General features: G+C 39.3%; 1 protein-coding gene and 2 non-coding genes across 5 annotated transcripts; 1 reads left to right on the top strand and 2 right to left on the bottom strand.

Annotated features, from left to right (window-relative positions):
- Positions 1–166,011: 166,011 nt before the first annotated feature.
- Positions 166,012–520,676, bottom strand: GRM7 (glutamate metabotropic receptor 7). Of its 3 annotated transcripts, XM_063291614.1 has the most exons (11): positions 520,591–520,676; positions 502,103–502,319; positions 402,788–402,929; positions 392,256–392,410; positions 326,490–326,630; positions 306,070–306,270; positions 300,396–300,535; positions 264,984–265,919; positions 195,478–195,724; positions 187,636–187,728; positions 166,012–166,669 (listed from the first exon to the last, which is right to left on the bottom strand). In XM_063291614.1, exons 1-10 carry the CDS (start codon positions 520,591–520,593, stop codon positions 187,658–187,660), a joined length of 2,253 nt encoding a protein of 750 aa, XP_063147684.1. In that variant the 5' UTR covers positions 520,594–520,676; the 3' UTR covers positions 166,012–166,669; positions 187,636–187,657. The 3 variants fall into 3 exon arrangements, with proteins under 3 accessions (XP_063147684.1, XP_063147685.1, XP_063147686.1); XM_063291615.1 differs by lacking the exon at positions 187,636–187,728; XM_063291616.1 differs by lacking the exons at positions 166,012–166,669; positions 187,636–187,728 and adding an exon at positions 175,380–175,435.
- LOC134492599 (5S ribosomal RNA) lies at positions 415,160–415,278 on the top strand. Its single transcript, XR_010067475.1, has one exon. It is a non-coding gene; the product is annotated as a 5S ribosomal RNA (ribosomal RNA).
- LOC134492632 (U2 spliceosomal RNA) lies at positions 461,939–462,123 on the bottom strand. Its single transcript, XR_010067500.1, has one exon. It is a non-coding gene; the product is annotated as a U2 spliceosomal RNA (small nuclear RNA).
- Positions 520,677–576,716: the final 56,040 nt, after the last annotated feature.

Genomic DNA, 576,716 nt, shown 5'->3' with positions numbered 1-576,716 from the left:
AAACCAGCGCAAAACTCCAATACACTTACTGTATGTCCATATGGTGATGGCTCAATAGACACTCTAAGCCATATGCTACTATGCTGCTCCCTAGATAAGGACTCTAGACAGACCTTCATTTATCCAATCTTGAAGAATTTCCAGGCAGAGAGTATGATTTCAACTTACTGTTACTTCTTTTGGACAAGGGCTCAAAAATATCCTCTCAAGCCACCCAGTTTTGTGCTATCATCTGTACAATACGTCACACCATTAAATAAGTTTGTATATTCCACACACCTTAAAGTTGCCAAGTTTGAAAAACACCGTTTAACTGAATGCTGCCTTAATGCGCTAAGCTTTGGGTTATTTTACTGTTGCTTTCTCTTATTTATATCTTCTCTTAACTCATTTCTGGGCTTTGTTGTACCCTGCTCAGAGTTTGTTAGGTCTGGGGTATACTATAAATACTGTAAAATAAACAAATTTGGAGCTCCTCAGTGCATGCTGTAGGAATAATTAGAAGTCATTAGTATTAATACTTCTGATGATGCTCTCACAAGTATGGGCTGGGTAGTAAGATTCAACTACACAAATCATATCCTTTGTAATTCCATTAATATTTTATAGTGTAGATATAAAACCTTCCCTCTTTGTAAAGTGTGTGTGTGTGTGTGTTTCCTTTCAATTATCATTGGCTGAGACATATAGTATACTAAAAGATTATGTCATTAACATATGAGCTATGAATGCCTTAGTTTGGCATAGCCTGTTTCTCCAAGGTCTTCTGTTCCTTCTCCCGATGCATACTCTTGTATTTTATCTAAATGGATAGTAAGGATAAAGAGAGTTATAACAGCCAAAATTGTGGCCATTTACCACATGTCATAGTTTTACAAGCACAGCAGCAAAAGTGTCTTAATCGTGTAAGAGATTGGCATGTACAATATAGTCTACATTGCCAAAAAATGTAAAGAAAAAAGGAGATGAAATATGAGTCAATATTTTGAGTCCTGAACTCTTTTTCAAAAATGTTAGCAGCCCTATTAAAATTGTTCTGATTTTAGTGTCACTGGCATGAATAAGCTTTGTTCATGTTCAGAATGTGGGCATAGTTATATATTATTTAACATCTTTTAAAATCAAGGTATTACCTATAATTTTAAAATACTTTTATTTATATTATTTATGATTGTATAGTTTATGATTGTTGTTTTAATTGATTATTGTAAACTGCCCAGAGTCCCCCGATGGGAGGAGATGGGCAGGGACAAATTGGATAAATAAATAAATAAATAAATAATTTTGTAATAAACAGTAGAATATTTCCTATACAAAATGTACATAAAATATTCCATAGCTTCAGGATTTTATTATCCTGGATGCAATGTAATTTAGAGTTTGTTCTAGTAAATTCAACTGAATAATGAATTATTAAAGGCATAACCATTCAGGAAGTATTTTCTTTCTGCATTAGACAACTATCAAAAGTTAGTACTGAAATTCTGTCTAAGGCCTAGGCTGCATCTGGGGAAAAAAAATCCATATACCAACTCAAAAGGCAATTATTTTTCTTGAAGTACGAAGGGTTATAAGAACATGTGAAAAACAAATCTTGACATGTGCAAGAAATCAATACAGCTGTGGTTAAAAGAACCACTTTGATTCTGAAATCTCTCTTCATTCTTGCCCTGTTATCTAATCAAAATTTGTAACAAAATACTTGTGTGCATTTCTAAGTGTGCTTTATGAAAATAGAAGTTCTATTAATCAAATTTTAACTTAATAAGTATGTTTAGAACTGAAGACTAGAAATGTTCAACACAAATTATACTGGAATACTTTGCCTTAGTGCTTACTTGTTGACATGAAGCTACACAAGAATTTGGAAACCAAGACATTTTGGAAGGGAATATGGAACCAGTTATATAAAGGGGCTGTTCTTCTTTGTCATTCATGCCACCTCAAAAAAGTTACAAGCACATGAAATGATTCTTGTTCAAAGTTAGAAGTGTCCAAAGTTATTCGGAACCAAGGGAAGCGGGAAAAAATTAAGAGATAAATTGTTATTGGGTGAGGAGAGGAGACCTGCTGATCATCAGAAGGGCTGGGCAGAATGCAGGAAAAAGTAAATGGTTCAGAAAGCAGTGCCTTTAGATTATTTCCATTCATCCTTTTTTCCTGTTTTCTTGCTTGGACCAATACCGATAACCAAGATCCTGAGCCTTGGCTAGGTATGCAGGCATAAATCAGTTCCATCTTGAATCTTTGGCCTGACTGGTCAAGACAGGTCTATGGCTTCCCTTACAATTTCTTACCCCTGTAAGTATATCTGTTGTAGTTTTCTGTGAATGAGCAGCTACTTTTAGAAGATTTGGTCCGTGTCCCTAGGAAACTTTGTACTAATAAAGCCTCAAGAATAAGAAATACCCCTTACTGAAATATTTTCTTTTCTGTTTCGTAACCTATCTAGACCTATTTTATTCAAGACCAATGTAATATTTCTTTTTTATTCTTTCCAACCCGGAAGAAGACCCTATGGGAGGCGCAGTTGGGCAGTGACTCTGCATGTTGCTGATTGTTCCATTCTAAGTCCCTTTCGGTCTCCATCTAGTTCATGAGACCAGAGAGAAGCATAAGTAAGCAGCCTGTGACTCTCCATGCACAAATACACATAAACACACCCAGAGGCAACTTGAGGGGAAACAGAAACAGACACACATACACACCAAGCTACTTTGTTACACAGAGGAAATTACAGATGCCTCATTGTGCCGGTCATAGTAAAGACTTCCAGAACCCATGCCTTGCATGCTTTCCCAACTTGTTTCAATCATCATTATAAAGGCTGGGCCGAAGGCGAGGGGCATTTTGGAATAGTTTTTTTGCATTTTGATACATCCTGATTTTAGATTCACATCTAATTTTAAAAGACTGGAATCTCTAATTAATTTATATTGAATGTCTTTGAAATTTTTCATTAGGATTTGTTTTCTTTTTAAAGAAGTGTATATTTTCATATTTATTCACACAAACATATATTTCCTGCTGAGAACAATGCTACACCTAATTTGCTCTAGTAAATTAGCCCAATTAAAAATAACTCAACAAAATTGATACTGAATCTTCAATTACATCTACAGTGAGAAGACAAAGCACCACATGCAGCATCGACTTGTTCATTGTTTGCCCTCTGAAGCTCTTTTTAAGAACAACTTTTAGCTGTAGGGTTTTTTTCCATAAACTGTTTATAACCTGATTGATCTCCTGAACCACATATTACTCATCTTGTGTCCTCCTGTTCAGTGACTTATACTTTATATTCAGGTACCATCTGTTATTCTTGTCTTGTAATACTCCACAAATATTGTGTAAATGCTAAAGAAAATTCATAGGTGATTGTAAAGAAGAAGAAGAAGATTCCTTCCTGGATGTGGTGGGCTTGACTACTGAAAGTTGGGGTGGAACTTATTAAAATCTACAGTACATACATTTGATAGTTCTTTTACAATTGTACCCAGCAGTGCTATATACAATAATTTTAGATTTTTACTTTTAGTATTAATTTTAATGAGAATTAAACTGGATATATCGTTTTAATTAATTATTACTCTGATTTTGTGTTGGCCTAGTGGTTAAGGCCAGGCGAGAAACCGGGAGGCTGAGAGTTCTAGTCCCGCCTCAGGCATGAAGGCCGGCTGGGTGACCTTGGGCCAGTCCCTCTCTCTCAGCCCAACTCACCTCACAGGGTGGTTGTTGTTGTGGGGGAAAGAGGAGGAGGAAGGAGTATTAGGTATGTTCCCCACCTTGAGTTATTTGTAAAAATAAAAAAAGCGGGATTAAAAAAAATCTTCTAAAACGTTGCCTAAAGTCTGGTTGGTTTCAGGCCATGGAGAAATTTCATAAATAGATAAATAAAATAGAGACCATTTGAAATGTGGTGGTAAAATGTACCCCCCATATACATGTAAAATCGTGCAGAGAGGGCATGCTGCGGACCCCGTCTGTAAGATAATTTCATCTGGCGGGGTCCAGGAAGCAGGCCTTCTCTGCAGTGGCACCCGCCTGTGGAACATGCTCCCCTCAGAGGTGAGATTGGCCCCATCGCTCCTGGCCTTTCGGAGGAGTCTGAAGACCTGGTTCTGCCGACTCGCTTGGGGTGGAGAGGGGAATAGAGTTACATGGGGATGGTTGCTATAGACCACTCCTCCCACACTTGGACTGTTTTAGATTCTTTTGCGACTTGGACTTTTTATTTTTTACTCTTATTTATATTATTTATTGCTGTAATTTTATATTGTATATTTTATTCATTGTATTATTGTTGTTTTAACTGATTACTGTAAACCGCCCAGAGTCCCCCGATGGGAGGAGATGGGTGGGACAAATTGGATGGAAAAACAAACAAACAAACAAATAAATAAATAAATAACTGCATTCACTGTCAAACCTATGGGATGCCCCCTCCCAATACTTATGAACTACTTAAAGCACCCTTGTAAGAAAACATTCACAGCAAGCTGAAGTGACCCTGAGCGGTGACAGGGAGACGACTCAGTCAGGAACCACTGGCCAAACTGTTTCTATTCACTGACCGTATCTCAAAGATAGTATGGCTAGCATACTGAGGTAGTAGGAAGGGATAAATAATATTAAGGTCACATGGGTTTATCTAAATATATTCCAATGTCATACTGTAATTTCCACCTTGTCTACCTTTTGTTTGCTTGTTTGTTTGTTTTGCCTTTGTCTTTCTTTGCCTTGCCATGTAGTGGGCCAAAGGTATATAGGTATATACTATAATCTCTGGTTCTGCTTTTGCTCATGGCATCTCACGTCCTTATACGGTGTCCTTTTATGATGCCCCAAGATGTGCTTTGCTCTCACCAATCATCTCTAAATTTGAGGGACATACTGAGAGATTTTATGTTTATTCCTTTTTGAGGGATGCTGACTTTATACTCACACACCAGGTGGCCAAATATTTTTATCAAATTATACAATTGTGCAAAACTTTTAATTAGATACAGTATATTGTTTCACTGTTTTATTGTTGTCTTCTTTCCTGATAATGAAATGTTGGATTAAACTATTTTTCTTCTATTGTAAAGGCTGGTTGCCTTATTCTGACATACTCAGCCTCACAAGCGGGTTCTTAATGAAAACTGATTTATTGAAAGAATAGTGTGCAAATACAAAGAAAGCTGAGAATGAGCAAAAGCGCGCCAAATACAAACTAAAAACCCTCGCTTCAAACCCGGTTCTGCCCTCGCTCCCGCTTAGCAACCACCCCCTCCCAGGTGTTAGCAACCGTTGACCACATCGGCCCGAGAAAGTAACCTTGAACACATTCCATAACCCAAACATACATTCCACAATTACAGCAAGGAGATTACAGCCTGGCACGGCTGGAAATCTCCACTCAGCAAACATGGATCAGGAAAGTGACATGCGAAACGTTACGATGTATTCAGAACATTGGAACGATGAACATGACAATAATAAAGATATTCTGATTCTCATGGCATCTCAGCAAAGTATCAAAGCTTTGCTGGGGGACCATTATATACTGTATTATTTATTTATTTATTCAATTTCTATAGCTGCCCATCTCAACAAGTTACTCTAGGCAGCGTTTGTTGTTTATTCGTTTAGTCGCTTCCGACTCTTCGTGACTTCATGGACCAGCCCACACCAGAGCTTCCTGTCGGTCGTCAACACCCCCAGCTCCCCCAGGGACGAGTCCGTCACCTCTAGAATATCATCCATCCATCTTGCCCTTGGTCGGCCCCTCTTCCTTTTGCCTTCCACTCTCCCTAGCATCAGCATCTTCTCCAGGCTGTCCTGTCTTCTCATTATGTGGCCAAAGTATTTCAGTTTTGCCTTTAATATCATTCCCTCAAGTGAGCAGTCAGGCTTTATTTCCTGGAGGATGGACTGGTTGGATCTTCTTGCAGTCCAAGGCACTCTCAGAATTTTCCTCCAACACCACAGTTCAAAAGCATCGATCTTCCTTCGCTCAGCCTTCCTTATGGTCCAGCTCTCGCAGCCATATAACTCCCTGGCTTTTTCCATTATCCAGTGGATATTGGCAATTTGGTCTCTAGTTCCTTTGCCTTTTCTAAACCCAGCTTGTACATCTGGCAATTCTCGCTCCATGAACTGCTGAAGTCTACCTTGCAGGATCTTGAGCATTACCTTACTGGCATGTGAAATGAGTGCCACTGTTCGATAGTTTGAACATTCTTTAGTGTTTCCCTTTTTTGGTATGGGGATATAAGTTGATTTTTTCCAATCTGATGGCCATTCTTGTGTTTTCCAAATTTGCTGGCATATAGCATGCATTACCTTGACAGCATCATCTTGGAAGATTTTGAACAGTTCAGCTAGGATGCCGTCGTCTCCTGCTGCCTTGTTATTAGCAATGCTTCTTAAGGCCCACTCAACCTCACTCTTCAGGATGTCTGGTTCTAGCTCACTGACCACACCGTCAAAGCTATCCCCGATATTGTTATCCTTCCTATACAGGTCTTCTGTATATTCTTGCCACCTTTTCTTGATCTCTTCTGCTTCTGTTAGGTCCTTGCCAGCTTTGTTTTTGATCATACCCATTTTTGCCTGGAATTTACCTCCAATGTTTCTAATTTTCTGGAAGAGGTCTCTTGTCCTTCCTATTCTATTGTCTTCTTCCACTTCCACTTCCGCGCATTGCTTGTTTAAAAATAATTCCTTATCTCTTCTGGCTAACCTCTGGAATTTTGCATTTAATTGGGCATATCTCCCCCTATCACTGTTGCCTTTTGCTTTCCTTCTTTCTTGGGCTACTTCTAGGGTCTCAGCAGACAGCCATTTTGCCTTCTTGGTTTTCTCTTTCTTTGAGATGTATTTTGTTGCCGCCTCCTGAACAATGCTGCCAACTTCTGTCCAGAGTTCTTCCGAGACCCTATCTACTAAGTCCAGTCCCTTAAATCGATTCTTCACCTCCACTGCATATTCCTTAGGAATATTAGTGAGCTCATATCTAGCTGATCTGTGGGTCTTCCCTAATCTCTTTAGTCTGATCCTAAATTGTGCAAGAAGAAGTTCGTGATCTGAACTACAGTCAGCTCCAGGCCTTGTTTTTACTGACTGTACAGATGTCCGCCACCTTTGGCTGCAAAGGATGTAATCAATCTGATTTCGGTGTTGTCCATCTGGTGAAGTCCATGTATAAAGCCGTCTCTGAGGTTGTTGGAAGAGAGTGTTTGTTATGCAGAGTGAATTGTCTTGGCAAAATTCTATCAGCCTATGTCCTGCTTCATTTTGTTCTCCCAGGCCATGCTTACCTGTAATTCCAGGTGTCATTTGACTGCCCACCTTAGCATTCCAGTCTCCTGTGATGAAAATAACATCTCTTTTAGGCGTGTTGTCCAGTAGGTGCTGCAGATCCTCATAGAACTGCTCTACTTCAGCTTCTTCAGCATTTGTGGTTGGGGCATATATTTGGATCACTGTGATGTTAGATGGCTTGCCCTGAATTTGAATTGAGATCATTCTATCATTTTTGGATTGTATCCAAGCACTGCTTTAGCCACTTTACTATTAATTATGAAGGCTACTCCATTTCTTCTGTGGTCCTCTTGTCCACAGTAGTAGATCTGGGGGTCATTTGATGTGAAGTGGCCCGTTCCAGTCCATTTCAGTTCACTGACGCCCAAAATGTCTATCTTTAATCTTGACATCTCACCAATAACCACATCCAATTTGCCCTGGCTCATAGATCTTACATTCCAGGTTCCAATGGTGTGTTGATCCTTAGAACATCGGACTCGCCGTTCACCACCAGCACCGTCGGCCGCTAGCCGTCCTTTCGGCTTTGAGCTAGCTGCGTCATCACGTCTGGGGCTAGTTGAGCTCATCCTCTGTTCCTCCCCTGTAGCACTTTGACCATCTTCCGACCTGGGGGTCTCATCTTCCGATGGTATACCGACATATCTCTGGTTGTACTGATCCATTTAGTTTTCACGGCAAGAATACTGGGGTGGGTTGCCATTACCTTCCCCAGGGATCGCATTTAGTCTGACCTCTCTGTCATGACCTTCCCATCTTGGGTGGCCCTTCACAGTTTAGCTCATGGCATCATTGAGGTGCTCAAGCTCCAGCACCACAACAAGGTAACGATCCTTTGCTGAAGCTAGGCAGCGTACAATCATAAAAAAAAACATACAATTAAAACAATACAAAATGAATATATATGGTCGCCAAGTAAACAATTGCCATAGATGTTAATATAGCCAAGAAATGGGGCCCTTAACACACAAGTATTATTACTTGTATACATGCAAATAAAATTATATTGTATCTTCACAGTGATTTGGTTGCTTTAGTAAGCTAGGTTTTGGCCATAACACAGAGAATACAGAAATAGGCAAATAAGCATATCTTTTATTTTATTTTATTATTTAACAGATTTATAAGGCTGCCCAACTCACACATGGTGACTCCAAGCGGCTTACAGAATTAAATATTTAATATTTATTTAAATATTAATTTAATTTAATTTGTTAAATGTTTATCATATTTATATAGCTGCCCTTCTCACATAAAAGTGACTCTGGGCAGCGTACAACACTTAAATGTATTGGAAGAGCATGTGGTATTTGAAACATAAATTATAAATTCTTTTAAAATATATAATTAGTTCTTTTTGCATTCAAATTCCAGAAAAGTGCATCATTCTTAGGCAAACCTCACACGTGCGTGCGTGTGTGTGTGTGCGCGCACACATTCACATTATTAACAAGAAAAAGATAAACAGTACTAGAACTGTGAATTGAGTCTTGCAATGGATCTTATTTATTTATTTATTTATCCATCTGTTTATTTTATTTAGAAGTACTTTTTGACCTCCTGGCTCAGTAAGACTCTTTACTGAAAATCCTCTTCCCAATAAAAGCCTGGCAAATTTCAGTCACATCTCTGCTAGTGAGAAGGTCTAAGCTAGCTTTTGGTCATTAAAAATAATAGCCACTGTGGATACCAGCAGATGTCTTGGAGCCTTGAGACAATCAATTAGAACAACTATTTGTGGGGGTGGACGTGTTGATTCAGCTGAGAAGAAGCTGTGGTTCTGAAATACCCAGCAGTGATCTCTTATTGCCTGCCCTATCTCAGAGCATCTGAGATGCCAATATCTGTTTGTCACATCACCCTAAATTTGTGCAAATCTCACTGCGGTGATGAATAGGTTGCAAAAACCTAGCTGACCCCTAGATAATAGCACAGAATTAATTTGTTCTATATTTCTTTTCTGCCGTCTAATACTTAGCCCTGTTCTTGAAGTCCAGTTTTGATAACTCCAGTGGTGAATGACTTTAAGGACCCACTTGTCTTCTAATTAATCACTGCACAACTCCAAAATCACTACAGATGATAGAGAATAGGTTGTTCAGATGTATAACACATTACTTGTAACTAATACTGCCCTGGAATCTGAATGCTCTTGGGTTTATGCTCCTTTGGAGGAGGCTAGCTCCCTTGCAGGAACTTCTGTCATTCTCCTCAACACCAGGTAAAGGACTATGCCTAACAGGCTACCATGTGATAAGACTGGCTTTGGGTAGGCAAAAGAACATTAGAGGTGTTAAGTGTTTGGGTCCAAAGTGGGCAAAGGTATTTTGGAACCACTGGAGGCAACCTCAAGATATCCAAGCCAAATTGGAAATATGTTTTGCCTACTTTGATTCATACATTGCACAACTCTCTATATAATCAACATCAATTCTGAGCTGAGTTTATTTTCTCTCTTTTTTTAAAAAAGGATAGAAAATATCAGAAATGGGCACTTCTTTAAAAGAAAGGTGTTGGCCATCTTGCTGCCAACAATAGAAAATCATGAAGAGGCATGGTAAATGTGGCAGGGTTGTCTATTCCAAGAGCCTATGAAAGGATAATTGTAAAAAATAGGGCTCTGCAAGGACTGGCAGTCAGATTTTCAGCTCTAAAAGATGATCAAGCCACTTTTTGACAATTTAAGGGATACACCAGCCCAATTTGTCTGAATTTGGATTTTAATTAGACCGGGGGGGGGGGGAGAGATTCTCCCATTATTTTGAATGTGCAAAACAAATGAATAAACAGCTAAAACATTTGATTTAAAATTAAAATGGAATGAAATTTTCAGAAAAATGAGCACATTCTAGGAAAGGAACTCTAGTGGTTAAGGCTCCAGGCTAGAAACCAGGAGACTGTGAGTTCTAGTCCCATGTTAGGCATGAAAGCCAGCTAGGTGACTTTGGGTCAGTCACTGTCTTTCAGCCCATCTCACCTCACAGGGTTGCTGTTGTGGGGAAAACAGGAGGAGGAAGGAGTATTAGGTATGGCCCCACCTTGAGTTATTTATAGAAATAATAAAGTGGGGATAAAAAATAAAATATTTTTTTTAAAAATGATCACTTATAATATCTGCATGCCTATCACACTTTTACTTGTTCAGCTAAGCAATGTTACATAGAGTGCCAAAAAGGAGTAAGAAATAGTAAGAGAAATGAATTAAAGCATGAGGTAAAAAAAGAAAAGGAACCACAGCTAAAGATAGCTCATAACAATGCCATTTACTATATTTCTTCATAACTTTCTATCACTGCAAACCAGCTTGCTTTCACAACATCCATAAACCATTTTGTACATTGCCTTTTTTTCCCCTTTAGATGTCACATCTTTCTTTCTGAGGATCTCAACAGTTCCTTTCAACCATTGTTTTCCTTCTCTTTCTCATTTTCTTGATCTGTTCACTCTTCAATATACAAGTGAAACCTCATTTTTCAGGATAATTGTGGGAAAGGGATGTCTGATACTTGTTAATGACCATTAAATTTGAAACTATTCATCACAGCAATTGATGTCATTTGCATGGAATTCTGCATATGAAGTCCACAGTACCATGATCTGGTACATCAAGGTTTCACTGTATTTATTCTACAATTTGATCCTCATTCAATATCCATGTGAGAACCCAGCCAGGCTCTGACTCAGAAAATGAAACTCTTTCTGAGTCAGAGGAAGAAGTAGAAACTTACCGGACTAAAACCGGGAAAGCGAAACCCAGAGATGAGTCAGCAGCATGGGAAGAGTCACAGGCGCTGACTGACCAATCTTTGGAGGAGGATTTGAATCCTCCAATCAGTGCATGCCAACGACGGGCAGAAAAGCACATGAAGGAGAAGGCAGCCCAATTGGCCGCAGAAAGGAATTGGCGCATGAAGGATCGGCATAAAAGGCAGGCATGCGAGGAGCAAGCTGCCAGAGACAACTGATCCTACAAGCTTGCAGCTTCCGCAGAAGAGTCCTTACCAGCATCGGAGACAGTGTCTTATTATTATATTATAACACAGGGATCAGTGCCAGTGTTCTCCACCGAAGAGGACTTGAATCCTGCTTCTGCTGCTGCCAAGGATCTTCTGAGCAATCTCAGTCTTGTGTCCAGACTTGGACCTCCGTGGTCTCCTTGTGCACATTCCAGGTGCGCTTCCTGTCCCGTTTTGAGGTTCCAGTCATGTCCAGAGTCTCAAGTCCAGCCTTGTCATGCTTCAAGTCTGCAGTCTTTCCCTGAGTCTTCCATGCAGCCTTGCAAAGTTTCTAGCTCACAGCTTAGTTCCAGGTCTTCAGTACAGATTCAGGGTGCCTCTGACCTCCAGTCCCACCAGGGATCTCCAGTCCAGTTTAACCTCACTTTGGGTGCTCGACCTTGTTCAGGAGTTTCACACCTATCTTGTTGTGAACCAGATTTGCAACCTTGTCCTGGATCTGTGGTTCAGTGCCATGCCCTGAGTTTCTTGCCTAGTCCAGAACTTCCAGTCCAGTCCAGTCCTGTCTTGTACTGAGCCTTCAGCCTAGCCTAGCACCTCCAGCCAAGTCCAGCCTTGCTCTGAGTTCTCAGCCTTGCTCCAAGCTCCTAGTCCAGAGTATTCAGCCTAGTCTAGGGCTTCCAGCCAAGTCCAGCCTTGCTCCAAGTTCTCAGCCTTGCTTCAAGTCTCCAGTTCCAAGTATCCAGTCTAGCCTGAGTCATTGAATTCAGTCCAGTCTGGTCCCTAGAACCCCGAAGTGTCCAGGGGCCTTCGCCCAGCCTTGCCAGCATTCTGGTGCCAGCCTAGTTTGAGTGGTGTTCCAGTTTGATGTCATTTGACTTCAGCTCCAGTAGCATCTTGCGCTCCAGCTTCTTCCAGACTTCCAGCCTCCATTAGAGAATCCTGCTTCGCCACCTTGCTGCTGTCTCCTCCTGCAGTCTTGCCAGTTACCTTGTTGCTGCCCACTTGGTCTTGACTGAACCCAGTTCTTTCTTGATTCTAAGGACTTATTTATTGTAAATAATTATTTAATAAAAAGTATTTTTGATATTTAATCTGCCTGGCTGCCTCTAAGTCTGATAAGGCGATTGTCATGAGTAAGGATGGCGAGCAGGGGGCTCCCATCCAGGCTGTAAAGCGCATGCGTAGTACTGAGGAATTAGGTAGCCATTCAAAGAGACACAGATCGGGCCCACCTTAGCCTTTGGGGTTTATATGTCTGGGTTTTTCCCACGCTTCTTCAGTTTGTTAGGATTTTCTGTTTATGTAGTAGTAATAAAACACTAGAGACCTATTCCTTGTCTCAGCATGGTTCCTGGCTGTTAGGAGAACGATCCAATCCAGCTCAACATATTTAATTCATCATAGTCATTTCCTATGGCATTCAATTCACTTTTGTTCAACATCCATTCATACTTGACCCTATTTATAACTTGGTTGGGAATTTACCTGAAAATTCCAGAGTTGTAGCTTGATTGTCAAAAAAAAATCGAAAAAGCAATGGCAAACCACTTCTGTATAGTTTCCAAGGAAACTATACAGACACGTAGCCATCTAAAGTCAACCTTGATGCAAGGGGAACATTGAACCTCAGAGTACCTGAACTAGATATCGGAGACAGAGCCTTATGGAAAATGTTGAATTAGGGCAAGACAAATTAATGTAACTGTTTCCACCTCAACTAAATTAATACTATCCAATCCACTCTGGGGGCAAGTTTGTTATCAAGTCAGAGTGCAGTCCTAGTAAACATATAATACAAAGTATCAATGTCAATAAATGATATAAAGGTAAAGGTAAAATAATATTACTCACTCATCAAAATACCAGCTTTTTCCATTTAATTAAACTTCTGAAATCTGATTTGTCCAATCTCTCTGTTGAATTCAGTCCTGCCAATTAAATTAGTAACCCTCGTGTCACTAATTACCAGAATTTTACAGAGGATGAATATTTCCAATTAGTTCTGTATTGCACATGCTTCCAATTCACAGACTCCTTCTGATGAATAGTGAACAGCTGTTACTGATAACCCCAATGTGTTGCTCTTCTTTTTAATTTCTGGTTGGATCCTTATGAAGTTCTGCATTTGGGTGAGATGAGAAGAAAGGTATCAAGAATTATTTGGGCATATTATTCTGAATCCAGAAAAAATGCAAGAAAATTAAAATATTGGTAGAGAAAAATTGGTTGTTCTAATCTACTGCATTTCTAACTGTACAATGTTATATACTGCAATAGAAAAAAAAACAAATATATCACTATTACTAATAACTATATTTATGGATTTTACAACTGATTATGGAATCCAAAGTGATGGTGGAAACAGTATTTATCAGCTGGTTATGTTGCCCAGAATTTTAAAGCTAAAAAATGGTAGCTATTCTGTGTTTTGATTTCTAAGAGGGGAAAAAAAAAAGATGAATCTACTTGTAAACACTGTTCCTACAGCACAAATGTTATCTCTTGAGTAGATTTCTCCTCCTCTGCTGGTTAACTAATGAACTGAATCAGTTTCATCCTGCTTGCATTAACATCAGCAACATATATATAAGAAATCTCTAAATCACAGCTTACAATTTTCACCATGCTGGTTTAGCACATTTCCATTTCTCTTCTTAAACAATGGGGTTTGGGTAGAAACAAAGATAGTAAAGTGATGTTTTATTTATGTGGTGTATAAAACACTGATACATGGAAGTCTGATTCTGCATATGGCAAGTATATTCATGGTATAATTGGATGGCATGCAAAAATGTCAGGTGATCAGTACATTATGTACTATATTAACTGGACTGCTGATAACATTTCTTAGACATATACTCTAAATCCAAATGCAGTATGGAGTAATATAAAAATATTTTGGCATCAGATTTAAAGGTTAGAGTTCATCTGAAGAATGATTAAAATCAAAATATCCAAAATACTGGGAGGGGCTTTGGCAGAAGCAATGTCAGTTCAGGTACAATGAGTTAAAGTACCAAGAGGTAAACATCTTAGATACTTTGGGACATCTACCAAATTTGGATAGGCATTGGGTATAACTTTATTTGTGCCACATAATCCAACAGATCATTCAAGAGTCCTGACAGATCCATGTTTAAATAATGCTGAAATATATTTTCAATAGTCAGTAGGGATACCTCTTATTGTTAGTCAGAGAACAAAATGTTGAGCAAGAATGTTATTTCTTCTGATGAACAACTCAGCTTGTTGACTTGCTTTGGTTCTCTCAGCTGCAGTTATGACAAATCAAACAAGACTTCTGATGGTGATTTTGTATTATTTGTTGATGTAGTTATTGTAGTTTAATAAAAAAATTGACAACATGCTTCATGTATGCTGCCCTTACTGTAAACCTTTCCCCAAATGCAAAACAGCCACAGGGAAGTACTTGACATTGTGTATATTCAAATCTCAGAGCTCTCTTTTTCATGGTGTATCAAACAATCCTATAATAATTGGTTTGTGTAAAGCCTTGTGTAAGTAAGCTAGCCAATAAAGCTACCGCTAGCTGTACTTCCATCCTCACTTCTCCTTGTTTAAAGGCATATATACAGTATACAATAGAAATACATGTGAACCGCAGAGCAGTCAAACTTTTGATGGGAAGGAACCTCAGATGGATTGAAAGATGGAATTTCTATGGCTGCCCAACTTGAACATACAACTCTGGTCAGCATACAATACACCAGTGAACAAAGATGTCAAAAACACTATCAACTACAGTAGATATAAACAATTAATCAGCCATTGGATACTCAGATTTATTGCACATTTCCAGACTGGAGCTTTAATCATCCTGACCCAAACATCTGAGGAACAGGTCAGATTTTCACTGCCTTTTTAAAGGCCAGTAGGGTTGGGTCTAACTGTAGGTCAGGATATGGTGGGAAGATCATTCCTGATTGCTACAGAAAAGGCACACCTCCCAAGTCCCATAAATTCCAGTGTTTTACTACCCTCCCCCCTTTGAACTAGTTTAAAGCTCTCTTGATGAGCATGGCAAGGCACCTACTGAACATGTTTTTCCTTGTTCTTGTAAGATGCAATCCATTTCCTGCTCGTAGTCCTTCTTGTAGGTAAATCAATCCTTGGTTCAGAAAGCCAAATCCTTCTCAATGACACCATCTAAATAGCCAGCTGTTTGCCTCTAGGATCTTATTTTCTCTTCTTGAACATCCATTCACTGGAATAGGCTTTGCTCTCAGATTCTTCACCTTCTTGCCCAGGTGTTCATAGTTTTTGCAGATTGCTTCAAGGACTCTTCTTGCTGTGTCATTAGTCCCCATGTGTATAATCAGGAATGGGTAATAATCTGTAAGACTGAAGAAACTTGGTAGCCTGTCATTACATCTTTAGTTTCTGAGATTACTTTAAACCAGATATAACATCAAAAAAATGATCCAAATCTATAAGAAAAGATCTAAATACTGATGAAGAATTCTTCATGTCATCAAGTCTGTTTGCACACAAGCACAATTCAAGAATGAATGTTACAGTGAAAAAATAATATTGACACAGTCTTTTGAGATTTTACATTTTTACTTTTGAAAAAAAAAGTATTAAGCAAAAGGATATTGTAATGAAAATCATTTATCAGAAATGTACAAAGGGAATTCATGGCTATGTTTCAAATGCCCAGAACTATACCTACAGACAGTTCTTATGTGGTTTGTGTAGTTGATTTGTTATTTGCTAGCTGATTATATCCATTTCCTGTATATGTGAGCTCAGTGGACCATTGTTACACTTTATGAGTCATAAACATCAAGTTTAAAATATGAACATACTGCATGCATTGCCAGAATACATTATGGAGATATTATATTTGAATTGTTCATTTTGTACATCTATGTTTTATTTGGCCACGTAAATTCCCCCACATGAAAAAGGAAAAAAAAATGCTTAAGGTGCTATTATTTTAAGATGTTTTTTTTTCTATAAATGTAGTCATAAAATAAACTCATTTGAAAAATTGACCTAACATTGCAGCAGAGAATTAACACTCAAATGCTGCAAGTATAAAATCCATATTGGAGCATCAAGTGACAGTAGGGTTCCCAGTGGTACTCACAGTTCTATAAAGAATTGAGGATTGCTGTACAGAGAATATGGTGTGTTGCTGTAATATTTGCATTAGTGGCAATATGTGTGGAGTAATTCACAAACTCAATGAGCAGGCATTATGCGTATTCATTAGACCTCATGCTGAATGTGCTCAGAATCTACCTGTGCCATTGTTCCAGTCTGTGTTCATACTGTCCAACAGACCTAGAAGAAGATGCATATCTCAAGAGGATTTTGTACACTCTCTCGACATTCATTGTAATCTCCATTGTGCTTGGGGGAAAGAAACATGGCCATGTTTAATACATTCTCTAGCATATTTTATGGTCAAAATGCATTTTGTTTTCTTTCTAATTCACTAACCACATGCTATCTGTTAAGTTTAGGTCACCATTGGCACCACCTTCTGCCAATCAGTTGACAGATGGTGGCTTAGGGATGTATCAATTGCAATTACCTGCAGCATCCCAATGAACTATAAAACTGTGGTGATCTGTCTGCTTTAACTCTAGTAACAATCACATTACCATAGATGATGGATTCTAATATAATTCCTTCCCCTTGCCGAGAGAGAGAAAGAGAGAACAGAAAATTGGATCAATCCTTGGGCTTCTACTCTGTCTTCCCTTCCTGCTACCCATTAAAAATTCTTCTGTAAAAGAAGCAAGGATTTGTGAACTGTTCATTCCCTTCCTTCCTTCCCACACACCCTTGTTTACTATGTCATTTGGAAAATTAGTTCTTAATGCACAGAGAATCATCCCTCCATACTCATAAATGCAATTGCTTCCGCATTTTCTATTCAGCCCAGTAGCTCAGACCTTCAGTAGTGCTGACCAGCAACTGTCAATGAGGGTGACAGATGTCCTATTGATTAGCAAACTTAATTTGACTGATCTGGCTGGCTAGATTAGTATCCCTTTCATCCTATCTACCAAAGTGCTTAGTGGAAGAGGACAACCATTCCAGATAGGAGTATACCATTCTTCAGTCAAGGGTCGATGATAGATGTGCTCACCTATTAGAACCTCCAATGCAACTGTGTCCATTTGTATGACTGACAATTGCTATTCATTCTCTTTTTATCTCTCCTCAGCACATCAGTTGAACAGTTCAACTAGAGCTTAAAGGAGTTCAAGGAGATAATGTTGTGAGAATCCCCCTGGCCCTGCTATCAACAGTTTTGTCTATTTATCTGGTTTGCCTGTATTTGATTGCATACTTGGACAGAATAGAAAGGCAAAGTATGTAAAGTAGCTAACATTTTTTTAAAAAGAAACTCAAAATATTAACATATTTAGGCTTCCAGGGGAGATATGGCAAACTGAAGATGGCTCTGTGAAAGTAGAGCCAATGACTGCAGTAAAGACCAAGGAAACAGCGAGTAGAACAGTTCCTTGGAACCTCTCCAAATATAGAGAGGATGGAAGATCACTCATGTGTGTTCTGGATGTATGTTCCTGATGAGGAGACCACAGGACAGCAGTTTTCCATGGGTTTGAGCACCAGGAGATGATGGGATTAGCCATCTTGCTCACAACCACCTCAGAGACTTTTAAAGGATACTAAGTTCGGAAACCTCACTTTCTAATCACTTTTGGAAATTGCTCATTAACTACTTCTAAGCTATTTGAGACCTTTGGAATGACAAGTCTGAAAACACTGGATGAATCTGCCTTTAATCCTGAACAAAATAAAACTTTATACGCTTAAGAATTTAAAGAATCTGAAATAAAAAGCTAAATAAAATTTTGATCTTAGAAAGTTGTAAATGGACTAAAGGTCCAGATAAACTTGGAATATTGAAACTTTTTCAATAAGATTTTGGAATTAATTATAAAGTACAAACAGCTTCTTATGGGAAATAGATCCTGTTTTGGTTTTACAAGACATAACATAAATAATTTCATGATTTCAAAAACTGGAGACTAGAGGGGACTACAGATTTTAGGTATAGGAAAGATATACAGGCTCGCAACATGGTTATGACAATAAAAATACTGAAGGAGACTTTTGAAGAATGGAATCAGAAAATAGTAGCCACGATATCAACATCAGTAATGATGTCTGCTTCTATACATAGACTATGTCCAAAAGATGTTATTGAAGAAATTTCAGATGTAGAACAAATTTTATCTGACAAGTTAAAGATGGTATCAAAAGTGGATTTACAACTGACAGGCCAAGAGAATGATTTAGAAACAGATGTTTTACTGGGTCAAAAAATGAAATTGGCTGAGGTTTTAAAATTTAAAATACAAATGACAGACCAAGAGACCTGGATAATTTTTTTCCTACTGGATTTACAAAAGAGGCTTGTTAAAGCAGCCTTGAAGAACTCTGTGCGATGGGACAAAGAATGAAATCAAATCCTATGACAATATTTTAATGATATAAAGCTTAAGACTGTTAGAAGTAAAAGGAAGGAATATAATGTTGGTTTATTTGATCAAGGTTAAAATAGATATGTTTTTATGTCTGGTAACCCTTAATGGACTTTTGCTAACATCAGGACTGAAATGACAAGGGATTATGGATTTGTTTATAGATAAGATATAGGATATGGGATGAAGAAATAAAAGTTTGTAACTTTAGAAAGAGTGAAGAGTTACTAAATTTGTTTATACCTGTTGTGGTGAAGGTTGGAAGTCACTTCTTTATATATTTCTTTTCTTTTTCTTTATTATATTCTTACTTTTCCCTTTTTCTTTCTTTTTCCTTGGACTTTTTACTCCTCTCTATTTTCTTTTCTTAAGTTTAGTTTGTATTAGATTTTTCTATTATAATAAAAAATTTGTAATAAAAATTATGTACAAATATATAAAATAATATTAACATTTAAAACATACACAAAAAGTATGCAAAACTTACAGGAAAATCTCTCTGGTGAAACAGGGTTGGCTTTGCAGATTTTCTAAATGCCAAGTAAGTGGGGACTATATGCAACTGTTCTATAACTTGGGAGCAAAATAGGAGATCTTAACAGCTCGACAAATTTCTAATGGGGGAAGTGGCCTCTTAGAGAGACAGGCTATAAGTATCTAACAGCCCAAAGGTTAGTGCCAACATATTAAAAGGTATCTACTAAGCAACTAGTAACCAATGTAGTTCTTCAGTTCAGGCATTATATGATCCCTGTGCCCTACAACAATTAGCTGTTGCCTAACAGTCAAAAGTAAAGTATGTTGAAGTCTGAACATAATCAAGGGATGGATGATCATCACCAAATACAACTGGCTCAAGAAAGGTTGTAGTTCACACACTAGGCATAATTGTGCAGATGTGCTCCTTGTCACAGCTGTTACCTGCAAATCCATTGACAATTGATATTAAGAAGCATTCTTAGACTGCAGGGATCTTTTAGGAGGAGTGCAGTTCTGTCCAAAGTAGGCTGAAAAATCAGTGTAGGAATCCACTTTCCTGTTTACCAACAGACCTCTCTTTACTATCCAGATCTCTGCCTGATCTGGATTTAAGATTTGCATGCATTCCACCCTGCTGAAGTAGCCTGCTCACTTATAGCTAAACTGCAAAGGAGACAAAAATCAGCTTAGTTTATTCAATAAGAAAATCATGACTTGCTCAAACAACTATGGTTTCCTTCCTTCCTTCCTTCCTTCCTTCCTTCCTTCCTTCCTTCCATCCATCCATCCATCCATCCATGGCTTCAAAGCCCTCTGAGAAATAACAGACTAATGCAACCTAAACAATGAACCACCATCTTTCTGATGGCATTTCTCCCTGTCACCCTGCTCCTCCTACCATTATCACTTAGGGCTGTCTGCAGGGTATGATCAAAAAAGTCAAGATGGTGTCTGTGACAGTGAAATCAAAGCTCTGCTTGTGGCTACCATCTTTACTTATTTAACCACACTCTGCAGACACCCTTGCTGTCCTGTTTTAGGTTTCAAACACATACATCGTTGCTAGGAAACTATAAACAATTTGCCCAAAGCTAAGTAGACAAATGGCAGACAAGCAATGGAGCATAAATCAGAGACTCTGGAGGTAAGGCTTGCCTGAGTAGATTTCACTTTCCAAAGAAGCACACGGAAGAATAGTCGAAGACCAGTCTGGTATTTGTCAAGATTCATTAGCCAGTCCAAGGTCAGAGTTCAGGTTTTTTACACAAATGGGAAGCAACAAGACACAATAGGTCAGGTGGTTGTTTCCAACAAGGAAATGTGGATCAGAGCTGCCTTTTAAATAAGGCTATAGCCAGCTGTTTTCAGTTAAGGCAAGTACACCCTTGCTTGGTAAAGAACTGCATGGAGTGTCTTTTCTCTGCTCTACTTGCTGAGTCCAGGGACTTAGAGGCCACACTTTGTCATTTGACTGCTCCAGATGTTCTGATGCTGTCTATTTTTGTGTAGAAGATGGTGGGAATGGCCTTGAGGGACAGGAGGAAGAGCTGCTGCCAAGGCAACAGTCAGATACAAGAAACCTGTTTCCTGGGTAGAACTGTAAAGTATGTAAATGTCTCAGACAGGCCCCTCCCTGGTTCACATGAAGATAAAGGGAGAGAGGGATGGGGGAGCCACATTCAGACTTGCAAGATTCTGTTACTATAACTTTACAGTAAAAGTTGTATTGGGTTACATGATTTGGTTACCTAGTCTGGTCTGCCTTGGATGGTTGACTGTTCCATCAGCCTCAGGGGATTACTTGCTTGGTATCTCTTGAGGCTGTCAAGCCACAGCAGCTTCTTCCGACTCAGAGTCATCTGAGTCCAGGGCCACTGACACCTGCTCAGCGTCCTAGAAAAAAACTGCAAATAGTTGCCTCTGTCAAGTTCGATGGCCGTATATTGCATGCTATATATTGTTTTGTTTTTTGCAATATCCGAAAATACTAGGCATTTCAGGGAAAGCATTTTATCAGGCTCCATTTCTCTATCTTTTTCATGTATCAGGTCCCAAAGGTATTCAGATTCCTTGGGGGCCCTGATAAAACATGCTTCACTATTTCAGCAGAGTAGGCAGCAGGCCCGGGCAAAGTGGCTTTGATTTGCTTCAGCAAGGCACTTCACTCTGCAAAGGCAACTAATGTTTGCCTTGAAAGATGTTTCATGTTGTCTTGCACCCTCTGTTTAGTTTGCTCCTCCAGTTCAAGAAACCAGAAGTAGCTTCTGTGCAGGCACTGCACATGTACAGAAGCCTCTCTCGGCTATTGCAAGTGTTGTAGGAGGTTATAGAGGAGAGCAAAGTGAAGAGTGAAGTGAAATGAAGCTTTTCTCTTGGAAGTTTTGTCCCAGGAAATCTGGGTTCCTTAAAACCTGGCATGCTTTGCCAGTTAAAACACAAGGCAGAAATCTCTTTTATAGCTTTATTCTGCAGAAGAAAGGGCACCCACAACTTTAGTTCCATAGGTGCACCAAGCTTGCAAATCAACACAACTTTTATACATGTTTAGAACAAAGAGGTAGATGATTATTGGCAAACAATAGTTATTCACACCCTTTGGTGGGCAAAGCACTCCCCAAAGGTGGGCACTTTCACTGTAGTTGGGGAGAAATATGAGCTAGCTGTTAACATAAATCTATTCCCATTGCGGGCACAACTGACCACTTCTTCCTCATTCCTTGTCCAGTTTGGAGAAGACTTACTGCCTTTCTCTGCTTGCACCTGGCTGATAAAAGATCCACCCGGGAAGAGCTCCAGTCTTATCTATTCGTCTCTGAAATGTTCAAAGCAAATGGGTTCTTCAAATTAACCCTAAAATTACCATTCCATCAGAAGCAATGGGGACGCTTGTGTCACTCAAACCTTGGTCCAAGCAAAGTTGCTCCTGGAAAGCTAATACCCCATGAACAATGTTGTTCTTAAAGATCATGAGGCAAACAGTAAATTGCAAGGTAATATTCCTGCTATAGAAATAATATTTCCTTATTTCCATTCTGTTCCATTTTCCCATTCAGCCCATAATTAGTAGAGAACAATAAATATTTTGTTACAGTGTAGAATATAAATTGAAAAGCTTGAAGAAGCCTCCTTGATTCCTCCTGTGATCTATTCCTCAAACAATTGTTCTAAATATAGATAAAGCTTGTCTCCATGTTTCTAATTCACTGAAATAGAAGAGATAATTTTATTTAACAGGTAATTTTTTGGCATTGCTTTTGTAGCATGTGCAGGTCTAATGTTCTACTTCAACAAATTATTAATGTAAAAATAGATTTTCATTATATAGTACAGATCTGTCCCTTATCATTAGTCACACTGTAGAAAGAAAGGATTTTCCTGGTAAAGCAGAAATCTGAACAAGGTCTTCTCATGCCACCTGTGCAACACAGTGAAGGGAGCCAGATTCCTACAGCAGAGTATGGAGTTAACAGTAAAACTTATGATGTTCAGAACAGGCAAGATAATTTTGGGAGCCAGATCTCATTCAGTGGGGTCCCTGGAGCATGCTGTTGATTTTCAGGGATGATGTGGAAGGAGGGTTGTTCTGAGAGTAACTGTATCATGGATTTGTCCCCCCTCCTCCTCCCCACAGTTTTGGGAATTCTCTGTCTAGTTATGAGATCACAGGAAGGCACTTAATTGACTCCCTTACATTGAATTCCACAAGATAAAGAGACAAAGGACTTTGGGAAAGATAGACAAGGAATATTTTTGTAGACTGGTAATTTTGTAGGTTTATTTGTACAATGTCTGTTCAGATGATAAAAGCAGCATAACATCATGAGTTGTGTCTGCAGTCTTTTTTGTCTGGAGGCAAGCCAAGAGTAGCCATTTTAGCTCCCTAGAATACTCCCAGCTAGTTCCATTTTGGGGTTATTGTGGACAATTAAAGTGACCATGCTGTGGAATCAGTTGATGAAGCATCATCACAGCTATGTCCAAGAATTTTCATAGTTGGCCATTGATTTCATCACTGGTTATGCATTCTGCCCACTACCTCTTGCAAAATTAGGCATTTTGCACATACAGTACTTCCTTTTCCTTGTATTTACTCCTTTGGGGAAATCATGTTGTAGATAGATATGCATGATGACTTAAAACAAAAGACATCACCTTTTGTGTAAGATATGGATATTAGAATCTCTAAACATTGAAGATTCATTGAACAATATAGTATTAATGTTTGACTGTACTCCCCTTAGTCTACTTTCCTTTATTTTTATTTTCAAAGTTATTCAAATATGTTCAGATTTCTATTTGGAAATGGTTTGTGCTTTATATATTGAGACTCTGTTTTGTTCAGGCATTTAACCTGCTGTCATTATTGCCAGTTGTTTTTTTTTCCTCTTTTTACTGTGTTATTATAAATCTTGATACATTGTATTATTTCAATACAGAGATGTTTATATAATATAATTAAAAAAATATTGACATTCTATTATTTAGATAACGCAGAGTATTGAAAATAGAGAACAGAAAAAATATGTTCTATCAATATTAATTGCAATTTAGGGTATCAATATTACAAGCAATAAAATTATTTGGCTTTTTCATTCAAAGTTGAGTATATTAAAAAAAACACTGCAACTCTCATCAAAGTTGTATTTGTTATATAATAAAGGTTTCAGTCTTAAGCTAATCACTTAATATTAAAATCTCTACTGTATTGTTACTTGATATGTATGTGTATACTGTATGTGTAAACGCTGTATGTGTTTGTGTGTGTCTTTTGAGGTGTGTGTATCTGTATATGTGTATATATATGTATATATAAAATACATGTTAACGAAAGGAAAAAAATAGATGGAGGAAATTTAACAAGAATTAAAATACAAAAATCTAGAAAAAGGGGTGGAAATCCTATTAGATTTTTGACTTCCCCCTTTTTATCCATCTGTTAATTTGCAATATTTGTAGGCATTTAGGCCCCATTAGAAGCCAGACTGTGATTATTTTATTTATTTATTCATTTTATTTTCTATCTCGCCTTTATTATTTTTATAAATACCTCAAAGCGGTGAACATACCTAATACTCCTTCCTCCTCCTATTTACCCCACAACAACAACCCTGTGAGGTGGGTTGGGCTGAGAGAGAGAGACTGGCCCAAGGTCACCCAGCTGGCTTTCAGGCCTAACGTGGGACTGGAACTCACAGACTCCTGGTTTCTAGCCCACCACTAGACCAAACTCCCATGCTGAGTGATGTGTGGTACATATGGGACCCATTGTTGCTTAAATTTAGTTAAACTTCTCCTGTGTATATATACTGTTACTTCTGCCCAGATATTGTCAGAATTATGTCTTTCTTCCAGTGTTAAGCAAAATTTATTCTCACTGCTGTAAGCATACAGTGTATCTCATTAAATTATGATGTTTCTTGTTGATTTTTTTCTGAGATTATACCTAGTAAGAAAAGTTGAGGTTTCATTTCAAATTTAAATTCCAATTTTTTCTGCATTATACTATATATGTATTTCCAGTACTTTGGGGTTTTTTTGACATGTCCCCCACATGTAATAAAATGTTCCTTTTGTTTCATGACATTTCCAACATTTATTACTTTACTATTTGCCTATCTTAGATATTGATGAAGTTGTATACCATCTGTAAAACATTTTGTACCAATTTTCCTTTAGGTTATAACTTGTATATTTTATAGATTTAGTCCATAATTCTTCCCATTGTTGTGTTATAACTGTCCCTTTAAAGTTTTGCATCCATTTTATCAGGCAGTTTTTTTGTTTGTTCTGTCTCTATCCCATATATAAGTAAAAGTTTATATATGGGCCCTAATAGGGGTGTTATTGCCAGTTATTCAGAGGCTGTGAGTAAGCACTTATTTGGCCAAGAATGCAAGTTTTTTTTTTTTTTAAAGTGTACTTCTTTTCTTCTGAAGTGCCTTTGGTTTCAAAACTAGAAAGAAATCCAAGGTGGTGGCAGTGTGTTCAAAAGTATGTCCACTATTTCTAAGCCTACTCTTCCCTGAGGGAATAAAAATATGAGCCTAGGTCATATTGTTTTAGCATTATATTATCTATCTCTATCTCTATCTCTATCTCTATCCATCCATCCATCCATCTATAATTAATTAATTCCTGGGATTCAGTTAATTCAGATTTTCTATTAAAGATGGAATCAAATTACCGAGAACAATGAGAGATTCTGAAACATTTTATTGCCTAGGAAAACCTTTTTTCAACTGTGGACCATGTTGAATTAATACATTATTACCAGTAGTTCATTTCCAGTCTTTCCAGCAGATTAGCTGCTTGTCTGAGCTCTTGAAATGGGAATGATGAGGTACTGAAGAGATTAAGGTACTTCTTGATTAGCTCATTTGTTCTAGTCTACTACAGCTTAATGAGAACTTACTACTTGAATTCGAGATGCATTTTTTTTTAATTGGTAACATTTCTACGCAGCTTCATACCAGATGCCTGGTGAGATTTAAGAAACCTGCGTCCCCTGATTGTGAGTGAAATATAACTAAAATATGTTATTTCAGTAACTTGCCGACTCTTTCCAAGCTTAGAATCTAAGCAGGGTCAGGTCAGAAGCAAAACTCTTCCATATTATTGCCAAGAATGTGATATTAAGTCACTAGGAGTTAAGAAGACTTTATCTTTACCTTTTTGATACCTTCATCCAAGTTGAAATAATAGAAACGTATTTTATGAGAAAGCCCAAAATATTGAACATTATAATAGCACTGGACATTTGGAAGGGAAGATTTAAAAGCAAATAGGGTTGTTGTTTTTTTGTATTAACTGAAAGTGGAAGTGTCATAATTTTTCAACACAGTAACAGCCTTTATAGTCAGAATAACTGCATTCTAGTGGTAGAGGGGTGTGTGTGCGTGCATGCGTCTGTCTTTAATGTCCTCCTCTCTAAATTTTTATATTTGTATGTATTTTGGTGGACAGTTTTCCAGTCAAATGCATTTTCATCTGGAATTTTGCCAAGCAGACACAGCTTTTTTAAAAGAATTTTCCCCGATTTAATGAATTTTTCACTACTTCATTAAAATATGGATGTTAGTACAGATGCTTCTATTAGTATTAGTATTAGTATTAAACTTGCATTGTAAATTGAGAGTAGGGAATGTTTTGAATGATAATTAAGTTTCATATTATATACTGGTTCAAAAATGTGAAATCAGGTAAACTTCCATTCTGTTGGGAACAAAACAACTTTCTTTCTCATTGTCAAGTAAAACAGAGTGGAGGTGAAACTATCATTGGCAGTAGTACATTAATATACTGGATATCCAAAGCAATCATTCAATACTATATTTCACTGAGTGCAGAAAAGTCCCACACAAATTATGTTCTCCTTCCTACCTTAGGCCAAGAAAAGTAGCAAAAAGTATTGAAAACTGGAATATACTGTATTTCAGCTCTTAATATTTCTGCATGATGTTTGGATAGCCTTGTTAAACCACTTGAAAAAGTGAAACCACTTGAAAAACTTGGCATTAGAAAGCCAAGTTAACAGTTATACAAAACCCTGCTCCCTTCTTTCTTCCTGCCCTCTCCTTTAACTACTCTGAAACACTCTTTGTTCAGAGAGCTATTTCAGAAGAGTCTATCTTAATTCAGTATCACCGTTTCTGTCCAAATCAGAATTGGGAAAACCCCCATTTTGACATCCCAATTTAAATGGACAAAAATTATCTTTCTTTTTAAAATCAGCCTTAATCAACATTAATCCTGCTTCTTGGCTGGATCTTGCCCCATACATTCACTAATTAGGAAACTGCCATTCTCTACTTTGCACATGATTCTCAACAAGACATTTTTCAGCCTATATGCTATGGTATGCCTCTAAGTATAGACGTCTTTCTATGACGTTACATGCAAATAAATCCCCCAGAAGTCAAGTATACTGTCAGCTTTGAAAATCTGGATCTTCTGGATCCAGTGTCAGAGTAATTCCTGATTGATAAATACTAGCTGATAAACCCACAGGATTTCTGTCCATAAAAGTCTGATATGCAAAATGACACGGAGAATGTGTACCACCAATATGAAGCTATAATCAAGGAAATAACTATCACCAGCTCTTGTACTTTCTTTCCTTGCATTATTTTTATCTCTTTTTCCTCCTCTACTTTACATTTTCAGACTGTTTTATATGAGTCCCTTCTGCTGCAGTTCTAAGATTTGTCAACTGCATCTGGATTAAAACAATATCACATCAAAAACTTAGCAATTTTCATAAACCATTTTACATTTGCTATGTGAATTACATTCCCCCACCCTGAGATCATTAATGAGGTAAACTCACCCTATGTGCCTCAGGCAGAAATAGCTTAAGTCTCATGTGCTGACAGTAGTTAATTTATGGCAAAACTGTAGCTAGGTGCACAAAATGTGTGAGCTTCTTTGCCTGACAAGTAGCAATTTCGCTCAGAAGTAGAAAAATGGGCCTGCTGGGGTGTGAATAATGCTAAAGGCAGCATTTTCTATAATCTCATCTGGGAGCTGTGGCTTTTGCTCAACCTTTAGTACCTCAAGTATGGTATATTGGATCCCTTTCGTTTCCTCCTTATAGGGAGTAACTTAGGCTATATTTTTCTATTCCACAGCCTAATAATTTAGAGAATATTAGGGTCAGAAAGATTCTGCTTGCAGAGTCCATCTTAAGATATCTTACAGCTCTTAAATTCTACAATGTTATTTTGTCATTGAAATAAGTAGGTGCAATTTCATGCATAAAATTTATGCTCAATTCTATGCATTTCCTAAGTGCTGAAAAGCAAACCGTTACAAGATTGATTATTCAGTGTTCAACTTCAAAGATAAGGTAGAGGGCTAGGAAGCTTGGTTTGAAAAAGAAACTAACTTCAGCCCATGACTACTGCTAATCATCCAACCAAGGAGATCATTCTCCTGAAAAACAGATTCCAGACCATTAAAGGAGGACGGAGTACTGATGGTGGAACCCTTAAATTATCCTGATTTCTCTTGGGAGACCAACTCTGATAAGTTGTCTGGCTGAAAACATTTTGCTTTGGAAGATGGAGAAAGATACAACCAAACTAACTGCCCTTGACTAGATTCTGATAAATAGAGAAGATTTAATAGACAAAGTGAGAATAGTGGAAACTTTTGAACACAAGTGAACAAGCAAATTCTGACCAATAATGAGGAGGATTCCATGACAGGAGGAGATTATTGGGAAAAAAAGCCAAAGATGGAAGTTCCTAAAAATGAATAAAGTATAATCAGGGAAAAAAAAATTCAAAGGAAGAAAAAAAGTAGAAGACATATTGAAAACAATGCAATTATGACTAGTAATCAGTGTTGAGGTTTCAGGAACAAGCATTACAACACTATACTTGTTTCATTTTTTAATTGGATAGCTTCTTAGTATATTGTGAGAATGCTATGGACAGAAAATACTTCAGGGAAAAACCAAAACCAAAACACCTTTAACAAAATACCTCATAGTATTATGCTTAGTGAGCTAGTTAAATATGGGTTGGAGTGAAATTTAATAAACACAGTAATAGCATATCTGAAAAATAATAATACAATAATAATACATCTGATAAACCTTGGAATTTCAGTTTATCACATATTGAATGTGGCTACACAATGTAACATGGCTGCTAAAAGGCAAATAAAATTTAGGCAGCATCAATAGTAATATATAATTACCAAAAAACAGGAATACTTCTATTATATTCTACTTTCATCACACCCTACCTCAAGTGCTGTATTTACACTTGAAAAAGTATTTACACAAACTGGAACAGATTCAAAGAAGGGCAAGAAGGATGATCAGTGGATTATTTAAAAAAATGTATGAACAAAGATGAAGAAATTGGGAATTGAGCAGAGAAGTGTAAGATGGGATATGATAGCATTACCTCAAAGAATGTTATATAAAATGAGATCAAGACCTGATCCCCATCATTCCAGAGTGCAAGATATAGTATTAAAATTTAATTAGCGTGAATATTGGGGAAAACTTCCCAAGAGGAAGAGAAGTGTAACCATAGAACAAGCTACCAGAAATATGGTGGCTCTTCTTCACTGGATGTGTATAGCCTAGAGCAGTGTTTCTCAACCTTGGCAACTTTAAGTTGTGTGGACTTCAACTCCCAGAATTCCCCAGCCCATCCACACATCTTAATGTTGCCAAAGTTAGAAACACTGGCCTAGATACTTTCTGTCAGGGATGCTTTAATATGGGTACCTCCCCTGACCAGGACAGCATGACTGTATGGATTTGGGGTAATTTGGGGTACAATAAACAAAGTAAACACGAGTAGCAAATTCAAAAACCATCTACAGTAATTTCCAAATTAATTTTCAAAATATGTCTTCTTGTTCAGGAAAAAAATGGGGGAGGAGTTACATTTTTGAGGCCATTGTCATTCTCTTTCAACTGTATCACTCTTGCTGAGATGACCATTGAGGATTCAGAAGTTTTCTTTCTTTTCTATAACATTTTTGGAAAATATTGATTTAGAAAAAGAGGCATGCACTTACAACATTATTTTTTAATGAAACAATATAAAATACTGTATTTAATTACCCATTAGCCGGCAGTCCCCTCCCACTGCAATTCTCTCTAATCACTGAAAAATAAAGCAAGATTCTGAAACATCTAAAGATATTAATAGGTAGTGCTTAGGTTCTTATAGCTTTTTTATTTTTCAGAGGATCTCAACATAAAAGTCATTCTGTCATATTTTGCTGGTCAACAGAATCTACAATATTGGGAATGTCATGTTTTCATTATTTGCATTTTACTAAAATTTTAGGTTCACCTTTCTTGCAGATTGAAGAGTGAAGCGAGGACCTCATGTGATCGCAACTTCCAACTTCCTGCCGGCTTCCTCACTGAGTTTGCTTGTGGGAAGCCAGCAGTAAAGGTCACAAATCACAATCACATGACTGCAGGGATGCTGCGATGGGTGGAACTTCAAAGACTGGTTGTAAGTACCACTCGTTCAGCACCGCTGCAAGTTTGAATAGTCACTGAATGGGTGGTCGTTAAATGAGGACCACCTGTATAATTAAACTGTATTTATGGAGAAGTATCTAAATCATCAATTCTATCAATGGTTGGTTTGAGGTTGCAGATTGTCTGAACTCAGACTAATGGCGAGCTTAGCTATTAGTCATCAAACAAATGAGGTGGGGTGAAAGAGCAATGGCAAACTGGGGTTCCTCCTGCAGCAGTGTTTTTGCTGTTCTCACAACAGACTACCTTATAAGAGTTTGTGCTAAACTTTTCTACTTGTTAGCCTGCAGGATGTAGACTAATGCAGGAAGCTAGATCCAGAAACCTGAGATAGTTTTCTGCTGAAGGCTACCTCATATGACACAGTAAAAAAAGGGCCAAAATAAACAGGTCATCTTGAAATTAAGTATTGCCGAAAGGGTAGTACTGTATTTTGAGCACGTCATAAAGCCCATAAGGCAAGGTATGCTAAAGGTGGTTATAACTGCTGTAACCAGTGATTCTCAGCAAAGCAGAAAGGCATTAATCAGCCCCTACAAAGACACATATCTTACAGAGGATAATGCATTATTCATACTATTTAATACAATACATTGTTTTAATGTATTGATTCAAACGGTCTTTTATTTCCATGCATATCATCTTCAGCTAAATTAGCCTATTGCAGCAAATCCAAAAGTATTTGGAGCAGTTTAACAGCAACCAAAACATATTACAGACTTGTGTGGACTGTGGCTTGCTTCATTAGATGTGCAGAATATCATTCTGAGTTAGGAGTACCAAATCAACTGTTGTCGGGTAGCAGGGGGAAATGAGGATGCAGAAATGTCCAAGCAAAATTAAATATAGGAAGTGCAACAGTATAAATTATCTATTGATAATGGACGTACATAATTTGTTAGTGCCTGGATCTACAGACAGCTAATACTCACAAATTGGAAAGCCAAAATCAAAATATCTGGCAAGTGGATTTGTGATTTTGCTTTTTATCCTGCCTACTTCGCTGTACTAAAAAAAAAAAAAGGAGAGGGGATACAAATGGGGTTCCAAGCCAAATGTTAGGCATGGAGATAACCAAAAGCAGCACTGACTAGAAACTATCCTGGACTAGATTTCAGGAATGCACATTATCTCCATCTATTTCCATACAGCAACTAGTTCTGAGTGTTATTAGGTTGCTAAGAGATAGAAGGATAAGGGAACACTGAGGTTCTTTCGGATACGTATAGATGTCCAATTATTTAATCATTTCCTCCCAAGAGCTGTTCTTATGAAGCATAAATTTAAATAGGAACAAACACCACAGAAAGAAATAAAAGGATAGCTGGTGAGAATGAATGACTGCCCTTTATCTGCCTGCTTGAAGAGCTAGATTAAAGAGCTGACTGTTTTAAAATTCCTATCAGTTACATTGAATTCTGTCCAGATTTTTCAAAGATGGATTGTTGCATACTAATATATGGAGATTGGGGCTAGAGAATGGAATATAATAATAGCCATTTTATGATTTTGTAAGAGGCTTAAGAGCTCTTGGGAACAGCCAGCAGAGGCCCATACAACTACATAAACTATATAATTATATATAATCTGGGAAAGTTAACAGGAGTTTGGCCATGGAGTTTAACAGGCTGGTCCTAACATCTGAAACTCTGAGAACAAAAGAAAAAATGTATGAAACTTTTTTTACTAGTGACGCCTTATAAACAAAAATAAAAATGAATGGACATAACTCTGAAGTCAAGACCTACAGTGCTTATAGCATGTTATGCTCCAGCCTGAAACAAAATGGCCTATATTTACTGTATATTAAGTGCTATCTGTAGTAGGGCTTGGAGAAAAAAACATACAAGGTGGATCAAACAGTGGCCATTCTTTAGCTCATAAGAAAAAGATTTATCAGCTCAAAGGATGCAATATAAGACCTCCCAGCCAGCTCCTAAGTAGCCCATAGAATCATAAAATGTGGTGAAATGTAAAAACCTCAAAAGTCCTGGAAAGAAATACACAGGACTATTCAGAGAATTTTAGAAATCAAATTTGAAATGATACCACACTTTTTTTTATGAGGCATTATTCCAAGACATATCAACAAAAAATATCACAATTTACTAAATTGTGGCTATGAAGATAAACTTAGCACAATATTGGAAAACAGATATATTACCAATGATATCAGACTGGGAACTTTAACCTGGAGAATATGCAGCAATGGCAAAATTAAGGGCATATATACATAACAGAAGTTTTACTAAATTTAAAGAAGAATGGTTTCCATAGATATTACATATTATACACCATGGCAAATTGAAGCATTTAGAGTATGGTTTATAAGGGAAAAATAACTGACCAAAGAACTGAAATCAGAAATACATGAACATTGTAAATGTTTATTAATATTGTATATCAGTTGAAGTACAAGGAAAGGGAAGTTAGAAACTTAATATTTACCTATAATGTTTTTAGTAGTTCTTCTTTCTCCTTTTTTTAAAGTGGTTCTTTAAAATAACAAAACAATGGAGATTTTGGTACTCAGCTTCAGCATTCAAAAAGATCTCCAAAATCTTTTTCCTTAAACAACTTAATGTATTCTGTTTTTTTATGGTTAATTCTTCATCGGCAATATATTGAGCTTAACTATACAAGTTGCATGACTTCTTTGTCCACTTACTGATTTTCTTTGCATCATTTTTTTCCTTTCCTGATTTTCATTTTTTGCTTGTTTCTCTTTAAAAAAATATTTTTTAAAAAATATTTAAAGAATTGAAAGTGACCACAAAAGTCATCTAGTCTTAGCCTCTGCTTAGAGCAGGATCCACTAGATTCATCTGATCTCTCTTTGAAGATCTCTAGAAATGAGGGAACTCATCACATCATGTAAGTTCTCCACTGGCTGACAGGTCATAAGGTCAGGAAGTTCCTCCTGATGTCTAGCCTGAATGCCCTTCCTGTAATCCAGTGGTTCTGGTCTTGCCTTCTAAACTGTAATCCAGTGGTTCTGGTCTTGCCTTCTAAGACCATAGAAAATAAGTCTACTCCCTCTTCTGTGTGACAACCTTTCAGATATATGGAGTCTGTTTCTGTATCTCCCATGTAGCCTAACTGTTCCTCATAAAGGACTTGGGTAGCCTTCCTCTGAAATTGCTCCGATTTGTTGCTGCCCTTTTTGAACTGTGATACTCCATATGGGGTCTGACCAGAGCAGAGTAAAGTGGAAAAGTTACTTTCCATAATCTGGATGGTATGCTCCTGTTAATGCAACCCAAGATAGCATTTGCCTTTTTAGCAGCTGAATCACACTATTGACTCATGTTTAATTTATGGTCAACCAAGATACCCAGATCCCTTTCACGCTGTCATGTTCTGTCATGTACAGTCATGTTCACTCTCCTCAAACTCACTGGTTCTCCATGAGTTCTCAAAGATTACTAAGAGTGATTCTATAATAATCTCTGTTAGTTCTTTCAGCATTCTGGGTTCTAATCTATCTGGCCACAGAGACCTGAATTCATTTAAATTAGATAAGTTCTCTCTTACCCTTCTTATGTATCCTAAACTGCAGTTCCCTCATTCTCTCACTGGAATAATCATGATCCCTTCTGAAATAAGATAGAACTAAAATAGGATCTAAGGAGTTCTGCCCTCTTAATACCAGCCATTGGCAATTTGCTACTTTCTTCTCACAAAGGACCTATGTTCTCTTTGGCTTCCCTTTTCTTTCTGATACTCAAATAATTCTATAATTTCTAGAGACTACCCTGTGTTCTTTGGTTATGTTCCCCTTCTTCCATTTCCTCTTTATGACCCCTTTTTCCTTCATCATTTTAAGGGCATTTAAGGTAGGCCTCTTTCTAGATTTAGATTAGATTTCTCCCAATTCTCTCTTTCTTTACCCTTCTGACAAATGAAGGAGACGACAACAGAGGACAAGAATCTGTTGAATCTAAGCTTGGCAGATTTAGATTCCCAGCAGATATCAGGATAATTGACATCCTCCATTATCATTTTGGTTCATTTGGGATATTTGGGAGTTGTGGCTGAAAACCTTTTACCTCAAGTGACTGGCAAAATGATGAAACAGTGCACTGTGAACTTCATTAACAACAACAAAAAAAAAACAAGTAGAAGAGTAGGTAGCTCAGGGAAGTAAAAATAGTTTTTTCTTTAAAGAAAATATTCTGCTGGATTTTCAACAGGGAACATTCTGCATAATGTTATAACAATTATGCCACTTTTAATGCTGGCTGTTGTACCTGCCTATATATGCATTTTTTATGCTTTCATTTTGCATGTCTAAATATAACCCAACTTTGTATGTGTGCATTTTTATATGTCTATATGTCCAGGAAAACCTACTTTCAGAAAGAAAAGTGATTGGCAGTTGCTTTCCTGGAATGGAAAATTGGGAGTTAGCATAGCCATCAATCCAAACTGAATCCTTTGAAAGCCATTCCAAAAGCATCTCAATGCAGTCAGGTTTTTCTTAAACCAGTTTAGAGTTAAGCCAGCATAAGCACAGAGGAGTAGCTTAAAGGAACAGTGTTGATATGGTCAACATTTGAAGGCTTTCTGGCATTGCCAGGTTACCCTATCATCAGTATGGGCCAACAGCCTTTTATGGTGGGCAAGAACAGATAGTGTTATCACATACTCACTCTTTACATGCTGCGAACAGCCACCAATGTTTCCTCCCATTTTCCTGTTCTACCTTCAAAGCACTGTTTTCCTGTTTTCTATTGGCTCAAGTGTTGCTGTACGATTTGCCTTGCCACTTTTGGGTGATCTCAAGTTCTCTTCTTATCTGGAGACAAATTATCAAAGAGCCAGTCTACTTGCTGGCTATTCATTCTGCAACAGTTGTCAGCTCCACTTTCCGTGGAGCCATCTTCAGTCTGCCATTTCTTTCCCGGACACAGCCAAGCTTTGAAAGGTTTCTGGAAGGATGGGAGGGAAGGGGCCAATCTCACCTTGGGAGGGATGATGTTCCACAGAGTGGGTGCCATGGCAGTTGTAACTCCTTCATAGACAGGACCTGCAGCATACCTCTTCTGCTGGATGGGCAGATGTAAGCACGAAGAGGTGGTCCTTCAAATAACCTGGCCCCATGCCATGAAGGGCTTTAAAGGTCAAAACCTTTACTTGTGCTTTACTTTCCTCTAGGCCAATATTTCTCAACCTTAACAACTTTAAGCTGCTAGCTTAAACCTTAGCACTTTAACTTTAGCATGCAGGCTGGGGAATTCTGGGAGTTGAAGTCCACACATCTTAAAGTTGCCAAGCTTAAGAAACACGGTTCTATGCCAACCCTGCATTTTGATTGGCTACTGCGAGAGGCAGGGACTCTTCCTCCTGTTCCTTGCTTTTCCTGAATAGCATCTGTTGCAGGTTTGATTACAACAGGTCTTCCTTGTTAGCACTGTGGTTATAACACTTGTCGTACATGCAGAAGGTCCCTTGTTTGAAACCCAACAGGAGAGTTTGGGTTTTGAATGCCAGCCTGATTGGTCTTTAATTCACTGGAACCTTACTCTTCTGTTTTGTAAAGATAAAGGCAACATTTTTACCCCTCCACCAGGTCCTTAGGGTTTCTGGATGCTAATACATAAAATTTCAGCCAACCATCCACAGGCTCCTTTAGTACAGTATGCTAAGATAGAATTCATTTGGTCCTGAAGATTTAAACTCATTCAAAATAGATTTATATTCCATGTCAAGCTTCAGTCCTGCGTTTCACAATTGCCTGGGGAACACATGCCCTCTTACTGGGGAAGATGAAAACAAAATAGAAGGGAAGTAGCTTTGCCTTTTGTTATCTCTTTTCTGCCTTTTTAGCCATTTTTATTTAATGAAGGAGCCCTCAGCATCTTTCACTTTTCTCAGTCCGTTGTGACTATTAGCTTATTCTACACTTATGGGCTCCCTGTTTACACTTTTCCTTGATGATCTGTTTGTTTTGCTTTCAAATCTTCACTAAGCTTAATGTTAGCCACATTGACTTTTGCTGTACTTCATTTTTTTCCTCGCTGGATTTTTTTTTTTTTTTTGCAATTGTTCTTTTAATATCTCCCTTTTTAGACATTCCCACTCCTCTTGGACTCCTTTTTCCATTAGTTTCCCCTACTTACCTTTATTCTGAATTTATTAAAATCTGTTCTTTTTTTATGTCCAAAATATGTATTTGACTGCATTCAGCTTAAGTTATTCAGTAATTAAGCTGTTACATAATTCAACTTTTAAAATCAAAAGCTTCAGCAATGTTCTTAGTATTTCCATTTCTATCACTGCCCTTTGTGTTAGAAACTGTCAGGTCAAGGAAAGTTACTGTCTTCTTCCACCCGCTGGAGGAGAATGTTGTCAGTAAAACAGGTCAAAAATGTCTATACTTGTTTGTTTGCCTCTCAAAGTATTTCAGAATAGTTAAAATCCCTCCTTTCATGCCTCTTTGAAAGACAGGCAATTTGCTTTGGGGTGGCATTATGCAATCTTGTTCTTAATTTAAAGTGTGTTAGTAGATACCAACAAATATGTGGCTTTGATTCATTCTTTTAGTTCTTACAATTCAGAAGCTCTCTACAGTACTGCCAAGTTCATCCCCTTTGGATTTTTGAGTGTAGGCTATGGGTATTTTTAATATACAGGGAACGTTCTCTCTTGCTCTTATTGTAAGATTTCCTGATATCTTACAATATCTGCAAGCCTTCTTTTCTTTAGTTTGAATCTACAGCTTCTTGGCCTTCCTTCCCATGATATTGGAACTAGGTATTGTTATAATTGTTTAGGTAAACCTATTAACTGTTTGAATAATATTGTCCCATCTGTAGAGAACCACATACAGGACCTTGAGGAAGGAATGCGGCAGTTAGCAAAAAATGAATTAAGCCTGGGAAAATACTGTAAGAAGGCATTAGAAAAAAAAAACTTAGTGACTCTGCTTTAACTGTCTTTGGTACAAGGGGGAAGAAGGGAAAAATGGTACCAGGCTTTCAGGATTCTATTACTATAGCCTATGTCAATAAAGTACAGTTCCATTATTTCTTGTAGAGTCTGCTTTCTCACCCGGCCTGCCTCAAAGGGCTGACATCATCTCATTTTATTATTTTGTTCATATTTTCCCAAGTTTGGGAAACTTCCCCAAATTTGGAGTATTTCTACAGATGGTCTATTGTAAAAGGGTGTATTAAAAACTTGCAGAAGAGCAACTTTTCTGAAGATGAGACAGAAATTACCTTAGGGGATAATCTTTGGAAAGCAGCAAAATGCAAAAGACATTTAGAATATTTGAACTGGAAGACCTTCATATTTAAACTTGGAAGCTGAACAATTGTCACATTTTACAGGGTAGAAAGATACATTTTAATAAACCAGTACTTCAGATAACAGATATGGCATCTTGCCAGAACTTGTCTAGGGACAAATAAAAAATTGCAGATGGGTTGACATTTGGCATGATGGATAGTATAAATACTTTTTTTTTTTTTTTGCAAAGAGTAAGTGTCAATCTGTCCTTACAGAGTATTAAATCCCAACTGTCAAGAAGGATGTTTCTTTCTTTCTTTCCCCCTAGATTTAGGAAGTCTAGAGTGATGGGAGTAAAAAAAAAAGTTTATATCTGGTTCATTGGGAGCATAAAATTAACTACATCATAAAGCAAGTGCCATTTGAATACATTGGTGTAATTTTGTAGAACAAATGTAACTGCCATGACTGAAGAAAATACCCTCATTTGTTTTTCTACAAGGAAGTACATGCTCAATTGGTAGCATAAAATCTTTTATACTAAAAGGAATTACATCTCCCCCCCTCCAAAAAAAAAAGCAAAAATATAGAGTATGATCACAAATCTGGGTGAACAGTCACAATGCAAACTTCTGCATGTTAACTCATAAGTAAATCCAGTTGAGTGTGCCAGTCAAAAATTTTATTCAACCACCTACACAGTCTCTCAGAAAGGAAAATAAAAGACAAAGCAGAGGCAGGTATCATTTAATTCAATGACTGAGTATGGAAATAATTTTCTAAAATTTATGAAACTTTAAAATGAATTGTTTCTGAAGTCCTTCTATCACTAATCTGGAGATGCGGTGGGGGGGGGGGATCTGAAATAGCCTCAGACCTATGACTGGGAGGAATAAGATACTGTAACTGCATCAACCCAAATAAGTAAATAAATCCATCCATCCATCCATTCTGAAAGTCAGCATAGATACAAAGATACACACTCATCATACTATTTCTTTTGGGGGTAAGTAACATTATGTAAAGCATAGCAAAGTACTAAGAAATAGTAAGCCAAAAAATTAAAGGTATGAGATAAGAAAAAGGAAAGGAAGTGTCCTAACAGTCAGGAACCACACTGAGATGAGGAATAGGTCTCTAATGTTTTATTACTGCTACATTAGACAGAAAATCCTACCAAACTGAAGAAGCGTGAGAAAACCCATACAGATAAACCCCAAAAGTCAAGGTGGGTCTGTTCTGTGTCTCTTTGAATGGCTGCTCAACTCCTCACTACTATGCATGTGTTTTCCCCCCTGGATAGGGGCCCCCTCCTGCTCACCATCAGTGCTCATGACATCACCCTCCCCTCCAGATTCACATTCCATTTCAGCTCCCTCCTCTCTAGAGTTCCTTCCTCCCTCCAAAGTCTCATGAGAGTCCATCTCCCCCTCCAAGCTCCAATGGGAACTGGGCAACGATGGAAATTCTTCAAAGGAAAACTCCTCCAAGGACGAATCAGTGCTGCTCTCCAGGTCTGATAATTCTTCTGGCCCAGGTGGCTGCTTCTGGAAAATAGCTAGATAATTAGAAGATTCTTCCCCCCTCCCCCTTGGGAAATGCAAGCTGGAGGTGGAGGGCTGTGGCTCCCCATCCTCCTCTCGCTCTGGCCTCAGAGTCTTTGGCAGGGGTGGAAGTTGCCAACTTATGAACTCCCCTGCTGGGGATTCCTCTGCTTGCTCAGTCAAGTGAGGAATCTCTGGTAGAGTGTGAGGCTTGGGTTTGTGAGGGAAAAGCTGATGGAATTGATGAACCAGTGCTGGTGCATGCACATCTCTGGCATTTTCCCACTTGCGCTCTTCCTCAGGGTACCCTTTCCAGTGTATTAAATATTGGATGCCCCTTCCCCTCCTCCTAGAGTCCAGAATTTCCTCAACTTCATATTCCTCCTCCCCATCCACAATTACTGGAGGTTGGGGGGGGGCATTTGTGATCATAAGGCACTTGGGGGAGGGTCTTTGGCTAGCAAGGCTCTGTGAAACACTGGATGGACTTTCATGGATGCTGGTAGCTTTAAACGATAAGCCACTGGATTTATCTGCTTTACCACAGTGAAAGGGCCCACAAACTTAAAGTCCAACTTCTTGGAAGGCCTGGTGGAGGTCAAAAACTTGGTAGAGAGCCCTACTCTGTCTCCTACTGCAATCACTGGCCCCTCTTGTCTGTGAGCATCTGCAGCTCTCTTGTAAGCACTCTTTGCCCTGTTCAGCTGCTCCTTTAACAACTCCTGTGCAGCTTGTTGCTCTTTAAGAAAATCAGCCGCAGCTGGAACAGTTGCCTGCTGGGAGGAGGTGGGCAACACCCGAGGGTTACCCACGTAGAGTGCTTGGAAAGAAGACATCTTGGTAGAGGATTGCACAGAGTTGTTATAAGTAAATTCTGCCATGGGGAGCAGGGCTGGCCAATTGTCTTGCCGATAAGTGGTGTAACACCTGAGATACTGCTGTAACCATTGGTTAATTTTCTGATCTTGCCCATTACTAGCAGGATGATGTGATGATGATAGGTGGATCTGGACCCCTAATGACTGGAAAAGGGCCCTCCAGAACCTGGAAGTGAACTGAGGGCCTCTGTCACTCACCAAGTGATTTATCATGCCTCTATACCTAAAAACATGGTCCATAAACAACTGCGCTGTGGCTTGCGCAGATGGGAGGCCCTCGCAAGGAATAAAATGTGCCATGTTTGTGAAAAGGTCCACCACCACTAGTATGGAAGTCAGCCCCTGGACCAGGGGTAAATCAGTGATGAAATCCATGGAGATTGTATCCCAAGGCCTACTGGGGGTCGGTAGGGGTTGCAAGAGTCCTGTGGGCTTCCCTGGGAGAGTCTTGGCTCGTCTAGAGGTATGACAAGAAGCAACGTAACCCTTTATGTCTGCAACCATCTTAGGCCACCAGTAGTCTCTCAGAGCTCTATGGAGAATTTTGAAAACACCTCCATGGCCTGCCATTTGATGGTCATGGCAAGGTCTCAGTACTTCTTCCCTCAATGAGGGGGGAATGTATAATCACCCACTATGCCAGAAGATTCCTGCTTCCACATTAAATGGGGAGGCAGTGTCTTGCGGACCTCTGGAGGTCATCCATCCTGGCCCTGGCATATGGGTCCTGTTGTTGCTGAGCTCTGACTTTTGTAAATAGGTCTTGTCTGCCTGCTGCTAAAATCTGTCTGGTTCCCCCTCATAGACTGATCAAAGTTGTGAGGTTGTAATATAGTAGCCTGGACCTCCTGATGAGTAGCGGGGGTTGCCTGAATGGATCGAGACAAGGCATCTGCCAAACGGTTCTGCACCCCAGGAACATAAGAAATAACAAAATTGAAATGGGAGAAAAACTGGCTCCATCTGATTTGGCGTGGGGTGAGGGATCTGGTGTTTTGTAGAAGCTGTAAATTCTTGTGATCAGTGCAAACTTTCACAGGAAAGGTTGCACCTTCTAGCCAGTGCCTCCACTCTTGAAATGCTGCTTTATTTGCCAGCAACTCCTTGTTAAAAACATCATAGCTTCTCTCTGCCAGCGAGAGCGTGCAAGAGAAAAAGGCACAAGAAAGCAATGTCTTCCCTGCTTTGTCAGTATATTGCAATACTGACAGCAGCGATAGCAAAATCTGAAATATCTGAATGCATTATGAATTGCTTCGTGGTATCAGGATGCTTTAAAAGTGGCTGGGATGCAAAGAGTTGCTTAAATTCTTGGAAGGCTGCTTGCTCCCTCTCCCCCCAAAGGAATCTGGATCCTTTCTTCAAAAGCTGTGTGAGGGGCTTGGCCCTGTCACTAAATTTATGTATAAATCTTCTATAGAAATTGGCGAATCCTAGGGATTTTTGTACATCTTTCACATTGTGGGGGGGGTTGCCAAGAGAGAATTGCCTGGACCTTTGAAGGATCCATGGATATGCCTTCTGTTGATATTCTATAGCCCAGGAAATGTAATTCAGTTAAATCAAAGGCACACTTCTCTAGCTTGGCGAACAGCTTGTTCTCTCTGAGTCTTTGTAAGACATTACGTACATGGGTTACATGAGTTGTAGCATCCTCAGAGAATATTAATATGTCATCTAGATAAATGACCAGATACTTATCTAGTAAATCTGAGAAAAAAAATATTTATAAATCAGGAAAATATGGCTCCTGCATTTGTCAAGCCAAATGGCAAAACAAGGTACTCAAATTTAACAAACCTGGTATCGAAGGCAGTCAGATATTCATGCCCCTGTTTCATCCGGATCAGATTGTACACATTCCTGAGGTCCAACCTAGTAAAAATGCATGCTTTCTTTAAGCGATCCAGCAGATCAGCTATTAAGGGGAGTAGGTGATTTTCTTTGACCGTGACCTTATTGAGGGAGCTGAAATCATGAACCACTCTTATGGGTGCCTCCTGAGCTGCCGGTGCCAACAGGTCAGGCTTCTTTGGTACGAAGAATGTAGGAGCAGATGCTGGGGAAGTAGATGGTCAGATGAAACCCTTTTGGAGATTAGTATCTAAGTAATCTTTTAAGGTGGCTAGTTCCTTGGGGGACATGGGATATTGTTTCCTTGCTGGAATCTTGGCTCCTGGTATCAACTCAATAGTGCAATCACAGTCCCTATTGGGGGGGGGGGTAGTGCTGTGGCCTCTTGTTCACTGAAAACATCTGCAAAATCTGCATACTTGGCTGGCAACTGGACCCCCCCTGCTTTGGTTACTGCATTGGTTGCTGGAGAGAGAAGAGCGGCTTGAATCTTGTGGTGCTGGCATTCCTTAGCTGGGAAGGAGACTACTCCCGTAGTCCAGTCCAACAATTGGTTGTGGATCTTCAGCCAAGGTGTGCCCAGGACTATAGGCACATTAAGTGATGCAGTAACGTAAAGTTGGATCCACTCAGTGTGGTCTCCCATTGTTAGTTGCAAAGGTTCTGTGAACCTTCTAATCGGCCCTCCCTTGAGGGTCTGGCCATCAATGGTCTCAACTTCTATGGGACGTGGCAATTCCATGGTCGGGATGTTCAGGTCTTGTACAGTCTGTACATCAATAAAATTGGTGGAAGCTCCGGAATCCACGAGAGCCTCTAGCTTGACCTGGTGCTCTGGGTTTATGTGCATTATGACTGGTAAGTAGTAAAAGGATTGCCTGGAATCCTCGGAATGATCCCTTCTTAATTGATTGATGGTCTCCCTGCTGAGCTCTGTGGAGGGAGACCGATGGAGTTTCCCTGGTTGGAAGTCGAGGTGGAGGTGGCTCTTGGTTCTGCTGCTTGCCCTGGGGCTCTTACAGAATTTGCTTGGCTTCTTGCTGGGCAAGCTCTCACCATATGCCCCAGGACTCCGCAGTAGAAACAGAGGGCTCTCTCTCTCCTTCTCTGTCTCTCAGCTTCGGAAGTAAGCCTCCTGCTCTCCCCGATCTGCATCGGCTCCTCTGGTCCTGAGTAGAGACATGTTGCCGAGAGAGCTGAAAATCCTGGAAGTGCTCTGAAGCCCCTGCCTCTCCCCAGCTGCATCTGTCTGAGCTCTTCTAGCCTGGCGTCTATGACCACAGACAGCTTCTAGGGTAGCTGGTGTTCCCTGGCGCACTAATTCATTTTTAATTTCCTCATCCAGCCCCTGTTTGAATTGGTCTTTCAAAGCACTTTCATTCCAGTCCAGATCTCCTACTAACAGCTTGAAATCAGCAATGTAAATTCCCACCCTCTTGTTGCCTTGCTTCAGCTTCCAAATTTCCCAGCTGGCAGTGACCTCTCTGATCGGGTCATCAAAGTGTGCTCGGAACCCTGCCAGAAAATTCTGGTAGTCATTGAGAATTGGGTCATTGTTCTCCACCATGGGAATAGCCCATTTGGCTGCTGGGCCCTTTAGCAGACTTAAAATAAAGGTGAGTCTGGTTCGGTCTGTTGGGAACTCTGCTGGTCTGCTGTCGAAAAACATTGTGCACTATGTGAAAAAGGTTCTCAACTGTCCTGCTTCTCCTCCAAACTTCTCTGGTAAACTGCCCTGGGATCTCAAGACTACTGGCAGAGCTGCTGCTGCTGCTGCTGGCACCGGTTATGGGTTAATCGGAACTGGTTGTTGTAACTGCTGTAGCATGGCTGCTTGTAATGTGTTGATCTGGAGATCTACTTGTTGCTGGTGTTGTTGCAAGGCTGCTGCCAGTTGTTGGATGGCTTGCTGAATTTCCTGGTTTTCCGAAGACATTTTCCCAAATGTCTTTTTTTTCTCCTTTCCTCCCTCTTTCAATGGGAGTAAGAGTTTGTTAGGATGTCCTAATAGCCAGGAACCACGCTGAGATGAGGAATAGGTCTCTAGTTTTTTATTACTGCTACATTAGACAGAAAATCCTAACAAACTGAAGAAGCGTGGGAAAAACCCAGACAGATAAACCCCAAAAGTCAAAGCAGGTCTGTTCTGTGTCTCTTTGAATGGCTGCTCAACTCCTCACTACTACACATGTATTTTCCCCCCTGGATAGGGCCCCCCTCCTGCTCACCATCGGTGCTCATGACAGGAAGTATAGCTAAACCTATTTTATACCAAACCATTTCCTCCCATACCTTTTCATGCCTTTCTATTCTTCCAACCCATTGCACCCATATACCACTTCAAACAATGCCTGTTGTTCTTCAAATTTCTTACCCCTCTCTTTTTCAGGTTCTCATCAACTTCATCCATCTATGACTTTTTTGAATTTTCTCTTCCTCTTGACTCAGCCCCTCTCCCTTCATATATTTGCTTTCCAATTGAATACTCATTTGTTTTCTGTTAATGATCAAATTACTAGTCACTGGGAGTCAGGTGGCATGTAAATGTAATGTATTATTATTATTATTATTATTATTATTATTATTATTATTATTATTATTATTATTTCCATATACCTGTTTTGCAATGTTCATTCACTTTGTATTCAATATACATTCATTCAGCACTCAATTATTCTTTTACTTTCTTCTTGTTTTGCTACACACACATCATCTCAACCCCCATTCTCACTGCATTCAACTTACTTTTATGTTTCTGCTGACAAATCCAACTCCTATATCATGAAGTGGAAACTTCCCATCAATTTTGCAAGCAGAATTGCAGAACCTTTTTTCCTCATGAAAATAAACAATTGAGTTGTGTTCTACGCTTCTCCTCTAATTCAAAATTCTTTCATTTCATTTTGGTCCTTACATTTAAATCCAAATTAATTGAAATGATGATTATAAATATTAAGTATAAAGTAGGTCTTTTCCCTAAGGGACGCGGTGGCGCTGCGGGTTAAACCGCTGAGCTGTCGATCGGAAGGTCGGCGGTTCGAAACCGCGTGGCGGGGTGAGCTCCCGTTGCTCGTCCCAGCTTCTGCACACCAAGCAGTTCGAAAACATGCAAATGTGAGTAGATTAATTGGTACCGCTTCGGCGGGAAGGTAACGGCGTTCCGTGAGTCATACTGGCCACATGACCCGGAAGTGTCTATGACAACGCCGGCTCCAAGGCTTTGAAACGGAGATGAGCACCGCCCCCTAGAGTCGGACACGACTGGACTTTACGTCAAGGGAAACCTTTACCTTTACCTTTAGGTCTTTTCCCTAAGATTATTGTATGAAAACAAGTAAACATAATTTTCCTAAATATACTTGACAAATCCTTGGACTTCATCTGTCACATGACTGATATGTGAATAAAAGAAGTACAATTAACATTTGCCTAAATCCCAATTTTGATGGCCCTTCAAAATTTTCAATAGAATGAAATGTCCACATAAAATACATACTTGGTTCCAAAACAATATGCGTCTTGATTAGGGTTGAGTATTTCTAAGCACAAAACCCACATAAATATGAATGGTCATATATTTGCAAATAGTTGATATGTCAGCATATTTTAAAATAAATCTAATTAAAAAGAAAAGAAAAAAATAGATTTTCAGTCTACAGTTCATCACATTTTACAGTTAGACTGTCCTCATTTGGATCAGCATTTGGATGTAAGGATTTCAGGCAATATAATTTCTGGAATGGTTTGCCTCAAGACTGAAAATCATGATCAGACAAGAAATAGTTTCTTAACCTCTCTCCATTTCCTTCCATTTATGTCATGAGTACTGATGGTGAGCAGGAGGGGGCCTCTATCCAGGGGGGAAAACACATGCATAGTACTGAGGAGTTAAGCAGCCATTCAAAGAGACACAGATCAGACCCACCTTAACTTTTGGGGTTTATCTGTCTGGGTTTTCTCATGCTTCTTCAGTTTGTTAGGATTTTCTGTCTAATGTAGCAGTAATAAAACACTAGAGTCCTATCCGTTGTCTCAGCGTGGTTCCTGACTGTTAGGACAATTTATCTCTTTAAAAGAATCAGATTATAGGGCATGGTATCTCTTTAGCATCTTGCAAGCAAGCAAGCAAGCAAGCAAGCAAATAGTTTATTGAATAAGTCTCCAGACCATTTTAAATAATCTTACTAGCAAAGAACAAGTTTTATACAATTTTGTATTCAACTTTTTCTGACTCTGAGCTTTTGCACTAGCTGAAAAATAAGACTTTTCCGAGTCCATCCTCACCACTGATTCACTTTATTAATTGGAACTCTTCTCAAGATAGATTTGTAAAGATGGTCTTAAATGACTGCTCTGTTTTGATAGCAAACCAGCATTTCATTTTTTCCCTTTCTTTTACACTGTGTCTTCTAACTTGGTTTTGAATATAAGTATTTACAAATGAACAATTCCATACTTTAAGTGATTATACTATAACCTTTTGAGAGTTTAACAAAATTGTCTATTACAGAGACATGTAAAACTTTTTTGGGGCACAAACTGTTACTACCTGTAATAGCTAGTTTGGCATTGTCCTTGCCTAAACTGATGCATCTATTTTGGGGTCCTTTAGTCCATGTATGGTCCAAAATGGAATTATTTTCTTCTGTCAATAGACCAGCCTTTCTCAACTTTTTGGCCCTGGATCAAATATTTTTCAGGCCTCGGGGAACCCCTGTATATTCAGGCTCAAATGTAGGCCAGAAGTCACAAATTATTATATTTGTTTGCACTAACAGTCTTCTTAAACTAAAGAATGAAACTTACCTCTTTAATGTGAATTTGCCTGAATTTGAAATAATTATTTTTAGAAAACTTTATTAAAGCATTTTCAAAATATACATAAAAACTAAAAAGATTGAAACAAAGAAGCCTACAAAGAAAAAGAAACAGAACTAAAAAGGTGTGAAAAAACACAAAACAAACTACTGCAAAGTGACTTTTGACTTTCTATAACAAAGATATACATAAATCAATACCAATCTCTTACCCCAATTCATATGATAGTAAACATTATTTCTATAAAGCATTTAAATTCTCATTATTACATTCCCTTCTAAAACAAAATTACTGTCCCAATTAAAGAAAACACATATAAAACCCTTCAAACATAATTTGGAACCTAATATAGTAACAAACACGACCCTTCTTCACTATAATTTGCTCCTTTCTGCCAACTAAACTAACATTAACCAAAAATATAAGAATTATCCAAACAGCATAAACATTTATCTAAACCCTTAAAAAACCATCCTGATAACCACATCTAAACAATAACCTAAGCATTTACCAAAAATGTAGGAATTTTCAAAACAGCATAACCATTTATTCAAACCTTTAAGAAACCATCCTGATAAACACATTGAGACAATTATCCCACTTCAAAATAAACCAAGGCATTTGCATATCTCATATTATGTACAGAGCTGTCTTCCTGTCAATTTCAAATTCTACAACCTGCTTTAAAAAGCCCAAATAGTCATCCAAAATCTTCCAGCCTCTAGAATTTAATTCTCTTCCTTGATCATGGTGTGGTGGCAACACAGTCTTCCTATCTTCAACCTTCGACAACTAAATTTTCCTTTGACTATTTAAACGTAAGTCACCAATTCTCATCTTTTTTTTGCGGGGGGAGAAAACACTTTACTCTTAAGGTAGATTTCAGCCTTATCAGTTTCTTTCGATTCTTGTGACAATTTGGACTCCGCAAATTCTGAGAAATGCTCCAGGACTTGAATAAGAGCATTTTAGAGATCTTTAAATATCAAATTAATTTCCTCCATATTTCTTAACAGTAAGATAGATTATAGCACCCTCTAGTGCCTCAGGAAGGTAAAGTCAGTAACGTTGTAACTGAATGTTCTCTCCACCCTTTTTATCTATCAGGAAAATTAAAAGTAATAACAAACAGCATTCCCACAGGAAAGTGAAAGCAAATAGATGAAAACTCCAATCCGCAGATTCAACAAAGAAAAGGAAGTTTTATATTCCTCAAAAATCATTTTAATAAAAAAAAAAACAAAATTCTTTAAATCTCAATTTAACAAATTATATATAAAAAGCCAAATTACCAAGTTAATAATTTTCAAAAATAATAAGAGTCACCCAGAGATTCCACATTTCTTTGTTGTTGAAAGCCTCTCTTTGGTAAAATTCAAACAAAAAAACCTCAGTGGTTTAGAAATGGGATGGGCAGCTTTAAGGTCTGTTTCAGCTTTAGAGTGGCTTGGGAAGAAGATGGCGGCCCAGCCTCTTAGCTGATTGCTTACCAGTCAATCATGAAACATCATTTTGCAGTCTTCTGGCTGTGACCAGCCATCTGGAGAACACATGGGGTGATTCCTGGGGTTCTCCTTAATCCGGAGAATACTTTTGGGCTCTAAGGAAGGCTGCCTGAGCCCAAGAAAAAAAGCTGCTCTGACAGGTCAGTCCGCAGACAGTGGAAGAAAACAGCTCAAGCCACCATTGTCCCCACCAGAAGTCCAATTTGAAATAATTTTTTAAATGAGTCATGATCCCCCAGGGAACCCCAAGTGACCTCGCAGAACCCTAGGGTGCCATGGAACCCCGGTTGAGAAACCCTTCAATAGACCAACATGTAGTTTCTTCTAGGCAAAAGTAGTTCAGGGATGAACAGAATGGACATCTGGGATGGAAGCTGAGAAGAAATAGGGAGGAAGAGAAGTTCTGGGAAGATCAGAAATTGGTGGGCTTATGGAATATGCTATGCTGGGACCACAGATGTGATGGCTGAGGGAAGGGAGAGACCAAAGACACTGGAAAGATGGAGAATGATAAGGTCACTGGGCTATGCCATACTTGGACTTGCTATGGGGAAGGGGGGGGGGCAACACATTTATTTATTTACTTATTTGTCAAATCTGTATAGCCACCCATCTCACAGGAAGTGACTCTGAAGAGCATACAATAATCAGATAAAAACAGTGCATATCTAAAAACAAGAATTAAAAATATAAAAATCAACATTAAATAAGTAAAACGAAAATACATACACATCCCAGGCAGAGAGAGAATGAGTACATCCACCTCAATAGTGGAGCCATCTCAATAGTTCTCTGGTTACCTGGAAACCCCAGGCCTGGTGCCATAATCAGGTCTTGAGGGACTTCCGAAACATCAAAAAGGATGGAGCTAAGTGAACATCAGGGGAGAGAATGTTTCATAAGGCAGGTGCCACGGCAGAGAAGGCCCGCCTCCTGGAACCCATCAAAGCTTTGTTCTACTTGCCTATCCAGATTTTGTTTTGTCCAAAACCAGGAACAACCAAAGCTGCCAACCAGGTGTGCAGAATTGTGGCTTGCCTGAAATAGTTTGGCAGAAAGTAACCTTTTTCCTATATAAAGGGTCCAGATATGCCATACAAACAGCATTAGAACAGAAAAAACAACACTCTGAATAATGAGCTGCAAGCTTCAAAAGATTCATTTTGACATTGGCGGAGGTAGCCTTTATTGTCAGCAGGGCCGCAACTAGGGTCTGTGTCACCCAGGGCAAACCTGGATTCCGCACCCATTTTGGCACTCCTCCAGCACTTATTTTGGTGCCCCACCCGGGGCACATGCCCCAGTTGCCCCCCCCCCAGTTGCGGCCCTGATTGTTAGCAGTATTTCTCAGCCCCTTAGGAGAGGGCAGATGGTTTGGAAAAAGGACCAACTTCTTATAGGCTGGATCTAGAAACTCCACAGGCCATATTAGGTATTGAAGCCTAACATTCTGCATTCCTGCTTTAAGTAAGAAGTAGGGAAAGTCATTGAAATGGTTGAACTTATGCTTTCACACACCTCTATAGCCCCTTACTGCCTTCATAAGCGTCCATGAAGGTTGGGAAGCTAAGTACTGATGATCTCAAACATCGGAACTGTGCCTATGCAATAGGGACTGGGTCATGCTTAATAGGCCATTGGATGCCTATCAGCAGACGCAGCAAGGAGAGAGAAATATTGGTGTTTCACTGCCCTTATTGCCACAAGGTAATCCCTAATATGACAGCCAGTTTGGTGTAGTGGTTTAGAAACCAGGAGACCATGAGTTCTAGTCCTGCCTTAGGCACAAAGCCAAGGTAGCCTTGGGCCAGCCACTCTCTCTCAACCCTGGGATGCTGGCAATGGCAAACCATTTCTGAAATCTTACCAAGAAAGCTGCAGGGACTAGTCTAGGCAGTCGTCAGGAGTCAACACTGACTTGAAGGCACCCCCTTCCAAAAAACAAACAAACAAACCCTAATATGGGCTCTTACCCATGTTCAGTCAGACTTGCTTCAAGTATTCCTTCAAAATTCCTTCAAGTATTCTTTCTCCCTGCAGGAAGAGGTGACACCAGTGAGCCTAAAGGCAACCAGAGAGTGATCAATCCATGGCAATGGGCTGATGTTAATGTCTTCCACTGCCAGATCACATCTCAACCACCCCAAGACAAAAACCAGATCTAGCATGCAGCCTCCAGTATTTGTCAGTCTGTTGATGACTTGGGACAGGTCCACAGTTGTCATGAAGGCCATGACTCAACATCACTGGGTGGCAAATTGAAATCCCCAAGCACCAACAGCCCTAGGGACTCTATTGCCAAACCAGCAACCAACATTTGCAAATGTTCAGCAGTTGAATGAGCACATTAAGGGAGAATCAGCTTGTCCCAGTTGAATAAAGCAGCTGAATGATTCTATTTTATTTGTCAATTGTCTGGTTATCACTGCAGCTCCAGACTGCCATCTAGATAGGTCCTAGTAAGAAAAAAGTATTAAACATAGCTTAGATATTTAACTAGATTACTTGGTTTATAGATCTTCCATTTGATAGAGGGGACCATGAGCCATAAAAGTTTATATAATAAGCTATTTATTAGTCTTTAAGATGGCACCAAACTCTCTGTTGCTTGTTTTTGTGGCTTTTACTTTAGTAAAGGTATTATTGTGAGTGACGTATTCTCTTTTCTTGATCTTGTTGCTCTAGATGTCTGAAGGCAGGGCCATACATCTCTGGCTGGCCATATGCATTGTCTGCAAAAGGCCTACAGTTATATCCCTGGCATCTTCAGTTAAAGCTAGGAAGTATTATTGTCTGAAAAGAAGCCAGAATGATGTTGCCACTCATTGCAGCTTTTTAGTCTTAACTTGTGTATTCTGGCACCCTATTGGGTTAGTCCTTCTCTCAAGTAACTGGCAACAGTACTGCTTCCATTGTACAAGCATATTAAGGAATGGGCCCTTAATCCATATTGAATAGAGGTGGGCCTCCAGCGTGGTCAAGATGAGTTGCTCTCATATTCCTATTCTTCTCAGTTACTTCAACTGAAGGGGCCAGATGAAATATCTTTATGCATCCCCAAATTCCTCTTCATCAGAAAAGCCCATGTATAGGGGAGAGTTATTTGTGGAAAATAAAACAATATCAAAATGCTTTTATGCAAATTTGTGAGTTGCATGATCCATTAATAACACATATATTATTAACACACATGTTAATAATATACACACACAACACCTTAGAAGGATCTGTAGAATTTGACATGTTGAAGAAAATGGCAGATATGATCAAAAGAACAGAACAATTTCCCTTTGAGAGAATTGGGAGCGATTTTGGCTTAGGAAAAGGGGTAAGAGTAATTCATAGAGGATAAGGCCATAGGCATTTGGTAGAAGCCATGATGATACACACATCATAGCCAAACTACTTGAATTATTTAGTTTATTTAATTGCATCATTTGTGTAATTGCTTCATGACATGGGTGATGTCACTCATCTCTCTTGCCTGTCCCTCTGGACATTCAAGGAAATGCTATCAATAGTCTCCAGTCAGGATTGCTTCTCCATACTAGTTGGTGAGAAACTGGAGTGGGGGAGAACCATTGCCCACATAGCCTGCTTGTCGGCTTCCCATAAGCAACTGACCAGTCTGGAAACAGAATGCTTAACTAAAGAAGCCTTAGAATCTTATTCGACAAGGCGTTCCTTTCATTTTAATATAGTGGTTCACAACTTGTGGCTCAGGGCTACCTGCAGATCCCAGAGCTACTATAAATGCTGCTGCTGAACTGCAAAGTTTAATGTGACAAAAAGGAAAAAAAAATGTTACCTACACTTGGAGTAATCATTGTGGTTGTATTTAATCAATTAACTGCACAAAATAAGTCTTTGCTTTGGCCCACCCACTTTTCTGGTGTGTGTACCTTTTGTGGGGAGGGCAGCACACATCTAAAAACCAGGTGTGACTGTCAGCCAGGCCTGGATTAACCATTCAGCAAAATAAGCATGTGCTTAGGGAACCAAGGGAAGTGGGGGAGGCACCACAGAGCTTTTTCCCCTAGCGCTCATGCCCTTAACTCATTCACTGCCACATTTGACTTTAGCTTTTGGCTCTTATTGAATCTTAATGTTTTGTCAGTTAAGCAATGGAAGGGCCAATGGGCACCATTGTTGGGTTGTGCTTAGGGCATCAGTTGGCCTTAATCCAGCTCTGCCCTCCAGCCACCCAAAAGTTGCATGATCCTGTTTTAACTCATGAAGTGCTCTCTATTTCTTGAGGACTCTGGACAGTGTTTGAGTCTCTTAGAAATTCAGGAGCACATTTGGAGGTTACAGATCTAGTTTCAGTCCTGTTCAATACAAACGTATATTCTCATATGGAATGAGAAAAAATGCTCCTGTCATGCCTCATGGAGAGTACAGCAAATTCTTTTTTGCCACACTGTCTGCACTTGATGCATTTTTAAAACTGAAAATGGATTTTACACATGCATTCTGATCGTTATGGCACCATTGAATTCTGCTTCGCAAAACTGGAATGATGTATTTTGTGGATGATGCACATGAGAATGTACAGCGCCAACCAGTGCATCACTTGAGTACCATTAGATACCCATGGGTGAAGTCGGGTCAAGGCCATTATCTACAGATGAAAGAACAACAACACGCAAATGAAAAAAAAAATATTGGGAAACTAGAGTGATACCCAAATTTTGGGGGAAATAATATGCAACCTTTTTAAACCCTTAGCCTATTTGTTATTTTGCTGTGCTATCTGGGGGAAGAAAACTGTGGTCTCTTGGTGGTTCGTTGATGCTTTTTTTTTGGCCACTTAAAAGTCATTTGTTTCAGCCCAACTATCTCCCCTTCCCCCCCGCCCCTAAACAGCAGCCCGTGAATATAACCATTATTGTACTTTTATGAATGAGAAAAATTTCCTGCAAAGAATAAGTACTTTCCCCATCAGTCATCCTTGCTGTTTATTGTACCCAGAACCAGTATATAGAGTTCCAGATGGCAGATATATACCTTTCTTAAGTTAGGTCTTACACAGGCCATCCCTCTTCATTACTGAAGGGGATAATAAAGCCTTCCTTCCTTTTCTGGCAGCTGTGTTTCAGTGCAAGCCATTCTGCTTATTATACTAAGGCCTAGGAAAGATTCAGCATGCATGTTGCCTGGTCTGTTTCATAGTAATAATGCTGACATGATGGAAAGATGACTTCTGTCAAAATAATTTAGCTTCAGCAGGCAAATCCACTGGTGATCCCAGTGTTGTGACTTATTTATCCAGATTGGGCATGTTTGGTAGGCAGCTCTCAGGCAAGCCATAAAACAAGGTTCCCCGACCTAGACAATACAGGAAATAAATCAAATCTTTTCCTAGTTCCTTATTGCCTCCATTGTATTGCCAATTGTTTCAAATAAATATGATAACACTGAGAAGTGTGCTGATGGTTTAGGTAATAAAAGCATCTATGCAAGCATTCTAACCTCTACCTGAGAGAGGAATGCTACCTGATGCTGCAGCAGGAAAGAAATTTTTTGCTGCCAATAGTCAAAGGACATGGATGATGTTGTTGGAAGACTGCCATGTAGGGACCCACCATTTCTACCCACTAAAACACTAGGGAGGGTACTGTTCACAGCTGCTGATTTCCACAACATGTGTTAAGAAATCTTGTTGTTCTCATTTTATATCTCACTGACCTTCCAATCTGTTTTAGGTCTTGTCCATGAAATGGAGTTATTTCTCCATTCTCTACCTCAGGAAGTAGAATCTCCTGAGCATGCACAGCTTCTTTATACCTTCTTGCTCTCTATTTCTTGGAGGCTTAAGACATGTTTTGCTTCTGTTTGTGTGGTAATACAGGGTATGTGTTTACATCAGTGTTTTTCAAACTTGGTAACTCTGAGATGGGTGGACTTCAACTCCCAGAATTCTGTGAGTTGAAGTCCACATATCATAAAGTTGCCAAGGTGGAAAAACACTGGTTTACATCATTGATAGTTGAGAAGAAAATTCTTAATGCAGCGAAGACTACAGTTGAGAGTCCCCTTCCCTTATTTGAAAGGTCTTTATCGTACAATGTTTAAATTAAATTTAAATTTATTTTTCGAGTCTGGCATCAGCCGCGACCTCAGGGCAGGGGAGGTAATTATGCCTGGGGCGGGAGAGAGTAGCCATTCCTGGGGATGGCTAGTTTCTTAGAAGGACCCTGCTCTGCCTGCAAATCATAAAGAACTTCCAGCCATCAAGGTTTTTATTATATTTATTTTATTATGTATTATAGTGTTTTATAGATTTATATTTTTATTTATGTTTTATTGTAAACCGCCCAGAGTCCCTTTTGGGAGATGGGCGGTGATAAATTTGATTAATACATAAATAAATAAATTAGCTGACCAGTCTCAAGACAAAATAAACAGGAGTGATGATTGAACATGTTTACAGATGTTTTGTTTTCTCTAAGATTAGTATACTTCATCAGAAAATAGGTCTCTCACAGCAGTAACCAAATGGATAATTAACATATTCAGAAAGGATAAAGATTTTAACAAATGAGTGACTATGCAGCTAGCTAACCATTGCTTGTAACAATATTAACACATCACTTATTATATACGTCCTAATTATTTTAATATTTTATATAAACATTCCTAGCAGATTTTTCATTTTAAAATGTTTGAAATAATAAACAAGTCATATATAATGTCAAATGATGAGATTCAAGTATCATGTATCATGACAACCAAAATAACTATGTCTTTGTTTATAATAAGACTTACTTTTCTTGATGCTTCATACAAGGTTGTGATATATCTCTAATATTATCTGTTTTGAAAAGTTATGCTGAAATTTTAATATACATATCTAAAATTATAAAATTGATCAACCTTCTATACTTCAAAGTAGAATTGAAGAATTGTTTGTTTTAGTAATATTAGGCTCCCAATGAAGTGTATATAACGTAATGGTATACAAAATTCTTCCTTAGAAATGAACGTAGTCTGTATTCTTAGAGATATTTCACTCTTGTTGTTGATCTTTTAGTATAAATTTATAAGGCATTTGGCTGCAGTTATACATAAAACATATTAACCTTCTAAGACATTTCTTCTCAATTTAGTGGCAGAAACTGATATTACAATTAATTTGGAGGGCATCACATTGGGAAGGGGATTCCAAAATTATCTCATCTATATATCTATTTCTAATATATAGAATGAATCTTTGAATGAAGGGCTTCTTAATATTCGATCTATTACTTTTAGAGAAAAGCCATGGAGTTCCCTTCCAGAAAAGCAGATAAAATAAATTCCAAATACAGGTAGTCCTCGTTTAGCAACTGCCTGATTCAATGACTGTTCAAAATTATGATGCTGATGAAAAAAATGACTTTACAGTCAATGCGCACATTTATGATCTTTGCAATTCTCTCAATCACATGATAGCCATTATAGTCAGTACTTGTCCTGTGCCTGACTACTTGTTTTCTTTTTTTTCCCCTCTTGCAGAGCAGAGACACTGGAGAAGGGATTACAAGAGAGTAAGCAGGCACACAATATGGAATATACATAGAAAGGAATGCAGTGGTGCCAGCAGTCCTGAGTGCCCTGGGTGCTGGGAGCCACGAGCACACTACACAAACAGCCTAGTATATTCTTCATTGTGTGCCTGCTTACTCTCTTGTAATCCCTTTCTCTCCAATGAATGTAAATACAAACATTCATTCCATTCTTGTTAATTATCCCAGTGCCAGGGTGAGCATTCCAAAGGGCAGGGGAGTGGCTAGGAGGCAAACAAAAGCAAAGGTGTGAAGCTGATTAGTCTTGTCAGTTTCAAGCTGGCTATCCCAGCACTGAGGTAAGTATTTCAAAGGGCAGGAGAGTGGGGAAAAGGAAAGCACTGTTGGGGTCATGTGATTTCCCACTTAACAACAACTTCTGTTAATGACAGAGCTGCCAGTCCCAACTGTGGTTGCTAAGTGAGGACTATCTGTAAGTGTAAAGAGTCTGGAAAGAATGAAGATTCCAAAAGGAAGATCCATTGATCAGCAGGATTAGCAGTCAATAATATTGAAATTACACAAGAGAAAGGAGGCATGAACTTCTATTACAGAATCCCAAATTTTGCAAGATAAGGCCCAACAAAGTTTTAGCCATGGAATTCCATATTTGATGTTACATTATTATTGTGCCTGTAATTTGTAAGTGGTCCCCTCACTGGTCCATCCATTACCACTTCCATTTTCCCTACCTCTGCATACTAATGTCCCTATATTTCTTCAACTTGTTAAAACACTCATTTGTTCTAATTCTTTCCCATCTTTTTTTTCTTTTTTTTTGGTGCCTTCAAGTCAGCATTGACTCCTGGCAACTGCCCAGACAAGTCCCTGCAGTTTTCTTGGCCAGGTTTTGGAAGTGGTGTGCCCTTGCCTCCTTCCTAAACCTGAGAGAGAGTGACTGGCCCAAGGTCACCCAGCTGCTTCATGCCTAAAGCGGGATTAGAACTCATAGTCTCCCAGTTTCTAGCCTGGTGCCTTAAGCACTACACCATACTGGTTCTCTTTGCCATCTAGATACTTTGAAAAAAGGTGCTTTTGAGTCAAGCTCAGCTCCTGATGACAGAATCCAGGTGTTTTCTAAATTTCTTAATCTAGCCAACAGCTCTGTATTCCTTGGAGTTTTCTCACTAAGAATAAGTGTATGGTCCTTCTTAGTTAATGAGAAGAGCCAAAATCAGCTAGATGCTGCCTGTACTGTTTCTGTTATCTTCAGACAATTCTAGTCACCACAAAAGAGTTTAAGCAGCTAGTGCATACTAATAGTAAATTGGTGATATCACTCAGTAAAATCACATACAGAGGCAGTTTTTTGTCCACCATCATCACCTCTTTGATTAGGAACTTAAAGAAGAGTCAAGAAGATCTCTATTTAATGCCAAATTTAGTGTGAGACAGTTTAGACTGATCTGGCCCTCTGCATGAAATCTGTATGCCTTTCCCAGCTCTTATACAAATGGGTCAGTCCATTTGAATGCAGCTTACTATGTCAGATCTTATGTCTATGCATCCTAAAGGGCTGAACATGATCTGAAACACTAGAATCATATCTGCAGAGATCTTTGGCTAGACCAACTTATTCTCGCATAAAAAATCAGAACTGGTACAGTGGCTAAATGGGATGGTTAGATCAGTGTTTCCAGTGGTTATATGTTGCCTTTTTCTCTGTCCATTACTTTTATGAAAGCCAGTTCCAAACATTGATAGCTGCTAGCTAGATTGCTGTAAAGGAGGGTTATTTAGTGGCAGATAAAGCTGTCACTGGCAGTTGATAATGATAGCTAGCTGGAAGCTATAGGTTCAGGGACAAGATTAGAGATAGTGTTCAAGTTAGAGATGTTTGCTTCATTTTTGCTTGGAGGTGTCTTAGAAGTTTATAAGTAACTACTGGTGGAAACATGGTGCTTGACTGGATAGGCAATTCTCTTCTAATATTATTCTAACCATTCCATTTTATTATTTTATGAGGAAGAAATAAGTGCCAGGCTAGTATAGAAAAAAAACAGCCTATCACAGTTAGAATGGTCAAGGCACCTGAAACTGGGAAACTCTGAGTTCTAATCCCACTTTAGGTATAAAACCAGCTGGGCAACTTTGGGCCAGTCACTCTTTCTCAGCCCTAGGAAGAAGGCAATGGCAAACCACTTCTGAAAATTTTGCCAAGAAAACTGCAGGGACTAGTCCAGGCAGCTGCCAAGAGTCAACAGTGACTTGATGGCGCTAAATAAATCACAGCTACAACTCTAGAAAATGTACTGTCTGGAGAACAATAGAGCCTTCACTTCAAGTTTATAGTCCTTCTTTGTGGGATGTTAGGTTCATACATCTCTGGGTTTCAGGTGCAAAGAGTTGTACTGGACCCTGTCCCCACTACCAGGTTCTGGTAATGTAGACCAGAATACAAGACACTGTGGAAAAACCTTTGCTGGTTCACATTTGAGATCTAACTAGAAAATCTCTGGGAAAATGGTTAAGGAGCTGGCTTGGAGTGCTGCAATTTTATTTTCACAAGTTGGTGGAAGGAAGCAGCTTTCCCATGCAGTGCATAATATCACAGAAGACAGGGCATTGGTAGGACAATTCCATAAATAACCCATGTGGCAGTGAAATTATTAATGTCATTTTCAATGCAAACATGCATTTTCCCCTTGCCAAAATGTAAGTTTGTGCCTGTAATTTCAGAACATTTCTCTTGCACTTGTATTTCTGGATCTTCGAGTGCAACATTCTTTTTGGAGAAGTGCCCGAAGCATGAGGGAGGGAGAAAAGGCAGTTTTTTTTATCAGGCACTTATTTATGAGGATATCTCTTTTATCTCATAAAAGAAATTCTGAAAAGCTCACAGTGAAGTATTTCATATTAGAAGAGGCTTCTCTGCCCCCTCCTCCCTTCATGCTTCAACACCTCCCACGGGAAGTTAAAAATGGAAGAACCTCTTGAACAGAAAATACACATTTCCACCCTCCTGCAATGTGCTGGCTTCTTTGTTTCCTGGCCTATTCTACAAATGCTAACATAAACAGTTTTTAACAAAGCAGCTGAGAATCAGCCATAATTGCAGTCATTTCAATTCCATCAAAGGAATGCATCTTTATTATTTTATAGGTAGGTGATGAATCAGTGACAAAGATTAAACCGTGCATCTCAGCAGGTAGGCTTATTATAGGTTCTGTCATTTGCCTGATTGCAAATGCATACAAATGACATAAACAGAAGGGATGAGTTTCTTTTATGCTTGTGTCTGCCTGGCCACCTGCACATTTACTAATGTTGGATTAATTGCTCAAAGATGGATCCTGACAAGCTAAAGACAGCAAATGCTTGTTAGGATTTTAATCCGGTCTTCTTGATCTAGCCATTTCTTGCAATATGAACCTCCTCACTTATTAGATATGTTTGGTTCCTTCCCATCAGGGACTGATATTAAATCACTTCTTAATATATATTCCTAGATCAATCCAGTTGAGATCTCTTTTGAGCTTCTGCTACCTAGCATCTTTTAAGAGGCCTTTGGCCCTCTAACTTCAAGAGTTTATTTATTCCTCCATGTATTTATTCCATGCTTTTTGCAACCCACCTACATTTATGGTCTCTGGGTAACATGCAACAAAGTAAAAGTAGAGAATATAAGCAAAGAGAAAGACATACAATTAATGGAAATCTGCATGATGGCCACCAGAAAGATGCCATCCTGGTTACAATCACAGTGGGATTGTGTTGCTTGATCAGCTTCATGAAATGGAAGTAAGGTACTGCTCAAAGCTCCAGAGACAAGATGTTCCAAAATGCAAAGCCGTCAGAGGGAAGACCTACCACCCAGTACACATCTCCCTGACTTGTAGAGTTTCAGTGACCTATGAACTTGTTCAAAACTTAGCTATCTCTTCTAATGTTTCTGATATGTTTCAAGCTTTCTGTTCTATTCCACTATGGAAGAGAAAATAAAAATATAGGATGATGGCTTAAGTTTATTCAGTCTAAAGAGAATCCAGCTGTTGCACCTGTGCCCCTCTGCAGGTTCTTCTAAGTTTTCTCATAAAATTAAGCTCATTAGGCTCATGTGAAGCTCTTCATTTCTCAGAGGAGATTTAATTGAATCATACCTTTAAACTGGATATTTTAAATATATTTGAGGCATCAGATCCAATCAGGTGACTTTGAATGCCTTGGAGAGATTCAAAGGCGGAGATTCAACAGACTTTTTAATGCTTTCTGGCTTTGCAGAGTCTCAAAGGTTGTAGTACAATCTCTCTCTTTCTCTCTCTCTCTCTCTCTCTCTCTCTCTCTCTCTCTATATATATATATATATACACACACACACACGCACACACAAACCTCTAGGGCAGGTGGTGTTGAACAGTGTGATGGGGTCTCTGATATTAACACAAGAAGCCACCCATTTGAGTTTTATAACCCGTGAAAGCCCTGCCTATCATGATTCTTGGAGGAATACCTGCCCAGCTATTGGTCTCAATGTTCTATTCAAATTTGTTTAGGCATGATTGCTTGAAGGAAAAAGAGAGAGAGAGAGAGAGAGAGAGAGAGAGAGAGAGAGAAAGACTCGGATTTGTTTTGCCTTTTAAAAACATGGTGGATCTCCTATGATTGTCAACCTTTCCTCAAATTCACTCTTTTCTATCCTTGTATTTATTCCTAACTCTTCACTGATTTGTCTAACCCTGTTCATCTCAAAATTCAGCCTGCCTGAAATTCTTCAGCTCTTTTGTTCCCCAGTTCATTCATTTTCCCCACTCTCCCACACCACCACCTGACAACAACAAGTATTGGGTAGCACTGGGCTTCAGGGTTTCTGATGTTTTGCTGGAAACTGAGGCTGGCATCTTCAGAGGCAAGGTGATCTGCAATGCAGACCACAGGAACTGACTAGGCTCCTCTTGCAGAATAGGCAGGGAAACAAAGACTGATTGGTCTTTAGCCAAGCTGGTTTCCTACTGGTGCATATTGGTGAGAGCTAGTCTCTGATTGGTTCTGTGTTTGTGCTGGATCCTCATTGGTCATTTTGGTTGTGTTGGTTCCTGATTAGTCCTTTGTTAATGCCGGCTTCTGATTGATTGTTTTTGGAGTGCACCATCAAAACAACCAATCAGGATCAGGCACAAACAAAGAACCAATCAGAGACCAGCTCTCACCAGAGTCATGTCCTTATCATTCAAGCAGTTCACAAGCAACTGTTTTGGGTACACATTGTTCGCTATAAGCAATAGTTTAAAATGGCAAAAGGATATCAAGTAGATTGCATTTTCATCTTTTGTGAAAGTTGCTGTTATAAATGCCTGTAAAAATATTTTTTTACCTTCCTTTGTAGAAGCAAAGGGACATTTAATTTCTTTGTGCTACATGTTGTGTATTTTATGTACCTTTTATGTTTGAAATGAAAAAAAAATGTTTGAAATTCAACAATATTTTAAAAGCTATATTCATTTTTTCCCCTGTTTTCAGTATAATATTTTGTTCTGAAAGTTGATGTAAAATATATAACAATAAATTACTAATAAAACATTAATGGGTATATAGGAAAACAGAATTGGATTCAAAATAAAACCTAGGTTCAGAACGGGGTGAGGAGGAAGTGAACCCTACTAATAAAACTTAATTTCTGTATAAAAAAGTGGGGAATGTAGGATTTCTATCATTTCCTAAATTATACCTTCTGGCAGCTCCACTTTGCAGTGTTAATGATTAGGGAAACTGAAGATGGAGTCTGGCAATAACTGATCAGCCTGCTTTTCTACACTTCTGCATATAAATGAAGGATCAAGATGGAAGTGAATTATAGGTATTCCTCAACTTACAACCACAACTGGGACTGGAATTTCCATCACAAGTTGTTGCAGTTGTAAGTCGAGTCACCACGTGACTTGATCCAATTTTATGCCCATTTTTATGGCAGTTGTTAAGCAAGTCACAGGTCATTAAGCAAATCCAGCCTCCCCAATGGGCATTTTTTGCTGGAAAATGGCAAAAAAGTAAAAAAACATGATTGCATGACTGTGGGACACTGCAACCAGTTGTAAATGTAAGCCGGTTGCCAAGTGCCTGAAATGTGATCATGTGACCACAAGGGGTACAATGTTTTACAGGTCGTAAACCACCCATTCCAAGGCTGTTGTAACTTTGGACCATTGTTAAACCAACGGTCGTAAGTCGAGGGCTACCTGTAATTGGAAGGAAAAGGATTAGAGAAAGACTAAGGAAAAAGAATGGAAAGTCTTGTTGCTTCATTCCATTTGTGTTATCTATCTATCCATCTATCTATCTTAGGGAAGATAACAACATATCTAAAATGTTATAATATGGCATACATATATCAATAAAACACAAAGAAAATAAATACAAACAATAAGGCAGAGAAAACAAAAAACAGGCAAACACATTGGGAAAAGGTCAGAGATATATGAATCTGTTGATTGTAGTTTAGAAGTTTATTTTTTTTCAATCTTAAATTTTATTCTCCTTATTCTGCACAGATTTTTTAAAAAAAGGTTTTCAAAAAACTATGTTTTTATGCTTTCTCTACACATTGGCCCCCATCCTGCTGGTGTTTTGAAGGGCCTTGAAAACCAGGCATTGGTAAGGATGACTGAAGGCCCTTTTGAATTGTGCGAGTCTGTTCTTTTTCATTCCTGTCCAGTTTTGTCATCATTTGCCATATTTTACATTTATTATTGTATGTATGTGTGTATGTATGTATGTATGTATGTGTATGTGTGTGTGTGTGTATGTATGTGTGTATGTGTGTGTGTGTGTGTGTGTGTGTATTTATTTATGTATGTATGTATGTATTTATTTATTTTAAATGCTTTTTACTTCTGAACCACCCAGAATTGTTTGATCTGGGTGATATATAAATTTTAAGAGTTAAATAAAAAATAAAATAAAATTTATGATGGCAATTTTCTTCAACATTCTATGGAATCAGAAACTTACTCAACAATCTGGATATAACACAGAAGAAACCTCTGAGCTCCCTAAACTGAAAACCATTCTTTTGAATTCAGTGTTTATTCCAATGGAATATATAATTCCCAGGACATCAAACATCCATTTTGCTGAAGTATGTTCATAAGCATATAGCTACAACACCAACTCATTTCCCAAAACAATCCTGCCAGATTTCCCCAATTCCCTGGGAAGCTCAGTGGAAGTCAAGCCACTATTCAGTTTCTCTGCACCAGCCAATTCATACTTGAAGCTCTCTCTTGTCCTGCCAGCCACCATAATGCAAATCTTTCATCCTATATCTTCTCCAATGTTTTCACTTCCCTATTTTCCATAATCATTCTCTTAAACTTGGTTTATTTTGCTTCCCCCATGACTCATGTACTCTGCTTCTAGTCTCTTCCCATGGCTTGACCACTGCCTTTATTCCTATAGTAAATAGGAATTAAATAATATAATCTTTCCATGATTCCTGTTGCTGTTACTTTACTCCCCACCCATGCCTTCAATTCATTCCAATTTTCACCTTTCTTCTATAGATCTTTCTGGTCATTGCTTCCAAATGCAATTTTCTCAGTTTCTCTCTTCTTCCTTTTATCTGACACAAAGGCAAAGGCCAACTATTCCTGACCTTCCTATCTCTCTTTCTTTTACAATCATATCAAAAATCTGTTGTCTAATCATCTTGGAAGATGAATGTTTTGCATGCAGAAAACATGAATAAGGAGAAAAGAGAGGAATATCCCAACTGCATAAAACTACATTGTCAGACTTTAGATTAGGCATGTGGAATTGATAGTTCTCTTATTGCTTTGGATTTCAAATCCCAGCAGTCTGAATTGGCATGGCTGATGGTTAAAACCAGAAGAATTATAGCTTAGTAACAACTGGAGGGTCTCAAGTTTCAAATTAATGATCTACAATCTTCTGTAACAGAGTTGGAAAGAGAAGATTCAACATAAATGTCAACAATAATGTCTCTGAAAAAGGAACTTTATTTGAAAAATGTTGGGCCCCAAATTTGCATACTTTAGTGCAATCTTGCCTCCCTCTTTTTTAAATAATAATTTTATTAAAAATTACAATTACAATAATAAAAACTAAGAAAAACTAAGAAAAGAAAAAAATAGGTGCAGAAAAGAAAAATAGAAAAATAGAAAAGAATATAGTAAAGAAAAAGAAATGACTTCCCCCTTCATCACAAGTCTAAACAATTTTAGTAACTTATCACATTCTCTTAAAATACAACAAATGATCTCTTCTTCCCAACTTTATATTCCTTCTTTTTACTTCTAACAAACTTGAACCTTAGTCTCTTCAACTAATGTCCTATAGCTTAATTGATTTTCATTTTTCTTTGTCTCTGGTCACAATATTCTTCAAAGCTTTATTTAACAAGCCTCTTTTGGAAATCCAATATAGGAAGATTACCCAGGTCACTCTTTTGGTTTGTTATTTGTATACCCTTTTTGATTATTAAGACATCAGACAGTTTCTTTTCCATGCCCGGTGTAACATATTTTTCCATGTCATTCTTGTAGCCTGTCATTCTTAAATCCATGCTCAAATCAGTCTCAGTTTTGTCAGGTAAAATGTGTTCCTTTTCCATTCCTCTTCCATAACATCTTTTAAACACAATCTATCTATAGTGCCAGGCATTCCTAAAATTAAGTTCTGGGTCTTTGTTCAAAAATATCCTTCAATATGCCCAATATTAAAATACTTTGCTTCATTCTGTATTTGTAAATCAAGTTTGAGTGTTCTCCTTTAATTGTAATCTTCAGTTCCTTCTAGTTCCCTTTATTGTCTAATTTTTTAAGTCTTATCTGATCATGCTTTTTTAAAACAAAGAATTCAAAACAAAAGCATTTTCCCATGGGAAGGATTCTTATAATTAATTCAAAATCTTATTTCAAATGCATCGTGACCCTTAGTCCATTTGTAACTTTCCAAAATCGAAGTTCTAATCACCCTTTTGCTGCTTATTCCCCCCCTTTTTAAAAAAAAAAAAGTTCTTAAACTTGTTTTTAAAGTCTCTTTCACTAAGGATTGAAGTTCCTCCTTGGGGGGAGATGGGTGGTAGTACAAATTCGAGAAATAAATAAATAAATAAATTGAAAGGGACTCACCAGGTGCTGTAAAACTTGTCAATCCAAAGTTTCCTAATAGCTGAAAAGCAGTTAACAAGCAATTTCTGAAATTGATTAGAAAAGGAAGTATGTGAACCCAGTGTCCTTTCAAAGGTGGCAACCCCGGTTTGAGCAAGATGGTTACTCCCCCATTTCCCAGAGCATTAAACTTGCCAGAGACTGCAGCCTTGAGGTCTTCTCGCGAGCAGCAGCTGTCTGGAGCACTTGTAGGTGATCTAAAGTCCTCTCCTTGTCCAGAGAGGAACTATCAATGAGCTGGTCTACTCACTGGCTCCGCAAAAACTTTAGTCCACCATTTCTTCCCTGGAAGCCCGCAATCTTGCTTTTCTCTGATTGGCTTCCTCCTACAACTGTTGGGCATTTATTTTAGGAGAGCAATATGTCAGCAGTGAAAGGTGTAGCCAAAACATGAAAATCCACACTGAGGCCAATTTGAATAGATTGGGGTGGGAGTGGGGTCAAAATACAAATACTTCAAAAATTTGTCATAGAAATCTCTAAACACTTATGGAGAATAATGATTCCTCATCTCATCCAAAAGAACTGAACTGCTGTGATTTGTCTGCCTTTGTGCACTTTATGAGAGTAAAGTGAAAAACTATTACAATGCATAACACTGGTCTGTATCTTAAAATTAATTACTGAGCAGTTACCAACAGTATACCATTATATCTGAGTCCTTTGACAAGCTAGCTTTAACCTTTGCAGGGATATTACTAAAGAAAATAGCTTCCTATGGCAGTTGCGACTTACAATTTGGCGACAGCATTCTTTTCTTAATCAATAGAAAAAAACAGAAAAATAAAATATTAATGGATGATGGCTTTGCCAGGATTGGCTGGATGTCTGGTAAATGATTCTTTTTCCCACTAGAAGTTATATGGCATACTGACATAACAGAAGCGGTATTTTTTGTTTTGGTTGTGTCCTGAACTGTTGACCTTCTCACTTCTCTTGCACCTTGTCATTCCCTACAAGCACCATACAGGGATGCTCTGAGTATGCAGTAGGATAAACATAATGTCGCTGAAACAAAAATAATGACTTACAGATCTGTCCTAGTATATCAAGGTTCCATGGATCATTACAAACTGTCCTGGAACAGGGATTTTCAAACTTTTTCCAGACTATGAAACCGGTTAATTAAAAAACAAACAAACTCTGAAACCTTGATCAAGAGGCAACACTGCAATAAAACAAAACTCATTATTATTCTTTATTTTTAGATTCCCCCCCCCACTTTTATTAGTTTTATAAATAACTCAAGGCAGTGAACATACCAAATACTCCTCCCTCCTCCTGTTTTCCCAACAACAACAACCCTGTGAGGTGGGTTGGGCTGAGAGAGAGAGAGTGACTGGCCCAAGGTCACCCAGCCGGCTTTCATGCCTAAGATGGGACTAGAACTCTCAGTCGCCTGGTTTTATAGCCCAGCACCTTAACCACTACACCAAACTCTCTATTTTTTATCTCTTTTTGTCTCTTTATTTATGCAAATGTGTATTGAAGCCCCCTTCTGAGTAATGTAGGTTTGCTTTGGTTGTTGTCCAGTTTGTGCCATCTTTTCTCTTTGCTTTTACCGTGGTATTATGTTCTGTGTGTTTTTAATGTGTGAACCACCCAGAGTCACTGGGAGTCAGGCGATATAAAAAAGTAATACATAAAAATAAAATACACAAAATAAATATTGCGCTGTCTATATTTAGATCCAAGCACGTTGCCTCTGCTGCCTTTTCCAGGACAAGATCATGTCTGCAGTCCCAAATAAGAAACACCTTCCAGGATCCGGAGTGAACACCTTTATGGAATAAGCAGCATGTGAGAAAGAGAGCAGCTGGAAGCATCAGCAGACTCCTCCAAGGGCAGTAAGGAGCGGGAAAGGAAGCCAGAAAGGACCTGTGTAAGGAACAAAGCAATGATGATAGAGCATGCTCAGTGGTCACAGAATGCTGATTGGTGCAAAAGGAGGAGACCAAGGTAGAGGTGAATAGAACATAGTGGAGCAGGTGGGTAGCCAGAACCTCCACTTCTTCAGAGGTTATTTTCAGCATCTAGTGCTTCAAGAACCACAGGGCTGAGTGTGGTGTTGTGATGTCATGTAGGTAAGGCAGGACAATGTTGTTCGTTTGTTTGATCTGATTGTATTTATTCTCTTTTCTCGTTGCTTTGGCTGATCTGGAGGCTTAGGGCACTTTCTTTCCTTAGTTTTCCACTAGAAAACAGGTGGACATTCTCCATTGCTTGTTGATTTGTTGCTGAATTCAAGCAGGGCAATTTGAGAGAACTCTGGGCAGGGGGGTTCATAGGGTAGGGAGGGGTGGGGAATCCAAAAGCCAAGAAGGCAGCCATGCCCACATACATGACATACCCTAAAAGGGGCAGGGTTTTGTGTAGGATGGCCACCACCTTGACTTTTTTGACCCTCCCTGCAGACACCACTGCCTCTGGAGTAATAAAAAAGGGAGTCAAGAGTTGCATGCAAACAATGGGCCTCAGGCTGCCTGTCCCCAGATAGAGTATTCTGAAAGAGGTTGGCAGATTGCATGAAACTCTCAACAGCAGGTGCCCCCCTTTTGCTTCCAATTACATATGCCGTGCATTTAATTCAAATCTACTTAGGATATGTATTTAAAGTAACTAGACTATATTTCTGCCCCTTGCAATGTTTTGAACTCTATATTATATAGCCAATCGATCCAGTGCTTGAGAAATAAATCTGACAATCAATACAGTCCCTCAGATGCAATAAGGAGGCAGGTGATTTTTTTGCAATGCTTTCTCTGATTCTTCCTACTCTTGGCTGTTGCACTGCGTCCTTTTTTCTAAAAACAGTTGGCATTACAATAGTGAAACCTTGAGGGGAAAGACCTAGTTTCGATGTTAAATCTGTTGCGATCGATGAAAATCCAAGGGCCTCCAGAAAAAGGAACTTACACAAAACATGTAGGTAATTAGAGCATTCTCCAGAGATTTAGATTAGTGAGGAGAAAAAGCCAAGTGAAGCAGGCTTTCTGAAAACATTGTACTAGTGATTCAAACATCCATTTGTGAGTTCAGTTTTATCATTTGCAGGGACCTTGTAAGGAGGAGGAAATGCAAATACTTTCCAGATGCACCACTTTTCTAGAAAGCCTCCTGGCAATAGAAAGAACATTGCATAGATTGGTACAGAAGCCTTGGGAGGATGTAGTTATTGGTGACAGAAAATGAGAAATCTTCCCAGGACTCTGTACTTATTGCAAGCTCATCTCTTGGGTGAAGAAAGAATGTGAAGCTGTCTTGTTGAATCAATTTGTTCAGCCTCCAGGGGTGTTTTCTTTATGAGTGCTTTCCCTACAGCAAGTTCAGGCAAGACAGCATAAGACCCATTTCTGTTCTTTCTTACACTTTGCTCTCCCTGCTGCAGCGTCCCTCTCAGCCACTGAACAGCACAAATCCAATTGCTTCTCTTCTGCCCGGGCATGCAGAGGAGCGGCCATTTTCATGACTGGCATCGGAGTCATTTTCGCTTTCCTTCAGGAGCCAAAGATGGCAAGGCCTGTTCTCGGGAGTTACTTCTGGCAAAGAGTAATCCACTCCCGTCTTGATCAGAATGCAAATATTTATTAGAAACATCACAATCAGAGGCCAGCTGAAATGGCTCTGGGCAGAGATGGCTGCAGCCTGCATGCTGTATAATCGATCTCATCTCATGGGAAAAAAAAAATCAGTTTTTCCTCTTAGTTCTCTTTCAATGTGATAAAAAAGAATTTTTAAGTTTTTCTGTTTTAAGCAGAAGGCAATTTCTGTGACATTGTACTGGGGGCCATGTGGTAAACAAGGCATGTGTGAATGCCCTCCTTTTCATGGCAGAGTTATCTTTTCCTCCCTTGCTTTCCGTAATTCCATGAAATCTCGAGGGAAGGCATCAGAGGGAACTTTTCCCATGGGGCTTCTTTCGGCTGGGAAGTGTGACAGCCAGGAGGCTTCAAAACAAAAGGGAGATGTGTAAGAGAAAGTGATCCTGGTACTAGCATTTTCTGCTGTTACCAACAATAAAAGCTCAAAAACATCACCCACACAAATTATAAAGAGGTTCTGAGGCCCCCTGAGAAAAAGGTATAAAAATATAGGTCTCTTTTGTAGGAAAGAAAACTTAAATTGTGAGGCAGATTTTGTTACAGCAACATACAGAATTTTCTCCTTCCCACCATGACACCCACCAGAGAGTTGGACATTTTTACGGCTCCTTCCCCACCAGGGACATCTGCAGGGAAAGGTGTCAAAAAAGTCAATATGGCAGCCACCATCTGCAGCCACCCTGATTTTTTACATGTGTCATACATGTGATGCACATAAAAAAGGGGAGGGGTTTTGTTCACACAGTTGTGGCTACAATCTTGGATAACACACCCCCATGGATGGCCTCTTCCACACATTTTAAGCTCCACTTCCCTCTCCTGCTATTTCACATTGACCAACTGTTCCTGACTATAATATCAGCTTCTATCTACATGTAGCCCTAGTAAACTTTTCATAAAGTTACATATTTTCCTTTGTAACCCCTACACTTAAGCTTCAGTTGTCAATTCTCTCCTTTCCAGGAAGAAAAGAGTCAGCCAAAAGAAAAGAGACAGCCAAAATGATCAAGGGCCTGATGCACCTGACCTATTAGGAAAGCTTACAGGGCTTGTAATTTTTTATTTTAAGGTAGAAAAGTCAGTTGTAGTAGGACAGATCGTAAAATTATGCACAAGTTGCACGGAACAGATTTTTTTCCCACTAGTTTGTACAATACTAAAGGGATAATCAGCTTCTTTCCTTACCTATTACATTTATCCCCTAACATTTTACTGAAAAGATATTCAAGGTGGCTGAGATTGATTGCCAGATCTGTTTAGGACAGGCAAAAGAATGCAAATTTCAGTTACTGCAGGCAGATAAGTCAACAGTTCAGAAGATTGTAAAAGTGGTTTAGATGAGGATAAGGCTATCACTGCTATCATATGTGGCTATAAAGAGGTCCAGTATCAGAAATATTTGACTATCAGTTATGAGCAGAAATAATAGTAAGAGTGATCACTTTCATATTCTATCACATTGCAGAAACAGCTGGTTAGACAGTGGGAGAAGCTAGACTCTTGACTATACCGATTCTCAGTCCCATCTTTAAGAAGGCTCTAGAAATTTTCAGAGGAAAGCAAGAAGGCTGACCAGCAAGAAGGCAGAGTGTTGGAAAATTACTCTAGGTAACTTCCTGTTTAGTTTGCATCCAGGACATGCTTGGTCCCTATATCTAGATTAGAGCAAGCACAAATATTACTCAGTACAGTTAGCAAAAATGTAGCTTGATGTTTCTTTATTAACATTAGCAAACTTAAAAACAGTTAACTTACATAAATGGATAACAGGCAGGGAAAAGCAGAGGGAGACAGACATGAACATCAGGCAAGAATTTAAAAGGGAAGAGGACTTAGTGTCAACAGTCTACATTATATATTTGTGTGTACATTATATATCTGGCACAGAGTGGTAGGCGGCAGTACTGCAACCAAAACTCCCCACGACCCGAGTTCGATCCCAGTGGAAGCTGGATTCTCGGGTAGCCGGCTCAGGTTGACTCAGCCTTCCATCCTTCCGAGGTCGGTCAAATGAGTGCCCAGCTTGCTGGGGAAGGTGACAACTGTGGAGGGTAATGGCAAACCACCCCACTACAGTCTGCTAAGAAAATGTCGCAAAAGCGGTGTCCCCCCAAAGGGTCCGACATGACTTGGTGCTTGCACAGGGGACCTTTCACTGTGCGTGTGTGTGTGTGTGTATGAAAATAGGACACTAGGTGATTTCTCCTCTGTTCTGCATCATGAAGAAACAGTATGATAGATGGGGATGAGGTATCAAACAGTGAGAAACTACAGCTTATTAAGAAAGATTCAAGGATTTGGGCATGTCTGGCCTTGAGAAAAGAAGTTGGTTGGTGGGTGAGGTATGGTAACTCTTATCAGAATACCTGGAAGAATGACAGACTGAGGCTCAAGTGCCATTTTCCGTCATTCCAGAATGGATGACACAGAAAAATGGCTTTAATTGAAAGTTAGGAGAGGAAAAAAAAAAACCAGACCAAGAACATTTTGACCATGCAAAGCATTACCCAGGGAAATTGTGAGGTTCTCTTTTCTGGATTTGTTCAAGTGGAAATTCAATTTTTTAACATGTACTTTAATTTGGATTCCTACGCTGAGCAGGGGTTGGATGTGATGCCTAAACGGTTCCTCCTAGCTCTGAGATTCCATTATCCTTCAGTAGATATACCATTGATCTGATCAAGCAAGGCTCTTACATTCTTACCAAGCACAGGTTCCTCTGTTCTTAGGTCTCACATCCAGTTCTATCTGGTACCTTGTTGAGCGATTTCATGTTTTCACCAACAACCGTTTACTTGGAGTCAGATTTTTGGGGCCCGCTGCCTATTATTTTCTACATCTTCTAGCCTTCATGAGGTTTGTCCAGTCTTTTTCATGCTTCATATCAGCAAACAGCTCTTCTTAAGTGAAGTCTATTCACAACTGTTTATACTGGTAGATTTCTTTTGCCTCAGTTTCCTCAAGTCTCTTTCTCCTTCCCCCTTTCCTTCAGATTTCTTTTCCTTAATCTGTAGCCTACTTTGCATTATTTTTTGAACATTTCTGACCTTGAAAAAAGCTGTACTCCAAGGCTTGCAGGAAGGGGAGGGTTCCCTTTTTCAAGATTGGCAGTTTTCCTCCATCTTTAGAGAAAATTGTGATTCTGAAATATTATCTGACCTTGCCATTAAACTTTATTGTGTCCCAGGATCTCCTTCCAATCTTCATCAAACTATACAAGTTTGAATCCTAGCCAAATGGGCAAGTTTCTGATTCCCCCACCCAAAGAAGTAGACTGCAAGCTATCATTAATTAACAAAATTGTTCTGAGTCACACTGAGAATATGAAAATCCAAATAAAATCCTAATTAAAACAGTATGATCTAGCTGATGCCCAGCCAGAATAGAACATGCTAACCTATTCACATCCATTAAAATTGAAGTTATGAAAAAGAATGACTACTAGACATAATGCTCTATATTACCTCCAGTAACAGAGACAGTAGGAGTGCTATTACAAGATGTGGGCTTCCCAGAGGCCTTTGCTTGGCCACGGTGAGAAGAAAAATCTGAACTAGACAGACTAATAGCCTTTCCAGTTGGGTATTATGTCCATATACAAGTCTGAATCTTCTAGGGAAACTAATCAGTCCTATTTGTTTATTTTTTTTCTTTTTCGCTGCCTTTAGATTGATCCATGCATTTTGTTAATTATTTCTCCTTTTTTAAAAACAGAAATATTTTCTTTCAGCCCCCAAAGGGCCTCCTAGCTACAAGCGTGTTTAAAATTCAATGTGGTATAGGATAAATAAATTGAAATATATATATATCACAGTTTCCAAGGGGTGCTTTGATTCAACTGAGCTTTGCTCAAATCACCCCATTAAAGCAGATTTGGAACTAAAAGGTGGCGGGGGGAGGTCTTCTTCAAAGCAGTGAATCAGCTCAGGTCACTTTTGAAGGGGTTGAGGAAATGGTGCAGACCATCAGCAAGGAGACTGTTGTTACCTTCCCTATGGTTCCAGGAAGGCTTTTAGTATAGAAAAAAATTCCTAAAAATTTCCTTAACACTTATCACTAAACCTATCCTGTACTAAACTATTCTCATACTAGTGCCTATGCATTTAATTCCTAAACAATCCTATGAACATTTCTGTTCTCCTTTGTTGCCTGAGCTTTTAACAATATCTTTAGCCACCATTTAACCCCCCTTCAAGTCTGTTGGCTTCTGTTGCTGTTGGCTCTGCAGTTTGTCAGTCTGTGCTGAGGTGAGAAAGGAAGGGGCTTGACCAGCTGTTGGCTATTTGTAGGCTCCTCATGTCTCTGCTGAGCAATGCTTGCCCTTTCAGTTTGTCTGGTGTTGGTTTGTTGAAGTCCAAATCTGCTCCTGCTTCACCAGCAGTCACCTGCTAAGTTGATAGCTCCTCTGCTCCCAGGGCTCCTCTCTGCTCTCGCTCTCTCTCACTCACACTCACACACTTATCAGTGTTTTCCTTTTATAATTGGAAACCAGATGTGGTCCAGCACTCTTCAGGCTGCTTTAAAGAGCCAGGGGAGAAAACAAAGGGGAGGAAGAACTGATGCTGGCCTCTGCAAGGGTTTCCTTCCACACATTGCAAAGCTCTGATAGAGTCTTTTGAAACTGCAGATTTGATCACTCTGTGCCTGCTATTTATTTGCAGTATTTGTGGACCACTTCAACTGTGCTTCTTCCACTAATACTTGCAGTAGCAAGCTGTCACTCAGTCTGGTCAAGACTCAGACTGATTCCCAACAGAAGGCTTTGGGAGGAGGCACACTACCACCTACTTCAAGGCAGGCAACATTGCTCCCTCCAGCAAAGAAGCAGTGATCTTCTTCTAGATCCAGCTGTGGAACCCTCTCTGGCTGTCCAAAGGAACAGGGAGGAAAATGGATCTAGCCCACAGGTAACAGGACTTGTACCACAGCAAACCCAATCTACTTCCTTAAACTGTAGAAGCTCAAAAATAATCCCAGATCATACCATAAGACCTCACTTTGCTCATCAAGGTGGACTTTGCCCAACTGGCATGCAACACAGAGTGGATATGGCTGACTTTATCAACCGAGCAATCTACAAATTTATCCAGTGTGCCTGCAGGTGCCCCCAGTCTTACCAGAAGGGTCCATGAACTCTGAACAGGGCTGCTAGGCAGGAATCTGTGGATGCAATGGGTGGAAAAAAATTGAAGCTTTGCCACTCTTATGGCTGCTGCATAGGTTCTTACCAAAAGTAGAGGTAGCCACTTCCCATTTTCTGCAATTTCTTCTGTCTTGTCAATTACTTCCTTTCCCCCATCTACCTCTTCTCCTTAACTAACATAGAATGCCAGGAAACCATCATCCTAACACAACTGAATTCTGACAGAGATAAGGGGATACTTCCCAGAAGGGGGCACGTTTACCAACAGTCAGCAGTAGCAACCCACCCCACCCCACCCCACCCCACCCCACCCCATCCATGCAATAGACATTTGAAGCCTGGTATTCCAGAAAAGCAAATGGAACAGTTTTTAAACCTTTAAGTTAGAATAGGGTACTTTCACCACTGGTTTAAACATAACTTGGGCTGTTTGATGGACAAACTAAAGGCTGGTATGCTATCTTTCCCTCATCCCTGCTATCTTTGCTTTGACAGAAATAAAGGGAAAATATTTCAGAAATTTATTGAGGTGCAGGTTTGCAACTGAACGGTACCTGGCATCCTCTAAACCAGTGTTCTCAATCCTGGCAACTTTAAGACATGTAGACTTCAACTCCCAAAATTCCCCAGCCAGCATGGGGAACACATGGCTGGCTGGGGAATTCTGGGAGTTGAAATCCACATGTCTTAAAGTTCCTGAGATTGAGAAACACTGCTCTAAATGGTCCACCACCCCTGCTTGTTTTCATCCCATTCTGCCCCAAAATGAAGCAGCTGCAGGCGTTTTGATGCTTCCCTATTATAGCTCATGCACAAATCCTCCTTTGAATCAAATCTCAAGACAACTTTCATCACATCAGTTGGCCCTCAAATCTCAAACACCATCTTGATTCAAACCATGCCTTCCTAGAATATCAAATCTCCAAATCTAATCAAGGCTGATGCTTCCTGGCCTAAAATTTAAAAATGACCTGTCAGAATTCTTGGATAGATGCTAGTTTTTAGGGGTGCACTTCACTTCTTGGATGTTATTTTATGTTTAAAAGATGTTGATACAGACATTCATAAAAAATATTCCATTCAAATTTATAGCTAAAATATGTATATGAAATATAACATCTATGAACCAAATAGCTCTAAGAACCAGATGCCATTTCATATTTCTCCTGATCCCAAACTAGAAATGATACAAGTTATAGTACAAGTAAATCAAATTAGTCTATTATTAGGTGTGTGCAAAGTAAGCATCCTTTGCCTCAGGCTGTACTTGTTCTTACCAGCTTTGCTTCAAAGAGAAGACTTCTGTGCATGTGCAAAAAGCACTTTCTGCAAATGAAATGAAATGATACAGCTATTCTGATACTTTCAATCATTTCTATTCTCTCTTCTAATATCTTTAAACTATTATTTCTTGATATACAGTGTAATATATGGAATAAGATACATTTCAAGGAACAAACTGCTAGGTTTCTGCACAGCTATATGCATATATCTTAGATCTCTGATATATGAAAATATTAATGTACATTGAAATATTGGCAGTGCAATAGATTTAAAGGCAGGGAGTTTGAGAGCCAGTCCACTCATGGCTTAACAACAAGCTTTTTGTTTTTGCTTTATCAGCTCTTACATTAAGGTGCATCGTTTATATGGCAATTTTTTTTTTGCATGCAGGTTCACATTTATAAACCAGTTATATCTTCTGGATTGTGTAATGCATTGGTCTGTGAAAGATACAGGTATTCCTTGCTTAACAACCACAATTGGGATCAGCATTTCAGTTGCTAAGCAAAGCAGTCATTAAGTGAATTTGACCCAATTTTATTACCTTTTTTGCAGCTATCATTAAGCAAATCACTGCAGGTGGTAAGTGAACCATGTGGCAGTTAAGCAAATCATGCCATTCCCATTGATTTTGCTAGCCAGAAGCCGGGCAGGAAGGTCAAAAATGGTGATCACGTGACCAAGGGATGCTGCGAGAGTCATAAATGCAAATTGTTTGCCAAGTAACCAAATCGTGATCACATGACTACGGGGATACTGTGACGGTTGTGTGAAGACCAGTCATAAGTTGGTTTTTTCAGCACTATCCTAAGTCCAAGCCATCACTAAACAAATGGTTGTTAAGCGAGGACTACCTGTACAGCCTAAGTGTTACATACAGTAGATGCTAGTGATCTAGAGAGATACAAGCACCCTGTCAGGAAGAGAGTAAAACAGTGAATGGAACACACAAGAAGAGATCTCTCTCTCTCCTACTGTGTGTGATATAATCCATGTGTGCTTTCCTGAATCCTGCAGTCAAAGAATATTTGTAGAAAAAAATAGATTGTGATCTTGCAGTAGTCTGCAATATATAGGCAGCCTGGAAAAGTACTGACTCTTGCATGTCACTCATCACTGTAACTGATCCAAAATATTTAGGATTTCAGGGGAAGATGGAAAATATACTTATAAATTTAGAATCATACTGTTTGCCTCATACATCACTGGTTCAGTGATGTATGCCTCCTGTTACATCCCATAGACTACAAAGATGAGATAGAGGATTATGAACGATTATGTTTTGCATTAGCAAGATTAATTAGAAATCTCTGTATGGCCTGTTATGAATTTGTTCAGAGGAGCTTGACATTCTGAGCTGGCTGACTTTAAAGTGGGGAGGGAGGCCAACTTTTTGGGAGAGGTTACATATGGGTGGGGTTGTGATTTAGTCCTTGATAACTGAAGTGGGGGTAAACTATTCTGCCAGCAGAGATGAGTTGAGGCATGAAATTTATGCTTTTCCCACTTCCATGATTTTGATGTGGTCAAACCAAAGGCTTGGATCAGTATCATTAGCTATAACTTCACCCTTTCCTAACAATCTGATTGCAGACCAGATCACCAGGAGAAAAAACAGTCTTGATTAGCACCTCAGATGATGAGGCTTAACCAGGCCCACCTGCTCCGAGTAATTCCGATCAAGATTCTGGTGGTCTTCTGCATAATTTCCTGGCCCTGGGGAAAACTGGCTATTGTTTTCTGAAGGCTTCTGTGGGATGCCTAGAAGGTGGCTGAGGGTTTAATATCCTGCAGATTGGACAAACATTCCTCATTTGATCCGTTAATGGCCAACTTATCTAGCATGGCTGAAGATACATTTAATGCCTTGCTATATGGAATTAAAAAAAAAAAAAAGATTCTTTCCTTTCTACTCTTCCTGTATTTCTCAGGCCACTTGCCAACTCAAACAGAACTTGCAATTGATTACATGCCATGTGGGATATGGTCACATTACATGTAAAGGATTTGTAGCTATGAATAAGGACTGCATGTAATGGAGACACTAAAAGGAGTACTTGCTCCTTCACCAAATTAATTTACTATACATTGAATGAGTCTTCTGTGCATAAGTTATTAGTAACTGAAATAGATTCAGTGAGTAAGTTTTCTTTTTGTCATTTTATTTTCATGACAGAACTTGACAATTAAATTATTGGTATTAAATATTTTGTGATGGCTGATAGGTTAAGAATGGAACAACCCCCCCCCCCCCAAAAAAAATCACATTGGGTTAGAAATTGCAAGTTTGAAGCTTGGCACTCAGACCAGTCTTCTTGGTTCTGTTATACATAGAGTCCACAGAATGGTCCCTAACCTGCCATCCTCCTAATTTATTGGATTACAGTGCCCAGAATTCCCAGCTAGTATGAATGAAGATGCAAGTCACAGCAGTCTGATGTCTAAACAAATCTCCCTTAGAAAGTAGATGATGAGATAGCCATAGTGAAGCCCAAGAGTGCAGAATGTGTAAGAGTGTTCTAGTCATTCATCTGGCTATTTGGCATTTCTCAGACCTTGTCCTCCTCCCAACTTTCTAATAATGTGCAAAAAGGTCTGAGCTGCTTTGTTAACAAGATAATTTTTTTTCCATTTTTAACTTTATGAGGTGTAGTAAGGTGATATTTAATAAAAAACCACCATAAAAAGATTAACATAAAAAGCAGTGCAAACATCTGAAGCCTCTTCAGTAACCAGCAGCCAAACTATGCATCATATAAATATGTGACTTACAGCTGATACTCATTTTATCTTTCACTCTAAAGCAAGTGTATGAGGCCCATATGGAGTTCAGCTCTTCTTCTCCAATCCCTTGCTTTCTGAAATCTGCCACCTCCTCTGAAAATGGCTTTATCTGCCAGAATGAGTGTGTGTGTGAGAGAGAGAGAGTTAGCATTAAAAATCTACATGAGAATAGATGAGCATGATATATACAGTATCTCTGTGTGAATTCCTACATGTGTTGCTATGGCTAAACATAGATGGCTGGCTGTGCCTTGAGATAAAACTAATTTATTTGCAATAGAATACAGATGATGGTTTGGGGAAATAGGCACTCACTCTATACTTTGTTTAATTTCTTTAACAGAAGAGTAAGGATATTTTTGAATCAGGCTCAAAGCATTAGGAGTGTTGTAGGACACTTAACTATTTTAATTTTAGCCTAATGGATTTTTCTACTGTTAACAGTGAGGCCTAAAAAAAACATTTCTGCAAATCCTCTTAATATGGTTGACATTCATTTAGGGCCCCTTTTCTAAGGCAACCTAGAAGGAGCCTTCAGGGCTTTCTAAGTCAAAATGACTGTTTTGTACTTAGCCGATATAGTATCCATGAGTTCAATTTGTCCAAAAGAAATATGTGTATACTAAGACTGCTGTCTTTTAAGATTTGGGCTTCCTTAATTAGGACCATTTGCAGTATAGCAGTACTCTATGTCTGGTTTATAGCAATTCTAGATGCACAGTTTTCTGTAGAAAACAATCTGCTCTGTTAAGCTGTACTGAACATATAGAGAACATAGAAACTTAAAAGAAGCATAGAATCTCACTGAATTCATCATTCCCCACTAGGATTATTTTTGCTCAGATAGGAGCAATATGAATAAGATGGGGTAAATAAAAAAGTAACAGGATGAAGATGCATTAAACAAGGAAAAGACGGAGGAGAAAGAGAGAAACTGCCCTTTTATGCTGGTTATTTTTTGCTCAAAATAAATGAGAGCATCCATTGGTAATATCTCAGTATATTAAAAGAAAGGATGATATCAGCCTCTGTCATTTAGGAAGCCCATCCAAAGCAATCATGCAATAGGATGATGTGACTAAAAGAGCTCCCTAATACGTTCTTAATGCAATTTTCTCCTCTTTATGTCTTGGAAGAGGTACAGTAATAGCTGCCTCCATAGTTTGAAAGCAAATTATTTTACTTAGTATTTCCTGTAACCTCTTACATGGAAACAAGGTGGGCCTTGGAAAGATGGCTGAGCATTGATCTTTGATTCTTAAGATGTCCTCAGATGGACCCCCTTTGGAGCTGAAATCCTATGAAACATCAAGCTTTTCTTCTCCAGCAGCAACTGATTCTTACAGGATTACATAACCCAGAAATTTTGGTTATCTAGTAGCATTCTATTAAGAGTTATAAGAGAAGAGGCATCAAATATCATTAAAAAGGCCTGAAATGTCACCTTTTGGGTATGTTTTTTTAAAATAGTGTACATCCCTTCGACTGCATCACAAGAAGGAGTCCTTAACATGGTTGTTGTTGTTTATTCGTTTAGTCGCTTCCGACTCTTCGTGACTTCATGGACCAGCCCACGCCAGAGCTTCCTGTCAGTCGTCAACACCCCCAGCTCCCCCAGGGACGAGTCCGTCACCTCTAGAATATCATCCATCCATCTTGCCCTTGGTCGGCCCCTCTTCCTTTTGCCTTCCACTCTCCCTACCATCAGCATCTTCTCCAGGGTGTCCTGTCTTCTCATTATGTGGCCAAAGTATTTCAGTTTGGCCTTTAATATCATTCCCTCAAGTGAGCAGTCTGGCTTTATTTCCTGGAAGATGGACTGGTTGGATCTTCTTGCAGTCCAAGGCACTCTCAGAATTTTCCTCCAACACCACAGTTCCAAAGCATCTATCTTCCTTCCCTCAGCCTTCCTTATGGTCCAGCTCTCGCAGCCATATGTTACTACGGGGAACACCATTGCTTTAACTATGTGGACCTTTGTTGTCAGTGTGATGTCTCTGCTCTTAACTATTTTATCAAGATTTGTCATTACTCTTCTCCCAAGGATTAAGCGTCTTCTGATTTCCTGACTGCAGTCAGCATCTGCAGTAATCTCCGCACCTAGAAATACAAAGTCTTTCACTGCTTCTACATTTTCTCCCTCTATTTGCCAGTTATCAATCAAGCTGGTTGCCATAATCTTGGTTTTCTTGAGGTTTAGCTGCCAGCCAGCTTTTGCACTTTCTTCTTTCACCTTCATCATAAGGCTCCTCAGTTCCTCTTCACTTTCAGCCATCAGAGTGGTATCATCTGCATATCTGAGATTGTTAATGTTTCTTCCAGCAATTTTAACTCCAGCCTTGGATTCCTCAAGCCCAGCATGTTGCATGATGTGTTCTGCGTACAAGTTGAATAGGTAGGGTGAGAGTATACAGCCCTGCCGTACTCCTTTCCCAATCTTAAACCAGTCCGTTGTTCCGTGGTCTGTTCTTACTGTTGCTACTTGGTCGTTATACAGATTCTTCAGGAAGCAGACAAGATGACTTGGTATCCCCATACCACTAAGAACTTCCACAATTTGTTATGGTCCACACAGTCAAAGGCTTTAGAATAGTCAATAAAACAGAAATAGATGTTTTTCTGAAACTCCCTGGCTTTTTCCATTGTCCATCGGATATTGGCAATTTGGTCCCTAGTTCCTCTGCCTTTTCTAAACCCAGCTTGTACGTCTGGCAATTCTCGCTCCATGAACTGCTGAAGTCTACCTTGCAGGATCTTGAGCATTACCTTACTGGCATGTGAAATGAGTGCCACTGTTCGATAGTTTGAACATTCTTTAGTGTTTCCCTTTTTTGGTATGGGGATATAAGTTGATTTTTTCCAATCGGATGGCCATTCTTGTGTTTTCCAAATTTGCTGGCATATAGCATGCATTACCTTGACAGCATCATCTCGCAAGATTTTGAACAGTTCAGCTGGGATGCCGTCATCTCCTGCTGCCTTGTTATTAGCAATGCTTCTTAAGGCCCATTCAACCTCACTCTTTAGGATGTCTGGCTCTAGCTCACTGACCACACCATCAAAGCTATCCCCGATATTGTTATCCTTCCTATACAGGTCTTCTGTATATTCTTGCCACCTTTTCTTGATCTCTTCTTCTTCTGTTAGGTCCTTGCCAGCTTTGTTTTTGATCATACCCTTTTTGGTCTGGAATTTACCTCCGATGTTTCTAATTTTCTGGAAGAGATCTCTTGTCCTTCCTATTCTATTGTGTTCTTCCACTTCCGCGCATTGCTTGTTTAAAAATAATTCCTTCTCTCTTCTGGCTAACCTCTGGAATTTTGCATTTAATTGGGCATATCTCCCCCTATCACTGTTGCCTTTTGCTTTCCTTCTTTCTTGGGCTACTTCTAGTGTCTCAGTAGACAGCCATTTTGCCTTCTTGGTTTTCTCTTCCTTTGGGATGTATTTTGTTGCTGCCTCCTGAACAATGTTGCGAACTTCTGTCCATAGTTCTTCCGGGACCCTATCTACTAAGTCCAGTCCCTTAAATCTATTCTTCACCTCCACTGCATATTCCTTAGGAATATTAGTGAGCTCATATCTAGCTGATCTGTGGGTCTTCCCTAATCTCTTTAGTCTGATCCTAAATTGTGCAATAAGAAGTTCGTGATCTGAACTACAGTCAGCTCCAGGTCTTGTTTTTACCGACTGTATAGATGTCCACCACCTTTGGCTGCAAAGGATGTAGTCAATCTGATTTCGGTGTTGTCCATCTGGGGAAGTCCATGTATAAAGCCGTCTCTTAGGTTGTTGCAAGAGAGTGTTTGTTATGCAGAGTGAGTTGACTTAGCAAAATTCTATCAGCCTATGTCCTGCTTCGTTTTGTTCTCCCAGGCCATGCTTACCTGTAATTCCAGGTGTCGTTTGACTGCCCACCTTAGCATTCCAGTCTCCCGTGATGAAAATAACATCTCTTTTAGGCGTGTTGTCCAATATGTGCTGCAGATCCTCATAGAACTGCTCTACTTCAGCTTCTTCAGCATCTGTGGTTGGTGCGTATATTTGGATCACTGTGATGTTAGATGGCTTGCCCTGAATTCGAATTGAGATCATTCTATCTTTTTTTGGATTGTATCCAAGCACTGCTTTAGCCACTTTACGATTAATTCTGAAGGCTACTCCATTTCTTCTGTGGTCCTCTTGTCCACAGTAGTAGATCTGGTGGTCATTTGATGTGAAGTGGCCCATTCTAGTCCATTTCAGTTCACTGATGGCCAAAATGTCTATCTTTAATCTTGACATCTCATCAATAACCACATCCAATTTGCTCTGGCACATAGATCTTACATTCCAGGTTCCAATGGTGTGTTGATCCTTAGATCATTGGATTCGCCATTCACCACCAGCACCCTCGGCCGCTAGCCGTCCTTTCAGCTTTGAGCTAGCTGCGTCATCATGTCTGGGGCTAGTTGAACTCATCCTCTGTTCCTCCCCAGTAGCATTTTGACCATCTTCCGACCTGGGGGTCTCATCTTCCGATGGTATACCGATATATTTCTGGTTGTACTGATCCATTTAGTTTTCACGGCAAGAATACTGGGGTGGGTTGCCATTACCTTCCCCAGGGATCGCATTTAGTCTGACCTCTCTGTCATGACCTTCCCGTCTTGGGTGGCCCTTCACGGTTTAGCTCAATGCATCATTGAGGTGCTCAAGCTCCAGCACCATGACAAGGTAACAATCCTTTGCTGAAGACTTAACATGGTACAGCCAGCAAAAATATGTTAATATTAGATCAGTTGCACAGGGCCCCTATTTGCTTCTAAGCCACATTCAAAGAGCTGTTTTCAAGCTTTCAGATAAATCAGGTTCCCTGCCCCCAGTCTCACTTTAGGTATCATTAAACTGACAACAACACAACACAGTGTATTTTCAGAGCTGGCTGCTCATTTAGGGAATTCTCTCTGAAGAGCTTTTCCTCTGGGCAGCTCTGAAGAGATAGGGCTCTGAGGTAGGGCTCATTTAACTGTTGCTTTTGATTAGGAGTAATTCAAATCAATGATTAGCTTGATGCTTGAAAGTTTGATGTCTTATATGCAGTTAGGTGATTGAGGGTATTTTATTAATTGGATCTCATCTTACATTATAAGTTTTTGCTTATGACTTTTTTAACCGTTGCAAAAGGAAGAAAAGAAAACTCCATGATTTTTTCTAAAAGGTATTTCTGCACAACTTGCATTTCTAGAATTGTACCTGTGTAGGAAAGTTGGGCTAAGGAAAGGAACAGTCCAATTTACAATCTAAGAATATGTAAGGCATATACGTATCCAAATAAATGAAATCAATTAGGAAAAGGGAAGTTTGTACGTGCTAGAAATATTTACATGATGCCCTTCAGATATGTTGAGATGGCAAATACCAGAATTCTTAGCCAGTATGAAATCTGAAAATTATCACCCCAAATTTCTAAGGGTGCTGGGTTAGGGATGCCTTATCTCAAGTTATTGTCTTCCTGTTTTAAACATGTGTTTAACAAGTTGCATCCTCTCTTGCACATATTTTATATTTCCCTTCTTTTCATTCCAACAGTGTATCATTAACCTTGGAATAAATGATGTCATAGAGTCATGCTCTCCATGTTCAGGACTTGTTTCTTTAGACAAATGCTACTGGATTAGTTAGGAGAGAAGATATTTACAGGGTATATATGCCAAAACTGAATATTACTTGGCCATGATAAATAATGCATCTAATATTTGCAGAGATTTTGCCAAGCTTGATGACTGGATATGTAATTTTTTTTAATAGCATGACTAAAGACTAAGCCTCAAGAATTAGTCTATTTTTTATTGATACATTTCTATCCACATTCTAGATAGAATGAGATATTTGTGAAAGAACAGCATTATATAAGTATTAATCAGAGTACACATGTTGAACTTGATGGATGTAACAGAGATGTGGTCCATAGGCAACATGGTTTGACATGACCTAGAGAATAAACTTATCATGATAAAGTTAACATTAATAAACATGTTAAAAATCGTTTTGTTAGTACCATATGGAGGGTTTGGAATAAATATAAAACAAGATTGTCTCCTGACGCACCATTGTGGTTGTCACCTCAAGAAACATTTGTTAGGCGAGAAAATGTTGGGAAGAAGATCTGTTAAACTTTGAAGAGGATGAACCTAAACTTAAAACAAGGAAACAGAGTTGGAAGGTTTCACATGTCATTGGTTTACATATGTGCAATTGTCAGAATGCTTTAAAGTGGATAAAAAGAATTTTAAATTTGTTAATGAAACAACTCAATGTGAAATGGACCTTTGTATAAATGATGAACATGTTATTAAAAAGATGTATAAGATGTTGTTACAAATGAATTTAGAAGATGAACAAGTTAAAGAATATATTATTAAATGGGCCAAGAATTTTGGATATAATATTATGCTGGAGCAATGGGAGAACATGTGGAACAAAGGTCTGAAACTTACTTTGAATTATAGTTTAAAAAACTTTTATAAAATGATGTATTGTTGGTATTTAACTCCCAATAAGTTGTCAAAAATGTATAATGGAGTAACAAATGTTTGTTGGAAATGTTCTCTTGGTGAAGGAACTTTTTATCATCCTTGGTGGGCTTGTGAGAAGGCTAAAAAGTTCTGGGGTCAAGTATGTGTTAGTATTCAGAAGATTCTTAAAGTGGACTTATAAAACAAACCTGAAAGGTTTCTCATTGGACTGATGGAGAACAGCTTGAGAAACAACATGGGACTTTCTGTTTATATATGATTACAGGAGCAAGTTTTTTCTATGCACAAAGATGGAAAGATCCACAAATTCCTACAGTGGATTGGTTTATTAAACTGATGGTACTGGCCCAAATGGCCAACTTAACAGTGTTGATAAGAGAAAATACTGTGTCTGGATTTGTCTCTACTTGGCAGCCACTTTTAGACTATTTGCTTGTGTCAGAAAAAAAATGAAGTTTTGATTTTGGGTTTTAACGATTAAATGGTCTGATTTGATAGAAATAATGTTACTAAGGTTTAACTAATGATAAGGGATTATATTTGTAAATGCATTTATATCTGTACTGGAGAAGGTTGGAAGTCACTTTCTTTTTCTGTCTCCTTTCTAACTCTGCACTTTTTTTGGTTTCCTTTTTTTATTAATTCTGTACTCTATCTTTTCTATATTCTGCATTTTGTATTTTAACTATACTTTGAAAATTAATAAAGTTCTTAAAAAAGAGAATAAACTTACCAAAGGTTCTATTCAATTGTACCCACCTGCCTGTGGAATTATCTCTTGAATATATATTCCAAAGGCTTGAGAAACAAGCTGGAGCAGGTATGGAGGTCATGGAAAAGTGACCTTGTGGTGGGGAGGGAAAGGAAGGGGAAGTCCTATATAGCAAAAGCAGAAACCCATTCATGTACTGTGGGTGCTGCCCATTGGCTGCCTTACAGAGCTATTCTGTCTAGGAGGATTTTATGGTACAGAAGCAACTGCTGCCTAAGCTCTGCTGGCTTGCTAAAGCTGTGTAGGGTTCCTCTTTCTTTTCTTCCAGCAGGGTGAATTCCCTCTGTTGATTGCGGTGAATGGAAATGAGGAACATCAGCATAGTTCTGGCTGGCAATCCAGTGGCATGTTGGGAAAATATTAGAGCAATCAATCGTGTAGATGCTGCAAGTTTCTGAACCTACCATCACTGGGTATCATTCTGTGATTTTTAAAAAAGAAAACAGTATCCAAAATCATATTGATTTTAAGAGATTTTCATACACAATTTTCTCTAATGTGTTCATTTTATAACAAATTTTCTATATTTCAGTTTTGCATGTAGATGATCTAAGCTGGCCACATCAAATTTCTGCATCATTATGAATTCAAATTAGGCATAATTATTTATTACTGACAGATCCTGCCTCTCTTTTGGGACTGCGTGGGCGGTCTCCCTTCATGTTATCTTCCTAACGAAAATATTGGCCTGAAAAAGAATGACTGAGTGACCTTTCCCAGTGACCTCCCCAGTTGACTGAAGACCTGAACCAAGGTCAGTCTGACTCTAGTTCAACATCTTAACCATTACACTGAAACACTATACTGCAACTGAACTTGTACATGTTATGAATATCTTAATGTATAAGTATGCATATTAGCATTTTGGGCAGCCTTTTTCAACCTTTTGACCCTGGAGGAACCCTTGAAATAGTTTTCAGGCCTTGGGGAACCCTGCACATTCAGGCTCAAATATAGGCCAGAAGTTACAAAATAATTATATTTGTTTCATGCGTACGCCTGTATATATGCATTAACAGTGTTCTTAAACTAAAAATAAAGAACTTTAATGTGAAGTTGCCTGAATTTGAAATAACATTTTAAATAAATCATGATCTCCCAGGGAACCCCTAATGACCTCTCATGGAACCCTGGTTGAGAAACCCTGGTCTAGGCGATAATTGAGTTCCAACATAGTTCAGGAATTGTGAAGTCGGTCACAGTCAGCCCAACAAAATCCCTGAACATTTACCAACTATGGAGCTTTCTTTCAATGTACCAAAAATTCTGTCCTGCCAGAGGGCCTACTGTCTACCAGCATAGAGGCTTTCTGCTGGATCAAATGACCTTTAGGAAGGGTAAGAATTGCTCTGCTATTTGATATGAAAATGTTTATACCTACAGGCATGCCAATTACTAATAAATTAATACTAATTAATACCAATGAGTTCAGTGGACTTCCTTCCTGAATACCAACAACTGGAAGAACAACTCCCAGTCAGATAACCAAGAGATTCAGGCCCACTGGGGAAAGTGGATAAAAGGAGTATACACACAAAATGCACCCAGGTTTTAGCTGTGTTTTCCAAAAATTAAAAGCAATGCTAGATAATGGTACCAAATACATCACTGAATTACTGCAGTTCTCTGCTAAAGTTGTTACTGTGGACAGGACAATTTTCATCAGCAACATGCTGCAAGGTGAGAGGGTCTCTCCCCCTGCTATCAGCCTGACAAACTCACCCACAATGGTAGCTATTATCCCCTGACAGCTAGCACTTCAAATGACACATTTCACAGCAGGTCCAACTGAGCCCTAAATCTACAATTGTTATCTGTTGTTTTCCATTACCTTCATGGATGGCATTTGTAAAAATGAAAATTGAGATCTTCAGCATTCTTCACAAGTGGTATTCCATAAGTCACATTTTACACCTAAGATCAAACACTTTGATTTTTGCTCTTTAATTTTAATCCCTTAATGCTGAACCTGCCAGAAAAGTGGAAAATATAGTAAGTATTTAAAACTCTAAGGAAGAAATTGCAATGGAATAGGTGTTCATTACCAGTGTTATGGGGCATTTTGTTTTTAACCTCCCTGCATAGAAAATAATTGTTGGTTGTGAATTTTTCCATAATGCAATAGTTCTACATTCAAGCAACTGCCATGAGTATCACAAATACTAGTCAATGAGAATTCCATTCAGGAGAAAGACAAGATCTAATTCTCTTTAACAGCAATTGCTTAATTTGCTGTAATGAAGGCACTATATCCTTTAGCAACCTTTGATTACAGCCTTTTTGGATTTATTCCAGTCCATTGTTATTACTGATAAGCTAAATTATAGGACAGGGATTTTTCTTTCTTTCTTTCAAGTTTTTCTAGTTTAATGCATTTTTAAATGTCCAGGCATCTGCAGTTTGTTGTACTGTGATTGAATGGATCTGAGACTCTCACTATGTAACACTTTGACAGAAATTGTACATTTTGATACCAGTTTCCTAAGTAAATTACTGTTTTAAGGGTTCCTCTAAAATGTGGATAGGTACTGTAATGTGTTCTAGTTCTCCAGGTTTCAGTCTAATCTTCACAAATCTTCAAATACATATACAGCTCAATCACAGATATTAAAATAAGGTTCATTCTATGTGAAGAGCAGCTGTATCATATAACAATGTTCCAGTAAGGTGAATAGAGAATTGTTAGGCATCACTATCTCTATAGTCAGACTATAATTGCTAATCACTGAGAATATGTGAAAAGCATATTCTTTCTGAGCCTTTACAGATGAAATTGGAGGGAGGGAAAGAAAGACATTCACTAATCATTCTCGGTCCCTTTTTCTCACCTAACATCCTTGGAAGGACAGATAGCCAGAAGGACTCAATGCATCTGCTTTAGTTAAGACTTTGGACCTAAGCAATATTTTTTTTAAATAGGAAAATGTCTTTCCATGCTAAACTTCATTAGATGCTTCCCAATTCAATTCTTGTGAATTTAATTCACAATGTATCACAAGCATTGTTTCCTGGTCAAACCTTCTGCTTTTGAGTCTTGCAGATTATTGTCTGCAATATCCATATCATTGTCAGTTTTCCATTCAAGAGCACAAGTCTGGAAAGCAATGGGGTTCACTGGCTGCTAAGAAGGATGAAACCCCATTACTAGCTGGGCCAAAATGTGAGTCTTTGGTCCAGATTGTATTAAAGTATACATATTTAAACTCTTCCAGTGCCATCTTTGTCTTATTAATCCACTATATGTATTCAAATGTGTTATACTTTCTTATGTTCCTTTCTTGGAACTATAATTAAATAAAATATGGTGTGTTTAAATTAATTGCAACAAGAACAATACATTTTAAGTGCTTTATTTTTGTAGTAGTACAATCCAGTGATGATTATGTAGAGTCTTTTTAATGTGTGTATTAAACCTGATTGGGTTAATTTAAGATATTATGAAACCTTTCTGAAACATATTCTGTAATATGTTAAACTGAGAGTTGGTTTTGGTTTTTTCTATAAATCTAGAATGAAAATATAAGGTGTCTCTGAACACACAAGGAGCTTTTCAATTCATGATCAGTATCATACCCAAACTCATATGACTTTCACATTAAGATCAATTTCTGTCTCATGTCACCAGATCCTACACCCCACTCCCCACCTGAAACCTAATATAAGTCTTTAAACTACTGCTATTTTTGTACAATGGGCTGACAGAAATTCAAGCTGATCTACTGCAAACCAATGAGGGGACCTACCACTATATTCCAACAGGCCTTCTTTCATCCTGTATTAGATAAGTGACCAATATCCCATTGCATCTGAATGAGCTTGAAGCTCAAGCACTGTTGGTTTCTACCTATGCACTTCCTGAATTGCATTTTTCTTCTATACAGCTCTCTTTCTCCAGAGTGAGATTACCCTTACCAAAGTTCCCATGAAGAATGCTGACCCTAAAAGTAAATGCATCCATTAGTAATGGATTGTCTGCTTTAGTAAATATTGCCTTCTCTATGATGACAGCAATAAGAAAATGAAACTTACTGTTGAAAACCTTTATGCCATTCCCCTCCCCTGCTCATTGTGCAAGATATTTATTAGCTGTAATTTAATTGGTTTTTAGCTTTCCTAGATATTTGTTGCAATACAGGGCAAAAGTCTTCACTAACTTCTGGTTGTTACTATAGCAACAATGAAGTCTGAACTCATTAGAATTTTTCTCATGAGGTTCAGCAAGGCTTGTAAAACCTCAACTGTTATGTTAGGGAGAAATACTAAAGAAATTGAAAGGACGTCTCTGTGTTGTGAAAGAGCAGCATGCCTATTGAAAGAAAACATGGGATTGTTTGGACATTAAAGAGGATGGGTGTGGCTTCAGCTCAGATTAGGTGGAGATGTTTGATTACTGACATATCACCACAATTGCATATTTATTCCCTTTCTCTCACACACACATTCCATTTACTTTTAGACCTGAACTGACCTGAACTTAATTTATTTTCTTTCATATATGCCTCATTAACTCACTTTCATCAATACTGCAGTTTGGCCCTAAAATGATCCTTTTTTTTTTCCCCATCAGGGTTGGCAATGTTGAGGGAGCCCTTCCCTCCCTTCCCAGCAGGAACCCTCTGGAAAATGTCCCCAAGCACAGCAGTGAAGCTTTAAAAGAAATTCCATTGATAATAAGGGAGGCTACTTGAAAATCTGGGAGGGTGGAAGGAGGTGTTTGATTGAAGATGAGAGCTTTCCCCTAGAGCAGTGTTTCTCAACCTTGTCGACTTTAAGATGTGTGGACTTCAACTCCCAGAATTCCCCAGCCAGACTGCCCTAGAGAATGAAGGGTAAGGCTCTAAAGGGCATAGAATCGGAGCCTCGAAAAAGTAAGGGGGGTTCTCAGCAATGGGAGATTGTAAGTCCCTCTAGGAAGTTTGCAAATGAATGAGGAAGCACTGCAGATAGACTAGGAGTTGATGTCTAAGATAAAACAATTGCACCGAATCTCATATCTTGGGAATAACACATTGCAGAGGTTGCAGATTTGATAAATGGCTATTTAACTGAGTATATGTTTTTACAATGAATTATTTCATATGCTTAAAAAACCCAGGTTACTTTAGTAGCTTTGATTGTTGTAAAATAAAACCAAAACCAATGAAGTACCATCTGTATTAGCTGTTTGATATATGACATTATTTTCATCAGTTCCAGATAATCATTCTAAACCATATGGGTAAAAACTGGCATAACCATTATAAAGCCACAGTTCCCTCCCAACACACACACACACACACAAACATGTAAAAAGTCATTTTATGTTTGGCCTCTTGGGTCCCGCATCCATCAGCATGGCTTTTGAAACTGAAGAAGCTGCTTTTCGCATGTCAGCATTATCCATAACTACACTAGAGAACACCTCTCCAGGGTTTCAGATCACAGTTTTTGGAACAACATCTGGAGATGCCAGAGGACATATCTGAGATTTTCTACATGCAGAATATGCTTTCAATTGCTGAGCTTCAATAGTACAATTTCAATAGTTGTGCTCTAAGATGGGTGGCCATACAAATCTAAAATAAAGTAAAATAAAATGCATCCATCCATTATTATGGGTTTTTGTGGATGTGGTTTGGATGGTCCCAGGACTATCATTATACAAAATATGGAACGACACACTGATCTTGACCAAGCCTGAGAAAGCACCCATATCTGAACAAAAAGTAACTTCGTTAACATAATCAGTTACTGTTAGACCATGACTAATAATCAGTTTAATGAAAAAAATAATGCCAGAATTATCCATTCATTTGCAGACATGACTAATGAAAGGAGTCATGCCAGAATAAAAAAGACAATAGTCCAGGGCCAGTTTTAGGCTAAGGCTGAGTAGACGCTGGTTCTGCTGAGTTCGGTATACAAGAAGAGTGGGGGCAGGGGGAAGAGGGCTAATTAGTTCAGTTCTTCATTCAGTTCCACATTCTTCCCAATGATATACCCTAGTTCCATCTTCCCACTGGCCTTCAACTCTTGTTCTAGGGAGGCTGCATGCTAAGGTTAGTCTAAGGTTAGTGTTAGTACAGAGGAGGGTGAGCACAGAAAGGGAGTTTCACGGTTATCAGTTCTTATTATACCTGAACTTTTGGATGAATTACTGTATAGATACTGGTATTTTAATCATTCTGGAGTCCAAACATGCAGAAAATTCATGATCATCAATCTGATGACTTGCAATTAAAAACTGTTAAGCAAAAATATTACAGATTGTGTACTGTAGGTATGAGTGAAGGTTGTGAAGCATGAGTGTAAGCTGGAGAAGTGGGAATGAAGGGAACCAGAGTCCCTATAATGGTCAATGAGACTGAGGTATTGATAAGTTCTGGATGTTAGAATTTCAACACAGAACATAGATAGCTTGTTGTGTTAGGGCAGAGGAACAAAGAAACGACGCCAGACTATCTACTGCAGGGGCAGGACTGGTCTTGTGGCTGCTCCCTCCAATGACAAATTATTATGTGGAGGGAGAGTGTGAATGGATGAAGATTGGTGAGATCAGTAATTGTCTTTCTGAATTGTTTTTCTGTGGTCACCCTCCTCTGTACTAACACTAACCTTAGACTAACCTTAGCATGCAGCCTCCCTAGAACAAGAACACAATAGGAAACTTCCATGTACTGTAGTCCCAGTTAGGACACAGATGCCTTACTATCTACCCCACTGAGAAAGCCGTGTGTTTAACTGTGATTACCTCCAAGCAATTTGAGGAAAAATTGAAAAGTGTATTAAAGGGGCAATTGTACTGGAACTTTGAATCGATAAATCAGTGCAACTATTGAAACCTATCCTGTTGCTTTCTGTCACCACTGGGGTCAGAGCCCTAAACTGGCTTAAGTGTAGCTGGTCCAATCATCATGATATCATTCACTGAGAAACAACCATAATTAGAAGCAGAGTCTATTCTCTTTGATGTTTAGAGTCTTCTGTTCAACAACAAGATCCAAGTAAGAGGCTCTTGCTGAGTGTTTAGGTGGCTGAACCAAAGATTAAGGCTATGGCTTTTGATACTTTTGTAGTGCATGGCAATTTGATGTTCTTTGATGCACATCCCTAGTTCCCCTTATTCAATCTGCCAATGAAGTTGAAAGAACTCCCCTGGTACCCCATTCTCATTTGCCACAACTAGGACATGATCTCTAGTTATCTGAAAAAAAAATGAGATCAGAGATAAGTAAAATAAGTTGATTATTAAAAAACAAAACAATACCCAGAATGGAATAGATTTAACATAGCTTTAAAACTTCTCCCCCTGCCTTCTTTCAGGTGCCTTACTTAAAGAGAAAATAAACACAGAGTATTTGGTGTTTTTTTTTAATGGATAATTTAAAAGAATTCTGTTTTAAAGGGAAAGATGGGGCAATTATAGGAAGAATATAGCACCTAACCAAACATGGTCAATCTCAGTAAGCTAAGCAGGACTAACCATCAGGAAAGTCCATGTTTATTAACTGGAGTGGCATTTAAAAAAAAAAAAAAAACATCCTGGATGGAGGAAGGCAATGGGATATTAGTTCCGTTTTGTTTGTTTGTTTAAATTTATTGGCCACCCAACTCCAGTGGACTTTGGGTGATACAAAAATGGTGGGAGATTTGTACTTGCAGACTCGCAAGATTGATGTCAGCCTTCCCAGGTATACCAGACAAGAAACACAATCAGATGAGCTAATTCTACATTATTGTAAGGCTACATTAACTGAATCTTGCAAGTCTGAAAGTACAGATCTCCCATGTCTCCTTTACAGTCCAAGAAGTTAGGGAGGGTCCCTTCTGATCCTCTTTCTCCACCCATTATGCAGCTGCAGGCTATGCCCTCCTCCAACTGTTCCATAGGCATCATCTCTTTACCCCATTTCTCAAGGTCTTTTTCATATACCATTATGCTAGTAGATGAGCTTGACCCAGAGATGTTATGTATGAGGCTAGGCTCCCTTGCCTTTATATATTAAAGAAAGCTAACCTGCCTTAAATGTTTTTCATGCTCTGCTTGCAAACCCCATCTAGCTGTACCCTGCTGGGACAGAATATTTATTTTATTTACTCATACATTTAATTTATTCTTCTTCCTGGCATTATTCCTGCGCTATGGCAGGGTCCGCTTGTCGGCATATCCGTCTCCATTTGACTTGATCCAAGGCATCTTCAGGGGTGACGTTCATGCATTCCACGTCCTCCTTAATGCGGTCCATCCACTGTTTCTTGGGTCTACCATGGGGTCGTCGGCCACCAGGGTCCAGACGCATGGGTATTCTCGACACTGAGAAGTTAATAATCTGCCTTTTTTTCCTCTACAGATTTTTCCATTTTGGCTCTGTCTACTTTTTTGAGTATAGCCATTGGTACACAGACTGAATGCAGTTCTTAATCCCCCAAATGGTACTTCCTTGTGTCTTACAGGAAACACTTTTGTAAGCTGTTAAACTGCTTCCCTGGGTAGTGATCACTATTTTCTGCCCACAAGGGAGAGTTTTGCAGGGCTCAAGACAGCCCTATTTCTTCTGTGCTCCTCTCTACCTGCATGGACCACTGAGATGACCTGATATGAGGAAGAAAATGTTTACAAGTGTCTCAGTGACTTTTTCTTTCTCATATCAGATCTTCTTAGAGAAGGGAGAAACAGGGCCACTGGGCGTTTAAAAATCTTCTGGCACATATGAGGGGAACAGATGATGCTCTTTAAGCTTTATCAATACCTCTGCTTAAAAAAAAGAGAGAGAGACAGAGACAGAGAGACATGATTTGCCCTGGAAGGAACCACCTGCTTTTATTGGTAAAATAAAAAAGCAGTTATAATAACTTTTCTCTTTATCACAAGAAACATACGAGAATCATAAATTGTATCCAAGGCTATAGTTTTCCTTTCTTTGTTTTTGTTTTTTTGTTTTTACTGCATTTTTCTGTTGTGATGCACTGGTTCTGCTTCAGTGTTTTTTCAACAAGATATCTTTTTGACAGTAAATTGTATTGTTTTAGAAGTTAAACTATATTTTCACTGCCACATATTCTTTAAACTTATAATATGTCCAGCATGCATGTACAGCATTGTCAAATAATGATTCCATTAAACATTTAACACCAAATCAGCATCTTTTTTTTTCCTACTCTAACTTGTTCTAAACTTGGTTTTGTCATTCAGAAATCAAGTAACATTGTTTAAAATTATTACTATGATTCTTGATTTGTTTACTGCCCGATGGGGTGAATATTAATTTAATTATATTTGGATGCCTTTTAAATTCACCAAAGCAGTTATTGTTTTATCTGTGTGCATTTTCAGATGAGTGAATGCTGAATATTTTGGCTGGCTGGCTCAGCCTCAGAAAAACCTCCGGCCATTCAAGGATTCTATGTAAGGACAATATCAATGCTAAAAAAGTTGTAAGAGAATATGAAGTTTCACAAAGCATGCTAAGCAATGCTTTGGGAAATTAAAAATACATACATACATTACAAAAATGCTAAAGGGACTATAAGGGGGTCTGTAATGGTCTGAACTCAGTTGGTTTTAGTGGTTGGTTTCATCAATAGCAGCTGCCCTTGTACTTACCTTTCCTTTAATTCTGAGTGAGATTGAACTCAATGTGTCACCCAAAAGGAAGGATCCAGTGAGCATGCAAAAGCAGCTGCATTGGCTGTTTGCTATTCTTCTTCTTATCTTGTTCCCCTGCATCCTTGGGAGTCGAGGGATAGTGGGAAAGTAGCAGTGGGGGAGAAAAGGAGCAACTCCTTCACTTGTTGCCACTTTTTTGGGTTGGGTGTGCAATGGAGTCCATTTTTGGCCAAGAAGATAGTCAGACAAGCCGACAGTTTTGACAGGTGTAAGAAAGAGATAACAGTACTCAAGGGAGAGCAAATCCTGCCCAGAGGAGGTATACATATATACTGTGTGTATTTTCAACAATATAAAAGAGAAGGGCAAGTACTCTTCTGATCAAGAGTATGCTAACAATTATTGCCTTTCAGAAATTCATGATTAGCAGTTGTAACTAATCACCTGCATCCAGATGGTAGTGACCCATGGGTCCTTAAGGAACGCAGTTGTGAAACTGCAAAAATATGTCACAATTAGCACCTGTGCTTGAGGACTAAAAAGCAGTCATTTTTAAAAACTTCCATTTTTAAAAAGGGACTAAGGAGGAATACAAAAAACTCCAGTTGGCTTAATGTCCATCCCAGACAAAATGGCAGAAAACAAGAGTTTGAAAAGGTGCTTTGATTCAACCAAGCTTTGGCTAACACACCACCTTGAGGTAAAGCACTAAATTGAAGTAGTGGCCCTGATAAAAGCATCGAATTAGAGGGCTATCCTATTTTGCTACAGATAGTAACAGATATTTTGGTGCATGCAGCTCCCATTTCTCTGGAACAAAGTGGTTGGCTAAATGGAATCAGCCTGTTTCAGTTCTCCACATCAAAGAACCACTTTGATTCAGATTGCCCTGACAACCTGAATCAAAGTGATACTTTGAACTGGATCACAGACAACCTACATTACCATATGAAGGAGAAAATAATCCAACCTATAGAACATTGGCCTTGCTGAAAAGGAACCAGTTAGGCTTCCGTTGAATTAAGCTTGGTATCTTTCAGGGGTTTCTTGTGGATGACTAGAAGTATATAGATAGGGACGCATAGACATTTATATGTTCGGAGTTTTGAAAAGCCTGTGACAAAATCCCCTGCTAAGGAATCCTGGGCAAACCTAGCAGCCACTGGATGAGACAAGGGTGGGCACCCTAAGCCCCAGGGCCACATGCACCCCCCAAAAACTTTCTCGTGGCCACCAAGGCCACCACCACTATAATTGCCAGAAATTGGTGCCCTTGTTTCCCAACATTTTAAGGTAGGAAACATACACACAATTGTTTGATTCCTTCCTAGTGTGATTCCTTATTATAATTTATAAAACAGACATTGATTGAACTAGCCAAAGATGAGCAAACAGAAAGAAGGAATACTTGGGCAATTTTCACGTTGAAGAAATGTGTGAAGTGGGTTCTTCATAGGAAATGGTGTCTGCTTAACATTTTTTTTAAAATTCATGATCACTGAAATATAATCTCCAGATACAAGCATAGCTGGATTCCACATACCACAGAATAATAGATCAGAGGTTCACTAGCAAGGTTTAATAATGATAAGCCTCTTTTCATGTGCCTGTGGTGAACTATGGCACCCATTTCAACTTCCCCATTTCTGTTCTGAGGTTTGGCAGAACAGAATGATTCTGTGTTGTAAAAATATGATAAGCTGAGATTGCACAATGTCACTCATGTTTTTAAACCTTTTAAATTTTTTTATCCTTGTATATTGAATATGCATCAACTGTTCCGCTCTTCCCCCCTCCCCATTCCATTAGCAATATTTCTCAAAAATAGTCTCTAGGATTTTAATGTTTTAAACTATACTTCTTACTGATTACATGTCACTTAAAGATCTTACTGTCTACATTTATTAGATCTCTTTCTTGTGTTCTCAAAAGGAGGGGAAAAATGGAATTCCTTTGGGCAAGTCGCTTGTAATGGTCTGACTAGTAGAGCATTACTCTGGGCACAACTGTCTACAGCCCAGAACTTCAATTTCCAGTCAAGTAATGGATATAATTTGCTGGTTAAAGAAATGCTCATTCAAAATATGCAGTTGCACTATCCGTGTTGTAAATAGGTCATTTGGCTTATCAGAATAAGGAGGCAATCTAGGATCAACCAATACTCTGCTGTATTTTTCCCCCAACAACAGCCTGTCTCTTCCAACCATTCTTTGTCCTCTATTGCAGGCAAGATTTCTAGATATTTTTGGCATTCAGTATTGTCAATAACAGTACACAATATACAAAAAAGTGCCAGAAATTACTTCTGTTCTTGCCCTTCCTGAGCTGATGCTTGCTTGTACCACAGCTTGGAACTTCTGTTAGAACTAGAATTTGATCTGGAAGAGAGCTGGCAGCAGTCAAAAACAGGAAGTTCTTTTTTTCTTTCTTTCTGATGTCTGTGCATGATCCTACAAAGAAGGTTGGATGCAAGTAGGTCTGCTCTCTTTTCATTCTTGCTCAAATAGATTGGTGGGCATTAGTTCCTAAAAATACCTGTTTTATTATTTTTGCTTCGTTTGTGTTGGTCTCTTACTATATCTTTGTAGTTTCAACCCTAGCCCTTTTGTCCACTGTAGTACTTTTTCCATTTCTCATTTGAAAAAGTTACCTCTCATTCCATTGGCCTTCTTAAGTTCTTTTGGAGGCATTTTCTGTTGTAGCTGCACATTGGACAAGTGATGTTACTGCTTTGTTACAGAACCCTCACTTTGGCTTGCAATCTCTCTCATTCAGCTTGCTCCTTTGTTCCCTTTTCTTTGACAGGAGAATTCCATCTAAATGCTATTACAGAAACCTTGTCAAGGTTGTCTCTGAGTTCTTCTTTCTTAGTAATGAAGTTGGTTGTAATTCAGGAGTAACAATGGAGAACATTGAGCTTCCCTTGAGATCATTTGCACATTGTGTATATGAGTATTTTCTCCCAAGTGCTTTGAACCCCTGGCCAAAACTTCCAGGGGTTGTTCAACATTTGTTCAGTTTTTTTTTCTTCTGTGGAAATTGGGAAATACATAGCCAGCTTTACATAATCAAGGACTAGCAAACTCAACCATTAAATCAGTGTTATCTGTTTTTTTCCTCTTTTGAATTAAAGTATTTATTTATTAGGCTGGTAGGAAAAAAAACAAACATGTAAATCAAAGCTGTGCTGGATCTTTCATTCCCTTTGTTCCAGCCATTTGTACAGAACAGGTTAACATAAAAATGGAAGTAAAAAAAGATGAATGAGGAGAAATGCCTGCATTATTTTATTCAATATATGTGTAGCCATGAGTATCTTTTAAATGCTACTTGCATGCTCATCATGGCACAGGGCTCTCTTCCTACAAGCTACCAGTTTATAGGACTTCCTGGAATATCTATATGACCACATGATATGGATTGATGCTTCTAGCCAAAGCTTCTGCACTTACAACATTTCTTGAAATGTTTCTGTGATCACACCACATTATGCAGTCAAAGGCTATGAATTGCTGCAGTGAATCCTTATTTTATTAGGTAAGCACCAAGTTTCCCTCTCCTCGCCAGCAAAATTCTAAAGCAAATAATTAATTATTTCCTAAATAAGTAAAGGTAAAGGTTTCCCTTGATGTAAAGTCCAGTCGAGTCCAACTCTAGGGGGCGGTGCTCATCTCCGTTTCTAAGCCTTGGAGCCGGCGTTGTCATAGACACTTCCGGGTCATGTGGCCAGCATGACGACACGGAACGCCGTTACCTTCAGACCAAGAAATAATGATGCTTTAATAAATAATATAAGGTTCAGAATTTGGCACCACATTTAGCATTGCCCATGCTAACATAAAATTAAAATTCCTAACTCAGGATAGACCACCCTGGATATATGGACCACATTCAGCCTCTGAAGTCCACTAAAATCATGCCCCTGATTTTCTGTTTCTGAAGGAAAATAATATAAAATAGGTATATAAAAATAGATATAACAATATTACTTTTACTTACAACCAAAACAAAACCATCAGTGATGTTTAGAAATGCCTATCAATACTAAATTCTCATAGGATGAATGAATTATGTAGGTAAAAAGAGACGTTTTTAACTTTCTAGTGCATTAATCACTGAAGTATCTGCAATGGAAATCTTGTTGAACAAAGACAGAAGCACAAAATGCTGACAGTTTCAGCAGATTACTATATAGCAGCATTTAACATCAGGAAATTTTGAAGGTTGATCGAGATTCATTGTATCTTTGGTTTGCAGCCAAATACTTTCCCTTAATTTACAGAACCATGATTTCTTAAATTTATTTTTAAAAGTCATGATATGGTTCCTTCAGTAAGACTATTGGAAATTTTAGCATTGGAATGAAAAGCTTTTTATTTATTCACCTGCTGCTTCTTTGGTTGCTATGACCTGAAATCTAAAAATGCCACTGGACTTTAACAGGACTATACTATTGCTTGACATATTTCAGGAGTGTTTGGTGGTGGTGGTCAGTTTAACTGGATTACTTTCAAAATAATGTATGGATCTTAAAGGCAGTTCAATTTTGTGGTTTAAGAACTCCACTCTCAACCATGTAAATCCACTGAGTGATTTTTCAGTCTAATGTACCTCTCTGGGATGTTGTTCTGGAGTTAAACTGAAGGGAGATCCCTGTGGAAGCTGTGCCTTTTTTTCCTAGAGAAAAGTGGAATGCAAAGCAAGTAAGTAAACACAAACAATAAATACAATTAAAAGCAAGAAAGGGAATCTTTGACTTGATGATAGCCTCTAGACTCTGCATTCCAACAAGAGTACATGAAAAATGAGAACTTTTGTAAATTCTGATATGAAATTACCTGATCCACAATTCTCAAACTATGAGCTATGTGACTCATAAGTAGGTAAACTTTGTCAAAGATCTCCAGGGAGGGAGACTTATGCGTGCATTTTTATGTATGGATTTATATACTTGCATGGAAGCCATTGCACTTGCAATGGATATACAGGAAGAAGGATCAGAATATTCCAAGGAAACAATACTGAATGGGATCTACTCTCTCTTGTTTGTTGAAATCAACACTTTCCAAAATGCATGAATATGGCTGGATTTATTCAATGAGGTATGGCAGCTAATCTTATTTCCTTGTTTGTTAATTTTATATTCTTTCAAGAGCTCAGGATGGTTGCATAGCACCTGCTCCTCCAGCTTTTCCCTCAGAGGATCCCTACAGAGAAATTTGGGCAGAGAGAGAGAAATGACAAAGATTGACAGGCCCAAGTTGCCCAACCAGCTCCATGGCTGAGTGTGGATTTGGTCTCCCTGGTCATGATTATGAACTGTATTCAAGTCTCTGATGGAACTCACTGGTTTTATTGTTTATTTATTCATTTATTTTATGAAATGTACATTTCACCTTTCTGCTTCTATAAGCTGTCAAGGAGGCAATCAATAATTAAAACAAAATTCAAAATGTAGAATGCAAAGAAAAACAGTCCCATATAAAATTAAAACCAGTGTCATTCAAATCAATGAAAAATTAAAGCTCTTTCTTAGTGGTTTTGCTAGTTTCTTAAATTCTGGGAGAGTAGGTCCAAATGAACCTATGCATTCCATTGTCCAGGAACTCTCAAGACAAGGACCTCTTCTATTTACTAGATAGTCAAGCTTCTGGCAGTAAGAACCTCTTCAGATAAGCCTCTTTTGCTGATCAGGGATAGGCAACAGTCTTAGGCCATAAGCTGTTTAGGGATTTAGATATCAGTACCTTCAATAATGCCTGGAAGACTATTGGCTGTCAGTACAGCTCTTCCAATATAGGGATCATATGATCCCTGTAGCCTACACTGCTTAGCAGCCTGCTTTCACATTTTGCACCAAATGCAATTTCTGGTCACTTTTCAAGAATGGCCCTTGTGTGTACCTTTGGATGGCTTTGAGCCAGTCAATCACTCTTTACATATTCTACCACGTATTGTTGTTTTAAGGATAAAATGAGTGGACATAACCGTTGAGCTTTTAGAGGAACAGTGATATATATGTACAATTAATTAATTATGGGATCTAAAGTATGTATAATTCTGTGAGGTCTAGCATGAGATGCATGCTACTATTAGGAATATTATACTCATTCAAGAATGCTCTTCACGTTTCATGAAACTTTCTTTGGAAGTCTTTGTACAGTGGAAAGAACAATCTTGTATGTACATTTTCTGCTGTTTGCTATTCATTTCTGGATATGTAGCAAAGCTTTAATTAATATCACTGGTGTCTTCTCATCAGTATGTACATCTCTAGCCCACCATACTTAGATTCATCCCTTATATACCCAAAATGAAAGTGGTGTAAAAAATAGGAAAATAAACAAGTACAGTAAACTTTTCACACTTCATTCAACTATAATTCTAACTAATAATATTTAGTTTTACTTCTAACAAGGATCCTTGGCTTCACTTGCCTTTTTACATCTACAGGCAAAGTCAATTAGTTGCCATCAATCTATGACTGCAAATGTACAAAAAGAGAGGTGCCAGGAGGGCTCATCTAACCCAAACAGCTGAACCAAACTCTACATGTCAAACACTCTCCTTAGTGATGTTGAAACAAATTGCTGGCAAAAGGCAATTTGCATGGTGTGCAAAGATAAAATACAGCTTAGCAGATTAACTAAGGTGAATTTATTGAACAAATTGTGTCCTTTAACTTGAAACTGCTTTGTTTAAGTGTATCATAATTGGAAACGGTAAAGCAGAACAAATGCCAGAATACTTCTCATATATATTATGGGTGAGGTAGGCAATAAGCATCCTGTCAACCCTTTTAGGTAGGCAAGGTCAAGAAACAGGCATGGCTGGGATTCAGGAATGTTCTTTATTGTTGTAAGGTGGAATAACAGAATTTTAATGTCAGAGTTTGTCTCTACCACATCTTATACCAATAAAATCAAGGAAAGACCTAGCTTTCTGGAGAAGGCTCTAATGCTGGAAAAGCTGGAAGCAAAGAGAAAAATGGACGGCCGGCAGCAAGATGGATGGACTCAGCTACAGTGGTGGTTAGTACAGTTGGAAGACTTGAAGGACCTGGTTAGGGACATATCATCATGGAGAAAATTAATCTATGTGTTTGCTAAAAGTTGACATGATGAGACATAATCATATGCATCCTAAAGTGCACTACTAACCTATATGTTTAAGGGCTAGAAAAATCAAGGTCCCTCTAGAGCAGTTCTTTAAGGGTATAATAAATAGATTTGTTGGACATTTTCACGTAGAGCAATTTTGAGATATAGAGGCTGGAAGATTTCTCAAACTGCTTTTGAACATCTCTCATTGAGAACTATTCAGTACAATGCTTAAACATTTACTGTAACATATCTGACCCCACCAGTTGGACATGGAACCAGTCACGATATTCATAAAGTAAATGTAACATTGTTTATATAATAATAATCAGTATAAATTTACCAATGAAATCAATACTTTACAGCAGACCAATAAATCTTATAGGAATCAATAAAACTCAGGCATCTGAAAAATAAACTATAGTTTTACAACCTTTCTTGCAATATCTCCACCAGCTAGTAAAATATATATATACTGTATATAAATGTTTATCCAATTCATGATAGAATCATGTACACTTGATTATTATATTACATTCAATCCAATTTTTGCATAATTTGGCAAACTAAAAATCCAAATTTCTTACTGAATTTTTCTTAACATATGCATTTTGTGTGCTTCTTATATGTGATTTTGTTAATACCTGTATGCCATACAGTTTCTCCACCTGTACACATTTTATAGGCAATTTTTCCTAATATATTCATTATACACAATTCATTCATGAGCTGCATTCATATGCAATTCTTGAGCCAAGAAGTATTTTTGGCAAATGCTTCAGTTTGCTTGAAAAAGATTTCACCAATTTCTCTAGCATGACTACAGTCTTAGATGCTTCCTTGTTGACAGGAGCCTGCACACATTGACTAGATGTGTGGACAGCTGTTGTAATGGTTGATTTCCAGATTAATAAAGATTCAGGAGACCATTGTGTAAACAACCATCTGCAAGCACCTCATTTATCAGTGAAGAGACCTGCCAGTTTGTTAGGCAGTTAGAAAGAAAATAAATGAGCCTTCATCCTCAGGTACTTTGGGGGTTATATTGGCTTTAAAAGGGAAATAGTTCAATTGCCAGAATTCTTGTAACCCCATTCCTTTCTTCTGAATAAATCTTGCTAAAGGAACTCGGTGAGAATCATGCTCGGAAAATAACAATTTTTGGTTTTAGGTGTACGCCAGAGAGCCTGTCAGTTGTGTACACGGGTGCTCCTATGTACGTATGGATATAACGCAAGGGACTTAAGCATTTCAGTACAGAACCTCTGTGCACACCTCTTAGAGGAAACTTTCTGAAACAGGTTTAAGTCTAAAGCACCACTTCAGAATCCTAAAGATCACAGAGTACAATACAAAGAGGACCCTCTTTTGAAACTGAAACACTGTTCTGTAGCTCAAGAAAATGCCTCTATATATCAGTTCCATTCTGCTGTTGGTGTCTGGGCTTAAGAATGGCTTAAGAAGAAATAATTGAGCTGATTTAGAGATTGTGACTCCTTGTCCTGTGCCCTTTTGCTTACCCTGATAATAAAAGTAATGGTGGTGATTAGTGCATAAACCCTCGCCAAAAACACTGTTGTTAACTGTCATTAAGAAGGAGAATAAATTGATAATGGTCCTCCTTTGGAGGCAATAAAATGAGATGATTAACATTATTGATTTTTAATTTGGGTCCCTATTTTCATATTCTAAGCTGTTTCTAATAATATGTAGCTGAAGAAGAAACTACAAGCAACATTTTGTTTCCATGCTTGGAATTCTGAGAGAAAGTAATCCAATTACATTGTTTAAATACTGAGTTTTGTTTAATTTTGTGCAGACCGCACTAGCCAATATAATTGCCTCAAATTTTCAATCAAGGGTTAGAAATACTAAAGCAATCAATGAATAAAATTTAAAAAAGCATACATGAATATGAAAAGCCTAGACTGATTACTAGTATTAGCAGCGGCAGCAATAGTAGCTGTACTAATAGTAACATTATTATTACATTTTTGAAACTTGTGATTTTTTTTTCAATTGTTTTGGAAGTCTGGCTAATAATTTTTGACACTTTCAGACTGAGTGCTGTGCTACTGACAACGAACCAATGAAGTCATTATTTCCAAAGATGTTAATTTTTTCCATAGGAATTCAACTTCATGTGATGATTAAGAGACAAAAATACATAATGGGGTATGTTATGAGTGGCCTGAGAAAATGCAATGAATCTTTCCCTAATGCATTTAGAAAGTATTTAACATGCCTTCAGATTGAAAACAAAATATTATAATTCAAAATAATGGCAACTTCCCATCAGTGTTCAGAATGGCCAGAAAGAGATAATTACCAAAAAAAGTAGTTTTATTATTGTTGTTGTTATTATTATGATGATTTAGATGCTGCCCAATTCCAATTGACTTTGGGCAGCTCACAGAATAAAAACAATAAGATACCAAAGAAAAAAAACAATGAACAAGATGGTGAGCCCAATCAACCGCAATATATGTTCATTTTACAAGGAGCTCTAACTACCTCAGCCTAAAGCCTGGGAGAAGAGCCAGGTCTTTAAGGCCCTCTGGGATGTCATTAGAGCAGTGTTTCTCAACCTTGGGACTTTAAGTTATGTGGACTTCAACTGCCAGAATTCCCTAGCCAGCATTGCTGGCTGGGGAATTCTGGCAGTTGAAGTCCACACATCTTAATGGCGTCAAAGTTGAGAAACACTGCATTAGGGTGAGAGCCACAGGGGAAACCCCATTCCAGTCCACTCCCTTCCTCCTTTCTTCTTTCTCTGTTATATGCCACTCCATTTCTGAAGACTCTGAGTAGCTCACAATTAAAAACTTTCAGTTATAATGTAGAAAATCAACAACATAACTCTGTCAAGATGAAGGCCTTGATGCATCCCCATTTGGTGCAAATCTTCAGGCATCCTCAAATGCTGCTTCTGCTTCTATTTCTTTGAAAATATAATAAACTAGAAAAGTTGTCACACTTTTTTACTTTGATTTTTTTTTACATTCTTAGACTCGTCAAGCAGAGCCCACCAGACAATAGTTACGTTCAGTGCCTACTATTATTCTACATTACAGTAGTATCTACAGTAGGCATGACTTTGTTTATTGTCATTCAGCTAGAAAAAGTTCACAAAAATCAATATGCCTTCGTGAAAGTTTTCTTTAAAGAAGTGAAGGTGCATCGAAAAAGGATGTCTTAAGGAAAATTGGTAGAATATATTTGTAAGAATTTTTTGGAAAAAAGTGTCAATGAGGTACATCCAAAAATACACTGCAAAATAAATATACAGATTTGAACAACAGCAACTGATGATTTAGTGGACTTTTTTTTAAAGAGACTTTTTAAAAAAGAAATGTGTAAACGTATGTGGCATAGACCAAGCCAATTTCCTGATGATCAGCACATTTTTCATGTTCAACTCTTATGCAGCCATCCACCTATGTAATTAAAAGCACTGCTCTGATGTGGCAGAACTAACTGTGTTTAGGAGTGAAAGCTATGATTCTGTAAGTCTCTCCCTGATAGCCCTACAGCAAGTGAAGGGCAGTCAAAATTTCTGTATCTATATTTTACTATTTTCCCATAAGTCATTGGTATGATTTTAAGGTACCTGTCATGAGTAAGGATGGTGAGCAGGGGGCTCCCATCCAGACTGTCAAGCGCATGCGTAGCACTGAGGAATTGGGCAGCCATTCAAAGAGACACAGATCGGGACTGCCTTAACCTTTGGGGTTTATATGTCTGGGTTTTTCCCACGCTTCTTCAGTTTGTTAGGATTCCTGTTATGTACAAGCAATAAAACATTAGAGACCAGTTCCTTGTCTCAGCGTGGTTCTGGGCTGTTAGGACAGTACCACTCTTAGCATATCTAATTTATTTGGCTTCATTTCACAATTTGCTGCCAAATTTCAGAACTATCATTCTAGGACAGTCTGAGGGCTAAAAACTAATATGGAGGGGGAGGAGGTTAAGTTCAGATGCAGCATGTAGCCAACTATCCACAGACTGCTTCCCTCTACCTGGAGACTGAGTAAACCTTCAGAAATTACGACCTGTGCAGTAGCTGAAAAGAAGAGTAGAATTTAATTAAGCCTTTTAGTTGTCAGAAACAGTTTTCCTTGTGGCACTTCTACTGCAAAATTGCTTCCCCAGGAGGGGTACAGACAGGAAAATAAAGTCTTCCACTCACAAAGTTGGATTTTGCTCCAAACTAGCTATCAGGTTGCCCAATGAAGGCAGTAATCATGGGCTCCATACTGGACAACTGAACTAATTTTTACTTTTGACTTTAGATGGGAAAATATGTGTCCTTGTCTTAAGTAACACTATTTACAAATCTGTCTGTCTCTCTACCTATCTTAATGTATCCTGTTTACAACTGCTATTCTGTTTTTATTGTTTTTATCTCTTTTAATAGTTTTTTAATCCATCCTGGGGGTTCTCATTATGAGCAGACTAAAAAAACACACACACAAAATAAATATTGATTATTTTCTAAATCATAAGAAATGACATCTGAGAAAGACAGCAATTTTTGAAGCAGTTTGTCTTCACATATTCTCTCCCCTAATAAGCATGTAAAAAGCTATGTGAAAATGAAAGGAAATCATCATCTGAGCATAATCCAGTGATAAGGATGCACTTCAGGTACCAGAAATGTTTGTAAAGGAAACTAGCTTTAATTCAAAGGGATGAATTGTGCCCTTCTAAGATGTTTTGGTTTACATATTCTAAAAAATTGACAAGATTTCTGCCACATGGCATGAAAAAAAGCACAACTGCCATCTGTTTCCTATTCTTCAGAGACATCAAGTTGTGTTTTGTTTTTTAAAGAGAACATGTTTCTAGGCTGTTGTTGTTTTTTTGCCAATTAATTGATTTTTTTATATTGGTTTGTCTAATGTAGCTATGATAATCAGGTTCCTTTTTCTGTTCCGAATAAAAGTCAAGATAACCTGGTTGCTTACAGGAGAGTTGAAAAGTAAATGGTTTGTAATCTAGTGCAAAGTGGCAGAAGGTTGCCAGGAGAAGTAAGCAAGTTAACTTGGGTACTAAAGATCTGGCTCCAGAGGTCTGAACCTGGAAGAAGTCAAGAATAGAAGAATTGGTTCCTTGGAGATGCTTAGATAAATACAGGTGGAGATTAAGGGAAAAGGTGATAACTTCCAGTAGACAGCTTGGAAATAGTGAAGGAAATCAGAATCATGGATTTTTGGGGTGGGAAGGAGTTTGTCCAAAAGACTAGAGGAACAGGAGGAAATATTCAGAAGAGTCAGGACATATGTAAAGAACTATGGGTAGGAGACAGAGACAGAGACACACATGGGTGGAAGAGAAAGGAGAGCAACAACAAAAGTTTAGCTGAGCTTGGAAGAAGAAGGAGAAGAAAAGAACTTAATCTAGAAAGGGGCAACATAAGGAGATTAAAAGAATACAAGACAAAGCTTCAAAGCAAGATAGAATGAAAGCTTATTGTGAATAATCAAGAGGCTAGGGGGGAAAGGACAAGTGTTTTCTCCTTGCAACACTTTGCCAAGTTGGGATGCTGCCCTCTATGGCGAACAGGGAGAGAAGGGCAGCTTGGAGGGCACAAAGGAATCAGAGTATAAGCTGGAAGATTGCCCAACATGGAGAGAGTGGCTGTCAGTTTCACCCGCAAGGCAGTCACTCAGTGGAGGAGTGGGGAGTTGGGAGGCTTGAAGGATCTAGAGGAGCAGCAGACCGGATTCAGACAGGCCGGATAGGAGGAAATCCCACTCAGACGGAGGGACTGGGAAGCAAGGATGAGACTGAGACAAACTGATATAGGAGACTTTTGTAGAGTCAGCTGTTACTGCAGACATTTTTCTAAGGGAGAAGGGATCGCTGCTTTGTCTGAATATATATTCTGCCTTTGAAATGTACTGTATCTTTATGGAGACTGCTCAGTCTGTTGGGTTGGGATTGCTAGCCCTAAGCAAGCTTCTCTGCAGGACACAAGGAGGTCCACCCCATCAACACCTTCATCTTTAAAGTTATTTGCATAACTGTGCAATACTCTTATACTGTATGCGTAACCATGAGGCGGTTGTTTTTCTACTACAAGTAGGAAAAATCATAAGGTGGTTGTTTTTAAACTCAAGTAGAAAAATGAAGTTCTTCTCTGTTCAGAAGTAGAAGTTGAATGTTTTCCTTGTTAGGGGTCAGAACCAGGCCAAGAACCATGCTGAGTCAGTGTCTTCCAACTAGTTCTTTATTGTTCTCACCATACAGACCAGGGTTCCTCAACCTTGGCAACTCTAAGCTGTGCGGACTTCAACTCCTAGAATTCCCCAGCCAGCAAAGCTGGCTGGGGAATTCTGGGAGTTGAAGTCCGCACAGCTTAGAGTTGCCAAGGTTGAGGAACCCTAATATAGACAGAATCTTGCCAGACTAAAGCTACTCAACTAACCCAAGCAGAAATAACCTGAGAGACTCTAGGGTGGGGCCACCTTGAGTCTCTTTGCTTTCCCATCAACAGCCCCCGGACTACTGAGAGTTCTCTTACCTCCCTGGAATGCACCCCCTCCTTCCTGAGAACTAGCAGGAATGCTGAAATCCACCTCATTAAGTATCCCAAGAGACAGAGAGAGGGGGAAATATCCCCATTAAAGGCCCTCCCCATTGGAGACTTGGCAGCAGTCTTGTTTGAAGTTTGTTTTTGTATCGCTGTTTTTATTGGTTGTTGTGAGCCACCTAAGATCACTGTGTGAGATAGGTGGCCAAATAAGTTATATGCATCAATAAATCTGATCTTACTTGGGGAAACTTTGATAGAGCTACCTGCTCAAATACAGAACAAATAAAGCTACCTGCTCAAATACCAGAGTCCCTCTTTTGGGGGAGGTGGGTGGTAATTAAATTTGAATAATAATAATAATAATAATAATAATAATAATAATAATAATAATACAGAACAGTGCAAAGAGGAGCCATCCAAACTAAAGTAAGTCAAGCAAACTGCACAATATCACTGGCAGGAGACTTTGGAAACAGAAGCCTAGGCTTTCACCAGAGTTGCTATGCATGGGTTTTTCATATATCTGGAAATGGGTTGAACTGAAAGAAAATGAAAAACAAACAAACAAACAAAAAAACCAGTTGTCAGTAGGTACTGCCAAAGTGGGAGATTGATATTTATCATTGTTGGTTTGATTGAGACATTGCTATTAGCTTTCTGAAATGCAATGCAATGTCAGGCTTAGAACAGGGCAAGCAATCCAGTGTCCTCCTTATGGTTTGCTCTAAATTTCCCTCAAGACAGGCAGCCTTGCTAACATCAGCAATGTTCCTAAATTTGGGAGATCATAGAGAGGCAAAGATATTGGGGGAGAAGTCACCATATCCACCAACACCAACAGCAGTGGAATAGAGAAGATGGTATAGCATTCAGCAAATTGCCAGTGTTGAGGCCATTGTTAATTGCTGTGGCTGTTTAAATACTATCCAAAACATTTAGATAACACCAGATAGTCTACTCATTGCTTAATAGTTCAAACTAGGATGGTGGAAACCTTAGCTGAGATATTTCCTTAGCCATAAATTTCATTCAGTAACTTCGGCCAATCTCTTAGCCTATTTCACGGGGTGGCTGTTAAAATAAAATGGGAGAGAAACACAGATGAATTATATCAATCTGAACTTCTAGGAGGAAGAACAGATATACATAAAAATATTGTTTTTTTTTAAAAGGCTTATGAAACCAGGAAGGATTATCTAAACCAGACCATCATTTTACACATACCTGTACTTCAGATAATCTGTAATAATCCCCTCTAGATCACAGCCTGATCCAGGATGCAAATCTAATAAATAAATAGGGTTTTTTCATGGTCACATCCATTTAGTGTAAGAACACTGCTAGATGGAAATGTGTTAAAGTACTGCATATGACCACTTGGAAAAAAATGTGCCTGGCCCTCTGAAGAGATATGATCTTCAGAAATAGACCTTCTCCTTTAACAAGGAAAAGAGATTTAAGAAAATGTTCATCAAACAACAACAAAAAAAGTTCTAAAATAATTTAAAGGAAGTTAATTCTTTCAAATACCGATAAACTTACTTTTTGAAATGCTCTACCATCAATTAAGTACTCAAACCTTTTCAGGATTATAATTCAAACTGCATCTCAGTATCACGCTTTTAATGTCATCAACCACTGCCTATTCTCATTGAAAAAAATCAAGCCAGGCCCTGATCTAGAAAGAAATAGTCCACTGGTAGTATTTATAGTGTGCATCTATCACTTATCATATAGACACTTATCATATAGACAGCAGGAAGTGTAGATATTCGTTTATGTGTCAGCACTTAGAAATTGTGGGGTGGTGTTATTGTTCTTTAAAATAATAGTGATTATATCATCATCTACTATTGTATTATATAATGAGAAACCCTTGCACATTAGCTGCCAGCAAAGAAAAAGCTTTCGCAATCAATATTATTGATGGATAGCGGAAAGTAAAACCCACATTACAAAATCTATTCCTTCATTTATTACCACACTGAATACAACCAGAAATTAGGTGGAAGTGAAAGGTCTGGACTGTGTATATTTCTGCATGGTAGTATGCATTTATTGTTTGCTCTCTCTATTACACAAAAAGAAAAGAAAAGAAAAAAGAAAAGAAAAGAAAAGAAAATATTTCACAGTTATTTGTGTTTAAACTATATACTAGGGGGCATAATTTCATTTTTTCTTTCTTTATGGGGAACAAGCCAATTAATACAAAAATAAAACACCAGGTAAAATGCCCATACCTGTAGTTGTGACAGGAGGTAAAACACTTGCTGAAACACACAGGAAACAGAAGTTCCTCCAAGAGCCATTTTACATCTCAAAAGTATAATATGTATAGAATACAGCCTGGTGTAACACTTTGCCTGTATCAAGTACAGTGCATTCATTTGAATGGTGTTGAACATTCAACACCATTCAAAACGGTGTTGAATAGTCTCCTCGTTATATTTTTATCAGCAAATTTGCTTTGATGACACATTGTGCAACCTGCAGGTGCCTTTTGTGCAGCACAACTAGTGACAGTGATCTTGATAATAATAATCAATCCCACAACACTGTATTTACAAAGCAGCACAAGTGTTGCTGATGGACTTACTCTGATGTAGGCTACTGAACAGGTTATGCTTTGCAAAATTTCATGCCATGTTTAAATTGCTGATGTGATCTTTCCTTTTTCTAGAAGAGTGGGATAACATGTGCCTATCTCTACTCTTTTGCAACTCACTGATTCCCAAGGATTGCTAAAAGGTGTTAGACCAAGGTCTGGAGAATTTTCATAGATCTGGATGCAATTAATGCAGTTCTGAAGGCAGCTATTTATTCCAAATCTCTTCTTCCTGTTTCTGGGATGGCAAACTTTATACTCAATTCTCTATAACCTTAAAAAGAGAAAGCAGAAACCCATTGGCTCCCTTCAAATCTTTGCATTAACAGATGAACAGATATATTGTGTACAAGGAAAAACATTGGGAAAGAAGCATGAAATTAGAAATGGTAAACCTGAAAATTAATTCCCAGAAACAAGACAGATGAAGCAGACCTAAAAGTTAAGGTCATGCTCTGTTTTCTGCTTATGGTGTTCTTAAATAATTTCCAGATTATTATAATGATGCCATTCCTACCTGAAGCTCTTGCCTTCAGGACCAAATCCTGAAAATGCTTTTCCCCCACTCTCTTATCATTTTGTTCCATATCCATTTCTGATATAGGCAAAAGTAAAAAGAAAAAAATATTGTACTGATTCTGAATGTTATAATGAAAAAGATAAATATGATTAATGGTTACATTTAATGAAAGCATTATCCTACCCTACTTTATAGAAAGGACTGTACTTTAGCTACTGAGCACCAATTCTGCATGCCAAAGACTCTGAAGCTATTGCAGCAGGGAAAATCCCAGGACTAATCCAGAGATATCTGGATTATGATAGATATCTCATGATATCAATAGCTATCAGGCAGCATCCAGATCATACCAATTCCAAATAAGTAGGTCAGCTTCCAGATAAAAAGAATATTTCTTATTTTGTGACTCTTGTCCTAAGAAGAAACGTTTCTTGTTCCTCCAAGATACGCAGGTAAAGAATTCCCAAAGTAATTCCAGCAGAAATTGCAAGCCGAATAAAGAGAAAATGGGAAAGAGATGCCTCATCTCAGACTGCATCTCAGGCTAGTTGCTGATCAAGATACATGCTACTGTGGGCTCTAAATTCTGTGGACATGGCCAAGGAGAGATTGTAGCATTGCATAACAAAGCTATATCAATACCTGCCTCTGCATTTCATTTTGTGCAAAGCTAGGTTGTGCAGGGCTAGTTTGAATGGACTAACATTGCTTGGGTTGATGGCCAGTGATTTTGATAATGTAGGCAAAGGCTATTTCAGTGACAGCAGAGATCAGAGCATTGGACTTTCCAGTGGGACCACCTAGTATGTGAAAGCTGGGCACTGGAAAAGACTGAAAGAAAAAAAAAATGGATTTGGACAGTTACTAAAAGTACCGTATATTGCAAGAAGAACCAACCAATCAGTCCTGAACCATATAAAGACAGATGGATCCCTTGAGGGCAATTATTAGCCAGTAGAAACCCAAAGACTCTGGACATGAAATGCGAACAGATGATGGGCTCAGGAAAATTTATTGTGCTTGGCCAAGTTGAAGGAAGTAGAAGAAAGGGTGGCCAGTTTGATGGAAATAGAAGACAATATACAAGGTGAATTAAATTATTTAGAGTTCCTCAAACTATTACAAATAACAGGTCAAAACTGTGAGAGTGTGTCAAGGCAGTCATCAGTAATCAAACCGAGTGTGATGGCACCTAACTCACAATTATGTCACAAGGAACAGAAAAAAAAGGAGAGAAGCATATGCTTTTATTTGTGGAACAGCAACAATAAAGAGAGATCCACCAACGCAATATTTTTAAGTATAGTGTGAAAAGTTTAAAAACCGGGTGATATAATGAATTATTATTATTATGCATATCCTTTGTGTTATTTCCTAATGTGAATTATGTTCAAGGAAATAGCTGATTGGGACATATTCAAAAGAGAAAATAACATTTAAGAACTTCTGTTCAGGTAACTGGACTGTAGAACAAATACATAAATACTCTGATACAAATACTGTATATTCAAAAAGCTGTTGAGAATGGAGTTGGAAACTGATCATGTTTCAGGATCAGATAAGGATGTAGGTTAAGATATTAATGATTTTTCAAAACAAGTGATGGGATAATGTCAAGACTAGCTGAAGAAACTACCAAACCTGAAGTGTTTTTCAAAGCAGCTTAACAATTGGTAGTTGACGCTTGTCACTAGAAGTGAGTCCAGCAGTCCAGGAGGGGCAGGCTGAGGGTCCCATCTGTTAAGGAATTCCATCTGGCGGGACCAGGAGACCTGCCTTTTCTGCTGTGGCTTCCACTTTCTGGAACATCATGCCCCCTGAGGTGAGGTTGGCCCCATCCCGGTTAGCCTTCTGGGAAGCCCTTAAAACAAGTTTTTTCCAGCAGCCTTGGGGATCCTATGGGGAGCCTGTGAGGTAGTTGTATGACATTAGGTGACTGTTACTCTCCTGCGATCTTTTTTATTATTTATTTATTTTATTGCTTTTTAAAATAATGACAGAAAAGGGGAAAAAAAACGACACCAAAAAAGATACAGTACTGATATTATAAAAAATACGTAACAGGTGCTTAAAAAATAAGAAATATAACAGAAAGAAATAAAAATATAAAATATAATACGTCATTACAACAATAAACAATTACAATTCCATATATATATATATATATATATATAGTGCAGATATGATGCAGATATATATAACAATTATATAACCAACATGCTTTTCCATAGATTACTATAATTTGTAAAAATGAGTCCCATATTTCATTGCGCTTATTCATACAAAGTCTATGTCTATAGGCAATCCTCATAGACTTTTTATGGATAAGTGCAATGAAATATGAGACTCATTTTTACAAATTATAGTAATCTATGGAAAAGCATGTTGGTTATAGGGGGCAAGTATAATCAAATCTTCAATCCATTGAGTAAATGGGCCATACATTTATATTGCCAATATTGCAATATCAGTCTTTTGGCCATGGTAAGGGCATGAAGAATCCCTTTATGTTGTCCTGGTGTCGAATAGGTATATATTAGGTATGTAATTCAAAAGAATATTGTCCTCTGAAAATTTTAGCTTTTGTTGCACAGTCACATTTATATGAGCTACTACTTTCTCCCAAAACTTAGTAAGCATAGCACATAGTAAGAATATATCTTTTAAAGATTATTCTCCTGCAATCTTGGCTTTTTCATGTTTTTATTTTGATTTATGTTCAATGTTTTAAGATTGGCTGTATTGATTTAATTGTTGCTGTTTTTGTACGCTGCCCAGAGTCATTTTATGTGAGATGGGCAGGCATATAAATTTGCTATAGATAAATAAATAATTAAATAGATTTCCATGATAATATTTACCATTTTTTTTAAATCTCTTATCTCATTATGCACCTTGCTTGATCACTCTATCTGTACATTGACTATGTTCTCATATTTAATTTCAAGCTGATTTTAAAAATCTATTCTTTGGGACAAGTGTATCAACTAAACAAAATAATAGTTTGCACATTTTATTTTTCAGAAAGGCATTTACATTTCAGTTGCAGTGCAACTAATAATTCATGAATATCATCATGTAAGAAATGATTTCTTAAGGCCAAATGCTGAGTTCCAGATATTCAAATATGGCAAAATCCATTTTAAGGAAGTAAGTCATAGCTACATAAGAAATCATTATGCTCTTACCATAGATATATGTAAATCTGTGAATAACTACATTTACTCTGCCAATTGTCATACAACGAAGTCTTCCAGATAAAGATAGCATTTTAAAATGCTGCTGAAATTATGTATTGTATATATTGATTCATTCTTTCTTTTATTTTTCTAATCTAGCTATGATGTATCTGCTTATAAAGTCTTATCAAAGCTGTGCATGGTTGAATTATTTTGGGACTTAATTACTCACTGGAAAAAATGGCATTATTATTTATAAAATCAATTTGTGAACTTTTTTAAAGGAATCTCATTATCATTCTTTAGTAAAAATTTAATGAAGAGTTTGTGTTAAAAGCATATAGTATGTAAAAATAAGCTAGCAGGGGAAATCTGGACCATCAGAAAAGATTATTATTAATGCCAAAATGTATACTGTAAATGGAGATTTCAGAGTTGGACATGCCCCCCTACCCCTACCAGTCCTGGATGTGATTCACAAAAACCCTGCAAAAACTATTACCTATCTGTAATCTTAATATACCAGAAGTGTTGGCAGAGTGCTAGAAAGCATTTGGCCCAGGAAAGATCAGAAAAGTCACATACCAGGCATTTCTATAAAAATAATTTTATTTACAGAAAACAAACATATTTAAAGGCTGTTTGCTGAGAGGAGAGATTTCTCTCAGCTGCATATTCTCTGCAAGCCTACACAGAAAGGAAACTGAAACTAAAAATAAGTTCAGGCAAGTTCCTCCCTTAGGCAATGCAACCATTAACATGTGAAAAGGGGACAATTAAATTCAACCTCTTCACCTGGCCAAAATGATTAGTTACCATAGTAACCTTAATCTGTAGTAGAAAACATATCAACACTCCCCTTTTTATACTACAGAATGAGATGCAAACCAATTTTCTTTGACAACTCTGTATGTCTTTCCATTCACATTATTTTAACTTTATCTCCCCTTTGGTTTAACAGAAAGCTACCATCCTTCTTCCTGTGTATTTCCAAACCTAGGTAATTTGTTACAGTTCCAAGGCCTTTTAATGTGAAATGGCTTTTCATGCAGGCTTCAAAATCAAGCCTTTGTTTTTCTGTTGGTGTGAACAACAGCAAATCATCCACATAAATGCACAGATACATACAGCCTTGTTTGTCTTCCTTCATATATACACATGGATCTGCTTTTCCTTCTTCAAAACCAAAATTCTGCAGTTTTTCATCTAATTTTTGGTTCCAGGATCTAGCAGCTTGTTTTAATCCATAGATTGACTTCTGCAGTTCACAGACTAAATTCTCCGCTTTTTCATAGCCAAGGGGTTGCTGCATGTATAATTTGTGGTCTAAATCACAATAGAGAAATGCAGTTTGAATGTCATAGTGATGAACTGACATTCCTTTGAGTGCAGCAATTTTGAACAGTAATCTAATTGATTCACCTTTAGTAACTGGTGCAAAAGTCTTGTCAAAGTCTAAATCTTTCCTTTGAGTGAACCCTTTTGCAACCAACCTTGCTTTATATTTTTGGATTTTGCCATCAGCATCACTTTTCAGTTTGAAAACCCACCTGCAACCTAGACAGTGTTCATTGGGAGGTAGATTTACCAGTTTCCATGTTTTATTTTCTTTCAAGGATGCTAACTCCTGTTGCATGGCAGAATGCCAATTTTGTGCAATCTCAGGTGGTAAAGCATTCACTTGTTCTAAAGACTCAGGTTCTGTGAATATGTGAAAAGCCTTTACTGTTTCAGCCTGAAAACATGATGGAGGAACGCCTTTATTACTCCTCTGAGATCTGCGAGGTAATACAGGGCTTAAATTCTGACTCCTATCACTGTCCTGAGAAGCATCTGTCTCATCAGACAGATCTTCAGTTTGCTTTTCTGGTTTAATGCCCTCATCAGGCAAAAGATCACCATCAGAAAGTCCTTGCTGTTCTCTTGTGGTGGTCAGATCAACTGGAGAGCTGGAGTTTAATCTCCCCCAGTTTTGTTCAGCAAAAGAAGCACTTTTGCTAATTATCAATTTCTCTCACTTTATGAACCTGTAGCTCCTTTGGCTTTGTTCATAGCCAACAAAGATGGGTTTCTTTGTTGTGGGGCCTCCTTTCCTTCTCTGTTGTTTTGGAATATGAACCCAAGCAGTGCTGCCAAACACTCTAAGATGGTTTACCTTTGGTTTCACACCATAAAACAAATGGAAGGAGTGTCCTGAATCACAGAGTTATACAATCTGATTTGTACGTAACAGGCAGCAGATATCACCTCTCCCCAATACTTAAATGATAAATGTGAATCTTTCAGCATGCATAACATTCCATTTTGCAAGGTTCTGCCCTTTCTTTCAGCAACACCATTTTGCTGAGGGGTGTAAGGGTTAGAAAGAATTTGTTATATCCCCTTTTCCGCTAGGAACCCTTTGAATTTGTGAGAAAGGTACTGTCCTCCTCTATCACATTGGAGTGCAGATATAGGCCTAGGGAATTTTCTATTTGCCCTTCTCACAAAACCTTTAAATTTCTCAAATGCCTCATCTTTATGTTTTAAGATGTAGATAAATGTGTATCTTGAGAAATCATCAATGATGGTCATTGCATACCTTGCTTGTCCAAGACTTGGAGCAGAAGGACCAATAATGTCAGAGTGTACAATTTCCAAAGGTCTAGTTGTAACTCTGTCACTGTGCTTACTCACAGGAGCTTTTAGTGTTTTGCATTCTTTGCAAACTACACAATCTAAGTATTTGTCACAGGGTTTTATCTTTAGGTCAGCACACAGCTGTGGCATTTGTGCTATATACTTGAAATTAGCATGACCAAATCTCCTGTGCATCAGGTGTACACGTTGGTCATGATATGGTGTGTTGCCAACTGCAGCCTTGCAGCTTGGCTTCCTTGCATTTTGCACAATGTACAAGGAGTCTTTTAAAATACCAGTAGCACATAATTTCCCATTTTTACGTATCTCACAACCATTTTTCTTAAATGTTATGACATACCCTGTTGCAGCTAATTGTGCCACAGATAAAAGGTTTGACTGTAAATTTGGCACATAGAACACACCCTTTACAGTTTCTCCCAAGCAGGATAAATACAAGTCACCTTGTGCCATAATTTTGGTCACAGACCCATCAGCCAAAGATACACTTTGTCTTTCGGTTTTAGACAGTGACAGAAAAGAGCTTTTACAATTACATAAATGACAATTGGCCCCAGAATCTAACACCCATACATCAGAATTACCCTTCTCAGCAACCTGTGCAATTTGGGTTGTCTGAAGAGCCTTCTTCTGTGTTGCCCTTGTGTTCTTCTTCTCTGTCTTTCTACTCTTGGGTCTCAAGGCACAGTCTTTCTGCAAATGTCCAGCTGAACCACAAGTGAAGCATCGCTGGCTGGCTAGTGCTGTGGCCTCAGCTTCCTTTCCCTTCTTTTCCCTTGTTTTCTGGTACTGCAGCTTTCCAGAAGAGATGGGGGGGGTATCTTTCCTCTCTCTTCTCCCATTCAGCGAGTAAGCGCTGTGTAACATATGATGGGGTGAGGTCTGCTTCAGGCATAACCCCCAGGGTACAAATCAGCATGTCTCACGTTTCATTCAGTGAGGACAGGAGGATATAGGATTTTGTGAGAGGTGTAAATTCCATTCCTCTCTCCTGCAACTCAACAAACAGCTGCTGAATATAATGCAGGTGCTCAGGAAGGCTATCTCCTTCTGCAAGGTAGGCTTTGTACAGCGTTTTTGTCAGGGTAACTTTACTCCCTGCTGTTGCCTTTATTTACAAGTCCCTTAAAGTGTCCCAAAGTTGCTTTTCAGACTGCATACCTCACACGTGGACTAGCTGATTGTCCTCAACTCCCAGGATAATGGTAGCTCTAGCCCGCTCATCCTGTCTCAGCCATTCAGCACTGGGAATTTGGGGGGTTTGCTCACCAATTGGCAGCCAAAGATTCTCTTTGCAAAGATACATCTCCATCTTCAGGGCCCAATTCAAATAGTTGGTCTCTGATAGGCACTCCAGAGGCATCGCTGAGGGCTGGGAGGTAGCCATGGCTTCTTCCTTCTTTTGCAAGTCACCTCAGCTGGCTTCTTTGTCCTGTAGACCAGCAGTTGCTGGAAAATCTCCAAGTGGCTCCAAAGAAAATCTTCACAGGTCTTTGCTACCTGCCTTAAATTGTGCATGAGGTGTGGAGCTGAACTCTCTATTCTCTCTGGGTTTTACTGGGCTTACTGGGGTTAGTGGGCTGTTTACTGGGCCCATAACCTGTTGGCAGATTGCTGGAAAAGCCTTTGGCCCAGGAGATCAGAAAAGTCATACACCAGGCATTTCTATAAAAATGATGTTATTTACAGAAAGCAAAGCATATTTAAAAGGTTCTGCATTCTTGCAGGCTCTCAATGAGAGCTGCTGACTCTCATGCCTACACAGAAGGGAAACAGAAACTAAAACAAGTCCAGGCAAGTTGTTCCCCCCAGGTGCAAAAATTAACATTCAAAAAGGGGACAGTTGAATTCAACCTCTTCACCCGGCCAAAATGATTCGTTACCATAGTAACCTTAATCTGTAGTAGAAAACATTAACAAGAAGGAGGGAAATAATTAATCATGTAAACAGTAGTGTTATGATTTTAATTAATTTGAAATTAATTCAAATGTAAGGTTTTTGTTGTTTTTCATGGCTTCCACTACCACCCTTAGGGCCTGGATATTAGTGGAGCCACATATGTCTGTTGGTGTTCTGAGTTGTTCTGAGTCACATTGTTATAGTATGATGATTATTCTAATTGTATTTGGTATTATTTTATATGGTTGGTTTTATTAATATGGTTTTTGATGTATTCGTTGTTAATGCAGAGTTATTTGTTTAAACTGGGTGATCTTATAAACTTTCCAAATAAATAAATAAAGGTTTGTTCTACCTTCTCCTAGTTTAGGGAAGGCTACATGACAGGCCCCTCAAAAGCAAAATGTGGCCTCTAGTCTGAAAAAATGTTATGTGGCTAAAGAACTGTATCTCCAAATCTAAAAACCTAGGAAAAATCATTTGCTTGATATTGGAATAATAAGATGGACTTTTCTAAGAAAACCATTGCATAACACACTTACTGAGAAGCCACCATTTTACTGATGTGTTCAAAGAACGTTTTTCTCCTAAACAAGAAACAAAGAATGATGTTTAATATCTTGTATCATGATATAGACTGCATTACAGACCTAAAGAACATTTTAAATTCAACCTGGAAGTGGCCAGTGTAATTTGCATTGTTTTGGCTTAATATTTTTGGAATGTCCAGTATGACATAATAGGGATGTGCAAATTAGCCAAGAATAAATCAGATTAGAGATTTAGGAATACCTGTAGCATTAATTGATTTGGTAGCATGCTGGCTGGGAAATTGAGTTGAAGTCAACACATTTTAACATTGCCAAGGTTGAGAAATATTGATCGAAATGACAGCATTTAGAAGGGTTTTCCCACTGAGAGAGTTTCACTTCCTCTCCCCAGTAACCATATTGGGCCTAGGTGCCAAAGATACTGGTAGGCTGTTTGACAGCTCTGCAGCACCTTTCAAAAGCTGATGAAGTCACTGAAGAAGATAAGTATAGGCAGGCTGTGGTAGCGGACTTTGGCGAAGGAGCTGGTAGCAGTAAGCTGACAGAGGCAGTTTGACACACAGAGGAAGTACTATTCAGAGTTGAGTAATTCCACCAAGTATTCAGGGAGACAGGCATTCACTGGCAAAGGCAGGCAGGTGGTAGAACTGGCTGACTTTGGCTGAAGTTCTCAAATGGCCAGAGAAAAAACAAGGGCTACATGCATCCATTCATTAGAACTGTTGCAGACTCCAGCTTTGTCAGGCTCAGCTGGATTGTCATGGAATGGGGTGAAGAGATTGAGGCACGCTGACAGATGTAGGCTTTGGGGATTGAGCTAATTGATAAGGCAGGCCATAGAGAAAGTGAATGGCACATAAAAAGTGGCATTTGTAGCTTTAGTCCATATTCTTAAAAGTAGTAAATATTTATTGTGACAATTCACTCAGTGCTAACAAATGGAAATCTGTGCAGATGGAATAAAAAGAAAGGTTTGACCCAAGACTGCATACTGATCAGCCTTAAGCCTATATTCAGAATATAGGAGGCTGAAACTGAGCTGCCATTTATATTAGAGTGACCAACACAAAAACTGAAGCTAAGCCTAGTGCCAAAATAAACAAGTAGAGAGTTGTGAGACTATTTGAAGCCTTCTCAAACCAATGTTAGCTTTACTCTACCCACAGCTATAGCCTTGCTTCTTAAATATTTATATGGAAGCAAGGCCAGTTCACAAGTTTTATTTATTTATTTATTTATTTATTTATATTTCAAATTTCCATCACTGCCCATCTCCCCCAAAAAGGAGTTTCCTTCCTATTGTCATAGTGAGTACATTTTGGAGGAAAGGCCTATTAACCCCTCACTCAGTGATGAGATTGGAACCTGACCCAAGCAAACAGAATAAAAATTTAACCCAAGACGGTGTACTGATCAACACCTGGTTGTCCATACTGACATTATTGTTGGTCACCATGAAACTTCAGGTGCTGCCCTGCAAGCCACCGCTTCACCAAGACAGAACTCTGGGTGGATAACGGCAGTAATAAAAACATGACAATAAGTACAATACAACAGAAAGAAGAAAAAGTCAGGTGCTCAATCCAACAACTACATCCATGCAGTTAGACAGTCCCCCAGGGTCGAACCTTGCTATCACAGGGCCTGGGGGAAAAGGTAGCTCTTAATTGCTTTCCAGAACGTTAAGAGGGTGGGGAAGGGTGTTCCAGAGGGCATGGGCTGCTACAGAGAAGGCATGCTTCTTAGGTCCCACTAGATGGCAATATTTGAGAGAAGGGACCTGGAATGTACCCACTCTATCCAATCTAGTGGGATGGGCAGATACCCTCAAGAAGAGGTGGTCCCTCAAATAACCTGACCCTGTGCCATGCATGTCTTTAAAGGTGATAACCAGCACTCTGAACTGCACCTGGAAAGAAACTGGAAGCCAGTTTACAAACCAAGAGGTGCCCATTACTGTGGCATTAGATAACATGGGCAAACCAAGAGGTGCCCATTACTGTGTGAGCTGCTATATTCTGGACTGGTTGTAATTTCCAGGTGGTCTGTAGCCCCATGTAGAGTCCATTGCAATAGTCCAACTGGGAAATGACCAAGGCATAAGTGACCATGAGCAGTGACCTCGTCCAGGAATTGGGTGTAATTGGTACACAACACAGATGTGTGCAAAGGGCCCCTAATCATGGTTTCCACCTGCTTCTTGAGCAGGAGCTGCAAGACCAAGAGGACTCCCAAATTGTGCACCAGCTCTATCTGGGAAAGTGCTACTCCACTGAGAGTCAAAGATAACATATCACTAGACCTGGGGCAGTGGGTGGGCAAAAACCCAAAGCCACTCCATCTTGCCAAGGTTGAGCTGATGCTGGTTCCTCCCCATTCAGGCCCACACAGCCTCCAGGCACTGGATCAGCACAGTGATGGCATTACCTGCCTAGCCAGGGGGTGGAGATGTACAACTGGGTCATCAACATACTGATGATACGGAACCCATTCTGTCAGATGACCTCGCCCACCAGTTTCATGGTAGATATTAAAAAGGTGTGGTGAAAAACCTGAACCCTGAGGCACCCCACATTGTAGGAACCTAGAGCTGGACCTCTCTCTTCCCACCAGCACTGACTGGAACCAGCCACAGAGGAAGAAGGAGAACCACTGAGAAACAGTGCCTCCCACTCCCAATTCCCACAGCTGGTCCAGAAGGATACCATGGTCAATGCTATTGAAAGCTGCTGAGATCCAGGAGGGCTAGGATGCACCAACTCCATCCCAAGCTTTCCAAAGGTCATCCACAAATACAATAAACCATAATTTCTGTACTATACCCCAGTCTGAAACCATCCTGAAACGGGTCCAGATAATCCACTTCATCCAGCACCCTCTGTATGTGAGGGCTTGGGGATCTTCTGCCTTTGGCCTGTCAGAAATCCCCAGTTCTGCAACAAGCTCTGTCTCATCTGCCCAGGAACAAGAGATTTGTAGTTGCACTGGGGTGGTGGTGGTAACTTTGCATTGCTGCTGCCCACCAGAAAAATGCCACCGTAGGAAGTGCTGCATCATTACATGCCCAGGTGCTTTGCATCATAGCCCTGGTTGACCTTATTTATTTATTTTTCAAATTTCTATCACCACCCATCTCTCCCCAAAAGGGCACCTGTAGTGGATAAAGACTGCAAAGCAGGGATCATCTTTGCCTGTTTGAACTGATCCTATGCAATGCTACTTGCATGCTTCTTGGATGAGGGAAAACACAACATGGCTGCTGCTATTTCTGAGGTGGGAGGTAAGCTCAGGGAGTGCAGAATGATGAGATTCCCCTCTTCTGCAAAAACCTCTTCTGTACAAAAGCAGAAACACATTGCTCCCCCAAGCATTTGGATAAGCCAGGTTTGGGGAGACTCATTAAACAGATAGTGCTATCAGAATTCAAAAGAAGAAAACTCCATCAGACTACTCAATCCTTCCCTCAACTTGGCCCATATATGGACGCAGAGGTGCAAATTTGCTTACAAGTCTGACCAAGCCAGATATATCAAAAATGTCCAATGAATCTTTGAAGGGCTTCAAGAGTACCCCTGTGAATTGATTTTATGATTTCATTTTGTGGAGTGTTTTGAAGTAACTGAAGTTTTTGAATCATCCCCAAAGATAGCCTCAAGTAGAGTGTATTAGCCTGTAGATTACCTATAGATTAACCTATAGATTCATTGATCACTAAAACTGGGATATCTCTGTCCACATAAAATTGTAGCTGATACAATTTTAAGCTTAAGCTCATAAAAACACACTGTGCTATGGAAATAATCTGTTTATCCAATAACAAACATGAATATAATGAACACAGACAAGAAATGAATATATTAATTTAGGAGGAATGCAAAACCACTTTTTCCTGTTCTTCAGGACAACAAAGCATTCGTATACAGTATCTTATGAATTGAACATTAGTTTACTGACCTTTGTTCAGTCCATTTCCACTGGCAGGCAATAATTTAGTACTCCCGTGCACTCAACTCAATTTGCTAAATAAGAGAAGTAGAAATAGATGTCATTCATAAATTGATAACATTTCACTCCAAGACTCTGAATTACTTTAATCAACACTTGTGGTGGTTGTTGAAAAACATTAGAGATACAACTGAACTCTGAAATTGCACAATATATGCATCATTAACAGTACTCACCAAATACCACCTTCTGGAATAAACTGTCCACATAGGTATGGAGCAGGTGCCTCCACTTTCCAATCTTAGATAGCATATCCAGAAGAAAACTGGCCACCAGAGTGATCAGTGCAATCTCAATGACAAAACCAAATTTGAATCCCAATTGAAATTAATCTAGAAACTCATGTCAAGAGTGTCTTTACTAGTATAGCATACCTCTGTTCAAGAAAGATGCAAGAAGTCAATAATCAAGGTGTCTGGATCCAAGATAGGTTTCTTTAGGAGCTGCCACCCAAATACTTCTTCCAAGGCAGTTGGATTCATTATTTCTCTTACGTTTGCATTTACAGCTTGGGGCCATGATGCCTCAGTGGATAAGATGCTGAGTCAGAGGACCATTAAGGTCAGCAGCCTGGGAGTTCGAAACCTGAGAGCACAAGCCATGTGATGGAGTGAACTCCGTCAACTTCTCCCAGCTCCTGCTAACCTAGCAGTTCGAAAGCATGCAGATGCAAGTAGATGAATAGGTACCACTTTGGTGGGAAAATAACAGGGACATGAAAGGAGCCCCCTTGGGCATCCCCCGGGCAACAGTGATGTCACTCAGCAACCACCCAGAGTCCCTCTTGGAAACCACCCAGAGTCCCTCTTGGGGCAGATGGGCAGTAACAAAATTTGAATAATAAATAAAATTTGAATAATAATAAATCCTTTCAATACAGAAGTACCTTGTAGCTGCTTCTGACATGAAAAAAAAAATACAACTTCCTGAATCCATTGGGTTAATCCCATCCTGCTTAATATAATGAGCCATGAAGATTCATAAAGACTAAATCCACCAACCCAAACTGAAACAACCTTGTCAGCTCAGACAGGAGGAGTTCTGGCCCAGGGGTGGGCTGAATGAGTATTCCGATAGGCAGTGCAATCCCTATATATCTAGAGGGCACCAGACTCCCGAAATCTGTTGTTCTGCATCATTTGTTTTCCTTTCAGTTAAAAGTCCTGAGACATGACCAGTGGGGAGAGGTTACATATGTCACCCTAAGCAAAGGAAGATTCACTTTAGATGCCACTCTGTTCTTTCCTATTATACTCTCAGTGACATGAACTCCTTGATGGCTATGATACTTAGGCTGAGTGATCACATTTCTGGCCAAGGTAGTGATAAAATAAAACATATCAGTGCATAAGATTACAGCCATAATTACCCCAGTGGAACAATCACATCCAGAACCATCATGCTGTGATTATTTTCTGTTTTCTCTTTCTTGTAAGATTGCTTTTACTAATGGCAACTATTTCCTAGAGCCAGCACCAAAAAGGAGGAAAAAGAAAATGCACTACCCATGCCTCATTTCCACAATGTGTTACATGTCAGCTCATGAGTGGCAAAAATTGAGGCAGTGTCTGTCTCATAGGGCTACAGAAGAGGATATTAGACAGAGGTTCAGCAAAGTAATTGCAGGAAAACATATCTCAAGCCATTGAAAAGGAAACACAGCAAAATAAGATTTGCTTGAAGAAAACTACCCAAGAAAATGATATGTTATCAATCCAATATTGAACCAGGAAACAGAATGGTGTGGTGGTGGGAATGGAGGAATGGGACAAAAAGTATACATTTTTGTTATCATGATCTTTTTCATTCCTAAGTCCATTCTGTGCTTTTTTCTCTTTAATGTAGGCATTTTAAAAAGCAGGTAAAGGTGTATATATAGTCATGAATTTTTAAATATCTTGTCTGAAGAAGGCCATTTTAAAACCTATTTTTCTCCCCAAAAAGTTTTTTTTCCCTACTCCTATAAAAGAGTTAGGACTTTTGTGGGAATCATGCAAAGGTTATAAAAGTTTCCATTTATTTTACCTGGAGGATGAAGGTCAAGAAAGATGGGAAGATATCATTTAAAAAGTATTGGGTCTGGAATGGCATTCTGTAGGCAACTAATTAAGGTGGTTAGAATTTGAATTAATTTATCACTGAATTATTGAGCTGAATGCTTCTCAGAGAAGTAACAGAGTTCATGGATAAAGAGAAATGATGATCTGTTCACCTATATCACAGAAAAATGGGGTTCATAGTCTCCTTAAGAACAGATGCTCTTTGTTGTTTTAAACATTTTTTTCAGTGATGGGCCAACCATCTGGAATGATCCCCTGTTGGAGATCCAACTGTCCCCAACATTATCTGTCTTCTGGAAAAAGCTGAAGACTGAGCTTTTTCAGAGGACTTTTAGGGCCTAACTCTATAAACTGTATTATGTTTGGATTTTATCTGACTTATTTTTGTGCTGTGCTATTTTATTGTATTCTTTGGCTTGGGAGTTTCTGAGAGTCTTGTGAATGCAGCAGCATACAAATTCCATCAATCAGTCAATAAATGTAATCCTGTTCAAGAAAATGGTCTCTTCTCTGTCATGGTGCTCAAGGAAAGTAAAGATACAACTTTGGAAAGGCCTGAGGATTAGCCTTGGCATTCAAATGGTGTCCCAGGGCTTGCAGAATGGGACACTATTTGAATGAGTGGCTCTTGGATAAAAACTAATATAATATTTATTAAAATAATATGAGGTTCTGAAGGGTTGAGGAGGTCATCTGAGGCCCTGAAGCATATATGTCTGGGCTCCCACTCTGAGTTTCTAATCTCAGAGTGCTAAATGGGGGAGTTTGCAATGAGATCCTACATACATACATACATACCCTTTCTGCAACTGCAGATAAAGCATAATCTTTAATCATATCGAAGTTTCTATTTCTGTTCAGGTGAGCACAATTTGAAATCCTCTTCGGATCATCGTCTTCTCCAGACACATCCTTGGAGAAAGTAAGCAAACACACAAAGAAAACATTATTTCCTTATCCATTTCTATACCAGTTTGTCAGGTATTCACATTATTTAGCATGATCAGCAAAGAATATTCATGATGCAGTTAATGCAGTTATGATCACATTTAACTATTGATGGTTTAGGGAAGGTATATTCACCTGTCACTACAGAAGTGCTTGTGACTCCCCTGTCGCACCCCCACCCTGAGCTCCTTCCAAAGCTGGTCCTATATTGTCACTTTAATATAGTGACAATAATAATATATTAATATAACTAGTCATATTAATAGTATTTAATAAGAATGTCCTATGGACAGAAAGTTGGAGTATACACTGAAAGAATAAAAACAGATAAAATAAGGGAAAGACTAGTTTTTATTTTGATTACACCCAATTTTTGGAAAAGCAGTATCTTCTCTGCCCAGCATACTTCTTAAAGCTGAATTGCTATCCTTAGCATTTAAAAGGTTGTTTAGAATGATACATTTTCCCATTATTCAATATCATCAGTAGGTTTCTTTTGCTTTCTTCCGTAAACATGAAATTTTGTTTATTATTGTGGGGTGAGTTAAAAAGTTCAAATTGGGGACTGTGATCAAAGATACCATTTTGAGTTTTTTGACCCTACTTTTTAGCCTTACCAGATAGACTAGACAGGAAACATGACCAGATAACTTTACTGTGAAGCTACATTAACAGAATCTTGCAAGTCTGCAACTACAATTCTCCTGCCATCTTCTTTACCAGCAGAAAAACTAGAGAAAGTCCCTTCTGAGCCTCTTGCCCTTCCCACTATCCAGCTGGAGGCTATACTGTCTCTTATCTGACTGTTCCCTAGGCAGCATCTCTTCACCCCATCTCCCAAGGTCTTTCCCACATACCATTATCTCCAGATGCCTCTAAGTGAGGGTAGACATGTTGGACTTGGGTTCTATCTGAATGCTAATAAGACCTTGTTAAGCAAGTCCCCCTCTTTGGGGGGAGATGGGTGGTAATAGAACTTTGACTAATAAATAAATAAACAAACAAACAAGTCTTCTCCTTACATTAAATATCCTGAAAAGACAGGTAGCACATATCTGTGTCCTTGCAAGTAAATATAGATATGCACTAATGTTATAATGGCACATTAGACAAATCTTTGTTTGTCTGTTTAATAAGAGAAAAGGAAGAAAAACACAACTAGTATCTTGATCTAGGCAGTTAAGGCTATAGCCTGGGTCAACACTTTATTAAGAGTTGAAGACTGTAGCTGACAAACTAAAGTAAACTTAAGTAGCTGCCAAACAGTTAACCTGATTTCTGAATCTGGCTTTGTGGCACTCAACAGGTGAATACAAAATGTACATATATTATGTGTGATTTGTTAATGTTTTCTACTACAGATTAAGGTTACTATGGTAACTAATCATTTTGGCCGGGTGAAGAGGTTGAATTTAATTGTCCCCTTTTCAGTTGTTAATTTTTGCACGGGGGAAGAACTTGCCTGGACTTGTTTTAGTTTCAGTTTCCCTTCTGTGTAGGCATGTAGAGAGTTAAGCAGCTCTCACTGAGAGCCTGTAAATATGTTTGCTTTCTGTAAATAAAATTATTTTTATAGAAATGCCCGGTGTGTGACTTTTCTGATCTCTCCTGGGCCAAAGGCTTTCCTAGCAATCTGCTAACATGATTCACAACTTTTGAAACAAACTTTTATGAACTTCTGTAAAGGTAGTAATTACTAACTCGTCATGAATAATGTTCAGCAAAACAAATCAAAACTTTAAGAGTCATTAGCCTGTTCTAGAGGATTTTAATTATTTAAATTTCAGCAGTGAATACAGAGAATTCCTGAAGCAGAAGGGGAGTAATTTTATTTCTCCCAAAGGCTCAACATTTCCCATCAGCAAAATGCCTCCATTTTGATTGTTGCTTTTAAAAATGGCATTCAATTACTTTTCATTATTACAAATGTTTTATCTTCTTTTGTCAATATTTGTTTCCATCTTGCTATGGCTGCTTATCTCCAGGGTACAGAGATAAGCCTATGGATTCTAATCATAAGCAAACTTATGAATTTATCACAAAGTCACAAATGTCTTACAACTGGGACATCATGTGCCTTAATAAGATTTCAGATCTAAAATACAGGGAATCAGTGGGAGCTTCCTAGTTCAAGTATTTTATTAGCATTTGATTCCTTAGGGGCTAAAAATATGTAGCTGTTGATGTAAACATGGAATATCACTACCTTTCATTGTACCAGGTCCCTTATTATCATATGTATCATTTTTTAAAAAAATAATGACTGCCAGCTATACCATTCTTATGCTGCATTGCAGTATCTCTTTACCCAGGAGAAACATGCATGAAATTTATGGATTTTCTTCTAAGTATTAATGCTGCACGAAGTGTCAAAGGGGTGCTTAGTTTCAATAATGCTTCAGATGAAACACAACTTTGAAAATGCTTTGAGAAGCAATGCAGTCCAGCTTCTATAGAACAAGGTGTGGCCTATGCCACCTCCAGCATGGCCACTAGGTAGAAGGGGTTTCTGGGCAGGACAGAAGACTTTATCATTACTTCCAAGAGCTATTGCATGTGCCAGAAGAGATACGGAATGCAACGAAAATTTCTCAATCAAAGCAAATAGCAAAAAAAAAAAAAATCTTATCAAAGTGGGAGAGAAAGGGAAGGCTATATTTCTGTCATTAGGACATAAGGCTACTTCTTGTAGGCTCTGGAAAACAGGGCAGCAGACTCCAGATTCCCATCTAAGCTATCCACACATGCAGTGTTTGTTTACCCCTCCCCACCCACCCCCACCCGCCCTAGTTTAGGCTTAGAGTATCTGCTGAGCGTTTTTTTTTCCTCATTTAGGAATTGCTGCTGGTTGTAAGGAGAAGAGTCTGTAGCCAGGGAAGCTGGCTTAGTTGACACATGTAGCCAATCTATATTATGAAGACTTATTCAGTCATTCAGGGTTCTAGCTGAATGTGGGAACTTTTGAATAATTGTCTCTAAGTATGCAGAGTTTTGTCCTCAGATAAGAACAACATTTTCTAGTTTTGTCAAGAACTTGGACAAACAATTGGTTGTATCAATCCATGCTGCTTCAAATGTATTGACATCTCAATTAATTCTGTAGTCCCCTAATCTATGGACTCTTGGACTGCTCTTGGTGACACGAGGTGTTGAGGGAAATGTTTACACTGCATCAATCCACTGGACTCTAGGCAGTTGACAGCACATAGAGTAAATGGTTTTAAAAATGATGATGTGCCAACAAGTCAGTGGCAACTCTTAGAGACCACATAAACGTTTTTACAGGACGATCTGTCCCCAACCCAGTCCTTTAGATCTTCTGATGGTGCTCCCATCACCACCTGAGTCCCTCTACCTTGCTGTTGGCTGTCCTTTTTCTCTTTTCTTCCAAAGAGGAAAAAACGAAGAAAAAAATATCATCATGAGAAAAGGAAACAAAAATTAAAATGATTTAAATAGACATTCAGAGAGAAACTTTTTGGACTGATTCAGGTGTTACCAAAAGGGTTCAAATCCACTATATGAATAGTGGGAATGAGCCCTGCTCCTCCTATATTGTACTGACAGGATCACTGCTTTCAGTGACAATGTCTGTGGTACAGGGTTCAGCTCCATATGAAAGCATTCTCATCTCCAGTGTCACATGAAGTCTGCCTCATTGTAAATGTTATTGGTGAAAGTGTAGATGCCTTTAAAAATCTGATCTCAGCCACATAAGTTAGGAGGAACACTTTGCTGTGGAATTTTAACCCTTTCTGTAGATCTGAACAAGGGCCCTGCACACATCCGACAGGATTTCTATCCTGGTTGCTAGGAAACGCTTTGCACTTAATAATTTAAACTTCACTTGCGGACCAGGTGCTATCCTCTCATTGCTCTTTCAAAACATTGTAGGAATAGGCAACTTGTTAACCAGTGTATTGGGGGATTTTAAGAGGATGGAAGAATCTAAGCTATGAAAAATACAGGTGCATTTATGTGAACAAATTATCCATTTACACAAAGCCAAACTAGTAATGTAATCCCTTACCACCTCCTGTTTCTTTTAAAAAATGGAATACTGTATTAAACAAACAAACAAACAAACAAACAAACAGTGGGGTAAGTTTCATAGAAGATGAAACTTCTAAGAGATATATATGTTCACATTAGTGACTATAAATATCATATTTGAGTTTTCCCATTAGGTCTGACCCCTTTGACAGTTTTTCTAGCTGTCTGAATCCCTTTTAAGCCTTGGAAGGAAATTATTTTTGTTCACTGGGCACCCATTTCAGGCATCTTGATGGAAGGTTGATTTAGCATATTTCACTGATTTCACTAAATGTAGCAACTGCTAGACTGACTTGGCTGTGTTGCAAGCTTGGGCAAGTTCATTGTGGCTTCTCCATATCACTGTTCCATTAAAGGTGGGGAGGGAATGGGAAAGACGATAGAGAAATCTGAAAAGTGTATGACTCTCATGGATATTGCACAGATCCAGAAGGCAGTTAATAAAAAGATGGTCAAGTTACTCTACCATCTATTGTGCCAGGTAGAATGTTTTTTACCATTTCAATTTTTTCCACTCAATCTTTTTCTTTTTTTAACATTGAATAGAATTTAACTTGACAAATATGCAATCATGGATAGATATGTTGCTGTAGGCGGAATATCAGCAGATTGAGGCAGGATAATTTTACGCATGGAAAGAATTACTCCCACTTTAAAGGTGGAAATGAAGGGTCGTATCAGAGAATGTTATTATTGTACAAGTAAAGAAAATGGGACGCGGTGGTGCTGCGGGTTAAACTGCTGAGCTGCTGAGCTTGCCGATCGGAAGGTCATCAGTTCGAATCCGCGTGATGGGGTGAGCTCCCGTTGCTAGTCCCAGCTCCTGCCAACCTAGCAGTTCGAAAACATGCAAATGTGAGTAGATTAATAGGTACTGCTTCAGCGGGCAGGTCACGGCGTTCCGTTCAGTCATGCTGGCCACATGACCACGGAAGTGTCTATGGACAAACGCCGGCTCTTCGGCTTTGAAACGGAGATGAGCACCGCCCCCTAGAGTCAGACACGACTGGACTTAATGTCAAGGGAAACCTTTACCTTTACTTAAAGAAAATGGTTTTATTAGCCACAGATGCACCAGTTACTTTAAATATTATATATACAGTATTTACACACACACAGACACACACACACACACACACTTAAAAGTACTTGTAATATTTCAGGTGTATATAATTTCCATATGGGGAAATGGAGGGGGGATGTATTGTTAATAATGTTAATAAGCATTTGACAGTGCAAATGTACTTATAAGGCCTAGACTGCAACACAAACTATGCTCACAAAATTGTGTTAACAGTTTGCAAGGACTGATGCATCAGGGAGATAATTACCAGAATGTGACAGGTGACCTAGAATGAAAATGTTATTTGTCATATAAACACACACACATATACAAACATATAAAAATGTATCAGAAATAACATATGTGCCAAAATGTAAGAACATTCACCAGAACTAGAATTTTTTCAATTAGTTTAAAATTAGTTTCCAATATATTTCTCTATTTCACCAAGCAATTGATTAGTCTCTATAATCTTAGGACATATCGGTTTATGTGTATTAGATTTATAGCCAGAACACTGAGAAAGTCTCCTACCAAAGACATTTATCTCCCTGTTTAGAGCCATAAATCCAGGATACTGTTTTCAGCAGCTGATTATATGCCACATCTTGAAAAAAAAATTAATTGAATGAGAGGAGTACCTTAACAAGGAACACTTTATGGATCTGCTCCCCACTATGCATCCTTCCATCCCACCCCACAGTTCTCTCCCCACCACCACCAATATCTCACAACTTGGCAATTGGAAATTGAACTGTCTTTGATTCCTAGACAGATTTGCTGGGTGTTTCAGGTCTACCAGGGCCTATAGTAGCCATGGAAGACATTGCAATTCTGTGTTTCAGTGTAAGACCTCTGCTTTTCCATGAACCCTTAGACCCACTTTCCCTCCACTATGATCTATTCTTGTTTCTTCAGTCTTTTCTTAGAAAGAGGAGATTTTGCTGAGCAAGAGCTCTACTCAAGGCATTGGTTCAGTTTTGATCAATAGTTTCTGAGGTGGGAAGATTTTCCAAAGGTAGGTATTTCATTGTTCAACTATGACAGAAGTCATAAAGCAAATGCACCTGTTGGCTGTTGTCATCTTTGCCATCATTCACATGACTATGTAGCAGTATTGCAACAGAGACTAAGAGTCAAATCAATATTTTCTATAAATTCAGGAAAGTAGTATAGACTATAAGCGCTATTCATCTCAAACCTCCTTTATAATGCTGCTCCCCTGATATTGAATAAGCAGTATTTGTTTTCAATGATGCCTTGGGAAAATATCTTGGGAAATAATAAAAATAACCACTCCTTTACTTTTGTTCTTTTTAAGACAGCCAAGAAACAGCCGAAACAATATTAAATATAATTAAATGAACATATTATTATTCTGTATATTTTCTAGGAGAGGCAGTTTGGTGTAGAGGTTGAGGCACCAGGCTAGAAACCTGGAGACAGTGAGTTCTAGTCCTGCCTTAGGTACAAAGCCAGCTGGGTGATCTTGGGCCAGTCGCTCTCTCTCTCTCAGCCCTAGGAAGAAGGCAATGGCAAACTATTTCCAAAATCTTGCCAAGAAAACTGCATGGATGTTGCCAGGAGTCAACACTGACTTGAATAAGTAAGTAAGGAAGTACATAAATAAATAAATATTAATCCATTCAATCATGTCTGAATCATGGAGACTGCCTGGACAAGTCCCTGCAGTTTTCTTGTCAAGGTTTTTCAGATGTGGTTTGCCATTGCCTCCTTCCTAGGGCTGAGAGAAAGTGACTGGCCCAAGGTCACCCAGCTGGCTTCGTGCCTAAGGTGGGACTAGAACTCTTAGTTTCCTAGTTTCTAGCCTGATGCCTTGACCCCTACACCAAACTGGCACATTCTCTCCCTCTCCCTCTCCCTCTCTCCACACACACACACACACACACACACACACCTTTCAGTATTCTATTTTAGCAGAAGTACTAGCATAATGATTTTCCCTTTGAAGCTTGCATTACTAGTGATTGTTTAACCTTCTGATTTCTGCAACCAGATGCAACATAATGGCAATGGCCCTTTTCAGTGGTGGCAGCAACCTTCTAGAATCTCCTCTCATGTGCAATGCAGTAAGCTGAATGTGTATATTAAAAATTGTTTTAAGTTCATGTTGAAATACAATTTAGCGGACTGTAGGCATAAAGGGAGCATCCAAATATCTGCAACTGCTTTATTTTTTGACAGAAGTGGATGAGACTATCAGGAAAGGTAGGTTTTTTAGAGGCTATGAACCTGGCCGAATTTCAGCCAAGTAGTTTCAAGGGTGTTCTACTTCAATAAAGGGTGTTCTGTAATACATTTTTCTAACATAATTACTTTGGAGGGTAGGGGGGGTGCCTTCAAGTCAGTTTTTAACTTCTGGTGACTGCCTGGACAAGTCCCTGAAGTTTTCTTGGCAAGGTTTTCTTGAAATAGGAGATTGAAAGAACTAAAGAATTATAGATAGAATGGACATAGAAATTAACAGGAATTATACTATCAGTTAGATAAACAGACTGAGAATTTTAAAAAGGATAAGAATAAAAGAATACAGTTTGGAGAAGGGCATGTCAAACAAAAAAACAACAACAGCAAAATAAATCCAAGCCTCTCCCTTTCCCCCTCTCCCTCCAAAGAAACTTCCCTAAACTAATTCTAGCAGAAGAATGAGATGGGAACAGCAGGAAAATCATAAAACTCATATCCAACTACTTGTGTCAATCTCAGATAGCCCATCACTTCAGCACTCTCAGTTTTGTAGATATGTGGAAGGAAAGATTCAACAATGTTTGAGACTCTGGATAGCAAAAATAGTATATTTCATTTTGGAATCATCTCTGAATCTTTGCAAAGCAGTTCAGATCAAAGCCTGATTTGATTTGACACCTCAAATCAATCTGAAGATTCAAAGATTTGATTAAAAGTGGTGATTCACTTTAATCTCCTTTGAATCAAATGACTGCTTTGAAGGTTCATATCATCCTAATGTGTTTGTATCTTTTATCTCTATCTACAGTTCTATGAAAAAATATCCTCCCCCTTTAGATTTTCTGAATTTTCCTATATCTGTCCCACTGAATGATATCAGAACTCCATGTTGAACCTAATGATACAGTATATAAGGGGAGTCTGAGATTTGTGTGTGCTTCATTTATATCACAAACAAATCATCCAATTTGTGATGTGCCCATGTGAAAAAGTAAACAGCCCCCTAAATTCAAAATCAATTCAATGAAAGTGGTAACTAGGGCCAGTTGTGTGAGTACTTCCTTAAAAAACTGGTCTTCCCTTCCCTTCCCACACACACATACACAAAGTATATGTGACTTTAAAGTTCCAACATGGCATTTTCCCCAAAACTCAGAAATTCAGATATCCATTCCTCTCTCCTCTGTGCTATTATTATCAGCACTTGCCAGATAGCATTCATTCATCAGTTCATGTATCTCATCCTTCTGTAGTGAGAGCTCTTTTATTGGTCCATTCATTTTTTAATCTCTCTTCAGTCCATTCTGTATACACAGCAGCCTTTGATTCCACAAATTTTCTTTTCTGATGCAGGTGGGTGGAAATGCAACCTGTGAAAATGTGTCACCTTCAGATCTGCTGCCTAGAATGTGGTGTATGTCTTGATGTCTGTAATTTATAGGGCCTTAACATTTGCCAGGATCTCTGCTGTTAGCTTTGGTTCGTGACAAAGCAGCAGCACAGATGCCATTTTCCTGCTTTTAATTAATGGGATCTCAAAATATTGTTTATTTATAGTGACTAATTTAAAAATTAACAAAGAAACTATGAAAAGGGGATGCTTTCCATTATCTGTATTGTTTGCATTCTGGATATCTGCAGTTTGCCAAAGGATTTAACAACCAAATCTTCATATAATGAAGAACCACATAGGGAAAAAAAGCCACATTGACTAGCCACAGCCTACACCCATGTGCTTTGCCACCAATTAGGTAATTTTACATGACAGATGTTGAAAGCATTGGCAACAGCATACACCGAAATCGCCTCTCTGGGTTGCATGGTGGTTCCTTCCAGTTAGGGTTACAAGATAAGCAAAGGATGATATGGAAAGGAGGAAAGGAGGCCAAATGGGGGGAAAGGAAGACCCATTACTTTACTTTTTCCAGCATCAGAAAGACTGGTTTTTCAATTGCAGGAATGTGCTAGAGCAAGTTAGGAGGCAAAAGCCTTCAGTGTGTAACTGATTAAAGTCTTGTCAATTTCAGGCAGCAGCTGGAGGGTACTAATCAAGAACTAATGAAGGTCACAGAGCTGAGATTATTAACTTGTGCTTAGCACTTATTAGGGTAGCACTGCACTGTGGAGAAAAGCTGCTCAGGAAGAGATAGCTTGAGATACTCAAAAACCTGGACAATGTTTGATTTTAAGGCTATGCCTGCCAGACAGAGGAAATATCCTCCTTTTGCTGGACAACTGGTAACCCTACTTCCATATCAATCTGTTGTCTTCCCCATACTTATCAAGGGGATCTATTTGACAACTTTACTTTTCATATGAGAGATCCCTGAATATTTTCTTCATCTTAAATCAACATTGATTTCCCATCTTTGTATTGTTTGTTTATTTATTTATTTGTCATATTTTTATCACTGCCCATCTCCCTCATATGGGGGACTCTGGGCGGTTCACAATAAAACAGTATAAAATTCAATAAAGTCATAAATAATATCATTAATCCATAAATATCAATATCAATAAATAAATATAAAATGTAATGAGATCCAAGTAATGGCAGATTTAATACCACCCAAAGGGGAACAAGACCAGCCTCGGCAGGACTAGGGAGCCAACCAACCCCAAGAGTGGCTCTTCCTCTCCCCACTCCAGGCATGGTGACAAAGCTAGGTCTTCAATCGTTTCCTGAAGTCCAAAAGAGAGGAGGCTAGCCTCACTTCTGGGGCAAGGGTGTTCCAAAGGGTGGGAGCTGCTGCAGAGAAGGCCTGCCTCCTGGACCCCATCAGATGGAGTTCTCTTGCAGATGGGGTCCACAGCATGCCTCCTCTGCATGAGTGGGTGGGAGGGGTGGATGTAACAGGGATGAGACGGTTCCTTAGGTAACCTAGACCCATGCCATGTAGGGCTTTAAAGGTGATAACCAACACCTTGAATTGGACCTGGAAGCAAACTGGAACCCAGTGCAGCTCGTGCAGCAATGGGGTAATATGTGCTGATCTTGAAGCACCCAAAATCACCTGCACAGCTGCATTTTGGACCAGCTGTAGGTTCTGGATACTCTTCAAGGGTAGCCCCATGTAGAGTGCATTTGTTGTTTATTCATTTAGTTGCTTCCAACTCTTCGTGACTTCAAGGACTAGCCCAAACCAGAGCTTCCTGTCGGTCGTCAACACCCCCAGCTCCCCCAGGGATGAGTCCGTCACCTCTAGAATATCATCCATCCACCTTGCCCTTGGTTGGCCCCTCTTCCTTTTGCCCTCCACTCTCCCTAGCATCAGCATCTTCTCCAGGGTGTCCTGTCTTCTCATTATGTGGCCAAAGTATTTCAGTTTTGCCATTAATATCATTCCCTCAAGTGAGCAGTCTGGCTTGATTTCCTGGAGGATGGACTGGTTGGATCTTCTTGCAGTCCAAGGCACTCTCAGAATTTTCCTCCAATACCACAGTACAAAAGCACCTATCTTCCTTCTCTCAGCCTTCCTTATGGTCCAGCTCTCGCAGCCATATGTTACTACGGGGAACACCATTGCTTTAACTATGTGGACCTTTGTTGTCAGTGTGATGTCTCTGCTCTTAACTATTTTATTGAGATTTGTCATTGCTCTTCTCCCAAGGATTAAGCGTCTTCTGATTTCCTGACTGCAGTCAGCATCTGCAGTAATCTTCACAGAGTGCATTACAGTAGTCTATATGAGAGATGACCAGGGCATGAGTGACTGTTCAAAGGGCCTCTTGCTCTAGGAAGGGGTGTAACTGGCACACAACATGAAGTTGCTCAAAGGCCCTCCTGGCCACAACTGCCACCTGCTCTTTGAGCAGGAGTCATGAGTCCAAGAGGACCCCCAAGTTATGCACCAGGTCTTTCTGGGGCAGTGCAACCCCATCCAAGACTAAAGATGGCAAATTCCTAGGAGCAGAGGGTCTGTTAACCCACAGCCACTCCATCTTACCAGGGTTCAGCTGAAGCCTGTTGTTCCCCATCCAGGCCCCAAAAGCCCCCAGGCACCAGGAGAGGGAGGTCACAGCATCACTTACTTCCCCCGGGATGGAGATGTATAACTGAGTATCATCAGCATATTGATGATACCTCATCCCATGGAGACGGATGATCTCACCCAGTGGTTTCATGTAGATATTAAAAAGGAGAGGAGAGAGTACCAACTCCTGCACCACCCCACAAAGAGGGGCCGCAAGCCCGATCTCTCCTCCCTTATGAACACCGACTGGGACCAGCCCTGGAGGAAGGAGGTGAACCAGCGTAAGACTACGCCACCCGCCCCCAACTCCCTGAGCTGACCCAATGGTCGATGGTATTGAAAGCCGCTGAGAGGTTGAGGAGAGCAAGGATGGATGCACTGCCTCCATCCTGCTCCTGCCAGAGATCATCCTTAAGTGCGACCAATGCTGTTTCTGTCCCATATCCAGGCCTGAAACCTGACTGAAAGGGGTCTAGATAATCTGCTTCCTCCAGGATCCTCTGAAGCTGCAGTGCCACCACCTTCAAAACCACCTTCCCCATAAAAGGGAGGTGGGAGACTGGATGAAAATTATCCAGCACAGTAGGGTCCAGTGTTGGTTTCTTGAGGAGGAGGCATACCAACGCCTCCTTAAAGGCTGCCGGAAACACCCCCTCCCTTAAGGATGTTTTTACCATAGACTGGGCCCAACCACATGTCACCTCCTGAGCTGCCTTCACCAGCCAGGAGGGACACGGGTCTAATTGACAGGTAGTGGCATTTACAATCCAGAAGATCTTGTCCACTTCCTCAGGTCCAACAGGATCAAACTGTTTCCAGATAACTGGGTAAGTATGCTCCCCAGGCATCTCCCCAGACTCCGTCCCATGCTTGGAGTCCAACTTGGAGCGATCTGAGCGATTTTATCCTGCAGATGCTCCAAAAACTCCTCAGCACGGCTCTGTAGATGATTTTCTGGGTCACCTTTCTCCAACAGGGATCGGGTGAACCTAAACAGGGCCACTGGGTGGCATTCTGCGGATGCAATAAGAGTGGAGAAATACTGATATTTCGCTGCTCTTGCCACCACAAGGTAGGCCTTAATTGCAGCTCTAGCTTGTGTCCGGTCAGGTTCGGTCTTTGTCTTTCTCCACTCTACGCATCTCTTAATCCTCTTCAGAACCCTCAGCTCCTCTGTGAACCACGGGGAGTGTCGGGTTTGATAGGATAAGAAAATAGGATCTCCGCACAGGCGCGATCCTATTCAAGGCCCCGGCCATCTCCCTATTCCAGGCAGCAGCCAGGGCCTCCTCTGGACCATGCAGCAGATCCTTGGGTATAACCCCCAGCAACCTCTGAAACCGCATTGGGTCCATCAGTCACTGGGGGCGGACCAATTGAATAGGTCCTGCCTCCCTGTGGAGGGGGGCGGCATATGAGAATCCCAAGGTCACCAGGGCGTGATCTGACCATGACAACATAGAAAGATGTAACTCTCCCCTCAGATCAGATTGCCACTGCTCTGACAAGAAAACTAAGTCTGGTGTGAGGCCACTGTCTCGGGTTGGGTCCTGAATAATCTGAGTCAGGCCCATGGCTGGCCATGAACTCCCAAGCTGCCTCCGAGGTCTTCCCCAGGGATGGCAAATTGAAGTCCCCCAGAACCATAAGCCTGGGGAACTCCACCACCAACCCTGAGAACACGTCCAGCAGCTTAGGCAGAGAGGTTGCTATGCATCAGGGAGGCTGGTACCGCAGCAACACTCCGAACTGCTGTCCGGCACCCAACTTGAAAAACAGGGTCTCACAACCAGCTACTTGTGCAGCAGTGCCCCTGAAGGCCACTAGAGACTCTCTGTTGACAACTGCCACCCTCCTCTATTGGTATATTGTTTTCTGCTACAGAAATTAATGTCACCATGGTAATTGAGTACTTCCTTAAGTATCGGCAGGTCAAACTTAATTGTCCTCAATTTGGGTGTTAAAAGCCGCATTGCCTGGGGGAGGAACCTTGCCTGGACTTGTTTTAGTTTCAGTTTCCTTCTTTCTACACAGCCTCTCTTCTCCATCCTCTCTGAGCGTGTGTGAATGCACAGCTTGTAAAATATGTTTTTGTGCTTTCTGTAAATACATTTATTTTTTATAGAAATGCCTGGTGTGTGATTTTTCTGATCACTCAGGCCAAACGCTTTCCAGCATTCTGCCACATCCTGCCCTGCCCCGGCATCTTGGCTTGTGCCACACCGAAACCTGACTGGGCACATCTCCAACAAAGCCACTCCCCCTTCTGGGCCCAGCCAGGTTTCAGTAATACACGCCAGGTATGCCCCCTCCTCTGTGATCAAGTCACATATGAGGGGGCCCTTGTGGTTCACCGACCTGGTGTTGAGAAGCAGCAGCCAGAGGCCAGGGCCCCTATGAGTCTGCTGTCCAGGGCCTAGGTTTAAGCCCAGAGGGTTGGAACACCCCACAGGTAATAAACACCTGGGGCATCTTCCTCTATGATGACTCACCCTCCGGCTTCCATCATAACATCCCCTGCCCGTCGCCACCTCGATGAAATGTCCTGCCCTATATCCCCGAGGCTCCACCAGTCCAGCTGTCTCCAGTTCTGGACCTCTAGAATTCCTGGCTTGAGGTAAGGATCCCTCCATCCTCTCATACAATCATACAACCATACATACTTCCCACAACCACAAGGGATGGTGGGCCTCCCAGCACATCAGCTCTCACTCTTGGTGCTGATAGGCACAACCATCACCCAGATACTCACTATGCCCCCCAAGCCTCTCTCACTAGGCAACAGGGGGCATCACATCCACTACCCCTCCCCCCTGTCTCTCACTCACTTTTTTGTATTGTGGGGACCAGAACTGGACACGTTATTCCAATTGTGGCCTCACCAGTGCAGTATAGAGAGGTACTATCACTTCCCGTGATCTCTATACTACCCCAACTAATGAGACCAATTTGTCTTGATTGCTTCCTTTTTTCTGGATATTCACACTAGAACTAGAATCATAGAATCGTAGGGTTGGAAGGGACCTTGGAGGTCTTCTAGTCGAATCCCCTGACCAAGGCATGAATCCTCATGCCGTCTCAGACAAATGGTTGTCCAATCTTTTCTTGAAAACGCCCAGTGATAGAGCACCCACAACATAGGGAGGCAAGCTGTTCCACTGCTTAATAGTTGTCGCTGTCAAGAAATTCCTCCTTATTTCCAGGTTAGATCTCCCTGTGACCAGCTTCCATCCATTGCTTCTTGCCCTACCCTCAGGTGCTATGGAGAATAAATCGATGCCCTCTTCCCTATGGCAGCTCTTCAAGTATTGGAAAACTGCTATCATGTCTCCCCTAAGTCTTCTCTTCATTAAAATAAATATACCTAGTTCCTTTAGCCATTTTTCATAGAATTTAGCCTCCTGTCCCCTAATCTTTTTTGTTGCTCTTCTCTGCAGTCTTTCTAGGGCCTCAGCATCCTTTTTGTATTGTGGTTGTAATGATTGCCCTAGCCCCAAATACTCAGACTCACAAGAGGATGCTAAATGAAATCTGATTTATTAGAGTACTAAAGACAAGTACAGAGAAAGCTGAGAATGAGCAAAAGCGCGCCAAATACAAACTTAAACCCTTGCTTCAAAACGTATCCCGCCTCCCTCGTAACAGCCCCGCCCGGCACAGGTGCCAGCAATCGTCAGAGTTGCTAGCCTGGGAAAGTAACCTTGAGCGCAGTAGATAACACAAATACATTCCAAAGCAAAGCCAAAATATAATCGTTCCCATCCTCCCTAGACAAATGAAACACGCATCCAATTAATGACATGCGAAACGTTACGATGCATCAAATACATTGAAACGGCGCACATGACATACCGCCCTCCTAAAATACCCCTAGGGACCTGGTTTCGAGGGATAAGCGGAGTGGAAACGGGCCACCAGAACCGGGGAAGCCACATCTGGTGCAGCGACCCACTCAGGATGAGGGAAATGCTTCCAACGAACTAAATATTGCAAAGTATTGCGAAGGCGTCTAGAGTCCAAAATTTCCTTAACTTCAAAGTGTTGCTGACCATCAATCATGATGGGGGTGGGAGGTGGAGGTTGCCGATGCCAGCGATCAGAAGGAATAGTCGGTTTGAGTAAGCTGCAATGAAAAACAGGGTGTAAGCGTTTAAGGTTATGAGGCAAGTCAAGTTTAAAAGTCACAGGGTTAATTTGAGCGACAATTGCGAAAGGACCCACAAATTTAGGCGCCAGTTTCTTTGAAGGTTGTGCAGACTTGATAAACTTGGTAGAAAGGTATACCGAGTCCCCAACTTGGAACGCAGGTTGTGGGGCTCGCTTCCGATCAGCATACAGCTTATAATCTGCCTGTGCATCAGCTAATGCCTTTTGAATCATTGGCCAAGAGTCAGCCAGTTGTGTTGACCAATCATCTGTAGTGACTGCACCTGCAGGAGGTTGTGGGAGATCAGTGATAGGTACAAAGTCTTTACCCAGAGCCACCCGAAACGGGGTTTGCCCAGTGCTTTGATGCACTGCATTGTTGTAAGCCACTTCAGCAAATGGTAGGAGGTCTACCCAATTGTCCTGCTGATAATTCACAAAAGCGCGAAGGTACTGCTCTAGAGTAGAGTTAACCGCCTCAGTGGCCCCGTCCGTCTGAGGATGCCAAGCCGTGGACAGGGCTTGCTTCGTGCCTAACAGCTTGAGAAACGCCCGCCAAAACTGCGAGGTAAATTGTGTACCTCTGTCCGAAATCAAGCGGGAGGGACATCCGTGTAGCCTGTACACGTGTACAAGGAATAGGCGGGCCAATTGACGCGCTGACGGAATGGACACGCAAGGGATAAAGTGAGCTTGTTTGGAGAAATAATCCTTGACCACCCAAATGACCGTTTTGCGTTGGCTGGGTGGTAGCTCTACAATAAAATCCATGGAGATTTCTTCCCAAGGGGAAGAGGGGGCTGCTACCGGCTGCAGCAGCCCTTGGGGCTTGCCCACCTTGCGCTTGGACATTGCACAGACAGTGCATGAAGCAATGTAGTCTTTGACATCTTTACGTAATGTGGGCCACCAGAATTGCCTCCGAACGAGGTGCAAGGTTTTTACAAACCCGAAGTGACCTGCGAGTTTGTCATCGTGTGAACGTGTTAACACATCTTTTCGGAGGTTTTCAGGAACGTAGAGGCGGTCGGATTTCCAAGCGAAGCCTCTGTCAAAAGTAACATTGTCTTTATTCGCAAGCAACCAAGTATCCGTTTTTAGTTCTTTTAAAAACTTTTGTTGCAACTGGGAGGGAATTGACAAAGTGCTTGGCTGAGCAGCGCTTGTGGTGGGCGGTTGCTGCGCGCGCGTTTGGCTTCGCGTCACAGCCTGCATGCCCAATTGGGGCGCCGACCATAGGGTGCTTACCACATCTGGCGCCGCCCCAGAGTCTTGAGGTTGCCTTGACAAGGCATCAGCCAAGAAGTTCTTTTTCCCTGGAATAAATTTGAACTGAAAATTGAATCGATTGAAAAATTGAGCCCAACGAACCTGTTTAGGGCTCAGTTTTCGAGGGGTACTAAGTGCCTCCAAGTTTTTATGATCAGTCCATACCTCAAAGGGATGATTTGCCCCTTCCAACAAATGCCGCCAAGCTTCTAATGCAGCTTTTACTGCAAATGCCTCCTTTTCCCAAACATGCCAACGCCTCTCAGTCTCAGAGAACTTGCGGGATAGATAGGCACAGGGCTTGAGGCATCCTGCCTCGTCTTTTTGCATCAACAATGCGCCAATAGAATAATCGGAGGCATCTGCCTGTACAACAAAAGGCTTTGAGGGATCAGGGTGTTGTAAAATGGGCTCTTTGACGAAAGCTGCTTTCAGCCGCTCAAACGCCGTTTGACAAGCAGGCGTCCACCTCAACAGCGCTCCGGGATTCTTGACTCTCCTAGTATCTCCCACCCCTTTTGTTCGAAGCAGGTCCGTTAGGGGCAAGGCAATCTCAGCGAACCCCCTTATGAATAATCTGTAGTAGTTGCTGAACCCCAGGAAACTTTGAAGTTGCCTGCGGGTGCGGGGACTCTCCCAGTCCATGATAGCCTGCACCTTGGCAGGGTCCATTTCTATACCTTTATCAGAAATCCTATACCCCAAGTAGTCAATTTGGGTCTGATGAAAGGCACATTTCGATAGCTTTGCATACAATTCAGCAGATCTGAGTTTACACAAGACTTTCTTTACCAGAGCTACATGCTCTTTCATGGTTTCCGTATAAATCAACACATCATCCAAATACACCAGTACACCTTTAAACAGATGTTCATGCAGAACTTCATTGATTAATTGCATAAATACCCCAGGGGCCCCAGCCAACCCAAACGGCAACACCTTATACTGGAAGGCTCCCAACGGGCAATTGAATGCAGTTTTCCACTCATCACCCTCCTTGATTCGTACACGATAGTAGGCTTCTCTTAAATCCAGTTTAGAGAAGATCTTGCCTTTGGCCAGATGTGACAACATGTCCTTTATCAATGGCAAGGGATATTTGTTGGAAATTGAGACGGCATTTAATCCGCGGAAATCCGTACAAAGTCTCAATGTCCCATCCTTTTTTGGGCGAAAAAGAACCGGCGCCCCCACGGGTGAATTCGCCGGCTCAATGAATCCGCGCGCCAAATTTTTGTCCACAAATTCCCTCAACAGAGTCAGTTCCTTTTGCGTCATGGAATAAATTTTTGGTTTAGGCAATTGAGTGTTGGGCAGCAGTTCTATGGCACAGTCCGTCTTTCGATGGGGGGGCAACTGGTCAGCTTCCTTTTCACCGAATACATCAGCAAACATCCTGTACTCGGCCGGCAAGCCTTCCAGAGGAGAGGCCGGGTAAGGCGGAGTCGCAGCTGCCGCAACCCCCACCATCTCCTCTGGGGCACCCTTCCCCTCTGCCGCTTGATAAAACCCATCCCTAAATGTGATGGTCCGGTAAACCCAGTTTATTTGGGGGTTTTGCTGCACCAACCATGGTACCCCCAACACCACCAATGGCCCCCCTACGGGAGCCACGACAAAAGACAACCCTTCCTGGTGACTGCCCAGTTGCAAGGCTACCCGCCCTGTAAAATGGGTGACCGGTTTGCCCCCTGCCATGGACCCATCCAATTGAGTAAATGCGATGGGTCTTTGTAGAGGGAAAGTGGGGAGCTCCAAAGCTGCCACCACGTCGGGGTGCATCAGACACCGGGAACACCCCGAATCAATCATGGCCCATACTTCCACCGTCTTGACTTGGGAACCCAATTTCAATTTCACCATGAGTATGCGGTAAGTGCCACTCACCGATGGAGGCTCGCGCCCATCCTCTACCACCTGCCCAGCGGCGCCCTTTAGAGCAGGTGGCTGGCGTTTCCCGCCGGCTGCGGGATTTCGGTCTCCCCTTCAATTTCGTAGAACATCACATCGTCTCCCTCGGTCTCAGCCACCACAGCTTTCTGTTTCCTCGGCAACGCAGGGGACTTCGCTGGCGGTTTTCCGGGCCGTTCCTCTACCTTTGCCTTCGGGCATGCTGCCACTCGATGCCCCTCCTTACCACATCTCAGACACAAGCCTTTTGCGTACCGCTTCTCCCGCTCCTCGTCCCAGGGTCGTTGTCCCGGTTTCCCCCCGGTGGTCGATGGGCGGCTGGGCTTCACCTCCCGCCCCGACTTGGCGGTCTTCCGCTGGGCAAAGATCTCTTGGGCATGTTCAGCCCTTCCTGCCAGCAGGATCCACTCATACAGAGTGTATGGGTCGTCCCTCCCCAGGGACCAGCGCAGCACCTCTGTATTCAAGCCATCTTTGAAGAGCTCGATAATGGTTGCTTGGGACCAGTCATCCACCTTCCCAGCTAGCGCTTTAAACTCCAAAGCATAATCGGCCACTGATCGGGACCCCTGCTTGAGTTCCTTCAGGGCTCGCTTTGCTCTCTCCTTTGCTAAGGGGTCCTCGAAGTGTTGCTTCAACGCCCAGAGGAACTCCTCGAGATTTTCCAGTTCAGGCGCTTCCAACTGGCACATCTGGACATACCAATCTGCCGCCCTCCCCTTCAGTTTGGTGGCAATGGTGATGATTCTTGCCTTCTCCGATTGGAAAACCGCCCCCCATTCCTCCATATAGGCTTTCGCATTCGTCAGGAAGAACGAGAGTTTGGTCGGGTCCCCATCAAACTTGACAGGGAAGTCTCGCATGCCGCCTCCCGCCGGGCTGCGCCCCACCACCGGGGCTGCTGCGGCGGGTGCTTCCCTGACTCGGGGCGGCACGGGGCCCCGGGGCGATCGCCCGGGCGATGCTGCGATTTCCATCTGGACCGACTGGTCCCCTTCGCGCCTCCGCACCACCCGTCGCCGTTCCGGGGTCAGCCCCTGGGAAGAAGGGGTTGAATGCCTCTGGCTTGATTCTTCCCGGACCTCTCGCATCGAGGTTACATCCAAGCTCAGCTGTTTCAGGATAGCCTCCAACGAATCCATTTTCGACTCCAGCACTCGGATCCGATCCGGAGTGGGTGAGCCCTCCGTTGGCTGCACCTGCACCACGTTGGGGGATAAGGGGTATCTCTGCCTCCAGGATGGGCCCCCCGCTGCTGTGGCATCTCCTCGGGTCTCATCCCAGGTGAGCAGCTCGCCCGGAGAATTCACGGTGGTCTCCGGGGCCGTTTTCAGCCCCCCGGCTTCGCTCTCCGACCCGGAGCTCGCCTCCTCTCTGATGGCGGACAGCTCCCCACCTTGGGACGGTCGGCCGGACGGCCTCACGGTCGAGTCCGGTTCCCCTTCCTCCATCATCACGATGTCGGGTTCGGTCATCGCGGGCTCTCTCCCTCACAGGTTAGACGCTTGTCTTTCCTGGACAGGGGCCAGCGGAGTTAGGAACTGAGATTCTCAGCTTTATGTAATGATTGCCCTAGCCCCAAATACTCAGACTCACAAGAGGATGCTAAATGAAATCTGATTTATTAGAGTACTAAAGACAAGTACAGAGAAAGCTGAGAATGAGCAAAAGCGCGCCAAATACAAACTTAAACCCTTGCTTCAAAACGTATCCCGCCTCCCTCGTAACAGCCCCGCCCGGCACAGGTGCCAGCAATCGTCAGAGTTGCTAGCCTGGGAAAGTAACCTTGAGCGCAGTAGATAACACAAATACATTCCAAAGCAAAGCCAAAATATAATCGTTCCCATCCTCCCTAGACAAATGAAACACGCATCCAATTAATGACATGCGAAACGTTACGATGCATCAAATACATTGAAACGGCGCACATGACAGTGGTGACCAGAAGTGGACACAGTATTCTAGTTGTGGCCTCACCAGTGCAGTGTAGAGAAGTACTATCACTTCCCGTGATTTTTATACTACCCCAGCTAACGAGACCAATTTGGCTTGATTTACACATGTCGAAGTCGAACTGAGTATACCATTTCAGACTGCAGGTGAAAGGGACAGTAACATCCATAGAGGGGATCAAAACAGGCAAGATGGCAGTCACGGCATCACAACTGAAGCTTTGTTCCTTTTGTGTCCATGGTGTATAAATGGAAAGCAGTTTTACTGTGATGTTGTGACTGCCTGTTTTGATCATTCCCACACCCCCATGGACACTGCTGGAAGAAGGCTTCTGTGTCAGCCCCATTTTCTTTTCCTTTACTTGTAAGCGACCCAGAATTGCTCAGAAAATTGGAATAATAATAATAATAATAATAATAATAATAATAATAATAATAATATAACAATTCTCTGTAGTCTGGCAACTGCTAGTTCCTATCTTGCCAGCTTCATTCTTTACAGCACCTGAGAGTTCTTTCTGATGATTGTGCCTGCTGCAGGAGCATCAACAGAGAGCAGAAGATATTTGTAATCAACTGAAAATATGATCAAGGAATGAGCCACAGTTTTTGTTCATCTACCAAAAACATTTACCAAATAATGAAACAAATAGTTCTATCAATTCCCAAGCAGAGTTTAAGATCCAACCTGGGATTAAAAATCCAGGATAGTAGCTAGGCTTGCTACCAGGAAAATGAGGACCTAATTCAAATTTTGTTTCAGTTTTAAATGCTGCTAACAGAGTTATTAAGGCAGACCCTTTATGACTATATTGGGGCTTCAGCTATGTGCAACCCAAGCCATCTACAGAGAAATCTTCCTTAGAAGTAACTTTCCTCCCCTCTTTCCTCCCCAGTCCTTTTATGAGGAGGCTTGTTTCTTCTAGCAAATTCTAGAGGTGCCATCCTCTGGAACTGAGAAGAGTTTTCATCTTTTTCTCCAAATCAGGTGTGGAAAACTCAGCCCTGAACCCTCTGCCTCCTGCCTGAGGCTTCTTTTGGAATATTCCAAGTCAGTGTTTCTCAACCTCAGCAGCTTTAGGATGAGTGGACTTCAGCTCCCAGAATTCCCCAGCCAGCATGCAGTGGCTGGAGAATTCTGGGAGCTGAAGTCCACATATCTTAAAGTTGCTGAGGTTGAGAAACACTGTTCAAAGTAGAGGGGTCTGATGAATTTTCCGACAGCTTTTCTGCATTAAAGCATGTCAGATTGGTGCTTCCAGAGGCTTGCTGCTTGAGAGAGGTCAGACCCATCAGTGTGAAATGAATAGTTTAGGAAGAAGGCTCATCTGCTTGGATTTACGGGGCTGTGGATAGAGTTGATATGGGGAGGCCATTCTGCCAGCATAAAAAGCTGTAGAGCTACCCAAGCTACTTCATCTAAGCAGGTCTGGGAGCCTGATTCTTTAGAGGCAGTGTTGCTATGGAGCTCTCACAAACCCAATCTTACTTCCACCTTTTTTAAAAAAAGCTCTGAAAGCCAATGTTTCAATAAAATAATTAATGACACCAAGAGTCATCATTCCCATAACAAAAAACATTGTAGCGTGTATGGTGACTTTATTCTGCAGTGTCTAGGGTTTCTTTCTCCTTTACCTATAGGTTGAAGCAGCATAAGCTTTTATTAAAAGGAAAGACAGATCGTCCAAGTGCCTTTTAGATGCTTATAAAAAGCTATCTCTGCCTTACATCTCTAACTGTATTTTTCCTGCTATAGAAAGACAGCCTGACACATATAAATTTGTTGGCAACCTTGTCTGACATGCTTTTCTAAGAGCCAAACATTTGCTTTCAAGCTTCCTGAGCAATCTGCTGCTTTCAGATCCAAACTGAGCAAAATGACTCCATGTCTTTGTTGCTCCCTGGAGACCTGCCTTACTTTAAAGGCAAGCAATATGGCAGGGAATGAGAGAAGGGGAAAAAAGGAGAGACTCCTGCTCTTCTATCTATATTGCATTCATTCCAAAAGATCATTAGCTTCATATCTGTAGCAGAATCATTATTCTTCCATAGGATTTACATCATTATCCTCTTGTGATGCTTCCGGTCTAGGCCCCCAGTAGTCTTCCTTCTTTGTTATACCCATCCATTCCAGACCTCCCTAGGCTTTATGTTTTCTCCCACTGCTACCTGTGGTTCCACTTTCTTCCTTGGATGCTCTGTTACATCGATATTGTAACTATGGAATGAGTTTTGAATTGGCACAGCATTCCTGATCTTGGCTTTCTATTCTCCAGAGCTCTTTGGTTAACTCTTCAACAGGCCATGGAATGAAGAAATGTCTCCCTTGACCCTTTGCAGAGGGAATTAATAACCAAAGAAGCAGGAGTGTTGGCTGAAGCTGTATCTAGACATAACAGAAGGGCACCTACAACTGTTTCCTTTCTCTCTAGTGGCCTCTCTTTAGAGTTCTGCTGAATTCATAACTGCAGAATCATTTCTGATGGAGAACCACAAATTCCTCCAAACTGCCCAGAGTCCCCTTTTCAGGAGAGATGGGCGATGATAGAAATTTGAAAAATAAAATTAATTAAATAAATAAATAAATATATCAGGGACACATATAAGGGAGAAGTTGCATGTGATCAAGCAGAAGAAGAATCTAAATTCTTAAGAAAATGTTTTTCTTAAATCCACCTATTTTTTTCAGAAGTTTATTTCACCCAACTAACCTTTCTAAATTTATCAGATCTTAACAGCCCTATTTTTAGTATTACCTTGCTTACTGAAAACAGGCATCTGAGGAATGCATTGTGAGGGTCAAAAAACATGGGTCAATGAATCTGTGATTTATATCAGCATGGTGCTACTGATATAATCAACAAATGGGCACAAGCAAACTCATAAATGTCCATTAGCAGTACAATGATTTCAGATACTTTCCAAGGCACAGGACCAGGTAATATAGAACAGTTTTACAGCTACCCTTAGGTTTGGGACGTGTAAAGGAAGTCTCTGGGAATCAGGTGGCCCCATCATCATCATCATCATCATCATCATCATCATCATCTGACCTTGGGAGTAAGGAAGGAATGAACAAGCCATTAAGGGGGACTTTCAGAGAAGATTACACAGTCCTGAGAAAGAGGAAAGCATAAGAACGGAACTCAAAATAAACCTGCCTTGATTTTGTTTAATATAAAATGGGACAGAGAAAACCTCGGCAGGTTTTCAAGGTTCTGTTGTTTTACCCTACAAAAATAAAGAACATTCCTGGAATCCCTGCCATGCCTCTTGCTTGATCTGGCCTACCTTGAAGGGCTGCTGGGCCTGACAGACCAAGGAAGTTGTAATCACATATCATTATACTATAGTGTTACCTATTATGAGGCATGTCCACTAAGGTATCACCTTTAGCTTTTACTTTCCTACTTTGTGGAACTTGGTCTGATACTCAGCAGATCTTCTGATAGTTCAATATTCCTAGTTCCTGAGAAAACAAATTCATCGTTAAAAGTGCAGAATATCTATAGATCAGAGCATAAAGTTCAGCCATGGCTTCAATCAACATTTAAAAGAAATATATTTCTTTTGAAAAAAAAAATGAAGTGGTCAATACGTTAATGTTCCACCAGGCATTGTGTGCTGGATCTATGGCAATTTTTACTATCTTGGTCTGAAATCTGGTACATTAGTAAAATTAAAGGACCTGAGAGATCATTTAGTCTAAGCCTTTCTTCAGTGCAGGATCTTCTAAAACATCTCTGACAGATGGTTTGGAAACCTCCAATAAAACAGAACTCACCACTTCATGTATTCAGCAAGTGTTGCCTTGATAAGCAAAAGAATTTGAGGTTTATAATGGTGCACCCTTTTGGCTTGGGTTAAGTAAAGTGGCTATCCTGTGCCTCTATTGTAACTGCAGAGTTTCTTCTCAAATTTCTGTTCTTAATTTGTATTTATTTTGCTGCTATGTAACTTTTTATTTTTTTTTACCGTCACTACCTGAATCAATTTTAATATAGATGCTCAGACAGAAACTTTAATGCTAGGCTATAAAATAAGATATTTCCCACTAACAGCACCATCTGTCTTCTTACCAGCACAGGTAGGATGTCAGCCTGCTCTGCCTGCTTGATTAAGCTGGCAGACTCAGCCCTCCTGTCCTTTCTCCTCCTGCTTCTGTAAGGATTGACCATGTTAATAAAATGGGGAAATGCACTTTAGTGCAAACTCTCCATTGTCTGCATTTTACTGCGGATCTCTCACAAGTTCTTATAAGTTTTCATAAATATGCCACCAGCTTATCTGAAAGGATTTCATGAATTATTGATTAGAAAGAGGACACATTCTCTTTGCTTGTACAGGTAGTCCTCACTTAATAGCCATTCATTTAGTGATTGTTCAGACTTACGACGGTACTGGAAAAAATGACTTGCAACCTGTCCTCACACTTACAACCATCACAGCATCCCTGCAGTCATGTAATCACTATTGATCATGTGTGCTTGGCAACTGGTTGGCATTTACGATCATCACAGCATCCTGTCACAGCATCCTGAGGTCATGTGTTGCCATTTTTTACCTTCCCAGCTGGCGTCTGGCAAGCAAAATCAGTGGGGAACTGCATGATTTGCCTAACAAGCACATGGTTCACTTAATGACCACAGTGATTCATTTAACAGCCACGACAGAAAAGGTTGTGAAATCAGGTTGGATTTGTTTAATGATTGCTTCACTCAACTGAAATTCCAATCCCAATTGTGGTTGTTAAGTGAGAACTACTTGTATGATTGACTCACAAGGCCTTTACCTACATCCCACCATCCCTCCACTCAATGAGCTCTTAGGATACCTGTTGGATAGGTAATCAAAGTGAAAAAGGCACATTACAAAATGAACACAAATGCTGTAAAGCAATAAAATCTGACTTGGGAAAAGTGTTCATTCTTCTTCTGTCTTTTCATATACTTTTGTAGAATGAAGGGTTTCAAGAGCAATTGATCACATACGTAAGGGGTAGAGAATCTGCCACACGTCTTTTCCTTAATTGCAATGTTCAGCATCCCTCGCTGTGAGGGCAAGGGTGCAAGGAGTTGTAGCTTAGCAACATTTGGGAGACCTCAGAGAATATGCTGTATTTAAGAGTCTCTCTGAAGATGGTTAGTAGCTCTTAAAATCACTGGAAGTTCCACTTGTTTTCATTTTGTTTCATTACAGAAATGGTCTGTCACACATTATACTGAGCAATAATTTGCTTAACAGTTGTTTCTTGTTTAAACCATAACTAACTGGGTTCATATAACAAGCTAAGTCATAACCACAGTAAGGTTTAGTGTATTGTATGAATCCAGGCATAGCCTTCACATCATCTGCAGTGTTAGTTGTTGTTGTTGTTGTTATTATTATTATTATTAAAATTTATACACCGCCCATCTCACTATAAAAGTGACTCTGGGCAGCTTACAAATAGAAAATCATAAAAACTATTATAAAAATACAATAAATACAGGAAGGTACAGGAGAAAAACTAAAAGGTGGAAAGAGCATCTTCAAACCACCAACCACACTCAGGGCTGCCTATCACTCTTGGATCCACAAGCTAGTTGGCAGAGCCAGATCTTAAAACTCTTCTGGAAGGCCAGAAGAGTGGGGGCCAACCTCACCTCAGGGGGCAAGAGGTTCCACAAGGTGGGGGCAATGGCAGAAAAGGCTTTCCTCCTCAACACCACCAGCTGAAGTTCTTTAGCCAACAGGGTCTGTAAAATGCCCTTTCTCCTGGATCAGGTGGGACTTAAATTTGCTATAGCCTCTCATGAAAAGGGTAAACTGTAAGTGTTTGCATGTACCCCTACAAGTCTGGACAAAGAGATGCATCATTACAGATTTCTGTTTGTTAGCAAGCTTTTAGGCTGAGTCAGAATTGCTTTAGAAAAAAATAAATGTACATTCCTTGTTCACAATGAAGTGCTATTTGGGACCTCTGTCTACAGTATTTGGGGTGTCATGCTTGGACTTAGAAACTTTATGTCTTAGTTTCAGTTTTAATTCCTTTTCTTTAATCCTTCCATATTATAATGTGTGCATTTTTTATTATAGCGTTATGTAGGAATTATTTGGTTAATTACTAGCTGGGTTATTCATGAAATAATAATGGTCCTTAGCGAAAAACAATTTGGGGGGGGGGGAGATTGGAAAAGGGATTATAAGGGATGCTGTAAATTGTGGTTAAACAACATTTGAAGTCAGTCTCCAGCTATAGTCATAGTCAGTCGCCAAATTATCCCAGTTATGCCAGTGAAAGCTTCAAGAAATCCAAATGCCTTCTCTCCCCCATTCTGATTATCCTACCTCATATTTCCAGATTCTGTACCCTGCATAATTATCCTTTCTCTTCCATTAACTTTTCCAAGGAATGTCAACTACTGAGTCATGAAAAGTCATTCTGTAAATTTTATGTACACACTGTGTCTCACACATTCCAGATTAATATAAAACAGCATATTTCAGACATAATTCTGAAATGGTGCTTCAGAGCACAAATGTAGCATCTGTCTGCAACTCTTTAAAACAGCTATGTCTTTTCCTGGGATTGCACAGGAAGCTGCCACACAAAGACCTGGCTATTTTAAAGCATTGCAGAGAGTGGCTAGGTGCCCTGTCGTATGTCCTGAAGAACCTTTTCTGAAATATTTTCCAGATACTGCACAGTCCATATAAATGTAAAGGTGAAAAAATTAAGAAATTGAGTTAAATGAAACTTAATAGATTCCCCCATCTCTGGAAGGGAAATATGTTTATTGTTCCTATAAAGAGCAGAAGTTATAGACTAATCTGTATTTAGGAGAAGGAATTTGGTGCAGTGGAAAAGCATATACTCAACAGGCTAAAGTTCTCAGCTTGGATGAAAACTCTTTTTTTAGGACATGGAGAAGTACGGCCACTCAGAATAGGGATAAATTGACAAAATTGTCTCAATTAGTGTAAGGCAGCTTCTTCCATTCTATTGTATACATTGGAGTAATAGAATCAAAGACTGCTGCTCAGCAACGTTTGTCTTGCAAGCAGTTGGACCTAATTTTTAACAACCCTTGTAGAAGCTTTGCTTTATTGCACAATGCTGAGATGTCACACCAATGTTGTGGGTCGAATAAATTCTCTCAATTTTTTTTTCAAAAGAGAGTGAGCAGGCCGTTCAGGAAGGGTAGTGCTTCTGCCATTCTCACCTCTCAGCTCTCTTCGAAAAGTGCTGCAAGGTTATCGTCTCCCCTCCCTTCTACAGATTAAGCGTAGGCTTTTTTCCCCCCTTTTTAAAAAACATCTATATCCAGTTAAAAGTATATTTGAAGAATGATCCTTGAAAATGTACATCTTTTATTGGATTAAATATAATTGCTGAGATTGAATGAAACATTCAAAGTTTAGATGCCATTCTGAAACAAAATAAAGTGGAATCTTTGGTTTCCTAATCCACTACATCATTCTTTCCCAACTTGGTGCCCTCCATATATGTTAGATCTACAAACTCCCTAATTCCTAAACTGGCTGTCTTACAAATCCACGTCTCAAGAGCACTAGATCAGGGAAGGCTGTACTGTATATGTGTGCAAGACAATAGACCAATATTTAGTGAAACCTAGATGGTTTGCTATTATTTTGAAATGTTTACTGTTGCTAAAATTTCTCTCACCCCCTGCCAATTATATGCTGTGTTTTCTTTATATTGTAGTTTTAATTTTAAATTCTGTTTGCTGACCAGAGTTGCCTTGGAGTGAGGGGAGGCTATATAAATTGAAACAAACAAGTGGCCAGACATATTGGATGGCCTTTAATAGATATACAGACTAGTATGGCTTGCTGCATACAATTATTAAAGATATAATTTGGCAATTCAAAGTGCTGGTTTTGACCTTTAAAGCCCTCCATGCCATGGGACTGGGTTATTTGAGGGACTGCCTCCACCCAATTACAATATGCTGGGGGTCCTGTCTGCTAAGGAGTTACATCAGGTAGGACCTTGGAGATGGGTATTTTCTGCCATGGCACCCACCCTGTGGAACATCATCCGCCACCAAGGTGAGACTGGTCTCATCTCTGATATCCTTCAGGAAGTCCCTTAAAACATGATTCTGCCAACAGGTTTGCGCATCTCAAGGTGGTGGTGAACTGGTGAGATGGATTTATTGCCCATAACAATAACTCTCTCTGCTCCTCCATTCTTGGTAACTTTGATTGTGTTTTAATTGCTGTTTTTTTTTAATTGTTACTTTTTAACGATTGCTTTATATTGTATACCACCCAGAGTCACAAATCCAAGAGATGGGCAGCTATATAAATCTGCCAAATAAATAAATAAATAAATAAATAAACCTGTAGGTTATCTGTGGAAAAACAGTGCTGCTTGGAAAATCAGTGTTTCCAGTGAAGTTATTTGGAGACCAGTTACTTGTGCAAGTCTTATTAATATATCACAGTCTAAGGATTAGATTACCGTTCAGTGATCCTGATCTAGAAAACTCCAAGCTCACCTGAAGCCTGCTGCAAAAGACCTCTTTATATTCTTCTTGAACTACGTTCAGCTGTATCAAACCTAACCTCACCTTTTATGGACAAATTCATTTTATGTAAATGGACTTGTCTCCGTTCCACTAATCTGAGGATGGAGGAGCAGCTACAGAACTCATGAAATAATGTTAAAGAGATCTTCTTGTCTCTTCTACCCACCATCTCAAGACAAATATTTCACATGTCAGTCCCAAGTTAATTGATTTATACAGACCAGAAAACCTCACGTTGATTAAACCTGCTCAAATGAGTATTGTCCCATATTATTTTCAGAAAGAAGGGAATGTCATGGTCAAGATGGGGATCAATGAACCTTTAGCAGTATCACTTCCTTTTCCTTCTCTTTCTTCAGTAGATATGACTTCATTCATGCTTAACATTTAATTTGCAGTAATGAACAGTATTTGGCATATTCATATAGCTTAGTTTTTACAAGCATGTAGCAGATTTGCTGGTTCTGAAAATCTTGATATTCCCCAGTTTATATAAAAATATATACTGTAGCATTTCTGGGTTGTTCACTTTGTTTAGAGTGAAATCCTTTCTAAATGCAAATGATCATTTGCTTTTGCACTGCGCATACTGATAACATATCAGCTGAGGGTCAGGCAGTCTCTCTGTCCTCTGTGTTTGAATGGAAGTGCACAAATAAGGAAAGGTTTTGCTTCCTTGCAATCATGCAGGGCTTCAGTTGTCTAGGTCACCTCTGTGACAGACAGGGGCAAGCCAAAACCTACCTTTTCCATACAGGTTGGAAAGGGAGAGGTCCTAAAATAACTATAAGGATTTTAGCAAATTTCTGGTTCTGGAATGAATAGGCTGTGTAGCGGGGCATAACATATATATCCAATCATCTCATAAGGAAACCCACTTTCCTTACTGTGAAATACTTTGCATATTGACTTAGGTATACCATGTGTTTTCTGCAATGATTGGAATATATTCAAAAATAAATAACTGCTTGAGAAAGTTGTGTTTTCTTCTCATCCATACTCTATAAATAAAAATAAATGTCTAGTTTTAGGTTACCTTCAAGAAGCATGTTATTTCCAGGGCTGTTAAAACCTAAGTATTGATTGATTTGCTACTAAATCTCATTGCAAGGTCTAGAAAAGGTAAAATGATTCTCATATTGAATGTTCCACACAGAAGTTTGCCAGGTCTTTGCATAGTGATCTAATGCTTTAATTTCTATTGGCTAAAATCATACACACATACACAAACATGCTGCATCTCTTTGCAGGCTGAAATCACTACTGAATTATTGGTTAATGTATAAGAAAGGGATGGGCATTCCTGGGCATTAGAAATATGGATCCAGGGATAGTTTTATAGTTTTGTCCACACTGCAGATCATTTGTTGATGAAATGATCTTGATTGATCCAAATGACAACTGTAGTTTTTCTGTTGCTTCGGTAGTTGTCTATGTGAAAGAGATGGTGTGGGGTACTGCATACAATTCAAGAAGAAAATAATACTCCTTTGGGGAATTACCTAGGCATTGAAAAGTGAGGCATACTGACTTTTGTGATCCCAAGAAAACATACTGACTAATATTTAATAATAGATGCTAGAGAGGAGAATATAGGACATTTTAAAATCCAGAGAAACAAAACAATGTAGATATAATCATCCTACTCACTTAAGCTTTCTTCCCTACCTGTATTTTTTAATTTTTCAATTATTTTTATTACTATAATCTAAAGAAAAAAAAAAGCAGAAAAAAGACAATAAAATAAACAAAGATAAAACAATAAACAAATAAGAAAAAAAGGCAAAGTTCACATGTAAAAGAATATCTCAGCTTTTAAACACATCAGTAAACTCTGACCAGTAGAATAACATTGCCTAGTCTTTCCATTACCTCAACAGCCAGCCAGTTCATATGCGGAGAATGAGCATGTCATTACTTCAGGAATGTAAATCCCAGATATCACTGTTTTTCCACTGCAAAAAAATAGTATTTTTTTCCTAGAGCCCATACTCTTTTTTAAAAAAAGTAATATTTCTACTACACACAAAAAGTAGAAAAGTAAAATATTTCAAAAAATAAAAAAAAAAATAAAAAAAGGAGAAGGAGGAGGGGAAGAAGAACAAGAAGAGGAAGAGGAGGAGGAGGAGGATGACACCCAGTAGTGGAGTAATAGTTTGTATTGTCCTCTTTCCTGTAAAGCACTGGTAATCACAGCTGGTGCAGTTCATATGAGCAGAAGGTGGCTGTGGAGAACGATTGCTTCTCTGAAACTAATTTATTTATTTATCTTTATTTATATTTCAAATTTTGTCACCGCCCATCTCACTTAAAGAGCGACTCTGGGCCGTCTCTGAGTGAGCCACAAGTAGTCTGGGACAGCACAAGTGTCCAGCGGCACAATCCAGAAATCCCCTCCACCAAGTTCACAAAAGAGCTCAGTGGAGAAGCCAGGATGAGCCACATGGCACATGTGGGGCAATTTGCTCCATTACCATCAGACACAGGAAAGACACATGGAGCTTCACAACCCAGTTGACCTAGCAAGCTCTGCTGCAAGCAAGTAAGAAGGAAGCACAGGTAGAGGTAGATCATGCAGATAGCCTTTATGGAAATAAGAAGGAAGTGCTCATGGGAGTAAAAGGATGCCCAAAGGCACTAGAACCTAACTTCCTTTTCCCATAGATGCAAGATCTTGCTATTTGTGTTTTCATAATCCATGGTTTTATGCTGGAAAGAAACCCCCATCAATAATAGGGGTACAACTCATACATAAGAAAGTGGTTCAAACAACAAATTAAACCCTGATATACAGAAAGCTACTTTTCCTTTAGGTTGATGTGAAACAAGCCACGTGAAAAACTGGCTTTTCTGGGGACCAATAGGTGCTTGGGTGTTGGTTGTTGCACAAGGCCATTTCTAACTATGTTTTGCATCAAGCTTAATCAAGGGAGGATAATGTTAACCACCTAAAGTTTGTGGAAGTGCACAAGATACAAAGGTTGTAAATAAATAGATAAATAAGTGTAGAGTGAACACATACCATTAATCCAAGATTTTTAAATCAGGAATGGCAGAGTATTCCCATCAAGGGAGAACAATCTGAGCCTATAGTTCATGCACATTAAGCCTGGTGCTCTTCATACACTGGTAAGTTCCAAATGTTTAATATATAATTTAATATCACATTAGCATCTTTAAACCTTTTTCTTCGAGGCACCATATTAATCAACCCCTTAAGCGTTGAACCAAATTGGGACGATGATGAGGCAAGCTGAAAATATAGGTGTCCTTTCCACCATCTTATAACTCTAACAAATCAAAGTAGTCATCCAACTTCTAAACATCTTCTGTGATGTTGAAAAATAATTGGTTGAATTAAATGTGTCTTAAAGTCAAAGAATATATATTTAACCTATGCCTCATACTCAATAAATCCATAGCTTTTCATATGGTAATCAGTTTTAAATTTTTGATATATAATTCAAAATGGCATTCATGTATTTAAAGCAGAAAACTCATTATAAAACAATATTTACAAACCTATGGATATTACATTGAATCAGAGATAGTGGGAGAAGGTATATAGGTGTTTCCTCCATCACTGTACAATTCACATTGTGAAGCTGATTGCTAAACCTTTTCTACAATATCTGAGGTATCCAATAAACATGGAAAAAAATATTTTCTTCACTTTCTCATCTTAGGATCATAAAAAACAACATAACATCCTTTAAAACCGTTAATTATTGTTTATTGTTGTTTATTCGTTTAGTCACTTCTGACTCTTTGTGACTTCATGGACCAGCCCACGCCAGAGCTTCCTGTCGGTCGTCAACACCCCCAGCTCCCCCAGGGATGAGTCCGTCACCTCTAGAATATCATCCATCCATCTTGCCCTTGGTCGGTCCCTCTTCCTTTTGCCTTCCACTCTCCCTACCATCAGCATCTCCTCCAGGGTGTCCTGTCTTCTCATTATGTGGCCAAAGTATTTCAGTTTTGCCTTTAATATCATTCCCTCAAGTGAGCAGTCTGGCTTGATTTCCTGGAGTATGGACTGGTTTGATCTTCTTGCAGTCCAAGGCACTCTCAGAATTTTCCTCCAACACTACAGTACAAAAGCATCTATCTTCCTTCTCTCAGCCTTCCTTATGGTCCAGCTCTCGCAGCCATATGTTACTACGGGGAACACCATTGCTTTAACTACGCGGACCTTTGTTGTCAGTGTGATGTCTCTGCTCTTAACTATTTCATCGAGATTTGTCATTGCTCTTCTCCCAAGGATTAAGTGTCTTCTGATTTCCTGACTGCAGTCAGCATCTGCAGTAATCTTCGCACCTAGAAATACGAAGTCCTTCACTGCTTCTACATTTTCTCCCTCTATTTGCCAGTTATCAATCAAGCTGGTTGCCATAATCTTGGTTTTTTTGAGGTTTAGCTGCAAGCCAGCTTTTGCACTTTCTTCTTTCACCTTCATCATAAGGCTTCTCAGTTCCTCTTCTCTTTCAGCCATCAAAGTGGTATCATCTGCATATCTGAGATTGTTAATGTTTCTTCCAGTGATTTTAACTCCAGCCTTGGATTCCTCAAGCCCAGCATGTCGCATGATGTGTTCTGCGTACAAGTTGAATAGGTAGGGTGAGAGTATACAGCCCTGCCGTACTCCTTTCCCAATCTTCAACCAGTCCGTTGTTCCGTGGTCTATTCTTACTGTTGCTACTTGGTCGTTACACAGATTCTTCAGGAGACAGACAAGATGACTTGGTATCCCCATACCACTAAGAACTTGCCACAATTTGTGATGGTCCACACAGTCAAAGGCTTTAGAATAGTCAATAAAACAGAAATAGATGTTTTTCTGAAGCTCCCTGGCTTTTTCCATTATCCAGCAGATATTGGCAATTTGGTCTCTAGTTCCTCTGCCTTTTCTAAACCCAGCTTGTACATCTGGCAATTCTCGCTCCATGAATTGCTGAAGTCTACCTTGCAGGATCTTGAGCATTACCTTATTGGCATGTGAAATGAGTGCCACTGTTCGATAGTTTGAACATTCTTTAGTGTTTCCCTTTTTTTGGTATGGGGATATAAGTTGATTTTTTCCTATCTGATGGCCATTCTTGTGTTTTCCAAATTTGCTGGCATATAGCATGCATTACCTTGACAGCATCATCTTGCAAGATTTTGAACAGTTCAGCTGGGATGCTGTCGTCTCCTGCTGCCTTGTTATTAGCAATGCTTCTCAAGGCCCACTCAACCTCACTCTTCAGGATGTCTGGCTCTAGCTCACTGACCACACCATCAAAGCCTCCCCGATATTGTTATCCTTCCTATACAGGTCTTCTGTATATTCTTGCCACCTTTTCTTGATCTCTTCTTCTTCTGTTAGGTCCTTGCCATCTTTGTTTTTGATCATACCCATTTTGCCCTGAAATTTACCTCCGATGTTTCTAATTTTCTGGAAGAGGTCTCTTGTCCTTCCTATTCTATTGTCTTCTTCCACTTCCGCGCATTGCTTGTTTAAAAATAATTCCTTATCTCTTCTGGCTAACCTCTGGAATTTTGCATTTAATTGGGCATATCTCCCCCTATCACTGTTGCCTTGTGCTTTCCTTCTTTCTTGGGCTACTTCTAGTGTCCCAGCAGACAGCCATTTTGCCTTCTTGGTTTTCTCTTTCTTTGGGATGTATTTTGTTGCCGCCTCCTGAACAATGTTGTGAACTTCTGTCCATAGTTCTTCCAGGACCCGATCTACTAAGTCCAGTCCCTTAAATCTATTCTTCACCTCCACTGCATATTATTGTTTAGTTAAAATTATTGTTTAGTTAAAATGAAATATTCCAGCTCTTTATTTCAAACTATCCTCTCCCCACCTCTAACATTTTCATACACATTATTCAACATTTGACAATAGTCTTAGTTAATAGAAAAAACATTACCACTGACATTGGAAGTCAGCATAGATGGAAACATTAACTATATACCACACAGGAGTGTTCTCATTTTTGTAAATATTGAAAGAAAAATGTATATAACACTGAAGAGATTTTTTTTTTCCTCCAGTTTGTTCTTCAGCTTTTTTATGGGGGTGGAGGGGAGGGGAGAATCAAACAAATGCACTAGATGTGGACAGATTGTAGATTTGCTGTAACCTGTGTACTATTTTTCAAAATTGGGGAGTTTGTTACCAGTTTTAAGATAACTGTGGGTCAGAACTCCCAGCTGTTCAAATGTAAAAGTATCTGGCAGTCCCCTATAGATGTGGATCCATATGTGTTTCGGATATCGTTTGGCTTCATTGATCAGCTCTGTTCAGGGAATGCATTCATGTGTAGTTCTCACAGCAAACAGTGAACAAGCCCTTCCCTTTCTAAGTTGCAATGCAACATCAGTGAGTCCAAAGTTCCAAGATGATAGCAGAGGGGAGCCTTTGGGTGCATTCAGACATTTCCAAGTGTGCCAGAACTCTAGGACTGCACCAAGGTTCCTTGCTACAGACACTTGCACTACAGGTAGCCCTCACTTACCTACCACAATTGGGACCAGAATTTTGGTTGCTAAGCACCCAAATCGTGACCACGTGACTGTGGGGATGCTGCAACAGTCAAGTGAAGACCAGTCGTAACTCAGGTTTTTCAGTACTGTTGTAAGTCCAAACTGTCACTAAACAAATGGTTGTTAAGTGAGGACTAGTTGTATTTTTTTGGACTTCTGTAATGTCTCCTGTGCAAATTGGAACAGGGAGAGACTGCTGATCATTACTTAGACACTGAATTCTACACAGGAATGTATCACCTGAATAAGGAAAGTGGTTGATTACTGTGTCCATGGTCTACTGTTTAAAATATTATCTCCTTGCAATAGAATATATTTTCTTTTAAAATATGGGAGAAAGATAATTTGTTTTCTTTAAATGTCACTCCAATTACAGGGATCAAGTCAACTAAATTACCTCTGGAATGACTATTCTAGAGTTTCAGAATGGGTTCACCCAATCAATTCAGGTGTTTAATTTTATAGGGTTTATATTTCTTGTGCTGTAAAATACAGTCCAAACCCTTGATCTATATCTTTATAAATAAGATTATCTACTGCAGCTTTGTGAATTATATCCAATCACCACCTTTGTTGCTAATAATACTATGGAGAAAGCACAGGGGGAACCCATTTCTCCTGGATAAAATAGGTTTAGGGAAATCAAAACAGCCTGTACAAAAGAATCAATTGATTTTGTCATTCACTTCTTTCCTGAAATGACATTTGCAAGCTACTGGGGATTTTCAGGACTTATACGTACCTCCCCTGTGCTTTTAAAGTACTCACAATTCTTGTCTGTGTACTATGCAATGCTGAATAAAACATATTTACCTGGAGTGTTGCTTTTTAAGATTTTTCATTATTTACCTTAACTACCCTTGCAAATGTGGTAGCTTCTGTAAAATTACTAGCTGATCAAAGACACATTCATTCGTTTTGATGAGGGTGGAGCTGTTATTATGAATTCAGATATTGCTAAATGATTGAAGCTCTTGGAGCTGTAACTCTCTTCCCAAATTCTGCAAGGGCATGGTAGCATGATCACTGCTATTTTCCATACAATATTTTCTTTTAATATATGGGCCTTTCCCCATTGCTGAGTGTTTTTTTTTTTATTTGCTTTATATGGGTGCTCATCTCATTGTGTTGATTCTGGATGGCTAACAACATTTAAAGTCATAATACAAATAACATAAACCCACAGTATAATTACAGTGTGTGTGTCTGTGAGAGAGAGAGAGAGAGAGAGAGAAACCAATCTTCCACAAATCAAGCAACAACTCAGGGAACCAGGCTTAACTGATTTTATACACTTTGAGGCTGCCCGTGGACAGCATCGGCTTATGGAGGAAACATGCAGTCCAATTTTTGTGCTGGTCACAACTTTGTGAGATCACAACACAGAGAAAATATAGTACAGGTAGTCCTCGCTTAAAACCATTCGTTGAGTAATGGTCCAGACTTATGACAGTGCTGGAAGCAATGACTTACAACTGGTCCTCACGCTTATGACCATTGCAGCATCCCCATGGTCATGTGATCACAATTTGTGTGCTTGGCAACCAGTTTGCATTTATGACTGTCACAGCATCCCATGGTCATGTGATTACCATTTTTGACCTTCTTAGCCAGCTTCTGGCAAGCAAAATCAATGGGGAACAGCATGATTTGCTTAAGGACCACATGGTTTGGTTAACAACCACAATTATTTGCTTAATGACCGCCACAAAAAAGGTCATAAAATTGGGTCAGATTCTCTTAATGACCACTTTGCTTAGCAACCAAAATTCCAATCACAATTGTGGTTGTTAAATGAGGCCTACCTGTATGTTTCTTCTATAGGTTTTTGCCATTGTTAGGTGCAAGCAAGGAAAAGCGTGCAGAGAGCCATTCCATAGAAACCTGTTCCCAATGAGGACTGACTTCTTGAAAAGTTCTACAGCGACCTATTTTTCCCCTCAGCCTCTTAAAATAGTGTCGCAAAATTCAGTCAAACTTGGTACAGTACACAGAAGCATTAATCTATAGACTTTTTCTAAGCTGTCACACATTGTTTTGATGCTGATTACCATTCATCAGTGTAATTTATCATGTTGTCTAGATAAAATGGGATGATAAATATTTTAGAATATCATCTTCAAATTAGAAACCAAATATTGCTGCATCGCCTGAAGGTAGCATGCAAGTTCATTTTCTCATCTGGTAGTAGAATAAATTACATTGGTTTGTCCTATAGTGGTTGCCCCATTCTTTTCCTTTCATCATATATGTGACATATTTAGATTTCTAACATCTTTTTGCCTCATGCTGCACTGAATTATAATTTGCTAATCTCTCTCTCTCTCTCATTCTCTCTCTCTCATACACACACACACACTGACACACAGACACACAATTTCCAGAAATCCCCCAAAATAAAGGGACAATTTCTTCATATTATGATTATGAATAGGCTATAATGTCTATTACAAGGCATTCTATAACATTTGCTGTCTAGAAAATACATATGGCATTAGTAAAATTCACAAAAAAGAGAATACTTAGCTGTTGACTGAATCATTTCTTCATTTTTCTAGTTATTAAACACTTATTACTACTATTTGATAGCCAGTTTGGTGTAGTGGTTATGGCATCAGGGTAGAAACCAGACGACTGAGTTCTGGCCCCACCTTGGGCCCAAAGCCAGCTGGGTGACCTTGGGCCAGTCACTTCCTCTCAGCTCTAGGAAGGAGGCAATGGCAAACCACTTCTGAAAAACCTTGCCAAGAAAACTGCATAATCCAGGCAGTCTCCAAGAATCGCCCACAATTGAAATGATTTTTTTTTAAAAAAAAACTACTATTTAAGCCGAATTCCTATGGATTCTGAGTTTTTTTTAACCCATTCAATCATGTCTGGTTCTTGGAGACTGATTAGGACTCATCTGAAGACTTATCTGAAGACTAATTCATACATCTATTGTGCTTTGAAGTTACTGTGTAGTCTTGAGAATATTATAAATCTTGATTTGCTACATGGTTGGGATCTATAGTCAAGTAGTTCTATGCAATTATTACTGACATTTATCACTGCGTGTATAGTATTTTGAAAGTTTTCCAGACACCAGAATAACATATCTGTGGGATTTCCTTTGGCTAATGATAACTTCCTGTTTTAGGATCCATTCTTCCTTTGTACAGAAAGCAGACTTGCTAGAAAAGCTCATGTTCATGCATCCTCTTGTCTGTCTTTTCTTGACAAATCATGAAATACAGATGTGATGCCAATAAAATAGGCATTGTTAACAATACATAAAGAAAATTTAACCAAAATGTTTTATTGATACATTCTTGGACAATATCACAGGATTGAGAATATGGAAAGGGGGGAGTTTTGCAGCAAAGATTTGTTCTCACTAAATTGGCACATAAGCAGCAAGATCAACGAAATTACTTATTACAAACAGTATAAAACATACATGCTTTTTTCCTTAAAATTCTTTTTTTTTTAATCACACCAGTCAGTCAATAGGGCATCAACAAAGGAAAAAAAAAATTCAAGACATGTAAAAGCCATTTTCTTCCTCCCAAACAGCATAAGAATTATTGAAATTATTGCAAAGTTATATACTTAATGAAAACAAAAACAAAAACAAAAAAATAGAAACACAAATACAAATACTTAACATAAAATATGAACAAATTACACTACTGGCATGCATTCCAAATACTGAGAGGACCTCTATCAAAGCTCAGCAAACCTTTCTGCTTTTTCTGTTGCCATTAGAATTGTGAAAGGCAGAGGGTGGAGGTGGAGGTGGAGGTGGAGGTGAGAAGCAGGGGAGGGGGGCTGGCTTAATCAGCACAGTTTTTGGTCTTAAGACTTTTTTCTCCCTTTTTAAATTTAAAAAAAAAAACTTATATGAATTGTAGGTATACCATAATGAGCATACATGTTACAAACATAAATGCTTCCCAATCTTGGGGTCTTTTTTTCTTTCCTACTTAATGTGCTGTGAAGCGAACAGGTCTTGCATGAGGCTGTGCATTCAAAACCACTGTTAATCCTCTGAAACAACATAAATGGCAATATGTGAAAAGAACAAAGAAAGAAATAATATCATCACAAACTCTTACAGAAAGTTGAAAAACTTGCAGTTTGGAAGTACATATAAAGACAAAAATAGCCCCTTGAAAGTCACCTTTGCCAATTGCAATCCACCCAGGAGATGCTGGGCCAATGTTGCAGGTTGGAGCTCAGAGATAATGTCTCCCAAACAAAGAAAAAGGTCCAACATCACAGCCTAATGGCAGTGCCAGTGACTTATTAAGCCAAGAATATTGTAAGAATATTTTCACTGAGCAGCTGTTCAGAATACTTGGATCCTCCATAATAAGTGCCTGGCCTTTCAACACTTCCAGCAGTGCATATGCAGCAGCTTCAGGAACAGGCCTACATAAGGTTTGGTGACTGAATGGATGAAAATTTCCATCCTCCCATGATTCCGTCTGATGCAGCGGATTAGATTACCAGGTTGTTATAACTGACATACTTCTTTTTTGCAGCAGGGCCTAAGAAAAAAGAACAGAAGAAAAACAGTCACCAGTAAAAGAAACTGAGGAAAATTCTGCTATGGTATATACATATTGCCATTTGGAAAGTTTTGTTGCATCGCAACAGACAAGGGTAATTTTTTCAGGGTGGTATCTAGAAAGGCAATGGATGTAACTTCATAAGAAATGAGCCACTTTAAAAAAGAAAATGCTAGATTTTTCTATAGCCTCCCAAAAGAAAATTACTTCATGTACTGTATGTCAGAAGCTTGCAAGACATGTTTTAACAAGATTGTTACCCTTATTTATTTTATAATTCATCAAATCAATTTATATGGCTGCCCCTCTTGCAAATGTGACTCTGGGTGGCTAACAGATTAAGACCATTTAAAAAAAAATTAGCAAAGAAGATAAAACAAAAACAAAAACAAATGGTTACCATGGATAAACCCAACAAAACAATTGATAGAGACCTATCAACAGGCTATCTCACCTCCCAACCCACAGGCCCTGGAGGTACATTATCATATTTATTTTGTTTTTCTTTGAAAGTAAATAAAAAAAGGTCTTATTTCAGTGACTAATCAGTCTTGTATAGGCCCTGATACAACACGAAGACCTTCACATGAATTGAGGGTATTCTTCAAAAGTGACCCTTTTCCACTGAAAACTCATATTTCAGTTATGGAACTGCTTTGTTTATTCATGATTAATGTTATAGTATCAATATATGTAGCAATAAGAGAAACAAAGGAAATGTAAAAAAAAAATTTTTTTTTTTGCCCTTCCTACCCAGAAAGATATCTGCAGAGCAAAGGTCTCATTTCCAGACAGGCCTCAGGATTGGACATGGGACAGAAACTATATTGGTCACTCTCATCAATGACCTATTAGACCTTGAGTGGCCTATCTGTCCTGTTGGATCTCTTGGTGACTTTTGATACCATCAGCTGTGGTACCCTTCTGGACTGACTGTGAGAATTGGGGGTGGGGGAGAAGGGTAGAGGGACCATTCTGTGGTGATTCCATTCCTTTTTGATTAGGTGTTCCGGTCTATGTGTGATAGGGATGAGAGGATAAAATTTTAGGCCAGCGACTGATGGACCATGGGCTGGATGTGGCCACCATCCAAAATCATCCATGGGCCCAAAAACAAATATATTCACCCAACCCACAAGAGTGAGGAAGAGAGTGCTAACATCACCCTAGGCTGCCATTTTGGTGATGTCATGGTTTGTAAAGGAGGGAGGGGGAGGATTGATTGCTATGTGAGAAACGGAGACATCACGAACTGACCCAGCAAGCTGACGCCAGTGTTGTGGCTAACATTTTATCAGCAAACAGACAGTGAAGTATGTTGCTGGGAATCATGTAAAACCAATAGCAGTTGTAAATATTCAATTTCAAAAGAAGGCGGGAAACTGGGGCAAGTAAAAGGAGGGAACTGGGAAACCTTATTCACTTGAGTCTTTAGATGGAGATGAAACTGTAACTTACAATAAAGAAATACTTTACTGAGACCTGACTGGTTCCAGACAGATTTCTTACTATTGGGATATCTGAACCCACGATCCTCATAGGTGATGGCTTCACCAGCTGCCTCACCTCAGGCAGAGAAACAAGTCCCCCACCTGTTGCTGGTGAGAGTGGGCTGTGGGGTGAAGGAGGAGGAGGAAGAGAAAGTGGCAGTGGCCTCTGGCCCCTAGCCAAAGAAGCTTTAGGTATTTCAATATGGGATACTTCAAGGGTCAACCCTTTCCACCATTTTATTTACATGAAGCTGCTTGGAGAGCTATTCAATGGTTTGGGGTAAAATATCATCAATATGCCAATGATACCCAGTTGTACAGTACATCTCTACCCCAGAATGAATAGGAGGTATGGAAGAAATCTGGGTCCAGTGTCTAGAAGCTAAAGGGATCCGGATCAGGAAGAATAGCTGGAGATGAGATAGAGAAGCTCAGAAGGGAACCTACTGAACAACACAAGCAACTGAACTTCAGGTTGTCCCTACAATCCAACTTCAGACACTGCTACTCACATTCTATTGGATGTAGCACAGGACCTCAGGTCACCCCTAAAGTGTCTTGGAGGATCACCACAATCTCCCATCCCCAGACTTTGCACCTGTGCTGCTGAAGATCCAAAGCTTGGAAGGGAAAATCTTGGTCTTCCATTCTAATATATGTCCGTAAAGACAGAAGCATCCATTCATTTCTCCCTATCGCAGTTATCTTTTCCCACCTCTTCCTTTCTAGCATATTTAATTACCACTGTGTGCCTTCCCTCCCTGTATTTTCCAGATGAAAATTGTTCAAGGCATCTGAACTAATGCAGTCTCACTGTTGTCCACCTCCAATAATTGCAGAGATGCATGCCAGTAGATAAGCTGTGCAGCTTTCTCCATTGTCAATCAACTATATGGCAGAGAAGAAAGAGTCAAATCCACTGAGATGTAGTAAAGGGTTCACTGGTTACAGGGAAGTCAGCCAAAGACCATTTGTGGCCTGTGACCAAAGGTTTGCAGTTATATGCCCACATGCCTGGAAATGAAGCAACTGAACTCAATAGAATTTACTTCTGACTATGTTGGATAGTGCTGCTAGTAACTAAGCAGCATGACAAATTCAAGCAAGGTTCATCCAGTGTACAAAACCAAGAATAACGAATCCCTAATTGCCAGTTTGGAGAACAGACTTTCTTGCCATTGATGAAGGACTATTTTCTATTCCGTTTAAGGAAAAAAAAAAGCTCCCGTTGAAATAATTTATGGAGGTTTCACATTTTGAAGATATTTAATATACTGGCTACATTCACTTCTTTTTATGACTATATCTCTGTTTCTATCTCCATCCCCCCATCCAAAATAAATTGCATTTAAACTGTCAATATTCACTATCTAGCAAGCAATAACATGAAACTCAGAGACAAAATTATCTTATATTCATGCTTTAGAAAATTTTACCCCGTTGTGCTATATGCACATATAAATATTCTACCATCTAGAAGTACTCAAGATAGGCTTGAATTCCATCATTCACACAGAAAAAGGAATTATATGATCCACTTGGGGGCTTCATTTAGGAGTTCCACTGAAATGAATGCTTGTTATATTAAAGGAAAGCTGCCTGGCTAGGCACCAGTTTAATTCCTTCTCTGAATCTGTATTGGAGCAGCTGCAGGTTGATTATGCCTGTGGTTGGGGTGGGGGGAATGAAATCAGCTGTAACATTGTGGGCATCTGTCACTGCAAAATGCCATAAATCTAATCTGATATGAACACCTGGTAAACAAGATCCTGAAAGTAATAATAGCAATTGCATTAGATGTCATAAAATGTATATACAAGATAGTCAGAATGGATTACACATCGAGTTCAGGTTTTAGAGCTTTGCAATGGGTGATATGAACTCAAAGGTGCAGAATCACAGTTGAAGCTCTGCAGCACGTATGTTCTGTTGTGACGGTGTCAGATCACAACAGACTTATGGTAAATGTCTCTGAAATTGAGTGAAAGTTATTGAGGTAAAAATAAGAGTGGGTGTCCAGTATTCCATGATATGGTAAAGCAAAAACAAAAACCTAGGTAGTAAACAGGAAGAGATAGCACTTTACAGAGTTATACATATGTATGATATCATCAGTATTTTAAATATAATGAGCTTATCATAACAATAGAGTAAGTAACCTCTGGTTTTAGAGTATAATAAGTCTTCAGAATTTGCATTCTATAAGAACTATTCTTCCAGTGATATTTTATTGGCCAGTAATGCTTTACAGGCTTTTTTTTTTTTTGCTGCCTCACGTAAATGGCAGGGAAAAAAATAGTAATTTCATAAATATGGCTCAGTGCAGTACTGGTGTTCTGCTGTGTTGTGAATCACAAAAATTGGGGGCTCATTTCACCTTATATAGACAATCTTATTAAGTAGATTAGATATCCCCTGTTATGAATCATAACACTAAATGCCACACTGCAATAATCCAGAATCTACAAGTTGTTCCTGAATTTAGATCAGATTAGAAAAAAGAATTCTGCAGGTCTTCTGGAGAATAGCTTGATGTACAGTTACCCAATGAGAAAAGTGTTTTTTCAACCGAATGTAATTCCCTGTTCAGTTAAAAGCTCACTTCAGTCCACCGGCAAGCATAAAAAAAGCCTGCTTCCTTTGAAATGCAATTAAATAACTAACATTATAAACTTGATAATTTCCAGACTTCTGGTGGCTTGGTCTCTTGACTTCAAACTAATTTTATGCTTCCCATCAACTCTGTTTGCTGTGCTTTGAAAAGCACCTCTCTCTGTCTCTCTGTGCATATTGGATTGTGCTTAGGTTGCTTCCTTTTTATGTGCAGCAAATTGCAATGTTTGGTAAGGAGGTGTTAGATGATAATTTTCTTATTTTTATCTCATTCATCCATGTGAAGAACCTTCTGAGCTGCAAGAACATAGACCCACTGCTGACCTATACCACAGCTGACTAGCATGTACTCATGGCGGACAACCTCCCTCTCCTACCATGTTTAGCAGGTAGATTTTTTGGAATGGAGCAAGGATGGCACTTAGACCTCCATTCTTATCAACACCTGCAGCAGGAATAGCAGGTCGTCATCAGTTGAATCTTGTTCATTCACATGAAGATAATATTGTTTAATAATAGATAAAGAACCCTGCGACGTGACCAATTCATCTTCAGAAAGAACATCAATGTTAGATTTTCTCTTTAACCTTTTTCCATTTCGTGGTAACTGTAAAGTGTATGTTTAATACTATTTCCTCATGATAACACAGCGCAGTATGTTCTGTTTTAATGCAATCCAGTTGCAGCATTTAATAGTTCTCTATTTCTCACCCAAAGACAAGAGTGTGAACCAAAACAGGACCAATACTGGGAGAGAAATATTTGCTTTTGTTTCTACACACTGAGCACTGCCCCTTCTTCAAAGAAAACCTAATTTCTACTGCGAGATGTAATACTTCACACATATAGTTTTGAAAAGATTCATTTGTAGCTGGTATTGAATTGAAGTAAATAGAGAAACAAGAGGTCCCGTTAGGGAACAAGAAGAAAATGGTCTGTGAGTTTGTAGTTAAAGTAATTTGATTTCTGCCAGATTTGTTTCTTTGCCTGTTCTACTGTTTCTATCCAAGGAAAGTTAGATAATTTATAACACCAAGACTGCCTAATATAGTATTTCTATATTTTGCTGACATGACTGTAGGACTTCTCTTATCAGATTGCTTTAAAGTATATATTAAATTCTGTATTTTCAAGTACATCTAAGGAAGTGCAGGCCAAATATTCATGGAAGCAAGATGATAAATGTTTTGTTTTCTGGTTAAATGACCACCAAAACAGAATCATGTTTAATAATGTTATATAAAGGACAGATATGAGGCACTGAAGATTAAGTGAATGCAAGCTGCAGCACAAATAAGTACCCGTGAGGATACTGCTTTGAAGAATGCAAATGCAAACAGAGTGATTAATAGTTCTAACAGAGAAAGTGCTGTACTATCACTGGAATAAACTAAGGCCAGCAGTAGAAGCCACTGAAAGTTAATATTTCCCACACATGGCTACAATTTGTATGACACTGAACTTTGTTATACATTTGTTGATTTAGAGAAAGGATATGATGAAGTGAATTATGAAATCTTTAGCATGGTTATGGAGTAATTTCCTGATTGCAGTAAGATTATGGGTGGAGTAATTCTTGGAATATTGGAAGAAAAGCAGGCAGGAAAATAAATGGAACGCTCAACACTGAGCAGAAAGAAGACAAGGATGTGTGATGCCACCTTGGTACAGGGGCAAAGGTATAAGGAATGCTTCTGGTGAAAATAGAGGTGTTTTGTATGTAGATGATGCGTGTTGCTGATTGAGAAAACAATGATTCACACATAAGGTAGATAGATTGTATGAAGCAATGAGGAGTATGGGTCTGAACACAGAAGTATCAAAGAGCAAGTTGTTTTATTTCACAAGGAAAATGGAGTGCATGATTGCAAGTTATACATAAATGGCAAAAAGAAAGAAAGTGGATGATTTGTGTACTTTAATAGAATGGTGATTGAAGACAGGGGAACAAGAATAGGGCCAGGAGTGAACGAATGTGGATTGTATAAAACTGGAAATGGTTGAGTGGGGAGCATACAGTATACAAGTAGCATGCTCTGTTAAGAAGCACCCAAGTTATTCAAATATGCACTTGTCTTAAATGTAAACTGCTAAATCATGCATGTTAAGCTATATGTTAACCAGCTGATGAATGTTCATAAATAAATCACATACAGTATAAACTTATCTTGATGAGTGAGGAACTATAAACATAAGCAAATGCATATCTGGACTGTACAAGACTGTGTGTTCTATTTATCCACACAGTATTGCTTTCTGTAGGACCAAAAACAACAACCACAATGTTATTATGAAAATAACTTCCTGACCAATTGATCTAGATCAAGCTGAAAGGAAAAGAGGGAAGTTAACATTGAGAGCTAATACTAGGAGAATAGTTTTTGAACCATCATGGCTTCTTTTGGAGAAACAAGTCTCCATATCTTTCTCAGATGTATTTGTGGCAAGTTCTTCCTACTACAGTTGTCCACATCAATGTTGCTGATCATTTTGCACCCTCTCTCTTGGCTTGGGACCCTTAACTTCTGCCTTGAGGTCTCTTTCAATTAGCAATAATGACACCTCAGGTAAATCTTATTGACTACCATGCTAAAGTGGAGGGTGCTTCTCTTCTCATCCCTATTAATATTTATCAATTAAACTGGTAACATTCCAAAAGACTTGGGGCTCACAATAGTCATACCAATTTATAAAAAAGGCCACAAAACAACCCAGTTAATTATAGACCCATTAGTCTTCTGAGTGTGGTTAGGAAATAATATACTAAACACATCACAAACTACAAGATTGGGATAGAAACAGAAGGTATAATGAAGAAGGAGCAGGCAGGTTTTATAGAAGGGAGCTCAACAATAGGCCATATTTTCATTCTTCGTCATCTTAATAAAAGTATACTCAGAAAATGAAAACCTCCCTATATGTGGCCTTTTATATTTTAAAGCTATCTTGATTCAATATCTAGAACAGCCTTTTGGAAAATGTAAAGACATATCTATTGATAGGCACCTCCTTTTTCTGCTCCAGAATTTATATTCAAATGCTTTTCTAAGAGTTGTTGTAACTCATTTGGGCCCCTCTCTGGCACCATATGTGTGCAAAGAGGAGTTTGTCAGAGATGTATACTACCTCCATCTTCATTTAATATATACTGTATGGAGGTGGGAATTTATGCCAAAAAAGATGAACTGGAGCTGGTGCAAATGAAGTTCCTGACAGCCATCCCTGTTGCCCCAATGGGACAGCCAATGACCATGTTACACTGGAGATACAAATGCCTAAAATTCAGGTATGAACTTGGAGATTGATGGTTAATTATTGGCTAAAAATACAGTTTCTCCCACAAGACTTGCCATATTCAGTTGTTGCTGACAACTTTCCCTCAAACTGAAATTGGTGAGAGTGCAGAAGCTTGCAAAGTACATGTTTTGGACACCATTTTTAATGCCATTAGGATATGATCAAGCTAAGAAAATGCTCATCCAAAGAATAAATGATATGAAGCATCAGGTTGAAGTAAATAGGTTGTCCCAGAACAACAAAATTTGGGTTGTTAAGGATATATGGGAACCAGCAAATTATTTACATACTATCACTTTTCCCAAGCTAAGAAAAGCATTCTTTAAAGCTTTAAACATCCTTATTTCTGCATTGCTGCAACACAGGGACACTAATATTCCATTAACTGAACATACTTGCCCATGTGTGGCTAATGAAAAATTATTATTTTTATTTTTAATCCATTCAAGCGTGTCCGATTCTTGGAGACTGCCCGGACAAGTCCCTGAAGTTTTCTTGGCAAGATTTTCCAGAAGCATTTTGCCTTTGCTTCCTTCCCAGGGCTGAGACAGAGAAAATGACTGGCCCAAGGTCACCCAGCCGGCTTTGGGCCTAAGGCAGGACTAGAACTCACGGTCGCCTGGTTTCTAGCCTGGTGCCTTCACCACTACACCAAACTGGCTCTCTAGAAATTATTACTACACTGTAAATTTTACAGGGCCATTTGGACCAATCTCATTGTTGCCCCTATTGCACAAACATGCTGAAAGATTGGACAAGCATGTCAGAAGAAACCTTTGAAGTTTCTTTTAGAAGATTTGAAACCTTCTATCACTTGCTCAGTAACTGGTTTTTGTGTTGCTGCAATGGAAATAAGGAAAAAGCTGGTACAGGGATGATGTTATTGCCTTTTTTCAGTTCCATAACGGCGTAGTTTCATAGATTACAGTTAAACTATTAAAATACGATCTTTCTGGTTTTAGGAATGATCTTGAAATGGCTTTTGTTTCATTATGCTATTCTAGTTATAGATTATAGTTTCAGTATTAAAAATATTAAGGTCTCAGTAATTACTCTAGTCTGTGCTATAATGCTATTTCTCTCTCCTGCTTGAACTAGGTTGTTGCTTTGTATTTTCTATTTGTCTGTCTCTCTGTTCATTTTGTTCTGGTCCTTGACCAAATAAAGATTACCTGAAGCCTTGAGGTCCCATCCTGCTCAATGTAGTGCTTAGAAAGTGTGGCAGCTGCCACATGTATTACAACTGGCCCATGAAAATAATGGCAGAATATGAGATGAGATGAAATGAGATGAGATGAGATGAGATAAATTGAGATAAGGAAGAAATATGGCTGCCCTCACAGACCTGTTTAGAAAGTAAATACAATGCAGCAGTGGACCATCTTGGAGATGTACGTATTCATTAAAGAAAGCTTTAGGCAGATGTTTAATAATGTGAAAATAGGATTTTATTTTAATAGATTTTAAAATAAAAAGAAGCAAGATTAGCATAGCTACACTGAGCTTGATCCACTCTCTAATGAGAATAAGAACTCAGCCTATCAGCAAGCAATTTGTTGAAGTTGAATTATTCTTGCAGGAGCAACACCTTAATATTATTTTGCTGTATCACCAAGTATCATATAACTCTTACTATCATAAATTGGGAAAATTGGGAGAAAAACATGGATATACAAAAGCATTTTTGTAACCATCTCTTGCCTGCTGATGCTCTTTCATGTTCTCAACAGACTGCATATAATCTGCAGAAAATTTTACATTATGCCATCTGAACTATGGCAATATCTACTGACTGTATAGATACTCAATCAATGCAAAATAGGAAAATAAATAGAAAATCACTATCTAAAATCATTTACAATTGACTTAGCATGAAAAGCCACTAATTTGCAGAAGAAATTAATTTGCTTCAAACTGAGAACACATCAGTACATTACTGTTGACCTATATATGTTCACAGTCATGTAATAAAAGGGATGGCCGTTAAAATAAAGCAAATGCATCTGTAGGCACATCACATGCTTTAATAAATCTTTTTTTAGCAAACCAAATGCAGGTATAAGCCTCATTAATGGACAAAGACATTAAACTTTTCTGAGGAAATGCAACTCAGGAGCATAAGCTCTCCCTGGGCAATGACCAGAAAAATAAAGCCAACATCATTTTACTGAAAAGGATGCTAAAAATAAATTGCAGATAAACTCGAGACTGAAGACCAAATGAGATAGGAAAGTAATTGCATCAGTGCATTTAATCCTCTGTTTTGATCATCAAAGCAAAAGCCAAGAAATGCCTGTGTAATCTAAAGATTATGGGTATCTGGAATGGGTATTTTCCTCTCTCCCCGCTCAGTCTCATCAAAAATTCCTTTTCCAAATTTGTTATTTAAGTTTCAAGAGAAGATCCTATTGGTGCCAAGGGATTGGAAGCCTTTTTTCAAAAAGAAAAAAGAAAAGAAAAAAAGAAAAAAGAAAATCTGACTTTAACTGAATAATGTTGCCACTTTTGAGGAGAAGCAAACATCTCAGAACTTCAACTAGTTACTATTGGGGATGATTCCAAATGGTTGATTAGGGGAAAAAAAAGTGGGGGGTAAATTTAATTAAGTCAAGTTTTACTTATTCTTTATTTTTAAGCAAGGACGTAATGGGATATTTCATTGAAAGAAAACCAAATATTCTCATACTTAGAGGTAGGAAAGATTAGATTAGATTAGATTAGATTAGATTATTTTGTTATTTATGTGGATTGTCTGCTTGTCTCCATCTTGCACCACCACCCAAAAGCAGTTCTATGGCAGGACATATTAAGCTACAGACTCTGGGCAGCTGTAAAATGCAGTATTCTGCAACAAAGCCAGGTCTTACCATTTATACTGAATTTTAAGGACCTCTAATTTAAAAAAGCAGAAATCTCAAGCCTATTTCAGTGTCATCTGTCTTGAAATTCCTGAATATGACTAAACTCATTCAATACATACATTAGGAATTTTGAGATGGTGTTGTGGGTGCTGTCACAAATGGGCAAGTAGGGCAGCTATGAGGTTTCCTATTGCAAGGACACCAAGGCAGTCACAGAAGATCAATCGACCAGGAGGCAAACTGATGGGAATGTTCCCCACCACTCCCTAACCCTGTACCATTCCTTAGCTCACCTTTGTCTTTTTTTGTGGCTTAGGTGGATCTAGTTTCAATCAGAGTATGTAGCTACAGTGTCAGCCCCACTAGGTAGACCACATCAAGAAATCAATTCCACAGAAAGGCTAAAACTTTTATTAAGATTGACTGAAGTCACAGAACCTTGCCAGTCTTCCCCACCTCCCACCAACTGCTTTGCTAACAGTTCTGGTCCATTGCCCTCAAGGTCATCTTCCTTTCTCTCTACAACAGCTACCCACAGCTTTTATTTTCCGATAATGCCTATGAGCCCCAAGGCTTGCCCAATTTTGTTTGAAACAGGTCACCTTTCTATTCCCCCCCACCCCCCAGTAAAGGAACACTTTAAAAATTAAAAGAACCAGGTTGGAAAAGAACTATGGAAGGATGCCAAAGAAGGTGTCTTTAAGCACATTCATGCCCACCGGCAGTAAGATGAGCATCAACATTATGCAGAACTGATCTCAAATTCAGATTCCTGATTAGCCACAGTCTGTTAGGTAAACTTATTTCCAAAGCTAACTCACTCAAGATTCATATGAGGAGAAAATGGGATAATCCACAACAATATCTGAGCAACTTGGCTATGGAACTACACTATGTAAAGAAAATTTATAATTTCATCCTTGGTCCATCCTTAAATATGCAGCCTTTCAGTTTCTATATATGATTCAGAAGATCCCAGCTTGTTTTTTTCTGCAGACCATAATCTTATCAAAAGCTTAGGGGAGCAGCATGTAAACCTGGCTTGAGTTCCATTCCATCAGTGGGCAACATGGTACAGATGGTGCCCACACAAAACTCAACATTAAAATAAAATCTAATTAAAAAAAAAATAAAAATGGCCAAAATCTTACAAGAAGATTGTGAAATCTTGCTCTGGGTCCTGTCCACTAGAGAGTTTCATCTGGTGGGACTCAGGAAGAGAGACTTTTCAGCCTTGGCAACCATCCTCTGGAATATCATCCCCCCTGAGACTGGACTTCCCCCAACTCTTCTGGCCTTTCACAAGGCATTAAAAACTTGGCTTTTTCATCAAGCCTGGGGCCCTGGCAGTATGGATGAGCCCGTTTCGTGGTTAATTTAAATGTGGCACATTACAAATGCTCTCAGCAGCTATTTTATGCTACTGATGGTTCTTTTTTTTTTTTTAATTTTGGTGGTTTTCTATTTTCTTTTTAATTGTTAGCCACCCAGAGTTATGTATATGAGATGATAGATAGACAGACAGACAGATAAATCCTGTGAGACTTGGTGATCACTACATTCAATAAACCCAAATCAGGAACTACCTGCAATATTTTTTCAGGCCACCAGCGGTTGTGGGACTCCAGGTTGGGAACCACTACTCTACAGTATTGTCATGCTACTTATTTTTATGGAATAGATGTGCATGAATGGTGCCTCCTTCTGCCATTACTGCTATTTCCTTCCAATGTATTCTAATATCTTTCTGCATGATTTTCTCCCTCCTGCGAATACAGATGCTCTTCTACCACATCCTTCCCATTCATTTCAGTAAAGCTTTTTAAAGGAGTTTCTTTTGGGCAGTGCCATTATGTTAAGGAGTCTTGTCTAACTGTGATATTATTTCTGGGTTCCAAATTCAGTAAATATAGTTATTGCAACCCTATCTCATTTTCTCTCTCTAGCTCATTTATCTTTTTAATGCATTTCAGTTGCTTAAAAATAAGATGATGTGGAAATTGACAGATGTTTTTATTTAAAATCTTAACTTCTAATACTTAGTTCATGAAATACTGGATCCCATAGTGGTAGGCCCACTGCTGACTTGCAGTGGTGAGTGATCTGTATTGTCATATATCTAGCTCAGACTATGCAAATATCTCTATGTTTGTATGTAGTTGTAGAAGGTTGGTTCTGAGCTGTTTTTTAAAAACTGTCATTTTGGATGATCTTGTGAAGGACATCCTTAAACTATCACAAGACTACAATTCTGCTTACTTTATACTTCTAAACAGTGTCAAAGACCAACTTATTAAGTGCAGTACAGAGTTGTTACTACCTTTTATATTTTGTAAGAGTCTTTGCATGGTTACAAATAGCATTCAGTGCAGAAAGGTTGTCTCCTCATTGCACTACATCTCTGTGATGAAAGCACATGTCTCTATCTCCACAGCCCTACACGGCATAGGGTCTGATCACTTAAGGGACTGCCTGTCTCCCATAACATCTGCCTGGCCAATTCAGTCCTGCAGGGTAGGTGCACTCTGGGTTCCTTCGATTAAACAATGCTGCCTATTGGGACCCCAAAAGCGCACTTTCTCTGTAGCACGGCCTGCCCTCTGGAATGAGGTTCCCCCTGATATCCAGATGCCCCCCACTCGGCTGTTGTTGAGAAGAGCCATGAAGACCTGGCTGTTCACCCAGGCCTCTGGTGAGGGAGAGGGAGACCCCTTGCTTCATGCCATCTGGTCTGTCACACTTGCCCTCTTTTATCTTTTATTGGTTTTATTGTAATTTCTTTGTCTGATTGTTGTGAGCTACCCAGAGTCATTGAGAGTTGAGTGCCATACAAGTTTAATAAATTGTTGTTGTTTGCTGCTGTTGTTATCTCTCTGCCTTTCAAGCCCAGAGCACTGATCCCGATAACAACAAAGACTGGAATGTCGTAGTTGTTACAGAGTGTCCCTATATAAGAGGTTTTGTTCTTTGTCTCAACTGTCAACAACACTACAGCACAGGTTTTAAATTTCCAAGCTATCTTCAAAGGTTCGTGGTTATTTTAACTTTCTTATTTATATTTCCATTTCCTATGGGGCACTCATGTGTTTAAGACAAACTGGATTCAAAGTATTATTTATCTTTCCCTTGAGCTCATTGACTGTTTTCATTAAATCAAAAGTAGAATGGACTCAATTACAAATGGCTGCAAAAACCATTTGCACCAATCTAGCTACTTAGCACAGAAAAATCAGTAGTTTTAAGAGCAGGGTCTGTCCACTTTCTTAAATTGAAAAACTTAGACTAAAGCGATGTTGGAACAGTCCTACTGAAGGCTGTGTTTCCAGCTTTTGCTTAAAGGCCTGCAAATGATCTTCATAGCATAACAGAACAGGCAGTGCTTTAGGCCCAAAATATGATAGGTATAATATCAACCAGCAGTAACTATGGCGACAATTCATCTATGTCCTTATTCAAAAGCAAGTGAAAATAGTACATGAACTACTTTCATGTATGATTACACTATGTGCTGAATTTTAATGAGTTTTCGGGGATAATCAAAAGCAAATCTGATCCTTATAACTACCTTGTATTCCTATGGCAATTATTTCCATACAAGCAGCATTTACTAATATGTGGGTTGAACAAAATTCAGTCACATATCTCACCCTCCTACATTTTATTATATTTTCAGACATACTCTTCCTATCACAGCTATAGCTCAACTCAATCTGCTGTGCTTTATCAATCCAACAGACCTGTGTTATATGCATGTGGTTCTGTTTCTGTGTGTGAATGTAGGTGCATATAAATGTCCTTAAAGAATCTTAAATATACAGGGTATTGCATTCCTTTTAGTAGCTGATTGTGTTGAACACACTATTCTGTTGGGTCTATTGTTCAGCTAACACAATTATAGTTAATTTGTGTTAGCAGTGTATAACAGAACTGATTTATTATTTATTTATTTACTCATTTAACAAGTTATTTGAGTAGTTTTCAGCCTTTCACAACAATATCACTTCCCCCCCCCCCCCTTATAAGCACCTTATAAATGTGCTTGATTTGTAGAGTAAGGTAGCAATTCTTTTAGAAATTGGAACATATAGTATTGTGCATGTGTGAACATACAGTGCACAGCCAATTCATGTAACAGTTTGGAGGATAACATCATACGCAATGACTCATACATGACACAAATGGTATGAACATATCTGGTGCCACTAAAACCCTGGAGAGGGTTGAACTAAACATGCAGTTTTATTATCTTTGTGCACCCGTATTAAAATTCAATATAATGCATCCACTACACAGTTCAAAGAAATCAAGTAAAAATTTAGAAATCATGATTAAGAACTATTTTAAATTTAACAGGGATTCATGGCAAGATGGTCTCTTTCAGGTTATACAATTTAATTGCTGACATGTTCCTCTCACTAGAATGCAAACCTTGTTTGAAAGGTTATGTTTACAGTTGTCACTTGAATGACTTCTTATTGCTTACCTTCTCAGACTATAGCTCAGGGGAATAAAACGAGAACTGCAGCCATGAAAGGAAATACATGTACTGTATGAAGTTATTCTGGGTAAATTAAGTACTACTTCTGAGCACTTAGATAATGTCCCTACAGGTCACTACTATCCACTATAACTAGAATGTATCATAAAAAAATGCTTATTAACATACTCTCTCCAGAAGTAGAAAATAAAATTCCTATTCAGAAGCAAAGAATATTTATAGCAGGAATAAGAAACCAGATCCTCTTCATGGGTATTGGTCTACAGCTCTCAAATCCCTTGCTGTTGGATCTGAGTCTGCAAGTATCTGAAGTCCCCGAATGCTCTCCCTGAAAAGCATCAGGTTGTCTACACTTGATGTATGGAATACATTATATAATATATAGTGTAGTAAACAAAGAAGATGGTAATTGGATTCTTCAATACAAGTCCCAGCCTTGGTTTGAAGAGAGGAGCAACTGCTTTCACCAATGCAGAGAGAGGAAATCATCAATTCTCCTCCTAGATCCATATGACAGACTCTCAAGTAATCATCTGAAGATGACTACCTTTGTTATATCTTCTCCAGGCTCATGGGCTTAATGTGATGCCTTGAACTGTCACAATTCTGATTTAAGCCCAAGACCATTTCTAAGTGGCTACAAAAATCCAGCTCAAGAAACTTTCAAAGCCTACCAGGATTGCCATCACCCTTTTTGGTATAAATACTTACTTTGGCTTTCAGAAGGTAAAGCAAATAGTCTAATGAATGGTAATAAAGATTTGACATCCAGGAGGTTGAAATGTTAATTGACAACTAATTTAATATACTCTCTAATGTGAACTTGATAACAAAGCTTGGCCTTTAGGAAACACTTTACAGATGGCAAAGGCTGATGTTGTAATCAATAATTATGTGAATTACTAATGCAGGCAATGTACAGTTTCCTAGCTGTCCAGATGGAGAAGCATTTTGCAGCAATGTATCAGGAAATGAAGCAGTTGATCCTGAAAATTCCAGCTGGAACAAAGCTCTAGTCACTCTGATGCATCCAAATAGTTGGAGGGTCATGCTACTCACTTCCATTTCTACAAAGGCATATGTACCAGTTTAACTTTCTGCAGTGTTGTCAGTCTCATTTAAACACAATGACTCCTCTAATGTACCCAAAAGTCAAAATTTCATGTAAGACTTGCATCTTAGCTGCATTCAGAGATCTGGACTTCCTCAAATGAATGAGTTATATGGGAAGCAACAATACAGTATTAGGGCAACTGGCCAGAAATAGCCAAAATCGGATAATATGCAATTTGACACCTCAATTACAAGGAAATATGTATTTTTATTTCTCTATGTAACATTTTCTGTGTAACATGGCAGCTTGTATCTGTATCTGGCAGAAATGAATGCATGTGAATGCATGTAGCACACTTCATCTAAGAGATTTTGGATCAAGAGAGGATGATTGGCAGTGATAACCAGAAATGTGCAGGGCCTCACGAAGGGAGAGTTTCACCTCCATGTAGTGTTAACAGCCCTTAGAAAAAGGGTGATGTACAGTGATGGAAAATAAGCTGCACGGCTGTCCCACATAGCTGAACTGAGGTGTGGTTATCCAGTGCAGGAGCACAAAGGTATGTTGGCTCCAATTGCTGAGGACTGCATTTAAATCCATTTTCTGTCTCAGCAACAAAGCCGAAAGGACAGGGGTTTGGTCTGCAGTGAGAATCTAGGAGAGGTAGGAGGCCAGGTGAGGAATGCCTCCTTTGGTGCCAGTTGGGATGTCCAACAATCTTTTGTAGTCCCACTCAGAGCCATGGGAGAGAAGAGGAGATGTGGGTTCTTTCCCTATAGGAGTGCAGCCTGCAAAGCCATGACAGCTAGGAACAGTGGCTTGATGGGCTGCATCTTCACCAGCTCTGCACTGCAAGTCACAATTAAGGAAGGAAGAATGACAAAATAAGGAGCTTTCATGCAAGAATTAGGATAAAAGTATTGTATTTTGGAAACTGTGATAAGGAACCTCCAGCCTTCATTGAAGTGGCGTCTCTTGGACATGTCGAATCTCTTCTTCCCAGGCCTTTGGCAGCCTAGACTGAGCTGCCATTTATGAGATAAGCTATTAGCAAACACCTCACCCTTCTGTTGGTAGTTTAGGTCTAATGTTCCTCCTGTTACTTCCCCAGTCTCTCCTCCCAATCTCTCTCACATGCCTACAGGACTGCAAGCTACAGAGCCAATTCTCCTCATTTAAAAAGCCTTCCACAACTTCTACTCTGCAGCACCAAAGCTGGGGGGAAGAGCAGCCACTCCCTGTGGGGTGGCTTCACAGTGTTGGGGGGGTGTCATTCAAAATATATGCCCAGCATTCTACAGAAGACTCCTAGGACATCAAAACCACACATGGATAGAGGTGAAAGTCCACTGGCTACATATTTAAAATGCAATCTCCCCTCCCCATCACTAAGCAATGCAGTACCTAAGTTAAGGGGCAGCTATGCTGGGGGAGCGGGGAGGAACTGCCTCTCCAGGTGGCAAGAGAGCAGAACTTCTATGGGGACCAGATCTTTTTGGGTGCCAGAAGAACATGCAACCAAAATACCTGCTTCTCCATTGTGCCTGCCACTTATGGGTGGCAGGACAAGATGGGAGGAGAAAAGCATGAGAGAATAGCATCTCATGGAGATAAACAAGCTGATAGCACAAAATTTCTTCTCTCCCCTTCTCCTTTCCCTGAGGGAAAATGGGTCTGTTTGGTGCCAATATTCTTGGCAAGAGAAATGGAAGAGACGACTTTTTGGCACAGAGGGAGAGCCCTGCTTTTTCTGCTGCCAAAAGGCAAATTGCCCTGGAAATCAGTGATCAGGGGTCAGGTGCATAATAGACTCAGGGCCAATAGCACTGGGACAGGCCCCACTCCTAAATGTACTATGGAGCAATTCACCGCAAAATAACTGCTCGGCTTATGCTGGCTGAAGTGGAAAGATACTGCTTCTGCAACTGAGCTAGGAAAGAGAGGTAGAGGCCAACTTCATGGTCAGAGGATGGGTTGAGGATGACATCAAACATTCATGTACATAGCAAATGGTTAGTGAGGTGTCTTCATGCTGGGGAAACAGGATATGTGAATGAATCTGGACAGAGATGGATGTAATGGTGAGTGGAACAGGCAAAGGAGGATGGATTCCCTCTACTGTAGATGGAAGGCCAACCTTTTAGGGTTCCCTAGCCTGATAATGAAAAGTCTGCAGGAAGAGAAACTAGGTCACAGAACACCAAGAACCCAACTTTTAAGGGTATTCCCACAATACTTTTACAGTTTTTAGTCAAGATGTGAAATATATGAAATAGATGTAGTCAGATATTCATGATTAGAAAGAAGAAGAGTCATTATCACAATGTTTGGACAGCATGAGGTGACTATTTCCTCAGGTAGCATTTTGACAGATTGTAAGCTAAATCACACAACTGAGGGAATGAGAAATGGGAAGAATTTTCAAATTGGAGAGACAGATTTTGTTGTGGATGATTTAAACTGTGAGCTTTACAATTGGACAGGTGCACATGCAACAAGATTGGTAAGAGTTTTCAAAATTGGTGAACTGGAGTGACTTTTCAGAAACATACAACAACATATCTGTGTTTGCAAAATATTAAGCACTGCCTCTCTAGCTATACACACACACACACACACACACATGTAGCCTGAAAGTGGTATTTCTTGTAGATCATGTGAGTAAAACATGTGAAGAGGATTTTTCTCTGCCCTGCTACTGACTACATTAGTCAGCTTAAGCTGTTGCTTGCTAATAAATAATATATTGATATGCTGGTGTGACTTGTATTTTTATTTATCCTCCTCCTCCTCCCCCCATGTATTTCTTAAATATATAAAACATAAGAATGAACGCTATAGTGATATAAATGTGTTTTATATTTATAACAATATAAAGCCCATGAAAACATTGGTGGGGGGCAAATTATGGAAAAGTCAATTAAATGCACAATGTATATAGAAGGATTATATAATGGTATATATGGCAATGAATATGGAAAACACACATTATGCTAGGAGAAAGCTGCTTGGAAACTGCATGCTGTTAGAAAAGTACGTTCAGAAATGTAGACAATAGCAAAATGTGGAAGCAAACAAAACTTGCAGTTGGAGAAAAAAAATGAAAATCTGAACAAAATCAAACAGGGAGTTTAATATATTCTGGCTTGCATACCAATTGAGGAATTGGCACATTTATTGTTCTCAGTAGTATGAGCAAATTCAGTTAACTGTGGACAGTTAAAGAACTACAACTTGGTGTGTGTGGGGTGGGGGGGGTGGGATATTAGCAAAGATTTCTGCTGAAGGACCACTGTGCCAAAAGACCATAATAAAGCTGTGTTCTGAATATCTGCTATATTATTAAAATAGAGCAAATTGCATATGCAGAGAATGAAACGTTGCTAGGTTGAAACTTGTGAAGCTGACATCTTTGTGGTGCAATGCTTCAGAGAGAGCAGAAGACATTTTCTTTCCTATTTGTCTTCTGACAGCGAGAATACATTCAACAGACTGAGGTATTCTCCTGGCTTTGCTTTTGTTCAAGCCATTTACTGTATATTTGGCATTTGGAAATCTCTCATCAAGTGAATTTCTTGCATAAAGATACTGATGTACATCCTGTGGCAGCAGTTATTGCTAACAGAAAACTTTATTTAAAGATCTGATTTTGTACACCTCTTTTGTCTTCTTTGGAAATAAAAGCTATGGAAATGCATTCTTTGGGTGCTTCTACACAAGGCTTTTATAGGGCTATTACCCTGCCATGTTCACAGATTTATAAGTGAGATCAGGGTCCACATAGCATTGAGTTCCTTTCCTAATCCTACTGTGTCTTTCCTACTGTTTCTTCTGCTTGTTTTTCTCATCACAAAAGATCCAATAAGGAAGCATCAATTTGATTCTAAGTGCCAGTAGCTGTCTCCATCTGGGAGCACCCTCTGAGGCTTCAGAGAAAAGTTAAAAACTGAAATGAAGATTTATTAGATTAGATTACTTAGACCCTTATGGGGAAAAAAATCACACATTCCAAACAACGATGAGAACAAATTTCTTTTAGTTCAGTTGAAGCAGATCCTTGCAAGAATCTTTCTAAAGATAACAATGGCTATTATATTAATAACTAATCAAAGTCTTTAATTAATATTTACTGTAAATAAACAAGGACATAAATGTTGAAATGTTAACCAATAGTCACATGATATTACTAATACATCAGTTTACTAGAAAAATAATCCTCTCACCCATCCACAAAATAGGAAGTAAGACACAACAGAAAATCTCAGAACTATGGGAATATGAGCAGCACCTTAATCCCACCTCAGATAAGAGGTCTTCACACAACCCCTTTTTTCTTGTGTTCAATGAAAGAATGAGAGAAGTAGGATGATTTATGGCAATCCCGAGTAGCTAGAAGATCAGCATTTTGGCCTAATGTTCACAACCTAGAAGACTGACTGATCCACTATCTCAAGGAAGAGTTGTATGTATCTAGGACCCTGAACAGTGAATTGTAGCTATTGGGTACAGTGATTAATAGTTGCCTCCTAGGATATGACCAGAGGATGTGATCTTGGATTATCATCATTGAATACCAAGAACAGGAGTGCGAAGACCCCATAACTTCTGATCATTCCTAATTCTCTCTGACATACCTGCTTTGAGTGCCCAAAGTCTGTCTCTTTTGGTCACATGTAGTATGAACTGGAGGTTGCAGTTGACTTCTGCACTGAAAAGCTTCCTTTCCTCCCCCTACACCCAGTCATAAAGTTAACTTCTATTTCTTTTAAGGGAGGGGAAAAAAAGATTATTGGGGGATCAGTCACCATACATTCCTCTGAAACCATGCTGTCAAACCATTCCATATCCAGACCTCCATAGGGAGTCAAACTGAGATTAGAAATGAAATATCAGCAATTCACGTACCTCTGTGGGGGGACAAAAAAGACAGATCATGGACTGTGGCTTTTCATTAGCTAAGCAACATTCCCATGAACTTTGTATTGACTTGATAATTCATTATTTCAATTAATACAGTGCAAACAACTTTTGTTTTCATTAGCATTTTACTTCAGTAAAGTCAATGCATTTTTAACATTTAACTTGATACAGTTTTCTTTAATGAATCAGTAAAAGTTAGATCTTTGTCTTACCTTCTAAGAAAGCAGGCAAGAGCTATACTGTAGGTGGAATAGTGTACCAAGTAACAGATTTTTGTACACTTTTTCTTACAGGTGGTATGCAGTCTATAGGAAAAGTAAATATATTTGTATATATAATCCATGGGTTTAAATATATCATATTATTTATTTTTATGAGCTAGTGTTAGTCATCATATAAAGCTTGTAGCCTCTCAATGTACAGTTTATCCTTTACACTGTCAAGAAACAATGCAGTTCACAAAAAGGTTCGGGCATTTCCAAACACAGAAGAAAGTGTCCTTATATCAGAAGAAGCATGACTTGGAACAGTTTATATTAATTAATGATTATGTCCAGAATCCAGTCCCTTTCCCCATGCTATCAATCTTCATTGTTCTCCAAACTTTGAGGTGTGGGCTTATTTTCTTATCTCTCCTACCCCTCAAAAGATGAAGTAGGCAACCACATGCCAAAGATGTCAGAAACTAATACAGATGAACAAGCAAAAGAGATAGCCCAGCATAGCAGCATTTGTACAGCAGGCTCTTTGATGCTTTCATGACACACATACATCATTCACACCTCCCTAAACTGGTGTCCCCAGCCAATGGATACTCTTAAGCCTCTACCTTCCATTACTTGATTGTGTTCCTAGACCCTTCTATTCTGAAAGAGATAGAGAACCACAGAGGATCTCAACTTTATATAGGTATGCTACACTACCCTAGTTGAATCACGTTTTGGCAACTCACTGTAGAGTAGCCTGGAGAGGAGGGAGGAGACCTCCTAGTTGAATCACAGTGAGTCTCTTTCAATGCACATTAGATAGACATCTGTTTCATTTTATTACTGAAATATAACCTGTGGTGATCAAGAAGGTGACCCCTCCAGCTGACAATAAGAGCCAAGCAAGTGCTATATTTCACACTGCATTTTCTCCCAAATATTATTTGCTAACAGCATCAGTCATACATCACACTGCATAGGTATGTGTGAAAGAAAGAGAGAAAGGAGCAAGTGAAAGAGCTTTAGAAAAATATTAATAGCCCATGAACCTTAGTTGATGAGCAGGTATAAAAAGAGAGCCAGTTTGGTCTAGTGGTTAAGTCAAGGGGCTAGAAACCAGGAGACTGAGAGTTCTAGTCCCACCTTAGGCATGACCTTGGGCCAGTTGCTCTCTCTCAGCCCAACTCACCTCACAGTGTTGTTGTGGGGAAAATAGGAGGAGGGAAAATAGGAGTATTTGGTATTTTTGCTGCCTTGAGTTATTTATAAAAATAATAAAGGAGGGAAAGAAAATAAATAAATAAATAAATAAATAAAATCATGTGTCAACAAGGAAACTCATATACTTCAAATACTCTACAGCCCACCTATGTTTAAACCAGTACTGGCTGCTTTTATTATTGGCACACTTCATCTGACTGTAACCTCAACAGCTAATGAAGCTATACTTGGCAGAAGACAATAGACTGAGCCCTAAATTTATTCTTTTTTCTCACAGTGGGAGACAGAGAAGGAAACAACAAAGGGAAGCCAGGCTGCCTGTCTTTCTCTCTTCCCCAAGTCACTATGCCTCCTTCAGGCACATCTCCACTCCATGTATTCAACTGAGGTCAATGAGCTCTTGGAAGCTGCCTGCATTTCTGAATTTCTGCCCCTTCCTCAATTCCAATCTCTGACATCAGCAACATGCCAGATATTCCCTGATCAACACTTCACTTTGTTTCATTCAAACTGTGTTGACTAGCATGAATAGCTTTTCAAAAGGGTTAGCTGAGTACATCTGGGGTATGACTAGCAGTAAGTTCATATCTTCCACTTCATTTTCCATTGTTGGAAAATGTTGTTACCAATACGAGGTAGATAATGGCATGTCTGGTTCACTGCATGAATTCACTGCATGAATACAGAAGGTTGAGATATTTATTTACTTGTGACAGCATTACAATGCATCTGTCTGTCTGTTTAGATACTTTACCTTCTAAATAGGGTTCTTATCAGCATGATCTCTAACATCTGTAAACTGGATCAATTTCCCAACCTGTTTCCAGGTAGGATACATATGGCTGGATACAGGAAATGATTAATGCCTCCTTGAGAGAGAGGGAATGAAGTGCCTTCTCTTGAAGAGGCCATTTTCAGCTATCTTGCACAACAGTCTCCAATGTCCCTTTTTTGGAGGAAGATATTGGAGAAGGTGGTGGGACTTCAGCTACACCAGATCCTGGAGGAATCCTGGATCCCTTTAAGTCAGGATTCAGGTATAGGCATGGGGCAAAACAGTACTGGTCACTCTGGTGGATATTTTATGTGAAGACCTGGTTATGGAGTGTGCTCTCCTGATTACACTGGAAGTCTTTGTGGCATTCAATATTATCGATCATGGTATTCTGAATTGCCTCTGAGGGTTGGAGGCACCATATTACAGTTGGAGGCACACACTGAGTAGGCAGTGTGTGGAGAGGAAGAACAGTTGAGTTTGTAGTATATCATATACTATAAGATTCGGTATCATCTACGTAAAACCCCTGAGAGAAGTCATCCTTCAATTTGAATAAGCTGATGATACTCAGTTGTACATCCCCAATCCAGGCTGGACCAGAAATGTTGTGGAGATCCTTAACCAGTGCCTCAAAGGTGTGACGAACTTGATGGGACCAAAGAAGCTCAAATTAAACCCCAGGTTTGAAGCTGAGTAAGAGCTTGGCTTCAAAATAGTATTGGGTGTAGATGTGAAGGTGGGGAATAAGTGGCAGATTATTCCACCACTCATCTAAATCTAATGCTTGAAACAAAAGATCATTGTGCCTCATGGCATAACTCAGGCTTGACAAGGATGTATTAATATTGTCAAACTTAGTTGGTTACTTAAATATTATAAAAGAAACTTCTTGATAGGGAAGATGTTGTTGATATCCTATGGCCTAGAGGCCACAAATAACCCCAAAGCTTTTTTTTTTGGTAGATTCTGGGAGCCCCAAATACCTCAAACAACAAATATGTGGTTTTCTGCAGATTTGATCAGGAAATGAAAAGGGGGCGGTGGGGGGGAAATGTAATGGGTTTACATATCCATTAAAGTACAGTAAATCCATTAAGTAAACTGGTGGAAAAGGACAGTCTCAATCTCTCTGCATCCAATGATGTCATCAGACTATCCATTCAGCCCACAGCTGTCTAAAAATGAATTTTTAAAAACAGTGACCCCTGACAACTAGAAATCTTCCACCTGTTATGGCATCAGATTAAGCATAACAAGCACAGATCACTAAATGAAACAAAATAATTTAGCTAACATGCTTCTACTGGCCCCAGTATTGCCACGACTAGGAGAACAAGCATTCCACTTATTCAGATAAAAGCACAATCAGAGATTTTGTTAAATGCTGTGAAATTCAGCCTGTGAAACGATGAGAAGAATAAATTATTTCAGGGGGGGAAGGAACTATATGTTCAAGATTTGCCTTCATTATAAGATGCTGAAAATACTGAAAAGGGAAGTAATTAAAAATACAACAAAAGCAGACAGACTTACAGTCAAACATATAATAGCAAAGCAAAGCTTTTCAATGAAGAAAGCATGCATATATCTGATGCGAATTGTGATTATGATTAGTGGGTTGATAGGCATGGGACAGCTGTGTTTTAATGCTTTCCAGAGATTCTGCCTTGAGACCTTATAGCAGGGATCCCCATTTTTGTGGGGAGGAGGAGAGAAGGCCCGTTTGGAAGTTGGAGAGCATTTAACGGGTGCTCTCACACATTGGCTGCTATGGGTGGAAGGCTTACCTACTCACAAAACATCCTCAGCAGCACCCAGCTTACCTTCTTTTTTCCAGTCTGGCAGGCAGAAGAGTAGACTGCAGACCCATTTTATTTTGCAAGATCACTTATGCCTTATTTGTGGAATGTTAGGACCCTCCTGGAAATAAAGATGATTCTGCAGTCTAGTGTTTTGCTTTGTAGCATGTCAGCTTCCTGTTTAATTTTTTTAAAAATACATATATTTTCAATTTAAAAAGTCAGGCAAGCATTTGTCTGATGGGCACAAAGGTGGGTGTCCACAGGAAAATCAGTGCTTGTGAGTGCCACTCTAGGAACAACAGCCTTATATATTTTTGTGTAGAAAAAATGTTCAATTCATGCCTGATATCAATATAGGGAAACTTGTACTCCATGAAATAATGTTGGAATGTAAGTCCCACCATCCTTGACCACTGGTCATGGTTAGATAAGATGGGTGTGGATGTCCAGCAACAACTGGAGGGCTGCAAGTACCCCACTTCTGCCACATACAAAAACTCTCATCATATAGGGTGAAGATGATAATCCTGCTCCATTGTAATTCATTCTCCATTGTAAAGCTTTCAGCATAATGGTTTAGCTTACTTTGCCACTGTTGCTAGTTTTTAGCAGAGTGGCTAATCCTCGCCTGTACCACCAAAAGCATCAACCTGGATGGGTCACAGGGAACAAACTTACCCAAAGTTCAGAAGAGATAGTTTAAGGACTGGAGCACTTACAAAACACCTTACAAGGTGGATTGAAGTCTTAGGTCTTTTCCCTGCTACCGACCAATTTAAAAGTGAAGCCACAGCACTTTACTAGCAATACCAAGGCTGTACATTTCAGAAAATGGAACCAATAATGCCCTGGGGAATGGACTCCATGATGACTTGCCATCATTATCAGGATATTGTGTGAAGGAGAAAAAGATGGTTGGCTCTATACCATTTTCGTAGGATCATTCATTTTCAAAGTACAGAATAAATGATCTGTAAGCACTCAGCTGAGCCCCAGTCTCACTTTTAAATTGAACAAAGGAAAGAGGAGAAGGCCCTTTGATGACTTGATAATCCAATTTGTAACTACTACTATGATACCACCAGAAAATAATTTCCCTCTCCCCACTCAACAAATGTTCTTGAATTTGTCTCTCTCCTCCCACTGCATCCCACATATATTTATCTTCTCCTTCTGTTTATTGCCAGTTTAATGGAGAATAACTGAGATAACAATACTGTAGTTTAGAGAACAGTGACTGCTGGAATAAACACATCTCTCTGAGACCATGAACAGGAAAAATGACTGAAGACTGAGTAATAAAAAACTGGTGATCTTGCGTATATTTGATTGAAATGTCAGATGCCCTATTAATGATGCTTCATCTGCAGCCTATGATTCATTAAGGCATGCTGTGATTGCCTTTTTTCTGAATGCAATGGGCCAATAATCTGCATACAATAGCAATGACTCTTTATGAAAAAAAGCCTTTCATTAAGGAAAGAGGAGAGAAAGTCAATAGGTAACTTTCTTACTGTTGGAACAAGAAATATCTTGGTGTTTGGAGGTACACAAATCTCCTGTAGCATTCATTTAGGGAAAATGACATGATTCTATAATTTAAAGAAAGAGGAACACATTGTTAAGCACTATCATCCCACAAAACATCTGAGAGCAAATCCTATACACCAAACATGGCTCTCACAGAATAGCTAGCATCTAAATTAAGGATAAGAGTACTCAGTCTCTGCTTAGAAGGTGTTGAAATGACTTGGGGTTATGCCAGAACTGTCCCTGGTACTCTTCCTCTCAGGACATTTTCACACATTTTCACAGGCTGCAACAAGCTGATGTTGTTGACTCAAGTTTCTCAACACGCATCCTGTTTTCTGATTTAACCATTAGATCAGGATATCTGCCCGACACTCTTCAGCAACTTCCAGCATTCACAGCCTGTATGGCTGATGACTGGCAATTCTGGAAATGGCAAACCCAATTCATACGGAATGTCACAGGTTGGAATAGTCTGGATTAGCTCTTCCTTCACAAAGAATCTGTACACGCCCAAAGAAGAAGAGACCACACATGTGATATGACAAGTCTGCTGGCCCCACTCCACTCTAATCTAATTGGCCTGAATGGCCTGATAATCTGTTTAATTATACTTTCCCCCCCACTAAATGTCAATTTCACAGTCCCATGGTTGCAGACATGTTTTGACCCAGTAGCAATGTTTAGAAAGTCAAGAATTAAAAGAACTTCAAGAAACTGTTGCCAATTATATCTAAGTCAAAGTTATATGGCTGTCCTGCTTGATAATTTCTTTTAAAATCATCATTACAATGGCTTTTGATCTCCTTAGGTTGGGAAGGCAGCTGGGGGGAGGCTCAACTAACCACAAATCAAAGGTGTTCCTAGAAATGGAGGCTACTTGTTCATGGCATTTTGCCAATTGTTGACAAACATGATGAAGCTGTTCATAGAATTTCTCTGATGAGGACCATCATGTATTAAAATTCCTTTTCTCCTCACATAATTTGCATCTAATTTCCCTTTGTGTATTATGTTCAAGTTAACCAGAAGCCTCTGCCTATGATTAGGGCTGTCAGTTCAAACTGTTAGTCTATCACCTGTCTTTTAACTGAACTATTTCAGCAAATATTCATATTACCAAATAGTCTCTGTACATATAATAGTCCTTTAATGTTATGGAAATGAATTGACAAACAATATTTTGATGGTATTAAAAGAACAGTACTGTGGTTTTTTGTTGGAAAAACGAGACACTGTTACTCATTATTTGAGCAAAATGTCTTTTTTGGGGGGTGGGGATCGAAAATAAATTGCAACCATAAACTTGGGCACTATTCAGGAATCAGCATCCTGAAGCTCTGCTTCCTGTGGATATTACTCAAATAACAATGCACACAAAAGAGTTGTGGAGCTTAACAGGGATATTTGCATGGCAAATGCTTCAAATTCCTAAACACCTGAACAGTGCTCACACTGAATCAAAATAGGTTTTAAGTAAACACAACTAACCCACCTGATTTTAACTAGGCCTGGTTGGTTTGTATTCACTGTGCTTGAAGGAAATCTACCATGGTTTCACACTGGATTATGAAATAGGAACTGATTTAGGATATACATTAATACAAGACTTTTTTAAAGTTTAATTTTTTCCCTTGCATTTAATGCAGATAGCTCCAAGGTTGCTTGTTACTGTTGTTATTATTGTTGTTAGTAGTAGTAGTAGTATTTTAAGATGTTCCCCTTAAATCTGTAATGAAAACCTCAGACCAAAATGCATACTCTGTATTGCTGGACTTCAGCTCCTCTCAACCCCTATGAATATGGCCAGTGGTCAAGAATGATGCCATCAGGAGTAGGTGCCTATATTTGCATGTTCCTACTTTTTGGTATGAGTAAGCTATGTAAAATAGAGAAGAAGAAGAAGAAGAAGAAGAAGAAGAAGAAGAAGAAGAAGAAGAAGAAGAAGAAGAAGAAGAAGAAGAAGAAGAAGAAGAAGAAGAAGAAGAAGAAGAAGAAGAAGAAGAAGAAGAAGAAGAAGAAGAAGAAGAAGAAGAAGAAGAAGAAGAAGAAGAAGAAGAAGAAGAAGAAGAAGAAGAAGAAGAAGAAGAAGAAGAAGAAGAAGAAGACTCCCCCACCCCCAACCCAGCTATTGTCTTGCCTCTCTATTAAAGACCATCAGATGCAGTTCTCTATATAGGGGACATGTATGAGTATTCAGTCCTGAGATCAATTATCAAAGAATGTTGCCATGCTCAAAACTCTATCCCTAAAAAGGAAGGGGAGATATCAGGAAGAATTGCCTGTGGTGTTCAAAAGCATCCCAGAGAGTTATTCCCAGCAGGGAGAACCAAAAAGCACTGGACAAAAAAATATCATAAAATGAGCATCTCATGGGAATAAAACAACTTCAGATAGACTTGTGTATAATCTTCAAGATAAGAACAAAGTAATGATGGGGTCTCAGAGATAAGGTTCTTCTCAGCACAGTCTCTGCAAAGCTCTGGCAAAAAAAGCAACAAGTTCCAGTCTACTTACTGTTTGGATCTACATTTTCACAAAGTTCTGTTTTTGCTTCCCCATTGGGCCTGTCGCTAGTTTTGTGTGATAGTCGTGACGACATGGTGGCTGCTGTCACTACTGCTTTGAAGCTACGTTTCCGCTTCTGGACATTTAGTTCAGGATGGAAGATGATGATGTAAACTTTCGGCATGTAAAGCATCCCCAGGGCCACTGAAGCACTTAAGTTCATAGATATTGTAAGGGTGGTGGTTTGTACATAGACCTAGGAGACAGAATAGAAAGAGACACCATTGAAAGACAGGGAGAAGGTGAGTGCAATAGCTTCAGCAGTGGAGGTGCCTCTTATGTTACTCCAAACAGATCTTCTGTATTCTGAATTTCTCATCAACACTTCAACAGTTTGTTAGATAGTCAAGTTATTTAGGTTATGTGTGGGCTTGTGGTCCAAGAAAGCTGTCTACACAATCAATCTCAGGCCATACTGAAAGAGAGAGAGAGAGAAAAACAACAACAACAGGGAAATCTTCTCAAGCATGGTTCAAAGTTGACTTGGTATTATTAGTGAATTTACTCAGTAAGTTTTCATGGAACGTGTTTGGTTTTGGAGGTTTTGGTCTCAATTAAAACATCAGCACAATTGTTTCAGTTTTGCTTTCATCACTGTCCAAATACATCTGTATTTTTCCAGTGAGTAAGTTTTCAACTGACATTAAACAGCATCCAGCAATGAATTTTAAGTTAACAGAACTATAAAAAAATTAACAAACCCACACAATTTGGTCAAAGTGACTGACAAAGCTCTAATGGACTAAAATGGAGAGTTCCTTTCTTCCCTAAAAGCTTTTCCCCAGCCAATGTCAGTTGTTAAATCCAGCCCTTGTTCTAAAATAGTATGGATTCTGTGAATGATTTTTTGAGCAATATTTCCCATCTTTCCTTTTTCTCTGAGGAGGCATTGGCTAATTCCAGGAACTTTGGTGGCTATTGTGCAAGTCTGAATTCTGAATTCTGAATACAAAATCTAATGGACATTCTCACAAAATGGCTGCTGTAATATGTATGGCTGGTCAAAACCCACCAGTTTCTAAGATACTGAAGAAAATGGGCCCTTTCAAGAATTGAAAGGGCCCATTTAAGTCACTGAGTTCAATCCCCTTCTCCACAAAGATATATAAATAAATGCATTTCTGACATAGTTGCCCAGCCTAGCAATTGGTTCCACTCTAGAACTGAGGCTTTCCCTAACATTTAATTAAATTTGTTTTCCTGTAATTTAAGAATACTATTCTGTTTCCTATATTCTGAGACAAAAGAGAACAATCTTGTTGTATATAACATCCCATGACATTTGAAAAATGCTAACATATCCCTTTCAATGATCTATTCCCAAGGTTAAATTTACCCAACGTTCTATCTCTCACTGTAAGATTTAGTTTCTTGTCCTCTGGTCATCCTCATTGCCCTTCTCTGAACCTATTCTAGTCTCTCTGAATTTTTCTTAAAAGGTAGTGCCCCAAATGAACACCGTTCTTGCAGTGTGTGCTGCAGAATTTAGCACATCTGTTACTTAACATAATTTGGAAATTAAGCTTTGATTGATGCAATCTAAAATTGCTTTTCCATTTTTAGCAGCTATGATACACTACTGACTCACAGCTTCCAAGAGAATTTTTACATCCCCTGTTATTAAACCAGGTAAAAGCATCCTATACATATGTATCTGATTTGTTTTTCTTAAATGAAGAATTTTATGTTTGTTTAATTCTGTTATTTTCAGTCCATTTTGCCAAATCAATTTTTAGTTTTGTTTTTCCCTTCCGCTATCCCATTCAGTTTTGTGCCATCTACAATCTCATAGGATTGAATTTGCATAGAATCTGCCTTTTTACAGCAGCTGCACTCTGGTTTGACATTTATTTGTTTGTTTGTCTATTTTTAATTTAATTTATAGGCTACCCGGCTCCATTGTGACTGGGCAGTATACCATTTTAAGCAATTCAAACAATTTGAGAGAAATCAATATAAAACAAAGTGAAATCAAATGTCCACAGAAAAAATAACAGTCTCTAATCAACAGTCTCTAGTCATCATACAAAGGGTCCACCACCTACTGCAGTACAGGCCTGGTGGAAGAGCCAGGTTTTAAGGGCTCATTTAAATAAGGCTACAGGGGGAGCCATACAAATCTCTGGGTGGATGGAGCCCAGAGCATGCCAAATCTGCCTAATCATATGAAATGGGTAGAAATTATGGGACACAGATGGCCCCTCAGATAATTGTGCCTTTATCATGTAGGGCTTTGTAATAACCAGCACCTTGAATTGCACCTGGAAGCCTCTTAGTAAGTAATGCACTCAAAAAGGAGTATTGTTGTATCATGTGCTATGACATGCCATAGGTGCCTGTTATAGCTGCTTTCTGGAACAGCTGCAGCTTCTAAGTAGTCTTCAAGGCCAGCACCATGTACAGCATATTGCAGTAGTTTGCATTGGGCCTACCTGCTCCTTGAGCAAGAGCTACAATCCAAGGAGACCCCCAAGTTGTGCACCAGTCCCAAAGAGGGAAGTACAACCCATTCAGGATTGAAGTTGAAACATCTCCACACTCATGTGGTCCACATACCCACAGCCACTCCATTTTGGGGTTCAGCTTGAAACTGTTCCTCCTCCATCCAGCTTTCTGGTACCTTCATAGTTCAAACTCACAAACTCACAGGCTGCACTTTTTGTCCAGATCTGGCTTATCCAAAAGAAAGTTCCAGGGTTTCTCCTTCCAACAACATTGTCTCTTCTGCACATTGAGTCTATCCAGTTCTGCTCGTCTCATTGTGCAAGCATACTTTTGAGAAAGACACCTTGGCAATCCTAGATTTCAACTTACCCAAGAAGCTAAATTTGGCTTCCAAGACTACCCAACTACTTTTCTACACATCATCAATGCCAACATGCACCATGAACTCCTTTCAGCAATATCTCTTGGGCTATCTAGACAGCACTTGTCACCAGAGAAGCAAGCTACCATACACTCATCACATCTCTCATTGAATCCCTCACCACTAGAAGCTGTGCACTGGTCAGAGGCATAGTCTCAATGTATCTGCTTACCCAGCTAGAACTGGGTCCCTTATAACAGACCCCTGAAGTAACATCCACTTATCCTGTTGAGGGTGGGATGCTCCTTTCCTTCAAGGAGGTGGGAATTCTTGATGTGACCCATCTAGTGTTAAAGTGCTATACCAGTACCTAAATGAATTAACTTTGTACACTGGCTAAATGCATAACTGAGAATATTGTAGAAACTTACACAGATAGTACGTCAAAGCAAATGTTTACACTTGGGTAGTTAATAACCATGACAAAAGAACATAAGAAACTGTTTTATAATGCAGACAGACATTTGATCAATGAAATTAGAATATGATGTTCTGTTTTCTTGACCTTCTCTGAGGTGTCCATGGATCATTCAGGAAAGCTCAAAAGCAGTTCTTAATGGACATAGCCAATCTCTGCCCTATTCATCAAGGACTGAATAGCAATGACATGTATGCTACCTCTCTGAGTAGAGATTCCACCTTCTTTAAAATCATGACTAATTGAGGGTGATTTATTTGATGAACTGATCTGTACTTTTCCAATCCATGCCTGTACTGGACAGGAAATTCCTGCCCTGTCGATGTATATACTGTATGTAAAAGAGATTATTGTTCAGCTGTATTTTTGGCTGTTAGGCAAGCAACTGTGCAACTTGTCTTCAAGCCTTTCATATCTATATATGCCCCCCTTAAACTATGTAGCTTTATTTGAAATAAACCATTTCCATTTTGCTATACTGGGGGCTGGGTAAGGACTGTAGCCAAAACAATGGGTTTCCTTAGTTTTTGAGAAAGAAAGGAAAACAAGTCAGACAACTTACAATTCCAGGCCAGAAGTGACTCCCCCAAAGCCCCCTTTTTGTGTCCCCAAAGCTTCTAAATTTTTTGCCCTTCCAACCAAACTTCCAAATTTCAGTGTTATAAGTGATGAAAATTGGAGGCCTGAGTCACCCTATTTATCGGTGATCTTATTCTTCCTAGAATTTTCCCGCTATTGTGGGGTCTGCTTTTCAGATCCTGAAATGCCACTTTGCCCATACACATATACATACATACACACACACACGCATACCCTATTTATAGGTGATAAACATACAAAAATATTAGAATAAGCCCTAAAATAAGTTACCCCAGTTAATATTTTTAAAAATTAATTTTCCAGTGTCCTTTACCACCCAAAACCAAATAACCAAGAGCATCCTGGCCCTATCTATGGGCGTGAAGAATTGTATACATTTCTTACCACCACATCTTAAAAAGGAATTATTGAGTTGGAAAAGGTGCAAACAAGGGTAACCAGTAACAATTGGGGGGTAGGGGGTAAAAAGTCAAGATGGTGGCCAGAACCACAGAATTTAAGCTGCCTTTTTTCCATGATTAGAGTGCTGGAGCAGCTGTCCTAAAGGAAAGATTACAGCAATTAGGGCTCCTTAGCTTAGAATGAAGAAGGCATGACAGGGGTATATAAAATCATTAATGGCACAAATAATATGGACAAAAAGAGAAGATTTTCACCCTTTTTCATGATGTTAGAACTCATCCACTGAATTATTTACAGGAAGAAATACTTTTTTATACAACACATAGTTAAACTGTGAACTTGGCCACCTGCCATTGTGGCAATGGGAACCCAACTGGATGATTGGGGTGAAGGGACTGAGCTGCTTCATGGAGGATGAAACTATCAGTAGCTACTACAGATGGCTATTGACCACTCCCTAAATGATAGGTGGCATGTTTTAAAGTGGAAGGGAGCTATCATTTTCCAGTCCAGGCTAGTGAACTTCTCAAATGCATTTAGTTGGCCATTACATAACAGATGTTGGACTAGATGGGGCTATGGCCAGATCCATTACAGCTATTTTTATTCTTATTTTATGCATAGCTGAAGGACAGTAGGAACTCTTTCTACAAGAGTGACAATGGTCACAGTGCATGTCAATAGCTGGAACTAGATGGCTCCAAAATTTTCTTCCCACAGTGTTCTGCATTTGGAGAGCTTGTGATAGAATAGTGCTTTATAAAATGACTATGGGAAGATTTAAGCACCATATGGAAAAACAGTATTTTTAAAAAATGCCAAAAGCACATACATTATAATTCTTCCCAGGTACTGAGGTGAGAGTCAAAAATAAATTCCACCTATTTTCATGCCATTCATTCTTTTCATTTCATTTCTAAAAGAGAATGAACATTCTAGGGAACCAAACCAGTCAAGCTCTAAAGCATGATTTTAGCTTCCTGCACAATTGCTTCCATCAAATAGAATAAATCCTATTCTAAATCTTCTTATATGCTAAGAATTAAGTGCCTGAATGGGTCACCTACCTGTACAAGTGCATAGAACTAAGGATGAAGAATTAGTAAATCATGTTACAGATCAAGGGGCTTTAAGATGTTTTGCAAGCTTCATCAAATTATTTAGTAGTTTAATCAGCTAATGCTTTAATTGCAGATGAATTTTTCCCCTCATTTATTATTTCACTTAGCTTATAGAAGTATGTTGATTCATTCTTGCATGTTCCCAATATAAATGGACATGAAACAAGGACATAATTGTCCTTGAAATATGAAGAGAAGGCTAGCAAGTATTTTTCATTTCAGGATGGCTTTGTTCAAATATTACCTGAAATTATACACTCTTATACACATAAGAGTAAATTCCCATGAGCTGCAGGTTTGCAATTTTACTTTTTTCTCTGGAATGGCTATGATGAGTTGAAAATAGCCTCCCATACACATTTTAAGATGATTTCAATGCCTGAAATGGAAATTAATGTTAGAGAAGAGTCAATAGCCAAAGTCCTATATGCCAAGAAAATTATATGGATATGGCTGTAATTTTTAGACTTTGGGATGCCAGATGATGAGACCCTGCAAGCCAGAAAGTATGACTGTAGTTAGTAGAGAAGAACATTGAAATTCATGAGTAGATCTGGAAGTGATGGCATGGCTAGACCAAACCCTCAAGGAAATCTGGTTACTAACAGTACCAATTTTGAAAAAGGGTCCTTCGTTTGACCAAGACACACAGAGTTGAAACAGGTACTAAGAGAAGTATGAACCAAGAAAAACTTGAAATTGTCAACCCACAAATGAAGTGCACTAAATTCTTCAGGATGCTTCAGAAATAAGTGAATTTAGGTGGATTGGAATGGGCTACCTTATATCAGATAATTATATGATATTCAGGGTATGAGATCATAGGAAGGAATGGAGTGGCAATAATACTCAAAAAGACATTGCTATAAATGTGCTGATTTGTAACTAAATAAATGACAGGATCAAATCATAATTAATTGCTGTCCAGTGAATATCAAGTGTTACACAAGGGTATGCTTCTATAACAGGCATAATGCTGGAAGACAATAAGGAATTCAATGGCTAATTGCAAATGCTGGAAAATGAAATGGCTAGAAGGGACATAATATTTCTAGATTGGGGAAGGCAATGGCAAACCACCCCGCTATAGTCTGCCAAGAAAACGTTGTGAACGCAGTGTCCCCCTAAAGGGTCAGACATGACTCAGTGCTTGCACAGGGGACCTTTCATCTTTCACCTTTCAATTGGAGTTGAAAAGTTGGAGAAATGGAGGAACCTGAAATTAAAGGAAGATTTGGATTAGGTAAAAACAATAATGCCAAGGACATGTTGATAGAGTTTTAAGAAAACTCTTTGTTCATTGCCAGCACCTCCTTTAAGTAACAAAACACCTACTCGGCACCTGAGCATCATTAGTCACTCTTTGAGTGAGATGGGTGGTGATGAAATTTGAAATATAAATAAATAAATATTTTGAATTTTGTCACAACAAAATTAGAAGTACAACATTGTAATCAAATCAGGTATATCATAGAGAAAAGAAAATGAAAATGTTCAATCCAGTCAGCTAGGGCACTTCCAGATGCAGATCGTCATCAAATGTACACAATAGGTGTGCCAGCAAGATTTGGTCTGGGACACAATTTGGCCTGGTGGGAAGGGTAGTTTTGTTTTTACCTTTGCTTTTATTGATTGTTCTGAGCTGGCTAGGATCATTATATGAGATAGGTGGCCATATAGCTTCTATAAATAAATCAAGAAATAAATCCCATGCAGTCAGAGTATAACATTCATATAAGAAATGGATCTGGTGTGCTTACCTTAGGCAATAGAATACCTGAGGATTTATGGGAAGAGATAAGGGACTCTCTGAAAGCTGAAGTGGAGAGCAATCCAAGTAGGTTTCAAACTCAAGGAAAAATGGAGAATGAAAGCTGGGGGGTACAAGGAACTATATTATAAGTATGACAGGACTGGAAGGGAAGACAGATGGAATCAAAAGAGGATGCCAAAAGTTTGAGATGTGTGGATGGCACCCCTTTGTTAACCAAAAGAAAAGACGTAGCAAACCTCATTGTAAAAATAAAACAGAAAAACTTATCTGTCTACCTACATACCAAACACACTTTTCCTTTTCAGGGTAAGCAACATTACACAAAGTGCAGAAAGGGCAAAAAATGCCTATGTTTGGCAAGATTGAGGTGCATAGAAGATGGGAAAGATAATGGATAGGTTGGATGCCTGAGAAGGACATCTTCAGAATGTTATAGGAACAGCTATAGATTAATCACTGAGGGTAGGTCAAGATTGTAGGCATTTTTTCCATGCCAACACCAATGAAGTACATAAGAAATAACTGGCTGAAGATCATCCAGTGAGCTTAGAGGTAGAATAGCTATTTAAACCAGGTCTCCTGGTTCCTGACTCAGCATTCTTCCCTACCACACAATGCCTCAGAATCAGGAAGTTTTGCCTTCACATACCCAGGGCTCAAGCCATTCAGGACAAAATGAGAGAAAGCCCAGAACTTTAAACTGTGCTGAGAAAAGCACCAGGAGGAGGCCAAGAAGAGCCACTGCCTATGGTAAGAGGGCTGCTGCTGCTACTGCTTTGCTCTACCTCTTCGGAGTGGATGGATTTTTCTGATACGGTAGCTGCTCCCTGCAGGCTTCTCATGGAGAGTCCTCTGAACAAGGCATTGGAGAGGGACAATTGTTCACCTTCCCAGTGACTCATGCTGGGCATTTCCTAAAGCAGGGCTTCCCAAACCTAGGTAAATTAAAAGTGGTTTTTCTTTGGGTAACTACACACGGACCCATTAAATTGACTAAAGTGTTTTACCTACATTGGATAAAAAGGACTTTCTGATAAGAGGGTTTGGGTAATGAAGGAAAAGTTTGGGAAGCGCTGTCCTAAAGTGATATATGGAAGCAGCTGATCTCTCTCTTCCCAATCTACCACCTGAAACTGAAGAATCACTCTGACTCATAAAGTGAACCAATCCTGCAGCGCCCAATAAAAATGTTTAATTATACATTTTCCAACTGCTTTCTCTTTCTCTAATTTTAGTCTGATCCTCTAATCACACTCGGCATTTATCAAAGACCTCCTTATTTGCTATAACATATTTGCAATTAAAATTGTGACTTGTGCCCTCTCCCCCACTAAATTTAGAGAACCGGTTTGGTGTCGTGGTTAAGGCAGCAGGCTAGAAGCCAGGACACTGTGAGTTCTACACCTCCCTTTGGTATGAAAGACAGCTGGACGACTTTGGGCCAGTCCCTCTCTCTCAGACCAATCCACCTCACAGGGTTGTTCTTGTGAGGAAAATAGGAGGAGGAAGGAGTATTAGGTATGTTCGCCACCTTGAGATAGATAGATAGACAGACAGACAGACAGACACACATATATATAGAGAGAGGCAGGATAAAATATTATTATCAATAATAATAATAATAATAATAATAATAATAACAACAACAACAACAACAACAACAACAATGCAGCAAATGCTGCCTCTGCAAAGAAACTGAAGAAACAATGGACTGCCTAGTTAGCTGCTGCAAGAAGATTGCACAGACTGATTACAAACAACAGCATGACAAAGTAGTAACAACGGTGCATATATGCAAGAAATATCACCTGCCAGCAAGCAAGAACTGGTGGGACCACAAAACAAAGTAATAGAACATGAAGAAACTAAAGTGCTCTGGGACTTTAGAATTCAGACAGATAAGCAACGGCCACACAACACCCCAGACTTAAGAACTGTTGATAAGAAAGACAAAAAAGTCTGAATAGTGGACATTGCAATACCTGGAGATAGCAGAACAGAAGAGAAAGTATTGGAGAAAATCACAAAATATGAAGATCTGCAAATAGAACAACTGGGGCAAAAGAAAACAAAGATAGTCCCAATAGTAACAGATACCTTGGGTGCAATCCCAAAACCACTTGAACACCATCGGCATTGACAAAATCACCATCAGTCAATCGCAAAAGGCAGCTTTACTTGGAATGGCTTATATCCTGCAGCGATACCTTTAACACCATCAAACAACAACATCTGCCTATTCCAGGTCCTTGGGAAGGACTTGATAGGTAGATAAAAATACCAAATCCAATCTAAAAAACATCTGGCTGACTGTGCAACCAACATTAATAATATATAAAAAAAATTATTCAAGAACTGCCATGTACCTCATAGGGCTGTTGTGGCTGGAAACAGCCAGCCTGGGGCAGAAACTGGAACCGGCCCCTTTGGGATGCCAGGAAGGGATAAGACAATGTTATTCCAGGGCCCTAAAATCAGGTGCAGCTTCTGAACAACAGGCAATTAATTGCTGTAGGGGAGAGCTTTGTGGGGAATGTGGCAGCTATGAAGAAACCCCCAGAATCAGAGGGAGGCTAGCAGAATCTGCCCCAGGAGCATATCCTCATTCCTGCCGCTTCTATCTGACTGAACACTGGGAGGGGTTTATTGACATTTTTCACACAAACACACACCCCACAGATGTACATGGTATATCATATCCTATTCAGACACTGGCACTATTTCAACATAAATGTTTCTATACAGAAGAGATTTTACAGCTGTAAATACTTAACTCCAAGGTCACATTTAACAACTGTCTCCATAAAAGAACAACTGCCTTTATGTGCTAACACCCTGAAAAGAAGTATCAAGGAATGTGTACTTTTTGTGCCTAATGATTTCCATCACTGAAGGTCTTTTGATAGAAATTAATAGCAAAAACAGCTGCCTATTTATGGGCTCTGCTAATACATTGGATCTTTTTCATTTATTTGTTTATTATTTAAAGCCTCCATTATTCTGCTTTTAAGAACACAAATTCTTACAACATGTGCTGACAATCTTGCAAACTTGATACAGCAGTACCAAAATATAATTCATTAGGATACATCCCCTGGTTGGGGAAGACTGGCCTAATGACTGAACAAGCAAATGCAATGATGTCTGAAATCACTGCCATAATGTGTCTTCATATTTGCATTATTTTCATATTTCTAGTTTCTGGTTTGTTTTGTTCTTAACCCTTAGACTGGATAGTTCTTTAAATATAGGACTGCCTCTGAATAAGAGGCACATAGACCACTCTATATTCAATAGAGGGATTTCAGAATTAATGAAAATATTTCCATTTTCCAGGCTCCATTTTTCATCTATACTGTCATAGTTCTTATTATCTTCAGTAAGTAGGCACAATATTTCATCGATGCTTCTATGTTTATAAATTAGTTTTGGAAAGATATATTAAATACAGATGAAACAAACTCTGTAAGAATATATAAATAATCTCTTTCTTTCTCTCTCTCTCCTCCCTCCCTCCCTCTTTCTTTCTTTTTCTTTGTGGATGTTTTAATTGTTTCTCTTAATAACAATTATTTTTAATTGCTTTTTTTCCCCCTGGAACTCCCTGGCCTATACACTCAAACTTTTCTTGAATATTTCAAGTGCTTTACTCTCCATTCACACAGTTTTGTACTGATGTGCACCCTTAGCTATAGGACTGTAACTTTTTCTCCAGAGAAACATTCATAGATGTATTTGGAATAGAATAATCTGAGAATACAGCTCCAGTTTGGAAGAACACAAGTTCACCATATTGTGTTCAATGGCTCCTGAATCATAACTTCACGGTATCCGTATGAGCGCTCACAAATATTCAAAGCACTTCAGATATTCTATCTAGCTGAAATGCTTAAGGGAACACTCTTGACCATTATTATTGCCCTATAAAAAGAATAGGAGCCATTTATTTGTAGAGAACAATAAGCAACAGAAAATATGATATGGAGATTTAACAAACAATACATGGCACTGATTTAAACAATGCCCTCCTGCTTCCAGTGTTCCTCTTTGTATATCCAGTACATGCAAGGCAAATCCTAAAGGAAAACTTTGTGTCTGTGTGTGTGTGTGTGTGCACATGCACATGCATTTGGATCAGTCTTGACTCCTGGTGACTACCTGGACTAGTCCCTATAGATTTCTTGGCAAGGTTTTTTGGAAGTGGTTTGCCCTTTGCTCCTTCCTAGGGCTGAGAGAAAGTGACTGGCCCAAAGTCACCCAGCTGGCTTTGTGCCTAAGGTGGGACTAGAACCCACAGTCTCTGGTTTCTAGCCTGATGCCTTCACCACTACACCAAACTAGTTCTTAATGGATAAGTTAGACATAGCTTTAAGAAAACCTACATTTAGTTTTATACATACGGTTATGTGTGAACCAGATGGAGACTTCAATCTAACCTCTAAATCTAGACACTCCATGTGTAGACAACCATTTTTTAAACTTTGTTTTCCATTCTGCTATTGAGGCAGTGGGGAAGGGGAATTAAAATGAGGACTGAGAGATACACGTACAATAATTTCATTTTATATGAACGTTCCTAACATCCACTCCTCATTATTCTGAACTTGCAGGATGTCTTACAGCTACCAAGTTAATAGAATTATGTCTTTTATTTTCTCATGCAACATTATTGAGGCATGGAATCATCTGAAGAGTTAGAGTTAGTAATACTAGAATGCTATATTCCTACACCAGGCAACCCAGTACCAAAGGATAAATCAAATTTCCCCTTTGGGGGAGAAGATAAAACCTCACTTCCATAACATATCCAGCTTTGGAAGCTATCTATCAACTCTGTGAAAATTCCCACAGAACCTTGCTTCTTTTACACAGAGTTGCAATATTAATAAGAGAAGATCTGAAACTCAGAGGTGTAACCAATTCAGAGAGCTTTTAATGTGTAGGATCTCAGTTTATATAGTCCCTGGACATACTCCAATACCAAGGGAGGTGGCCAGAAATGTAAGTTAGTCTTGTTGCTAGTGACCAGGTGTGTCCACAGAGTATGGCCAAAAAAGTGAAGACGGTGTCCATGATAGTGTGATTGAAGAGCTGCCCATTTCTTATGTGTGATACACATAAAAAACAGGCAGAACTTCAATTGCACCATCATGGTTGCCATCTTAGCTTTTTCTGACCACACCCTGCTAATGACTATAACTTTTTTTTAATCAACATTTTGAAAAACAAAACACAATGGGACAAAATGAGGGAAACCCATTATTTCAGTCCCGCTAGTGTGAACACAGCAGTTTTGGATGAATCAGATAATATGGCAGAATTGTTTTTTCAGTTTACCTAGTATTTATTTGGGACTTTAAGACTAAGGTAATTAACATACCATTATACTTTTTTCTTTTGCAATTTTTAACATATCACATTACAATAAATTTAAAAACTATGTTTCTATAGGGTGAAACTATATCATGAATCATATAACCCAAGGTCTTCTAAGTTTAGTAGTTGTATTCCTATATAAATTTTGCTGGGGATTAGTCTAATTGAATTCATGGAGACTGATTTCTTTATAAACATGAAATAAATGTGCATAGAATTTTTCACAATTCTAGCTTTTACAGAGAAGGTACTTTCTTGGGTCCCCTCAGTTGACATTGTTTAATTGTGTGCCAATTGCACCCATTCGGGTTGGAACAAGTCAAATTGGTATAAATAATTGGTAAATAACTTGGCCCTGTGCCATACAAGGCATTGTAGCACCTTGAATTGCACCTAGAAGTCGGTGCAGCTTTCAAAATACAGGTGGTAAATAGGCAATCGTAGCTACCTGCACTGCTGCTTTCTGGACCAGTTGCAGCTTCAGAGTGGCCTTCAAGGGCAGCCCCATGTAAGACACTTTGCAGTAATCCAAATGGAAGATGTCCAGGGCATAGGTAACTGAGCAGGGCCTCATGATCCAGCAATGGATTTGATTTATAGGCTTTAAGAAATTGTCTTTCATTTGCAAGTCTTCTATGGTTTTCAACTACTTTTCTTACCATACTGGGAGGGAGGGAAAAACAAACAAACAAAAAATGACCTATTCACAAAAAAATTAGAATACCTTCTTGTGCTGTCTGGGCTGCAGATATTTTTGATTCAGAGGCAATAAGCACTCCAGTGTGGGTAATCAAGACTTACTCCCAAGACAGCATGAATAACAAGGAAGAAACAATAGAATACAGCTTACAGAAATACAGTTGTTGTTTATTCGTTCAGTCGCTTCCGACTCTATGTGACTTCATGGACCAGCCCACGCCAGAGCTTCCTGTAGGTCGTCAACACCCCCAGCTCCCCCAGGGATAAATCCATAACCTCTAGAATATCATCCATCCACCTTGCTCCTGGTCGGCCCCTCTTCCTTTTGCCCTCCACTCTCCCTAGCATCAGCATCTTCTCCAGGGTGTCCTGTCTTCTCATTATGTGGCCAAAGTACTTCAGTTTTGCCTTTAATATCATTCCCTCAAGGGAGCAGTCTGGCTTTATTTCCTGGAGCACGGACTGGTTTGATCTTCTTGCAGTCCAAGGCACTCTCAGAATTTTCCTCCAACACCACAGTTCAAAAGCATCAATCTTCCTTCTCTCAGCCTTCCTTATGGTCCAGCTCTCGCAGCCATATGTTACTACGGGGAACACCATTGCTTTAACTATGTGGACCTTTGTTGTCAGTGTGATGTCTCTGCTCTTAACTATTTTATCAAGATTTATCATTGATCTTCTCCCAAGGATTAAGCGCCTTCTGATTTCCTGACTGCAGTCAGCATCTGCAGTAATCTTCGCACCTAGATATACAAAGTCCTTCACTGCTTCTACATTTTCTCCCTCTATTTGCCAGTTATCAATCAAGCTGGTTGCCATAATCTTGGTTTTTTTGAGGTTTAGCTGCAAGCCAGCTTTTGCACTTTCTTCTTTCACCTTCATCATAAGGCTCCTCAGTTCCTCTTTGCTTTCAGCCATCAAAGTGGTACCATCTGCATATCTGAGATTGTTAATGTTTCTTCCAGTGATTTTAACTCCAGCGTTGGATTCCTCAAGCCCAGCATGTCACATGATGTGTTCTGCATACAAGTTGAATAGGTTGGGTGAGAGTATACAGCCCTACCGTACTCCTTTCCCAATCTTAAACCAGTCCATTGTTCCGTGGTCTGTTCTTACTGTTGCTACTTGGTCGTTATACAGATTCTTCAGGAGGCAGACAAGATGACTTGGTATCCCCATACCGCTAAGAACTTGCCACAATTTGTTATGGTCCACACAGTCAAAGGCTTTAGAATAGTCAATAAAACAGAAATAGATGTTTTTCTGAAACTCCCTGGCTTTTTCCATTATCCAGCGGATATTGGCAATTTGGTCCCTAGGTCCTCTGCCTTTTCTAAACCCATCTTGTACGTCTGGCAATTCTCGCTCCATGAATTGCTGAAGTCTCCCTTGCAGGATCTTGAGCATCACCTTACTGCCATGTGAAATGAGTGCCACTGTTTGATAGTTTGAACATTCTTTAGTGTTTCCCTTTTTTGGTATGGGGATATAAGCTGATTTTTTCCAATCGGATGGCCATTCTTGTGTTTTCCAAATTTGCTGGCATATAGCATGCATTACCTTGACAGCATCATCTTGCAAGATTTTGAACAGTTCAGCTGGGATGCCGTCGTCTCCTGCTGCCTTGTTATTAGCAATGCTTCTTAAGGCCCATTCAACCTCACTCTTCAGGATGTCTGGCTCTAGCTCACTGACCACACCGTCAAAGCTATCCCCCATATTGTTATCCTTCCTATACAGGTCTTCTGAATATTCTTGCCACCTTTTCTTGATCTCTTCTTCTTCTGTTAGGTCCTTGCCAGCTTTGTTTTTGATCATACCCATTTTTGACTGGAATTTACCTCCAATGTTTCTAATTTTCTGGAAGAGGTCTCTTGTCCTTCCTATTCTATTGTCTTCTTCCAATTCCGCGTATTGCTTATTTAAAAATAATTCCTTCTCTCTTCTGGCTAACCTCTGGAATTTTGCATTTAATTGGGCATATCTCCCCCTATCACTGTTGCCTTTTGCTTTCCTTCTTTCTTGGGCTACTTCTAGTGTCTCAGCAGACAGCCATTTTGCCTTCTTGGTTTTCTCTTCCTTTGGGATGTATTTTGTTGCTGCCTCCTGAACAATGTTGTGAGCTTCTGTCCATAGTTCTTCCAGGACCCTATCTACTAAGTCCAGTCCCTTAAATCGATTCTTCACCTCCACTGCATATTCCTTAGGAATATTAGTGAGCTCATATCTAGCTGATCTGTGGGTCTTCCCTAATCTCTTTAGTCTGATCCTAAATTGTGCAAGAAGAAGTTCATGATCTGAACTACAGTCAGCTCCAGGTCTTGTTTTTACCGACGGTATAGATGTCCGCCACCTTTGGCTGCAAAGGATGTAGTCAATATGATTTCGGTGTTGTCCATCTGATGAAGTCCATGTGTAAAGCTGTCTCTTGCTAACATCTAAGAGAGTCCCCCCTCCAAAAAATATACACCCAAAGATGGACCCTTTTTCCAAGCCAGCATGTGTACAGCACCTCCAGGTTAGTTCTGCTCTGAGACTTACTCTATAGGGGTTTCTGACTGGTTTTTATAGATCATAGTCAATAATGAATAACACCTGTACACGACTGCTTGTTTCTGCCAAGGACAAGGGAGACAGGTATATCCTATAAACATGTCCATCTACTCATCTCATAATCTCATCTCATCTCATCTCATCATTTCATTCTTGACAGGGTTCATCTACCTATGCCATGGACAGGGCTATGCCAAGAACAAGGAGTGTCTTGTTTATAGGTAGTTCTAGCCAAGGATGGAGAAGATCATACCATCCTACTGAGGTGTTTCATGCCAAGGATAAGACAAGATAAACAGAGCAGTTGTTTGAGGTTCACTGATCTAGTGTGCTAAATATTCAAATACATATCACTGTGCAGTTATTAGATGGAAGCATAGAATTTTATTTACATAAGGGAAATAGGTGCACACCACTGTTCATTTCCTCCTCACCAAGTTTCCAGTTGTACACCATCACTGCACTTCCCAATATATTTTGCTTGAGTACCACTAGGTGCCCTACACAATGCTCTCTTGCATTAAAAGTACTGAACCACTGAAAAAAATGATATTTTGTTTCTATAGGATATTTTTTTTAAAAAATTCCTAGGACTAACTAGATAATAAGAACATTTTTGTGCATAGTTCTATGTTGTTGTTTTTAATTTTAAAAGTGAAACTTCTGAAGGTAGAAGAGGTAGAATTTAAGGGAAATAAATCTCTGCTTAAATATAAACTAATAGAAAGTGTCACAACACTATTTTATGTAGAGTTATCATTTTTCTCTTTTTAAATGCACATCTAAAATCTTTTCATAATTCTGAAAAGTTAAGAAACCTTTTGCCATGTCTAACTCTATTAGGTAAAGGTAAAGGTTTCCCTTGACATTAAGTCCAGTCGTGTCCGACTCTAGGGGGTGGTGCTCATCTCCGTTTCAAGCCAAAGAGCCGGCATTTGTCCGTAGACCCCTCCGTGGTCATGTGGCCGGCATGACTACATGGAACACTGTTACCTGCCCGCCGAAGCGGTACCTATTAATCTACTCAGATTTGCATGTTTTCGAACTGCTAGGTTGACAGGAGCTGGGACTAGCAACGGGAGCTCACCCCATCACATGGACTTGAACCGCCGACCTTCCAATCAGCAAGCTCAGCAGCTCAGCGGTTTAACCCGCAGCTACCCACAACTATTAGTATGCCATTTTATTTATGTATTTATTTCTACATTTCTCTCTCTCTCTCAGAAATAACTGTTCTTTCGACAGTCAAGAACAGAAGAAAAACAGTCACAGTAGAAAGGTAGAACTATGCAATCTAAAGACAGTACAGACCAGTAAGTAGGCCAAAATGTAGATTTAAAAAGAGCCTCTTCTGGATAGTATTCCCAAACTGAGATGGCCAACTGAGAGATCTTACTCTAGCCCCCCACATATGATGAGGACAAGCAGAAAGCGCCTTCCTAAAAAATTCTGAAGGTCCAAGCAGGTCAGAGAAAACACCATATTTTAGATAACCAATGTCCAAGCTTTGTAATAATCAAAAATAATATTCTTGCATTCCAAACTTCAATATATTCACACCTATGTGCAAAGAAGACAGTGATGAATAAACCTGATATTTGTAAAATATATTTCAAACACATTACTTGTCATTTCCATTTACGAACTTTTTTATTTTACAGTCAGGTGACATCAATACTGGCCTACTGAGGATTTGTAGTTGTTCTTTAAAGTGGCAGTTGAGCTACAAAGTTATGCTAAGCTGATTGCTAGTCTGCAGTGAGTTTTACCAATGACTAATGATGGCTCCCCAGGGGACATTTGATAAACAAATGACAGTAGTTATGATGATTGAAGCTATTACTATACGGAACAACAAGGCATGCAAATAGCCTCTCTATGTTTCCATGGGAATGTCAAGGAAGCATGTTGCACCACCTGATTTTCAATTCAATACTTTGTAATTAAAGAAAAAAGCAATCTTCTCTTTTAGGGAGAAGAAAATGACAGCAAGCTATTTTCACCACATTTACTGTTTAATACTTGGTAAGGCTGTGCTGTGTGTCCACTGCCAAGTATACTAGTTTGCTATTAAGCTAAAGAAGCCTCGCACTGAGACTGTATTAGCAAGATGTTTCATGATGAAGAAAATGTAAGAGTGGCCAAACACAGACTAAAGAGATGTAGGCCAAAAAACTACTTTTTAAATTTCAAAGTCTGATCGTCTTTATGAAGCTACATTGACAATGGCACTTGTAACAGCTGGTAGCACCTCTCAAATCCACTGATGTCAACTTTATCTGTCTTGCCTTCTCACTCTTGAAAGAATGACTTGAAAGCTTTATATTACAGTAGCCAAAAGAAGGGATTAGATTTCCCACTGATTTTTTAGTTAAAATAGATGGAGTCTGCAGCCCTGAGAGGTTAGTGGTTCTGACAAAAAAACTTGCCACTGGTCTCATGATTATCCTCATCTTCAGCTTTTTTTTTCCTTTTCAGAAACTACTGCCACTGTTTCAAGAGCAGGTATATTACACTGTAGATGTCATATAGACATCAGTTTTCTCATATGGCCAAGCTAATACATTTTGAAGCAGAAATAGAGCAGAAGTAAATTGTAAAAACAGGAGGATGGAAGGATCTAGTTGGAGAAATTCTGTTGAGCTAAGCTGCATAATGGTAACTCAAAGATGAAATGAATATCAGCTCTGACTACATAGAACTAGAGCGTAATTTGATGCAAAATAAGCAAATAGTTTCAGACATCTCTGAAATTTACTACCTTTTTATAGCTCAATACAAGTTACCTGACAGATCGAAGGGAAAATTAATCAACCTAGAAAGTTACCGGCTTCTTGGAAACAGTAGCAATGACCTGTTCTGCCCTACAGAAGAGTGAAGAATGGGGATAGCTTAATACATAATTAGTACATGATGCTCAGATGCATTTGGTGAATTGAATTAAGACAGGAAAGGCAGGGAACTAAGAAGGCAATATGGATAATTATCATCTCAAGGACTTATCTGAAGACTATAGATAATTATTCTATAGAAATCTGCATAGTGATTTCCTCATTCAAATCTGTGCTTTTCTCTTTCACACATGACATATACACCACCATCACCACATCTCAAAAAGTGTTATTTTTAATAGTGTAAGTCGTTATTACTCTTGATTTAATTTCTTTATCCTTTTCTGGAATAAGGGAAAGAAGATCTGATCTTTTTCTGAAAAGAAAATCAACCCATATGGAAGATTCCTTTGTGGTTATATGAAAGCTGCCTGAAGTAATAATTCATAAGATCAGATGATGTCCTGCTCTTCCAGGACTAGTCCTACCAAGAAGACAGCTTGTAGTCTGTAAACTCTTGTGATATGGAATTTACTTTTATCAATTACAGACTTCAACTTGCAATGTATTAATTGTCATGTTGAATAAATTTCATTGAGCAATGCTGAAATCTTAGATACATTTATGGCTGAGGAAATTAATTAGCTGTCAAATAGACCTAAGCAAGTGATGAATGCAGGCAACATTAAAAAACAAAACACTAAAATTGAAAACCCTTTTTTCATGAATAGGTGTAATTTCTCATTCTGGCAAAATATCTCATAAGACGCTTCATGAAGGATTTTAACAAGGAGTCATTTGCCTTGGGGAAACGTGGAAAACACCCGATTGTCTACTTCTGACTGTCTGAAAAGGGACTGATGATCTTTATAAATGAATTAGTATTTTATTAGTTTCATTAATTGATCATTCTGAATTATATTGTTGCCTGTGATGGGAAATCTTTGCTGTGCCAGGCTGAAATCCAACAGAAACTTGCATATAATTCAGAGATGCTCAAATTCCATCAATCTAGGCCATGTTTGATAGAACTTGTAGAATACTTACAACATGTGAAAACTGATGTTGGCCTGTATAGGTTTTCTGTCCAACACTTTTTTTTAAGAGCAGGACTTAAGAACTGTCAATTTACCTCAGGAACTTTCCATACCACAGAATGGAACCAAGGCACATGGGAATCTACAAATTGCTCCAGTCTTGTGAGGGTTGAGTGGCCAGAGATGGCCAAAATGTAAGCATACAACAATCACTTAACTTCAAATCCATCAATTGCTATGCCAAGTATCCACTAATTTGGAAGGCTGAAAGAAGATGCCATGAATTTAAACCTCTGAGAATATAAAAGTCTTTTATATCTTCTCATTCACAATTGTCAGTCAACTGTTGTTTATACTGTAGCTTCATTCATGCCTGCAGTAAAGATGCCAAGTCCAGCTGAGAAATCAAACCAAGACATGTCAGGAGATCTGTGATCTACTATCAAGTTGTGGTCAAAAGGCTTGTTGGCCTTCCTTTTTTTCCACTGCGTTTTAATATTTTTGCAAGAAGTATAAAATCTCAAAGAATGTTTGTCTATTCATTCACCCATTCCTCAGTTCCTGCAGCCAGTGATCCATCTCTTCCTGTTCAGACTATGCTTGCTGGTTCCCTCCCCTACATCCTTGGGTCTTATCTGCCTCATCTCTTCCTGACTCTGATGTTCATGCAGTCATGAAACCTGAGGGCAAGCTAAGCTCAAATTGGTTTGAGACAAATATAGCTCCTTTCCAGATCTCCTTGTTGAGCACAAAGAAACTAGGGAGAGGAAGGGGTAGACGGGCCAGTATCTGTAGCTTCAGCCTCTACTCAGTGTCTAGCCTTCATATGTTCAGATAGAAGTCTGATTTACATTATTAATGAAACAGTGTCATGTAGTTAAAAGAAAAATGCCTTCTGTTTTTCTTAAAACAACAACATCCCTCCATGCAGGAATGTAGGTGTTTTTCACAAGACATTGGGTATTAATACTTTTTAAAACTATGTGAAGATAACTGCCTCACTGCTCTTTCAGAGAAATATAACAATATCAAAATCAACACCAATATTTGCTTTTAAAACCATATGGTTTTTCTCTCCTATAAGAAATGTCATGATCTCTATCAAATACTGGAGCTATTAAAGTCTGGCTTGATCTAGTTTGTGGTGGAATTTTCAACAGGTACATGAAGGCAGCAAAGATTTTTTCCTCCTTTTTCTGTGTAAGAGAACATAGCTAATATGACTTTACAGCTGTGAGATGCCATTTGGTGCAAATATAGCTCTTTGTTTCAGCAGAGAGCTTACTCTAGCCTTAGTATATAATAAAGCCTGGCAGGCAACAGTAATAAACTGAGGAAGCAAAGAAGAACAAGAAGTACAATAACACTGATCAATGCCTAAAGCTGCTTGGCAGAAATGTTTCCTAGTTTAAATCTCTTGCTTGTAAGTGTTCAGCAATGGCAAACTTACATGCTATAGTTATGCAGTTATGTTCAGAGCAGTTGCAGCAGGAAATATTGGGTACCACAGAAAACATTGGGGACACAATGGGGAAGATTACTACCTGCAGAGGACAAATTCAAAGGGAGAAAGTACCACTGTAAACAGGTTCTCTAGGACTAATTTTCAATATCCCCTTCCCTCAGTATAAGAACTATTTATCCAGGTGTTACCATCCTAAGCTCCTTGCTTTAAAGCATAATACAAGCACATGACCTTGACAGAGAAGCTTTCATGTCAAAACTCTAAAAAACCTGAAGAGGGGAAAAAACGATTGCAAGCCTGTGGAGGATTTTGCAAAAACTGTCTGAAATTAAATATTTATAGCAGCTGGTTTTACAATAATCAGTGAAGTCTTTTTGTTCCTCCAGACTGTTTTCCTCAACATTGGTCAAAGAAACCCCCACACACACAACCACACATACAGACATTCTTTCCTTTATGCTACACAATGACACTTGGTTCTCTGAAGCCCAGGGTCAAGCAGTGCTCTCTCTTTCTAACCAATATTGCAACAAGAGCCCCTAGTTCCATCCAAATGATATCACAATATGTGATATCATTTGGATAGAACTAGAGACTCTCATGCAGTAATGTAATATATTGCATTAATATGTTAATATAATAATAAATATTACTTATTACTAAAATAACAGATAGAAAGTTAATGGAACAGTTAAAAATAATATGGTATTTTCAGGGACTGAGGCTTTGAGAGTGGCTATTGTTATTTGTTAATTATATAGTAGGAGTGTACAACATCTAACTGACCTGAGATAGGCAGAGCAACAGACAGAGAGACTGCTTGCTTCCCAGAAGAAGCAACAACTCCCATATTGTTGACTTGAAAACTGCATGGACCTGTCTGTGAAGTCACGAGAATTAGACTTGACTTGAGGGAGAATCTATCTTTAAAGGAGAGGTGCACAGATTGGTCTGCTTTAAAAATGTCATCTTGATTCAATGTTGTCAAAGAGTCCAATACAGTACAAGGTAATGCTTCAGTTCAATAAAGGGAGTAGCTTTGGTTCAGTGTTCCACATTGAAGTAGGTTAATTTGCTTCTCCTTGCCAGTTCAGTGCAGAGAAAAGGATTTTTTATGGGAAAAAAAAAATCAGAATCAAAGTGGTATTGCTGCTCTGATGTCTCCCATTAATTCTGGGGATGTTTCAACTCAGCACATTTAGATGGAACATGGAAAAACAGAGAAGCATGTGAAGTTTCATGAACCCTAGTAATCTACCTAGTAATCTACCCCTGTCCTACTGTCCTATTTGAAGTAATAGACTTCAAGCTCTACTCACATAAGTTATAATAAATTGGTTTGTCTTTCAGTTCCCACAAGACTCTGGGTACTCATTATTGCAAAATACACTTATAGGTTCCCCTAAGAACAGCTAATAACTGATTAAGTTACACATGTACAGTAGATTTAACACCAGTCTCATATTAAGACAGAAGTGAACAATCTAGGGTTCCAGGAAAACAGGCAGTTTTCCAAGTCTGTGGTGCTTTGGTGCAGATACATCCAAAAGTTCTCACTTAACTGTAGTACTTAACTGTAGTACTTATAATAAGAAATAAGAAAATGCAGGGGGAGTCATCAAAGAAATGATGACTCTAATTAATTAATGGGATAATTTTAATAGAATTAATCTTAAGTTAAATCTAAGCACCCAAAGGTCTCTTGGTGTCACCCACATTTTAGAAGTGCAGCTCCCAACATGCCATTCAAAAGCCAAGTGCAGCTCAGAGAAAAAAAAATGTGCAGCCCTGCAGGAAGACTGGGTGAGTCAAACTTCATTATGAGGTTTAATTGGAGGAGTGGTCCTGATGGGCATATGAGAAATATCACTGCAGAAGACATTCTAAGGTCAGTTCCACACAGGAGGCAGCAAGGGAAAAATATTAATTAGTTGAACAAACAGGAGGCCAGTGGAGTCTGTGGGGAGGGGATCAGAATCAACAAGATATGGCAGATAGTGTTGCAGTGCAAGCCTTGCTTCCTTTACGGTGTGTTCAGCGCTGGATTGGATTGTGATGTGCCATTTGCCCTGTCTTTGGAGAGGGGGATTGAACAATCTATGAACTTCAGGACTGCTGCTTAAGTTCCAGCAGATAATTGAAGGATGTATGAGTGTGAATACCAGACTATATATTTTGGGGTCTGTGAATGTTAAGCCTGCTATGTTTTGGTGTGCTTATTCTGTTTCTTCAAGCAAATTAATATGGAGCACTTAGTTTCATTTTTCATGTCTGCAAATATGCCATTACAGTGACTGACAGATAATCTTGGCATTTTATGGTATTCAATATCAGAATTGAGCTACTGCTATAAATCATATTTCTTCACTACTTGCATTCATTCATGCTACCCATGGTGAGAGAGCAGAGTTCAGATGAAAGAGATTTTTCTTTTTCAAGTGCATAGTACATACACACATGCACACAAACTCATGCACACACACAAACTCCTAGGCACAGCAGTCTTTAGACTTGGTGACTTGGAATCCTGAAGACTTAGAGAAGATTTACATAAAGTAAATGTATATACGACTAAAACATGTTTAATTCTGGCTTGACTAAACCCCGTATGAAATTCTAGATAAATCCTTGAATAACTAAAAATGAAGCTATGGCCATGCTACCCTGAACATGCCCAATCTCATCTGATCTAAGAGACTAGGCCAGATCAGATCTGGTTAGTACTTAGTGCTTGGTTCAATATATCTGGCACAAAAACAATAAAGAAAAAAATGGAGCTTCAGTCTCTTGATCAACTATCGATTCCATTCCCTAGCAATACCACGGTAAGGTAAGGTCATTCTGACTGTGCAGTTAGAAGTGAACATCTGCTTGAATTATGGGGTTGTTCCTGCTTCTGTTTAGCTCTTATACTGTCCGTATCTGCTCTGTATCATTGGAACCCCTCCCTCCAAAGAAGATTTGGGAGGGGGGGCTCATTCCAAACTGAAAGGCAAATGTTATTCACAGAAACCATACAAAGTATCTACTCTTTCATAAAATCTTCTTCATGCCATACGAAGGTACCGTATTTCGAATGCAGCATCTGCTAGGCATCAGCTGGACACTAACTATCCCAGTATAAACAACCTTGAGATATCACCTTGCCATGTTGGGCTAACAATTGTCAGATGCACATAAATTACTTCAGTGTGAGGCAAGCAAATGTGTCTCAGTTGATAGTTGCATTAAAAAAGTAGTATCTCCTCAGTTATCATCAATCTCCATCAACCTTCAACTGAACCTGGAAGAAACATAATTGTGCTCTCTGGAAACCTTGGTCTATGCTTGCTATTGGGGCTACGTGTTCATTTGGAGGTGCAGCTCTGACTTCCAGGCTCCCTCAGTGTGTAAGAAGGGTACAATGGCTGTGTGAAAACACTGGAAATAGACCAGTATAAGGGGCTTAGAAATGTAAACCAAACCCACTACAGATATCGAGAGGAGTTCCCTGCTGGGATACCTTGTCTCGCTTGCTCCTTCTTTCCCTCATTACATTTCATCAGTATAGACAAATAAGATAACAGCTCACAACAGGCCACGTGTAGTGCAGGTGCTTTTTGTCAGAAGGCAGGTCACAACTGACAGCTTAGCTTGACAATTGACAGCAACTCAGAAATTCACACCCACTGTTGGCATGGCAATGAAAAGTCTGGGAATAAAGCAGATATTTGCAGCTACTTCAAACTGTCAGAAATGAGCAATATTGCCAACAATGTTTCATACCCTGGGAAAATACAGAGAGTCGACGGAATCTTGTGTGTGTGTGTGTGTGCGTGTGTGTGTTTATCAATTTTGGCAGCATTGCATTGTATGAATTAAGTTTGGCACATAGCAGGCAAGAATATCACTGTGTAGATATCATTTTATAATGTCAATAGGAGGAAGAAGGAGTATTTGGTATGTTGGCCACCTTGAGTTATTTATAAAAATAATAAAGATAGAAAATAAATAAATTAAATGATAAATAAATAAATAAATGCATTTATTGGCACAATGAGTGAAAACAGCTTGTGTCTTAGACCTGTAGTAGTCAGGAGCATAGGAAAGCTTCCATAGGCAAGAGAACAAGGGTCATCTGTGGCAAAGAATACTGGTTAGCTCTTCCCAAGTCTTTTTATGATTTCAGTAAGAATGGGAGTATATTTTCATGTGATGAATAATGTGTTGAAAGAATTACACAGTGTTGTAGTGAAGCACAGAATATACAACCATGAGTAAGACACTGAATTATGGAGAGGTAGAGTAAAATTAAATAATCTGAGTGGAAGTTTCACTCACACCATTGGTCTTTGTCCTTCTTTCTCTCCTGTCCTCTCCTTGCAATGTTGCTCCTTCTCCAAAATCTGGAGCACAACTTAAGGTGATTTGGAGGGCTATGGGAGAAAGTAGAATAAGCCTTATCCTTAACATTGGCTCCTGCTGGTCTGCTGCACAGTCCGTCTGAAGCCTTGGTTGCCACTCGGAATAAGGGGGAGGCTGAGGCATTGGATCAGATTGCATGTATGTGACCTCTCTCCTCTCAGGGACTCTGTCACTTCCTGTGGTTTATGGATGAGTTGAGGTGGATGAAACGAAAGGAGAGAGATCTAGAGTGTTGTTAGCACTCAACAAAGGACAAACTTGAGCGAACACGGGTTAGAGCTGCTATTAAGGTCTACCTTATGGTAGTAAGGCTGGAAAAGCATCTGTACTTTTCTGCCCTTATTGTCTCTGCAGATAGCCACCATATGGCCCTGTTTCAGGTGATATTTCTTTATTTCTTTGTTTATTAAATTTCTCTGCCGCCCATCTCATGTACAATGATATGAGCCCTCTCAGGTAGAGGGGGCTCTGAGAACCCCTTGAAGGGGCATGCAGAGGAAGTTGTTCAGCATCTGTTGGGAAAGGTCACTTGGGTTCATCCATAGTTGGATGCTGACCTTGCTGCAAGTCTAGAGGAGATGCCTGGGGAGGAGTCTTTCCTGGTTATCTGGGAACAGTTTGAACATGTTGGACCTGAGGAAATGGATAGGGTCCTTAGGACTGTGAGCTCCACCACCTGCTCTTTAGACCCATGCCCCTCCTGGCTTGTTAAAGTGTCGTGTGAGTAGTTCTAGCAGTGGTTAATTCTTCTTTGAGTGAGGGAGTTTTTGTGCAGTATCTAACCTACACTTTTTGGGGGAGATGGTTGAGAAGGTGGTTGTACAGCAGCTTCAGAGGACCTTAGATGAAAAGGATTATCTGGATCCCTTTCAGTTGGGATTCAGGCCTGGGTATGGGACATAAACAGCATTGGTTGTGCTTTTGGAAGACCTCTGGTGAGGGTGAGATTGGGGTTGTGCATCTATCTTTGCCCTACTTGACCCCTCTGCAGCTTTCAATACTATTGACCTTGGTATCCTTCTGGACCGGTTCAGAAGATTGGGGGTGGGTGGCATGGTGTTGTGCTGGTTCACTTCCTTTCTTCAGGGTAGATTCCATTCGGTGGTGATTGGGCAGAAGAGGTCCCACCCTCCGCTCCTTCTACATGGGGTGCCACACAGTTTGGTGCTCTCTCCTCTCCTATTTAACATCTACATGAGGCCATTGGGTGAGCTCATCTGTCACCATGGGGTGAGGTATCAGTACACTGATTGTACCCAATTATATATCTTTGCCCCTGGTAAAATAAGCAATGCCTTGAACATCTTATCCTGATGCCTGGAGACTGTGAGGGTTTGGACAGGGAACAACAGGCTTCAGTTGAACCCTGGCAAGACTAAATGGCTTTGGGTTTGGGGACCTGCCAGTTCTAGGACTATGCCATCTTTAGTGCTGGATGGGATGGCACTGCCCCCCAGACAGACCCGGTGTGCAATCTGGGGATCCTCCTGGACTCACAACTCCTGCTCAAAGAGCAAATAGCAGTCATGGCTAGGAGGGTCTTTGCACAACTTCATGTTCTACATCAGTTGTACCCGCACCTAGATACTGAGGCTCTGCTCACAGTCACTCATAGCCTAGTCCATATTGGACTACTGTAATGCGCTCTACATGGGGCTGCTTTTGAAGAGTATCCGGAAGCTTCAACTGGTGCAGAATGCAGTGATGTGGGTGGTTATGTGTGCTTCCAGAAAAGCACATGTCACACCTCTGCTCTGTGAGCTGCATTGGTTGCCAGTTTGCTTCCAGGTCCAATGTGCTGGTTTTAACCTTTAAAGCCCTTTATAGCATAGGACCGGGTTATCTGAGGGACCATCTCTCCCCAATTACATCTGCCTATCCCATTAGATCTGGCAGAGGAGGCATGCTGTGTGTCCCATCTTCTAGGGATTTACACTTGGCTGATTCCAGGAGGTGGGCCTTCTCTGCCATGGCACCTGCCTTATGGAACATTCTCCCCCTTGAAGTGAGGTTGGTTCCATCCCTGTTAATGTTCCAGAAGTCCCTCAAGATCTGTCTTTGTCATCAGGCCTGGGGGTCTCAGGGGACCACTGACATTCTAAGATGGCTCCGCCATTGTAGTTAATGTTCACTCTCTCTTGTACCTCTTTTATATTTTAATAATGGCTGTTTTATATTTTTAATAATGATTGTTTTATATATGTATTGTTTTACTTAATTGTTGTACACCACCCAGAGTCACTTTTTATGAGATGGGAGGCCATATAAATTTGATTGATTGATAGATAGATAGATAGATAAAGAAAGAAAGAAAGAAAGAGAGAGAAAGAAAGAACACAGAAGGTCCCACAATGGAATAAGTTGTTTAAATTTCACTGATTTTTGTTGTTGTCGTTGTTGTTCTCAGCAGTTGGCAGCACCTGACTTTGAGTCTGGAAGCTAAGCCAAGTTGGGCCTAGCTGGCTCCTGGATGGAGAATAAGAGGACTGAAAGTTCAAGCGGAGACTTGAAAAAAAAATCCTAGGAGAAGGCAGTGGCAAACCACTTTCATATCATGCCTTGAAAACTGCCTGGAATTCACTAGAAATCTGTTTAGTTTGAAGAAGACCTTACTTATATTTTGTTTAATTTTTAATGAAAAGCCACCTCAACATATTTTTATCACATGGAGATCCACTTTTATTTTCTGTATATTTTGTATCCAGTCTACATTCATTCTGGAACTATCCACACTTGACCCTCTCTCTTCTTGTTTTAACATGCATGCTTAAGTACCCCATTCCCACGGCATTCAATTAAATTTTAACGCTTCTCAATCAGTGTTGACTCCTGGTGACTGCCTGGACAGCTCCCTGCAGTTTTCTTGGCAAGATTTCAGAAGTGGTTTGCCACTGCCTCCTTCCTAGGGCTGACTGAGAGAGAGAGATTAGCCCAAGGTCACCCAGCTGGCTTCATGCCTAAAGTGGGATTAGAACTCACAGTCTCCCGGTTTCTAGCCTGATGCCTTAGCCACTACACCAAACTGGCTCTCTTTACAAACATACAACACATCTCTTTAATTCATTCTATGTATAAATTCATGTTGTTTTCTGTTGTTTTCTGTTTACTCCTCTTATATTACAAGTTTCAATCTCTCATGTGCTATGGTCCTCAACATATGGGCCCATAGATATTGATCTCCAATGTCCATCATGGACAATTGAAGTTTGAACATTATACATTTCAATACAAATAAAGTATGGACCAGATGACAATCTCAGTTACCCACTGCTATAAGCAGTATTCCCTCTTTATTGGAAGGAGAGTACCAGTCAGTTCTGGTGCGCTTTGCCCAATGTGCCAGAAGCACAACCACAGCCAATATTTCTATTATCCCAAGCACATGCATTCTATTCTATACAAATTTGGGTCTCTAGTCTAGAAACTACCTTCGAAGGCGACGTATTATTGCTTGCATCTCAGCAGATGTAATGGGAAGAAGGAATAACTTTGAGGAATGGGAGGAAGAGGCACTACCAAGACAAAGTCAGATAAAAGAAACCTGAGTCCAGGGCAGAAAACATCTCAGAGCAGACCGTCCCCAGTTCTCACATAGATAAATGGAGGGAGGAAGAAGCACATTCAGACCTGCAAGGTTCTGTTACTATAACTGTATAATAAAAGTAGTACCAGGCTGAATGACTTTGATTTCCTAGTCTGGTCTACCTTGAAGGGCTGATACCAGTTTGGAAATATTTGCAGTGTCCTGACACACTCAGGATATATTTTACCAGTTAACTGAACTAAACGTTTGCAACCAATTGGACAACCTTATATTTTAAAAGCTTTAAATAATACATAGGAAATCATAATAGCTTCAACTGACTTTTCAGCCTGATCTTAGTCAAATTTGCTTCAAAGAAACTTCTACTGATTTCACTCAGCTTGACTTTTTCACATTAAGTGAGAATGAAGTGAAAAATCAGTTCTGCAGGTATTGATTTGTCCATAGCACTGTGACATGTCTATTTCACTACTTATTTTATTCTGCATCCAATGTGTTTATATCCCACAGTGTTTGACACATGCATTAGACTACGGGAATTTATTAAATAATGCAGTTTCTATATGTATTTTTAGTAGTTCCAGAGCTGGCTCTGCATCAGTTGTGGCAGTCTAGATTGGCCTAGATGCAAAAGGATTTATCTGCTATATGGATGACCCTTAAAAGAATCACAGCTGAAGGTTCTGAAATCAAGCTTAACTCAAAACAGCATAACCCAAAGCCACTCAGCTAGTGGGTTCCATATGTGCAAGAAAATTGCTGTGCATATTTTCACAGCATAAACCCTCAGATAGGTTTGATGTTGTGCCTTAACTGGTCAGATTTAATTTAATGACTTCTCAGTATTTCAGATACTGAAACTCACCAGGTTGGCTGTTAGATCCTTCTGAGAAAGGGTAAAAAAAGTTTTGGTTCTAGCTTATCCTTGTTTAGGGACGCGGTGGCGCTGTGGGTTAAACCGCTGAGCTGCCGATCGGAAGGTCGGCGGTTCGAAACCGCGCGGCGGGGTGAGCTCCCGTTGCTCGTCCCAGCTCCTGCTCACCTAGCAGTTCGAAAACATGCAAATGTGAGTAGATCAATAGGTACCGCTTCGGCGGGAAGGTAACAGCGTTCTGAGTCATCATGCTGGCCACATGACCCGGAAGTGTCTATGACAATGCTGGCTCTAAGGCTTAGAAACGGAGATGAGCACCGCCCCCTAGAGTCGGACACGACTGGACTTTACGTCGAGGGAAACCTTTACCTTTACTATCCTTGTTTAACCCATAAGGACCTCTTAAACTCTGGTGTGTGCTTGAGCACTCTTCATTCCATAATACTAGGGATGTGAGTAGAAAGCAGGCATGACTTTTTTAAGGAATGGCAGATAGATGTACAGTACATGAGCATATCAAAGTACTTTTTGCCTTTCAGATTGATTGTCTGCACAGCCTACTGTTTGCTTTTTAATTCTGAATCCTTCTTCTGAACTAGCTAATGAGTTCTCTTGGCTTCTGGTACATCTTACTCTAGCGCCCAGTGACTGCTAGTAAAGCCAGTGGAAATATATTGCTGTCAAACCCTCTATTGATAGGTCAGAACAATATTGACTACCAAGTTAGGAAACATTTACTGTACAATGACCTGTCGGGTTTAAAGCATAATCCCATCAATCCCATACATATTACATAGCATCCTCAAACAACACACTGCTTTGCAGACTTAAAACTATTGGACATCTACAGATGTATTTCATCTGTTGAAATCATACTACTTCTTAGCATCCTTAAGGTAATTTCAGGTCATCTTGGGCCTAATTTCAAACAACTATGAAATGTATAGGCTGAGAAAAGGTGAAAAGGATGGCAAGAAAAGCAAAAGTGAGGTCATGTACGCTTTCCGATCCATTTGCTGGCTTCAGCCCCACATATCATTATCCCTGAAAGTATGTGCTCCTCAACAGAAAGAAAAAATGCCTGCAGCAAAAAAAAAAGGTGGTGTCCCAATATATTTGCAAATAATGATATTATTACCAAGGTCATACATGCACTCAGTTGGGTTGATTTTTACTGAGACATGAAAATACTTACAGGTAGTCCTTGAGCTATGACCATTCGTTCAGTGACCATTCGAAGTTACGAAGGTGCTGAATGAAGGGACTTACGACCGGTCCTCAAAGTTCTGGCCATTGCAGTGCCCCTGAAGTCACATGAACAAAATTCATGTCTCAGGCAATCAGCTCACATTTACAACCACTTGCAGCATCCCATGGTCATGTGATTGCCATCTGCAACCTTCCCTGCTGGCTTCCCCCAAGCAAAGTCAATGGGAAACTGGCAAGGAAGGTTGAAAGTCACTTACCCCAGTGACTTTCAACCTTCAGCACCGTCATAACTTCGAATGGTCATAGCTCAAGGACTACCTGTAAGTATTTTCATGTCTCAGTAAAAATCAACCCAATTGAGTACATGCATGACCTTGGTAATAATTTCATTATTTGCAAATGTATTGCTCTCCCCCTTGCCAGCCTTTCTTGGCCTCCTTGTGCCCTCTTTCCCTGGCCTCCCTGCGCTTGCACGCATGAACCCCACACACTCCTTCCACGGCCTCCCTGTGATTGCAGACACACATGCACATACCCTGTGCCCTCTTTCTATGGCCTCCCTGTGGTCACGCACATGCATATACATACCCCGTGCCCTCTTTCCCTGGCTTCCCTGCAACCATAGGCATGCACACACGTACCCCACACCCTTTTTCCATGGCCTTTCTGAGCTTGTGCCACATCAAGCACCCCTGACTGGCACATGGCCTGTGCTGGGCTTTCCAGGGCCTCCCCCACCCCCCTGCAGCACCCCCATGCTCCTTATCTTCTGCTTCCCGCTTGATGACCCGCACGTCTTGGGTTACAATGACAACCAGGACTTCCTGGATTGCCGTTGCTAAGTGATGTGGCCCTGATTGCAATCATAACTCAGTTATGATGTGGTCCCAATTGTAGTCGTAACTTGAGGACTACATGTACAGTATATTATAATCATCTTTTGTGGTAACAAATTAAAAATAATTTCCTTTTTTGACACAGCATCAGGGATAGAACCATATACGTTATTTTTACTAACATCAACAGGATGAGGAAGTTTTGCATAATTGGTTTTTGCATTTATTGTATAAATGAAAATCCTGCAAATAGATATAAAATTGAGTAATTTAAGACATCAATATTTTTCTAGTTACAAGAGCAGGTAATAAAAAGCTAGCTATTTTAAAAATCACTTTGGGCAATAGAAAGATATTAAATGTTTCTTAATAATTGCCTATTTCAAATGAGGACTTGGCAGTCTCCTCCAGCAAGCAGGGACACTAAGGGGAAAGCTAGGCATTAGAAGACTTATACTTACCTGGAATAAATCTAATTAAATCAAAAGGTTTTACTTCTGCAGAGGATTACATGGCATAAATACTTGTATAATATTGGATTTATTACCTGGAATAATTACTGTAGGCTCCATATCTTTCTAAAGATGTCTTGCATATTTCATTAGTTTAAGGAATATGTTTAATTTGAATAGAACTTTTCCTGCCAGCACTATCATATTTCAAACAAATTTTAACACATTGGAAAAACTGGGCCTGGAGATCTTTGAAAGACTATATGGATATATTAAATACAGGATTTTTGATTTACCAAGGCAAGGTTTGGATTTTTTTTTTTTAAATGAAGCTAAAATATGGTAGAGTGATCTAGAAGCACTAGAAGATCTAGAAGCTCAAAGGAGATTTTATTACTGCTGAAGTCTTATGCAGTAATTTGGAATGTTGGACCCCTGTACTTGCTTCCCTGTTCACCTATATGGATTGCACTGCACAAATGCTAATGGACTGGGGTCTAGCCATCCTAGTCCCCATTTATAAAAAGGGCTGATATGAACTGCTTGCTATTACCCATCAGCCTTCTAACCTAATAAGTAAGCTCTGTGCTAAACATCTCCACAACAAATTGGCTGATTGGATTAATTTAGAGCATATATTGGCAGATGATCAAGCTGGCTTTAGAGTTGGATGCTCTATTCTTGACCATGACCTAATACTGCAACATCTGGCTGCAAAATATTAATCCAAGATAGATTCTGCACTACACACTATTCATTGATTTTAGGTCCATATTTCATCTCATTTCCATAACAAGGTTGTGAGATATACTCATAAATACATCTATAGATTTTTTTTTTAATCTGTTCAATCATGTCCAATTCTCTGGGATTGCCTGGACAAGTCTCTGCAGTTTTCTTGGCAAGGTTTTTCGGATGTGGTCTGCCATTGCCTCCTTCCTAGGGCTGAGAGAGAGTGACTGGCCCAAGGTCACCCAGCTAGCTTTGAGCCTAAGGTGGGACTAGAACTCACAGTCTCCCAGTTTCTAGCCAGGTGCCTTAACCACTACACCAAACTGGCTCTCACTTCTATAGATAGATGCCTATTATTGTTAATGTATAATCTTTCATGAGAATTCTAGAATACAAGTATGCTGCAATTTGCAAGGCCATTATGCTAAAGAGACCCCAACCTGAAAAGGAGTGAGGCAGAGATACATTCTGGCCCATTTTTGTTTAATCTGCTTATTAACCCTCTTGTGACCAAAATAATTAGAGCCCTTTCAGACATTAGCCAATAGGCATATTGCAACCCTCCTTTATGCAGATGATCTATGATAGTCTCAACCCCAGATATTAAGTTTAGCCTTTTAAAAGAGTGTGCTCCATTCTTCTACATTATGGATCTCAAGATAGATTGTTTACAACTGCAATCTGTTATGATAGTTATAGACTTCATAGATTGTTATAGGATTGTCATATGATTATTGTTAGATTATTGAAATATATTTTAAGTTTATTACTTCATCTCCCACCCCCCGCCCCACCCCAATCTATCTCCTGAAACTTGTAATGGCTGGAAAAAAATGATTATGAGAATGTCTGCATTTGCCACTTGAACCTCTATAGCATGAATAAACTTCCAGAAACAGAAGAGCAGCCACCCAATGGGGAGCTACAAACTTCAATCTTTATTTGTAGGGATAGATAAAACAGTTGATTTTGTTTTTGCAGTGTTGAGGTTTTATTGTTATTGTTGTTTAATGCAAGTGCAAGTTCTTTTCATCCAGTGTCTGAGGAAAATTGCAAATTCTGCTAAGTTTTATTTTTCTAAAAAGAACACTTCACAAAATTCTGACTTATCTATTCTGGCCAACCTTTATGAAGAGAGAGAGAAGGAACTAGCTATTATGGCTGTGCAATGTTTTAGATTCAGTTCTGAAAATATACTTCTCCACGTCATATCTTCAGCAAATGTACGTCAGTACTATCCCCCCCTCGATTTGACCTGTGGCCTAGAGAGGAACTTACTTTCTTCCAAATGAGTTCTCCTTGCTCACTTTCAAACTGGATTAAATGTGTTCCTTATAACTCCACATGCAAGTTTGTGCTTTCTCTTCTACCCAGTCTCTATTGATAATGTGGCTCACCTACCAGAGGAGTCGGGGCTGATGTGAGCATCATTGATTGCAAAGAATGCATTTTTAAAGGTCCAGGCCTTCTCATTCTTATCCTGAATCATTATCAGTTTTAATTTTCCACTACTGAAGGGAGCTAATGAATCATATTGATTTAACAAGCACTTGTGTAGCAAAACATTTGATCTGTTCACTCCAATCTGCCACAGCCCTACCAGGTTGGCTAATGCTAGCAATATATTATCTAAAAGCCTCCATTCTTTGGACTGTGCTCCCCATGTGCATTTGCTTCCCCATCTGCATTTTTATTTCAAGCATTTCATTTTTTCACTGAAAGCAAAGTATTATATGCATTTGTTTGGGGAGCTTCACTATTTTTTTCCTCACGATTCATTCTGAGCAGCTTCACTGCTTCACTTTGGAATTAGATCCATTCTGTACTTCAGGTTTTGTTCTCAGGGGTAAAATGTGCTGGCATATTATTATTGCTTCTTTAAAAAAAAGCAAAGTAAATTGATGCAGAGCCTTGATGCTTTCCCAGTAACTGTGTATTTCACTGAGAAAAATAGCAGTTTGGGCAGGAAGTATACTCAGTTGATTTAAGGCACTGCAATTTACATTGGTATATCCATGGACATAGAATGTGACTGTTGTAAGGAATGGTGCTTTTACACTGGTCCAAGCCCTATGTCCAAAGCTCTTGCTTCCTGAGGCCCCATGGGGACATTCTTTCTGATGGTAGTTCCCTGAGCTTCTGTCCACATGACAGTAATCCATAGGAATCCATTTTTCTGGATTTGAATGACACACTGCATAATAAACAAACTCCACACGTGGCACTTAAACTACACACTAGGCTATATTACAGTGGGTTATGTGATTCAGTTGTTCATGCAAGCATAACCTTAATAAGGAACACCGTTCCAAAGGAAACTCCCTAGGATTTTTATTTATTTATTTTTATTCTTCAAACTTCTATTACCTCCCATCTCCCCCAAGAAAGGGGATGGATCCAAGTTCAGTTGCAGCCTTAACTGATCTTTATTATCCACAATGAATTCATTTCTAAACATGCATAGAGCTATTGATATCTTTTCCATACTAGGCAGTCATTTGTTTGTATGATTAAACTTTCCAATATATCCTTGAAATTTGATTTTAATTTATTTAATTAATTACTTAGATTTATATTACCGTCCCTCTCCCCCAATGGGGGGCTCTGGGTGGTTTGGCAATCATTTATTCTGTTTTGCCTGTTTCATTTTTTAAAAAACTTGTCCCACTGTGCTTTCTTTTATTTATTCATCCATTTGGTCATATACAGACAGTCCTCACTTACCAACCACAGTTGGAACCACCAACTCCATCGCTAAGTGAAAAATCATGTGAATATGCTGGACTTATGACATCACTTACACTTCTGTCATTAAGTGAATTACTGTGGTCATTAAGCGAGACATCACATGAACATGACTTGCGATTTCACTTCTGTGTTTCCATTAATTCTGCTTGTTGGAAGCCAGTTGTGAAGCTCACAAAAGGCAATCACATGTCTGCGGGATGCTGTGATTGATGGCCATAAACATGAGGATTGGTTGCAAAGCTGTTTTTTTTTCCAGCTGTCATAACTAAACAAGGCAGTCAGTGAGCAAAGACTACCTGTAAAAACATGTGTACTTTTCATCATTCTTGAGGTGCTCTTCATTAAGATTTATATTCTAATAAAAATTGTAAGAATAAGGGAGTAAGATCCTGAAAAGCATATTAGAATTTATAACAGTGAAAATGCCTAGGTAAATAAATTGTTTTTACTTTCTTCTATAACAGTGCAATGGAGGCATCAGGCAAATCATCTCCAGCAAGATATTCTACAACTAGGATACCAGTGCAGAAAAGGCCATCTCTGAAGGTTGAATAGCATACCTCTGAGGAAGGAAACTTTACAACAGTCTAATAGAAGTTTCTAAAAGATATGGGCAGCTGGTATGATCCAGCACATATTTGGATTCCCAGCCATATAGAACTTTAAAGCTGAGTAAACCAAACTACATATTGAATTGTGAAAATAGATTTATTTTACAGTTGGCTTAATTATTACTATGTGGTATATAATATACATTCTTCTGTTCTGTTTACAAGATTAATAGAGAAATAAAACTTTCTGATTATAAAATAAGACACTACGTCTCAGGCCCATTAAAAGTCATACACATGAAGATCTAAGCCTCCTTAATAAATATACCAAATCTGATCAATTCAAGTTTTGCCAAACTATAGCATTTTTAACATCTGGGGATTAATCCATTATTGTCAACAATCAGTTAATGCTAGGCAACAGGCCTGGCTAAAACTGTATGATATGAACCAGAAACAACCAATTCGTTATTATCTTGTCTGGCTCCCAGTTCATTTCCAGTCTCATTTTAGGATGCTACTTTACCCTATAAAGCCTTTGGGATCACAGTATCTGATAGAAGATCTCTTCCTATTCAAATGTTAAGGTGACTCTAATATCATCTTTGAGAAACTGCTCTGGGTATCTTCTAATACTTAGGTACAGTGAGTGGATGATTACGCAGGTGGGCGCCTTTTCATTGGTTGCCCCCAACATTGTAATGCCTTCTCTAGGGAAGTACAATATGCCTGGGCCTCACAAATATCTTTTCAGCCCAAAGACATTTTTATTTTCCCAGACCTACTGATAATAACAACAATAATAATTGTGTTAACCGATTTTTGCTGATTTTTCTTTGTTACTGTTTCGTTGGGTTTTTAAAATATAAAGTGATGTTTTAATTAGATTTGTATTGTTATCAATTACAGTTTTAATTGATTTTATGGTAACTAATTTGAGATTCTTCTAAAAATGGGACAGGGTACACAATTATTCTGAATAAATGGATAAATAATTTAAAAAAAAAAAAAAAAAACTGCCTGGCTGAACCAGAATCTCTTGTTGACTTCTTAATGCTAAGTTGGCTTCTGAGCCTCAATTGTATCCTTGTGCTAAGATAATCAATTTAGTTATTTTTCTAGGAAGTTCTCTCTATTTCCTGCAAGTCAGAGATCAGCCTGGCTATTCAGCAAAGTCCTCATGCTTGTTATTTACATTTTAGAGTCTGCTTTATGATATTATATGATCTACTAAGAGAAGCTTGGTGAATGCTGGGACATTCATCCTTTGGTTAACATTAATTCAGAACAAAACTACCAACTTCTCATTTTATGCTCTTATGTATTTTCTGAGGACTATTTAATCTAAGGGGCAGCTTATGTATTTTTCAAACAAAATCTTTCATATTGTGTATTTCAATATTTTTTAAAAGGGCACCTTACTATTAAAAAACAAAAACAAAACAATCCTTAAAGTCAACCTCTTACAGAAGTGAATAAAAACTGGAGAAAAAAAAAAGATGTAGCTCAGTCAGTTCCAACAGAAAACTCAAGGATCAAATATAGATATTTATATTTTTTAAAATAATAATAAAATCAAAGAAGGTAAGAAGGACTTTGGCAAGAACGAGACTTCAGTATCATTACCAAGTGAGTTTTTCTGGGAAGAGCACACAGTAAAGAAATATTGTGAGATCATTGACTAGATCTTCACTTTTACTTATTAAAAAAACAAAACAAAAATCTAGTCTTAAAATTAGGTAGGTAAACTTTAGTACGGTCTTTGACCAGCAGGTTAAAACTAGAAGCGACAGCCAAATTCCTAAGTTACAGCCTGCTCCAACATCAGGAAAAAAAGGTAACGTAAATAGAGCTGTTTCCTACATTTTGTGCAACAAGTACTGTGTTCTGTTTCTTTGAACAACTGATTCCATTTGGTTCCATGCATAATCAATAAAAGCACAATGAAAAACTAACATTGTAGTTTATTTCACAATGGAGTTTCTAGTCCTTCCAAAGTGACACTTACATAACTTTATCTGTGGAACTGGATGAATCCATAGCTGGTAATCAGTTCCAAAATTTCTATAGATCCCCTGTCCACAGGAACGGGGACAACAGATTTATGGTTATAGAAGACAGAAGAAGGGCCTATAGAAGGCACAGGAATAAAACTTGTTCTTCCTGTATGTAAGGAGGCAAGAACAATTATCTTTGCAGAGATAATTGCTGGCTTCAAAATGGGAGATGAAATTGGGTGTTCAAAGCCCTGTCCCTTTTTACAGGCATGAAATGCATGCGGAGAACATCAAAAAGATGTGGGACTTTGAGTGGTTGCACCCACCATTTTGAAACCAGTGACCATTACTGAGAATGCCCCTGCAAAGCAGCTCACAGTTTTGGTGAGTTTTGATGTCTTGGCTGAGAATTAGCTATTAATTAGCTGAAAATTCTTACCATTCAAAAGATGGTTTACCTGTAGTTTAGAAGGAAAGCAGCCTATAGGTTATATATTTATGTGCCTCCTGATTTTTCACTAGGCCACATTTCTCCAAATGGGTGCCTTCTAGTTGGATAAAAACTTATGAGAATGAGCCAGGAAGTTCTCACATTATTCAAATATTTCCAACAACAGTACATTTGTGCACAACAAAAAGAGATAAAACAACAAAAAGTCATTTTAGCATATGTCAGCTAGATGTGTAACATGCAAATGAAGCACAGCTTAATCAAAAGGCTTTAGCATCTATAAACTTTGATTCAACTTGCTCCACTCACTTGACCAATGGAGAGAATTAATTTATAAACCCTCCTAATATTATAAAATATAAAAACTCCAGGAGAAATGGTGGTGTACTGTGAGGATAGTTCCCTATGGTACATGTGGTTTTCTTTTGTTTTCTTGTTTGTTGTTATTGTTTTAACTCTTTAATGTGCACACGTTGGTGGGGAACGTTACCTGTTAATACATTTCTGCATAGCCACACGTTTCTGGAATTCTGCATTATTGGGGATGCAGAACATACAACTCTATAGGTGTAGTGTTCCCTATTACAAACATTCACATAATATTAGACACAAGGTAACAAAGCTACAGCTAAGTTTGGACCTTGCAAACAGAAACCCTTATCTGTATTTATGGTCAATTAAAAAGTCAGGCTTATCTCTAGGTTGTAACTCAAGTCCAAGCTAAACATTTAAGGCTATATCAAGGAGGCAATTAACAATTGCACAGACTGTCCTGCCTTGTCAGAAATCTAGAAAATGGCAACAAGGAGTTTTTCATTGGCCAGTTCAGGTTTGAATTTGTGGTATCAACCAGGAATGTTCACAGCAAAGGTTCTGAAGGCTTTCCTTGAGCTTGTTTCAAGGTTCCAGCAGGGGAGTGCTGCTATCGTATACCCTTGACCTAAGATCGGTACATTACTTCTATCTGGGATGGTCATCCTCTTCTACCAAGTGTGCAGCTTTGGGAGGGATGCTCATGGAGTGGTGAAGGAGGGAGGGGACACCCCCCTAGCCAGCCAGATCAACCAAATCAACCCTGGTGATCAATGGGGTGACAGATGTCGCAGCCAGATCACCCTCACATCCAGTTCTGAAGGCTTTACCAATTGATTGATTCCAGACAATTCTATCCCAGAACTACTAAGCCACTACCCCAAAGCAAGTAGTAGAGCTTAGTTAGTGTTGCCAGTGTGTGTGATGGAAAAAAAAATGTACCTTTGTCATCTCTGCCTGCTGAAAAGAAGGCCAACACATTTTTTAAAACAAAATCAGAGCTTAGCAAAATATCATGATTACCTCTAAATTTTTTGCTGTTTGCTATTGATATTTTCTTTATTTTGTGATATCTCTATTACATAATCGATTAACTATCTGAAGCTGAGAAGTTCTAACTATCTAGAGCTAAGAAGAAAAGCTGTTTCTTTTAATTAATAACCATAACAATAATGGTTTGAACAACCAGATATCCTTTGTATTACTGTACTCATACATTTTCTTCTATAAGCTGCTTTTTACTCTCTGTCACTCTCAGTGACACATAAACACACAGGAGGAGAAGATATAAGACGCAAAGCAGCATGGCTGATCATTCCAAGCAGAAAATGGTCAGAGAGTAAAGAGGTAACCCCTCCATCCTGGTTGTTACAAAATTAGTCACACGTAGCTCTCTGTTTAAACTTTTTTAAAGCAACAAAACATACATACAAGTATGCATCACATCTTGCTTTAGTATCAATAGCTCTATTATCCTCACAGGAAAAATAACTGAGAAAGATAATGCTTTTATTTGGCCTGACTAGTGATCAAAATACCACAAATAAATCTTCTCCAGAAAGGGGGAAAAATGAAAAGAGAAACATCATTCTTAGGTCAATATTTAGCCAATTGTGAGTCAGACCTTCCAAGAAAAAGAAACAGGAGATGCAAACAGTACATTATACATCAGCCCTATTGATAAAGGACCAAATTACCAAAAGTCCCTTCAGGGAAAGGTAAGTATATGGGGGGGGGGGGGAAGCTAAGTTCTACCTTCTTCAGCGTGAAATATTTCCTAACATTCTGTGATTTTCCAGGCAAATCCACCATACATTGAGCATTGTCTCCATTTGGGGGGAAGAGTGAGATTTTCTCTTTATCATTATCCCCTTCCCTCCCACGTGCAGACAATCCAAAGGTCCTTTAGGCACACATATTTTTTTATTATTATTATTTGCTTCTCCCTCCATTCTCAGGATCCAAGGCAATTCAGATCTGAAATCCAAATTTCACTCCAGCTTCCAAAGCTCTATGCCCCTCCTTGATTATGACTGGAAATCAATATATAGGTGTAAAGATAACATCTCTTCAAACTAAGTTTAATTCCAGTCACTTCATGAATACATTCATGTAGTTTTCTTGGCAAGAATGCTGAAGTGGCTTGCCATTGTTTTCTCTGGTAATTCTCAACTTTTTTGACTAGCTTGGAGCCCTGGTGTTCTAGGTGTCCTTTTTCTTTTATTTGTTCAACCATAGCTGATTCTCAGAGACTGCCTGGACAAGACAATCTTGGCAAGGATTTTCAGAAGTGGTTTGCCATTGCCTCCTTCCTAGGGCTGAAAGAGGATGACTGGACCAAGGTCACCCAGCTGGCTTTGTGCCTAAGGCAGGACTAGAACTCACAGTCTCCCTGTTTCTAGCCTGATGCCTTAACCTCTATACCAGTCTGGCTCTCCTCTAGGTGTCCTATCCAACTCCTTATCAGGCGCAACCCAGATTAATTTCTAAGCCCACTAAAGATAAGATTGGTGCTGCCACCAGATGAGACTACAGACGAAAGGTGAGATAAACATTAAAAATCAATAAATTAAGGCTTTTAAAAAAATATACAGAAACATTTCAGAAAGTGGAGAGATGGTAGTGGATATAGTGGCAAAAAGGGTAAGAACTGAATAGCTTCCAATGAAGTCCTAATAGATCCCAGAGATTCTACAAACTCCCTTTATCATTCCTGTTCCTAAACTCTGATTGAGACTTGTGATAAATTGCTTCAACATCTCTGTCCCAGGTAGAGGGAGGAACAATCTCTAGTAAAACTTCTCAATCTGCCTAAAAGTCAGTGCTGTCAGTGACAATGTTCTGCCTTCTCTCCATTCTGGCATTTTCCTTATATGGATATCTTAGGAAGAAATAATGCTACCTGTTCCCTTCCCACCTTACCCAATTTTTGAATCACTAAACTTCAGGGGGTTCTTGATTTAAATCTATTAATTTCAGAAGAGTCAATTTAGATTTGACCAAGCCAATGAATTTTCAACTCTGATTTGTTACTCAAGGCACAAATGACCAGGCTCAAATTATCCTACTTTGGACACATTATGTGAAAACCTAGCTCCCCAGAGAAAGCTATAATGCTGGGAAAGGTGGAAGGAAAGAGAAGAAGAGGATGACCAGCAGCAAGGTGGATAACCTCACTTACAGTAGTGATAAGTGCACTGTTGGAAGAGCTGAAGGAGCAGGTTAGGGACAGATCATAATGGAGAAAAATCTATCTACATGGTGTCTAAGAGTTGAGAATGACTTGATGGCATGTAATCAATCAATCAAACAAACAAAATCCAATCAATTTACCTAAGATCTTCTCTGGGGAAAAGCATATATCCGAACTGGTTGCTGTCTAGATGCAGGCTTCCAGACTTTACATGTCTCTTCAAGTACCAACCGTCATTGTCCCTTTTTCTCAGAGAATTGACCCAAGCACTAGATTATGCAATTTGTTACCTTTCCAAAATCATCATGGCCCTGGCTCCACTTGAAATCTGTGTCTTGATTATGGAATTTGGTAAATGCAACAGTATGCTATACAGTTTCAGAGTTATGATGATCCACTGACATAGCATAATGTACAGAAACATCTGTTATGGCTTAATGTATGCATGAGTCTAACTTGTTGTTGTTGTTGTTTATTCGTATTAGTGAGCTCATATCTAGCTGATCTGTGGGTCTTCCCTAATCTCTTTAGTCTGATCCTAAATTGTGCAAGAAGAAGTTTGTGATCTGAACTACAGTCAGCTCCAGGTCTTGTTTTTACCGACTATATAGATGTTCACCACCTTTGGCTGCAAAGGATGTAGTCAATCTGATTTCGGTGTTGTGCATCTGGTGAAGTCCACGTATAAAGCCATCTCTTAGGTTGTTGGAAGAGAGTGTTTGTTATGCAGAGTGAATTGTCTTGGCAAAATTCTATCAGCCTATGTCCTGCTTCGTTTTCTTCTCCCAGGCCATACTTACCTGTAATTCGAGGTGTCATTTGACTGCCCACCTTAGCATTCCAGTCTCCTGTGATGAAAATAACATCTCTTTTAGGCGTGTTGTCCAGTAGGTGCTGCAGATCCTCATAGAACTGCTCTACTTCAGCTTCTTCAGCATTTGTGGTTGGGGAGTATATTTGGATCACTGTGATGTTAGATGGCTTGCCCTGAATTTGAATTGAGATCATTCTGTCGTTTTTGGGGTTGTATCCAAGCACTGCTTTAGCCACTTTACTATTAATTATGAAGGCTACTCCATTTCTTCTGTGGTCCTCTTGTCCACAGTAGTAGATCTGGTGGTCATCTGATGTGAAGTGGCCCATTCCAGTCCATTTCAGTTCACTGACGCCCAGAATGTCTATCTTTAATCTTGACATCTCACCAATAACCACATCCAATTTGCCCTGGCTCATAGATCTTACATTCCAGGTTCCAATGGTGTGTTGATCCTTAGAACATCGGATTCACCGTTCACCACCAGCACTGTCGGCCGCTAGCCGTCCTTTCGGCTTTGAGCTAGCTGCGTCATCACGTCTGGGGCTAGTTGAGCTCATCCTCTGTTCCTCCCCAGTAGCATTTTGACCATCTTCCGACCTGGGGGTCTCATCTTCCGATGGTATACCGACATATCTCTGGTTGTACTGATCCATTTAGTTTTCACGGCAAGAATACTGGAGTGGGTTGCCATTACCTTCCCCAGGGATCGCATTTAGTCTGACCTCTCTGTCATGACCTTCCCGTCTTGGGTGGCCCTTCACGGTTTAGCTCATGGCATCATTGAGGTGCTCAAGCTCCAGCACCACGACAAGGTAACGATCCTTTGCTGAAGATGAGTCTAACTGTTATGGGTTAATTCAAGTTTTTTTTAAAAAATATATAACAGGTAGTACTCGTTTAGCAACTGCCTCATACCATGACCATTTGCAGTAATGACAGTGATGAAAAAGTAACTTTGTGACTAATCCTTGCATTTATGACCTTCACAAAGGAAAGCTGAAGTAAGATCATAAGCACAGTCACAGTTTTGCTTAGCAACTGCTTTGCTTAGCAACTGTTTTGAGTTGCCGGTCCCAATTGTCATCGCTAAATGAGGACTATCTGTGTGTGTATGTGTGTTTGTGTGTGTGTGTGTGTGTTTGTGTATGCATGCAGCCATGTTGCTGGTTTTCTTATTGGTTATGGAGGGATTCTTATTAATAAGCACAATAAATCAAGCTGATTGGAATAAACATCAAGAGTGTGCAAATGCAGTTCTGAAGTACTTCACTTTGATGAATATTCATAGAAGCACCCTTTTCATTCTGGCCTTCCTTCTTCTAAAAGGGAAGCACCAGCTTTGCTTTGCATTGCCTCATTTGTGAGGGCTAATCACATGCTTTTAGCTACTGGAACTGCCAGATGAAGCCCCAGAAGCACTGTGAAGTTCCTCATTGAGGCAAATTACTTCACCTCCATGCCTCATTGAGGCAAAACATGGCCGCCTCACATGGCCCTAATATATTTATTAAGTATGAGTGGAGTTTTGTATGAGATGAGTGGGAAATATTTCCTTTGAATCATTTATAGTAACATTTTAAAAATAAAGAAGAAACATCAAAGAAGAAGCATACATGACAGTGTTATTTTCCTGGTGTTCAAAACAGAAAATGGAATGGCAATTATTTTCCATTAAGCTGTTGTCATTTTAGCTAGCAGTAGTACAATTATGTAATGTCACAGGAGGGATATTCAAACTGTGCTTGCAGGCTTTATGATTTCTAAATTTAAGGGAGGGAAGGAGGGAGGGAGGGAGAGAGAGAGACAGAGAAATAGGCTGAGTGTCAGCCTGGTGAGTTTAATGCCTTGCAAAATAATTTAGCTAGAGCCTGTTAAATATGCATCACAAAACCCTGGTGCCAATAGATACAAATCCCAAGATTCCATTCTATTCTAGTATTGTCATGAAAAAAGAAACAAAAATAGATGTGGTGGAATGACTGCAGCTTCTAGCTATTGCAGTATTGAAGAACCAAGTTCAGAGAACACCAAGGACTCCACAGTAAACATAGGTCCTATGTGTCTTGCCATATCTGTAAAAGAAACTGGTTAGAGGCTTTACCAAACCACAGTTAAACTGAATATTGGGCTGCATAAAATAAATTGGAGATCTTGTTCATAATAAAGAACTTTTCACAATGATGCAATAGGTTATTTCAGACCTGGACTTACCAATGTTATTGGGGTGCTCTTTAGATGGCCATATGCATTTTTTTAAGTCTTAAGGAACAACTAGCACCTCTTTTCTCCTCAGACCTCGTCACCCTTCTATAATTTGCAACAGCTCCAACATTTCTTGTATATTGGGAATCTGTCTACTCTGGTTTAAAAACTGCAGTTTTGCAGCTTAAAATTAGTTAAATCATAACACTACCCATTCTGAAGGAATACAAATGGAGCTTGCTTTGGCCTTATTCTTTAGTTGCTCAAAAAGATAATATTTGAACAGAATAAAATGAGCATCTATAATCCTGTGTATACCTAGCTGGCTGCATCCTATTATAAAATGCTTTTAAAGCAAGAAGAAAGAATGCCAGAAACAGCAATTTTGCTACTCATTCAAAGGCTTAAATCAGGTTTGTTTCTATTGGCCAAATGTAGAGTCCTGGACTTTGGCCCTGAGATTCAACCTTAATTACCCCGTTGGTTCTTCTTTTTTTAACTAAAACCCCAAATTTAAGTGCTGTTTAAGTGCCCTTTTGTGCTGGGACTGAAGTTGATAGAACCATAAACATGGGACAGAGATTCCAATTCCCATGGTTGGAAAAAGAACAGCCAAAAGTTTGTTGACTTGAAAGGGGGAATGTAAAGGCCTGGGACCAACATAACACACACACACACACATACACACACACACACAAACACACACACACACACATACACATATATACATTCCTGTGTTCTGTAGTAGCCAGATCTTCATGGATGTGATCTAGTCATGCCAAATTTAAGAAGCTTCATCTTTTGGTGAACATGCAATTGAGTGTCTGGAACAGCGTTGATGAAGTTTCTCAGTCATCCAGGTGGAATTGTCTGTGGGTTGAGTCATGGCAAGTGGATTTCTTTCTTTTTGGTAGAAAGATTTCGCTGCTTCTCCAAGCAGCTTCTTCATTCTGGGAAAACGTTGGTAAGGGGACCCCATATATGTCCTCCAGGGTGGCTGCATTGTCCCTGCACCTGAATGGCTGTTAATTGTGCCATGGAGAAGCCTGGAGAAGCCACCCCCTGCATCTACAGACTTCCTAAGATCCACAAGGAAGGGGCACCTCTCAGACCCATTATCAGAAGCATTAATTCAGTAACATATAACATTGCTAAACACCTTGCCATCATACTAGCACCTCTGGTTGGATACACTGACCACCTCATTCATAACTCAGAATAATTTGTTGCTAAAGCTAGGGTCCTAAAACTGGATACAGATGAAACCATGGTCTCCTTTGATGTTTTCTCTCTTTTCACCAGCATCCCCACCACTGATGCCCTAACTGTGGTTAGGAAGAGACTGGAAGAGGACAGCACCCTCAACAGGAGAAACAACCTCAACCTGAACCAGATCTGCCATCTTCTGGACCTGTGTCTCAACACCACTTACTTCTCTTACAGAGGTGACTTCTACAGACAGAAACATGGCTGTGCCATGGGTTCCCCTGTGTCACCCATTGTTGCCAACCTATACATGGAAGAAGTGGAGAAGAAAGCACTCAGCACGTTCCAGGGAATGGCACCCACTCACTGGTTCAGGTATGTGGATGACACCTGGATTAAAATTAAGGTGCAGGAGGTACAGGTTTTCACAGGCGATATAAACACCATAGACGCAAACATTAGGTTCACCAGGGAAGACACCAAGGACAACAGGCTGGCATTCCTAGACTGTAAGGTTCTTATTGGGACCAGTGGCAAGCTAGAAATAGAGATTTACAGGAAACCCACACACACAGACCAATACTTGATGTTTGACTCCCACCATCCACTGCAGCACAAAGTAGGAGTCATCAGGACATTACTTCACAGAGCAGAAACCATCCCCACTTCCATGGATGCCAAAAAAAAAAAGAAAACCGGCACCTGAGGACAGCCCTGAAGGCCTGTGGGTATCCAAACTGGCCCTTCATTAAATCTAAGTCTACCCCTAAACCTAAAACAATAGCAGAAAGGGTTGAGACCCAGAGTCAACGGAAGAACCTGGTCATTCCTTACATGGCCGGCGTGTCAGAAAGGATAAAACGGCTATTTGGAAAATACCACATACCGGTATATTTCAAACGCACTAACACACTGAGACAGAGGTTTGTACACCCTAAAGATCCAACACCGAAACATAAGAGAGGCACCGTAGTATATGCAATCCAGTGCAGTGAGGAATGTTCTGAGCTCTACATTGGGGAAACCAAACATCCTTTACACAAGAGGATGGCCCAGCACAGGAGGAGCAACACCACAGGATCAGCAGTTTACCTTCATCTAAAAGAAAAAGGACACTCATTTGAGGACAACAATGTTCACATTTTGGACAGAGAAAATAGGTTTGAGAGAGGGGTTAAGGAATCCATTCATGCCAAAGTGGAAAATCCTTCCCCCAATAGAGGCAGAGGCCTCAGATACAACTTGTCCCCCATTTTTCATGCTGCTTTTTCATCAGTCCCCAGGAAGATTAAGACCACCAGGAAGGCCACTCTTAATGATCCACTTGGGGAAGAACAAAGAATTTAGGAGTAAGACATCCCAAAGACAATCCACACCTCCATGGCACAATTAACAGCCATTCAGATGCAGGGATAATGCAGCTACCCTGGAAGACATATATGGGGTCCCCTCACCAACCTTTGCCCAGACTGAAGAAGCTGCTTGGACAAGCAGCGAAACATTTCTACTGAAAAGAAAGAAATCCAGTTGCCATGACTCAACCCACAGACTGTCTGGAACAGTGTTTCTCAACCTTGGCAACTTTAAGAGATCTGGACTTCAGCTCCCAGAATTCTCCAGCCAGCATGCTGGCTGGGGAATTCTGGCAGTTGAAGTCCAGACCTCTTAAAGTTGCTAAGGTTGAGAAACACTGGACTGGAGAGTCCATATATATTGTCATGCCTGAGGTGTGGTCTGACAGACATTTAGAACCAATTTTAAGCAAATAGGTGAATTGGGCCATGAAAAAGGAAGAAAGGATACCATCTGTATCAGTTCGATCTTTTATCCATAAAATGTTCCTCAAATAATAGTGACATTTATGCTTTTTGTAATTCCATTCCATTTGTTTTCTTTTTCCTCAGGTCAATCACAGAAATAGAACATGGCATCATATGTGCAACATGCACTAAGTGTCTCTCTTCCCCTCTATCAAACTCAGATTCATTATATTTTCATTTGCCTTCCCGATAAGCCATGGGGTTTGGAAATTTAACTTCATGTTTAATGTACATTATTTTCTTGAGTTTTCATTCCTTCATATACAGAAAGAAACCAGAATAATCCCACCAAAGGGAAGGCAAAGAAAAAAAAAATCCTTACTTTTTGCATGAAATATCGGTGTCAAAACCTTCTGGTTTCGAAGAATCTCACTGACTGCAGACCTACCTCTGGAAGTGCCAACTTTTTTTTTTAAAAAAAAAGAATTTTTGACTAAATGAATACATAAGCACTTTTATATGAAATTCAGTTTGTGTATTATTTCATTGTGAAGACACTGAACATTCCACAAAGGACATTATTAATTATGCCTCAGCATCCATCTATATACTCCTGTTAGAAATACAGAATGTTACAGCATCATGAATATACTTTTTTTATGCTATCCAAATGGCTGGTGGCATGTTTGTCATTGAAAATGAATATCCAGCTCTCTAAATTATTTATAAAGGATTATGGCCTTGAGCTGTTACTGTTCAATACTGTAAATTAGATGCACAACAAATCCTATAGGTGTATTCAGATTTTAGGAGGGATTGCAGTGCAACAAGTGTGATAGGGAAAGTTAACAACAAAGCTTTTCTTGTGGTTTTGATTTCAAGAATCAGAATCTATTGATTTATGACCCTCTAGGCAAAAGATAATCATTGGGATTAGCCTTAAATTTTAACCACATATTCTGTGAAATTTGAATCTAAATATGATATTTGTATACCTTTGACTTTCACTGCTAGGTTTTAACATCCCACATAAATTTCTGTAAGCTAAACCTAGAGGAAGGAACAGCAATGAGGACATGCTTGAGAAACAAATCCTTATATAGATGAGGTTTTGTTTGTTTTTGTGTTTTGTTTGTTTGTTTGTGGTGCCTTCCAGTAGTGTTGAATCCTGGCAACTGCCTGGACAAGTCCCTGCAGTTTTCTTGGCAAGATTTCAGAAGTGGTTTGCCACTGCCTCCTTCCTAGGGCTGACAGAGAGAGAGAGATTAGCCCAAGGTCACCCAGCTGGCTTTGCACCTAAAATGGGAGTAGAACTCACCATCTCCTGGTTTCTAGCTTTGTGCCCAACCATTACACCAAACTGGCTCTTACATGGACGAGTTAGCAAGCTTGTTATTAACACAGGGGACATTCTTATCTGTGGAAGAAACTGACTTACCACAGAGACAGCCATCTGAAATTGTTAAAAAGATTATTGCAGCAATCTAAAGAATTAAAAGCCTAAAATATAAGGTCTTTATAAGGAACAGTGGAATATTTAAAAAGTAATGTCACCATTAAGTTGAGCTTAATCCTGGGAATTTACAGAGACAAATCCATATAGTTTTCTTGGTGTGATCTGTTTATTATTTTTTATTATTATTTCAATTTTTAAGGTCACCCAAAAATGATACCGGGCACCATCCAGAAGTGGTTTGTCACGTAGAACTGGTTTGCCCTTTTTGCCTTCAGGAATGCTTTGTCGACTCCCAATCTAGCTCTCATTCCTGGAATTCTCTAGTTGTCTCCTGTCCAAGTACTAAATCCTGCTTAGCTTCCAAGCCCAAACAAGGCCAGGTTCTTTACATAATTTATGTAAATATGATTTTAAAAATAAGAGCTCTGGAGCCCATAATAGCTATAAGAAGTTTTAAAAAATAAATGGTATTAAAATATAGGATTAAAAGGTTCTCAAATGCTAGCAAATGTACATTTAAATAAAAATGCATTTGTGTAAGCATTTTTATTTAAATACAGTTTAAAAAGGATTGCTTTACTCTGTTACTCCCAAATACCTTGACCACATCTGTGATGTGTTTCTTCAATCTCTTGCAGATTATTTATATGATGCTTATGTCCTACAGAGTTATTCTGTCATTTTATTTCCAATATTTAACCCTTTTGCTGGATTAATATTAAATGAGAAGGGACCTGAGTTTGTAAATCATGGGGCTTACTCAAATATGCTACTCAATATAGTCAGGTGGTTAGTTTTTTTTCAATCTTAACTCATTAACATCCCAGGAATAAAGGGACTGAAGAGTTGCATTCTGCATGAAGAGTGTAGTTATACCTTTCATTATGTAATTGTTAAAGATAAGGAACCTTTTAGAGAGGAAGAAATAGCAATCTTAATTCAGCATGAGAAACACGTCTGCGTATATAAAATTCAGATCTAGAGTTTTAAGCTCTCAGTGATTTGTCTGAATGATGCATTAATCAATATTTCTTTCTTTGATAGATTTTTTTAAAAAAATCTCAGCTTCTTTGTCATCCTTTCTGTGAACTTGTGGATCAAATTAATATTTAAAACATCATATCCACCTATTGGTAATTCATCACTTGATGAGACAGCAAAAATTAATCTGCAACATGAATAATAAACAAACAGAACAAGATTGAAAATATTTCCATTGAATTTGTTTACACATTAAATTATTAACCCAAATTTCCTGTACACCAATGTTGAAAAATGTGTATTCATTAGTAAATTGACTCATAGACTTGACTACTACAAAAATTGTTCCAAATATCATAGTCTCTTCCTTAAATTATTCTAACTATATTTGAAAAGCTGATAAAATTGCTGATTTATGTTTTGCAGTTCTCTTTCCAATTCCATCTTAATATTTGCTGTTGTATTTTTCTGAAGTTCAATAGCTGTTCTTGCATGTTCTTTTAAATAAATGCTTATCACTGTGGTTTCTATAAGGCACAGAATGTTTTATGATTTCAGAGTTTCAGGGCATGTTGAATAAACACCATCTCAAAGCATTACTCATTCTGGAATAAAAAAGAAAAGCAAGCTGAAATATTCAGCTACATTTTTACCTCTATTGCCTAAAAAAATCTACAAGGGTATTGATTTCTTCAGGAAAATTGCTCTGAAAACATTGTTATGATTGTTCATTGGCAGCAGCAAGGCACTTTTAAGTACCTTGCTACTTTGTCTGATTTCAGGGTTTATTTTTTTTTAATATTTGTTCCAACATTCTGTATTATTTCAGAACAGGTCCCTTGAGGTAGTCATTTGAGATATGAGATAGGTGCTAATATTTCTATGGAAGTTTTATTTGCTGTTTTGATTTTTTTAATTATCTGGAAATAATTATTTGAAGGAACCTTTTTATTTTTCATTTGTACATGTAAATATATCAAATTACTTATCTCAGATTAAACATCAATATAAATACATAGCTAAGAAACTATTAAATAAATGTTGATATAATTATTTAGAGGTGTTTCTACATAAATTTCTTACAGAATTCAAGCTGGCACATTTTATTTTTTTTAAAATCACTACTGTACAAGTAGAAAGTCATTATGTGATCCGTCTAACATCATGGCAGTTTTCAGCAACAGTTATATGGCATTTCATACATTAAAGGCCGAAAAACATACTGTATTTAGAAGCAGTTTGAATGGAAACATAATTTTGATCCTTATTCTCATGACAGACTTGTATAATCCCAGTCTGAAAATTGCAGACATTTTTTTTTTCCTTTTTTAGAAGTCATGGACAAAGAAGAGTTTTAATGCTTTGGATTAGCTTAGTACTAATGAACTCTATAAGCCATTTCAGTTACTACAAGATATTTTTTTCTTGTTCAAAATTGTGAAATGGCATTATTTGCAGCATCTAAAACTTCTGAATTACTATCAATATTGGTTTGAATTTTGGATGATTTTAACCCTACATTTTAAAATAAACAATTAAAGTAGAATTATTTGCAATAATTCTGGAGTAAGATATTAACAAACCAACAGTTATACTTTAAAGTATATAAAGTATGATCTTAAAATGAGATTAATTCAACAAAAGGTTTTCTTTCATATTGATTGGACACCTCAGGTAACACTGGAAAAGGGTTGACTACCAACATCACCCTCACTCTGCTGGGAATATAAAATTAGTGAGGGGACACTTACTCATCTAATACAGAATTATCCCACTATTATGCAACTTTGGATTAATACACATAGGTTTGTTAATTTGGTGTTTCAGATATCAGTTTGGTTTAAAGATGTGAATGTACTTTATAACAAGAAGAATAAAAATAAGAATAAGGCTAGGAGGAGGGAGGAGAAGAGCAAGAGGAAAAGGAGGAGGGATTACCATAAGGAAAAGCTATGGATATCCATAGTTTGTGGTGCTCAGTAAAATTACAATCTTGGTTTATATTGTTCACTTTGTTTATTTGCTTTATAAGTAAACTAGTAAGGCTGATCAATATTATTCCATATAGGTTGAGTTAATGATACTTTAAAAATAGCATTGAGTGATTTTTTTTTCCAATATGCAATATGTTTTTTTGTTTTTCTCTTTTCTCTTTTCCTTTTTGTACATGAAAGCAATTAAAATGCACAAACACACACATAGACAACCAACTCTTTCAAAGATAGTTTTAAAATTAATACTTGGAAATTTTCTGTTATTGAATTAAAACTAAATACTATGCATATGAATTGTTGAATCATGAGAAGTACATTAATGTCTCAGTATATTATTATAGATGACAGCCCCAAAAGTGATAAAAATAATTAAATGTTATATTGTCATCTCCAATCAATTTGATCAATGATTTTCAAAGCATGAAAAACAAAATTTGAAATTACTATCCTTGCTTGAGTTCAACAGATTGAAGTTGCTGTGTAGCTGAAGGTCACACAGATGAACTGTGTTGATGCCAACCCAGAATTTTTTCCTCATACAATAGGTAGCTGAAATTAGCTTGTCAAACTACCATTTTAAGTTAAAGTTTTTTTTAAAAAAAATGTTTAAAAAGTTTTTCATTTTAAAGAATTAAGAATTCCATGTCATTCTAACATGTTTTAAAGAAAATAAAAGTGAAATAATCTTAATTATTAAGATAACCATATTCTTAATTAATTGACATAATGTATGAAAGAGAAAGATAATTATTTACAGTATATTGGCCATATCACTGATCTTGAACTAAAGAAGAGAGTGATAACTGTTAGCAGATTTCCAGGAAAGCCTTTGACCCAGGAGAGATCAGAAAAGTCACACACCAGGCATTTCTATAAAAATAATTTTATTTACAGAAAACAAACATATTTAAAGGCTGTTTGCTGAGAGGAGAGATTTCTCTCAGCTGCATACTCTCTGCAAGCCTACACAGAAGGGAAACTGAAACTAAAACAAGTCCAGGCAAGTTCCTCCCTTAGGCACTGCAACCATTAACACGTGAAAAAGGGACAATTAAATTCAACCTCTTCACTCAGCCAAAATGATTAGTTATCATAGTAACCTTAATCTGTAGTAGAAAAACATATTAACACTCCCCTTTTTATACTACAGAATAAGACACAAACCAATTTTCTTTGACAACTCTGTATGTCTTTCCATTCACATTATTTTAACATTATCTCCTCTTTGGTTTAACAGAAAGCTACCATCCTTCTTCCTGTGTATTTCCAAACCTAGGTTATTTGTTACAGTTCCAAGGCTTTTTAATGTGAAATGGCTTTTCATGCAGGCTTCGAAATCAAGCCTTTGTTTTTCTGTTGGTGTGAACAGCAGCAAATCATCCACATAAATGCACAGATACATACAGCCTTGTTTGTCTTTCTCCATATATACACATGGATCTGCTTTTCCTTCTTCAAAACCAAAATTCTGCAGTTCATCTAATTTTTGGTTCCAGGATCTAGCAGCTTGTTTTAACCCATAGATTGACTTCTGCAGTTCACAGACTAGTTTCTCCCTTTTTCATAGCCAGAGGGGTTGCTGCATGTATAATTTGTGGTCTAAATCACCATAGAGAAATGCAGTTTGAATGTCATAGTGATGAACTGACATTCCTTTGAGTGCAGCAATTTTTAACAGTAATCAAATTGATTCACCTTTAGTAACTGGTGCAAAAGTCTTGTCAAAGTCTAAATCTTTCCTTTGAGTGAACCCTTTTGTAACTAACCTTGCTTTATATTTTTGGATTTTGCCATCAGCATCCCTTTTCAGTTTGAAAACCCACCTGCAACCTAGACAGCGTTCATTGGGAGGCAGATTTACCAGTTTCCATGCTTTATTTTCTTTCAAGGATGGTAACTCCTGTTGCATGGCAGAATGCCAATTTTGTGCAATCTCAGGTGGTAAAGCATTCACTTGTTCTAAAGACTCAGGTTCTGTGAATATGTGAAAAGCCTTTACTGTTTCAGCCTGAAAACATGATGGAGGAACGCCTTTATTACTCCTCTAAGATCTGCGAGGTAATACAGGGCTTAAATTTTGACTCCTATCACTTTCCTGAGAAATATCTGTCTCATCAGACAAATCTTCAGTTTGCTTTTCTGGTTTAATATCCTCATCAGGCAAAAGATCACCATCAGCAAGTTCTTGCTGTTCTCTTGTGGTGGTCAGATCAACTGGAGAGCTGGAGTTTAATGTCCCCCAGTTTTGTTCAGCAAAAGAAGCGCTTTTGCTAATTATCAATTTCTCTCCCTTTATGGACCTGTAGCTCCTTTGGCTTTGTTCATAGCCAACAAAGATGGCTTTCTTTGTTGTGGGGCCTCCTTTCCTTCTCTGCTGTTTTGGAATATGAACCCATGCAGTGCTACCAAACACTCTAAGATGGTTTATCTTTGGTTTCACACCATAAAACAAATGGAATGGACTGTCCTGAATCACAGAGTTATACAATCTGTTTTGTACATAACAGGCAGTAGATATTGCCTCCCCCCAATACTTAAACAATAAATGGGAATCTTTAAGCATGCATTCCATTGCATTTTGCAAGGTTCTGCCCTTTCTTTCAGCAACACCATTTTGCTGAGGGGTGTAAGGGCTAGAAAGAATTTGTTCTATCCCCTTTTCCATTAGGAACCCTTTGAATTTGTGAGAAAGGTACTCTCCTCCTCTATCACATTGGAGTGCAGATACAGGCCTACAGAATTTTCTATTTGCCCTTGTCACAAAACCTTTAAATTTCTCAAATGCCTCATCTTTATGTTTTAAGATGTAGATTAATGTGTATCTTGAGAAATCATCAATGATGGTCATTGCATACCTTGCTCGTCCAAGACTTGGAGCAAAAGGACCGATAGTGTCAGAGTGTACAATTTTCAAAGGTCTAGTTGTAACTCTGTCACTGTGCTTACTCACAGGATCTTTTAGTGTTTTGCATTCTTTGCAAATTACACAATCTAAATATTTCTCACAGGGTTTTATCTTTAGGTCAGCACACAGCTGTGGCATTTGTTCTATATACTTGAAATTAGCATGACCAAATCTCCTGTGCATCAGGTGTACACATTGGTCATGATATGGCGTGTTGCCAACTGCAGCCTTGCAGCTTGGCTTCCTTGCATTTTGCACAATGTACAAGGAGTCTTTTAATATACCAGTAGCACACAATTTTCCATGTTTACGTATCTCACAACCATTTTTCTTAAATGTTATGACATACCCTGTTGCAGCCAATTGTGCCACAGATAAAAGGTTTGGTTGTAAATTTGGCACATACAACACACCTTTTACAGTTTCTCCCAAGCAGGATAAATACAAGTCACCTTGTGCCATAATTTTGGTCACAGACCCATTAGCCAAAGATACACTTTGTCTTTCAGTTTTAGACAGTGACAGAAAAGAGCTTTTACAATTACATAAATGACAATTGGCCCCAGAATCTAACACCCATACATCAGAATTACCCTTCTCAGCAACCTGTGCAATTTGGGTTGTCTGAAGAGCCTTCTTCTGTGTTGACCTTGTGTTCTTCTTCTCTGTCTTTCTACTCTTGGGTCTCAAGGTACAGTCTTTCTGCAAATGTCCAGCTGAACCACAAGTGAAGCATCGCTGGCTGGCTAGTGCTGTGGCCTCAGCTTCCTTTCCCTAGTTTTCTGGTACTGCAGCTTTCCAGAAGAGATGGGGGGGGGATCTTTCCTCTCTATTCTCCCATTCAGCGAGTAAGCGCTGTGTAACATACGATGGGGTGAGGTCTGCTTCAGGCATAACCCCCAGGGTACAAATCAGCATGTCTCACGTTTCATTCAGTGAGGACAGGAGGATATAGGATTTTGTGAGAGGTGTAAATTCCATTCCTCTCTTCTGCAACTCAACAAACAGCTGCTGAAATATAATACAGGTACTCAGGAAGGCTATCTGCCTCTGCTAGGTAGGCTTTGTACAGCTTTTTTGTCAGGGTAACTTTACTCCCTGCTGTTGCCTTTACATATAAGTCTCTCAAAGCGTCCCAAAGTTGCTTTGCAGACTGCATACCTCGCACGTGGACTAGCTGATTGTCTTCAACTCCCAGGATAATGGTGGCTCTAGCCTGCTCATCCTGTCTAAGTCATTCAGCACTGGGATTTTGGGGGGTTTGCTCACCAATTGGCAGCCAAAGTTTCTCTCTGCGAAGATACATCTCCATCTTCAGGGCCCAATTCAAATAGTTGGTCTCTGATAGGCGCTCCAGAGGCATCGCTGAGGGCTGGGAGGTAGCCATGGCTTCTTCCTTCTTTTGCAAGTCACCTCAGCTGGCTTCTTTGTCCTGTAGACCGGCAGTTGCTGGAAAATCTCCAGGTGGCTCCAAAGAAAATCTTCACAGGTCTTTGCTACCTGCCTTTAAATTGTACATGAGGTGTGGAGCTGATCTCTCTATTCTCTCTGGGGTTTTACTGGGCTTCTTACTGGGTTTACTGGGCTGCTTACTGGGCCCATAACCTGTTAGCAGATTGCTAGGAAAGTCTTTGGCCCAGGAGAGATCAGAAAAGTCACACACCAGGCATTTCTATAAAAATAATTTTATTTACAGAAAATAAACATATTTAAAGGCTGTTTGCTGAGAGGAGAGATTTCTCTCAGCTGCATACTCTCTGCAAGCCTACACAGAAGGGAAACTGAAACTAAAACAAGTCCAGGCAAGTTCCTCCCTTAGGCAATGCAACCATTAACATGTGAAAAGGGGACAATTAAATTCAACCTCTTCACTCAGCCAAAATGATTAGTTATCATAGTAACCTTAATCTGTAGTAGAAAAACGTATTAACAATAACCACATGCAACCAACCACCTTTTCCACCCTCAGCCTAACACAGAACAGAAGAAAAGAAAATAGCAAATCATACAAATAAGTGGAGTGGAGTTAAGACATCTGGCTAGAAACCTGGAGATCTGCCTTGGGCACAAAGCCAGCTGGCCCAAACCTTGGGCCAGTTACTCTCAACCCTAGGAAGAAGCCATGACAAACTACTTCTGAAACCTTGGCAAGAAAACTGCAGAGACTTGTCCATGCAGTTGCCAGGAGTAAACACCAACTTGAAGGAACAACTAGAACAACAGCAAAAAAGATTACAAGTTCCAGCCTACATACATTTACTTTATCACAGCTATGGGGATGGTGAATTGCATAACTCAAGATTGGGTGGGATGGAATGTCATAAGTGGGTGTGCTAAAAGCTATGTTTTTAGTTCCACAACATATACACTGACAAATGGCTTCATGGTAGCCTTTGGACAGGGACATCCTTGAATATATTGTTGCTATAGCAACTCCCATTTCAGGCAGTTTCTCAGAGGTATACAGCACTTTCCTGGTGAAATACACATTAGCCTTGTCAGTCAAGCAATACTGTATACGGCAAGAAAAGAAACATAATCCTTTTGTTTTAAGAAATGCTCAATAGGTAGAGTACTCATTTTCTAATGTGACTTTATTTAAAATGGTACTTTGTGCAGCTGGAAACACCCCATTTATATTTCCTCTCTGTGCCCTAAAATGGAATGTGTGCACTTGCCAGAGAAATAATATGCTGCTAAATGGAACTGGGACATCCTGATCACCCTATTTATTTGAATGGAAAAGACAGCTGGAAACTCATACACACGCATACATGCAATGACACTAAGTGGATTTAGCAACAAATGGGTTTAAGAATTTCACATTTCTCATAGGAAAAGAAGGCAGAAGTTTCCATAACACAGCCATGAAAACAAAGTTTTGTTTAGGAGCAATATTTTCACATTTGTATCCTTCCCTGCTCTGACACTAAAGTATACTCACTCTTAACATAAATGGTAAGGTTAGCGATGAATACTACTTTCCATGTGACAGTGAGAGTTCAGTAGTCTATGAACTAGAAGAAGCTTAATAGACTTCACAGCTAGCTATACTGAGAGCTTCTTCAATTAGTTATTAAGAATTTGTTTAAGGTGTCATAAAAGTGTTAAAAGAATTTGAATGATCATGACAGATTGCCCCAACAAAATCAATGGTCTACTCTAATAATTTCTCCTTGACTGCATAGAAAAAAAGCCTAGAGGGGAAATAAGACTCAGTATCCATTCTTTAGCCAATGCTCAGTTCCACCTCTTGCTACTCTTTAAAGCACTTAGACAGGCAAGCTATAATCATGCATTATTTCTACCCAAACTGTTTCCTCCAAGATGCCCATATATTTTTTTAATTTAAAAAATCCTCTTTTTTTGCTAGAGAAAATTGCTTGCAGATATATTTGCCTGTCTATATATTTACATGTTCTGACATTATTTTCACAATTTTTTCATACTTACAGATAAAGATAAATATACATAGCATATTAAAATAAACACTGGCTATGTAAGATTTCAGCAGATGTTTTTACTGTTTCAGCACTTCTTATAAATTAATTACCACTAAATATAGCATTCCAAGCAAAAACTGTAAAGAAAGTGTTGGCTTGAATGTAAATGCCCCTCCCCCAATGAACATGTGATAATAAAATCACTTCTCCCACTTCCCTAAATATGAATTCCTGTCATAATAATGGGGTGGGGGGGAGCTTTAATTGAAGATACAGAGAGTCATAAAAAAACAGTATGCTTCATACTGCAGACAAAACTTTCTTATGATCCCATCATTTGACATTGCACCTAATAAACCTTTATTTCAGTTTTGGATTTTTTCTACATAACAGCTATGTATTGTCCAATCATAATAAAGGTCATGATATACACTTACTTTTTAAACAGGAACCATCTACCAAAAAAGCTCCTTTTACAGGGTATTCAAGCATGCAGTGTGATGTGATTTTATCCTAAGACTGCATTCTTTTTAATTGTTCCCAATCAGAAAACATCTTCAGAGATAACTGACAAAGATACATGTCAAAGAACTGCAAAGGATTAAAGAGAATATCCTAGGAAACACATTCCAGTGTTCAGTGTTTTCAGTCTCCCTGGGCTTCCTGTTTGGCCATTGTGAAATTACAATATGGCCTAGAAGCACATTATATAATCTGTTCTCTTTCCATGTGGGTATCATATGCCAACATTTGAGCCCCTTGCTATAAGGTAAGAGATTTAAGGTCACACCTAAGGTAGTTCCCAGACAATGTCAGAAGGGTAGGGGTGGGAAGATTGAGGAATCAATAAGATCTGAAAGACTTCCCAGCCTCCGACTTCTGATTCAGAATCTGCTACAGCACAGATAGTAGTGGCTGCACCAGCTTGGATCCGTGATCCTGGAATACCATGAATTAACCTTTCCTGAAAAAAAATTCAGTACACTCTCAAGATAATTGCAACAAAATATTATTGTTGGCAAGAAAGTTCTCAACAGAATAATAGAGCAGTTTCCATAGTACCTTGTGTTTATCTGTACATTTTGAAACTAACTGTTTTAGAGACTAGAAAGTTAAAAAAAAAAAGCTTTTCTGTCTTGAAAATACAAATGTATCAATGTAGACTTCTCAGGTGTTAAGGCCACTTGAAGGAGTTTAGGTTTACCACTAGACCATCTCAGAAAATTAAGGCAAAAAAGAAAAAGAAGAGGGATGCACCTTTCATTGCAAACATATCTAAACTGTGTCTCTCCATAACCATAATGCCCATGTTACCTATATATTATTAATTTTCATGCTGAAAATGAGATCTGTTTCAGATTTATTCATTCAACTTACCAAGATAACTACCTATTAGTCTATGCCTCTACAAGTTTTTGTATGTGTGTGTGTGTGTGTTTGTGTGTACAGGATATATTCTCCTGCATATAAACACTCTGAATATAATACCCCTCAATATTTTACTACTTTTCCTGTTTCGTGACAAACATATACTGTATATATTTTACAAGCCTCCAAAGAATAAAAATAAATGAAAATGCAAAGGAATTTCCAAGTAAAGAAAAAGGTTCCAGAAAATAATTATATTCGCTGTGTGCCAATAACAAATAATTTGCTATAGGACTTGGTGGACTCACTTGCCTACTCCGCTTTTCATTTTGCAATTCTAATATTTTGTTTCAATTTGGTTTATTGATTTAATTCTGCTCTGTTTGACCTTACAGAGGCCATTTGTGCTCTTTTCAAGTGCCACTTGGTATTGATTCTGCATAAGCCTATAGTTTCTATAATTGGTCTAACACTTCTTGGGAGTTGACTTTGCTTCTGATCGAGGTATTCACAGAAATGGAGAGAATTTAAAACAGCTCTGTAGTCAAGGCCAATTATATTGGTAACATTATCATGAGCATTTTGTTTGTATAACATCAGTTTTCTAGACAGGTGAGTTAACAAGCTGTGATACACCATGGTGCTTAGCTGGGAAGCAAATGGCACATGAGGAATGTCAGTTACCCTGAACTACATACAGCTGTGGAGGAAAGCTTTGAATGACAAATGAGCAATTGTTTTCAGAAGGATAAAACCAACACAACACATAATAGCATCTCTGAATGGGTGTGATTGTTATTAAAGTAGTATGATGCACTATACTGTCTACAGAATAGCTAGTATTAGACCTGAATATATGAGGTATGATAAACTGTTAATTCTCCTTATGTCATTGGACATCAATGGCTGGTGCTTATAGACCTGATAATGAACAACAGTGGAGGGGAAAGGCTACAGGTTCCACTAGCAGAAGTACTTGGTTAAGAAAGCTTTTTGTTTGTTTGTTTTTGTTTTTTGCTTTTATATACAGAAAAAAGGAAAAGAGAAAAAAGAAACAGAAGAGAAAAAAGAATAACTGTTATATATAGCATTAAACTTTGTTCACACAGCATAACTGACCACTCTTTCCATTATACTTATAAAGAACTACTTCATAAGTAGAGATTGAACATACATCGTCTACCCAAGATTGTAAATTTTGGATGGCACTGTCTTTCCATCCAGAGTATCTTTTTTTAGTTGTTTCTTCTTCTCCTCCTTCCCTTCCCCTCCATTAGGACTTTTTACTCCAAGTTCCATCTTAACAATACTGATTAATTATCTACAAAAATATTGCAGGTTTGGAATTGTCCAAAACTCATTTCAGTGCTGACAGAAATTGAGGAGTTGCATCTCTGCCAAATAATATTAAAGTATATTTTACTTCATTCTGATTGGCATTTAGCTGATCTAAAGCATTAGTATCCATGTTTTACCATGACTTAAAAGTAAATACCTGCCATTTTCAGACTGGGATAACCCCAAAATATAAGTTTATTGTATGAAAAAAAATCAAAATTATTCTTCCACACCAACTTCTTCCAGGTATACCTGGCAGCCTTTAATGCTAGAAATACAGTACAGTTTTGAGTGAAAGGGGAAGCAAGTAGCTGCTGTGATATTAGAAGGGCACATCATAACCTTCCAAACATATCTATAATGGTTTTTAGATTTGATCACTTGGATTTCATAAAAAAAAATAGAAATCACAATGAGTACCCAATGATTAGCCTTAAAGTCAGAAAGTTAACCCCCCCACACACACACAAGATCATATATCTGTAATTTAGGTAATTAAATTTAGAAGTTTGCCCAATGCAGAAAAAATAATCTCTCTTAATAATGTCTTAGTCTTTTTGAAGATAGTAATATGGGGGTCCTTTTAAGTACATACAGTATATCAATCTACTCATTTTTACAACATTTAACTTTCCCCATAACTCATTGGGAGTTTTCACCATCTCTCTCTTTCAGCATTAATCTCAGGTAAGCAGTTTGAAATGTTTATGTCTACAAAGACTTTTTTATTGGATAATTATTCCAGCATATTCAGAGGAATTTAAATATCAATAAGAAGGCAATTTTTTACAGATTTCCATAAATACATTAGAACCTATAGGACTATATGAGACTTACTCAATAATTTACTAAGCTGCTGACTTGTGGGGGAGGAATAGGAAACTAGCACATCTCCGAATGAGCAGAGATGACAACTGTGGCAAAGACCAAAGAACCAGCAAGTAGACCAGTTCTACAGAACCTCTCCAGGTAAGGAGAGGACTGGAGATTACTCACAGTACTCTGGATGGCTGCTCCTTGTGAGGAGACTGCAGGACAACAGTCTTCCACAGGTTTGAGCATCAAGATATGAAGGCAAGCCATCATGCTCACAACCTCGACACAGCCTTTTAAAGGACACTGGGTTCACTGGCCTCTCTTTTTAAGCTCTTTTGGAAATTACCTATTTAACTGTCTTAAGGTAATAGAGATCTTCAAAATGAGAAGTTAGAAAAGACATCTGGTGAGTTTTACCTTCATTCTTGAAAAAAAGAAAAAAAATTAACTATAAGCTTAAGAATTTAAAGAATTTGAAATAAATGGCAAAAAGCTAAATAAGACTCTGATCTAAGAAAGTTATAAAATGAATTAAGGGACCAAACAAATCTGGATTAGGCTTTTACTATAAGATTTTGGAAATAATTATATAAATAAACAGCCTCTTGTGGGAACTAATTTGTTTTGTCTATCCTTAGTCATAACAGAAATTCAAGACTTTACAATTTCAGAAAGTGGAAACTAGAGGGGACTAAAGATTCCAGGAAGACAAGGAAAAGGGGGGAAAAGGTGAAACTTGCCCTTTGTTTTTGGTTAGTACTGGAATTTACAAAATGACATAAAATGTTGTGACATTTGAAATGCTCCAGGAGATTTTTGAAGAATGGGGTGAGAAATTAGTAGCTACAGTGTCAACAGTGATGTCTGCTTCTATGGTTAGACTATGTCAAAAAGATGTTAACAAAGGAAAGATAGATGTGAAAGACAATATTTTGAGAGATTTATAGCATAAAGAGGTGAAACAAATTTTGTCTGACATAGAAATATTAGAGCCAGAAATACTGGAAAATAATAATTAAAAAAAAGCATAGCATATAAGACAAAGAAAACAACTGAAGTGGAAATATAAATGACAAGCCTAGATAATGACTTGGGTAAGGACTTTCTAATTGGCATGCAAAAGAAGCTGGTTAAAGCCTTGAAAATTAAAGTGGAAATACAAATGATAAACCAAGTGAATGACCTGGACAATTATTTTTTATTGGATTTACAGCCTTTGGGATGGGAAAAAGAAACATTGGAGATCAAGTTCTCCAACAACATCTGAATGAATTAAAGATCAAGATTGTTAGAAGTAAAAGGAAGGAATATAAAGTTGGTTTGTTTGACCAAGGTTAAAATAAGACATATTTTTATAAAACTCTGGTAACCCTTTATGGACTTTTTACTGATACCAGGATTGAAAAGTTGATGATTTATGGATTTGCATGTGGATAAGGGATGGGTTATGGGAAGAAGAGATGCTTGTTTGTAACCTTATATGTGGTGAAGAGTATTAAGTTTGTTTATACTTGTGATGAAGATCAGAAGTCACTTCTTTAAATATTTATTTTCTTTTTTCTTACTTCTCCCTTTTTCTTTTTCTTTCCTTGCACCTTTTATTCTTTCTTTCTATCTCTTTTTTTCTCTCTGAGTTTAGTTTGTATTTGCTTTTACTATTGTAATCAAAATTTTCAATAAAAAATATTTTTAAAAACTAATTTACTAAGCTGCTAAACTATATCTAAATGTAGGTATAGAACAATCATGATTATCAATAAGACATAATACGTCATCACAATATGTAATAATGATAACAGTTTGTGTTCAACTCCAGCTGCTTTATGCCCCAAATGTCCTTCAGTTGCCTGATAAGAGAGATCAGTGGTTTCAAGATCAAATTAAATATAACAGAAGATAAAGGGCAATCTTGACAAGCTCCACAAGACTTCTTGAAGGCGAAGAAATAATTCTAGTTATAATATTGTTGTCTGAAGGATTAGAGTTCCACATATTAATCCAATTAATTAAAAAAAAAGGGAATCCATATATGGTGAAAACTTGCTCCAATATTTGGATCTTTTAAGTTCAACCTCATTGGTATATCTCATTCCATATGATATACATCAATCTACTCTGAAAAAACAAATAGACCAAGATCTGAGACAGTGTGGACTGTTAACACCAGTCCTACTTGCTTTAGGCCTAGAAAAAACCCTGGTAGAACTTAAGGAGAAGGTATGGGATTTAGACATTCAGATAGACAGAGCCAAACTTTCCCATCTGTCACACAGACAAATTGCACTCTCCCCCGGGACATTCCTCAACTGACTCTGTAAGATTTTGTATGCCCCACACAGAAGGGTCTTCTCCCTAGCCCATATAGATGCTCTCCCTACTAGAGTAACAGCTGGTCGATATGAAGACTGGGTATGCATTTGCTGAAGCATAGAGGTTGAGTCTGTTTCACACATCCTTTTAAAGTGCTCACTGAACTTCTATCACTGATAGAAACTGTTCAGTGCCTTCAATGAATCGCCAACTCTATAGGGTTTCTTCCTTCTACATATGTGCTGCATATACCCTTACTTATGCATGTATTAATGGTGTTGTATTTTTTAAATTCTGTGACTTGGTCTTGGACCATAAATAAGCAAATAAATAAGTTCAACAAAACCACCACTGCCGAATCCAGTAATAATTTAATATTATCTTTCCCGGATCGGGAAACCCTTCTCTCAGTCACTCATGCCCTAGCATCTCCTTTATGGATTATTGCAATATGCTCCCATGGGCTACCCTTGAAAAGTATCTGGAAGCTGCAACTGATGCAGAATGCAGCAGCGTGGGCAGTTATGGGCGCCTCTAGGGCTGCACATATAACACTTCTGCTGCGTGAGCTGCATTGGGTGCCAGTTTGCTTTTGGGTCCAATTCAAAGTGTTGGTTATGACCTTTAAAGCCCTTCATGGCATGGGCCCAAGTTACCTGAGGAACCATCTCATCCCAATCATACTGACCGATCCCACCTGGTCCAGCAGGAGAGGCATGTTAAGGACCCTGTTGGCTAAATAATTTTGACTGGCAGGGTTCAGGACGAGAGCCTTTTCTGCCATTGACCCACCCTGTGGAACATCCTGCCCCCAGAAGTGAGGTTGGCCCCCACTCTTCAAGCCTTCCAGAACAGCGGTAAGACCTAGCTCCGCCAGCTAGCCTGGGGATCCAATAGTTGTATGCAGCCCTAGGGGTTGTTGGTGGGTTGAGTATGCTTTCTCCGTCTTTTAACTTTGTATATTTTTTGTAAGATTTTTCATTCTGTTTTTACTTGTAAGCTGCCTAGAGTCATTTATACAGTGAGATGGATGGAGCATTAAATAAAATAAAATAAAATAAAATAAATAAATAAATCTGAGGCTTGTTGCCCTTTTATGAATTTAGATAGCACAGGATGGACAATTAAAAGGCCATATTGGCTATGGTCCATGTGCCAGGGTTGCTGTCATAATTTTGGCATCAACTATCAACAAGAAAATTGGACAATAGCAACCAGCAGCCTTCAAAACCTTTCAATAGCAATCAGCAGCCTTCAAAACCTTCAAAACCTCTAAAACATTGTTTTAAAAACCTTATTAAAGATAGAAAAGTGTTACTCAAAAATGCACCATTATAAACCTCCAATAGTATAGAAGCAAACAAAAAAATCTTTGTGTTTTTTATGCCAATTAATAGGGTAGTCATTGTACTGGCAGCTTTTTCTCTTTTCATAGATTTAATAGTATCTATTCTGCCCTGAAGTGACAAAGATGCAGCTAGATAAAAAACTTAGCCATGTGTAATCTTCAGAAGAGCTATATTGTTAAAAAATGATTAATTTCTTCCCCAGTAACCTTTGACTCAACATTTTACAGTTGTATTTCATGTTTGTGTGTGTGTGTGTGTGTGTGTGTGTGGAGAGAGAGAGAGAGAGTTAGGATATAAAGCATCTAATAATTATATTATATATGCTTTGCCCTAACCATCCTTAAGATTATAAATATTATTCATTCTTACTGTTTCATTTTAGGGACCAATAATTTAACATATTTTCCCCCTGTTCCTAATATATTTGTTTTATGCAGTTCAATGAATATTCAGTATCATGCACACAGAAGGAATTAAGTTCTAATTTAGCAGACAGAAAAGCTTTATACAGTTCTAGTGTAGGTTGTGTTGCATACAGTATGTACTCAACAGTTGCTTAACTTTATTTCTCAAACTTTCTTATTTATATTTTTTATTGCTTTTCCATGAAGCATATCCAATAATGCAACCTTTAATAATAATACTGTACATTAAAGGCCACCAAACTGTTATTTTAAAAACTATTCAAATATTGTTTTTATCTGCTTTAAAAAAAAAAAGGTGATTCCTTTAAGCAAAATCTTGGGGGGGGGGAAGGACATTTTTTTTCTTACAATAATTGATAGTGTTATTGGAGCATGATCAAAAATTTAATTTTGGAGTCAAAAAGATGTGCACTTAAACTGCAGAAGTGCAGATAAAGAGATAATTACATTGCTTTTGAAGGAGGATGGATCAGTGCATTTAAGAAGAGGGTCATCTGTTTCTATGTGACATGTGTTAATTTGAACAAAATATGCTTTGCTTCTATCGCTACCTCTCTACTAGGTGCTGGTTGAAATCAAATACATGCTCAGCACACAAACCATAGAACTAGAGCTATTGGGATAAGACAATGTTCAGTGTAGTAAATTGACTGCAAAATAGTTTTGGTTGAGCATCAAACAATACTTTATAACTCTGTGCACAAAATGAACAATACCAATGTTGTTCAAGTAAGTTGCACAATTTTCTCTCACTGAGATATAACAGACTCAGTACAAAGTAGATATCCCTCCCCCACGCTACTAATTGGACCTGGAGGCTGACAGAGAAACAAAATTAGCAGCTTAATCTTGTATAAAAGCAGAGAAGAAGAAGATTATCTAGGGACATTAAGCAAGCTACTAAATGTACAGCAACAGACATGGGGTTGTATTTAATGCTGCTTGTCAAGAGGGGAAATCATCAGGAGAATAACTTCTTCCCAAACATGCTCCAGAGTATTGGAATGACCTCCAGAAGTAAGCAATATTGGATGGGACTCACTGTACTTTTTAAAGGATGCTCTCATTCCCTAGTTTTGGCCCACTAGATATTGATGGGGTCTTGAACGGTTCCATGGTCCTCACTGGACAGATTCCAATTCTATTTAATTTAAATTGGGAAATATGAATCAAATAGGAGAGAGCATGATTTCCGTTGCCTGCATGTTGTTATTTAATTCATATTGGTAGAGAATCAGAAAGAGGCTATGACATTTTTTGTAACCCTGTAATATGCACACCCCATATCACATGTATTCAGCACCTAACTTCTCCTTGCCTCTTGGAGCACAATTGTTGTGGGCCTTCATTTCCAGTGCTGCACATTGAATGTAGCTACGTGTGAATGTAAAGGACAGGGAGAAGGCCTTCACATACAGTATATGTGTATGGTATAAGGCGAATGGTACCCTTCATATTTACAGCTGTACTCAAAAGAAGACATTCTCCTTGCACATGTTTACATTGTACTTGCAGTTACTTGTAGAAGGCATTACATTGAACATATGACATCTAGTGAGAAACTACATCATTCCCAGTTCCTAGTTTCAGATTTGGGAGATACAAAATACTTTAATATGCCTCTTGGTTTTATTTCTTGAAATTCATCACAAAAGAAGGAGTGAGAAGAATAAGGAATATTACCGAAACCCATATTCTAATACATCATATGTAAATTTTGCAGTGAAAAACTGAAACTGTCAGGACAGTTCAATTCAACAATGACATATGGTTGGTCACGGTTCTGTTCAGCCTCTGCCTGCCTAGTTCTTCATCTCTTTTAATTTCCTGGACATTTATTTACAGTTAACCATTTATTTGTTCATTTAATACATTTCTAATGCAATTATTTATTTAAAATTGCTGCAGTCAAAGTAGAAATTATTATGCTTGGCTATGCTTGTTCACTGCATCCATGTATTACTACTGTTTTTATCTGTGTAAGATCCCATGAAGATCTAAACCGTTAGCCTTGGAATGCAATTGGTATAACTTAAAATTAGCATAAACTAACCTTCTTTTTATTCAACCCAGAAATGCAACACAGTATTTTTTGCAGCAACAAGAGGTTGCTGGATGTTAACACTTACTGTTAGGTATGCTTGATTCATATTAATAAGGCTGATTCACTATGTATAATTTCAGCAATGGTTGTTACTATTTACTTAATATTTGAGAAACTGATACCATAGCTATAAGCAACCTTATGCTCTCCCTTTGTCTGAGCTGAAAAATGTGGGTCTGAGCAAAATGATTTTTGACAGACAGTAAGAATATGTTCTGCAAACAAAGCTGATTAAACTACACACTGCCTCTCATACTGAAATAATAGCTACATTCTAGGTTTGGCTGAAACAGATACAACCAGGGACCTAATGGATTAAGTGATTCTTAGTGATTATTCACCACTTTATTGATCACCATTATCACCATTTCCTTCACCTAACTACAGGAAAAACACCACCACCACCATTTTGTATAGCAGAAGCATTTACCAAGCATTTTTGTCCAAACACTTTTTCCCATATCCTGAAGGCTGTTTCAACATACCTTCATATTTTAAAACATAATGATTTTATAAATTACTTGATTTTCACCTACCTTTTCAGCTGCTTGGGAAGTGCAAAAAAATATTGGAATGAAGGCAAGCCATACTATACATGTAGTGTACATAGTGAATCCAATGGGTTTGGCTTCATTAAAATTCTCTGGGACACCCCGAGTCTTGATGGCATAAACAGTACATGTAACCATGAGGAGAATGCTATACCCCAACGAGCATATTATTTGTAGATCCGTAATGTCACATTTGAGAACGCCTCTGGCTTGATCTGGTTCCATAGACTTATGTTCATCATAATCTATAATACTGTTTGGTGGATCAACAGCAAACCAAATGAAAACCCCAAGAAGTTGTACCGATATCAAACTTGATGTGATTGCTAATTGCGATGTTGGGCTAATAAGCCTGGGTGCTGTCACTGATTTTTTGCCCTGTTCAAAGATGCGATAGATGCGGTTTGTTTTAGTCAACAGAGCAGCATAACTTATGCACATTCCCAATCCCAGGAAGATACGCCGGAAAGAACACACAGCAACATCTGGTTTGGCAATCATTAAAAAAGTGATGATATAACACAGAAATATTCCTGTCAACAAAACATAGCTAAGTTCCCTTCCAGAAGCTCTCACGATAGGAGTATCATTGTACCTAATGAAGGTTGCCATAACAAATATGGTGGCAATAATTCCAAGCATGGCCAGAAAGACTGGGATGACTGCCCATGGCGAATGCCACTCCAGCTTGACAATAGGGATAGGACTACATCCAGTGCGATTCTCATTCGGCCGTTGATTGTAGGAGCACAGCTTACAGCTCACTTCGTCAAACTGGTACTGGTATCCATCGCACAGTTCACATTGCCAACAGCAGCTCATCCCTTTCAAAATCCTTTTTCGTTCTCCTGGTTTACAGGGAAGACTGCAGACAGAAGAAGGGGTTTTCTTCACACCTTTGCCCCACTGCATTTCATCCATCTAAGAGTAAAAGAGTAAATAGGACTGGTTATCTGGAAGTAATTATCAAGAAGGCCTAGTGGATTGGTGAGTTGATTAACAAAAAATAATAAATATGAATCTATTAGAGTAAAAAAAAGATCATAGCAATGTTAATCAGCCAGGAAGAAAATGAGAACTGTTGCTGAGGAAGAAAGAAATAGAAATCAAAATTTCATGAAGAAGCAAATAATAAAGGAAATAAAGGTTATTACCATAGGGAAATAGTATGAAAATAGTTTTAGTTGGAAACCCACATAATTTAAACAATGCATTTTCTCCTATCATCACTTGCATTATTATAGTATTCTTACTTTGTGACCACAAAGCAAACACTTGGATAGCCAGGCATAATTTTTTAGAATATGAAGAACCCATTTCATAGAGTTTGCTTGAAGTGTGGCCATAGTTTAATGAACAGTGAAGCCTGAACAAGGGTGACTCTTAAAGCCTTCTTGAAAGAGGCCTTGATAACTTCTTTCCACATCTTGAATGAATTATTTGCCATTGCTGATGTATCTGCTCCCCATCCCCTCTTACTGGCAGCATGTTTTGATGTTATGCATGCACAGTGACATATGTTCACACTGGCTTTCAGGAATCCTGGCCCACACTGTTTCTTTTCACTGGAAAGAGTTGAATAACAGCAACATAGCTGGATAGTATGATTTGAATCTCCCCCCGCCCATATACTGTATTTCTATTAAAAATGCTATTTTAATTTGGCAATTTCAAGCAAGCCCATGAAGGATTCCAGCTTTATTTTCAAACAAAGTTATCTAGTTAGTATAGTTCCTGCCTATGCTAGTCTCAGACAAATTGAGACTGGTCCAATTTTTTCATCTTCTCCCTGAAATACCCTATTACATATTAAATACTGAACTCCACTGAGGACCATTTACCAATGCTACACATTTATATTGAACAGCAGTGAAAAGATGATTGATAGATGTTCAAATTTCCTCAGACCTAACCATGAACTGAATATGCTGTTTTAGAATGAGAAATTATTTGTCTTTATGCGTGCAGACTTTTTTTCTAAGTCACTTTATAATGCAGTCTGGCTGTACTAACAAAGACAGTAACTGGAACACAAACTGGTTTGTTCTTTTCTGTATAAATAGGCCATGTATTTGTTTCAAAATAACAAGGGATTATTCACTGTGGGCAAAATGAAACCTAGTGAGTTGAAGTTGTACTGCACATTCCAAGCAACAATGGAAAAATGGTCAGATGGATACCTCTAAAATGCATTTTAACAATTATTGCTCAATTTACTAGGTGCTTATTAATTATGTCTACATATCCCATCAGATCTGGCAGGAGAGGCACACTTTGGGTCCCATCTCCTAGGGAATGTCTTCTGGTGAGGCCCAGGAAGGGAGCCTTTTTTGTCCTGGTGCCTGCCTTTTGGAACATCATTCCCCTGGAGCTTAGATTGGCCCTAACCCTGCTGGCTTTTTGAAAGGCCTTAAAGATCTGGTTCTGCCACTGAGCTTGGGGAATTGGATGTGTGGTAGAGTTTATGCAGTAGCTGTGTTAATTGCTGTTGCTGTTCTTTGTGCCATGGCTGCTGATTGTACTTGTATGGTTTTTATACCGTTCCTTGTTTTTATATAGTTTTAATTCTTGTTAGCCACCCAGAGTCATGAATTTGAGATGGGCAGCCATATAATTTGGATGGATGGATGGATACAATTAATCTAATCTAGTGTCAGTCCAGCAGACAAAAGGTAATGTATTGCCTACATGAAATATTCCCAAAGTAGTTACTTTGCCTCCCCACTCCACCATGGCATTAGGGTAACATCTGGTAGTTATGGTAGTCCTGACATATGGCAGTCAGCTCATTTTACATTAGATCAGGAAATATCAGTAACCAGACATATAGAAGAACTTTAATATATGCATAGCAAGTTATTGCATAGCATAACTTGAAGCACTGAATAGAAAAGTATACGCATATGCTAATTGATTAAGTGATTGAGTAATTGATTTCGATTGCCTGACTCCAAAGTGACTCCCAGAAATCATATCACAGAAACATAAAACATACCAAAAACATGAAATCAGTGCAAAATACGGTAATGCAAATAAACACAATGGTGACAATTTCACTCCCCAAATGCTGTCTAGACCAGGCCCACCACAAGCAGGTGTGCAAGTTGTGCACTGCACAAAGGCACCATGACATGGGGGACACCAAATCATGGGAATAGTAATAGACCAGTGCCATATCCAGGCTGGGGGAAGAAGCCTATCCAATTTCTACTCTGCATCTCTGTGCACGTGCTGTAGAAGAAAAGGGAGAACAAAGCACTGGGGAGCTGCAGCTGCCACGTGATGTGACTTGACACTTTGGCAGCAAAAAACGTTTTGCACAAAGGCACCTTAAAGGTCAGCAGCAGTCTTGTTCCAGACCAATTCATTCTTCAGTAGTTCCTGAAGGCCAGCAATGTGGGTTCTTGACTGACTTCAAAAGGGACCCCACTTCATAATATGGAGGTTGAAATCAAAAAGTGCCACTTCCTTCATTGATGAGCCTAGAGAACCATCAAAAGATATAGATCTGATGATTGCACTGGAATCATGCACACTTCTTTTATGTGGTTCTCTAGGTACTTCAGTGCCAAGCCATATAAGCTTTATCAGTTAAAAGCAGCATTTTGAATTATACATGGAAACTATTGGTAACCAAAGTAGTGACCATAAAACTGGTGTTATGTGATTCAACAATATTTGAGCTGCTGCATTTCAAACTAATTACAGTTTCTGAGTGGTCTTCAAAGGCAGCCCCATGCAGAATACATTGCAGTAATCCAGGCAAATAGTTATAAGTACAAGTCACCATGGATGGAGCTTTCCATTTGAAGTAGGACCACACTAGCTGGAGCTGGATAAAGGTCCACCCTGGCCACTGTTCAACCTGCCTATATAGTTGATGTTGTGAGTCCACAAGGACCCCCAAGTTACAGATCTGCTGTTTCAGGGGGAGTGGCATTGCATTCAGAGTTATCACTGGAACCAATAGAGAGTTTTTCTGCACAAACTGTAACTCCATCTTGCTAGAAATCAAGCTTTTTTATACCATCCAACAGCTTTCAAGCACCAGTTCAAGCCTTCTACAGCATCTCTACCATAGACTGTAGAAAATATAGCTGAGTGTCATTGGCATGCTGCTGGTATCTAACTTTAAACAATTTTACTTCCCTAAACAATTTCATTTGCCAAGAAAACTAGAAGGACTTGTCCAGGAAGTTGCCAGGAGTCAACACTGACTCAAAGGTATCCCCCAAACAATTTCATATACAGATAGTCCTCAGTTAATTATGATAATTGGGACTTGAATTTCTTTGTGATGACACTCCCAGAACTCCCCATTGCCATTGTTAGGAGAGGATCACGGGGTGTTAAGCGAGATCCAGTGGCAGGCCGGTAGGCATGCTGTGCCTCGTGCAAGAGCAGTGGAATCGGAGGTGGCTGCTGCTGGGCAGGGGAAGGTGCATGAATGGCCTGTGAGGTGCGGCGTGAGCATGGTAGGGCCAGGGTGGCTGCTGTGAGGCAGGGGAGGGTGTGAGCAACTTACTGGAGCAACTTGTGAGCTTTCCTGCCAGCATTCCCATTGACTTGCTTATGGGAAGCTGGCAGGGAAGGTCTCAAATAGTGATCACATGACTGTGGGATGCTGCAACTGTTGTAAGTGAGAGCCAGTTGCAAAGTGCCCAGATTGTGATCAAATGACCTCAGGTGTGCTGTGATGGCCGTAACTTTGAGGACCAGTCATAAGTCTCCTTTTTCAGTGCTGTTGTAACTTTGAACAGTCACTGAATGAATGATCAGTAAGCAAGGACTACCTGTAGATATTAAGCAGAGGAAAATAATTTAATACTACAGAGCCCCACAAGGGAGAGTCCACTGAAGTTTCTTTCCCCCTCCAGTGCCACAAACAGGTTCCATTCACTCAGGAAAGAACAGAACCATAGAAACACAGTGGCCCTGACTTCCAACCCTTGCAGGTAGTTCAAGAAGATACCATGTTCTATGGTATAGGATGTCTCTGAGAGGTCCAAAAGGATGAAGAGTAGCATACTTCCCACATCCAGGTCCCAATGAAGGTCATCAACCAGACTGATCACTGCTGTTTCCATTCCATGAATGGCTTTTGTTGTTTATTCGTTTAGTCGCTTCCGACTCTTCGTGACTTCATGGACCAGCCCACGCCAGAGCTTCCTGTCGGTCGTCAACATCCCCAGCTCCCCCAGGGACGAGTCCGTCACCTCTAGAATATCATCCATCCATCTTGCCCTTGGTCGGCCCCTCTTCCTTTTGCCTTCCACTCTCCCTAGCATCAGCATCTTCTCCAGGGTGTCCTGTCTTCTCATTATGTGGCCAAAGTATTTCAGTTTTGCCTTTAATATCATTCCCTCAAGTGAGCAGTCTGGCTTTATTTCCTGGAGGATGGACTGGTTTGATCTTCTTGCAGTCCAAGGCACTCTCAGAATTTTCCTCCAACACCACAGTTCAAAAGCATCGATCTTCCTTCGCTCAGCCTTCCTTATGGTCCAGCTCTCGCAGCCATATGTTACTACAGGGAACACCATTGCTTTAACTATGCGGGCCTTTGTTGTCAGTGTGATGTCTCTGCTCTTAACTATTTTATCGAGATTTGTCATAGCTCTTCTCCCAAGGATTAAGCGTCTTCTGATTTCCTGACTGCAGTCAGCATCTGCAGTAATCTTTGCACCTAGGAATACAAAGTCTTTCACTGCTTCTACATTTTCTCCCTCTATTTGCCAGTTATCAATCAAGCTGGTTGCCATAATCTTGGTTTTTTTGAGGTTTAGCTGCAAGCCAGCTTTTGCACTTTCTTCTTTCACCTTCATCATAAGGCTCCTCAGTTCCTCTTCACTTTCAGCCATCAAAGTGGTATCATCTGCATATCTGAGATTGTTAATGTTTCTTCCAGAGATTTTAACTCCAGCCTTGGATTCCTCAAGACCAGCTTGTCGCATGATGTGTTCTGCATACAAGTTGAATAGGTAGGGTGAGAGTATACAGCCCTGCCGTACTCCTTTCCCAATCTTAAACCAGTCCGTTGTTCCGTGGTCTGTTCTTACTGTTGCTACTTGGTCGTTATACAGATTCTTCAGGAGGCATACAAGATGACTTGGTATCCCCATACCACTAAGAACTTGCCACAATTTGTTATGGTCCACACAGTCAAAGGCTTTAGAATAGTCAATAAAACAGAAATAGATGTTTTTCTGAAACTCCCTGGCTTTTTCCATTATCCAGCGGATATTGGCAATTTGGTCTCTAGTTCCTCTGCCTTTTCTAAACCCAGCCTGTACATCTGGCAATTCTCGCTCCATGAACTGCTGAAGTCTACCTTGCAGGATCTTGAGCATTACCTTACTGGCATGTGAAATGAGTGCCACTGTTCGATAGTTTGAACATTCTTTAGTGTTTCCCTTTTTTGGTATGGGGATATAAGTTGATTTTTTCCAATCTGATGGCCATTCTTGTGTTTTCCAAATTTGCTGGCATATAGCATGCATTACCTTGACAGCATCATCTTGCAAGATTTTGAACAGTTCAGCTGGGATGCCGTCTTCTCCTGCTGCCTTGTTATTAGCAATGCTTCTTAAGGCCCACTCAACCTCACTCTCCAGGATGTCTGGCTCTAGCTCACTGACCACACCGTCAAAGCTATCCCCGATATTGTTATCCTTCCTATACAGGTCTTCTGTATATTCTTGCCACCTTTTCTTGATCTCTTCCTCTTCTGTTAGGTCCTTGCCATCTTTGTTTTTGATCATACCCATTTTTGCCTGGAATTTACCTCCAATGTTTCTAATTTTCTGGAAGAGGTCTCTTGTCCTTCCTATTCTATTGTCTTCTTCCACTTCCGCGCATTGCTTGTTTAAAAATAATTCCTTATCTCTTCTGGCTAACCTCTGGAATTTTGCATTTAATTGGGCATATCTCCCCCTATCGCTGTTGCCTTTTGCTTTCCTTCTTTCTTGGGCTACTTCTAGTGTCTCAGCAGACAGCCATTTTGCCTTCTTGGTTTTCTCTTTCTTTGGGATGTATTTTGTTGCCGCCTCCTGAACAATGCTGCCAACTTCTGTCCAGAGTTCTTCCGGGACCCTATCTACTAAGTCCAGTCCCTTAAATCTATTCTTCACCTCCACTGCATATTCCTGAGGAATATTCGTGAGCTCATATCTAGCTGATCTGTGGGTCTTCCCTAATCTCTTTAGTCTGATCCTAAATTGTGCAAGAAGAAGTTCATGGTCTGAACTACAGTCAACTCCAGGCCTAGTTTTTACCGACTGTACAGATGTCCGCCACCTTTGGCTGCAAAGGATGTAATCAATCTGATTTCGGTGTTGTCCATCTGGTGAAGTCCATGTGTAAAGCCGTCTCTTAGGTTGTTGGAAGAGAGTGTTTGTTACGCAGAGTGAATTGTCTTGGCAAAATTCTATCAGCCTATGTCCTGCTTCGTTTTGTTCTCCCAGGCCATACTTACCTGTAATTCGAGGTGTCATTTGACTGCCCACCTTAGCATTCCAGTCTCCTGTGATGAAAATAACATCTCTTTTAGGCGTGTTGTCCAGTAGGTGCTGCAGATCCTCATAGAACTGCTCTACTTCAGCTTCTTCAGCATTTGTGGTTGGGGCGTATATTTGGATCACTGTGATGTTAGATGGCTTGCCCTGAATTCGAATTGAGATCATTCTGTCGTTTTTGGGGTTGTATCCAAGCACTGCTTTAGCCACTTTACTATTAATTATGAAGGCTACTCCATTTCTTCTGTGGTCCTCTTGTCCACAGTAGTAGATCTGGTGGTCATTTGATGTGAAGTGGCCCATTCCAGTCCATTTCAGTTCACTGACGCCCAGAATGTCTATCTTTAATCTTGACATCTCACCAATAACTACATCCAATTTGCCCTGGCTCATAGATCTTACATTCCAGGTTCCAATGGTGTGTTGATCCTTAGAACATCGGATTCGCCGTTCACCACCAGCACCGTCGGCCGCTAACCGTCCTTTCGGCTTTGAGCTAGCTGCGTCATCACGACTGGGGCTAGTTGAGCTCATCCTCTGTTCCTCCCCAGTAGCATTTTGACCATCTTCCGACCTGGGGGTCTCATCTTCCGATGGTATACCGACATATCTCTGGTTGTACTGATCCATTTAGTTTTCACGGCAAGAATACTGGGGTGGGTTGCCATTACCTTCCCCAGGGATCGCATTTAGTCTGACCTCTCTGTCATGACCTTCCCGTCTTGGGTGGCCCTTCACGGTTTAGCTCATGGCATCATTGAGGTGCTCAAGCTCCAGCACCACGACAAGGTAACGATCCTTTGCGGAGATGAATGGCTCAGATAATCTATTTCTCTGAGGGTGTCCTGTAACTAACACCGCATTCCTTTCTCAACTTTTTCTCAGATAGGAAGGTTGGAGACTGGCAAACAGTTATCTTAAATTGTCAGATCCAGGGATGCCTTCCTGAGAAGGGGATACACCATTGTTTCCTTCAAGTTTAGAAGAAACACCTGTCTTACAATGAAATATCAAATACTTACTGTACCAAAGTCATCCAATATCCTCAGCCCTCTGAAGTAGCCATAGGGGCATAAATGAAGCCTGGAGATGGCAGAGGTCATACTAGGGAGCACCTACTCCACTTCATAAGAGGCATAAGGAAGACCCACATAACATTGGAAGATGCCACTTCAGGTACCATTGGATCCTACCCATGAAGACTCAAGATTGTGGCAAATATCGATGACATTAGGATGTGAGGGTGATCTGACTACAACATCTGTAACCCCATGGATCACCAGGGTTGATTCAGCTGATCTAGCTGGCTAGGCAGGTGCCCTCTTCCTCCCATAGAGCTCCATGTGCGTCCCTCCTAAAACTGCATGCTTGGTGGAAGAGGACAACCATCCCAGATAAAAGTGTACCAATCATCAGTCAAAGTTATATGATAGGTGAGAACAGTATTGCACTAACAAGTCACAGCAACCAGGAAGTAGCCCCGCCCACCCATCATTCCCTAACAAAGAATGGCCAACCGTAAATAAGGCAACTGATGCAATAACAATGGAAACATATGAATGTTTTCTTGGTCTTACTGCTATGGTGCGGACTTTAACTTCCTCCACTGGCACTTCTGGTGTCTTTTCTAACACTTTATCTCTTAATCTTTATCTCTTGTAAACCACGGACCAACCCTGGGATCATGAAACAGTAGGAGACTGCTCAGGAGCAATCACATCAAGAGGCTTGGTTGCTTCTTTGCTCCAGGAATCAGTCAGATACTCAACAGCTCTGCCAGTCCATTGAAAAACTCCCCAAGGACATATGGAATCCTTCAGGTCCATGAGACACCAAAGGCAGATCATCTCAATGGGCCAGCTGCCCTGAAGAGATTCTGAACCTATTAACCAGTTTAATCAGGCAGGAAGAGATCTGACTATGACAAAAAACTAAGTCTCATATCTTCCATATCCATGTCATATTACCTGCTCTGAAGTAAAAATGAGGACTAATGTGTTTCCATCCATGTGAGGTTGATTTATTGATTGGATTTGAGGCTGCACAACTCCAAAAAGTCCCTGGATGGCTTGTAATATTTAAAAATACATAATTTAAAGAAACTTGAATACCCTGACAAAACCACATAAGTAACATTCAAAAGCTGGGCCAGATATTACTTGTACGTCAGAGATTTTGCATTAGAATGTCCATGGACAACTGCAGGGGAAGTGCTGAGTGGAAATGACAAAATGAGAGTCACAGTGTTGCAATGCAAGTTCCAGCCCTTTTACATACGTGTCATGACATCACATTTATGTCAGGGGTGGATATTGTATTTTGACACAGTAATGCTTGCTTTATCATTCTTCAAATATTTTGGGCTCTGCAGATGCCTCTAGGTACACCCAAATCTAGATAGGTGATAGATAGATGATAGATAGATAGATAGATAGATAGATAGATAGATAGATAGATAGATAGATAGATAGATAGATAGATAGAAGTGAGGTCTCTCAAACATGTATTCTGGAATCAGTTCTCCTCCTGCAGATTCATAATTGAAGAATTTATGTTTGCCTTGCCACCAATAGTTCCCTGTGCTCTATTCAACCAGATTATGTGAAGCAACAATAAAGAGATGGATGGATGGACAGACGGACAGACAGATGGGAAGCTTTACTAAAGAACAACTTTTTTTTAATTGAACAATCACTTCTGTCTATGTAGGGTGCAGATAAAGAAATATGGCTTATAGACAGATTTAATTTTCAGTGCTTTTGGCAGGCCCACCCCCTATCCTTACTGCATCATATCCAGATCTTCAAAAGGTGAACTAGAAGATATGGAGAAAAAAACTGACATGTGAGTGGCACTGTCTTATATATGATCTCATGTAATATTAGAAGACATGCACAATCTGAAAAAGCTAGGAACAGTTATGTCATTTTATTTTTCCTGAAAACATGAAAGCAGGAGATCAGAATAAAGTAGCATGGAGATTAGCTAAAAGGGACTGCACAAAATAAAGTAACAGATTCTTCTGACCCATTCACTGTTTATGATGTTCATGAAAATAAAATATTTGCAAAGCCATTTCTCTTGCACATTCAGGTTTTTTTAATACTGAGAATGATCACTGCAATCATGGAGTCTGTTATATGATACTGGCAGCTGTTACCTGCCAATAGGCAGGTGCTGCATTCTGTATAATTTGCAGTGTCTGATATAGGCTTCAAAGGCAGCCCCATGTAAAGCTAATTGCAGTAGATGAGTGTTTCTTAAAGTATGGTCCTAGAACACCTGGGGGTCCCCCAAGACCCTCTCAAGGGTCCTCAAAATCAAAATTATTTGCCAGCCTATGCTGAAAAGTGATACAATATTAATAATTCCATCAAATAATCATGGGAAGTGGTAGCAGCAGCGAATGAGTCGATTTTAATTTTTAATATGGTAAGCATCGATAAATGCAACCCAAACAAATAAAAGCTCTTTTGGGATTCTTCATAGTTTTTAAATGTTGGAAGGTGTCCTGAGAGAAAAAAGTTTAAGAAACACTGCAGTAGACAATTGCAATTATCAATCCAGGCTGAAAAAGGGGCATGCTACATTGTCTGCTGGCAGTCTAGAATTTGCTTTTTGAAATAAGGTAATGAAAATCCATGTCATCTCTATATGTATGAATGTCTGGTGTTTTTCTTACATACTGTAAGAACTCTTTCCTTACCAAAGGACCATTATACAATATCTCTTGTTTTATACAAAATCATTCCTGCAAAGCTTAGATAAAAATTAAGATAAAATTCAGTACAAAAATTATGTGTTAATTAACACATATTGACTGAAACTAATGTTTCCCCGCCATACAGCTCCAGTTGTTCCCTTTAGCTGTTTATTAACAGCTAATTTGAGTTCAATGGATATAACAGGAATGAGTGTTGAGGATTGTCCTCATATTTATTGTTATCTTGTTAATTGTTTTCCAATTCCAGTTACTAAGATAGAAGTTCAAAGACTTTTGATATATTTACCCTCATAGACAACAATATATTCATCACTTAGATCCTCAGGCTTATGCATTTAAATCTTGTAATTATTTTTTAAATCCTAGGCTTCAAACTGATAATGAAATTAAGAATATGTCAATAAGACATAGTCAATACATACCACAGCAATGTATCAAAAATTGTTATGCTGAAAAAGAAAATTAGATCCTTTCTCTCAAATCTAAATTCTGGTCTGTAAGGAGTAAGAATACAATGTATATTGGTGTGTGTGTGTGTGTGTGTTTGTGTGTTCTTATATGCAAGACTGTTTCTGTTGCTTTTCACACTTTGTCTGGAACATGAATGAGATTTCTAACCAAGAACTACCTGGTTGAGCTTGGCAATCAAGAAAGCATCTGGAAAGCTGACAGAATATCAGCTACTCCTCCCCAGAACAATTTTCCTGCCTGAAATGAAGGCTGAAGATGTTGAGAATACAGGAACTATTGATTATAGCAAAAGTCAAATTTATCCCCATCTTACCATTTTTGGCAGCTCAGAGCTTGAGGACAACCATGTCCTTTCTGAAAATACTGTACATATAAAAGATCATGTGCCACCCCTTGATCATCTATTATGAACAGTGGTAACCTTCTTGACCATCTACTGCAAATGGCATTGGAGGAAATTATACTTTAGTGCAGCCTTTTTCAACAGGTTCTTGATAAAGATTCTGCAAGAGATTGTGATTGAAAAAAACAAACACCATTTTTTGAACTTCACACACAGCACAATGCTAGCACTCACAATGGTGGGATGTTTTATGTGCCATGACTCAGTTGCCAGGCTGCCACTTTGCTGTTATTGTAAATATTGTAAAGTGAAGATTATGTAGATAAGAAGTGAATTGTATAATGATTTTTTTTTCAGTTTCTATGCATAGGTTCCCTGAGACCTGAAAAATATTCCAAGGGTTCCTATAGGCAAAAGAAAAAGTAGAGAAAGGCTGCTGTAGATAATTCTGTTTCTGAAAATTGTTAAGAAGTTTTTCTCTATATGAGGAGTGCACATCCTGAGGTCCCTGGACTCAAGTAGTCCTTGAAAGTCTTAGGTTGTTGTATTTTTTTAATATATAAACATTAACTAAATTAACATAAATCCAAGATGCATAGAGAAAAAAAAAAGATATGGAAAGTCTTAGGTGAGGTCCTAGAACCCATTAACTTGGTACAGAAAAGGAAAATAGTAGTTCAGTGTGTACCTTGATGTAAGGAAATGTTCATATATAAATTAAACCTTTCTCATTTAATTTAACTGAGGTGTCTTAGAGAAGGATTTAATAAAATGCCTAAAATCAGTAATGGAGTGGATGAAGTTCAGATCAGATACAGTACTGGTACTAGAACTGGAGGTCATCCACTGAAATTGAATCCTGAAAAAATTAGTACTGAAAAAAATATTTTTTAACATAATGCATAAACAAACTTTGGAATTCACTAACGCAAGATGTTATGCTGGCTACCTTCTTCACTGGCTTCAAAACAGGGTAGGACCGATTCATGGAAGTCCTGGAGATCAATGGCTATTAGCAGCGTGACTGCCTCTGAAGGCCATCTGCTGAGAAACCAGTGAGCTTTCTTGTGCAGTTGGTTGGCCACTGTAAGAACAAACTGTTGGACTAGGTGGGCCGGGGGTCCAATCTAGCAGGGCACTGCTTCTGTTCTTATGTTTGAATGTATTGTTCCTGGCTGGTTTATCTAGCTAGAAGGTTGTTGGGCAAAGTAGTAACAAATACATGAGGTAGCAACTTGAGAAGGGTTTTCAAGAGATCATAGTTTTCTCAATGCATTTTAAAAATCAATGTATTTTATGCTGCTATCTTGCATGGCTTTGTTTAAAATCATAAGTTTAAACCTGGTTCTCATCAGAACTGCAGCATTTAGGGGACTAGAATACAGTCCTTTAAACAAATTGTCCATGAATCATGGAAATTAGACACAATATCTGAACTGATTCCTGTTGGTTTCTGTCAGAATGTTTCTGTGTTGAGAAGAAATAGCTTCTAAAACTCCTTTGGGTCCACAATTACATTGCACAGGGAATATTGATTGTACTATTAAAAACCTGACCATGAATTCTGCAGTTGTCTGCTGTATATTCTCTCACAACAGTTTATCTATTTTGAATGTGATTCTGAAGAACATTTTATCTCCCTCATTTTTAAAAATAATTTTGATGCAGTTGCTACTTTTTAAGCCTGCATATCACTCTCTCCACTACAGGGCTACAAATGTTTTACCCTGCTTCCTTCACACTTCTTGCACACTGCATCTCTTATTTGGTTATTGTTTCTCATATGATTGCTTGCTACTGACTGTGTGAACATTTTTTTTAAATGAATGTGAATCTTACTCAAGTTATATACAAGACAGACAGCCTATTTCCATAAGATCCAACAGAAATACATAAACTACAGTAATTCTAATTTGACTGCCAATTCAACCAGTGGCTCAATCCCAGACTTACTGGCCTACTTAAACAGTGGAGAATAATGCTCAAATTCTTCTGTAATGAGTATTGGTCTCAATGTAAACAAAATGTATAATGACAGAAAAATAGCTTCAGTGCATCTAGCTCAGTATTACTAGATAATATGTTCGGAGTAGAAAGCACTATATTTCTGAAGTCCTATCATAAGTTGACTTCACTTCTACCACCACATCTACCTTCTTCAGGATTCCAAACACTAAAGTTTTATTTTAATTGTCCACCAAAGGAGGAGGCATGTGCCCCCCCACCCCAGCTCCAGATCTCGCACCTATGGTCTATTCCAACAGGCAGCAGCTCTCTAGCAGTTCAAATAGGAAACTTATACTCTATTTGGAGTTCCCAGGAATGGAAGCATGGACCTTCAGCATGCAAAGCACTTGCTCTATCATTTTACTACATTAGCAGACCAATGTCATGATCTCCAGGTGGCTCAGCTTCTTTTCTTCTTGTTGGAAGAAAGAGATGCCTCGAGAGGCTGGTTCCATCACTGCTTCTGGGAACCACACTTTTTCAGAAGTCATCTCACCAACTGAAACAATGGAATTTATTTCCTCATAATGTGCATTTGCCTGGCATGGAGTAATAAATTCCTCCTCCTCCTCCTCCTCCTCCTCCTCCTCCTCCTCCTCCTCCTCCTCCTCCAAGTAACTTCAAGTCTGTATTTTTCTTATCCAATGTTCCTTGTGCTATAATTATTTTGGTTCAGAATAAGGCAACTGTGACATATTGCACTGAGAAAAATTCTACATGAACATCAGTCAGAAAAATAATCACCAGTTTTGAGCATGACACTGAGTCAGATTTTTATGATAGTAAATAACGCTGTACATTAATACCACAGATTCTGTTTAAACCGGTGTGAGGGAAGAAAGCCATCCTTGAAGTTATTACAGCATTATTCAGCTATCCCTTTGACAGGATTAAGTTGTTGGGTATTCAGTTCAATGGAGGAGCAGGCACACTGCCTTGACAGAATCAGAATCAGCAAACTGCATCCAGAGGCCTGAAAACTTCATCTTGGCAATGCCCATGTCAGCCGGATGTTCCTCTTAATTATTCAAAGCTAATTAAATAATTAACTAGCAAATAGCTATTCCAATCATTTAAAGTAGACTGAATTTTCCATTCCAAGGGCAGATCCCTATGTATTGTTTAAACTGCTTGTGTCCTGTGTTCATGCCAGTTTGCCTCTAAACCAGTTTAAGAAATTTCTGCCCAGATTACAACTCTTTGACAAGAGTTTGCAAGATACTCTTATTAGACAACAGGCTACCACATCTCTCACTGGACAATACCCCTGGTTCTACGCCTTCCCGCTTTTCTGTCCAAGAAAGCAATAACCAACCATTTTCCTTTCCATAGGTGAGCTTTTCTGGACATATACACTCTTAAATGCATAAATATGTATATATTTATATCATCTATACCTACATCTATATCTATTAGACAATTTTGATTCATTTTTGATTATGTGTCATTAATTCATTGTTGACTCTTAGCAATCAAATAGATAAGCATGCACACAAATACATAATGTTAAATTAAATTTATATATACAAGTTAAAGCATCAAAATGTGCATATATATAGGCACAAACAGCTAAAAACGGTCTAACTTTACTGCCCTATTGCTTTCTCATGGCTTTCAGAGCTATTTTTACTGTAAATGCTGTAAGAGCACAATAGGAAGAACTCTTGCCTTGTAAATATAAGGTTGATGCTTCAGAAACTGGAAAACATTTTTTTAAAAAAATATTTCCCTGAACTTCCTACTTCTCCTCATGCTTTTTTTTAGAAAAAAAGTACAGTGGTATACCATTTCATTGTTTTTCCAGTCACTCAAGATAATAGGGTTTCAAACTCAGATTTCAAATAACTTATGGGCCAGCAACCTTCTATTTACCAAGTGTGATAAACATTGTGCTATTATAGCAGTCATGGTAAAAGGCAGCTCTAAAAGGTATAAGAGAACATGGTAAGTATTGGCTTAGATGAAGGGTCTACAAAATAGCCAATGAACTGCTGAGATTAGCCTGCAACAAACTGAAGCATTCTATCTGAAACAGACAGGTGCCTTCAGGTGACATAACATAAAAAAGCATTCTTTGAAAGGAGAGCATAAAAATATGGCCTGAGATTGCTTTGAAGGTGAGTGGATTAATAAGAGATACAGTATCTAGTTTTGTCCTCCAGAAATAGCTGCAGAACTGGGCAGTGCATATAAACCCATTGAAAGGTGATTCAGCAGCAGCTTCCATTCACAGAAAAGGGGCAATTTCTACACTCTTCCAAGAAAAGTACACATATCACACACAAAGCAACATATATACGCAACAACAGAAGTACACATAGACTAATATCTATTTTTATCAGAATTATCTGACAGCCATAACAAAACATTCAAGAAAATAATGCTGTACTGATCAATATATTGGACTTCCAACACAGGCTCACCACCCTCAGTTGAGTGAGTGACATGGCCTAACTGCTTTTAGCCCATCTCCTTGGGATATTCTGAGGATAAAGTGGATATATGCCACCATTCATTCAGTGGTGGAAGAGTGGGTAAAGTTACGAATACATTAAAGCACAATGTGAAGCACATTTGGCCTTTTCGCATGCAGATGAAATATTAAATATCATTTCAGTATAGGCATCTCATCAAATGAAGCTAGTCACAAGGAAGGTATGCCAAAAAGCCCAACTAAATTTTCCACTCATTCTGCCTCTTGAAAATAAGGCAGTTGAATAATTAATCTGCAGTTTTATTGTGTGGCATCAATGCAAATTTCAAATAATAAGCATTTTCGGAGAAAGAGCCGGCTAAGCACTTTTCTGACAGCACGGCAGACAAAAACATACTGGACTTGAATGCAGAATGAAAGTTCTCCAAGCTCATCCGAGGTTTTATAAGAAGCCTTTATGATAGCTGGGCCAGAAATTAGCACCATGCCATTCAGCCCATGGAAAATTAGGTGCATTTGAAAGAAAAGAATAAATATCAAATCAGCAAAAACAAAAAGAAAAACAAAGCAAAGAAATAATAAAAAGATTAAGTTAACAGACTTCCTTTAAAGGTGGATTTGTTTGTTTACAGCTATAGATGAGTCATCAAAAAGGCTGCCTGCTCATTTGCTTTCAAGTCACTTTTTGCCCCAGAATGGATTGTACAGACTGTAAAAACTACCCCAGAAACAAATCTATGATCAAACAGTTATACAAGTGCCCAGCCCAGGGTGGAAACAAACCCTGGAAATAGCCATGATACCAAGGGCATGTGTGAAGTAGACCTCAGAAATGTTTAGTAATAATTCTTATTACATATAGATGAATATTTTTCCCATGGTTTTTGTTTCACCCAACCATTTATGAGAAGCTGCAGATTAACAGCATACCTGCCAATATGGAAGGATCAGAAAAGCTGTATGATTATGACAAAAAACTACATGTAACAGAATGGGTTAGTTAATTGATTAATGTGTTCCTCTGCTCCTCCAGCATTCTGTTTCTCTTGCCCTAAAGAGATAAATTCAACAAAAAGACATTAATAACTGGTGCTGAAGTAGTGTTTGCCACCATGGGCAATCTTCTCAAAACCCAAGCCAAGAAATACTATTTACAAATAAGAGACAGCCAACTGTGCACACTCTTGTGTGACATTTGGATTGACCTGTTAAATGTATCCTTTATAAAAGCAAAACTTTTTTCATCTTCTTCTAGGAGGAACATGAAACAAATATTTGTATGTTAACTACTTTCCATTTCTGAATTTGGACAGCAGATAGGGATGGAGAGATCTAACTCTTACTACATATGGAAACATATAGCATGGTAGGCCTATCACATATCCTGATTCCCAGATGTGAATAGTCTGAACAAGCTTAGGATGTGTGGGAAAGAAAATAATTCATTTTATTTCTCAATCACGTTCAGCCCAAGCTGTACCTCTAAATTGCTCTGGTCACAACACATGGCATCCCTCAATAACCATGTGAGGAAGAACATAGACCAGGCTGCTCAGAAACTTGCTGGAGTGGCCACACCAGCTCCCAAGTTAGGTCCAGCTTAGCAGTAGCAGCCACACAAACAGGAGGAACTCAGCTCATGCCCAGTTGTGGCCAAAAATAGATACAAGGCCAAAATCTTCAATTGCTTCTGCTCTTGCCTCCTCCTTCAACCACAGCAGCCACTGCTCCTTTGGGGCAAAGAAAAAGGAGGAGGTTCAGAGGTGGCTGCAACTGAAGCTGCTGACCTAGGACCAGGAAAGGTAGATATCCATTTCTGGAGATACTACTGAGGAATAATACCATGTCTCTGCTGCTAAACTCCACCATGGTTCACTGTAGTGGTGCCACCTCCAGTGCTATAACTGGCTGCTGCTTTGGGGACAGCCATTTGTGGGGAAGCTGCAAACTGTAGCCATTTTATCAATGGGGAGTCACTCTTCTTTGCAACAGCAGAGGTCTCTTGCTTCACAGCTTTAATGGGGGGAGACGGCTCTTTCTTTTCCTCTCCACTCCCTTCTACAAGAAGATGCTCAGGTAGTGATTCACAAATCACTGGACATATTAGTGAAAAGATGTATGATGGGAAAGTTGTGTCACAATCTTTTTAATAGAAGTATGAGATCTAATCCAACTTGTCTCATGAGGCTAAGCAAAAAGAGCCAGATACACATTGTATCACTCCTGGGAAATACAGATTTACAACTTACTACCTTTTGACACTCCCTTGCTTAAGATGACTGCCAAGTGCTCCCTTGAAATGATGAACTCAGCAAGTCTAGATTGTTTAAGGTAAATTATAGTTGAAAAGTGGCTGTCCTAAATTAACATCAGGTCAGTGCCTACATATGTTTGGACCATCTTATTAGATTGGGATGCTCTGAATCTGTCCTACCACCAATTCATTCCTACAACCCCTGTTCCTGCATGGAAATTAAAAGGAAAAAACAAAAACAAAAACAAAACAAAAAACAAAAAGAACCCCCATAGTTATGTGCTTCTATTAAAAGTAAAAGTAAAAGAAGAGTAATTATTTCATTCTCAGGCTACACTGCACATTCAAAAGCCTGCTGTCCAGGCTGCTGTTCTGCATCATTGCTGTTGAAGAAGAGCTACTGTGTAGAAACCCGATGGGCTCACGTGACGTGCTAAAGACTTATCTTCCCTATTACTTCTGGAAAGGCAGCTCTAGCCTAGAAATGAGAAAAACAGGGGAATAAATTTTCTTTGGTGGCTAGGTTTTATGAAGTTTGAGGTTATAATTTCATAATGGATTCTTTTTTCTTTGATCCTAGAACCTATCTTGGACTGATTGGATGCTAAAAAACATTAAGAATCTCATTTTGATTTTTAAAAGCCAGTGGAAACTTTGTAAGGAGGGTTTGTGAAAGCAAGGATCATTTAAGAAAGAAATAATGATCAAAAGCGAATGGCATACAAGGTATTTAACACATACAGTAGTAGACTCTTATTTCATGTAACTCAAGTAAGTAAAAAAGAAACTAATGTGAAGTCCAGATATACAGCTGACCCCCCATTACCCCCTCTGAAATCATAAAAAAATAACAATTTCCCAACAAATATTAAATATTTAAAATTTTAAAAAGCATATATTAAATTTATTTGATCATCAGATCATTGCTCTTAAAATGTCCCTTAGAGGAGATTCTTAGCTTTATTTGATGAATGAAATGGAATCAGATTGGTAAATAGTCAGAATTATCACAACTTATGGGGCATAATTCATGGTTCAAGATACTCCTTAGTGTTTCTCACATGGTAAATCTTGTTGTTCTGAAATACAGCTGGTAAAATGAAAGCTGGCATCTTTGATGGATGAGTACATTCTTCCCAATTAAGAATTCATTCCATCATAATGACATATGGGTCACCATGTCTGGCTTTTACTGATCACTATACTGCATGTAAGAATGTGGGAGACCTTTTACTTATACAGCAGATATTGGTTATCATTAAAGAAGAACAAGAAAAGAACAAGTTTTTGTCAACAAATCTGCCATGTGCATCAGGTACAAAATAAAGAACTTTGGGGCTGATCCCAAGAAAAATATACTGTATGTAGTCTTGAAGGTAATGAAAACAGTTCTATTAGAAATAGCTATTTATTTCTGCTGCTTTACATTATTCAGCATTCAAACCTTTTAACTACAGTTTTAAATGTTTTTCAATATTTTTACTATCCTCAACTCCTTCTGTTATTAATAGGAATACTCAGCATTTAAACTGAACTAACAAAGTATTTTTTTAAAATAATTTTGCTTTCCTTACCTCATTCATCTATTCCTTTATACTTGCAACAATATTTTACCTTTCTTTTAGGAATTCATAGTAATAAGGTTCTCTTACATTTTATTCTCATGACAACAACTCAATGAGATAACCTGAACATAAATGCACAGCCATGGAGATGACCTTGAGGATGCTAGGCAGAGCCAGTGACAGTTACATAAACAAAAACATACTTTAAACTTGGGAAATAGTGAAAGGGTAAGAAAGCAGCTCAGATTGGAAGCAGCTTCCTAATTCACTACAGTGTAAGAGGGAGGAAAGGGGGAACTCAGTCAAGCTTTCAAGATTCTGTCACTATAATCTGTATCAGTAAAATGTGATTCCAGTCAGATTCGTGGGGTCATAGTGAGATGAGTGGTGTATACATTTAATAAATAAATAAAATACCCCCCCCCCCAAACACACACACACACTGGTCGTCATCATTGCAATTATCATACATTGACAAGGGAGAATACTTAAAAATGGAAGCTGGTATAATGGTGTAAAGATAGATGTGGGCATTTCAGCAGAAGTGTGTGCGACTGATACTGAGAATGTAGCAAGATTTTAAAAAGAAATGTGCATGTGTGTGAGATAATCCATGAGTGATTGTGTAGGAGTAGAATTTTGCAGAGTTCTCAAGATAAATATTGTGCAAACTCAATTCATGTGGCCAATTACTTAAAATCTAGTGTTCTGTTCAACAGGCTTAGTTTATCATTCCAAAGATTCAGTTCTTGTACATCTTTAACATCTCCACACATAAAGATTATCCTGTGCTAAATATTTTCAGGTTCTTTGCTGGGACACATAATTTCATGATCATTTAGTATTACTTTTCCTATCAACTGAAAAAGTCATAGAGACACTGCCACATTTTAATATTTCAATCAGAAATCCAATGTTAAGAGGAACATCAACACTGTCCTTATTTTAATAATTAAGCTTACAACTATAGCAAAAAAGTAGAAGTACAAACAATTTAATATGAAGATTTCCCCCACCCCCCTTCAGAATCCCCACTTAGGACGCTTCTTACTGAGAGATTATTCTCAGGATATTGTGTTTGCAGGAATGGGAAATTCAATACTTTCATCCTTAAACTGAACCTCTAAATTAAAGGCCCTATAAAACCCTCCCATTACTATTAAGCTCCATAACTGTATGATGTGCAAGAAGGAAAGGATGGAAGTGAAATCTTTAGTTACTTCTTGTTAAGGCTCCTTATCACAAGGGAAGAACTCCATAAAAATTGGACATCACAACTACCAACAAAGCAGAATGACACATGTGGCTAGTCCTGTAGGTCAGGACTTCAAATACCCTGATTAAAAAGGAACAATATAATTTAATTAGAAAAGTTTTTAAAATATTAGGAATTTATTGGCAAGCTAACTGGAATAGCCTATTCAAATGAATAAACTTGTGGGCTGACTGGGAAGCCACTGATGAAGAAATTGCAATGGGGAATGGAAAACAAGGGCTATCTTGTATCTACAAATGGCTACGAATGCCAGTATGGAAGAATATATTGCTGATGCATGTCTGGACATCTTAATGATGTTCTGATAAGGTCCTCACCCCCCCCTTTTTTTTTTAAACATTTCTTTCATGTTTTGTAACTTTAAACTTTTTTGGGGGGGGTGCAGAAAAATATGTCCTGTTGAAGTAAACAGTCACTATGAAAGATAAACATTAAATGTGATTTCTCTGATAGTTCCTAAAAAAGAATCAACTTGCAACATGGATAGATAATTAATTGAGCAAGTGTTTTAGCTTCTACCTCAAAATATTTCTTGGCTGAAAAGTCACATATAACAAACATATATATTTAGAAAATTTGTGCACAAAAAAGGCATATGTTTGGTAAAATTGCCTAGCTTAATGAAAATTTATAAAAGTGACTTACATTGCCATCAAGTCATTTAGATGGATTTGCACATCCCTCAATTTTCTTTCAGTTATTCTGTTAGCCACTTAAATGCTTCTTTTATGCTTTCTTAATATTTGCTAATTTTTGTTGACATTCAGCAAGACTGAGAATAGGCACTCGTAAGATCTGAATTCACAAAGCTGCTAGTGCATTCACATTTCTCATTTTCCATTGTAAAGTTCTTAAATGCATTTTCTATTGCCCCCAAATCTCTTCCTTCTCTTTGGAGCATTTTTTTTTCCCAGCCAGATTTGTGCTTCAATTTCCCTGCCCATTTCTTTTCCAGAGCCAGTTCATTTACAGAATCGCATAATTGTCTAATAATTATCTGCCATTAATACATGTTTTTCCAGTCATTTCATTTATATTTCATAAGATTGTCAGTGTCTATATTGATTCTCAGCTCTGATCATTAACACATGTTTCTATTTCACATGCCTTATTATAATAAGAAAATATTACAGTTATTTTTGGAAATACTTATCTCTGGATATTTTATTCTTCTAACATGACAGTGTATTATGACTATAGCTGGAACTGGGCAAGCATTAGAATCAACAATAAGCAGTCCCAACCTTTTGACACCTGCAATACTGGAGTTCTGCCCCCAGATGTTATTGTCATTCAGCTGACTCTGATTTTAGATTGCTGAAGCTCCAATAATGCAGGAGCCAAAAAATGTGGAGCTTAAAACCATTGGTGCTAATGTTTCTCAGCTCCTGGATTCTCCCCAACTACAAAATACGTTTTACACCATCTCTATCATTTATGTATAGAACTTTCTCCACAATGAGGAAATAGGAAAAGTAAGCTGTTTTCTTCCATGTTGTGCATCAAAATCATAGAGTTGGCTGGGATCATTCAATCCACTGAGTTCAACCCCCTCACCATGCAGGAATCTGAATTAGCATATCTGCAATGAGGAGCAGAGGGACATCATTTTGTGGGATTTAGTGCCACAGTTAAACTGCTTGTTTCCAAACTCTCAAATCAAGCATTAACCAAGAATAGAAAGTATTGAGCATAACACTTCCTAACATTTCTCATATATGAATTCTACATATCTGTAGAAAAGCATGTCACCCTTTATTTTCACAATATTTTCTAACACAGAGGCTTTATGCAGAGTGACTTCCTCCTGATATATGTAAATATAAATTTCCCAAGAAACGTTTATCTTGCTTTTAGTATTTCAAAAAGGAAAGCACTCAGGGAAAGTTGTTTATTTAACTGTAGTATCTCTTTTACCAGTGTGCCTTCACTGGGGCTATGGGTTATTGTTGATTTTTGATCTCGGAAATAGAAAGACTGACACATTTCAAAGAATAGTATTGTTCACACTATGGCAGGGTTTCATGGAGTAGAATGCCTACATTTCCCGTGGCAGAATTCTCTGACATCCCTAAATGCAAATAAATCTTCAACCATTGACTTTCTGAGATCTTTAACTGGAGCTCAAAATTAATACATTTTCTTCCTGTCTTAGAGTCATCCTTAATCCTCCACTGACACCATAAGCTGGTACATGGACAATTAGGTTTTGTTTATTGAACATTAATTATATTTCACATTGCCATATTAAGAGTCACTATAGTCATGCCTGGCTGATCAAGCATAAATAGGGGGTTGGGGTGGGAAGAAGCAGACAGCAGATCATTACACAGAGTAACTGGGACTTGTCACAAGATGTAAAATGTTTAAGCATGGGTCTGGCGGCCAGAACAGAAAAGGAGATGGGATAATTCTAAAAGGGGAAAAGATATCTTACCCCATTCACTTATTTTCCTGTGAAATCTGCCTATATAGGAGAAGGAGAGATTTGTTTTAAAATCTCAGAGAGTTCTCCAACTGTAATTTAAGGTAATTGCTATTGCTCTAATATTATTAAGGGTTTCAGTACACAATTCAGTACACGCCTCTCTGCCTCTAGCTGTGGTCTCTTCTCTTTCCTCCTTAACTAATATACTAATATACTTCCATTCCATGACCTCTAATAGCTCTCCCATTTGTTTCAGGCAACAATTTAAATGGGTTTGTTTCTTCTATACTTCTGCATATCCAAAATTTCTGTGAGTAAACAGAAGCCACGAATTTTATTTTTACAAAGTTTCATTTCACTGAAGACTGATAGGCACTCAACCATCCCAGTTCATGATTAGATGATACCAAAAGCATATACATTTGGCAGGTCTCCACTCTACATATGAATTACAGTATATGTCACAAATATCTTCCATAGTACAGTGGAAACATAGCTTGCTTGTTTTGTAAAAATAAATAAAACATACTAAGCATAGTGCAGATGTAACTTAGGTTGCAAACTACGTTCAGCTCACTAAATCTGCTGAAATGGATTTACATCTGGGTAATCATGCATACAATTTTTATTTTTTTACTGCATTGAATTGATAATCCAAAGTATGTATGTATGTACTGTATGTGTGTGTGTGTGTGTATGTGTACACACACACACACACACTCACAAACCAAGATTATGGTAACCAGCTTGATTGATAACTGGCAAACAGAGGAGAAAACATAGAAGCAGTAAAAGACTTCGTAATTCTAGGTGCAAAGATTACTGCAGATGCTGACTGCAGTCAGGAAATCAGAAGACGCTTAATCCTTGGGAGAAGAGCAATGACAAATCTCAATAAAATAGTTAAGAGCGGAGACATCACACTGACAACAAAGGTCCACATAGTTAAAGCAATGGTGTTCCTCGTAGTAACATATGGCTGCGAGAGCTGGACCATAAGGAAGGCTGAGCGAAGGAAGATCGATGCTTTTGAACTGTGGTGTTGGAGGAAAATTCTGAGAGTGCCTTGGACTGCAAGAAGATCAAACCAGTCCATGCTCCAGGAAATCAAGCCAGACTGCTCACTTGAGGGAATGATATTAAAGGCCAAACTGAAATACTTTGGCCACATAATGAGAAGACAGGACACCCTGGAGAAGATGCTGATGCTAGGGAGAGTGGAAGGCAAAAGGAAGAGGGGCCGACCAAGGGCAAGATGGATAGATGATATTCTAGAGGTGACGGACTTGTCCCTGGGGGAGCTGGGGGTGTTGACGACCGACAGGAAGCTCTGGCGTGGGCTGGTCCATGAAGTCATGAAGAGTCGGAAGCGACTAAACGAATAAACAATATATATATATACACACACACATACTGTATATACTGTATATATACTGTGTGTATGTATGTATGTGTATGTGTGTGTGTATGTGTGTGTATGTATGTGTGTGTGTGTGTATATATATATATATATATATATATATATATATAATAAGGGCTTGTGAATACTGAGAGTTGTTCAGATAACAAAAGCAATCCTTTTTAGTGCTTGGACTAATTCATCTATATTATTTTGAAAAAATACAAATAAATATTATATTTTATCTTAATATTGTCCAGTCCAACTAAAGCTGTAATCCAGTGCATAGCTATTGAGAGTAATCCTTATTAAACATAGTCATGTATAAAATTATGCATTAAGTCTTCTCCTTGCCCCAATCATTTTCTTAAACAAGAAAGCAGTCAGACTTCATTCCCTAAAAGAGATTGATGCTTGTTTTCTTTAAAAAAAATCCAGAAAACATGCTATTAAACTAATATATTTATCAGCAAATTAAATTGCTCTGATACCCTTTTCCCCAAACAGGGCCATGTCCTGTATTGAATAACTGGTCTCCAGGATGCACATGTTATTAAATCATCCTTATTGCTTGGAATTAATTTGGCTTGTTTAATTAAATCCCATATATTATTGTTGGCCTAAGCTATTACAATGCCAGCCCACCCTTGTGAGCAATTAATATTAGGCAGGTGGAAAGTGACATAGGGCCTTTGATATTCTGTGTCTTTGCATCACTGCTATATAAATCCATCTTCTGTTCTCCATTTATGACATATAAATGGACTGAATTAAATATGCTTCTTTTTTACTTAGTCTTCTGGGACAGTTCCATTAAAATAGGCAAGAAAGCAACAAAGAACTCTAAAGAACTATCCTTCTGCATGTGAAATCTTTAGCTCTTTAAAGTTGTGGAGGATTTTTCAGCAATCACCTGTTGTCTCTTTAAACAGCTGTATATTCCCTTAAGTTATTGGGCTTCCCTGAGTTGAATATAAGTTACCTCCACTGTAGCCTCTAATTCTTACTTTTGCTTCAGAAGATCCACTTGCTCAAGACAAACTTTACTTGTTTGGTGATGCTGTATAAGAGGCTTTGGATGGGGAGACTGGGAATAGAAGAGAGGCTTAAAGTTCTCAAATGAAAATCTTTAATGTTGGTTACTGAGGTAAATTTAAGAGCTGCTGATGAGATGGAAATTCTCAACCAAGTTGGCATGTCGTATTGTGCTGCAGAAGCATAAGGATGCTGAAGGGCAGCCTGAGGTTAGTTCAGTTAGCTCAGATGGAATATTGTTTTTATAAGCTTACTTCCCTGATTGTTAACTGCATTGAGTCCTTTGTGGAAGCTAGAAGTCTCTAAATGATGCATGCATGCATGGATTGTATTGGGTGTTAATCTTTCCACAAGCAAAAATTAAGCTTCAGGTACCATAGTTCAGAAGGGGTACTAATTTTGGACTCAACTTTTGGACTCAATTTTTGTTTGCTGTATCTTTTATAAATGAGCGCCAGTCCAGAGAGGAAGGAGGGAGAAGTTGTTGTTTTTTTAATCTTTTATTTCAAATGCAAATATATGTCTGCCAGGGATGTTAATAACATGCACTGACCATGAAGGAGGAAGAGGAGGAGGAAAATAAGGCTAATCTGATTTAACAAGGGTTGTGGAGTTGAAGTCTAGCATTCAGCATGGTTTAAGTGGCTCAATTGGCATCACTTGTAGAGCACAGGCACCTCTGTCAAAGGTTAACATTTGCTAACCCTGCCTCTTGATGATGATAACTAGAGACAAGGACTTTGCTCTGCAGTTATTTTATACATGTGGCCTAATCTACATTTTTCCAGTTTCCAAATCTGCACTGTTCATCCTCAAACTATTTTACTGACACAGCTGTCTGTCATTCTGACAAAGATGTTCAAGGGACTGCAAGTAGTATTAGATCTCTCTGTGTCTATTTCTTTGTGCTTAAGTTGAATTTCCATGTGGCTAGTACATTTTATGATTGAAAATCATAATTTTCAGGCAATTAGGAAAAGTGATGGAAGGAGCTCACCTACTGTAGTACATTTCTGGCAAAAAAAAAAAGGACTCTTCCAATTGGTGAAAGAAAGAAGACTGAAGCAACATGGGCTCCCTGCCAGCAGAATATTTTTGCAGTCATTCCTTCCCACTCTCCCAAGAATGGCATTAAGGGCATTTCAAATCCAGCAGTAGCTTGATCTGGCCTTGGTTAAAGAGTGTGAGACTTTTAAAATGGCTCTTTGGCTCAAGGTATTTGTTCTTCCTGCTTGGCGGCTTAGAATTTGAAAGAGTCAATGTTATGGGAGAACAAAGTCTGGAAAGCACAGCAGAACTCTTTGGCATCCTTATGTACACCTGGAATTTGCTGTGAAAACGTTAATATAGCCATTCCTTTGTTTTGTTTGGAGATCAGACACATTCCTAGTAGGCATAATTTATCAGGGTATGTTAATCATGATATTGATGTACTAATTATGCAAGATGGATGAATAGATATTGCACTTCAGAGGATTTTCTAGGGTGGTTTTCAAAAGTAAACATATGCACCTGCAATCACAATGACAATACAGTGGTGTAGGCTTTCACAGCTGGTATCTGTTGGACAGTACTGGGCTTCAGGGTTTAGTGACTGTGGTCTAGACATCAGCTTTCATTTTATTTCACTGGCAACTGTGGCTGGCATCTTCAGAGACAAGGAGCTTTGCTATGCCAACAGGGCAGGGACTGACTGTTCTAGGAATTTCCCAAGTTCTTTACTGTAGCTCCAGATTACAAAGGTGTCATCTACATATCAAAACCATGGTGTTGGCTTTAGGGGTGCTGTGTCCAGTGCCTGGTCAATTTTTTCCATGGAGTTGGCTATGACTGGACTCGGGACTTTCCATAGCGACTCCCTCAACTTGTTAATAAAATGTATTATTCCATTGGAAGTAGTATGTTGTGAGGCAGTGGTGAAACAAGTTGGTGATATCCTCAGGAATGATTTCTTTGATACGTAGTAGTGTTTCACTGATTGGCATATTAGTGAAGAGGGATGTCACATCAAAACTGGTCAGGCTGTCGTTTGGACCAAGACCGAGCTTTAGCTCAACTAAAGACCAATCAGCAGTCAGAACACCTGGCTATAAAGACAAGAGCCCAGTCAGTCCCTGCTCAGTTGCCTGTGGTCTGCATAACAGACCACCTTACTTCTGAAGATGCCAGCCACAGCTGCCAGAGAAATGTCAGGAAATCTCTTGTCTAGACCATGGTCACTAAACCCTGAAGCCCATCACTTCCCAACAATGAGAATATGTTTGAAAAGAAAAGAAAAAAACAAAAACAAAAACATTTCAATACTGAGAGAATAAAATGTCTTTCCCTGGTGTCTAAAGAATAACATTGGCATTACCTCAGTCAGGAAAGTGGGCTTTACCACTGAGAGGGTCCTTGCTACAAATGAGAGGGATAGTGGCTGAAGACCAGAATACAGAGGTAGGAATAAATACTAGCAAGCTGGCTTTGGAAGCAATATGGGGCTTTTAAGATAAACACCAGCACCTCACTCTTTCAAATCTTCAGGTTTAAAACAATATGTCTAACAAGAAAAATGGGAAACATGGGTTGCATTTGCACATGGCTTGTGACTTTCCTATATGTCAGGCATGTTCAACATACAACCATATTCACTATATTTCAAGAATTTGTCATAACACCAATTATCATAACATTTAAGAGCCAGTTTAGGGTAGTGGTTAAGGCATCAGGTAAGAAACCGAGAGGCCCTGAGTTCTAGTTCCACCTTAGGTATGAAGCCAGCTGGGTGACCTTGGGCCTTTCATTCTCTCTCAGCTCTAGAAATAAGGCAAGAACAAGTCACTCCTGAAAAATGCCACCAAGAAAACTGCAGGGAATAGCCCAGGCAGTCACCAGGACTCAAAGGCACCAAAATAAAAATAGAAATAAAATTGTAAGCTGAACTAAATTTTATTTAGTTTTCATCCTGATCCTTCCCACCTTTTTGGTCTTGGCCTCAACCAGTTTTGAGCATCTCCTTCTGTCATGCTAGTCAAAACCCAAGAATGATCCTGAGCCCCAAACTGATTACCTGCCCATATGAGCAGTGCTATTATATTCAGACAGTCTCCCATATTCTCCACAACATTTGCTGGGGGAGAAATTGAGCTGCGAAGGAGGTGTGTGATTTTTCACATCCTATTTTACTGCTGTCCTGTTCTGTGCTCAAGACATTTTTGTAGTCTAAAGTGAAATACAAATTTTGCTTTCTTCTTAGGACCAGGACTTCTTGCATGAGTCAGCATAACACTGTGCCAAAAATGTCTTCTGTGTTTTCTACCACCCTCTTTCAATCTTTTGGGGGGGAAAATCACTTTCTTTTCCTTTTTTCCCGAAGGGGAAGAACAATCTGATAAAATCTTCATTGAGGTCACTGGGTTCTGTTATTTTCGTTATTCACAAGGGAACCACAAAGTGTATGAGAATATCCTGACTTTCCGTGCACAATCATCTCTCCATGCACGTGCAGCTTTCCAGACTATAATTACAACCCTCAGTAATAATACGCCATACGGAGACTAAGCTTGTAGAGCTTTCCTAGCTCAGGAGAGGGGGAAAGAGAAACTATAGAGACGGAGAAATGGGGTACAGCAAGAGCAAGCCCCCACCTCCTAAGGATAAGGGAAGTTTGAATCCATCACCAAAAGAAAATTGACAACATCTTGAGACTGAAGCATCACAGAGGAAAGTAAAGGGTTTCCCTTGACATAAAGTCCAGTCGTGTCCGACTCTAGGGGGTGGTGCTCATCTCCGTTTCTAAGCCTTGGAGCCGGCGTTGTCATAGACACTTCTGGGTCATGTGGCCAGCATGATGACTCGGAACGCGTTACCTTCCCGCCGAAGCGGTACCTATTGATCTACTCACATTTGCATGTTTTCGAACTGCTAGGTTGGCAGGAGCTGGGACTAGCAACGGGAGCTCACCCCGCTGCACGGTTTCGAACCGCCGACCTTCCGATCGGCAGCTCAGCGGTTTAACCCGCAGCGCCACCGCGTCCCACAGAGGAAAGTACAACAATGAAATTCGTTACCCACAGTTCTTGCTTGGCAAATAAGATGAGGATGGGGTCAGTGAATCTTTGTCACACTGATCCCAACCTCAGCAGCCATCTAGCATTTTGCCTTGCAAGCTGATGTCCATTAGGACATCTTTGGGGTTGCTGTTCTATCTTTTGGTCTTTCAGTCTTTGACAGAGACATCTACTTAAATTGACCTGATTTCCATGAATTTAACTGATGATCCTTTCCTATTACTATCCTATCCTACCAAACGGAGCCAACATTTATCAGAAAACATTTTAACACTTAATTGTTTCTAAAGTTCTGTTGTGAAAAGTCCGGTACATAGTTATTCCAAAGTCAGTCCAATTCTTTCAGTGGGACTCCCATAACAGTCCGCATGTGTAAGTTTCTGCAATGAATCCTTGATCAGCTTACTAAATATTTACAAAAGGTTACCAATCCAACCTATATGTATAGTAGAGCTGTGGAGTAATCTGATGAAGTTTTAACTATACCAGCTGATCAAAGCAAAGTCATTAACTGAAGCAGGGACCAGCTCTAAAGTAATGAATCAAATCAGATGATTTTGAAGCGTTTTATAGCCATTCAAAGCATTTCACTGATGCAATGGCTTTTTTAATCGCTTCTGGGATGTTACAGATGAGATATTATGTTGCAACTTAAACTGCATCTATGTAGAAGGGAAGGGGGCTGAGTGATTGATGGGCTCCCTGACAATGACATGAGCAGCTGATCAATGAGATTTATCTTCTCATTAAACTTTCGGCTGATCAGAGCACTTTTGGGGTGACAAGGCTAATATTTCTTTGGGCTTTAGTCACTTCTTCAGCTATCAGCTTCTTTGAAGTGGCTAATCACAAACTAACTTGGATCTCTCTCGTGCTATAGTATGCTACACTTCTGTTAGTTCTACTAATATAATGGAGAGCTTGACTCAGCTCTCAGCCTTCTGAATATGGGTTTAAGTCTGCCCTGATTTTTATCTGCTTCTGCTTAACTAACTCAGTAAGCCACAACCCTGACTCGCCAGCAAGCAGATCCTTACCATGAGGGGCCCTACTTGCTAACCAGCCATGCCAACTAACTTCACCCTCCTGTCACCCCAGAAATCCCAAGGATCAAAAGTAACAAAGCTCTGCCATCCCACTGGGGTGAGTCAGTGAATCATTTTTCTGAATCCAACCCACAAGAGATCAAGTGGAAAAGTAAGGGCTTATTTAAAAAACAAAACAAAAATAGAAGTCTTTATTTTAAAATTGGAGTACAATATTTTATATATTGGCTTGACAACATCTTATAGGCACTTTACTGGACAATTTGTGCTGTTCTTTATCTCTGCTATCACAGGTATGGTGCATGTGTATGTATATGTGTGTGAGAAAGAGTGTGTTTGTGTGCATGTGTGTAGGTTTGTTGGTCAGGAGGTAGTTGAGCTAGTGAGATATGTGTATTGGTTGATGATGGGTTTAGCCACAGTTACCATTTTTTGCTTTTATGTTTTATGTCCTTTATTATTTTTGCTATTTGTTACTACTTTGATTTCTTTTTTTTACTGTGCTAGCCACACCCAGTTTCTTTGCAAGATGGGTGGCCATATGAATCTAAATGCTATACTAATAATGTTAATATACAGTTGAAATTTTGGGGGACGGGGTTAATGTCCTCTAAAAGGTTTATCATCTCTCTCTTTCCATCTCATTCTAGCAAAACAAAAAGCCATTTCACATTTGTTTGGAATTTCACCATTACAGCTTAAAAGATACATTGTTCCCCCAAAATTTACACTTGAAGTGTCTTTAATGAAATCATGTCCTCTCCAAAGTATAAACTTCCAGTTCAGATTGAATCGCTGCTGATTCACAAGGGCCTAATGTATAACATACTTTACTATATAATATTTATTTTGGGTATACAATATTTTGCAGGTATGTATTTTATACTATATACAGAGAGAGATTTCTATATATACAAAAGTTTGTTGCACTTTTTCTGTACTCTGGGAGTCATTTTAGTTCGGCTTTTGTAATCTTTTCATTTTTCTATTTTTGCAATGCCTAGGCATAATTAGGGTTTGCCGTATTAATATAGCTCAGCCACCAAGAAAGCAAACTATGTAGTCATCTTCCATTACTGTATAGGTTTTGAATTTCCTCTTGCTGGATCAATCTACAGCCATCTAGTACTGCTGGCAACAGCTTTTCAGAAGTGCTTCTCACAGTAAGAATTGGTCTTATAAACCGAGTGGCGGTTAGAAAAGACTGTGTTTTTTGACCAGTTCAGTGTTCATTTAGTGGGGATAAAGTAAACAGTGATGCTTTCATTAAATAAGAGCTGCAGTATGACTGCTGAATATGTATTTATTCTCATAAAACATATTTCTAATGCAACCTCTAACTGTAGCACAGGCTGCAATTTCTTTTCCATTATTTCATATTAGGAATGAGCAGCTCCTGTCCCCTCCCCTTCCCTTTTTTCCCCCTTCTAAGATGCTTTCTCTTCTTCCTGAAGTCTAGGCTACCTAGGATAATTATTAGCATTTATCCTAGACTACAGAATGAAGATTCAAGTCATTAAATTCCATGAAGCTATGGAATTTAACTAAAAAGAAAACCTGTCATTTACAAATACAAATCCAGGCCTTCAGTGATGAAGGCTGAGACCTGTCAGTTCACTGTGTTTGCCATATTTTATCTTTATTTTTTTATTTTATATTGATTTTATTGTAAATTCTTTGTTTGTTGTGAGCCACCCAGAGTCGTTGAGAGTCAGGAGGCATGCAAGTTTAATAAAATTTTATATTATTGTTGTTGTTGTTGTTATTATGCAGTTTAGTAACAGGTAGACTACTGTCTTAACATTTCAGCTTTGCTGTTTCAATAGAAGGAATTGCCTTATGAAGATTATCAATTCAAGAATATTGGGAATGCTGTTAGTTTTCCATTCTTTACACATGCATGACACTCTCACCCATCTTGCATCCTCACTTTACCTCAATTCTTGCTGGGATAGCAAATATCTCAGGAAAAACAAAATCTCAGACTGTGCATTTTGACATCAAGAAGCACGAGGCCTCAACATAATGCCCTACTCTGCATTTCAGTCTGATATCTAAAGCAACATATTGGGCAGAATAATTCTGTGAACCTCTGCCTATTTATTTCAAGACAATATTTTACTGCATTCACAGTCATACAGACAAAGAAAATAATAGGGCAGATTTTCTTTCACACTTCATCATTTTTTCCCCCCTTAGCTAGTATCCAAATGCCTTCTCAGAATCATCTGAGAATTGGGCAATAATATCACTGCTTTAAAAAGCTTTCCCCTTAAATTAATGCAGTTTAGATAATTTGGCATTTACATGAATCATGACATGGTCTGCAAATGCATGAGCAGCTGGACAGGTTTCAGGCACTGAAATCTAGTATTGGGGAGGGAGAGAGTAAGACAAAAATATTGTTACACTGATAAATGGGATACTAGGCAAGGCTGTTAAATGATCATCATAAATTCAAAAGCAGGCACGTGTTCTTTCAGCAGATAAAAAAAAAAGGACAGTTTTCTCCACATCTTTTGGAATTAAGGAATAATATTTAATCCCAACATATTGTAAGCTGAATAGCAGCCAATATATTCCAAATCAGGCATCTGTTCATTTATGATATTTAGAGAATACAGCCACAATTTTCATTTAATCAAATGTAAATCCAGGGTTGCTCAGACTTCAGTGCCAAATCAGTCATGAAAGGGTTTATAAAGCAGCCTGCATCTATGATGGTTTTTTCAAAGCATGTCTTACTGCATTCACATGGTTTACCTATGTTCATATTTTTCAGCTGCTGCTTACTAAAATATCACTTCTTCATATTTCAGAATAGCTGCAACATGTGGCCATATAGTCTCTCTCTCACACAATCCTTTTTAATTTTTATTTTCAAGGATCCTGGGCAGAAACATTCATCAAGTTTTATAGATTTTTTGCTTTGCTCTAAATATACTCAAACCATCACCACCATCTCAGGATGTCTTGGGCCATCCATTTTGTCCCACACACCACTCTTTCTGTGCTTATTTTTGAAATATGAGTGGGACCTTATGGGCTAATGATTTACTAAGTCAATCCTTTGTTCATGTGACTTAACATACTTCAATACATCTAGCATATTATATCTAGGATAAGATAGCATTGAGGAAATTGTGGCAACTGAGATGTCCATATTAGGCAGAAGATTTCAAACATTCTCTGGCTAATGCAGTTGCAACAAAATTTCGGTATTATGTCCTTTTGTCCAGGCATTAGCTCTAAAACACAAAGAGATTTTGTGTCCAAGTAATTAAGTTTCCTAACATGTTTACATGCCATGCAACCAATGGACCTTCCGAGATGAGATATCAACCATATTGTTTCAAATACGCTGGGAAGACAAATCACAAGCCCACTGTAAATCTTTTCCCATCACTAGACTGGTAGCCAATCTCATAGTTACCAATTATGGAAACCTTTGCAGGGGAAAATTATATGAGTGGATATATAGTATATATTGTATTTTCACTGAATGGAACATTCTGATTCAATTCCACAGAAAAATGAAAATCCAGGCAATTGCTAAACTTATTCTATGTATTTCTACTTGCTGGAACCATCTTGATTCTTCCTGGCACTAAGAGTTGCTGGTAACACTTCACAAGACTTTTTACATTTAGAATCAGTGTAAGTTCCAAGCACATAATGGCCTCAACATAATGGGAACTTAAAATATACAAGGCTTTTATACAAGTGAGATTCCTCTCATTATCCAAAGAGAATGTTATATAAAATAATAGAGAATAATTCAACATTTACTTGGCAAAAATAGCATACTTCTTACTGTAGCATCCATCAAAGAAGAGAATAAAATGGACATACATTGAGCTGTAGGTCATCTGTCCACTGGCCAATCAGATGGTAGCCTGGGGTGGAGGTATTTGTGGTTTGATATTGAAAGATGTCATAACGTCCTGGTGCATCACCATTCTTATTAAACATTACTGGAGTGCCAGCACTACCTAAAAAAGGATGTGAAGCAAAAGAAAAGAGAAGGAAAAAAATAGGCAAAACTTTTTTTAAAACTTCTTTTGTTTTCTTTGGGTGATCATGGCTGACAAGTATTAATTTATTTACTCATTTCCTTCAATTTTAAGCTATCCAATAACAAATTTCTCTTGGCAGCATATAGAGAAATTAAACATAAAAGACAAAATGAAGCAATCATGAAAAAGAACATTAAAAAAAAATGTTCCCCGCAATCTCCTGTCACGAGTGTTAAATGGGCCCTTTTAAAATGCTCTGCCATTTTCTTATCCTATATCATTTTTTGATTAATTGTCATGACCCATGTGGTTCCTGCTGGTTGAAGAAGAAATTAAAAATAGCAGTAACTGTTCTGTTTCTATTTTAAGTCATAAATAGAACAGGGTATATGAGATTTATTCATTCTACCACATGAGGATTTTTCAGTGAAAATAAGAGCCTCAGAATAGAATTTCTGGGTTTTTCTAATCAGGAATCAATCCATCTGCTTCATGGAGATACAGCCAGCAGAAGACAGGCTTGGTCTAGTAAATCTTGAAAAACAATGTAAGACATAGCAAATAATCCTTGTACTTGGCTTATTTTAGGCTCATAGATTTAATATTTTTGCAGACAATTTCTGGAACATTGCAGATTACTGCATTGATACTGTTGGACCATTTTCCATATGTGTGTCTGTGTATAGTAATTTCATTAAGAATTATAATTACAAAATAACTAATACAATCTAAAAACAACTAAAAAAACTAAAAGAATAAAAAGTAAAAGGTGTAGAAAAGAAAGGAAAAAAGGGAAAATAGAGAAATAGAAAAGAAAGAAAAAATAAGAATACAGCAAAGAAAAAGAAAAGAAATATATAAAGAAGTGACTTCCTATCTTCATCACAATCTTCATATAAACAATTTTAGTAACTTATCACCTTCTCTTAAAACATAGCAAACTATCTCTTCTTCCTATATCCCATCTCTTATCAATAAATCCATAACACCTCGTCATTTCAGTCTTGATGTTAGCAAAAGTCCATTAAGATACCAGAGATAACATATCTATTTTAGCCTTGATCAAATAAACTAACTTTATATTCCTTTCTTTACTTCTAACAATCTTGATCTTTAGTCCCTTCAAATAATGTCCTAGAATTTGATTTATTTTCATTTTTTATTTGTCACTTCTCACAAAATTCTTCAAATCTTTAACAAGCTGTTTAGTAAATCCAGTATAGGAAGATTATCCAGGGCACTCTCGTGGTTTCTTGTTTGTATATCCTTTTTAATTATTAATACATCAGCCCGTTTCTTTTGTATGTCCTGTGTAACATCTTTTTTCCATATCATTCTTGTAGCCTATCATTTTTAAATCCACTTTCAACTCAGCCTCAATCTTGTCAGGTAGAACTTGTTCCTCTTCCATAAAATCTTTTAGACACAGTCTATCTATAGAGGCAGACACTATTAAAATTAACTTCTGGGACCATTGTTCAAAAATATCCTTCAGTATGTCCCATGTTAAAATTGCTTCATTCTGTAATTACAAGTTGAGTTTGAGTGTAATTCTCCTTTGATTGTAATCTTTAGTTCCTTCTTCTTCCCTCTAGTCGCCAATTTTTAAAGTCTTACATTTTTTTTTAATGAAAACAGAAGCATTTTCCCATGGGAAGGATTCTTTATTATTAATTCCAAAATCTTATTTCAAATTTATCTGGACCCTTAGTCTTTTTGTAATTTTCTAAAATCAAAGTATTAATCACCCTTTTGCTGTTTATAAAAAAAATAAAATAAAACTTTCACTAAGGATTGAAGGATACTCACCTGGTGCTGTAAAACATGTTGATCCAAAGTTTCCTAATAGCTGAAAAGCAGTTAACAAGCAATTTCTGAAAGTGATAAGAAAGGAAGTATGCGAACTTAGTGTCCTTTCAAAGGCACCAACTGCGGTTTGAGCAAGATGGCTATTCCCTCGTCTCTCAGAGTCTAAACCTGCCAGAGACTGCTGTCTTGCAGTCTCCTCATGAGGAACAGCTGTCTGGAGCACTTGTGGGCAATCTCAAATCCTCTCCTTATTCAGAGAGGAATTATCAAAGAGCTGATGTGCTTGCCAGCTCTTAATTCCGCCATGGTCGTCAGCTCCACTTTTTGCAGAACCGTCTTCAGTTCGCCATTTCTTTCCCAGAAATCTCCTTCTCCCAGAATATTTTCCTTATAAGTTTAAATTAATTTTAAATTAAGAATTGATGAAAGATTGTATAGGCAGTAGTAATGTCATTTTATAAAAGGAAAAAGCTGGTTCCTGCCATTATAAATAAATGAGCACATTGTGTAGCAAAACCTATGTAAACAAAGATATATACATTATGTATCGGAAGACACATGTATAGGAAAGATAAAATGCCCATTTATATAGACATTGTATTAACTATAGATAAGGAAATATTTGTTTAAACAAAACATAAAAGGAAGGAAGGATTCCACAGGAGGAAAATGTTCATGCAGATAGAGCAGGAACCATTGTAATAAGCTAATGCATTCCATTCTGTTGATAATGATTGACTAAATCTTTAAACTAAAAACCTGTAAGGAGATAGAGGAGTAGCCATCATGGCTGCCACCCAATGTTACTTGACAACCTTGAGTTGAATAAATACATTTTCTTTGACCTCCACTGATTGTCTGGCATGTTTTATTGGATTCCTGGCTTGGGCATGAACTGTGGGAAAAGAAGGTATCTGATCCTTCTGACAATAGAAACACCAGAGCATCTATTGAATACTCTACTCATCAATCCACTGCAGGATGAAGGCCTCTTCATTGAAGGTTATGCAATATAATATAACTTGCTTGTCCAGTGTGGGTTGACAGATGGATGTTTTTCAACTTCCTAGTCTAGGGCTTAGAGACAGGGACTGGCCCAAAATCAACCAACTGGCTTCTGGGCCTAAGGAGGACTAGAATATGTTTCCACACTCTTAGGCCAGCACTTAATGACTCTACCACACTGGCTCTTTTATTTACATATACATATATTTTCATACTGCTGGACTCAAAAATGACTTCCAGCATTTTACATCATTAAAACATAAATAAACATGGCATCACAGTAAATAATCAGATGAAAGTACAATAGGATGGTAAGCAGAATGGTGACTATTCATACCCCAAATGCTTTCAGGAACTCTTTGCTTCTAGAAGGCTAATAACTTATCTTACATTAAATAAACTCAAAAAGCCAACAATTGTGGCCCTAATTTCCCCCTTTTACATCATTAACAAATTCCTGACATTAAGGAACAACTGTACAACTTTATATACAAAGGTATGTCTGTGAATATTTTTTGGGGGGGGGGGTTAGCTTTCTTTTTCCCCTTCTATAATTTTATGTATTATTTTTCTTTTTCTTTGTTTTTTTGTATCTAGTAACAACAACAATGAAGCTTCCATCTTGGTGCCAGCCTGTCATTGAGGAGGCTGAAGCTGGATGAAAATAATCTTGCAGGGAAATGGTGTTTTCCACCAGGAAACTCAATACATCCTCTTCTGTATAATCTTCTGGTTTTCAGGGATGAGAAGCATGAGCAGATTCAGCTCTGTGCTTCCAAGGCCATTTGTGCTTTGGCTGTCGGAGATAACATAACCTCTCTGGAAATCAAAGTTTCCATTTTTCTTTAGTCCCAGGTAGGAATAGCGATCTCATGCATTATTTTGTTCATCCTAATAGGTGGAGCTGCTGTCATGAGTAAGGATGGTGAGCAGGGGGCTCCAATCCAGGCTGTAAAGCACATGCGTAGTACTGAGGAATTAGGTAGCCATTCAAAGAGACACAGATCAGGCCCGCCTTAACCTTTGGGGTTTATATGTCTGGGTTTTTCCCACACTTCTTCAGTTTGTTAGGATTTTCTGTTATGTAGCAGTAATAAAACACTAGAGACCTATTCCTTGCCTCAGTGTGGTTCCTGGCTGTTAGGACAGCTGCGGGTTAAACCGCTGAGCTGCTGAGCTTGCCAATCTGAAGGTTGGCGGTTTGAATCTGCGTGACAGGGTGAGCTCCCGTTGCTAGTCCCAACTCCTGCCAACCTAGCAGTTTGAAAACATGCAAATGTGAGTAGATTAATAGGTACCGCTTCAGTGGGCAGGTATCGGTGTTCCGTTTAGTCATGCCCGCCACATGACCACGGAAGTGTCTACGGACAAACACCGGCTCTTCGGCTTTGAAACGGAGATGAGCACCGCCCCCTAGAGTCGGACATGACTGGACTTAATGTCAAAGGAAACCCTTACCTTTACCTAATAGTCCATTCCCTCCAGGATCAGATCTGGCTTGGATTTAGATTTTCTGTAGATGTCAGCTCCACTACATAGGCCAAACCAAGAAATCAACTCCACAAGAAGGCTTAAACTATTTTTATAAATATTGGCTTTAGGAAATAATCTGGTAAGTCTGACTATGTTTTACTCCCACCACCACCAGTAGCCACTCATGTGACTTTGGGAGGTGCCTGGCTGAATCGCTTGTGTATACCTTCATCTGGCCTATCTTTCAAGGTCACTTTCCTTACTTTAAACAACAGACCAATTGCATCAGTTTTCCATATAGGACTGTAATATCTATGCAGGCAGTCTTTGATTTATGACCACAGTTGGAGCCAGAATTTCCAGCATAAGTCACTGCAGTCATAAGTTAAGTCACCATGTGACCAGACCCAATTTTATGACCATTTTTATGGCGGCTGTTAAGTAAATCCAGATCCCCCAATGGGTGGTTTTTGCCATTTTCCAGCAAAAAAGTAACAAAATGTGATCATGTGACTGCAGAACACTGCAACCAGTTGTAAATGTGAGCTGGCTGCCAAGTGCCTGAAATGCGATTAGGTGACCACGGGAGGTGGTGCGACATTTTGCGATGCTTGGAAGTGCTTTACAGACCATAAAGCACCCTTTATGAGGCCGTCATAACTTTCGACTGTCATTAAACAAATGGTTGTAAGTCAAGGACTACCTGTATTATGACAATAGAATTACACCACAATTAAGAAAAACAACAAGCAAACACTGCTTTGGAAGTATAATCTGTTATCAATAGGTTGTAGGTACATATTCATTCACATAACTTATAAAATAGTGTAGAATCCCATTTCTTTTGGTGTTTTAACAGCTAATTAAAACTGAGATGACTGAATATATATATATATATATATATATATATATATTCTTCCTTCCTTCCTTCCTTCCTTCCTTCCTTCCTTCCTTCCTTCCTTCCTTCCTTCCTTCCTTCCTTCCTTCTACATTTTTACTTAACCTTATAATAATAGGAAAGTTGTTAGACAAAAATAGCTTCCAGAGAATTGCAAGCCAGTTCATTCCTGTGGTAAACCTGAACAAAATAGCTCTTCAGAAAGCAACACTCTTTGCATTGCATTGCATTCCATGGTTGTTATTAGGTTAACAAAGTATTGGTTAATCAGTTCTTTAGGACTATTAAGGCAAACTAAGGGGGAGATGTGAGAGTAGGGACTTACCATTGAAGTTAACACTGCGGATATATCTCAGTAACTTCTTGCCCCCTGCGTGTTCCATCTCTGGGCAGACCCCAGAATAATCACTGCATAGATCCTTGTTCATCTGATGGAGGGCATGAGCCATGGCATAAACAGCATCGATCACAAACTGAACTCGACCCTCCTGTTCATAGTGGGAATCCTTTCCGATCCTTTCCTGTCCTGCACATTTAAGGATACAGACACACGGGGGGATCTTGATCAGCACAGATAAAAGCATTAAGTCTATATCAGAAATCATGAGGCAAAATTTTGAAATCTCTTAATGACAATGGGCAGTGAGGGAAGGACAAGGGAATGATTCGGATGAATGAGAATGAGAAGAAATAGTAATGATTTGAAAAGGACAGTCTTAAAAAATTCTAAGATGAAATTGATGATGGCACTGAGACCATTTCAAGAAATGCTGAAAATAATTATTTAGAAGTTAAATAAGCAGTACTTTGGAGAAATTTGCTGTACCAACTATCTATCATCTATCTATGGGTCTGCTCAAAATCCAAAGTCCATCTGCCCAAGGGATTATCAATTGCCTGGAGTTAGTATTTTATCAAGAGCTGGAACACTCTGAATACACGACATGCCATGCTATTTTCATGGTCTGACATTCTAAAACTAAACTCACTTTTCCTATTCAAAAATAAAAATATGTCATAGTACCCAATCTGATAATTCCTTACTGGATCATTGTTAAACAAAAGAAATAAAATATATACAACCTAATCATAGCAGCAAATATTTGTCTGAAAAGGGATAATTTTTCATTCATTCATTTAGCAAAGCACATGCTGTTTTAAAGTTTTACACTTTGATTGCTCTTCAATCAGAGACTCTAACTGAAAAGCATGACCAGGTTGTAGAAGGGAGAGTAATTTTGGATGCAAAAAGAAGAGAATGTGGCTAACCAGCTTCTGGTGGAAGCACAGTGTGTATACATTTCCTTTGTTAAATCCAGAAGAAATAAAAGAGCTTTTGGACAAATAGAATTCCAGTGAAATGTTCATTTGCAATGCAGTCCATTTTCCTGCAATCTCTGCAGAGGAAATTGTAACAGTTAAGTGCTGGTTCTAAATGTAATTATTGTAAAAAAACAAAAACAGTGACCACATGAGGGAAAACAGTATGACATTCCCATGTTCACAGACTCTTCTTTTGAGTGGCTTTTCAGAAATGAGTATGGTCTTCTCTACTTTGGTAGACAGTTCACACTGAACTTTTTTTTTTCTAGGCTTCACTACCTAATAGTGGATCTTGTGAGGAAAATAAGCACCATTCATTATGGTGAAATAATTTTCAGAAGATCAGAATCTGGATCCCTCTGTGGCCAACAAATATTCACTTCAACTTTTCTTTACAAAAGTCAGTCTTTCTCCATTCATCTGTAAAATATGTCAATCCATCACTGTGGAGAATGAGCTAAAGATAGTAGATGTTCTCCAAAAGCATTACTGCTTTGCTAATAATTAAATGCACATTCTAACATAGCATAACAAACAGGAGGAGGGTGGGGAGAAGGGATATTATACTCTTAAACTATTTTTGGGAGCTTCTTTCCATAAATATATGTTCTACCCATTCAAACATTTTGCAAGTGGACTAAAGTGCAATTCACTGAACACTGATATTTAATGAGATCCACCTGATTTTTGAATATACAACCAGCCGTGACCCCAGGATAGGGATGACAGAGTGGCTATTGTTGTTTGCAAGATTTCAGTGGCTGTCTGAGGTGCTGCTCCACAGAAAGCTAGTTGTGAGACCTTATCTGTGAGGCTGGGCTCAGGGGATCAGATAACAATGTAGTTTGCAGCAGACTCCCTGCCAAGCTACTCAACCCTATAGCAAGATTGGTAGTGGAGTTCTCCAGAGCTGTAGTACTGGAGAACTTCAACTGATCTTCCCTAAGTCACACAGTCTGAAACAGCTTGGGAATTCATGTCCACCATGGCAACCATGGATGTAATCCAGATCACCAAAGGCCTGATGCACACTGAGGGTCCTGCATTAGATAGAGTTTTTGACTCAGGGCAGTGGCAGTGTGATTTGGTTTTTCAGTCATTAACACCTATGTCTTGTTAAAGTCAGATATTGTTCTGATTCCTATAGAGCTCTCCCATGATGTTCCTCATTGCAGGATGCCTGACAGGTCCTACTGTGATTTGAAGGAAGCTGGGGTAAATCCCTGAAGAGCTGGTGTACCATAGTCACCTCTTGGAATGAGAGAGTGACACTCTTAAATAAGATTGTGCATGTGCACCATCCTGAGGACCCCTCTGGTTTCCCATAGAACTTCAGAAGATAAAATGACAGAAGAGATGCCTGGAGTGCCACTGGAAGGAAATTAGTAGCAAATCTGACTGAACACACGTAAAAACTGTGTTTTTAAGAACTACACAGTGATGATAAGAGCAGCAAAATGTAATCATTTTTCTGTTCTTACGGCATCCACAGATTTCCACCTAGCAGTCCTGTTTAGAATCACCCAGTCCCTCCTAAAGAGATTGGAAGAACATCTAAAATTGTTTGTATTCACTCAATCCTACCAATAATAAGTAGCTGTGGATTTTGGGCCCCACAGGTCCTGGATCTGGAGAGATTTCAACTTTGTCTCTGAGCAGGGTTGCACTACCCTGCTGAGATTCAGCATACACTGAGGAAGAAAGTTAGACTAGCACCGCCCTAGATTCCCAAGAATATTTTCCCTTTAGCTCAGTTAAGAAGCCTTTAGTCTGGCAAGATTCTGTATATGGTAAAAAACAATAAAGGAACTAGAGTTGCAGTCTGACTCAGCATGGTTTTCTTCGCCAATTACCTGATAGCAGCTTTCGATACCATCAACCATGGTATCCTTCTGGATTGGCTCAGGGGATTGGGTGTTGTGCTGGTTTACCTCCTTTCTCCAGGGTTGATTCTAGTTAGTGGTGATTGGAGGGAGGGGGTCCTTAGGGACATGCCAGGATGGGGATTAGGGGTACAGTTTTCCTCATGGTCTGTGGCTCCCTTTGTTCCCCCTCCCCCCCAGCAAAGTGGCAGGCCGTTCTGCGGGTCAGCTGAGGAGGAGGAGGAGTGATTTCTGACACTCCCTGACAGCTTCCCACAGGCAAAGTCAATGGGGAAGCTGCCAGGAAGTCAGAAGTCACTCCCACTCCTATTGCTTTTTTGCTCGCCCATGGCAATTCTGTTTCTCTGTTTAAGTAAGGAACATCTCTGAAAGGATGACCCAATGGGCCACAGGTTGTCTACTAGCTTTATTTCATTCTGTATGTGCCTGAGTTTCATCTATGTTGACACATTTTTACTTTTAATTTTTTTTTCTACGGATTTTTCATCTGGAAAGATTAAATACGCAGACCCTGATATTCAATTATTAGACAGCTATTCCCTTCTAATATCTAAATTTTGGTTTTGTAATCCATTTTCTTTTAATACTCTACATAACAATGTTCAAAATATTTTAATATTTACTGTTTGTCTCTACAGAACAAGGGAATCCTCCAGTCTGTGTTAATAAATATTTTGACTCAAGGTTTCTGAGATCTTCTCTCCCCTTTCTTAACTAATGATAAGGCTACATATATACATGAGTGCAAAGATGCATATGAATGACAAAGAGGTATGCCCACTCATAGGAAGTGTTTTCTTCTAAATTTCTATTGAATTTCAATCTGTTAAAATATTATTATAGTTTAACTTGTTATTTATTTATCTTATTTTTTTCTTATTTACTGTATATTGTACTTTATTTTGTCTGTTGCATTGTGAGCCATCCAGACTTTCTGTGGAGTCAGGCGGTGCCTAAATCAAAACTGAATTTGCTTTCCTACTCCCACCAGTACTGTACCTTTAGATGCACACTTAAAGTTTTTCAGTGCAAATATGTTAAGTGTCAATGTGGCAAAGAGACATTTGCATTATATGATGCACTCAGGGAAACATGACTGTCTATAGCAGATTGTTTTGCACATGCCTCCTCTGGGTGCTGTGCAAATTAGTTCTTATTTTCTGAAGGAAAGAAGCAATTTCTTTTCTCCTGAAATAATAGAGTACAGAAATACAATCCAATCTACACACCCAAGACTTTCAGCTTTATAATCAGATGATAAAAATGATATATTCCTAGTCTCCTGGGCTCCAACCTATGGATTGCTTTTAATGGCTTTGTTTTGTCGGTAATGAAATCCAGAGTAAGATCAGACAGAATTGAAAGCAAACAACATCATCAATGCATTGCCTGATTGGAGAAATAACTTGAGTAAATGTTATAACTTGACCTATACAAGGATCCTCATTTGTATAGATCAGCTCAAGGCTCAATAGAATACAGTAGATGTTCAGATGTGTTTTTTGTTTGTTTGTTTATCAAATTTGTATAGCTGCCCATCTCGCAGAAAAACAACTCTGGGATGGACAGGAAATTAAGTTTATAAATCTTGATCAACTAGGGCATGTTCATACTCTTGTTTCTTAACATGCTACTATAAGCCAACTATGATTTGAGGGCTTTCTCAACATAAAGGAGAGATCTAGTTATTAGAACATAACAAAAACTAAGGTCAAATGAATGCATTCAAAAATCAAGTAATGTAACAGCATTCAGAAAGTAGGCAAGCAGGACAGAAGTGATATCCCTCTTTCATCACTGGCTCCCCAAAAGCTAATATGGAAGATGAGCTCCTTATGATTCAGAAAGTAGCATATGGCCACTGGTATCCCAATCCTACCAGAATTTCTCTCTTTTGAAACCAACAAAATTGGCTGACATGCCACATATGAGAAGAGAAAAGAGACGTCTAGAGCATCACTGGTGCTCAACGAAGGACGAACTCAACCGAACATGGGTTAGAGCGCTATTAAGGCCTACCTTTTGGTGAAGTGTCAGTATTTCTCCACTCTTATTGTGTCTGTGGACTGCCGTCCCATGGCTTTGTTTAGGGTGACATGTGCTCTCTTGGGTAGAGAGGGCTTGGAGAATCTCTTGCAGGGATGTGCAGAAGAATTTGTTCAGCTTCTATTGGATAAAGTTGCTGAATTCATTTGGAGTTGGACTCTAGCCTTGTTGCAGGTCCAGAGGAGATGCCTGGGAAGGAGTCTTGCCCAGTTATCTGGGATTGATTTGAACCTGTTGGGCCTGAGGAAGTGGACAGGATCCTTAGGCAGGGTCCTTAGGAATGTGACCTTAGCCACCTGCTCTTTAGATCCTGGCTAGTTAAAGCGGCCAGGGTACTGTCATGTGAGTGGGTTCTAGTGATGGTGAACTCTTCCTTGAGTGAGGGGGTTGTTCCTTTACCTCTTAAAGAGGCCATGATTCAACCCCTCCTCAAAAAGCCATCACTGGATCCCACTATACTGGACACTTTTCATCCAGTATCTAACCTCTCCTTTCTGGGGAATGTGATTGAGAAGGTGGTTGTGCAGCAGGTGCAGAGGACCTTGGATGAAGTGGATTATCTGGATCCCTTTCAGTCAGGATTCAGACCTGGGTTTGGGATGGAAATAGTATTGGTCGCACTTTTAGATGATCTCAGGCGAGAGAGGGAAAGGGATTGTGCATCCATCCTTGCCCTACTTGACCTCTCTGCAGCTTTTGATACCATCGACCATGGTATCCTTCTGGATTGGCTCAGGTAATTGGGGGTGGGCAGCACTGTGTTGTGCTGGTTTGCCTCCTTTCTCCAGGGTTGATTCTAGTTGGTGGTGATTGGGCAGGAGAGATCCTGCCACCCAGCCCCTACTATATGATCTGCTGCAGGGTTCAATGCTCTCTCCACTCCTATTCAACATCTACATGAAGCTGTTGGGTGAGATGATCTGTCACCAGGGGATGAGGTATCATCAGGACACTGATGATACCCAATTATACATCTCTGCCCCTGGCAAATTAAGAAATGCTATGGATGTCTCATCCTGGTATCTGGAGGCTGTGAGGGTCTGCATGGGGAACAACAGGCTTCAGCTGAACCCTGGCAAGACTGAGTGGCTTTGGATTTTGGGGCCTGCCAGTTATAGGACTATGCCAACTTTGGTGCTGGATGAGGTTGTATGGCCCCAGACTGACCTGGTGCACAGTCTGGGGTCCTCCTGGACTCACAACTCCTGCTTGAAGAGCAAGTAGCAGTTGTGTCTAGGTGGACATTTGCACATCTTCATGTTGTGCATCAGTTATGCCTGTTCCTGGATCAGGGGCTCTGGTCACAGTTACCCTTGCCCTAGTCACCTCCCAACTGGATTACTGTAATGCGCTTTACATGGGGCTGTCCTTGAACAGTATCTGGAAGCTTCAACTGGTGCAAAATGCAGCAGCGTGGGCAGTTATATGTTCTTCTAAAACAGCACATGTTACACCTCTGCTCCACAAGCTGTATTGGTAGCCAGTCTGCTTCTGGGTCCAATTCAAGGTGCTAGAGTCCTTCATGTCATGGGGCTGGGTTATCTGAGGGACTACCTCTCCCCGATTACATCTGTTCATCCCATCAAATCCAGCAAGAGACACAAGCTGCAGATCCCATCTCCCAGGGAACTATACTTGGCAGGCCTAAGGAGGTGGGCCTTCTTTGCCATGGTGCCCGCCTTATGGAATATTCTCCCCCCACCCCCCAAAGTGAGGTCAGCACCATCCCTCCTTATTTTCCAGAAGTCTCTCAAGACCTGGCTTTGTCATCAGGCCTAGGGGTCTCAGGGGATCAGTAAGATCTTGAGGTGGCTCTTTTGCTAGTTGACTCTCATTTGTGTGTGTGTGTGTGTGTGTATGTGTGTGTGTTTAATATATTTAATATGACTGTGTTTGACATATTTATTGTTTTTATACTTTTTTTGCTGTATGCCTCCCAGAGTCACTTCTTGTGAGATGGGCAGCCATATAAATTCAATAAATAAATAAATAAGATGAGAAGTCTGATTTAAAGTTACTTGTTTAAATACAGATTTATTGATTATGTGCCACAAAGTCATTTTTGACTCCTAGCAAAAACATAGATAGATTTTCTCCATGACAGTCTATCCCTAACCTGTTCTTTCAGGTCTCCCAATGGTGCGCCCATCACCACTGTAACTCAGTCCATCCACCTAGCTGCTGGTCATCCTCTTCTCTTTTCTCTTCCATCTTTCTCAGCATATCAATACTTTCACTTGCCCCCTCTTCTACTACGCTCCCACTTTTTTCAAAAATTAGATCTCCAAAAGGGTTGCCATAATCACAAAAACAAAAACGACAAGATGTTTTCTGGAATGGACTAACTCATTTATTAAGACAGAAGATTTTGTAGGTTAGAATCTAGTTCATTTGATGCATTATAGGATGTAAACATTCATGGCAATGGCATTATCTTGTGTTCTGCAAAGCGGCTAAACTTATTCATGGTGTAAATACTTAAGCATATACCTTAGTAAATTACTATTTCTAAAGAGAAACAACAGGATTAATAAAGGGTTCTCCATTCTAATGGAATACTGCTTGATTTTTATATTTTTCCGCACACTTAAAGTTCGATTCTTGTAGCAACTTTTTTCCCTTGCACTTTTACCACAGTTAAAAGTTCAAGCTTAGAACCAGCTGCAATTGGGTGATGTAGAAATCTTAGTAATACATATTAGGAAAAAAAATAAACAAATGAAACCTGAACTAAGTACTATAGCTATTTAGAAAAAGAAAGAAAGAAAAGATGACTCTTTGTCCCCAAAAGATTCTCCCAAAGGTTTGATAGCACTTAGCATCCATATTTTGCATGATGACTAAATGATACCAAACAATGCGGTCATTATGAGTCAGCCCTTGAAAAATAAGTATCAACTTATTTAACCTGGGATATTATTTACGAGTCTGTTTTGTATCATCCTATGGCACCTAAACCAGTTCTTGGATGCATACCTTAAATCAAAGCTACTGTTCTTGGTATAATTTTTTCTCAAGCTCAGTCCAACTCTAACTTTCACAAAACAGATTACTCCCTGAGCGTTCATTGTATCTTTGAGTATTTACAAGTAAACTGCATACAGTACATTCAATTTAAGTCTGATTAAAACCTACAACTCAGTGTGTACTAGATTGCTCGCTATGTGTTGTTAAGGGGTTGACTGAAATTTCCTTGCCAGCTGCCATGATTTGCACACCATACTAAGCCACAGTTTGCTTCATTATGGTTTCTTGACTATGCACAGCTGTCCGAGATCATACACATTATGTTAAGTCATAAAACTTGTTTTATAAAATGTTAGTTGTTTCACATAGCATAGTAAGCCAGAACCATACAAACCCTATTAGGGCATAGTGTGATAACTGAATCCAGCCCAGGAAACAGTGGTCAAGGAAATAGAATTGGCATTTAAGTCAATGACATTAGCACTGGGTTTTGAGTTGTCATCTTGATCCTCATTACAAAATGCAGACCTGAGCCTATAAACTATCCTTTCAGATGATTTTATCTCTTCATAAACGTAGGACATGTGAAAATTACCAGCATGCTACCTGTGGTATATTAATATCCCACTGGACAATGAGATCATCATTTCACTCATTCTTCATCCTTCAATTTGTATGATAAATTAAATATTTGTATATATGTGAGCGCTGCCGGCATGCTGTTTTCAGATTAGGCTGTTTGAGCAATCTCTCATGCAATCTCTAGTTAAAAAACATTCCAGAGAAACAGTGGCAAACCATTTCTGTACTGTTGCCAATAAAACTACATGAATATATCACTGTAATCACCTGGAGTCAACCTTGACTCAAATACTGCTTTTCATTTTTAGCCACTATGTAGCAATTGAAGTTTGGAGGCTACCATTACTCTTCAGTGGCTGTCGCTGAAGCTAGCCTACTATAAAAGGAGCCTTTTTCTTGCCGAATAATTCTAAAGCTCTATCAAATTCAGCTTCTTGTTTCCTGCAATTGAAGAGGTGTTTGCAGGAAGTCTGGAAATGTCCATTGCCCTTGATTGAAAATAAACACTTTTTTCAGCAACATTTTATTGAACAATTCACAAAAATTAATTCTTTCCTTAATTCCAGAAGGTACAATGAAGCCCAAAACAATATAGGAACTGATTACATTTTAATGCATGTATATATGCCTACACAACATAAAGCTCATTCAGAGAGTTGTCTAAATATGGAGTGAGCAAAATTAGAAGAGAATAGGGCTATGCACTCAAAACACTCCCACCCTTCTCCAGCCATCATATATTCATGGAAGGCTGAAGGAGTGTTACACCTGAACGTTATTGCAGATTAATCCCCCCAACCCCAAGATGCTCTTATCCCAATTTTTCTTTTTTTCTTGGGTAGGTGGCTTCCAAAGGAAGCACTGGAGTGCAATCACCTATTTTCTTTTGCTAAGACTTCCTCTACGTGGCCTAGAATTCTTGTAAATAAATCCACCAAACTTCAGTTCCATAATTTACTTATTATCAGATAACTACTCTCTCTTGTAGTCTTGGCATACAACTGGATTTAATAAGTCTTATTGGACCAGAGGATATCCCTCTGGATAAACCTTTGTATTACTAAGAATATGCATCCATTTGATGAGAATGTCATTATATATCATATCAAATATACTGTGAAACAGTTTTTTTTTTTTTAAATATATAAGACAAAGCTGCGGTAGTGAACCACATCATTGCCTCCTGAAATGGCCTGATCACTACTGCCCTATCACATGCTATGGGGGATGATCACATCAGCCCCACTAGGTAGACCAGACCAGGAAATCAACTCCACAGGAAGGCTAAAGCCACTTGTACTGAGATTAATAAGAGAATTTTGCAAATCTTATTGTACTGTACCACCTCCTCCTTCTTATAATTCAATTAATTAGGTAGGTGCCTGTCTGAGCTGCTTTCGAATGTTATCTGGGCATCCTGGACTTTAAGTGTTTTAGCCCCTTTTGCCTAGGCAACAACTTTTGCATATCTCCATCAAGGAAATCTTTCTTATTCTCTACAGATTATTTGGAGCTCATCTAAGGACTCCTAGAACTGCAGGACTTCAGCCTTTATGTACACCCACTAACTATGTCACAATATATATATATAATATGATTAGCAATATGTGTACTAAGACATGTTTCTAAGGCAACATTATATATCCTATTTCCATCACCACTGACACTAAGATTTCTTTTCAGATAAGCCCATTTCGTTCCCATGTAAGGTGAATCATAGGACTGTGGAATTAGAAGAGGTCACAAGGATCATCTTTCCCAACCTTCTGCCATGTGTAGGAAAATAATTTAAACTATCCATGAGAAGTGGCTGTCCGGCCTCTTTTTAAAAAAATTCCAGAGAGGGAGTCCCCATAACTTCCATAAGTAGACTGTTCTACCACTGAACCGATCAGACTATCTGGAAGTTTTTCATTCTATTTAAACAAAATCTAGGAAGCTGCAACTTGTATACAGAAATAACAGTGAAAGGTTTTTAGTGGCCACGCTTCACTTGGGAACTTGCAGTATTGTCACCCCACTAGTACCATTCAGCTGCCTTCTGCTCTAATAAGATAAGCATAATTTTAACTGATTCCCATTCTGAAGCTATTGTATCTGCTCCCCCTATCCCTACATTGAGAAATATATCTTCTAATATTGCAGTATAGACATCAAAATATTTATGACTATATTTATTATTGTATTTCAAATTATGACAAATCTCAGTTTTTGCAGGATTTTGTTGTTGCTGTTATAGTTGTATAGCAAGATATCACATAGAAACATGACATGTACACAACTCACATGCACATTAAGCTTTTTAGAATATGAAACAAGATTTATCTGAATCTGCAAAAAGTGCAAACAGGATTTAACATGAATAAAGCTAACTGCTCAAGGAGATAACCACAGAATCTTATGGATCTTTAACTACTGGTTAGAAATAAGTTCTCAGAGGAAATATGTATTTTCAATGTTTACTGGAATTCCCTTGTTCTCCCTGTAGTCAACCTCTGAATAGGCTAGATACATTCTTTTAGCAATGGTGCCACATCAGTTGCTTTCAAACTCACTGACTTGGAGAGAACTGCATTATGGATATGCATCAAGTTTCCCTGAAATTCAAATATTGAGTCAAATTATATCGAAGTGGAATTGCTGCAAAATGACTTAAGAACTGAACTGGGGCCTCTCTGGAGAATCCATGCATGATTTAAGCATAACAGAAAGACAGCCACTGTGTCTGCAAAAAAAAATGTGACATGTATTTTGGTTTCTCCATAAAATGCTAAGGTTGGAAACTGGGGAAGAGAGCCAAGAAACAAGTGTCCTTTTGGGATTTCAAGGATAATTTCCAAATCAAAATACTTGCTACACTGTGGTTTTCCCATGCTAGTCAATGAATCTTATTTTGAACATGAGCTCTGAGTAAAGGCAGGTAGCTTCTAAAACTCTCATCCCAATTGAATCAAGCCACTTGAAAAATCATAGGATCACATCTGAACTGAATCTTGTAATCAGTGTGAACTCTTAAATTTATAGCCATTTTTGCAGATACCATATCTAGATTTCTGTATCCCTTTGAACCTTTGGATCACAAACAAAACATTGGAATGGTTCATATTTAGATTAGGTCAAATTCAGAGGCTGATGCTCCTCCTCTTTTGCTCACTTGTTCCAAGCCATGATGGATAGCACTCTTCTTTGCCTTCTCTAGCATATGGCAAATTGCATTTTAGAGATTGGGAGAAACTTTAAGGCAATGTCAGCTTAATTTTTCTCCTTGTCTTGTCTTCGGAGGCAAATCATGTTGACTGCCTGCTTCCAAAAAAAGAATCAGCCTCTTCAGTGTAAACCTCTTTACTGAGATGACTCCAAGTTACCTTACACAGATCTAGATTAGGCTATCAGCAAGTTCCTTCAGTACTCTGGATGTAACTGATCTAGGTTTCACAGTTTCACTGGTGGATACTTAATCCATCTTCTCTGGATACCATTTAGTTTCTCAAAGTCCTTTGACAACATAATATTTTGATATGGTCTCACAAGTACAGAATTAAACAGAATTATTATCTGTCATGAATGGGATTGTCTCAGGTTTTTCTTTTAGTAGATGCATTACTCTACTTTCTTATATTCAAATTGGAATGATTTAAGACATATGTATTGCTAAAAAGCTAAGACTCTGTATCATTTAATGTTTCTGCCTAGATGTCTGTTCAATTTCATCTTGGGTTTTGCTCAATCTGTCAAACTTCAGATCAGTCTGAAGATTCAAGAGTCACGATTCCTTCTTAAAAGGTACCTTATCAGTCCTATCCAGTCTTAACAGTCCCATTCAGCTTCATAGAATCTATGGATTTCATCAACAATCCCTCCATTTCTTTGTCATTAAAATGCTGGATGAGTTCAGGAATATCCTTAGGAATCTTCTTTAATGAAGGCCTACATGGGTAAGCTTGGATGTCTCATGCAGATTTGTCATGTATATGTCAACATTTATCTAAATGTTATTCACAAAGGCCATCAACAATTTGCCTTGCATTAATCAAGTCATTAACATTGCTCAAAGCAAGCCTGGATATAAACCTGCAATGGACAAAAGACTATTTGTGAGGTTAGTTTCAAATTCTTCTGGGAATTATATGACTGAATTTGCCAACCTTTCTTCTTCCAGTAATGCTTTTCATAACAAGGAAAATATGTTTTGATCTTTTTACTTGACCTTCATTTATATGACTTCCTTTGTAACTCATGAAAAATATATTTTTCTTCCTAATAATTTTGCCTGCTATCTAATATATTGTACATTAAAATATTATTTTTGTATAGTTCCAACTTTTAATACCACCTGGGGTATCTATGATAATTTTGTGATATCTTGGAGACTACAAAGGCTGATTGCTCATCAAAAAGCTCTTTCTGCAATCACGAACATAGTGCTTGTTATCTGTTATGAAACCAGCACATATCGCTCTATTTTTTTCTAAAAAAAATATTACTATGGTGAAGGAAAAACACATCTGGGTTCATACTAGACAGTAAGAAAAGTGTAAGTAAGTTTATTGTTGTACCCACAGGTCATAACATGAATAATATACAATAAAAAACAGTAGAATAGTAAGATTGTAAAATGAAATACTAAAAAGATAGAAGTAAGAAGGTTAAAACTAGATAAAGCCAGAGCTACAACAAAGAACTTAAGTGCTCTTTCTAAGTTTAAAGGAAGCAGAGAAAAAATAGCAACCTGGTTGCTAACAGCTGGAAGCATGTCTGCAGGAAGATACTTTAATTATTTGAGGTCCAGCAATAAGAATAGTCTGCATGGAACTAAACCATAGCCATTGCTTTCAAATTAAAAAGACAAATAACCCAATTTAACCAAGAACTTTTTAGTACAGTATTTCCGTTAATTTGTCCAATAGCTTTTGAACTATCTGACAAAAACGGTACACAAGTTAGGGCCTATCTGCATGGCCCAGTGACACCATCATTCGATCAGGCCAGCAACCATTTCTGGAGGGCAGGAATGGGCAATCTCCATACTCCCCCACCTCACCCTCCAAATTTCAAATGTGACCTCTGGGTGGATTTTCCTGCTGCAGTTTTAAACTACTCTTTCCCTCCTTACGTCATTTTGAACACTCTTGTCCATTTTGACTGGTGTATTTTATTTGGTTTCAGGCTAATCCCAACAGTTCTTTGGCTACTTCACAGAGACAGGAATGGCCTCTCATATGAGCCAGTGGCTACCATTGTTTCCTACAGCTGTGTTTCTCAACCTTGGCAACTATAAGATGTGTGGACTTCAACGCCCCGAATTCCCCAACCAGCATGTTAAGAATGCCAGAATAGACAAAGGCTCTGACACTTGTTTTATAAAGAGTTTGGTTTAAAATCTGGCAGAATTTATTATTATTATTATTATTATTATTATTATTATTATTATTATTATTATTTACTTTATTTACTTTATTTATTACCAGCATGATCACAGGACAGGATCAGCTTAAGGGTACAGTGAGAATAAGTCCACAGTTCACAAGTGCAGCTTCAAGTAATGCTTACTTTACATACTTATTAAGAACTGACAATGTATTTAGTTGTTTTACTGCTGTAAAGGAGATCAGATGCATGCATGTTCATTACTTAATTGATTTAATCAAGCCTACAGAACTCATGATGGATGTGTGCAAGGGCCCATTCTTTCTGAAGTCTCCCAACTTCTCATACTTAATTAAATGTCAAGAGATGGTATCATGAGGAATCAGCTTCCATGAAGCATTTTCAGATAGGGGTGGCTACAGAGTAATGGAAATATGTGTAACATAAGAAATAAATAAAAATTTTAAACCAAAATAAAATGTACAAGCCCCTCTCCTAAGTATTTATTTACCTGAGATATACTAAAGGATGACAAATGTTTACTTGTGAGGTTTTCATGTTGGCAATATATATTCTAATGGAGAAACTTATAGTGCAAGCAAATTCATATAGGTATAAAGTCTGCATGTGAAATATTTTCTTCAAGGTCTGTAAGAAAGTAGAAAGTTTCAGTCATGGCATGACTAAAAGTGCTGCCTTTAAAGTTGTCACACACAGTGCACATAATGAAGCAAAAAATGTCCTCAAGCATGAAAACACAACTTCTGTTATGTTTAAGGGGACATCTGCATATTTGTCAAATGACAGAATGTGCCTCCTTATAAACGTTTGAACCAACAATAAGGAGAAAAAAATATCAACATAATATTTATTGTTTAAATTCAATATATGGATGTAGATATGCATGCTTACATTACATTACATTACATTACACTACACAGTATGCATATGTGTATCTACATATACCACCAGAAACATATATGCACATGCTTCCAACAGTCAGTGTGAAAAACTCTACATTTAATGTATATCAAACAAAAATCATTTACATTTTTCTGAAGTTTTCTGCAAAGAGCCAGTTTGGTGTAGTGGTTAAGGTGCTGGACCAGAAACTGAGACATTGTCAGTTCTAGGCCTCCCTTAGGTTTGAAATGTGGCTGGGTGACTTTGGGCCTTCTCTCTCAGCCCAACCCACCTCACAGGATTGTTGTTGTTAGGAAAATAGGAGGCAGAACATTATGTGAGTTGTACAAATGGAGCTTTGGTGGAATATTATAATTATAATTTCTTAGATAACGTAATAACTCTAAATTACCCTGACAGGCTTAAAAGCTAGCCCAAATCCAGAAGGATGATGTTCAGTTATGATAAATGTAAGGTTCTGAATCTGGATAAGAAAAATCAATTGCACAGATAGAGGATGGGAGGACCAGGCTTGGAAGCAAAGGATCTAGAAGTATTAGTTGACCACCAGCTGAACATCTTCAGGCTGTATTAACAGGAACACTGTACCAAGATCATATTAGTATTACATTGCTCTTGGACTGTCTTCAGTTCTGTCACTGTGCTTTATAAGGGTTATGGAGAAGACAGAGCATGAGAACTACTAGGACAACAAGTAAAAACTAGGACAATTAGAAACCATGCCATACGAACAACAGTTGAAGGAGCAAGTATATTTAGCTTGCAGATAAGAAGACTAAGGGGAAATATGATAACATTCTGTAAGATCTGTCTTGTGCAAGAAGAGGAGAAGAATGAGAGAAGGACAAGGACTGAGGTGTTGAAATTAAAGTAAGGCGATTCAGGCTGAATTTCTGGAAGAATTTCATGATGGTGAGAACGGTTAAACAGAGGAACAGTCTGTCCAGGACAATGCTGGACTTCACCTTGCTAAGGTTGAATGGATCCTTGCACTGAGTAGGGTATTAGATTACATAACTTGAAGGATTCCTTCCAAGTCATATATCTGATGATTCTGTGGAAAATGTAGATTGAGACATTTTGAATAATGTGGGGATTTAGATCTCAGCTCAGATGTTTGCACACTGCAGGGAGGTTATAGGAATAATATATATATATATATATTTATCTCTTTCCCTTGGAGACCCATATATCAGCCAAAGTAAGATCTTCTTTCTATGTCTGGACAAAGAAAAAAAAAATCTTGGCTTAGGGGCAGGGTTAATATATTTATCTATTTTGGGGAAAAAATTGTATCTCAGCTATCCACTTTCAAACTAAACCATTCAAAGTAGCATGCATGTGGAAACTGACTTACACCCCCCCCCCAATAAATAATAAACAAAAGTCAACACTCTAGGAAAGATGTCAATAGGCAAACCACTAAGATTAATGAAAAAAAAATGTGTCCAAAAAGATAAAGCAATATCAGAACTCTGAGGCAGATAGAGATGAGCCTCTTGGAGTAGAGAGATCCACATTCTTAGGACCATAACAGAGAAGATTTATCTCATGCACCCCTGTGGTTTGCTACAAAAAGTGAAGACAGCATATTGTGAGGTTGTAATTGTAACTCTAATTCATTATGTTGCAGCTTTTTAAAACTTATTTTGCACTTTCTATGTATGAGGGTATGGAACTTACTCTGAGTCCCTTTGGGACTGGAGTAGCACACACACATGCATGCACAAACACACACAAAATCAGTCAGTCAGTCAGTCAGTCAGTCAACTGTGAAGACTTTCAAAAATTCAGAATTTACTCTACACTTTTAATAGTGACACTTCCCTACAGATCAAGCAATGTTTGATGAAATTAAGCTGGAACTTTCATTTATTGATAAAATGGGGCCAGGAAACTGCAAAGGAAAAAATGTTCTTTAGTATAATATATGTGTAAAATGAATAAAGTGAGCCAGTTTGGTGAAGTGGTTAAGGTGTCAGGCTAGAAGCCAGAAGACCCTGAGATTTAGTCCTGCCTTAGGCACAAAGCCAGCTGGGGGACCTTGGGCCAGTCACTTCTTCAGTCAGGAAGAGGGCAATGGCAAACCACTTCCAAAATCTTGCCAAGAAGGCTGCAAGGACTTGTCCAGGCAGTTGCCAGGAGTCACAACTGACTCCAAGGCATCAAAATAGATAAATAAAGATGTGTAAGACGCATACATACTGTACAGTTAAAGACACTAGTCATTTTCACTTAACAAAAGTTGTGTACTTGCGTGCAGAGAATTTTGAGCACAGTTCAACCCTGAGCTACAGATATTCTCCTTGATTATAACTTGAGCACATTTGCATACATCTGTAACATTCAGGCCACTCGAGCATTCACTCAATAACAGCTCACAAGCCTTTAGCTAGATAAACTTTTTAATGAAGCGAAGTATCTGATACAAAGCCAAAGTTGCAAATAAAATTTCCCACGTGTTCTACAGTTTAAAATCACAAACATCTATTTCCCTGCTTCAGCTCCCTGCATAGGTATGCCCCCTCCCTGGTGCCAGCAGCTGGCTTGAACAGTTTCTGCCTGGTGACCTTGGGCAAAGATCACCTAACCCAAAAAATATAATTCACACAGCAATCTCACTCCCCCTCCCTGCTGGCAACTCGCAGTCTGCTGACAAGGGTTTCTGGCTTTCTTCAAGATGGACACGAGGTCGATCAATTGTTGTGTTATCATTTGAGCGGGGAGTGTGACAACATCTGTGTTACATCTGTATGTATGTACATATGTGTATAGGAATGCAGTTAGTTCCCTTTTTTTATGATGTGTAGTGGGCTGCTTTGCAGGGAGGTCCCTAGATGAGAGAGAGTTACTGGGAAGTGGTAGGGGATTGGATCTTTTGTGACTGGATGGGACAAGTTTGTTTGTTTGTTTGAATGCCAGCAAAAAGAGGAAATGAAGGAGGACTGTTTAGAGAAGGGAAAGAAAAGATTTGTCAGCTTGAAATGAAGGGTGCTGATGTGGAAGCTGCAATGTTTGCAAATTGCTCTATGTTCTATTTTCTTAGTAAAATCAGGTCCTTAAAGCAGGAGAGCTCTGTGTTCAGTGACTATTAATTACAAGTAAAAAAATATTTATTCATTAAAAAAACCCCTCCTGATCTTTATTTACAACTGCTGTTGAGAAACAGCGTAAAAGTGAAGAATTACGAAAGAAGGTTGAGTAGCTTAGGAGAAAATTGCCAGAAGAAAGCTTATTCTTACAGTAAACCATCTAGGGATGAAAACAGGAATTGCACCTGGCTAAGATGAATGTCAGTGTCTCAACCCAATTGCACCAATATAAATGGTGAGAGGAGGAAGGCTGCATAAAGTGTGTCTCTGGCTGTTTTCTTTAAAACAAAGAAATAAACAAACAGGGCTTTGCTTGCATATGCATATGTTCCCACACCTATATTAACATAACAAGATCATTTGAAATGTTAAGATTCACTTCAACTTCAAAAATAGTTTAAAAGCTACAAAATATTGTCTCTAAAGCATTATGATTTTTGTCAGGCACAAGGATCTATTGGATTTACAATAACAGACAGATAGTATTTATACTTCATAAGATAAGATATATTGCCTAGTTAGCTTTTTTTCCCCCTAAATCTGTTCAATGGTGTCCAATTCTCAGAGACTGTCTGGACAAGTCCTTGCAGTTTTCTTGGCAGGTTTTTCAAAAGTGGTTTGCCATTGCATCCTTCCTTGGGCTGAGAGAGAGGGACTGGCCCAGGGTCACCTAGATGGCTTTGTGCCTAAGGCAGGACTAGAACTCACAGTCTCCCAGTTTCTAGCCTGGTGCTTCAACCACGACACCAAACTGGCTCTCAGTTAGCTGAGAAGTTACTGTTATCTAAATACCTGGGGGGCATTAATGCTCAAGTAGTCAACAAGCCATCCCACTAGTTAGTTTATACAAATACAGCTAGTTACCTTGACTTTACAGATTGATCACCCTTTTAGATATCTTGCCAGATTTTGTGATCCTAAAGTCTTCAAGAATTCTGGACAATTAGTTGTTTGTTTGTTTTCTACATTGAAAGTATCATGGCCCAGTAGAGTAATCTTGCAGAAAAACAAATCTGCATGTTTAGACTGTATTTTTTACCTCCAGGAAGTGCTGCTGAATTAAACACTATAGTAATTTACTCATCTGCTTCAAGTACCCATCTGGCATTTTTAGTATAAAGAAAAGCCCTTACACCCTTCATACAATTAAGATGAACCTGGTCTCTCCTTCCTCATCTCATCCTTCTCATCCCCACCTTTTTTACTCTCTTTTTCATTTTGCCTGATCCTAAACCATTTTTAAGGGAGCAAAAGTTACAACCTAGGGTTACCTGGCTGAACTCAAAATGCTAAGAGGTTTGGCATTAATAATATTGGCATTAATTAGGTTGGCATCTCAAGATTAATACTTGAGATGGAAGACTATTAGAAAATCTCAGGTCCATAGGTTACACTAGGAGGTTGAAAAAACTTCTTGGAAGAAGGTATTGGCATTGTTGTGAAGAAAGCTACATGGCCAGCAAAAGAAATCCAAATATTATCAAATAATTGATTTATAGTATGACAGTGTCTCCAACTGGTCACCAGCCCAGATAGTTATAAAAAGATCAGACAAATGCATGGAAGCAAAGGTTACTCATAGCTATTCAGTGAACATATATGGAACATCCTTACCCCATTCTCACAGTGGAAAACAGAAAGAGTGGATTTGCTCTGATCTTGCCTATCCTGGTATTCACTTACTATACACAGATCTCTGCCTTCAAAATACTTTATGTTGAAGAGACGACAACCTGAGGCACTAAGGCAGTGTTTCTCAACCTCAGCTAGTTTAAGAAGTGTGGACTTCAACTCCCAGAATTCCCCAGCCAGCATAACTTCCAATTCTGGAAGTTGAAGTCCACACATCTTAAACTTGCTGAGGTTGAGAAACACTGCACTAAGGTGAATAAAATCTGCAAAACCCTTGACTACAACTCCCAGAGACCCTCTGAAGCTTGTCAGTAGCTAGTAATTCTTAATCTGATTGACAGAGAAAATGTTCAAAAGCATACTTGGAGAGTAAGCATATTAATTACATTTAAAGATGTCATTTTAATGAACTGAAATTCCAGTGACGTGAACCCACATTTAATATACGAGGCCTTAGCCTCATCTACCTGCCATACCACTGAAATGTCACAAGTGGCCTTTGGCCAAGAGAAATTGTGTACCTCTGTTTTGTAGGATCATCACCCAATTTCAATAAGAAGCACAAAGGCTACTTCAATTGCAGGATAAGAAAATGAGCCATTAGTTCCTAGTCCTATAGTTATATATTGATATCCACGGTCTATAAAATAATTGTATAAATAAATGTGAAAAATGCACCCCCTTTCCTTGAGAAAAAAATCTTTGAAAAATATCAGTTATGCAGGATAAAGGGAATAAATGCATTTTCAGTTAATTTATCTTACTTTTCCTGCATGTTGTATTCTTTATTTCATTTTTTAAATTCCCTCCCTCTTTTTCACTTTCTCTTCTCACTTTTCAGTCTAGATAAGGTTCGTTGTAACAGCTACACAGACATTCCCATGCAAGCCAAGTAAAAATTTTAAAAAGCAGAATGAGAATGAAATTACCAGTGCATTTGCGATCAGTGTCTTCTTTTTTTGACCCACTAATTGTTAACTTGCAATTGAAGTTTTCTTCCCAGTACTCCGCAAACCATACATTTCTTCTGTTGTTTTCCAGTGTGCGGGAAGTAAAATAGGTATCGAACCCTAAAAATACAGAGAAAGAATAAAAAGTTGTTTATTTATAAAAGGAGGTGGAATACAAGATGAATATTTTAGAGTCTGCAGGTGGGAATAAGACACAGATAGAAACTGAGCATTAGTTATTAGCAGGGAAGACAGAGGGGAGGAATCAGCCAAAATAACTCTTTAATACCTCATATTATCTATATATTAATGTTGAGATTCATAGGATCATCCCAGGTTTTACTTTGATGGGAGAAGGAGAAAATGTCTATGCAATATCCATAATTCTATGTAAGTACTTCTTTAAGTACTATGTGTGCCTCTCTTTAAAACAACAAGGCTGAATTGTTATATTAAAATTGCTATGTGTGCTGGGGGTACTGGGTTGGCTTACTCTAGTTCATATAGTTTGGAGATCTATATTAGTTGATTCATAAAAGTGAGCTATGTTTGGCCTGTGTGTGTGTTGCTTCGGTTCTTCCCATTAAAACATAACACAAGTGTTATGACATTGCTTCTGTGTATAGCTCAGTTTATTCACACGGGGCACTGATGCATTAATGAAAAGAAGTGTGAAGAACTCCCCAGAAAGTCATGCTGTTCCCCTAACTTAAGGCATAAATAGAATAAAATAACCACTCTTTTTTTAAAAAAAAAAAATCAGAATGCTAGCAAATGACCTTCAACTGCCAACTCACAAGTTCAGTTTACAGAGAGTCTAACGCTATAAGCAGAATCATTGTTTTTCACCAGTGGAATTCAGGCAGTTGCTGGCACGCCAGAGTTTTTATTCTTTTGGTGACTTATGTGTAGGCGATCTGTGTGTTGACCTGGCAAATCGCGCGGCCTGCTGTCCCTTTATCTTGTGCTTTCCCTCGGTCAATATCTGTTTACAGAACAGGAGCTGAAGCAGCATCAGGGAAATGCAGAGAAACTCATTGTGATAAATCAAGGGACACAGCAGCTAAATCCTAGCCTGACATTCTGAATGCTGGCCTTTATATCTGAGAGACATAAGGCTCACATGAGAAGAAGTCATGGGAGGGGGGGAGCAGCAGCAGGATGGGAGTATCAAATTGCAGCTCTCAGTTCGGGCAATGAGACACTGACAGCTATTAATGGGGCTCCATGCAGCATGAAAGAGCCGTGACTAGCTGTGATCACTAAGCTGTCAGCACAAGTCATGCATTACAGGAGTATAAATCTTTTCCGAAGCTCGGCGGTATCATGTATCTCACATAACAGAATAACTTATGCATGTGTTTGACTATACCACTTGGAGAACTTGTAGTTGGATCACACAGCATGGACTACCTAAGATTTGAGATTTGGACCTCAAAAGTTTGTCTGAGTTTTGGGAACTCATTCATACAAAAGTCAGTGGCTCGTCATAAATAATAAATAGCAAAAATTATTGGGGCCACGTGAGCACAGTTTTTGTTTACTTTAGGGAACACGGTTGTACTGTTCAGGTAGAAATAGAAAAAGAAAAATATCTTTCTAACTACAAGACATAGCACTGACCTGGAGTATAAGCTATTTTAGGCTTCGTTCACTATTTTGAATATTCAATCCTAAATATTTACAAACATGCAAATTAATCTGGTAAAGAGGAAATGTTTTAAAACTAAAACTGTTCATTGGTTGAGGGCAATGCATATTTTGAGGTCCAGAACTCATCATGTCAATCTTACTGGAAATCAGACATACATAAGGAGGCAATGGTTAAATCCTGTGCATTTTTCCTCTCTTGTTTCTATACAACTTCCCACAAATCCCCCACATGTAGGGGATCATGTCAAGGAATGAAAAGGGACAAAGAACATATAGAACTGGAGGAACAGAAGACTATAGTTATACAAATGAAAATGTACTCCTATTGGATTTCAGCCAAATAGTAATATTTTCTTCTTTATGGGAATCCTTCCTTTCCCTTCCAATGAAAAACACAGTATATTAGTAGCCACAGCCAAAAGATTTACTGTATCCTGTACACCCCCAAAGGGAAATTAAATTCATCTTTTAAAATTTGTTCTGCTTTCTCTAGTCTTTAAACTGAAATCATAGTTCAATAACTTTGAGGTCATTTGCTAAATGCCTCCATGCTGTTCAAAAAATATTGGAACTAAGCAAGAGGATTTTCACAATGCATTTATACTTGGACTGGAATGACTAGTAGAATCATGATAGATGTTTAGTGCATAGTTTCACTCACAATTTTCCACAACAATTATATCAGAAACATTGTAATCAGCCTCCTAATGTTTGCTTAATAAGCCAAACCAGCAATAATGTAATACTCAAAAGCTTCCTTCTGTTGACAATATACATACCATACTTATTCAATATTCATAAAATATTGATTTTTTTTGCATAACCACATTTAATATTTTCTTCTTTAAAGTAAAAAAAAAACCACTTCTGTGTTCATTATCATAAAAAAGAAAGGTTTGTTTCAGATCATGAAAATCAAGATCTAGATTGTCCCATGTTCCAAAAGATGTTCCAAATTTTGGGCCAAAAACACAAAATACACACCATTTAACATGACACCAATGAATATAAAGTGGGTTCATAGTTATCTGTTTTTGTTTTTTTTTAAAGTGCAGGTATGACTAAAGTTAATATGATTGTCTGATGAGATATAACTTTCTGTCTAACATAATCTTTCCCTTTCAACATGTATGGTCCCCATTAAGCATGAGAAGAACTGGGGATGTTTGAAGAATTTGATCTTTGCAAGTACTAGTACAAGCTGACCTGAAACTCATCTCCTAGACCGAAGCATAAATCAGAATGGATTTTGTAATTCTAAAAATGTTTTCTGCCCAAAACCATACTAAAATGCATTTTATTTCAATATGAATTTTCATATGGATTGTATAACTCTCTTATTATATCCAAGCAGCATTTATTCCTCTAAAAATATTATAAACTGTCTTCCAGGCAACTTAAACTTCAAGTCATAAAAAAGTTATAATAAAACAAACATTTTGCCTCAAACATTATAAAAAATGGGTGGGGACAAATTAATATTTTAGTCAGTGTTACCCTAGAGAATAGATATGTAACACACTGCTGGTATAATGATCTACTTTTCTGGACCTTTCATGACTCAACTTTCTTATGTCCCCAAATACTGCAAAATATAATTTATGCTATTTGCAGTATGTACCACTATAAAGAAAGACATTAACTATAATACTTCTTTCCAAAATTGTATTGACATGTATTGTCAATGCAATTGTCAAAATTGTATTGAAACCAAAATGAAACTGTAACTGGGCAAGACGACATTATGAGTTAAAGAGTCAAATTTCTAGCAATGCCAACATAATAAATCTAATATCCAAATCATTTTAAACATTCTTTGAAGAGTAAAAAACAACACAAAAATATTTACTGATGAATTAATTTCTTTTTTAAATCATAAGAAGTATATGTTATGTTTTTTAACACCTGGACCCACAGATTCTCAAAATTGGATATTCCAGTTCTTGATTCAACTATTCAGATAAATAACTAATACTAACTTTTATTTTACTTTTTAATTCTTATAAAATTTGATTGTGGGTTTCTGTTTAAGTACTACATCCTAAAATTACATGTACCTCAGTGGCCATAGAGAGTAAGGAGGATGACCTTGACAGAAATAGGCCAGATACATTACCAAAGAGACCAGGGGAAAACATAGCTTAAATCTAAAAAAAAAAAAAAAAAATAGCATGCATGGAAGACTCAGGGAGACACCTTCCTAATTCACATCAGTATGGGGAGGGGGGGTAAGGAAAGTAAAGCATAGTCAGATTTGCAAGATTCTGTTATTATAGCCAATATTAATAAACATAATTTTAACCTTCATGTGGAGTTGATTTCTTGATTTGGTCTACATAGTGAGGCTCACAAGCAGCTTCTAAAGCATCTGGACCATACTGTTTACTTAGGACATATTTCAGTTGTATGTATTGCCAAATGGATGTTTTAAATAAGTCATATTCAAAATGCAATCTGTCAAAATCTTTTTGTAATCATTAGAAGTTAACTTGTCTAAAGTATTGATCTCTTGTATTGCCCAAGCATTCCAGTAAAAAGTCTTCTCTGCTATTTTCAATTTCAGTTATTCTACAGTGTCAATTTCTGATGTGATTTGGAATAAAAACATAACTTCTTACGTATTAATGACTAAATGTCCCTGGCATTTTTCAAGGCTGAAAGTGAAGATCCCTGTTTAATACATCTGGACCCTAAAACCTCCTAACATTTCAGGAGTATAACATACTCACTCTCAAAGTAGGCCCAAAGAGAGAAACATTCTTTAAAAGCCTTGCTCTGAAATAATATCTATGTTAAATTAAAAAAAAAAAAACAGCGATAACATTGAAAATCTATATCATAAAGTAATCTCAATTTGGCCAAGAACATTTGAGGGCTTTTAGTCTGCTGTAATTCATTTTAATATATTTATCTGTTAAAGTACCTAATAGGGATTAAGACTGGAATCCCTCTTACAATACACATTAATCTTGATGTAATATTCATTTTAATAGCATTAATCTTGCCCCAGAGACTTAATGGAAATTTTAACCATTGAGTTATGTTTATTGAAATTGCATCTACGTATTTACACATATTTAATTCAACGTATTATGATATGATATATTTTGAGAAAGATATAACCCTAAGTATTTTATAAAGTCTCTACAAATTGTACATCCTGCTCTCTTGCAGCAATCTATAGATATAGTGGATCCAAAGGCAACAAATTAAACTTTTTATGATTAATAGTATAACGAGAGCATAAACCATAATACATTTAGGTATGATATTGTATCATTTATGTGGAAGAATTAGAGATAACCTTGAAGAAGAAATGCAGTAACTTTTAAATAAATGTTAACTTAGCCTTAGGAAGAAAAAGGGAGTAAGAAAGAAACTCAATATAATCCAAACTTGATTTTGATTGTTTAATAGGGGGCAGAGGAAAACTCTAACAGGCTTTCAAGATCCTGTTCCTCTACCCTATAACAATAAAGTAGAGTTCCAGTATTACTTATATTACATATTTCCTGACCTGACCAACCTCAAAGAACTGACAGGTATCCAGAATAGTCATAATATTATCAGCACCACTCCCTTAATATCTTAAAGCTATCTGATAAAAAAGGCAATTGTTCAAGAATCAAATTGACAATTAAAGAAGACAAGAGGAATCCTTGACACATGCTAGGATTTAATTTCATAGGTTGAGAAACAAACCTATTCATAACAACTTCAGCCACTGAATGAAGGTACCAAATCAAAATCATGTGAACAAAATAGAGCGTAAATATCCTAGAAACCCATAGCTTTTTCTAACATACTTCATAAATTCAATCTGAGCCATATAGAAGGCCTTTTCAGCACTCAATGAAATTAGAAGAAATGATTTCAGTTAATCTGCTGCAATATTCAAAATATCAATCACCAAGGGAATACTGTCAGATGTTGGTCTATTTCTTATCAATCTAGATGGAGATGGGAGGATTATAGATAGTATTTTATTTTATTTTATTTATCAAATTTTTATCACCACCCATCTCCCCCACATGGGGGACCCTGGGCGGTTCACAATAAAAATAATTAAAATTTCAATAAAATCATAAATACAACCATTAATCAGTCAGCATAAAATGCAGTAAAATCCAAGCCATGGTGGATCTAATTCAAACCATAAGAGAATAAAACCGGTCCCTGCAGAACTAGGGAATCAACCAGCCCCAAGAATGGCTCCTCCCCTCCCTATTCCAGGCAAGGCAATAAAAACAGGTCTTCAGCCATTTTCTGAAGTCCAGGAGGGAGGGGGATAACCTCACTTCTGGGGGAAGGATGTTCCAAAGGGCGGGAGCTGTTGCAGAGAAGGCCTGCCTCCTGGACCCCACCAGATGGAATTCTCTTACAGACAGGGTCCACAACATGCCCTCTCTGCACGATTGGGTGGGACGGGCTGATATAATGGGGGTGAGACAGTCCTGTAGTTAACCTGGACCCATGCCATGTAGGGCTTTACAAATGATAACCAACACCTTGAATTAGACCCAGAAGCAAACTGGAACCCAATGCAGCTTGCACAATAAAGGTGTTACATGTGCTGATCTCGGAGCACTCATCACTGTTCGTGTGGCCAGATTTTGAACCAACTGAAGCTTCTGGATACTCTTCAAGGGTAGCCCCATGTAGAGCACGTTGCAGTAGTCTATATGGGAGATGACCAGAGCATGAGTGACTGTTCGAAGGGCCTCTCACTCCAGGAAGGGGCGTAACTGGTGCACAACCCAAAGTTGTGCAAAGGCCCTTCTGGCCACAACTGCCACCTGCTCTTCAAGCTGGAGTCATGAGTCCAAGAGGACCCCCAAGTTATGCACTGAGTCTGTCTGGGGCAGTGCAACCCCATCCAGAACTAAAGATGGCAAATTCCTAGGAGATGAGGGGCCATTAACCCACAGCCACTCTGTCTTACCAGGGTTCAGCTGAAGCCTGTTGTTCCCCATCCAGACCCCAACAGCCCCCAGGCACCTGGAAAGGGCAGCCACAGCATCACTTACTTCCCCTGGGATGGAGATGTATAACTGACTATCATCAGCATATTGATGATACCTCACCCCATGGGGATGGATGATCTCACCCAGCAGTTTCATGTAGATGTTAGATAGGAGGGGAGAGAGTACTGAACCCTGCGGTACCCCACAGAGGAGGGGCCGTGGGCCCAACCTCTCCTCCCCTACTAACACCAACTGGGACCGGCCCTGGAGAAAGGAGGTGAACCAGCATAAAACTAGGCCACCCACCCTCAACTCCCTGAGCCGACCCAACAGGATACCATGGTTGATGGTATTGAAGGCTACTGAGAGATCAAGGAGAGCTAGGATGGATGCACTGCCACCATCCCGTTCCCTCCAGAGAGTATTACTTCCAGTAACATCTTGGTTAGTATTGCGATTAATATTTTAGAATTCAAGTTAAACAAATATATTGGTTTATAGCTGTAGAGAGCAGAGGGAATGGTCTTGAAGGTCAGGAGGAAGAGCTGCTACCAAGGCAATGGTCAGATAAAAGAAGCCTGAGGCTGGATCAAGAAAGTAACTTGAGAAAACATCTCAGACAAACTCAGGAAGGAAATTAACAATTATAAAGTGTTGTTAGAAGAGAAGAAAAGCAATTATTATGACATGATAAAGATATCAAAGATTGAAACAGACATGGAAAAACAAAGGAAAGTTTTCCTAAAGATCACCAAACTCTGAAGAAGTTTCCAACTTCAAATTGGAAGGCTAAAGGATGCCAGTGGACAGATAGTAACTGATTCAAAGAAACTCAAACCAAGATGGAAGGAGTATACTGAAGTTCTGTACAGCAAATATATCAACATCCAAGACACCTTTGAAGATATTCCCTACTGTATATACTGTACAAGAACCTCTAGTACTAGAAGATAAAGTTAGATCAGCACTCCAGTCATTATCAAGTCAGAAGGCTACAGGCATTGAAGAAATGTCTACAGAAATACAGCAAGCAACAGAAGAATAATCAATAAAGTTTCTAACCAAGCTCTGCCAGCAAATCTGGAGAATGACATAGTGGCCAACTGAGGACAGCCATGGAGATGGACTTGAGGGAAATATTCATAAGCTGTTGCAAAATAAAAAAGAGCAGAAGCATTCCTTAAGCCCTGGGAAGGAGGTAGTACTAAGAAGGCTAGCTCCTCCCTGACTCATTGGGGTATAAGAGAAAGGAGATGAAAAACAAATCGGACTTGCAAAATTCTGTTAATGTAGCCTATCTCAATAAAGCATAATTCTTGTCTTCTCATGGAGTCTGTTTCCTGATCTGGACAACTTCAAAGGGCTGACATCAACAGATCTGAAGATGTTGGTCTACATACCAACACCAATACCAAAGGAGACTAAATAGAGTGGGCAAGCTATCACATAATATCCAAAAAAAGGTATAATTTTTTGGTTGTTTTGATTGTTTCAAGTAATGAGCCATTAATTTTCCAGCTTTCTCTCTTGATTCACAGCAGTGCTATAATACATTTCAAAGAATATTCACCTTAAGCTTTGCTGCTACACATGCTTGATATAACTTATCTGTGGGGTTTCTGGCATGTAGCAAAAGTTAATCTTTAATTACCTAGTGCAGTTGTAGGACTATTCCAGAGTCTTTTGTTGTTGTTGTTGTTGAGGCAAATGTAAGCATATATCTCCAGACCTATCAATTACATCCCAAAGGATTAAAGTATTGGTAGTGCCCCGATTTTTTGTTTTAAGTACAATATTTTTGTTCATATAGTGCACAAAAGAGAATTTCAGGTATTGTATAAAATTTGCTAGTTATCATTTTTAATGGAACATGGTTTGAGATTGCAGTGGGGTTCATGAAAGAATCCATAAATTGATCCACCAAAGCAAAATAAATTAATTAATAAAATACACTAATCTAAAACAGTTATGATGTACATGTGAAGAGAGGTATATTCTTGTATGTTTTGGGTTTTAAAAATGCCATACAGTATGTCTATTAGTTTAAATTCCAATATATATGCTTATACTACTTTCCAGTTTGGGGAAAAAATATTTTTTTAAACTGCTTTTATGTAACTGAGAAACTCGAATTAATTAAAATGTCCCCCACAAAATATATATTGACAGTTTGCAGAATGCAATTTAGAGAAACATCTGTGAAATATTTCAGAAGTGTTTTTAATAGGGTGATAAAAGTTAATCAGAGCAATAATTACAGTAACTACCTTTCCTATAAAAAAATAAAATAAAATGCCCTTCACTATCACAGTTCATATTTTAAATCAGCTTTAAGATGGTTGTTAAACATATTACCTACCTCACATACTTTATGGAGTATCCACTAATACAGATTTACCCATCCAGCTCCTATGCCTCAAAAAGAGCTGCTGATTAGGTAGATTAGGTGGAATATCCTTCCCCCGAAAGTGAGATTGGCTCCCTCCCTCCTGGACTTTAGGACCTGGTTCTGTAATTATGCCTGGGGCGGGAGAGAGAGTAGCCATTCTTGAGGATTAGTTTCTTAGAAGGACCAGGCTCTGCCTGCAAATCATAAAGAACTTCCAGCCATCGAGGTTTTTATTATATTTATTGTATTATGTATTATACTGCTTTACAGTTTTATATTTTTATTTATGTTTTATTGTAAACCGCCCAGAGTCCCTTTTGGGAGATGGGAGGTGATAAATTTGATTAATAAATAAATAAATATTAAATTATGTGTTTCTTGCAACACAGTAAAATCTGGTTGCAGTTTTTCCAGTTACAAATTTGTCCTTTAAAAAAAAAAAATCTGAGTCCAACTGACTACTTTAAGTACCATGCCACCTTGTAGATAAAATATTTCTCAAGGTAAGTTTCCCAACATCAGAGTCACTATGATCAGCTTACTTAATAGTATATGGCTAAAGAGAAAAGACTAATTTTGATCTAAGTTGAAAAAAGTTAAATATAATGCAAAAAAACAAAAACAAAATAAAAAATACCTACCCCAACTTCAGAAAGAAGGAAGGAAGGAAGGAAGGAAGGGTTATATTTTAAAACTCCTATTTTGCCCCCACCCCCTGCTCTTATTCTTCCCCTTCTGACCCTGGGACTAAACACATAGGAGACTCATACTGTAGAGTAACTCATAGAGTAAAAACAACAATTAAAGAAAAAATATTTTAAAAAAATAAGATGAAAACAAAGCACATCTGTCACTCATCAGATAACCACAGAGTTTGTAAAAATTCCACAGTGGCAGATGGGCTTGTAAATCTTTTGATCTCATTTCCAGTAAAGAGGCAGAAGATTGCTGGATACAAGAAAAAATACTTAACTTTCTTATTTCTTCTTAGAGTACATGCTGAACTGAATTCTTTCCTTTGGTAAAACACTTGTGAAGGAAGATATGGATAAATCATGATTTTACGTCCATAGTATCTCAATTCAGTAGCTTGCCTTGAAAGTTATAAAGAGTTGTCTCTAGCACTGGATTTCAGAAAGTTAAGTATTAAAGAACAGACTTGTGATTGCTTCTTGGTCTTAATCTCTAAGCATCCATTATCTCAAGTTTAAAATAAACTAGCAATGAGCAAATTACCTGAATATATTATTTCACATAATTTGAGAAAGACTTCTGCTGCTTAGGATCTAACAGTAGACTAATTATTTTTAAATTATTTTTGCTGAGTTGTCCATGCATTTTAAGTAGTTTGGCTTGTAAATTTGTATTGAATTTATCATGAGATCGATCCTTTTCTTCTAAGGTCATCATTCCGGTTTCATGAGAAGCAACAATAATTCTCTTCATTGTCTCCAAGACTTTGTCAAACTGAAGAGCCTGAGCTTTCATGATTTTAAAGAATACTCGAAAGCAGTTTACTTTGTTGCTTATAGAAAGGCCTTCGATTGTGTCAACCATATCAAGCTGTGGAATGTGCTTCGTAAAATGGGAATCCCAGAACATCTGATTGTCCTCATGTACAGTTCAGGAAGCCACCATATGTACAGAACAAACAATTCTTCATTTTGCAAGGCATATTGTAAAAAAATAATATATCCAAGTTAGTTAAGGCAAACTGAAAGAGTTTCAGCATAAAGCACTCACCATGCATCACTATTTGAGTGATGCCATTCACAAGCTCAGAGTGAGATAAAAAAGGCAACTACCTAGCAGGCATGAAAACTGGAAGTGGGAGGTGGCTATTTATTTATTTATTTTTTGTTTATTAATAATTGTAAAAGAAAAACTGAACTACTTAAAGTATGTGGACAACTCAGCAAAAATAATTTTAAAAGAATTAGTCTACTGTTGGATGCTGAGCAGCAGAAGTCTTTGTCAAATTACGTGAAATAATATATTCAGGTAATTTCAGGTCACAAACATAAAAAATAAATTAAAAATTAAAAAAAAATATTGGTACAGAAATATAATAAGTAGACAAGGAAATTACCAAGTTTGTACAGTTAGTGCTAAATGTGTCTTTGTTAGAAATTAACCATATGAGGCATTAAGTTGCATTTAAGCACATTAAAATGTTTTAATAATGTAAGCAAACATTTAAATCTCTGAGCTAAGTGCCCAAATCTCCACTATTTGTTGTTTAGAAATGAGAGAGAGACTGACTACTAAAAACATTATAGATAAATATTAGTTTCTAATTTCTCTTTTATCGTACTCTGCCTAATGTGCAATATTTACAGACATTTGGAAAAAGGTTTATATGTGTTTCTGATTTCAATTCTTTAGTCAGTTCTTCTTTCCCTTTAAAATCATACTCTAGATACTTATATTTGCCTTACTGTGTAATATATACTATGTATGGAACTCATTATTGCTTAAATGTGGTTAGACTTGTTTTGTGAATATATGCTCTCAATTTTGACATTGCTGCATATTCTCTAAGTTTCAGTTCCCCATCTGATATACTTAGTCATGTATCTCTTTTCCAATATTGTGCTAAATTTATCCTTGCTGCCATAAACATGTATCTTAGTAGATTGTGATATTTTTGGTTGCTATGTTTTGGAATTATGCCTGAAAAAGGAATTGTGGTTTCATTTCAAAATTGATTTCTAAACTTCTCTGAAAATTGCTGTGCATTTCTTTCCACTACTTTCACTTTTTTTTTTTTTTTCCGGCTTTGAGACGGAGATGAGCACCGCCCCCGAAGAGTTGGACATGACTGGACTTCATGTCAAGGGAAACCTTTACCTTTACCTACTACCGCATACGGTGAAATGTTCCTTTTGCCTTATGGCATTTTCAAGATTTATTGCTATATGATTTGTCTATCTTGGCAATTACTGACCATATTGTATACCATCTACAAAACATTTTATACCAGTTTTCTCTTAAGTTATAAACTGGAATACATTTTATAAATTTCTTCCACAATCTTCCCATTGTTGTATTGTGACTGCTTCTTTAAAGTTTTGCATCCATTTTATCATGCAATGTTTATTTTGTTCTGGCTCTGTGTCACATCTGACTAAGAGTTTGTATATGCACCCTAAAGGGGTCTCGATTCTATATGAGCATTTGAAAGACAGTTTTGTGCTTCCCACTGAATATGTACCTCCACTGAAATGATGTTGGCATCTTTCAAAATACTGTGTATTCAGCCCAACTGTCTAAAGGAGCAAACTCTACATGCGTGTGGCTGTAGGTCAGCTGGCATGCTTCTGAATTGGGTTCCGATATTATCAGGATCTGGGTTCATGAGGAAGACAATGTGGGATCCTAGATGCACATGCCAAACAGGAAACTACTTACAGAAACTGTCCTGTGACTTACCCAAGCTGGTTCTTCCTAGTTACTTTCCTGAACGATGCACCTTGCTAAGTGCATACTGTGAAATAACAAACTTCCCACTATAACCCCAGTTAGATAATTATTTACCACTTTTGTCTTAACTGGGCACCCAATACCTGCTAGACACATAACAATGTCCTGTAACTAATCCTCACTAATATGTAACCTTCCCTTGCTGATGCCTAAAGTACACAACTACAGGCGGCGAGGTTCCATGGACTACCTGGGCTCATCACAACCGACTGGAGTATGATCTCTCTGATGCTGTACATTTGGGACTTTATGAATAAACTTTTATTAACTGTAATCATTCTGGCACCTTACTTCATGTTCATTTTCTTTAGTATCTAACCCAAAAATGTTAAAATCAGCAACAGAAGCCAATGTCATTACAGGTAATCCTTGTTTAGCAACTGCCTCGTACAATGACCATTTGCAGTTACAACGTGATGAAAAGTGACTTAGTGAGCAGTCCTTGCATTTACAACCTTCACAGGACTGTAAAGCAAGGAAAGCCAAAGTAAGATTATAAGCACAGTTGCAGTTTCACTTAGTGTCTGCTTTGCTTAATGACCAAGTTGCCAGTCCCAACTGTGGTCACTAAATGAGGACTACCTGTATGACAATGTCTAGGAAGGAAGAGGGTGATCCATAGCACTCACACAGTAGGCATTCTGGATTTATAATGCATGAACTGGGCTAATATAGTGAGATGATCCAGACATCCCCACAGCTATGATTGCTGATTTCAGGAAGCCTGTAGTAAAAAGGTGTGAATACTTTTATTCTGGTCTTTGACCAGAATTTGACCAGAATAAGCCTGAACATTGAAGATATCTTTAATTCTAATTTGGCTCAAAATCTGAAATGACTCTCTTTTTACTTATTGCAGGAATAGGCAAGATTTTGTTTTGGTCTGCACTTTCCAAGCCTACAGTATATAAAAAGCAATTTCAGTTATACATTAATGCCTGCAGACTTCTGAAGTTTAAAATAAAATCACTTGCAAAAATGCATATATTACAAAAATGCATATAAAAATATGTATGGTAGAAGTGCATATAAAATTCCTCTATTGAGGAAAATGTACCACACACACACACACACACACACACAATCCATACAAACCTTTGTGCAAACTTTAAGGAAACTAGCACAGTGATGCATTAATTGAATGGAATTAATTTAATGTTGGAAAGATTAAAGACTTGAGAGACATCAAGTTTGATGAATTGGCTATTTCAATTAGCTGTCACACAATAGTCCTCATTTCCACAATTTTATTGCAACATTTAATGAGCTAAAGGATGGGAGAGACCAGACAATAAAAGGAAGTAGTTTACATGGATGTATGGTAGAAAAGAAGAAAAATATTCAGGGATATGCAGCCCAGCGTGAAGACCAGCCCCTGTCTGAGTAGTTTGTAGGTGAAACAAAACACACAGCTTGGATGTTTTGATTTGAGTATGAAACCAAATGAGGCCATATTCAGTGGGCTGAGACCTTTGAAATTCTCCTCTCTGAGTGATTGCTCATATCTCCATTGGCTTAGGGATTGGCTGTTGGCTTAGTCTGGGTGAGGGGTGATCTGGGGTGGAGATTTGAGGTAGGCATTTAAAGAGTGCATGGTGTAGAGGAGACATTCTGGATCTGGTTGTGGTTGGAAAAAATAGCAGAGAGTGAGCTATAGAGAAAAACCCTGCTGTGGGAAACTGCTGGGCTCCCTGCTGGATTTGTGCTTCCTCTACTGTAGTGGCTGGTGGTATTTGTAAATATACCTGGTTGCCTGCCTCTGAGCCAAGCTCCACAGCCTCAGCCCCTGTTCAGTTTAGTTTAATTTAATTTCAGCTCATGTTGCCAATTAGAAGGCACCCTCTGAAGCAGAGTAAGATGCCTGCATGGAAGTAGAAGCATAGTGGCAGGGGGTCCAAAATCATCCAATATGATTTGTGCTACTGCACAGATGATGGCACTGGATTACCAGCCATTCAACATGGTGGGCAGTATCTCAGATTCTCTCTGAGAATCTATCAGTTGCTAATGTCCATGTCTGGTGGCCACTAGATTACATTCTAGAAGAAGATGGTGCTCCCCAGCCAACCCACTAAACCAAACTAACAGTGTTAATATTTTTGGGTAAAAAAAGTAACTGGTGTGCTTAGGGGTATCTGTGCATGTTTTTGGTTCTTGTTCTTGAGCTTCAGGATGCTTTCCTATATGCAGTGAGTGTGTCTTCATTCTCCAAGGCACTCTGACATCTGAAATCAACAGGACAAAAATGCACATACAGAGTACACACACACATTCAAGCTCAGCAAGTCATTAGCATAGTTATTCCCATCCACCCACCCTCCCACCCTGAAAGGGTCTAGGTGATGGCTTGCTTTGGTTTGGTTGGGCGGTTCTGGAGTGTTAGAGCACATTTAAAAAGCAAAGAATTACTGCAGTTGGTCAGCCTGCTGTCTTCTGTGGTGTTCATCCACCATTGCCCTCTGCATTATGTTAGGCTCTTTTGTTTGTGGGAGACTTCAAAGTGCACTGAAAGATGCAAACAACTCTGATTGGCCGGTGAAGTTCAGGAGTGCATATACAGTACTCTGTACATGTGCTCAGTTTCTGCAGGTGCTCTCCACAAAACTTTTTGGAACAAAAGGCACTGTTGAAAGTTGTTGGTTTGACCTCTTTTCTGCAGCTCTTCCATTTTTATTCCCCTATAGCACTTCAAGTTTTCTGCTGAGCAAGGACAGGTACATAACTCATGATTGCTCTTTTGTTTTGCTAAATATACTTTACATTTAAAATGTAAATTCTGGCAATCATGCAGGGAGGAATTTATTTGTTTCCCAGGGTTGGGAATCTCTCCTGGGAAGCAGCAGTTATTTTCTTTCATTGTTCCTTTCCTTTTCTTTTCCTCTAATCTTCTCATTCCACCAGGCAGAAACTGCAATTCTTTATTTTTGTTTGTTTTTGGCAGGCAGATAGATAATAAAAACATGACAAACTGCATCTAAACCTTTAAATACTGGAGAGGAAAGAGACAATCCATGTTTCTGACTATCTCCAAGGCTGAATTTAGGTGCAGACAATATAAATTTAGAAGATATTTATTTTGAAACATTTCTTAAAGTAACCTCTTAAAACTTTCTTAAAGTAACCTCTTTAAACCTCTTAAAGTGGAATTTATTTTCTGGCAATTTGAAAAGGATGAGTTTTGTGTGAGATTTCAGAAGCACAGAATCAAATACTAGTAATCTTCTCTTGCATTTCTTCCAATTAGCCTATCCCTAGGGCAAAAAAGAATGCATATATGCATGTGGGTTGTATATATATGGTATTCGTATTTACATTATGTGTACAGGGAAGACAGCATAGGAAGAAGAAGGTAAAACAACCTTTTCCCAACTTTCTGCAAGCTGGCTTGCTGGTAGCATTTATCATGAACAGCTTAACTACCTAGTAGCTACCTATATCTATCTATTCTGGTCAACTTGGGGTCAAAAGAAGGGGGAAAGAGATATGTTCTGACCCTCCACTATCTCTCATGGCTGAAATACTCAAAGCTATCAAGTTTTATTTCAATGAAACACAAAACTCCTAATCAGTTTGAGTTTTGTTTGGGCAAACCATCACTATTTTGAACCAATTTGATGGAAACGTTAGGATGCAGTGTTTGGTTTCAAGCTTAACAAAACTTATTTTATACTCCAAATGCACCCTCACTTAGAGAACAGACTAGCAGCAATTCAAACTCGTTATGGTTATATATATATTAGCTCCCAGATCAGAGGCATTACACCTCAGGATGTTAATTGCTGAGAAGAGGGCTTGGAAAGAGATATTGTGAGAGGTAGATGGAAGTTAGCAAAGGAATGGAAGGCATGTTGGGAAGACAACCAAGAGAGAAGGAAGGAAATTGTTAGTAAATTCCAGTTCAGTCCTGGCATTTATTTTTCTGAAGAGACTCCATAATAAACTCACTAATAAATGAGGGCTGGATATTCTATTTCAGTTCCAAGATCTCTAATCTTGACAGAGAAATCTGGGTAATTCTTGCTTCCTTGTTTGTGCCTTGCTACAAAGAATCTGACAGTGTTTTTCTTCATATCTGTTTGTGTGTTCCATCTACATGAGCAGAATGCTGGACCAGACAGGATTCTAATTTGATCTAGAAATGATCCTTTCTTCTAAACAATACAGTACCAAATAATGCTTTCAGTATGAATCAATATATTTCAAGCTGCATTTCTTCAAATGTAAATGTTTACAGTACACAGGGAGTTGGACTTCATTAATTTTTACCCTCATATTTACTTAATGTTTGTTGCAGTTATACTAAACTACAGAGATAATAAGAAATTGTTTTTTTCTGGTTTTCTAAAACTCAATTTCAGAAATGCTAATATGACAGCAAAAGAATAAGGCATAGCAGAGAAGCTTTCAGGTAGATACTCCAGTAAGATTACCTCTGGATGACTGGGTATGTATGGGATCACTCTGTCCCTCTAAGGTCTGCTAATAAAAAAAAATATGATCCTAAGTCAAGACAACATTTTACATACCAGATTAAATTGAAACCCTTATTTAAAAACATATGCCACTCATTATTCCTAGTGGCTCAATTTTAAAACTTATGGCAGTAATATATAAAAGTTGGAGCCCTTCCCCCATGTTAGTTATTTTAGTTATTACTATACAAGCAGACAATTTCCTGGAAATAACTTATATTAACTCAGTATTGCAATATAATAGGGATAAGCTATTAGAAAGTTCATAATATACCAATACAAGTAGATTCACTTGTTTCATTTATCAGTTATAAATAATTTACTGGTATAACATGACACCCCAGGAGGATATTCATTACCAATGACATTTCCCTCTACAATGTTTTCACTTCCCCTACAAGGTCTCTAACAGCAGCTGCACATATTAGCCCTTTCCCTGTTGAACCTAAGGATTGTTGCAGATCCTTCTATCTCATGAATGGTTCATACAATGGACGAAGCCATGATTTGCTAACCAACAACCAATCATACTTGTGTAGGAACCCAACACACACACAAAACCATAAAATATGTTTACAGGACCTTATGGTTGGGTTCACACAATGCACAGATGCACACAATATGTGGTGCAAAGAAGTGTGCACCAAATGCAGGAATTACAGAAAATATTATATTGTGAAAACTGCTGCACAAAGTATGCCCGTGAGGAAAAGTACACTAAAAACACTAATATTAACAGATCTGCACATAAACATGCATGCATACTTTCATTCTTTTTGTACTGAATTCACAAATGGGTGTGAAAATGGCCACCAAAGAATTTGAAGATGGGAAAATAAGGCATGGAAGGAAATCACTGTTGCAAGAATCACTCATCCCTAGTTCTCAAGACATACATTAGACAAAGCTTTTTGAATATGAAAGTACTGCACTGGTAGTCTAAGAGCTACCAAATGCAATTTAAGGAGTTGATGTCAGTCTACTAAAAACCCTCAACAGCTTGAGATGCAGGTATTTGAAATGTCTCAGCAGATGGCAGAAACTGCCTGTTGCTGCCTGGGCACAGAAGCCAAGCTGGACTGAGCCTGGTTAGTATGTTGATGGAAGATATGTTAGTATGTTGATGGAAGATATCCAGACAATCCAGCTACAGTCATGTCAGCTGCTCTGGGAAAAATACACTTCCAATCTTCCTGGTCCCAGAAATCGCCTATGCCACATTTCAAGGAAGGAGAAGAAAAAGAATCTGTAAAAGCAGGGAGTATGAGTGAGACCTATTTTTGATGTCCCTTGCAGAGGTTTTTTTTTTTTTTTATTCTTTTCTTTTCTTTATATAGCTACCCATCTCAGATCGGTGACTCTGGATGACTAACAATAATAAAAAAGTAAAAAAAAAACAGTTAAAACAATACAGAAAATTAAATATAAACACAGCCAAGAGATATTAAAATCCGACGGTGTCAGCACAACCATGAAATGGTGTCCTTAGCACACTCAGAGCCCCAGGCCTGGGCACAAAGCCAGATCTTTTAGCAGGAAAAGGAAGGATTAGATCCTCCATTCCACAATCTTTTTTAAAATATATTTTTAATTAGAATTTTTCAATGTAGTAAAATATACAAAACAAACAAGAGCAAAGACTTGTACTGGTTTACAACTGTAATAATAATAATAATAATAATAATAATAATAATAATAATAATTGATTCAGCACACTGATCAATGACCACCCATTTCATATTTAGTGTTAGCATTAGGATATTTTTAACACACAAAAGACATAAATTAGTCACATATACCATATGCACACATAAGATAAATACTTGTCTTTTAAAAATATTTAAAGCTATACTTATATTCACTACATATATACATCTTAGTAATATCAGTATTTTATCTCTATCATTAACTAGTTTGCTCTGAATGGGGAAAACTCCTAAAAATAACCATTTCAAACCTCCAGAAAGCATCTAACACTTCCCACTCACCAAGAACCTTACGAATTCCCCTTTAAACTTTTACACCATTTTTATATATTGGCACCAAAGAAAAACTTCCCAAACTCCAGCTGGAGCACATAAAATGAAATTGGGAGAGGTTTCCCATAGAGATTGTGTCATTGTAAATCCCAGTGAAAACCCATATGTATTTCAAGCCAGTGGGTTTTGCTTTATTTTTCTCCAGTATAATTTTTTTTCCTGGCTGTGCCTGTTTACATAAAGCTATTTCATAAAGGAAGATTCTGTATAAGCCCCTTCTCTTCCCATGTGAATTACAGATTCAGGTCAGAGATACATGTCATGACTCAGATTAAGGATACCAGACAACAGCTGTTAGTTTAAGCTTTTGTTGATTTTTTGAAACCCCTTAAATAAACCTAGTGCTCCAGATAGTTACTTGTATATGATAGTCACTGGAATGTAGTGATTTTTGTTGGACTTAAGAGTAGAAAAAGTAAACTGAGTCATTTAAGCTCAATAATTATCAATCACAATCTTTCAGTCTTACCTACTTTACAGTGCGATGGTGAGGATAAAATGAGAAAAATCTGTCTATGTTACCTTAAGCATTCTTTAAGAAATTTCTTTAAAATGCCAAAACAAACTTAAGAAAGGATGCAAAAAAGGGAAAAGACAAATTAATTGATAAAAGGAAGAAGAAAAAAGGAAAAAGAATGATCTGTGTGCTAATCCCTATGGGAAATATGGATGCACATAAAAAACAGGAAGCTTCCATTGCACCATGACAGCTACTATCTTTACATCTCTACCAAGCCCTGCAGACACCCCTGTAATCTGTGGTGGTCCTGTCCTTCCACTGAAATGAAATAATGTTGTCTTAGTTTTAAGGTGGCCATTGTCAACTAGGTACTTCAACACTGTGTCCTCATATTGTGTACTCCCTGATTGTATCTGCCAAGGTATGGGTGATTTTGCTGTGGTTGCATCATCATGTATTCTGCCATTGTTTTTACATTTACATTTTTACACGGCTTTCTGGATTGAAGTACAGTTAGTCCTTGTTTAGCAACTGTCTCATTTAGCAACCATTCCCAGTTACAACAATGATGAAAAAGTAACTTTTTGACACTGCATTCAACTTATTTTTATGTTTTTCCCAAGATACCAAATCTCACTTCCATACAGCAAAATGTACAGAAGAATGCTGTTATACATAGCCATTTTGACATATATGCATTTCTCACAATAGACCTCATCCTTTCCAGTAGCTTTCAACTAGCATTTGAAACAGTAAAATTTCTCCTATTTTCCCATCTTTGATAAATGTTCTTCCAAGGTAAACAAATTCATCTACCTGCTCTAGTTATTATTATTTATATATAACTTCTCAAACTTAATTACCATGGTCTTTGATATATTGATTTTCACCTCCATACATCACCTTGTTGCATCAACTCAGAAAGAAAAAGTAAAGAAAGAAAACAAAGTGCAAGAAAAGAGAAAAAATGAAAGAGGAAAAAATCCAAAAAAGAGAAATGAAATACTTAAAGAAGTGACTTCCGATCTTCATCGTAAGTACAATCTTAGTGATTCTTCCTCCCCTATAAGGTTACATGTATGTATATTTTCTTCCCACAGTCCTTCCATTATCCATACATAAATCCATAAATCAATAACATTTCAGCCCTGGTGTCAGCAAAATGTCCATAAAGGGTTCCAAGATTTTTATAGAAACATATCTTATTTTAACCTTGGTCAAACACACCAACTTTGTACTCCTTCCCTTTGCTTCTAACAATCTTGGTCTTTAATTCATTCAGATGTTGTAGTAGGTTTTGATCTCTTCAGGTTTTCTTTTTCCCATCTCAAAGATTTCTTTGAGTCTTTAGCAAAACTCCTTTGTAAATCCAGTAAGGAGTCAATATCCAGGTCATTCTCTTGGCTTATCATTTGTATTTCAACTTTAACTGTCATCTCTGTTTTATTATCCATGATTTTTTTTAAATTTTTTTTCCAGTATTTCAACAATTTCTTTATATTCTAATATTTCTGCATTGGATAAGGTTTGTTTCAGTTGTTTATCCTGTAGACTTTCTAAGGTATTCTCTTTCATATCTGTCATTTTTTTTTAACATCTTCTGGAAATAATCTATCCATAGAAGCAGACAACATTGCTGACATTGTAGCTGTTAGTTTCTGTCCCCATTCTTCAAATATTTCATAGAGTATTTCAAATGTCATACCATTTTGTCTCATTTTGCTCAATGCTATAGATCCAAAACAGGATCTATTTCCCATGAGAAACTGTTTATAATTTATAATTAATTCCAAAATCTTATTGTAAAAGTTTCAATATTCCAATTTTATCTGGACCCTTAGTCCAATTATAACTTTCTAAGATCAAAATCTTATTTAGCTTTTTGCTGTTTATTTCAGATTCTTTAAATTCTTAAGCTTATGATTAAATTTTTCTTTCATTCAGGATTAAAGGCAGACTCACCCAGTGTTTTCAGACTTGTGATTCCAAATGTTTCTAATAGCTTAGAAATAGTTAATAAGTAATTTCCAAAAGTGATTAGAAAGTGAGGTTTGCGAACTTAGTGTCTTTTAAAATTCACTGCTGTGGTTGAGAGCAGGATGGCTAATCCTGCCATCTCCCGGTACTCAAACCTGCAGAAAACTGCTGTCCTGCGGTCTCCTTGTGAGAAGCAGTCATCTGGGGCACATGTGGGCAATCTCCTGTCCTTTCCTTATCTGGAGAGGTTCCAAGGAACTGGTCTACTCACCAGTTCCTTGCTCTTTGCCATAGTCATCAGCTCTGCTTTCGCTGAGCCAGCTTCAGTTCACCATAGCTCCCCTGGAAATCCATCATTTTGTCCCAATGCTGACCAAAGACAAAAAGCAAGTCTTTTTTTCTTTTTTCTTTTTCCTTTTAGGCTGGAATCTTTAGTCCCCTCTAGTGTCTAATTTCTGAAATCATAAAGTCTCAAATTTCTGTTATGACTTAAGATAGACTAAACATTTAGTTCCCATAAAGGTGCTATTTATTTATATATATTTTTCCAAAATCTTACAGCAGAAGTCCTAGTATTCCAAATTTGTCTGGTTCCCTTAATTTGTTTATAACTTCCTTGAATTAAAGTCTTATTTAGCTTTTTGCTGCTTATTTTGAATTCTTTAAATTCTTAACCCCTTCTACCAGACCCCCAGGCACAATGACATAGCTATTGACACATACTTGGAATGTATAGGATACTACTGATCTCTTAAAAACCATTTCTCAAGGACATTGAATGAGTTAATTCTTCAGTGATCATAACTAGGCATGGCCTGTGGAAGTTTACATGTGTGAAATTATTTAATCTGATTAACACCAGATGAATTATTTAATCTGATTAACACCAGATGAACCATCAAACAGCTAAATACACCCTAATCAAGGAACTATTAACTCAGGCAATCAACCAAGCAGCAAACAAGCAGCAATCAAAGAACTCCCAAAGAGAGAACACCCCTACAAACACAAGCAGGGCAAGCCACGGTATATAAACTGAGAGCAAGGCCCACTCCCTCTTCGCACTGAAGATGTTGCCTAGCCTGGCAATGAAACATCTGCAAGAAAACAACAAGGCTCAGAGCACCAAGGACTCCACATTATTTAATCTTGCTAGAAACACAAACTGATGTTACTGAATCATACAACGATTATTTCTGACATGTAAGCCTAATACAATTCAAAGGGCATATAACTATGCTATGAAGTAAACTAGTATAGTTTGCGAGTGCTGTCTGCCCCTGTTGCAGTATAATGCCTATTCTTATAATAAGCCACAAGTGGTATTGACAAGAAAATATTATAAGAATATGTAGAACATTAGCTCTCTTCAGGCATTCTGTGTCCAAGTCTATGGAACAGAGAATGTATGATCTGGCCCTTCAGCTGTCATATCTGACCTTCTGTAAATGGAGAAGGCCTGAAACAAAGCTACTGAATCCTGTTATTGCAGCATGTGATTAGAGACCATAGCTGTTGGTGTTAACTGTAACCACCTTCAGCTAAACACAGTTAGTTTTCCTCTAGAGTTTCCTTTTCAACACAAGGAGGTCTGAGCAGACAGGATAGGTATGGGGGAAAAATCCATCTCTCTTCTACATGCTTTGAAAGGAAAATGTGAAGCTGTAAAAAGCAGTTGACAATAAACACTAGCTGTCAGGCAAAATGTTGAAATATTCCCCAAGTAATGGAAAACAGTCTCTTAGGACTGAGGTATGGTTGATAGATTGACTTCACAGTCTACGTAGAGATTCTAAGGAGAAGCTAATACATTTTATCTGATAGCACAGGAGAGTTGGATAAGCTATCGTTCATACATGCATTCCCACTTACACTGCAGGATGAAGGCCTCTTCAGCTTTTTCCCAACCACTTGGACCCAATACATACAGTACATGCACACAACCTAATTATAAAATATACGCATTGATCTACTTCCCCACACTTTCACATTTCATTTCAGACAAGGTGGTTTGTAACTCTACAATATGCTGACCCTGTTCATTTGGAGTTTTTGTTACCAATTATTTTATTTCACCTCTGCTGTTCTCAGAATGAAAGACAACATTAAAGCAATGGGTAATAATCAAAGTACAAGCTTTTCTTCTGTGGCTAAGATTATTGATGTCATAAGCAACCATGACTGACCTCTGATTAATTTAACTGAAGGTTCTTTGATAGTTTTTCTCCATTTATTTGTTCAGCACTCAAACCAAAATAGATGTATTTTTTGATCTCAAGTCTGAAAGGAAAACATTAATAGCAGGATAACTGAAGAAATCAATTTTCAGTTTTTTTCCCCAGAACATCCTAACCATTTTTATAATCTTCTCTGAACAGTACACTCCATACTTTTTATGGAACTATTAAGATATTTTACAGAAGCTCTCTAGACCTCCATGGATAAAAAAGGAAAAAAGGAAAGAAATGCTGCTACTGAATATTCTTAATAACTAACTGCCATGGAGTCATAAATAGAGATTAGCATAGTTAAAAATGGGGACAAAAGGTACTTTCTGGGGTGTGTGTGTGTGTGTGTGTCATACATACACACAGTGCCATAGACACTTTGTATTACTCTGATTATTATGTTGCATAATAAAGATGTTGTGGTTGCTATGTTCTTTAGTTAAGTTACTGTGTTTATGTTTTATGCCAAGGTTGTTCCACAATTTTTCCTCTGTAGGATCACTTTTTCTGAGATTCATCTACTGTCTAATGGACTGCATGTGAATTGATGGGTGCAGCCAAAGCCAAAAGTGGATGAAGCCACATATTTCCTCTTTTTAACCCTTTACAAATTCTCCTTTCTCTTACTTTCTCCTTCCAACATCCTCTTTTCTTTCCTTCTCTCCCTGCCTGATGCAAGGGTCTGATAGGTAAGAGACCAACAACGTTTGCCAGAAAGGTGAGTTGAGCCCTTGCAGTGGGCTTTTGAAATTAGTCTAAGGGCCATACATAGATCAAAGACAGCCTGTTCTTTGTGCAACCACAAATGTACACAGTCATATATTTAGAATATGGGGATAACTATTTTTTTTCCTTTGCCTGAAAGAGATTTGTTTTTTTTACTTATTTATTTATTATTCACATTTCTATTACTGCCCATCTCCCCCCAAGATGATAATCCAAAACAAATTATTAAATTCATGAAAAGAAGAACATAGCAACTTGGTATGTCATACAAATGTTGATAGCAAAAGGTCATGCAAGAGATTAAGTGATTTAGTCATTACTATTACTATTAAATTGTACTTTTTTCCTGGATAAGTTAATACAAAATTATACCTACTATGTGCTTTTAACATACAAACAAACAATAATGTTATTAATGAACCCAGCTTTTCCATGTGAGAAGCTTAATTCCAATTCTATACCTTTTAGTTGAAGGAAGCCTTCCTGGCTCACCACCCATCAACCTCATCATTCTGATTATATTCTCTGGGCAGCCTTCAAAGGGGTTGCCTTGCTCATCCTGGGGTCCTACTACTCTTAATGTTAAGTCTACGGAACCCATCTAGATTAGGACCTAAGCCTAGAATCTAGGTTCTAGGAATCTTAGATTCTAAACTGGAACCACAGGGTCTTCACTATATATATGTGTGTGTGTGTGTGTGTGTGTGTGTATCTATATTTATTAGATGTATATCCCAACTTTTCTCCAGGCCATATAACTAACACTACTTTCCCCAATTTTCTTACAGCAACAACCCTGTGACATGGGTTGGGCTGAAAGTGAGTAACTAACCCAATGTCACCCAATGAGTTTCCATAGATGGGGGTAGATATAAGCCTGTGTTTTCCCCATCGTAGTCCAACGTCATTTTTCCATATTGACCATTAATAAACTGTTGCTTCCTTTCCCAGTGCCTCTACCTTTCTGTCAGATACAAATAAGGGCAGAACTGGCCATCCCAGTCCAATTAAATCATTTATCATGTCAGTATGGCAGAGGCAGAAAACCCTGCAAATTAATGCCATTTAGATTTCAAGTTAAAAAGAAATGTACAATGAATGTGTATTATGATATCACATGCACACAAGCACACACAAAAGGAGTTGAGCTTGTGTTGTGTTGTAATGATGCAATAGTGCTTTTCTCATTTGTATGTTCTGTTGAACTATAGACCCAATTTTTTGAATTTATCACTTTATAAAGAATGATGGATTTACCAAGGATGGGAGGCTCAACAAAAAATATTATTCTTCAATATTGGAGAGACAGCATGATGCTTGAGTTTCACTCTTGGATTGATTATATGTCAGAGGCACCTCCAGGATCTGATGCTTTCATCAAAATGAGAAAAGCAGCATTGCACCATCACAACCCAAATGCCTCACGAATTTGGGTATATTGGTGTGTGTCAGCCCTTCAAGGTGGCCCAGGCCAGGAAACAGAGTCCACAAGAAGGTTACATCTAAGCTTTGTTAAGGTAGGCTATATTAAAAGAATCTTCCAAGACTATTTTGCTTTTCCTCCCTGATAATATTACACCACAATGGGGCAAGCCCATATCATATAAGTATGTGTGCCCTCATTCATTTTACACTCCCAGCATAAGGAGGTTGACAGCCAAAATGTTTACAAATATTCTTCGTGGTGACCAATAGACATGAAAACATATCCTTTGTTTAGTTAGCCTCATTTTAAGATAGCAAGAGTTCCTTGATGTTCTTTAAACTTTTCAGCCATTGATTTGTTAATACAGGATGTTCCATTTTTTTATTCCAGGGTTCTTGTAAAAGACTAATACTCACCTTAGGGATCCCCCTAGTGTCCTTTTTGGTTGCTTGTAAGAAAATACTATAGACTTAAAATCATCTAAAATCCCATTTCAGTGCAGATAGTAATTCAGGAAATCAAGACGCTGCTAATGAATCTTGTCCATATTTACTTTATTGCTGCTTCTGTCCCAAGACTCTAAGCAGCTGAACTATGAAATGAAAATATGCTTTAACTGAATATATACCATTTAACAATTTGGGGCAATCCAAATGATTTAAAAACTTGATTAGTGTGAAGATGATCCAAAGCATTAATACCTTTACTTGCCCATGATTTCCCCCCAGAATATTTATCTGCAATTTTCAAACTGAAGTGGAAGCTTATCATGGGTCAAAGTTTATGTTTCCCACCAAACACCTTCCAAATATGTCTTTCAGTCTTTAATGCAAGAAAGACAACAAACAATAGAGTCAAGCCCCTACTTCTTTTGATGGTGTTACCAACCTTACCATCTCACTGAATTAGAATAGTTGGGAAAATAAATGTGGAATAAAGTTTCAGCTCACTACTGCTCTGGCCTACCATGCTGATTCCAATTGTTTCCAGAGGAAACAAGAGGAAGCCAAAGGTACATTCTTCTCTTTATTCACTCTGTATCAAGTAACAAGGTTATTTGCATTAAGCAAGTAGCACACTCTGGGTAGTCACAATGTACACACAATACAGCATGAATGTGAAAATATACTCCTTTCATTTTTGACACAGCAACATTTAAGCTGAATCAAAAAAGCAATTTGAAGGAAAATTGTTACTGTAATACCATGTTTTCTCTCCCTTTTCTGTTGGAATGCCATTAAATAGTACATATTGAAGATCTGTGCCAGCAGGTATTATGGACTGCATTTATGTACAGCTAATACATAAGCAGGAACAATGAGGGCAATCCATGCAGTAACTGTACTGGATTTGATATAATTGGTTGTTGCTGTACAGACAAGTATTTTCTGCCTCTTTTTTGGAGGCAGCCACATATCTTTTCAATCCTATTTTCATGCTCTCAGCAGATAATGACCTACAGTGTTTTCTTAAATTCCTTTGCTTTTTTTTGTATATTTAAAAAAAACAAAAAAAAAACATTTTTTTTCTTTACTGTTGATACCTTCCTTTAGAAAGAACTATATATAATACAACTGTTCTCTTCATGATTATGTGCATGCACTTGGTTCTCTACTAACATAGCTCTTACCTTTAATAAACTCTCTAAAGCAACTAAAACCTTTCATAAAGGAAAGTACACCATACATTAAGGGCACTTCTTGCTGCCCTTTTTACCAACAGCATGTTGGACAGGTATTTTGAACATCTGAATGTCAATTTTTATGCTAAGCCTTCTCCTATGAAAACTATGTTTTCAGGCCCTTCCTGAAGGCCAGCAAGGTCAGGGCCAGTCTGACCTCAGGGGGAATGATGTTCCAAAGGGAGGGTGCCATAGCAGTAAAGGGTCTCCTCCTGGGTCCCGTCAGATGACATTTCTTCATGGACAGGACCTGCAACAAGCCCCTCCTGCTGGAACTGATGGGTAGATGTGACTGGGGAAAGGTGGTCCCTCAGATAACCTGGCCTTGTACCATGTAGGGCTTTATAGGTCATTACCAGCACCTTGAACTGAGCCTGGAAGCACATTGGTAACCAGTGTAGTTCGTGGAGCACAGGTGTAACATGTGCTGAACTAGGTGTGCACATAACTGCCTGTTTAGAGCAGAGACAACAGTTTTGCTCAGTTTGGCACCTTGTAGAAGGAAAAAAAGTATGCAGGAAAATATCCAAACTCCATTAATTCATTAAAACTATTTTGAGCTAAAAAAAAGTTCTAAAAGGTGTTCAATTCAGAACACACAAACACACACACACATACACCAGCCATGCATAACTGGAAATCAAGAAATAAAAGTCTGACCTGATATGCATGGATGTGAAAAATAAACAAGCTACAGAGATCTTGTGTTATGGCTGCCAATGATCCTCAACATTTCTTGGTGAGTAAATAATCAAAAGCAGTACCTATGTAATTTTTAAATAAATAAAAATCATCATGGGGAACATAACACAGTCATATAATCAAGTCTCTGACTGGTAGCTAAGAAGGTGGATCTGTTTAATGTTCAAGGTATTAAACTAGAAACAGGTTTAGGTCCATCCTTAACAATCCTATAATGGATTGCTACAGGAAAAAAATGGAGGAGATAATGCTGTGTAAAATGCCTTGACCTCTTGGAGAATAGGCTGGATAGAAATCTAGCAAACACATTTTTTAAAAAAGTTTTTCATACATGCAAAATTATGCAGATATCATATAGACTTTATCCCCTGAATATGTATCCTTTTGAATTTTTGCTTACATTTTGCACACATGCCTATAATCTGTCCTTTTTATGTGCAGCTAATTCTACTTTTTCTAGACAAGTTATCTCATAACTCATTTTAAACACAACTAGCTCAAACACCTTCAGCAAAGGATCATTACCTTGTCATGGTGCTGGAGCTTGAGCACCTCAGTGATGCCATGAGCTAAACCGTGAAGGGCCACCCAAGACAGGAAGGTCATGACAGAGAGGTCAGATGAAATGTGATCCCTGGGGAAGGTAATGGCAACCCACCCCAGTATTCTTGCCATGAAAACTAAGTGGATCAGTAAAACCAGAGATATGTCGGTATACCATTGGAAGATGAGACCCCCAGGTCGGAAGATGGTCAAAATGCTACTGGGGAGGAACAGAGGATGAGTTCAATTAGCCCCAGATGTGATGACACAGCTAGCTCAAAGCCAAAAGGACACCTAGCAGCCGACGGTGCTGGTGGTGAACGGCGAATCCGATGTTCTAAGGATCAACACACCATTGAAACCTGGAATGTAAGATCTATGAGCCAGGGCAAATTGGATGTGGTTATTGGTGAGATGTCAAGATAAAAGATAGACGTTTTGGGCGTCAGTGAACAAAAAAGGACTGGAATGGGCCACTTCACATCAGATGACCACCAGATCTACTACTGTGGACAAGAGGACCACAGAAGAAATGGAGTAGCCTTCATAATTAATAGTAAAGTGGCTAAAGCAGTGCTTGGATACAATCCAAAAAACGATAGAATGATCTCAATTCGAATTCAGGGCAAGCCATCTAACATCACAGTGATTCAAATATATGCCCCAACCACAGATGCTGAAGAAGCTGAAGTAGAGCAGTTCTATGAGGATCTGCAGCACCTACTGGACAACACGCCTAAAATAGATGTTATTTTCATCACAGGAGACTGGAATGCTAAGGTGGGCAGTCAAATGACACCTGGAATTACAGGTAAGCATGGCCTGGGAGAACAAAACAAAGCAGGACATAGGTTGATAGAATTTTGCCAAGACAACTCACTCTGCATATCAAACACTCTCTTCCAACAACCTAAGAGCCAGCTTTATACATGGACTTCACCAGATGGACAACACCGAAATCAGATTGACTACATCCTTTGCAGCCAAAGGTGGCAGACATCTATACAGTCGGTAAAAACAAGACCTGGGGCTGACTGTAGTTCAGATTACGAACTTCTTCTTGCACAATTTAGGATCAGACTAAAGAGATTAGGGAAGACCCACAGATCAGCTAGATATGAGCTCACTAATATTCCTAAGGAATATGCAGTGGAGGTGAAGAATCGATTTAAGGGACTGGACTTAGTAGATAGGGTCCCAGAAGAACTATGGACAGAAGTTCGCAACATTGTTCAGGAGGCAGCAACAAAATACATCCCAAAGGAAGAGAAAACCAAGAAGGCAAACTGGCTGTCTGCTGAGACACTAGAAGTAGCCCAAGAAAGAAGGAAAGCAAAAGGCAACAGTGATAGGGGAGATATGCCCAATTAAATGCAAAATTCCAGAGGTTAGCCAGAAGAGACAAGGAATTATTTTTAAACAAGCAATGCACGGAAGTGGAAGAAGACAATAGAATAGGAAGGACAAGAGACCTCTTCCAGAAAATTAGAAACATTGAAGGTAAATTCCAGGCAAAAATGGGTATGATCAAAAACGAAGATTTCAAGGACCTATCAGAAGAAGAAGAGATCAAGAAAAGGTGGCAAGAATATACAGAAGACCTGTACAGGAAGGATAACAATATTGGGGATAGCTTTGACGGTGTGGTCAGTGAGCTAGAGCCAGACATCCTAAAGAGTGAGGTTGAATGGGCCTTAAGAAGCATTGCTAATAACAAGGCAGCAGGAGACGACGGCATTCCAGCTGAACTGTTCAAAATCTTGCAAGATGATGCTGTCAAGGTAATGCATGCTATATGCCAGCAAACTTGGAAAACACAAGAATGGCCATCAGATTGGAAAAAATCAACTTATATCCCCATACCAAAAAAGGGGAACACTAAAGAATGTTCAAACTATCAAACAGTGGCACTCATTTCACATGCCAGTAAGGTAATGCTCAAGATCCTGCAAGGTAGACTTCAGCAGTTCATGGAGCGAGAATTGCCAGATGTACAAGCTGGGTTTAGAAAAGGCAGAGGAACTGGGGACCAAATTGCCAATTGTTGTTGTTTATTCGTTTAGTCGCTTCCGACTCTTCGTGACTTCATGGACCAGCCCACGCCAGAGCTTCCTGTCGGTCGTCAACACCCCCAGCTCCCCCAGGGACGAGTCCGTCACCTCTAGAATATCATCCATCCATCTTGCCCTTGGTCGGCCCCTCTTCCTTTTGCCTTCCACTCTCCCTAGCATCAGCATCTTCTCCAGGGTGTCCTGTCTTCTCATTATGTGGCCAAAGTATTTCAGTTTGGCCTTTAATATCATTCCCTCAAGTGAGCAGTCTGGCTTTATTTCCTGGAGGATGGACTGGTTGGATCTTCTTGCAGTCCAAGGCACTCTCAGAATTTTCCTCCAACACCACAGTTCAAAAGCATTGATCTTCCTTCGCTCAGCCTTCCTTATGGTCCAGCTCTCACAGCCATATGTTACTACAGGGAACACCATTGCTTTAACTATGCGGGCCTTTGTTGTCAGTGTGATGTCTCTGCTCTTAACTATTTTATCGAGATTTATCATTGCTCTTCTCCCAAGGATTAAGCGTCTTCTGATTTCCTGACTGCAGTCAGCATCTGCAGTAATCTTTGCACCTAGGAATACAAAGTCTTTCACTGCTTCTACATTTTCTCCCTCTATTTGCCAGTTATCAATCAAGCTGGTTGCCATAATCTTGGTTTTTTTGAGGTTTAGCTGCAAGCCAGCTTTTGCACTTTCTTCTTTCACCTTCATCATAAGGCTCCTCAGTTCCTCTTCGCTTTCAGCCATCAAAGTGGTATCAAATTGCCAATATCCACTGGATAATGGAAAAAGCCAGGGAGTTTTAGAAAAACACCTATTTCTGTTTTATTGACTATTCTAAAGCCTTTGACTGTGTGGATCATAACAAATTGTGGCAAGTTCTTAGTGGTATGGGGATACCAAGTCATCTTGTATGCCTCCTGAAGAATCGACCAAGTAGCAACAGTAAGTACAGACCACGGAACAACGGACTGGTTTAAGATTGGGAAAGGGGTATGGCAGGGCTGTATATTCTCACCCTACCTATTCAACTTGTATGCAGAACACATCATGCAACATGCTGGGCTTGAGGAATCCAAGGCTGGAGTTAAAATTGCTGGAAGAAACATTAACAATCTCAGATATGCAGATGATACCACTTCGATGGCTGAAAGCGAAGAGGAACTGAGGAGCCTTATGATGAAGGTGAAAGAAGAAAGTGCAAACGCTGGCTTGCAGCTAAACTTCAAAAAAACCAAGATTATGGCAACCAGCTTGATTGATAACTGGCAAATAGAGGGAGAAAATGTAGAAGCAGTGAAAGACTTTGTATTCCTAGGTGCGAAGATTACTGCAGATGCTGACTGCAGTCAGGAAATCAGAAGACGCTTAATCCTTGGGAGAAGAACAATGACCAATCTCGATAAAATAGTTAAGAGCAGAGACATCACACTGACAACAAAGGCCCACATAGTTAAAGCAATGGTGTTCCTCGTAGTAACATATGGCTGCGAGAGCTGGACCATAAGGAAGGCTGAGAGAAGGAAGATCGATGCTTTTGAACTGTGGTGTTGGAGGAAAATTCTGAGAGTGCCTTGGACTGCAAGAAGATCAAACCAGTCCATCCTCCAGGAAATAAAGCCAGACTGCTCACTTGAGGGAATGATATTAAAGGCCAAACTGAAATACTTTGGCCACATAATGAGAAGACAGGACACCCTGGAGAAGATGCTGATGCTTGGGAGAGTGGAGGGCAAAAGGAAGAGGGGCCGACCAAGGGCAAGGTGGATGGATGATATTCTAGAGGTGACGGACTCGTCCCTGGGGGAGCTGGGGGTGTTGACGACCGACAGGAAGCTCTGGCGTGGGCTGGTCCATGAAGTCACGAAGAGTCGGAAGCGACTAAACGAATAAACAACAAGTTCATCTTCACCTGACACTTCTAGAGCCATTGCAGTGGAACACTCCACAGATTTAATGAATCCAGTTTGTTGGTGTAAGATAGATGGACTCAGTTACACTGGTGATGGGTGCACCATTGGAAGACCTGAAAGACCAGGTAAGGCAGATCTTCATGGAGAAAATATATCTATGTGGTCACTAAGAGTCAACGCTGACTTGATAGCACATAATCAAGTATGCCAGTAATATTTCCAAGGTCAAAGATCTTCATTCTGTCTAGTTCTTCAGCAGATATCTTTAGACTTACTTAGCAGAATAAGAACTCCCTCAAAGTACTGAAGGTGCTTAATACAGCTCAAAAGAAATATTTCCATAGAAAGAGCTTCCCACTCTTGTAAGCCCATGAAATTCTGAGAGTAAAATTACCTATCTGCACTTACCCTACAGATGCCCTCTTTCCTCCATCTAAACAAATAAGCACTTAATGGATCTGATTCTGCTTCAAAGCCATGCATTATCACTCCATTTGAATCCACCCCCCTTTTCTTTCATCATCAGGAATTAGCCTCTCTGTATGATATTTCCAAATACCATCATATGATGAGCATGCTTGTTACAAAATAACAATAATAAATATAGTACTGGAAATTTGCACCATACTTGTATCTCTTTGTTTATAGATGCACATTTTTTTGTCTATCTGGAAATTAAATGATTATGCAAATAAAGTAAATGGTTATTTGCCTGCCTTTATCAGCATATCCAGCCTGACACCTGTTTCTAACCAGATATACATAGTATATCTGGTTTAAATTTTATTCATTTAAAAAAATGCTGAGGCAAATTTTCCAAGTAATTTCTCGTTCCCTTTGGTTGCTAGTGTGTCTTCAGCAAATGCTGTCAACAAAATGGGGGATGGAGGGGATGTAGAGAAGAAAATAAACCCCTTTCCTATGAGTTTGGATTTTTTTAACATTAATTTTAATTACCCTTTCCAACACATACTGATAATGTGCTTCTTCTAATGCATTCCCCAAAGCTACTGTAACAAATTAAGGATATACTATAAGAAGAAGTATAACTGGCTCCTGCTAGGAGATCAGGTGCAGGCTGTGGTCACAGGCCCTTCACAAGATCTGGCTGGTGTGAGGGTTGCAGTCCTACCTGGAGCAAAAGCTCTTAGGGACTCAAGGTCTCATCGCTATGACCATAAATTACTACAATGTTGTCTACATGAGGCTACCTTTGAAGATTACACAGAAGCTGCAGTTGGGGCAGAACTGTCAGCCATTCAAATTCGTCAGGCTAAGAAACAGACTCCACAGGATTCCTTAAACTCTACTTTATTGTTGCAGTATTGGTAAAATAACACAATCTTGAAAGCCTGACAGAATCTCTCTTTCCCCCTTTTACACCAAATAGCATCAAGCATCAATCTTGAGTTTCTTTCTCACCCCCTCCTCTTTTTCGTAAGTTGATATTAATGTAACTGCCATTGTTTTCCTTCTTCAAGGTATGTCTATACTCCTCTGCAAGAAGGCAACTGCCTGCATGCTGGCAGGTAAGAGCCTTTACAGCTATAAATTGTGGTCATTGCACCAGCTTCCAGTAGTTTTCAAACGTACAATTCAAAGTGCTGATTTTTTTTTACTTTTAAAGCTTTAAATGGCCTGGCTCCTAGGTACTTGCAGAACCCACCACCTCCAGATAGAATTTACCTGTTAAGTTCACTAATCCCGCTGAAGATACTTGAGCTGTGAAAAATCAGTGGGGGAAATGGGATTGGTGTTATTCTGTGGTGGCCTCTACTCTGCAAAATAGTCTCCTACTGGAGGTGAGGTCCTAGCCAAGCCTAGCAACTTTTCAAACAACCTCCAAGACAAAGTTATTCCACAGGGCCTTTGCCCAATATTGGGTTGGTGCTATCAGATGTGTGTTAGGATTGTTCATTTTTGCTTTTGGGTTAAGCAGATGTTTTTAATTTAAAAAAAAAAATGAATGCAAACAAAACTACCATGAGTGGTTTGATTTGAGTAATATACAAATGAAATACATACATATATATATATATATTATTTATTCACTGCCCTTAGGACTATTTCTTCATACATACAGGGAATGATCTGAATTAGTTGCTATAATGTGCCTGCTGCTTTACAGAATACAAGAAGGCACTTCAATATGACAGAATGGACAAAAACAGAGAAGCTGAGAAAATGAAGACAAGCATAAACAAGGAGCTAATATGTAAAAGATTTAACTGTGTTTAGGGGACTTCCACAGGAGGACTTGTGCCAGCTCCAGAATTATGGAGCTCCATGATCTGATGACATCAGCAATGTTTGACAGCTGGGCTGGTTTATTTCTGGCTCAGCTGCAGTGTATTTGAAACTGCAGCAAAACTAGCATTTTCTTCAGAACACTGCAGTCCATTTGCAGAGATTCTTGCCTCAGTTGCCCTAGTACTGTAGGTATTTTGAGTAAAAAAGTGGCTTAATATCCTCTCAGCTCCTTCTCATAAAGGTTACTTGGGATTTTTAACAAGGAAATGGAGAAATATATGACTAGACAAATGTGCATAATGTGAAGTAAGGTCATAAGTGAGGAGTGAAGGTCAAGCAATTTTACTTCTTTTTTATATGAAGTAGAAATGGGAGAAAAGAAAATCAGATACTTCTTTAAACTGCTTTTGTGGGACTGTGTAATAGAAATAGTGGCATGTGCAAATTAAATGCAGTTACTTCCTAAGAAGAAAGCCCATTAGAGATGTGAATTTAATTGAATAAAATCCATAAAAAACTACATGCTAGAATACCCACTTCATCCAGATAAATAAATGACAACAGAAAATTCAGGGAAACAGTGTGGTCCTCATTCTTCCAGTCTTACATAATTTAGCAAGTTTCAGCTTTCTCCAATTTGGAAATGCTAAGAGATACAAGGTTAGAAAATTGTTTCATCTCCAACAGATGAAGGAATGACTCCTTGAAAATAACCCCATATTGTTTAAAAGCCAAGCACTGCCATTTATTTTTGTTTAATTTTTGCAGGCCAAATATTGTAGTGACATTTGGGTTGCAAAGCTGGTGGAAGTCTCCTTACCTTAATTAACTAGGTGGCCAAGGAATGGGCTGCCTTTCTTTGTCTAATCTTCATTCCAGCTCTCTGAAGACTCCCTGCCTTCCCACATTTCCATTCAGTCCCAAGGGAATTCCTCCCATGTTATTCCCCGCCCCACCCCCCCACCTCCAGTCAGGAAGTGAAGACAGTTGGGAAGCTATGGAGAGAGAGATGGGCAACAAAACACAACAGAATAACATCCTCTGATGCCTTACAACAGTACAGTAAGCTCAGAAACAATTCACACAGGATATCTGCCAACACAGAGAGGGTATAATAGAACCCTTTTTTCAAGGGAAGGAAACTTTTGGAAAATCAGCACAGTATTAAAAAGAACATGGGGACATTCTAGGATTCCAGCTATTTCCATGGGGGAGGGTGTCTTGAAAAAAAGGACCAATGTTACTTTCTTTGAGAGCCAAGGATATTCATAGAAAGATTGAATCAAAATGTAAGAAATATTTTTAGAAGAGGTCAGTCATAGAGTTCACTCACAAGCACCTGAGTTATTCCTGATACAGTAGGTTTTATGTTTCCCTCTTGCAAGATTAACTCATATGTCTAGTAGAAGCTTGGCACAGATGTTTCCCATTGTGGTGTAAGAAGTCCAGCAATGTGGTCCAGCAACTGCACAAGGCAACAGTGCATATATTAATTATGAGACAATGTGAGTTCATCTCATTAGTCCCACTCATACAATTCAAAACCACGCTTTTGCCTATCAGTAAAGTGACCTGGCTCCTTAGACTGTTCAGTGTGCATGTGAAGGACGGACATAAAAATGTGAAAAGGACAATTGTAACAGTACATGTTTATTGTGCCAATTAGTTTATTATGATGTGCCACAACTCCAAAGGGTTTCAGCCATAGTGCAGGGGACCCCTTTGGGGGAAGTAGAGGTATCAGTAAAATAAAGTTAGCAGTGAAAGAAAGAAACCCTTCTTTCTTTCTACAAAGAAAACATTAAGAGAGCCAGATTTCTTTCTTATAGTGCCTGGAGGTTATTTAAACCATAATAATTGATCTTTCACTAATAATTAATGCTCTACAATGTAAGAAAGGGCCAGTCAAATCTAGGAAGAGGCCAACAATATATCTCTTGCAGTGTCCAATAAGCTGTAGTAGAGAAAGTTTCTTCAGGAAATGGAAAGCCTGAAGAGCAAAAAGGAGTATAGACTCTTGTGGGAAAGGTGTAAGCAGATGGAGTAAGATGGGAAGGGATGGGATGGAAGTAAGGAAGATGAATTTCAGGATCATATAACAGGATTGGGCAGTTATTGAAAAAGAAGTAAAGGCGATCCTCAAGGAAGATGTGGAGGTTGCAGAAAAACTGAATGAATTTGTTGCATCTTTCTTTACTACAGGAGATATTGGATAGATAACCTGAGCCTGTATTGACTTTTTCAGGGAAGAAATTGAACAACCCAAGCAGACTGAAGTAGGAAGAGAAGTTATTCTATGACATCTTGAGAGACAGCAGGGTAACAAATCACTGGCTCCTGGTGGCATCCATTCTAGAGTTCTTTAAAAACTCACATGTGAGATTGTTGAACTCCAAGCACAAATGTGTAATTTGTCACTCAAGTTGGGCTCAGTGCCAGAGGATAGGAAGGTACCTTATGTAACCCCATGTTTTGAAAAGGGATCCAGAAGAGATCTGAGAAATTATAGCCAGTCAGTTTAACATCTGTTCCAAGCAAACGGGAAGAAACCATAATCAAATAAAAAGAGCTAGGTACCAGTGGCATGACGATAAAATGAAGACACACCTTATGATGTCATTGGACAAATGCAGCCATTGGATTCTTGCAATTATATAAGTCATTGCACTTATGCGATGATGCTGTCATACAGGTGCCCTTTGTTCCTCGTGTCCTGCAGTGCAGATGCCTGTGCACAGCAGCATCAGTGGAAGGAGGAGTGTCAAAAACACCTAACCGGTAGTTGCAGCAGCATAATCAAAGCTCCACCCCATTTCCATATGTGCCAACAATGCACGCATGCATTAAGGTATAGGACTTCTATTATACTGCCAATCTGACTTTTTTGGCACACCACAAATGGATACTGCTGCCCAAGTACCAGTTGCAAGGGAACAATGGTGGGGGAAGTGTATGCCTATATATCATGCTTCTAAGTATCTCAGAAATATCTGGTTTGCCAATACAAGAAAGAAAATGTTGGACTAGGAGGGATCTTGGCCAGATCCAGTAGGCTCTTAAGTTCTGTTGTTGCTGGCAACTGAGATATTATTTATTCTTAACTCCATCATTAAGAAAGTATTGTTTGGACATAATCTTTTAAAATTAAACCACATTCAAAAATAGGTTGCTATTCTAGGTTGCTATTCTGAAAAATTAGAAGGTTTGTTTCTTTTGAATGGTGTCATGTACCACTGTGCAGCTGAATGGCTTCCTTTAAAAACCCACAACCTTGCTAGTTATATGTAAATATATATCCTTCCAACCCAGAAAATACCTATGGCTTTCTGCCAGGCATGCCATGGAAACAAAGTGCTAGAGGCAAAGCAGCCCTACAATACTTCAAAAATGGAAAATAATTCAAGAAATGGATTTTTTTATCCATTTGGGTGAGGAATTGTGAACAAAGCATTCTTGAACCACCTGCTGAAAATGTAATCCTTGGATCTGCTAAAAGTCAAAGCATAATTCAAAAATACAAATTCCATTGTAATAATGTATAATGAGAAACACCTTTATAATTATTATTTTATGAAAATTATAATTAGATAACATCACATTCTAGCAAAACTTGGATCCTGGTGACCATATGGAGACATTCATGTAGTTTTCTTGGCAATAATAAGGAACTAATTTGCTATCACCTTCTTTCAGGATTTTTGTAAAACTTCCAGGTCTAGCCTACAACCCTGGCATTTGCTGGTGCTGTTCCATCCCAGTTACAAAATTGCTTAGCTTTTCAAAATCAGCCAAAGTTGGCTAGGTGCTGCCACAATACATGGAAAATCAGTAAGAAACTTCAGTTCAGTCATTGCCCAAGTGAGGGAGGAGAGAGACCTTACTATGCTAATGGAATTTAGCTACTGAATTAATGTATTTCAACTTAATCATGAGTTTAAACCATGTCCTTTGCTTGCTATATTTTAGGATGCTTGCTTACACAGGAGTAAACCCCATTGAACACAGTGGGAAACTTCTGAAAAACATGTACAGATTGCTCTTCCCCTCCCCTCCCACCCCCCGGCCCAGCACACTGCAAACCAAATACAAAGCCATGTATTAAATGTTTTTGTGAATTTAAGAGATCAAGCTAGAAGGGGTTGCAGTAAGAAAGGCTAGAATGGTCCCAAAACAAATTAAAAGGGAGAAAGAAACTACATTAACTTGACGACATGAACTTGCTGCAATAAAATTGCATTTCCTAGTTCTCCCAAGAGCTGCATATTAAGTAGTAATGCTTCCTGTGTTTATTGAAATTCTCCCTGAACTTTGCTTTAACTTTATGTTAAGCACTGAGTCACTTCAGCAAAGTCATTCTGAGTAGGATGTCACAGGTTTGCCATGCTTATGTATCCATCCAAAGGCAATTGAATGGGAGCTAATCCAATACTGGACAGTACATTACTCTATTCTTCATGATGTGCCTAACAAATACCAAAATGTTAAAAGCAATAACAATTGCATGCTGCCTGGATGGAAACAGTAGCTCATTTCCTTAAAAGAAGTTCAAGTTTTTCCTAGCATTTAGATTCAGTTTCCATCTGTCTTGTTGCTAACACCGACACAGACAAATATATGACATTTAGAGGCTGGCAAACAACATCAGTATAATAACAATCAATCATTTCCAAGGCCAGCAAGTGGAAATAAGAGTCAGCATTAAGTGAAGAGGTGCCAAAATAGATTGCCACTCCTCACAGTCAATTTGCAAGACAGTAAACTCTCCCATGATTTGGGGGCTTTTCAAGTCTCTCCGATGCTTAGATATCTGCAGTATTAATTAAAAATCAATTAACATTCCACAGCATGAAAAAAATATTTACTCCAATTGCCTTTGCAAGCCCAGCATGATTATTGAAATCTGGAAGTAGCTTGCCAATATTCAACATGTACCTGCTTCTACTGAATGTCAGACATTTCTGCAGACAAAGGAGCATACAGTATTAAAAATATGACCTCAGCCTTCAACATGTTCAGAAATTTTAAATTAGAGAAATTAGTTATAAATTCTAAGAAAAAACTAGTCTAGGTGGGCAGCCATATAAATTGTATAAATAAATTGTATAAATAAATCAGAAAGATCAATACAGGATAAAAGAAATTGCATGTTGTATACTAATTTACTTTTTTTTCTCCATTGATTAACTATTATAAATGTATTTCATCCGGTTCACTTGGTTTTGTGGCTGGTTGATGTTTTTGCTGTTGATGATGATGATGGTGATCATCATCATCATGAATCAAACCACTGCAAAATGAAGTCTTCTTTGAATGTTGTGGACCATGAACTCCCATGCTAGTCCAGTGTGGGTTGGCAGACAGATGTTTTTCAGCTTACCATTTTACAGCCGGAGAGAGAGAGCAAGTGACTGGTCCAAATCCACCCAGCTGGCTTCTGTGCCTAAAGGAGTAGAACTTGGATCTCCCTGCTTACCTACATAGTCCTGTTTACACACACACACACACAAATAGAATATTCTGAATGGTTTCCAGTTTCGTTTAAATATTATAAACCACTGACTTCCACTGAAGATTGCATGAAGTAAAGACAACCTAAGAAATATGTTTTAATTGCTTCTATGAAACTCTTTTAAGTATATCAAAGCTCCCTTATTGTATTTCTTGGATCACTCAATCATGCAAGTTCTCTTGGAAATCTGAAAATAACCCTTAAGAAAGGCTGAGCCTACAACGTACAAAGCTGCATCAGCTCCTTGAGTTGAGTATAAACTTAGGTACGTGCTAGTAAAGTATTCCCATTAGCCAAACTTGCTGTAAAACAGCCTCCATCTGCTGGAGACAGCAACATTTTTTCCCAAACTAACTTCCCAACTGACTTCAGAGCATGTTAAAGTAGTCAAGGAAGACATGAGCAAATCAGGAACAGAAGGGCCAAATCCTTTCCCTTCAAGGTAAGCCCTCTGTTCTCCATATGAAACCACTCTGGATGTTGATACTGTAAGTCTGTATGCCTTTCCATTGTCCTGTCCCAGGGTCTGCTGAACTCAGTGGGACTTATGTCTGAGTAGATCTGAATCATATTGTATAAGGCTCTATTAGCTTGTGAGTTCCTCACCTTTAATTCTGCAATGAAAATCAGTCAAGGCTCTGAAATTTCTTTCCTATTGTTTGACAGAAGTATAATTTCTAATTACAGTTATTATCCTGCTTTGTGGCTGTATTTGTCTTTTTGTCAGAGGACAAGTTGAGAAAAAGGTGTGCATGAGAAAGAGAGAGAGAAGAAATGAGATGCACATTGCACTGCTTAAACACAAAAGGACAATGAGATTACTACACTCATATGCCTGTGTAATTAATGTTTGAATGCTCTTAGCTAAGGCACAAAGTAGTCCCTAAAAAAATAATCAACTTCCAGCAGCAATGACATCTGTGAAAAAAAGCTGGTGGGACCCATTTATCAATGGCTACAACTTCGCTGGAAGCAAATAGTTCAACTCTCAGCACTGTGTATTTCTTGTCTTCATCTTGTTTTTAACTACAAGGAACTTTCAGAAGCACAATGTAGAAAAAGGCAAGAACTTTGATCAGAAGGTTAGGAAAGATGGGTAGGAACAAGATGAACTTCAATGTTCCCTGTACAGAGCCTCTGCTGATAAAGAAAGACTTGAATAAAATTGTACCATGAAGGCTAGCAGAAAGGTAGTGACCTGTAGGGCAGTGGTGAAACTGTGTTCCTTTGGAAGCTTGCTAAAGCCAAGCAGAAAAGATAACCCAACTGACAGATGTTTCTATCTGGCAAATGTGATGGTGGACTTTAAAACAGGTAAAGATATAGAGGTATAGAAAGCAGTGCATCAATCTTTTAAAATGGTTTCATTTCATTATAGAATACAAATAATAGCCAAGTACAGTCGTATTCATAAAATAGGAACTGGAAGCTATTAACACTGTAATTTCATATACTTTATAATATAAAAAAGGTTGGAGCGTAATGCTATTTATTGTCATTTATAAATACTAAAAATATTTTTTATATCTCTAACTTCCCCCTTCTCTGTACTCAGACCAATTTGCAGTGTTCACAGTATGTAAATCTAATTCCAATGGCCAGGATGCAAGAAACCTTTTCAGGAAGAGGGGGGCTAGGCATTATTTGAAGAGATCTTTGTTTGTTATTTCAATTTACAAGGCTGATGCAACTTAAAGCTCGCACTGGGTGCCATACAATACAATTAAACCTAAGAAAAAATAACAACAAAGAACCAGACAGACCATCACATAATGGAAGAAACACATATCACAACCAAAACCAGCAAAATGCATAAATAGGCACACCACCAACCTATCACAGAGTTTAGGGAAAAAGCCAATCTTTAAAAGAACAACAACAACATATAAAGCCTTGCAAGGGTCAAAGCAGTCCAAACCTACAGGGTGATGCTATTCCAGAGGACAGGTGTTACAATAGAGAAGGTGTACTTCCTAGGTCCCATCAGAAGACATTGCTTAATTAATGAGACACAAAGCACACCCATTCTGTCAGATCTTACAAGATATAATGTGAGAGAGACAGTCCCTCACATAACCAGGCTTTGTAGTTAGGGTTGAGTGTTAACCAGCACTTTGAATCCACCCAGAAGTTCACTGGTAACTAATGCAGCTTACTAGCAGTGGTGTCACAAGAGTGCACCATAACTGTTCTCACAGCTGCATTCTGATTCAGATGTACATTCCCTGTGGTCTTCAAAGACTGTCCCATGTAGAGCATGCTGCAGTAGTGCAGATGGGAGGTAACTAAGGTGTGAATGACAGTGAGGAGGACTTCTGATCCAGAAAAGGACAAAATTGGTATACCAGATGAATCAGTGTGAAGGTACTTCTGGCCATAAGAGCAGGAGCTGTGAGTCCAGGAGGAACCCTGGACCAGCTCTGAATGGGGAAGTGCAACCACATTCAGAACCAAGGATGGGAAATCTTCAGAACCAAAAGAACCATGCACCCATAGCCATTTGGACTTGTCAAGAGTTGTTTGAGCCCTTTCCTCTCCATCCAGACTCAAATAGCCTCCAGGCATCAGATGTGATATTAACGGCATCACTTGGTTGATTGGGGTCAAGATGTACATCTAAGTATCATCAAAGTACTGATGATGCCTGGCTTCTGTCACCAGATGATCTTGCCCAGCAGCAGCAGTTTTATATAGGTGTTAAACAGGAGATGCAAGAATGTCAAGCCCTGAGACACCCCAATAAAGCAGGGGCTTTGGGCAGGACTTCTTCCCACTTGTCAGACCAACTGGAACTGGCCATGGAGAAAGGAGGATAACCACTAACACTGTACCTCCCACTCTGAGATCCCTATAAGCAGCCTGGAAGGAAACCATGATTAATTATTCTGAAACAGGTAACAATACCTCCATCCTGGCTCCACCAGACAGATGTGCCTGCAGGCTATGGACAAAAAATTCCAGGTAGAGACTAAGGCCTCAGTTGAACTGCTCACTAGATCACCGGGGGTGGGGGAACAAGTTCACTGGGAGCCCAACATATTGGGCCCTCAATAACTTGGGTCAGATCTGTGGTTGCCATGGTGACCATGAACTCCTCAGTCAACCAGGTTCTATGTTGTATGAAGGCAAGTTATAGTCTCCCAGAACTATCAGTCTTGGAGACTCCACTGCCAACTCAGCATCAGAGTCAAGCAGCTCAGGCAGGAAAGTCACTGTGCAACATGGAGGATGGTATAGCAGCAACAACTACAACTGTTCCCTACAGCCCAACTTCCATCACAGGAACTCACATTGTTTCAGGTTCAGGGTAGAGCTTCTGAAAGATGTTAAGGCCTCTTGCATGACAATTGCCACCCTGTCCTGGGGTCACAACTAGTGCCAAATCTGAAACAGCAGGCAAGTATATCTCCAAGGGGGGAACATTCCACTCCAAGCCCATCTGGTCTTTGTTATACATAACAGGTTGGCTGCCAATCTACTATAAGGTCATGGATGAAGGAAGCCTTATTACATACAAGTCTGGGGTTTATCAACACCAGGCAGAGAGCAGAGCCATTGAAAACTAATGACCTGGGAAAGGAGTGAATACTGGGAGCCAGAAAGTTAAATCAATATCAGATATCACCTCTGCCCTGTCTCTCCCAGATTTCCACCATCACCATCTCCCTCAACCCATCATCACTCAGATGTTACAGCTTGCCCTATCTCCTCTGTCAGTCCCTCTCCCACTCCAACCCCCACCCCCCAGTTCCATGGGCAGATGAAGGAAAAATTAAGTATTATAGAATAATGTTTAAAAATAACCCATAAAATCCAAATCAATAGCAAAAACTACAACAGAAAAACAAAGAAACCCAAGCTAGGCACCCACAGCCAGTTGTCTGCAACTGGAAGTACACTGAAATAAAGCAGCTTGTTCTATTAACTTATTCAGGAAACTGCAGCAAGGTGGAGACTGCCTGTTATTTAAGTATTCCAGATTGATTGATTGATTGATTGATTGTGTGCTATCAAGTCAATTATTGCCAATTCTTCGAACCGCATAGATAGATCTTCTCTATAATGATCTGTCCCCTTTTTGGCACTTCTGGTCTTCCAGCAGTACTATAACTTAGTCCATCCATGTTGCTGATGGCTTTCATTTTCTCTTTCCTTCCACCTTTCCCAGCACTGGGTCTTTGTGTAATATGTCTAAACTATGATAATTTGAGCCCAGTCATTTGTGCCTTGAGTGAGAACTCTGGATTGATTTGTTCAATGATCCATTTGCTTGTTTTCTTGGCTATTCTTAATATTCTCCAACACCAATGTTCAAAGGTGTCAATGCTCTTTCTATCCTGCTTCTTCAAAGTTCACTTCCATAGGGTGTCTGAATATCTTTTCCAAGGCCTTCACTGCTACTCTAGCAAGTGCTAATCTGTGATGTATTTCTTGAATGTTGTTTCCTTCCTTAACTGCTGACAGTTAATCCTACAAAGCCAAAGCTATCCACTACTTAGATATCTTCATTGCCAATTCTAACGTTAGTGTCTGCTGTCATATAACCTTGTAGGTATAGACATATCGAGGCATCTAAATATCCTTTCCAAGGCTTTCATTGCTACTTTACCAAGTGCATGTTTACGGCTTATTTCTTGTCAACTCAAGGGCTGGTTGCTATCACTGTTGTCATTAGCATGGTCTTCTTTATATTTATTCTTAGTGCCATTTCTCACTGTGTTCCTTGACTTCAGTTACTAGAGTTTGCAGTTCATTTGCATTTTCAGCTATCAGAGAAGTGCCAATAGCATAACACAGGTTATTGATGTTTCTTTCTCCAATTTTAAAACTATGTCCACCTTCTTCCAATCAAGCATCCCTCAATATATATTCACTGTATAGTTTGAATAAATAAGGAACATGTATACAGCTTAGTCTCACTGCTTTGCAATCGGGAACTAGTCTGTTTCATAATGTTCTATTGATATTATTCAGTCAGTGACTGCACGGTACACAAGTACTTTCTTTGCTATATCCTTCTTGACTATGGAAGCAATGCTGTTCCTTCATTTTTCATGTCCTGAATAGCAAACATTACGATCTTCAGACTGAAAGGGTCTACTTCCAGTCCATTTCAATTTGCTGATGCATAAGATGTCAGTGTATAATCAGTTCATTTCAACTTTCACTGTGTTGAACTTTTCCAGTTCATGCTTGTTACATTCCATGTTCCCACTGTAATTTTGCTTCTGCTTTTGCTTTTCCTGCATGGCAATATCAGCAACTAGATGTCCAAAGATTTTTATGTCGCTACATCATAAACACCATTAGTACTCTGAAAGATCCTCAGTAGCATGTTGAATACCATCCAGCCAAAGGGCCCGTCATCCAACACTACATTGTCAATCACTGCATATTTTCTATCCATGTGGTTTTCTTGGTAAAATACAGGATGGTTTACCATTGCCTTCTCCTATGCTGTGTTAAATTATCATTTTGCCATTGTCACTACAGTGATCATCCTCCTTCAGCATTTTCCAGTATCACTGCTGCCTAGAGGAAGTGCCTGCCTCGCTTAGCAACTTTCTTTAGCAACTTTCACACCATGGGTGACCCTGCTAAGAGCATATGCTCTTGGCCTACTGTACATTCCTAGCATTCTTTGCTGATCCCTCCCACCCCATTCAGGCAGCATAGCAGTACTTTAGAGGAGAGTACTCTGAAGGTGGAGGCTATTATAGAGAAGGCCTGCTGTCTCATCCATGATCTATGAACGGCAATTTATTTTCCTGATTCATTTCTGGGAAGGGAAGGGATTTTCAAAAGGCCCTCTGTTAATGACAGAGATGGGAAGATTAATTTCTGGCAAAGGGTTACCTAATATATCCCAGTGCTTTGCTGTTTAGGGCTTAAAATGCAACAACCAGAATTTTGAATTATTACCTTTTGATTGTGCCTTTCTGTTTTCATCAGCACTCAGTGCGGCCTATATTATCTTTATGCATATTCTGTAGCATACAATATTGTTATATTGCAGAGAAGGAAGACACCTGCCTAGAGGAGAAGTTGTTACTTTTCTACACAAGTCAATCATCTGAGGACATGACAAGCTTCCTTTTTAGATTAGAGGAAGAGAATTTGCAAGAAGAGACTTATGTTAAACAGAAACGGCAGAATCAGGGCCTATAGGGGTCAGGGATCAAGTCTGGGCCCTGGCAGAGAGAGAAGCCTTGCTGAAAGCCAGCTATTTTCATCCCTTTTGCTGGCCTCACGGGAAACAGCAGTATCAGTTAAGCAAATTGAATGCCTAGCTCTTGATTGAATGTTGTTGGGAGCAGAAATGCAAGAGAAGCAAAACTTTCTTCCTTTTCTTTCACCAGCTGCTATAGAATTATTGGTCTTTACAACATATTCAGATAGACACTTGAGTTCCACTGTTTGTTTGTTTTTTTTGGGGGGGGGTGGAAAGCTGGAAGGTCAAACTGCTTTAAACCAAAAGGAATTGCACTTTATGATGGGGAATATATCAGTGGTAACCATAGTAAACCCCACTGAAGTCATCTGCTGTACACACAAGAAAATTGTGTTATCTAGTTAGGGCTCAAATGTCTCAATAGAGGAAGGAGGAGCATATGTGCAGACAGAAACTGATTGGTGAAATATAATGGAAGTACATATTTGCACATTTGTGGTTGTTAACCAGATGTGCATGATAAAGTTAAACCCAAAGCTCTGAAACTGAAATAAATATGTGTGAACCTGAGAAACAGAGGTATGATAAAGAGATCCTGTGTTATAGTTGACAATTAAAAAAAAAAAAACTTGGTGAGTAAGCAGTCAAAAGTGGCTCCTCTGATCCCCTGAGTAGTGGCTAAGAATGTGGAGGTGAGCCAAGTGGTTGAGGTATTGGATTATGACTGAGGAGATCCAGGTTCAAGTCCACCCTCAACCATGACATTCACTAAGCAATATAAGAGCAATCTCTGTCTCTCAGTTTAACTTAAATTGAAGGAGTAACACAACTCTACAGAAGATTTATTCTATAGTATTTCATTTATATACTGCCAAATCTGTCTTGGGCTCCTAGTGGTTTACAATTAAAAATCAAAACATCCATGCCACAAAAAGCATAATAAAAACATTCTGTAAACTTTTTTAAAAAGCAAAAGAAAAAAATAATCTTAATCACTCAAAGGCACCATTACCATCCAATCCAAAAATAACATCATTATAAGAGTAATAATAATTGATGACCAAGATTAATTAGCCAACACCTTCTGGAAGAATTCTGTCTTTATCATCTTCTGGAAAAATATTAAGAAAGGGGGTTATCTAGTTTCTAAGGGAAGGCTGTTCCAAAGGATCAGAACCATAACTGAAAAAACATCTCCTGCCCTTTGTCTCCCTCATATCACAGAAGTATTCGCAGGTAGGAGAAGACAGTCTTGCAAGTAAAATGTAGGGTTTTATAGGCTAAAAACAGTGCTTGGGATCAATTGCTTGATTGCACCCAGAAACCTGTAAACACAGGTTTACTATCCTTCTGGTGGCTAGTGCCTACCAGCAAGTAAGCCATTGAATTTTGTACTAATTATAGTTTGTGAGGGGTTTTCAAAGGCAGTCCCACGTAGAGCATATTTATGCAGCCTAAATGTGTTGTTGTTGCAAGAGCTTCATGCTCCTCAACTGATACACCAGCCAAAGCTTTTCCTGAGCATGGTCTCCATCTGCCCAATCAGCAGGAACTGTGACCCAGGAGGACCGCCAAGTCACAGACCTGTTCTTTAAGTAGTAGTACCTACCCTTCAAGAGACAATTCTTGAAGAGGCTAAAATCACAAATGGCAACTCTGTCTTGCTTGGTTCAATTTCAGCCTGTTTTGTCCCATACAGACATTTGAAGCCTTCAGACATTGGAATAGGACCTCTGCTGCATCACTGGCTTAGCCTGAGGTAGCACACTATACAATTGGATGTCAGCAGCATACTGAAATATTACATCTCAGACTGACAGATGATTTCTCCCTGTGACTTGCCATTGATGTTAAATAATGAGAAGGAAGGACCGAATCCTGCAGCACCCCATAAGTGAGTAACCATTAAGGCTCTGGCAAATCTGAGCAACTTTACTGGCAAAGTGCTGGGCAAATCTATCACAGCAACCAAGCAGTAGATTTCCTGCTATCACCAGATAATCATAAACAAGGCTAGTGGCCAGCCTGCCAATTCAATAAGGGAAAAATACAATTACTTACCTTTCCATCATGGTGTAGGCCTGAACCTAGGTATGTACCTATGCTTGGTCAGGTTCACTTTTCATCTTTTTCCACTGGCGTGTCATTCCCCAAAGCTTCTTGGTAAATTAAGGGGCAAATGGAGATCAGTGACAAAGAAAAAGGATGCTTAGGAGCAATCAAGTTGAGAAACATGTTTTTCTTGTTTTCTTCCTTGCCCATTGTTAACCAAGCAATCAGCAGAACTGTCTGCCAGATCACTCGGAAATTCTCAAGTTCCTACTGGAATTCCTCTGGATCCATAAAGTACATGGGCAGACCATCATAATCTGTCCATTTCCCCCATGAAGATCACCCAATGGTCATTAATCTGACATTCAGGTTGCTGTAAGATCCAAAATACAGGAAGGCTATTCTTAGAGACAGTAACATTAGAACCCTCACTGAACAAGCTTTCAGTAATACACATCATATTTACCTGTTCATCATGTCACTGATGAACAAGATCCTATTGCAGAAGGATCTGGCATTTATCAACAAAAACTTGAGGCCAAAGTCACCAGTGATTTGGCTGTCAGGACCCAGGAATGGGGCCCCAGGGTTGGGACTAGGAACTGTTACCAGACTGTCAATCCCCCTTCCTCTGTAATTGCATTGTATCTCCCTCAACATGTCATCACCAAGATCAGTCCAAGCAACTTCTTCAAGTTCTGATACAGTGCCATATAGAACAATTGCATTTTGTATGTTGTTGCCTGAAATCTCACAAAATCTCATAATAACAGCAACATCTTGTGAGATTTTGCAAGATTTCAACCATTCTTTAAATTTATTTATTTTTCTCCTTTTATTCTGAGTTTTTATATGGAAGCATAGAAGGTTGTTATGGACAAATTGCCTTCCATGGCATCACATTGCTGATCTCTAATATAAGACTAAAATAGGAAAAGAGTTTCCAACTACCTTCAGTTTCTTATAGTTGGAACTGCAACACATTTTCTTATCTCTGGGAAAACTATACTAACATATGTAGACTGGTTCTTAGGCACCAATGTGGCACGTACCAAGCTCACACACACACAAGCATTTTATAATGTGTAACAGCCTCTATGCAGAAAGATTTTCCTGTGACCCTTACAGTATGGAAAGTTTTTTTTTAAAAAAAGTTCTTATTTAGGAACTTTGCTTTTATTTAAAGAACACACACAGACACACACACATACTGAAAGGGAAAAAAAAAACTCTTGTATCAGCCTATTCATACAATTATTTTTACAGTTTTCTTCCTGTCCCTAAGTAAAATTTGGTACAACTCTCTGGAGAAAATGCAATTCTGTTTTATTGATTTTTGTTGGTTAAACATGGGTACAGTTTATTGCTTATCAATACCAAGCAGCTCTGACTAAAGACCTTTTAAACAGAATGTTTATAAACTGATTATTATATAAGGACAAACTCTTTGTACCTTACAAATAATTACATCAGACAATACCAGACTATAGTAAGACTTATGTAAACACATAATTTATTCATATACCAGTAATCAGTCTTTTGGACAATGACACATATGTCCCACAAGCATGTCACTTGTTATTTGCCACTGGAATTCTTTCAAAATAACCAGTACAACATTATCGGATCACAACATCTGTTTACTACTCCAGGTAGTCCTTGACTTACAACCATTTATTTAGTGACTGTTCGAAATTATGACGGCGCTAAAAAAGTGATTTGCGATTGGTCCTCACACTTACAACTGTCACAGCGTCCCTGCAGTCACATGATCAAAATTCAGAAGATTGGCAACCAGCATGTATTTACAACAGTTGCGGCATACCGGGATGACATGGTCACCATTTGCGACCTTCCCAGCCAGCTTCCAACAAGCAAAGTCAACGGGGGAAGCCGAATTTTCTTAATGACCACATGATTCACTTAATGACCATGGTGATTTGCTTAACAACTGTGGTGAAAAAAGGTTGTAAAATCAGGTAAGACTCACTTAATGACTGCCTCACTTAGCAACAGACATTTCGGTCCCAGTTATGGTCACAAGTCAAGGACTACCTATAGTTGAATACACTGGAACTGTTGATGTTCCAATCATGTGGGATCTTAATTGGCAAAAGTTGCCTCCTATCAAAATCCTGAAGTATTAATCCTAGCTTGATGGTACCATCTAGCCTATCTTGGCTCACTCAAAAAGCTAAGCAGGGTTGGATGATTAGCACTTAGATGGGATACCTCTAGAAAAGCCTAGGGCTGTAGGCTAGACTGGAAAATTCAAGGAAAAAATTATTGGAAGGGAGCAATGGCATGCCACTTCCATATTCTTGGAAAGAAGACTACATGGACATATCCATAAAGTCACCAAGAGTTGAGCTCAATTTCAAGGAGACATAACCTTTCATATCCATCATTCTCAAGATAATTTCATTCCCAACAGTTCATAAACATTACTGTTATATACTCAAAGGAACAGAATTTCCCAGTTTGGTGGCTTCTAGATGTATTATGATCACAGGTCCCCAAATGCACAGTCATTCCATATGGCAGATTGGAAAAGTTTCAGTAGAATTCAGTATAGCTTTAAAACTCTTTGGCAATATCACTTTTAATGTAAGTGAGATATTAAGACTTCTCAACCCTCAGATTTTTCTTTTTTCAAGTGTGTGCAGAGGGGGTCAAAAGAAATCTCACATTTAACAATGCATGCTAGTTTCATATTTTAAGCAATAAACACCTTGAACAATTATATGGATTTTTGTTGAAAATTCTCACTATTTTCTGTTTTAACTGCTTATTTATTTATATTTTATTTATGATATTAAGTAGTATTTTGAGAAAAAAAGGAGGACTAATCTGTATGGTGTGCATGTTGTTTATTTTTATTCACTTATTTTACCATTCTTTGTCTTGTAAAACCACTGGAAAGCTCATAAGCAAGAAAAATGATGAAATAAAACCAAAACCATAAAACAAGCTGTCATATAAACACAAACACTATAATAGTTTTTAAAATATTTAAAATGCAACATATAGTGCACCTAACAGAAGCATTGCTATCAAGGGGGGAAAAAAAGTTCTCATCATTTGATCAGAACACTGAAGATGGAGACTCAGAGTTATTACTACTGGCTTTGCCTTCCTAAATAGATTTGAAGTGTCTTGGAAATGGCTGAATATAAGATCTCAAAATTTCCCTTCCCATTTCAGTTTGACATACAGTCTAATGATAAGACAGAAAATATGGCAGCTTTGTTCATGATTCTGCAAAGCTTCCTCAGTAAGGCTAACAAAGGAAATGGAGCAGTGTTACTAAATAAACACTCCTACAGAAATGTGACTGAGACCTTCTAATTAACATATTAATCCTGAAGTTCTTATCACAAGTTCTTATCAATAACTATCTGGCAGAGATATCACTATTGCACTGACATTGGATCTCTCACATCCAAGCAGGTATAAAAGAGGTCACCAAGAAATGAGCAGTAATTGTTCATGAAACACAAGGATCCCCATGGCCCACATTTGGAGACTCTTCCAGCATTTGGAAATGGGAACCTACAGCTTCTCTTCAAATTAAGTAAATCATGCTTCCTGACCTCTGTTATGTGGACAAAACAAGGGGAGGTCAGTGTTGAGAAAATGTATCTAATCTGTTTCAGATGGATGGATGGGTGGAGGTTAAATCAATTGAATAGACAATCAGACAGAAAAGTTGGGATGCAGAGAGGACTGAATTAATTGGCTAAATAAATTTATAAAGAAAGTGCATTAAAAATATGTCTCATATTCTTTGAGTCTCACAAGTCTAATTTATCAGTTCAAGCCATAAAGTAGATTCCGTACCATATTTGGATCACAAAAATATCATTCTTCATCCATAATTTCCTTAAAGAGAAACTTGTGCTTAGGAATGATGGATGGTAGTTTTATGTCTGTCTGTCTGTCTGTCTGTATTTATTTATTTATCAAATTTTACCACTGCCCATCTCCCCCACAAAGGAGGGACTCTGGGTGGCTTACAATAAAACAAAACTTAAAATTCAATAACCTCGTTTTTTATTCATTCAGTTGCTTCTGACTCTTCGTGACTTCATGGACCAGCCCACGCCAGAGCTTCCTGTCGGTCGTCGCCACCCCCAGCTCCCCCAGGGACGAATCCATCACCTCTAGAATATCATCCATCCATCTTGCCCTTGGTTGGCCCCTCTTCCTTTTGCCTTCCACTTTCCCTAGCATAAGCATCTTCTCCAGGGTGTCCTGACTTCTCATTATGTGGCCAAAGTATTTAAGTTATGCCTTTAATATCACTCCCTCAAGTGAGCAGTCTGGCTTGATTTCCTGGAGTATGGACTGGTTTCATCTTCTTGCAGACCAAGGCACCCTCAGAATTTTCCTCCAACACCACAGGTCCAAAGCATCTATCTTCCTTCTCTCAGCCTTCCTTATGGTCCAGCTCTCGCAACCATATGTTACTACTGGGAATACCATTGCTTTGACTGTGCGGACCTTTGTTGTCAGCATGATGTCTCTGCTCTTAACTATTTTATCGAGATTTGTCATTGCTCTTCTTCCAAGGATTAAGCGTCTTCTGATTTCCTGACTGCAGTCAGCATCTGCAGTAATCTTTGCACCTAGGAATACAAAGTCTTTCACTGCTTCTACATTTTCTCCCTCTATTTGCCAGTTATCAATCAAGCTGGTTGCCATAATCTTGGTTTTTTTGAGGTTTAGCTGCAAGCCAGCTTTTGCACTTTCTTCTTTCACCTTCATCATGAGGCTCCTCAGTTCCTCTTCGCTTTCAGCCATCAAAGTGGTATCATCTGCATATCTGAGATTGTTAATGTTTCTTCCTGCGATTTTAACTCCAGCCTTGGATTCCTCAAGGCCAGCTTGTCGCATGATGTGTTCTGCATACAAGTTGAATAGGTAGGGTGAGAGTATACAGCCCTGCTGTACTCCTTTCCAAACCTTAAACCAGTCTGTTGTTCTGTGTTCCGTTCTTACCGTTGCTACTTGGTCCTTATACAGATTCTTCAGGAGGCATACAAGATGACTTGGTATCCCCATACCACTAAGAACTTGCCACAATTTGTGATGGTCCACACAGTCAAAGGCTTTAGGATAGTCAATAAAACAGAAATAGATGTTTTTCTGAAACTCCCTGGCTTTTTCCATTTTCCAGGGGATATTGGCAATTTGGTCCCTAGTTCCTCTGCCTTTGCTAAACTCATCTTGTACATCAGGCAATTCTTGCTCCATGAATTGCTGAAGTCTACCATGCAGGATCTTGAGCATTACCTTACTGGCATGTGAAATGAGTGCCACTGTTTGAACATTCTTTAGTGTTTCCCTTTTTAGGTATGGGGATATAAGTTGATTTTTTCCAGTGTGATGGCCATTCTTGTTTTTTCCAAATTTGCTGGCATATAGCATGCATTACCTTGACAGCATCATCTCGCAAGATTTTGAACAGTTCAGCTGGGATACCGTCGTCTCCTGCTGCCTTGTTGTTAGCAATGCTTCTTAAGGCCCATTCAACCTCACTCTTTAGGATGTCTGGCTCTAGCTCACTGACCACACCGTCAAAGCTATCCCCGATATTGTTATCCTTCCTATACAGGTCTTCTGAATATTCTTGCCACCTTTTCTTGATCTCTTCTTCTTCTGTTAGGTCCTTGCCATCTTTGTTTTTGATCATACCCATTTTGGCCTGGAATTTACCTCCAATGTTTCTAATTTTCTGGAAGAGGTCTCTTGTCCTTCCTATTCTATTGTCTTCTTCCACTTCCGCGCATTGCTTGTTTAAAAATAATTCCTTGTCTCTTCTCGCTAACCTCTGGAATTTTGCATTTAATTGGGCATATCTCCCCCTACCAATGTTGCCTTTTGCTTTCCTTCTTTCTTGGGCTACTTCTAGTGTCTCAGCAGACAGCCATTTTGCCCTCTTGGTTTTCTCTTCCTTTGGAATGTATTTTGTTGCCGCCTCCTGAACAATGCTGCGAACTTCTGTCCAGAGTTCTTCCGGGACCCTATCTACTAAGTCCAGTCCCTTAAATCGATTCTTCACCTCCACTGCATATTCCTTAGGAATATTAGTGAGCTCATATCTAGCTGATCTGTGGGTCTTCCCTAATCTCTTTAGTCTGATCCTAAATTATGCAAGAAGAAGTTCGTGATCTGAACTACAGTCAGCTCCAGGACTTGTTTTTACCAACTGTATAGATGTCCGCCACCTTTGGCTGCAAAGGATGTAGTCAATCTGATTTCGGTGTTGTCCATCTGGTGAAGTCCATGTATAAAGCCATCTCTTAGGTTGTTGGAAGAGAGTGTTTGTTATGCAGAGTGAATTGTCTTGGCAAAATTCTATCAGCCTATGTCCTGCTTCGTTTTGTTCTCCCAGGCCATACTTACCTGTAATTCCAGGTGTCATCTGACTGCCCACCTTAGCATTCCATCAATAACCTTATAAATACAATATAATATCAATAGACAGTAAAAAAATATAAAATATAATAAATATCCAGATGGCTAAAGTTGTATCTCAGTCCGTGAATATAAAGGCCCTACTAGGGTGCTAGCCATCCCCACGTGTGACTATCCCCTTAACAACAATGACAAAACTGAGAACTTGTCAGGAATAGCTGCTGGAAACGTTGATATTTGTTTGTGCAACTAACATAAAAACCAAGCCATCAAAGAATAAGTACCACACCCCTATTTCTCTAGTTTTGAGAGGAAAAGAGAATGGGAGTATAGCAATATTTTGAAGGAAGACATGGGAATGATGTTACATGATAATTTAGCATCAGTTTATTCCTCAGTCTATTATAGTTCAGTTTCAGATAGAAAATAAGGGAGAGAAAATAACAGGAAACAGGTTACCTGGCAGGGACAAAATACTTATTGGCTAAGAATTTAGAGTCCTTCAGTTATATCCACATTGTTCTGTCATAATGTGAATTCATTTTCTCTATTGCTCAGCTCTGCATGCAGTTGATTTTGATAGTTTTGTGCTTTTTTATATTACCATAATTATTTATTCCTCTCTTATCACCAGGTATATTTGAGTGTGAGAGATATTTGCATTTCTAACGAGCTGTATGGATGTTGTAGAGGGCTATAATTCTTTGAGAACCTGGTTTCTATGTAAAACATTATCCACTGACTATATTACAGGTCAGAAGAAAATTTCAAGTAAACAACTACATTTTAATGAACATTTTCTGAATTCTAATAAAATTTAGAAGAACATATTCATTTCTAATAAAACTGTATCTTCTTTAAAGACTTTGGTCTTTTGTCCTATCTTCTTCCCAAGACCCCAAATGTTACAAGTGGTTTACATGGGAATGAAGGTCTGGCAAAAATGGAGAGATTATAATGACTGGGGAGAAAAAAAAAATCTATCTCTATTGAAATACCTTGCAGTAGCAATGAACCTCTGGAATTAAGATGTTGTGAGAGATCTGTTAAACAATCCTTCTGTTCAAACAAGTCTTAAAAAGTAATTACTAGGGAGAAAAAAAAAGTTGATTTCATGATTTATGCCAGTCTGAACATATGGTGGAGGAATTGGATTGAATTATTTTGTACTTCTGCACATCTGAGACTTTCTACTATATAGCCTTTAATTACCAGCATCAATGACTTATTTCCAGAAGGCTATGCTTCCTTATATACTACCTCCCTTTCTGGCAGGACTGGAAATACAGAAAAGTTTTCTTCCATGTGATTGTTTTGAGTTATAACATAATGTTTAATAAGATTACAAGCTATATGTCACAGGGAACTGCATACTGCTTGTCCAACAAGTGAACAAGGGTTTGGGAGAAGCCATGTGAGTGGGAAACTGTCCATGGGTCCAAATATGGTTCAGACCAATTTATTTATTTCTTCTTCTTAGTGTTTTTCCTGTGCTATGGCAGGGTCCGCTTGCCGGCACATCCATCTCCATTTGACTCGACCCAAGGCATCTTCAGGGGTGAAATTCACAGATTCCATGTCCTTCTTAATGAGGTCCATCCACCATTTCTTGGGTCTACCACAGGGCCGCCAACATCCAGGAGCATGGCTGTTTTCACCACCAAGTCTTCTTTGCCACGTATGACGTATCCATCCCATCTGAGCCTTCCTTCCCACAGTTTTGCCATGATTGGCACGACTCCCAGTCGTCATTGGACATCATCGTTCAGGACTTCAGTCACCTGGCGCCACTTCATCCAGGTGGCATTGACATGGGCGCAGGCATCCGGAAAGCTATCGCCAGTGCTGCATATGAAGGAGCTGAGGTACTTGAATTGCTCTACTTTCTTCAAGTCTTCTCCACCAATGCTGATGGTACCATTTGTTTGGGGGGCGTATTCCATATATTCCATTTTCTTGATGTTCAGTTGAAGTCCAAATTCACCAAGCTATTCATTCCATTGCCACTTTTGCTTTTGAAGGCCTGCACATTGTTCATTCGCCAAGAAGATGTTGTTGCCATAGAGGAGTGACCATGGATGAGGTGATTGGAAGTCATGTGTCACAGTGTCCATGCAGAGGACGAATAGCAGGGGCAAAAGCAACGATCCTTGATGTACTCCGACATTGATGGTGAAGGGAGGTGATGTTCCCACTGCACATCGGACCATACTGGTGAAGCTGCGGTACAGTAGTTGGATCCACCAGACGTAGGCTTCGGGAACATTATGACATCATAGGGCATGCCAAATAGTTTGTGTGGGACACAATCGAAGGCCTTTTCCAAGTTGAGGAATGCCATGTGGATGGGCTTGGTCTTCTCATGGTGCTTCTCCAAAAACAACCAAGCAGCGTGAATGGCATATGTTGTTCCACTCCCTTTGACAAAGCCACATTAGTTCAGAGTGATGGAGATAATCTTGTGGAGCCTGGCATCAATAACCCGTTCAAATATTTTCATGGCATGAAACAGCAGCCAGATCAGCCAATAATTTGAGCATTCGGTCACATCACCCTTGCCCTTCCAAATTGGTACTGTGGTACTGGTTGTCCAAGCTGCTGGGGCTGCACGCTAATCAATGATTCAGTTGAATAGGGCAACAAGGATCATGGCACCTTGGTGGCTGAGGATCTTCCATGCTTCAGCTGGGATGTCGTCAGGGCCGGTTGCCTTCCCATTCTTAATCTTCTTAATTAATTAATTTTATTTTATTTATTTAATTTTTACCCTACCTTTATTATTTTTATAAATAACTTAAGGCGTTGAACATACCTATTACTCCTTCCTCCTCCTATTTTCCCCACAACAAGAACCCTGTGAGGTGGGTTAGGCTGTTGCAAAGGCAACAGTAGTAATTGACTAATTGATTGATTATATCTCATCAAGTCCATGACAACTCATAGCAACTACATAGACATTTTTCAGGATAATCTTTTCCCAAGCTGGCCCTCTGGACATACTCCTCACTACTGCGGTAAGGTCCATCCATCTTGCTGCTGATCATTCTCTTCTTCTATTTCCTTCCACATTCTCCAACATTAAGACTTCTCAAGGGAGTTAGGAGTTTGTACAGTAATCCATTTGTTTGCTTTCCTAGCTATGCATTGGTATTCTCAGGAGTCTTCTCCAACACCAAAGTTCAAAAGTGTCAATACTCTTTCTATCCTGCTTCAAAAATCCAATATTTGTTTCCATAGAGCATCACAGGGAAAAATTATTGCCTGCATGATTCTAACCCTGGTAGGTATAGACAAATCAAGGCACCTGAATATCCTTTCCAAGGACTTCATAACTCTTGCAGAGTGCTGGAAAGTGTTTGGCCCAGAGAGATCAGAAAAATCACACACCAGGCATTTCTATAAAAATAAATATATTTACAGAAAGCACAAAAACATATTTACAGGCTTGTGAATTCACACACGTGCTCAGAGAGCACCAGGCTGCTTACTTGGCTGCAAAAGGAAAAACTAAACAAAAGTCCTGCAAACTGCCTTCCCCTCAGGCAATGCAACTATTAACACCTAAACTGAGGGCAATTAAATTCGACTTCTTCATCTGGCTGATGCTTAAGGAAGTACTTAATTACCATGGTAGCCAAGAGCAGGAAAAAAATGCCAACACCCCCCTTTTATGCTAATGAGTAAGACAAAAACTAATTTTCTTTGTCAACTCTGTATGTCTTGGTAGAGCAAGAGGTTTGGTTAAAATATCAGCAATCATGTCTTTTGATTCACAATATTTTAACATTATTTCCCCTTTGGCTATCATGTCTTTGATATAGTGATATCTAATATCTACATGTTTTGTCCTATTCTTGCAGGCTGCAGATTTTGCCATAGCAATGCAAGCTTGATTATCCTCATAAACAGTTAGAGGCTGGTTCACTTCCATGCCTATGTCTTTTAACAACTGTTTAAACCATACAACCTCATTACAGGTTTGTGCTAGAGATTAAAACTCTGCTTCTGCAGTGGAAAGAGCAACAAGTGTTTGCTTTCTAGAATGCCAGCCTAAGCTAGATCCAGCAAATTGAATTAAAATCCCAGAAGTGGATTTCCTGTCACTGACATCTGCTCCCCAGTCAGAATCGGCAAAAGCCTGCAATTCCTCTCTTCCACAGGCATTTAGCTTCAGGCAATAATTCTTTGTTCCTTGCAAATACCTCATTAACCTCTTCAATGCTGCTTTTCTAGTAGTTGTAGGCTTCTCTACCTGTCTACTTAAAATGGCCACAGAATTTGAGATATCTGGGCGAGAACGATTTGCAATGTACAGTAAACTTCCAATTGCAGATCTATATTTCTCTGCCTCAGTTAATTGAGTTTCTCCTATATCTTTCTGAAAATCTGTTATCATAGGAGTAGAGACTGGCTTACAGTCTTGCATGTTAAAATCCTCTGGGAGCTTTTGAATTTTACTATGTTGGCTTAACAGAAAGCTACCATCCTTCTCCCTGTGCATTTCCAAGCCTAGGTAATTTGTTACAGTTCCAAGGCTTTTTAATGTGAAATGGCTTTTCATGCAGGCTTCAAAATCAAGCCTTTGTTTTTCTGTTGATGTGAACAGCAGCAAATCATCCACATAAATGCACAGATACATACAGTCTTGTTTGTCTTTCTTCACATATACACATGGATCTGCTTTTCCTTTTACAAAACCAAAATTCTGCAGTTTTTCATCGAATTTTGGGTTCCAGGATCTAGCAGCCTGTTTTAACCCATAGATTGACTTCTGCAGTTCACAGACTAGATTCTCCCCTTTTTCATAGCCAGGGGGTTGCTGCATGTATAATTTGTGGTCTAAACCACCATAGAGAAATGCGGTTTGAATGTCATAGTGATAAACAGATGTTCCTTTGTGTGCAGCAATTTTTAACAGTAAAGTAATTGATTCACCTTTAGTAACTGGTGCAAAAGTCTTGTCAAAGTCTAAATCTTTCCTTTGAGTGAACCCTTTTGCAACCAACCTTGCTTTATATTTTTGGATTTTGCCATCAGCATCCCTTTTCAGTTTGAAAACCCACCGACAACCTAGACAGTGTTCATTGGGAGGTAGATTTACCAGTTTCCATGTTTTATTTTCTTTCAAGGATGCTAACTCCTGTTGCATGACAGAATGCCAATTTTGTGCAATCTCAGGTGGTAAAGCATTCACTTGTTCTAAAGACTCAGGTTCTGTGAATATGTGAAAAGCATTAACTCTTTCAGCCTGAAAACGTGATGGAGAAACACCTTTATTACTCCTCTGAAATCTGTGAGGTAATACAGGGCTTAAATTTTGACTCCTATCGCTTTCCTGAGAAGCATCTGTCTCATCAGACAGAACTTCAGTTTGCTTTTCTGGTTTAATGCCCTCATCAGGCAAAAGATCACTATCAGCAAGTCCTTGCTGTTCTGTTGTAGATAGATCAACTGGAGAGCTAGAATTTAATCTCCCCCAGTTTTGTTCAGCAAAAGAAGTGCTTTTGCTAATTATTTCTCTCCCACTATGAACCTGTAGCTCCTCTGGCTTTGTTCATAGCCAACAAAAATGGCTTCCTTTGTTGTGGGGCCTCCTTTCCTTCTCTGTTGTTTTGGAATATGAACCCAAGCAGTGCTACCAAACACTCTAAGATGGTTTACCTTTCGTTTCACACCATAAAACAAATGGAATGGAGTGTCCTGAATCACAGAGTTATACAGTCTGTTTTGCACATAACAGGCAGTGGACATTGCCTCTCCCCAATACTTAAATGATAAATGGGAATCTTTAAGTGTGCATTCCATTACATTTTGCAAGGTTCTGCCCTTTCTTTCAGCAACACCATTTTGCTGAGGGGTGTAAGGGTTAGAAATAATTTGTTCTATCCCCTTTTCCACTAAGAACCTTTTGAATTTGAGAGAAAGGTACTCTCCTCCTCTATCACATTGGAGTGCAGATACAGGCCTAGGGAATTTTCCATTTGCCCATGTCACAAAACTTTTGAATTTCTCAAATGCCTCATCTTTATGTTTTAAGATGTAGATTAATGTGTATCTTGAGAAATCATCAATGATGCTCATTACATACCTTGCTTGTCCAAGACTTGGAGCAAAAGGACCAATAATGTCAGAGTGCACAATTTCCAAAGGTCTAGTTGTAACTCCGTCACTGTGCTTACTCACAGGAGCTTTTAGTGTTTTGCATTCTTTGCAAACTACACAGTCTAAGTATTTGTCACAGGGTTTTATCTTTAGGTCAGCACACAGCTGTGGCATTTGTGCTATATACTTGAAATTAGCATGACCAAATCTCCTGTGCATCAGGTGTACACATTGGTCATGATATGGCATGTTGCCAACTGCAGCCTTGCAGCTTGGCTTCCTTGCATTTTGCACAATGTACAAGGAGTCTTTTAAAATACCAGTAGCACATAATTTCCCATTTTTACGTATCTCACAACCATTTTTCTTAAATGTTATGACATACCCTGTTGCAGCTAATTGTGCCACAGATAAAAGGTTTGACTGTAAATTTGGCACATAGAACACACCCTTTACAGTTTCTCCCAAGCAGGATAAATACAAGTCACCTTGTCCCATAATTTTGGTCACAGACCCATCAGCCAAAGAAACACTTTGTTTGTTTTAGACTGTGACACAAAAGAGCTTTTACAATTACATAAATGACAATTGGCCCCAGAATCTAACACCCATACATCAGAATTACCCTTCTCAGCAACCTGTGCAATTTGGGTTGTCTGAAGAGCCTTCTTCTGTGTTGCCCTTGTGTTCTTCTTCTCTGTCTTTCTACTCTTGGGTCTCAAGGCACAGTCTTTCTGCAAATGTCCAGCTGAACCACAACTGAAGCATTGCTGGTTGGCTAGCACTGTAGCCTCAGCTTCTTTTCCCTTCTTCTCCCTTGATTTCTGGTACTGCAGCTTTCCAGAAGAGATGGGGGGGGGGATCTTTCCTTTCTCTTCTCCCATTCAGTGAGGTCTGCTTCAGGAATAGCCTCCAGGGTACAAATCAGCATGTCCCACGTTTCATTTAGTGAGGACAGGAGGATATAAGATTTTGTGAGAGGTGTAAATTCCATTCCTCTCTCCTGCAACTCAACAAACAGCTGCTGAAATATAATGCAGGTGCTCAGGAAGGCTATCTCCTTCTGCAAGGTAGGCTTTGTACAGCTTTTTTGTCAGGGTAACTTTACTCCCTGCTGTTGCCTTTATTTACAAGTCTCTTAAAGTGTCCCAAAGTTGCTTTGCAGACTGCATACCTCACATGTGGACTAGCTGATTGTCCTCAACTCCCAGGATAATGGTGGCTCTAGCCCGCTCATCCTGTCTAAGCCATTCAGCACTGGGATTTTGTGGGGTTTGCTCACCAATTGACAGCCAAAGATTCTCTCTGCGAAGATACATTTCCAACTTCAGGGCCCAATTCAAATGGTTCGTCTCTGATAGGTGCTCCAGAGGCATCGCTGAGGGCTGGGAGGTAGCCATGGCTTCTTCCTTCTTTTGCAAGTCACCTCAGCTGGCTTCTTTGTCCTGTAGACCGGCAGTTGCTGGAAAATCTCCAGGTGGCTCCAAAAAAAATCTTCACAGGTCTTTGCTACCTGCCTTTAAATTGTGCATGAGGTGTGGAGCTGATCTCTCTGCTCTCTCTGGGGTTTTACTGGGCTGCTTTACTGGGCCCAGAACCTCTTGCAGAGTGCTGGAATGCGTTTGGCCCAGAGAGACCAGAAAAATCACACACCAGGCACTTCTATAAAAATAAATTTATTTATAGAAAGCACAAAAACATATTTACAGGCTTGTGCATTCACACACATGCTCAGAGAGCACCTACTTGGCTGCAAAAGGAAAACTAAACAAAAGTCCTGCAAGCTGCCTTCCCCTCAGGCAATGCAACTATTAATACCTGAACTGAGGGCAATTAAATTCGACCTCTTCACCCGGTCGATGCTTAAGGAAGTACTTAATTACCATGGTAGCCAAGAGCAGAAAAAAAGATACCAACAATAACTACCCTGCCAAATGCATCTTTTCTGCTTATTCCTTGCCAACTCTAAGGATTGCTGTACCTGTTATCATTAGCATGACATTTTTTTAATTTAATCTTAGTGTCATTTTTTTACTGTGCTCTTTCACTTTCATTACTGGAGCTAGCAGATCATTTGCATTTTCCTCTGACACGGTAGTGTCATCAGGATAGTGCAGGTTATGGATGTTTCTTCTTCAACTTTAAAACTATTGTCATCTTCTTCCAATCCACCCTTCTTCAATATATATTCAGCATATACAGTAGGTTGAACAAATAAGAAGAGGGTATACAGCTTTGTCTCAATCCTTTGCTGACTTGCAACTGACTGTGGCTTCCTATCCTGTGTATAGGTTTTTCATGAATATGTTTTCCTAGGGGCATTGTTGTGGCCAAAACGGGTCTCACCTAAAGCAATCAAATCATTTTGGCAGGGTTCCTCAACCTTGGCAACTCTAAGCTGTGCGGACTTCAACTCCCAGAATTCTGGGAGTTAGTCTACACAGCTTAGAGTTGCCAAGGTTGAGGAACCCTGACTTCGAGGATACAAGATAAATTTATTAAGCATGCAAACAACAACAGTGTACATCGAGCTCCCAGCAAAGTATTGGCAGCTTGCTAAGCAACCCTGAGCAAAAGCAGAACCACAGCTTATATATCTTTGGCCTACTACATTTCAAGGACAAGACAAAGGTAAATTACAGCATGACGTTGGAGCATTGTTGATAAACTGATCTGGGTGATCTTATTATTTATCCCTTCCTACTAGTTCAGTATGGTAACTATGCTATTTTTGAGATATGATCGGTGAATATAAAAAAAATTGGTCTACTGGGCCACTGGTCCCTGTCTGATTCTTCCCCCTGTTGCCACTCAGGGTCAGTTACGAAGCAATCCTTGGATTGGCAGAAACTGGTAAGTCATTATCCTGCTTCATTTCTATTTCCTAGGCCATACAGTCCAATTTCGTTTTCATCATTACTATCTCAAATTTTGGCATTTCAGTCTTCAGACACAAAGAACATATCTTGCTTGCATGTTCTGTCAATTTCCGATTGGACTTGAGCACAAAACTCATCAAACTCCTGTTCTTCTGGATCAGTGGCTGGAGAATAAGCTTGGATAAACATCATATTAAAGGGCTGTCTGCAGAGGCTAATTGATATTATTCGGTCATTGACTGCACTGCACCCAAGTACTGTCTTTGCTATATCCTTCCTATAAAAGCAAAGACATCCCTTCTTTGTTTTTTATGTCCTAAGTAGTAAATAGTATGATCTTCAGAATGAAAGGGTCCAATTTCACTCTATTTCAATTTGCTGATGCTTAAAATGTCAATGTGTAGTCAGTTCATTTCATCTTTCACTTTACTGAGCTTTCCCATATACATGCTTTCTATGTTCCATGTTCCCCCTGTAATTTGGTTTTTCCATCTTTGGATTTTCTTTTCCTGCATGGCAACATCTGCAACTAGATGTCACAAAGCCTTCAATCTAGTTGTATCATAAACACCATTAGTACTGTGAAAGATCCTCAGTTGATCCTTAATAGCATATTGAGTACCATTCAACCTGAGAGGTTCATCATCTAGCATTATATCATTCATCACTTTATATAAAACCCTGGCATTTTTCAGGTAACATACAGGAGTGATTTACCACTGTCTTCTCCTGAGTAGTATGATTCCATTGCTATTGTCACTCAAGTGATCATCTACCTCCAACATCTTCCTATATTGCTGCTGCCTAATATAGATGCCAGCTTGCTTTAGCTAGGCAGCTGAGATGACCTCTGTGCTGGAAGTATATATTTTGGGAGTACAATCCCAGCATTCTTTGCTCATCATCCCCACTCCCACCCCCACCCATGAGGCAGCAAAGCAGGAGCTGAGGTAGGAGCTGTAGTCTTACAAATAACAGAATCATACACTTGGAAAGGAACAGAATAAACAGGTTGTAAAATACAAGAGGAGTTGATGTCCAAGTACACCAGATGACTGAAAGACTTCTTTCGTACCAGACTTGGGAGATACACAAGAAGAAAAAGGAAAACTCCTGATAACAAGCGGACATCTGCATACAGAAGCCTGGATATTGCTACAGAATCTGTTGCAGGTTGCTGCATGTCTGACTCTGCATTCATCAAGAGTCTGCATCAGCACTGCACATTTTACTAGTGTCTTGTTTAAAATATAACTATAGCATTGCCAGCAAAGCATCTGCACTTCGAACATCTACCGTGCTGCCTATTTCTTGCCATCAGAAGTGATTCAAAGCATCAACTGCAAACCTCTCAAGACTTTTTTTAAACAGTGCTAAAAAAAAATCTAGTTGTAGAAGTAACAGGGTTTGGTCATTAACATCAGCATAATGACTCCTCTCAAATTAGGTTTATTTATTTATTTTATTTATTTATAAATTTATTCACTGCCCATCTCCCCCTCACAGTTGCACTGATGTCAGCCTTCTGAACCTTATAATATATGACAGATATCTTTATATGGACTCAGTTTGCACAGACTGCCTTTATCTATAGCATCAGCGAGGAAAAAACAAATTGTGCCTGGAGGCCAGCAGAACAGGAAGGGCTTACCTTCAATTGTTGCCCGCTTAGGCAGGATGGTGATCGCTCCTTCTGCAACATCTTCTTGTTGAATTACGGGGGTCATTTTGGAACCCCAAGTGTCTGAAGCCACCCACAGAAAATGGCCAACTTGATCAGCCCTTTTTGCTGCTGCGAGGATTTGTCTGTAAAGAGGAAACAGTTATCATTCTCAGGGGGAAAAAGAAAAAGAGTACTTATTCATGTGGTGGAACACTCACCAGCAGAAAATAATTACCTAATGAGCCGATACCATGAATCTACCAGACTGGAAAATCAGAAATGTGAAAAAAACCTCTATCATTGGGCAAGAACTTCTTGTCATTGTTTTGTGGCTTGTACAACCAGCTAAGAAATTTAATATAGTTAAGGATGCAGAAATGTAATTTAGAAATTAAGCATTACTTCTTAAACAACACCAAATTCCATAAATCATGTCATAGATGCACAAAGTGCTCTTTTAGTACTACTGATGCTTGCTAACCCATAACAATATACAGCAAACCATAGCAAAATAATATGTTTCCATCCTCATATTTGGGTCTCCTGGAAAAGTACCAGCTTTGACACCTTATAGAAGGATTTCTGGCATGCAGAAGGGGGAGAAATTTGCTTGGCTGACATTTTAGTTGAAACCTAACCAATTAATACTCTGCAAGTATACAATAAACTTGTTCATTAATGCTACACTTTCCCAAAATTTGCAACTTGATAGTATAAAAGGATTTGTTTTTTTTAAGAAATGACCATTAGGAGGAAGTGTGCATAGTAAAACATGATATTAGGAAAATGCTTGTAAAAATACTTTTGAATATCAGTTGCAAAGAACACAAATTGATGTTCCCACAGTTTGATTAAAAGTACACATATGTTCCCCCAGATGCATATCCCAAAGGAGAAAGTTCTTGTTTTAAGGGTTGATGGTGAATCCAAACCCTATGTTGTGGCTAAGGTCCCAGGAGAAGTTGGGGGGTGAGCATTTTCTCTCCAGGTAGGTGTGAGTCTCACATAACCTTATGACATAATCCTGGGGTAAGACCTCTCCAACTTGAGGGAGCTCTTGGATGTCCCTCAGACTTCTATAGGATTCTTTCTTTTTGAGTTGTTATATGGCTAAAAAGTCAGGGGAACCCTTCAGGTGGTTAGGGAAACTTGGGAAGGAAAGGCCAAGCCTCTTTCAAGCAAGATTAACTATACCCTGCAAATGAGGGACAAGCTAGATGAAATGACAGAGCTGGTTTCAGAGAACCTTCAGCAATCTCAAGTGCACCAAAAATCCCACTATGACCAGCATACTACACTGTGAGAATTTCAAGCCGGGTAGAGAGTGTTACTGCTCCTCCCTTCCATTGCAAGCAAATTACTAGCTCAGTGGCAAGGGCCTTTTTCAGTGCACCAGTGCATAGGACCATTGGAAGGAAATGCTGGACCATGTGGATTTTTGGTATGATCAAGAATGAGCTTAGGGTAGATCAGGACCTACTGGAGATGTACTGAAAAAGTAATTTGCAATAAATCACCAAGTATTTCTAATATCCAAATAATGATAATATTTGGCAAGCATCAGATGAGCTTTCCCAACTAATTCAGGCTGCATGCATGAAGAAAGCTTAAGATCTGTATGAAACAACTGTCAACTAAGTTGAGCTCTGGCATTTAATAAATAAAACAAATTCTGGACTCAAAGTAGCTTAATTGTAATTTATGTCTTTTGCTCTTAGCTCATGTTGTTGGGTTTTTGGCTTCTAATAAAATAACCTTCACTCTGGCAGGCTTGAACAATGCTGCAACACTGCAGCTAAAGAAACAAGAGCCATTGTAATTTTGGGTATTTTTCTCACAAAATGGCTGCCATGAAAGGAGAGCATTGCATTCATAAAATGGCTGTTAGATTGGCTTTGTCATAATACAGTATATATACCTGTTTTTGTGAAGGAAGTTGTTTCCCATTGCCCCTTATTGGTCACAATTACCTCAAGCTTTCCACACAATACCTGGTCATAGCAATCCACTAATTTTATTTGCAAAGGCTGCTTATATATTCTGTGTTGGATCCAGAGGCATTCTTGGAAATAAAGAGAGTAATGTTTGCTTCATAGCAAGCCATCTTCCTATATGTTTTAAATTAAATTATTCTTTTAAAAATAAAGTGAGGTGAAGCATGTAGCTAAGGAATACTGTTATGTCAGTGAGCTAGAGTATGACCCACTAGGTGTATCATCTGTTAATTTAATTAAGTTAGAGACACTTGAGGAAGATTGATCACAATTGAGTTTGTTCAGGCTAATGGAGGTGGAAGTCATTGTTCAGCTTAGGGGGAAAAAAATCTGTAGCACTGAACACAATTATTTATAACCACAACCCAGACAAAAATTAGACTGAGCAGTCTCAGTCAGAAATCTCTTCAACGTGGACATTTAACTATTAGGTACCACTAATTCATGAAATTAATATGGAGTTCAAAGCTGTGATGTATAATCCAGAGCCCTATATACCCTTGTTTTCATATCTTGCTACTCTATTGACTAAGCTCTACAACAGCTTACCTCAACTTAATGCTTTCTATATGTGTCCTTATAAATTTAATAAAATAAAAACGTCTTGAACTTCAACTACCATAATTCTCATGTTCAAAGGCTGTAATAGTTGGGAATTCTGGGAACTGTAGTTCCAATTACCAGAGTTGCTAGAAGTCAGGCAGTATGCAAATTTTGGTGATGATGATGGCTCCAAATCAGAGAAGGCACAAGATTGAGGTACAAGATTCCTCACTCAGAAGGAAAATTATTATACTTCTATTTAAGCATCTTTAAAAAGTCCATCTATGAGGTAACTTTGTGGAATCAGAAGAAGGACATTTATTTGTCAGAGCCAGTTTGGTCTAGTGGTTAAGGCAACAGACTAGAAACCAGGAGACTGAGAGTTCTAGTCCCGCCTTAGGCATGAAAGCCGGCTGGGTGACCGTGGGCCAGTAACTCTCTCTCAGCCCAACCCACATCACAGGGTGGTTGTTGTGGGGTAAACAGGAGGAGGAAGGAGTATTAGGTATGTTCGCCACCTTGAGTTATTTACAAAAATAATAAAGGCAGGATAGAAAATAAATATTTGTCCCCTATTACTCTAATTCTTTTAATTGTTTAGTTCACTAGATATATAAAGGCAGCAACTTATTTAATGGTTCAATGAATTTGACATATAGTATATATTTATTTTTTCTGAAATATGAAACAGAAGGTTATTTCTCCTGGCAATGTGTATGTATATATCACCTCATTCTACTCTTCATTCTATCCCCATAGTAATTTCAGTACTAATTGTTTCACTTGTAGTAGAATCTATACATCCATCCATGGAGATTTAACCACTGAAAACTTCAATACTGGAGAAACTATAGCTATCCCCATTTTGTTTTGTAATGCTTTGTAATGATTAATCAAACATGGAAAAAGTCCCTTTATGAAAATATGATATGGCTGTCATCTGTTAATGAGATAGATTAAAATAATATCAGTTTTCATTTCATAAAGCAGAGAAAAAATATTTGCTTTTTCAGATAAGTATCTAGCTGTGGCAGCAACTTTTCAAACACAGGTACTTGTCACTGATCAACAAGAGGAAAACAAAAATAGAAACAGAAATGGTGTCACTGTACCATATGTTGTAGAATCAAACTCATTCCCTAAGACAGGGAGTACTGGCCTATGTAGTTTTGAGCCTCAAAGAAATAAAAATTAAATTACAGTAAGAAATAATGATCAGCAATAGATTGTTTAATGCCAAATTAGTAAGAAAAAAACCCACAAAGCTTTTTTTTTAAGGAAATAATGTGAATATATTCTTTTATATATAAAAGGACCTTAGTTTCTCTGTCATAGAATGGAGAATGGATGTTAGATTTAATAGCACATGAACTAAAGATCAGAAGTCTCTTCCCTCACAAAAAATATACTCTAACTTTTTGTAAACAAGTCTCATATTTGTATTCAGTGTGTATTACAAGATATTACAAAAAGCTGTGTGAATTATTTAATCTTATATTTTTAATTTTCATCCAGTCTGCTCCCATCTCCCACATATAGTCCCATTCATTCTCTTTCTTATAACACTTAAGTATTTAAAATAACTTTAGCCTGAGATCTGGAATTTATGGATTTTCATTATGGCCAAGAAAGAAAGATGTGGCTTAATTTGTTTTGGAAAAAAATAAAATAATATAATGCAGCAAGATGACATTCAACTAAGGTACTGCAAAAGTCTAATGAAGTTCACTACACTTACAAAATTACACTTGAATCATTCTCACTTCTTCATCACAAACAGCCCTGAAGATTGCTCAATGAACCAAAACATTGGTTCCAAACCTAGCAGAATTCCATTCTCCTCCATACATCTTTCTTATGAAATCACTGTTCATTGATCCATCTATAATTATTTTGAGGGGCACTATTGACCCTTACAAAGACAATCAAGCATAGTAACAGCCTTTCAGTTGTAATGCTGAAATGAGAACACAAGAAACATTGCTTGAGCATATAGGAAGAATATACTGAATGAGTGAATTTTGGGGTAACTTTATCAGTCCAGGCATTCATGCTATTTGGACCAACACACCATTCAGTTCCATGGAAACTACCCTGGAGTTAACAAAGATGCAATGAATGAAAATATTTGATTGCATAGTATTTCCCTCCTCCCTACCTCCATATACTATGCAGAAATGTCAGGTAAAAGATAGCAAATAATACTTCATATCAAAGCCTACAATATTTTGTATTTTAGTCTAACAGACTGACATACTTGCTGATTCAGAGGAGAAAGGATCACTTTCCTTAACTTCCTGCCTGTCTTCCAGTATACTACCCTGAATTAAACAAAGCAGTGAAAGTTCATTGGTTACAAACAAAATAGAATATCAGTGAGTATACCAACAGAAAATTGTTTCTTTGATTCACAAAATAGTTTAAAGGGAATAGTGCAAGACCTTAGGATTTACACACAAAAAATCAGCAATGTGGCATAGTGTGGTGATACTTCATTATTTTTGTTGCTGCTGTTAGAAATATTTTTGATTTGCCCTTCATCTTAGTATATCAAGACAATATACAAATAGAGCAGGATAAGATACAGTAAAATCATAAAATACCACAACAGCAACAGATCAAAATTATACAAAGTGAAACCAACATTATATATCAGTTCTCTTAAATGTCATGAGAGGGTAACATGTGGCTTTGTGATACATTAGATATGAAACCAAAAAAAAAAAAAAAGAACTTGATATTTTGCATTAAATAGGGAACTTTATGTATTCATTTCCCAGTGATAACCAAGTGAAAATTATCTCTTAATCTGGCTGAAGGACACAGGAACAGGGAAAGTAACTTTGTGAGGCCTGCCTGTTATTATAGTCATGGGATTTGGGGAAAAGGAAGCCTGGACAAGCTCCACTGCCTGCTCTTAGGGCATGATATCTCATTTATAAGAGAGCCATGGGGAAGAGCTATTGTAACAGTCCTGGCTGTGCTGTCACTGTTTATCTGTCTTTTGCCTTTCGGGTTATCTGCTTTTCCCAACTCAGCTGTTCTCTATAGAAGAATCACAAAATAAAGAAACTTTGGAGATAATCTACTTGTACCCCCTTCCCAGGCAGGTATCTCCTACTACAGCATCTCTGACAGATGACCATCCAGCTTCTGAGGAAGAGTTACCTCATCTACACACAAGACAGTCCATTGCTGAACAGCTCTTATTGTTAGGATTTTTTAAAAAAAAAATATGAGTCCCACCAAAATCTACCTCCTTGTAATGTAAACCCACTGCCTCTTGTCCTGTCTATTGGAAAAACTCTGAACAATTCTTGATGGTATTTCAGTTGCTTGACTGTATACATTGAAAAAGATCATATTTTGCCACAATATTTTCTTCTCCAGAATGCTTCTAACTATTCCTTGCAAGTTTTCTTTTATTCCAGTCCCCTTATCATTGTAACTGTTCTCCTCTATACATGCTCCAGTCTGCCATGTTCCTCCCTAAAATGCGGTTCCCAGAATTGGACCCAATATTTTTGGTACTGTCTGAGCAATGCAGAATAGAGTGAAATAATAATTTATCTTTATCCTGACACTGTATTTCTTTGATGCAGCCCAACATTTGCCTTTTCTACATCATATGATTGGCTCACATTCAGCTCAAGACACCCAAATCTTATTTGCATTACTGCTGCCCAGTATGAACCCCCCTTTTTTTAATATTCATAACTTTGATTCCTTCCAACCAAATGTAGGACTTCGCATATATCCTTGTTGAAATTCTTCTTGCTGATTTCTGCCCATTGTTCCAGTTTGTCAAGATCCTTCAGAATCTTAATACTGCCTTCTAAGGGCTTGCAATCCCTCTGAAATCTGCAAATTTGATAATCATGTTGTCTCATCCAAGTCATCTATAAATATTTTAATAACACAGGGCCTAGAATTGAGCCCTGCAGTATACCATTTGATACTTCCTTCTAGCTTGACATGGAGATATTGATGCAATTGTTCAACTACTATGTATCCATCTAATGGTATAATTGTCCAGCCCACATTTTGCCATCTTCTGTACCAGACCTTTGGGGAGTCTTTGCTGAATGTGGACTTTTAACTCTTAGAATTCTCATCAATATCCATGCTGGCTGGGGAAGAGTACCCAGATTGGGAAAAGATGAAGTGAAGTTTGGTCATAAGGTCTAAGCCTTGGGCATAAACGTTCTTTCTTCCCTTCTTGTTTCATTTCTCCCCAAGTCTTCTGATTTCAGATAAACCATATTATATCTGAACAGTGACCTATAGGTTGTATTTGTCCTTCCAGTCAGAACTGAAAATTGATTTCCAGTATTCTAACTCAATAGTTGACAATTTGGGAAAATAATATCAAACTGGATTTTGCCTGAGCAAAGAACTCACAGAGAAAATCCATAAAAGGAAACTCAGATCATGGACTATCTTTGTTTTGGCATTATATGAAAAGTATATGCAATGAATTAAAACAAAATATTAATATACGTTCTTCAAGTTAAACTTGTTGCTTTAGCTGTTTTCCTTTTTTTAGATTTATGGAGAATCTATAGTCAGGGTTATGGAAGCAAAACCTAATTTATTGTGTGATAACCAACACACCCATTGCAGACTACAGAGGCAGGATTGGCTGCTACAAACCTTGTAAGGTCAGCAGGCTTTTATAGTAAGCACACATTTATAGCCTTTCTAATCAATAGGCATCAGTAGCTCTGACGGTTTCAAATCTTCCAACTGCTTGTCTTTTGTTATTTCACTGCATGGCAAAGCAAAATCTAGAAGAGGATAATAAAAACTTATTAAGAGAATCACCACACTTTAATTCCTCCTCTGCAGTGGCCAGTGTCATAGAAAAAAGGGTCAGCAGTTTTTAATCAGGTTTCAGCCATTCCTCAATAAAAATGGCTATACTGGCAAGTATTTTATTTTGAACATCATGGACCTCTCTTTTGTCCCCCTTTCATGAATTCATTTCATCAGAATAATTTGTCTGAAAATTTCTGGAATTTAACAATTCTTTGACGCTATAGTATTTCAGATTCCCATCTCTGAAGTCAGTGGAAATATATAGACATGATTCTAAATCTGCTGGGCTTAGAGCTGCAACTAAAAATGTGAAAGTAAACCTGTAGAATAAACAAGTTGAAAGAGGGACCTGAGGTAACCTCCTGCCAGTTGCAGATCTCTCTGCTATCTCCTTGATTCAGTTGAGGAACCTAAACTGTATATTGGAGTTTCCAGTTAGTTTAGAATAAATAATAATAAATATTGCTTTGGAAGATACAACTAGAGAATTCTCTCCTGAGCCTTGTCTCACCTGCTGATCCCTCCAGACTACATTTTATACTCCAGGAACATAGGTGGTGACTACAAACTACAAAAATGTTAGCTTCTCATGAATTTGCATCCTCTTATTATAGATCCTTCGAGAACCCAATTAAAAGTAGCTATGTGTCAGCTCTTTGAGATAGCCCAGATCAGGAAACAGAGTCCACAGGAAGACCTATATTTCACTGAGATAGGCTATAATAACAGAGTCTTGCAAGTCCCATTTTTGCTTCTCCTCCTCTCTTTTATTTCTCAGAGTTAGGGATGAGTCAGCCTGAGTGTCTACTTAATACTACCTCCCTTCACAGGACTTAAGAAATGCCCCTGTTCTCTTGGTTCACATAATAGTTTCTGATTATTTGCGTCAAGACTGTCTTCCTGGATCTCTATACTATGTCAGTTCGTGGATGATTTAGATAAAAGAAGTACACATTTATTTATTTATAAAACTTGTCACTGCCCATCTCCTCCCACCAGAGGGACTTCTTATTGGACTTGAGAATTTCTTTCTCATTAGACACATAGGAAGTAATATAATTCTGTGCGCCAAGCACTGCACTCTTGTAGGCTCTTCTAGACCACTGAGGTCAATCTGTAATTCACCTTCCTTAACTGGGCACCCTCCAGATGTGCAGCCAATAAAACTGAAGGATAATAGGTAATCCATTGGGTCTGGAGACACATGGTAGGTAGTAAATTACACTGTTCTTAATCTTTCTGTCTCTCTTTCTCTCTTTTAAATTACCAAGCATTCCACTTTAGAAATGAGTAATAATTTGAAGCAGGGTTGTTTGATTATGCATGCACTTCTGGTTCAGGGTTATACAAGTTATTGCAAGTTAATATTAAGGCACACATAGTCACATCACACAGGCTTCCTCATGTATTCTGCTCATGCCCTGAGCATGAGACCAGAGGCAGTTTATTAAACTGAGGTCCCTATCCAAACTGAGGCAATATGGTTAGCATTCCCATAATTGGCTATGTGTTGTGGCCAGCTGCTGCTTAACATGTGTTACTGATCTAGTTGGTTATACTATTAGATTACTGCTACAGATTCACTGTACAGATACAGTGCCACTTTTGTCAGCCCTACTATAGAATGCTGGCAGATAAGGGGACTTCGTCCCCATAGTGCTGGGCTTTCGACTATCTACCCTTAACAAAAAGATATGACTGGAATTTGCAGTTATTCATTTCACATTTCTGAATGTGGGCTGAAGAGAAAATTGCTAAAACTCTTCATATCATGATGCTTTCAGGCAGAATGACAGATTAGATATTTCCTCTCCGCTATGTGAAGTTTTAGCTCTATATCTCTTCCAAAGTCTGCTGCAGCACATTAAAGTAAAGGTAAAGGTTTCCCTTGACGTAAAGTCCAGTCGTGTCCGACTCTAGGGGGCGGTGCTTATCTCCGTTTCTAAGCCTTGGAGCCGGCATTGTCCCTAAGGACCCGTCCGTGGTCATGTGGCCGGCATGACTCACGGAACGCCGTTACCTTCCCGCCGAAGCGGTACCAATTAATCTACTCACATTTGCATGTTTTCGAACTGCTTGGTGTGCAGGAGCTGGGACGAGCAACGGGAGCTCACCCCGCCGCACAGTTTCGAACCGCCGACCTTTCGATCGGCAGCTCAGCGGTTTAACCCGCAGCGCCACCGCGTCCCTTACTGCAGCACATTAGAACTGCATTATTAATCCACTTCAGATTTATAAAGTCTATATTTATGAATGTGCATAGGTGAACTCTCAGAGAATTCCTCAAACATTTTGCATGTTTGGTCTTTCAAAACTTAATGTCCAATAACTAGCATACCCAAGGAAACAAAACATTTTGCCTCGGAGCTTAGCCCTCTTGCAAATTTATTTCCCCCCCAAATTGAATTTTGTTACAAACAAGGATGGTTCCTGATACCTACTCTAGAGCTATGATGGAAGAGACAGAATCACATGGCAAATGACCCCATCATCCATCTACCCAAATTAGCTTTCCAAGCTCATGATTGTCCTCCTTGCTTTAATAGACGAGAGAAGGCAGACTTCAAAGTCCAAAATAATGAGCTTCAAAAGTCTGTGTGGAAAAAAAAATCTGTCTAGAATATAAGCAGTTGATTAGAGGTGATGCATTAGTGAAACATTTGTTTTACAGTGGCAATTGTCCACGAAACAAGTTGGGACCAAGCTCACATAAAGATGTTGGGAAACAGTTACTAGATTTTACCACTACTACAGCAGCTGAGGGACTATGTAACTGAACATATTGTACTTGCTGTCATGGGAAGGCTTCTGCCTGGTATTCTCTGCCTGCTTGCTAAATCTGTATTCAGGGAGATTTTCTTCTACAGGGAAAATTTGTCCATATAATCCTGCTCCTTTAATCTGAAATTATACCACCCAGGAACACTTTTATTACCTCATTGATTGCTCATATGGTGACTTAAGGCTAATAATATGGATACCACAAAATATTTATACAGGCAATGCACGCCACAAGTTGTACCACAACTGCTTTTCAACTCTGACTCCCTGCTCTATTTATTCACATACACGTGGGTGTGTATAAAAGTAGGCTCTTATATGTTCTAAATCATCTTGCTCAAAGTAATTACATGTAAACAAGTTAATTTCTCCAGGCATCCTTACTTTATATCCTCATCGTAGGCAAAGACAATGATAGCCCTGGCTCTGGGAGTATCTAGAAGCAGCTTGATAATTTTATCAAATTCGTAGGTCTTGTTTTTGCGATCCTGTGGGATTTTCAATGACTGGGCAATGCAGAGATCACCTGTTAACAGAAAAAAAAGAAGACAATATGCTAAAATCTGTAAATCAGAAAAAAAAAGAAGAAAGAAAACTGGGGGGGGGGGAGTAGTTAGAGGGAAGAGAGACTTAAAAAAAAAAAGAATGAAAAATGGACTTTGGCCTAGTTTGGTACAGGGGATGTGGCTCCAAAATTCTACATGGCCATGAAGATTTCTGGGCTTTCATCATTAAATCAAGTGTGTCTGATTACCCCTCAGCTTAGAAATCATCAGAAACAAATAAAAAACACTTAGGAAACTAAAAAAATGCAGTAGAAATAATTGGATTTTAATGTCTTCTGAACCCAGAATTATTACATTTCTCATATTTTATCCCAAATGAGTCCTTCGTGGACGCCATGCAAAATCTAAAAGAACCTGCATATCTGAATGTACTTCTACATCTTCTATCTTTGGTTTTTCCCACTGCTTGGATTCTCTCCTTGAATGCCACAGCATGGATTTGGTCCATTATATCCACTGTCACAGAATGATAAAGAGGGGAGTCCAGGACCTATCAAGACAGCCTGATGTCTTCAGTGTCATCTGCAGTTGATTCTAGACAGTTTGTTACCAAATACCCTCTTGTGACAGCCTTAGCCTTCCTATTGATTGGACTTCGCTTCAATGCCTATTTCCCAGTTCCATGACTCTCCCCACTTCCCTTGGTTGCAATGTTTCTGGAGAGCCATGACTTTTTGTACTCAGACTGGTTTCTTTATTTTTCTTGACACAAACTAATAAATGAAACAGAGATTATGAGAGTGCAGCTGGAGGATGATTTCTGTGCTGCTTTATTGCTCAGATGGTGGAAATGCAGGTTAACTCAGGCTGTTTGCACAGTGGCTATAGTATATTCAATTGGGGGTTATTGTGAGAATGCCTCTGGGAGTTTGGGGGTGCCCACAGAGGCATGTGGACAAGCTCTAAAAATGGGTGGGACAAAATTATCTATGTCGTTCTGAGAAGATATTATATACAATAGCATAAATACAAAATAAATGAATAACCACCTCTGATCCTACTTTTACAACATTTCAGTATATTAATCTAATATTGGATGGATACTTTAACTTTTCTGTATTTTTGCAGAACTGTACAGGTAACATTCTGCAACAATTATATATTTTTCTTTCAGAACCCTATCATTTATTCTGACAGAAGTCATCATTTGATGAACTTTGCAACTGTTTTCATTTCTACCTAACAGTACATTGGATTCTATTTGAATGGCTTGACTGTTCCTACCAGGAAACGTTTGGACTAACATAAGGCTTATTAATAACACAGCTAAGATGTAAGATAACTACAACACCTTCCTGTTGGGTCTCTGCTCAACAGGGATTGTGTTAAAGCATCAGAGTGATCCATAAAAAGGAGGGGAGGGAATATAGCAAAAATCTATTTCCCCAAACAATATTGTGAAAATTGCCTGACTTTATAGTTACTACTTTTCCCTGTGGCTCAAGTCTCTTTGGCAGACAGATCCAATTGCTTCTGAATTGGTCTAGTCATTTATATTCCCAGCACTCTGCCTCTCCCTGGCTGTACTTACAGGTAGCAGAGACACAAAAATATTTGACCTGAAATGTCTCAGAACAGGCAACCAAAGCATAAAAATGCAGCGAGACTTCCCTCACATGATTATCCTGGCAAATAAGACTGTATTCTTGAGTACAGCTGAGGGCTTTGCAGTAGGACAACGCCATTATCAGACAACAACAGTACAGCACCATCACTGCGGAATGCACATTACAGTGTCAGAGGAGAGCTTATAAAAAGTAGGGACAAGGGGGAAGGAGGGGAAGGACAAGGAGAAGGAGGAGGACAAGGAGGGGGAGGAGAAGGAAGCATGTATCAGTTGGTGGTCTCATCTGATCCAAATAAATTAGAGACATAGGCAGAAAATGACAGAACTCCATTTAAAAGAGGCAGATGCAAAGTACTTCATTTAGGAGGGGGGAAAAAAATACAATCCTATGCACAGGCATGAAATATCTGGCTAAGGAATAGTACATGTGAAATTAATTTTTGAACTGTATTTAAAAATGAACCCACCAAATGATGTGGCTACCAAAAAGGCAAATGCAATATTTGGTTGCTTGGAAGAAACATAGTTTCCAATTTAAAGAAAGTATTAGTTCAGATATAATCTGCACTGGTCAGAACTCACCTAAAGTACAGTGCCAGTTTTGGGCAGTGCCTTTTAAAAAGATTCAGAGAAAGTGGAACAGGTATAAAGAAGGCTGATGAGAATGATCCAAGTACTAGAAATTAAGTCCAGAGAGGAATGTTTGAGGAAATTAGTGTGTTCTACCTTGAGATTAGGTGGCTATGGGGTGGAGATGATAGAGCTCCTCAGAAAGGAGTCACAGAATAAATACTCTGTCATCAGAGTACATGACATGGACTAAGGGGAGGCAAATTCCAATTAAATGCTAGAAGAACACTTCCAACAGTAGGAACAGTTTGGCAGAGAACCAATCACCCAAGTAAGATGATAAGTTCTCCTTCAAGCCCAGGCTGGACAACCATTTGTCAAGGAAGCTTTAATCTGGATTCCTGAAATAAAGCTCTACAGAAACTACTGAAATTTTTCTTCTGTTTTTATATTTTTGATGCCCACAATATCACACAAAATTGTGCCCACTGCCTGAAAAGGTTGTTGACCCTAATTTACACTATAATGAAACTGTCAGGCTAGTTAGTGTATGTTCAAGAGTACCTCACGTAAGCAATACAGACAAAAGAAATATGGTTTGACGGAGATGTGTTTACACTGGGTTTCTTTTCTATGCATTTTTAAATGTATCGCTGATGCACAATTAGTCCTCCTCAAATCTTTTGTTTCCAGCTCATCTGATGAAATAAACTGTGAATCACATAATGTGCTATAGTATTCTAAGATGTCCACTACTCTGTCATTATCAGAAAGGTTTAGATATTTGTCATGATATCACTTTTAAAGAAAAAAGGTTAAGAAGGAAAACTAAATACTTACAACAGAAGTTTAAAAAGGTGAGGTGAGACAGACCCCTTCATTCCTGGACTTCCGTAAACAATTAAAGACCTGGTTTTGTCACCATGTCTGGGGCGGGAGGGAGAATAATTACTCCTGGGGATGGCTAGCTCCCTAGAATGGCCCTGTTTTACTTGTGGGTTTATAGAGAACTTTTAGCCATCTGGTTTCCATCATATTTATATTTTATTATGTACTATATTTATCCTATAGTTCTATATTGCATTGTTCTAATTGCATTTTATTGTAAACTTCCCACAGTCTCTCCTTGGGGGGAGATGGGCGGTGATAAATTTGATTAATAAATAAATAAATAAATAATGTACATTGGATGCACAATGAAATATCACAGCCAAACATTCATCTGCACAATTCTCAACTCAAAAATTAAAACAAAATTTCAGAAAAAGTTGCTTAATTTTTTTTCAGTGGATGCAGATTTGATCAACTTTGACATTACTGTATAAAACCATTCTGTAGTATTAATGAACTATGCAACTGAGTTAGCATTACCTCTGAATTCACTTTTCAATTTAATATAAGGCTTTCTTCAATCTGTCTATCTCACTCCCTTCATCCCCTCTCCCATACTGTACAGACATCTTCAAAATAACCTGGGTATTTCAGGGTACGTTTAGCAAAACAAACAAACAAATAAATAAAGCAACTTGCTATATCTTCCTGCCCTCTCAAAAAGAAAGTGCTGTATCTTTACTGTTATGCATTAAGTTTAGTAACACAGTCAGTTACATTCAGTGGTACAGTACATGCCTGATAGAGGAAAAAAACTGCCTTTCTTTTCTCATGAAATGGTGGGCTCAGATTATAGCTTTTGTTGTGAGAAAACTACTTACTTTAAATTAGGAATCAAAATGGTTGGAGATCAATGCAACCAAGTATCTTTTACTGGCATGCACAGGTGACAGTGATCCCTAGGCTCCTCACCAAAGAACTGCAGAAGAGCCCCAAACAAGCAAGGCTACAGACATTTGGTTTGTTACATCACATAGGAAAGATAAAGAAAATATTGTAAATCATAGTGTGACCTCTACACGGGAACACCTTTGATAAAACATTGGGGATGACCTTACAATGGCACCCCTGCATTGCTCCATACTATCAGGATTCTGTAGAGTTTATTCTATCCATATACAGTAGACTCTCAGTTAACCAGAACTCAAGCAACCGGCACTCTCAAGCAACTGGCACAAAAATTGAACCGGAAAAAAACTGGCACTCTCAAGACACCAGAAAAAAAAGTCATTCTCAAGCAACCGGCAAAAAAATCTGTATCTCTCTGCTGCCATCTAGTGGTATTAGGGTTTAATAGTAACTCTCAAGCAACCAGCAACTACATTTATCCAGCATCTACCAATCCCCATGGGTGCCGGTTAACTGAGAGTCTACTATACTGCCTCCTTTCATACCATTCTGTTCACACTCTAAGGAAGCACAACGATCTGGTTTCTGTTATCTGTATCTATTCCAAGGTCACAACTCTAGCCTTTTCTTTCTATGTGGGATTTTATTAGAGTCATGTTCTTATTCATGTACAGTATAAACCTTTTCTAAGTAGTGCATAAAATCTAACTACAGTAAATGAAGTACACAGGAATTAAACCTCCACATATTATACACCACCCAGCATCACATAGTTTGAGTTGGACAGGCATATAAATGCATATATGCATAAATAAAATAATTAGGATAGCAATTGCAAGAAAACCTGTATAGAATCTGGCTTTAAGGCAATGATTAGCCATAACTGAAGAACTCCAATGATTTCTAAAAAAAAAAAAAAAATCAATTCAAGACATTCAAAAGTGTGTGAGATCCTGAAAGTTTTTATGAGAAGGCTCACCAGATTTTCCAATTACTACATAGCATACTCAAAATGGTATTCTGTGTGTCTATGTGGTTTGTAAATTCATCTTTCAACTGGTTGTTCATCACATTGAAAAGTTTATGTTTTCTGTGATAGTATTGCAAAGAGTCTGGATGGATCAAATGAAACTGGATTAGAACTCTATGCACCTCACTAATTATTAAATTATGTGTTGCTAAATCTCCTGAAAAGGTTGTTCTTGGACCTTTTTCATGGGTTTAGAAAGCCTTTGAACATTAGTCACATAAAAATAGGTTGACCTAACAGATTTTGTTCTCAGAAAATTTAAACATTTTGTTCTCAAAATACTTTGATTAATAACAGTTTATCATAAATTATTGAATTTATATGCCATCCGACTCAGGTACAAGAGTTCTCTGGGCAGCATACAACCAAATAATAATAATAATAATAATAATAATAATAATAATAATAATAATAATAATAATACCACCTATATAAAACAATGCAACTCCACTGGGCTCAGAAGCAGGTTTTGGCCTGGCTAGTACTTAGATGAGAGACTGCCAGCGAACACTGAAGGCTAGACTGGGAAGTTTATTGTTGAAGAAGGCAACAGAAAACCATTTTACCACTGTTGCCAAAAAGATGCAGGGACTTTAAAAACTTATAACGTCCATGAAGTCACCAGCAACTGAAGTCATCAGGAGTCAAGCTCAACTCCTAGTAGCCTTTGACCTCAAGTTTTTTACCCTGAAACGGTACAACGGATAAGGTAAGCAGCAGCCTCAGTAATGAAAATAAGCACAGCGTACAAGTTACTCCTCTCCATTTCTTATCCCTCCACTCAAGACCAAATTTTGTGCCTGTTGAGGATGTATAGATCTAGATAGGCTGGTGGAGACATAGACAAAAACTGTGTATGAATATTTTTGCAGATCTAGGAGTTCCCCAGCCCTGCTCATGCTGTCCTCTTATATGTGGAACGTACCGTTTCAGCAATTAAAAGTGGCACTGGCACTTAAACGTTTGCTTAGATGCTAATTTCACAGTATTTAGACAGACTAAACTGCTTCTGGTCAAAATGAAAGATCATCCTAATTTTTGAATAGTAAAAACAGATAATAAAATATATTTTTCCCAGAAAGTCTTTCTGCAAAGTCCTATTGTGATGGTTATAGTGAAATGTATGTTCACTTGTGGATCTTTCCTGAAAAGCTCAATACATATGGGTATATACATAATTGTGACGATCAGATTTCTGGAAGATAAGAAGTAGTAAATCAGATAATTGAGCACTGAGTGGCATATCAAGTAGTTTTGAAGGCAAAGATTCAGAAATAGGTATCAGATGACTTACAATAATTGCACTGTTGGATACACTTGCTAACCTCCTACCAAGAGAAGGCTTAGCTTCTCTCAGTGGAATGGTGAAGTAAATTATTTGTAATCATTGTCACTTTCCTACAGCTACCATAACAATAACAACAGCAACAGCAACAATAAATGTCCCCCAAATTCCAGCAACTTCATGACTTCCCACACTGTTCCAAAGTGGTTCAAAAACATTTGAGCCAATTTCTGTGGTCCCAGAAGTTCTTAGGGATTGAAAATCCTTCCCTCCCATTCCACTGAGAGGTGTTTCTGCTACATCAGAATCTTCTATTAGTGGAGGATACAGCCCATCAGATATAATTGATGTACTGTATATTAGTCCCTCCTCCCATGCAATCTTTTCTCCTAAGCAAGGTAATTTGTTTTCTATGTCAAGTTAAATATTCTGTAAGATCAAACATCAGCACCATCTAATCCCTACTTAGAATGAAGAAGCATTTGTTTTATCTGGAAACTTTTTTCTTGCAAGAATATGTTTGACTATAAATGGAACCCAAACCCACTCATATTTAAGCACAAAATGATAGAATTTTAGACCTGAAAGGTGTCATTTAGATTATTGAGTCCAACTCTTCTACTCAGTGCAAAAAATCAGGAGAAGTTTAGTAGCAACTTTTTCTGGTTAGCAAATTCATGAACTGCAGCTCACTTCATCCAATACAGAGAGTGGCTCGATGGATGAAAGCTGATGCCTTTTAATAAAAAATGCTAGTCAGAAAAATTCCCTGCAGCACTCTATGGAAGTGAAAGTTGGACTTTGAAGAAGCAGGATAGAAAGAATATTGACATTTTTGAACTTTGTTGTTGAAGAAGACTCCTGAGAATACTATGGACAGCCAAGAGAACAAATAATGGATCATCAAACAAATCAACCCAGAGTTCTCACTCAAGGCACAAATGACCAGGCTCAAATTATCCTACTTTGGACACATTTTGTGAAAACCTAGCTCTCTGGAGAAGCTCTAATGCTGGAAAAGATGGAAGGAAAAAGGAGAAGTGGATGACCAGCAGCAAGGTGGATGGACTCAGTTACAATGGCAATGAGTGCACTGTTGGAAGACCTGAAGGACCAGGTTAAGGACAGATTGTCATGGAGAAAATCTATGTGGTTGCCAAGAGTTGACACTGACTTGATGGCACATAATCAATCAATCAATCATTCAGTCAGTCAGTCAGGAAAGGTGCTACCAGACTCCTGATTTTTTGCTACCATAGACTAACTTGGCTCTTCTCCTACAATGTCTACTCAGTGCAGGAATCCAAATTAAAGAATCCCCAACTGAAAGCCTTTCAGCCTTTGCCTCAACACATCCAGTAAAGTGCTTACCTCTCAGGGGAATTGATTCTATGCTTGAACTGTCCTTTTAGCTTTCCTGTAACTTAAATCTATTATGCCATGTCCTGCATTTGGAACAAAAGAGAACTGGTCTTGACTTCTGTGTGACATGCTTTTAGGTATTTGAAAAGAGCTATCATATCCTTTCTTAACTGTCTCTTCTCAAAGGTAAATATACTCATTCTTCTTTAGAGGGCTTAGATTCTAGCTCTCTAATGAAGTTTTGATGCTCTTCTCTGCATCTATTCTATTAATCCTTCCCAAAGTGTGATACCCAGAATTAGACATGGTACTCAAAGTGGAGTCTGACCAAAACAAAATAAAGTGGAAATGATTATTTGCAAATTAAATTTGCAGTTGCCTTTTTTGCAGCTACATCGTTCTCCAGACTAATATTCAGTTCATATCAACTACTATTCCATACTGTGAAAAAACAAGTATTATTACCAAGCCAGGTAGCCTCCCTTATTATCCTCCAAACCATTTAGATTAATTATTCCTAACTGAGGAATTTAGAAAGACTAGAACACAGGACAGAAAAAAAAAAAAAAAACCCTACCAAACAATGAAATGAAAGAGGGAGGGAAAATTGCTTATTCCTAATTTGCCATAACAGCGTTGTATTTCCAGCATGGGAAGATGAATGAGATAAAATTGCACTGCAATGAGTGTAGCAAAATGTGGGTTTTTATTACAGTTTCATAATAAATATGAATATAATGTGCATTTCAAGCATAATTTATTTTCACACAAAATTTCTACGCAGAATGAGAATTAAGATTCCTTTGGAATTTGTTCATATGGATTACTTTATTTTAAATGTTCCTCTGTTTATTGATTGGCGGCTATGTCTGTGTTTATTCCCCCATCTCTAAAACAAAATTAAACAGAAGCCATAGTGTGTAAATTGGCAAAGAAACTAAAAATGTCTAGCACAGATGAGTTAATTAAGAACTTTATTCTATTAAAGTTGTCACTGTAATTCTGGTGCATTTTTAATGTGGTTCCCTAGTGCATTTTATCACCTCAAAGACTTGCTTTTATTATGACAGTTAAATCAAGCTTCCTTAATATACCAAAATCAAGGCAGCCACTGGAAGACTAAATTGAATGCTAAGAATGGTGTAAATTATAATTATCGAAGTGATGGAAAAGACAGAATAGCTTTTCTTGATGTGTTGATTCTGATCTAAAAATAGGGTTTACTGAACCTCCTAACTTGTCAACTATGTTCATTAATGTTCCATCTACATTTAATGATGGGATCCTTGTTCTATAGTTTGTAGTAACATGCTGTAGAATGTTTCCTACAGTGGGAAAGAGTTCTAAAGAATTGGCATAAACACAGTAAGACTCTCTAAATAGCTGTGGGACTGAGATTTTGGCTACATCAGGACTCCTTTGCAGTAGAGGACTATCTGAACTTTCTGGTGATTACTTTGGAGCAAACTCTGCAGTGGAAACAGGGGAACCTAATTAAAAGCTGTTTTGCTTTCCCCTCTTGCCCCCTCACCCCCAGTGTATTGCAGCTGAGTTGTTCCCTGCTTGAGCAGGCTCATATGGTGGGCATGTTCCCTGGTATCTTGGCACCATTCATGCATGTTTTCCCTGAGCTCAGCTGGAGCTTTATCCTGTCCTATCCATTTTCCCAGTTCACAAGGAAAATGTATATCACCTTATGTATATCACCCAGGAAAACTTCTGATTCTTTATGTTTGTGTAATTTTACTTTCTCTTCAAACAACTGCATACCTTCACATTCTAGTCAAAGTTAGAAGACAACATTTAGAAGAACATAACACATTAGAAAGTAACTAGTTGAAAGATGACATAGCCTATATATTCTCTAAGACATTTATTGTGTTTGTGGTACCATTCCTTTTACTTCGCAATCATCACTTCACTAAATATGCATTATGTTGCTGTATCCAATGAAATGCTTACTTATATATCTAATCATATACTTATTCTAATTTGCACAACTCTATATAGAGGATCGTGTCCTGGGCCATTTTTAGGTTTGCTTTTGCTGCTCCAGTACTATAATAAGCCATCTGTACTTCAACAGAAGAATGTGTCTGATTCCCATTACTGAAGGACTCTATGGAAAATGGCCACAGATGGGGATGTGATTAGTTTGCAAATAGCTAATCAGGCAGTGGCTCCCATGGGTGGAGAGTGAATACTTATAGGTATAAGGCATGGGTCTTTATGATTAAAAGGGTTTGATTAACCATGAGTAATGGCAATCAAAATAAAACTGTATATAGTTTATTTATTTTAATCCCACCTTTATTATTTTTATAAATAACTCAAGGCTGCGAGCATACCTAATACTCCCTCCTCCTCCTGTTTTCCCCACAACAACCCTGTGAGGTGAGTTGGGCTGAGAGAGAGTGACTGGGCCAAGGTCACCCAGCCAGCTTTCATGCCTAAGGCAGGACTAGAACTCTTAGTCTCCTGGTTTCTAGCCCAGAACCTTAACTATTAGACCAAACTGGCTCTCTAGTTATAAGACATTGATTATGAAAAATATGCAAAAGAGAGGAAGAGAATAAAGAATGAGTTTCCTTGCCTGTTGCCTTTGAGAGCAATTCACTGTACAATTTAGGGAGTAGAGAGAGGCCACCCATTCTTCCTATGTTTGATTAGCAGTCATTACTTGGAATTATTAGTTGCAACTGACTCTTGAACAATAGCTTCCGACACTGATTTGGGCCTGTTGCCCAAAGCAATTTCTTGTGATCTCTACATGCCAGGAGAATGTTATGCTCTGTGACATTGTTTTATTTTTCTAAACTGTTTCTTGGAATGCCACACTGTAATAATGAGATCATTCAGTGCTTTGCTTTTGGTCAAAGATTTTTCTCTAGTCCTTATACTAATGCAACTGCTTTGAGATAGTGAAACCTTTTTCAAGTTGTATCAATCCATCAATCAAATCTTTATTATGGTCATAGACCAGCATAAGGAGGGTGTGGTACAGTCAATTAAAAAGCATTAGAGTCTTAAAAAATTATGAAAAGCTAGAAGATATATAAAAATAGAAAGTATATATACAGTAAAAAACAAGAGTCTTAAGAGAATCTAAAAGGAGGGGTAGGAGCATTAGATGGGTGTAGGAGAGCATAAAGTTTAGTGTGTGGAAGACTATATCACATTACAGAGCACTCTAGTATGGCAAACATTAAGTCTAGTTTATGGTACAGGTCATCATCTGCCAAATTTTAAGCATTGCTGCACAGAACCTGGCAACATTGTACATTGTAGCAGGGTTGGTATCTGAAAGCAGCAGGGAGGTGTAGAATTGCCCTGTTCATCCTGGGCATTTATGCAATAATGGTGAGATGACACTAGTATGGATGTCTCTGTAATACAAGCACTGGAGGAGCACATGTTCTGTTGTTTCTGTGTGTCTGGAGTCACAGAGGCATTGTCTCTCTGGGTAAGGAATCTTCCCGTATCCCTCTGGTGTTTAGGTACTTGGAGTTTAGTTAAGTATGCCATAGGGGAGACAGAGTACCTGTTGGATTCGCTGGCAATAAACTCTGGGGTTCTGGTTAGATCCAACTGATGCTCTGTGTCTGCTACATGCTGTTTAATGAGTGCTTTGGCCTGATCGTATCCCATGCTGAGTAGAAGACCTGGAGAGAAGCCCAAGGATGAGATTTTAGTTGCCACTGCCTGTTTCATGTAGATTGAAAATCATCACTCATAGTTAATGGGGCAAGGCCAAGGAGGAAAAAGGACAGTCTGAGCCAATCGTTGAGTAAGGTCACCCACACTCTAGCCTCCACTTTCATGAGGCCTGTCTCTAGTCACAGAGTGGCATTAGAGACACATTTTGGGACTTGGAAGGCTGATCTTAGAAATTTGGATTGTACAAGTTCTAATGGTGCTAAATTGGAGAATGGGCCCAGTTGGATACCATAAAGAAGTTGTGCTACTGGCTTGGCTTCAAATAATTTGACTGCTGCAAGTATATAGTGGCCACCTCTTCTCCTAAGGGATTTAAGGATGGCAGATATGCTCCTCTGTTCATGTTCAGCAGGTAGCTTCCGTGCGTCTTCCTACTGCCAGCAGAATGACTACCCCCAGGGATTTGAAGCAGGAGACCTGCTCAATCCTGTGGCTGTTCTATGCTCCAGGAATGGCTCTTGGACCTGTCGGCAAATTTTATTTATTTATTTATTTGTCACATTTGTCACCACCCATCTCCTCCGACCGGAGGGACTCTGGGCGGTTTACAACACAATTATGATTTTAGTTTTCTGATAATTGAGTTCTAGCTGGTCTTCCTTGCAGTACTGTGTTAGTGCTTTTCAAGCTGTAAGCACAAAGATATTTTTTTTTTAATGATGAGCTTTGAGGTTTTTTCCTTGATTGATTATTTGGAAATAATAAATAAATAGCCAATGAGTGTGCATCCCTTGAGGCAAGCAAAATTCAAACAGCAAAAAAAAAAAAAGTGGCGGGGGATGAGAGAGAGGAAGGGAGCATAATGATAAAGCAGCAGGGTCTCTTTCTATATTGTACAGAAAACCAGCTGGAATGTTCTCTAAATTTAAATTAGTTGGTGACTTTAGAACACAGCATAGATTTAAATATATAAAGCATGGTCTATGGCCATACTACCCTGAAAATGCCCAATCTCGTCTGATCTTGGAAGCTAAGCAGGGTCAGGCCTGGTTAGTACTTAGATGGGAGAATGCCTGGGAATACCGGGTGCTGTAGGCTTGTTGTAAACCACCCAGGGTCCCCGGATGGGAGGAGATGGGCAGGGACAAGATAGATAGATAGATAGATAGATAGATAGATAGATAGATAGATAGATAGATAGATAGATAGATAGATAAAGCAGCAGATAGAACCATGGAAGAAGCAGAGGGCTCCACTGCCTGCAAAGGTTGTTGACCCCTAATTTACACTGTAATGAAGTATCATGGTAGTTATGTTCAAGAGTACCTGACTTAACCAAAGTCCTTCAGTGGAAATGTTCCCATTGAGTATTCAGTACAATACCTGTTAGTGATGGGTAGTTATGTGTTCTATTCTAATTTCTGTAATTGGATATATTAATTGATCATTATTACCATAATATCTGTATTAATTTATTTTATGTATATTGGTTATTCCTACTAAATGTATTATAAGCTTCTAGAGGGTGAATGGAGATTTATTGGAAAATAATAGCAGATGGGAAAAAACAGGAAAAGAGTTAATATTCATAAAGTTTCATATAAAGGAACTGTGGAGAAATAAGGTCAATGGGAAATATAAAACTCAGACAGATAGAAAGACTCTCAGCTGCCAGTAAAGAGTAACAGGAACAATGAAATCTCCAAAAGAATGGAGCCTATAAGTTAAAGAATTCGCTAAAAGCTACAAAAGGTTTGTAGTATGAGCTGCAGATGGATGAGTCCTAAGAAGGACGTATGCTGACCAATATGAGGACAGACTTTTGACTTCTGAAGAAATCCATCACCCTCAAAGGGAAAAGCTCCCTTGCTGCTTAAGCAATTCTATGTGAGTAGGAAACATTAATGTTTTTAATATTAAAACTGAATTGCACTGAATTTAGATGTATGCCTCATTCTTTGATTGTTCAATATACCCGATTAACAATTCTGGAATGCAGGACAGATCACCTTGTCTTGTACAAGGAACAAATTCAAGTAAACAGAATTGGGCCTTAATTTTGTGCCTACTAATTATGTATAGATTATGTTTTCCAAAATATTCCATTATCTATCCCTCCTTTCTTCTCCTATCCCCTTCCCCTACTGACCTAGCAGCCTATTAAATCCTTGGAGTATTCTGTGGTTTTAGATTTTTTTTTATAGATCCCCTGTAACTGCTGTTATCAATATATTGTTTATATTTGTCATGGTTGCTGCTGCTGCTGTCCTAACAAGCAGGAACCACGCTGAGATGAGCAATAAGTCTCTAGTGCTTTATTACTGCTACATTAGACAGAAAATCCTAACAAACTGAAGAAGCGTGAGAAAACCCATACAGATAAACCCCAAAAGTCAAGGCAGGTCTGTTCTGTGTCTCTTTGAATGACTGCTCAATTCCTCGCTACTACGCATGCGTTTTCCCCCCTGGATAGGGCCCCCCTCCTGCTCACCATCAGTGCTCATGACATCTGCTTTGCTCAGGGTTGTCACTTGCAGAGGTCCTTGCAGCAAGCAGAGGTTGCATCAAAATGATGATGTGCATGGCATTATCGTGATTCAAACTCTGCCCATAGGTACTTTTGTCCTGATGTCTGACACAAGTGTGAAAGTGATGGCTTTTGCAGCATAACATCAACCATTGGTGAGATGGGGGGCCATATAAATTTGATAAACAAATAATAAATAAATAAATGTTTGGTCACTTGTCCCCCTACCTGAAAGCCAAAAGGAATTCAGAGAAATCAGCTGTCTATTTTACACATGGTGTGAATTACATAGATCCTTATGCACCTTCATCCTGATCAATCTGAGAAACCAGATCAAAAGAGGGAAGAGGTAGCTATGCAGAAAAAAATGTAGCAAGGCTTTGTTATGCCTCTTGAAAAAGCCACATGTGCATGAAAGAGCATTTGTCTGGATAAGCCATTAAGAGAACTGTGACCATAAGTATTTTTAACATACTTTCTCCTAGCACATTTCCCAGTCCTGCTCAAAATATCCAACATGTTTTGAAAAGAAGAGGGTGAAATTATCAGGTAGCTGCTGATCATGAGTCATTCTTCACTTTTCCAGGTTTAAAAGGTAATATGCAAATAAGACTATAAAAAGTATCAAGTTCAGGAAGCAGAAGATTTCAACACACAGAAATACTAAATACATAAATAAATAAATCTATCCACAACCTATATTTTTCCAGCTGACCCAGATGTGGAATTAGAATGATACTAAACCTTTTCATGAATTCATGAAGTCTTCTACTGATCATGGGAGCATTCACATATATAGGCAGCTACTTATCATACCTGCTAATTTTTTTTTCCTTAAAAAGTGGAATGAAAGAGTAAGATACCCATTTAAGATAAATTAACTGTGAAAATCCATTGTACATGGTCCTCTAGGACAGTGTTTCCCAACCTCGGCAACTTTAAGCTGTATGGACTTCAACTCCCAGAATTCCCTAGCCAGAAGGAGGCTTGGAAGGTCTCTTGGAATATGGTGAAGACCATAAAAGAGCAATCCAGTGGGCTTGTAGTAAAATGGTTCAGCTGATACATGCTTGGTTACTCTACATGTACAGTTTATCATGCAGAATATTTCCAACTGGTCATCAAACTATCTGGCACTATTGGCAATCGCTGAAATAGCAATGAGTCAGTATGAATGATTCAAAGAACATTATGATTAAAACAACAGTATATTGACTGTGCAGATAAATCAGGAAAGTTGTATTACTACCAAGACAAATTGATAGTATCAAAGCTATAGAACAGAAATGAGAACTTTTCCCCCCCTCTGAGAGCTATGTGCTGCAATGGGAAGCATTAAATCTCCTCCTTCTCTTGTTCCTTTGATCATTATGATGTGACACTTTCTCTTAGGAGAGGAAATAAAAAGAATGCACAATGGATTTTATTTGTGTCATAATGGTTATGTAGGTCATTAAAAAAACTGCACAAGGACCAATTCCTATTGGTCATACTACCTTACTAAATTCTGAACGGTGATATTCTTCCAAAAATTATCCAGCCAAAACTGGCGTATTTCAGCATTCTCTACATTTTTCCGAACTATGGAACAACTGTGAGAACTGCCAGAGTTAAACTTATAGCATACCTCCCCGCAAAGAAGTTCAAAGTAATGTTTATGGTTTGTTAACAACACTACAGCAGTAGCCTCTGGTGTAGTGATAAAGCTGCTCTCTTACAGTGGCTCAGATTAATGCAAAAACGCTTTAGTTTTTAAATCCCTGCTTTAAACTCGTATATGGAAAACAAAGGGAGTTGCTGACAATCACAGAGCAGCAACCATAACAACAAGAGAGCATTTTTCTTTAAAAATAAACAATCAGACATGACATATTGTATGTTAGACCTGACTTCCACAAATGAAACTTGGAATTTAATCTGTGGTCTGCTTTCATGAACATCACAGTGTCACTTACTGTGTACCTCTAAAAGTGAAGCCTACGTGGTGGATGCTTTAAAACTAACTAACCTGCTTCTAGCTCAGGGTTAGTCATTTATGGGAATCAATTCTGAGCGTTAGCTGGTTGGGAAAGGTAATAAACTAGTTTCGTCTTCATCTTAAATAAGTAATGCCTACTAAAACATGACTTTGCAGATTACATACTAATTCCCCATATATTTTAGCCATAATCCAATGAAGTCAAAAATTTAGAAGTTTCAAACAAATTGCAGATAAAGATATAAATTATCCTAGCACACAAATAGAGAGTACCATGCCTTGCTCTGACAACAGGGCAGTGTAGATAGATGGATACCTTATGTACTAGCAAGGTAAGTTTTAATCCAAGTTGGGGACTGCTTTTAATAATGACGCAAAGCCTTTAAATAAGTATATAAGACTTTAACTATACTGACTTTCTGGGAATTTCTGTGCTGCTATTCTATCTCTCTTTTTCTCTTTCTAATTCCCTCCTGGCAGTATTCTTCCCAAGAAGTAAAATCAAAAATTTGCTAGGAGTTCTGCACTTCAACTAAGGTAAATTCATTGTGAGATGCAAGTCAAAATCTTTCCAAATATGAAAGACCTACAGGGAGCCAGAGTCTAGCCATGCAGAGCCATAGGAACCATAGCCTACACATAGGAACTAAGAAATGAATTAATAATATGTGTAATGTGTGAACTATCACTATATTTGGCAATTATTTCCAATCATAGGATTGGCCTATTCAACCTGAGACAATATTTTTGCTTGTAGTTTATTCGTTTAGTCGCTTCCGACTCTTCATGACTTCATGGACCAGCCCAGACCAGAGCTTCCTGTTGGTTGTCAACACCCCCAGCTCCCCCAGGGACAAATCCATCACCTCTAGAATACCATCTATCCATCTTGCCCTTGGCCGGCCCCTCTTCCATTTGCCTTCCACTCTCCCTAGCATCAGCATCTACTCCAGGGTGTCCTGTCTTCTCATCATGTGGCCAAAGTATTTCAGTTTTGCCTTTAATGTCATTCCCTCAAGTGAGCAGTCTGGCTTGATTTCCTGGACGATGGACTGGTTTGATCTTCTTGCAGTCCAAGGCACTCTCAGAATTTTCCTCCAACACCACAGTTCAAAAGCATCAATCTTCCTTCTCTCAGCCTTCCTTATGGTCCAGCTCTCGCAGCAATATGTTACTACGGGGAACACCATTGCTTTAACTATGCAGACCTTTGTTGTCAGCATGATGTCTCTGCTCTTAACTATTTTATCGAGATTTGTCAATGATCTTCTCCCAAGGATTAAGCGTCTTCTGATTTCCTGACTGCAGTCAGCATCTGCAGTAATCTTCACACCTAGGAATACAAAGTCTTTCACTGCTTCTACATTTTCTCCCACTTTTTGCCAGTTATCAATCAAGCTGGTTGCCATAATCTTGGTTTCTTTGAGGTTTAGCTGCAAGCCAACTTTTGCACTTTCTTCTTTCACCTTCATCATAAGGCTCCTCAGTTCCTCTTCTCTTTCAGCCATCAAAGTGGTATCATCTGCATATCTGAGATTGTTAATGTTTCTTCCAGCAATTTTAACTCCAGCCTTGGATTCCTCAAGCCCAGCATGTCGCATGATGTGTTCTGCATACAAGTTGAATAGGTAGGGTGAGAGTATACAGCCCTGCCATACTCCTTTCCCAATCTTAAACCAGTCCGTTGTTCCGTGGTCTGTTCTTACTGTTGCTACTTGGTCCTTATACAGATTCTTCAGGAGGCATACAAGATGACTTGGTATCCCCATACCACTAAGAACTTGCCACAATTTGTGATGGTCCACACAGTCAAAGGCTTTAGAATAGTCAATAAAACAGAAATAGATGTTTTTCTGAAACTCCCTGGCTTTTTCCATTATTGAGTGGATATTGGCAATTTGGTCCCTAGTTCCTCTGCCTTTTCTAAACCCAGCTTGTACATCTGGCAATTCTCGCGCCATGGATTGCTGAAGTCTCCCTTGCAGGATCTTGAGCATTACCTTACTGGCATGTGAAATGAGTGCCACTGTTCGATAGTTTGAACATTCTTTAGTGTTTCCCTTTTTTGGTATGGGGATATAAGTTGATTTTTTCCAATCTGATGGCCATTCTTGTGTTTTCCAAATTTCCTGGCATATAACATGCATTACCTTGACAGCATCATCTCGCAAGATTTTGAACAGTTCAGCTGGGATGCCGTCGTCTCCTGCTGCCTTGTTATTAGCAATGCTTCTTAAGGCCCATTCAACCTCACTCTTCAGGATGTCTGGCTCTAGCTCACTGACCACACCATCAAAGCTATCCCCGATATTGTTTTCCTTCCTATACAGGTCTTCTGTATATTCTTGCCACCTTTTCTTGATCTCTTCTTCTTCTGTTAGGTCCTTGCCAGCTTTGTTTTTGATCATACCCATTTTTGCCTGGAATTTACCTCCAATGTTTCTAATTTTCTGGAAGAGGTCTCTTGTCCTTCCTATTCTATTGTCCAATTCTGCGCATTGCTTGTTTAAAAATAATTCCTTATCTCATCTGGCTAACCTCTGGAATTTTGCATTTAATTGGGCATATCTCCCCTTATCACTGTTGCCTTTTGCTTTCCTTCTTTCTTGGGCTACTTCTAGTGTCTCAGCAGACAGCCATTTTGCCCTCTTGGTTTTCTCTTTCTTTGGGATGTATTTTGTTGCCGCCTCCTGAACAATGTTGCGAACTTCTGTCCATAGTTCTTCCGGGACCCTATCTACTAAGTCCAGTCCCTTAAATCAATTCTTCACCTCCACTGCATATTCCTTAGGACTATTAGTGAGCTCATATCTAGCTGATCTGTGGGTCTTCCCTAATCTCTTTAGTCTGATCCGAAATTGTGCAATAAGAAGTTTGTGATCTGAACTAGTCAGCTCCAGGTCTTATTTTTACTGACTGTATAGATGTCTGCCACCTTTGGCTGCAAAGGATGTAGTCAATCCGATTTCGGTGTTGTCCATCTGATGAAGTCCATGTATAAAGCCATCTCTTAGGTTGTTGGAAGAGAGTGTTTGTTATGCAGATATTTTTGCTACTCACCAAGAATTTCTCATAATGCAAAGTGAAATTTCAGACATTTATTTTGAATGAATTCACGCCAGGTTGTAGAGGGCAGAGGGACAGGAGGAAGAGCTGTTACCAAGTCAACAGTCAGAGCAAAGAGGCCTGAGTCTGAGGTGGGAACGTAACATGAGTAAAAGTCTCAGATAAGCCCTTCCCTAATTCTCATGAAGATAAAGGGAGGGAGGGAGGAAGCACATTCAGACTTGCAAGGTTCTGTTACTACAGTTGTACAATAAAAGTAGTACTGACCTAAATGACATTAGATGTCTAGCCTAATCTACTTTAAAGGCCCGACAGGTTATAAGTATTTCATTTTTAAATATATATATATATGTATGTATGTATGTATGTATGTATGTATGTATGTATGTATGTATTGCTTTAGGATGTAAAGAGGAAAGAAAAAGTAAGAAAAAAGCAAACAAAATAAAAACATAACATCTCTTTCCTAAGATTCGCTGTCTTCTAGAATGTTAAACTTTATACAGAAAAAAAACCTGCCTTGTATGATATGAAACTGAACTTCAAAGAGATGAAGCAGAGATTTGGTACATTCAATCAGAACATTACAGAATTAACCAAGACCACCACCACCACGATAGTAATTTAGTCATCTGAAACAAGGCTTACTCTGCTTGAAAATTCTGATAAACAGTGTGCTACAGAAACAAACAAAACAGACACAGTTTGAAAGAAAATAAAGACAGTTAAGTTGAAGTGTCCTATTAACTCGGTCTACTTCTTAGAAATCCTTTAATTTTTTTAAACACTCCTTATAATCCACAACAAGTTCAGTCTACAGCACACTTTCATTTTGTATTTATCTGTATATTCTCAGGGATATGCAGAAACATGTAAAACATAGTAAAAGATCATATATCCATTGTGAAAATGTTAATAATAATAATAATAATAAAAAATTTCAACCCAATCTAAAATCAAAATAAAATAAAGGAAAACATTCACAAATTGGCATCTGCTTAACTAAATTTGGAAAAGAAAAAAAAAAAGCTTTCAGGAAAATGCAGTGTCTTTCTGAGAAGCTATGAGACAGGTCAAACTTTCAGAGGAAGGTTATTCTGTTACTTAAGGCTGTGACAGAGAAGCATCTCCATCTGGTCTCAGCTCCTCAGCTCTTTAGCTCCTGTAAAGTTAGAGTTTTCCAGCAACTTTTCCTGAGATGTATGATAAGATGGATTGATTCTAGTTGGAGAACAAATTTATGGAGAAATGTATAGATTTTTTTTTCCTGCATCCTGAATACTTGCATGAGATCTATACTGTGTATCATATTGGTTTTTACTTCCATTAAGTACAAAAGCCTGAATCCTGCAACTATCTTAGCACCGGGAACCTTGAAATATTATACAAAAAGTAACGATTTTTCCAGATATGCCTCCACAAATGTTACAGAAACAGAAGATATTAATTTAACTGCATTAAACAAAAAAAATAAATAAAAAGGATGGTTTTTCTCTTTTTCCAGCATTTTTAAAAGATCATAGTGATACTAAATTGAGCAATTTAATGTGCCTTTTTTAAAAAAGGAAATCATATCATTCAACAAGAGAAAGGTCCTTTATCTGGGAGATGGACAAGTATATGTTACTGTGAATTCAAAATCAACTAGGAGTGTAGTAATGCTAATAAACAAGTCTTCAAAATGTATTGTTGTTGTTTATTCGTTCAGTTGCTTCCGACTCTTCATGACTCCATGGACCAGCCCATGCCAGAACTTCCTGTTGGTCATCAACACCCCCAGCTCCCCCAGGGATGAGGCTGTCACCTCTAAAATATCATCCATCCATCTTGCCCTTGGCCAAGATGGATGGATGATAACCTTGCCTTCCACTTTCCCTAGCATCAGCATCTTCTCCAGGGTGTCCTGTCTTCTCATTATGTGGCCAAAGTATTTCAGTTTTGCCTTTAATATCATTCCCTCAAGTGAGCAGTCTGGCTTGATTTCCTGGAGTATGGATTGGTTATATGGCTGCAAGAGCTGGACCATAAGGAAGGCTGAGAGAAGGAAGATAGATGCTTTGGAATGGTGGCCTTGGAGGAAAATTCTGAGAATGCCTTGGACTGCAAGAAGATCAAACCAGTCCATACTCCAGCAAATCAAGCCAGACTGACAATAATTCCTTATCTCATCTGGCTAACCACTGGAATTTTGCATTTAATTGGGCATATCTCCTCCTATCACTGTTGCCTTTTGCTTTCCTTCTTTCTTGGGCTACTTCTAGTGTCTCAGCAGACAGCCATTTTGCCCTCTTGGTTTTCTCTTTCTTTGGGATCTATTTTGTTGCCGCCTCTTGAACAATGTTGTGAACTTCTGTCCATAGTTCTTCTGGGACCCTATCTACTAAGTCCAGTCCCTTAAATCGATTCTTCACCTCCACTGCATATTCCTTAGGAATATTAGTGAGCTCGTATCTAGCTGATCTGTGGGTCTTCCCTAATCTCTTTAGTCTGATCCTAAATTGTGCAATAAGAAGTTTGTGATCTGAACTAGTCAGCTCCAGGTCTTGTTTTTACCGACTGTATAGATGTCCACCACCTTTGGCTGCAAAGGATGTAGTCAATCTGATTTTGGTGTTGTGCATCTGGTGAAGTCCATGTATAAAGCTGTCTCTTAGGTTGTTGGAAGAGAGTGTTTGTTATGCAGAGTGAATTGTCTGGGCAAAATTTGATCAGCCTATGTCCTGCTTTGTTTTGTTCTCCCAGGCCATGCTGACCTGTAATTCCAGGTGTCATTTGACTGCCCACCTTAGCATTCCAGTCTCCTGTGATGACAATAACATCTATTTTAGGTGTGTTGTCCAGTAGGTGCTGCAGATCCTCATAGAACTGCTCTACGTCAGCATCTGTGGTTGGGGCATATATTTGGATCACTGTGATGTTAGATGGCTTGCCCTGAATTCGAATTGAGATCATTCTATCGTTTTTTGGATTGTATCCAAGCACTGCTTTAGCCATTTTATGATTAATTATGAAGGCTACTCCATTTCTTCTGTGGTCCTCTTGTCCACAGTAGTAGATCTGGTGGTCATTTGATGTGAAGTGGCCCATTCCAGTCCATTTCAGTTCACTGATGCCCAAAATGTCTAATTTTAATCTTGAAATCTCACCAATAACCACATCCAATTTGCCCTGGCTCATAGATCTTACATTCCAGGTTCCAATGGTGTGTTGATCCTTAGAACATCGGATTCACCGTTCACCACCAGCACCGTCGGCTGCTAGGTGTCCTTTCGGCTTTGAGCTAGCTGCATCATCACATCTGGGGCTAGTTGAACTTATCCTCTGTTCCTCCCCAGTAGCATTTTGACCATCTTCCGACCTGGGGGTCTAATCTTCCGATGGTATACCGACGTATCTCTGGTTGTACTGATCCATTTAGTTTTCATGGCAAGAATACTGGGGTGAGTTGCCATTACCTTCCCCAGGGATCGCATTTAGTCTGACCTCTCTGTCATGACCTTCCCGTCTTGGGTGGCCCTTCACGGTTTAGCTCATGGCATCACTGAGGTGCTCAAGCTCTAGCACTACGACAATGTAACAATCCTTTGCTGAAGGAGGCATATATATATATATGTATGTATGTATGTATGTATGTATGTATGTATGTATATATAGTGTGTGTGTATATACATACATACTCTGTGTATGTATGTATGTATGTGTGTGTGTGTGTGTGTGTATATATATATATATAGTATGTGTGTGAGTGTGTGTATGCACACACACACACACACAAACTTTATAATAAATAATACTAATAATAATTCCCCAAGTTTTACATCTGTTGAAAAAAATGCTATGAATAGCTTAAGAATACTATAGGGAGATCTGACTTTGCAGTAGTACATATGATAAGGATCATGGTAGTCTAGTAAATCACAGGTTAAAATGAGCCAATAGTGTGATGCTGCTGCTAAAACAGTAAGTGTTACTTTGGGATGTATTAACAGGAGCCCAGAATCCAGATATGGGTACTAATTGTCTTACTCTACTCTGCCTTGTTCAGGCCCCACTTGGATATTATGTCCAGATCTGGGCATTACAGTCTAAAAAGGGCATCTGTGAGTGAGTTCAGAAGAGAGTGACCAAGATGGTGAGGGAACCTGAAACCAAGTTAAAGGTATTGGGTATGTTTAGCCTGCAGGGACAACTTAAGGGGAATGTGATAGTGGTCTTCAGATATCTAAAAGGTTCTTATACAGAGAAGGAATCATGTTGGTCAATCAATCAGTCAAAGTTTATATATTAGCCCTTAGGCCATATCAAAATACAAAATTTAATATACTAATCATTAATAAAACCCACGGTGAAATTAATATAAAAAACAGATTAAGTTGTGAAGAGATAAAAATACAATGAATAAATATACATATGAGTGAAAATACAAATCATATTTCCGTGTCACCCTTACAATTTACTCCAATCAACCCCATGTATGCAGATCTCAACCGTACTGATTTACTTAAGTACAGAGCTGTGTTATATGTTATTTTTGGATCCTGACCAGGCATAAAATATGTTGTTTTAATATGTGGTTCCCAATGGGTCATTAATTTAATGTGTGGACCAAGAAACAGATCTCTCACCTTCTTGTACAAATTACAATCAAATAATATATGTACTATATCCTCTGTCTCAGGTGCTCCGCAGATACAGGCGTGTTCGTTATAAGGGATATGGTTAAATCTCCTGTATCTAACCATTGTATCAAGCTGATCAAATCTAGCTTGGGTAAATACTTTCCTAAGGTGTTTTGGCACATGTGTCTTTAAATAGTTGGCAATTTGAAAAGTGCGTTTATATCGGCTCAACCATTTCATATTGCCAGCCTTACTAAGGGCAGCTATATATTTTTGCACTTCTATATCCAAGATTCTTTCTACAGCTCTCTTTTCGACTTGTTCTCCAGTCGCACAAGAGACAGGGAGACCAAGCTCCTTATATAATTTGTCAGTTGTGTGAACCAAGAGGTTTTTTATTTGGGATTTTATCTGTTCTAATAGACATAATTTTGGAAGTCTGTCAGTCTCCATTTCATTTATTTTACACCAGCAGTTACATACTCTGATTTTAGACAATGAGTAAATTGTATAAATTCCCAGTTCAGCTCTAAATGCAGCAGCTGAAGTCCTTTTATCTACACCCAGAATGCATCTCAGATGTTGGGACTGTGTTTTTTCTAGTAATGAAGTAGCCAATTTAAGCCCCAAACTTCTGCTCCATATAAGAGCATAGAAGTAAATTTAGCTTTGTATACTTTAATTATTGGGGGTAGGGAAACTGGATAACTGATTTTTTTAAAAAATTAAGCAGTAGATTCAAATGTGCCGTTGCTCTGAGTGAGCTCCTTTGATGATGAAAAACCCAAGATCCGGTCATGGAGAAAATTGCCCCTAGGTAAGGGAAGGTACTCACTTGTTCTAATAATTCACCATCCAATTGCCATCTATATCTCTGATGTCATTTTCCAAACACCATAATTTTTTACTTTGATTGATTAATGATTAGAAAGTTATCCTGACAATAGGAGCTGAGTCTTCTTAACAGCCTATGTTTGTCCTTATCAGTGCAAGATCTTTTTTAAAAAGATCTCAAGCTTTTTAAAAAAACTGTCCACCACCCACAAATGTAGTTTATTCTTACATCCAACATGCGTACACACAGATACACACTTTCTCAAGGAATAACTAGTATTGCAAAAATGTATCAGTAAGAGATATTTGAACCAGGATTAATCATCATTTATTTTTACAGCCATATCTACAGTATAATCCACAATCCCTTTATGTGTAGAAGTTGTTATATCTACATTCCATGAGAGGGGGAATCAGCTCTTAATGTTGCATGATTCACAGGTCTTAAAAATCTGTTCCTATATCTAACTCACTTTAAATTAAGCCCAGATGAAAATAGGGTTATTTATGCATTTATTTAATATTGGTCTTGTCTGATCTTTAATTTTTTTTAAAAAGGACAAGATACTGAAGTATGAAGAGTGATATCGATAAAAGGCTAAAGATATCCTCAGGTTTTCAACATGGACAAAATCACTATTTTTTTTCTTGGCAACAGCAAATAAATGATTTGTCATTGTCATCTCCTGGGATGGCAATACTATCCTTCCAAATGTTGTAATACAATGCAGTATCAGTAACAAATAACCTGAACAGAAAATGCAACCAGTTTAACAAAGACAACAGACAAAACATAAAACCAACTGAGCACTTTTTTCTCCCTGAAATATCACTGTTCCTTTCCTTTTCCAGTTTTCCAGCTATGTAATCAGCTAGAAGAGGGAGGATAGGTGCTAAATGGTTTCAAGGAACACTCACAACTCTACAGAGAAGATGATCTGTCACCAAAGAAAGTGGTGATGATAGAATGGCATTTTGAAAGAAGAGGAGACGAGGTCACATTTTTTAGATTCTCCTGGCAGTCCCAAAGCAGTGCTAAAGGAGTCTAATTGGTCTGTGGTAAGCCCTTGCTTGAAATGGGCTTTGTGCATTAACTGTTGCTAATTCTGATCAATTCATGAATACATTACACTACATTACAATTCAAAGTTCTTATTTGGCTGCATTTAGGAATGTACATAGCATAATAATTGGGTGAGTGGAAATCAGCACATGCGGTAGCACTATCTCCTCTTCTCCTCTTTATAGACTAATGCAGCAAAAAACTAACATCATTGGATATCACCTACTTGGCATCCTGATTGCATCAAATGACAATAATTTAGGCCCTCTAGCCACCTCCAGCTGGTAAGAAATCTCAAAGATCTTAAGTAGGTATCACTGGTTAGAAGGGTCTTTTTAACTTGAGAGATCAGGGCATAAACCTATTCATCTAATACATCCTTTACCACTGATCTATGATCCCTCTTCAAGTTTTAATTATGTTAGACACATCAGTGCATCAATTAGAGAAGATGACATTCTAGACATTAAACTGGTTTATAGAATTGCTACCAAAAAAGGTAAATATACATATGAATACTGTAGTGGAAATACACTGTGACCTACATTTCTCCCAACAGTAGCAGCAAATGATCGTACAAAATGATGATGAGAAATAAATGCAGGAGTTCATTACTAAGACCTGCCTAAAGCAAACCTTACCCTTCTTCAGAGAGGTCAAGACACATAGTGTCCAAAGCCAGATGATCCAGCATATGACACAGTAATTATCCAACCGCCCCTTTCTTAGGAATAAAATTCCATTACAAATTGTATAACAAATATTTTGTAGTATGACATCGGAACAGTCTGTTGCTCTGAATGGACAATTTATTATGCTTAATGGTAAGAGATATTTCCAATTGTGTAGAAACAAAATGAAATGATACATTACTGCTTTGGGAGGCAGTGGCATACTGAATGCAATGTCTAGTTAATCCTTAGGTTCTTATAAATATGCTTGAAGACAGATATTTTAATTTTGAGTCTTGGAGAATTATATCCAACTAGGAGAGCCTGACAAATTTTAATTCTCTCAGTCACAAAGATTTTGACTATGAACATTGAAAATTAAAATCTATTTGGAATTTACCTAACATTATTAAAGAGGCAAGTCAGGCACAATTAGAAGGAATGAATATATAACCAGACCAATTAAGATAAAATTTCTTTTATACTTTCCGAGTGTATCTGCTTAACCTTATGTGTAAACTGCTATTATTATTTATATACCATAATCAGATATTGTACATACCAAAATCAAATGTAAAAAACTGAAGGAAGGTGATTTTACAGATGTGGAGTGATAATTTCTTCACATGTATATTTTCTCTTTATTTGGGGGTAGATAAGCTCAGCTCTTTGTGAAGGTTATTTTCATGTTTTGTTTATGTAAATTCTTTTATCCTAAAAGCTAACAAGCACTATGAAGGAAAGGACAAGAGCAATATCCACTGCATCGTGAAATTCACTAAAGATACTTAGGTAAGGATCAAATTAGATATGACATTAATGGTAAGCAAGCAGTTAATAAGCTCCCCCTCCTACCAACTTATTACTGAGTTAGACAGACTGGCTTTCAGTACACATGTAGTTGTTTATATGTTGCATTTTTATTGGCATCATCTTCACACTTTGGCTAAATAATCTGCTATGTTATACAAAGGGCAGCCCTGGTCTGCAAGGGAGTCAAATTTCCATTATCTATGTGCTTCCTCCATTCCTTCACTCCGCCATTCCCAACTCTGAACAAGCAGGACATGAGTCCAGTTCTGAATGAGTGTTTGATTAGATGCCTATAGTTCTGGCTGTCTGAATGTAGTGCCTCACAGGAGCTTACATTCTCCTTAGTATCAGTTGTTGATACTAAATGCTGTGGCAGTCAGATATGAAATGTAGAACATCTTGAGCCACTGCTACAAAGTCCTGTTCTGCTCCTGAAGTCCACATTGTCTCAAATACCAGAATAGTTTTCACCTAGGTCTAGAGCTTCCTCAAACTCTTGCTTCGTTTATTGACTGATCAATTGATTTATATCACATTTCTATGGCTGCCAGATTCCATAGCAATTCTGTTATTTCCATAGAACCAGATGTTGGTTAAGTTAACATCACAAAGCAACGAGCTCCTCTTGCTCTGCATCACTTCTGAGAGATCCCCTGGCAGCTCCTGCACAGAAGCCTCTTCCAGTGCTTCTAGCCAGTTACTAGAGGAGGTTTCTGGCATAAGTGATGGCAGGGCAGAACTCTTCCAGCTAATGGAACTGTTGATCAAGGCCTCTAGGTAACCCAAAATGCATAATCAAGGACAGTTGTCTCCTCACTTTACCTTAATGAGAATTGTACTGCCTTCACCACCTGAGCTGTTTTATCAAGGTGAGACTAAGCTGCACCAGCCAGAACTAACAAGTACACAAATGATGGACAGAGGCCTGTGGTAGTTTGGGATCCCTGCAATGGTGATTTGAATGTTTAAAAATACACATTAATTGCTATTCGTATTCTGACTGGTTTGGCCACCAATCACCCTGTTCAGTAATATTCTGAACAGCAGCAACAAAAAATCCTATGTGTCCCAGCTTGACCTTGTCCATGAAACAGAATAATGGATGTTATTGTGGACGTAACCAGTTCTGATTATGTATATTTAAACTGAATATCTATTATTATTTCAATTAAGTGTATCTTGTATCAGGTAGGAATATTATTATAATAAAAATGAAACATAATATGTAGGAAAATGAATCATGAGAAGTGAACCTGAAACTTACATTTGTTTCATATATGAGAGAACATTTTCTAATACTTCATAAGCATTGTTGCAAATTATTCTGTAGTGGAAAAAATGAACTTCTTTCTAAATTTTATTCCATTATTGCTATTAACAAGATTTTACTGGTTACAACCTGGCTGGTTAATTTATCATAACACTGTCAAACTACAATGAAGACACTGAAAAATGCAGGCCTCCAGGACACATAAATTGTCCCCACCATTAAAGGGCTATAAAATTGGTGCATTAGTTGTCATGTTCTTTAACTCACTCATGAGCATTGCAACTATTATTTTGTGTACTATACATACCACAGTTCTCCTGCTTGAGACTGGCAGCAGAAAAGAAACTCTACATCATTGTTTCTGGCAGTGTTTTCCCACAATCATAGCCTGTTCCAGAATGAGGGCTGCAAGGCATAAGCATATTGCTGCTAGTTCTTTCTCAGTGTCCTTCCACCTATTTCATAAACAGGTCCTCTGCCCTTGTGCATTTTCATACTGCTGCCTTGTTTCCATGCTTGTTCATTGAACAGGGGAAGGGATAGTAACACACATAAGGAAATAATTTAAAGTTGCCATCTGGAAGAAAAGATTTTAAATGCAATGCATAAATAAAGGATAAGATTCCTATTCCTATTCCTACATGTTCCTGCCTTCTTGCAATAGAGTTTCCACACAGTTCTGCTTATTTTTGGAACTGAGGCAGCAAATCAACTGGAACATAACATAAAAAAAAACCAGAGATGGACTATGAAAGAGGTGGCCTAATTTAACATCCTATTTCCAGAGGCATCAGTGGGGCAGAAAGGCAACCACCCCAAAGCCTTCCAATCATTGGATTCAGAGGTTTTGTTTACCATGGTTCATAGCAGTTGACAGATCTATCATTACATCCAAACTTCGGTGCTCTCTTTTCAGCAACCAAAGTTTCAGCAGCTTCAAGTACATAATTTATTTCTCAAAATTGAGAAAGGCTTTTGAGAACTTTCTCAATCCAGATTATGGCTTCTAAATTCATTAACACAGTCCCCATGACCCTACCTGAGAAATGCTGTTTTTTAAAAGAACAACTCTCTGACGATGAGAGTCTACATATTTCAGTGGCTGCCGAATGTAATATTTTATAGGTAGCTGGCTCCTCTTGTAAATCAGAACTGTTGGCAACAGTTTAGAGTCTACAGAGTCAAGAACCTGAATCAGTATTTAACCAGTGGCATGTTTACAAAAGACTCAACTAGCTCATAGCCCTCCATTTTATTTCTTCTTATAGTTTTGGATATCAAACTAGGTCAGAATCTTGACAATTACTAGGACAATTAATCTTGACAATTATGGCAGCAGATTTTATAAAAACTAAATCTTCATTTAGACAGAAGCTATTAAGACTAGACCAACCACAAGACAACTTCAGGTGTGTCATTTGAGGGCACCATGAAATATAGACGAAGTCAGAACTTATGTTGGAATGTACCATAAGATTGTTTGAAATATTCACCCAGCAGGGACAGAATTATATATGGATTCTGTTTCAGGAAGCAAAAATGTTTTTTTGTCTGACTCTTCATGCAACATCTTGCAAAACCACAGTAATGAAACAATGCCATTAAGAAACCCATTTTCAAAGCAATGGAACTGTTAGTGTAAACACCAGATTATTCTTTTCTTTTTGTTTGTTTGCTTTCTTTTGATATAAGCTGCTACAGGAAGACAAAAGCAAAGTTCTGGGAGTTTTTTTTTTTTTTCCCCTCTAAAAACTAGTCAAGAAAAAACTTAATTGAAATTATTATTCTTTCTTTCCCTCTAAAGACTTTGCTCTAAAAGGAGCTTGCCTTTAAAAAATGCTACTCTCTTTTCATAAGGTCAGCATGGCCTTGGTTAGATAAGTCCCAGTAGAAAAATATGGTCATAGAAGCTAAAGCTTTAGGTTACTGTATGGGAGAAAATTAAATCTTAGTGGTTTATGCTTCCTAAAATGAACAGTCAAATTAAGTTTTTTTTTTCTTTTTTTCCTTTTTCAGCATAACTTTGCAACGCAGTAAACTCTTTGTTATATATGAAAAATAAAAGTATATGCATATGAACCTGAAGATGGCCTGCTGATGCCAATGGCACATTTCAAAATTGCACAATGATCCAGAACCTACTGATACACTCCAAGTATGTCCCTGCAGTCATGTTCTACATGAGTGAAACTATATTATGTATAAGCAAAGAAATGCTGCACAATTTTCCTGGTGTGTTTCCAATCCAATATACAGTAAAATGATCTGTGGGGCACTAAAATGCCTTATGAAGCTTTGTGTTAGTAGAGATCTCGAAAGCTCATCTGCTGCCAATGATTAGGATCCCAACCTGAGATATTTCAAACTGGGAATTATCTTTGAATGAGGTATAGAAAACTGACTTCCAGCCTTGTTGTTGTTGTTGCTAGTTGCTGTCGAGTCATTTACAGTGAAGATTATTGAAAATACCATGGACTGCCAGAAGAACAAACAAAACAGTTTTAAAAGAAATACAACCAGAAAGTTCCCTAGAGGCAAAGATAACTAAGCTTAGACTCTCATACTTTGGGCACATCATCGGGAAAGACCAATCACTTGAAAAGGACTTCTAGCCTAGATAGGGAAAATCACCTGGTACCCTTAAATCCGATGTTTGCACACTGCCTGTGAGTCCAAGTTCAGTACTTAGTGATTTCAATCACTGTAGCTTCATGTAGTGAAATACATTGGGGGTTGAACTAGAAGGCCTCCAAGGTCTCTTCCAGCCTTATGATTCTATGAAAAACAAGACCAACCAGATATAACAATAGCACAGTACAGATATGCAGAATACTTTGTAAAGCTGCTTTAAATGCCGGAACAATTGTGAGGTCAAATCAAGGCAGCTTTAAACGTGAAGATCTTTAGTATTCACCTAAATGCCAGACCAGAAGAAGACAGGGATATCAAAAAAGGAAATTATTCAGTCTGGGGTCAGTACCAAAAAGGCCCTATTTCTTGTGCTGAAGATAACAGAGACATATTATGAGACAGAGATCTGATGTACAACTTAGTATATAGGCAGCATTATGCAGGTAAAGCAGCTTAGTCTTAAAAGGTTTAGAGCTTTATAGGTTAAGGGTGGGATTCTGAATGGAGATCAGATCTTTAATTGTGGGTGATGGGTAGAACTGTCAAAAAAATCCTGTTTCTAAAAATGGTAATTAACATATTGGAGTAAGGGTGAAATCCTTTTTATGTCTATCTGTTCTAAATGCCTATTTCCAATTCCCTAGACTGTATCAGTTCCAATTTCTAAATTCTTTTTATACCCCTCCCCCTAAAAAAACCCAAAAAAACCCAAACTATACTGTTGGTCTTTCGGCCTCCTTGAATAGTCTTTTCTTCAGTGTCTGGGAAGAGCACCTGGTTACGTAAGAAAGACTGTATACTTGAAATATCAGTAATGAAGCCATTCATATAGTAAACTAGGATAATCAAAGCTAAATTAATACTGTACACAGGTGAAAGAATATGTCCCTATAAGCAAGCTAACAGATTCATAAAAGAAAAATCCTGCTATGAAAAAAATGACTCCATAAGTCAATGGGGAAGATGAGAAATCTATATAAATGTTAAACAAGAAGACTGATTCTCTGGCAGTTTAGCTGAAAGGTTCACAACTTCATGTATTTACAAGCCATTTTGGAGGGTAGAATAACACTGCAGAAAATACTGCTGCTAATTTAATCTGTGTAGAAAGTTTTGTAGCAGATCATAGACTCCATATTCTATGTTTTTGAACCTGTTTCCATCTAAAAATAGTAACAGCAATGGAATGGATTTGAAAGGTGGCTTATTTTAATAATGACAATACATAATAATACAAAATAAGACCTTGGATTTACGAATAAGAGGCAACAGTAAAATGTAAAATAAAACCCTCACCATCCCAGATATCAAAATCAATCAGAAACAGAAATAAATTATATTCAACAGATCCATAAAACCTTTAAAAAGAAGCCACCAGGAATAATCTATAAATCTAATAAATAAAGAAATGTGGGTTTTTAAAATAAAGAATGGTTTGGCAATTGTTTATTTTAAAGCATTTTTCAAAGGATATGGTCTGTGTGTGTGTGTATTCACCAATGGAGTACTGTGGAATGCAAATTTAAGGGCACCAATGCAAAAGAACCAAGATAACATTTGAGAGGTGATGGTTGATAATCTGGTATGTAGTTAAAGAAATTCCCAAGGGAAATTAGTATGTTCCAGAACTGTTGTTTCTATGGCCAATGGAACCATTCTAATGTTCTTAGTCCTGGGGAGCTGTCCTAATCACTGGGCTGCTGCAGTGATGCTGTGATACCAAGGCACTGAATGTCTTAATTCATAGTTGCATACGCTGTTTTAGGAACATACCATTCATCTGATAAATGCAGAAATAAAGAGTTGTTTGGATTGAATAATGGGATGCTGATTCTCAACAGTATTTAAAAGTCAGTGATTTATAACAAGGGCATCTTTCTTTAATTCACTGATACGACAAGGGCAATAACCTGTTTCATATTATTGCATATCAATATTGAGGCTGAATTGATCCTCTTGACCATGCAGACTTTTCCCATAAGAAAGACATACTAGAGAAAATGCTAGGAGCAATGCCAGAACAAATACAAAACACAGCATACAAATGCCATCAGAGCACCTCAGAACCCCTTGCAGAATTGTGGCATGTCATTCTATAACAATGAGAGATTCCGTGAATGCTTCTGCTGCTCTTAGAAATGCACATCAATAGTGAGTTTTTTCCCCTGTTCCTGCATCTTTGACCATTTCCTTTCAATTTCAGGGAAAAGAAATGGCTTTAGGGTTTTTTTTTTCCTCCCCTTCAAAGGAGAGGAATAGGTAGGTGAAATTCTTGTACATAACTTGCATGAAGTGTCCAAAAAGTATCTGTGTCTGTGTAGTTGTCCTATATTTCATTAACATCTCTTTTAGGCGTGTTGTCCAGTAGGTGCTGCAGATCCTCATAGAACTACTCTACTTCAGCTTCTTCAGCATCTGTAGTTGGGGCGTATATTTGGATCACTGTGATGTTAGATGGCTTGCCCTGAATTCGAATTGAGATCATTCTATCATTTTTCGGATTGTGTCCAAGCACTGCTTTAGCCACTTTATGATTAATTATGAAGGCTACTCCATTTCTTCTGTGGTCCTCTTGTCCACAGTAGTAGATCTGGTGGTCATCTGATATGAAGTGGCCCATTCCAGTCCACTTCAGTTCACTGATGCCCAAAATGTCTATCTTTAATCCTGACATCTCACCAACAACCACATCCAATTTGTCCTGGCTCATAGATCTTACATTCCAGGTTCCAATGGTGTGTTGATCCTTAGAACATCAGATTCGCCATTCACCACCAGCACCGTCAGCCGCTAGCCATCCTTTCGGCTTTGAGCTAGCTGTGTCATCACATCTGGGGATAGTTGAACTTATCCTCTGTTCCTCCCCAGTAGCATTTTGACCATCTTCCGACCTGGGGGTCTCATCTTCCGATGGTATACCGGCATATCTCTGGTTGTACTGATACATTTAGTTTTCACAGCAAGAATACTGGGGTGGGTTGCCATTACCTTCCCCAGGGATCGCATTTAGTCTGACCTCTCTGTCATGACCTTCCCGTCTTGGGTGGCCCTTCACGGTTTAGCTCATGGTATCATTGAGGTGCTCAAGCTCCAGCACCACGACAAGGTAACGATCCTTTGCTAAAGATAGATAGATAGACAGACAGACAGACAGACAGACAGACAAACAGAACCACTAATTTGCAGCCTCCCTGGCTTCACATACCTTGCAGGAACAAGGAAATGTACCTTCTCAGTGATGGTGCCTGCCATCTGCAATGACATCTCTCCAGCAATCTGTATTGCTCTCAACTTAATGACTTTCTGAAAATTCTTAAAATCCTGATTGTTCTCTCAGGCCTTGGAATAGGTTGGCTGAGGAGTCCCTATAATTTTTGTTTTTCTCTGATATTGAGTTAGCCTTCTGATCAGCTGTTTATGTGTGTGTGTGTGTTCGTGCATGTATATGTTGTTGTTGTTATTGTTGTGGTTCTCCTTTTCTTTTTAATTGTAAGTCACTCAGAGTCATTGAGAAGTTGTGCAGCCTTGAGACTGAATGAATGACGAAACAAACAAACAAACTGCTAAAGAGAAGAGATCTTAATGGGAACCATCCAACTATTTATTTCTTTTCCTCAAGGAAGCTTGGAAGGCTACAGATTTGAAAAAAAAAATGTGTAAAAGAAAACAAAATAACAATAATTTCAGCAACAACAAGTTCTAAAGAAAACCAGACAGATCTTTCACAGGTAAGACTACTCACAGAAAAGAGATTTTGGGACAATATTAATTTTTAATACAGACTTAATTCATGCTTTAAAGGATGGTTTCCAAGTAAGTGGACATGATGTAAGTGCAGCTGATAATGAGCTGAGAAGCAATTCCGCAAGGTTGTGTTTGTTTATTTAACTGGAAAGGGGCACACAATGGCACATACCACCAGCAGGAAGTCTTTGTAGATATTGATTGGCTTGATATGAAGAGCAGATTGTCTTAACACCTGTAACACAATATTTTTCTACAGCATTTTTATCTGTTATTAGTCAGTGAGAAATGCAATAAATAATTAGATCATGAATGCAATATGAATTCCTTCAAAAAAATCCCAAAGAAGTCTTCTAGTGAGTTGCTATAAAATCCCAATTTGGGTAATTCAGAATGAGGAGGGCCTATATAGAGCTCTAACATGATTTCAGTTTATCCTATTATTGCCAGATTTTGATCGAATTGTTAACTTGATTTTAGACCAATTGTTGTATGTCAAGGATGCATATATTTGTCTTGCTTATATATCTAGTATTGGTAATTTGTCGAGGCATCAAGATCTGTGGACTTTTCACAATGCCCAAAAGAATTTATTATAGAACTGTTGAACTACACCTGGTTTGGAACAATGACTTGCTGATATGTGTTGCTTTTCAGGAACAGATTTTGGGCAGTTTTGTTTATTTTTAGAAAAAAGAGGGCAAGTAAAAGGAGTTTCAAACAATTTGATCAATTTTTTATTCTCTTTATAATATAAGGATTTTCTAACCTTATCTTCTAACTATGATCTCAGATGTAGACTTAGCACAGTACATATATAGGTGTAGTAGTAGTAGTAGCAGTATAAACAGGAGCAGGAAGATGAGAAGGTAGCACCTGGTATGTGGCAAAATACTTTCACTTTGTTAATGGATGAAAAATCATGGCATTATAAGAAACATTTGCTTCTCTTTACAAGGGTTATCAGATCTGGGCTTCAAAGAACGAGATAACTTCGCCACCCAGCGTCACTTGTTGAGATGGGTGGCCACATAAACTGGATAGTGGTCTTTCATACTTTTGCTGCTCAGATCTGATATCTCTATGTTTACCAAGATGCAACTGAAGCACAGCAGAAACAAAACAATAGTATAAATATGTAACAATTTATGGATTAGATTTTCATAGAGAGCAGCACCTGGCTGCTAAGGCATTCTGTCATAAAGCATCATCCTAATGTTCCATCTGCCGTCATTTTTTCTATAAGCCAAGCGAGCATCAAAACAGTACCAAGATGTTTTTCTTAAAGATGGTGCAGACTGAAAAGATTCCATCTCCTGTCACTGCTTCCCATTGGCATAATTAGTTCCTACTTCAGCCTAGCACCCAGTAGTATTTAAAAGCCACCAATCTAATACTATTACCATAAATGGCCACAATCAGCCTCTCCTATATTTGCTTCTCCCTTCACTCTCCCCTCCCTCAGTTTCATTTAAAATAATCACAATATTGTGGTTTTTAAATGTGATTTATTGTGATTGAATAAGCTGCCCTAAGAGCTGATGCTGAAGAGTAGCTAGAAAGAAATCTAAATAATAAATGAAATAAAACTGCAAGCTACATTCTTTTTGTTTATAATAATTGAACTCATACTTCATAGATCCTCCCCTTTCAAAACTAAGTACATACATCTATATTGTCTTTATCTCCTTAGAATGATATAGTTTGCCTTTTACAATCAAGAATGATACAGATAGTATGAAAAAGGGATAAACGGTGGGATAATACAAGTTAGGTTTGAAGGCCATGCTCCTCTTGAATTAAAAAAAAATAAAATAAAATCTTGGATTGAAATCAGGAAAAAACAAACAAACTCTTTTTTGGTGCCCTGGGTTTCCACAGTGCCTACAAATTAAACAGTACTGCAAAGATGTTGATTTAAAAAAGAAAAGTAGTCCAGAAGGAATCACAGTGCACAGATACCTCAGTTATCTTAGAGAGCACACACTGCTCCATTAAAAAGCCTGTCAGAAGATATACAGTATCTTGGAAGTTTTTATTGATTTCCCTGGTACTCTGGCAGTCCTCAGAGGCCACAGGTCCATATGGCATAGTGGCATTGCTAAGGGTCAGCAGGTGGCAATGTTACACAATTCGCGTCCTTTTCTGGCTTCCAGTTGCTCTGGCTGATGCTATCTTTCTCCAAGGTACTGAATCTCTGCTTACATTCCCTGGTTTAGCATTCAGATAGGAATAAAGAGCCAACCCACTATCTTATAGAACTGTCACTTCCATAAGTCCTCTCTCAGTGGAATGCAAACTAGTTTCAGTAAAAAAGGAAAAAAAAAAGTGGGGGGATGCAAGGAGAGATATAGCCAAGAAACCAATCTATAACTCAGATGTAACTACTATATAGAAGTTCACCACCAATCAGAATACTGATCAGAAGCTTTGCAGGTCTGTAACACTTTGAAAAGAGAGCCAGTTTGGTGTAGGGGTCAAGGCATCAGGCTAGAAACCAGGAGACCGTGAGTTCTAGTCCCATCTTAGGTACAAAGCCAGCTGGGTGACCTTGGGGCAGTCACTTTCTCTCAGCTCTAGGAAGAAGGCAATGGCAAACCACTTCTGAAAAACACCTTGTCAAGAAAACTGCTGGGACTTGTCCAGGCAGTCTCTGAGAATCAGACATGACTGAATAGATAAAATAAATAAAAATAAATAAAAATAGAAATGCTTTGAGAGAAAAACTAAGTCTGTTGCAATTTGGTGAAAAACCCTATCCAGCTATATTTGTAATGCTGCTAACCCTGCCTGCTGATGGTCCCTGCTCACAGACTGCAAGCCAGAGGGTAGGAGCTAAAGATCAAGATAATATATCTGCTGATCTTCTTCTCCTGTTTATCTTAACTTGGCCTTATCTGTCATCTCTCCTTCCTACCCCTAGACTGGAATGAATCATTTCTCTATCATTAACTCTGCTAACGTCTGGGGAGAAAAAAGTAAAACAAATAGATTCTCTACCAAACTTGGCAGGAAGTCATACAATGGTTCTAGGCCAGTTTTCTCTGTAAAGCTCCAGGTACATATTCTGTATCAGTATCTTACAAATAAAAGAATCTTCACTATCATTATCAGCATCACAGACAGCCAAATCTCTAGGTTTTTAACAGAAGGATTTCAAGATCAAATCAAAATTTAGACAAAACTCCATAGTATTTTTCCTTAGTATATATAGAATAAACCTTAATATGTGTTTCAGATAATGAATCTAATATATCCTACTGCATTTGCCACACACATACACTGTATGCATGGATAGCATTAATGAAACAAATATGTCCCTGTATTTAGTTTTTGTCATGATTTTGTTCCAATGTCCAACTTTTTACTTCCTGCTTTCTTTGAATGAAGTAAGCTTTAATTAAAGATAGATGGTGAATTAAAAGCTTGTTGTTGGGGATTCCCTCCCCCGCCCCCGAGTCTGTTTTAAATATAAATGTGGACATTTTCTTCATTTCTAGTTTCTGTGGTTTACACTGCAGGATATTGTGATGAAAAGCCAAGGACACCAAAGATTTCCACTGCATAATGACTGTTCTCAGAAACCAAACTTCTTCCTGCCAAGACCATATAACATGTTTCAGCAAATACCTTTTCACCTGAAATATGAACACAGACCTTCAAAAATGGGGGGAGAGACAAAAAATACAAATGATTAAGGGCACTTTTTCCTATGAGTAAATGGTAGCATTCCTGCCATCCACCATATTTTAAGGACAGGATATTTTTAAGGAAATATGTGCTAAAAAAAAAAAAAAACCCTACACCAAAAAAAAAAAAAAAAAAAAGCCCTAGACCAAAATAAAACATTAATTCAATCTCAAATTCACAGTCTTTATCCATGAACATAAGCTTCAGTCTCACTGGAAAGCATGTGAACTGGAATACATTTCAAGTTTTCTCTTCTTTAAAACAAATAAATTTGGGTTTTGTTTTGTTCACAGAAATAATACATGGTTTACTAAAGCAGTGTACTAGAGAAAGTAATCTTCCAACATTTCAGCTTCAAATCCTTAATGCTACCTGACAAAATCCGCTTTTAATGCTCCATCAAATACATCAAAAGTCTCTTTAATGCCACAGTTCACATTTACAACAATTATGAAGATTGCACATTCATGTTTGGAAGTGAGCACAATCTGTTCAAGCTCCCTCTTACCTGCTCTGTGATTGCTTGGAAATTTACTTCAAGAATATAGACAGAGTTTTTTGTTCATACACAATCCACAAAGCTGATGCTCCTATTTGTCCTGCTTCAGGCAGAATTAAGTCAAGCATTTCATGCAGCTCTCTTGAAATTATGGTTGATCACACAGTTGGACAGATGTTTAGACTGGATTTGGCATTTTTGTCCCCCTATCGAGTCCTTCCCAAAGACCTGGGGTAGGCAGATGTCTAATAATATTGAAGGTACCATCACAGGATGTAAGCTGTTCCAAGTAAAGCCGCCTTTTGCAAGTGACTGATGGTGATTTTGTGAATGCCGACGGTGTTCAAGTGGTGCTTCAAATGTTCTGGGATTGTACCTAAGGTTATTACTATTGGTACTACCTTTGCTTTCCCTTGCCACAAGTTCCAAAAGTCGCAACACCTGAATTATGCTACAAGTTCCAAAAGTCGCAACACCAAAATTATGAGAAGTAACGGGATATTTGTCTTGTTCCTTTTGTGCCTGGCACTTGCATTGAAATCTCATGTCTGAAAAGTTTTTGTCTGTCATGGACATAGTGAATTGGTATGATATCCTTGTGGTGATTATGGTATGGGTACATAAATTTGTAGAGGAAACTGTCAATCATTAATTGATAACCAAAACTCATTTGGTAAGGAAAAAAGTGCAAGACACCCAAAATAAGCAGGCATAGTTGAATGGTGCATGAAACTCACTGATCAGCAAAAACTTTTTGGGGAGCAAAAAGGAATCAGGGTGGGTATATTCCCTGCAATATATTAAGTTCCTTTTGTCAAGGTTGAATCCAAGCTGATCTTAGTCATGCTAATCGTTTTATCTCTTGTGCCATTGCCTTGTGCTAAACGAACAACACAGGCTGGGCTCAAACAAGACATTTGACTGGTTCCAGTAGGTTGGGCATATAAGCCCCATGAGCTGCTTACATAAGCCCTCTGAGGGCAGAGGCCCTTTTTAAGAGAAGCTGCAGGTGAAAACTTTGCTCTGCTGGGAAAGTATAGAAGAATTATGAGGGTTAAACAGCTAATAAGCTAATTCAAGTAGATTATAAACAAATATATATAGCTACATTCTAAGCAGAAGGGAAATAAGGTCTAATTTTAAGATGCAAACTCCGAGTTACCAGTTGTCATTACCTTGTTATGTGCAGCCTCAGGAGCTAGTTGATAATAAGGTTGAAAGCAAAATCTTTGGACAAAGAAGGGCTTTAAAATTTGAACTAGGTCGATTAATTTAGGTTATACATATTTAATTTCATGTTTGATAACTTGCTATATTATGTGGTTTTAATTAAAGACATTTTGAAAATCAAATATTGAGAGATTCATTACAGTCTTGCCCTATGGAACCCACCTGAGACAGACACTGCACATAAACTAGGGCCACTGGCTTAGTTCAATAAACTGGTGGTTAGCAGTTGTGTGAGTACAGGACATCACTTGAAACAGGAAAGGAGAGCATAGGAGAAGCCACAACCCTCTTATGACTATTATCCAAGAGTGCTCAGCAATCAAACACTGAGGCCTATAGTTACCTCCAAGCCCAGAATTGTTCAGCTGGAGACAAGTTTGCAAAATTAACTCATCCATGGATCTCCTGGGTCATATCAATTCTTCACCCAGGTCTTCAGTGAGGGAGAATGAGACCACTCTCTTCATTGATCTTTCCATCTTTTATCTTCATTTCTTACATTTCATTGAGATCTTTCCATCTTTTATCTTTATTATTATTATTATTATTATTATTATTATTTGTAAATTAAATGGTCACTTATCCTTAGAAGCTTAAAATATATATCATAGCAAAGGTTGTTCAGTGTAAGCTGCTCTGCATAGCTATTGCCTAGCAGCCAGGTGGAATTAAAGAAATAAACCTGTCCTCATCTTTATTTAAGACTTTATTTATTGCTGTTTCTGTTGAGTCCCATCATATCTTTATTATTTTTGAGCTGGTTGGATTTAATCTCTGTCTCTCTTCTGACTATGTTAAATTGCTTATACATCTGAATGTTCCTTTTGCTTTCCCTCTACATTTCCTCTTCCTATTAAATTAATCTTAATCCAGGCTATTTATACTTTTATATACTGCTGTAAAGGATAAGTACAATTAAAAGAACAAGACAATTACTTGTATGCTGTTACTATGCTTTCAGTCAAAAGATATGGCTTTGTTTATGAGTCAAGTAAGCTGAGAAGGACAGCAACAAAGTTATGGGAAAGGATGTACCAGGCAGAATGTGATAAGAAGGAAGCTAAGGAGGTGACAAAAAGATTTAAGAAATGTACCACATTCAGTCAAAAGGTTGCTAGAAGTCTGGAATCAGCATATGAAATGCATTAACTTTTGATTGGTTACTTTTGGTTGCTATACTACATACATACTAAGTATGTCCCTTCTTTCTCTGTCTTCCTATTTTCTTTTGCACAAGCAAGAATAAACTTTGCTGTACCAATTTGTTTTGCTTTATTGATTCTCCAGGTCAAATGGACCCAACTGACAGAGCCAGGCTAATCCAGGGGGTGTGATCATCTTTCACTCTGTATTTGTCCTTAACACTGTTCATGACATATTTCCCTTCTACCTCCTTCTGAGCACTGACACTCAATGATTCTTCTCTGTCTCTTTCATAAACTCCTGCTTCATAGCATCCTGGATTGTTAGATTTTTTTCTCTCTCTCTTAAGATTTCCAGTCACACTGTCTCAGCATTAGGAAGGAGACAATGGGAAACCACTTCTGAAATCTTGCCTAGAAAACTGCATGGACTTGTCCAGGTAGTTGCCAGGAGTCAACACTGACTTGAAGGAAAACAAAAACAAAAAACAAAACAAAAAAATTAACCCCCCCAAAATCTGTCTCTAGCCCTGTATCCCCATCTGGCTTGATATTACTAAGGTCTTGGCCTTTCTGGTCTTATCTTCCCCAAAGGTCTCTTCATGATAGCCTGTTTGGCTCAGATGTTTGTATCAGGCTCTAAGAAAACTCCTGCAACAGTCATTTTGTGCAAGATTCATATTTTCACTTGAAAATAGGGTTATAAAAGAGTTTTCTATCCATTGCCAAATTTAGATGGATAATCCTGAGCCAATAATTTGACTCAAGTTCAAATAATTTTATGTAGGCTGAATTAATGAAGCCACCATAAATTATTTTGATAATATTTTTATTTCATAGCTCAGCAGCAATATTACTACTACTTTGCTATACATGACCATAATGTATATTCATGTATATATAAGCAGACCTTATCCCACTTTAGAAAGGAAAAAGTCCTTGTGGCTTTATTGTTTTAGGCATTTATTCAAATGTATCCAAGTCAATCGAAGTGAATATTTGTAGCTCAGGGTTGAACTGTGGAGTCCTTGGTGCTCTCTGAGTCTTGTTGTTTTCTTGCAGACGTTTCATTGCCAGACTAGGCAACATCTTCAGTGTGAACAGGGAGAGGGCCTTGCTCTCAGTTTATATACAGTGGCTTGCCCTGCTTGTATTGGTAGGGGTGTTGTTCTCTCCTTGGGAGTTCTTTGATTGGGCTGTTGTTTGCTGCTTGGTTGATTGACCGAATTAATAGTTCCTTAATTAGGGTATATTGTGCTGTTTGATGGTTCATCTGGTGTTAATCCTAGTGTTGATTTTTGCATATCTGGGTGTTGATTGCTGCCAAGGGAGTGTACTGGTCTTTTGGCTTTTCTATTGTCCCTTTTGAATGGTATGTAAATGTTGTTTACCTCTATGTGTCTGTTGATGACTGCTTTGTCTGAGTGCCAGGCTTCCAGGAATTCTCTGGCATTTTTGGATTTGGCTTGGTTTAGGATGCTCACATTCCCACTTGAAACTATGGTTGAGTCTGTCCATGTGTTGTGAGATTAAGGAGTTCTCATCGTGTCTTCTGACTGCTAGTTGGCATTCGTGGATGCACTCTGTTAGTCTTCTGCCTGTCTGTCCTACATAGTGGCTGCTACAGTCCTTACACTTTATGTTGTAGATGACTCTTGGTTTTTCTTCTTGGGCTATTGGGTTTTTTGGGTTACTTAATATGTTTCAAAGAGTTTTAGTTGGTGTATGTGCTACAGTGATGCCATGTGGTTGTAACAGTCTGTTGGTGGTTTCTGAGATGTTTCTGATGTATGGCAGTGTTATCCTTTTCATAGTTTCCACTGGTTGGGTTGTAGTGGGTTGGGTGGTGAGGCACTTTTTGATGAAGTTGAGTATCCAAGTCACTTGTGCAAAAAACTTTTCCCTATCCCCATTAATACTATAGAATATCTTATAATTTTGCCTTTTGTGATGGATATACAACTGTTTCAAAGCACAGACCTAGGAAAACACATGCAGGGTAATATCTAGTCACTGTTTCTTAGATGTTACTATTTAGATAGTTTCAATTGCCAAGAATGGAGGGCATATTTTCATTCATTCATATTGTTATAAGCAGGAATGAATGAAAGCATCCATCAAATTCAAAGCTTTAAGAAGGTGTCAGAGATTGTGAAGAATCAGTCCTTCCATTTCTTCTGTTAATCCAGGTTCCATAAGTTGAAAACAGCTAGCACAACTTGCAGAACAAGATTGCTTCATATTCCCTTTTTGATCCTGGCTTGAGACCCCTCTCTCCCCCAAAAACCTTGTAATTTACCAAAACATCTTTCCACACTGCACTATTGAAATGTAATATTATTTTACTGATGAAACTGACAAATCATTTATGTATGGGTATGGGAGAAAGAAATCATCTGGAGTTATAAGGCAAGGCATACAGGATGTTGGAGTATAAGTGTCAGGAATCAAACAAATAAGCACTTATGGCACTGAAAGAAAGAACCTTGATTCTGCTTTTATTTTATTGCTTTAATAACCATGAATCTCTAGCAGAACAATTGAAAATCTAGAATGCAGAGCTGAAAACAAAGTAAAACATTTGGCTTATATTGGAGTCTTGTGAACACTTAAAACCCCCTAAAATGTTTTAATTTTGCTTTAGTTTGTGTTGCTGTCTTCATAGCCATATTGTGCTAATCTAAAATCTGTCAAGGCATATATACTCTACTTGTAATAATCTCTTGTTCTGATTTTCAGCTGAAATTGTCTTGCTTTTCACAAATACTGCTCCTAAAACTTCTCTTGTAGATGAGCTGTCCAAAGTGCTGACAGAAAAATTCTCTCAAGGCTACAACAAAAGGAACTGAAAAAGTCTTGTAAAAAAGTCAAAGTGGAAATGGGAATATTCTAATAAACTCTCAAAACAACTTGGTTAATTAATTATAGCCCTACAATAAAAAAAGGGATTTAGATTTATTATCAGGTCAAATTCTCACTGAGAGGAAACAGTTTGGGGCATAATAGTCTATTCTGCATTCTGGAAGAAGCCAGTAGTAATTTATTACTTTAATTGTTTGATTTATACAGCATTTTTGTCAATGCAGCGATTATTATCCTCTTAAGTAAATTCCATTGCATAAAAGAGTGAATATGGTATTTTTGCAGCTAGGCTAAAGTTTTGTGCTGGATCTCTGTATGTTCATGCATAATATAGCCAAGATAGATAGATAGATAGATAGATAGATAGATAGATAGATAGATAGATAGATAGATAGATAGATAGATAGATAGACAGACAGACAGACAGACAGACAGACAGACAGACAGACAGACAGACAGATGTAAATTACCATTTTGCAGCCCAATATCTGAGATGGATAGAAGAGACAATATGCTCACTATGGCAATATTGAAAAAAAACAACAACCTTAATCTATTTGGCTTCATGCAGCATCATCCTGTTGCATTTCCATCAGTGGCAAACAAAGAATACATAATGGAAGAAATATAGGCAAACTCCTAACAAGGAAGGTATTCTCAGTGGCATCCCAGTGGAGATAGTGACTGATTCCACTCTTATCCATTCACTAATCATATGATGGATGTTCACAAGATGATATTTGCTCAAATGGACATTAAATAGTTCTTCATGTGTTACACTAACTAGCATTAAGCACAAAAAGGTGACCCACCATCCTTCATATCATTCAACAAGATTGCATCTGGATACATGGTTCATTGGATTTCTATTACATTAACATATGATTAAATAATACTATGATATTCTTAGAAGCTAAAACAAATGTGCTGTGATGGCACAATAACTTCTGGCTTTCTCTGTTGCACACTAGACTTCATTGCTACTGCTAGGGCTGTAGTGGTTGCCAGAAAGATGAGAAGGCCATTAAGTTGGTTTGCTTCCACACTCACATAACTTTACAACATTTGGTTCATTGCAAAATACAATCCATTTCTTCCAGAAGTATTTCGGATGAAACAAGGGAATATTCTCAGAATATTCTTTGTATCTGCTGAATTAATGTATATTTACAAACTGCAGTGGTTAGGATAAATGTAACTTTTTTTTTTTTTGCTTTTCTGTGAGTCATTGGGGCATGGATGAATGTGAGCAAGAATGTTTATTTTATGTTAACTGATTTAGAGTAAAACATATGATGAAGTAAACAGGCTTGAATTATGGAATGTTTTTGTTAACATGGAATTGAAAATTGATTCCTGAAGGCAATAAGAGTGGCATATCATGGAAGCAAATTATGTGTGGGAATAAATGGAACGGTTGGATATGATTCAGCACTGAGCTGGAATAAGACAAGGATGTGATATGTTCTCCTGCTAAAACTCTCTTCTAGATCTGCATTCCCACAAAATCTTCAGCTAATAATGCTGTTTCCCTTATATGTAATATACACAGGGAAGTCTATATAGATACTAGCTTACTTAATCAACAGATTTTTTAAAAAAACTATCCAAACTGTATAATTACAATCTCTCATCAACATATTCCTACACTATATATTTGAATCTAGTTACTCTCTGGTTTCCTCACCTGATTAGTACAGGAAAGTGCTTGGCTGCTGCCCACCTCACAAAAGAGTCCACCTGTTGTTCAGGGACAATCCTAAACAAATGCTGGGTTGAGAGTAAATTCCACAAAAATCAATTTGCTTTGTGTCTAAATCAATAGTGTTATGTGCTCCTTGTTTTCCTAAGCAAAATAAATGTTCTGTGATAAATCTGAAACAGTAGAAAATGAAACCCACATTTCCTACCAGGTACACAGTGAAAATCTTGAGGCATGTCCCTGTCAGAGAGAGTTATTTAATATCCTAAACATTTGCTTGAAATGTTTTATGTAGCAGCAGCGTAGGTTGGGGTGGGGTGATCAGAAGAGATGGGAAACATCTAAAGACCAATCTAAGCTCTTATGTAAAATTGGATGCTTTTGTGCAGATCTGGCTTAGACAAACTCAGGGAGTGAGGGAAGCAATAGTGGCTAAACTGACCCAGTTTTGTCTACCCTATCAATCCTAAAAGCCTGGTTGGGTGACAGAGAAAGAATAGTTCCACCAGGAGGATAGAAGCTACCCACTAAATCAAGAGACTGTCCTGCTTATTGAGCAACTTTTGCCAATCTATGGATCATGGGATCCTCATCTGGTGATGCACAGTGTGTCATGGATCATCAGGTGGGAGTTCTAAGAGGTTCAGTGGGAGAATTTTGAGTTTCAGGGTGAAGAAGGAGGTGACCCAACCACTACTTTCCCCATCCTTTCCAGAGAGTTGCATGAAGGAAAAGCCATCTCCTGATAGGTGGCCATGAGGGGCTCAGTCCACTTGCTACCAGTACTCTCCTGGAACACAAGCTCCACTGGTTTGCCCAGAAGTGACTTTGGGGGCTTTTCCACTAGCTATAGCTGAAACACATGTTGTACTCAGGAAAGGAAGATTGTGGGACAGCTTCTCAGTCAACCATCAAGAAGATGATCTCTCACTGGTTTTTGCTGGCTTCAGTCAGGGGTTTAGAAGACAGCTTTGCTGGGCACTGGCAGACCTCTAAGAAGTAAAATGAACTAAGCAGGGAGAGCACCAGGCTTTGACATTTCCAACAGCAATGCCTCAAGAAACTCCTTCCCAACATGAATCAAGGTTTCCGGCTGGTCTGCCATAGAAAGAAAAATGACAGGAAATTGGGGATATTTTCTTCTGCACTTATTTTCCATGTAGGAGATTGGGTCTCTAACTTTGTCCCCAATATCCTGACTATTATCAAGATATTTATGAAAATTCAAGCAGAGAAGTAAATCCCAATTGAATTAAATGAGGTTTGCTGTCAAGCAGATTGGCTGTTCTCTTATTTGGTCTCTCCCTTGCTCACATTCTGTCTTGCTCACTCTTTTGCACTGTTTAAGACAGCACTAGTCTCATTTTTTATTTTTAAAAATACACTTCACTGTTGTAGCAGCCTAACTAAAAGAGAGGGTAAAATGATGTCTGCAGCCCTCCCCAACCTCAAATTATCATACTGTATATACTTGTGGATAAGCTGAGAATTTTAGGTGCCAAAATGCAACCCCCCAAAATGGGTTTGGCTTACTTGATTTATTTTTCAAATTTCTATCATGGCCCATCTTTCCTGAAAAGGGGACTCTTATCTACAAGTATATATGGTAACACTTTTTCTTAAAATGTATTTCCATATCCCACAAGGAAAAATACTTTAGAGCAATATAAGCAATCCTTTTGGACTTTCTTCATGAGCAAAATGTCCAGATTTTATATTTTCTATTTATTTCCTTCTTTTTATTTGAGGAGTAGGGGTACATTTCAATGATATTTTATGGTGTTTGCCATGTATATGACCAGATTACCTGAGGGACTGTCTCATCTGTCCCACCTGGTCAGGCAGAAAAGGCATGTTACGGACCCCGTCCATGAAAGGTTGTCAGTTGGAGGGGCCCAGGAGGAGGGCCTTCACTGCTGTTGCCCCCACCCTGTGGAATACTCTTTCCCCAGAGGTGAGGCAGGTCCCCACCCTCCCAGCCTTCCAGAATGGGTTGAAGACCTGGCTCTGCCATCTCGCTTGGGGCACGAGGAGGGGTACCCAATCCTGGGGTGGTTAGCACCTTGAAGAGGCTCCTGTGAATTAAATTAAGAACTTTTTAATATATCTATCTTGGATTGTATATTTTTTACTTAAGAATATTGTTTTTTATTGTATTTTAATATTTAGTTATTCTAGTTTTACTGTAAACCACCCAGAGTCACTCGAGTGAGATGGGCAGTGATTAAATTTGAAAAATAAATAAATAAATAAATAAATAAATGTGATTTCCCCCCCCCCCTGTAAATTAATTTGATGCAGGAAGAAGGCAATAGCAGATATTACTATCAAGAAAAGTTCATGGATGCATCCATGTAGGCACCAGAGGCAGCTCAGTATAAGGGGACTATACTTTTCAGTCTTAAGCAATAAAAATATTTTTTAAATGACTAGCTATAAACAAAGGACCAAGATGACTCTTCCATTTTCAAAGTAAATTATTGGAACAGGAAGAGAACTGGTCTTCTTTTCAGGTAGTATATTAAACTATATGAAGTACTGGTAAATTTAAATTTAAATTTAACCCTGGAATTCCTGAAGGCTTGGGATACATTGGCAGTCAAATTACATGATACTGACCTAGATAGCCTGATTCTAAGCAGCTTCGTAAAACAATCCATCAGCATTCTCAGGTTCTCACTGCTTTCATCAATATGATGAAAGGAACATCACGTCATTGCAATACAAGCTCTGCCACTATAGGTTATGCATATAATGTTCTACAATGCAAGTAGAAAAGGAAGGGGCTTACGTTGCACTGCTACAATGTCATTTGCATTACTTTCTCACCCCCATGGACTCTACTGAAGCACTGAGAATTTACGAAAATCCATGTGAATTATAGAACTATAACTTGAAATAGTGAATGTGTCAGCCTGCTCCATAACTAATTGTGGCATACTGTTTCCATTTCATGCCCAATTTCTTAAGAACCAGTACTTCATATAGTTTAATATACTACCTGAAAAGAAGAAGACCAGTTCTCTTCCTGTTCCAGTAATGTACTTTGAAAATGGAAGAGTCATCTTGGATTCACTGATAAAGTACTAATAACTAGATGTTGTTTTTGTTTTCAGTCAAAGCTTCCTTTCACTGAGGGTTCATCTTAAACACAGGATCGACTTCTTTCCTGGTAAATACAACAGTGGATATCAAACTGTGTCCTTGCATTCATGACATCTCTTTTATCTTTCCGAGGCTACTATGAACAAAAGAGGAAAAATAGTATTCATTCATTTCCCCTTTCTCCAGTAAGTCCAAAGTATATCTCATGCTGTTCTAAAGTTCCCTAATCCTCTGAAGATGGGCTGTAAGAAATAATATTGGCAGTGGTTGGGGGGTGGGGGGTGGGGGGTGGGGAACCTTTCTTATTACATTCATGAATTTCTGGTGAATCTCCCAAATTTAGAAAGATAATGTTGCACTATAACTCAATAAAAATAATAAAGACTTGAAAAGAACGGGAATAGGAAAATAAACATTTTAGGATACCTTTCAATAAAATATGCCTAGTTCCTAGGATACCGTACTAAAGACCACTGTACAATCAGTAATGTTTGTGAGCCAGTCTTCCATTACCTCCTAAAACAAACTGAGAAAATCCTCTCCTCCTGCCAAATTTCCTCTTTATAAAGGCAAAAATCAGTAAAAGCCATGAGACAGAAAGGTAATGCAAATGCAGAAGTGCTGCACCTGGAAAAAACACAATCAAACTACCTCAAAGGGATCTGAAGGGGGCAAAAGCAAACCAAAGATTTCCTGTAAACTCAAATCACGAACACACTTAAAGAGAAGACATTGGTCTTCTTTCTCCTACATGAACAAAGAGGAAAACAATGTGTTCTATTTGTTTATCATACATATCAAAGATGTGGGAATTTGTTTAAAAGATGGTTCCCACTATAGCTTTTCATGGAATTAAGAGCCAAAGGGGCAGAGGGAAGGGTTCTCAGAGAGATTTCCTTTCCTCAGTAAATAAGATAGAAAAAAAAGGGCTTTGTTTATTCGTTTAGTCGCTTCCGACTCTTCCAACTTCATGGACCAGCCCACGCCAAAGCTTCCTGTTGGCCATCAACACCCTCAGCTCCCCCAGGGACGAGTCCGTCACCTCTAGAATATCATCCATCCACCTTGCCCTTGGTCGGCCCCTCTTCCTTTTGCCCTCCACTCTCCCTAGCATCAGCATCTTCTCCAGGGTGTCCTGTCTTCTCATGATGTGGCCAAAGTATTTCAGTTTTGCCTTTCATATCATTCCCTCAAGTGAGCAGTCTGGCTTGATTTCCTGGAGGATGGACTGGTTTGATCTTCTTGCAGTCCAAGGCACTCTCACAATTTTCATCCAACACCACAGTTCAAAAGCATCTATCTTCCTTCTCTCAGCCTTCCTTATGGTCCAGCTCTCGCAGCCATATGTTACTACGGGGAACACCATTGCTTTAACTATGCGGGCCTTTGTTGTCAGTGTGATGTCTCTGCTCTTAACTATTTTATCGAGATTTGTCATTGCTCTTCTCCCAAGGATTAAGTGTCTTCTGATTTCCTGACTGCAGTCAGCATCCACAGTAATCTTCGCACCTAGAAATACAAAGTCTTTCACTGCTTCTACATTTTCTCCCTCTAATTGCCAGTTATCAATCAAGCTGGTTGCCATAATCTTGGTTTTTTTCAGGTTTAGCTGCAAGCCAGCTTTTGCACTTTCTTCTTTCACCTTCATCATGAGGCTCCTCAGTTCCTCTTCGCTTTCAGCCATCAAAGTGGTATCATCTGCATATCTGAGATTGTTAATGTTTCTTCCAGCAATTTTAACTCCAGCCTTGGATTCCTCAAGCCCAGCATGTCGCATGATGTGTTCTGTGTACAAGTTGAATAGGTAGGGTGAGAGTATACAGCCCTGCCATACTCCTTTCCCAATCTTAAACCAGTCCGTTGTTCCGTGGTCTGTTCTTACTGTTGCTACTTGGTCGTTATACAGATTCTTCAGGAGGCATACAAGATGACTTGGTATCCCCATACCGCTAAGAACTTGCCACAATTTGTGATGGTCCACACAGTCAAAGGCTTTAGAATAGTCAATAAAACAGAAATAGATGTTTTTTCTGAAACTCCCTGGCTTTTTCCATTATCCAGCATATATTGGCAATTTGGTCCCTAGTTCCTCTGCCTTTTCTAAACCCAGCTTGGACATCTGGCAATTCTCGCTCCATGAATTGCTGAAGTCTCCCTTGTAGGATCTTGAGCATTACCTTACTGGCATGTGAAATGAGTGCCACACATTCTTTAGTGTTTCCCTTTTTTGGTATGGGGATATAAGTTGATTTTTTCCAATCTGATGGCCATTCTTGTGTTTTCCAAATTTGCTGGCATATACCATGCATTACCTTGACAGCATCATCTTGCAAGATTTTGAACAGTTCAGCTGGGATGCCCTCATCTCCTGCTGCCTTATTAGCAATGCTTCTTAAGGCCCATTCAACCTCACTCTTCAGGATGTCTGGCTCTAGCTCACTGACCACACCATTAAAGCTATCCCCGATATTGTTATCCTTCCTATACAGGTCTTCTGAATATTCTTGCCACCTTTTCTTGATCTCTTCTTCTTCTGTTAGGTCCTTGCCATCTTTGTTTTTGATCATACCCATTTTGGCCTAGAATTTACCTCCAATGTTTCTAATTTTCTGGAAGAGGTCTCTTGTCCTTCCTATTCTATTGTCTTCTTCCACGTCCGCACATTGCTTGTTTAAAAATAATTCCTTATCTCTTCTGGCTAACCTCTGGAATTTTGCATTTAATTGGGCATATCAACCCCTATCACTGTTGCCTTTTGCTTTCCTTCTGTCATGTCCCCCATTGCGATGTATACATACATCACAATGGGGAACATGCCTTTCTGGTGAAAGGGAGGGGGAATGAAAGAATCAGTGCTAATCCCGTAAGCACTGAAAGACAAAACAGACTAAGGACAAAGGAGCCATACCTTTTCCCTGACCGGGAAGCCATCATCCTATCTCCCTGACATCTCGGCATTACCACGGGGGACACACCTGCTCCGGACACAGGAAGAGGACAGCGGTAATCAGCGCTAATCCCCCTGATCGCCCATCAAGACTCCGGATAGCCCCCTGATCGCCCATCGAGACTCCGGGTTCACCGTCGGTCAAGACTTTGGGACAATGGGGGGTGGAGAAGGATCAGGTCTGCACCGTGGGTATTTACCGGCTACCTCGCATGCCATGTGCTCATTCCCGTCTTTCTCCGTGTCTGCATGCTATTCTCAATAAACCAGATATCCCTAGCCCTGGCTGGTGAGTCTGTGTTTTTTTTTTGAATAAGGCAACCATCACATAAAGACGGGAGTCAAATTTTTTTTTCCGCTAGCACCATTCCAGATTTCGTCTGTGAGGGATCAAAGCTGGCGATGGAAAAACTCAACCGACGAAGAGGTGGCTACCAGAGGACCAGCAACGGGGCACCCGACTCCATGGCACGGGCGATCAGTGAGAACCCTATTCCCAGATGGTACGAAATCCAAGAAGGTTCGAGATCAAGCTCGGAGGAGGAGGAGGCCGGAAGTTGCAGGACACCTGAAGCCACCAGAGAGTCGCAGGATGAATGGGTCACACTGGACGAGATGCCGGGATCCCTGCCAGGGAGGCTCGGGGCATCTAGGAAGCCATGGGACCTGCTGTCCTTGACGATCGCAGGAGCCGAGGGAAGGTGCCAGATTGGACGAACCGAGGAAGGCTCCCAGACAGCTGAGAGGCTGAGGGTAATGGAGGCAAGGCTGGAGTCAATTGAACAGCTGTTCCTGAGATGGTCGGTGGCGTGGGAATCCCGAGGAAGGGGTGAGGTGGAACCAGGTACCAGAAGTTCATCACCCCCCCTCCCACCCCTGAGACGTGACAGCCGGGGAGAGGAAGGAGATGGCAGGAGGCTGAGGCAGTGCCGGGCAGAGTTCACCTCGCGGAATCCACCAGGAGGTCATCTCCCCCCCATCCCACCCTGGAGATGCGACCGCTGGGAAGAGGCTGGAGCTGGCATGAAACTGAGGCACCGCCACCTGGAGTCTGGCTTGGGGAATCCCCACACCGAGACCGGAGAACCCCAGCAGCCAGAGGTACGTCCTGATGACCAGATGTGGTTTGGAGCCCACCAGGAGCGGGGGTGAAAAACTTCGGGGTCAAATTCGACAGGGACCCAGCAACATTATCCTTCTTCCTAACAAATGCCAAGAACTACATGGAAGAATTTGGGCCGTATTTCCGCTCAGAAAAGGGCAAAATTAATGCCATTGCTAACAAACTTAAAGGAAGGGCGGCTGATTGGTATGTGCAGCTATGCCAGGCAGAAGCCCCAGAGCTCGATGAATTCGACGAGTTCCTCTGGGCACTAGACCTGCACTTCAGAGACCCCTTAGAAAAGGAGAGAGTGAAGAGATCCCTAAGGGGAATCAGCCAAGGGCAACAATCTGTAGCAGATTATGCCATGGAGTTTAAAGCACTGGCTGGAAAGGTGGTGGACTGGTCGCAGTCTACCCTAATTGAACATTTCAAAGAGGGCCTGAACTTGGACATTCTGAGGTGGGCATTATGCAGAGACGACCCAAACACTCTACATGAGTGGATACTGCTGGCCAGTAAGGCAGAAAATGCCCAGGAAACCTTCCTACAAGCCAAGAGGGCGGCACAGCAAGCAGCAACGGTAAAGGGACCCCGAACCGCTGCAGGACCAGTGAGGCCAACATCGCAACCCTGGAGAGAGGAGAGGGAGCGACGGTTCGCCAAGGGGCAGTGCCTTCGATGTGGGAAAGAGGACTACAAAGCGGTGGCGTGCCCGAAAACAAAGGTAGTTGACAGGCCAGGAAAAACGCCGGGCAAACCACCCGTAGGGCCCCAAAAGATGACAGCAGCCAGGGGAGAGATCAGAGCAAAAGAACTACCTTACTCCAGTGAAGAAGAGGAGACGACCAGGAAGAACCGGCGGGAAACGCCAGCCACCTGCCCTGAGAAGCACCAGAGGGCAGGTGGAGGAGGAGAATGGGCGCAGCGACATCTGGGTGAGTGCCAACTGTCCCACCCTGTATGTAAAAGTTAGGTTAGGTTCCACTGAGAAGTCGGTTGAAGTCTGGGCCCTAATAGACTCGGGCTGTTCTAGGTGCCTAATGCACCCGGATGTGGTTGCCGATTTAAATCTCCCCTGCTTTCCACTTCAGCACCACATAGTGTTAATGCAATTGGACGGTTCAGCAGCGGGAGGGGGCCCGGTCACCCAATTCACCAGAGAAGTGGCACTGCAGTTAGGCAGCCACCGGGAGAGACTGAAATTTGTTGTGGCACCGGTGGGCCACCCTTTAATCATCTTAGGCATTCCGTGGCTGGTACGAAGGAACCCATACATAAATTGGGAAACCAGGACAATCACGTTTGCAGACGGCTTCTACCAAGCACCTACAGGGGACCGAATTCCCTGTGCTGCAATGGGGAGGGTGGTGTCTACAACCACACATCTGGCTGCAGCGGCCCTGGAAGTCTTGCCGGACAAGTACAATGAGTTTGCAGATGTGTTCAGGGAGAATGAAGCAGACAAACTCCCACCCCACAGAAAGACTGACTGTGCGATAGAACTGGTCCCCAACACACCCTTGCCAAAGCCAAAAATTTACGCAATGACCTAGAAAGAACTGGCAGCATTGCGGGAGTTTGTGGACAAGAACTTAGCACGAGGCTTCATTGAGCCCGCAAACTCGCCAGTTGGAGCCCCAGTGTTGTTCAGAGAAAAAAAGGATGGGACATTAAGACTCTGTATGGACTACTGCAGATTGAATGCGGCTTCCATATCCAACAAATATCCTTTGCCCCTAATCAAAGACATATTAGCACATCTGGCAAAGGGGAAAATATTCTCTAAACTGGATTTGTGAGAAGCCTATTTTCGCATACGCATACGGGAGGGGGATGAGTGGAAGATGGCCTTCAATTGCTCACTGGGATCATTCCAATACAAAGTGTTACCGTTCGGTTTGGCAGGGGCACCGGGGGTATTTATGCAATTGATTAATGAGGTCATGCACAAACACTTGTTCAAGGGGGTCCTTGTGTATTTAGACAATGTATTGATATATTCTGAGACTGAAGAGGAGCATGAACGCTTGGTTAAGTAGGTGCTCAGGAAACTCCGCAAAACCGAGCTATTTGCCAAGCTTTCTAAGTGCGAGTTTCATAAATCTCAGCTAGATTATCTGGGTTACAGAATCTCTGAGAAGGGCATCAAAATGGACCCTGGGAAAGTCCAGGCCATCCTGGCATGGGAGTCCCCACGCACTAGGAGGCAACTACAAAGTTTTCTGGGATTTTCTAATTTTTACAGGGGGTTCATCAAGGGACTAGCGGAAATCGTTTTGCCCCTAACTAATTTACTCCCCACCAAGGGTTTGGGAGACACGCGCAAGGCACGAAACCCGGGAGCGCTACTTAATTGGACACCTGAATGCCAAAGGGCTTTTGATCATCTCAAAAGCCTGTTCACAGTCGAACCGGTTCTACAACACCCCGACCCCACCAAGCCCTTTGTAGTCCAAGTAGATGCCTCCGATTTCTCAATTGGGGCAATCTTGCTTCAGCGGGATCCAAATGATCAGCTGAAGCCCTTCACGTACCTCTCCCGCAAGTTCTCCAAAACAGAACGGAGATGGCATGTATGGGAGAAAGAGGCTTTTGCTGTCAAAGCTGCCTTAGAGGCATGGTGACACCTCCTGGAAGGGACCACTTGCCCCTTTGAGGTCTGGACGGACCACAAAAACCTGGAAGCGCTCAGTACCCCAAAACGCCTCAGCCCCAAGCAGGTTCGCTGGGCTCAATTTTTCAGCCGCTTTAATTTTCAGCTGAAGTTCATACTGGTAAGAAAGAACTTCTTAGCTGACACTCTCTCTAGGCGGCCCCAGTATGACAGTCAGGCATCAGACATTATAGGTACTGTGTGGACCAACACACAGCTGGGTTGCCAAGCTGTCATGCGCAGCCAAACTGGAACGCAGCATACTCCGGCACAACCGTCCACAAGGGGAGGGAGACGCATGTCAATTTCATCGCAATTGCAACAGCAGTTCGTACAAGCCTTAAAAATGGATACATGGTTGCAAACCAATAGAAACAATGTTTCTTTTGAAACTGATTTGGCCTGGAAACAAAATAGCCTGTACGTGCCGGAGCAATTGCGAGCAGAGGTTCTGAGACGTTCTCACGATGACAAAACGGCAGGGCACTTTGGCTTTGTAAAAACGTTACATCTAGTAAGGCGACAATTCTGGTGGCCTACACTTAGGAGGGATGTAAAAGATTATGTCGCTGCTTGCCCTACATGTGCCATGGCCAAGCGAAAAGTGGGTAAGCCCCAGGGACTATTGCAGCCGGTGGCAAGCCCCTCCCGCCCTTAGGAGGAAATCTCGATGGATTTCATCGTAGACTTGCCACCCAGCCAGCGGAAAATGGTCATCTGGGTGGTTAAGGACTACTTTTCAAAACAGGCCCATTTTATTCCATGCGCCTCCATTCCCTCCACTCAACAGCTGGCACGCCTCTTTTTAAATCACATTTACAAATTACACGGTACCCCCTCCCGCTTGGTCACAGATAGGGGTACACAATTTACTTCACAATTCTGGAAAGCATTTTTGAAGTTGATTGGCACCAAGCAGGCATTGTCCACTGCTTGGCACCCCCACACAGATGGCTCTACGGAAATCCTTAACTCCACCCTGGAGCAATTTTTGCGCTCCTTCATAAGCTACCAGCAAGATAATTGGGTAGACTTACTCCCCTTTGCTGAGGTGGCATACAACAATGCAGTGCACCAGAGCACAGGCCACACCCCCTTCCGGGTAGTCTATGGACGAGACTTTGTCCCGATCCTGGAGTTGCCACAGCCAGCCACCCCACCTTGTTCCCCAGATGACTGGGCTGCTCAGCTAGCCAACATTTGGCCGATCATTCAGCTGGCTCTCTCCGAAGCCCAAGCAACCTACAAGCATTATGTGGACAACCACAGGGCTGCGCAGCCAGACTTCAAAGTGGGAGATAAGGTCTACCTCTCCACTAAATTCATTAAGTCTCCGCAGCCCTCAAAGAAGTTAGCCCCCAAGTTCATTGGCCCTTTTCCAATAGTGGAAATAATCAACCCGGTAACTTTTAAGTTAGAATTGCCACACAACTTGAAACGCATACAGCCGGTGTTCCATTGTGCCTTACTGAAACTGGCTATCTCCTCAAAGTGGCATAACAACCCCCCCCCCACCTCCTCCCATCATGATCGATGGGCAGCAGCACTTTGAAATAAAGGAGGTCCTAGATTTACGAAGGCTACGGGGCACCCTACAGTACCTGGTCCTCTGGAGACATTTCCCCCACCCTGAGTGGGTGCATGCCCAGGATGTCTCAGCGCAACGACTAGTCAAACGCTTCCATGCAGTGTATCCTTCCAAACCGGCGCCTTGAAGTTTTTTGGGGGGAGGCAGTATGTCATGTCCCCCGTTGCGATGTATACATACATCACAACGGGGAACATGCCTTTCCAGTGAAGGGGAGGGGGAAGGAAAGAATCAGTGCTAATCCCATAAGCACTGAAAGACAAAACAGATGAAGGACAAAGGAGCCATACCTTTGCCCTGACCCGGAAAGCCATCATCCTATCTCCCTGACATCTTGGCATTACCACGGGGGACACATCTGCTCTGGACACAGGAAGAGGACAGTGATAATCATCGCTAATCCCCTGATCGCCCATCAAGACTCCAGAATCGCACCCTGATCGCCTATCGAGACTCCGGCTTCACCATCGGTCAAGACTTTGGGACAATGGGGGATGGGGAAGGATCAGGTCTGCACCGCGGGTATTTACCGGCTACCTCGCACGCCATGTGCTCATTCCCATCTTTCTCTATGTCTGCATTCTATTCTCAATAAACCAGATATTCCTAGCCCTGGCTGGTGAGTCTGTGTTTTTTTTTTGAATAAGGCAACCATCACACCTTCTTTCTTAGGCTACTTCTAGTGTCTCAGCAGACAGCCATTTTGCCTTCTTGGTTTTCTCTTTCTTTGGGATGTATTTTGTTGCCGCCTCCTGAACAATGTTGCGAACTTCTGTCCATAGTTCTTCCTGGACCCTATCTACTAAGTACAGTCCCTTAAATCAATTCTTCACCTCCACTGCATATTCCTTAGGAATATTAGTGAGCTCATATCCAGCATATCTGTGGGTCTTCCCTAATCTCTTTAGTCTGATCCTAAATTGTGCAATAAGAAGTTCATGATCTGAACTACAGTCAGCTCCAGGTCTTGTTTTTACTGACTGTATAGATGTCCGCCATCTTTGGCTGCAAAGGATGTAGTCAATCTGATTTCGGTGTTGTCCATCTGGTGAAGTCCATGTATAAAGCCATCTCTTAGGTTGCTGGAAGAGAGTGTTTGTTATGCACATTGAGTTGTCTTGGCAAAATTCTATCAGCCTATGTCCTGCTTTGTTTTCTTCTCCCAGGCCATACTTACCTGTAATTCCAGGTGTCATTTGACTGCCCACCTTAGCATTCCAGTCTCCTGTGATGACAATAACATCTATTTTAGGTGTGTTGTCCAGTAGGTGCTGCAGATCCTCATAGAACTGCTCTACTTCAGCTTCTTCAGCATCTGTGGTTGGGGTGTATATTTGGATCACTGTGATGTTAGATGGCTTGCCCTGAATTCAATTTGAGATAATCCTATTGTTTTTTGGATTGTATCCAAGCACTGCTTTAGCCACTTTACTATTAATTATGAAGGCTACTCCATTTCTTCTGTGGTCCTCTTGTCCACAGTAGTAGATCTGGTGGTCATTTGATGTGAAGTGGCCCATTCCAGTCCATTTCAGTTCACTGATGCCCAGAATGTCTATCTTTAATCTTGACATCTCACCAAATGAGTGAGATGTTAATTATGAGTGGTTAATTGCTGTTATGTCTCATTCTTGGCATTTTGGGACTCATAATATCCTAGAATAATATAATATGTAACTCACTTTAGTTCATTGGTTGCAGACCATCTTGGTAATATTGATACTTGCTTTCCACATAGTAGGGACTTTTTTTTTTAATGATTGCACTTATTTTCACCTGAAAAAATGCTGCATTTTGCCTTAAAACACTGTTTCTCAACCCCAGTAACTTTAAGATATGTGGACTTCAACTCCCAGAATTCCCCAGCCAGCATGGAGAATTCTGAGAGTTGAAGTCCACACATCCTAAAGTTGCTGAGGTTGAGAAACCCTGCTTTCGAAGATGATATAAGCAGTGAAAATGTTTGGGAAACAAATAGATCCCTTTCCCCCAACTTGGTACCTTCCAGATGTGTTGGAACAGCAATTCTCAGAATTCCAAGAAATCACACTAACTAGGAATTCTGGACATTGGAATCTCATATTATCTAGAGAATGCCAGGTTTTAGAAGGATAGGATAGAACTAGCATCTCTTGATTGTTCATAATAGAAATTGATAAGAACAGATACTACACTTGATCTTAGCCAAAAGGCGGAGAAGTTCATAATAGAAAGAATTGGCTTTTTTTCAAGAAGCTCAATTCAGTCATTTTACTGACTGGCTCATATTTGTGAAGTGACACATTCTGAGTATAAAGCAACACCTTTTAGTTGGCAGAGTCTTGCTTTCTCTCATTCTTCCCAGAAGCAGAATAAGCAGTTCAGAAGGAGATGCTTAGTACTTAAAGAGCACCTGGGAATTTGCTTTCTGCTCCAGTGCTTCAAAATCAATCTCTGTAAGGAATAAGGAAGATGCCTACAGCCTAGCTGGGTTATCCATGGCACATTAAAAGTGCTGAAATGCTGAGGTGATTTCTATTAGCAAGGCTGCAAAGTGCCTCAACAGCACAAAAGGTTAAAACTTGGCTACCCCCTGAGTGATTTCCCCTATCAAAGTTACACTCAAGCCCCACCATAACCAGTAGCCCTTTCACAAGCATTTTATATTTCTCCATTATTTTTTTTAAACTGTGTAAAGAAATAAACTATCCCAAATCAAGTTAGTTGTTTGGATTAGAGGATGCTCAAATTAGAGGAAGAAAGGCAGGAAGACCCTAATGAATTCCATGAAATCCACTGCCTGACTTACCTGCAATACTATATCAAACCATGCTAGCAGCTTTCTGAAAAATCATTTCAGTTGGGAGGATCACAGAAATCAAGACACGTGAACACTGTACTGATTTGTCTGATAAATGACATGGAACAGTGCCACCATACATTTTTCAAATAGTGCATATTGTCAACAAAGCATTGCTTACTTTTTATTAATTGGACTTCACCACTATATAGAATAGAATATAACTTTATTGATTAGTCAGCTGATCATATCAAAAAGTTGGGCATCAGCCAGAATAAAATATAGTACCATAAAACAGATAAAAAAGGGAAACACTAAAGAATGTTCAAACTATCAAACAGTGGCACTCATTTCACATGCCGGTAAGGTAATGCTCAGGATCCTGCAAGGTAGACTTCAGCAATTCATGGAGCAAGAATTGCCAGATGTCCAAGCTGGGTTTAGAAAAGGCAGAGGAACTAGGGACCAGATTGCCAATATCCGCTGGATAATGGAAAAACCAGGGAGTTTCAGAAAAACATCTATTTCTGTTTTATTGACTATTCTAAAGCCTTTGACTGTGTGGACCATCACAAATTGTGGCAAGTTCTTAGTGGTATGGGGATACCAAGTCATCTTGTCTGCCTCCTGAAGAATCTGTATAACGACCAAGTAGCAACAGTAAGAACAGACCAAGGAACAACGGACTGGTTTAAGATTGGGAAAGGAGTATGGCAGGGCTGTATACTCTCACCCTGCCTATTCAACTTGTATGCAGAACACATCATGCGGCATGCTGGGCTTGAAGAATCCAAGGCTGGAGTTAAAATCGCTGGAAGAAAGATTGACAATCTCAGATATGCAGATGATACCACTTTGATGGCTGAAAGGGAAGAGGGACTGAGGAGCCTTATGATGAAGGTGAAAGAAGAAAGTGCAAAACCTGGCCTGCAGCTAAACCTCAAAAAAACCAAGATTATGGCAACCAGTGTGATTGATAACTGGCAAATAGAGGGAGAAAACGTAGAGGCAGTGAAAGACTTTGTATTTCTAGGTGCGAAGATTACTGCAGATGCTGACTGCAGACAGGAAATCAGAAGACGTTTAATCCTTGGGAGAAGAACAAGGACAAATCTCGATAAAATAGTTAAGAGCAGAGACATCACACTGACAACAAAGGACCACATAGTTAAAACAATGGTGTTCCCCATAGTAACATATGGCTGCGAGAGCTGGACCATAAGGAAGGCTGAGGGAAGGAAGATAGATGCTTTGGAACTGTGGTGTTGGAGGAAAATTGTGAGAGTGCCTTGGACTGCAAGAAGATCAAACCAGTCCATCCTCCAGGAAATCAAGCCAGACTGCTCACTTGAGGGAATGATATTAAAGGGAAAACTGAAATACTTTGGCCACATAATGAGAAGATAGGACACCCTGGAGAAGATGCTGGTGCTAGGGAGAGTGGAAGGCAAAAGGAAGAGGGGCTGACCAAGGGCAAGATGGATGGATGATATTCTAGAGGTGACAGACCCGTCCCTGGGGGAGCTGGGGGTGTTGACAACCGACAGGAAGCTCTGGCGTGGGCTGGTCCATGAAGTCACGAAGAGTCGGAAGTGACTAAACGAATAAACAACAACAAAAAGATAAGATAAAATATACTAAGGTGAGATAAAATACAATAAAATACAGTAGGGTAAAAAAAGAAATAAAAGAGTAAGATAAAAGTGTAAAATATAATAAAACAAGTAATAAAAAAAAATCATATGTTTAGATGAATTCATCACCTTTGCATGCCACCCCAATGTGTTCTATAAATTGTGTTCTCAATTGGACATAGTAACATAGTAACATAGTCTTTTGTTGCAGTCCCAGTATGTGGTTCTGTCAAGTAATGTCTGGAGGTGCTGTGCCCTTGCTGGGGCATATGGTTGGCACTTAAATAAGACGTGTGCAATATCTTCTATTTCAGGTGCTCTGCAAACACATGTTCTCTCTAGGTAAGGCACTTGGTGGAATCATCCGTATTTGACCATAGAATCTAGCTGCTCAAATCTTGCTCTAGTAAGAACTATCCTATGGTATTGAGTCAGGCCATTGTCAGATATTTTTTTCTATTTGAAAAGACAGTTTATTTTTAGCCAGCCATCTCATCGACCTAATGTGTGCAAGTGACTCAATATCAGTTTGGGCATTACCATCCAAGACTCTTTGTTTGAATATTGCCTTGGCCTGATCTCTGGCTGAAAGTAAATATTGTGGTGAAAAGCCGAGGAATGCAATAGTTTGGAGGAGTTCATTGATCCATGTGGTGGGTTGAGGTGTTCCCATCTGTTCTTCAAGGCACATTTTTGGTAGTCTGTCAGGTTCCATTGGGTGACTCCTCCACCAGTAGTTGAAGACTTTGGTTACTGCTAGACTATAAATGGAATGGGTGCCTGTTTCAGCTCTTATTGCTGCTGCAGGTGTATTCCTGTCAGTCCCAGAATGGTTCTTGAAAAATGTGCTTGATTTTGTTCGAGTAGGGAGGCCTTTGATAGGCCCCACAGTTCGGCACCATATGTTAGCACTGGTACAAGTTTTTGCCTTGTGGACCTTCAAAATGGAGAGCAGAGAGCAAGGGTGGTTGTAACTAAGTAGTTTGATTAGCGTTTTAGAACTTGCTGTGGCCTTTGTAGAACTTTGCTTATAATGATTAATCCATGGCCCTGTATCTGTAAAAACCACCCCTAAATATGAGAAAAAGTCTATTTGTTTTATAGGCTCCCCATCCAAGTGCCAAGTGCCAAGTGCCAATTTAACATCTACTACTGTGCCAATTTAACATCTACATCTCCTATTCAACATCTGAATGAAACCACTGGGTGAGATCATCTGTCACCATGGGATGAGGTATCATCAATATGCTGATAACACTCAGTTATATATCTCTATCCCGGGTGAAGTAAGTGATGCAGTCTCCACTCTTTCCAAGTGCCTGTGGGCTGTGGGGGTCTGGACGGGGAACAACAGGCTTCAACTTAACCCTGGTAAGACAGAGTAGCTGTGGATTGATGGCCCCTCAGGTTCCAGGAAGTTGTCATCTTTGGTTCTGGATAGGGTGGCACTGCCCCATTCGGAACCAGTGCGGAACCTGGGGGTCCTCCTGGACTTGCGACTCCTGCTCAAAGAGCAGGTGGCAGTTGTGGCCAGGAGGGCCTTTGCACATCTTCAGGTGGTGCACCAGCTATGCCCATTCCTGGACTGAGATGCCCTCCGAACAGTCACTCATGCCCTTCTCGTCTCCCATATAGACTATTGCAATGTGCTTTACGTGGGGCTACCCTTGAAGAGTATTCGGAAGCTTCAGCTGGTCCAGAATGCGGCTGCGCAGACAGTTACTGGTACTGTATAATCAGCCCATGTGACACCACTGTTATGCGAGCTGCATTGGGTACCAGTTTGCTTCTGGGTCCAGTTCAAGGTGTTGGTTATTACCTTTAAAGCCCTACATGGCATGGGACCGACTAGTGAGGGACCGTCTCATCCCCGTAACATTGACCCGCTCCACCAGGTCAGGCAGGGTGGGCATGCTATGGACTCCATCAGTAAAGGAATTTCATCTAGCAGGGTCCAGGAGGCGAGCCTTCTCTGCAGTGGCACCTGCCCTTTGGAGTATCTTGCCCCCAGAGTTGAGACGGGTCTCCTCGCTCTTGGACTTCCAGAAGAAATTGAAGACCTGGTTCTGCTGCCTTGCTTGGGAGGGGGAGAGCAATAGCTCCACCTGGGGATGGCTGGTGCCATAGCACCTCTTAGTGATTGTGTTCCATCTCCACTTGGATTTTTCATTCATTTTATTACATCTTAATGGTAATTTAGATGGCTATGTTTTTAGTGTTATTTTATTGTAAACCACCCATTGGGGGAGATGGGCAGTGACATAAATTAAATAAATAAATAAATAAATAAATTGTATTTGGCCCATCTTTTCCCAAAAACCACCACTTTGGATTTGGACTTGTTGATATTCAAAAAGTTTGAGGCACAGTAATCACCAATTTTCCCCATCAGTCTTCTCAGGCCTACTTGGGAATGTGACATCAAAACCATGTCATCTGCATACAAGAGGATATTGATATGTCTGTTAAGGATCTTTGGCATGTGAACATCTGTAGAATGGAGGAATCCTGAAATGTCGTTGACATAAAGATTAAACAACATCAGCGCCAAGATACATCCTTGTCTGACACCTTTATGGGTGGGTATGCTCTTGATGATACATTTTATTTCATAAGGGCAGTGGTGGACCTAAATAATTTCATACCACCAGTGGTCTTTACCACAACTTCAGTCATGAAATAGTCAATAAACATTTATACTCCCTAACCCCACACTATCTTCCCATTTTTATAATAAATTCCACAGTCCTGATATGGGTAAAACATCCCCATGAAAATAAATATTTTGAGCATGTGCAGTTTCACATTTCAGACACACAAAGCTCAGAATGATCATGAATAAGCCAGTCTGCTCCTGCTGTCCTGTTTCTAAATATATTTACATATAAATGTTGTAAAAGTGTCTAAGATAACTTTCAAGTCAAAATAAAACATGAACACGTGTCCAGACCAGATGTGCCTTTAGCCTGTGTAAATGATTCTGGGATGAATCATGTCAGTCTGGTGGATCCTAGTGTGCCCATGCAGGCCAAATGCCAATACTGATCCTGTTTGCTTTCTACGGGTCACTTGAGGGTCTCTGGATTCTGGGGTCCTGGATTTCTTCCCTGAAAGCTAATCTGAACTGCATCACTGCATAAAGGCAACTTGCAAGCCAGGAGAGATGTAAAACATGCAATTAACATGGAAGTGACACAAGCTAAATAAAGCTGGACTGCCTATAGTAAGAACCCTGTGGTCCCTGTGGGCCACTAGAAACCAAATCTTTTTTTCTTGGGAAATCTCAGGCAGCCACCTCAGTGTTAAAACTCACATCACCCAGTGAAGTGCCAATTGGCATCAGTCATAGTTTACTGGTATCCCCATCTGGAAATTCATTGCAAAGCAAACAAGTGAAACAAAAGACCTGAAAATGTCAGGGCAAACTATGATGAAATTACATAGCAAAGCTGATTAATATCTTGGTTTTTTAATTAATTAATTTCTTTCTTAGGGAAGAGATTTAGCTGAAAGCCAAGACAGGTGCCTTGGCAATTTTCTTATATACCCAGCTGTATATTGAACAGGACTGGTTATTTCTGAAACAGCTTTTTTTGTGATCAGTGTCACCAGAGGGGTGTCATACATCAGGATGCGACACAGCTGACATACTTTAAAATGTATCATGGATTAGTAAATCCAGGTCAAATATGCCATTTATTCTGGGTGCTGACCAACCAGTTTTTAGAAGGTTTACTTAAAAACAAGTCTCAGAATAAGATTACTCCAATGTACAAAGATATAAGCTCTTTAGAAAAATTCCTAAAGAAATGAAAATTAAACTAAATCCATTGATTAATCTGAGCTGGTATTGTCTAATGACAGATCTTTTTGAAACCAGTTATCTAGGAAAATGGAAATTGAAACAAAAGGACCATACTGGAGACATTCAGTCAGGATTTTTCTGATGAAACATCTCAAATTTTCTATGCATTGAAGAAAAAGGCACTCTCACAGACCATTTTTGTGATATTCTTTGTTTTGTATAAACAGTGGAAACAATTTCATATTATATTTTTTTATTTTTTTATTTAAAACAAAATGTGTATTTAAAACAAGAAAAGGGTAATATCTATAAAAGGACAGTTAATTACTGAAGTTATAGAATTAATGCTCAATCTAACATTAAAGATACCAAAGTACACTGAGTTATTTTCATGATATGAAAAAGAAATATAAATTTTTGAGCTTAATGCTGAAGTCTCCACTATATTATTATTTTAAAATTTTAAAATGTTTAATATTTTTATAGTAATGTTAAAAAAAGAAAAGAAAAACATTCCTAAAAATAATATGGATAAATATTTAATTCCTAACTTCCCCCTTCTTTGTACGCCAACCAATTTGTAGTACCTATTGGTATAAACTTTAGAAACCATAGTGTTTTTATTTACCTTGCTGCATCATATGTAATATATATGGAAGCCATCCTTGCTTAAATGTAGTTAAACTTCTAATATACCTGTACATATACATATACACATATACATATGCATACATGAGAGCCAGTTTGATGTAGTGGTTAAGGCATCAGGCCAGAAACTGGGAGACCATGAGTTCTAGTCCTGCCTTAGGCACAAAACCAGCTGGGAGACCTTGGGCCAGTCACTCTCTCTCAGCCCCAGGAAGGAGGCAATGGCAAACCACTTCTGAAAAATCTTGCCAAGGAAACTGCAGGGACTAGTCCAGGCAGTCTCAGAGAATCGGACACAACTAAACAGATTTTAAAAATTACATATATACACACATATACCTGTACATACAAACATAATGTACATAGTATTAGTTTCCACATTGCTGCATATTCTCCAAATTTAAGTTCCCAATCAGATATTGTTGGTACGATGTGTTTTTTCTAGTGTTGCATAAAGTTTGTCTTTGCAGCCATAAGCATGTACATATTATGTATTACTCATGCAAGATGACAGGAAAAATGCAGTCAGACACAGCCTTCATTTCAATTAACTTCTTCATATATACATTTGAATCAGTGTGGAAAGAGTCCACTGGCTGCCCAGGGATTGTGATAAACCCATTTATTTGTTGAGTGGTGGCTTTGATTTTCTCCAGTAAAGGACTTTGTACCACAGAAGTGTTCTGATTCACTTCCTTGAGGGAAAGAGGTGATCTGTTTGTCTTGTAACTTCCTCTAATGCTTGCAAATGCTGGAAGAAGTCTCTGCACATATGCTGTGCATGAGCGAAACCTCCCTTGGTTATTACAAATTCCAGAGCAGCTATACAAAGCAGTCAAAACAAAACAGCGCAGATGCTTTGCTTCCCTCATAGAAGTGAGGAGGCCATGTTGCATCATGAAGGAGCTTTGAGGAATTACAGCATCCTCCCACCAGTTTTCTTTTTCTTTTCTAAAACTGCTTATAGGACCCAGGTTTTACTGTAAATAAAGATGGTGTTTGAAACAGTGCTTTGCTTTGCCATATTCCACAATCATGAGAACTAGTGATTATCAAGGGAGATTGCCTACCTTTTCTCCATAGACTTAAATAGCTGATACATCTGAGTGCAAAATCAAGAGGAGATTGGAGCTAAGATCATTCTAAAAGCCAACCGACTCTTTAATGAAACTTATGGATTTGGAGAAGAGTATGTAATGCCAAATGAATTTGACTTTTTTTGTTAAGCAGAACATCCTTTTTATGAAGTGCACCAAACAGCATCACTAATGAAATAGGATGGTGTCCCTGGTTCTTAGCCCATTCAATCTGTGTTTTGAAGGAGAAACCACACAAACCCACAGATAATATTCATCAGCCTTCCTGAAACAACCTTGATATTTTCCAAGTTTCATCTTCTTCTCTAGGATAGCTAATGATAGTAATTGTCTAAAAACATGAAGAAACCAGTTTGGGGAAGATTTTAATACATAATATTTCATAATATTTCCGAGAAACAATATTCCAGAGAAATATATGTATTTCCTTTTCTTATTTTCCATTATCTCATGTGTATTTTAAAAATGAATAAGACAGAAAACAGAAAATTTCTGCTATGTAGCTCTGGTGGAATTCATCTAAACTCAGTTATATGTCACTTTATTGAAAACTTGCAGCATACATTTTCGTGCAACATGTATGCATGGAGTTTGTTTGACATTTTTTCTCCAAGCTGGGCTCAGGGGATCCAAAATTGTTGAGTAAAGTGAAACTCAACATTAATTTAGAGAATTCTGCTTTTATGAAAAAAAAAAAAAAAATCAAGTGAAACTAGAACTGTGAATTACAATGATAAAAGTTCATCTTTATATTCAACAGACATTGATCTTTGCTGAAAGTGAACTTATTAGAGCTTCTTCATCAAATGACAATATCTAAAGTACTTTGATGAAAAAAATTACACCCCCCCAAAAAAAAATACTTTCAGAAAAGAATACTTAAGTATGCATGTATACATTTTCAAATGTACAATTAGGTTAAAACTACAAATAGAACATACTTTGTAAATACTGAAGTGTAGGCAACTCTCAAGCTAGTACCAAGGACTCAGAACTGAGACAAGATCCATGTGTCATGCTAGAACTTTGACCCAAGGAGCAATATCAGAAAGCATCTACTGGCCTATGGTATGTACTGGCAAATATCAAATATCTGCTGGCCTATGGTATGTAGTGCTCAATTGTCATTCTATAGTCCCAAGTGGAAGAACATGCCACTTATTTTCAGAAAAATATGGAGGAAAGGAGAAGCCAACCAGGCCTTCCCAGCCCAAGGAATTGCTTCACTTGCAGAATCAATGTCACCTCCCACACTTACAATCTAATAATTGGAGGATTAGATTGGCTAGGCAGAGATATCACATCCTTAAGATATCATGGGAAGAATTGGGAGGACCTATACTTTTTTCTCTTCAAGGAGTATCATTTCTTCAGGATCCTTCCTGAAAAAATGCCGCAGCAGCCTTCAAATTCTGAAACCTATTTTATTTTTAGTAGAATTGAGATCACCTTCAGACTTATGTACAGGAGTCTGTACAGCCCTTTATTTCAGGCAACCCAAATGCAAAATACCACCAGATGATGCAACAGCATGTGCTTTTAAATCCAATTGATTTAAAATGGGAGAATTATAAGCATCTGCTTAAATTGTCCATTGAAATCAAAGGGACTCCAGCCTTATTATTGGTTGAATTGTTCCAGAGTATTTGTCTGGTGATTCTGCATGCATAAGCTCTTCAATACCGTTGACCATCAAAAAATAATGGGAGGAGTTCCCTTTTCTTTTTCTTTTTCTTTTTGTTCCACTCTGTTGTCTAACGCCTTTTTCTTTGATCCCTTTAACCAAGGAGTTCATTTTGTAGTTAAAATGCATCACATGCATGTTCTTTCAGTAGTGCACGTTTGATTATAGAATATGAAATGCTGAGAGGGTAATTAGATCTTATGTGTGAAGCTTTAACTTCTCCAAAGTTGTTCTCTTGAGCCTGCTCTAAATACGAATCTTGGTTAAAATGGTGTGATTGGATCTGATCATGTATTGTCATGCATACTTGAGGTTCTGCTTTATTTTCTGTTTTATTCAGCAACTTTTCATTTTTTTTCTTTCATCATGATAGTGTTATTTGCACACTTTGACCTATCCAGTGTGCCTTTTACAGTTTCAACTTGGTACATTATAAAAGCTAGCCAATAAGTAATTTAAGTGATTGTTTGTAGCCAAATTATCATATTTGTTTGTGTGTTGTGTGCGTTGTGTGTGAATACACACTCACAGTCATGATAGCATCTGTGGGTGTCACTTTATCTAAGTATCCTCCTACTTCTATGCTCCAGCCATGTTCACCATTTATTGTCTGCTTGGTTTTAATGAAATGGTGGGGGGGGGGGTTGTATTTGTTGGTTTTAACTTGCTTTGTTTTCTTTATTCTGTATGCCACCCAGAATCACACTGTCTGAGATGGGCATCCATATAAGTGCTTTAAATAAATAAATAAAATTAACTCTGCTATTCTGTTCTGAGACATTGTATCTGCAAATGAGGAGAAAGTGCATTCGAAGACTGTAACTGCTGCCATCCAGCAATTAGTTTTGCTGTTCGAAGAGAGTTGGAAGTATTTATTAATAATGATATTGCTCTAACAAATGGATTCTAAAGAGTAATTATAATTCCCTTCAAAAATTTAGAGGGAAGTAGTTGTCAGCCCTTTGAGGTAGACCAGGTCAGGAAAAAGACACCACAAGAAATACAACTAGACTTTATGTATATAGTTTGTGATAACAGAATCTGACATGATTCTCCTTCCCTCCCTCTTATACCACAGAGAGTCAAACCAGGGCAATCTTGAGTTTCTTTCTCATTCCTTCCTGGTTTTCTGGGTTATTTATTTATTTGTCAAACTTTTATCACCGCCCATCTTCCCCCAAAGGAGGGACTCTGGGCAGTTTACAATAAAAGTTGTAAATTATATGCTATCTCATATTTTCTTCAAAGCTATCTCTGTACTCCTCTTCACTAATTCTTGAGGCAGAAGCTCAGAGAGTTGATGCTTTTCAAGGGGATTCCACAGAATTCTTAAATTACAGACGTATACTGCTTTGCCCACCATACAATTCAAAACCCTACTCGCAGAAATTCAGTTTAAACTTTTTTTAGGATGAATTAGTAATTCAAGTTAATGGGCAACGTGTAAAAAATAATGTTTAACCCACAGAAGATAGTCATTTCCAAAAGCTAGATAGCATAGATGCAGAAGCCTGGTATGGAAGGCCAGTCCTTTAGTGGTCAAACAGAAATATCTCCTAAGGACTGAAGATGGTGACCATCTTTTTTAATGTTCTCATATATGAATTTCTACATCCCAAAGACTAGCATAGCACAGAGAGGGCCAGGATTAAAGTTTTCTTATCAACAATACTTGTTGGAGACATATATTATCTGTTATATTTGAAGCAGCATGGTCCTAACAGAAAATGTTCTTACAATGAAAAGTTACTACAATTAATGGATTGTGATATATTATTCATAACTGAAAATGTTGGATTTAATGCATTGTTAACAATATTAACTTATTATATTTGAACAAGCAAAGGAAAAGAATACCACATCAAAGAGATTCTCACTGCAACTGCATTATATGAAAGAACCATCCTCAAGAGCTTCAGAACTAATAAAAATTTGCAATGTACTCAGAAGCATTAATTGCTTTTTAGTACATCTTACAGAACACTGGTACAATACACTCTCCAATTGCAAGGAACAATAATTAGTCTCTTTTAAAGGGTTATTGCAGAGATCTTGCCAGCTCCCCAAAATTTGTACTTAAAATGCTTCTATGATTACCATTTACGTATTACCTTCCCTGAAATCATTTCAACATAAAGGCTCAACCTCTGCAGGTTTGCAGTCTTATACACACTTAACCTGGGAGAAAGCATCACTTAAATCAGTGGGACTTACTTCTAATGAATTATGGTGTGAAGGTTTATAAAGCAATAAGCTGTCTGATTACAAGTAAAGAGCAGTTGATGAACATAATCTCTACCATTGCCAGGTCAATAAACAAATATGAGACAAGTTACCAACTGTTCAGATTTTTGACAAAACTCAGTGATTGAAGACTAACTAGGAAAGTGCAAATCCTAAAGTTATTCTTCACTGTTCTGCTGAATAATATCAACACAGAAATTCAAGCACTTAATTAGAACCCACCTGGATTCAACTACATATCCATTCACCAAATATAAAACATTCTTTACTTTAACTAAAGGTACCGAGTGTTATATCTTTGTATTGTTTAGAATTGTATTTAACTATGAGTTTTATAGTTCTAAAGCTTCATGATTCACATATGGTTATACATAGGGATAGGGAAAACGTTTGTTCAATTTGTATTTTAATGCACATTTACTTAAAAATGAGTTTTTGGACTAGTTTGGGAAGGGAAATAATTCTTCAGCCTTTTGGAAGCCACAAAAAAGCATGTATGGCCTCATTTTATGTTTTCTTTCTAACAGAACATTTCAGATGTTTTTAGTTAAATCAGCCTTTGACTAATGTTGCTGTGCTATTTTGTAATGTGCTACTGCTCATATTAAAGGGGAGCAACTGGGTTTCAGTTTTATGATTTTACATTTTGTATAGAACTTGTACATACACCAGCTTGTGAGGGGATAATTGTAGAGAATAGAGAGGATGGCCTTGACAGAGAGAGGGAAGATTTGTTACCAAGGCCACAAAAGATAAACATGGCTTAAGCCCATATGAACATAGAGAGTTTATGAAAACACGTAAGGCACGCACGTCCCTAATTCACATGAAGACAAAAAAGGGAGGAGGGGAAGCACATTCAGACTTACAAGATTCTGTTAATGTAGTTTTAAGTCTACTCAGTATCTGTTTCTTGAAATGGTCTGCCTTGCAGGATTGACAATGATGATGATGATGATGATGATGATGATGATGATGATGATGATGATGACGAAGATATTAGTAAAAATAATGTTCAAACAAATCACTACTACAATAATTTATTCAAACTGAATCAACAAAATAAAACAATGGCAAGAAACCTGTGATTTTCCACGGTGAACCACGGTTCCTTTCCAAATCCCCCACAGTGCCTAGAACCTCTAGGATTGTTGATCAGCAGCATCTGGACAGCTACAACTCCCCCATCCTGTTAATTAGTGGACTTGCTACTATTGTGATATCTAGTCCAGACATTATCTACTTCAGTGGAGCTGCCATTAAACTAATGAGATGCTGTTAGGCCCAGAGTCATTTGTCAAGATGGGTGGTAAAGAAATGTGATAAATAAATAAACAAACAAACATCTAATCAGTTTTCTGCTTCTGGGGTGTACAGCACTTTGGATTTTATTCCAAAATGGTGCTTCAGAGCATCTGAGGATGGCCATAGCACCTGCTTGCAACTCTTTAAAGCAGCTGGGATCACACCTTTTTGGAACGGACTCCAAATCACTGCACAAACCTATTGTTAGAGTTATATTAGGCTGTTTCTATGAAACTCTATTAGGTGTCATTCCAATACTCATAATGAAGCAGGTTTTTTCTATGCATAATCCTAGCCAGTTTGTCAAGACTTGGTCTAGCTGCTGATCAGTAAGTAACTTATTACCCTTCGTTTATTCCAGTGCACTGATATCTTTACTTTGAATATCTACTATAGACTTCCAGTTGTTGAACTTTTGGGGTTCTTTCTTACTTCTTTCTAAAAATGGGGAATAGCTATATCTAATTTAAAAAACCCTTAAATAACAATCAAATCAGTTATGTATAACAGAATTATGGAAAAAATGAAAAGGGAATTGCTTGGCAACTATCCAAAGAGCTGAAAAAATGCCATCAATGTCAATGTAGCTAAGAAATGTATCTAAAAACTCTATAAATTGTTTCTTTGACAGATAACTAACTCCATAAATAAATTAATGAATTAATGAATTAATGAATAAAGTTTCCTCAGTTTGTCTATCTACAAGATTCAGCTAAGTTCACTTCCCAGACTTGTAGTCTGCGGGCCTTCTGTGGATATTGCATACATCTCTCAGCTAGCAAGGACTACCTCAAAAGAAAGCAACATTGCTCCATGCTCATGTCAGTGGGTATAGTAAGTACGGTGAGAGTAAACTAGACTGATAGAGACCAGGAGGGAAAAAAAAAGGAGTGTGCCAATTTCTGGCATCCCATAGCAATAGAAAATACTTCACTCACTAAACGCACAGCAGGGGAATGCCTGGTGGAATTAGGGAAGTAGCTTGCTGATCTTGCCAGGAACTACAGATCCTCGACTGAAAAGAAATCTACCAATGGGTATCTGCATTCATGTCAGTCCTTTGAGACAGGCCAGGTCAGGAACAGACACACAAGGATTTCAGGAATAGTACTTTACTGTTGTAGGATATAGCAACAGAATCTTGAAAACATGCCAGTTTCTATCCCATCTTATACCAAACAGAATCAATGCAGGGTTGTTTTGAGTTTCTTTCTCATAATTTCAACTTTCCCAGGATTGAATTGTGTTTTTTCCTTCCTTAGTGGTTCATCCATTCCTTCATCAAGGTTATCTCCACATTTTGTTTACAACTCCCATCCCTACTTCAGGGTGCTGCTGCAGTCAGGACCAGAACCAAGGGCGACAGCACTTCAGTGCAGAGGACTAAACCAAATATTGGTGTTAATGAGGGACACTGCCAGATGTGGCCAAAGTGAAGCAGGGGAAAAATAGCTTTCTTTCACAGTAAATATATTTAATGATATACAATGATACTCTTCATTCCCTTCATGTTTGATCCAATATAGAATTTTGTATCAATGTACAAAAAGGTTTCAGTGATGCAGCTTTCAGACTAATGGACAAGTCCTCATGTGACACCTGCATAAATTTGATTTTGTAAAGGAGTAACAACACCCATGCACAACCTGAACAGATTTTCTTTGGAGATAGGAACATAATGGAACATTTTATAAAATGTGCAGTAGAAAATAATTCAGTTTTATACCAGTACAGACTATGGATTTCCCACAGTAAGTCCAACATATTTTTTTCCTTTATCTGTTGTTGTATTAGCAAAAGTGTGTACCAAATGATTTCCATACCTCAGACTGAATTCTTGCTGAAAATCAGATATTGTTTGTTTGATACAATGATTTTCTTCAACAGAAAAATGTCAGAGCAAATGCCAAAAAAGGAAAGTTTTATAACTTGTCAGGAGTCATTTTAAGCTGGGCAGTATAAAAATACATGGAACAAGTAATTCTACTCTATAGGATTCTTTGAAATAATGGAAAGTAGGGTTACATTTACTAGCTTTTTCCCCTGATATGTTCACATTTAGAGTGAAAATATTCAAGACTAACCTTCAGGAACCTAATCTGTAAGTTTTTCACACTATCATGATCCCTAAACATGCAAGGATCTCACTGCATGGCTCTGTGCACAAATACATGTAGAGGTGTCAATAGCATGATACTAAGGAATGACATTATTAAAAACAGCCCCTTCTCTACTCACAAGTTGACTGATCTCATGGGTAGACTATCTGAAGAGAACGTATCTAATGTAAGCAAGATGGAATGAAGTGGTCCACTTCATTCTGAAGTGAGACACCGGCTTGTTTGTGTTTCTTTAACTGCAACATCAATTAAATTAATTGCCTGAATAAAAACTGCAGCAGCAAAATGAGGCTCATCTTATCCATAAAGGGGGGGTAAGAGTGTCAGAATGGAAGCAACACTGCTGATATTAGATCCATCAGGCAAAAGAAGGAAAAATGGAGATGTATTATAAAACTAATTGAAAATGGCTATGAGGGTTCTGGAGATTATGGGGAGAATCAAAACATATTAAGGGAATTAAATGTGAAATTGATGATAAGTTATACTGAAAGGAAGTCTTTTCTTGGCAATGTATGTCATGCAGTTTCTGACTGGAGAGCAGCTACTCAGAGAACTCTATAATACTTAAACTTTTGCTTAGACTTCATAAACAGAAAGGTAGTGCTTAAAGGAAAGGTAGTGTCATTCCTACTAAGCTAAATCCCCTCATCATCACAGGAAGGCGGCTTGCGAGGGCACTCATTATCAGCATCTAGCGTAAAATCCAGTTAAAGTTTTCTTCTTGATTTTAATCTGAATGTTGTTCCGGCTCTATGGTAGTGACTGAGTTCTCATCAAAATAAGCCACTTTAGACAGAGTGTCTGGGTCAGAGTCCATCTTTTCCCACTGGCTTTTCCATTCAGTCTTCACAGTACGACTTGTATGATTACCATAATAGAAAACTGTCTCCTGGAATGTGTCGCAAACATTGTGTTGCTTTTCCATTTGCTATACACAGCAGCATAAAAATCAAAAGCAGTATCACTTGTTGAATCTATCAGCAAGTATTCATATATCCCAAGAGTCTGAAAATCAGATTTGGAAATCTAATTTCTCTTGAAATTCTTATTAATTTGCATGTACTGTCTGGCGCAAAGGGTTGGTTGGTTGGTTTTTAAGTAAAAAAAATCCTATTCTTCTAGGACCAGGGTAGACAATTTGGCATTCTCTAGGTCTCCTAGAACCCCTTGCAGGTAAGCAGCATATACTAGCTGGGCTGATTGGAGCTGAAGTCCTAAATAACTGAGGCATTAGGTTGCTTTATCTTTTATATATATCTTTAATTTAGAATACACAGAGACACAGACACCTCTCTCTCTCTCTCTCCCTCTCCCTCTCTCTCTCTCTCTCTCTCTCTCTCTCCTGTTAGAATAAAGAGGATATATGGGAACACAATACCCTTTTTGGTCAAAGCATTCAATCTTTGATTTCTCTTTTGCTCATAGCCAAATAATGTATATCCTTTTGTAAATGCAAACCACCATAATCACCACCATCTTTATCATCATCATGAAAAGTTGGCTTAGGATAAAATAGTGTTGCTTTGAGGAACTTTAAATCATAAACTGATTCTGGTTCCTTTCCACAATACTTTGAGCAGCATGGTTCAAAAATCCACTTTAATAGAATCTTGTACAGTATTTTATGCTAGAAAAAGATTGCTTTGTTAGAGTTCTTTCAGGCCAAGAACTCTAACAAAATACTGAGTTAATGCAAAAGCAGATTGGTAATTAAATTGCAATTCATACATTAGTCCAGGAAGTGAAAATCCGGTCAGTGTATATCAAAATTCACAATGACCATATACCTTAAGAATCTTGATGTGAGATACCTCTTCTTCTCTGTTAAGCTGTGTTAATTTCAGAATGAAATATACACTCCTGTGGCCTATGTTTCAAATTGTCTTCTGAGAACTGCTTCTGTTCTCATGTCAACAAAAATGCCTGAAACATCCTTCTTCCTTCTTCAGCTGTAACAATAATTGCCACAGACATGGTAGTTACCATGAAAAGACTAACCAGAAGGATCACAGAAAGTTGCACAGACTGATAAAGTCTAGAGCTGGTTTGAAAACTTGTTTCCCCTATAAAAGGTTACATTGTGGTTGTTAACTCAGAATCATATACTGTGGTTACTGACTCACAATCATGTAAGTCAAAACTTTCTTCTAACCATCAATGCTTTATCTTGGTTGGTCAACAGGGTCTCAGAGACTACAACTAGTTTCCCTTCACGGTAAAGAGGAAACATCATTGCTCTTCATGCTTTATACTTATACGGAGGAGGAGGAGTTCATGTCTGTAGACCCATTTTCATTTTGCTTCTATAATTTAAACTTCTTTTTTACAGTATGTATCCATGCATGATGCACCAAGATCATATGGCCAGCAATGTGCTGTTATGGAATAATGATTCCATGCCCAATGAGTAGGCAAGATCAACAGGTAAAGAGAAGGGGTTATTCAGCACTGAGTGTTGGATCTGTCCCACTAGAGCAGATACCAGCATCAGGATGATCATAGTACTTATATAGCACAATATAGCACAATATATCCTTTTATCACCTGTTTAAGGTATGCTTTTGCTTTATATGGTTAAACTTTACATTTATGCATATAGAAAGTCATTTTGTTCCCTATATAGTCTTTTTTAACATTTACTGGTCACTTCCCATCCTAGAATATCCTGATATGTGCATACTGATTTATTATCTTGTAATACAACCTCTCTGTTTAGTAATAATGTAGAAGAGCCTTTTATTGGTCCCTACAGGGCCCATATTCTATGTTTTGCCAGTAATGTGTGATGACTTATGGCAGAAATCAGTTTAATTTGTCCAAACTTGGAGGAAAAATATGTATACTTGTGCCAAAATTCATCTATGAGCCACACCTACAATTTGTGAGAAAGTTATTTTCTGGTGGATATTAGGACGGACATAGAACATGACAGTAGTTTTCCCTCCATGGTTATGCATCAGGAGAGATAGCTAGAGATAGGGTGGCCAGGAGTTACAACTGTCATGACCACTGCAAACTCTCATGCATATACTTATTGTATGGTTCCCAGACTTTTAAAAATTCAAGAGACTGTTCTGTAAACAGCCAGCTGCAAAATTTCCTGTTATCAGTGAAGAGATCCCCTTTCTTGCTGGTACACTGGAAGACTGTGAGAAAGAGAATCTGGAATTTTCTGTCCTAATGTACATGGCATTTTCATTCTAATTTCAACACAGCTTTCTTGCTGAAATTTTTGTACCCTTTTCATGTCAATAAATCTTGTTAAAGAGAACTCTGTGAAACTGCATTGGGGGGGGGAAATCACTTTGGGTTCTAGCAGCTACAAAAGAGCCTGACACATATTCACACAATACTCTTTTCATTATGCACAGGCACAGTGCACTGGGAGTGCTCAGGAGGCCACATTTGAGGAAGAAAATTATATTTGGGTTTTGAAACCAAGGTCCCCCAGAAAGAATGGTTTGCTTTCTCAACCTGGTTACAGTCAAAAACATTGGACTGCATTTTAAAACTGCATTGAAGTCTGATACATACACATTGGGTAATGCCTTCTTACTTGCTAATAAGCTTTACTGAACGTAAATAGATTTTACTTCTGGGGAATACAATGAAATCTCAGTTTAGTGGACCATCTGAGGAATAAGGAATTTGTTATACACAACTGTTGAGTTATTCAGAGAGTACATCATCACAGCCATTTGTGTCTATGTGTGATGACATTACACCAATGACATCATTTGCTTCACATATTATTTTCATAATGTCATTACACAAGTGGCATGCATTAATAGAAATTTCATCATTGGCATCATTTGCATAATGATGTAAATCACCATGGAAGTGTGGTCCACTGCAGGCCATCCTCATACCAAGTCCAGTAAACTGAGGTTTCACTGCATAGCTAATTATCCAAATAAATCAGTCATTTCAGATTTACATACACAGGCACAGGAAGCAAGTCAGGAAAGTCACTTCTAAGAGTAATTAAAATATTGAACTATCTATAAAAACACAATATGCAGGTAATCACGAAAGTTCAATTATTCCTAAGGTTTTGGTATTAAATATGGGCAACAGATTTAGGAACAGATGCCAGTTTCTCATCATGACATCTTGGGTGAAAGTAAGAACATTGATAGATATGTTTTTCCTAAACTGGGGAGGAACAGAGGATGAGTTCAACTAGCCCCAGACGTGATGACGCAGCTAGCTCAAAGCCGAAAGGACGGCTAGCAGCCGACGGTGCTGGTGGTGAACGGCGAATCCGAAGATCTAAGGATCAACACACCATTGGAACCTGGAATGTAAGATCTATGAGCCAGGGCAAATTGGATGTGGTTATTGGTGAGATGTCAAGATTAAAGATAGACATTTTGGGCATCAGTGAACTGGAATGGACTGGAATAGGCCACTTCACATCAAATGACCACCAGATCTACAACTGTGGACAAGAGAACCACAGAAGAAATGGAGTAGCCTTCATAATTAATAGTAAAGTGGCTAAAGCAGTGCTTGGATACAATCCAAAAAACGATAGAATGATCTCAATTCGAATTCAGGGCAAGCCATCTAACATCACAGTGATCCAAATATACGCCCCAACCACAGATGCTAAAGAAGCTGAAGTAGAGCAGTTCTATGAGGATCTGCAGCACCTACTGGACAACACGCCTAAAATACATGTTATTTTCATCACGGGAGACTGGAATGCTAAGGTGGGCAGTCAAACAACACCTGGAATTACAGGTAAGCATGGCCTGGGAGAATAAAATGAAGCAGGACATAGGCTGATAGAATTTTGCCAAGACAACTCACTCTGCCTGACAAAAACTCTCTTCCAACAACCTAAGAGACGGCTTTATACATGGACTTCACCAGATGGACAACACCGAAATCAGATTGACTACATCCTTTGCAGCCAAAGGTGGTGGACATCTGTACAGTCGGTAAAAACAAGACCTGGGGCTGACTGTAGTTCAGATCACGAACTACTTCTTGCACAATTTAGGATCAGACTAAAGAGATTAGGGAAGACCCACAGATATGCTGGATATGAGCTCACTAATATCCCCAAGGAATATGCAGTGGAGGTGAAGAATAGATTTCTTCTATCTACTATTCACTTCAATAGAATTGTAGATAGGGTCCCGGAAGAACTATGGACAGAAGTTCGCAACATTGTTCAGGAGGCGGCAACAAAATACATCCCAAAGAAAGACAAAACCAAGAAGGCAAACTGGCTGTCTGCTGAGACACTAGAAGTAGCCCAAGAAAGAAGGAAAGCAAAAGGCAACAGTGATAGGGGGAGATATGCCCAATTAAATGCAAAATTCCAGAGGTTAGCCAGAAGAGATAAGCATGGAAGTGGAAGAAGACAATAGAATAGGAAGGACAAGAGACCTCTTCCAGAAAATTAGAAACATTGGAGGTAAATTCCAGGCAAAAATGGGTATGATCAAAAACAAAGATGGCAAGGACCTAACAGAAGAAGAAGAGATCAAGAAAAGGTGGCAAGAATATACGGAAGACCTGTATAGGAAGGATAACAATATCGGGGATACCTTTGATGGTGTGGTCAGTGAGCTAGAGCCAGACATCCTGAAAAGTGAGGTTGAATGGGCCTTAAGAAGCATTGCTAATAACAAGGCAGCAGGAGATGATGGCATCCCAGCTGAACTGTTCAAAATCTTGCAAGATGATGCTGTCAAGGCAATGTATGCTATATCCCAGCAAAACACAGGAATGGCCATCAGATTGGAAAAAAAGCAACTTATATCCTCATACCAAAAAAGGGAAACACTAAAGAATGTTCAAACTATCGAACAGTGGCACTCATTTCACATGCCAGTAAGGTAATGCTCAAGATCCTGCATGGTAGACTTCAGCAATTCATGGAGTGAGAATTGCCAGTGCACAAGCTGGGTTTAGCAAAGGCAGAGGAACTAGGGACCAAATTGCCAATATCTGCTGGATAATGGAAAAAGCCAGGGAGCTTCAGAAAAACATCTATTTCTGTTTTATTGACTATTCTAAAGCCTTTGACTGTGTGGACCATCACAAATTGTGGCAAGTTCTTAGCGGTATGGGGATACCAAGTCATCTTGTATGCCTCCTGAAGAATCTGTATAACAACCAAGTAGCAATAGTAAGAACAGACCACGGAACATACTGGTTTAAGATTGGGAAAGGAGTACGTCAGGGCTGTATACTCTCACCCTACCTATTCAACTTGTACGCAGAACACATCATGCAACATGCTGGACCTGAGGAATCCAAGGCTGGGGTTAAAATCGCAGGAAGAAACATTAACAATCTCAGATATGCAGGTGATACCACTTTGATGGCTGAAAGAGAAGAGGAACTGAGGAGCCTTATGATGAAGGTGAAAGAAGAATGTGCAAAAGCTGGCTTGCAGCTAAACCTCAAAAAAACCAAGATTATGGCAACCAGCTTGACTGATAACTGGCAAATAGAGCGAGAAAATGTAGAAGCAGTGAAAGACTTTGTATTTTTAGGTGCAAAGATTACTGCGGATGCTGACTGCAGTCAGGAAATCAGAAGACACTTAATCCTTCGGAGAAGAGCAATGACAAATCTTGATAAAATAGTTAAGAGCAGAGACATCACACTGACAACAAAGGTCCGCATAGTTAAAGCAATGGCATTCCCAGTTGTAACATATGGCTGTGAGAGCTGGACCATAAGGAAGGCTGAGAGAAGGAAGATAGATGCTTTGGAACTGTGGTGTTGGAGGAAAATTCTGAGAGTGTCTTGGACTGCAAGAAGATCAAACCAGTCCATCGTCCAGGAAATCAAGCCAGACTGCTCACTTGAGGGAGTGACATTAAAGGCCAAACTGAAATACTTTGGCCACATAATGAGAAGACAGGACAGCCTGGAGAAGGTGCTGAGAGTGGAAGGGAAAAGGAAGAGGGGCCAACCAAGGGCAAGGTGGATGGATGTTATTCTAGAGGTGACAGACTTGTCCCTGGGGGAGCTGGGGGTGTTGACGACCGACAGGAAGCTCTGGCGTGGGCTGGTCCATGAAGTCACGAAGAGTCAGAAGCGACTGAACAAATAAACAACAACATACTACATGGGCAAGCTAAAAGGACAAGACTAAAACAGCTCATTATAAGAGGGAGAGGATGTGTCCCTACTATGTTTTTTTTTATTCTGTTTAATACAGGACTATTGTATTATTTTATTGCCAATGAATTTTTATTTTATTGTTAATGAATTATTTTACCCTACTTTCTATTCTGCCTTTGAGAATATCTAAACTGAATCTCAGAATTGAGGTTTTTGTAGTTTTCAATAGATTTTTGGTCACATCTCTCTCTCTCCTATGGCTTGCCAATGTGCACTAAGCATGTTAATTCCAATGCACAATTGCATCATTTTTTTATTTTGATTTAATCATCATACATACAGTATGTAGAAGTATACATTGATCAAATCACAGTACAAGGTAGAATGAAAACAGAATGGAAATGGGAGGATGTGGCATTCTATCAATTTATTTTAAATAATAAATACAAAAAAAGGGGAGGAGAATGTCAATCAAAATTCAGAGTAGAGCAGTGGACTTTTATTCTTTGTTTTCAGAATTTCTGAGTCTGCAGAAGAGAAAACAATTTCACTTTGTGTTGTGTGTGTGTGTAAGTGAAAACAGACCAATTCAGATGCTATCCATTTTAATACAGTGCCAAACCTGAAAGGCAATTCGGAAGTTGAAAGGTTCATGCTTCCATTGTGCAGTACAGAAAACCTATATTCAGCTATAAAGTTCTGATCTGTTAGCAGAATTGTGTGGATTTATAAATACCGAGCAGGTATGTTTCAGGCAAATATGTTCAGTGATTTTGATGCTAGGTACCTTTCATTCTTTCTACACTCTCCTAATTTTTGAGAAGTTTTCTCATTTGAAATCAAATGGGATTGTTCTGGACTTCCTTTGCCATACTTCATGTACATACAAATTATTCAGAGCAAAAGTGCACAATCTTCAGCCCTTGGATTTACTTTTTAAAAAAAGGTGAATAAAATTGCCATCTTAACTATAGCTGAACACGCTTTGTATCATATACACACATTTCTTTTTTCATTTTTTAGTCAGCAGTAAAGCTTATTAATAAAATCAAAGATGAAATTATCTTTATATTATTCGAAGATGAAATTATATTAATCAAAGATGAAATTATCTTTAAAAATTCTGTCCAGTAGTGATATCAATTAACTCACGTTAACTATTAGCTTTTATGACATGTCTCTACTGTATTCTGTAACCTGCTGAATGCAATTCAAATCTTTATCTTATTAGAAAGCCAGATCTCAACTAACTCAAAGTACCCATAATAAAATCACTATGAAGAATTATGAACTCTAACAGGAAAAGTTAAGTCTGGAAGCATGTCTAAAATGCTAACAAAAGAATAATACTCTTAATATTTTGGCAGGCACTCTGGGAAATAACTCAGAAATTCAGGTAATTTGGCACAATGATCAGAGTGATGGTGATAGACATTTTATTATCTATGAGAAAGCCCTTTATTTGTCAAGAAAAGTATAGCTCTGAAAAGGAAGACCGGACTGTCAGATACTCCAAAATTCCTTCTTATTCCAGAAAATACTTTAAATAGTATCAGTTCTGATAAAATATCAGCATCACATGAGTCATAGTTGAAGAAAATCATGTGACAAGAGGGCTGTCCAGATTACCCTTCACACCCACACACTTCACTTGACAGTACCATCAATGTGCATAATACTTTGTATTTAAAAAAAAGACCTTACACAAATACATACACATACAGATGCAGTAGCTCATGAGACACCTTCATGTGCTGGACCTCTACATACTGTATATGATCAGTACACATATAAGGATTCTTTATCTCATGCTCACAAATTATGTGACCGGCATGCTGCATGATCACTATCCACATCAACAGTGGGTAAAGCTTTTTGAAGAAGTTTAAAAGCTGAGATATCCCTATACCACCATCACTGTGAATGCTAAGAGTTCCCAGAGTCAGGAACGTTATATTAATTGTAATGTTTAAACTGTAACTAAATACTGCTTTTTGTATTGTTGATATTATTGTGTTAGTTGTGGCTGTTGCTTGTTTACCCCACTTGGAGTTGCCTTAACTGTGGCAGATTATACATTCATAAATAAATATATAAAAATTGGACATCTTTTCTCAAACGTTCTCCATTTTGAACAATTTCCAATTTCAGGAAAGCAAAATCAACCAAGAAATAAAAGACGTAATGTAAAAGATATATCTAATGGATAGCATTCAGACTTTACACTTTTGTATAATTGTATCCAATTAAAAAAATATCCACATTCAGTTGTGAAGATATATTCCTCATCCCCCCAATATTTCTTTTCTCTCTCTCCTTCCCCCAACCCCGATTTCCACTATTCTCATGCAAGAAGTAGAGGAAATCAGAATAAAAGTTCTTCTTGAGAAAATATCCACTTTCAAGGGAATCTAAATTGGCCAATTGCAACCAAACTGCACTTCAGACATTGGAAAGAAACTAGAGACCAAAAGACTGAATTTATGTAGCTCTTTTCTCAGACTGCATTTTCTAAAATTCAGCTTTGGTGACTGCAAGAATGTTGTACAGTTAGTTATGGAGAAATTATTTCAGAGCATCTGTTGAAATGTGAACAGCTGGATTTTCCATGTCAGTCTGTACACATAATAATTTGAATAGCAGGTGACATATGAAAACTGTTACATGGTTAGAGTGTGCCTGTAGGTGCACACAGCTTGCCTCAAATCTGTTTGATGCATATATAGTAAGAGGATATATGGAGTCCAACCATAGTTGGAATAAGCAGACTTAGACTAATCCAGTGTTCCTTGTTTCAAACACTAGGAATATGCTGCCACATAAGAGTTGTAAGCAAAGGCTACATCTGCACAGTTTGACAGACTCAGACTACAAAGCAGTGGCTTTATGGCACCTTCTCAGCTGCATAAGCTGTATAACAATTAGTCTGGACTCATCATATAACCCACCTGTGCACTTCTTTGCAAAAGATGATCTAGCCTCTCAACCATTTCAACTTCTCAGGTCCCACCATTTGAGATGCACACCTCTTGGAATTTCTAAACAGTTGACCTTGCCACACTTTTTTTTATTTGTCCAAGTTTTACACAATATTTTACTGGCAAATGTTCCTTGCTTGCTCAGGAGGAACCAGCTTCAAATCAACCCTAGCAAGATGGAGTGGTTGTGGATCTTTGGCCCCTTGGGGTCATGACAGTTGACATCTCAGACTCTGGTTGTGGTAACATTCCCCTGGAAAGATTTGGTGCACAACCTGATGGCTCCTGTTGGATGAGCAGATAGCAGCTGCCACTGGTGTGTGTGTGTGTGTGTGTGTGTGCATGCTTTGTACAAATTCATCTTGTTTGCCAATTGTACCCATTTATGGACTGGGAGGCCTTGCTTATGGTCACTCATGCATTAGTCACCTCCTGATTGGATACTACAAGGGATTTACCTTAAAGATCTAGACTGCAGTGACACACACAGTTCTGGGTGCCCTGAAGTTCACCCAAATTACACTATTGCTGTGTGAGCTGCACTGGTTCCCAACTGCTTTCTAGAGCTGGTTATCACCTTTAAAGCCCTGCATGGCACAGGACATGTTATTTGTAGGACCACCTCTCCCCGAGGGTATCTGCCCATCCCACTAGGTTAGATAGGGTGGGAGTGCTACAGGTCACCTCCCTCACATGCTGTCATCTGATGGGACTTCAGAGGTGTGCCTTCTCTCAATCCCAGCCCTTTGGAATAGCCTACCACCTGAGATTCAAGGGTCCCTACCCTTTTAGCATTCCAGAAGGCTGGAAAGACCTGGTTGTTTCCCTAAGTGTTGGGCTGGGCTGGGGGTTTAGTCAGGAGGGTAATAGTACAGTTGGTTTGGTGTCTGGTGTGAAGGGTATTGTTGTTATTGTTGTTGTTGTTTTTACTAGTGGTGAGCTGCCTAGGATCATTATATGAGATAGGTCATATAAGTGCTTTACATAAATAAATGATAACAATACAGACAAAAAGCATACCAAATAACATACACTAAAACAATATAATCAAAAAGGCCCAATGGCATCATCACAATAATACAGAACACAGAGTTTTCTCTGTGGGAAAAGCTGGAGTAGAAAAATAGGTTTTTAAATTCTTCTTTAAACAAGCCAGAGCAGGGGCAGATTGAACAAAGGGGAAATGAATCCCATGGTTCTGGGCCACTGGGAACAGCCTGGCCCTGGTCATCCTGCCATATATTTTGTATTGCCCTTCCCTTTCCCGAAGTAGCCCTTTTCCCCATGTTATTATGCAACATGGGTAGACTAGGCCTGTCAAAGCTTTTAGGGATATTAAATATTATTACTAACATCTTGAGAACAAGAGTATTTTTAAGGGGGATTTTTCGTGGCCTGACAGAGATTGTCCGAACAAATATATGTTCTGCAAACCAACTGTCACTGTCTACTTTATATGGAAGGCTAACAAACTTAAGTCTAAGCAAACTGTCAGGAGGAATAAATGTCACCCGCAAAGGGGCCTCTCAACCAAGGAGTAAAGAGCCTGTGCTTTTATCATGAAGATGGCATGCAGCAGAAGAGAAAAAGATCTCCACAAGATCACCATTACAGCTAATTACATGAGGCCTCTCTTTACACAGGTCATAGAAAAGAATGACGCACAACACATGCTTTCAAGAGTGCTGCCCACACAGAGTTAGGAATCATTCTGACCTGGACTCAGGAGGCCTGAGATGGATAATAGATAGATAATAGACAGACAGACAGACAGACAGTTTGTCAGGGCCTTTTAACATTAAAACGCTATGGTCAGCAGGAAGGACAGCAGCTATGTGATAAATTTGGCTGAGATTCAGCAGTATCACCTTGAAAAGTTCACAAAAAATTAGTGCACATTCAGGAAACATGTAAATAGCAATTTATTGTAGAATATTGTGTTTAAAAAGTATGCCAGGTCAATCCCACATTTAAATAAAGGGGAATTTGCAGAAGAATAAGCATTTATTGGGACAATTGTGTAAGGAAAAGGGTATATTGGGCTAAAAAATAAAAATGCATGAGACAGAAACTATGGATTTTTAAAGTCTTGTTTTTAATCATTTGCAATGGTTCAGGCACTGTTTGTGTTGTGCAAAGATACCTGGCCTGTCTCAAGTCTGGATCCACTCTTGGAAAATAGTACAATGCATCTTGCATTACTTGTGGGGTAGTGCAATCAACTGAATTTCAGAGCACAAATATAGGGGGAAAACCCCTTCCCATTACAAATAAATGGTTATAAATTGACTATAAGTTGGGTTTTCTGTCATTAAAATAGGATGAAATTTGCAGAAAATGTAGCATAGTATAAGAGGAGGAAGCATGCCACTTTGCACTGAAAATTATGCAGGGCCTTTCAAAATCTGTTTTAAATGTGCCTAATTTAGATAGATACATAGGCAGATCCCACCCCCAAAATTCCTATTTTGAGAAATTTCTGTAGCTAATTTCAAACAGATAGGTTGGAGGGCGAGGGGAGGGGGTGAAAAAGGAAGAGATTGTGGCAAGGAATAAATTAATGGATAAGGCCTAACAGACTGAGTTACAGTGAGGAAAAGGTCTAAGAGAATAGAAAATGTAATGGTTAAGCCAGTCAAATAGATAAATCAGCCAAATACTTTGTTACTTACTTGCTTTAAAAGACTTGTATAGCTACCCATCTTATAAAACACAGCTCTGGGTGTCTCACAACAATAATAAAAACCACAACAACATTAGAAAATCAAAGACAATAAAAATAAAATATTGACTAAAATGGGACCTAAAACAGTGAGGTGAGCAAATGATTAAATTCCTTCCAGGTTTCTCCACTGCTGTCCCCAGGGTGCTATGATCAGAGCAGCTGATGGCAGTCTGATTGCAATGATCACTCAAATTTCAAGGCAGTCCTGTCAGATGCTGAACCCAACACTCCCATGAAAGTGTTACAGAACACCAGGAAGCCAAGAACAAAACAACCTATTTATCAAGTCTGATTGGTGATGGCTTCCATTTCATTCAGTATATTCCCAAACTACTGCATATTGGCAGCACAGCTTTGTGGAAGATCTTGAAGCAGTTATAAGGCAATTTAGAGACAGATTTCCATGCCAAGTTCAATTTCCAAAAATCCCAAATTGCTCCACCCTACTCTGGATTCTTGTTGATATCATCCAAGGCTTACTGAATATAATAGTAAATACACCAGATTTAGATAGATAAAAGCATCCCCAGGGAAACATTCATCCTAATCATGAAATGGTTGGAATTATGCAAAGTCTCAGCAATATCCATTCTTGCCCATTTCATTCTGCTTCCTAGATGGTAAAGCTGGGGTAGATCTAGTTCCAGCTTTTGCGCTGCTAAACCTCATGTATGACATGCTTACCCATGGTTAATCCAATTTTCAAGTTTTCACAAAGTAGGCTAAATTCTTGTTGTACAAAAACACCGTCTCAATGTCTGTAATCCAGCCCTGACCACACATACTACATTCTATTTATTGCAATGTTAGATTAGAAAGAAAATTGCAGTAGCTTATCCCCTTAAATGATTGGTTTTTCCAATGCAGCTTGCTGTTAGTGTTCAGTGTTACAATATTTTGCAAGTAGCTCTTCTGGTATTACACCACTTGTTTGAGCCTTTACTTTTATAAGACTGCCAGGGAAAACTGGGTCTATACTGCTTGGAACCATTTTTTTTTTTTTTTTCCAAAATAGGCATGAAGCCAGCATGGAGTCCAGTTTAATTTCCCTCCCAATAAGGGGCTTGGGAAAAACAGAGGGTTCCCCCCCACCATTCTGTTCATGGCATAAAGATTCTTGAGTGTCATGAGTGCCGTTGAGCTGAAGACATCAGCACAACGGCACACATGACAATACCGAGGAAGCAGAGGAAGGGACTTAAGATAAGCATAGCACGCACAACAACAGACACAGACCCCAGCCGGATGATTCAGCCATCAGGACACAAAAGAGGAAGAAGGAAAGACAAAGACAGGGCGGATCACGAGGCACACCTAAGCTGTCAGCAAAGCGCAACGGAGATCGCCCAGCTGACAGCAATCACCGGCTGAAGGAAGAAACAGATTATGGGCAATCCCGGGGCATCAGCAGGGGCCCCGCAACCCTTCACCTACAGGCACGAAAGCATGCAGGACAAAGGGGGGATGACGCAACCCAAGGTGAGGGGGCGCTGACCGGCGCAGGGTATTTAAACCCCGCACCGGCGCGCTCCCTTCACTCTCAGCTTTTTTCTTGTCCAGCACTACGCTGTAATAAACCTGAACCTGCTTTCCCTGAAACAGTGTCTGTGTTTTACTCAGCGGTAGGCAGCGCATGACATAAAGCTGAGAGTCATAAACTCAGCCTCGCCAAGCCCCACCGGACACCAACGAGCCGCGGGAGGAACAGACGGCGAGAAGAACACGAGCGGAGGGCGATGAAGCTGACGCGTCGCGGCCAGGGCGGCCGAGCCGCACGGTGAGAAGAGGAGGAGGACTGACCGAGGCCAGAGGCAACGCGGACCCCAGGAGCCACGGACACCCTCCCGACCCACCCCGAGCCTCAGCTCCAACCCCGGAGGGAGGTGGAGGCGGAGGCGTCCCGGCCACGGGAGGGAGCAACATACCTCCCGGGACCCGCGGAAACCTCCCCGCCCCACATCGCACCCCAGCCACAGGCGTGGAGCTTCAGCCCAACTGCAGCAAGCGCGGCGGAGGATGGAGAGGCAAACCAACCGAATCACTTCCAAACCGAGGAAGCTGACCAGCGGAAGGGAACGCCCGAACCCCACCAGTGGCTCAACCATCCGGAAACACCGACAGGTCCGGCCACAGCTGCGGCGCGGATCTCGGACCGAGAAATGCAAGCCAGACTCGCGGCCATGGAGGCCCAACTAAGGGACCTCGGGACCACACTGCAGTCGCTGATGTCCTCCATACCTCACAACCACGTCCCCGTGCAGGTACCCACCCCGATCCAAACCCCGAGCGGGCCTGGGCACCCCCATAGGCCAAATGCTAACCGGCAAGCGCCCCAGGTGGACGAAGCCATGGATCGGGGAGCGAGAAGAGGGGACTCACCGAACACCCAGGCCCCAAAGGACTTCCCCATTTTCTTTGACGGGAACCCCGCAAAACTGTCGTTCTTCATCACGAACGCCAGGGAGTTCATGGGGCGGCACGGACACTCCTTTAACTCAGAAGCGGACAAGATCGCAGCCGTGGCGATCAAACTACAAGACAGGGCGGCGGACTGGTACGTCCAAATGTACGAGTCCAACTCCCCCGCCCTCTCTGACTTCCATGCCTTCATCACCGAGATGAAGCACTACTTTGAGGACCCGCTAGCCAAAGAGAGGGCTAAAAGCGCACTCCAAGGTCTCAAACAGGGCACACGAACTGTCCCAGACTACGCCCTCGAATTTAAAGCCCTCGCAGGGAAGATCAACGACTGGTCCGAAACCACCCTGCTAGAAATGTTCAAAAGGGGCCTCAACCGCGAGGTACTCCAATGGGCTCTCTACCGGGACGACCCGGAGACTGCAAGGCTGGATCCACCTCGCGGGGAGAGCGGAACATGCGCACCGCACCTTCCTAATGGCGACGACAGAAGACAAAACCAACACCAGCCCAAAGGTACCCGCGCCACACTTGGGGCCAGCCAGTCCCACATATCAAAGGAAGAAGTTTACTCGCGGGCCCTGCGGGAGGTGCGGAAAAATGGGGCACAAAACGGCAGATTGCTTCTCCAACCGAACCCTAGCTAGCGCTCCCAAACCCGCACTGAAACCTAGCCTCAAACCAACGAACCCGCTGCCGCCCCCCCACCGCCGGATGACCGGAGCCACAGCGACACCGGACGAAGGCTGGGATGCTTACTTGGGGGGAGAGGACGCCGAAGACCCAGACCAGCCGGCGGGAAACGCTCCCCGCCTGCCCTAAAATGCGCCGCGAGGCAGGTGGTGGGACAGAGGCGCGAATCACTTCGACAGAGCGATGAAAGCTCCATAATAATGGCGGCAATCAAGCTCTCCGTGGGCAACAGAGCCACCACGGCCGCAGCACTAGTGGACTCGGGGTGCTCTAAAAACCTGATCCACCCCGACATAGTCGCCAAGCTCGACCTACGCTGCCTCCCCCTCCCCACGCCGCTGGCATTCCACCAGCTGGACGGCTCAACAGCGGGAGGGAAACCAGCCACGATGCAGACCGAGCCGGTCACCCTACAAATGGGCACCCACACCGAACGAACATCGTTCGTGGTAACCCACATAGGGAGGCCCATCGTAGTCTTGGGAATACCATGGCTCATGACAAACAACCCGCGCATCAACTGGAAGACCCGCACCTTCCAATTCGACGACGGTGCATACCGGGCGCCAGTTCCGGCGGGCAGGACCAACCCCACTGTGGGACGGGCAGAGGCGTCAACCCAGGACAACATAGCTACCCCAGAAGACCTACCTGAGCAATACGCTGACTTCTCAGAGGTCTTCGGAGAGGCGGAAGCCGATCAACTACCCCCCCACCGCAAGACAGACTGTAGGATTGACCTGCTGCCCGATGTCCCCTTACCTAGGCCGAAGATTTACTCGATGACCCCGAAGGAGATGACAACCCTCTGGGAGTTCATCGATAAAAACCTGGAGAGGGGCTTCATAGAGCCGGCATGCTCACCAGTCGGAGCGCCCGTCTTATTCCGGGAGAAAAAAGACGGCACCCTACGGCTCTGCACCGACTACCGGGGCCTCAACGCAGTTTCCCTATCCAATAAATACCCCTTACCCCTCGTGAAAGACATGCTCGCCCACCTGTCCACGGGCAGAGTATTCTCCAAGCTGGACCTTCGCGAGGCGTACTACCAAATCCGAATCAGGGAGGGGGACGAATGGAAAACTGCGTTCAACTGCCCCCTAGGCACCTTTCAGTACAAAGTGCTGCCATTCGGACTAGCAGGGGCCCCGGGGGTGTTCATGCAGCTCATCAATGAGGTTCTGCATGAACACCTGTTCAAAGGGGTCCTGGTCTACATAGACGACGTCCTCATCTACTCCAAGACGCACGAGGAACACGTGACCCTAGTCAGACAAGTCCTCGAGAATCTAAAAAGGGCGAAACTCTATGCCAAACCCTCAAAGTGCGAATTCCATAAAGCATGCCTAGACTACCTGGGGTACCGAATCTCCGGGGAAGGCATAGAGATGGACCCCGCAAAAGTCGAGGTGGTGGTGAATTGGGAACGCCCCCGTAACAGGCGCCAACTCCAGAGCTTCCTCGGCTTCGCGAATTTCTACAGGTCATTCTCACGGGGGTTCGCGGAGATAGCCCTCCCCCTAACAGACCTCCTCAAAACTAAAGGGGTGGGGGACACACGACGCGCCAAGAACCCAGGGACAGTACTAAATTGGACTCCCGCGTGCCAAACCGCATTCAACAGGCTGAAAGCGCTGTTCACCACGGAGCCAATCCTCGCGCACCCGGACCCAGAACGGCCGTTCGTGGTCCAAGCCGATGCCTCAGACTTCTCCCTGGGGGCCATCCTACTCCAAAAGGACCCCACAGGAGTCCTGAAACCATGCGCCTACCTGTCGAGGAAATTCTCAGAGACAGAAAGGCGTTGGCACGTGTGGGAGAAGAAAGCCTTCGCAGTAAAATCGGCGCTAGAAACATGGAGGCACCTACTGGAAGGAGCCACCCAACCATTCGAGGTCTGGACAGACCACCGGAACCTCGAGGCCCTCCGGACGCCCAGACGCCTCAGCCCAAAACAGGTCAGATGGGCCCAATTCTTCAGCCGCTTTAACTTTTTAGCTTTTTTCTTGTCCAGCACTACGCTGTAATAAACCTGAACCTGCTTTCCCTGAAACAGTGTCTGTGTTTTACTCAGCGGTAGGCAGCGCATGACATTGAGGTAGATTGAAGGAGAGGGCAACACATAGCCTTTTGATTCTCTAGACAACAGAAGGCACAGCTATTAGATTTCTATTATCTGTTGTATGAATGATACTGTTCCTTTTGCAAGAAATCTGCTAAATTTTCCCAATCCAAATCAGGATTTCTGAGCCAAGGACACCTTTCTGGAAATAATCCTGGCAGGAATGTTCAGAGGGGAACAGATGTTTTTTAGACTTAGAAGAAGTAAATATGGCAGCAGAAAAGGCCATCATGAAAGTCCTTCATCTCCATAGATGATATGCAGCAATAGATACACTGTTTAGATCATCATTCTGATCTACAAATTCAGAGTTCAGCACTTAAGTACCAGCTGTCAGCTCTCACACATCCACTTCTCACTTACAGACTTCTTCCTTTCTACTTCATGATTTGTGTGATTCCCAAAGTGTGCCCTTATATACAACCCAGAGGAAACATTGGACAATACCAGTCTGGACTGGGTCAAAACTCTAATTAGAAACAAATTTAAAATGAGTTTTCAAATAATGATGTATAACAATCCTACTTCCTGTGTAACGTAGGAAGTAACAGCAGACTCATAGGGGCCCTGGCCTCCGGCTGCTGCTTCTTAACACCAGATTGGTGAACAGCAAGGCCCCCCTCATTTGTGACTTGATCACAGAGGAAGGGGCAAACCCGGCATGTATTACCGAAACCTGGCTGGGCCACAAAGGAGGAATAGCTTTGTCAGAGATGTGCCCGGTTAGGTTTTGGGTGTGGCTCCAGCTGAGATGCCGGGGCAGGGGAGGAGGGGTGACAGTTGTCATCAGAGAGTCTCTAGTGGCCTTCAGGGGCCCAGCTCCACAAGTAGCTGGTTGTGAGACCCTGTTTTTCAAGTTGGGTGCCAGAGAGCAGTTGGGAGTGTTGCTGCTGTACCAGCCCCCCTGCTACATAGCAACATCTCTGCCTGAGCTGCTGGAGGTGGTCTCAGGGTTGGCGATGGAGTCCCCCAGGCTTATGGTTCTGGGGAACTTCAACTTGCTGTCCCTGGGGCGGGCCTCGAAGGCAGCTCGGGAGTTCATGGCCGCCATGGCAGCCATGGGCCTGACTCAGATTATTCGGGACCCGACTCGAGACAGTGGCCTCACACCAGACTTCGTTTTGTCAGAGCAGTGGCAATGTGATCTGAGGGGAGAGTTACATCTTTCCCCATTGTCATGGTCAGATCATGCCCTGGTGACCTTGGGATTCTCATATGCCACCCCCCTCCGCAGGGAGGCAGGACCTACTTGATCGGTCCACCCCCGGTGACTGATGGACCCAATGCAGTTTCAGAGGGAGCTGGGTGTTATACCTGAGGATCTGCTGCATGGTCCAGCAGAGGCCCAGGCTGCTGCCTGGAACAGGGAGACAGCTGGGGCCTTGGATAGGATCGCGCCTCTGCAGCCTCTCTTATCCTATCAAACCTGACACTCCCCGTGGTTCAGGGAGGAGCTGAGGGTTCTGAAGAGGATTAAGAGATGCCTGGAGCACCACTGGAGAAAGACAAAGACCGAACCCGACTGGACACAAGCTAGAGCCACGATTAAGGCCTACCTTGTGGAGGTAAGAGCGACGAAACACCAGTATTTCTCTGCTCTTATTGCATCTGCAGAATGCTGCCCAGCAGCCCTGTTTAGGGTCACCCAATCCCTGTTGGGGAAAGGGGATCCAAAAAATTATCTACAGGGCCTTCCTGAGGAATTTTTGGGGCATCTGCAGAATAAAATCACTCGGATTCGCTCTAAGTTGGACTCCAAGCGTGGAATGGAGTCTGGGGAGATTCCTTGGGAGTGTACTTACACAGTTATCTGGGAACAGTTTGATCCTGTTGGACCTGAGGAAGTGGACAAGATCCTCCGGACTGTAAATGCCACCATCTGTCAATTAGACCCGTGTCCCTCCTGGATGGTGAAGGCAGCTCGGGAGGTGATGTGTGGTTGGGTCCATCGATGGTAAATACATCCTTGCAGGAGGGGGTGTTTCCGGCAGCCTTTAAGGAGGCGTTGGTATGCCCCCTCCTCAAGAAACCATCACGGGACCCTACCATGCTGGATAACTTTTGTCCAGTCTCCCACCTCCCCTTTATGGGGAAGGTGGTTGAGAAGGTGGTGGCACTGCAGCTCCAGAGGATCCTGGAGGAAGCGGATTATCTAGACCCCTTTCAGTCAGGTTTCATGCCCAGATATGGGACAGAAACTACATTGTTCGCACTTATGGATGATCTCTGGTGGGAGTGGGATGGAGGCAGTGCATACATCCTTGCTCTTCTTGACCTCTCAGTGGACTTCGATACCATTGGCCATGGTATCCTTTTGGGTCGGCTCAGGGAGTTGGGGGTGGGTGGCGTAGTCTTATGCTGGTTTACCTCCTTCCTCCAGGGCCGGTCCCAGTCAGTGTTAATAGGGGAGGAGAGATCGGGCTCACGGCCCCTCCTTTGTGGGGTGCCACAGGGGTCGGTACTCTCTCCTCTCCTTCTCAACATCTACATGAAACCACTGGGGGAGATCATCCATCTCCACGGGATGAGGTATCATCAATATGCTGATGATACTCAGTTATATATCTCCATCCTTGGGGAAGTAAGTGATGCTGTGACTGCCCTCTCCAGGTGCCTGGAGGCTCTGGGGGCCTGGATGGGGAATAACAGGCTTCAGCTGAACCCTGGTAAGATGGAGTGGCTATGGGTTAATGGCCCCTCTGCTCCAAGGAACTTGCCATCTTTGGTCTTGGATGGGTTGGCACTGCCCCAGACAGACCCAGTACATAACTTAGGGGTCCTCTTGGACTCACAACTCCTGTTTGAAGAACAGGTGGCAGTCGTGGCCAAAAGGGCCTTTGCACAACTTTGTGTTGTGCACCAGTTACGCCCCTTCCTAGAGTGAAAGGCCCTTCGAACAGTCACTCATGCCCTTGTTATCTCCCATATAGACTACTGTAATGCGATCTACATGGAGCTACCCTTGAAGAGTATCCGGAAGGTACAGCTGGTCCAAAATGCAAGTGTGTGGGTGATTTTGGGTGCTCCAAGATCAGCACATATTACCCCGTTGCTGCGCGAGCTGCACTGGGTGCCAGTTTGCTTCCAGATCCAATTCAAGGTGTTGGTTATCACCTTTAAAGCCCTACATGGCATGGGTCCAGGTTACCTAAGGGACCGTATCATCCCCGTTACCTCAACCCGTCCTACCCGGTCATGCAGAGAGGACATGCTATGGACCCCGTCTGCACAAGAATTCCATCTGGCGGGGTCCAGGAGGCAGGCCTTCTCTGCAGCAGCTCCCGCCCTTTGGAACATCCTTCCCCGGAAGTGAGGCTAGCCTCCTCTCTTTTGGACTTCAGGAAACGATTGAAGACCTAGCTTTGTCACCATGCCTGGAGTGGGGAGAGGAAGAGCCACTCTTGGGGTTGGTTGGCTCCTTAGTCCTGTCGAGGTCGATCTTGCTCCCCTCTGGGTGGTATTAGATCTCCCATTACTTGGATCTCATTACATTTTATATTTATTTATTGATATAGATATTTGTAGATTAATGATATTATTATGATTTTATTAATTTTAAACTGTTTTATTGTGAACCACCCAGAGTCCCCCGTATGAGGGAGATGGGCGGTGATAAAAATATGATAAATAATTTTTTTTAAAAAAACATAACTTTTGCCAACTTGGTTGAAAAGGTTACTGGCAGGGAAGGGATTGATGGGACAACGTTTCATGGATGGGAAGCAAGTGTATCTATGTATAACAAGTGAGGCGAAATTGTGTACGCTCCCCCAGTACATGTCCAATTTCAAAGCCATTAAGCAGGGTAAAATAAGCAGAAAAGAAGAACAGTAGCCATGTTTGCATTATCATACTAAGCCATATAATATAGTATATCATACTATTTTTAATTGTGTTTTGTTGAATAAACTGGGGTCTGTTTTAAGCCACAATGGATCACAAGTGGTGTGGAGCCAAAACCAGATGATATATGTGCTGTATGTGAGCCCGGGCAATATAATGAGGACAATGAATCCATAACGGAATGGAGACAAAAAAGAAACGCAGCAAAAGCAAATCGTGAACTTAGAATATGAATTAGAGTCCAGCAGATGCTGAAATCATTTAATTTTTTTAAAATCTAAACATTCTAAAACTCTTACACATTATAACTGTATGATTAATTATTTTAAATAGCAAGGTAATATATAATGTCTTTTTTTTAACTCTTTTTATGTTCTAATGATTATCAACATTGCTACAATCTAAATGCATTAATATGCATCCAACAATATATTGAAAATATGGTTGAGTTATTTCTATAAGCACCTATTGGCTATGTCGATGATTATTATATCTTAATCAGTAGGCAATTGCTACATATGTGCACAATCCAGCAATGCAAAAGCTGTAATTTTAGCTTTGGAAATGGATGAACTTGTGTTTTTCATTATTAACTCACATTTCAGTTCCATCGGTCCCTGTGATACTGAATCCCAGACATTTTCCCTGTCTAATATTACATAAATATGCATCCAGACAAATAGGAAAATGCAAGCAAATGGAATCTTGCTTGTAAAGAATTCTGTTTTAAACTGAAGCACTGCCACAAAAGCCGATTCTTACATGGATTATATTGAAGATTAGAATACTTTAAATTACTCAGTGACAGTTTATAGCATTAGTAATTATGCAGATACCCTTTAATATATGGATAATGTAGGCAGACAGCAAAAATATAGATTCTGCTGCTATTTAACTCATTTAATCTGATAACAAACAGATTCTTCATGTAATTTATTGTTGCACATTCTTCACACAACCTGTTCTAAATTAAAAAAAACCCCTCACTGGATAGCAAATCTAGCTGATAAATATTTAATAGTAATTTTTAATCTAATATTATATATTTGCTTAGTCTAGTTCATTTTAGCACAAAAGCTTTAGCAGGAGCAATTATTTAACATAATTTATTTCAAAGTAAGTCATCTAGGAGTAGAAAACCTGTGGCCTTCCAAATGTTTCAGAGCTACTAATCCACTGATGAGCAATGCTGCATGTCACATTTCAGTAACATTTGGAAGACCACAAGTTCAGCATCCCTGATTTGGAGAATGATGTATTTAAGAAGAATGGGATGTCTGTCAACCACAGGATAGGGTGTATTGCCGTGGTTCTCAACCTTTCAAAGTCCCATCAATCGCTTTATCAGAGAACCTGGGCATTCCCTCTTTCCCAATTTGGACAGGTGAGCGGCTTCCCATCTAGACTGCCACTGAACACCACCAAAGTATTTGTTCCAGTGGTGCAGAAACACACTACAGTCTGAAGCTTCTTGCACTTGGTGTAATTCTATTTCTTCTCCCTGTGGTCGTGGAACAATCAAAACCAGAGAGATATATTGGGATACTGGCTTGACTTTTTTCCCACTAAATTGTTACAATCTGATATACTTTATGACACGATGCATATATAGCCTCATCAACACAATGAATGTGTTTTGAATATGTTTTACGGTTATTGTGATATTTTACCGAACAATGCCATCTTTGGATTAATTTCTGTGAATGTTCTCGTTTTTATTTCAACTGTTGTCATTATTATTGTTCCAATTTTTATTGGTACACAATAGATACGATGGATACTTTAATCTAAATGCAACGTATTTCTCAAGCTACTAAGGCTATAATAAACCACCACAGCGAAAGCCTTTCGCTTAATTAATTTCTCTACATGTGTCCTTTCTAAATCCACAAAATATTTTAAAAATATGAACTAACAGAAATTCTTTTACCCATCTTTACCCATCTTCTGGAATGTTCCATGATGCTGAGAAAACACTTCTTTCAGAAACATTAAATAGCTGATATATTTTATTGTGGAGAAGCAGACTGCATATCTTTATATTTGTGGCTTTCAAACTGTGGTCCAAAGTATTCTGGGACTGTTTGGAAATTTGTCAGGGATTCATCAGTGAGATTCACCACAATAGCAGATAAACTTAGATGGAAGATAGCTTGCCCACAGTTACTGATTTAGATTATACTACTCATCAGCAAAAGAATATACAGTATCCTAATTCCAGAATGTGCCACAGAATTTTGTTTGAGCATTTCAGTAAAAAGTGGGAGGAGTTCCTTAGCATACCTCTTAAGGGGCAAAAGATTTCCAAGACAGAAACATTTAAAAATCATTGATTTATTTAAAAATGTTGGAGTAGAGAGAGAGTATATTCCTGTACATCTAAGCAGTCCTTGAATATAAAGCACCAGAATTCTGAACATCGTTAGGTTACAAAATATATTCTGTGAAAGCTTGTAGCTATTTCAGGACTACTTCAGAGCTAATAGTATTTGATCCCTCAATCAGAAAACAAGATATTTCCTCTTGAAGATAGCCCATCCAATTAAAAAAGTGTGAAGCTACTTGAAAAATACACAAGAACCATCTGACACCAAGTTTGTATCTAAGAAAGTATCAGTTTCAGAGGTACTCCTGACTTGAAGAGGTAAAGACTCAATATGTTAAAGCTCTGCTTTGTACCATCACTCCAAAATACAAGATTTCTAAAAGGGGGGCATCAGAAACTTGATACAATTTCACTGTTCTATCTTTCCCTAACACAGTATTAATGACACTTAGTTCTCAGACCCCTAAGTGCTTAGTTCTGAAAATTCCTACAAAAGCATGAAGGACTTTTGAAACAAATTAGATTAAATAAAACAAACAAACTTTTATTCTGAAACACACACACACATTCACATACACAACTTTTGTTCTGAGATATGTATATAATAAAACATTATAATTATAATCTATATGGTATTCTATTACATGCAGAATTATTCCTCACCTACCTGACTCTCTGGAAATTTGTATAAAAGATTCCATGCCTTTTTCACCATAGCTGCCTTCAGAAGCCAAGGTGGAAACATAGTTCCACCCCAGGGCTCTCACAATGTCCACCATTGCCTGTGCTTGGAAGGAATCTGGAGGAACAACCCGTGAGAAGAAATCATAGCGCCGGTCATCACTTAGTTCTGGTGCAGTTGAAGCATAACTGATTTGGGGTATCTATAGGGAAAAGAACAGTTAATTGGAGTTATAAATTGATAAACTGAACACATGCACAACACAATTAGCTTGAGCTGTAATACAATTAGCCTTCCAGATGCTCATCTGTTACTTTCTATCTCCATCAGCCCTTAAGTGAAAGTCAATGAAGCTATCTTTCAAATAATTCTCATCATAGGAATACTAATTGGTAAGTATTACTTCTATCAGCCTTGAACCCCAGACTTTCATTAACTTTTTGATGAAGGATAAGTCTATATCCCTGGATCTAACTGCAGATAAAACTAAGGTAAATCTAGCTGCTGAATCAATGTTATGCTGTGTGATTTGCCCCTAACATTGAAACATCTGTAGCGATTTGATATTTGAACTTCCTCTGGCTGCAAACTGCTCAGGCTATTGTATGCTACCATCATTTTTCACTGGTTATCACCCATTTCATTAATAACAATTGTCTGCAATAACAATAAATCCAGTTAATCAGACACTGCTATCTCAAGGATGATGCCTCCCCAAACTTGAGTCATTTAGCAAAGTAGGACAACTTTAAGGAGCAGTTCAACTGTTGACTAAGAAAAATAGGTTGCTTACTCAATGCCCTATGTAATACATTTCTTTGGCTCAGGTAGGAAGGTGGCACAGGGATGGATAAGCAAAATTCTAAGATACTTTAAATACGAGTTAATGGGTTTCTTTTCTCTGTCTCTTACTGAAAAAAGGAAGCCTTTCCCTCTATATTTGAGATAGACAAACAACCCTATGAAGTGGAGAGGGTGGATCACTGCCATTCTTCTACTATGTACAGTAGGTATGCTTACTAATAAATCCCATTGGATTCATTGGTACTTACTCTGAGTAACAAATCAAACTGTTTCTCAAGTATATCAATTTTAAAAAAAATACAATTTTTTTAATCCAACTAGATTAATAGAGAAGATTTTAACTGCTTACAATGGGACTAGATAACTTATTAAAAGTGTACAGGATTAAATAGTTACAGGATCACAGTCAGAGCTTTAGGTCTTTGTTTTTGACTCCCTGAGGTACATGAACTGGATTTCAGGGTCATTCCCTGTTATTTTCTGTTGAAAAAAAATAGTAAATATAAACATGGATTTATATTTAGCATCAAGGACTTTGCAACAAATATTATTGTACCCTTTTCTCTTGCTTTTCTCAGTGTCATCATTTAGTTCCAATATATCCTGCAACTTTGTAAGCCATGTCAAAGTCCAGGCTGAAGTTCCCCAGGAAGTTGAACAACACAATAAGGACTATTTTTTTTTAATTGCAGAAATGGTAAACATTTCAAACCAATGAGAGCCATTGGATAGTTTGAGGGTGAAACAGAACTTACATTCACTTCTTGTTGAAATCCAGCACTCTCTATTTCCATGTATGCCTTCCCACAAATGTGCATGTAATGTAATATTTGCCATCCATTTCTCAAAATCACTCATTAATGCAATGGTTCTTAAACTATTTGACCCAATTACCCCTTTTCCTTCCTGAATAATGTCATTACCCCCACAAAAAAACCAGACTGTGGTTTTATACAAGTGTCTCCATAGTGGCAGTCCCAAACTGGATCCTTGACTCACAAACGAGCAATTAAATTGTTCCATTATGCCCAGGATATGCCCAAACTACCCCCTTGGGGTAATTACCCACAGCTTAGAAAGCACTGCATTGATGGCTATTGCATGTCTACATTTTCTGCATTCCTTGCTGCTCTGAAAATCACTTGTCACTTAATGGAATCCTGAATGCAAAGAGGCAGTTAGTTTGGAAAATGGGGATAATGTAGTTTTGTGCTGGGTAAGAGGTCATCAACAGCCCAGTAGGAAAAAGCTCTAACCCAGATTTGTTGCCCTTGCAAAAACAACAACAACAACGGAATCGTCTTCTCCCCCATTTTCCATTTCAATGGATTTCATCACAAAGTTTTTCTTCCTTTGAGTGGCATTACTATGGTCAGATTACCAGACAGGAGTGGGGAATACTGAAACCTGAAGGGAATACAAATCGCCTGGATGCTTAGGCTCAGACAGACAAAGCCAGTGTTAGTGAGGGTTAGGGTTTTTCATCATAAGTCATTGCGGTTGTTAAGTTATGTGACAGGACCCAATTTTATGACCATTTCTATGAAGGTCATTAAGTGAATCAAGGGTTGGTAAGCAAATTGCCATGGTGGTTAAGTAATTCCAGCTTCCCCAATGGACTTTTTTCCCAGAAACCGGCAAAAAAGGTCACAAATCGTGATCACATGACTGCAGGATGCTGCGACTGGTTGTAAATGTGAGCCAGTTGCCAAGCACCCATATTGCAATCATGTGACTGTGGGGGAGGTACAATGGTCGTAAATGCGAGTACAGATCATAAAGCATTTTTCCCGAGACCATTGTAATTTTGAACCGTCGTTAAAAGTATAGTCGTAAGTCAAGGACTACCTGTAAAACAAATACTGACAACCAAAGGGAAATAGATGATATACACTTGGACAGTCCTTCAAAAAGGAGTGTGAAGCCAACTATAACCATTTCTTGAAACTCTGGGGCAAAAAAAAAAAGGAGCCACAAAGCAGCAACAGCTTATAGAGGAGAACAAAAGACTATGTTGCCTTTGATATAACGGGCCTGAAGGCTATTTCACAGAACATTTGTGCCACAAAAAAATTGTAGAATGATGGTACATCTAATTAAGATGTGATACCTTCATATGCAAATTAAGTATGTCCTATTTAATATTACATCATTTCTACTTTCTCCTTTTTTCTTTCTTCTCTCCATTCAAAAGCAAAGTTTGGATTATGGAGGGGAGGGGAAGGGAGGGGAAGGGAGAGGAATGAAATATACATGGATAGAGGATGAGAAGGATAGTTGTAAGCCAAGATGAACTTGATAGGGAATTTGACTTAACATATAATAATTCAAACAAGAGGAGTTTGCTTCTAAATCGCCTGATAGCAATATCTGGCACCACCACATCTTATTGAAAACAAAGGAAAAAGCAGCTTGCCTCTGAAAGTTACAGTTTTTTACAAGAAGAGAAAATCATATCAGTTTAATTGCCTAATGGAAAATAGGCAGTATCTCCATACAAACACAAAAGAAGAGCACTAAAGTGCTCTCTGTTCTTACACTCCCTGCTTTTTTCCCCATATGAGTGAATTAGCCTGAATTCAATTTATTCTTCATGGGTTCTCAGTTTGTCAATGTGTGTAAATCAGGAATTCTAGCTTTAAAATAAACTACTTTTTTCAAGAAACATACAGTTCCATGGATGGCTTGTATAATAATTTTTTAAATCAATTCCCATGCCAGAGAAATCCATAATTTTTGATGTCTTGAGACAACCACAGAAAATCTGTAGCTGGCTGGCTTAGCACTTTCTTTTAAATACAGCTACTAGTTTATACTGTATATAAAAGCTAGTTTGGTATTTGCTAAAGTAGAAATGAATTTGTAGGAGAGAGAGGAAGTGAAATATCAGGGTTTGGCATGGATTTCTATTTATGGCTACAGGTGCTTAAATATTTTTTGTCACATATCAAGCCTGTTTTTTTTTTTAAATTAGGAGTAAATAGGTTATATATGTGACCAACCAACCAATCAACTAACAAACATTGTAACATTCTAATGGAAACTTTAATAAACTGAACTTCATTTTCACCCCAAAGGCCTACTTAATGGTGTATTTTCTTTCTGTAACACTTCTACTTTGTATACCTGGTTATTATTCCATCTGTGAAGTTCTAAGGTACATTTCCCTGCAAAGAATGTTGTGTAAAATACTTCAAGAACATATGATAGTTTTTTTTTTTTAATGCAGTGATTAAGGGGTTCTTTAGTTCTTAAATCTAAGGAAATTAATCTTGGTTTCATCAACTTCACAAATCATTTTCTTCTTTAAAAATACTAATCATATAATGCATATTTTGGATCATATTCTAATACTTTTTCAACTCTGCATGATGCTCCAGTTGTGTTTAAGAGATGATACCCTGCTGCCACGGAAATGATAAGGATGTCAACAAAACCATTGCCATGGCTTTCTGCAAGTTAACATTGAATAAAAAGAGAATGGCAAGGAGATGGAGTTTGCTGAAGCAGAATAACAAAGGGGATCATGGCTAATTCACACATTTCTTAAAGGAAAATATAAGAAACTATGAGCAATAAATATGTTGTATCAGTTCCCTAGGATTGTCAGGAAATCCTACCCCAATGTGAGTCTTAAACCATGGGTATGCCCAGGATGTGGGTGGGGGCATTAATAACAAATTAAGCACAATGACATCTTCATGAAGGTGCTGCAACTTATGTGTCAGATACTGGGATGAAAGCATATAAGGGACAGCATCTGCTTGATGATGTCACAAGATCATCATGCTGTCCCACCACAAGGTCTGTCCCTTTGGGACATATATGTAAGATTACAACACAACACAAGGGGTAGAACTTGCATCATGACAGCACAACACTGCTTTTGTCAAACTGACTGTTCTGACATCACACAAAGATGCCACTAGTTTAGGGAGGAGTAGCATGTGAGTTAGAATATGACATGGTATGCCAGATAAAAAAGTGTGAAGAGCATAGGATCTTTACATTTTAAGGACAACACTATGAGGATCACAATATAATCAAAGCAATTATAATTCTGAAAGCTGTAAAATAGCACCTAGCACTGTAATATAAGCAAACAAAAAATGGAAGGGAGAATAGCCATTATTTGTACTTAGTTTTGGCTGAGCTAACCCCATTAGAACTTGGAATTATAAATCCAGGTCTTAAATTCAACCAATAGTTCTCTGAATTTCTGAATATAAGCTTACAGTAATGCAATACAGTCTAGGGGACTCTATTTTTTCCCTTTCTTTCCCAAACAAAAAGCCTTAGAGAACACTGACAATGTTGTGAATGAATTATAGTTATGGAAGACATAATACAGAAAATTGGTATACTGGGATGGATATTTTGAAAGGTGTGTGGGTTTTTAAGAAATTAACCACTGCTTCTATTATTGTTCCCATCCTTCATGCAACAACTTATGGGTTTGTGATGAAAATCCTGGTAATAGCTGTGGAAGTGGCATTGAACCCTTTCTTTATGAGAAACAGTTACTGCAATGCTATAATCACTGGGACCCAAAGACAGTATAGTATAGTGATTAAGATGTCAGATTTGAACCAAAGTGACTCCATTTCAAGTCCCCACTTGACCATGGAGCTCACTTTGGGGCCAGCCAAGATCATTCTCATCCTCAAAAAGTTGTGGGGATAAAGTTAGGGGACATTTCTCCATTAGCTGCCTTGACCACTATCAGAGAATAATGATAATGATAATGATAATCCTAAAACATTAGAAAGCCCAGCTCCAGCTATACGCTTGCAAAAGTCTCCTATTTTATCCCAGTCTGATCAATCTCAGGCTTGTTATATATGTGAGGATCATGAAGATGACAGATTAGACATACCAATTAACTTTCAGAAAATCATTACCTGGGACAGAGAGAGACAAACAATGACATAATATGGATCCCTTTTTTGGAAGGCAAATTAAGGGATATGCAACATATTCCATCCCATTTCCTAACATGTTCTGCTGCCACTGGTATATTCCTTATAGAAATAACAAATTGTTATTAGACTGAATAAGAGCAAGCTTTTTTGTCCCGTATCTAGGGTTACCAGAATCTGGCAAAAGGAGGACATGTCCACCTTTTTGTCCTCATATCCTCCAAATACTGTCCAAGTTTTTGAGTGTCTTTAAAAAAAAAAAATGGACTGTTTTCCAACAGCAGTCAAACTTTTGTGTGTTTGTTTATTTATCAAATTTGTATAGCCACCCATTGCACAGAAAAGTGACTGGGCAGCCTTCAACAAACCAATAAAACAATACATACATAAATAACCAATATAAAAATATAAAAATCAATATAAAAGATAAATATGGTAAAAAAACAATATACAAACCCTAGGCAAGAGACAATAAGGATAGTTAGCAATGGAGCCATCTAAGCATGTCTCCAGTTTCCTGGGAGTCCCAGGCCTGGTGACATAACCAGGTCTTGAGGGACTTCCAGAAGGAAAATGGGATGGAAGTAATATAATATTAGGGAGAAGAATGTTCCACAAAGTGGCCGCCACAGCAGAGAAGGCCTGATGCCTGGAGCCCACCAAATATCTGTCCCTAGCTGATGGTACCCTCAGCAAGTTAGATGTGGTGTATTGTGATGATATATTATAATGTATTGTGGTGTATTGATGTATTTTGTATGTGGTGGTCTGATGTATTGTTGTATGTGGTGTACTGCAGAGTATAATATAGTGTGGTGTGTTGTGATGTATTTTTGTGATGTATTGTGACCTTGTAAATTGACTGCTTCTTTCTTTCCCTCATCCATCAACAGACTCAACAGCCTAGATTTACGTTATTTAATTTATTTCCTGATTCCAGCAATCAGCTTCAATCTAGCCCCTTCAAATCTACGATCGCTGTAGCCTGTACATCACATGACCTGTCCTACATTTCTATGGTGAAATCTGAAAAGCACATCATTGATTCTATACTATCACAAGCATAGGTTCTTGAATATTTTCTTGTGGGGAAAATACTGAGACTGAAAAACCAGTCTTTCTGATGCTAGATAAAGTAATGTCCTATTCATGTAGGCCCAAGCATATTTTTTGCAGTTTTTTGCTGTAAACAGTATTTTCCCTCCTTTCCAACTGTCCATTTCCTCCTTTGCCTGTTCATATATCTGGTAACCCTACCCACATCATACTGAAGAGAACTCCAGACTAGAGATGGAAAAAGTAGCAGAAATATCTTGCCTCAGAGCTCTCTGGACGGGAGGGCCTATGTTTTCTCTGGCAGTACCCATTAGTTGAGAGGCAGTTTGGTGTAGTGATTAGAAGTACCAGGCTAGAAATGGGGAGACTGTGAATTCTAGTCCCACCTTAGGCATGAAGCCAGCTGGGAGACCTTGGACCAGCCACTTTCTCTCAGCCCTAGGAAGCAGGCAATGGCAAACCACTTCTGAAATCTTGCCAGGAAAACTTCAGGAACTCCAGTGAACTCTGGGCAGTGCACAAAACTAAAAAAAGACATAAAAATGGCTAAAGATATTAAATCCTCAACATTTGAGGGGGGGGGACTCATGCACTTTGCAGTTTAAGTAAAATGTTTAAAAAACAAAAACAGAAGTAGTCATTTACTGTGCTGATCTCAGGGATGCTGATAAATCTGAAATACAGATAATTTTCCACCGTAGATTTACCGATCCTGCACTTCAGTTTCTGAAAAGAATCTAACACAGATCTTGAATTAATCTGATTGCCTAACTGTTGTCTTACATTTTAAGTGAGAGAGGACAAATTGATAAAAGAGATATAACTTGGAATTTAATACAACAAGGCTAGGTTAAAACTTGTTTCCAGAAGAGTTGTCAGAAAACATTTTATAAAATAAAAAAAGCAATTTCTTGAAGGATCATGTGCGATTAAGATAATGCATGTGTGTATTTGCTGCGATATTAATGAGTCCCCACTGGGGTATTATTAAGTGCACAGTTTGCTCTAATTTCACTTTCAATTTCCTATTAAATTTTATTGATATGGTTTCCAGACAATAGGGGGAAAATGTACAAAAAACAGATTCCTAACCTTTTGAACCTTAACTTAGTATTAATTTCCTCAGGCTAAAATGGTGGCTGATTGTTTAGTAAGAGCAAGTGAAGAAGTTTGAGTTGGGCACCAAACATAGCAGAACGCATGGTGGGTGATTAACACCATCCATTCTGAATTAACTGACATATTTAGTCATAGCAATGTAGAATGTTCTTCTGACAGAACTTAAATATCAGGTTTCAGAGCTGTCCTTTATTTGCCAGTTTCTTTATTCATTACATAAGAAAGAGCTTTGGCATTTTGTCTGCAATAATTTTTTTTTAACAAAAGTTCTGAATTAAGATTAGTTTAGAACCTGCTTCTATTTCTAGAACACTAATAGCTAGCAAGGAAAAAAAATGTGTAACTTCTGTTCATAAATACCCAGTACAATGACCCATAGGCAGTGCAATGGCACACTCTGCATTATTAGCACACCATTTTCCCCTCACGTTGTTATACTTGAAAGTCCATAATGCTAGTGAGGATTGAAAATTCAGAATGGTGACATTCAAAGCGTGTGCCTGGTTCAACAATATAAAAAGGTCTGCTGTCTACTGTGATGTTCAACCTGTTCATTTTGTCCTCATCCCAAAGGAATTTTATTTCCCAGAGGAAAAGACAAGCCCCCTCGCTCCTGGACTTTCACAAAAGATTAAAGACCTGGTTTTGTCTGCAGGCTTGGAATGGGAGGGGGAGTAATTACACCTGGGGACGGCTAGTGCCGTAAAGTGATTCTGAGGGGCCTATTACACTCAGGGACTGATTAACATCTTTTCACCATGTAGATTTTATTGTATTTGTATTTTTACTGTATTTTGTATTATAATCGTTTTGAATTTTAATCCTGTTTTATTGCAAGCCGCCCAGAGTTCCCCCGCAGGGGACAGATGGGCAGTGAATAAATTTATTAAATAAACAAACAAACAAACAAACAAATAAATAAATGGGTGAAAAGCAATGCCTATCCAGCTCCTGAACCCCTGGAAGTGTCCTACTTCAGGTTTCAGCCTCACACACACAGACGGTTTCTTGGAAGATTATCAGTTTTATTTTCAGGTAACAGAGTTAGCAATGTACTCAGGACTGTCAAACAAAGCAAAGGCTTGCCTGCAAAAGTCTAACGTGGGTCCAGGATTCAAGAGCCGGGTCAAGGTTGGCAGCCAGTCCAAGAGTCTAAGGTTCAAGCCTCTTATATAGGCTGCAGCCAACTGCCACTCATCGGAATGTTTACTCTGTTCCTTGGCAAGTAACCTAACAGAACGTCCGTTCCTTTCTACTAGGCCATGACAGGAAGCAGCTTTATATGGAAATTCCCCAAGAGCAGAAATGGGGTTTGGAGCATTGCAGGAAAAGGAAAGAAAGGGAAAATCCCATTGATTCATATACCCTGTTGGAAGCCTATTGCACAGTGTTGGATTTTACCCAAATGTCTTAAATATAGCCACTAAAAAGAAATATTTTTAAAATGTTAACTAGACTATATCCCTTGCCTGTACCTCCACTGACGATGGCATATTGCCTAAGCAGAATAAGAGTACTGTGTAGCTATTAAAATTATTATTTCAAAATAAATACATGCCTATATTTTTCTAAACATTAAACAATTTCCAGTTTACAAATATTCCCTCTACTTTACCTGCCCATGTTTGACAGTTGCTAAAGTTATTTATATTCAAACAGGATTCTATTTGCTCATATCACAGGTTTCCTGCGCTGTTATCTTAGCAGTGAATTTATAATGGAGAATTAACAGTTCTTTATGACTGCCAAAGTAGGAAATATAGAGCATTTTTGCAGAAGCAAGCAACTAAATATAAGTAAGATCAAACTGGGAAAAAATGAGTTACAAAATGATGAGAACCCAAGCTATTTTCAGCAGCAAAAGATGTAAGGCAAACTGCTTATGCTAACAGTAAAGTCAGATTTCTTTTCTGCTCAAAATATGTAGACAAGGATTTTTCTGAGAAAGGTCAATAAAAAACTAGGCGGTTTTTATTTGTGGCTTAGGCCTTTTCAGTCACACACACCCTGTGATTCACATTCACATTCATTATGAATGAAGTCCATGGTTTTCACTGTTTTCATTCCACTCCATTATAAACAAACACTCCTTTTGCTAAGAGTCTTCTAGTATATAATGATCAAATACTGCAGAAGGTAGAGCACTTAAATGTACTTTAAACCATGAATAGTCAGGTGGCATAGTTACAGTGCCTTTAAAACACTTCATTGCATAAACAGTTGAAATAATCTAACACAATTATCCACAGTAGCGCTACGCAACTGTTTTGCTCCTCTGCAAAGCTATTAGGGAAAAACGCTTGCTCCTGAGGTTCAGACAATATGGAATGTTATAAATGAGGTACGCAGTGCCTGGTGTGCAGAGGGGGGCTATTTTTTAATTTGAAGGGCCATTCCCTCTCCCATTCAGCCAAGGCCATGATGCATATGGAGGGAGGCTTAATTTTTCCCTCCCCAGCCTTGATTATTGTATGGCTGTTAAATGTAATAACCTCTCATTGGCACTAATGGAAAGTTTAAACAACTGCCATACAGAAGGCCAGTTCTTGTGGCATTGGAGTTGAAAACCACACTGCCATTGTGATATAGACCGTATGTGAGTCTCTTCCCTGAAGATGCCCAGGGAACTGAAGGCTATGCATTTAATGGAGCATGCAATTTGGCAATGTAATGGCAGCTTTTTTTTTTTACCTGTGGCTTCAAGAATATAAAATCAATGGCATTTTGACTTACGATTAAGGTCCAAAGTTGGACAATAACATTTTTTTTAAAACCCTGCTTTCATTTAAACTATCTGGTTGGCCATTATTAGAACCTTACAGATAAAGACTTCAGTTAGCAACTTAAATTGCCTCCTGTATATATTTTCTGTACAGCTAATATTTCAATTGGTCTCACATTCAGCGTGGCATTCCTGGAAACAAATTGATATATGCTGCAAGTAAAAATGTATACCACAAATGTCTATTAGTATAAATGGAAAAATAAAAAATGTATTTTTGCATTCAATATAAATTGAAACAAATAAATGCATTTATATTCATGTACAATGAAATTCAAGTATAACTGAGAGAAAATATAACTTAGAGAAAATCTCTAAGCACTCTCAGGAAGTCCCTAGGAACCTGGGCTGGACCATCCTAATCAGTCAGCCACCTCGGCAAAAATCAAGAATGTCAACCAATCACATGCTGACCAGAAAGTGATCTGTCTGTGGTAAAGGGATGATCACAATGTCCTCCATATTCAGATTTCATTGCATCTGCTCAGACATAAAAACAGGTGTAGCAAATGGCTCCTTATATATGACAAGGCCAAGATAATTTGGGACAAGTCCATGGTTGCCATGAATTACTGAGGCCCATTTGGACAGGACCACATATTGGGACTGTAACAAACGACTACGTTACTCCCTTCAGGGCACAAACACATATGTAGTCTATAGAACTGTTAAGATTATAGTCAGGGCTGTCCAACTGAGAACACATTTTATAGAACACATTGGGGTGGCATGTAGAGGTGATGAATTCGCCTAAACACATATTGTTTTTGTATTTTATTATTCATCTTATTATAAGCCTCTGCATTATCTTACCCTTTGTTATCTTACTCTTTTATCTCTATTTCACCCTACTGTATTTTCTTGTATTTTATCTCACCTTAGTATATTTTATCTTATTGCATTTTATCTGTCTTAAGTTACTATATTTTATTGTGGCTGATACCCAATTTTTTGATATGTTCAGTTGACTAATCAATAAAGTTATATTACTATTACCATTTGGAATGCGCTCCCAGGTCAAGAATAACCTGGGGGATTCCAAGACCACTCCTACTAAGGACCTAGTCTACTAAGTTATTCAAAATATTGAATGAAAAAGATAATTCTTGGAAGACACTGTTATTGGGCACCAATCACAACTCTAAACATAGGAGATCCACAATCTGGTAGCAGCACAGGGGAAATCTCTTTCACAGATTTTTGATAGTGAGACTCTGCAAGGACTGGTAGCTTCACAACAGCTTCACCTCCAGATCATAATGTCTAGCCAGGCTCATATTGAGATGGGTGTTCCTTCAGACAGATATGCTCCAAGTAGTTCAGGGTAAGGATAGACAACTTATAGTCAATGACCCCTATTTTTTGCAGCCCCCTAGAGTTCCTTATGACCACAAGTGCTGAAAACTGGTGGTGTTTTCTGATATTTCAAGTCAGGAAGCATACAAAACTGTAGCATACATCCTAAAATAGACTTAGCATAACTTTTAAAAAAATAATCAAAACTCTTCTCAAACACCCAGGAATATAAAACAAAAAATCTGGGCATTGAATAAGCAGCAAGATGGTAACCCGGAGCGGACACTAGTTGCGGCTCCGGGTGGCTCCGGGCGGCTCTGGGAGGAGAGATCTGCATCTTTAGGGCCCTGCTCCCCTAACCCCTTTGTGCCAGTCGGGGGGTTTTGGGGGAGTGTTGTGGGCCAATTCGGCCAGCCTTAAGGGGTTCCCTGCCACAAATACCTTGGCTGGTGCTGGAGACACTGGACCCTGAAGCACCGAAGCAATGGGGCATGGCGGAGTGTGGTGGGCCCTGGCAGACCTCCCGAGGGTTGGGTGAGCTGGCAACCCTCTAGTGCCCCTCAACTGGCCCTGGTGGGACCCAGTGGCCTCGGAAACGCCGGTGGGCCGTCCACAGGATGGTGAAGTGGGATAGGCCCTGCTGCAAGGCCCTGCGGAGTGTGGTAGAGCGCGGCGAGGCCCGGGGGGCGAGTTACAGAAGGTGGAGGTGCAGTAAGCCGAGGTAGAGTGGTGGAGCCTAGCCGACCTCTGGCAGGCCTGGTGGATTGGTGGCTGAGGAAGAACCGGTGGACCTCTGGCAGGCTTGGCAGACATGGTGGCTGGAGTAGAACTTGGTGGTTGGGGAGAACTTGCAACCCCCACCCCCAGCAGTGAATCTGCCTGCTGGAACATCACTGAGATGGTGCTGCTGCCTGCTGGAACCTTGCTGAGACAGTGAAGCCCAGCAGTGGGTCCCAGCCTCAAGGAGTGGACCTCTTAACGAACATTGTAGTGGAGGACTGGTTGCTCCCCAATTACTGAGGAGTGGCAGAGGGTTTTAGGATCCCCTCAGTGTGAGTGGTGGTGCTCCCCATCGGGTGAGAGATGGGTGGGGAGCCCTTGTTTTATTTATGTAAGAGTATTCACCCTAAGTGAGAGATAGGGGAGGGTAGGGGTGGGTGGGTGCCCCCGTGATCAGTGAGAGAGGTTGGGGGGGTGCAGTGAGTGTGTGTACATGTGTATGGGTGGTGGCTAGGCCCAAGCAGTGCCGAGAGTGAGAGCTGATGCACTGGGAAGGCCTGCCATTACTTGAGGTTGGTTGTGAGTGAGAGGTTGGGTACATGGGGGACGGGACCCTTGTTTCAACCTAGGGTTTCCAGAGGTCCAGGATGGAGGCAACTGGGCTTGGAAACTCTGGGGGCTGTAGGGTGGGTCACTCTATCGAGGTGGTGACAGGCCAGGGATGCTATGGCGGGAACCGGAGGGTGGGCCATCTTCGGGGAAGACACCCCCAGTGTTTGTTACTGGTGGTGTGTTCCAGCCCTCCATGTTCAGACCCAGGCCCTGGTCAGCAGATCCTTGAGGGCCCTGGCATCCGACTGCTGCTGCTTAACGTCAGGTCAGTTAATAACAAGGCCCCCCTCATATGCGATTTAATCACAGAGGAGGGGGCTGACCTGGCATGTATCACTGAGACCTAGCTGGGCCCAGAAAGGGGGGTAGCCCTTTCAGAAATGTGCCCAGCCAGGTTTCAGGTGTGGCACCAGCCGAGATGCTGGGACAGGAGAGGAGAGGTAGCAGTTGTGATCCGAGAGTCTCTAGTGGCCTTCAGGGGCGCTGCCCAAAAGGGGCTGGTTGTAAGACCCTGTTCTTCAAGTTGGGTGCCCGAGAACAGTTGGGAGTGTTGCTGCTGTACGAGCCTCTTTGCTGCATGACAACCTCCCTGCCTGAGCTGCTGGAGGCCATCTTGGGGCTTGTGGTGGAGTACCCCAGGCTTATGGTTCTGAGGGACTTCAATCTGCCATCCCTCAGGCGTGCCTCAGAGGCAGCTCAGGAGTTCATGGCCACCATGGTGGCCATGGGCCTGTCCCAGGTTATTTGGGATCCAACTCGAGACAGTGGCCTCACCCTAGACTTGGTTTTCTTGTCGAAGCAGTGGCAATGTGATCTGAGGGGAGAGTTGGATCTTTCCCCATTGTCATGGTCAGATCATGCTCTGGTGGCCTTGAGATTCTCTGGTGCTGCCCCACTCCACAGGGAGGCAGGACCCATTTGATTGGTCCGCCCCCGGCGACTGATGGACCCGGTAGGGTTTCAGAGGGAGCTGGGGGTTATACGCAAGGATCTACTGCACGGCCCAGCAGAGGCCCTAGCCGCAGCCTGGAATAGGGAGGCAGCGGGGGACTTGGACAGTATCATGCATGTGCGACCTCTCTTGCATATGACCTGGCACTCCCCGTGGTTTACGGAGGAGTTGCAGGTTTTGAAGAGGATTAAGAGACATCTAGAGCACCGCTGGAGAAAGACAAGGAGAGAATCTGATGGAACACAAGCTAGAGCCACTATTAAGGCCTACCTTGTGGCGGTAAGAGCAGCGAAACGCCAATATTTCTCTGCTCTTATTGTATCTACAGAATGCCGCGTGGCAGCCCTGTTTAGGATTACCCAATCCCTCTTGGGTAAGGGGGATTTGGTGATCCATTTACAGGGCCGTGTGGGAGAGTTTTGTAAGCATCTGCAGGATAAAATCGCTCAGATTCATTCTAAATTGGACCCTAAGCGTGAGGCACAGTCTGGGGAGATGCCGAGGGGATGTACTTATCCTGTTATCTGGGAACAGTTTAATCCTGTTGGGCCTGAGGAAGTGGACAGGATCCTCCAGAATGCTAATGCAACCACATGCCACCTTGACCCTTGCCCCTCCTGGCTGGTAAAGTCGGCCCAGGAGGTGACTTGTGGTTGGGCCCAGGTGTTGGTTAATACATCCTTGAGGGAGGGGGTGTTTCTGGCTGACTTTAAGGAGGCGCTGGTATACCCCCTCCTCAAGAAGCCATCCTTGGATCCTACTATACTGGGCAATTTTTGCCCTGTCTCCCACCTTCCCTTTTTGGGAAAGGTGGTTGAGAAAGTGGTTGCACTGCAGCTCCAGAGGATTCTGGAGGAAACAAATTATCTGGACCCCTTTCAGTCAGGTTTCAGGCCAGGATATGGGACAGAGACTGCATTGGTCACACTTATGGATGATCTCTGGCAAGAGCGGGATGGAGGGAGTGCATCCATCCTGGCTCTTCTTGACCTCTCAGCGGCTTTCGATACCATCGACCATGGTATCCTTTTGGCTCGGCTCAGGGAGTTGGGGTGTGTGGTATAGTTTTGCACTGGTTCACCTCCTTTCTCCAGGGCCAGTCCCATTCAGTGGTGATAGGAGAGGAGAGATCTGCCCCTCGACCCCGCCATTGCGGGGTGCTGCAGGGTTTGGTTCTCTCTCCTTTCCTATTCAACATCTACATGAAACTACTGGGTGAGATCATCCGTCACCATGGGATGAGGTATCATCAATATGCCGATGATACTCAGCTATATATCTCCATCCTGGGTGAAGTAAGTGATGTAGTAGCTGCCCTCTCCAAGTGCCTGGGGGCTGTGGGGGTCTGGATGGGGAACAACAGGCTTCAACTGAACCCTGGTAAGATGGAGTGACTGTGGGTTGATGGCTCCTCTGTATTTGGGAAGCTATCATCTTTAGTTCTGGATGGGGTTGCACTGCCCCATTCAGACTTGGTGCATAATTTGGGGGTCCTCCTGGACTCATGACTCCTGCTTGACAAGCAGGTGGCAATCATGGCCAGAGGGGCCCTTGCAACTTTATGTTGTGTGCCAGTTATGCCCTTTCCTGGATCAAGAGGCCCTCCGAACAGTCACTCATGCCCTGATCATCTCCCATATAGATTACTGCAATGTGCTCTACATGGGGCTACCCTTGAAGAGTATCTGGAAGCTTCAACTGGTCCAGAATGTGGCCACGTGAGCAGTTATGGGTGCCCCAAGATCAGCACATGTGACACCACTGCTGCGCGAGCTGCACTGGGTACCAGTTTGCTTCCGGGTCCAATTCAAGGTGTTGGTTATTACCTTTAAAGCCCTACATGGCATGGGTCCAGGCTACCTGAGGGACCGCCTCATCCCCATAACATCGACCCGCCCCACCCGGTCATGCAGAGAGGGCATGCTACGCACCCCGCCGGTAAGGAATTCTACCTGGCAGGGTCCAGGAGGTGGGCCCTCTCTGCAGTGGCACCCGCCCTTTGGAACATTCTGCCCCCGGAGTTGAGACAGGCCCATTCGCTCCTGGACTTCCGGAAGAACCTAAAAACCTGGTTCTGCCACCTCGCTTGGGGTGGGAGGGCCTCCAGTTCATCTTGGGGGCGGCTATTATAGATTTCTCCCCAATTAACCAGATCTATGCTGCTGGATTTTATATTTTTTACTCTGTATTTATTCTATTTTTATATAGTATTTATATTGTAATTATGTCTTTTAATTTTGATTGTAAACCGCCCAGAGTCCCCTTCTCCGGGGAGATGGGCGGTGATGGAAATTTGAAATATCGCTTTTGCCCAGAAAACAATTGGCAACCAAGGCATATTTTTCGTTTTGGTGTGATATATTCCCAATACTGCATACCAGTTAACAGCCTAGCTGCCACATTTAACACCAATTTTTGGATGCTGTTCAGTGGTAGATCCACATACAGCATATTGCAGTTGCTTAATTAAGATGTAAACAAGGTAGGAGTAACTGTTGCCAGGTCAAACTAGCTCCAGAAGATAAAAGTTTAGACATAGGATATGGGACTGAAACAGACTAGAATGGCTTATACTATTCATGCAGAAGAAGGTTTAAAATGTTACATGCAGGATACAGAATATGGATGTAATTTTAGGAAGACAAATTCCACCTGAATGTTAGAGAGAATAATACCATCTAACAGTCAAAGCAATTCAACAGTGGAAACAATGTCCCAGAGGTGGTGGGCTCTTTAAACAATGTGTTCAAACTATTATTGTGGATATTTTTTATTTGGATCCCTATATCAAAGAGGCCTAAATGACCTTTATATTATGGTCATCCACATCCTTGTTGCTATTGTTTGCATTTTCATGAAGCTCAAGGCAGTTTGCATGAGAGTTTCTCCTAACTAGCTCTCTAACAACAATCCCATAAGAGCCAGTTTGGTCTAGTGGTTAAGGCAATGGGCTAGAAACCAGGAGGCTGTGAGTTCTAGTCCTGTCTTAGGCATGAAAGCCGATTGGGTAACTTTGGGCCAGTCACTCTCTTTCAGCCCAACTCACCTCACCGGGTTGTATTTGTGGGGAAAATAGGAGGAGGAAGGAGTATTAGTTACGTTCGCCGCCTTGAGTTATTTATAAAAAAATGGCAGGATAGAAAATGAAGAAAAGAAAAGAAAAGATCGGCTGAGCCGAAACAGAGGGAATCGCCCAAGTCACCAAGTTAGCTGGATGGGGTGTTGAGTTGGGGTTTCATAGTCCTTAATCACTAAATCATGGTACACAATCTCACTAGTAATTATCAAGCATAGCACTGCAACAATCTTACTTTCAGAGTTGTTACTGCCACAATTTTCAGCCCAAATCAACAAGTTGTATGGAGGACCAAGTATAGGGACAGTGGTTAATTTCTTTCCAAAATGTATTTTATTATTATTTTATTTATTAAATTTGTCCCCATCCATCTCATCCCACTGGAGGGACTCTGGGCAGTTTACAATAAAATAGTCAATTAAAACAACAAGCATAAAATATAAATACGATATATAAATATATAATTAGCCTTAATAGATAAACATAAAAATAAAAATAGGAATAAGATCCAAGTGGCAGGAGGGTCTAATACAGTCCATACATGGGAGGAGTGCTCTAAGATGCCAGCCATCCCCATGCAGAGCTACTCCCCTCTCTGCCCCAAGTGAGGCAGCAGAGCCAGGTCTTCAGGTTCCTCCGGAAGGTAAGGAGCGATCCTGAAATCCTCTTAAACTATCCATTCTAGTAAGCCAGTTTCCCGCATTATGTCCTCTACCACCCATTTCCCACACTATATCCTCTGCTCACATATGGGAGCATTCATCCATACTTTGACCTCCAGGCCTTCTCAGTTTGTTCTACTGTTACCTTTGTCATTTTTCTTATGCACCCAAACAGCTACAGTATCCCACCCTGTCAGATTAAAATTCTTCTGCCTGTCTGAGACTGGTGTCAAATCACAGTTGTTTTTGATCTTGGCCTTAAACATAATTTAAATGGAAAGGAGAAAACTCTGAAAGGCTTTTCCAAATAATGCCAGACTCCAGCAGATAATTTTGAAGAATATTTGGGTGACTAACAAGGTTAAAAAAATCAAATAGAAAGGAAAATGTTAAAAATAATAAGACATAATAGAGTAAAAGATAGTGCCCTAGGGACTAGACACACAGTTCATGTAATTACTGCAGGCTCATTCACCATCCTGGCCAGGCGCCTGGCGGGGAGAAACCAGGTCTTCCGGGACTTCTTAAAGGCTAGCAGCCTTCAACTACGTTCTTATTCTGTTCACTTATTACAGTGACAACCCTGATCTTGTACTCCTTTTTGACCAATTAACTCGTTGTGACCTTTGCATGCTGCCATAAAACCTGGTGCAATAAATTCCAACTCTTGTTCAAGGAATCAGTAAATGACATCAGTTTATTCATTGGCCTGTCATATTTTATCACAGCAAAGCATGCAGCTCAACTGCAGAATGAATGGTATGAATTACCGGTCTCACTTCAGAACCCCTGCAGGTGGGCATCCAATAAAAATGTGTGAGTTTTCACACAAAGAGCTGACTGTGGGGCAACTTGGAAGAAATAAGGGACTCTGCTGAAATGCGGAGTTGACAGAAATCCATCTCTCTTTGGATCAACTCACTATCCCCCCTCCACCCCACAACACATACACCAGACTTTCAATATGGAGAAAATGACAATAAGCTACACAACAGAGAGGCATGTACGTATCACAACATTTGCCCTCCCAGCTTACTGAAATACTGCATATCCATGAACTAAACTGCACAGTGATTTACTTGGTTTTGGTTAGTTCCTGCAATCCAGCAACTATGGATTGCAAACCATTGTTTATGGCTTAACTTGGAGCTGGGATACATTACTTTTTCTTTGAGCACCATTAATTGGTGGAAAACCAAATTACAAATGAAACAAGTAATAAATAAATAAAAATAATGCTTCTCTTGATGGGGTAAATGAGTGCAAGCAGTACATAAATGGTGAAAAACTAGATCAAACAGATTTGTATACCTTGGTGGAATGTTGACTAAAGATGGGAAAAAATGAATAGAGAATTTCTAAGATATGTAAATACTTGTAGAAAGATAATGGATAGGAGGTGGTCTGTTATGAGGAATGAATCTTTGTCAAAAGAAGTAAAAAGGGATGTGTATAAGAAGTTGTGTATAAGATATGCCCACGTCATTATACAGAAGAGTTGGGCATGTCAGGAGAAACATGTGCTGAATGTGTGCTTGTGTCCAGGGGTAGTTCTTATGCATGTTTCCACTCTCCCTATGTCTTCTATCTGCATGTGTTTGTATGTGTGCACCTTCTTTCCTGGGTCTAATCATTCAGCTTAAAAGTGGAATGCCGTGGAAATTTTTAAGAAATATGTGCAGTTAAAACAAGACAAGATAGGGTGAAGAATGGATGGGTGTTGAATAAATGTGGATGGAATATAAATCTGAGGGACCATTATGTAAAATGTTGAAATGGTTTGGTGAAGTAGAGAGAATGACCGAGAATCCAATTGCAAAGGAAATATAAGAAGGAAGAGGGAATGGGTCAAGGGGAAGGGCAAGACTGAGAAAGTTGTGATTAGATGGAATTGATAAAAACTTGTAAAAGATAGAGGTGAGAACCTTAATGAATATATATATATATATATATATAAAACAGTGGATAGATGCTGGTGAAGCAAGGATGGTTTGCAAGAATAGAAAGGCACAGAAAAGTATAGTAAATGATGTTGCTGTAAACTTGTTTAGCTATATTTCTTCTTCCTGTCTTCTTCTCTTGCTTTTAATTCTTTTGGCTTATAATTTGTTACTCTTCTGCACTCTGCATATTATTGCTTACTCCAAAAGGGAATTGTGTAATAGATATACAGTATATGTATGCATATTTTAAAAAATCTTGAAGGGATGCTTAAATTACTCACAACCTTAGAGTAGTAAGAGTGAAGCACTTTATTATTCAAGGTACCTGTTCTAGACTTTAAGACTAGGCTTAAACTAGAATTTAAGAGCTCCCTGTAAATGCATTGGATCAAATTAAAAATTGAATTATTACAAAAGCAGAGCACACTGAAGACTGCAATTGTGCAGATGCAATCTGAATGTATCAGTGAAACTATTCACTGAACAGCAGTTCCTTTTAACATCATCACCATAAGGTCTAAATTTCCAAACTCAAGGGGAGCACTTTTAGAGCAAAGAAACCTGCTATCTTCCTGTCCATAACTTCTATTCTCATTCTTCTGAGGTGGAAAAGTGCCTGTCTCTCACTTCTGTACAATCATGCTGCAAAAATAATTGATTATTTCCTGTTTTCCTTTGTTCTCCTGGACTTTATTGACTTAGTTGAGTAGGGCATTGAAAAAACTTTCTGCTGTTGATATTTGTTAAATCATTGGTTGCAAGCAGCTTTGAATATCTTGTGTTTAAAAAGGTAAAAAAAAAAAATAGAGTATACAGGTAGCCCTCGTTTAGCAACTGCCAACAGTTACAATGGTGATGAAAAAGTAACTTCATGACCAATCCTTGTATTTATGACCTTCGCAGGTCTGTAAAGCAAAGGGAAGCTGAAGTAAGGTCATAAGTTCGGTTGTACTTTCACTTAACAACCACTTCACTTAGTGACTGAATTGCCAGTCCCAATTGTGGACACTAAATGAGGACTACCTGTAAAGGATTCAAATAAACATGGGCCTCCAGATGGCTAAAGTGCAACTTCCATTGGAAAATTTAGGACATCCGGAAGTCACCTGATGAGGGAATGAAGTTAGCTGCAGTGATCTAGGATCTTGGCTTGAGTGCCTTGAACTGAAAGGCCACCAAACTGAGCCTAAGAACATCCTGCATGCTAAACACAGACCGAGCCCCCCGTCTGTGGCTTCCTAGGTAGCTCCAGCACAATTTTAAACAGGAGAAAACCTGAGAAAGCATCTTTGGTCCTATTTTTCATCAGACTGGATGCCTTGCTTTAATGCATACTAGTCAGTCAATATATTTAAATGTCTCCAGGCCTCTGAAAAGTTTTTGTCTTAGATATTTTTCACTTACCTCTGCACATCACAACTCTTTCAAAATTATTCATAGTTCTCTTTTAAAAGTCAGCAAACACTAATACAATGACAGCCTTACAAACCCTAAAAAAAGACTCTGCTATTCAACTTACAACACAATATGTTTCATGCATAAGACATTCCGGAGGAGAGAAATGAGCTGCAGAGTTGCATATGCATGAATAATTTTGATTTATAAACGTACAAGGATTTAAAGTGGAAGAAACTAACAAGATACTGTCCTCACTTGTCATGAATCTATGAAAGAAATGACAAACAGGATACAAGCAAAACTAGGTCATGAAACACCCACACCCACGCATAAATACAAGAATAGGCTGGGATCCTAGTTTCGAAGCAGCTAGATTATATCATTATTTCTTTATTTCTTTATTAGATTTGTATTCCACCTTTCCTCCCTTAGCTCAAGGCAGCATATAGAGCACTCTCTGTTGGGTTCTTGGTTCTCTCTGAGCTTGGTTGTTTGCTTGCAGACGTTTCATTACCCAACTAGGTAACATCATCCGAGCAAGGGAGAGTCGGGCTTGCTGGGTGTTTAAATACAGTAGCTTGCCCTGCCAGTTTTGGTGGGGGGTGTGGTTTCCTCCTTAATGGTTTCTTGATTAGGGTATAGTTTCCCTGATAGTTTATCTGGTGCTGTTTCCTGCTTATATGGGTATTGGCTGATGAAAACAGCCACATATATTCTCTTCAATGACAGCTCCAGCTCTCTGTGTTACCCTACCTGTGGAGTGGGTAGGGCTGACAGAGCAGATGAAGATGATGATGATGATGATGATGATGATGATGAACCATTAAGTCATTCAATTCCTAGCAACCACATAGATAGATTTTCTCCATGCCGGCATTTTCCACCCGCAAGTCCTACTATGCTGTCTTATCATGGTGGTGGTGGTGGTGGTGGTGTGTGTGTGTGTGTGTGTGTGTGTGTGTGTGTGTTTCCCTGGGAAAGATGAGTGAAAAATGCAGAGAGTGTATGCCAAAAGAATATATTCCCAGCAGGGCCACCCAAAGTGTGAAGGTCATCCCAGCTGTCCAGCTAAAGCAAGCAGGCATCTACAGTATATTGGGCAGCTGCAATATAGAAGGACGCTGGAAATGGATCATCACTTTAGTGACAATGGCAAAGGCATCAATTCATACTGCATGGGAGAAGGCAATGGGAAACCACTCCTGTATTTCTACCAAGGAAACCACAGGGATAGAGAGCAAATGACTTGGCCAAAATCACCCTATAGGTTTGCATGGCATTCCTTGCTCTGAGTCCAACCCCTTAACTCCTATACCACACTGGTTAGTACAGAGGTACCCTGTCTTCCATAAGGAGCAGGATAATAATCAATTGAACATATGGAGAAAAAAAAGGTGATTATTAATATTCATCCACTGTAAGAACTGTGTAGGCTTTTTGCTGAAGTTTACTTATAAATGTGTTTATCTTTGCTATAAATGAAAAAAAAAAACCAAAATAAGAGATTCAGGTTTGTTGTCACAGTGGAGAAAGAAGATGATTACTATGTCACTATATTATTTGAAATAAAATTGGATTATGACATGACTGGCATTTAGTTTTTATTGTATTTTATCTGAGCTGAAAATATGAACAGAGATGCTGTGAATTTCTTTGTAGAAAAGTTTATGTTTTATTACATTCAGCTCATAATATTAGTCCTTTTTCTACATTATTGTTTTCCCTAAGTCCTTTTAGTAAAATTCAATAAATTTAACTTGAAGATTCCCCCCCCCCCCTAAACTTCATTGAGAGCCAGTTTGGTGCAGTGGTTAAAGCACCAGGCTAGAAACTGGGAGATTATAACTTCTGATCTGCCATGTATATATGTATATATGTATGTACATATATTATTTATTTTCTTGGATTGTGTTCAGCAGCCATTGCAAACTTGCTGAAGTGTAACATTACAGGCAACCTTAGAGATTTCCTGTAAAAACAACAACAAACAGACACAAAATTACCAGATGCGGAAAGTATACCACTTGTGTGCTAACAGAAAAACTAGGAAAAACACAACTCTTAAGAAGAAAGCGGTTTGGGAAAACTAACCATTGACCTGTCTGGAGTATTTAATTTCATCATTATTGAAATGCATTGTTTGCATATGTATGTGAATACGTGTATTCTCCCTATACCTATATGTATGCCTTGAAACCCCCTGACCATTAATGCCATCTAGTGGTCATTTTAAATTGTTGTTCTAAACCCAAAGTTCCATTTTCAAATGCCTTAAGAAAATAGCAGGTGTAGACAATTGAACTTCTTCCAGGTTGGATGTCCACTTTGGAATTCCTACTTTGCAACTCTCCATTATTCACCAGCACTTTTATTACTCATCTTCCTCCTGCATTCTGCCTAATAAGCATCCTAATTCCTGAATAGTGTTCCTTCTTTTTTTTGAGGCCTTTGACAACTTGCTCCTCTAGAAAACTCCTATACAATATTCAGGTGGATTTCTTCTGCTATACTGTTGTGGCTCTACAAACGGTTTGTACATGTGGATATCCCCATCTTTCACAAGTGGATTAGTCAAGAATTATGAAACATTATCAACAGAAGCACTGAAAATCATTCTAAGAAATGCATGACCAGTAATATTAATCATCTCTTTGATATGACATGGAAAAATCTGGTCCATATCTTAACTCTTCTGTATATTTCTAAGTCTGCTTCCATACCAGGAGTTTTGTTTGGAATTACTACTTATGGTTCATTGAATCTATACAGAGAATCTAGATGTAATTGTGATGTAATTGTTTTTTTTTTCTCTTCTGACTCAGTTCTGTACAGTTGCAGAAGATACTTATCAAGAATTAGCTCCTTTCTAATTGCTTTCTGTTCAGTGTGGACTGTTAGTGATTTCCTATTGCTACATGTATTTCTTTTCCCCATGGAACAAGATTTTAAATAACAGCATGTCTTTTTCCATAGAAAAATAAAACTAATTTTCAGTAAAAGAAAGGAAAGGAGTTGGAGGAGGGGAGGAGGAGGAGGAGGAGGAGGAGGAAGGACACTTAGAATGGAACTTGGTCATTTAGGAATAATGGATCACTAGTATACTGAACAGGAAATGATGAAATACAAAAACTGCTAAGAAATATCTTCTAATTAATGTACAATGTACCTGCAGTACAGCCTGATCTGAATATTCTTGCAGTGCTGGAAAGCATTTGGCCCAGAAAGATCAGAAAAATCACACACCAGGCATTTCTATAAAAATAATTTTATTTACAGAAAGCACAAAAACATATGTACAGGCTTGTGCATTCACACACACTCTCAGAGAGCACCAGGCTGTTTACTCAGCTGCAAAAGGAAAACTAAACAAAAGTCCTGCAAGCTGCCTTCCCCTCAGGCAATGCAGCTATTAACACCTAAACTGAGGACAATTAAATTAAACCTCTTTACTGGGCCTATGCTTAAGGAAGTACTCTGCAAGAAGTTATGGGCCCAATAAACCCAGTAAGAAACCCAGTAAAACCCCAGAGAGAGCAGAAAGATCAGCTCCACACCTCATGCACATTTTTAAAGGCAGGTAGAAAGACCTGTGAAGATTTTTCTTTGGAGCCGCCTGGAGATTTTCCAGCTACTGCCGGTCTACAGGACAAAGAAGCCAGCTGAGGTGACTTGCAAAAGAAGGAAGAAGCCATGGCTGCCTCCCAGCCCTCAGCGATGCCTCTGGAGCACCTATCAGAGACCAACTATTTGAATTGGGCCCTGGAGATGGAAATGTATCTTCGCAGAGAGAATCTTTGGCTGCCAATTGGTGAGCAACCCCCCCAAAATCCCAGTGCTGAATGGCTTAGACAGGATGAGCGGGCTAGAGCCACCATTATCCTGGGAGTTGAGGACAATCAGCTAGTCCACATGTGAGGTATGCAGTCTGCAAAGCAACTTTGGGACGCTTTGAGAGACTTGTATGTAAAGGCAACAGCAGGGAGTAAAGTTACCCTGACAAAAACGCTGTACAAAGCCTACCTAGCAGAGGGAGATAGCCTTCCTGAGCACCTGCATTATATTTCAGCAGCTGTTTGTTTAGTTGCAGGAGAGAGGAATGGAATTTACACCTCTCACAAAATCCTATATCCTCCTTTCCTCACTGAATGAAACGTGGGACACACTGATTTCTACCCTGGAGGCTATGCCTGAAGCAGACCTCACCCCATCATATGTAACACAGTGCCTACTCACTGAATGGGAGAAGAGAGAGGAAGGATCCCCCCCATCTCTTCTGGAAAGCTGCAGCATCAGAAAACAAGGGAAAAGAAAGGAAAAGAAGCTGAGGCCACAGTGCTAGCCAACCAGCAATGCTTCAGTTGTGGTTCAGATGGACATTTGCAGAAAGACTGTGCCTTGAGACCCAAGAGTAGAAAGACAGAGAAGAAGAACACAAGGGCAACACAGAAGAAGGCTCTTCAGACAACCCAAATTGCACAGGTTGCTGAGAAGGGTAATTCTGATGTATGGGTGTTAGATTCTGGGGCCAATTGTCATTTATGTAATTGTAAAAGCTCTTTTGTGTCACTGTCTAAAACTGAAAGACAAAGTGTATCTTTGGCTGATGGGCCTGTGACCAAAATTATGGGACAAGGTGTCTTGTATTTATCCTGCGTAGGAGAAACTGTAAAAGGTGTGTTGTATGTACCAAATTTACAATCAAACCTTTTATCTGTGGCACAATTGGCTGCAACAGGGTATATCATAACATTTAAGAAAAATGGTTGTGAGATACGTAAAAATGGGAAATTGTGTGCTACTGGTATGTTAAAAGACTCCTTATACATTGTGCAAAATGCAAGGAAGCCAAGCTGCAAGGCTGCAGTTGGCAACATGCCATATCATGACCAATGTGTACACCTGATGCATAGGAGATTTGGTCATGCTAATTTCAGGTACATAGCACAAATGCCACAGCTGTGTGCTGACCTAAAGATAAAACCCTGTGACAAATATTTAGACTATGTAGTTTGCAATGAATGCAAAACACTAAAAGCTCCTGTGAGTAAGCACAGTGACAGAGTTACAACTAGACCTTTGGAAATTGTACACTCTGACATTATTGGTCCTTTTGCTCCAAGTCTTGGACAACAAGGTATGCAATGACCATCATTGATGATTTTTCAAGATACACATTTATCTACATCCTAAAACATACAGATGAGGCATTTGAGAAATTCAAAAGTTTTGTGACATGGGCAAATGGAAAATTCCCTAGGCCTGTATCTGCACTCCAGTGTGATAGAGAAGGAGAGTACCTTTCTCACAAATTCAAAATGTTCTTAGCAGACAAGGGGATAGAACAAATTCTTTCTAACCCTTACATCCCTCAGCAAAATGGTGTTGCTGAAAGAAAGGACAGAACCTTGCAAAATGGAATGTTATGCATGCTTAAAGATTCTCATTTATCGTTTAAGTACTGAGGAGAGGCAATATCTACTGCCTGTTATGTACAAAACAGATTATATAACTCTGTGATTCAGGACACTCCATTCCATTTGTTTTATGGTGTGAAACCAAAGGTAAACCATCTTAGAGTGTTTAGTAGCACTGCTTGGGTTCATATTCCAAAACAACAGAGAAGGAAAGGAGGCCCCACAACAAAGAAAGCCATTTTTGTTGGCTATGAACAAAGCCAGAGGAGCTACAGGTTCATAATGGGAGAGAAATTGATAATTAGCAAAAGTGCTTCTTTTGCTGAACAAAACTGGGGGAGATTAAATTGTAGCTCTCCAGTTGATCTATCTACAACAGAACAGCAAGGACTTGCTGATACTGATCTTTTGCCTGATGAGGACATTAAACCAGAAAAGCAAACTGCAGATCTGTCTGATGAGACAGATGCTTCTCAGGAAAGCGATAGGAGTCAAAATTTAAGCCCTGTATTACCTCACAGGTCTCAGAGGAGTAATAAAGGCGTTCCTCCATCACGTTTTCAGGCTGAAACAGTAAAGGCTTTTCACATATTCACAGAACCTGAGTCCTTAGAACAAGTGAATGCTTTACCACCTGAGATTGCACAAAATTGTCATTCTGCCATGCAACAGGAGTTAGCATCCTTGAAAGAAAATAAAACATGGAAACTAGTAAATCTACCTCCCAATGAACGCTGTTTAGGTTGTAGGTGGGTTTTCAAACTGAAAAGGGATGCTGATGGCAAAATCCAAAAATATAAAGCAAGGGTGGTTGCAAAAGGGTTCACTCAAAGGAAAGATTTAGACTTCGACAAGACTTTTCCACCAGTTACTAAAGGTGAATCAATTAGATTACTGTTAAAAATTGCTGCTAAAAAAGGAATGTCAGTTCACCACTGACATTCAAACTGCATTTCTCTATGGTGATTTAGACCACAAATTATACATGCAGTGACCCCCTGGCTATGAAAAAGGGGAGAATCTAGTCTGTGAACTGCAGAAGTCAATCTATGGGTTAAAATAGGCTGCTAGATCCTGAAACCCAAAATTAGATGAAAAACTGCAGAATTTTGGTTTTGTAAAAGGAAAAGCAGATCCATGTGTATATGTGAAGAAAGACAACAAGACTGTATGTATCAGTGCATTTATGTTGATGATTTGCTGCAGAAAAACAAAGGCTTGATTTTGAAGCCTGCATGAAAAGCCATTTCACTTTAAAAAGCCTTGGAACTGTAACAAATTACCTAGGCTTGGAAATGCACAGGGAGAAGGATGGTAGCTTTCTGTTAAGCCAACATAGTAAAATTCAAAAGCTCCTAGAGGATTTTAATATGCAAGACTGTAAACCAGTCTCTACTCCGATGATAAGAGATTTTCAGAAAGTTAGAGGAGAAACTCAATTAACTGAGGCAGAGAAATATAGATCTGCAATTGGAAGTTTACTGTACATTGCAAATCACTCTCGCCCAGATATCTCAAATTCTGTGGCCATTTTAAGTAGACAGGTAGAGAAGCCTACGTCTACTGGAAAAGCAGCATTGAAGAGGTTAATGAGGTATTTGCAAGGAACAAAGAATTATTGCCTGAAGCTAAATGCCTGTGGAAGAGAGGAATTGCAGGCTTTTGCTGATTCTGACTGGGGAGCAGATGTCAGTGACAGGAAATCCACTTCTGGGATTTTAATTCAATTTGCTGGATTAAGTTTAGGCTGGCATTCTAGAAAGCAAACACTTGCTGCTCTTTCTACTGCAGAAGCAGAGTTTTATTCTTTAGCACAAACCTGTAATGAGGTTATATGTTTTAAACAGTTGTTAAAAGACATAGGCATGGAAGTGAACCAGCCTCTAACTGTTTATGAGGATAATCAAGCTTGCATTGCTATGGCAAAATCTGCAGCCTGCAAGAATAGGACAAAACATGTAGATATTAGATATCACTATATCAAAGACATGACAGCCAAAGGGGAAATAATGTTAAAATATTGTGAATCAAAAGACATGATTGCTGATATTTTAACCAAACCTCTTGCTCTACCAAAACATACAGAGTTGACAAAGAAAATTGGTTTGTGTCTTACTTATTAGCATAAAAAAAGGGGGAGAGTTGGCATTTTTTTTTTCTGTTCTTGGCTACCATGGTAATTAAGTACTTCCTTAAGCATCAGCCCAGTGAAGAGGTTGAATTTAATTGTCCTCAGTTTAGGTGTTAATAGTTGCATTGCCTGAGGGGAAGGCAGCTTGCAGGACTTTTGTTTAGTTTTCCTTTTGCAGCTGAGTAAACAGCCTGGTGTTCTCTGAGAGCATGTGTGAATGCACAAGCCTGTAAATAGGTTTTTGTGCTTTCTGTAAATAAAATTATTTTTATAGAAATGCCTGGTGTGTGATTTTTCTGATCTCTCTGGGCCAAACGCTTTCCAGCACTCTGCAAGAACTATGTGCTTAGGCATGATTTAGAAGAATGGCACTCCATTCTCCTATAGTTTAGTATTAAAAAAAAAAAAAAACAATGTAAGGACAGCAGCTGTAACTGGCAGATCAGCTATAGCTTTATGAATAGATAACTGTCCTTATTTCATAAAAAAAACCGATGCTGGGAGTTTTGAATTAAGCTTCATTAAAATCAGATGTGATAATTTTGCAGCTACCATAGCCATTCTTTCAACTTTCAGACACCTATAGCAAATTTCAGATATACAGACTGAGATTTTAGTCAAGGGAGATAGTTAAATTAAGCAATAGCAAATTTGGAAATGCTTTCCTTGATCGTCTGACTGCCATCTCACTGGTGCCACTAATATTACTGCCAGCTCATCCTCTTCACCCCCACCACTGAGCTTCCCAGCGTCTTCTTACTGGCCTACTCGCCCTGATCTTTCCAGCATCCTCCTACCACCAAGTGCATTCCCAGAATTTTCCATGGCTGCCACTGATATTTCCATTAGCCAGACCCCAAGATCTTTCCAGTGTCTTCTCATACCACCACTGATCTTTCTGCTGCCTGCCCATTCTTCCATCTTCAAGTATGTTGAAGCTTATTGCAGAACAACAAAAGATAATTTAAGGGTGGGGGGAACTAGTTCACATGAAGGTAACCAAAGTGGCTAGTTGTCTAAAGAAAGAGCAATGTTGATGCCCCTTTCTGAATGCATTGTAGCTAATTGTCAGGAATTGGAGAAGTATGTAAGATTAAATTGCTGTTTTGTTTTTTCCCATAACATAAACCACTGAGTTGGTCAGAGCAGATAGCTAATGTCACTAGATGTCACTAAAGATGACACTACATCCTGTCAGAATGAAAGGCCAGGGACTATGAGACACAGCTCCACTGAGCAAATGATTAGAATTAAGGATCGTTTTTTTTCAAATCCAGCCCTTAAAACTGTGATTGTGCTGACTGCAAAATTTACTGTGATTTGGAGACAGACTTGTCTGCCTCTGAATCCAATTCTCCATTTCCCTCTTTCTCCATCATGGTGTTTTATCATACATAACTAAATTGCATTTGTTTTAAGGCTTTTAAAAGAAACCATAACTGCAGTTTTGCTACCCTTTGCAGTACCACAGAATTACAGACAAATGGATTAAGTAAGGAATTTTATAATGGCATGTCTGTTCCACCACAAGGGAATAAATGTCTCTTCCAAACTGCCCTGTTCTACTTCAGAATGTGTTTGCTTGTTTGTTTATATAACTTGTAAACTGTCAGTTTCGATGAACTGACTGATGGTAGTTTATAGCAAAAACATAAACAGCTAAAGTAAGGAACAGTAAAACAGCCATGATATCTGGATAGCATTAAAACATCTGTGGTAGGTTTAAACATACAATGTTTAAGATGTGAAACAACAACAACATCAACAAAACTGATGTTATCCCTAAGTTAAGGGAAACGCCCTATGGAAGAGCTGTGCAGGTCATCCAGAAGGATACCATGAGAGTACTGAAAGCTACTGAGAGGTCTAATAGGATCCCTTCCAGTACCAACAAAGGTTACCCATTAAATCAACCAGTGCCATTTCAGTCACGGGTCCAGGTCAGAAACCCTGACTGAAAATGATCTAGATAATGTGTTTCATCTTGGGTAGTCTACAACTGAGACATCATCACCATTTCAATAACTTTTCCCAAAAAAGGAAGATTGGAGACTGGGCAGTAGTTGTTACGAATGATGGGACGCCAAGAGAGTCTCTTCAGAAAGGAGTCTCTTTAAAGGCCACTGGCAACCCCCCTACCCCCGAAAAGCTTTGACAAACTCCCGGATCCAGTCAGTCACACACACCCTGGAACCCTGAAAGAGCCAGGAAGGGCATGGGTCAAGGCCACAAGTGGTAGAGGTCATACTAGACTGCATTCTATCCACTACCTTGCAATTCACAGGCCATAAAATACAGTAGAGAATATAGTCAGAAGTCTTCCCTGTCATTAGATTTTGCCCATGAAGAGTCAAGACTTGGGCAAATCTGAACAACTTTGTTGGCAAAATGCTGTGCCAATTTATCATTACAGGCAGGCAGGGGAGATTTTGTTTTCAATTCCAGAAAGTTTGTCACCCTAAACAGAGCTGCTGAATGACAACTTGCTGACACAATATGGAAGGAGAAGTGGAGGTGTTTCAGCTCCCTTATCACCACTGTGCAGGCCCAAACATGAGCATGTACCCATGCTCAGCCAGTTCATCTCTCACCTTCCCCCACTGAGGTTCCAGGCATCACTTCTACAGCTTCATCTCTTGCAGTCAAAGGAGACAAACAGAATTGACCAGCAGAGGGAGACAGCTCAAGTACAGTCTCATCAAGGGCCCTGCTAGCATCTTGTTGCCAGTAATCAACCAGGCCCTTGACAGAATTGCCTCCCAGATCAATGGGAATCTCCCCAAGTACCCACCAGGATCCAAAAGTGCCTGGAGCACACCATCTGAACCAGACCATTTGCCTATGTGGCCAGCAGGTGATCGTCCATCTAAACAAGGAAATGATCTGTCCATGGCAATTGAGTGGTGACAGTCTTCTTATTCAGATCAATTCTTAACTGCCCTGAATTTTTTTTAAAAAAGTGTAATGTACAGTATGTCCACCTATATGTATCAGGCCCAAGAAGAATAATCTTAGCCTATGGTTGCCTGGAGGCCATGAATCACTGCACTCTTCAGAAATCCGGTTTAATCAAATCTGATGGAACTCATTCTGTCACATTCATTGTGAGTTCTAGAAGTGACATAGTTAAAAGGAAGCCAGGATGAGAGACCTGAAGAAATTTTCTCAGGGGAGCCAGCCTAGTTATGGGCTCAGTTTCATCTGCATGCATAGTCTCCCTGATTTCCCCAAAGTGTACGTCTACCATCATATAAGCAAAAACTGCACAGATGGCTGTGCTAATGAGAATCTTACAGCATTTTGAATTCATAGATTTAAACTGCTAGGGCAGGCCACCGCTAAAAAGGAGCAAACTCATTTCAATCCCATTTTTATCTTCCCTTAATAAATGAATGGGAAAGAGAGAGAAAAAGTGTTCCCTATGCCTGTTTTTATCTATACTCACCATTTGCTCCCAGATTTATTTATTTATTTTATGTTTATCCCACCGTTATTATTTTTATAAATAACTCAAGGCGGCGAACATACCTAATCCTCCTTCCTCCTCCTACTTTCCCCACAACAACAACTCTGTGAGGTGAGTTGGGCTGAGAGAGTGACTGGCCCAAAGTCACACAGCTGGCTTTCATGCCTAAGGCGGGACTAGAACTCTCAGTCTCCTGGTTTCTAGCCCAGCACCTTAACCACTAGACCAAACTGGCAGATGATACGAAAACCCCCATAAATATGCAAATTATGGCCTGTGACATCCTCCAAAACAGGGGAATGTGAGCATTGCATGAAGGAGTTACGCAAGTCTCAAGACCCAAAATATGCAGTATAAAATTGGGGAATAGCCATTCTTTTTCTGTGATGGCTCTAGGTCTTTGCTACTCCCTTCCATGGTGCCTTCATCTCACTTCAGAATTTGAAATGTTTGCTAAGCTTGAGCTGACCTATAGCTGGCTGTTTTCCCTTTTATTTTGCCCGCTTTTCCCATCTACCCCAGACACTGAGTCAAGATGTCACTTTTACCTTCCTCAGGTAGTCTGAAAAGTGCATTCAGGGGGTGCAGGAATCAACACAGTAGACAGGGTTCATGTAATGCAATGATTCTCTTGTCTATAAAAGCTTTCTATCAAATCAGGACAATGGAAAATCAGAATATTCATTCATCTGGAGATTCCCTATAAACAGAGGAAGCTTTTGATTAAAGATGGTTGCCCTTTACATGTGAGAATGCCATTTGAGAAATGGAGGACTAGTGTGCTCTTTCCTGCTTTCCTGAACTGTGTAGTATCTCACTATTCCTCTGAATACCTGAGAAAGGCTTAAGGGCTTGCATAGTTCTTATCTCTGGCTGTGCACTCTCATGGCAGAACATGTTCTGAACAGCGGCCTCTAAATAATGTAAACAAATAAATAAAACTAAGACTTCTCAGGCATGGGCTAAATAAAATGTGCTTCTCTATTCTCCTTCTGAAAAAGACTCATTTTGCTTTTTTCAATCCTATTCCTCCTAATTAAACATTTTTTTAGAGGCTGCAGTTAACAATGCCATGGAAAAAGCCCCATGTGCTTGTGTTATCAAAATCTGCAGGCTAGCTATTAATTACTCAGTTCACAGCGATCAACGACCTTACAAAACACTTCAGAATAGGAATTCAACAGGTTTGTTTCCACAGAGGCACAACAGATATTACACCTGATCTCCCTACACCCTCCCACTTGCATCTCAGAAGGCCTCCAAATGAAGGACTTCCCAAAATGCTAGACTCTTCTATTATACATAAGCAGCCTAGAAACAAAAGGGGGGAAAAACAGAATTATGAAATGACTGCTTCCTTTATGTAAGCGCTATGAAAAGTCTTTTCCATTTGGTCATAAGTGAAACAAGTCATTTCTCTCTTTCTCCCTCTCCCTACCCCCTCACATCTGATATTATTGTGACAGAAATATATTTCGCTAGTTCTACACTGATGTTTGAGGCATAGGAATGACAGTCCACTGGCAGGTCTACTTAAGTGGCAGGGACATTATTATTAATTACCCAAGATAGCAGTCAGTCTGAAAGAAGGAGTGGAGAGATGAGGCAGACATAATCCACTGCCACTGAGTTATAAATAAGAAAATTATGGCCACCAAGAAGTAGTCCAGCTCTGCTCATATAAAGTGCAGAACTTTACCCTTTTTGGAAGGAATGGATCAGATCTTGGGGGAAAAAAGGAACTAGACCTAGTTGTGTCATATGTAACAGGTTACTTTCTGATAAACAAGAACTACAAGTCATTTTTATTACACTTTTTACTCATATGAGCACCTTGTGGTAGGTGATCTGTACATCTCAAGAATATGTTCTAATTAAATACGAACTTCTCCAGGTTCTATTTGGAGCATGCCATAGTAATTAGTTTTAAATATCTTTTGAAGCAGAAGAAATTACATCCTGTCCTAGGAAGAGAAAAGACTACTAAGGAGAATTATATTCTTTCAGACTACATGAATATTACTATAACAATCCAAACTAATGTTACCAATTATGACTGCTATTGTACCTTTATTGCATTATACAAACTGCATCCAGTTAACTGAGCAACAGTGAGATGATTATTTTTTTAGAAATAATGAGTAAGAAGTGTTACCAGTTATTGCACAAGCAGCAGTAATTTTTCAGAATTGCTGAAAATGAGCATTTTCTGGAGCAAAAAGAGGGGTGTGGATGACATCAAATTAGGACAGAGAAACACAAATCATGACTTTGAAGTTCCTGTCAAAGATGGTTCAGGCCATATCTAAGGGCTAGCAATAGGCATGAAAGAAGAAAGAATCCATGCCCTAGATTCACATACCATCTAAACTAGTTGCTGTTCAGTAATGAAAATCTAAAATGTATTGCAGTCACTTTGTCCCTGTCTCAATCTTTACTTTTCATACAACAGAATTCCCTAGACTAGTGCTGTGGTCTTTAATTGTAGGCTCCAGTCCACATAATTTTGGTGGCCCTCATTGTTTTACCTTCACCAGTTCTGTAAGATCTAGGGAACTGCAAGCATTTGGATATGAAGTAGGAAAGATGCGTTGGATGTGGTGTGGCACATTTACTATGCCTGTCAGTGGCTGCTTAAACAAGATATCCCTCCATCCCCCAGGGCTTGTACTGTATTTGTATGGTGCAAAGAAAATGCTTGTTGAGTTAAGGAAGGGAGTGGCCATTTGAGTGATGATGTCGTGAAGCAAAGGGCATAATTGCGGTTTGCCATATTGAATTTATGCAATAGGCTATGCCATTCTTTGCTTACTGAGTTATTCAAACTGTTTGTATAAAGTATTCTTCAGTTGTTTATTGACTAAACCACACCAAAGAAAACTTTGGACAATGACTGAGAATTGTAAGTCATCATCGGAATTATTTTGGCCCTAAAGGCTTTCAAGATAGGTGTCAGAGAGCTTGGTTCATTGTGATAAAATAATTTGTATAGCCTTTTGGTGCTTGCTTTGGCTCTTGCCGTGCCTCTTCTAAAATGTTTCATCCATGAACCAGTGTTAGGGAAAGTCACCCCTAAATAAGTATAAGAATTCACATGTTCAGTGGGTTCTCCATTTATATGCCAATTATATTTCACATTTTTTACTCAATACCAGCACTTTGGATTTACTTTTATTAATAATTAGAGAGTTATGAGTGCAATAGGAACTTAACTTTTGCAGCAATCTTCTCAGGCCAATTTGAGAATGAGCTAATAAGACCATACCATATGCATACAGTAGAATATTACTAAATCTATTAAAGATTTTGGGCATATGTGTATTTGCCACATGCAAAAATCCTGGTAAGTCATTAGCATAAAGATCAAACAACATAGGTGCTAAGACGCAACCCTGTCTAACACCGACATTAGTAGGTATACTCTTAGTCAGGGATCCATCTACACCAGTGCAAATTTTCACCTGTGTATTAGAATAAAGAGCTTTAACCAAAAAAAGGAGTCTAGGATGCATATTTAGATCCACCAGTTTCTTCCACAAGATATTTCGATTGATCGAGTCAAAGGCCATGCTTAAATCTATAAATGCGGTAAACAGTTTCTTACCCGTTTTTAAATGCTTTGTTACAAGATGGTTTAACGAAAAGCAATTATCTGTTGTAGAATGCTCTGGACTAAATCCTGCTTGTTCCTCCTCTAGGAGGTTATTCTCCATGTCCCAAACTTCAATTTTGTTCAACAAATGCTTTGCATACATTTTAGTGGCAAGTCCAATAAGACTTACTGGTCTGTAATTGGTTGGATTACCTCTGTCCCCTTTTTCATGTAAGGGGACAGTAATGGCAACTTCCCAACCTGCAGGTATGCTGCCAGCATTATTTATAAAAGTAAATAGCCCTGCTAACAAAGGCGCCCACCAATCCATATAGTTCTTGAATAGTTCTGCAGGCAGAAAATCTTTACCAGGTGCCTTATTAGATTTTAATGAACGGACAATAGATTTAATTTCTGAAACAGAAACAGGAGGCCAGGTGGGAAGATTTTTCAAGGTTCCGATGATGACTTATAGAGCTGAATTATAGGGTTTAAATAAAGCTACCCCATTCAAACGTGCTTCCTAAGGCACATTTTAGGAACTGATAGGAACACGTCTGCCTCAGCAGTCAGAGCAGAATTAGGCTTTTATCCTCTAAATAGCTACCTAACGATTAAAGTTTTTACTGTACATATTGGCTGAAGACTCAAACAATGGACCTTAATAGACTTCCTAGAATCTGCCTAATTGAACAGCGAAGTATGATGCAGCCTAATATGTGGGGTTATCAACTCTACGATGTTATTTCATGTTGTGGGCTCTCTATTTAGCACTTATTATCCAAGGACCCCAAGCAAGGAAAATCTTTATGCAGAGTGATGGACATAAGCGCCCAAACTGATCTGGAGCTTTTAGCCAAAAATAGATCTTTAAAGTGGTTGGCTACTAACAAAACAAATTTTCAATGTAAAAAATATGTCTCTCCAAGTCTGCCCCAATCTTTATGAAGGGCTTTTTCCGCCGCAAGCTTTGAGTTGCTGGATTCAATGGCTAAATATGGACGCTTTCACAACATGAGAGAACTTGTATTTGCAGTTCACCTGATATTGAAAAATATTTTTCATATCTTACTTAATTGTCAACTATACGCATCTATCAGGCTTAAATATCTATCTCCGCTATTGGAAAGAACTGTGTACTGGAACCCAATTTTAGATTGTCTTACTTTCTCCAGGGTAATAATATATATATTACACAGAACTGCTATGTTCATATTGAAGGCTGGGGATTTAAGATCCCAATATATTGAACAAATTGGGGTATCCTGTAAAGGCGACTCTCTCATCTGATTATTGCCTCCTTGTACTGTGATCACATCTATATGTATCTTGTTTTATTATTGTATCCCTTCCTATTATTTGATTATGTTTTGTTTATATTTTGTATTTTATATATTTTAATTTTATCTTGCTGTATTGATAAAGTCAATTTGACTAATCAATAAATAAATACTATAACTATGACTGAGAATTGTAGGAATTGTAGTCCAGGCAGGGGAAATTCTGAACAATGAAGTTGGAAAGAAATGAAATGCAGAAGGTACAACCAATGATATACTGTATAGCCCAGTAGCAATGGCCTTTCGCAAAATAATCAGCAGACATGCTACAGCCTTTTTGTAGGGTGAGCTGGTTAATATGTCAGTATTTAGTATGTGTAATCATGGATGCCTATAGGAACTGGGGGTGGATGGTGGGCTGCAATCTAATGCATTCTGCCATTGCTGTATCTATTTTTACTTATACGTGTGATGTTGGATATTTTTTGAAAGCATGCCTTTTTCATAAAGTTGAAGATTTCGCATGACTTGTTAGGAAAAGCATTCCATGTTCTAGAACAGGAAAATGGGAGGTTGCCATCAGAATAGAAACTGGTCTACCTAGGTCAGTATTGTCTACATGGTTGTCCAAGGTTTCATATGGAATCTTCCAGAGGTCTATCTAGAGTGGTCATAGATTAAATATGTGACTTTCTACATACAAAGTGGAGAGCTGACCACTCATCCACAGCCCTTTTTTCAGGTTGGAAACATTTGTGACCATTTCGTAGATAGTAAGTATGTATGTATGTATGTATGTATGTATGTATGTATTTGTTCTTCAAAATTTGCCACCGCCCATCTCCCCCGAGAAGAGGGACTCTGGGCAGTTAGTAGCAGTAGAAAGCATAATTTGCAGAGGAGCTAGGGACAAATGGATATACTTGGCCAAAATTTGCTTTGACATTGTTGACCAATGTTTCAATCAACTAACCTAATGTTATTGAATAATACATCTATAGCATTACTTGAATGCTATAATGAACATGTGCTGTTGAAACTTTCACAAGGCTTTGAGACTTGCTTCTGCCATCAAATGTGGGGGTAGGGTGCATGGCAGAGCTTGTGGGATGGATAATCTTAAGTATAGTTTCATACTTACTTATGGTGGTTAATTATGCACATTTCAACAATCTGCTGTCATGGATCACCAGCTACTGCTTCCTAGTTTTGTATTAAATTTTGTACTTATTTAAAATTACTTTCTTATTTATCTGCTTTCTGTGTCTTCCCCCACCCCCTGCCACAGCTTTGTGATTATTTCACTTTATGCCTGTTACAACTTCCACTCAGTAAGCCTTCACATCCATAATTCAGAACAAAGTTCCCTTTTTATTACAAAGTGCTACCAGCCAAGCATCTGTTCATGCAGTAATAAATGTATCACCAGCCAGCCCAGTTTACTTAAAATGGAGTGTTTTCAGTTTTTCTTGTGGCTAGAGAGATAAATCTTTTTTTTTCCTTTTTTCCCTCCTACCCAAACACAGTGGAAAGTGTAGCTCCAGTAGCATTGTTTTCAGAGGTCAAGTGAATTTTGAAAAAGGGTGGAATTATGTATATTTCCCTCAGAATCATAAGTGTAAGACAGTTACAATGATTGAAGCAAATTAAGGGATCAGGGCCAAGTCTGAGGTGGAGTAGATTTCACAGACAATTAAAATCACTATGAACTTTCTTCAGAAAAATTGATCACTCTCTACAAATCTCTAAAACAAATGCCCCTTACAAACAATTGTTCAGACTGGTCGGCAACATGGGGATGTCACTCAAAATGTGATGGTATGGTTTCTTAATTTTCCAAGTCTCCATATATTCATTTTGTTTAAAAAGAAGCAAAGCACAAATAACTATAATCAGAGGATCAAAAGTGGGGCTGGATCAGAATCCAATCTGGTGGGAAGATACGTTTAAATATTAAATATTAAAAATCCCCCTTATCTGATGGGCTGGTGTGGGATTGGGGGGAGCCCCCTGGATGGAGCAGTGGTAGAGGCTAGAAGGTCCTGGTGGGGTGCAGAGCCGGAACGACCCAGGACTGAAGTGGGAGCTGGAGCGGAAGCTGGAACCTTCCGGCTGAGAACTGCGGTGGCTGAAACCACTACCGGGGCTGCTGCTGCTGGGGCCCCTCAAATGAAGGGGGAGGGCCTTACTGGGCTGTGCTGGGCCTTGACGGGGCCAGGACCCAGAGGACACAGACGCCGGCAGTGTGGCGGACCCAGCGGCGACTGGACCTGGGGGATATCGGCAGCACAGTGGGCCTCGTGTGGGTGCTGGAGTTGTGGTCAGAGCTATGGCTGGGAAACACGTTGGAGAGCCCTGAACGACTTGGGGGGGCAGCAATTGTGGGGAGCAGTGGACGCCGGCGAATACTGGTGGTGCTGTGGACTCAGGCGACGGGGTGTTTTCTGCCATGGGAGTTTGGATGAGTTGCCGATGGAAATAGCCATGCGGCTGCGAATAGGCTTTGGGGAGACATCGAGTGTGGGCGACAGACTTGTTGCGACAATGCCTAGGGTTGCTGTCAGGGTTGTGGCCCAAACTGCTCCCGGAGCCTTGGCTGGGGCTCCCCAGAAAACATGGAGGGCATTGGCTCAGCTCAACCTGCGTGAATATCAATGGTGCAGCAGGCCTGGGGAGCAGCAAAGTGACTGGGGCAGCCCCTGGATAATTGGATTGAGTGGGTGTCCTGTGGCCTGTGGAAGAACTGGTCCACAGGTGCAAATTTTACTTTTAAGAACTGAGATCTCAGGATTTATCTTCAATCACCCACCATTCTTTTAGTCATCAGTAGCCTTACTAATCTGTGGAGATTCCTCCAAGTTGAATGGGGTACTCCCTCCCATGTGTGAGAAGCACGAGAGGGAGTACGGATTATTGATTGAGAAGGACTGTATGGAAATACTTGCCTCCTGAGTGAGAGACAGGGGGTGAGGAGTAGTGGTTGGTGTGCCCCCTCTTGACCAGTGGGAGAAGCCAAGGGGGGGCACAGTGAATGAGTGGGTAGGTGATGGTGAGGCCCTGACAATATTGAGAGCATGAGCTGGTGTGCTCAAAGGGCCTGCCATTGCACTGTGATTGAGTGAGTGTATGAGGGTGTGAGTGAATGTGTGCTTGGATGGAGGGATCTCTATTTTTAACCAGGGGTCTTTGGAGTCCAGGATTGGGGGATAATGGACTGCAAGACTCTGGGAATTTTAGGGCAGGACAGAGGATCAAGGTGGTGACGGGTCAGGGATATTATGACGGGAGCCAAAGGGTGGGCCATCTATGGGGAAGACGCCCCCGATGTTTATTACCAGTGGCGTGTTCCGGCCCTCTGCACTCAACCCAGACCCTGGTCAGCAGACCCATGGAGGCCCTGATCTGCGGCTGCTGCTTTGTAACGCCAGGTCCGTTAACAACAAGGCCCCCCTCATTTGCAATTTGATCGCAGAAGAGGGGGCTGACCTGGTGCACATTACTGAAACCTGGGTGGGCCTGGAAGGAGGTGTTCCTCTTTCTGAGATGTGCCCAGCCGGGTTTTGAGTATGGCACCAGCCGAGAGCTCAGGGCAGGGGAGGAGGGGTGGCTGTTGTCATCCAGGAATCTCTCATGGCCTTCAGGGGCCATGCTCCACAAGTGACCTGGTTTGAGACCCTGTTCTTCAAGTTGGGCTCTTGAGAACAGTTGGGGGTGTTGCTAGTGTACCAGCCTCCCTGCTGCATAGCAACCTCCCTGCCTGAGCTGCTGGAGGCTGTCTCAGGATTGGTGGTGGAGTTCCTCAGACTTATGATTCTGGGGGAGTTCAACCTGCCTTCCCTGGGGTGTGCCTTGGAGACAGCCCGGGAGTTCATGACCACCATGGCGGCCATGGACCTGATTCAGATTATTCGAGACCCAACTCAGGACAGTGGCCTCACACCAGACTTAGTTTTCTTGTTGGAGCAATGGCAATGTGATCTGAGGGGAGAAGTACATCTTTCCCCATTGTCATGGTCAGATCACACCCTGGTGAGCCTGAGATTCTCTCATGGCACCCCCCTCTGCAGGGAGGCAGGACCTATTCGATTGGTCTGCCCCCGGCAACTAATGGACCCAGCAGGGTTTCAGAGGGAGCAGGGGGTTATACCAGAGGATCTCCTGCATGGTCCAGCAGAAGCCCTGGCTGCCACCTGGAATAGGGAAGCGGCTGGGGCCTTGGCAGGATCGCACCTGTGTGGCCTCTTATCCCATTGAACCCTACACTCCCCGTGGTTTAAGGAGGAGCTGAGGGTCCTGAAGAGGATTAAGAGATGCCTAGAGCACCACTGGAGGAAGACAAAGACCGAATCGGATCGAACACAAGCTAGAGCCGCTATTAAGGCCTACCTTGTGGCGATAAGAGTGGTGAAACATCAGTATTTCTCCACTCTTATTGCATCCACAGAATGCTGCCTGGCAGCCCTGTTTCAGATTACCCAATCCCTTTTGGGGAAAGGGGACCAAGAGATCCATCTACAGGACCGGGCTGAGTTTTTTGGGCATCTGCAGGATAAAATCACTAGATTCACTCTAAGTTGGACTCTGAGCATGAGGCAGTATCTGTGGAGATGCCCGGGGAATGTTCTTACTCTGTTATCTGGGAATGGTTTGATCCTGTTGAGCCTGAGGAAGTGGACAGTATCCTCCAGAGCGTAAACACCACCACTGCCAATTAGATCCATGTCCCTCCTGGCTGGTGAAGGCAGCTTGGGACGGGATGTGTGGTTGGGTCCAGGTGAGGGCAAATGCATACTTGAGAGAGGGGGTATTTCCGGCAGCCTTCAAAGAGGTTCTGGTCCTCCCCCTCCTCAAGAAACCATCACTGGATCCCAGCATACTGGACAACTTTTGCCCAGTCTCCCACCTCCCCTTTTTGGGGAAAGTAGTTGAGAAAGTGGTGGTGTTGCAGGTCCAGAGGATCCTGGATGAAACGGATTATCTAGACCCCTTCCAGTCAGGTCTCAGGCCCGATTATGGGACAGAAACGGCATTGGTCACACTTATGGATGATCTCTGGCTGGAGCAGGATGGAGGGAGTGCATCAATCCTGGCTATTCTTGACCTCTCAGCAGCTTTCGATACCATTGACCATGGTATCCTTTTGGGTCAGCTCAGGGAGATGGGGGTGGGTGGCGTAGACTTGTGCTGGTTCACCTCCTTCCTCCAGGGCCAGTCCCAATCAGTGGTGATAGGAGAGGAGAGATTGGCCCCACAGCCCCTTCTTTGTGGGGTGCCACAGAGATCAGTACTCTCCCCTCTCCTTTTTAACATCTACGTGAAACCACTGGGCGAGATCATCCATCACCATGGGACGAGGTATCATACTGATGATACTCAATTGTATACTCAATTGTATATCTCCATCCCAGGTGAAGTAAGTGATGCTGTGACCACCCTCTTGGAGTGTCTGGGGGCTGTGGGGACCTGGATGGGGAACAACAGGCTTTGACTGAACCCTAGTAAGATGGAGTGGCTGTGGATTAATGGCACCTCGGGTGCTAGGAATTTGTCATCTTTGGTGCTGGATGGGGTTGCACAGACCCAGTGTGTAACTTGGGGGTCCTCTTGGACTCATGACTCAGGTGGCAGTAATGGCCAGGAGGGCCTTTGCGCAACTTCGTGTTGTGTGCCAGTTACACCCTTTCCGGGACCGAGAGGCTGTTTGAACGGTCACTCATGCCCTGGTCATCTCCCATATACATTACTGTAATGTGCTCTACATGGGGCTACCCTTGAAGAGTATCTGGAAGCTTCAGCTGGTCCAGAATGCAGCTGCTCAGACAATCTTGGGTGTTCCAAGGTTTGCAGATGTAACACCTCTGTTGCGTGAGCTCCACTGGGTCCCAGTTTGCTTCCGGCTCCAATTCAAGGTGTCATCACCTTTAAAGCACTACATGGCATGGGACCAGGATATCTGAGGGACCGTCTCATCCCTATTACATCGACCCGCCCCACCCGGTCATGCAGGGAGGGCATGTTATGGACCCCATCTATAAAAGAATTTCATCTAGTGGGGTCTTGGAAGTGTCCCTTCTCTGCTGTAGCTCCCACCCTTTGGAACATCCTTCCCCCAGAGGTGAGACAAGCCCCCTCGCTCCTGGATTTTCACAAAAGATTAAAGACCTGGTTTTGTCTGCAGGCTTGGAATGGGAGGGGGAGTAATTACACCTGGGGATGGCTAGCACTGTAAAATGATTCTTAGGGGCCTATTACACTCAAGGACTGATTAAGATCTTTTTGCCATGTAGATTTTATTATATTTGTACTTTCACTGTATTTCGTATTATAATGGTTTTGAATTTTAATCTTGTTTTATTGTAAGCCACCTAGAATCCCCCCGTTGGGGAGAGATGGGCTATGAATAAATTTATAAATAAATTAAATATATATATATTCCTGCATTGATCTTTAAATATTTAATGGAAATTTTGGAACTATTTAATTTAATGGAAATTTTGGAACTATTCAGAGAATAGTTGGGCATTGTTTTCAAAGAGATTTCCTTAGGTAACCTATTCATTTTCTGCACAATTGAAGGACCATGTACCAGAAGAGGAGCTGTAACCATTCTTTCATTCCAAATATTGTCCTACTTAAGAAAGCAATCAATATCATGCACATTAATTCAGTCTTCTCTGTTTGATGGTAACTTTTAAAATGTTTTTTCTTCTCCATTTGTTGTTCTTCTAAGATCTTCTCAAATGTTCTACAACCTCCTACTTCCATATGGCACATTCCCTAGAAAATTAAGAATGTAAAAATGTTCATGTTTGGCTATACCCAAAATTTAGTGGATAAATTAAGTTTTTTTTACTCTGTCTACCAAAAAGATTATAGCCTTACCTACACTACTGCAGACATCCAATCCATCAGATGGGACAGCCAATAATGAAACATTAGTTCAGATTAGATCAACTGTATTAGTTCATCTCAAATGGATTGCTAATCTGGCTATCAGGCGAACTAGTTGGGAATACTAAAAAAATACCAATTCTCAGGTGATCTAGTCCGCAAGATCTCAGGAGCTTCAGCAACATGGCACATTTTTACTAGTGCACCAGGGAAAATAAATTTGCAGTCTTCAAATCATAGGGTGCAAGATAGCAGTAATTCAGTATACTCCAACTGAGAAAAAAATTAATTGAGATGTTGTGCATTCTGTGAAAGGACATATGCAGAGTCCATTTCAAGGGCATTTCTGGTTCATAAAAAAATAATTGGTTGAAGGTAGCATCTGTGCAACTGAAATTAATATTACCTTATTATTTAACATTATCGGAGTGATCTACTACAGGCACACACTAAACACATATAGGATTTGCAGCTGAGCCAAGAATGGCTTCTAATTCTGATGCAGAAGTGAAAATGGAAATGAGATGACACTTATCATAAATTGTAATCCTGGGCATATTAAAAAAAAGATATCATGGTTTTAAGTATAATTCATGGTATAATCAAATCACAATCCAATTCAAGTGAGTAAAATTACAACAAATCAGCACAGAAAGTGTCATGTAAAAATACCTCTTTTTTTTGCTTTTCCCCTGTGTATGGAGAAACCAGTTTTGCCCCTCTTCATAACATATAAGGACTGGTATGACATATACTGTACACAAACACAAGTAGAGTCTTTCTGTTTTCCATACTAAATCTCTTATTTGAATTTGATCTTGGCTGCAAAACAAGATAAAACTCTTTTTCTATAACAAATATATTAAAATAAGCATAGGTAAAGGTAAAGGTTTCCCTTGACGTAAAGTCCAATCGTGTCCGACTCTAGGGGGCGGTGCTCATCTCTGTTTCTAAGCCGTTAGAGCCGGCGTTGTCCGTAGACCCGTCCATGGTCATGTGGCCAGCATGACGACTCGGAACGCCGTTACCTTCCCGCCGAAACGGTACCTATTGATCTATTCACATTTGCATGTTTTCGAACTGCTAGGTGAGCAGGAGCTGGGACTAGCAACGGGAGCTCACCCCGTCACGCGGATTCGAACCGCCGACCTTCCGATCGGCAAGCTCAGCAGCGCAGCGGTTTAACCTGCAGCACCACCGCGTCCCTTATAAAATAAGCATAATCATCTTCAAATTAATTATTTAAATGTAAAAATATCTATAACTTTTCAACAGGTACTGCAGTTTTAAGGAAGTGCACACTTATCTAGACAATTTATTTTCACTAGAAACTCCTATTAATTATTAACCAACAAGCCTTAATTTGTTTTCTTTTCCCCTTCCTCATCGATATAAATTAGTAATATTGCGGTGCTCTTAAATACTCAGCCTAGTTTTGCAAAATTCTGTTGTCAGAATAATAACCAAATGTCCAGAATATCTGTACTTCTGTAACAGTGTTCTCATGAGGTTTTGACATTTTCATGTTAGTGTATAAAGTAAACTCACATGAGCCATACTCCTGATTTATCTACATATCATTAAATAAAGACTCCAACTACCTCTGCAGGGCTTCTGGAGAAAAGAAAATGTGTACAATTGTTTAGTCTAACACAATGTTTCATAAACAGAAAGTTCCAGAAAAATTGTTATCACTTGCACTATACTGGATGAGGAAATATATTTTTCTTTTAAAATCATGCATTAGCTAATTCACTTTAGAAATGCATAACTTACACACTCCAGAATCATTTTACAAGTCATTGCACTATACTCAACTCCCAAAGATTATACATTCAGTGTCTTTTTCAGGCACTTGGCAGGAAGCAGAATATTATTGCGAAGTAATATTGCACTGTACTTTCCTGAAATATTTATATTATATATAATATAATGACACAAGATCACATAATTACTATATAAATTTAATAATATATCATTTCAAAAGCTGAGAATGATTCTACAAAATTCTTGAAAGGATGGCTAACACTTTTTTCTGGAAGATTAAAAAAGACACAACTGTGATGGAATGTGTCCCTGAAAGGGGGAGTGATGTGGATTTCCGCACTGCCGCTGATTCTCAGGAAGGAGGGAGTGCATTCCAAGGAGATAAGAGGACTCACAGTCTGGACAGCGTTGGTGGGAAAGTAAAGAAGTTCAGGGTGGCCCTGCCCTAGAGTCTCCCCAGTTATTTCCCCTTAGGTTAGTTAGGGTAGCTTTAGTCTGTGAGAGCAAATAAAGAACTGGAGTCTGGAATACACTGACACGTCATTGGTCTTGGGCTGACCCTGACAACAGCAGAAATATCTCTTTTGGAGATTATCTCATAGACCAGGGTTTCTCAATCAGGGTTCTGTGGAAACCTAGGGTTCCACAAGAGGTCACTAGGGGTTCCCTGGGAGATCACAATTTCTTTTAAAAATTATTTCAGTTTCAGCCAACTTCACATTAAAGAGGTAAGTTTCATTATTTTTAGTTAAGAACACTGTCAATGCATATATACAGGCCTACTATTGAAACAAATATAATAATTTTGTGACTTCTGGCCTATATTTGAGCCTGAATGTGCAGGTGTTCCCCAAAGAAATATTTCAAGGGTTCCTCCAGGGTCAAAAATTTGAGAAAGGCTGCTATAGACAAACTGGAACCACCACACTGCAGTTCTGTATTTTGCAGAAGCTTTGCTGAGTGCATGTCTTATACACAAGGAAGCACAAACAGAGAAAAGCTTTGAGCTTTAAAAGGTCCTTTAAAAAGTATGTCTCTCTTGTCTCTCCATTACTCTAATTTTGCAGATACTTTTTTTTAGATTTGTTATCCTGCCTTTATTATTTTTATAAATAACTCAAGGCAGTGAACATACCTAATACTCCTTCCTCCTCCTATTTTCCCCACAACAACCCTGTGAGGTGAGTTGGGCTGAGAGACAGTGACTGGCCGAAGGTCACCTGTAATGATTGCCTACTCTAATAGACTCAGACTCACAAGCAGGAACTTAATGATATCTGATTTATTAAAGAATAGTATGCAAATACAGAGAAAGCTGAGAATGAGCAAAAACGCGCCAAATACAAACTAAAAACCCTCGGCTCAAACGTAATCCCTCCCCTTGCCCAACCATTTCAAATTCCCCACCATAGGTGCTGTTAACAATTTCTGCTGATGTCCTGGGAAGAAAACCTTGAACACACAAAATAACCCAAACACATTCCATACAGCTGAATACAGATAACAAACCCAGGAGAAGTAACCTCCTCCCCTCCCAACTGAAACATGCATCAGCAAGTTGACATGTGAAACGTTATGATGTACCATGCACATTGAAACGGGGAACATGACATACCGCCCCCCCCAAAAAGCAAAACATCAGGGAGCAGGCTTCAAAGGGTAAGCCAAATGAAAGCATCTAACTAGAGCAGGAGCAGTAACATCACGAGCAGACACCCACTCAGGGTGGGGGAAATGCTTCCATCGAACCAGGTACTGAAGGGTGCCACGAAGCCTGCAAGAATCAAGGACCTCCTTCACCTCAAAATGTTGCTGCCCGTCAATCATGATCGGAGCAGGAGGGGGAGGCTGTGGATGCCAATGGGAATGGCCAATGGCTGACAGGCTTGAGCAGGCTGCAATGAAAAACAGGATGCAAACGTTTCAGATTGTGAGGTAAATCCAATTTAAAAGTGACAGGATTGACAACCCCAACAATGGGGAAAGGACCCACAAACTTTGGGGCCAATTTCCAGGATGGCTGTGGGGATTTTATAAACTTGGTGGACAGATACAACTGATCCCCAACTTTAAAATCAGGTTGAAGGGCTCTTCACTTGTCTGCGTGCAATTTGTAAGCAGACTGGGCATCAGCTAACGCTTGCTGAATCACCGGCCAAGAATCAGCCAATTGAGCAGCCCAATCAGAAGGAGAACAAGGTTGGGTGGGAGGTTGTGGCAACTCCGGAATGGGCACAAAATGCCTCCCAGAAACAACACAAAAAGGGGTGTACCCTGTGCTCTGATGGACAGCATTGTTGTAAGCCACTTCAGCAAAAGGGAGCAAGTCAACCCAATTGTCCTGCTGGTAGTTTATAAATGCCCTTAAAAATTGTTCAAGGGTCGAATTTAAAACCTCCGTAGATCCGTCAGTCTCAGGATGCGAAGCAGTGGACAATGCCTGCTTGGTGCCAATCAATTTCAAAAATGATTTCCAAAATTGGGAAGTGAACTGTGTCCCACGGTCTGTGACCAAACGGGAGGGGCTACCGTGGATCTGGTAGATGTGGATTAGAAAAAGGGCCAATCGTGGGGCGGAGGGAATTGAAGCACATGGAATGAAATGGGCTTGCTTGGAAAAATAATCCTTGACTACCCAAATCACAGTCTTCTTCTGACTAGGAGGAAGGTCCACAATGAAATCCATAGAAATCTCCTCCCAAGGGCGAGATGGGTTCGCAACTGGCTGCAAGAGCCCCTGCGGCTTACCCTTTTTTCGTTTTGACATTGCACACACAGGACAGGAAGCAACATATTCTTTTACATCATGCCTTAGAGTGGGCCACCAAAACTGCCGCCGCACCAAGTGCAACGTCTTGACAAACCCAAAATGCCCAGCCACTTTATCATCGTGAGAACGGTTTAAAATTTCCCCTTGCAACTGCTCAGGCACATAGAGGCGGTTTTGCTTCCAAGCTAACCCGCTGTCACTGTCAAAAGTTACATTGTCTCTGTTTGCCTGCAAGCAAGTATCGGATTTCAGTTCCTGGATAAATTGCTGTTGCAATTGAGAGGGAATCAGCGCCCTCCTCCCAGCTGGCGAGAGCGAGGCTGGAGGCAGCTGCGTATGGGTTTGGCTGCGAGTGACAGCTTGGAGACCCAGCTGGGGCTCCATCCACACAGTACCCACTATTTCAGTCTCTTGGACCGAATCTTGGGGTCAGCGAGAAAGAGCATCAGCCAGGAAGTTTTTCTTGCCTGGAATAAACTTCAGCTGAAAATCAAAATGACTAAAAAACTGAGCCCAGCGAATCTGTTTAGGACTGAGTTTTCAGGGGTGCAGAGCACTTCTAAATTCTTATGGTCAGTCCAAACTTCAAAAGGGCATTTAGCCCCCTCTAACAGGTGGCGCCAAGCTTCCAAAGCTGCCTTGACTGCAAAAGCCTCCTTTTCCCAAACATGCCACCTCCGTTCAGTTTCAGAAAACTTCCTGGACAGATAAGCACAAGGCTTTAAACAATTGTCAGAATCTTTTTGCAGCAAGAGCGCCCCAATTGAAAAATCAGAAGCATCCACCTGAACCACAAAGGGTCGCATGGGATCGGGGTGCTGCAAAATCGGTTCAGCAGTGAAAAGGCTTTTAAGTTTTTCAAAAGCTGCTTGGCATTCCGGAGTCCAATTGAGTACCGCCCCCGGGGTTTTTACCTTGCGTATGTCCCCCAACCCCTTGATATGTAGTAAATCAGTAAGGGGCAAGGCAATTTCAGTGAACCCCTGCATGAACTGGCGATAATAGTTGCTAAATCCGAGGAAACTTTGGAGTTGCCTCCTGGTACGTGGGCGTTCCCACCCCAATATCACTTGAATTTTTTCAGGGTCCATCTCATTGAGATATTGAACCTATTGTGGACTAAGATTAGTTAACTGCTAGTAAAGTCAAGGTTTAGGAAGGTTGGGAAAGATTTATACAAGATGTCAATACAACCTTAAAATAGGGAATTCTCATAGGACACGCAATAAAATGTTGTAGTGTGGACTGTTCAAGAAGCTAGTCAGCTCACCATGTCCTTTTCAATGCTCATTCCATACTACTACCCTGGTTTCTCCTCTGAATCCCACTCTACCCCTAACTCGCACTCAGTAGCCATTGAGCTGTCTCAATTCTTGCTGAGATTTTTAAAGTGTGTGTATAGACTTCACTTTATTAGCAGTTTTCATACTTCTCCAAAGCAGGGTTTAGTTCTGGGCATACTGATATTCCCTTCTACCTAGGTGATGCTAATTTGCATACAGAAGGATCAACATTCAGAGAAGGAATTTCCAGTTGGGAAATATGGGCACTGTGCCAAACTTTCCATTTGCCTTTCATTTGTTCCTTTTATAAAGATTTGAGGGAGGGTGAACTAAAGGGGAATAAACAGAAATGGGTTATAGGGAGGGGATGGTATTATTCTTTTATTTTACTCCCCACCCCACCTGTGCACTTGCTTACAACAATGGCTCATTTATTTCCAGGAATGATCTCCTGACTATGAAGTGTTGAATGGTCCAATGATTCTTTTGTAGAACAAGAAGCTGAAATATGAAGATGATGCCTATATTGCTGGGTTGTAAGGTTATTATCTGAGGGGATTTTCAGTTAAAGAAGTTAAGGTTAGGGCAATTCCCTACCCCTCATGTGATTCCCCCCCCCCCCAGAAATTATTTTAGTACCTGTAAATGAAGAGGGGAAAAATGCCTCTTTTGCAGATAGAATCTTGAAAATACAGGGGACCTGATTCAGTGCATCTCTTGTATAAATGCTAATAATTCATGGCCAAGGAATTGCAGTAAAATAATGCAATTCCAGCACAAAAGAAATGAGAGAGAGAGAGAGCGCGCACGCACGATCTTCAGCCATTCTTCAAAACAGGTGAAAAAGCTGGGCACTTGAGGAAACCCAGAAATGGACAGAGGGGTGTTTGAGAAGAGATTCCCTAAAAGGATGATTAGATTGCTGCTGTGTACTGATACTGAGAAACAGAAAAGGAAGTGTGACCTAGGAGCTGCCATATCATATGCAGAAGCAGCTTATGTGAGATGGTAATCATAGCTCAAAAGTAGATTAAACTACACATCTAACAGACCAGAACATAAACTACAAATCTCTGACACTGCCAAAGCATGCCAGATTTATTCATTCAAAGACTCTTCAGTGTGCTCATGGCTTCTGTCTGAACTATGATACCAGTCATTGCTAACTAGAGAAGGGAGAAGTGATCACTACACTATATCCTGGTCACTTAGCATTAATCTATGTGAATTTGCCATGATGATGTGATTAATGCGGACCATCCCTTGTGCTGGCATATTTAAGTTATGACACAGACCTTCTGAAGTAGTATGGAAAATGTCAAGCAATGGGAAGGAGGACAAAAAAATTAATATGGTGGCTTCAACTCTAATTTAGACCTAATAAAAGTATAATTGATTACTACTTCCCTTCATGTGATTCTTGGATAACGTGTAAAATGTGCATTTCATGATTATGTGTTTTATGTGGAGCTCACTCTCTTACTAAAATGGTTAGCCAGATATTACATGTCAAGCATAAAAAGAAGCCAAGAATTATTTTTTTTAAAAAAATCCGTTATTTTTGCTTCCTCTGACCCAATCTTATACGCAGTACCCAGAGTTATATACAATTACGAAGGAACTCTGATGGGTTGTTGTTTGCTATTAACCTAAACGAATAAATGCTGGAAATAAGTATGCCACATCCATAGCTCCAATAAGCTAAGGTACTGATGAAACTGAATTGTAATATTTGGATATTTATGTGGAACGGAGCCCTATTTACATTCAAAAGGAGTTATTTCTGCATATGTATTTCATATGATTAGTTTATTTAAGAGTTGAAAAAGTCTGCCTACATATAGAATCACACAGGACTAAACTTAACTGTTTAACATGTACAGTGTATTAATACATCTGCTTACCTGTTTAGAAGAGGCAAATGTTCTTCCTAACCCCTCTAGAAAGCCCCTTCTCTTATTATCTGCTTCATAGATATAGCAGTAAATATATCCATCATTTAGTCCTCTTCAAAGAGGTTGCTATTTTGATTTTTGTGAAAATGTCCTGTAGCTTCAGTGTGTCCTGCTGAAGACTTAAGGGGAAAAAATGAAGGATGCTGTCTCTTCCTTACTGTGCATGATTGTGAAACACAGCAGACTGAGACATCCCCCTTCTGGGAATTAACTCACTCCTACACAGCAGAAATAAGAAAGAAATAAGAAAGAAAATAATTTCTTAGAAGAAATGGAGTAGACCCCATAGTCAATAAAAGAGTGGTAAAAGCAGTACTGGGGTATGACCTCAGAAATGACAGAATGATCTCAGTTTGAACCCAAGACAAACCATTCAACATCACAGGAACCCAAGTCTATGCCCTAACTACTGATGCTGAAGAAGCTGAAGTTGACTGGTTCTATGAAGACCTACAACACCTTCTAGAACTAACAAAAAAGATGTCCTTTTCATCATAGGGGATAGAAATGCTAGAGTAGGAAGTCAAGAAATAACCAGAATAACAAGCAAGTTTGGCCTTGGAGTACAAAATGAAGCAGGGTAAAGGCTAATAGAGTTTTGTCAAGAGGACACACTGGTTATAGCAAACACTCTTTTCCAACAACACAGGAGATGACTCTACACATGGACATCACCAGATGGTCAATACCGAAATCAGATTGATTATGTACTTTGCAGCCAAAGATGGAGAAGCTCTACATGGTCAGTAAAACAAGACCTGGATCATGAGCTTCTTATTGCAAAATTTAGGCTTAAATTGAAGAACGTAGGGAAAACCACTAGACCATTCAGGTATGACCTAAACCATATCCCTTATGAATATACAGCAGAGGTGATAAATAGATTTAAGGGACTAGATCTGGTCGTGAAGAACTATGGACAGAGGTTCTTAACATTGTACAGGAGGCAGCAACTAAAACCATCCCAAAGAAAAATAAATGCAAGAAAGCAAAGTGGCTGTCTGATGAGGCTTTACAAAGAGCTGAGGAAAGATGGAAAGTGAAAAGCAAGGGAGAAAGGGAAAGATATAACCAACTAAATGCAGATTTCCAGAGAATAGCAAGGAGAGATAAGAAGGCCTTCTTAGATGAACAATGCAAAGAAATTGAGGAAAACAATAGAATGGGGTAGACTAGAGATCCCTTAAGAAAATATATGAATCTTGGGGTGAGGGGGAGCAGTATGGAAACAATGGTTCCAGATGATAGAGGGAGTGAGAAATAATAATACCACAAGGCAATACTCATGCAAGATATTACATGCATATCACTTGCAACTCCAAACATAACTGGGTCTTATTAAGCAGAGAATAGTAGTCAACTTAATCCCAGCGGAAGCTGGATTCTCAGGTAGCCGGCTCAGGTCGACTCAGCCTTCCATCCTTCCAAGGTTGGTGAAATGAGTACCCAGCTTGCTGGGGAAGGTGACGACTGGGGAAGGCAATGGCAAACCACCCCGCTATAGTCTGCCAAGAAAATGTCGTGAAAGTGGCCTCCCCCTAAAGGGTCAGACATGACTTGGTCCTTGCACAGGGGACCTTTCACCTTTCACAAGTAGCTAAGACCAGTTTGTCTAGTAGTTAAGGCAACAGGCTAGAAACCAGGAGACGGTGAGTTCTAGTCCTGCCTTAGGCATGAAAGCCGGCTGGGTGACCTTGGACCAGTCACTCTCTCTCAGCCCTAGAAAGGAGGCAATCACAAACCACTTCTGAAATCTTGCCAAGAAAACTGCAGGGACTAGTCCAGACAGTTGCCAAGGATCAAATGTGATTAAATGGCAAAAAAAAAAGGTAGCTAACAGTAATTAAGTATGAGAACCTCTGGGCGTATACAGTACGACTTCTCCTCACTTGTACTGTATGTCATTATGATCTCCATACATACAATATTTAGAATTTACACCTAATGTACATGCACTTTAGAGTTTCTACATCGACTTTTCCAGAGTTAAAAGTTAGTCCAGCTCAACATTAAGTACAAAGACATCCAGTCCCAACCACTACAATATCCATTTTAGTTTCCATCTAGCAATTGTTCCACCAAAGCCTGCATCTCCTGCTCTGTCTATATTGCTTATGCCCATTTTGGTTGCTTTTCCTACAATTCACAGAAGAATTGCATATTTTATCTTCTTTTCCCATCCACTTAGCTTTTGATTACATCCAAAGGAAGGATGGTTATTGTAAGAACTGAGTACCCACTACTTCACTACATACATACATACATACAGCATTCCTAGTTCCTATTCTTTTGCTTTGCTTTGCTCATTTTCAAGCCATTCCCTCCTTTTCTTCTTTTGTTTAAAAACCTACTGCTACAGTTGATAGAGGTACCTTTCAGGATATGATCTAATATGACTTGATGTTGTACCAAAAAACGAAGAGAGAAGATGAAAGCCAGCAAGCACTTTCCATCTCCACATTCCTTCCATCCAGTTCTCCTCCCCCTTATTATTTGTGTTTATTTTACAGCTATTTTATAAAATAGTTTATTTAAAACATGTTTTATCCTAATTCCATTGTGTCATTCATAATTTTCAGCAGCTTTTCACTTTCCAATTTTCATTCATCTCATATTTTCATGATATCCAGATTAGCTGGCCCTCGTGTTGACTGAGAATTTATGAAGGCTGAAGGCCAACAAATCTGAAAGACATCGGTCTTGAAAAGGGGAATTTACAGCTTATAATCAGCAATAACAACTTTATTACCAGAGATTTTTCAAGAAAAAAGAAATGTTTTCACTTAACGTACACAAAACATTTTTTTTTGCTTTTTTCGTTTCTTTTTTTTTTACAAATTATGGTACATTAATCTTGTAGCTCTGTAACACAATGAGAAAAAGGTGTCACTTTACTTGGAAATAGACTGAAGCACAGTCCTTTTTCCCAATATGAAACATAATTTTGTTTTCAGAAGGCAGCTTGATAAGACTCCAGCTGTTTCAAGAAAAATTCGATACATATGTAGCACAACTCCATGACAACACTTATTATTTTCAGGTTTTTAAAAATACACTTGAATGTTTGAAAGAAAACACACTAAGAAAGCTTAGATGCATCACTGTGCCTGCCATATTATAATTCTATGAACTAAAACAAATAACCCATCTTTGGTATTTTACTGCTTATAGCTGTGATCCAATAGCTTTGTTGAATTTCATAGGACTTCTTCTGCAATAAAAATGTATAAGATTTAGCAGCATGACTCTCTAATATGAATTTGCAAAAGGGAGATTGATTGATTGATTGATTATGTGCCATGAAGTCAGTACCAACTCATAGCAACCACATAAATGTTCTCCATGATGATCTGTCCCTAGCCTGGTCCTTCAGGTCTTTCAATGGTGCATCCATTGCCACTGTAACCGAGTCCATCCAACTTGTTGTGTTCATCCTCTTCTTCTCTTTCCTTCCACCTTTCCCAGGTTTAGAGACTTCTCCAGAGCCTAGGTCTTCACATAATGTGAATTTAAGCCAGGTCACTTGTGCATCAAGTGAGAACTCTGGGTTGATTTGTTCAATGCTCCATTTGTTTCTTTTGGCTATCCATGGTATGGAGTCTTCTCCAACATCAAAGTTCAAAAATGTCAATTTTCTTTTTATCCTGCTTCTTGGCAACTATAGATACCTATTACAAGTCTGGATGAAATTTGTCCCAAATTATGGCAGTGTGCAAAATGATACATCCTGAAATGCAGTGAGCAGGCTTGAAGCTAAATTTGGGGAAGGGAAATGGATGTTTACATACACTTTTGACTATTTCAACTTCTACTAACCCTCAAACACTTTGCAGTCTGATGTTACTGTCCAAATAAGAAACTGATCATTTGAATCCCCACCACTACCTGGCTTGCAATACTGGTTTTGCAATAGTTTGCACTAGCAAATTTATGCTTAGACCATTAAGGCCAGCTTATACCTTTAGGAACTAACAGAAACAACTCTAACCTTAGTTTTCCATCAAGAGAAAAAACAGTGTGAGTGAGAGAGATGAAACACTTGGCCTGGTTTATAGAGTAAGAAGAAAGAGGAGGGGGCTCCATCTTACAAAGATCTTCAAAAGGGCACATCTTCAAGAATATTTCTAAAAGAAGAAAATAAAAACAAATGGACTCTGCCATCTAGACCTCTCCCAATTCAGTCATGCTTGAAAGAAAGGAGTAGCAGACATTCTGCTCTCATCTAGAGTGAGGAAGTGGGTATCTTGCTTGCTCCTGGCACTGTGTATTAAAAATTAATTCACATAAATATCATTCACAGCTAAGAGAGTTAATTATATTGGATCCATTTAGTTTCCAAGCCATTAAATAAAGATTTTTTCATTGATTTACAGATTACAGGTTGGTGCCCTGTAGCAGCAGCATTTCTTCCTATTTCCATTTTCTGCTCCAAACATGGCTTCTTATCAGAAATCAATATCAATCTTTGTAAAGCATGAAAGAAATGTGACGGGTTTCAAACATCAAGCTTTTAAATGTTAACATTTTTAAATACTTGTGGTAAATACTACTTTAAAAAGCCTCTGAAAGATAGAGTGCCTGCAAAAATACAAATGACCAATATGTCTACTATTCAGATTGCAAGGTGTTATGTGACCTGCATGTCTAGGCTTTTGACATGAAATCCACTGAATAATTGGATTCAGTCTTTAAAAAGACAATGAGATTGGTAGTAGTGGCAAAAATTCAACTGCTCTGTTGGAATAATAGCAGATCAAGACCAGATTTAAGCAAGATGCTGACTAACGCAGTGACTGGTGTAGGCATTCTATAAAATATATTTCATTTTAAAATATATTTACATGTGAAAATAAGAAACTGTCTTATACCAGCTAAAACCATGGATCCTTCTAGATCAGTATTCACTGACTGGCATAAACTCAACAGTTTTTAGCCAGGAGTCTTTTCCAATCCTACTTGGAAATTCTGAGTTTGAAACTGGGACCTTCTGAATGTAGGACATATGTTCTATCCTCTAGCTACTAAATTCTTCAGAAGGTAACATCCATCAGATAATTAAACATGCTGTATCTGCTTGTGAACACTACTTACTTGTGTCTGTGTGTGCACACCTTCAAGTCATTGTTGACTCCTGGTGACTGCCTGGATAAGTCCCTGCAGTTCTCTCAGCAAGACTTTGGAAGTGGTTGCCATTGCCTTCTTCCTAGAGCTGAGAAGGTGTGACTAGCCCAAGGTCACCCAGCTGGCTTCATGCCTTCACTAGTTTGTTGATATACTGTACATTATTAAGTAGCATTTTGTGACAACCACCACCACCAGCAAGATGTTGGTTAGGATACATTTATCATTTCAGCAGTTCTTAGAATAGGATAAGAGAAATTCTAACAATCTGCAGAATAGAATATGGATGCTGAAGTCAATAAAAGAAACATTGATATTCCAGATGATAAGGGAAAGTTGTTGCTATTCCAGACACAAAGGAGAAATGGTAACATTTTCCTACCAGGGTTTTGTAAAGATTTAGTACAAATATTTGATTAGAGGGTGATGAAATCAAATCACAACTTTGAAACTATTCAAACCAGGTGTGCCTTCAAATCAACTTAGTAATTCAATGAACTTTTGTATGGGTACACATACCCTTTTTGGCTGTCTGATCTGCTGATTCAAGTCAGAATCAAGCTGACTTTTCAAACTGACCCAACTAATCAAATTAATGATTCATATTGGGTCATGGATGATTCACACACTCCTACTTCTTACCATCCTGTCTGCCAACGTACTTCTGTGAATGTTCCCTAAATATCATTACCAGTTCTGGGATTCTGTATTGTGTTTCTAATTTCAGCATTCCAGGCTCTTACTGGCAAGTCTACTCAAAGCATCCTAGAGTTTTCTTAATGAGTGTAGTGTTTTCCATGCAGGATAAATTGGCATCTTCTAAACTTCTAGGTAATGCAAGATGCCCTTTCTTGCTTAGCCAACTTTATTACCTATCTCGTTCTCTTCCACTGAGAGAATTTAAGCTTTTGAAGTTTTCTCTACCATCTTATATGCTAATATATTAGGAGATCAAGCACTGTGATCTGCACTTCTTGCAATAAATAATAGAGCTTCAGCATAAATGGGAAAAGGCTCGGCTTTAGTTCAAAGGCAGCATATCTTGGTCTGATGAAAGGGAAAGAAGAATCTCTAATTCTCCTATTAATAAAAAGCTTCAAATTCTACTAACATATGAAATCATAAATTGTGCCTTTCATTCCAATACCCTTTTGAGAGAAAGAATGTATGAATGAAAATCCTTACAGAAACTATTCACTTAGAACTAAATCAATTTACTTTCAACAATCTCCTAGAGGCATTCATTCCTTACGAATGGCATCCAGCATGAAATATGTATTGCAGCCCTAAACAGATTTTCCTAGACCTATATTTTATTTAAGACACAGACATGTTTGTGCTCACAGATAGACATAGAAGGCCAAAATCAAAAAGCAGTGTTCAAAAATAAGTAGTCTGGACTTGAAAACTTGGGGTTAGTAAGACTCATCTGGCTTTCCCTCTGTTTTAGCTTTGATCAGTTGAGACTTGTTGGTTTGGATTATAATGGACTTATATCAGAATTGCTGAGCAGGATTCAGGCTAAACTAACAGTCAAGCTACTGAGTTTTGGGTCGCTGGCTGAGCTGCTGCTGCCAGAGAGTGTGGAAGGGTGGTGGGTGAAAGCCTCCCAACATCCTTTTGGACAGGAGGGAGGTGGCAGCCAGCAGAGAAACCAAGTGGAGCTCCCCCCCCACCTCCCCAGTAATGCCCCTCCCATTTCCTATTTCATGGGGACTGCAGAAAAAATTGAGAAACTGAATTAATCCAGAGGGCCTTTTCTTAAATTTATATTTATGCAGGCTTGCTTTATTATTGTTTGTGTTTCTCTTATTTTATCTTTAGAGCCTGTTTCATTGTGTTCTGTGTTGTGGTTTTATGTGGTTATTGGGATTAGGACTGGTTTTAACTGATTGTGGATGATTTAATTCTTCTTTTATGTGTCCTGTAAACCAGTGAAAGTCACTCTGATTGTGATGGGTAGAGAATTATTGAATGAATGAATGAATGAATAGAATTGACAAGATAACAAAGTGACACAATGCAAGCCCTGCCCACATATTCAAAATAGGTGGTGTTTCCATCATGACACTCCCCTGCAGTCACCACTGAAGATTGCCCAAGGAGGCTTACATTTACACTATGAGACCTTCCCCTTCTCTTCATTTATCTGCAGCCCCTCAGATCTGATCTGCCAAGCCTCAGATATTGATGCATCCAGTATCCATTGCCTGAAGAATAAACATGATGATTTGAATACATGAATGCAGCTGGTATCACAGCTAGGCTGTTCCCCGTCTTCCTTTCATAGATAATGTTTTTCATCAATCTGTCAGTAAGTATGCATTTAACTGCCAATCCTTTCCTTTGTTTCTCCCTCATGTGTCCCTATCAGGAAATCTTCTGAAAGCCAGTCACAGGAAGGAATTAGGCGGCTTGATCTGGTACAACTCAATGTACATAGCAATAGTGGGTGTCCTGGCTCCTCAGCTAGAGTCACAGAGCAAGGTTAAGGATCAGCAACAGCTGGAATGAATTCATTAGACAAAGTCATAGTCTTCTTCCACTCCGAATTCAATTAAGAAAAAGTTCTTACTGGTAAGTCAAGTTCAAAGGCAAGGAAATTCACACTGTCAGTTCCAACAAGGATAAAAATATATCTTCAAAGCTTGAACCAAGATGTAAAATATACAATGTTGGTTTGCCATAGAGTATTTTCCAAGCTGTATTTGGGTGAGTAATTAAATATAGGAAGCTCCCAGCTTTAAGCAAAGCCCAGCTGGCATTGATCCCCAAGGCTAGATTACTCAATGTACATGTCTACTTCCAAATAGACTATTTTATACCAGAGATTTCCACACACAACCTCCTATGGCTCTAGCTCTGTTACCTCTGATTCAATATATGGAGACAATGGCATTCCTACAGGAGTGGGAGTGATTGGGACTTTGCTTCAAAGTCTTTGTCTTCAGGTGCACTCAAGTGCACTGGGTTTTTATTCTGTGTCACCAGTGGTGCTGGAATTTGCTTCTGCTTTCTGCTTCAGCTCTGGGAAATGCCTCATCTCATATGAAGGTGACTTCATATGAAATGATAAAATTATCTTTTTATGTACCTTTTAATGTACCCAACCAACAGATTATGTAGCAAAGGCCACTTCAGTCTGCCTTTACAAAGCAATTTCACAGCAAATCCGTTTGTCAGCTATTTTCACAGAAGAGACTCAGAATGGTAGAGATGTAATGAAGACCACCAGCACAAGCTCAGCAACAAACTAGCTAGAGCTATTGCAACTGCTCTGTGGGCACAGCCTTGGGCAGGTCTTGTTAAACACCAGCATTCTCTCTGGGGACTCCACTCGACAACAATCCAGCCCTCAGAGCGGTCTGCAAGGCTTTGGATTTTGGATGGTGAGAAAACTGCCCTACCCTTATTTTTCACTTATTATGAGCTAGGCTGGCCACCAGTGCGAAAACAAAACAACACAAAATATGCCTTTAATGCCCTGTTCCCACTTCTCATCAGTCTCTGTGAAGTGAGGAAATAGTCAGTGGACCAACTCAATCTCTAAACCATTTTTAGCAGTCATCAGCATTTGAAATACTGTGTATCTCTGGCAACACCAATTTTTGCCTAAAAGTCTCAAATTGTACAAATTGCACAAAACATCCCAGCTGTAATGGGAAATTATAAATTTGCAGATAGGTGTTTTACTAGTTTCTTCTTTTTCCCTGGTCAGTGAATTTATAATTTCCCATTACAGCTGGGATGCTAATTGGAGCTAGTTGTGTTATTTGGCAGAACGGTCAGCTTTCACAGTGGATGCTGCAGGTGAAGTGGGAGAGCAGCCCTACCCATCTGTACCCTCATTGCAATCAGGTTAGAGGCCTTTGCAGGGTGGGGTCCAAAAAGCCCAGATGGTGGCCATGACCAGATCATTGAAGCTCCATCCTGTTTTTATGTTCATTACACATATGACACATATAAAAAAGGAGTGGGCTTCACCTATGTGATCAAGGCCACCATTGTGACTTTCTTTACACCTTGGCTTGGTTTGAATCAGGTGTTGTGGAAGAGAAAGTGTCCTTGCCAGGGTGAATGCAGGATTCAGTGATAGTCTTGTGCTTCCATATATGGAGTTATGTATGGGGGTGAGGTGGGGAACCTACTGATTTTTCCCATGGATCAAACTCCTAGTGGAAGGATTCAGCCTAGCCTTGCATCTAAAAATCTAAAATAAGTTAGATACATTTTCTTAAGACAAAAAATGCCATAGCATTGGGAACATTGTAACAAAGGTCTTGTCCTATGCTTCTAAACATTGTTCTTGAGATATGTCTGAGAGAGAATTTTATTCACAAGTAGATTTATATGGTAGCAGGTAGTGAGCTCTGCTTCCTATCAGTACATAGTGATATTACATAATCTGTGCTCAGATGTATAATTTCCAGTAAATATAACATTGTGAAGAGTAAAGATGAAAATAATCTAGAGGCTAACTGTTGTGCAGTGAACTGTCCAAGACAATAAACTTCTTCACTTGGTTCATTAAATGGATTTCATAAGAACTAAAATCAGAGATAAGGTGAGGACTAGGGATATAATCAAAACAATATAGTTATTATAGCACAAAATTTCCATGGACTAATATACTGTCCAGTGGAAGATGATTCAGTTTATATGGGGAAGAAATCAATAAAGTATCTTATATCACCAGATCATATTCTGTTCTGTATTATTATAATATGCTTGAATACACAGAAAAAGGGGTGCCCTGCAACAATATAATGAATTTTATAACTTAATGAAATACAGAAAATATGTTACTCTGTTTTATTGTTGCATGATACTTGTTGATTTTCATTATAAACTATTATAAATTTTCATTATAAATGTTTGATAAATTTCCATTATATTATAAAGGAGTCCTCTGGGGGAGGCTGAAGGGGACATAAGGGGAAAATGGGTATATAGAATAAGACACCCATTTCAGATCTTGAAAAAGAAAGCCAACATCCATCTCCCAAGAAATCAGGCTAACTCAAACTCCAGTAAGTAGTCAGTAGAATGGAAATGCACTGAATACATAAGGGAAAATTAAACTAGCTGGGCATTTTTCTCTTCCAGAGTGAATCCCCAGGAATTACAGAATGATCAAATTCTCAGCCAGATGCCTCCTTTCCCACTTGCCCTGAATTACAGATTAATCAAAACTGCAACAAGAATGTTAATTATTAATTGGAATGACTTGGAATTGATTTTCAATTACAGGATATTATTTTTGTTGACATTCCAAAAAGGCTGCAGGAAACCCATTAAATCTGAAATGGTCATCATTAATTACCACTAAAACACATTCACACAGAAGCAGTCTCTGCTGGTTGGTAACAGTGAATTCCATTATCCATTCCCATTACATTTCATTCATTTCAGGCAATTCCATTTCAATCCCACTGTAAAAGCTACCTGGCATATCAATATCCTGAGGTTTTCAGCTTGACAGGGGCACAACCTACCTGCCAACACCCATTCTGGCACATTTTCAAGTTTAAAACATCAGTTGATCTTCCATACAGGCTGAAGGTAGTAGTCAATTCATTTAAACAGTGGTTTTTGGAGATGAATAATTTCCAGGCATGCATTAAAGATTCTGACACTTCAGAATTTTGACACTTGAAAATGTAATGCATTCAAGGAATAAAAATAACTCCCAACTTGCAAGTACCTTTCTAAAAATAAACACACAGCAGCCTCCCCCTCTCCCCAAAGGATTTCTTCCATGCATAACTCCTTTTAAATTTTCTTTTTACAGTTTATGCATATATACATTAAAAGATTATAAGTTGCACACAGGAAATCATACTCCCTATTTATAGGTTAATAAACCCAAATAACTGCTATTGTAGTGTTTGTCACTTCATTTTACAAATAGGAATTAGTGCATACATACTGTATATTGAAAAACCAGGGGGGGAAAGTAGACCCTGCTATTACTCAGACATTTGAGATTGCATAGGTGAATTCCTACCTGTTGAATGATTAACTAATAGTGGGTGGAAACAAGCAGATTAACAAGCTCTTTCTCCTAGGACTTTCCCCCACTTACTATCTCTGGGTTATGAGCAAGCAAGGGCCACACTTAAGCAATATTTCTTCACATAGACTGTCAAACAGATGCTGGTAACACCACTCAGCTTCCCATGACAGATAGCCTGAGATACACTCTGGCACCATCTCACCCAGCTTAACATCCCGAATCAGAGAAGGGCCTTCACCTTAGCCTGATGTAATGCTCTCCCTTCAGCATCTCTGGCTGGAAGATACAAAAAGATACCCATTACAAGTATGTCCCTGAGACTCAGGACAGGTCAAAACCATCGAGCATGTTCTTCTGTATTGCCAGTTTTATACAGAACTTCAAAGTGTCCTAATTACCTCACTCCAGACCAGCAAAACAGGATTCACCAATCAACAGCATAAGCAATTTTTGCTGTCCAACATCAACCCTGAAATGACACACAAGGTTGCCTCCTACCCTGATTGCTTATTTTAATCTCTTTTCTGTTGCACATATGTAGTCTGTGCAAGCATCTTAGCATATTTTGATTAATATTGTCTTTTAGCGAACATTCTTTGTATGTACCTTTCCTAGTTATCCGGTTATTATGTTGGTTATCACCTTTAAAGGCCTACATGGCAGGGGACCAGGTTACCTGAGGGACCGCCTCTTCCACGCTACCTCAGCCCGTCCCACCCGATCATGCAGAGAGGGCATGCTGCAGACCCTGTTGGTAAGAGAATTCCATCTGGCGGGGTCCAGGAGGCAGGCCTTTTCTGCAGTAGCACCTGCCCTTTGGAACATCTTGCCCCTGGAGGTGAGATAAGCCCCATTGCTCCTAGCCTTCTGGAGGAATTTGAATACCTGGCTCTGCCACCAGGCTTGGGGCAGGGAGGAGAATAGTCATACTTGGGGTTGGCTAGTGCCTTGCAGTGCCCCTCCTACGCAATGACTGAACAAGACCACAGCCATATGAATTTTATTATATTTGGTAGCTTTGTGAAATTGTTTTATAGTGTATTTTATATTGGAATTTTATTATATATTTATTGTTTTATATTGTAAACTGCCCAGAGTCCATCTGGTCGGAGGAGATGGGTGGTGACAAATCTGATAAATAAATAAATAAATAAATAATCAATTTAGTTTGGATATTTTAATACCAGTTTCCTTGTGCTGGTTAATGACCACATTAAAGTTATTTCCAATTAACTAATAGCTGTAAAACAATCACGGCTTTATTGTAGAATCACAGAATCTAATGGATGAAAGGGAATTTGGAGATCATCTACTCTAACCTCTGGCCCGCTGTAGGAATTCACTATTACAGCATCTATACCTGAAGGTCATTCAGCTTCAAAACATTTCCAGGAAAGAAGAGCCCATCACTTCCCAAGGCAGTCTGTTCCACTGATATTTAAATTGAAGCAGAATGCCATTATGAGATTAGTACCCCATACTGCACTTCCAGCATCTCATTTTAAAACCTGGAGTTGTATAATAAGAGAAATACTGAAAGCAATTACTCAGTTCTTATTCATTCCTATGAGTGTATATCACATAGTAAAATAGAATATATATAGTAAACTTAAGTACCATATTAATAGTCCTGGGATTAACTGTCTTAGAACCGCAACTTGGTTTCATTATATTCTGACATGTTCCCACATGCAAGTCACCAGAGAAGAATAAAAAATGATTGCACAATGTCAAAGATAATCCAACCATTTTTCAGGCCTGTTGAACCACCAACATGAATATTTCCACCTTGAAATTGTACTTCTCCTGTGCTCTAGATTATGTAATTACCACATGCATACCAATGTTTAGCATTGCACCTTGCTAATGTTTAAAGATGATTGCTTGTTTCACTGAGTCCATTTATAACTCACCTTTTGGCAGGTTTAATTATTTATGTTAATCATTTCTACTGTGATGTGCCTCAGTGGTTTCAAGAAGAAGGGCTGGGTAGCACAATTATACTGAATTCCTAACATTACATTTTAAAGTCCTGCAGGACAACTTCCAGTAGACCCAACCTGTGTGATTGTTTTTATTATTGTTAGCTACCCAGAGTCACTGTGACAGACTTCTAAATGGCATGCACAATCAGACACTAACCCTAGATACTAATGCTAGGCACAGGGTCATCTCTAGGGGCTATCTCTTCTCCATTCAACTCTATACAATGGCACGAAAATGACCCTGAGGAGAGAATTTATCCAAGAACATAGATGTTGTTTCTTGTAATGTTCAACACAGGAATCAAAGTCCACTTGGTGCACTTTTCACACATGGAGCTACCCATGTATCCATCTAAACTAATCACGGCTTCTGATTCTAATTAATTAATTCAAAATTATTGATTATAATTTGACTAGAAATTCACATATATTTTTAAAATCATTGGATCCACTTTGATGTAATGTTAGCCCCTTCAGAAAATTTCTAGATGCAATAAAGCTAAACATTTACAATACCTACAGTATTTCAAATACCTACAGTATTTCAAATACCAGCATAAAAACTCCAGCATAAGATACATCTTGTAGAATCAATTGTACCTATCCTAAACTAAATGCATGAAAAAATAATCATTGAATAGTCACTATCTATCAGCCCAACCTAACTTGTAGAGTTGTTATGGGGGACATTAGAGGAGGGGACACTACACGTGCTGCTTTTTGTTCCTAGAGGAAAGTCAGGATAATAAATCATAGGAAATCAGGTCAAAACTACCATTTTGAAGGAAATGATCACTTCTATTTATTTATTTATTTTATTTATTTATTATTCAGATTTTGCTACCGCCCATCTCCCCCAAAGGAGAGACCTGATGTAATACTGTTAGGATAACACATGCTAATTCATCTACAAGACTAGAGCTCTCATCAGCTTCACGTTTTTCTTTTTTTAAATAATTTTATTAAAAGTTTTTGAATACAAACTAATATAAAATAAGAAAGAAAAAAGAAAGAAATCAAAGAGAAAGCTAAAAGTGCAAGAAAGGGGGAAAAAAGTAAAAGAAAAATAGAAAGAAAAACGATAAAAGAAGTGGCTTCCAATCTTCTCTACAGCAGTTATAAGTGCAGTTATAAATGTATCTCTTTCTCTAAAGTTACAACAGGTCTCTCTTCTTTCTATAATCTAATCATACAAACCATAAATCATAAGTTCATTTTTTTATCTTTTCCACAAAAAGTCCATAAGGGATGGCTTCACATTTTTGTTTCTTGGAGGGATGAAGCAGGTACTTCCCCAACCACCTCTTGTACCTTATACCACATTTTGGCAATTACCTGCATTACAAATATGTGAATGCATAATACTTGTAGTCACCTGGAAGGCACATTTGATTAAGTCCAGTATATGCAAGTACTGCTCCCACCTTACAAACTTGGTTGGTCTTTGGATGTGAGTAGAGTTTGCCCAGATTAATTAACTGCCAAAGAGAAATATTGTAATGTTATGTGGGAATGACCTTGGGAGACAGGAGGAACAGCTGCAGACTAGGCAACAGTCAGATAAGAGGCAGCTTATCTGGGGGTGTGGCAAGCATCACAGAAGGGACCTTCCCTAGTTTCTTGGACTGTAAAGGCAGCTGGGGGGGTAGATGTACTTTCAGACTTGCAAGATTCTGTTAATGTAACCTTACAATACAGCTACAGCTAGTAGTTCTGGGTGTGCTTCTTGTTTGGACTACCTCACAAGGCTGAGGGAACTTCCATTGTGCTTTTCCAAATTGGAGAGGGTGGGCAATCCAGTAGGGTTCAGGAGGAGGGGAAGACTTCAGCAGAAAGCAAACCAGAAAGCAAGGCCATAAACCCCAACTAGAGAAATCTGAAGGGAATATTCAAGCACCTTGTGAAGACAACAGAAAAACAAAAGCCTCTTTCACAGAAGAAGCAAATGTCTGAGAAACTGTAAAGCAGATTTCAGCACAACATTTATAAAATGAAATACTTATTTCATTCTTCATTAGATGATAAAATAAAAAGTTAATATTTCGAGGAAGATTAATATACCTATTAATTACAAAGTTATATTAACTCTGAAACACCATTTTGCAGGAAACATCACATTTTCTCTAGCATTTATTTACGAGATTGTATATTTACTTTCCTCAAATCCAACACACATATTCAATACTTATTTCTGAAGCTCCAAATAAACTGCTTTTCAGAAAAATATACAGAGATCATTTTTTTTTTCATTTTGCTTCCGAATACATTGATTCCCCCCCCCCTTTTTAATGGTCCACACAAATTAGTTTTGCTCCTATTAATATCTTGAAACATGACTTATCTTGCCAGCTGTAAATATATATCTTTTACAATGCCGGTGTCCCTTGAATTTTTGAAAATGATCTCCTAATATATGGAAGCTAATTAACTGCTTCTTTGTAGAGATAATGGCATTTGCAATGAGAACACTGGTATTATTTTTTCCAATACTCCTCTAAATTGAAAAGCTCCGATAATTCATACCGTGATATGCTTTCCTATTATACCAAGAATTACAATAGAGAATTCTTTTCAAAATTACCATCTTTCATTTTTTACAAGTTAGTGATCAAACTGAGATGTATAGAATATGCCTAGTTCCATCTTGTACAGAACAGAGAATTACTGTTGAACAGATGGAAAAGATGTCTAAGAAATATTTGTGGCAATGAGAGATCCCTGGGGTTTGATTTAGTAACTTGGATAAAGGCATCCTGATCATAGGGAGCTCAGTGTATGGGAAATCCTCTGGATTCTGAAATGGGTATATTTATAGATCTCCAATGGACAAATCATGGATGTTAGAAGATGGGCCAGCCAAATATCTGATATTGGGCAAGGCCAGCACTATGACTCTACTGTCACTTCACAAAATAAATATTTCACTGTAATATCAGAGTGACTAAAACTACTAGAAGAAAGTGAAAGGGAAGGATCAAATTAAGGTTACGCCTCCCTAAAAAAAAAAAGACTTTACTTATTGACTGAGTACATGTAATGGTTGCCTAATCCCAAATACTCAGTCTCACAAGCTCGGGCTTAAAGATAACTGATTTATTAAAGGAATAGTATGCAAATACAGAGAAAGCTGAGAATGAGCCAAAGCGCGCCAAATACAAACTTAAAAGCTTTGCCTTCAATCCAGTCCCGCCCCAAGCACCCGTCAGCACGCACCCCCTCCCAGGTGCTAGGATCCGTTACACGCGCCTGGGAAAGTAACCTTGAACAGGAGTGCAAACCCAAACATACATTCCAAAGTTCCAAAACAAAGCAGAGCGCAGGAATGGAAAAACCCAGAAATGAGCCAGGCGGGTATACACGGAAAACGGCTTGACATGTGAAACGTTACAATGTTAACAGAACATTGAAAGGGGGAACATGACAGTACATTTATAGACTGCGGAAACTGCAACTCATGCCATCTTACTTCCTGACCAAGTGGTAAATGAACTCCTTTCGAAAACTAATAAGTAAAAATTATGTCCTATAATTTTTAAACACATGTTCTCAAGTCTACACAATGATTTAACAAGTTTGTGCTAAAAATATATTGACCAAATTGAGTTAGGGTCTGAACTGATACTTCGAGTAACCCCGTTCATCTTGGATGCAACTCAGAATATTTTCTTCTCTTACTAACTAGGATGGAAAATACACCAATGTCCAGATTTCAAAATAAAAATAAGAAACAATAAATGTGAAGCTAGAAAGATACTTATCTGTAATTTCCAAATGTATGTATATATCTATATCTATCTATAGAATTATTTTTGTCTCCATTGTGTTTTCCTTTAAATTGCTATTAAAATGTCTGCGGATCAGACATGCACTGTATTCACTGTATTATCTGATACCTCTGGTTCTCAGTTACAACAGAATGGTTCTAAACTCTAAAGACTAATTTTCTCAGTGACTTTGGATGATCTATGCAAGCATCCAAGCCTCAAACAATAGATTTTAAAAGTATTCTTTTTCAGGGCAATCTTAAGGGGGCCAGATGTTAACCAGTTGGGGTTATATGTGGATGAGAGAGAGAGAGAGAGAGAGAGAGACCCCATGCGAGTGCAGGGGAGGGAAGAAGGGGTAGATCATCTTCACTTCCAAAGCCTAGCTAGCTCAGGGCAGCAAGGAAATGTAAGGAAAGAAGAAAGATACTGCAGACAAAGATACACAGGGAAACCCAGAGATTTTGATTTGAACCTCCAGGCATATTTTAATGTGAAAAGAAGGAGAAGAATCATCTATACATTATGTTTTCAACACAGCATGTAATTTGACCATAGGATTCTACACTGGGGGTTCTTAAACTGTTCAAGGGTTCTTAAACAAACAAACAACTATATAACACTTGTAATAATATGGTCACAGGATCAGCATGGATCTCTGCTTTCTTCTCTTCAAGCCTCCAGCAATTTATACAGGAAAGGTGTATTGACAGTCAAATTAACCAGGATGTTTTTAAGACTGACAGGCCTGGGAGCAGAATCTTCATTTACCACCTCTACACATGTATGCATGCAGTCACACTCACACTTGCTCTCTCACGCACACACTTCTCACTGCCTATGCCACTGCAATTGTATTTCTTCCCATTACAGGTCCAATGCAGGCCATATCCCAGGAAACCCCAAATATTGAAATATTTTTTTTCTATTGTATTTTAACTGATTTAATTCAAATGTCATGAACAATTAATCCATCTGTTCACTTCAAATTTTGAAGCATCCTGGATGGGGCTCCACCACTGCCCCCACTCTGCCGGGCTGTAAGGAGAACAGATGAGGGAAGCAGCAGGCTACGTTTGGAGAAGCTGGAGGATGCCCTTTCCCTCTCTGCCACTTCCTTTCTAGGAGGAAAAAGTAGTCATGGGAAGTGTGTCTTGGCTTAAACACTATTGGGATGGAGAGGCCATAGAAACCAATCTTCTATCCACAGCAATGGTGCTGGAGGAAAATTCTGAGAGTGCCTTGGACTGCAAGAAGATCAAACCAGTCCATCCTCCAGGAAATAAAGCCAGGCTGCTCACTTGAGGGAATGATATTAAAGGCAAAACTGAAATACTTTGGGCACATAATGAGAAGACAGGACACCCTGGAGAAGATGCTGATGCTAGGGAGAGTGGAAGGCAAAGGAAGAGGGGCCAATCAAGGGCAAGATGGATGGATGAGTTTCTAGAGGTGATGGACTTGTCCCTGGGGGAGCTGGGGGTGGTGACGACTGACAGGAAGCTCTGGCATGGGCTGGTCCATGAAGTCACAAAGATTCAGAAGTGACTGAATGAATAAACAACAAAAATCCACAGCAAACTGAATTATTAGAAAGATCAAGCTGTCCTTGAATGTAACTGCAGAAGGGAAGGAGTCTACAGGCTAAGATCAGTCTTCGAAGAGGGACAGGTAATTTCTCCCACTAGGAAGATGTATGGAGAATAAAGCAGAAGCAGATGGGCCAGCCTGATGCGGTCATAATCTAGGAAAGGAAACATAAGCCAAAGAGAGGGGTACAAATAGCTGTTCATACAAGCAAGATTTGTGGGCATGTCTAGGAATTCAGTCTAAAAACCTGTTCTGAAAACATGAGTAGCTACCAAAACTCACTAGCATTCATTTGAATTAGGAGGTCAAAATAAAGTATTGCAAAATTGCTATGAACCTAAGCTATAAACTGAATAAAAACTGAAAATTTGCCAGTGGTTTAAACAGAGCTGAAAAAAAAGCTAATGTTGTAATAAGCTTCATTAATTGAACGGTGGTTTGTAAGTTACAAAAAGCCATAATTCCACTTTATTTTGTACTTTATCTCAGTAAAACCTCGCACAGGAGGCAGGGTGACCTCTGTGCTATGGGCATATTAGGAACACAGAAAGCTGAACAATGATGGCTAGTTAATTATGGTGCCAGCCAGAAACGTATCTAACAGTGACAGAATGCAACCTATATGCTTCTTGCATATAAAACAGAAGAAATAGCTTTAAGGCAATCCAATGTTCTCCACCTGAGAACTCACCAAAACATTCCTATTATATTCCAAGGTATCACAGTTCCTCCAATATTATTACAAACGTTTATTTCCTAACAGTGGAAACTCAGAAATCCCCAGGAGCCTACAAAGTCATTTTAAACACAGTATAACTAATTCAGGAAGTCCAAAGCTATATATTAGCAGAGGTTAATGCAATATGGAGAATTCTGTTGCAACTTATATGAGGTTCTGTTATTGGCCTTCAAGATATCAGCAAATCATTTCATTGCCATGCAATTCATTTAAAGATCATGCCCTGTTCCATAGTTAGAAATTCAACCAATTACATTTTCTCCTAAAAAAGTAGAAGTATCAACATATTTGTCCAAGTCAAAATCTATACTTTGGTCGCAAGCAAAAGAGGAAGGGGAGGGTGGGTATGAAAAGCAGAGTCACCACAAATTAGATGGTCTTATCCCAGAGGTAGCCAAAGGGGACTTGCTACTTCAAATAGGAAGACCCACTACAGGACTTGTGGTGAAAGGAAGATTGTTATTCTGCTCATGCTTACTAGTGTGTATCTCTCCTACACCCCTTTCCCAATGGCTGCTGCATTGGTATTCAACCTCTGTGACCTACAGGGATCAATCTGAAGTACAGGGATCACTCACTCTGTAAGGCAGCCCCGTAAAAGTAGACGTCATGACCATCTCAGTATATTGTGAAATCTCTATGTAGGACATAAATAGGATGGCTGGCTTAACTGGGAAGGTGCTCTGAAGGGCTATGCCCTTCAGCAGTGGTTATTCCCGTCAGTCCACAGGAAGGAAGGAAGTGAAAAGGACAAGCTGTCAAGAGATATAGGCGAGCCTAGGAAGATGTAAGCAGATGGGGAAAAAAGTGTAGCATGATTGCACAGCTCCTATATATTACTGCAGAGCTGGTACTTTTTTAGGGGAGAGATTCACACTTGCCTTTCAATAGGGGTGCTAGTGGCCACATTAAAAAAGAGCAAAAAACTAAGTTTGATCTAATCGAAATGTAACTTTTATTAAAATCAGGTGTAATGATTGCCTATTCCAATAAAAGGAGTCTCATCAGTAATTACTAGAGAAAACTAATTTATTGAATGAATAGTATGCAAAGTACGAAGAAAGCTGAGAATGAGCAAAAGCGCGCCAAATACAAACTAAATACCCTCGCTTCAAACCCAATCCCGCCCCTCGCCCCACCATAGCAACCACCCCCTCCCAGGTGTTGGCAACCGTCACACATCGGCCTGGGAAAGCAACCTTGAAGACATGTCATAACCCAAACATACATTCCTGCAGAACAGCAAGGAGATTACAGCCTGGCACGGCTGAAATTCCCCTCCCCGCAAATGACAGACACGGAACAGGAGAGTGACATGTGAAACGTTACGATGTATTCAAACCATTGGAACGATGAACATGACATATCGCCCCCCTTAAAGAAACTAAACTAAGCAGCAAGTTCATGCGGCTAGGCAGAATTAAAGTCTCCTTTTGTGACACTAACAATTTCATTTCTGCAGCAATATGGAATCTTGCACGTTATGAAGCAGGAAAAGAAAAAGCAAGCAAATTCTGTGGATGCTGCAGATTTGCTGAATTCTGTTAAATTTTGTTAAATGTCTTTCATTGTTTTTAAAAATACAAGGTCTGGTTCATATAATACTCAGCTCCCTCTCCCAACCAAGAATTCATTGTTCTCATGTTAAAAGGGAAAGGAATAGTTGGCTAATAGAAGTTTCCTTATGACTTAGAAACTACAGTATAAAGTTTTTAATCAACTTTCTTCTCAGTGGAACCCCTTTTGTCCAGATGCCTATTTTCCAATATAGTAAAATGCATTCAATCCAACCTCCAGACAGCTCAACAGCTATCAATTCATGTGTCTGATAAATTATCCATATCATTCCAGGTCTTATGCTTTTCATTCTAGTCCCTTATTGATTATCATTTTGTTACTGTGCCTTTAATTTTTCTTGGGTCATTAATATAGAGAGATTTTGTCCCTTGCTGTCAGTGTTTGGAAATCAAATGTTTGAAGAATGGCTTCGTGTAAAATGAAAATAAGGGTTGAGCTGTCCTTTCTGTTTCTTGACTGAACTACACTTACTCTGCCCCCATCAGTGCTTTTTTTAAAAAAAAAAACTAAATATACAGTATATCCTACCCACTTCAGGAATGCTACAGCCCTGAACAAAATTGTAGAACCTGAAATCAAGATGTAAAGTGCAACCTGTTCTTTAGACTCATTCTAAAGATATAACTAAAGACTGATCTTGGGATCAATATGTAGTGATGGATGGAAGCTGTGTCAGTTCTTGGATTGCAGTGGGACCCCATAGGGCAGATTCTGCTTGCAAAAACTTTTTTTCTTATTATTTTAAAAGGGTCACATAGTCAGAGTGTAACTGACTGAACAGTTACATTATTACAGATGTCCATTTTATGAATATTTCCTTTAAAATAAGGTAAAGGTAAAGGTTTCCCTTGACGTAAAGTCCAGTCGTGTCCGACTCTAGGGGGCGGTGCTCATCTCCGTTTCTAAGCCGTTAGAGCCGGCGTTGTCCATAGGACACTTCCAGGTCATGTGGCCAGCATGACGACACGGAATGTTGGAGTTATTACAACAAACTGAATAGGCATGTGGTATTTATGTGATGAGCCCCAACTGGCATACATGGAATGTTTTGCAAGTTACTTGCTATGTATCAGGAAGATCCAAATCTAATGCTTGGCATTTCCACAGCCTTCTATACATGTGGGTGAACCAACTTCCTGGCTAGGAATCTGCTTAACAAGAAAATACTTGATGTTATTTTTCTGTGACGCAGACATAAATTACATATATGTAGGATAACTGCAGCATCATATTCATGGCACAGCAGCTAACTTGCTGGCTCTAATTTTTCCCCAATCAGGTGACATTGATGGCTTTCTCTATCTTCAGCTGCAACTGCTCATAAGCTTGGCAATGTGCTTGCAATATCAGAAGACCTGTGAAGGCCCTGCAGGAGCCAGGCCAAGTCTCCAAGCAGCTGTAGCTGTTTTGTGGTTTTGAGAAGCAAAGCTGGAGGGGACTGTCAAGCCAAGTGTCTTATAGGATGATTTTTACAGGCCTAGCTTGTAGCATCTGGAGTCTACACCTGAGCAAACATGCACAGAATCGACAGAGTAACACACCACACAGCATTGACTTGAGAAATGGAGGGGAAAGGGAAAATTTCCTCAGATGCTGCTGCCGCTGCTCAGGGGACGTGTCCGTTCTAAGCAAGTCTGAATTTAATTTTGGCCTTCGATTCCCTTTATTGGCAGGTGAGGTGTTCTACAGCACAGATACATTCTTCCACCCTGATGGGAGGATAAATGATGTTCTTGTTATTCCACATGGGACCCCTGTTGGATTATAATAATATAATCTTGAAAAAGAAGCTCTTTATTATAGTCACTGAGTGAATGCCTTTTATTATTATAAGCAGTTTATTGTAAAACTTGAAGAGAATGAAATATAAAATCAACCCAGCTGGAATATCAGAGCCCCCAGTATGATAGTCAATAGC

Source organism: Candoia aspera, chromosome 2, assembly GCF_035149785.1.
Source record: "Candoia aspera isolate rCanAsp1 chromosome 2, rCanAsp1.hap2, whole genome shotgun sequence".
Classification (NCBI taxonomy): domain Eukaryota; kingdom Metazoa; phylum Chordata; class Lepidosauria; order Squamata; family Boidae; genus Candoia; species Candoia aspera.
The sequence above is the reverse complement of the archived record's forward strand: the minus strand, read 5'-3'. Positions and strand labels throughout refer to the sequence as shown.

Bases quoted from the DNA above. Each gene is read 5' to 3' on its own strand.
- GRM7 (XM_063291614.1), bottom strand. The intron at 326,631-392,255 runs GTAAGCCCTTCC...CTGTATTTTTAG, and splicing joins TAAGCGGGCAACAATTGAAG to GGTTCGATACCTATTTTACT. The intron at 306,271-326,489 runs GTAATTTCATTC...TTAAATGTGCAG, and splicing joins CACTGATCGCAAATGCACTG to GACAGGAAAGGATCGGAAAG.